At 41.3% G+C, this 485,951-nt stretch overlaps 2 protein-coding genes across 11 annotated transcripts; one reads left to right on the top strand and one right to left on the bottom strand.

The window, feature by feature from the left end:
• Positions 1-14,164: 14,164 nt before the first annotated feature.
• Positions 14,165-473,854, bottom strand: TSPAN4 (tetraspanin 4). Of its 9 annotated transcripts, XM_031049021.2 has the most exons (11): positions 473,652-473,854; positions 433,828-433,929; positions 400,099-400,186; positions 313,181-313,262; positions 225,907-225,986; positions 94,576-94,767; positions 77,111-77,185; positions 32,429-32,530; positions 24,074-24,205; positions 22,240-22,323; positions 14,165-18,902 (listed from the first exon to the last, which is right to left on the bottom strand). In XM_031049021.2, exons 5-11 carry the CDS (start codon positions 225,967-225,969, stop codon positions 18,834-18,836), a joined length of 717 nt encoding a protein of 238 aa, XP_030904881.2. In that variant the 5' UTR covers positions 225,970-225,986; positions 313,181-313,262; positions 400,099-400,186; positions 433,828-433,929; positions 473,652-473,854; the 3' UTR covers positions 14,165-18,833. The 9 variants fall into 9 exon arrangements, 8 of the variants coding, with proteins under 8 accessions (XP_030904881.2, XP_030904880.2, XP_030904883.2 ...); XM_031049020.2 differs by lacking the exon at positions 433,828-433,929; XM_031049023.2 differs by lacking the exons at positions 433,828-433,929; positions 473,652-473,854 and adding an exon at positions 449,127-449,227.
• A 96-nt stretch (positions 473,855-473,950) lies between these two features.
• On the top strand, positions 473,951-478,706 carry POLR2L (RNA polymerase II, I and III subunit L). Of its 2 annotated transcripts, none has more exons than XM_013129101.3 (3): positions 473,951-474,066; positions 474,525-474,632; positions 478,218-478,706. In XM_013129101.3, exons 2-3 carry the CDS (start codon positions 474,538-474,540, stop codon positions 478,324-478,326), a joined length of 204 nt encoding a protein of 67 aa, XP_012984555.1. In that variant the 5' UTR covers positions 473,951-474,066; positions 474,525-474,537; the 3' UTR covers positions 478,327-478,706. The 2 variants fall into 2 exon arrangements, with proteins under 2 accessions (XP_012984555.1, XP_030905002.1); XM_031049142.2 differs by lacking the exon at positions 473,951-474,066 and adding an exon at positions 474,094-474,279.
• Positions 478,707-485,951: the final 7,245 nt, after the last annotated feature.

The following is a 485,951-nucleotide window of genomic DNA, read 5'->3' as shown; positions in this document are numbered from 1 at the left end:
ATCTTTTCTGTTTCTACTAAGAGCTACTAGTGGTAATTATTTTTATGAGTGGTGATTGTGGGTTGGTATTTTGTGCATACTTCACTGCGGAGACTGCAAAATTAATGGATGTTCATAAGAACTGTAATTACAGACTTTCCTGAATTTGGGATATGTCTTTTGATGTTTACTGTTTTTATTATTACTGTTTTGATTAATACACATTGCAGCTGTTTACGTCAGTTAAACAAATGGCAGCAAAAAGCAGATGGATTCTACCTCTGCAGCTTGATGAGGTCGCATATTGCTGTTTTCTGAAAATACTACTCCCTCAGTGATCTCTTTTTTATGTAGTAAGTGCAAATTAACTAAGCCTGAGTTGGTGTTTTGCGATCTACTGGAAAGAAACCTTGATACTCTGTGTGTGGAAATTGTATCTTCAGAAAAAAATAAGTTTTATATGAAAAATACTTGAAATAGAATTTGATGAACACTGCTTATTCAAAAAGTTGCAAAATAAATAAAATCACTTACCTTGTTAGCATTTGAGCTTACAACCTGAAATGTGCTTTTAGATGGAACAAGAACATTGTAATAAAATGTTATTTTGCAAAAAGGTGGAGGAATGGAATCTAAGACTCAAAATTGAAAACAATTACAAAACAATTAGAGATTTTACATTCCTACTTTTATCAGTTACCTTTTCTGAATACATTTGAATGTTTATTTGGTTACAGTGTAACTTAAAAATGTATTTTAAAAATACTGTAGAAAACCTGTATGGCATTTTCAGAGAGACAAAATCAATTGTTTATTACAAGCTGAAATTGGCTCGCACTTCGACATCCAACACATTATAACCAATTCTCCACTCAACTGCTGAGAACAAAGCAAAGCGGCATGTTTGAGTTGCCTTCACGTGGCACATAATTACCATATTTCATGTTCAGTGTATATAAACAGTATATTGACTTTCTAGAGACTTCCTAACTCTCCTAGTTTCATTTACTAGTCACAGCAGACGTCCACTTAGTGGCAGAAGGGCACAGACCCTCCAGTTTCTAGATTACATGCCATGTGGGTTTTGTGTGATTTGCTGTAAGGCTTGCTGGATTGTTGCATTTTTCTGCAAATCCAGTCACAGTTTCTGGAGCAGGGCTATCTAATGTTCCAGCTCTGTCATCTTTTTCTGTGAAGTTCCTGTTGTGTGTAAGGCTGCAGCAAGGATTACCTGAGTGATATACCTTACCTTCCTCAAAGGCCACTACATATGGGATAGAAGTCAGAAGATTATGGTGTTTCACTATTTTCCTCCAGTATGTAATGTCAGTAGGTTATGGTTACCTCTGCTGATCATCCTACTCAAAAAGGTAAGGTTGAATTTTGTTTTCCTGTGTTTACTACATGCATTTTCAAGCTTTGAAGTAACTAAAAAAAAACCCCAAAAAACAACTCACTTGCAGACATTGCCAGTTTTCACTAAACAGTACTTTTCTGTTCTTGCTTACAATCTGCTTTTAGGAATGGCATACATACACCTTTGTTTCTTTTCAGTGAGTTTTCTTTCAGTGCACCAGCAGAGAGCATAGACTCTGCTCTATGCTGTCTTTGCTTGCAGTTGTGGAGGAGGGACTGTGACAAAAAATAGCAGCCCAATGTAGGAAGTTATTTAGGACTGTGTATATCTATTTTCACCCAATCTTTGATGTTTCTTTTCTGATTTTTCAGATGAACTCATGTGGGGCAGAAAAGTTAAGCTGCCGTAGATAATTTGACTATTTAATATTATATAACCATGCTTGCAAGCCTTTTGTGTTTTGCTTTGCTTGTTTTTGGGGCTGAACAAAACAAATGGTGTTGAGCAGACACATTTTTATATCATGAGGAGATAAAAGCCCAGCAGTAGCAGCATCAGCATTCTTGTGCTGTGGAAGTTAGGGAAGAGATGCCTGGGGGTGTTGTGTGACCACACTGTGAGAGTGAAGGAGAGAGTAATTTATATCATTTGCAAAGCTGGTTCCCTAGTCCCTAGAGTTACTACAATGATATTGTAGTAGGGTCACAAAGCTCAGCTCTGTTCATACAGCTGCCTTTGGGCTGATTTCCCCTTTATATATATGTGCTGTTTCAGTTCCTGAGCTTTTGTGTAAAACAAACGGTTGTGTTATTTTTGCTCTGCTATTTCATGTCCTAATGTGAAAAACCTCTGTGTCAAACTTTTTATTTATTTATTTATTTATTTCTGTCATTAAAACCACCCAGTGGATCTGGTGAAGTGAAAGCCAAAGTACCTTTGCTTTGCACTAGAGCTGGCCTTAGTGGTGAACCAGGGAGAGGTATTCGGAATAACTAAGGCAGACTGGTTCTGCATAAATGGCAAGCACCCCTCTGCAAATTCATTGTCTTGTGTGTTGCAACTGTAAATACAACTTAAAATCAATTTGTCTTTTTTGAGTCTGGCTAGCTTGCTGGTGTCATTAGCTGGAATGAACATTGGAAAGTGTTTTATTCAATGATGCCTTTAGAAATGTTTTATTCAATGATGCCTTTAGCACTAAATGGCTGGCTGTTATATCAGGCCTTACGTAGCACTTCTGCTTTTTAACTCAGAACTATTAAAACTGAAGTGCTTTTGTTGTTAGCTTGGAATTGTTTTAGATGGACTTTTGGTGTCAAACAGTGAGCCAGGATTTTAAATTCCATCTAATTCCTCTTTTCTTCATTCATATCAACCCTTAAATTGTGGTTGCTGCAAGGATGCAGTTGCATGCAGAAGACTGGCTGAGCTTATGCCTTAAAAGCCCGGTTTAGAAGCTTACTGATTGCTTTGAAGCGCTGAGGGTTAAATTATACCTTTAGTATTCATTTTAGGATTTGTGATTACTGCCTTTGCTACAAGAGGATACAGGCAGTAAGCTTTTAAGTTTTAACTGAACCGGATTTTTTCAGTTGTTTTAATAAGAGTTAAAAAAAATACATAAATAAAGCTTCAGGGAGAAAATTCATCATCTCTGGAATTAAGACTTTCCTATTCTCTGTAATGTAGAGTGCTTAAACCTTTGATGTGAGTTAAGTCCCAGGTTTGTGTTCAGATTTCATGTTCTCACCTTGGCAGTAGCTATTAAGCTTATCTGCCTCTCTCTATGGTGGTGGGCACCTCAGGAAAGGGAAACACCGCTTGTGGCTGCTTGGGGGAGATGAGAGGAACAGAATAGGGCAGAGCAATTGCTTTCAGGAAAAAATGCACTTTCTGCTTTTCTCCCTCCTGTAGAAGTAGCAGACAGCTAAGCTTAGCAGAACAAAAACCTGAACCCCTCTGCTCCTAAGATCATCCCTCTGCAGTTGGCTGGCTTGGTGCCAAGGAGTATGAAATACTTTGGCAGAGTCAATGCTGTATCCTTGGTATACGTATTTGTAAAACAATGGTTACTGTTCTGATGGCTTCTCCTGGTGCTTTTAGCAGAGAATTAAGTTATTGAGTGATTTTTGCAAATGAAAGCATGAATATTATAAATACTCATTTACAATATTTACCTGCCTTCCCAGGTACACATATTGGTGTGTAATTTGAATTTCAAGTGTGTGCAGTATTAAACTAATTTATCAGGTATATGAGAAGCCTTTTTTCTTCCTTCTCAGCAGTTAGTGATAACAACTGCATTGAAAAAAACAGGTAGGATTCTTAGAGTTCAAAGAGGACAGTGTACCAGAGAGCACACAGACCTGGCAAAGGATGAAGGGGAACAAAAGAGAAAATTACTTTTTCAGTGTTGGGCACTTAGTCTCTCAGAAAGTCAAATGGGAGGCAATGTGTCTGACTCTCTCCCATCACATGCTGGGTAGACCCTGCTACTGGGTCATCAGAAACCAGAACAGGTCAGAGCAAAGGGTTCTCTTCCTCACTGCCGTGGTGAGGGTCTCAAAATCATTTGGTGCAGAACAGTCTGTTGACAGCAAGCTGAGTTTGTGTGCATGCTGGAGTGAATAGAGCATTCTGCCATTGTAAGTGACACTATGGGAAGTGATGAGTCCCTCCCCTCTCCACAGATTAAGGGAAATGGATTTGCTTGTAGGTATGAAGACAAGTAACTTTACAAAGGATAAATGGAACTAGTAATTAGCACAGTGTGCAGTCAGGTGGAGGAATTAACTACGGCAGTAAGTAGTTACTTACGGTACAGAAAGTAGCTGGATCTCTAAAAGGCCTGAATATTTTCCTAGTCATGAAATCACTGATTATGCATTTTAAAGGGAAAATAATGGTGTACTAGTTCTCTTGCCATTGGCTAACTAACTTGTGTACTCCTGTGGGGCATCTTCCCTCCACCCATGTGATCTGTAGTGGATCATGTTTTTGTGGCTAACCTTGTGGTTTTTAATCTTGCTTGCATGCACACTGCAGGGGATGTAGGATATACTTCTCTCCTTTGATAGTGACTCTGTAGTCTCTGTGTCTGTGTGATGTCTGAGTCAAGCTGCTGCTCAGCTTTCATTTCCAAGTCATTTTCTTTGTAAGTGAAAGCTTTTTTCTCCAGTTTCTCCCCCCCTCCGCCCCCCACTCCCCACCCCCCTGTCCTCCTGGAGTTTAAGAGCTGTTGGTGTTCAGGCATCATCTTTGCTTAAAGATTCCACAGGCCCTATTCTGTCACTGATTTGCATGTCTGGGAGCCGATTTGTATTCTAGGATTTTTGTTGTTTATAATTAAACCAGAATTTAGCGGTGCAGCTGCAGCCTGATTGCAGCTCTTTTAATGATCTCAAATGAAAACATAATCCTGCCTCATCTCCTGTAGTTGTGTTGACTCAGAATGGGAGGAATCAAAAGAAGTAATAGTGCCTTTCGCCTGTTCTGCCTACAAAACCATTGTTTGGAAGGGCACAGTAGATGGTGGTTCTGAACGATGAAAAGGAGCACAATTCTGAGGACAGAACCATGCTGTGAAGCTGTATAGCCCAGCCAGTTTTTATTGATAATGCTACTTTTGTAATACTACCCTTTTGCTTTTTAAGGTATTTCCACTGGCAGCATCAAATAATTTATTTGGGGCTTGTGTGGAAGTAAGTGGTTGTATCTGAAAGAATTTACTTCTAATTCCAGAGCAAACTCCGAATAATGAAAGCTTTGCTTAGCGAGAAGCATTCTACAGTGCAGGTGTTAGGCACTTAAATTTGGGCATTTTCTTCATGATGATGATGGGGAGATGTCACCCAGACTGACTGCAGCTGGTAACAAAGCAGGAAGATAATGGCACATGAAAATGTTTTTGAATTTCTGATTGTATTGGAGTGGCCTGACAACACAGCGCTGAAAGTAAGCAGCACCTGGTAAGCCCTCTGTGTACTCTAATGGCATCTCTCTATGCAGTGCTTTTCTTTCACTGTAAAGCTTTGCTTTCTGTCAGACAGTAAAACTTGTGATGCTCAGCTGAAAGGCAGGATTTTGTAAGTAACCCCTCAAATATGCATCACTCTGAGGAAGGATATTTGATTTAGTTTCAAAATTATCTGTGTCCTGATAAGTCTAATCCTTTTGCCATTACTATTTGAATAGAATTTATGGGAAGGCAAACTTGTCTTACTTATCAAGAGAGGAGATTATAAAAGTTTATTTTGGAAGAAGCTGAACCACTTATTCAATGACTCGTGAATAGTTCTGCACACTATCGGAATAATTACTTCCTGTGCTTGCCACAATAACACATTTGGCATTTGTTAAACTATTTTGCACCTTAGTTGTTTTGTCCTTTAAAATTATTATGTGTTTTGGTTTTTGTTAATTCTGCATAAAGAAGCATTTGTAAGCGTGTATAGTGAGCATTTCTAAAGACCGTTCTTACAAAATAGGTGTTCAGTGTGGAACAAAGCATGAACTAAGCCAGTGCACATACAAAAAGAACTGACAAGTGGAAGATCATTTTATTACCAAATCTGCATTATTTTCAGGCACTGGCCTGTAGGACCTACAACAGAATTTGAGTATTGTTGGCTTGTTTTGAACTAGTCACTTTGCAGACCTCGCCATTTTCCCGGGGTGGTCATATGGGCCACTAATGGAAGAAGGACAAAGATTCATAGGGTTCTGGGTAAATGCAGAAAGTGCATTTCTCTGGGCTCTTGTGCAGGGCCATGCTCTGCAGTAATTCAAGACAGGTTTGGAAATTTAAGTCATTTAAGTACATTCTTACAGGTAAAAAGCTTGGGCATGGTGGGAAAAGTACACTGCAGAATATCAGTGAATTGAATTTTGCACATGTAGGAGTTAATACATGGGTTGTGTGTGTGCAAATGATACCAAATGCTGTGATTGTTGTAATCTCCTGTTAATAAAGGGATTGACTTGCAGTTCAAAATAACTTGCATAATTCTGCATGCTATACTGTTAATCCTTCCAAGGGGTTTAAAGCCTTCAGTGTTTTCTAGCCCTCAGTGCTTCCTTACGTGACTGCAGTACCTGCAGTACTTGTTTTTATGAAATGTGAATTGTGGTACCCAAACACGAATAATGAATTATGTTGTCCTGTACTGATGGGCCTGTAGATGACATGCATCAGGGAAACATGAGGCTCAGCCTCAGCTAAACCTCTAGCCGGATACATCCAAGTGGTAACTTTGTGTTTTGAGATCTGACAAAATCGTGCAAAATTTTTGTGAGCATGTTAGTTTTGCAACTACTCTCTTGGGTCCACATACACATATTGTAATGGAAAATTGAATGCCCATGTGCTACCTGTGTCCAAGCTGTCTCTCTCCTACCACAGACCAGGGCAGTGTCTCCACCAGCCTGTGCCAAGGTTCCTGGCATAGACATGCTGGAAGAACCTCAGACCACTGCTTCGTGTTTTGCTTTATCATGTTTTACCTCAGCACTAAATCCACTATTACAGTTTTTATTCATCTCTAGGTTTCATGTGTGCCCACAGACTCTAAGCTTTCGTCTTTCATTTTTTGGCAACATCCAAGTTTTGTTCCTGTGAGTGTGTGCCTGTTGTATACCATCATTTGATATCTGAGCCTGTCAAGAAATGTAAATTCAAGTTTATATTTCTGTTTGTTTGCAGAGAAGCTGCTGTGCCTCTGATTCCCGGCAGAGGGGTTTCAGCATGCCAGCCCACAGAGGATTGTGATGCTGTTTAGAGCACAGAGAAAGAAGATAGATAAAAGAATTATCTAATCTGGGAAGGTCTTAGTTCCTCAGGCAGTATAGCAAGCCACACACCCCATGAGCTTACAGGACTGCTTTAAGGGGCAGGAGGGCTGCTTGCACTACAGATCTTCCAAGAGGCAAGTGGTGTTTCAGCATCCTTTGTGGGTACTCCTGGTCTCATTCTACAGGAGAGATTCCCAAGAGGACTCTCGCTTGCTGCTCACAGTGTTCCCTGCCTTCCTGTAGGATCCAGTGGAAGACCTTAAGAGTCTGAAAAGCTTAAAAATCTTAGCTGAAAGCTTTCCTGTTTTCTCCCACTCCACCTTGAGGTATGCTACATCTGAAGTGAACTAGCTGAAAGACAAGAGGAGGTAATCCAGCTGACTAGATGCCTCCCGCTTTCCTGTTAGGTGAAAAATGAGTTTTCAGAAAATCTTGGATATACATCCATCCTATGCATTTTTGCATTTTAGTTAGCCTAATTCTTAGTCAAAAGCTATGTTTGTGGATTTTTTTTTTAAATGATGTAATGGAAGTAGCAGAGATGAAATATCAGACATGCTACTGGTCCTGTTACATTTAAGCAATGGTCTCTACCTGTAGTGTGCCCCATCAGCGTTATCAGAATAGTGTGAATCCTGCTGTGAGCATCTTTCTAATTGCTAAGCTGACATTTCAAAGCAGGAGAAAAGTGAGCTTTTTTCCTTCAGAGGTAAGCCTATGAACCCTGGGTCTAGACAAGCCGGGAAGAATGTGGCTGTGGGGACACATGGGCTGCTTTAAAATGAATGGATTTATTACACAATTCGCTAGTGTGGGGACATTTGCCTTTATCTAATACTGCTGTGTATGTGTATGTATATATTTTTAGTGGAAAAATGTTTATCTTCTGTGTGCTGTTTAGGATTTCTCAGTCAAACAGAAGTACTTAAGATTTAGTAAGTCCTTAATATTTAATAAGCTTTCTATTGTTAGAGAGCAAGTGAGCCTGCCAGTGTGAGATTGGCTGGCAGCTCAGTCGATTAATGGAAACATAGAGCTGGACTTAAAAGCCTAGAATGACAATCTTTAAATATGCTAGGCATTGTGGTTGTGCAGTTTCCCTGGGGAATCATACTGTCTGCTTCGGAAATTGCACTGAAGACATAACTGAAACTATAGTGCATTCTTGCCTACTGCAAATCTGCTTTCATTCCTGGGGCTAGAATTCCTTTTCTGTACATCTGTACACTCATTCCTGGTGGGTTTTCATTTCTTATTATATTGTTGCCACAGGAACAATTTTACACAGACCTGAAAAACAAGAGTTGTAGAGCAGAGCAACTTTCTTGCCTGAACAGAGATCTTGCTTAGGCTTTCAAGCAAGGAAATAGTGTCGATTTGTAAATACTGAAGTGAAAATTAAGTTGAGGCTTCTGATGTGTGCTCTCCACAAGGCAGCCAGAGGAAATTTGAAAAAGATTGGCTTTTTTCAGACTCCTTTCTGGAATTCTGTGATGCTTCTGTTTCAGGATGATAGCGATCTGAGTAGTCCTACTGCAATGATAGTGTAGACATCGTGTGATACATTCTGGGGTGTCTTCAGGCAAGTGAAAAAGCTTGAAAATGTTTTCATTATTGGAGTTTGCTTTTTCTTATTTATATAGGAGCTTACAAGTATGAAAGATGTCTGGACTTTGAGTTGTTTTACTCAAATGTGTGTACGCATTTCTGGGGATTATCTCAATTTCAGTTTAATTTGAAACTTTATGCTAGGAAGCTCCCAGGGAATCTTTAGTTTTCAGTGAGAACCCAATAAATTAAAATGAAAATGAAATAAGCTTGCATTGTCAGCACTGAGAATGGCAGTGTTTTCACGAATTTCTGTTTATACTTCACCAGAGCTGCTTGTGCAAATAAGGCACCAGTTGTTGGGTACTAGATCTGATTGTGTAGCTGAACACTCTTAGGTTCTGTGTAATTGCACTGATGTTCTGCACATCAGGAAAAACTGATGAGGTTTTTCACTTGCAGGAGGTGCTCCATATGACCAGTGACACATCAGCTGCGACATGCTGAGTTCTCTCAAATGTCACGGAATTTTCAGTAACGTTTAAATTACACATAAATTCACCCCCACTGCTTTCTGTCTCCTGTGAGGGTGCAAGTGCTGAAAGTTGGAGGATGTAAGAGAAATCGTTGTTTGTGTACCCCTTGTAACTGTTTTCTGAGTATTCCAGTGTCCTTCAGTTGCTGTGTGAACCTGCAGCATTTAGAAGGGGAGTAGATGGTATTGCAGTCTGAAGAGGACAGGATGAAAGCAGGGTCAAGGAAAAAGAGGTAAACAGATTGCACTGAACATGTGTATGTGTATCTTTAATCTTGTATACACTAGATGGGGTTGGTGACATCCCCTCACCCCCTTCTCCTGGTGACAGTATCCGCTGCAGTTCCTCTGGTAGGAAGTTACCTGTACAGTTGCCAGGGGTAGTAAGATGAAGACTGTTTTGAAGGGATGGACTGACTGCCCTGGCTGTGGGCATCACAGCTTTGATCATATAGATCTGAATCACAGCATGCTACAGAGAAGGGCTGCTGTAGTGCTAGAAGTGAGGGAACCATGATCTGCACAGGACTCACCCCCCACCCCTCTCCCATTCTGCTAAATCACAGGGGCGAGGAACAGTTTATAGAGAGAATTTATACACACTGAAGCCTTGATTCATTTCAGGGAGTGTCTTCCTAAAAGAAAACTGTGTCTGTTGTGAATGAGCTGACACGTATTTCATGGTATGATACTGCTGTATTTTTGAACCTTACAGTGGGGAAAAACCAGTCTGCTCAGGTGCTGTTTGCCGAGGTCTCTTGTCCATTTCCAACCTTCTCCCATATTTTTAATCTATATTTTTTATACCTTTTTTATTTTTGCTTTTCTTAACCACTTTCCTATTGCAGAATTCTGGATAAACTGGAGTCCTTTGTCATCCATAGCAAAGATTGTTTGCATTGGAATATCCTATGTCTGAGAAGAACATATGTACATAGATTTTTGAATGTATATCAATTCTTGATTCTGTCAGGAACAAGAGAGTGTGATTTGTAGCAAGCTTTTAAATGTGCTGGTTTCTCAAGTGATAATTGTTCTTTTAAACCTGTGAACACTTATTTCAAAGGACCTTTTGAAAATGAAGACTACTGTGTCAGGGCAACCAGCTGTGGTGCAGAGTTGGATATAAGAAGGTATTTAATAGGGAAGAACTTTCACGCATGGACTTCACAGGAAGGAGATTTAAAACTTCAGTTTTTATTAGCACCACATATAAAGCAAGTTCCATGACAACAAGCTGTACTTCCAAGCTGGTGAGTTATTTTTTTAGGTAAAGTGAGTTGGTAATTATATGACACATCAATTCATTCCATGTATTCTTTTGTGTTAGCATCTGCAAATCCGTAATTCCTTCAGTTGTGCACAGGTCTGAGTTCACAATTTCTGTTCTTCCCTTTAAAGTAGGAGTATTTTCAACCATGAGGTTTTGAGACATCTCTTAAGAGAACAAGTAGCATAGCTTAGCTGCTGACCAGGGGACAAGTCAAAGCACCTCTGGCTTCTAGGGGAAATATTCCTGTTTCTCTTTCCAACATATTTGTATGTCTGAGCTCGCTGTGTGAAGAATTTTCTCAAGTACCTGTGCTTGTAGCTCCATGCAGCCTCCCTGTTCAGCTAAAACCAAGGTGACTTTCAAATGAAATTAATACAGGTGCAAAGAGAGTGGCTGTTGGTGGGGAGGGAGGAGGGCTCTGTGGTGCTCTGAGGATCAGAAAGAAGCTTTTAGTGACTGTGACTGTCATAAGTGATCTGGTAAAGGCTCACAGAGTGAGAGGAGGGGTTCTAAGAAAGCACTAGAAACACCACCATGGTGAAGTGCTCTTTTCCTGAAGTACTTCAAATGCTTCATCATAATTGAGTTTGTAAACAGCTGTAACTCCCTTGGGGGGGAGGGTCTGACTCCTTGAGAAATAAGAGCCTGAGAATGAGAAAACTAAGAACTGACAACCCTTCCTGCCCTCCCCCCAGGCTGGTTTTGGGGTTTTTTTGTTGGTTGGGGTTGTTCCTTTTTCTTTTGTGGAAGTTTTCTCAGGCAGTCAGGCCGTCACAGAACAAAATCTGTGCTGAGGCATTTTTAGCTCAATATTCTATGTGCTTATTGTCCAAGCCGAGCTATCAGAATCAGTTAATTGCATGTGCGGATGACACAGTAACACTGAACAAGTTTCAAAGGTAAATTGGGTTAAAGGAAAAAAAAAATCATCCCTGCAGCATTAGTTGCTGGAGAATGCTGAACAACTAGTGACAGTCCTGCTTGAGAGCAGAGCTTACCTAGCCATCTGCAGGCTTGCCTCTGGGGACTGAGAAGAGCAGTTCAGATTTAGGTACTAGATAGGTCCATAACTAGGCTGACATGAATTACTTGGTTGTATCACTTATCTCTGCTAGGCAGGGATAGTGGTCTCCTTATCTCAAAATCAAACTTAAACTTTATAAAGACATGTGAGGTATCTATCTTTGGGCACTTGAAGTTAGAAAATACAAATAACATAGTCCCCTCTGCATTTGGCAGATGGGACCTTGATTAACCACATACCCCTGAATGCAGAACAGCAAATTTAAATGGTACAGTCGAGGTGGAAGGGATGGAGCAGCAATGAGCTTAAGCTTTATATCCGTGGAAAGGGAAATGATGAGGTGCATCTGAATAGACTTTCACAAACCAGTTCCTGAAATACCTTTATTTCTATAGTAAGTTTTAGTATCTTCAGGATGAATGCCTCACACCTGAAACTCATTACTGTGTTCATATGGAAAAATAAACACATGAACAATATACCTTAACAGGTTGGGTTTTGTGTTTGTTTTTTGATGCTGTACTTTGTTTTAGATAGATTTATATACAGTTATGTTTTATTTTGTAGGCTGTGATTTGAATCATATTCTGTAACAACAGTGCCAGGGGAATGTAAGGGGAGGCTTATAGTGGATAAGGACCCCATCCTTTGAAGTTATTCCCAGAAGTACAGGGAAGTCTCTTTGAAGCAACTCTGTGGCAACAGAATGTTCTGCCTAAACAATTCTTTCATAAAAGATACTAGGGAGTTGTTTGAGAAACCAGTTTAACCCCTCAGCCATTTCTTCATTAAAAATCCATGCACTACAAGATGACTTCCAGGCCCCCTGTGTAGCTGTCTGACATGCACTGGTGGAGATTTGGTAGTGAATGCTTTCTGTCTGGCTGATGGAGGGAAGAGTGTAAACTAACCTGTTCTTCCAGGTCAACAAACCCCATTACTTCTAGTGAACAGAATAGCATACAGTATTTCTATGGGGAAACGTTTTTACTGGGAGGAGGGAGAGGGAAGCAAGGCCTAGGGTAAAATGACATACATAGGCAGCTGATGGGATTTCAGAAAAACAGCCTTTTCAAATTGCACTCACTAGGTGAGTTAATCATGATAGAGTCATTATTTGTTTGTGATTTTTAACACATGGGAAGGTAAGAAACACAGGGTTCTGCATTTTGCATTTCTGATCCATTAAGACAGAAGTTTGGGTGAGGTTTCTTAGGTTACCCTTGAGTCTCTTAAAAAGTTATTGCCATGCAGACAGAAAGTGCTTTGTATTACTCAGCTAGTATAATCAGCTAAGCCTGATATACCCAGGTTGTGTTAAGTACATCTGAGGAAAAATAGCAGGATGTCAGATGAAATACTAGCCTAGTTGTTAATTAAAACAGAAACACCTCTGTCTGTGCCAACATGTAGACCAAAAAGCAAAGACAGCTGAACTAGGATAGCTACTGGGGGAAGGTACTCTGGGCTCGGGGCTTGGAAACAACAGGATCTTTAAAATCAGTATCGTATTCTACTGCCTAGGCTTAAGCCTTAGTGGAAAGACAAAATTAGGCTGTAAAGGTAATACAGCTGCTTTATGCCCGTATATTTCTGTAAGAATCATTAAGCTAGGATTCCTGAAGTATAAGACCCAATGGTGAATACATCAAATTGAAAAGCAACATGTTAAAATCCATATTAGAAATGGTTCTTTTAAATGTATACAGCATGATGAAATTGTGAAAGCCACTGCTACAGTGTAAGACTGAAATAGAAAGTTTCACAGAATCAGAAAGGGATTAAAGATAGATATGGTTAATGAGAGCATCTAATGGTACACTTAATGGGATGAATTAAAATCAAGTAATATAAATGTGCCTAGTGAATTGAGGGAGGTGCAAGAAACTTCCACCAAAGGTTGGGCTTATCCTTTCTTAGGTTTCCTGCAGCAACCTCTAAAATTTCTGGGTCTCCACTTTCAGGCTGCTTCTACGCTCACACTTTCAGTAATATGCCTGTGGTGGTGGTTAGAATGTGCCCAGTTTAGAGGCAAATTCACTTGCAAAGCTGTTTGACCTGGAGGGTGCAACAAATTAGATTGAAAAAGGCAGTGTTAGACATGACATCACACAAGATACCTGGCAAATGAGACCTAATCTGACATAGCAGGAACCTAGCAGTTCCAGTTGAACACAGTCTGGCGTTCACTTTCTCAGCTTTTTCTATTACTTTCTGATTCTAAGCAGCTACCACAGGAAGAGAGAAGTCTGAAGTTCAGAGCTTAAATCATGACACAAAATTGTTGACAAGTCCTAAACTGAAGATAATTGGTTTCAGTCTAAGTATTTTCTTACACTGTAAACCTGATCTTCCAGTTTTTTCTAAACTAACTACCACATCATTTCCAGTTGCCCTAAAGAGGAAACAGGAGTGTAAATTTACCTGGGAATGGGTAAGCCACTTAAATACTTATTTTTTTATTACTATTGTTTGAGGACAGGTTGGCCACATCAAAGGGAGGTAATGAGAAATTACAAAAAAGCAATATGCTGTGTTTATTTTTGTTTAATTGTGTTCACTGTGTGTGTGTACACTTGCACACACATCTTTGGGTACATATATACTCTATAGCTTGTAGTATAGTTGATTATAAAGAATACAAAAGACATTCTGTTGTAAACTTTAAATAATATTTAATAACTTTTAAAAAATAAAATGTATATTTTAAATTTTGTTCTTAATATGAATGCACAAAAATGTATCATCATAGTTGCAGTGACAAAATGCAAAGAACTGAGGAGCCCTGCCCGCTGTGGTAAGAAGCCGGTGACAATCTAGGAGAATTCACAACTGAATCCAAACAAAATTTCCCATGGCAAGTCCTGACTTGTTTCCTTCTGTGAATTGTCTAACTCAGTATGTATGAAGACATTCATGCTTCACAAGAATCCTTGCAGACAAAGTTAATAATGTTAATAAGTGCCACAGTCAACTGCTGGTTTCTGTTGCTTACCTTTGATGCCACATTTATAGCACAAGAATGAAGCTAAGGGGTAAGTGAAAGGCTTCAACTTTCTCCATGACAATCACCTCCTGCCCTATCTGTGAATGGGGGAAGCAGCAGCCAGAAGCCACATATACCAAAAGATGCAAAAGATGTGAAAGGTTCATAAGTAGCTTGTGAGACGTGCGGGCTTTGCATGGATTCACATAGCAGCCGTACTGCTGGTGCAAGATAACATATTTTTTGCAGCTTCTGTGCAGTTTCGTCCTCTCCATATTATAAATCATACAATGCTGCATTTAAATGGTAATTATTAAGTGGTAGAATAAACCTTAATGAGTTTAGATTATTTGAGGGAGAGGAAGAAAGAAGTATTCATAGAACAGAAAATTGAGTGAATTTCAGTGATTGTGCACTGTAAGATCTGGAGCTAAATAATTAATTTGTACAAGTGATAAGATTTGTCTGCTACCAACAGTTACCATAAAGGAAAATAAACCATATTCTACTAAATGTATATATGTATATGTATTACCATAACTGTGAAGGTGATAAGACAGAAATATATTGGACTGAATCTAAAAGCTAAATTCTGATGTTGCTCAATTCAGTAGGTCCAGCCATGCAAACTGTGCCTTCATATCTTGTCATTAAGCAGAAAGAGCAAGGAGTATTACTTAGGAGTGTGCTCATTCAATATCTTTGTTGCCTTTGGTTCTTTCATTTAAATGTATTGAGTCCTCCTTCATGTTTAAAGGGTAAGAAGTGAAAATAACACAAAACACTTTACTAAAAGTGACAATACACTAATGGAAGCAATTGGAATGACTTCGGTTTTGCTGTGCATTACATACAGTATAAGCAGCCTTTTGAATGGGTATTATGTATTACAGGGTATTTAGTTATAATCAACCAGTTCAACATGAAGTTTTATGCATAATATGGAACTATCTTGTTTGGTTTTAAAAAAAGATTGTTACTGTTACATATTCCAAAATGTTCAGACCTCATCAGCAAAGCAAAGCTACAATGCTTTTAGAAAGAAAAATATGGTAAATCTGAAGCTTGTTATGTGCTGTATGTTCCGAGGTTTGAAATTGGATTGTGCTGGTAATGCTTAAAGCACCATACCATTTGTTTGGCCTGTGTGAAGAGAGCTAATAACATCAAATACAGAAAATAGACCAGTTCAAATTATAAACAAGTTGCAGTCGCATCTCAGTTGACAGTGTCAGTTGGTAATGTTTAAAAAACGAATTATTAGCAGCAATGTGTGATTTGGGTTTTTTTTCTTTCTTTTCAGCAGTTAGTGCCGTATGTTTTTGCTGCAGTGACTGCAGTTTACAGAGTGTTGGTTTTACTGCCTATAGATACGTGTTTTTGAAAACCAAGGTAGTTTATTTCGTAAAGACCCCTAACCTGTGGAAAATTATTAGAGCAAACCACAAAGTGTGACTTGTCTTCAGTCTCTGGTTCTCATTTTGTTTCTTCTGTAGGTTTACCTGAAGCCTGGCAGTCTAAGAGCTCAGCACACATTACTGGGAGACTCACAGGATGAGGCGTTATGATCTCTCTCTTCCTTACACCACCATCAGGCAAACTGATGAGAGTTACCTTCTGTGGGAACTCTGCTGCACAATGGTTTGCTCTTACCAATTGAGCCATCATCAGCTTCCTGTCTCTGTTAATTTTTAATGGCAGGGATCACTACAAATAGACTTGTCTACCTTTTATCTTTCTTAAAAATCAATATTTTATTAACACATTCATCACTCTGTTACGCTGTGTTTCAGTGTTGAAAACTGAGCTGTCAGCAGGAGCACCTTTGTGTATGAACTTTAAACTATGGCAAGAACTAATGCTGCATCTAACCTGGAATCGTGTCCATACAGGTAAGAAAGGAACAGAGTGGGAGAGAGGGAAGGATCGAACTTACAGCATCTTTCAAAGAGCAGGCCTGTTGACATGTCAGCCTGGGCTCAGAAAGCAGAGAGCATTGAGACTATGGTGGCTGTAACACCAAGAGTAGGTCTCCTGCACTGGGGTACAGGCTACCTGTGTGTGGCCTACTCACTTAGTTTAACCTTTGTCTTGGATTGAGGTGCATTAATGTTTCTCAAGGCTTGTGAACATGGCAGTAAAATCCTTTAGTGGTGGCAAGGTAGCTGTGACAGTGAGTGATTGTTAAGCCACATAAAACACACACAAGTAATGTATTACTTTCAGGTCAGTCTGCACAGCTAAATGCCTGATGCTACAGATGGGCACCATGCATAAAGGTGGAGGGTAGCAATTTCAGAAGATACTTGCTGTTTCACACACCAGACTCTTCACTTTCCCACAAAACATTGAGGAGTTCATGCCTGAGGGTGAAAACACCACAGGGAATCAGCAAAGAGGAAAAAAATACCCCAAAACCTAGGCAGTGAGAGTAATATTTGTCAATGTTGCAGGTCCAGGAAAGATTTAGTTACAGGTGTCATGGAGAATAGTCTGAGCCTTGGCAAGTTTAGCTTTACTGCTGGAAATTCCCTTTAAATCAAAGGAAGCAAAATGTCACTCACAGCTGAGGCCTGCAACTGTAAGCACTAAAGGTACAGGGTAACTTTGTTTTTCCTAAATCTGATGGATGCTGGAATGGCTGCACTGAGCTTCCTGGGAAAACAGGGCACCATGGCTGTCTCTCTGGTCTGTTGTCAGTGGCCAAGAGGTCCTCAAAGGCTGGCTTCGAGGAGTGAGCCAGTTGCATTCCTCTGTTTGCCTGTTCCCTGCTGTGTTCTCTCCCTGAGTGCTTAGCATCTCCCTGTCAAATGTGCATTATCTGGAGTTGTTTGCTGATGGGGAGTTAGGTATTGGAACAACAGGAAACATCTGATTCTTAACCTCATCACTACAAGATGTGCACATAAGGGTACTACATAAATTACTTCAGTTACCAATGGGTGGGGAAATCAGACAACTGGTGGCTGTTTCCTGGCTAAGGAAAGTTACGATTTCAATTTCTGCAAGTTCCAGAAAGTGTGGGGTAAATTCTAGCCAACAGTCAGGCAGAGAGAGATGGGTCTGAAAAACAGAACTGAGAGGTGACCCCAGTTCCAGCAGGGACTGATGTGTCTTGGCCATTGCAAGCATGCAGCTGAGGGGGGAAAAAAACCCTAAGCATAAAAACATCTGAAGTTTTAACAACTCTCAAAAATGAGCAATGTGCAGAAAGATTTTTCTTCAGCAAGGCAAACTCTGTCATACCTGCAGATGATGATATCCCAAAGTAAATTAATGAAATGGTGACATTCAGGGAAGGAACAGCTGACAGCTTTGTATGGATCTGCAAGTGTGGAAATGAGTGATATTTTTTGGCAGAATAACTTGCAACAGGGATGATAAAAAATAAAACCATAGTAGAATGACAGAGCCCACTCACAAGTTGTTTACTGAAATGAAGATACAGCTGAAAGTAATTACTTGTTTCCCAGAGGTATAAGTGATAGTGCCTCCTACAAGAAATAATAGTCGGTTATTTCAGTTGGAATGTAAAATGGGATAAAAAGGTTTCCTCTTTCCGAGGGTAGATGCTGGGTATTTTTACTTCCTTTCAGAACATATATATATACGAATGTAATATATATTACATATACAGTCAACCATCTATATGCCACTGGCAATTAATAAGTGAGACAATGTCCAATATTGTTTTCCCTTAACAGCCAGATCTCACTGTACAGATTCTGATTAAAAGCCCAACTCTGCAGCACAAAAGATTAAAAATACTCCTTTAAAATAACATATTTCTGAAGATGATCCTCTCCTGGCTACAAAGTCATCTTGAGACACCTGGAGGCAGGGCTGCTTGATCTTGATGTTTTAGCTGTATGCAAACTGAAGTAAAATTACAGTTGCATTCTGTGCTAGCTACTCTGTACCTTCTGCTGAAGAACACTCATTTTCTATGCCCTCTCTTCCAGACCATGGGATGTAGGAAAGCAACCTGTCAGGTTTCACAGAGGTTGCCTCACTGCAATCTTCCTACCATGGGTTTGCAGACCAGCCCCTCATAAGCAGCCTCCTTTGCCTTGCCATAGGCCATGGAAAAGAAACCATTGCTCTTGTGAGTTTTCTTCTGTTTAAAGACAAGGCTCCTTCTTACCTGCACCAGTTCAAGTACTGACTTTTTCTTTTCTTCCTCCTTCAGTGAAGTGGGATGATTCACAAAATCTTCAGAAAGATAGCATTATACACAGTTTATAGTACAAAGGGGGGGGGGGGGTTAGGTCAGATGGATGAGCATGAAGGAGATATCTCCTGTGTCCTTTGGAGAAGGAGCAGAAAGAGTGGAGACGGTATCTATGCACAGTAGGTGTCTGCCTTGACTACCTGACAATACATGGTCATTGCAAAGGTGAGTCCGAGAATCTAAGAGAAAAAAAAAACCACAATTGTTTTTCAGTAAGCAAAAACTCCACCACTATTTAAAAAAAAGGAGAGGCAAATATGCTTACACTGGCTTTGTTCACACACAGGCAGACACATCACATACTGCTTTTCCTACCGGTTCATGTCCTTTGTTCTGTTCCTAGTTTCTGTCTGCCTTTTGTCCTTACCTGTATTGCTGGTTTACAGAATGAACAATGAAAGCATGGGAGAGCTGATTTCTCCATGAAAAGCAGCCTCCAGTTACTGGGAAGAGAGGTATATTGAACTGTTTGGATGACTTTTTCTCAAATTATTTGCTAGTATTTTATAATAGCAACCCACAGCTGTGAGGCTCTGTGGTTTTCTCCATAGCTATTGCTTTGAAAGACAATGACATTCATCCCTGATCCAAATGATGCTGTAGTTTACTGTGCTGTACTTTTCCAAGTGTATGTGTGTATAGGTTTCTATGGGGAAATCACTGGAGACTGTTCATGCATTCATCATAACCTTCAATGCCTCATCAACAATGTATGTGTCTTTCTCTACTAAGCCTATTCAAGAAAAGCAGCAGGGAAGTAGTAGTTCTTCTCCCAGCCCAAATGCTGACCTGCTGTGCCACCTCTGGTAGATTTTACTTCATCAGAAAGGGATGTGGAAGAGTGTCATACATTCTTTCCAGCTGAAGTATTTCTGTGAATGTACTAAGTAGTTTTTACTATTCTTTTGCAACCCCGCTATAAAAAATTGTCATTGAAATAAAGGTTTGCCAGGGAGACATTTTTTTCTATGAATTGTATGTTAAGCATTTAATTTGACCAGTTCAGATTTAGTCTTTGTATAAATTGTAGCACTTCATAATGAGTATTTTGAAAGAGTACATGAATAACACACATACTACTTTATAAATAAAGAAATGGTAATAAAGCAGTTACCACCCTCACTTCCCTTTCTTCCAAAGTGAAATGAGACTGCTAGGCTTTAGAGTGCTGTTTTATAGTAACCACGTGCCTTTTGAGGGTATTCCCTGAATATTGCCTCTTGCTTCCTAGCAAAGGAACGCCTTCAATGACAGCTGTATAATAAAACCTTGGTGGCTGAATTTGTTTTATGAGTTCGAGCATGCATGACTAAAGAAGATTCATAGAATCACAGAATAGTTAGGGTTGGAAAGGACCTTAAGATCATCCAGTTCCAACCCCCCTGCCATGGGCAGGGACACCTCACACTAAACCATATCACCCAAGGCTTCATCCAAGCTGGCCTTGAACACTGCCAGGGATGAAGCATTCACAACCTCCCTGGGCAACCCATTCCAGTGCCTCACCACCCTAACAGTAAAGAATTTCTTCCTTATATCCAATCTAAACCTCTGCTGTTTAAGTTTCAACCTGTTATCCTTGTCCTGTCACTACAGTCCCTAATGAATAGTCCCTCCCCAGCATCCCTATAGCTACTCTTCAGATACTGGAAGGCTGCTATGAGGTCTCCATGCAGCCTTCTCTTCTCCAGGCTGAACAGCCCCAACTTTCTCAGCCTGTCTTCATATGGGAGGTGCTCCAGTCCCCTGATCATCCTTGTGGCCTCCTCTGGACTTGTTCCAACAGTTCCATGTTTTTTCTATGTTGAGGACACCAGAACTGCACACAATACTCCAAGTGAGGTCTCACAAGAGCAGAGTAGAGGGGCAGGATCACCTCCTTTGACCTGCTGGTCACGCTCCTTTTGATGCAGCCCAGAGTACATTTGAACGGTATCTGAAGGGGGCCTACAGGGATGCTGGTGAGGGACTCTTCATTAGGGACTGTAGTGATAGGACAAGGGGTAATGGGTTCAAACTTAAACAGCAGAGGTTTAGATTGGATATAAGGAAGAAATTCTTTACTGTGAGGGTGGTGAGGTACTGCAATGGGTTGCCCAGGGAGCTGTGAATGCTTCATCCCTGGCAGTGTTCAAGGCCAGGTTGGATGAAGCTTTGGGTGATATGGTTTAATGTGAGGTGTCCCTGCCCATGGCAGGGGGGTTGGAACTAGATGATCTTATGGTCCTTTCCAACCCTAAATATTCTATGATTCTATTATCTTGTTGTGCTTATCTGTTTTCCTAAGCATATCTGCTTACTATACTGGAAAACAAAACTCAAAACTACAGAATTCGAGCCTATGAGAAGTCAGGCATTTGCATTAATAAGTTGTAGCCAATATATGACACATTTTGCCTCATATGACATTACTGGGATCAAGTGGCATTTTGATCCCAGGCTCTCTCTTGTTGCTGCTAGTGATATACCACACAAAATTACACACACATCCAAACCTCTCATGTTCATCTGGAATTACAGGTTATTAATTAGCTTAGCAGTGCCATCCTTCCTTTCTGCTTATGCATTGAGTGTGATGGAGGCAGAGCTGGAAACTAACGCTCCGTCTTCACTGCATTTAGGAATGGGACCTTGGGCACATAAATGCAAGGCTGATGTACAGCCTGAGCTCCAGCACAGCTTTCACCTGTGTACCCTTCAGGCTAGGGTTTGTACCACTGGGGCTGCACTATGTCCACAACCATGGCAAGCTAATGTAAAGATGCAGGTATGTAAGAGTAAGAGACAAGGTACTACACTGACTCATAACTGATTCTTCTCTGAGCAAAGTTATGCTGGAAATATCTGCAGGTCAAAAATCTTATGGGCAAGGCTATGCCCATCTTACCTACCCCATTTCCCTGCAATTAATAGAAAAAGAAGATGTTTCTATTGGCAAGATTGAGTAATAGTACCAACATCCCAGCTTGTAATTCATCCTAGGACTGAGAATGGGATTGAAGACTTAAGTCTGTTTTCAGGCTCTCTTAAAGGTAGATATTTAGCCTAAGTGGATGGTCCCCTCTGGAGAATTACTGGACAAATACAGGTACCCTAAAAGGCAATTCACCCTACTCTGACTACACTTCTGTCTTTGGAGGGCAGGGACTATCTCTCCACTGAATCTAGCCTAAGCCTTAGATAAAGCACTTGGTGAAGTGTCTGCTTTTTGTAAGTTCCTCATAAACCAGAAAATCATAGAATCATAGAATAGTTAGGATTGGAAAGGACCTTAAGATCATCTAGTTCCAACCCCCCTGCCATCGGCAGGGACAAATGTGTGCAGTATTCCTAGTTCTGTACTTTGTGCACAGTATTTTAACTAAATTAAAACATAAAAGACCTAAATCTTGCAGAATTTTACAGTAGTATCATGCAAAATTTGGAATTACTAAATCAGGCTTGGGCAGAGTAAATCTGCATCTAACTTAGTTACAGTTAACTAGGATTTGATATCTGACTGATATTAAACTGTACCTGCACCATAGCTGTGCATAATCCAAAGATTCCCACTGCTAGTAAGTTTTCCTGGAGCCATATTTTCACTGTTTCGTAGCATGGCTGGAAAAAAAACAAAACACAAAAGAATATTGTATTAGCCATAAATGCACAGTTCTACTCCCCTGGGAATACAGCCAGGAAAGAGCCAGTTCAGACTAAGCTGCTAGGTAGGTCTGGGTTATCATTTTGGTGTTGGAGCAACTACCATGTATATTTCTGGGTTGAAGCTTGGATATGGAGTACCCATTCTAATGACATAAAAAGTGCACCTCTAAAATGCCGCACGAGCACTGCTCTGTATAAATTAGGCCAGTAACTAAAAAAAAAACCCAAACAACCAAGCAGTGGATTTGAGCCCACTTTACCCTCTGAAACCAACCAGAAACAGAGGAACTTCAGAATGAGCCTTTCAGTTTCTCCATGTTTCAGAAAAACAGAATTTTCTTACACTATATAGATATATGTGTATAATCAAGTGAGAGCTGCTCAGCAGCTACTCCTGCTGCACACAGGCCCATTTTGTACCATTTCCCATAATTTCAGATTGCAGTATGGGCTCTCCTCGAATATTTTCTTCCTGCTTTAAATTCTGCAGTAACTGTAACCTCATGTTCCTGGCCCAGTTTTGGGGACGGTTGACTTGAACTAAGTGAAAACTTTCTTTAAATAATGTGTAAAGAACAAATAATATCTGTAAGACAACCCTGTGCAAAAATTGTGCCCCTGTCTTGTAAATGTACATGGCCAGGAATCATTCAGCCTTAAGTTAGTGGCTTTAACATATGTATATGCTAAAGGAAACCTTATTAATGCTCACCAGAAGACATGGTGTTGACCTGCACTGATCATCTTCATACCCCAAATAAAATAGAAGAATTTTTAAGTTAAATTCAAAATTTAACCTGGAGCTATTTAAGAGGTAGAAGGGAGCCCTGTTTGGTTGGAAGTCAGCCTGTGCCAGTGAAAATCCATGTATATGAAATCTCTAGAAAGTGGCCAAGAAAGCTTTACTCATTGTCTTCACAAACCTTTAGAACTAGCAAAACTTCCTTACAATTCCACTTCATCAGATGGCTTTACTCCACACCCCTCCTGGGTAATTGCACTACATGTAATTAGCACAAAGAATTGCTGAGCTAATTTCAGAGAAGAATTTAGGCTCTGACTATCTGCTATGGAAGAATTTTGCTGAAGACATTGTACAGAAATTATCCCATGGAGTATTGAATTTGATTACAGGCAAGTGCAGAAACTTACTGTAGAAAAGAGCACTGCTGGCAATTCAGTGGCACAGTTCCCACCTGCCTGCTGTGCAGTGGAAGCCCCTGAACTGGGGTTCCTGGCAGCAGCAGAGCACTGTGGGGTCACAGAGTCTTCTTGCATCCCTACTGCCTGGGCCATGATAAGCTGTGGCTGCAGCTCCAGGGCTTGTGCTCTGCATGTGTGGATGAGCCGTTTGCCTTTATCTCTGCCTGATTCCAGTAGATGGGACATTAAAAAGGACAATCCTGTAATTTACTAGCTAGATCTGCTAGACTGTGCTTGTGATCAGTGTTGGAGGGTACAAGTCCGTGATGTGTAACAACAGCTTAGAGCCTACTGAAAGGAAAGCCTGTGAAAATAATTACATTAGCAGTTTCATTGGAGGTCAAAAGCCGCAGCTCAACATAAGCCTTCTGAAAGCACCTGATTAAAGACGAGGAAGGGTACATCATACCTTAACATCTGTTTAGCCCTGCAAATGCCCAGGTGTCTGCCCTTTACCTGAGTTGCAAGGCAGCTGCTGAGCTGCTGCTGGACAGTTACTCACCGCTTTCCACCAGGTCCCTGGGGAGTGGAGCCCACAGTTCTCACTGAATTCTAAGCAGCAGGAGTCTGGCACCCGGGTTGTGTTGTACACTTCAAACCAGTCAGTGTAGTTGGAGACTCCACAGCATCTGAACTGGAAAAAGAAGAACCAAGACAATACTGTAAATATGATCTGGAACTGGATGTTCAGTGTATTTTGATTGCACCAGCAGAGGCTTGAAATTTTATAGAAATAAAGTTTACTTCCTCAGCTTTACCCAAATAGACTCTTTTTCCCCATTCTTTTATTATGTTCAAATATGGTCTTGCGTGTAGGTAACATTGATATAAGAAACAGGTGCCTATTTGCAATGGCAGAACACTGCAGGAGCTGGAACAGAACAACCTAAGCCAAGTACTGAGGTTAAGAGTTGATGTGGCTGAGCAGGATTCTAATGATGATTTGCAGCTTATTGTCAGCACAAAAATTATTTACGATACATATGCAGCACTCAGGAGATGAAGATACTGGGATCTCTATGGCACACACTTCTGAAACCATGACTGAAGTTAACAAGGCAAATTCTCTAAACTGTTAATTACTGATCGATCACCTTGGAAAAACTCAGTCAGTAGAAAATGCATTTCCTCCTCTTTTTGGTGCAGTTCCTTAATGCCACCATCTGATGCTGCTTAACAGTGGTGGTTTAAGTTTCTGCTTTAAGTGTCTGCATATGATGACAGTGTGCAATGACTATGTTAGTGCTAAATCAGGTTTGTTTGACTTTGGTAGCAGGATGCAAGATCTGGGGAATGGCTCTGCAACCATCTTCCCCCTCAGGGAACTGGTATATTCCTGTGATACAAAATAAGCTAAGACTCGTTACCATATAGATGTATACACCATCTGTCACTCCTGTGCTAACTCCAAAGTATGAATTTGTGGGTATTCAGACACTTTACCACAAATGAGTAAAAGAAGACAACACTGGGGTGCAGAACTGTTCTCTATTGGCAGTACTTCACACTTCTTCAAGGCTATATTAGCCACCTACTTGGCCTCAAAATGACTTGCCAAATAATTTTAAATGTGATTTTATATAAGGCTGCACAGTATTTTTTGCATTCCTATAGACACTGTTCCTCTTGTTTCTGATAGACTTGTAATCATGCAGATGTCTGCATTGCCAGGACCAGGGACCTAATTCAGATCCTGATGTCTACACTGTCCCGAGGGAGATTTTTTCCTACCTATATGTATATAAATATGTATAAAATAGTTGCAGTCTCTGGGCTCAGTGGGGTAGGTGTTTTGAGCGTTCGGACCAACAGAGGGCAGAGGTGTCACACGTTGCCACACGCATCATACGATGCTTCGAGCACTTGCAGAAAGGGATAGAGACGTTGCAGTGCTCACAGCACTCACACTGGTTTTCCTCTGCCAAGCAAAAGTCAGAAATCTTCCCCGGGCTAACATCTGTCCCCCACGATTCTGCTCAGAATTCTGATTTGGTCCATGGCAGGAATCAATCCTTAGCTCACAACTGTTTGATTTGTGAGTTCACAGGCTTCGTTTTCTGCAAACCAGCTTAAAACTAAAAATAATATGTGACTTTCTTTTCCCACTATGTTATTGCACACAAGACAGGAGTTTCGTGCGTAACAGGTCCCAAAAGTGGATAGGAGCAGCATGGAACACATGGCATGTATTTGAGGAAGGCTGGTTTATCTCGAAATCTAACATGAAGGTCTTGCAGGCTGTCATCATTAGAGTCAGGAGGCAGCTCTTTGATAGACAGTGAGAAGTGACAACTTGTAAATAGCAAGCCTGGGAAATGTGGCTCATCTGTGATGCAAAGAGTGCAGCAGTGAGGACTGAGACATTTGAGTGATGTTCTGGCCAAAAACAAGTGACACAAGTTTGCATAAATCGGGACCAGATCCCTTCTCCCCATAATATTGCTTGGCTGAGGATGTCAAAGTCTGACAGACTATGGAGATGAAGTACAGGTTTTGTAGTTAAGGGCTCACTGACAGGCTGAGGACAGCTGTTCCTATGAAGCCTGTGAAGCAGAAGGTGGCTAGGCCATGATCTAGGGTTGGGACTCCAAAGAGGAAAACTTGCTGGTAAGCCAGAAGGTGGAAATAGGAGGGGATACAGCTACAAAGGCAAGCTGCAGTTGGACACACATTGTCTGCCCTGTATATTGTACAAGAGCAGAGGATTAAATATTGATACTTGTCTGCTACTGCTGGCAGACAAGGCAGTCCCAGCAGTGGGAAAAAGGACTAAGAAAAAATCAAGGGTGAAAACCAGTGAAGTAGCACACTGATCAGTAGTCTTGGGACTGGAAGAAATAATGCCTAGAACTGTAACTGGGAGAGATGTCATGTATTTGGAAGACAAAGGAAGGATGAGCAATGGAATTAATCAGCAGATCCTAAAAGAAAGGAGGTGACAAATATAGAAAAGTGTGTTCTAACACCAGAGACCAGAGAGGGCACATTTGAGGGAGCAGTTCAATGAAGACCAAGTCAACTGGGGAGCAAGGCACTGACCCATGGCGGTAGGTCAAAAAGGCAAGAATAAGGAAACAAGCAGCAGTGGGTCTGAATGGGTCAGCAGTATAGGTTCAGCAAAAACCACAGATAAGCTCAGTAAATTCAGACACTTCATTATGGAGGCCCAAGCAGAGAAGAGAGGGTGGGAGTGACTTTGGATCATGTGACAAGTGATTGATCTATCCCTTGTGCATGAAGCTGAACAACACATAGCCAAATTGTTGAGGGAGATGAGGGGTTTTTAGAAGAAAAGGAAAACACTGAGGACAAAGCAAAACAAAAGGATTTTTGAGAGTCCTCTTAGATTCGAGAGCAATGTTCTGTTTGAGAACAAGGTTTCTGAGTAAGGATAGTTGGAGACAGTCCTGCACTTGGAGGATGGAGAAAGCTCACCTCACATGAAGAATAATTTCTGTTACCAGCACTTTGTTGTAGCCAGTTACTTCACATCCTTCCCCAAAGGCTGATGTTCTGCCAATGCCAGAAAGTTAAACTGCCTGACTGTCACAAAGCAACTGCAGACTTGATGCTTGCTACAGCCACATTCATTTTTGGTCACATTTACAGTCCTGTCTTGTTCCATTTGCTAGTTAAATGATAAAATTAGTTGAGGTTGCCTAGCTGTTCCTGTTCCTAGTTTCAACAGGGCACAATACACTTACATTCTTACAGAAACAACTACAAACTAACAGTGCTTATTCTGGGGGACCTTGACCAATTTAAAAAGGAGCAATCTGTTGGAAAATGTCAGCTACTGCCTTGAATAGCTGTAACTTCAAGACACCTTGACTTGAACACCCGAGGTCTCTTGATTCTATGCTTGCTGCTGTGAAAGAGCATGTGTGATCAGGTACCGTTGTGCTTGCCCATATGATGCATGGCATAGGGTGACAATCAGGCAGTAGTTCTGAGGACACTCATACAGTATTTGGTGGAGTTGCTCAGACAAGCAAAAGCTTGGCAAACGCCTCCAAGTATCTAAGCTCCTGCTGCTGAACATTTCCAGGAATACTGACAATATGCTGCTGTTTGTTTCACATGTTTCATGTGGGAGGCTCTGTCTCCCAAGATGGCAAACACATTTTTTCCCTTCTTTGTTAGAGAGACATACATGGCTTCCCTATTGATTTCCTGTGGTGTTCTGAAGCTGCCTGTTGGTTCCCAAGAGCTCAGGACATACAGGAGTTGTTCAACCATGCAATCAAAGGTTGTGCTACTGAGAAGAGCTTTTCCCGGCCAAGCAGGACCAAACAGCACTGAAGTCTCCGTGCTGTTTTTACGGAATGCAACGCTGCTCATAAATAGCTCGATTTTTGTGTTAACAAGTAATTGCTGCTCTAGCATGGGGTATCTAGGGCTGGTAATTAATGTTCAACTCAAAGTTTCTATCTTGGTGCAATGGAAATGTTAAGGAGTTGGATTCTTCTCTGTATTTTACAGGCAATCGCAGTACTGAAGGCTACGTAGGCCTTATTTTCATTGTCAAATTCCTTCAGAATCAGCCAGGCTGGGATAAGGTTCATGAAAATAAACAGACACCCAATCCTTGTTGCAGACAGGTTTTAGCAAGTCCTGGTTTGCCAGTTTTGTGAATGTGACAGAGAATTAGGGACAGGGGGAGGGTGTCTTTCATATTCCTTTTTCCTCCATCACTGTAAAAAGTGGTGAATAAAACAGTTTTATTCTAAAAGCGTGTTTTTACTTGGTGGTTTGGATTACTTCAGTAGTAATCCTGAAGTATGGTTTGATCTAACAGAATCGATGACTGGGGTAGAGGACATGGGTCAAATTTTCTTCTCAGTTACTGTGGTCTAAATAGGCATGAATGGCATTACACAGCAGTAAAAGTGAGCTTTAATGAAGCTAAAGCATTTTCTGCATGCCTCTTGAATTACTGCCTGGTTAGTTAAAATGAGAAGTGTTCAAATATTGATCACAAAGAGATGGGGCTGAAGCAACATTTTAAATATTAATGCCTGTTTCTCATTTCCGAATAATCTTCACCTGTACCTTCCACCAGACCTGGCTGACAGGGAGTGTGATACAGTTCAGGGTAACCTACAACCTAATCTATTGGAATTTTAGTCATGTTTAAAATCACTCTGCAAGCATTCGTAGTCTTCAGTCACGATGCACAGTCACCTGCTTGTGTTTCTGATCCTTTTAAGGTTTGAAATGCTGTTGAGGAGAAAGGCTGTCAGTTTGGTTAGCTGAAGGTATTAAAAGAAATCAATAAAATGTTCTAATGTGAAACAGCTCCCTAACCTAGAGGCTTAATCCGACTGCAAAATGAGTCTAGCGTTTGCCTCCAACATGCATTTTATGTATGCAGCTCAAACCAACTCCTTTAGTAGGAACATGAACAGATCAATCCTGGCCCAAACGTGCGACTTCCTCCCTAAGGACAGGCTTGATGGACCCCTGTTTTTCCCTTGTAGGAATTGTATGTTTCTATTAAAAAGAGGAAAACCATTTCTCAGAGAAGAAAGCCCCCCAGAAGAGGTGCTCAGGCCTTTCACCCTTGAAGAAATACAGTAATCACCACTCGAAAGTCCCTGTGTGCACATTGGGTATCCATACTCCCAGTCAAAGCTCCCCTCTGCTTTGTGATCGACCAGTCCCACAGAAATCAAGTGCCATCTAAATGTGGTTGTTTCTGGAAAAACTTCCCCCTCCTCCTCCTCCCCTCAAGAAAAAGTTGTCATACACAGTCACACAGGGTGGGTATGGTCTATAGCTAAGCTAATAGTAGGAGAAATGAAGAACTATGCCAGATCCCTCTATAACCATGGTGCCATCCTTCTGCTCAAACTCTGAGAAATACTTTTGCAAAGAGAAGAATGAGAATGTGGAGAGGTCAAAGGAAAAGGACTCGTGATTTCTGTTACTGTCATGTTTTTTACATGTCATGTTTTTTTCCAAGGCTGTTGTTTTCCACCCATATAGAGACATGGCCCATTGCTCAACCAGTGACTGATGTCTACTGGCTCATTAGAAAAGTCAGTGCTGAGACATTGTCCTATATGACAATGTGGTCAACTCTAATGTGTGGGGGGTTTTGAGAGCCGTCTCTTAGGAGCCAGAATGCAATCAGCAAGCCTGGGCTGTGACTTGCCTTTCAGAAAGTCCTCTGCATTGCTCTAATCCTCCTATCAGTGATTGCACTCTACTGATTAGGAATGTAAGGCATAATGATCATTACTGAACACAACAAATAATACTTGTCATTTACATAGTCCTATTCAACTGCAAAGTGTTTTACATAATTAAGCATGCTGGGATTGCCTTCACTGCACCACTGCAAGAGTCTGTGCCTAAATAGTTTTGAAAGATTCATGTGAAAACCAGTTATGTGAACAGTAAAAATGGATCTGTGGGAGCTCTTTGCCTTTCTCCTCAGTGCCCAGCACAGGGAGCACAGAGACTTTAACATTCTGGTACTGTCAAGACAGTGCTTGGTAATTTTCATGGCTGCCATGTTAAAAAAGAGAGTGGTGTAACATGACTGTACATGGCTTGCAAGATGGCACTTTCCTATTATCTTTTGAGGTTCTAAGACATAGCTAACATTACTTTCATCTGAAACTTATAAGACACTCTCTAAACTGTCTTAAGTTTCAAGGACAAAGGAATCATTAAGACAATCGAGCCTGATCTGTGGCACTACAGAGAGAACAGACCATAGAGGGCTGTCTCTAACCCAGCTTGTCACTGAACAAGACAATTTCTTTGAGTCAAAAAAACCAAAACAACCCTGTTTTAACTTCAGAGAAAAAGAATCCACCATCCTGCTGTACAACGGCATCCTACCAGCAGATGTCTGTATCCTGAGGTTTAGGCTGCTGGATCAATTACAGAGCCTTTTTTCTTTCTAAACTCTTTCCCCTTCCTGCTCCCTTTTTAAGGACTGCAATCACGTCGCTGCTGTTCATGGCTATAGAAAGCTTTTAAAATTTCTCACCACAATGAAAATTTCCAAAATTCTCATTATCCTTCTACATTTTTTTGGAATCCAATCCAACTTATGAACATCTCGAAAAAATGTGCCTAGGTGAACTACACGTACTACATATTGTTACTCCTATTTTACAGGAAGGAGAGCAGAAGTATGGGGGTTATATCCCGTAAGTCCTTCAAATAGTGTTTTTCCCCCCACCTTTGCTATACGCCTTTAACAGTTCTTGCAGTATAACTGAAACCAGATTAATATTTACTGCAAACATTTTAATATTAGTATTTTTTACTAAGCAGAGTTAAGTTAGTGTAACAGAGTAAAACTTCTAACACTGATATAAGCAATGTTATTTAAAATATATCTGTAAATGGCTTACTCTCGGGCTAGCACCACAAAATGCTCTTCTCTTGTCAGTAACTGGTAACTTTGCATATTTGATCATAGTATTGGAAGAGAAATATTAACAATATTGCAAGATGCTTAGGACTTTTAAAGGTAATGAAGAGGACCTTCCACATGCAGTTCTTAGGATTTAGGATTGGAAAACTTACTATCCTGTTTGCTTTACCTGAGCTGTTTGCCTTTCACACACAGTACTGTTGCTGTCAACTTACTACACTCAATTCAGACAGCTCCCGTGGCCTCAAAGATGCACAAAGGGAGTTTGGCCAACCAGTTCTTTTGTTCTGTTAGTGACCCCCAATTATTAATTTCTCGGACCTTTTCTTAGCAGCCTACTGCTCCTGTTACCTTATTTTGTATAGAAGAGTATATGTGAATCTTGACACTACCAGACTGAAAAATGTTCAGGATTTCAGCCCAAATGGCAATAGAGAAAGTAAAGGGTAAATTATCAGGTTTATCAGAATGCAGTAGGTAGCCCATCCATCTTCTTGAATAGTCTGCATAGCCTTGGATGCACTTGGAGCACTCATTTTTGGCTGATTTAAGACATCAGAGGTAAGTCTAAAGCCCTTCCTGTCTGTACCAAACTAGTACCTCTGGACGAGCATCTGAAAAAGCTATGCAAGATATTTTGAGTGATGCCAAGGCAGTATGAATGTTTCTTCCTAAAGCAGAACTCAAAGTAGAAGTACTTTTCTTCAAGAAGCAGAGGAAATCAAATCAGAAAGATCACCCTCAAGAGAACTGATTGTACTGAATATGAAAAGGACAGAGCTAATAAACCTGAACTGGCAGTGATGATGTTTCCTCAGCAAGCCAGACAAGGACAAGAGCAGGAAGCCAGCAACAGTGTTCACCAGCCCTTATGAGACAAACACTGGCAGAGTACTGTCAGAGGATCAGAAGGATGCATCAGTGATTGTAACACAGCAAAAAGCATTCCCTCCCATCTGTGATGGAAGATGCTTGAATTCTGCTGGGAAAAATGTACTGACTGTAGGAGAATATTTTAAATGCCATGTCTGGTTTCCATTTTGACTACACAGAAGAAACCAACAATTGCAATGAAAGGAGGCAGGACAGAAATGAAAACTTGCTAAAGTGGTTCTTTGTTACTACACTCTTCATGCCAACATAAGCTGCCGCTTTGACTTTAAAGAGAAGGTACTGCTTGTTTCCTTTCTGGCCATCTCCTCCACCATCCATACAGCACAGAAATATAAGATATTTAGGCTTCAACACAATCAAATTTTAAAAGAAATAAGCTACCATGGTCAAGGGAAAAATAAATAAAAATTACCATTTGTTATAAAAAGCAGAGTTTAGTTGCTAATGTGCCGCCTGGTTAGGAGGAAAAGATTGGCTTTTGGGGTCTGGAGGTTTGATGCTGTTATGGAATACAGGGGATAAAGAAGAAGAGAGAAAAAAACCCAAAGAAACAAAAAGGTCACTTACATCTGTTTGAATGATGCTCCATGCATTAGTTAGGCCAATATTTCCATTTGTCCCATACAAATGAAGCCCTTTCTTCAGGTCCCGCTGAGCATACTTGTCAATCTACAACCAAAAACAAGACACAAAAGTCAAAATTTGCCAAGTACCACATTTCAGAATCAAAGTGCGCAGAGCAGGGAGATATTGGACACCATTCCTACACTGAAGTGAATCAAAAGTTAACTGACATTTCTTAAAGCTTTTCTCCAGTAGAGCTGGTATCCATTGCAGGTATGTGCATTTTGTAAAGAACATGAAGAGTTCCTGTTCTAAGTCAATGTTCATGTTTTCCATTACAGATGTCTAGAACATCTTTTTCCTTCTCATTTGACCACCAAAGTACTACAGAGAGACTGGATTGTGTTTAATCACAATGTGGGGTTTTTGCAAAGGAGGCCTGTGAAGATATTCACCTACCCACAGCATTTCCTTTTAGCTTAATATCTTCAATTTTGACCAGGTACATCTCGTCATCTTCCATAAGCTTCCTGGGAGATCAGCAGTAACATTGTACTGATGCTTGGAATTGTGTTCATTGTATCAGCCAGGGTACGCCAGTTTTTACAGCAGGATGGACAGTTATATTACAGCATCAGGCAATGAGATAGCCAACATTCAGGACAAATAGGATTGTTTATATCTCTCTTAATTGCACTGCTCTTAAATAAATTCATTTTTGTTGATTTTATGAAAGTACAAAGTTCTCTTTAGAGGCTTCTGCAATTGGAGATGGTTGAAGATGACTTTTTTGTTTTGTCTCTGCTAGTAAAGTGGGCTATTGTTGGATCCACTGGTCACCACCAGGTAGTATCCAACATGATTTCAAGTGTCTGCCTTTCAGTCTAACCATACATACACATTTCTACAGAATCAAGCCAATACAAAAAAAGGAAGTAAATAATAAATGGATATTCATGGTTTAACCTGATTTTTCTGCTGCAAATGAAAAGCACTGAATAGTGCTGCTCAAGTACACCCCTATGTTCCCCCCACCCCCCAAGTGCTTAGTCGTCCGTTTGACATCAATGGTATGTCAAGAAGGGTGAGCAGATCTGTCCCATTTTCTTCTCCATCGATCTGCTAGAAATCTGACTGCAAAATACAGTGCCATTCTGAGATCTTTCTGCTGTAACAGTCAAAAAACCACCCAAATTCACAACTTGCTTCATGGGGACAGGATAAGTTAATACATATTGTCTTTCATATTGGAAAACAGACAGACATAGCAAATTCTTTAGTGATTGCCCCTCTGACACCAGATGTGCCAGCTAAGGAGGAGATCTAAAATGAAGTAACCAGTGCTAATTCTGAGTTAACAGAAGTATTTTGCTTCTACCCCACACTTGGATTTTCCTCCTGCTTTGTTGAGTCAGAATTGGGTTTTATTTGTTCCTGGAAAAAAATGTGGATGCAAAGCATACTCCACAGTATGAAAGTGGAATTTTCAACCCCCTACATCACAGTTATTATGGGGCAGATGTAACATTACTCAACAATATGACTCCAGAAAAAACTATGACTTCAAAAGTTCATCATGGCCAAGAAATCTCTGCTGTATTTGCAGAAGGTTGTGCTTGGTCTTTCCAGTGTGTTTCCTTCACAGAAGTTAATCACCATCAGGCTGATCCACTAATAACTTTGAGACAGTACCAGAAAGATGTACAACTTAATCTCAGCACCTTGACTATCATGAAAGCACTTTATTGTGGATGACTATCTTAAACAGTAGGTGCTGTGCTCCCACTGTAATTAACATGTAAGTGGCTTTTGACTTTACACAGAGATTATAGATAGTCACTGGTACATTAATTAGAAGAGAAAACCAAAGCTGAAAGCTATCATTAACTGTTAAATTAGTTGTGAAAATTACAGGCAATAATGATAAACTTATATGTGTGTGGGATTCTTGGCATTCATTTAAGAATTAGAATGAACTGGGTTTTGGTTTGTCATTTTCCTTCAGCTCCCTTTGTCTCAGCTAGACCTACTGTGGTCTGGAGCAGAGCCATCAATTCCTAATTGATGAAAGGGCACAGTTGTGTTGCTAGTCTGAGAGAGGCTTTGAAATTCAGTTAGTGTCCTACAGAGGTAGTGAGGCAAATTAATGGTTGAAAAACTAATTCTTACTTGGAAAGGGACAGCGAAGAGAAACAGCCTAGCTGAGGGCAGGTGGGGACAGAAATCTATCAGGTAGATTTGTTGCCTCAAAGACAAAACAGAAATGTTTATTTGGAATATTAATTTATCACACTTGAGAAGATCTGCCAAGTGAGAGAATTATGCATCAGCCTACAGTTCATATCACCACTAATCTAGAACAAGGGAGAATGTCAAATGAAATAGTGATGCTTATCTGAGGGGTAAATGCCATGCTACCAAAAGGATGCAAAAAGCGAAGTTTGCATTTCCTCACTCAAATTTTGCTTTGCAAATCACTGCAGTGGCTCAGTGTGATAACCGCTTTTACCAAGGCTCACAGGCTGCCCTTATAAATGAATTTTTTCTGTCCTGTTTGAGAGTAACAACAACAATAATACATTCAATAACTTGCAATCAACATTTATAAAGTACTTTAAGATCTGGAACAGTTTTGTTAGTCCATGTGTACTTTAACATGGTCCCAAGAGACTGCCTCACCAAGCATTCCTGCCCTTCTTTTTATGCAGACACGCTACCAAGCAACTTGCTGAGGCAAAACTGAAAGTCCTTTCTTCCTCATGAGATGAATCACTCTTCCCTGCACAAAGAGTGCAAGACCTTTATACTGGGAACACAACTGGCAACAGACTTCCATATTTCAGAAACTCAAGAAAACAGGCAATATGTGGCCAGTTCTTTCACTGCTGTTTCAAAAAGCTTCAATATCAAGCTGCTCAACATCAAGCCATGCACACTGTATGAACCATTTTTATTTGTTGTTTTAAAAAGTAAAGTACCAGTTTGAATCGTGCTTGGAAGAGCATGTAAGCTTTTTAGAATCCCACACCATGTGTGCGTCTCATTTCCTTCTCTCTCTCATCTCTACACAGGCTGCAACCTTGAAAGAGGCATACACTTGCTGTGAAACTCTATCTCCAGATTTCTTTTTTGTTTCATGTCCACTGGCATGGGGAAGGTATCTGGAAATCTCACACAGTTTTATTCATACACACACACAGAGCTTTATATTTACTTGAATGATTGTAAATGTAGGATTTCACATAATTCTCCTTTACTAAAGTTTCTAACTGATCTTCTAACCAGGTGTGCTGTAAATGCATCAAAGAGTATTCTCTGAAAAGAAGCTGATTTGAAACCTCTCTTTTCCACAGAGCTACTCCTTAAAGCATTCATACTCCTGTTTGTTTACACTAGGAACAGGAAGATCTTCATTGCCACCTAGAAATAACCTTGTACAGCACAGCTGAATCTGCAGCCCTTTGTCACCAGGAGAAAAAGGAAGCAGCATCAGTCTTTGGTCTCCTGTCACTTATGTCTGCAGCTGTGGTACCAGCATGAAGTCCCCTTCTGTCTTCCCTGTTTTCAGTCAATTACGTAAGGCCTTTTTTACTGACGTGTTATCTTGCATGAATTTACCAGTCTTGTTGCAGAAGTAGCCTTAGACCTCTAAGAGCACAGATGATATTAAACAAGACCACTTCTCTCATTCATACTGCAAGGAATTTTCCACAAACAATCCCATTAAAGGCACATTGACCTGTACTTCAAATAACCTGTGTGCAGGGTTATAAGATGGATATTTTCTCCCTAATTGAAGCACTGTTGGAAGCTCTAGACATAGGCTTCCTACTGGCTTTGACCAGAGACAGGTAAGTAAGGTGCACATGTTTGTGGAGCACAGCTAGGAAATGCTCCTCCAGGTCATTCTGTTTCCTCCCAAATTCAATTTTGTTTCTTCCTCAAAATGTTTTTAGAAACTTTTCAATATGCCTTTATTCTAACTGTGTATTTGATTTAAATGAAAGCTCACAAAACACCCCCAGCTGGCTCTTCTGCCTGAGTTTTTCAGAAAATTATCCTTCTGAGAATCACCACAGTGATTCATCACAGCTCTTGACAAATGATCCCACCCAGCATTCATCCATCTGTCAGCTCCTCTTGTTTGTCCCTGTGCTACCAGTCCTTAGCCAGGCAAAGAGTTTATCGCAAAACAGAGATTGTAAGTACCACTATCCTGGTTTTGGCTGGGATGCAGTTAATTTTCTTCCTAGTAGCTGGCACAGTGCTGTGTTTTAGCTTTAGTCAGAGAACAATGCTGATAACACACCTGTGTTTTAGTAGTTGCTAAGTAGTGCCTACCCTGATCAAGGACTTTTCAGTCTCTCATGCTGTGCCAGTGAGGAGGTGTACAAAAAGCCCTGAGGAAGCAGAGACAGGACAGCTGACCCAAACTAGCCAAAGGGGTATTCTATACCACAGCACATCATGCCCAGTATACAAACTGGGGAGTTGGCCATAAGCCACAGATCACTGCTTGGGTCAGCCTGGGCACTGGTCAGCAGGTGGCAGGAAATTGTATTGTGCGCAATTTTGTTTTTTTTTTCCATGGGTTTTATTCCTCTCTCTCTCTTCATTATAATTAAAATTATTATAATTATTAATAATAACCACTGTTCTTTTTTTCAATTATTAAACTGTTTTATCTCAATCCATGAGTTTTACCTATTTTTCTGATTCTCCTCCCTATCCCACCAGGGGTGCAGGCAGTGAGCAAGCAGCTCTGTAGTACTTACTAACCAGCTGGGGTTAAACCACAGCAACTGTATTAAATATTCTGTAATTTGAATCTGCTGTGTTCACCCATACCCAAGCCAGGCCTTTCACAAAGCACAACTCTATCTAGTGAAGGAGCACAATGAAACACAATAAAAACTCTCAGCAGGCAGACCATTATTGTAAATGAGATGCCTATTTTAAGTCATGTCAAATACCAGAGATTTCCTTAGAAGAAAGAGCTTCTGAAAGGTTAGGCAGCTAAGAACCTTTTATCAATCTGAAAGTGAAGCAGAGGAAAATTCCTTTCCTCCTTGGGATTCATTAGTCAACAGATGAGAGAGGTGTAAGCTTCAAGCTGGCACCTCATCCATGTCCTTTCCTATGACTTCTGACTTCAGACACACTGGAGGCTTGCTCATGCTTATCAGCACCATCAGATTTCAGTGGTGTTTCTATTAACGTAAGTTAAATGTGTCCCGTTGCTTAGTGTGGTAATCCGTTTACAATTCACCACTGGAAAAGAACCACTTCTTAAGAGTGGGGCATGCATATCACTAACACTTTATCTAAGTTAAGATCCTGTTCCCACTGCAATGAGCACACTTTCTGACTGACTTCCAGAAGGCCCTAATTTGGCTCTTAAATCTCTCAATATCATATTAAAAATCTTTCTAAAAACATATACTACTCTAAGACAGACAAGTCACGTACAGAGTTTCAGACACTGAAGAAAACTCAGTATTTGAACTACTGAACAGAAAGCTACAGCAGATGCACCAGGACTGGAGGGAAACTACCACAAGAGGTCAGGAAAAGCGGTGGGAAGGCTGGAAGCAGCTGATGCAGTGAGAATGGGCAGAGATCTGAGCCTCACCTAAACTACAGCTGTGACAAAACACTCCTTAAAAAAATAAAAAAGAAAAAATCTTATTGAAGTCTGCAAATAAATCTAGGTCAAATTAAAAACTGGTTCCTTCTTAATCTATATTCCCTCAAGACAGCTATTTATGCTGTAGCAATTTACATGTAAAATTTGTTTTTCTGTCAGCTTTGTCCCCTCGTTGTTTAGGAAGTCCAGACCCTCCAAGCAGAATTGTGTCTGGCTGGCTGTCAAGCCCAGCTACAGAAGCCACCATCCTTCAAGAGGACATGCGCTGTCAGACTCCACCTTGCCTCCTTGAATGAGACAATTTAGGCATAATTGAGGCTGAGATAAAAACTGTGGAACAGCAGCAACAACAAACCCTCTGCTTAGCACAGACACAGATATGCTGAAAGCACTACATAAACATTCTGCACTGCAAAAACCTAGTGAGGCTCAGAATTATTTTCATGTCTTTATTACAGATGGGAGATTGTAGTAGCCTTCTCATTTCCTGGGGATGATCTGACAGATCTCACTCTCTTGTCTAAACAACAGGCTTTGGAGTTTATCTACTTACTGTTAAGGCATGAAACAGAAGACAAGTACTGCGCCCTGAGAATCCAAATTCTGCTGATGAGGAGAAGGAGGAAGTACTTTGGAGCAAAAGTTATTGGGCAAACAAGAAAGATGTATCTGTGCAGAATGTGTATTATCAGTATTTATAGCTAATATGATGCAAGACTTTGACTGAATTGAAAAGATACTGATACTGAAGAGACAAGTCCTTCCACTGTCCCAAAACACTGAAAGCCAGCATTGCTGCAATCCTCTCTGGAAGAAAGGCCAAAAGAAGACTCTTCCAGAAATCCTCAATAACTCCTTTTCAGCTTGCTGACAGTTTAAGATCTCACTTAGATTCTCACATAAAGTGTTTGACACTGTAACACACAACATCCTTGTCTCTAAACTGGAGAGACATCAAGTTGATAAATGGACCACTTGGTGGATAAAGAACTGGCTGGATAGGCTTATGCAAAGAGTTGTGGTCAATGGCTCAATGTCCAGCTGGAGACCAGTAACGAGTGCTGTCCCTCAGGGATCGGTGTTGGGGCTGGTCTTGTTCAACATCTTTGTCGGTGACATGGACAGTGGGATTGAGTGCGCCCTCAGCAAGTTTGCCGATGACACCAAGCTGTGGTTCAATTGATACGCTGGAAGGAAGGAATGCCATCCAGAGGGACCTTGACACTCTTGTGAGGTGGGCTCATGCCAACCTCATGAAGTTTAACCATGACAAGTGCAAGGTCCTACACCTGGGTCAGAGCAATCCCAGGAGCAGCTACAGGTTGGGCAGAGGAGAGATTCAGAGCAGCCCTGCAGAGAAGGACTTGGGGGTGTTGGTTGATGAGTAAATGAACATGAGCCAGCTTCAGTGTGCGCTTACAGCCCAGAAAGCCAACTGTATTCTGGGCTGCATCAAAAGAAGCATGACCAGCAGGTCGAAGGAGGTGATCCTGCCCCTCTGCTCTGCTCTTGTGAGACCTCACTTGGAGTATTGTGTGCAGTTCTGGTGCCCTCAACATAAAAGGACATGGAACTGTTGGAACAAGTCCAGAGGAGGCCACGAGGATGATCAGGGGACTGGAGCACCTCCAATATGAAGACAGGCTGAGAAAGTTGGGGCTGTTCAGCCTGGAGAAGAGAAGGCTGCGTGACCTCCTAGCAGCCTTCCAGTATCTGAAGGGGGCCTACAGGGATGCTGGGGAGGGACTCTTCATTAGGGACTGTAGTGACAGGGCAAGGAGTAACGGGTTGAAACTTAAACAGCAGAGGTTTAGATTGGATCTAAGGAAGAAGTTCTTTACTGTGAGGGTGGTGAGGCACTGGAATGGGTTGCCCAAGAAAGCTGTGAATGCTCCATCCCTGGTAGTGTTCAAGACCAGGTTGGACAGAGCCTTGGGTGTCATGGTTTAGGGTGAGGTGTCCCTGCCCATGGCAGGGGTGTTGGAACTAGATAATCTTAAGGTCCTTTCCAACACTAACTATTCTATGATTCTATAACCTTCAGTCAAAGGCTAGAGGATGCCAGCAGCATCCCCAGCTTTCTTACCTGCAGGTAAATGGAGACTTTTAATTTCAAGCCTCAATGCTTTCCTACCATATCATGAACAAAAATTCCACCCCACCAGCACCCTAAACTGGACAAAGCCTCTCAGCAGTTTCAATATAGGTAAGTAAATATTCCTGACCTTTCTGGTGATTGTTTCCCCTAGTTCTCTGCTTCTCCACCAGAACAGGAGAGGCTTTAATGAAATGACAAAATATCCAAGAGTTTCCCACTAGGCAAAACTTTTAATCTAATGCCTTGATAATCATTCTCTACAAATAGCAGGGAATAGGAAATCGAATGTAAACAGAAAGTGCCTAATCTATAAGGTCATTTGTGGATGCCCTCTTGCCTGCTAAGAGATGAGATTGATCGTACCAACAGGTAAGGCTTGTTTTAAATGAGATGTCCCCAGGCCTGTCTATAAGAAGCTGAGAGCAGTACATGCTCTCCTCATGGCAGAAATCCTCCTTATGCCATCTGCCTATAGATAGAAAGCTTAAAAAGATTTTAGTAAGAGAAATCGTGTAAATTTTGCTGATGTTTGACACTTCAGAGACAATATGGTCATTTCTTCTCAGTGTCATGAGTGTAAAACAGCATTGCCAGGACCCTTTGCTCAGCCCTGTGGAATTTCCTCTTCCTCACTTCCTCCCCAAATGTGAAACAACTCCAGGACTTAACATTTTTTTATGATTGCTTCCTTAAACACAGCAAAACACTTGCTTAGTGAGTTCTTTTTTCCTAGTTTGACTGCAAAAGCCTATGTCAGGAGTCAAACATTTTACAGATCTTCCAAACTTCAGTAAGTTAGTTGAAGTGCTTATTGGCTCTAGCAGTGTTTGATACCAAGAGAGGTGCACTGGCTGTGTAACTTCAGAGGAAAAAGTTCCTGGAGACTCCAGGAACAGAAGATTGTAGGAAATTGTCTGAGAGCTGGAAGAAGAATGAACTTTTCTGGAACATAATGGTTTGACTTCAGCTGTGCCTCAGGCTTCCTACATAGTTCCTCTTGTGTTTCGGTTCTCTATTTTTAAAACAGGAATGATTTGACTCCACTTATTCCATAAAATTAATAATGTAATTAGGGTTAGGTATCTGAATACTAAAAACAATCCAGGACATGAAGCCTTGTACAGAATCTGAGACAAGAAAAGAAGTTACTAACATGAAAGGGTCAGTAACATTCCTGGCAATGAGAGGATAAAACTAAGGCTCATTAGGAAGCAAAAGGAAGGACAAGTATATCTTGCATTGGCCTGGAGCAGGCAACTGGTAAAGCAGTAAGGGGAAGTGTTTCCCACCATACTCTTTGAGAAGAACCAGAAAAAGCTAATAAGAAAGTCACATAACTTCCAAATCAGTTTTTCCTGGGTCCATGGTTTGTGTATACAATTAATTGCACTTTCAGTCAGTCTTCAGTCTACAAGCACCTGTTTCTGCTCAAAAGGAGACATCAAGGCACCTGATGCAGCAGACAGCTGAGGATGCAAGGAAGGAGACACTGAAACATTCTAGTACTATTCATACTCTTAAAATGCTAATGAATCCCAACAGCAGCTTTAATGCTGCTTTTTTTTAAACAAGAGATCACAAGTATGACAAGTCATTAAGCTCTGCAACTACAAAATTTTTATGCAAGAGCAAACTGCACCTCATTTTGTCCAAATGATTCTCTTAAAGTCCAAGGGAGAAACAGGCATTTTATCACTGTTACATAGAAAGTGAATGTTTAGCCTCTGATCATTGCTGGAATAAGGGGAAAGTGCTCTTTCCTGTAGCCAGAGAAGCCAATGCCATCTCATCTGTTCTTATGCACAGCAACAACTGAATAACTTGTGCATCAAGTCCCCAAGCTTGTTTAAATAAAGTACATCATTAACCAGCTCAGAGATATGGGCTAAAAATGTTAAGATGCAGCTATGCAGGTTCTTCGCTTGCATACAGAATGAAGTCAAGAGCACAGCTGACTGCTTGTTCAAGAGCATGTGTACATCCAGCTCTCTGTCTTGTAAGGCACCCTATGCATGGGCACTTCCCAATGGGATAGTCCTAGACTTCCTTAAAAACAAGTATTGTTTTTTTAGTGAACCTAGGAATAAAACTTTAAACATGAATTCTTGGCTTGCTGCTTCTTATTTCAAAGGAATGCTGCAGCAAACGTGGGCAAAGGGCTGAGTAAAACTAGGTTGGCAAATGAAATCAATTATATACACAAAAAGGCTGACACTGCGAATTAATTACCTGGATGTTTAATCAAAAGCCTTACCAGCATTTTGGAGGAATTTCAGGTGAGTGAACACTGAAGTGCATGTGTTTTATGGCAGACCTAATTATTTATATAGCATTCAGGATACTTCTTATGCTGATTCTGTAGAAGAAACCTTTTATTTACATATAAACAAACCCCTCTTCAGATTACTAAACTGGTTGGGAAAAAAATTATACTAACATCCTCAATAGCAGTGACACCAGCAAAGTTGGATGCCATCATAACCTAACATCACCATTTTCTTTCCAGTATAAAACTCCCTTTGTAGAAGGTTTTCTTCATATTCTTACCCCAAAGATGATGGACACAAGAAAGCTTCTACCCCCTGTCTCCAGGTATGTATCCCACCAACTGCTGCTCTCATACCAACTCTATCCCACCAACTGTCTTCATACATTATTCTTGTGCTCCACAGATCTCACAAACTAACCCTCAGAGCCATCATCTCCTTCCTGTGTCACCCCTCCAACTTATTCAAATAATCCTTCCCCAGACAGGGTACTGCAATAGTTATTTGTTCCTTGCATGTCCCAGTAAACAGTAATTTTGCCTTGATCTCTAGTGGCTACAGGACCACACTTTTACCAGGGTGTAAAGACTCGTCTGAGCTATGCTTATATATTGAAATCTCACGTCCACTGAATCCAGGCCAGCAGAAAAGGGAAATAAATGCTTGTTATTCAAAACCCATGCTTAGGTTTAAGATATCCCCAGGGTATCTGTATTCAGCCTCTTTACCTTCTGCCCCATCATTAAAAAAAAAAAAGGGTGATCACTTTCATTTGCCCTCAATGACCATCAATATAACCTCAGATAAGCAAATTGGGAAGGATGCTAATTAATACAACACTTGCTGTTGAGCCTTTTTTGCCAACAGACATGAAAGGTGGGTTGCATTGGTGTTTCAAATGCTAACAACCTGTTATCTCCATCTATTCAGACCAAGAAAAAAGCACAACCCCCCTCCCAACCACCTAGGGATGCACACGTCAATAGAGCCTGAGATCCAATTAGCTGTTACAAAGACTTGAGGATGTGCAGAGGTAAATCAAAGCAGTGAGACAAGCTGTTTCCCGTGTAGGAACTAATGACCATTGTGTGATTATTTATTAGGCGAAACAGTGACATTGGACACAGACTCCTCTGCAGATGCTGTGATCTGGGAAAGGGGAAGCCAGCAGTTTACTCACAGAGATGAAGGACTTGGCAATCTACCCACTAATCTATTTGCTGCAGCCATCCCATGGGATCAACCTTTGTTTCAATTATTTACAATACTCATTTAGTTAGTTTAAAGGTGAATGAGAGAGCTTTCAAATAGGAGAGAGCACCACTAAAATATCGGGGGGAGAAGGGATAGCTAAGGCAAAACATACCCTATGCTTCCACTGTGGTATGAGAAGATGAATGAATCCCACAAACCACATAAGTGTGGGCTATCTGAAAATTCATTTATCCAAGTAACTTTAGTTCATTTCCTCTTAAATACATGACTTTGATAGGAAAATGTAAGCCAAAATACAGAATGTGTCCACTGCTGTAAGAATACATCTCTGCAAAATTCAAACCAATTAAACCCCAACTAGATCAGGCCTCTGATGGCACCTGAACCTTGCTGGGGGCTATGGGAAAAGCACACAAACTCGCCGTGGCTGATCATAGGGTATTGCCGCCTCTTGGTGGCAGAGCTGCTCTGATGAGCACGGCGTTGTCATTGTTGGGTCCACTGGCAACTACTAACAACAAGGGTAAGCAGGAAGAAGCTGGTTAAATCATGTCTTCAGGGGAAGTAATATTCCTGATTTCTTAGAACAAGGAGAACAAGTGTCTACTGATAAGCCACATTTTTGTAACTAAAAGACCCATTAAAACCCAAACCAAAGCAGCCCACTGAAGGGTTAAAATCTGTTACTGCTTGGAGAAACTTGCTGGAAAGAATAATTCTGTGGAAACAAATTGAAGAAGCTGTGTCTTCCTAGATCCAGGGAATGTTAATGCTTAGGGGAAAGTGAGATTTCACACACAGCTTGCTTTCTTTTTCTTAAGATATGCTTTATCTGAAATGAACTAATTTTAAATAAATAATGCTGTGAGGATAACTACCATTGTCCTTGGAGGGAGCAGACCAGAAGATGAAGTCAGGGTCACTACAACAAGCTTTATGCCTACTATGGGGTGGTCTCTGCTCAGCATGAAAATGGGAGGAGTGCAGAACACACTCCCAGAGAGAGGACAGCACCAGGTGTAGACCCAGGGATGAAATCAAGGGCTTTGGAGGAACTTCAGCTACTTCAAAGAAACTCAGACTGTTGGAAAAGTTGCCTGGCTTTATTTTGAATAAAATGGAACAGAATCTCAATATCCTCCTGGCTGAACACCAGACAAGGGATCATCTCCTTGCCTATATTTTCTACCTTGGAAATATGTTCACTTTTTCCAATCACATAGACGTGTACTTACAGGAATCGCACATTATGCTAAATGCCATCTCCTCATCTAGTAGAAATCTGCCTGGCTCCACTAACATCGATGTAGTTGCTCACATTTCTAGCAACTTGGATTTGTCACATGGTGTCTCCAGTGGCTCAAAACCACGCTTTATTTTTATTAGGGTACATTCATTCAAGCTCATAAATGATTCCCTCTGCAAAATAAGATCTCTGACACTCTGGGAGTTCTGACCTTCAGCAACTGGAATTACCGTTTTTAATCCTCAGGTAAGCATTCCAGTGGAGATACTGTAAACTGGATGTCTTGGAATAAAATGTCTTGGAAAGCTAGTAGATAACAAAAGTAACTTAAGTGAATTACTGCTATTAAATGCCTCCCTTGTTTTAATGAAACAAACAATTGCAGCACTTCACTGCACTTCGTTGAAAACAGATTTTACTATGAATGGAATGATTTGGGACTCAAGTCATTGCAAATGAATAAACTACATGGAGATTGCTTTCCATAATAACAGAAAACAAGCAAGTAAACAAACTGCCAGTCACACTTATACAGCACAAAATGCAAGTTTCCAACACCCTCTCTACTTCTAATGAGCCCAGAGAAAAAAAGCCACATTTCTCATTGGAAGTCACACTGGTTGAATGGAAAAGGAAACATGGTTGTTTCCCCAGGTGTTAAATAGAGATAAGTGACAGTACCTTCAACTTAGTAAGGTGCTGGAGGACTACGATATTTCCATATAGAACAGAACTATATATGCTGGGATGCTAAGTTTTTTACATGAAAAGTGGCATTTACCAAATGAACAGCAGACATTCTGCTAAATGGCAGCCAAGTCAGATAAAAGGAGAAACTAAAAATCTTGAAGAGAGGTTCACCTCAAACTAATGCTACTTGAGGAGCCATCCTATGTCCCAGAACATGATACACGAACATGCCAGATGCCAAACCCAGCTGCAAATTGGCAAGAAATTTGACTTTCCTCACAGATCCCATGGAGTGAGCAGTGGAAGACAGCACCACTGCTCTGTGGCAGATGCAGTGTTTCAAACCACCCAGGGCACATGCCAACTTCTTTTGTAACTGCATCGTCATGTAAATGGTGACACACAGCCTGTATATCTGGGTATCAGTGGCCATCCACTCCTGATAGTGGAGTCAGGAGACACCAAGGAGTCTCAGTTCCTCAACTACCTGGTGATCCTGAATGAAGGGAAAGGATACTCAGAGCTGCAACTGGAAAAGTCAACAAAAGCCAGCATAAAAAAATGCATATACTGTTCATGTGAGCAGCAAGGGACACGACAGAGATTATGATTTGAGCCATCCTCACATAACCCCACAAAACCCAGCATGCTAGTAAGTATTTGAAGATCACATACCACATGTAGCTGGACTACAGCAGACTCCCCCAGTGAAATGGGACACCCGTGCCATGCCAGAGATCCATGTCAAGTCCAAAGGAGCCACCATTTGGAATAAAGGAAGGAAATTTGCAAAACTGGTGTCTCTCAGCCTGCCTCCATCACAAGAACTGAACAATATCTAAGAGTATATAGAGAACTGTCTACAATAATTTAGACTCAATCAAATAACTGCTGGTCAAACCGCCCTTTTCTTCAGACAGCAATCACTTCTAACCAGTTTTAATCTCCAACCACCTTCTGTTTTGCCTCTGGGATTAAACTACAGTAGTTTGGCTCAAATATACTACATATTACAGTAGCTAGTGTCTGGAATTGCCTTTAAAAATGTGAAAATCATCTGAAGCTTATTGTCAATCAGCTATAGCTCAACCCACCCCTTGTAGTCAGTACAAGCATAAAGTATGAGCTGTATCCTGTTACCAACCTTCTATGCTAAAACATATGCTTTCTCTCTCTTCCATAAAATCTCAAGTCTTAAAAGCCTTCTGTCAGTAACAAAACCACTGTGCTTTCTTATCCTTTTTTTTTTGTAGTTTACACCTACTCTGCTTTCATGCAACTGACTTCACTCAGTACAGAAGCCTTCTGGAAATTGTTTCTGCCATATGGAAGTGCCCCTTCTAGAAATGGCACCAAGGTCCTGGAAGTAATCCAGTCGGACTAAGCAATCACCAGTGATGAATCAGAAACAATCTCTACCAGAAGGGTGAGTTATCCCTTGGAGAGAAGCAGAAAACAAAATGAAAAGTTAAGTCTGCCACATAGGACAATGGTCTCAAGAACACCTCTGAGGATGCTGTTCAGCTGCCTCTGACTTGCTTTGTAATTATTGCTTGCACTTCTATCTATTCAAAATGAGCCCCTCTTTCCTAATTGAGAGATCGTCTTTTTGCCAAAGAGAAGCATTGATCCCAAGTCTCTTCTTAAAGCTGGAAACTATCTTCTCTCTCTCATTGCCCTTAGATTCTCTGGTATGTAATAATACCAGTGGTCTGAAACTCTTTTCTGCATGTGGCATTCATCTAGGTCTCTCCACCTACGTAAATCTACCGCATTTGACATCTCTAAAGAGCTCAAATTAGCCATCATGTTCTAGGTTTATGTGGCAAAGAGAAAGAAATGTCAGGGCAGCCACACTGAATGTATTTGAAAAAGTAAAATCTACGAATATAGAACATTATTAAAAATAGAGGATTTGTACAGTGGGGTTTTTAGTGAGTTCTTGACCCACAGTTATTAGGTATTTTTCTACTTGCTAGCAAAGGAAGTATAAAAATCACTGCTAATGAAATTTTATAGATAACAAACAAAATTTGCTGTGCATTAAATAATCTGCTAATCTCATTTGGCCTGCTTGGTTACAGAGCCTGTGGGCTTATATAGCCAAATATCAGAACAGACATTTAAGAACGAAGACAAGAGGTCACACTACAAGACTGGAAATCACATTATGGAAAGCAGGAGATCTGTGTAAGAACTGAATAACTGGAGATGGAAAGTCTCTGAGGGCAACTCTTCCAACTTACAGAGAAAAGATACATGGGCATATTCCACGTAATCTATATAAAGGCTGAGTTGTATCATTACCTCTATAATGAGAACTGATATCCATGTTTTCAGAAATCTACTGAAAACATGACAAGATTTTAGAGAAGGCCTACAAGAAAAAGCCAATCACTAAGAACCATGCTTTACTTCACATGACTAACACTCCTGGATAAGCTAAATAAAATGACAAGATTAAAAAACAGCCTAATTGCAGTCTTCAGGTACCTACATGGAGAAGCAATTTCCAACAGCAGACAGCACTTTCATCATCATCATCATCATGGCTTGACTTCGCGAACGAAGATTTGGGGATGGCTTTACCCACACTTACTACAAGCGCACTGATGACAAAAAAGGCCAATGTGGGATAGACAAATCTGGCTGCAAAAAGCACAGTGAAAGGTCTCCTTGGGTGGTATAGGTGGGGCATGATTCTTTCTACATTGTCTTTTCTCCTCAAGATTAGTTCTGCGTGTGTTCTCAGAGGAGACAACGGCATTATGTATGGTGTGTTGCCAAGTCTCCTTATTGGAGGCCAAGGTGGACCACTGATGGTAGTCAATACGGCCAAGGCTAAGGTATTGTTTCAGGGAGTCCTTATATCTCTTCTTTGGGGCACTTCTCTAGTGGCAACTGGTGACAAGTTCACTGTAAAACACAGTCTTAGGGAGGCGATGATCCTTCATCCTATAGATGTGCGCTGATCAGCGCAGCTGCAATTTCAGCAACATGGCCTTGATACTTATGACCCCTGCCTGTTCAAGGACAGTAACGTCTGACACATAGTCAGTCCAATGGATGTTTAGAATTGTGCGGAGGCAGCACTGATGGAAGCATTTGAGGAGTTGCAGGTGATGGTGGTAGATAACTCACGATTCAGACCCGTGTAACACAATGGCTCTATAGACGCTAATCTTTGTACTTTTCTTCAGGTGTTTATTGCACCAGACTCTTTTAGTTTTCCGAAGGCTCTATGTGCCTTTGCTATTCTGTTATCTATCTCTTTGTCGATCATGGCATCCGAGGAAATAATGCTTCCCAGATAGCTGAACTGCTGAACTGACTTAAGCTCTGACTCACCAATGGTAACGTGGGGATGATGATAACCTTCTTGTGGTGCAGGTTGGTAGAGAACTACAGTTTTCTTCAAGCTGACTTCCAGCCAAAAAGCTCAGCCAGCTCTGCAAAGCAAGATGTTAAACGCTGCAGAGCTGCTTCTGTGTGGGCAACAAGGGTGGCATCATCAGCAAAAAGCAGTTCACGGACAAGATGATTTAAGGTCTTAGTGTGGGCCTTCAGTTGCTTTAGATTGAAAAGGCTCCCATAAGTATGATATTGAATATAAATGCTGTTTTGTTCATCGAGGTCTATCGTAGCCCTTTGAAGCATCATGCTGAAGAAGACTGTGAATAAAGTTGGTGCAAGAACACAACCTTGTTTCACACCATTGGTTATTGGGAAGGGCTGGGAGAGTGCATTGCCATGTCTGACTTGGTCTTGCTGATGTAACAGAATAATCAACTTTAATCTACCAGAAAACAACATAGTGAGAGTTATGGATAGAATCACAGAATACCAGGTTGGAAGGGACCTTAAGAACCATCTGGTTCAACCTTTCCTGGCAAAAGCACGGTCTAGGCAAGATGACCCAGCTAAATGACTCTCTTCAGCTAAATCTTAAAAGTGTCCAATGCCAGGGAAACCACCACTTCCCTGGGGAGATTATTCCAATGGCTGGTTCTCACTGGGAAGGAGTCTCCTCTAGTGTCCAACTGTAATCCCCCTGGAGAGTAACTTGCACCTACTATCTCCCACCTTTTCCATGTGAGTCATGGTAAAAAGGGAGTCTCCATCTTCTTTGTAGTCACCCTTTAAATACTGGAACATGGTGATAATGTCTCCCCATAAGATTCTGTATTTTTTTCCTAACGCCTAGGGTTCAGCAGTGCTGGTAAAGACAAAGGTAAAAAAAGCGTTGAGGATCTGTCTTTTCAGTGTTGTGGATGACTAACTCACCTCTCCTGCTTAACAGCAGGCCCATATTTTCTTTCTGTTTCTGCTTGCTGTTTACGTACCTGAAAAAAACCCTTTCTTGTGGTTTTTGATGTCTCTGGACAATTTTGATTCGAGCTGAGATTCTGTTTTTCTAACTGCATCTCTGCACACCATGGCAATGCCCCTGTGGTTCTCAAAGGGTATCTGTCTGCTTTTCCATCATTTTTGTATGCTTCTGTTTTGGTTTTGAGCAGACTGAGAAGCTCACAGTTAAGTCATGGGATCTCTTGTTCTCCTATTTCCTTTACCTTTAAAGGGGATGAACTGTTTTCGTGCTTCCTGGAGAGCATTCTTTAAAAACTCACACACTCACTAGCTCCTTTATCGTCCATGGAAGCCTCCATGGAATCCCTCTGAGTTGAGCTCTGAGAAGCTGAAGTTTCCTCTTCTAAAATCTAAAACCTTAGTCTTAATACTAACATTCAACATACTCAGTTGGATCCCAAACTCCACAATATTGTGATCACTGCAGCAAGAGAGGTGAATTAGTCACCCACAATATTGAGAAGACAGATCCTTGACACTCTGGGTGAAAGTGTCAAATCTCAGGAGCTTTCTCTGTAGAAACACTGTTTTTAACTGAGGTGAATGCCTATCACCATTATGGCAGAGATCTAGAACACCTCCCTGGATGCACAGGATGCACAGCCCTTCTCAGGTGCCCTCCTGTGCGACCTGCTGCTGTTCCCTCTTGACCCTTAATGCTCCTAGTCCATTACACCTCTAGGGCCATTTGAGCGCTCCCTAGGGCTGTTCAAAGTTTAAGCTAGACAAATACAAGATTGAAACAATGCATAACTGGAACTGTGAAGGAAAAACAATCCTTGGAACAAATAATGAGGAATGATGTGTGGTCAATAATGTATTTAAAACAAGGCTCAAGAATTTCTAGAAGTTATAACTCAGACATCATTAGTCTGATGACAAGAATACTGACTGAAATGCTGTGGACCAAAGATGACCTTAACCATTTCACCTGGTCTTAACATTTATAAATCTTTCCAGAAGACTACAAGGTTCTCAAAGGACTTTGTTATTCATGACACCTATCATGACCTATTCATCCCCTATGCCCTGCACCTTGAACTGTACTTCAAATCCATCCTGAAAGAAAAGCTGATATAAAAAATATCACTCTATTTGGCACATCCAATCTTGGAGACACAGGCATTGCTCCTTTTAAACTGGCACTGGTAATTTTGGGGCACAAATTCTCCTAGATCACAGCCCAAGTTCTCTGAATGAGCTCCCTATCTGCCAAACCCACATCTCTCAGCCCATGTCAACACACAAAAGTGCTGGTTCAAGTACTGAATGTGCTGCTGCTGTGTGACAGAGCACACGTTCCTCCGGGAAATGTGTCCTCCAAGTTACTGAGGCTAGCTGCTTGACAGTCACCATCCACACACAGGCTCATTTTCCCTGCAGCACATTCAGGGCATTCATCTTAGAAGCTGCTTTTACCTGGCTTCTCATGGTGCAGTGTGAGAGCCTGCATGCTGCCATCACCCAGTACTGTGGCTATACAGGAAAGGCTGAGCCTAAGCAGTCACAGGTGAGCAGCTCTAAGCTGTGCTGCCTTAACTGCCTTTGTACAGGCAAGTCAGGACTTTTAGATAGACAGCAAAAAATGCCTTCAGTATAACTTTCAGTAGTCAGTGGCACATGATTTTGTTAGTCCAAACAGTTGAGTCCTTTTGGTTCCTTTAATTTCATCAGTATTAACACTGCCCCTGTCCCTTATCTGTTGTCCCAGATACTTCGCTATCATAGCACTGGCTTGGCAGGGTGAGGTATCACCACTCTATACCAAATTAATCTCATAAAGTCAGATCATCCTTGAATCTCAATCTATGCAGCCAGTACGGATCCACAGGCTGTGCTGAACACAGTGCAGCAGCAAAGGCCAATTCCAGCCACAGATTCTGTGCTGTTTGCTGCAGTTAGTCACTATCAGTGCTACAGTTTTGCAGCACCTTTCTTATAAAGAAGGGCCCTGTGTGCACACCTGCTATTCAGAATCCCATTAACTTTTATTTGAAAAACTTCCATCATCTAAACTGTAACCATTTCAGGAACATTGCACCATGATTAGCTGCAGCGACACGACCTGCCGTTCACGACCCAAAACACAGTAAAAGCTCACATTCACTCAGCTGTGACTGTGACACGCTTTCATACTTATTTCAAAACTTAATACAGATAGACCTGGATCAATAGCAATAAATCTCCTATGGGATTAAAAGATGTTTGGAGCTGGAATCTCAATTTACCTTACATGATCCTATCAGCCTAAAACAAACAGCACAGGCCCCCAGGTGTTGAGGTAGTGAAAATAAAATGCATACACACAGAAGTGCAAAGTGCAGGGGGTTTGTGCCTTGTGAAGATTTTTTTGAGGTACTGAAAGGCTGGAATGAGTTCATGAATGCTGGCAAAGGTATTTTTAATGAGAATGAAAATCTGAGACTTGCTCTGCTGTTTATTCATTATCCACCATTGGTCATTTTCCTGTAATACGTTTCTTCATTTTGTCAAGGGAATTCAAAATACCCAACGTAGCCAGGAGGACAAACTGCAGAACCTGAGTATTCAATAGCAAAGAGTCAAGAAAATGCTTTTTGAAAAAACTGTAGGTAGAAAAAAAAAACGCAAAAACCCCCTCCAAAACCCCAAACCTAAAACCCCAAACTAAACCAGCAGCAGTAAAGAAATTGCAGGCAGGGATCAGTCTGCACATGAGTTCCTAATCCAAAGGAACAACCTTGTACTTCTACTGATATTGCCAGCTTTTGGGATACTTGAAAAGTCACATAGTCATTGCATGGGGGTTTGTATAATATTCCAGCTACTAAATCCAGCAGCCATAGTTGAGAAATTTGACTTTTATTAAAAAAAGGTTATAAAATGTTGAGGACTCATGGTTTATGTTAAAAGTTTGAAAGTACTAAAAATCAAAAGGAAACTTCCCTGCCTCCCAACCTGGTAAGAAGAAAGAACTGTGTTTGTCATTCTGCCTCACCACCAATGTCCTTTTGCATGATTTCATATGCTGAATGCTGGCAGCCACTCAACTCTGGTAAAGCTCTGGCATAGCTCCATAGGCTGATGATATGACTATTTAAGAGCTTCTATAGCTACTTAGACTACTTACATTAGTTCAGACCCTAACGAAATAAGCAGCACTGGATATACAGTGCCTCCACCTGAGCATAAGAAGGCACTTCTAATAATTATTAAAGACCATTTCCTTTTTATGATACACCTGTGATATTTCAAATCTAATTTTTCTGCAAAGCTTGACCATATCCTCTCAGCTGTGTACCTCTGTGACCAGGAGAAGCCAGCTCTCTAGTGTTCGCATGAGAACTGCATAACTACATGTCATGGTTTAACCCCAGCTGGCAACTAAATACCACCACAGCCACTCACCACCCTCCTCTGCCTCTGATAGGACTGGGAGGAGAATCGGAATGGGTTGAGATAAGAACAGTTTCATAATTGAAATAAAGTAAAATATAACAGTAATTAAACCAATAACAACAATAGCAATTATCATAAAGATGAAGAGGAGTAAGACTCAGGAAACACAAGCGATGCCCTATACCATTGCTCACTTCCTGACAACCAATGCCCAGCCACGCTCTGAGCAGTGGTCTGTGGCTCGTGGCCAGCTTCCCTGGTTTATACACTGGGCATAATGTGCTGTGGTATGGAATACCTCTTTGGCTAGTTTGGGTCAGGTGTCCTCTTTCTGCTTCCTCCAAGCTTCTTGTGCCCCTCCTCACTGGCAGAGCATGGGAAACTCAGTCCTTGACTTAAGGAAGGCACTATTTAGCAACAACTAAAACATAGGTGTGTTATCAACATCATTCTCAGACTAAATCCAAACACAGCACCGTAATGCTCCCAAGAAAAAAAATGTCTCCATCACAGCTGAAACCCAGACACTATGCAAAACAGCCTGACAACAACAGTTGTGTAAGTCTTTGCCATGCCAACTTCCACCTTTCTTGGGTTTGACTGATGGAAAAATGCAATACTAAGAGTTGTGGTCAATGGGGCAGAATCTAGCTGGAGGTCTGTGACTAACGGAGTCCCTCACGGGTCAGTGTTGGGACCAGTGCTGTTTAATATTTTCATCAACGACCTGGATGAGAGAACTGAGTGCACCCTCAGCAAGTTCATTGATGACACTGAACTGGGAGGAGTGGCTGACACACCAGAAGACTGTGTTGCCATTCAGCGAGACCTGGACAGGCTGGAGAGTTGGGCAGGGAGAAACTTGATGAAATTCAACAAGAGCAAGTGTAGAGTCTTGCATCTGGGGAAGAACAACCCCATGTACCAGTACAGGTTGGGGGTTGACCTGCTGGAAAGTAGGGAAGGGGAAAGGGACCTGGGGGTCCTGGTGGATAGGAGGATGACCATGAGCCAGCAATGTGCCCTTGTGGCCAAGAAGGCAAATGGCATCCTAGGGTGCATTAGAAAGGGTGTGGTTAGTAGGGCAAGAGAGGTTCTCCTCCCCCTCTACTCTGCCTTGGTGAGGCTGCATCTGGAATATTGCATCCAGTTCTGGGCCCCTCAGTTCAAGAAGGACAGGGAATTGCTTGAAAGAGTCCAGCGCAGAGCCACAAAGATGATGAAGGGAGTGGAACACCTCCCTTATGAGGAGAGGCTGAGGGAGCTGGATCTCTTTAGCTTGGAGGAGACTGAGGGGTGACCTCATCAGTGTTTACAAATATGTAAAGGGTGGGTGTCAGGATGATGGAGATAGGTTTTTTTCAGTGATATCCAGTGATAGGACAAGGGGCAATGGGTGTAAACTGGAGCATAGGAGGTTCCACGTTAACATCAGGAAGAACTTCTTTACTGTGAGAGTGACAGAGCACTGGAACAGGTTGCCCAAGGGGGTTGTGGAGTCTCCTACGTTGGAGATATTCAAGGCCCACCTGGACAAGTTCCTGTGTGATGTACTCTAGGTTACCCTGCTCTTGCAGGGGGGTTGGAGTGGATGATCTTTCAAGGTCCCTTCCAACCCTTAAAATTCTGTGATTATTGGAATCTCTTTATCTATGGTATCTTTTCCAAAACAGAACAGAAAGTTACAGCATCATTTTTCTTCTACTAAACTTTCTGATGTAATGTTGCTGAAATTTTTGCCATCACATGTGTGAAGACAAATATAGCAAAAAGCCAAGCCAGTGGCTCCACTTACCTTTCTAATTAACACAGAAAATGTGTTGACTGTTGTTTCAGAAGATACCATCCAAGCTAGTGCTGCTTTGGGACATAAATAAAAGAAATACTTTTCTGAATGCTACTCAGGTCAGTAGTCAGAGTTTGCATCTCCAGATTTTGGAAGATTTGGAAGTCCTCAAGATAACAAGAGTGAAACACAGTCAGTGTCACTGGAAGTGCTGCTGCATATTAAAAACAAAAGCTCTCAAAATGTGTCAAAAGAGCAAGGTGACAACAACTCTGACAGTAGGAAAACCTCAGAAATCAGTGGGACAGAATCTGGGGCATAAACACCATAGGAGTCAGAGTGTACTTGAAGGATGAAAGGCTTTGAGAAACTGACTATGTGAACACGACATGCATATATGCAAATGAAAAATGCTTCAGCTGAAGCAAAAATGTGACAGTGCTCTCTGCTGTCAACACAGACAAGGCCGTCAGCACCACTAAGAGATCTGCATGATTAAAACAACCAAGACCATAACAGCACTACAGAAAGTCCTGAACCCAGGACTGGATTCCAGTTGTTTTGAAACTGCAAAGGTCATATCCCTGTGAACAGATTTCCCCAAGTAATGTAAAGAAATAATGATTTATTTGCTAACCTCACATTAGTGGTAACAACTGAACTTACAGACAAATCCACACAGAAGGTTATAAGAGACACATTCAAGTCAAGAATCACAAGTGCTGTAAGCTGGGGGCTGAGCTATGAAGAAGAGTACCCAGCTTGCAAAAGGGAATGTCTCATCATGTAAACAAACCATTTGTTGGTAGATAAATGTGCTACAATCTCATCTTGGAAACAGAGCTGAAACCATGCAAATCAAAAAAAATGGATATTTAGGTTTTGCACAAAGAGGTTTTTCATAAAGCAGCTTTGCAGATGAAAAATTACACCCAGCATATATGGAGTAAATGAGTCCTGGCATCCTTAACTGAGAGGACTGAAACAAGTTTCAGTCACTAATCCCATTGCACTCACCTCTTTCCACAACATAAATGGGACAACAGAAATACTAAGACTGATCATCCAGGGCTGAATTTCCTCCCACCAAGAAAGCTTATGCAGACACAAGGGAAAAAATTAAAAACAATATAACAAAAATAGTGGGAAACTGCAAAAGCTGGGTATTCAGTGGCTGACTGCTTCATCAAAACTATTGAGGACTTAAACACCCCACAATTTCTGAAAACACCAATCTAAATGTTAATAATGAAAAAGTTGCACCAGAAGTCTGATGAAAAAAGGGTTCATTTGCAGGGTCAATTCAAACAAAATTAACAGAGAGGAGAAGAATTTCTATTACCTATTTATGCCACATCTAAACAATGCATTTCACTCCTGTTTGCTTCTTCGAAAGCTTTTTAGTGTATATCCGAAAAATCGTTGCTCCCATCACCAAATGGGAGACTGAGAACATTCAGAAACATGCTGACTACCACTCTGTTACCGTGCAGCTCAGAGAAAATCACCAGATCTAAATAGTCTACAGGCACAATTATTAAAGCATTAGAAGAACTCTCTGCTCCCCTCCTTCCCTTTTTTTCTTGATGCGGAGAGAGGGTGAAAGAGTTTTGACTAGTCTTATCTTCTTGTATTTGGGGGAAAAGAAAGACAGGAGAGAATCAATAGGCCAGCTATGGTTCTGATTATTTTAAACATACTTACAAACATTTCCAAATTGCATTAAATATTCTGAATTTAGGACAGGAACCTTCTCATTATCATTCACAAATCTAATTAACTAAATGAATATGCTCCAAGCAACAGCAAATTCCCCATGTGCACTTTTGAGTAAAGGGATTCTCTTCCTTGTGAAACTGCAAACCAGCATCAGGCATCTGCTCCTACACAGGCAAAGTGGCTGCCAAATGGGACAGTTTAAACCTGCAAAGAATGTTTTGGGTTATAAAAATATAACCCTGTTTAGAAATACAAAGGCTCAGAGAGCCTCAGGGTATCATTTTTTGCCCATAGTAGACAAGTGGTCTGGTAACAAGGCAGAAGACTGGGAAGCGGGATTAGAAACTGTCATTTAGACCAGTGGAAAATATAATCAGAAGCAGACTGGTGCTCACAACAGCTCATTGCAGCAGAGACAATTTTTATTTTGCAGGAGCACGTTACTCACCCTGTTACACACCAGTAAGAGAAGGCTGCTGCAGTAAGAGACAAATTGTGATTTGCCTTAAAAGGTAATTCCTCTGTTTTGACCTGATGCATAATTTATAGAGGGTAAAAAATTCCACCCTTGAAATTACTTTGGCCCTGTAGTTTTTAACTGTCGGAGATAATTTCTTTGAAATCTAATTCATGATTTGCAGGCTCCATTACGTTTTCACAAGTAATTTTAAACTTAAATCACCGTTGGCAAATTCATCACTTATTGATAGCAACATTAGTACTCTAATAGAGTATGACTTGTGATGACACAAGATAGGAAGGGATGAGGGTAGAAAAATCTGATCCCTCCTGTCACAAGAGGCCATTCTGTTAGTGGAAAAAAAAAAACCAAACAGACAGGGAAAAAAATAGTCTTTCTTTCCCCCACTACCCCCTAATGGGCAATGTAAGACGAGCTTTGGAGTTGCTAAAATTATCTTCTAAAATCTGGGCAAGAACATACAAGCTAAACTCAAACCATTTTTTTGTTTTCTCCTTATTTACAGATACTGTAAGGATGGAGTGCAGTAAAACTTCATCCTCTGAAGGGGAATAAACAAAAGCATGACAAAGCAAACAAAATACAAAAAAGAAGCACAGATATTATCAATTTAATCCTTCACCATGCTGAATCCTATGATTCTGGCTGAAAACATGTTGAAACAGTAGAAAGATGATTATTTTCCTTGATATTTAAGGAATCGATAGATAGTTAATCCAAACTTTACCAAGTAGTTTTCAAACAAATAGCATTAAGTACACTTCTCAGAGTCTCATAATATATACAGAAGCCTATATGTATCTGATCCTACCAAGAAAAATGCCCTTCATGCTTTGTAGGTATCTCCCTTCAGTTCAACTTGTCAGGCATTCAGGAATATATTTCTTTCTATGTTATAGAATCATAGGATAGTTAGGGTTGGAAAGGACCTTAAGATCATCTAGTTCCAACCCCCCTGGCATGGGCAGGAACACCTCACACTAAACCATGTCACCCAAGACTCTGTCCAACCTGTCCGTGAACACTGCCAGGGATGGAGCATTCACAGCCTCCCTGGACAACCCATTCCAGGGCCTCACCACCCTCACAGTAAAGAACTTCCTCCTTATATCCATTCTAAACTTCCCCTCTTTAAGTTTGAACCCATTACCCCTTGTCCTGTCACTACAGTCCCTAATGAAGAGTCCCTCCCTAGCATCCCTATAGGTCCCCTTCAGATACTGGAAGGCTGCTATGAGGTCTCCACACAGCCTTCTCTTCTCCAGGCTGAACAGCCCCAACTTTCTCAGCCAGTCTTCATACAGGAGGTGCTCCAGTCCCCTGATCATCCTCATGGCCCTCCTCTGGACTTGTTCCAACAGTTCCATGTCCTCTTTATGTTGAAGACACCAGAACTGCACACAATATTCACAAGAGCAGAGTAGAGGGACAGGATCATCTCCTTTGATCTGCTGGTCACACTTCTTTTGATGCAGCCCAGAATACAGTTGGCTTTCTGGGCTGCAAGCACACACTGAAGCCGGCTCATGTTCATTTTGTCATCGATCAACACCCCCAAGTCCTTCTCCGCAGGGCTGCTCTGAATCTCTTCTCTGCCCAACCTATAGCTGTGCTTAGGACTGCTCCAACCAGCTGTAGATCCCTGAGGGACACCACTGGTCCCCGGCTGGACATTGAGCCATTGACCACAACTCTTTGCATGCTATCATCCATCCAGTTCTTTATCCACTGAGTACTCTATCCATCAAATTGATGTCTCTCCAATTTAGAGACAAGGATATCATGTGGGACAGTGTCGAACGCTTTGCAAAAGCCCAGGTAGATGACATCAACTGCTCCACCCCTGTCCATCAGTTCCATAGATGCATCACAGAAGGCCACCAAATTGATCAGGCAGGATTTCCCCTTAGTGAAGCCATGCTGGCTGTCACCAAGCACCTTGTTGTTTTTCATGTGCCTTAGCATGCCTTCCAGGAGAATCTGATCCAAGATTTTGCCAGGCACAGAGGTGAGACTGACTGGTCTGTAGCTTCCCGGGTCATCCATTTTCCCCTTCTTGAAAATGGGGGTTATATTTCCCTTTTTCCAGTCACTGGGAACTTCACCTGACTGCCATGATTTTTCAAATATGACAGACAGTGGCTTAGCAACTTCATTCGCCAGCTCCTTCAGGACCCCCAGGTGGATTTCATCAGGTCCCATGGACTTGTGCACGTTCAGGTTCTTAAGATTGTCTCAGATCAGATCCTCTCCTACAGTGGGCATAACGTCTTGATTCTCACAGTCCCTGCATCTGCCCTCCAAGACTGGGGTGGTTTGGTCAGAACATTTGCCAGTGAAGAATAAGGCAAAAAAATCATTCAGAACCCCAGACTTCTCCAAATTGAGGGTAGCCAGTTCTCCTGATAGCTCCCGGAGAGGGCCCATGTTGTCCCTAGTCTGTCTTTTATTTGCAATGTGCCTATAAGAATCCCTTTCTGTTACCTTTCACATCCCCAGCCAAGTTTAATTCTTACTGGGCCATTTTTAGCTTTCCTAACCTGGTCCCTAGCTTTCTGGACAACATCCCTGTATTCTTCCAAGGCCGCCTGTCCTTGCTTTCACCTTTTATAAGCCTCTTTTTGGCCATCTAAGTCTTCTCAGCAGCATCTTATCTATCCATGGAGGTCTCCTGGCCCTCCTGCTGAACTTCCTTCTAGTCAGGACACAACACTCCTGAGCCTGTAGCAGGTGATCTTTGAATATTCACTAACAGTCTTGGGCCCCTCTGCCCTCTATGGCTATATCCCATGGAACCTTGCTAAGCAGGTTCCTGGAGAGGCCTAAGTCTGCTCTCTTGAAGTCCAGGGCAGTGAGCTTACTGCATGCTCTTCTCACTGTCCTGAGGATCTCAAACTTGACCATCTCATGTTTGCTGCAACTAAGGCTGCCCTGGAACATCACATTTCCAACAAGCCCTTCCCTGTTGGTGAGCATGATGTCAAGCATGGCATCTCTCCTTGTTGGCTCCTCTAGTACTGGCAGAAGGAAGTTGTCTTCCACACCATCGAGGAACCTCCTGGATTGCTTGTGCCAGGCCGTGCCGTCCTGTCCCTCCAACAGATATCAGAAGTTCCCCATGAGAACAAGGACCTGTGAGTGTGAGGCTGCTCCTATCTGTCTATAGAGAGCTTCATCCACAGAGTCCTCTTGATCAGGCGGTCTGTAACAGATCCCCACAGTAATGTCTCCCATCGCTATTCTCCCTTTAACCCTGACCCACAAACTCTCTGTTGACTCATCACCTGTCCACAGACAGAGTTCCATACTCTCCAGCCTATCCCTAACATAAATAGCAACTCCCCCTCCTTGTTTGCTGGGCCTGTCTTTTCTAAGGAGCCTGTAACCTTCCATTTCAACACTCCAGTCATAGGAGCCATCCCATCATGTTTTTGTGATGCCTATTATATCATAGAATCATAGAATAGTTAGGGTTGGAAAGGACCTTATGATCATCTAGTCCCAACCCCTCTGCCATACCCCCACAGACGTGCACACATCTCTAATTCTTGTTTGCTCCCCATGCTTACGGGCGTTTGTATAGAGGCATCTGAGCTGAGCTCCAGATGAAGCTGGCTCATTGGTTGGAGTGGCTGGAATATCTTTACATTGCTCTGAGCCTTTATTATAGGTGCTGGCAACTGACGGGGTGTGTTGGGATGGAGTGATGCCCCCCTCTCCCAACACATCTAGTTTAAAGCATCCTTGACAAGTCTGGCAAGCCTGCTACCAAAACAGCTTTTCCCCTTCATTGTCAGACCAGCTGCACCAGCCTCCAGTAGACCTGGCATCCCAAACTGAGTCCAACGTTCTAAATACCCAAACCCTTGACTATGGCACCACCATTCCAACCATTTATTAACCTGGCCAAGCCTTCTAGCCTTTTTAAGGTCCTCCCTTTTACCCTGGAGAACTGACAAAAAGACAATCTGAGCTCCAGAGCCCCTAACCACCTCTCCAAGCACTCTGTAGTCCTTCTTGATGTTCTCTGGGCTACTGCTATCTATATCACTAGCACCCACATGGATCACTAGAAGTGGGTAATAGTCAGTGGGACTTAACTAGAGCAGGCAGCCTCTCTGCAACATCCCTGATCTGTGCACTCCCTGGGGCAGGTTTTTACCCACTCAGGGCTGGTGCCGCCTCTCCTGGCTCCACCCCATGTGAGTCCCTGCTCCCATCAGCCGAGCTGCCGGCTCCTGGGCAAGTCCTGTTGAGGGCTCGAGGCTCCCTCGGTGGCTCTCGCTGCTCTGGGTTGAGGCTCCAGGACACTGAGCTTCCCCTGCTCCAGTGTTGAAGGCGTCCTCTCTCGAGCTACTCATCTCAGCAACTGTTGTGTTCCAGATAACAGTTTTATTTACTGTACTTTATTCATCATGCCATCATTTTCCTTGTCCAGCAATTATAATTTCTGGCCAGACATTTTGAACGGATGTGATAAAAAAATACATTGCACATGTTAAATGTTTTTGGTGCAACTCCCTAACAAAACACAACTCCCCATGCAGTGCAAAACACTACTGTCATTGAAAGGTAGGTGATGCACAAGCAGAAGTCCCACATTTTCTTACCTAAAGGCAAAATGAGGCTGTGCCACAGCAAGAGTTAACACTATAAAGCCTGTAAGTACTTGGTAAAGAAACCTCCACTGCAATCATATATGAGCATGCTGTAATTTGTAAGTTGATTGACACTGCCCATGAGAAAGAATGAGAAAAAAGATAAAAAAGAACCACAACTCCCTACAGTGCTAGCACTATGCAGCAGCATGAAAAAAGAGGAAAATTTGGTGCAACTTAAAGCAAGAAGATAAAGGGATTGCTCTGTCTGGGAGAAGCTCTGACTTCAGTGAGGTTATTTCTAAATTCACTCCAACAGAGCTCATGAAATGACTGGCTGGTGGCTGAGCCAGATTGTATCTATTTTAGGACAACTACCCTCATCACTTTGAGCTGTGTGGGTATTGCTGTGACTTTTTCATTTATTTTTTCTATACACATAATGAATAAGAATAGATGAGAAAATTAAATAAACTGAATGTAATGCATTTTAAAGCAAGCTGCTATGTCTTTTTTTTAAATCTAAATTAAATGCAAAGTAAGCATCTCCTGAATGCTTGTGGCTAAATTTACCACTGGGAACTTAATGGGTGTGCTGATGAAACATTTACTTGTACCTGTATTGGCCATCAGGAGAGAAAATTTCCACATCCAATATATCCAGCTTTACATGCAGCTTCTTTGCAATAGGATTACCTCCTTAATATGTGCAAAAGCAAGATTAAATGGGAAAAACTGGCAAAGTTCAAAGTCCAGACTTTTTTTTTAAAAAAACACCAAAAAACAACAAAATCCCCAGTAACCTTTTCAGACACTGTTTAAGCCACCAATCATACGAGCTGAGATTTATAAAGTTCTGCCATTCACGTTTCTGTTCCATTGCAATAAATGCCATTATAAAGTTTTCAGATTAGCAATAAAAAAGGCTATTAATGTGTTTTCTCCATGCTAATGAATTCAATGTGGGAATTGTGATGTTAACATTATATTACTGCCTTCATCATTTCTCATTCTTACAATATATAAAATAAACAAAGGATTTTTGGATTCCTTATAGATTAATTTTTATCTTAAACTGAAAGCTGTGCAAAATTTGTGGCTTCAGACTCATAGCTAGTGATAAGCTTCTCCTTCCTTCCTCTTCCAAAACTAAATATATAAAGAGGCTTTAACAAAATTAATTGCAGTATTCAGCGTTCATGAATTTATGTGTTTGTGTAATTCATTTCCTTGCAGATAGCAAAGCAAAAGGAGGTTCTCTTGCTGCCAAGGTTACAGGATTCATGAGCAAGCCTGCCCAGGACTAATGAGGAATAAGTAAAGAATCTTCCTCATCACTCCTTTCACTGGGGCTAGCTTTTAATTGCATTAAATTACTTGTGCTGTCAGACTGCATTCCTTACAATAGAGGGAAAGCAGAGAACAAATGCTGCCAAGAGAATCCCGAACAGCCATTTCTGCCACAATTGGCAAAATGTTTACTAATAAACATTACTCACAGCTTGGGGACCAATCAGTTTCATATTAATCTCTGGCAAAGAGTATAGTCCCTCACTCCATTCCTTCATCTGCAACACCTATCTTCAATACAGGCATGATGGGGGAAGGTGAGGCAGCCTGTGCTCCCCCCAGGAAAAAGCAGCAGCCTAAAACCTTTGCTTTCCCCCTACCTAATCCTGCTGCCCAGAGTTGCTGACTAAAGATTCGAAACAGGAACTCATCTCTCATAAGAACCGTAAGGGAAGACCCTGTTGGTGAGGTGAAGCAGCAGAACACTGCAGGATCAGTCTAGGTGTTTTTTCTCTTGCTGCAAATCAACCAATTAACTTTCAGGTGCCATACATACTTCTTACAAGATATAGCTTTATATGCAGGAAAAGACACACCCCACCACAATTGTCTAATCCTAAAGCCTTTCGTGAACATTCTGGGACAGTCCAAACATGGGGAGGGATCTTGGTACATTCAGAAAGCAAGGAACATTTCCTGACTTTTTCTGGATTTTTGAGATAGAGGGTGGAAGAACAATTTCATTTCCTACTTCATAAAATGCAATTCATCTTTTATTCCCCACTCACTTTCATAAAAATCTCCTCAGACAAAAGACTTGTTTAATTTATTCTTCTATTTCAGCCTGAAATGGAGGACCAGGTTAGCTGCTAGTTCCTGATAAACCAAAAGGAAGTGATCCAAACCTATATGCTTATTAATGCAAATGCATCTTTACCATCCATGCACCACCATATTCCAAAGAGAATAAGAAAGGCTTAGCACTCTGGTTACAGGACACAAAAAAGGGAATTCATTCGTACCCAAGGAATTCTTCCCTTGTAAATGGAATTGCTGTGGTAGGCACTGAACCATGTGCCACCACTGTACAGTGTCACTTTATCTCAGAGGTGACTGGCAGACATGAAAGGGGGTTCAGGGCATCCCACTTCAGATCCTGGCAGATATAATTCTCATCAAGTGTCAAAATTCAAGCCTCTCTATCTCAAAGTGGGTCAACATGGGAGAGACATCCAAACCCCTCTCTTAAAACCTCATTTTTGTTATGCAGAATGTAGTTAACTGTCTGTTAAATATCATTTTCCTTTAGCATTAATTTTTTTCTTTATCAGATTCCATCACCACCACTTAAAAGAGAACTTAGAAGTTGCGTAAGAACAACCTCTGTAACAAGTGTCAAATTCTTCCCAAGTTCATTTAGCTCTGTTCAATCAGAACACAAGTTGTCTGCATGCAACCTAAAATTCCCACTGGATAATTATTTCAAGGATAGAAGGTGAAGTGATTGGCAAGCCAGAACTGATACGGGGACATCTCAATGTCCTCTTCTCTTGGAAGGTTAGAGTAATCAGGGTATTACAAGCTTTCAGAGACCAGAAACTTGATCCTCTTAATTCACACTATTTAAATTGTGGAGTCATGATGTTAAGCTGAATGAGGCAAAGAGTCTTGAGGAAAAAGAAAATAATTCTGTGACTGAGGAAACATGCTTCCAGTAGTGCCTTTTACAACCTCATCAGCTTTGGTTTAGCCCCCAAACATGCCAATTTTCACAGAAATCTCTATAGAACAGACTCCTTAACCCTTCTCTAATAAGCTAACCTCTAGAAAGGTTCACATGCATTGAGAGAAAGAATGATATTGGAATCCTCAAATTTAATATGCTATTAAAAAGGGGGGAGGGGAGATTAATGAGATGTACAACCTCTAAGTATAAAAGCTGTGGAATAAATAAGGACTTACTGAGTGACCCTTACAGGCTGTAACTCTGCATGGCATCCTACTGAGACTAGAAATAAACAGTCAGTTAAACAGTGATTTAAAATATCACGTTGCTCATTTGCAACAAAAACGCTTCATTAAGACATGTGGAAAGTTGGAAAGGGTTCATTTGTCCATCTCTAAACCTGTTCAGCATTTTTTTGCTAAACAGGACATAGCAGGGACCACAAACAGGAAAATTCACACCAGGATGCACCACAAACCTCTACAGTGTCACCTCAGCCTAACAGGGAAGACTAGCTCTTCCAGGCACACAGCACACATGTCTATTCCAAATGGCCAGCTACTTGAGTGGAACATTGCTCAAAATGTATCTAGAATGGACTTTAAATCAGAAAAGTGCCTTTGCATTCCTAGATTAAGCAGGAGAGTAATTTTTCATCTCAGAGCTGGATCTCCTCAAAGAGCTATACAGTAATGTTGACAGTTCCATGGTGTATAAGGAGCATGCTAGCAGATACCCTTGGATCAGGAGTGAGAAGCCCAAGGAAACCAGAATCTGGCTCCTATGGACTCTGCATGGCATCACCAAAGATGTGGAAGAAAACCCTACATTCTCCATTTTACTTTACATAGCATTAGCTGATCCGATGAGATGAATACAAAAACCCAACCATACCCAGTCACAAAGTCTAATAAAGGAGCATTAAGTCTTCAAGAAGTCCAGCTGAATGTGTAATGAAGTCTCTCCCTGCTGCCCCCTTAGCAGTTTGTTATCAAACACATTCCAGGAATTCAGAGTAAGTATTAAAAAAAAAGTAATTTCAAATAAATGACAGTGAAAGGCTACTCATTCCAGTAATTATCACTGACAGAAAGCTTTAACTTGCATATGCGCCTTTAACTCTATTCTCCTCTTGTTAAATCACTGCAAATCTATGGCATGCACCAGTGGGAGAATTTTGTCATTGGAAAGGTTTTGCCAATATATGTTTATAAATAATTATAAAGCAAAAAAAAAATGAAGTCAAATGGTTGGTAGACCATTCAGATGATACACTCAATTTCCATCATTTTTGTGAAAACTGGTGACTAGCTGCAGCAGATACCCAAAATTAGTACCTAGAAGGAGGAAAAAATGTTGAAATGGAAATGTAAATACACATTTTGTCTGCTCTGGAATATATAGAGTCAGCACTTGGTCTGGTTTTCTGCTAGCACAGTGGTTAGAAGTAGTGGATGAAAAATGGCAATACCATACAAGCCAAGAGAGAAACCCTCTGTCCCACCAGAGAACGGGGAGAAGATCTCAAACACTGGAAAAGAACAAATACCACTCCTGTCTTCAACATGGGCAATAAGGAAGATCCAGGAACTACAGGCCTGTCATTCTCACCTCAATCCCTGGGAAGGTGATGGAGCAACTAATCCTGGAAACCATTTCCAAACACATAGAGAACAAAATCGTTGGGAGTAGTCAGAATGGATTTACAAAGGATGGATTTACTTGCCATGCAGTGGAATCTCCTATAGCACTGTAATACACTACCTCATACACTCCAGCAAACATTATTTGAATCATCACGTAGGTAAGTGGGAAGGAGATTTCAAATATCCTGAAATTAAGGGTAATAGCTTGGCTCCCTGGCAGACAACATACAGCCTTCACTGGGGACAGGATTTTATTATATAGAAAGCGGTAACTTATGTATTCATTATGTACTGACACCTGACACGGTGTCATGCAATCAAACCCCTAAAAGGCTTAAACCAGGTATGGCAAAACTGTTATCCAGCCATTCCAGTGGCCTAGTCTTACCTAATTGTCTCTCAGTGACTCTCTTACATGAAAACTGACACTTAGAATTAATAGAGTTGAGAGAGAAATTACGATAGACAATTGGAAAAGCAATCCCCATTGCTCATTGCTCTCCTGTGCTAACAACAGGCATTATGAAAGAGTTGCCCCTGCCATTTGTACATGAATCAGTGTCAAAGTCAGCACAAACCAGGTTTCCATTGAGAAAATCCAGCTATGGGAAGCCACACTTGGCCACTGGATGAAGCCTTGGGTGATATGGTTTAGTGTGAGGTGTCCCTGCCCATGGCAGGGGGGTTGGAACTAGATGATCTTCAGGTCCTTTCCAACCCTAACTATTCTATGATTCTATGAATGGCCACCAGTGGTGATAGTAGCAGCAAGGGCATTCCACTGACATTTACTTCAATACTAGTCCAAACTCAACACACTTCAAGGTATGTGACACATTCCCCTCCTGCTTTCTTCATAGTCCTCAAAATATTATTTCCCCCCCAAGCTACCTGACTTTGAAAAAACCCACATTGCTTCTCTTTGTTTGAATGCTTTCAGCTACTTTTCTGCCAACTACAATGCCTTCCCTATTCACTGAAAAAAAAGGTGGACCTGAAAGAAATCTGCAGGATGTTTTCTTGTGCGTGTGTTGTATAGAGAGTAATGTTGATTCTCTTCATAGCTTTTAAAGATATGTTCTCTAATTTTGATTGATTCAAATCTTATTTGAACTTCTTTGGTCCTGAATTTTCATAAGAATAACTAAATGTCTTGTGCGATAAATCTAACATACATCTGATTTAGAATCAAGGTCTTTTTCTCTTACATGCTTTGTGATTTTCCACTTCCATTATTCTCTAGAGAAAGACTTTTTAGTTGGTTTAAATGTCTTCAAATTATCCTTTGAATCTTTTCAATTTTGCTTCATTTACATAATTTACCAATTTTTAGCATTCAGCTCAGTTTGCACTTCAATAGCCCCTTCAGGGTGACCTCTGAAAAGGTTTCTTAAATGGTGAGGTTAGGACTTTGTCAACAGAGGCAACATCAGCACAGCTGAAGATGATGACATGTATTTTTCTATTTTCCTGTGGCTCAGAGTGGTAAGGGGCAGATGGCAAAAATGTCTGGCAGAGCAACAGCATTGTTGTCTTACAGCAGTAAAGTGCAAAACGGAGCAAACAAGGAAAACAAAACATATATTGTCATATAACAATTCAATAATTATCACTGAAAAAACTGATTAAGAAACTGTATCAAAGACAGCAGCAGGAAGGGGAGTGCAAGTACATGAATAGGTTTCAACAAGAAAGAACCTAAACTATACAAGAATTCTCTGTTCTTAAGGATGGCCTCCCCCACAATTTAATGGCATAGAGAGGGTACAGAGAATAACTGCAGTACAAAAGCAAATTAAGATTGTGTCATGCTTAGAACAAATTTTGTACATGCCTCATTCACTGCTAATGCCAGGACACTGCAGCCAAATTGTGTTAACACCACCACCATCCAAATTATCAGAGGCACTGAAAGCATCAAGTAGAAAATGCGTGCACTCAGAAACTGTAACATAGTTCTCTCTCTGCTTCCTACTAAGATATATCCATTTACAAAAAAATCTACTTCTCTCTTCGGGGTCAGTCATCTTCTATTGTCAAGTCAATCACTGATTTTGGTGCTCTTTTGTAAAAAGATTTAGAGTTCAAGATCCCAAATAACTAAGATAATTAGTCTATATTAGAGATTATTATTTATACCTGGTTGCTGGTTTACCGGCATGGACAGCAAAATAGGAAGCAGATATAGTTTGCCATCAATTGGTATTCGCCATTGATTATGTTGGGTTTTTAAGTTTGGGACTATATTTCAAAATATATTTGTGTCTAGAACACTTGCACCTCCTTCCTACACCTGAATTTCAGAGCAAGGATTCAACACACAATTACCAGCTGCAAAGACAACACCGTTTGGCAGTGCAGCAATATTTCCAATGAGAAGCTATGCTATAAGGTGGATGCCTTATACATACTATGGAGTTTGGGTAATATAAAGCACCTCAACATTTGTGGCCTTAAAGTCAACATACCCCACCCTAAGAGAACCTAGCAGTAGTAGTGGTTTAGAGCTGCTCATCAACAGATCTGACTTTCCTCATTTCAACTAGGAGTCATTCTATGTATACTGTTGCTGAGCTAAATAAAAGGAAGGAGTTGAAAGAGCTCCATCTGCAAATTATACTTAATAAAGTGGTGTACCCACCACATTCTTCTTCAGCTGCATCCAACAAATCCAAGACAAGGACTGTATGCTACTGGCCTGCTTGCAGTCTGGTAACACAAAAAGTAATCTTCCCTTCTCTTTTTGTATATGTAAAAATTGTTAAACATTTAGTTTACTGCCATTTTCTAATGTTGTCTGAAATAAATTATGACACATCAAAAATGTTTGCAGCATGAATAAAAAATGTCCTGTCTGTTTCAATATATTACCTCAGTCATCCCTCTGTATTTGATGTTGCTTGTATTTGAATGTCTAAAGCTGTCTTATTTATCTTATCAACTTTCTAACACATTCTTTTCTCTTTCTGTTATTCTTCCCTTTTTCAAATTAAAATTGTATAAAAAGTGTGCCAGCAGTTAGTTAAAACAGGTACAAAACTGGGGGTCAGTCACCAGCCAAAACTAGTGTTGACCAGATGTATGTAAAGCAGTGCCAGTCACTTGAGTTCTAGCAGCAATGAACACCAACATTCATTCAGTTCCTGATCTGCCCAGATGTTGAAATAACTTTTCATTTAATCACAGGAGAGTCATGTAAAAACTTGTTGTCTGGAGTAATAAGGCCCTTAACATTCATCCAGATATGAGAGCACTGAGTATTTCCCAGGAGACACTGCACCTTCAGGATTTAGCCTTCAACATCACTTCTCCCACTCAGCAAAAGGAGAGCTGAACTACTTACTTGTAACACGTTCTAAGACACCTGGACAAAAAACATGTTTATTATTATCTAATAACCACCACTAGTGTATTCTAGAGTGTTCCTTCAGAGAAGCTGACTGAAAACCTGCACTACACATATTTCATCTACTACAAAACCAGAAACTTAAGATAGGAGCATGGGAAACAAATAATCTCATTGTAAAAATGCTCCCAGAACAAAGATACAGTCTAACATGCTCCTGAGATTGTGAGTTAATCTCTAATGAGGGATTACAACCAGCAAGAAGGAAGCCCAGATGCATTTCTTTCTTCTGTAGGCTGATACATTGCCTATTATTTATCAGGAGACACCCTGATGAATTTAATCATGTCCAGTACTAAGAGACACATCTGGCTGGCTTTAAGACAGGCATAATGTCAGCAGCAGCTGTGTTTAATTCCCAGACCTGCATAGATGAATTGATCTCCCGGTCAGCCAGGTTAGAGGTCAGAACTGTATTTCTCCTGAGAAAAGGCACAATTCCAAACTGTGCAGCAGCACAATATAAAGGTAAAAAAAAATCAAACCCATACTGACTAGGATGTGACTCTTACATGCATCTTCATTTCTGAACTCAGCCAAAATAGGAAGATATGCAGCATGAGGATCCGAGAGGCTACTGCATCATCGGATCTTCAGTAAGAGTATTTGTGTTAGGCATGCAGCTTAATTTAGCAAACTTTGATTTTACTTTCCCCACACCCATTCCCCTGCTAACAATTTATTCGAGGAATCAATTAGGCCTTGATCAACCACTGATCAAGAGTTCTCAACGGGGAGCCCTAATGCATTTTATCTGCAGTTACCATTCCTAAATAACACCTATTTCTGAGCATGCACTTAACTCTTTTCATCAATACTGTGCTATCCTTTAACAAGCCTTTTAATAGCATTTTGGAAGTGCACTTTCAATGAAATCCTCTTTTGACAGATGAATTAATGAAGCTGCTGGGATTTCCTTTGGTGTGTGTGCTTTTTTCAGCCACACTGGCAAATAAATTCCATCTACCTCACCTCCTCCTGCCTAAAAAAAGGTCAAAACAATGTGTTGGAGTTCAGGATATTAAACAGAAAGCTGTTCAAGACAAATACAAAAAGACAACCAATAATGCTGTAAAGCAAACTTTCGTTATATTTCACTGAATTCCCTATGGAGTGAAAGATGTGATGGATCTTTACCATCTCCAGAATTTTTCACTGTCATTGTGTCATTCCTTTCAGGGAAAGACACAAAAGGTGCATATCAACTTTGACAAGACTTCAGTGTATTATTAAGTCAGTCACATAGATATAAGCACGCACTTAAGTTAGCTGCTGAACAGAGACAAATTTAAACCTATGCCTGAATGCTTTGCTTAAAAGAAGCCACAACGAATTGGTTATAATTAAATTCTTTTGATGAAATTTCTGTAACTCCCTATTGTGTGACACCAGTACTGAAATGCTAATAAACTACTTAAAATTAAGCTTATTACCAAGTAAAATAAACCACAGAGACACTTCTGTCTTTTATAATTCTATATCACCATTTATATAACATTATTTTTGCATTAGAGAAATAAAGTACTTGACCAGGGCGAATGCATCAGACTCACAAAGCAATAGTGGCAGTGCACTGCAATCTAGGAGACAATCTAGATACCTTCACATTCCCATGCAATGCTACTCCTGTCTATCTGAGAAATAGCCTTTATTAATGTCAGCAGTTATGCAAAACCCAACTCAGGAACACTGCCAGAGAGATGCTACATGCCAGGAACATCTCAATGTGTGGAGAGCTCTTTTAAAAACAAAACAAATTGAACTCTACACACAGGCTGCTCAGAAACCATTGCATACACATACACATTGTGAAGCATGTTAATGCAGCACATCCCCACAGTAATACCACAGAGTTAAAAATAGCCTTGTCCTCTTGAGAGCCTCCTGCATGCCAGCAAACACAGACACTACTCACACAGATAATGTTCTGAAATTCTCCCAGCCCCGCACAGCAGCAGGAACAGCTGTGTTCACTGTGGCAAAGGAGGATACAGGGACCCAATACTTCTACCACCACCCAAAACTTTCAACAGTAATGAGTTTTAAAATGTATGACAATGGGATAGTCAAATGCTGACGAAGAAACACTGTTAGAAAAGGCAGGCTATCTGACTGAAGAGTGGTGCAGAGTGACCACCCTGCCAGTTTTGCAGGACTTTCCAAAGGCTGCTGTTTCCCATCTTCTTTGTGTGCACCTTGCATAGCCCTGTGTGCTAGGCTGACTAGGAACATGAAGCATTTTGTTATCTGAGAAGATAATCCTGCTCTGCTGAAGCTCTGTCAAAGCTGAAAACTTTAAAGCTCTCTGGACAGAAACTCAATGAGAGCAACAGTTTCTGCAGTAGGTTTGAACTAGACTTTCTGCATGAATAATTTGTCCTCAGTTTGATTGTGAACCTCATACTCATCAAGTGGCTCAGCAGCATCAGATCATTTCTGTGAACAGCTGCTCATGAATGCAGAAGGTGGATTCAGTTTTTCCACTTTGTCATTAAAGCCAAATGTGAAAGAGGTTGTGAGGACTGAGCTATACTTGAAACCATACACACTACATTCCACTTTGTGGTGCCTAATCTGTATGGAACCAGGCAAAATATCAATCAGGAATTACAATAATTTGCAAAACGTTCTGAGAAACAAAGCGAGAAATGCATCAATCTACAGACCATATTTTTTTATCAGCTAGCAGTAAAAGCTATAGCAGAACTCATTATAATTTACTGCGACATGGAAAGCAAGAGCATTTTCACACATATCATGAAAAACAGAAGTAGTCATTATTTTTCAATCCTCTACTATTCTGTGGGCCATTTTCAAAACAGCTAAGCAGGCATGGAATTCAGGCTGTAATTGTCACAGGGACCCCAAGTGAGTTAACGGCCTAATCTTCATTGAAAATTCTGGTCTTAACTTTGAGTTGCAAATAGCAGTAACTGCTCCCATAATCAAATATCATACTCAGTGATCCTTCGGTGCTTTTATTCCTTAAACTGGCTTATGTTACTCAGTATGATGTTTCAAAAAGAAAACAAAATAAAAGCACATTATGGTGGTTATGTTCTTCCATTTGTGGGCATTAAACAGTGGCTCCATAGCTCTGCCATAAATCAGAAAAAACGCAGACATCTGAACAAACAAACCTACTGAAAAAAATAATGTATTACAGCCGCAAAAAAGTAAATACGGTCTTTTTTTTTCTCTGCCTTCACAAGAATCATTACAGTATAAATAAATACAGATGCTAATGCCAGAAGGATTATGCAAGTTAGAACTGGTACAAGACTATGCATTTTATTAGCATAATTTACATTCTAACAGGGTCCAATCTGGTATTAAGAAATATAAGGAGTATCCAGCCTCTGACAGCACAGGACCCTGCTGCTTTCTCTTTATCACAATTATAATTAAGGTTAACCCTATCAGTACTTCATGAAATTCTCATAAATGCATACAGAGCCTCACATAGAAATGACCAACTTAAGAAAATGTCTGATGTTGCTCTGTATTAATGGAATCTAAATAAAACACATTAAATTGAATAGTCAAGCTATAGATGGGTGGCCATTCACATAACCAACCATTCATATGACTCTAGCAATGTCACTGGAGTTTAGACTGCTTCAAATAGGGACATCAGTTCAGCCTGAATAAATAGTGCTCTCAGTGTAATAACAACCTGCCTTAGTTCTCATAACCACACAAACTCTGTTCAATGCCCACATCTCTTAGGCTGATATTCCTGCCCTCAAAAAGATGTAAAGCCACACTTTAGGACATTGCATTTGAACAGGCATAAACAAAAACAGAAGCTCCCAAGCACCTTGGGTGCCATTTTGAGCTGAAGACAGCCTATGAATCAGTCACTCCGCTGCCTTGAGAACAGCCAGGACAAAATAGAAGTGCTATATATTTTTCCCGACAACCACCCTGTAGGAATGCATTTCCTCATCCTGTTCCCACACAGGCCACATTTCACTCTGCAGAATTCCAGAGATTCATATTTTGCAATGTAAGGACAGCCAGGACAGTTGGAGGAAATGCGAACAAGGTATGAGCTCAGGCCCTGCCAAAGAGATGCACAGTGCAGCTCCAAGCAGCAGCACATTACCCCATTGTCAGCTCAGGAGCACATGAGTCGTGTCCACATGCACCTGGATGCACACCCACCCTGTGGCTGATACCTGCACCTTGTGGTGTAGGCAGCAGCTTGCTACTGTGACCATTCTACAGCAGAAGGCACAAAACGGACATCATTCACTGCAAAAGTACTATTAAGTCACCTGCATTATCCAGCCCCGCTGCCAGCACAGCTCAATCTCTCAGATCCCCTGCCATCAGACAAAGCACCAAGAGCTCTAAAATTAGAATCAGCCCCAGCTGCCTGCAGAATCTTAGGGAACTCTCTTGGCTCCTGCCTCTCCACCTAAGTAGGGTAATAACACTGACCTGCTTCATGGCAAGAGGAGAGTCTTAATTCAACTTTGTGACAAAGGGATGAAGTATCCACTCCAAAGTCCTTCCATTTGACAAAGCAGGAGGGCTAAATGAAAACTGCAAGGGGATCCATTGTTGAGCTCTTCTCAAGCCAGGAAAAGAAAATAACAATTGACCCCCATTTTATCCTGGAAATAATTTTATATGTATATACTCTCCTAATTAACAGAAGGCTACCAATTTTTTGAAAAAAAATGTTGATTATATATATATGTGTGTGTGTGTGCACATATACGAATGATAGAGGAGTCCTCCAAGTCTTAATCTTCAGAGTCCTTTTCTCCTTTTGCACACAAAACTAATGTTACTTTCTTCTGACATGCAAGAGTTAGTGTAGACTGCTCCTTTGCTGATTTTTCAGGGAACTGCATTAACTGAGTCAATATGGTGGACTTGTCTGGGTTAGCTACTTCCCCATATGAGCACACATGACAATACTGTTCTTCACATCAGAAAAGCCAGAACACAAATTCGAAGCATGCTCTATGAAAATATTTGGTTTAGGTTGCTGCTGTTTTATTTATTCTGTAAGTGTAATATGGAGACAAACTATTGATTTCCTCAGTATACAACCATGCATATACAGCCATACAGAAACATTAAGAGCCTCAAATTTGATTATCCGCAATACATGGACTACAGCTATTTCTTAACTCAGTAAAACTTCACTTGAACTGGAACCTGTATTTGAGGCTATGTTTGGATCTTACAGACAACTATACTGTATCTCCTGCATGACTCAGGGGAAAGTTAAAATCCCTCATCTCCTTATTAACAACAAATAAAAACCACTGCAAACCAACAGGCTGAAGGAGGGAGGGAATGCTCCCTGACACTTTTTCACCTTTGAAAAGTGAGGACCGACATTCTCAGAGAGACACTTACCAATGTAACATTTTCTTTCCTCCATACCCACACATTTCTCAAACTATTAGACTCAACAGCAGCCAGCAACAGGGAATTCTACATGATGATGATGCAGAACAGAAGAAACATTTACCTTTTAAATCCACTCTTTAATATTTTCAGGTATTCTGTGTTTGGGACAAGTTTTTAGTATGCCGTTATTTCAGAAACTGCTATCATTTATATTCTTAAGAGAACTTAAGCAGAGGATGTCTTTCCTTTCCCAAACTGAATCAGGGTTGTGTCCATAATACCTCTTCATATTGCTCTCCCCCACCTTTCTGGCACTTCTGTTTGCTTAAACAAAACTCAATATTTAATTTACAATGAGGCAATTTATACAATGACGTGGTAATTTTTCTAACTGATTTAATTTCTAAATATAGCCAAGTGTATTAGGGTTTTGGAGGCCCATTGCATATTAAGTAGGTGCCTTTATTAAGCTGTCATGTATGACGTGTAGATCTTTCTCCCAAGAGGTTACCGGTAATTCAGAGCCCAATAATGCATACAAGTAATTTCAAATTGCCCCTTCTGCTTTAATTACTTTGCAAGTTAATTTCATGTTCTAGATACAACATGCTGTGTGGCAACCTAGCTCTTTTCAGTCCTTCAGAAGTGCCCCTGACAATCACTCACAGTGTTCATTCATTAATTCAGAGCCTTTCTAGAAAGCAGTGCTGACATCCACTATTCATCCAGGTTATTGCTAAACACAGTGAATATGTCTAGGTCTACTTCTAATATTCATTTTACTCTCATATCTTGTGTAGTTATTTTTTATTTTTATTTGCTTTTCGGTATTTTGTCTTTCCATTCCAGAAGCAGCTGTTTATTGGTCACATACCTGATGACTCAATTCATGGCAAATTTTTTGCACCTTCCCTGTGATTTTCAAGCTCCCTTAGTCTTCAGTTGTAACATACTTTGACAATTTCAATTGAATTGGCAGGTTATGCCCTTGTTTTTGGTTTATTTGTGTAGGTTTTGGTTTTATCAGGGCTTTTTTTTTAAATTGTTTTAAAATAAAGATAAATTAAAAATAAAGATCATTCAGAGAGGCAATCTTGCCCTTACAACAGAATACAAAACACAGGAACAAAGGTCAAACTTCAGTAAAATTTGAAACCACAAACAAAACCTTTGTTCATTAAACTTTTATGCATTTTTACACATGTGCTGAAAGAAGCAACTTGGAAAGATAATGAATTGTGTGCCTTTGACTGTGCTAAGGACACCTCCTTTGCTACAACATTAACGTGGCTCTTACATTATAAACATACTTAAAAAAAATCCTATTCAGTCTGGTGGGTCTCTTCCTACATGCTCCCAGTCAGGCTCGTTGACTGCTTTGTTTTTCTGTGATTTACTTTTTCTTATTTGGTTAGGGTTTTTTTTGTTGGGTTTTGTTCTGGTTTTTTGTTTGTTTGTTTTTGGTGTTTTGTTTTTTTGCAGGTTTGTTTTGTTTGGTTTAGTTTTTGTTTTTTTAATGGCGGATGCACTTGGCAATATCTGTGACCTTGAGCTGTACACATGAGCAAGCAAGAGATCCCAGTCCTGCAAAGCTGTTTATGTATTCTGAGAGGGCTCCTTCTGAGAGGGGTGTCTCAAGGAAGACAGAAGCATGATGTGCATACCAAGTCATGTGGTTCATGATTTATTTATAGGGAAAAGGGGCATAAAAATTTGCTGAAGGGGAAAGAAAAATTAAGAATCTGACTTACCTTGTCAGTGTAGACGAAGAACAGAATCACAACAGTGAGCTCCAACAGAAATATAATTAACAGCATGATAAAAAACTGTCAAGAGAAAAAGGGACAGGGGATAAAACAAAAAGCAAAAACCATCAACAACTATTTCAGCTTTTTCTGGATGCACAGTAAGTACATTCAGCAGACCATGCAGAATGGGGAGTGGGAGTCATACAGGCAGCAAGATGCAAAGCTGCGGTGTTACAGCAGAACGGAAGGCACGCAACATGCAGCAACTGAAAAAGCAGGGAAAGGACTAGTCAGGAAACACAACAATATCTGGGCATACATATAGGTCATTTATATAATTGATTTCAGTAGAACAGCATAAAACACCACAAAGATCTGTCCCCCCAGCAGGCCAGTGCTCTGTTAAGACAGGAACCCTTGAGGACTCTTCCCAGGCTAGATTTTCTTTATCTTTTTCCCCATCAGATCATTCCAATTATCAATATCAACAAAATCCACAGCTTAGACTTCCCATTGCAAGAGAAGGTAGCCTGGTCCATAAACCACAGTCATAGCCCCTTTCGAGGAGAATTGTGGAAGAAGTGAAAGGCACACCAAGGTAGTACACCAGGTAGTTTTTGGGTAGCTACACAAATCAACATGGGTTTCAATTGAAAAGGCTGATTTGTAGTGAAGACATCAAAGCCAGTCCATCTCTTTCTCCTCATAAACTATGGAACCAGCTAAACCCCAGTAATCAAAAGCCCAAAGGAGTGGATATAAACTTTTAACACAGTAATTTCACGTAGATTCTCTAAAGTTCTCACTCTAATCAGCTTCAGCAAGAGAACTCCTGGCAATACCAAACACGTCTGAAAAATTTACTTTTTGTTAAGATGCTAGGTGGATCTGTGGCACAGCTCTGAAGCAGCATCAGCACAGCAATTGCACAGACTTCAGAACAAGCACTACCAGAGCATTAAAGGAAACTGAGTTTTGCAAAGATGAGTGAAGGAGAGAACTTTTTAGGCTCAGGAGAAGGTCCCGCTCCCTATAACACAAACTCCATACACTTAACCTGTAAGGCTGGAATTCTAATACTGAGCAACACTGATTTAATTGAAATCCTATCCCCAAGAGAAAAAAACAGTTACAATCTTGTTAACTTTAACCACAAAGGTGCAAACCTATGAGCGTTTAATAGCTACAAAGCCTTATCAAAGCTTCTTCAGTACCCGGTAGGTCAAACCCAAAACTTTGAACCTACAGATTTCTGCAACTGAATGGAAGGCAAAAGTTCAAGAAGGGGAAAATACCTTTCTCCACTACTACAATTACACCATCTACAGAACTCATTGCATTTTGCCCTGCACATCTTAAATTAAAAGTTTATTTTCAAATCTTCAGCACTAGTATCTTCACACCTGCCTGACCCTAATACTGGATCCTATTACTGCCCAGTTTTGAATCACAGAACTAATTCATGCTACTGATCCAAGCTTATTTCCATATCATTACCATCAAACACTGACCTTCTGTATGACTTTGCAAACCATCCTTGATGTAACTTGTTTATTTTTTACATTTACAATTTTAGCCTGCTGCATAGCATTAACTTAAACAGTATAATGCATATCACTCTTTGCAAAGATGCTCAAACACCTTGCTATATTTTATTTGGCTGTGAGGTACTTTTTTGTTCATCCATAAAGCATGGCTATTCCAAAATCTGCATACGATCTCCTCTGTTTTCCTGTGAAATTCACTGGCATAGTCTGGATTGCATTAGGCAATTCCTAGAACAAAGGAAGGACTCATACCCTTTATAAACTGTGATCAGCATTATTTCCTACCACAAGACCCCAATTTCATCAGCTTATAATATTGCCAAACTTTAATTATCTATGCTTATATATTCTGAGCTTGATTCTGTCTAAAGGATAAAAGCTTTTGGAAGAACTTCAAAAATAGCACTCAGTTACTTCTAAGAATGAAGCAGGGCAAAGTATGTTATTATGCCCAGGTTAAAAATCTGGTGGCTTAATTTGAAATCCCCTCACACTCCAGTGTTCAGAGTAGGGATGTGAAACAAAGTATGGCTCTATTCCAGGCACGTGCCTTTTGTCTTACCCAACTATGAGTGGATTTTTGTGAGCAAGTTATTAGCCTTCAAAAGACTGCATTTCACACATCCAGTACAGATGAGAGGGCTCAACAGCTGAAACCTTCAAAGTCTACAACCACAAAAAGCCTACTCCTATCCTTCCTGCAGCTCTCACATGACAAGACAGCTCACAAACCACCCCAGAGAGCATCTTCCCTGCTCCTGTGGTGCCCACACACCCCTGTAATGCCTTACTGCCATCCCCTCAGAGCTGATGTCCTCCAGTTCTGCTTCACAGGACATGACCTGGAACAGAGGGTATGGCCAGAAACTGGTGTAAAATTCACAGACCTGTTTTTCCTGTGCTCTCAAGAAAGCTTTTCCTCCCTTCTTTGCACTCAACAGCATGAAAACATTACAGATGAAGACAGGGAATGACTTTGCAGGAGAAAGGGGAGTATAAGGAATCATAGAATCATAGAATAGTTAGTGTTGGAAAGGACCTTAAGATCATCTAGTTCCAACCCCCCTGGCATGGGCAGGAACACCTCACACTAAACCATATCACCCAAGGCTTCATCCAACCTGGCCTTGAACACTGCCAGGGATGGAGCATTCACTACCTCCCTGGGCAACCCATTCCAGTGCCTCATCACCCTAACAGTAAAGAATTTCTTCCTTAGATCCAATCTAAACCTCTGCTGTTTAAGTTATAACCCGTTACCCCTTGTCCTATCACTACAGTCCCCAATGAATAGTCCCTCTCCAGCATCCCTATAGCCCCCTTCAGATACTGGAAGGCTGCTATGTGGTCTTCATGCAGCCTTCTCTTCTCCAGGCTGAACAGCCCCAACTTTCTCAGCCTGTCTTCATACAGGAGGTACTCCAGTCCCCTGATCATCCTCGTGGCCTCCTCTGGACTTGTTCCAACAGTTCCACGTCCTTTTTATGTTGAGGACATCAGAACTGCACACAATACTCCAAGTGAGGTCTCACAAGAGCAGAGTAGAGGAGCAGGATCACCTCCTTTGACCTGCTGGTCACGCTTCTTTTGATGCAGCCCAGAATATGGTTGGCTTTCTGGGCTGCAAGCTCACACTGAAGCTGGCTCATGTTCATTTTCTCATCAACCAACACCCCCAAGTCCTTCTCCACAGGGCTGGACTGAATTTCCTTTTTGCCCAACCTGTAGCTGTGCCTGGGATTGCTCTGACTCAGCTGTAGGACCTTGCACTTGTCATGGTTAAACTTCGTAAGGTTGGCATCAGCCCACCTCACAAGTGTGTCAAGTTCCCTCTGGATGGCATTCCTTCCCTCGAGCGTATCAACCGAACCACACAGCTTGGTGTCATCAGCAAACTTGCTGAGGGTGCACTCAATCCCACTGTCTATGTCACCGACAAAGATGTTGAACAAGATCGGTCCCAACACCCATCTCTGAGGGACACCACTCGTTACTGGTCTCCAGCAGGACATTGAACCATTGACCACAACTCTTTGTGTGCGGCCATCCAGCCAGTTCTTTATCCACCAAGTTGTCCACCTCTCAAACTGATGTCTCTCCAATTTAGAGACAAGGATGTTGTGTTGGACAGTGTTGAATGCTTTGCACAAGTCCAGGTAGATGACGTTAACTGCTTGACTCCTGTCCATCAGTTCCGTAGCCCCGTCATAGATGGCCACCAAATTGGTCAGGCAGGATTTCCCCTTAGTGAAGCCATGCTGGCTCTCACCAAGCACCTTGTTGTTTTTCATGTGCCCTAGAATGCCTTCCAGGAGAATCTGCTCCAAGACTTTGCCAGGCACAGAGGTGACACTGACTGGTCTGTAGTTCCCTTGGTCATCCATTTTCCCTTTCTTGAAAATGGGGGTTATACTACTCTTTTCCCGTCATCAGGAACTTCACCTGACTGCCATGATTTTTCAAATATGAAGAACGTAAGGAAGAACATTTTTAACAGCATATGGGCAACAGTCTGGTTTAGGATACAATCTGGCTACCATGTTTAGACAAACTGGACCTCCTGACAGCCCACTGGGGCAGGAGACATCAGAGAGTAAGGCAAGGTCTGCACAGCAGCAGAGGATGCTTGTGCATATAGACACCAAGGAGGAGCTACACCTTTGAGAGCAAGGTAGCTTGTGGAGGATCCTATGCTGGAGCTGCAGAGGGGGAAAAAAAAAAGTGCAAGAAACAAAGAGTGGCTGAAAAAGGAAAGGACCCTTTACTGTCCCCCATGACTGAGTGTAATGTGCAGGGAGTGGAGTGGAGACTAGCAAGGAGGAAAGAAAGGTGGTTTTTCAAGTGTGTGCGATTATTTATCACCACCAGAATCAGTAATTAAGAGTTTATGGAAGTGGATCTTCCAGCCAGACCATAATGGTGCTCCTACCTTCCTCCAGTTCATACTAGAGAAGTAGGTATGACATTGCCATCGTAAAAGATGCTAAAACTGTGAAGACAAGCAATCAAAATTTAGTTAGTCTCAGAATAGAAATCCTCTCAGGGATTGTTATGTACCATGTCTAAGTCTTTCCCTACACAAGCTCAGAGGTTCCTCGAAGCTATTACTAGTGGGTATTTAGTTTCATGCACTGTAGATTTTGGAAGTCATACAGTGAACCAAAATTAATGTATGCTGTTTAGAAACTCAAAACCCAGATAAGCAGGATTATGCATTTTCTTCATAGGTAAATATTTTTAGTTTTAAATAAAAACTCTGGTTTTCTTTTTCTTACTATTTGCATTCATCGACAAAATGTACACTGTTATATCACAGGTAACTAACACGTATTAGCAATCCCAATGTGTGCAGACAGTATAGACACACATTGTATCTTTTATTGCAAAGGTTAATTAGGTGAGGTCAACCTCAAGGTGGAGAGTTCAAATTCACCAACTCGTGAAAGCCACAAGCACTTACAGGTCAGCACATTTATCATCCCCCTCTAAAGAAGAACCCTACCTGAACCCAAACCAACAAGTGGGAAAGTAAAAATTGAGGCTTCAGACTGGGCTGGCTGAGCCTGCATGCTGCAGCACGTCTTATCCACCAGACTAAAGTGCATGCATGAATGCATGCACAACCTGCTCCTCTATTCCCATAGCACCTTCCAGCAAAAATTCACTTTCAGTTCCATCCTCAATATCATCCCAAAGGAAATGATGCCTGATCTGGGGCCAGAACCAGCTTGGCATATCCCATTCAAATATAAAAGGGAGAAACATCAGCCCACTGAAAGCTCACAGCACACACACACCCCCACCTGCTGGAAACTCTCACAGCTCCTTTTAAAATGAGTTTTCTCACTGTGGTGATAACTACAGAGAAAAATAAGAAAGAGTTTTGCTTTGGTTCACTGGGGCTGCAGGCTGTTGGTATAATCAAGATTTATGCATGGAGAAAAAAACAATCCCAAAGCAAAGCATTCATATAAAACCCCATAAAAAAAGATTAATCTGACCTTGTACGGAGAGATTTTTACCGTACTACTTGTCAAATAAAAGGATGCAACCTAGTAGAGGTTCACTGAGAGGTACCTACTGCACAACTTTTCATAAATTGTACCTGAAATAACCCCACAGAAGTTTTGATGAGAAGGGAGGTAAGGTGACACCACTTATTTCCACCCCTTTAGAAGTTCAGCAGCTCAGCACTTACCTTTATATTCTACAAAGCCCATGACTTTCCCACAGGTTCCCATTAAAGGAACAGAGAAAATGAAGTATGCAACTGCTATCAAGCCTACCTTATAGCTAACCCATCTCCTTCTCGATGTCAGAGAGAGAAATATCTATTAGAGAAGAAGAGGTCCTAACTTGCATCTCCATCTCCACTGGAGCTGTATTAGGCTTTTGACCCACTAGTTCCAGTACATCATGTCTCCATCATCCTCACAAAGGCACAGATCAACAAGTTAATTTTATTTTCTTCCCAAACAAACAGATTTTCTGTTTTCTCAGATGTTACAGACACTTGCCTCTCTGCCTGATGACTGAACATCACACACTAATACATAGGGTTGGGTCTTTTGCTTCCCCGCTGCCTTTCCTTCCCAGGTCTTCTCAAAAGATCTATCATGTTGCTCAAATTGCCTATCTCTCCATGTCAGGAGTAGCTGATCTTCTCACAACCTCCTAAAGACAAAAGTGACCAGTTACAGTGAAACCCAAGCTGTAATTGTCATGTCAATCTCCTAACATTTTGCTATGAGAGTAAACATGATATAAGTAATGGCAAAATTGAGAATGCTGTGTTTAGACTATTTGCTGCAGTAATTCTTTCATTTTGATGGGAGCCTGTCTCAAGAGTCAGTAAGATCTCAGTGTGCCAAACCCTCTTCTCATTAGCTAATGATAAGCAACAGGAGTTTCTTGCAAAGTATTATTCAAATCCTCTTCAACAAGCAAGAAGAAAATAGTAGGAAGACCAAAAAGCAAGCAGGTTTTTTGGAATAATGTCCCAAAAGAGTTTTAAAGTTCAAGGCTCGACAAATAATTTGTAACAGATAAATAGATTAGCATAACCTACCTAAGAAACTGGACAATAACATCAGCAGTCACCCTATGCTGCATCGCTTGTGTTCTGTGCTATGCCTACACTGTTAATCTGTGTGCCGGGGGGACAGTTAGCTTCTTTTCTGACAGAAAAAAATATGAATAAATAAGCAGGTACGTTGCCCCTGTGAAAGTGTTCCAGCAAACTAACTGCTCTTAGTCTGCAGGAGCTCCCAGAATGAAGAGAAAAAAACCCACAGAAGAGTCACAGGCAATCTTTCCTCTGTCACATAAACTGCAAGTTTGATAGAGTCACACATTTTACCTTTTAGTTAGGCTGGAATACCAAATCCTCACTGGTCAGTTTTAATTTCATTAATTTCATTTCACTTCCTAATTAATAAGCACATCAAGTAGAAGAAGTCACAGAGAATCTGTTGGGACAAAATTGTTGGTCTTCCAAGAGAACTTCAACTTCATAGCCTGGGAGGGATTTTAATTTGCCTGCCTGGTTGTAATGTGTACATAACTTTGATCTTCAAGAATAGTCCAGTTCTGGCTGCTAGAGGACAGAGTCCCTTACAGTCACAGAGGTTGTGACTCTAGAGGTTGGGAATGATTTCTGAGGATCAGCTGGTTCAACCACTTGGCTAAAAGCATAGTCAGCTACATGAAGCAGTGCAGAGCTGTGCCTAGTCACCTTCTGAGCATCTCCAAGGATAAAGATGGATAGCCATCCACAGCTTCACCAGACACCTTTTCCCAATACTTGACCATTTTCATGACAACAAAAATATTCAGTATCTCTAATTGGAATTCCCTTTGTAATTTCAGTTTCTTACCTCTTGTCTGATTCCTGGGAATCCTTCCAAAAGTTGTGTTTTCTTTAGACCCTACTGTAAGGTAGTTGAAGACAGAAATAAGATCTCCTCCTTGCTTTAATTTCTTATGACAGAAAAATTCCAGCTTGCTCACTCTGGCCTTGCACACGATGTGCCCCATAATCATAATGGTGCCCCTCCATCAGATTCCTTCACTTCTAATATGTAAATTTCTCTTCTACTGTGGAGCCCCAGATTAAGCTAAATACTCCAGATGTAGCCTTATCTTAGTCTGGAAGAAGGTGATATTCTTCTGTGTCAAGACATATACAGGAATATGGGGCTCGGTATGGCCCACAGCTACCCAACTATTAAATTCATCTTTTTTATTCTGATTTGAGATAAAGACACATATGAAGATGCAGGCTCTTCACACATTTTAAAGATCCCTGTTCTAATAAAACTGAGAAGGTCCTTCATTTTTGTTTTAAAATGAGGATTATCCGACTGTGTTACTGTGCCTTAGGTCTAAACTATCTGTTCAAAACAATTTTTAATTGATTTTTAGATTTTTTGATATAAACAGAAATACTATAAAAATTCACATCACATTCTGCCCATACTCTCTACAGGGATAGCATCTTAGCTTTAATAATAACAGTGCAGACACATTTAATAAATTAAGTCAAACCTTTACCCACAAATGCAAAGAACTCCATTAAAGTCAAAAGAACTTAATGGATTTTATAGCAGCCACACCAAGCTGCTGGAAAACAAAGAATTTCCCTTTAATTTAATATGCTTTTTAATTTTCCTGTTCTCTCATCATAGATGATATAGTTTAGATTGAAATAATATCTACTAGAGCGAGTGGAGATTTCTCATTACTATGGTTGGCATTGTCAAAACCTTATCTCTATCCTGCCAAAGCATAGCATCCCCACACATAACCAAATTAAAATAGGTGCAGCAACAAACTTAGACAGATGAAGTTGAGCACCAAAACAGGTAAGTAACAGTGTCATAGGTCCTGAGTGCTATAAACTATTGTAAAATTTACTGCATATTGTACACTTAGGAAAAAATCAAGCCACCCATGAAAAGTCAAAATCAATGCAAGAATTCCCACTGATGTACTGGAAAACAGAAGTCCAGGTACTGGAGAAACACCTGCTCTTTATAGGGGTCCTGTACTTGCTTTCAGGCATCAATGCTTGCCAGTGTTGGCTCTGGCTTTTTAAGCACAGCAATATTAAGATCATTCCTAAGCAGCTGAAAAGGTTTCCCAGAATAGCTCTTTTATTACCTACTGGTACATTACTTCCACAGACTAAAAACTGATACACTACAGATTTTACCAGCACTCAAAAGAAAAAAAAACCCACTTTTAAAAGCAAAAGTGTTTAATGTATCACTAGTTCTCACAAGCAGTTTGATTTAACATAATTCCCTAAAGGCATTTTGATCTGATATATTAATAGGGAGTAGGAAAATTATGAAAGGCTCACTTAGGTTTTTTTAAATATTTTTAAATTTTCTTTTCCAAGGAACTGGGCAAGGAGAGGAGAACAGAAGAAAAAGTGCAATGGGAATTGTACTTGGATCTAAGAAATGACTTCTTCAGTAGTCTGGAAGACTTATACAGGAAGAGACAGAGCAACAAATGAGAAATGACAAGACAGTGCCCAGACACACAACTGAATTTCAGTCAATAAAATCCCAGCTTATTGATCTACCACATGAACTTCACAACAAAAGGGAAAGGGCAGCTTTCTTCCATCATAGTAGATTCTGATTCAACATCTCAGAAAAGTTTTTGCTGACACTTGGTTTGAATTCTTCTCTTGTTAGTTCCATACAAAACACCTTTTGTAGCACCATGCATGCTTCCTTTCTGTCTATAGTATTTAGATTCCTTGAATACCTGTAGACTTATGTCCCATCTGAGCCCTCTTTCTGCCACGCTGTGCATATTTAGCTCTTTTACTACTTCCTTGGAAGTAAATCTCTTTAGCCTCCCCATCTTTTTTATTTTTAATTTTCAGCAGAATAAATATAAGTTTGCCCATAAACACTAAAAAGGCAGTAATGTATGCAAGCAAACTGTGAAATGAAAACTTGGTTCATCAGCTGTTATTTTCTAAAAGCCTTAATAGTTCATTGGGATTGCGACAAAGTTGCGCATGTTTTATTCCTGCTGGATATAGAGTACAGCTTTGTTTATGTTTGGACTATATTTTTCATGAATGTGCGAAAACTCCTGCTGATCAGTAAGGCTCAGAGAAATCGGCAGTAATTATTTCTGGGAATATATACAACATATGCAATTTCAACACATAACAGTGTTTTTTAGTCTTATTACTCCTTTCAGTTGGAATCATTCAGTTTGTGTTAGTGAGAGCTGAGGGACTTGACATTCCTGTACTACGCCATAGGATTTTTACCGGCATTGTGTAGCATTTCTAGTTCTCTTCTTCATACACTGACTCAAAATCAATGAAGTGTCATGAAATATTAGCTAGGTATCACTCTCGTGTCACAACAGAAGGTGGCTATAGGCCTATTTAACAGATCTTAGATTATTATCTCTTAGCACAAATAAAGGTCTCGCTGGCCTTTGACTCTCTTTAAGGGTTGCTTTATCTCTCCTGCAAAGAGAATGCAAAGGTCTGACATGATGTGGTGTCAGTCTTTATCCTAGTCAAGACAGAAACTGATCCTACTTGTGAAGTAAGATACTGAAAAAGAACTAGAATATTAGACTGGTTCTTACATGTCCCTGTGCTACTCAATAACAAAGCAGTTGCCTGACTCCATCTAACATAGGTAATGGAAATACAAATACAACTAAAAGGCTCTGTCTTCAGGTTAAAGTATTTTCCATCTATGGCAAAGAAATGCAAAGTTCATTAATGGCTAAACTTAAACCTTTTATTCAGACATTAACATCACCTGTGTATTTAGTAAATGAAGCTTCTCCCTGAATCTACTATCCCCAGGATATTTCTTGTCATGTAGAGCTCCAGCATGAAATGCGATCAGACAGTTCAGTGCCCGGGGAGGAGGAGGAGAGAATAACAAGTGGTCCCCACACAGCCTGCTTGGGGAGCAAGTGAGTTGGCAGGGCTGGCTTCATGCTCATATTCACACTGAACATCTGGCTGACCCCAGGTTCTGAGCAAACTGACAGAAGCTCCCCCAAGACAATAAGGGCAAACGACATGACCGTGCTGCTCAGCTGACCTATAATGAGCTGAAGGGGAAAAAGATTATTCTGAAATTCTGCAGGCCTCACTTTACATTTATTTGCAAACCCTGAGCTAAGCTTGCAGTGGGACCTCACATGCTAATTATAATCATAGAAATATTTCTAAGAGTCTCTAAACAGCCTCTAGAAATACCCTGTATATGTAAGTGAAGGAAATGGTGAGAAGCAGATGGTCAAGAAGAGAAAAAAGGACAAGGTAGAGTGATCATTAAATTAACCTTTCCACTGATATTAATTAGTATAGTTCCACTGACTCCTGCACATGGCACTGTAACACTGTCTGCTACAAAGCAGCACCTTGGCAATACAAAAAGTTATGGGGGCATTAAGAAAGGGTTCTTCACTGAGAAGGTGGTCAGTCATTGGAACAGGATCCCCAGGAAAGTGGTCTGAGCACCAAGCCTGTCAGAGTTCCAAGTTACATATGGATGATGCTCTTAGTAATATGGCTTGGTTTAGTTTAGGTAGTCATGCAAGGAGCAGGGAGTTGGACTCGATGGCCCTTATGGGTCCCTTCCAACTTGATGATTGACAGCATATCACTAGTGGTATTGCATCAGTTTATATTAGAGAAATAAATACTACACTATAACGTAAGCCCTTCCTACAAATTGATCCTGGGCTCAAGTCTAAAACCAAGATGGAATGAAACCAGCTTTATTCTTTCTGTCCTCTGTTCTCTCCTCTGGTAGCCCTTTGATTAACTGCTACCAGAGCTGAAGAAAAGAAAGGAGGAAGATTAGGGTCCCATCCACTTCTGAGTTTCACTGTCAGCCAGGTAGAAGGAGCTAAATACTGAAAGGCAATGAGAAGCAGATTCTTAATAAAGGAGAGGCAACAAAACCAGGGGAGTTTGGTGCTCAGTACTCACAATCCAATCAGGTACCAAGTTAGGGCTCCCATATTCAACACAGCATTACACAGAGAACTGTTACACATGATGTATAATGCTCTCAAGGCTGTGTGTATGGCACCTTCCTGGTTGTCACATCACTTGCTTGCTGCTGTGACTACAGCCATGCCATCATTTCCCTGATTTTGCTACTTGGATTGCTAAAAAAACACAAACTCCTGTGCTAAACTGGAACAAGGATCTACTGTTTGGTCTGTAGCATTAAATTACTGAGATGAAGTCATTCACAGGCTATTTCCCATTTAGTTGCTTTGAAATAAATTCCCTGTCACCAATGGAATTTCAGATGTCAGTTCTCTGATTGGATCCAGTGACACTATAGAAAAAAGTAGGGTTTTTTATTCTCCTTTTCTTCCCACTCATTAACTTTTCACTCATTTTCTTTATTGCTATTTCACTTACAGATGAGTTGGCTGAAGTTCAGAAAACTCCAAATAGCACAGTACAAAACATCATGGGCACTCACTTTCCCCTTGAACTATTTCATAAATGAGAGCCTCCCGATGTAAGGATAGTAATTCATGCACATACATAGTAGCAGCTCTTTCCACAGCTGGTCTTGACCTAGTATCAAGGTTTAATTCTGATCTTATTAATTCCAGCAACTGTGATGAACTCCTTGCTTATTAACATGAGGTTCTCATTTAAATTAAGCTGAACACAGATCTGTTGATGATTGTTTTCTTTTCCCTTCTCATTAATCATTTCAGCTTTACTACAAAAAAAAACAAAACAAAAACCTAACAAAAAAGAAACAAAAGGAACACAGCAAAACCCAAACCAACCAAAAACCAGAAAACAACAAACCAAACCACACCAAAACCCACCAAAACTCAGGCTTATCTACACATCAGGAAGTGGAGGAATGTATCTAAGCCATCTTTTTATCTAATCCTTGATCTGATGGAACACACCCAACCTTGGTGCTTTATAAGAAGGCAGCTGGCTTTGTGTAATCACAGAGGAATCAGCATTTTGTCAACTTCAAGCCCTTTCCCCTTTCTAATATATACCTGTATGGGCAATACGTGGCAAGGAATCCCCTATGCCAACTTCAGATCTTTTTAGGCAAGACATCCTCTGCCTCTTTTGGCTGGATTATTGGCTATGTTGCACATTCCAACCAGGAGAACAACATGCTCTTCATACTGACTCATTGAAAAAAAGGAAAGCTGTCACAAAATCAGAGGGTGGAATAAATAAATGTCTATGGATCTTATTTGCTTCTAGGAAATGGGTTATTAAGCTGCAACTGTTTGGAAGTACATTATCTATACATAGATGCTATAACAACCAAATAGACAAAAAAATCCTTCCTTCACAAAGAGCCCAAATACTGTTTTTTACCAGTGACTATGTTTTCCTTGACCAGAAGTAAGTTCATATTTGCAAAAAGTTTGCATTCAACCACATTCTCATGCGCTTTCTGGCAGCTTCTCTGAATGTCCTGTTTCCCACTTCACTGAAGGTAACGTTGCAGTTAGGCTGATCTGTTCAGATGGGACAGGCTGCAGTGGAGCTCATGGAAACCAGCTAATTGTGCCAATTAGGCACTTTTGACAATATAAAAACTTGAGAACTAACTTTGCTTTGGGATATTTACTTATCATTTGTACATAATACATATGATTAAAGAAATAAAAATTATCATTCCTATTACAGAAACATGCATTAAATACTTCTTAAAGGACAGGAGAGCTAGGCATGTCCTGCTGCAATGAGAGAAAGATCATAAAGGCACTGAGTAGAGATTTAGACAATTTGGGCTTGCTTCATAGCTCTCCCACAATCTCCCAGGCAACCTATGCAAGGCACTTAGTTTCACATTGCTGCAGCTCCCCATCTGCCTAATGAGGATAATAATACTTTCCATTTGTCTTATCTATTTAGATGACAAGCTCTACTGGTCAGGGACCTCCTCTTACCAGGAATTTTATACAGAACAAGCATCCTGATCTCATGGGCTGCCTGAAGGGGATACTGTAATACAGATAATAAATAACATAGACCCTTGTGATCTAACATCTAGAACCAAGATCTTTAATCTGCACTATCCATGGAATAACAACCTTTTTCAGTGCAAGCAGACAAATACAGATCTCTGCTAAATATGCACGAAAGGCAGATAATTCAGACAATTTAGCTCCTCAAACACAGATGTTAAGCAACTAACCTAAAAGACAATGTTTACACAGACACTTAAGATCAGCTTATGGTCAACATTTGAGCATGAAAGAGAAAAAAGAACTTAATAAGGCATAAATTTCTTTAGCATAGAGCAATGGCATGTGCACATGTACATACAGCATCTGCCTAAAGGCAGTACTATGATCAAGTTGGTGTAACTGGTTGTGCTTGAGTGGTAAAGCCAGCTGGTGCCTCATCTTCTGCAAGGAGCTGCCCTCAGCTAAAATGCACATGCATTACAATGGAGTTAAGAGCACTCAAGCTGTATGTTTTGCTAAAATTCACAAAGATGACTGATACAGCTAACAGCTTTGATGGGCAGTAGAACTATAACACTTTTGCAATGGGGAATAGGACAAAAATAGATTAATAATTTTCTTTCAAGACAGCCTATAGAGATATGCAGTACAGCTAGATAATCCTGCAATGCAGGATCAAATACCTATGGAAAAAAATCAGTGGAAGTCCATAAACTAACTTTCTCAAGTCAGACTCTTAGATTATGACCTCTGTCACCTGCTCAGGACAGTGACCCAACCCACCAGAACAAAGCTGCCATTTTGAGCTTTGTAGCAGTTGAGCTTGTAGCAGAGGGACCTCTGATAAACAATCTTGAGCAACAAGAATAGCAGAAATGTCAAAGGAATCTTCCTGAAGCAAGAAAGAATTGTTTGCCCACTTCACTCATCAATTTGCATCCACATTCAGATGCAAGATTATATACTCCAGGTTGTACACTTACTTCAAGAAATGCTAGTTGCTCTGATTTACCTAGAGAAATCTAATGACAGAAAAGTTTATCTACTTCCATGCTGTAACAAATAAGAATCATTGCAAACATCTATTCTCTGCTCACCAAGATCTTAGAATGACAGTTGCACAACACGCTCCATTCTCCATATTTTTGCAGAATGCACAGGATGGTTGAGGTTTCCTTTTACATTTTTTTCCACTATATTTTAGATTTTCATATTACTCTATTCCTCTGAAGAAAGAGAAATAGGAATGTGCCTGTTTCTTGAGAGATTAATGAGGCATTGTCCCCTGACTATACATTGTCATTGAGTAAAGAATATCTACCAGCTCCTTAGCCTGTGGACACAAGGTAAGTTCTTTCAAGTCAGTAAAAAAGCTTTTAAGCTAAGCTCTCTATTCAGAGAGTTAATCTGGATCACTCCTGACAACTGCACACAGCTGTGCAAACACCTCATTTACAAATTAAACTTTACTTCTGCTTTTGTCCTCCTTTCTCCATCTGTCCTCTGCTACTTGAAACACTTCATCCACCCTCTTTTCTTTCAAAAGTTTTTGGCAAATGCCTGAGATAAGCAATTATTATCATTGACACCTAACATCACAGCAGCCTTATGCACAGCTTACAAAACACAATACTAATATCATATGTGGAGAACACAAAGTTACAGGATCAGAGTCTTATCTGCTCTGCAACCTAGTGTATGAAATACAAATAGATTAAAATGTCTCTGATACTGCTCATTTCTCATTCACTCAAGCAGACCCCTTAGGACATCTCATCTCTTATCACATCATTGAGCAGTAGCACTATTTGTAAAGCAAGACCATCAAAAACATCCTCTAATGCAGGTGGATTGAGCTAAGAGTTCTTCCTGCTCTGCTCCCTCCCAGTCCATTTTAGGATTCCTGTGATGCTACATGCCTCCTGCAATACCTCCATTGTCTTCCTCCAAACCATCTATCCCAGTAACAGCAGCACAGCAGCACATCCTCTCAACTACATCCTTCTCCAACATGTAACTGCTACATCCTTTCCTCTTTCTTCTGCTTTTAGGATACAGAACAAGTGATGCTCCTAATGCATGGGAAATTTGTCTTTCCAGGTCTTGCAGGTCTAAAGACTACTGCCAACCCATCATTACAATGGCATGCATTACAGGAGATAACAGCAAGTGGAGTTTCCAAATTGTCCTTAGTTAAACTAGGCATGTCCATGTGGTCCATATGCTTATAATGCTGTGTCTTCAAGGAGACCTTAAGGGCATTATAAGCAGAGCATGAATTTGGATTCCTTTGCATCATTTAACTTGAACCATCAATCACAGTCTTTAAATCATGCACTGAAGGGCATGAGATTAGTCCTTACACTGTGCATTGAAGGGCATTACATTCTAGTATTGTGCAGTATGTGTTATGTGGAGCAATAAACACAAACATTTGCATTGCCTAAAGGATGCCCCGGGTATACTGAGGTTGGCTGAGTATATTCACCCTAGCTGCAGCAATGACAGCTGATCAAGGGAGAATTTGCCCTTGCCCAAATGAGTGATGAGGGCCAACAAACCATACGATATAAAAGGCTGAAACTCTTCCAGTACGAAGGACTGACTTCCAGATCCTGACCTGACCCTGACATATAAGAATATGCCATTCATCGCTGGCCACACCTGAGCTGGGACTTCAATCACAAAAGCACAAACCAGGTGATTAATTTTGCATGTGTAAGCTATACCATTAGACTCAGCACCCTGTGGACTCTTGCTACATTGGCATTGAAGCTGGAATGCAGTAATTACATCTGGTCAACCAGACACTTCCTACACAAAGTGGGTATTTATAAGACCGTTAAAATTGTCAAAGGCTTTTAGCTTCAGCCTTCCCAGTGTAAACTTCTTCTCAAAAAATTGCCTTTATTTCAAATTATGTTGTTTATTTTAGTTTCAAGCCACCTACCTGGCACATAAATAGCCTACATATTAGCCTACGCAGACTAGTCCTGACTTTGACTGGTTGAAAATCAGCAGAAACAACTGCAGGGGTCTACAGAGAGTCCTCTTTTTACAGGGCGAATTTTTCCTGGGAGCTGTGTGCCTCAACTCATTCTGTGGTTCCCAGGGGAGCAAAATGAATGTGTGAAGCACAGTGAGGAACAGCCTTTTACAAAGCAATCACCAGCCCACCAAACTAAATCCCAGCTTCACTTCACTCTGAGGTTTGCTGAACCTCAAGGTGAAATCCTGGAGTTGAGCAGCAAGATCACCTCACTTCCTGGTCTTCAGCTGAACAGGACCCAAAATATACAAACAGCAACTATAGAAGGCATCCACTACTCAAAGTCAGCTCTGAGTGGCATCAAATGACATTTTGATAAAGTACACCAGGGATATGGCTCAAGCTTCTGTTAAAACTTGAACAGCAGGAGCCTTATTAATCTTTGGTTTCACAGCAGTCTCCTTCTGCTGGCACCTTTACTTCCTGACATCTCAGTCTTCTGAGAGTTAATGATTGGTAAAACGAGCATGCCAAATCTGAAGGACTTTATCTCCAATTTAAACCCAAATCAACTGAAGACTTCAGATCATCAGTACCTCCAGGGTACACATTTGGAGTACCAAAGTTGAGTAAAAGATAATTCAAGGGTACACTGCAAAAGATGTCTACATAGACCCCTCCCTCTTCACTGAAGAGTTCATGGAAACCCACACCACCACTAACCATTCTATTCTTGCAGGTCTCATCCTCCAAGGGCAAGTTGAAAGCATGGTTAGGAATGATCTAGCAGCTCCTTAAAGCTATTAAAGACCTATTCAAACATAACTGACATCTCATCCATGTCAAGCAGGCAACTTCTATTGAAATACAGGACACTGTGACATGCACTGTGAATAGCACCAGAACCTTAAGACAAAAACACTGCAATGGCATAGTGGCTTAATACTCACACTCAGCAGGAGGCACTTGTTTTCTTTGATGGCACCTATGCAACCCACGAAGCCAATGATCATGACAAATGTCCCTGTGACAATCAGTAGGTTGGCAGCTGACAGGGATGGGAAAGAAGAAGAGAGGGTGGCAAAATTCCCTTGGGTAACAGCCAGCCAGATGCCTACTCCAAGGATTCCACAGCCTCCTAACTGGGAAAAGAAAAAGAAACAAAGAAATTGCATTATTGTATCCAAGCAACCCCAGATATTCATCCATATCAATATGGCAGCAGTCACACTTAATAGAAAATAAACTCTCCCTATGGCACATTCAGTAGGGAAAACACACAAAGGAGAAATAGAAAAAAAAAAGTCATAGAGGGGGAACTCATCAGTAACACTCAAGAAAGAGACACAAATTTCCCAAATTGAAGACACAGCTTCAAATATCAGGTCTTTCTCTCTAGGGAAAAAGCAGAAAATCCCCAAAAGGAGAAATTCCCAAAGAGTCAAGATCCCAAAGGGACTGAAAAAAAAATCCATATTCTATATCAGTACCTCAGAGAGATGCTCAGTGAAGCTCTTGTGATGCCCTGCTCTTCCCATCTAATACATTTTCTCCCACCCCTGGCACAAGCCATAAACAAATCTTGTCAGAGTATCCCCTGGTAGGACACCTCACACCTCTTTCTTAGTTTCTGTCCAAGGTCTAGCCTCCCTCGGAAGCAAAAGAGCATTTAAGTGTAAAGGGGCAGGGAAGGAAGGAGTATCCTCCTGTAGGAAAAAACCCCAAAGATGATGTTTACTCCTAATGTGGCCACTAGTTTGGCAATTCAATCCTCAGAAGGAGACTTGACTGGTTTTAGAAAGGTTTAGAGCAGTCATACAGGCTCCCCAGGCACAGAGCAAGGAGAAGGGAGGATGCCAGTGCAGGCAGCAGCCACCAGTAACCCATAAAATTTGCAATTATTATATACACAAAGAACTTTTAAAAAACGCAAACATTTATGAGCATGCTGCTTATAATTGCGAGAAAGCCTGCAGAATTGTAACAATCTGAGTAAAGCTGAGCAATTAAATAGAATTAAACCAAAGGGGATTTTGCATTATTATACAGTCACAGCAGAGCATCACTTAGGTTTCTTTCTTTCTTGCTCTCCCTTTAAAATAACCAATTTTTATTGAGTTTTATAATTGGACTTTATTATCCAAATCAATTAAAGGCTAGGAAAGAAACTGTGTTCATAGAGTAGTAAGCTAGACATAGAAGCATATCAATTAACTGTCTGCATAAAGTGGATGAACATAAGGCAGCTCATGAACTAGGGTAGGAAAAAGATAGAGCTAATCCTGGGGCAGAGCTAAGCCTCAGAAATGAAACAGAAGAGAAACACAAAAGCCAAAGCAATTTATTGTACTAATTGCTAAGGTTGTCTCTGCATGCCACTGAATTCCCCCTCAATAAGGACAATAAAGGCAGCTGTGTCTCAAGGCAGGACTCCTCACCCCAGCTGCAAACCAGTCTATTAGTTCAGAACTAAAGAATGCAACAAAACCTCACTGAAATGTACCTCAGCTGCAACAATCTATGTGTCTCCACTGAGAGAAGGTAGATTCCAGTGCACAGGGACTCAAATCATCTCATTCAGCAGCCTTTTCACATACAGGCATCCCATATCACCATATTCACCCTTTAGCATAGTACCGTCTATAAACACTACAGAGGGACAGTCTATTCTCTGGCCATATACACTGGAAATAGCTCCCCTCTATGCCCACTTATGGACCATGATCTGAAACATGACTGAAGAATAACCAGGGGAGAGAAGAAGGAAGAACACTAGGGGCAGATAATCCACAGAAAATCATTTAGGGTAACTGAGGGGGTACAAACAAAAGTTATCAAGATGGCCCAAGGAAAAATGTTAAAGAAAAAAAAAAAAAAAAAAGGAAAGGGAACAAATTCCTTAAAATGGAATAAAACTCTCAAGGTCCATTGAACTACAGAATAGCATCAAAGGAGAGGTGCAAGACACCCAAGTCAAAACCAAACTGGTCAAAGTGCTGACATACAGTCAGCACTAAATTGTACATTTACACATACATAGACATATAATTGCACAATAGACATACATAGCACTAAACTGGCAGAATGGGATTGGACAGCACAACTGCACTTCTGCCACTGCAGCCTGGTGGATGTTCTGCCTCAAAGCCACAGGCAGTGAGGCCGCACAAATGGGCCAGTTAAGTCTAATGAGGGCACGTGCCCAGTGGCAGCAGAAATATCACCTTGCAATATGTTTAGCTATTATCTTTAGTTCTTCGTTCTGAAGCAATTCAACAGCACCAATAAAAGACAGCTTATTTCATCACCTTTTGTGCTCCCCATGTTGCTACACTGCTTTGAGTGATAGTGACACCTACAACTATAATTCCTATTATAGAAGGTGGGTCTCGCCAAGGACACTGCTGTGTTCAATAAAGGCAAAACCTGCTTGCCTGCTCCTCCATTGCCCATTAAATTCTTTATGAAGTACAATGCATAATGCTTGAGACATCACTGCAGTTAGGACATTTGACTCCAGCGTCTTCTCCCTCCAAAGTAATTCTTGTCTGCTGAAACTGGGAGTTCACGAGTAGCACAAAACATCACAAAGCCAGGGGACGGTTCATTCAAAACACTGTGACTGTGACCATACCCATTTAGATCAGGGCTGAATATTTCAGGTCAGCTGGTCAGCAGGAGTATCTCACTACATTGCCCTTAATTCAGAGATAATCTAATGTACGTCAGGCTCTCCAGCAGCTCATTATCTTCCTGTTTTTGAAGAGCTAGTGCACAGCTCTTCCTTAGGTTGATTAACCAAATCCTGAAATGCACAAAGGGATTCTCTGAGCATGAAATCATCCAACTGAAACTTGATTTCACAAAGTGCTGCTTAGGAAACGTCAGCACACACTACTGAGGGCTGTTCCACCTTAGTACAGCCCTGTTTCTTTTCCCACAGCAGAACACCCCTTCATGGTTCTTGATTAAAGTCACTGAACAGTCACACCAGGCCCTGGGAACCACAGGCTACCCTTAACTCTAGTCTAAACTGCTCCTTAAGGCCCCCTTTCTGCCAAGGGGTGAAGCACATCTGTAAGTCTCTGTCCAATGCCCATTATAATACTCAGGCTAAGGAAAAGCTTAAAGGAACCAAGACCCACCAAGAGAGCCATAGGAGCATTTCCAACTACAGCAGAATATTTTCTCTCCCCAAACATTACAAAATTTCAGTCCTCCTCCCACCCCTGCAGAACTGAACAGCAGAGTTAATTCCCAGCCTAATGTGATCCCTCTGATCCCTGTACATTTATTTATTTTGCATCAGAGCAAAACAAAAATGTCATAGTTGGTTCTGTGCTGCCTATCTGTTTTAATTTCTTCATCTTGCTATGTAAGGAGCTGTTAAGTTACAGATAATTTTACTTAGTTATTTATGATGTTCCCTTTTCCCCACTTTTTCTCTCCCTACCCCATCCCCAACCCTGAAGTCCCTGTTTGTGCCAAACAGTCAGAAGCAGAGTGATGAGATGACAAGTCTTGACAGCTTTCAGGGCTTGCTGAGATGTGAAATTAAACAAAATCAAAACCATTAACAGGGCTACTCTTGACAATTTGGGGGCTTATGTACGAACAATGAGGCTGTCATGATTAAAAGAGAAAACATGAAACCAAAAACATGAGCAAGAAAGTCTGCAGCTTGAATCTCATCTACTGACAGTAAGATATGAGTCTGTATTTACTCCATGTGGTGAGTGCAGGGTTGACTTCTTAAAAGCAAAAACCAAATCCTTCTCAACGATGTCAGGCTACTGACAACAGCTTTTTTTTTTTATTATTCCCTTGGGAATTGTTTAACACATTATTTGTCTAACTGCTCATAATAATCCCCACTCCTGCAGGCAAGGCAGCTCTTGTCACAGTCTGAAACAAAATGTGGCTTCTAATGTTTGTTTTTTTTAATAAGAAATGTTGCATTTTTGGTAAAAACTTTCATTCTAAGGTCAAAATAGGGGGGCATCAGAAAGGATAGTATCGTAGCCCTAAGACTTAAGAGATTTAAGTGTCTGCTCCAGGACAGAACTCGGTGCAAATCTCAAATATGCCCGAGTTGTGAAATAGTGAGTACAGACACACAAGTAGTGGGTTCTTTGCAAACACTGGACTTCACAATTGATTGCTGAAAGAGTATTTTATTCTGCTCAAGATAAATTTCTCATAGGCACTTATAGAGCAGAGTCAAGGATTAAAGCAGGTGGTTTACCCTAAAAGCATAGATTCAGTCTGTATCTCCTTCCTCAAGGGATATGCAGACACATGTGCACTCGCTCTCTTGGCACGAAAGCTGCCTATGGAATTAGATCCCCCAAATTGTTCTAATGGGCTAGAAAATAAATTATTCAAACTTCAGTGTATACATTTAGAATTGATCTTACAGTATGGTAAACAAAGTAATCCCAAACAGCCCTAGATATATGCGTGTTGTTGGAGAAAATTATTCTGAAGTTACAGCTATGCACTTAAAATACTGCAGGAGAAATTGCCTCATTGTTCATGATAACGGTATTGGTGTCTTTAAGTGGGTTTTTATTGGTTTTATTACACAGAAAATGCATCTAATTGAGGCTTCTCAGATTGCATCTGATTAGGATCTACACATCATACTTCCTCTCTTAGATAAAAAAAATATACTGATAAAAGAATCCAAGTGGAAAGTATGACCAGTTGTTTTGTAGTTAAACTAACTCACTTGAGGGTTTTTCTCCTCAGCCTCCACATATTTCAACCAGGAGGGCTTTCTCAATCCCACCTGCTATTCAGTTACTCCTGTATGAATATGCTTCCTCCTCTAACTATGGGGTAAGAGTATACAATGGAAAATCAACATCCCAGCATTAATAATAGCGATGTGAACAGCATCCAGCAGATGTTCTTGTAATGTAAGGCATACTTAAATTGCTGTTCCTTTCAGCTGGACATACAGAAGAGGTGAAAATGGAATGCATACATGCCCTGACAGAATCAAATGAATCAAGGAACTTACATAGAAAAATCAGAGACGTGTGCTAATGCAGAGACTGCAGCACTCTATGCAAGCATATACAAAAAAATGCAAACAACCTGTTGGTGTAGCTGTTGCCTATCTTGGAAGAAGGAGCAGCCACTTCTGGAAAACACCTTCAAGCCAGCAGTTCATGGCCTTCAGACTATCGAAGACCCTGTAGGCATCCAGCTGTACTACACAACCACTAGCAACTACCAACACACAGGATGACTGAATATGCAGATGGTGTCCCACCACATGGATGGACAATGTAGCAGAGCTCATGTGACATATACTAGTGGTATCACCTCAGGGTAGCACAAGCTACATTTCTCCTGCTAGTCAGAGGTCTGAAATTTAACAAATATGGGATGGTATATGGAAATCTAGCAAATATAAGATGATACAAAATTTAATCCCTGTGTGCCTTGATTTTGCAAGTTAAATGGAGTAGTAAATGCATAACTGACACATATTTCTACCCTTAGTGTACGGAGGCTCTAGAGCTCTGCAGTGCAGAGCTAAAGGATACACACAATCTCATACATCTTATCCAAAGTGGCCATGATCTGAGCTTTGTCCTTCTAGCAACAATTTAAAAAGAAACAGGAAAAAATACTTGAAAACAGAACAATTAGTAGGGACTACATTCCTAAGAGTGAAGAAACTGGAACAGTAACAGTGCAGAAATGCCAGAGTGAGATGGAAAAGGTGAATAAAAGATTATTATTCATTTTTCTTAAGATAAAAAAAGCTAGAGGTTATTTGGTCTGCAGGCTGAAAACCAATAAAAGCAAGTACTTTTTCACAAAGCATTTAATTAAGTTCTGGAATCCATTGCCACAGAGTTTTGTGGATGTCAAAATAAAAGCAGGTTCAAAAAAAAAAAAAAAAAGGAAAATAATTACAGAAATCAAAGGTATCCAGCATCTATGAAAAATGATATTTTGCATGCAGACCTTCAGGGGAAGACCTTAAACCATTAACTGGAGCACCTGGCAAAAATCTCTCCTTTTTTCTTATATTGTCTCTAAGCACCCCCAAGCAAACATGACCAAAACCAGGATACTAAGCTAGATTAAACTTTTTCAATATTATGAACATTTCTATGTTCTCCTTATGTCATCCTCTTCCCCTCCCTTCTTTTACTGTTCACTTACAGTTTGATTTTTTATTTTCTTTTTTTTATTTTTTGCTTGCTTGCTTTGCTTGGCATCAGCCTATTTTCAGAAGACACGGCTACAGATACAGAAAACAGGGCTAAGTTCCTGCTTTCTCCTTACCTACATACCATATTCTTGGTTTTGTATCAACGAATGCATAACTTATTTCAACCTCAAATTTAGAAATCTGTTCATTCATCAAATTAAGAAATACAAAATGTTCATCAAATATAGAAACAAATTCAAAATGTTTTTCTCTCCCTCAGATCCACTGGACCTATAAAAGTTGTATTTCTTTTCCAATGGGCATACGGATCCTATCCAGACTTGCTAACCTTTACATACTCAGTCCAGTAGATCTTCTGCATTTTGATATAGGCTAGTTGCAGGAAAATCCTAAAACTTATGCTCACATGTAACAGACTCTTGCGTTACTTATGAGGATATCTCCCCTGCAGCTCTTTGCATACATGCATTTCCTTTTTCTTTCTAGTGCTGCCTTCTGTTCTTGCAGTTATTGCCCAGGATGTCAGTGTTGTTTATGAAAATTTGGCAGCTGCCAGCAAATTGTCAGCTGCCATCACTCCAGAGCACTTGAACTGTCTCATCATTTGCATAGAAAAATCAATGAGAATTGGGCTTACGTATCTTCAAATTATTGTAAAGTCTCCCTGATTTCCCACTCTAGGGACTAAGCAGCCTTTAAATATTGGTTGACTGCAAGCATATCCTTTTCACCCGATAGTCAATCCACACACCTTTAGTACTCTGACAGCCAGCCTGGCTGACTCTTCACAGTCCCCTGAAGAAGTCTTTTCAGAGAAGTACAAATAAGGGCAGAAAAGTCTCCAATCTATCCCATCTTGGGATAGACCCCAAAAGTCTATTGAGGCTCGGGATTTCAACAGTAAGGCACAACACGAAGCATGCACAAAAGGAGGTGGTGGGTGGGGAGAGGCAGGAGGGTGGAGAAAAGAAACCCAAACAAGCTTGCAGTCTGCAAAGCCTCTCTGTAAAAGGGAACAACTCAGGAAATCCCTTTCTTACCTAATTCAGATTGGCTCAGTAGCATTGCTTCTCAAGCAGACAGGTCTGGTCCCAACTCCTAGTAAGTGCTAGCTCCACCCAGTAGACAGACATTATCCCACATACCAGATGCTGCTCTACTCCCAGACTCAATGCTTTTCTTTAGAACAGCATTTACTCACTCTGCTATGTTCTCTCAAGACAAAATTTTATTTTGTTCTGAAGTCATTTAATTCCACTTTTGAACTCTTTTACTAACATCTCCAGGACTTACGGGAAACTGCCTTAAAAGAGTGCAACTGAGTAAAGCACAAAGCATTTCAAATGCCAATATCCTCAGCATTGCATATAAGCAGTTAAAAATTAAAAACTCTATGAAACTAGTTTTTGGCCTTGCTATTCCGTATTTTTTTCATTTTGCTTAAAAATTAGTTTCAAAGACAAAAATCTCATCTTGCAATATGGGCTGTTATGTAAACGAGCAGCAAACATTTCCAAGAGCTGCAGGCCTACATTCCCCTCCATATCAGCCAGCATGACTGATCAGTCACCATCCTCATCAACAACAGCCAAGGATCTAGCCTAAGTGTCATACTGCTGCTGAATTTGCAGCAGTAAGGTCAAAACGTACCCCAGAAGAAGCTATGTAAATATCTGTCAGGATTTAAAAGAACTATTGTCTTGTATTTGGTGACTGAATTAAGGCTAAAGGGCCCCAGAGGAGAAGATTAACATCCTCTGACCAGGGACATATATCTAATTAGCGAGAAACTGGCAAAATAAAGGAAGACTGTTGCCCTCAGATGATGCACGGCTACAAGAGGACAAAAACAATAGAGATATTCTTCCTCAAACAACCCCTGGAGACCCTCTGAGATCCCTGCAGAAGACTTTTGGTTGCTCAGCACAATGTCCCACACAGGCACAGAGAATTTTGATTGTTCAGCACACTGAATATGTACAATGTAGACAGAATAACTGCATTAGTTAAGTGGAGCTTTGTAACTTGTGTACAAGTACCGGAAGAAGGATCCTGGTAGGTGTGCCTGATCTGTGGAAATGCACCACTGAGCACCCTGCGCAGAATAAACAATGTCTCCTTTCTAAAAGGAGGGTGTTGTGAGAGTTTGCTTTCAAGCAGGCAACAATATTAAACTTATGACTTGATTAACATGCTGTCTCTCTACAAGCACTGTTTTGTCAGAGTTTCAACACAGTGTACAGTACTCAACATGATTTCAAAGTAGACACGATGTGCCATCTTCCACAAGCCTGAACTTGGTATCCTGCATGACAGGCAAGCAACTATTAACGCACACAGGTAGCTGCGAGTTACAACTCTAACCCATGTTCTGCCTGCCAGCGTGACATCTTGGGATTCATACCCCCACTGCCCTCTAACTGCACTGTAGTCTTGTCACAGGTTGGCAGAAACACACTTCAATAGCTCATTTTGCTGCTTTCCATCCTTTTAGATGCTTCTCTCCTATACATACACTGGTTTAGGATATTTCACCCAGTGCACGAGCCTGACAAATACCAAGAGCATTTTTATCAGGCAAGGAAAGTCTACAAACAGGACTTCGGAGCTGTATGTGGGCAAAGAAATAACACAAGAAGGGCATTATTTTCTATAGTGTCAATAACAGAAACATAAAATGCTGCTATTTCAGTTGCACTGGTGAGGATTGAGCCTCAAGAGCTTAAGCCTTAAGAAATACATTATTCTTTGCCAGCTGAGCTCCATCACTACACTGCAGTCTCATACAACTCAAGTAAATTTGAGGACAATTGAAGATGTCAAAAAAACAGAGCACCATGCTGACACCCTGCTAATGGAAAAGAGAATAAAAAGTCATTCAGTTAATTCCTGCTGGTTTATGAGTAGCATTCTCCTATGTGCTTGCTCCTCTAAATCATAGTTATCTATCAACTACAGTTACAAAAGAACAGAACTACTTTATCAGTTAATACACCCAATCTAAAAGTGATGTTTTCCTTTCACGGGCCAGAAATTCATTGAAACACTTAAACTACTGCTCAATTGCATCCTTATCTAGCAAAGCATTTAAAGCATGTGCTTAACTGCTGCCAACTTTAATTAGCCACTTCTGTAGTGCACTTAATTGTCCCATACTGCAAAGTCATATCGCTGAGGATGCAAAAACTTGCAGAAATAGAACAGGTGAGATGACCTATTATGGCAGCATTGCTGATAAAAGATTAAACATGATCACAGAATGCTAAAAAACTGTTATTATCAGTTTCACAAGCATCTAATTTGGACACTTGCCTAAACTCTAATTCAAATTAAGGATTATGAGCAAAGCACTGAGTTAATGACAACTCACTGAAATACAGAGCAAATGCATGAGCTGAGTTAGAAGAGGGCAAGGGATGAATACATGACAACAAAAAATAGTATGTCTCTTTTTAGGTTCTAGTTTTAACTGCTGCCAAATTGAAATGTTAAAGGTTTTTCATCTGCTCCTCAAATGTAATTTCTAAAACCACCTGGGATGAATGTAATGAAATCGATAGAGTTGCAAAGAGGAATACACGCATGAGGTCCAGAATCAGAATCCATCAAATGAAGTTACATCTTTTAACAAAGAAGCAGAAATTAAAGAAAGACGGGTGTGCTCTGGAGTCCCTGCTCTGTCCCACCCATAAAATAATGCACAACTTTTTTAATGACTTTGTAGCATAAACTGGGAAGAGACCAGGTCTGGAGCTCTAGATGCAATTTTAGTCACTTGTTACGTATATAGCATTAAATACTGAAAACAACAGGAGCAAATAAAATGGTAAAGTTTGGTCTTTTACATAACACAAAACCTGTAATTTCTGTAAAGGAGATTGTTGATGAATTTTACCTAAACCACTTGGTGAGATGCTGAGAGAAGCCGAGGATAAGGAGCATCAAATAATGACTCCAGGTGCCATGACACAGTTCCCTGGTTTACCCCAGATATCTTCCATTGGATAAAATCCAGATTATTTGGAGTCTTTACCACTTTTCTCTCTGCTAGAGACACTAGTGGGCTTAGAGTAAGAGGCAGTGAAATAATAAGATGACAGAGGTCATATAAGAAACAAAGAAAAATAATCAGGGTTTTTAAGGATCTATAAAGATGACAGAGGATATTTTTTCTATTTCATTCTACTCAGTTTTTGAAACGTGCTAACAGGCACAGTCTGCAGGAAAGATATAACGAAAAACATTTCTGTATTGCATATTTAATCCATCCATAGAGCTATATAGATAGCACAAAGCTGGTTGCTATAGAAACATCCATAGTGAACATAGATACTATAGTTGAAATGCAAAATTAGTTGTGTATCTAAAAGAGAAAATTGCTGATACTGTGAAAAAAAATGGCAACAGCTAAAACTGTTCTCTTACTTCACAAAAGCTTTCAAAAAATAAGTCTTGACTATATAAACAAATACTTGATTCAATACTCTGAACAAAGAATCTCCTGCAACGTACACTGGCAGAAGCTGAACTTAATTCTGGAAGTTGAATCAGATCACAAAGAGTCTCTGATTACATTCCTGGAACTGGGGGCAGGTGGCTTTTACCAATGTGTTTGGCTTTTCACTTCCTGAGGTTGATTTTAAGTGTCCTTCCCACACGTCTCAAATTGTGCTGATGTATCCCACTGTGATTACAGTTAATTTTCCTTATGGAGACCTTTCAAAGAGAAATTTGTTTTCTTTGCAAATGCATGGTCTACATGATATAATAAGTCTTTTCCAATTCCTCCAGTAGCAATGCCACTATGGCACATTTTGCCCTTCCACTCACCTTTCTGAAGTTCACTCAGCAGCCAGTAATGATTAACAGTGTTGACCTATGGTCACCATCAAATATTGCTCTTACACCTGTCAGCTGACAGCAGAGGCCTGGAGGTGGGTGTCTGGGAACATCAGTAACACAGTGACACTCCCTTCCCTCAGTCCCACATAGAGTCTGTGCCTGCGACCTGCTCTTTCTGACCAGGTGCTGGCAATACCTAAGGACAGACAAACCTCCCATATCACAGGAAGTGCCTTCCCACTGTTCTCCAAGTCCCATCTGAAAAAGCACAGGATTCTCAGGCTTATTCCTGGCATGCCCAACTCTCCTTGAGGAGCCCAAGCCCTGCTCAGGGATTAAGCCCATCCACAGCAGGCACAGGAAGGTTTTGGGAAGCAGCAAGACTTTTATGCAATACCTCAGCTCCCAGAAAGCTGTGGGGCATGACTCCAACACAAGCCACCTATCAGAATGAATCACAGGCATGAAAACCTTCTAATTGATATTAAGAGGCTTCTTCATATTCATGCTTCCAGTAAAGCTAAAGACGCATTCCAGTTCATATCATAACAACACTACAGCATCAATGAATGGAAGTAACATAAGGTATGAGGTTAGTGTTGCGAATAAAACAAACTGGAAACAACTGGAGTACAAGGTGGGAGTGCTGAGGCCTCACAGATGAAAGAAAATTGAGCAATGCAAGACTGGTTCAGATTGCTCCACACAATTTCCCACCTTCTCTCTTTATTTTCCCTCACCACCACCAGCCTCTCTGGCACATTTCACCTGTTACCCTCCAGGATGCAACTTAACCCCCTGACTTCCAGAAGAGTTCACATGCAAAATGAACACTCACTGTCTTAGTGCTCTTTCCTGAATTAAAACAAACCAACAAACACCAAAACCAACTGGGGTATTTGAGATGCAAATGCAAACATAGCTCCATGGGATAGAGCTAAGGGTAGCAGCAATAGCTATACTAATAACAAAATGTGATTAAAATGCAGAGAGACCTTCCTTTTCTGAGGTTTAGGTTCCCACAGAGATGGAGAGAATGACCGAACTTGTACACCACAACTGGTTTTTAATGAAAAGTCTTTTTTAAACAGTCCCATCAATAAGTGGCTCACATGGTCGTAGGAAGGGTTTCGACCACATTCAGTATCGATCTCCTGATCAATAACAGACTTTTGAGCAATAATTGCACACTCATAACAAGCAGCCTCCCATAACAAAGCTCATCTTCTTTCACTGAACACCATCAGAAAGCTGAGGAAAATGCATCCTGAATCTTTTATGGATTCTTTTTAATGGATTGTTAATAATATTTGTACAGGCAAGCAAAGTGTTTACTACCATCTCAATTGCCTAAAATACCATGCAAGCAGTCCCATAACACAGTGTTATGACTGGAATAGCATCTCTCACTTCAGTAGTTCAAATGCCTTGTCAAAAACCCTGTACTAATTGGGTGGGAGTACAAAAGAAAGCAAAGATTATTCCCTTGTTTTATGTTAGCAATTTTTAATGATTGTTTATTTATATTAGGCTTTGCTATGCAATAGCACATCTGAGGCTTTTCGGCACTCCTACTTGTTCTATTTCTATATGATTGCCTGTATCCCAAGCTACTTCCAAGCATGGGCAGTGTGCCATCAGTAATGAATGCCACCTCAAATAATCTTTTTTTTCTGTGCTAGTTATCCCCAAAGGAAACACTACAGTCTTTTCTTATCACCAACCAAATATCTGCTTTGGAAGCATTTCAGATGCTTTGGAATAAACACATTTAGTTAAACAGACCTGTGATCAGCAGCTTCATTGCAATGTACAGATAGGAGAGCCCACAGAATCCCTTGCTTTCACATTGTACTTTGCTTTTTCTGTTTCCTAGATCTATCGAAATGAGTGCAAAGACTATGAAGTAAAAATGAGTAGAAACATTCCCATTGGGACTGTACAAACAACATGCTTACCCTAAGGGCTACCTATAAGTACCACTCCGGTCATATAAGTAGTGTTGAAACTTCTGAATTGCAGAAGATTTTGGGACTAAACTCCATGCGCTTTTGTCAAATGCTGCAGGATACAACACAGAAGGATTGCAAATATTCTGATTTCAGGTCTATATGACTAGCTTTTAGACATCTAAGATGGGGTTCAGGTCACCTACCTACAGATGTCAGTGCTATTAGTGATGTCTAGAAATCAGTGTGTCTCATCATAGTCCAAGCCTGCATTTGGTTGGCTGAATAACTCTCTAGACATCATTAATGGCATTGACTAGAATTTCCCTGACCACAACAGTAGCTCAGACGCCTAGAGTTTGAGCAACCCAGATCCCAGATCAAATCCGTCTGCCCAAACTCTCCTTCCTTTGTCACTGGAAAGAAACAGGAATCTTCAAAGGTCACTTCTAGCATATGCATACAGGACAAATCACCCTTTGGAAAACCTGCTCCATGCAGCAATTGTAGGTTAGCCAGAGCAAAGAGCACAGACTTAAAAATTAAATCCCCCCCTCACCTAAAAAGACAGAAAAGATGATCCTCTCTCCGAATGTCAGGTCATGAAACTTCCTAATCCTTCCTGAGGTAATTTGGAAATTAACTTATCTCCCCTTACTAATTAAAATTACATACTGGTTTTTTTTCTTCATGATAAAAACATGCTGTTGCATACATATTAACCCCCCCATGAGTACAAATACACACAGAAAGCATGAAGAATCAAATTATCTCAGTTTAGACAGTCCCTTACAGTCAATACTCATGGAAAGCATTCAGCTACACTGATGTTTCTTGCACTGCCCAGTGCATGTATTGCTTAGTTGCTCTTAATAAAGGAGTATGACTGACACAAATTTATAGTTTTTTTATTACTTTGCCTCTTATGTTATAAATTCATGAAACGGTTGTATTTTATTGCATTTTTGTGTTTGTCAGTTTTATTTACACACTCTCTTGCTATAAGAGGGGAAAAAGCTTTTGGGATTCTGGAGATCCTCAATCATTCTGTACTGAGGCCTGAAATGAGATGGAAACAAAGACTTCTGGCTCATCTAAAAATAAACTGTCATCTCAAAAGCTTTCTCAGCACAACTTTCCATCATAAAGCACTGCTACATAAATATGGCTTTATAAATTATATATCTTAAGTCTTTGCATGCTCACAGCAGTTTACCAATAAATGTTCTGCAATACCTGCTAAAAAAATCCCAGACATAAAATCATTGCCAATATGATGATAAATTATTACAGCTTAATAACAGTCAAGCTGACAAAGCTAAAATGTCCACAGGGTGTATTGCAATTCAAATGCCACAGGTGGAAAAATAAAAAGCTTTCAAATATAAATGTTACAGCCTTCAGCAAAGAAAGGAAATCCAGAGAATAGCCTTGTGACATCAAGCTGTCTACTAATTCTAGAATGTCCCCCAAAACAAAATGGTAGAATTTAATGCAAATTTAACAGGCAAGAGAATAAATAAGCTTCAGGACACACTGTTGCAACGTGTCTCTGCTGGGTGGGACAGGTCTGACTAGAGAACAAAATCAGAGAGAGACATGAAAGTGGGATAGAAAGGGAAGTAAAACTTTAAGAAGCATAACTTTATCTAAACAAGAAAAAGAGGATATTTTGGATAGTGAACCATAGTCTTGGGTTAACTATAGAATTAGCTTCTATATATAGCAAATTGGAAGGTGGCAACAGGACTTTCAGTAAGAAATCTCCCAGGTTCAGGTCAGACCAAAAATCATACTTGTTAAACGAGGGAAAACTTTTATTTAATAACTCATATGAGGTCTCTTACTGTCTGCAGCTGTACTGTAGAGAACCTGCTTATAATTAATGACCTGAGGCACTTAAAGCTAAATTACTGATTTCAAATTATAAATGAACAGCTCAGTAACAAAAAAGTGTCTCAAGATGATTTCAGCTGTCTCCGTTCCCCTTCCATTAACCATTTAACAGGCAAAACACAATCAAAGGGCAGAAAGGTCTCATTTTTGGAGCCTGTCTTTAACAGCTCATCTTCAGATGATGAAGTGAATCCCCAGGAGGCATTCACTTCAGTATTTATTCTGGCATTTCAGTCCCAGCATGGTGTCTTGCTCTTCCAAGGGCAAGTGAGCTTTGCCTGTCCAGTAACAGCAATGCTTAGTGGTTAGCCTAGAATGATGAGATCTGACTTGGCATGTGGCACTTCCCAAGAACTACTCTAATACAGTGGGCTTTTGCCTGGACAAAACCAACAACAATAAAAGCATTCAATTTTCAGTCCACCTCCTCTCTTTGCCATGGCTCTCTAAGGGTGTGACCGGCCATTAGTAGATGCTCTGTCACAAGAGGGAAAGAGACATATCAAAACTATACAGCTGAAATATTGTAAGGCAGGAAAGCATAGCAGGATGAATGAGATTCCTCAAATGAAAGCTGAATGATAAAGCAGAGAAAGATGAAGGAAAATCCTTTGTGTAAATAGCCTATTCTCCTTAACTAGTTCCCTCCAGACTCAGAAATTTAGACGAATGTTCCCTTTCCATCCTTGACATTCATTGTGAGATATGCTATCTCCACAATTTTTTGTTATTCTACAGGAGCTCTGCATTCGTTCCTAATTTGAAGACCTTCTGTGTTTACTGGACCAAAACTCCTTTCTGCTCAATGACTGTGGTCTACCAATTTGCTTATGGAAGGTGAATGAAAGAATTGATGAGGGAAGGGTATACCAATGGCATTGCATTAAGTAAGGCAAGGGTTGGCATGGCATCTCCAGAGGGTGGAAAACTTAATGGGAACATTTGTACTGTTCCTGGGAGCACAGAGGGCTCAGGAACTTATATGAAATGTTTGTACACAAACACACAAACTCTAAGAAACATACAAGAGGAACTGGAAGCGCTGGTCAGCTCCCAGAGCTACAATATCATTCATATTAGTGAGACACGCTGGAATGAGTCCCATGGTTAAAGGGCAGGGATAAAGGACTACAGGCTGTTCAGGAAAGATAGGCACAGCAGGTGAGGGAAATGTGTCCCACTGTAAGAAAGGGAGAGATTTGATTATATAACCCTTACAGTTAGTGATGATGTGGTTGAAAGCCTCTGGGTAAGGACTAGGGGGATGGAAAATAAAGGAGATGCTATAATGGGTGCCTGCTACCCACTGCCTAGCCAGGATGTAAGCACTGATGAGTTATTTTATAGGCAATTAGGAGAAATTTCTGGATTGGTAGCCCTAGTTCCTATGGGAAATTTCAACTTCCCAGACATCAACTAGGAACATCATTCTGCTGCGCCAAGCAGGTCTTGGAAATACTTGAAGTTAACAGGAGTTAAGTTCTTGTCACAGGTATTCAGTGAACCAACTAGGAAAGATGCCCTCCTAGACTTGATGTTTGTGAATAGAGGACTCCTGGGGGACATGATGGTAGGTGGCTTTCTTGGCCACAGTGATCATGAAATGGTTGAGTTTAAATTTTTCAGTGTAATGAGAAAAAAGAATAGCTATCCTGGAATTCAGGAAAGCAAACTTTAAGCTATTTAGGGCGGTATTCAGCAGAGTACCCTGGGAATCTACTTTTGAGGGCTTAAGAGCTCACGACTACTGGTTAGTCTTTAAGAATCACTTTTTAGAAGCCCAGGAGCAGGCAATTCCACTATGTTGTAAAACAAACAAGTGAGGCAGAAGAACAGTTTGGCTGAACAAGGAACTCCTTGAGGAGCTCAAGAGGAAAAAGAAATTGTATGATGTGTGGAATGCAACGTCAATCTTTGCAGGAAGTGTACAGAGGAAGTTCATGTATGCAGGGAGAAGGCACAAAAGGCCAAAGCTCAATTAGAGTTGAAATTGGCCAGTTTTGATTCAGATAACAAGAAGGCCTTTTTCAAATATGTTAATAGCAAGGGGAGGTCTAAAGAAAAGAACTGACCAATACTTGTTGAAGATGATCCTCTGACTAATAGGGATGAAGAAAAAATGGAAGCATTCAATTAATTTTTTGCCTCAATCTTTAATAACACTGATTGATCTTGGCCTGTCTCGTCCTCTGAGTCAGAAACCATAAGCATAGAACAGTGACTTTCCATTTGTAGACACTGAAATGGTAAGGAACCAGCTGTATCAGCTTCATGTTCACAAGTTCATGGGGTATGACAGGATTCATCCCAGAGTTCTGAAGGAGCTAGCAGATGTTATAGCAGAACATCTCTTGACCATCTGTGAAAGGTTTTGGGAGTCTGGAGAGGTCCCTTCTGGCTGGAAGCTAGACAGTATTATTCCAATCTACAAAAAGGGTGTGAGAGAAGATACAGGGAACTACAGATCTGTTAGTCTAACCTCTGTCCCTTCCAACTGAAATAGTCTGTTCAAAACTCAGAAAAACTATTTGCATGCTTGGTAGGGAAAAACAACAGAAAAACAAACAAAAAAAGACCACAGAAAAAAAAAAACCAGAAAAAAACCCCCAGAAATAAAACAATCCCCCTCCCCCCCCAAACCAGCTTCAATGTTTCCAGACTAGGTAAATGAACATGAGACTAGAAGGCATTTCCCATTTACACACTGTGGGCTTTTGCCACCCAAGCTATTGGATACTACACATCCAATTATATGCCATGAATAGATCTGGAATTCATCTTTCCACTTTACTTGCACAGTCTCCAAGACAAACACACCTGCTAACAGCCTTCTTATCTATCTTGTCCACATCACAACTGTTGGTGAAATATATTCTCTACACAGCTGTTGACATGCTGCTCTCTCTCTTCCAGTTCAGGTACATTAACTCTGAGTGACCATGTGGGATGCATGGCCTCATTTTTCAGTAATTACCTCTCCTCCCATCAGAAAACACTTCCCTCAAATACCACTTGCATCATCTATACCATTTGAGCTGTTCTATGCTGGATCTCAACAGATGATGGAAAAGGAAACAGTCTGTGTGCCAGTGCAGATCAATTTGCTGAAAACATGAAATTTAAGTGAATGTCTTTTTGTTGTTCTGGTGTAAGGGAATAAAATGTGCTTAAGGTAGAAGGACATACAGTAACAAAGAAAGCAGGGGCTTAGAAGGAGAAGAGTCAGAAGAAAGCTCTTTAGGAAGAGGCAGCTTTCTCGGCCTTCCCTTCACTGCAGCAGCACAGCAAGAGCTGATGAAAAGATGATGTCACTGTGCCCCTTTATTTTAAGAGAAAAGTCGCTATTGGCAAGCTGCTGTCTGGGTAATTGCTTCCTTCTTGGTCTGATGAATCTGAGATTTGTTGTCAGCCTTCCAGGAGCAGTGAAAATCTCATCCATTTTATCCATTTTATCTGGATGAAATGGCCATGGGATTTGCTCAGTTGGGTAGCATTAGTGTGAATGATTATGAGGAGGTGCTAAAGCACCACCAAGACGTACATGGCACTACCAGGGCTGTGTATTAGTCCCCTCTAACAAAAGCTACTTTTTATAAGGAATAATTATCTCTAGTTGTAATGTTTAATAGCTATGGCTAGCACAAGCAACTAGAGCTAGTTTCTGAATAAATAAATATTCCCATCAGGACCTTGCAGGAGCTGTGATCAGAGTATAACACCATTTTCAGCAAGCTTAATCCTATGTCAGCCAACTCTCTTCAGACTTTCTAATACAAAATATCATCCTGCTCTCCCAAGCCCAAGAAGAGCAGAATCAAGCTTACCTGACAGCTCTGTAAGTACAATTATGTGTGTTTGACATGCTTGCACAAACTCATGCATTAGAACAGGCAGAGTAGAAGAGATTTTTGAGAGAAAGCAGAAACAGCTTGCTCTGAGTGAGACCCTTTTCAGAATTGACTTCCCAGTCATTGCTCCCATTGAAAGAAGTTCTTGTTTGGTAGAGGTCTGGTTTTGCCATGCTTGCTTTCACTCAGTACAGAAGTCCAAGCAAAGGCTTGAGGGCAATATAACATTTTTCAGACTGAAGAGGAAACCCCCTGGCTCAGGCAGGAATCCCACTGTCTTTTTTACTCTGAATAGATTCAGTGTCAGGTCCTTCCTTTTTAAACCAATACAATCCAAGGCAAAGAACACAGTGAGCCTGCAACATCCCCAAACTCCAGTGATGCTTGGCACTTAGCATCCTGAACACACTTCAGGGCTTTCCCCTAAAAGAGCTTTTGAAAAGTAGTACTTTCAGCTTCCTGCTAAATTGACAAAACGAGCATACCATTACCTTAAAGCCAGCTAGAAATAGGAAATTAACTCTGACAAAGGGGACAAGAGGCTTACAGCAAGACTTCTACGTCTCCTACCCAAGAGTGGCTCTCAGAAAGCCAGGCTTATTACAGACACAATCGACTCAATAAAACTTTGCTATAGGGCAAGAAAACCAACAGCAGAGAAATAATTCCTCTCTGCAAAGCATCTGCTTGCTGACTTTATTGCTGTTGCCAACTCAAACTGCAGAATTAAATAGTGGCAATATTTGTATGAAAAGGAGAAATGTTCAGCATTACCAATGAGAAATGGTTCTTCTCTCTTTACATCACTCCCTTATTGCTCTCCTTTGTAAAATGAATCCTCTGAGTCTCTAGCAGGAAAAGAGACCAACATTTCTCCAGGTGCTTCTCAAAGTACTGACATATATAACAGCTCTGCACAGAAGTTAAGGCAGAAGCATTTTGATCTGGGGTTAAATGGTTGCCAAACCCTTTTGCAAACCCCAGGCATCGCCTTTTGCAAAGCATGGCCACAGGGAACCAGGAAGCAGTCCCAGCTCTGCAGCTGGAGTGCTGATCTGAGGGTGCTTCTTGCCTGTCCCCAGGCCTTAAGGTTATTATCCTGAGCTGCTTTACAATACTGTTCTGCTGCATCCTGTGCAATATCCAGCCCAACCATTAAATTGTATCTCCACAAATGCTCACTACAGTCTGTTCCTGATGGCATTGGCTAGAGGAAAGCTCCTGCTTGGGGGCCACAGTGGCTTACCACCACCTGTCCCACATCAAACAGATTGATGCAAGGGCAGCCAAAGTCCTTCTGGCATAGACTGGGAGAAAAATATCAGCCAGGCAGCACATAGAGGGAGTCTGTAGTAATTTCAGTCTCATCTGGCCCATCTGAGACAGTTCAACAGGTTCATCTCCGCAGAAGTGATTTCTGTGCTTTGCTGAATGGGCACAGCGAGAGAGAAGAAACATTTACACATAATGCTCTACACCAATACATGCCATCTACCTTTGTGAGGGCAGAGCTTTTTTTACAAGTGTTCTATTCACAGCTAAATTCCACACGTGTTGCTCATGCCTTCTGCTCACACGGTGTCTTCTCTGGACCAACTGCAGATGAGGAATTTGTGAAAGACTTTTTGCACCTACACACTCTGTTCCCTACTCAGGTTTAGTGAAAAGCTGCTGTCCACAGTTCAGTTGTAGCAGTCATTTTTCTCCTTAGTAGCTGGTGCAGTGCTGCATTTTTTACTTTAGTCTGAAAGCAATGCTGGTAACACACCAATGGTTTTAGTTGTTGCTTAGTAGTGCTTATTCTGAGCAAGGACTTTTCAGTCTCATGCTCTGCCAGTGAGGAGGGGCACAAGAAACTGGGAGGAAGCAGAGACAGGACACCTGACTCAAACTAGCCAAAGGGGTATTCCATACCACAGCACATCATGCCCAGTATATAAAATGGGAGTAGTTACCCAGAAGGGCTAGATGACTGCTTGTGTCAGGCTGGGTATCGATCAGTGGGTGGTGAGAAATTGTATTGTGCATCTGTTGGGTTTTTTCTTCCCCTGTTAGTTTTATATTCTCTCCCCTTATTATTTCCCTTATCATTATTATTACTGGTGGTAGCAGCAGTGATCTGTGTTATAACTTAGTTACTTGACTGTTCTTTTCTGAACCTGTGGGAGTTACATTCTTTCAATTCTCCTCCCCATCCTGCTGGGATTGGGGGGAAGAGAGGGAGGAGAGAACGAGCAGCTGTGCGGTTCTGAGTTACTGGCTGGGAATAACCACGACAGCTGCCAGGGGGGTGGTATTAATATATATACAGACCACAAGGTTTAGAGCTCACTAGGTAGGACTTTGATCAATGAAATGCATCTTTCCTGGGTCTGCAGCTGCTTTATAATGGGTGACAGGATTTGAACATGCCCAGGAAAGTTTATCTAATCCTAATCTGCTACCAGTGGTCTCTGTTATTTGTGTTATAATGGAGTATACTTGCAGTTGGGCAGAGCAGATGAGAAAGAAACTAGTTTATGTCTGTCTGGGCTGCAAAATGGATCAGATAAAACTACAGCAATAGCACAGGGGTTAAGGGAAAGGAAAAATAATTGCTATAGTAGAAAAAAATAGAACAAGGTGCCTGCCCTCATACATGCTTACTCACATGCACATGATACATAACGCGTACTTCTAATGGGCTACTCACAGCCAAATCTCTGATGTAAAGTATTCTCATTGTCTAAAAGCATGAGTCACATGACAGCCACATCCAGCTCCTCCAAAACAGCACAGACCCACAGACTTCTAAGAAGCTATGCAAACAAGCAGAATCTTTTCCCATATGCTATAACTCCCCCTTCCACCCAGTGCGTAAGAAACAGTGGCCAGTAACATAGAAAACCAAAATACAGGTACCTTAACTGTCTCCAATTAAAAGAAGTATTGACAATTCTATACAACTCACTAACTTTCTGCACATAGGCCAGAAACAAGTGAGTAGAGCATTTGCATTGAGATCACTGGTTTAGAAAATGTGGTCAACTCATACAATCGCACTCCGTAAATGAGAAGAGCCTGGAACAGCAAGAGAGTCTCCTCAATGCTCTCCAGGGGGAGGAGCAGCAGCAGCATGAAGTGTAATGAAGCTAAAATAATGGAATCCCTTTTTTTGTTTTTAAATTCCACTTTCTGAGTTTGTTCATGAATTATATCAATCCAGAACAGGGGCCCAGTTTATAATGCTGGGTGTAAAAGCAACAGCGAGGTTGGCTCTTAAAGTTTTGTATGAGTATGAAGCATACAGCTGTTCTCTGTCTTTTCTCACATTATCTTCCCTTGCTGTTTCAAAGCAAGTGTGAAAAACTGACACACATATGAATAGTCTATCTCAGCTGACTAGACAGAGGAAGTATGAAAACCCCTTTCTGATGCTTTCCACCAATTATGTCTCTAACTGAATGACCAAATTACAAGGGAAGGAAAGGAAGAAAAGGCAACATTGCCACTTTCAGGACCCTTTTGTATCACACTGCAAAACCTTGTAGCAGAGGCCTTAGCTTTGACTGGCATAACAATAGTGATAAATGTACAGAAATTCTGACTGTAAAATTTTATTACTGAGATTAAACACATTATTTTTAATGAGGGATGATAAGAGCTCACTTTTTTGTGCAGGTGCATGTCCTTCTTACCCAATGAAATACTCCCTGCCCTCTTGTTGGTCATGAGTCATTCCCAAACTTCTGATTTCTAAGAGTTCTGGTTCAGGTTCCCAGTCATTTAACCTTAGCAATCCTTTACAGTCCTGACACCACTATGTAGTATTTTCAAAGCAGCCTTTTAATAAAAGGGTGGCAATGATGACAAATTCTGTAATTCTGAAGAAATTCCTTAGTGCTGAGGAAATCTGCTTGAACACCTGCCTTCCTTCCTCCTGCCATTGCAGACATTTTCAGCTGGTAGGGCTGTTTTTCACATATAAAAATGTCTCCAGATAACTGAACAGTCAGGCTCCTCTGAAGTTTTTCACATCACACAAATTCTTGTCATTTTTGAATACATAATCTACTTACAGATAAATATGCCATGTTCAAGTGCTTTATGACTATTTAGTGCTTGCTATAAAAGCTGATGCACCCAGAAGGCTGCCATGCCTCCCCACAGCAATGCAGAGTCTGTTCAGCCTTGGCTCACCTTCTTTTTGTTGATGGAGAGAAAGAAGTAAACAAGCATTTGTGGTTTTATTCCTATCTCATATTTTCGCTATTGTTGATTCTGCTTTTAATATTTACTTTACTTCCCTTCTGCAAAAAGCACAGGTCAGTAAGGAAGGACAGAAGGGCTCTTCATTTTGTTGCCACAACAATGGCATTTAAAAAATGAAAAACCCTGACAACTGGCAGCTCACAGAATGTTACATGAAAATAAAACAGAATTGGCCAAATTTAGAGCCAAGGTTCAGCTTTTTTTCTGCACACCCAAGTTTTGCAACCTTGCGTTTCTAGACAGACACCAGTGTCACCGAGCTGTGAACTCCAAAGTATGTGGCTTTACATGAACAAAGGTGTAACAGCTGAGTGTGTCAAAGGTCCTTTCACAGCCTTAGAAATGCTCTCAGCCATTCAGTAAATGCCATGCTCTCAAAAAACTCTGATGGTATACTATGAAAACCAGCAAGCCTGAAATAACTGTGATATCCTTTAACACTTTAACAACATACAGAGGGAAACAAATCAACTGAAGGGGAACAACAAGCGAGAGAAAATCTGTATGACATCAAAACCACAAACCTGAACTGGACAAAGAAAAAAGATATATAAAGATATACATATAACAGGTGAGATCTTCCACAGGTATAAATCACGCAGCTCCATGGACTTCATCAAATTTAGGTCTGGACTGCAGTTCAACAGCTTCCCTTCACTAAAGGTTTCTGTTCCAGGCCCATACTTTTTCCTTTGTCCATCTAGGTGAACAGTTCTCATCTGCACAGTGAGCTTTTCCTGCCATCACTTGACTGTTTCCCTACCCTCTGCAAATACAACTGTCACCTCTCGGTTGTTCTGCATTCTGTCAGATTCTTTCATCCTACAAGCATCTTCCTTACAGCACTGCTCAGCTCTTCCTCCTCTGTTAGAAGAGGAGAAAAAAAAGGTGGGGGGGGGGGAAGCACCAAATAGTATCATATTTAATTACCTTACTCACTTAAAATCGTATCTACCCTTCCTCATTCTGGAAATCAGCAATTCTTAAAACTCCAATTATACCCTTCATATGAATTGCCTTCTCAAAGGGTTTTAACAACAGTCCACCAAGGATGGATGCTTACTTGTTGTTATTCTTAAAATCCCTTTGTCCTGGTACATGACAGAGTCTTCACAGAGTAATCATCTGTGTCATACATTCAGGGAACATTGTCTGTCAAAATTACAAAGGAAGCCAATCGAAGCTGACAGCATATGTTCTCATAAAAAACTCCAGCATTTGTTAACAACCAAATTGGAAAGCTGAAAGGTTGTCAAGCAAATGCAAAAGGTGAAACTGCTGCTTTTCACAGGGATCGCATATGATGCAAGAGAATGGTATCCCTGAAACAGTAATTTCTGGGAATTCAGAGCTATCAGCCGCTGTAGCTGACCAATACTATATTGTGATAAAGCACTTCTCTACAGACTCCCCTGCTCTGCCCAAAAGGCCATTTGCAGATAGCTGTATAACTTGACAGATCACAGCAGAGATGTTCTACTGACACTCCGGTCATGCTATATAACTTGCTGTTTTGGCATTTGATGGGTGAGTGTGCTCATGATGAAAATTCTCAGATCTCTCTTTTCTTGCTCTGCAAGTTTCTCTAACAGTTTCATCTGTCTGAATTTATCTGCAAGAAAACTTCACCAGAAAGGTCAGGACAGCAAAGAGGTAAATCAATTTAAGCCCAAAGGATCAACACATCCATACCTTTCTGCATGCTGTGCCCATTCTTGATTCATTCTCTAACTCCAGCTTTTGCGATAGAAACAAATATGACCTTGCTTCTATTAAAGCTCATTTTCTATTAATCCTTCACTTGTTTAAATTAGAAAATACCCTGCTCATAAAGAAATCACCTCCCTGCTAAACTAATGACTCACTGACAGAGTGACATTGCCACTTGGCTATAGGATACTTGATTGCTTGGGATAAGCCCAAGAGGTTAAAAAATGCTGGCTACAGGTGCTTGTCTATTCCGAAGCTTGTATCTGAGGCCTTGTAATAATTGCCACTAGCTGACATCATTTCAGTGGGATGCAAAGGTTAACCCCATGCTTGCCTAAAGACCTCAGTATCCCAAGACATTACATCTCCAGGAAATGACAACTGTGGTTGTTATTCTAGTGAAATGACTGAAGTAATTGCAGTGCATGATAGGACAAGGGACAATGAGCACGTGTCATCAAGGCTGTTGGCACAACACAGTGATAACTAGACAAATAAAAGGACAGAGAATGCTGCAGAATTAGAAGCAATTTCCCTTATCAGCTTTTTCTAGTAGAATACCCTCAGGGACTTGCAGAAATTAAAAACTGTGATGGTGCTTTCTGAAAAACAGAGGTGAGTACACAGTTATCGTGGGCTGACTTTTCCAACATCCAACCTATTGCCTTTTGGAAGGGTTCAACCCTGGATCCTTTTCTCAAGCAAGCAACTAACAGCACAAGCTGTTTCAGTAAGAGTTTCAGAACGTAAAAAAGAAACACAGGTTTGTGAACAACAGTATTATAGCAGAGAAGGAAGCCCAAATGTATTTTGACGCTAAATGGAAAGATAGCAATGGAAGGAAAGTCTCAGGTCCACTGCTCCAATAACATTTCTACTGCAGCCCACAAGAAAGACCACTGGTGTCTTGTGGGTTGTGTTTTTTTTTTTAAAGCAAAAACAAAACAAACCCAGAATGTTTGTGAAAAGTTTTTGAATTGTTATTGCTCATTGTGGAATGATTGCATTTTCCTGCACAGCAGTATGAGATGTGTTTATTCTGTAGAGGCCCACAGTACATGCATCAATACGCAGCAAGATACAGCAACCACCCACCCTAACTCCTTATTTCTACCCCATAGACAACTGCAGTAACTTTAGCTGAGGGCCACGAAGCCCCATGTAGGGCAACCAAAGAATGTGTATGGGTACCACAGTATAGAAACACACCACACTCCTGAATCTTTCAACAGGTAACGAACAGAAAGGAATTTTAATGTTGTGAACCTTTTCAGAGTTTGTAACTCTCATAGAGGCAATGCTGCTTTTGCAATCACACTCAGCACTGCACCAAAACAACTGCAATAGCAGGATGCCTTCTCTACAGTACATGAAAACTACAGAAAGAAATCTATCTTCCACAGAATTCACAACCTTAACCAGAGCAAGCCATGTTCAGCTTTGAAGTTTCAAAGGCATTTGCTAAATACTTAGATGAAATTTTATGTGATGAGAGATTTCATCAGGAGACCATCTTCATCACTGAAACAGCAGCCCCTGATTTTCATCAGAACATAGAATCATAGAAAAGTTAGGGTTGGAAAGGACCTTAAGATCATCTAGTTCCAGCGCCCCTGCCATGGGCACGGGCACCTCACACTAAACCATATCACCCAAGGCTTCATCCAACCTGGTCTTGAACACTGCCAGGGATGGAGCATTCACTGCCTCCCTGGGCAACCCATTCCAGTGCCTCACCACCCTAACAGTAAAGAATTTCTTCCTTATATTCAATCTAAACCTCTGCTGCTTAAGTTTCAACCCATTGACCCTTGTCCTATCACTACAGTCCCTAATGAATAGTCCCTCACCAGCAACCTTGTAGGCCCCCTTCAGATACTGGAAGGCTGCTATGAGGTCTCCACGCAGCCTTCTCTTCTCCAGGCTGAACAGCCCCAACTCTCTCAACAAATACAAGCAGGCACAATGGCAGAATATTACTAACATTCCAACACCACTCCAAACATCCAGTTACTACAATTATCAGTGTATTTCTATTACCTTTGTAATCACCAACTCTTAAAAGCTTCCCAAGAATAAATGAATGAAAGTAAGCTCCATACCTCACGCGCAAGTTTATAATATTGTAGCCATGTGGGAAGAGAAAAGAGAGAAAAATATAGTAAGAAAAGAAAGAGGAAGTCTCCATCACTTCCTTAGCTCGGTGAAGCTCTACACAGTACAAACTTCAGGAAGAAAGTTCAACCTCTGAAATCCTTTTGTCAATGAAGATTGTGTAAACCTAAAATAACATTATGTTGCACGTTTTTTTGTCAGCTATTAGCTGCCTGGGAGCTGAATGGGAAGAAAGCTAGTTAAACTGACAGAGATGATGCCTAACATTGATTTTTCAATTGATTTCACTAAATTGTTGTCCACACAAACCCCAATGTGGACATTCCTGAAGTGGTTTAAAATTGACTTATAATGATTTAGCTTATGTTGACTCTATTGACTCAAGTTGTGGCCATAGTAAGGAAAAAAAACCCCACAAAGAAAAAGTGTTGTGTCAGAATGCAGCAATGTGTCCTGTGAAACATCCTAATGAGAAGAACAACGTTGCCCAATATGTGCTCTCATCAACATGATGGTTTACGGGTTTAACTGAGGGGATGCCCACATACCTACAAACAACTCATAGCCTCTATTTTAAAGAAAATAACCCATTTAGTCTGGAAGTTACTTCTCAACTGAAGCCAGTTGAACCAAATGTATGCACTCTCAGCCCCTGCTGTTTGCTTCAGTTTGTCCATTTTATTCTATATTTACTGGATAATCAGTGTTTGTGCTGATAGCTGTCACACTCAAATGAAGGATGGGCACTTCCTGAAGTACCCTATTCTGACTACTCAGTGTTTTTGGTTGATATGCTGGAGGGAAGGAATGCCATCCAGAAGGACCTTGACACACTTGTGAGGTGGGCTGATGTCAACCTCATGAAGTTTATGAAGTTTAACCATGCCAAGTGCAAGGTCCTACACATGGGTCAGAGCAATCCCAGGCACACCTACAGGTTGGGTAGAGAAGAGATTCAGAGCAGCCCTGCGGAGAAGGACTTCGGGGTGTTGGTCGATGAGAAAATGAACATGAGCCAGCTTCAGTGTGCGCTCACAGCCCAGAAAGCCAACTGTATTCTGGGCTGCATCAAAAGAAGCATGACCAGCAAGTCGAAGAGGTGATCCTGCCCCTCTACTCTGCTCCCATGAGACCTCACTTGGAGTATTGTGGACAGTTCTGGTGTCCTCAACATAAAAAGGACATGGAACTGTTGGAACAAGTCCAGAGAAGGGCCACCAGGATGATCAGGGGACTGGAGCACCTCCCATATGAGGACAGGCTGAGAAAGTTGGGGCTGTTCAGCCTGGAGAAGAGAAGGCTGCGTGGAGACCTCACAGCAGCCTTCCAGTATCAGAAGGGGGCCTACAGGGATGCTGAGGAGGGACTATTCATTAGGGACTGTAGCGATAGGACAAGGGGTAACGGGTTCAAACTTAAACAGGGGAAGTTTAGATTGGATATAAGGAGGAAGTTCTTTACTGTTATGGTGGTGAGGCACTGGAATGGGTTGCCCAGGGAGGTAGTGAATGCTACATCCCTGGCAGTGTTCAAGACCAGGTTGGATGAAGCCTTGGGTGATATGGTTTAGTGTGAGGTGCCCGTGCCCATGGCAGGGGCGCTGGAACTAGATGATCTTAAGGTCCTTTCCAACCCTAACTATTCTATGATTCTATGATTCTATTCTATGACTATGTCTAAGTTGCTGAGCCACCAGTAGATGCTTATACTGACTTAATGTGCTTTGAACAGCAGTCATCCTGTAACACATGGAAGCCCACTTGTATCATAACATAACACCAAGCCCAACTTTACAACTCACTTTACTCACTTGTGGGGTAAGGACAATGGCCTGACCTGTTGCCTCATGTCAGGCTACACAATGTCTGAAGCTAGCTCCTCAGACTCCAAACAACAAACAGCCCAGCATGGGAATTGCACCTTGACTGCTCACTAATGGAAGGTTGCTCAAAAGCCATAGGTCTACCATTGAGTCCTATACCAGCATAAGCCATTTTTATAATGGTTGTGGAGCATCAGAAGAGTATTGCTCATCAATGTAAGCTGGCTTAAGCAGAACCCCACCTCCACTGGAATCAGGACATATCTGGAGCTGAAACATCTGCATTCCTGGTGGGAAGATTTAAAGGCAGGTGGTTGTGAATAAATTTAAGCGAGGGACATGCCCTGTGACAACAATTATAATGAAAGAAAAAGAAGGACACTTGCCTTTTGACTGATAAAACCATTATAAACCTAGCTCTTGACACGGGCCCCAGCATTTGAGTTTGCTTGTTTCTTTTTGACTTTGAAATACCCTCTCTACAGATGTATTTGCCTTCGTAATTGCAGATGCGAAATTAAAATCTTCTTCCCCTTCCCTGGACAATCATGTTTTTCCTCTCTGCTCAGTTTATGGGAGCTCAGTCTTTGATATTTTTTTAATAACTTGTGCTGTGTCTGGCGCTTTGGGGAGTGCCTATGACAGAAAGCACTTTATTACTACTCTGTTTGAGTTCACTGCAGAGTACTTACCAAGCCCTATCACTGAAAGGATGAAACTAGGCAGCAATTTAATCAAGCAGTGATTGAAAAATTAAAGGTGGCGGTGATTAATATGGATTTAAGACTTCTTTTGTTTGAATGGGTTTTAGCTAGAGAACACAGCAGTTGGTTTGCTGGTTTTTCCCTTCTCCTCTGAAGGAGAGAGGAGGGTGAGACGTGAACACAAAGGAAACCTCTTTAGGCACATCATTTCTCTTCTCTTAGTATTTAAATAAAAGCCAAAGGAAGAGGTTGTACACAGTGTATGTTATTATCCTTTGGTAAATACCAGTGTGTAATTTCAGCAATCACAAGCACACCTCTGTGTATAAGAAAAGATCCAGCAACAGAAACTCAGCTTGGACCAGCACCAGGAGGGAAAAATTCTGTCCAAGACATGAACAAATCTTGAGATTGAATCATTATTCTGTCTTATAAAGAAATAGAAACATTTTCATAACCAGGAGCATACTCTGAACATACATGGAGTAAGGGCATTTTATATTTAAAGCAGAGGAGTTGGTAAGAAACAAAGAAGTAACTGGCTAAAAGGTTACACAGAATCATAGAATGGTTTGGGGTGGTGAGGACCTTAACAGTACCTAATTCCAACCTCCGTGCCATGGGCAAGGACACCTTCCACTAGACCAGGTTGCTTAAGGCCTGAAGGTCCAGTACAGAAGCAGTACCAACACCCTCCAGTTAGAGGACAAGGGATTTCTATAGATACAGGTATATGTGTGTGTGTATATATATATATATGTATATATATATATATATCTTCTACACTGTACAAATTTGGATATGCATTCACTGTTCCCTGACACATTCTGTAGCCATTGTCATTAGTAAAGGAGGTAGAACATACCACCATGGTTTGGATCAGATTTCAGATCAAGTCTGCATGGTAAAATGTCTGCATAAGTCAACTTAGCTGAGGTTATAGAGATGTTAGAACTTTTATCAAATCTTTTTGTATTGCTCTCATTTACAAGTTACTGCTACTTTTTGATAATGTAGTGTAATTTGTGTAGTAAATCCATACTGAAGCTGGCTCAAAGTTATTCTCTTTAACTTATTGTAAATACCTTTGTGCATGCACTTAAATGAAATAAAGCAAAGATAAGAATGGCCATGCAAAATTTGTTCTGCTTAATTATGAATACTTTTTTTAGGAAAAAAAACAAACAAAACCATACAACCAAGAAAATCCCCTTGTCTGACTCAGGATTACCAGATTTGCACTTCAGCTCCTAGACTTATTTTTCCCAAAAGACTTGTTTTTCCTTTTTCCTTTTCTCATGTTTGGCTAGAGTAGGTGATTCACAATTTCCCCAGATGTCCCTTGTCCTAGTATACAGAACAACATCTTCATAAGAAGTTGCTTGAGCAGAAATCTAAAGCTCAAACTAAAAGCACTTAGATTAATAAAAATAAAAGTTACCTACAAAATGTCTCTGGAGACAATTATGTTTACATGCAACTTCAGATGATTTTTGCTAACTAACGTTTATATAATTACCTGGTTCCCAAAGGATTTGCATAATTTAAATACGGGGTGTCTGAAAGACAGTGAGCGCTGGAAGGCAGATACCCGGTAATTCAATCCCATATGCCCCTGGGCACAAACATAATTGTATTATAAAGTTGCTGTGCCAAAAATGAAAACAATTCAAGCACAATACATATTTTACTGCTTACAGTTAAGAAGGGTGGTTTCACTGCTCATGCATACCCACACCAGTAAACACAGAACAACTCAATGAAACCCTGCCTGGAAATACAGTAATGAGATACTGCAATGTCATGTGTGTACCAGAAATGTTAGATAGAATCAAAGCTTTGCCAATTCATTGGCAAGGAAGCTCTCATTTAATCAGTGTTCTTTAAGCATTTTGTAAAATGGTTAAACCAACATTTTTAACCTTGAGGACAGCCATGAATTAAAATTCTTTAGGAACCTGAGCAAGGGCAACAGCTCTCTCAGGGTGCTGGGGTTTCTCCTCTCTTCTGCATCTGAATGGCCTATGAGAGGCCGAAGTAAACCAAAATCTGTTTGTGCTGCTCATGGTTGAGTTAAGTCAGAACAACTCCAAAATGAGACTCAAATACACAACTTCGTCACAGAAAGGACATTGACAAAGACTGGTAAGACAGGACCAAGACAAACAGTCACCATCTAAAGAATAAAAAGTATAAAGAACAATCTATGGTAAAACAGCACAGAAGTAGGAATCACAGCAATGTCCAGGATTCCTATTGAGCCCTTTAGCCCAGGGAAGTCTCTTAGGCCAATGTTTTTCAGAGTAGCCTCAGATTTTGCCCAGTATGAAATGTTTTCAGTTTCTTACATGCCAAGCACTGCAGTTGATGCTCAGAGAGATCCCTTGGGAAATGGCTGCCTTCTAATACAAGACACTTTTGAAAATGCTGGGCTGTACTACCCTGTATGTCAGTCTCTCCAGCTGCAAGTCGAGCATGAAAATACTCTCCCATCATGAATGAGTAGCATACAGCTTCCTTGCTGTTTGCAAAGCTCTCTTGAAAGGTGGAAATAACCAACACCATAAAAAACAAAATCAATATTACTATCCAGATGCCTCCTATCAATACAGCCTACTTGCATCACTCCAGGGAGAGCCTCTTCCTAAAAAAGGGCTCAAATTCATGAATGCTCCCCCCCAAAAAAGTAAAACAAACACATTAAAGAGAGTAATGGAAGATGCAGATCTGGTTGAGAGAGAACAACAAACAATTACAAGGAACTCCAAGTTCCTGCTACTGCTAATACCAAGGAAGTAACTGCCTCATAAATATGTGGTGGCAGGCATATTGCTGCTGAATCAAAAAGGCTTGGAGAAGTTCTTTTGTACTACATTTCCTGGCAGATCAACTGAACCAGTTACCTACAGAGCATTACCTCTGTGTCTGACACACAATAACTCTGCGAGTCTGCTGTCATGCGTAGCAACAGACTTCACATTAAAGCACCCCTTTATTTTTCTGCAGTCAAACTTTACCATTAACAAGATTTTTTTTAACCACTGCTTCCTCTTTCTACCTTTGCTTCACAGGACAGTAAGCCCAGGCAGCATAGATCATCTGATACGATGCTTTCAGTGTCAGTCTTACTGTCCCATTACATGGCAGAGTGTAAAGTGCACACGCTGGGCCTGTCAACCTGACAGCGACTCCACTACAGAGCTGATGTGTACTTCCCGCCTTGCCTTCCCTTTCTCCATGCTTTGCTCAAAACAGGTCTTCTGCTCCTGCTGCCAAATAACCTTTCTCAGCCCCCAGGGGCTCAAAGGAGTTCATTCTCAGCTCAGCAACCCACATTACTACTTCAGTATGAAAAACTACAGCTTGTGTATGGTGCAAATTGTTACTATCACTCCCTTACTCTCATAAAGCAGGCACTGCCAATACCAGACTGCTGTACTTCATGCATAATTCATCAAGTTCCTTAATGTACAAAGCTCTACTCTGCAGCTCTGTTCCCTGTATTTAAGTTATCTGGGGGAAAAAAGTGTCTGTCCAGCCCCTGCTTAAAATGCTAAGAGGACACCTGGATTTTGAAGTGTCACAGAAGGTCACAGGGATGTAAGACTGAGGTCTGCTATAGGAAATACAGCTGTGGCTGTACTGCCAGGCACTTAACTGTGTTAAAAAATAAACCTTCATAGAAATCTGAAGCCTGAAAGCCTTTGCTGTCAAGATACACAGGGCAAAGGAGAGAGCAAAGCACACCTAGCAGCATTCTCTGTGTTTCCCCAAAGGCTCCAATGGAACAAGATTTTCTGCTCACATAAAGACCGCTGTGAACTTTTAACTATTTTTAGCCTCTGGTATAGCCTCAGATTGCTTTAGGACACTTGCTAACCACCTGTGCACCCAACTGACAATTTCTGGCTGCTTCATTCTAGTTGCCTGCTCCACCCCAGCCGAATTGCACACAATCCTCACATCTACTCTCACATGCACAGTCTTCCCATTCCCTTGAACTGCAAGAGTCTGGAGCTTCCTCACGTTCTTCATCCAACATCTCTTCCACATCTCTCTTTCAAATACATTCCCTCCAAAAGCCCTAAATATTCTGTCTCTCAGTTGCTGCAGACAATTTTTGAGGTTGTGAGGTAATGAGGGATGAGGGGCAGTTTTGATAAGTCCTCTCTAACCTCTATCCCACACATTTAAATTTCCATAACTCCAGTATCAGCATATAATATATTAAACTATTTAGTATTCTGTTATTCACCATAAAGAATACTGCATGTGTTTTACCAGCACTGCAGTTGCAGCTGCTGGCACAAAGCCAGTCCTGGATGGGATCGACAGCCTCTGGTACCCAGCCAGAGTAGCTGCTAATACCAGTCTCTAAAACCTAGAAATGCCAGCACCACTCTGAGCAACATCAGACTCACATTCACCCATTGACACTGCCTCCTCATGCCACCCTGTTGCAGGGGCAGGGCCAGCAGTCAGTCAAAGATGAGCTAGAGATCCACTAACAATTGAGAGAGTAAAGGTCTAAATGGCATAAAGGACCCTATAAAGCACACCAGGGCTTCCATTCTTCCCCAATTCAACCAGTAATGACTACAAACTGATGCACTTTCAGCTGCACAAACCTCCAGACTACTCTTCTGCTGTATTTTGACCTGCCATGGTTCAACCTCCCAATCCCCCTTCCTTTGTAATTGTAAAGCTGGGTCATTTTGGCTCACACCTAATATTGATGGGTTTGTTGGTGCCAGCTGAGGGCAAGAAGCAAGGTTCTTACAAAGCTAAGGCAATTTCTCAGTTTCTACCTACTGTTATACAGCCCTTTTCACATTTTCCCTGCAGCTAATAACTGTAGGAAATGTTCACACAACAGAGTGGAAAAAACCCCAACACAAGCATGAAAAAGTAACATGACATCTATTTCTACACTAATGAAAAAATTACTAACTCATAAGAACAAAACAAACCAAGCAAGACACAATGAACCATTTTCTAGTAAAGCTTCCAGCTTGCTGAAATGGCAGAGATGGGCAGCTATTTCCTTTTAGAAGGGTAAAAATAATGCTTATAGCAGGTTGTAAAATAGTTCACTGGTCTGTGAGGTTTTGCTTTTGTCCTGATACTTCTAGTCTAGGCCACGGTTACAGTTTAATATCCAAAAGTGTGTTGAATGCAAGAACTTACTGGCTTCTCCCCACACCAACCCAACAAATTCAAGAGGGCAGACATGAACCTAACAAAGAGCCCAGCTCTCTTCCCCTTAAAGGATCAAGAGAGGAGCTCCAGCTGCTCTAACAACCAGTGATGGGACACAGCTGACCCAAGGCAGAAAAGTGCTGCAGGAAAAGTTTTTTGCTACTTATCTTTGCTTAAACCATAAACCATACTGGTACCAAGATGGAACCTCAACTGAAAACTCCACTCAACAGGAGATTTCAGAAACGTTCATGTGGTGTAAGTCACCACAAGACAGGTGATACAGAGTGCTCATTGTGCCCACTAATACAACATACCCCCCTCGACACCCTGTACGAGGTTACATGGTGCAATTCAGCAAAACTAATTTTCAGTAAGCCATTACGGGCACAGAAAGCCTGCTAAACACTGCTACAGCATCTCATCCAGGTTAACATAAACAGTTTTTCAGGAAAGTAAAGTTACCCACAGGAAGTATTTTACTACCACAACCATACTACTCAATGTTTTCCAGTCCTGGAGAATTTTAAGCACTATACTCGGCAGACATGAACCTTTCTCCCTGGCTACAGCAGGGTCACTTCGTTTTCCAAACAACAAAATCCCATACCATCTAAACAAACACTGGACATTCCCCTTTTCTGTGGCTTATTTGCTTCCAAGGCTGCTTCTTGCCCTTCTGCAGGGAACAGGAAGCCCAGCCCCTCCTCTACCCTTCTGCCCAGCAACCATGCGTTAACCACCAATAGTCCTACCCATCCATCTTGAATCTTCCTCCTTGGTTTTACTCTTCCCCTTCTTACTTTTTTCCATGCACAGTTCTTCTCAGTTTGTAGCTCCAAAGTCTGTACCTCCAGCTTTTCTCCTGGCACTCACCTCTTCCTCCTCGGCAGTTTGCAGCCCCTAGTTCTCAACAGGTAACTGGTTCCAGCTAGGCCCCTCCTTGACCTTTTTTGGTACACCACACTATCCATTCAATAAGCCAGCAGAGAAAATAACATGGATTTGGGTCATCTTATTACAAATATAGGAAACCTTCAGAGACTTGGACCATACTTTCACAGTGATGACCCCTCACCACCCTAAAGCCTACATGAAACAGAGACACTCTGTTTTAAGCTGACAAGAAGGTTCTAGAGTATAAGCCTTATGGGGGGCCGCTGAAAAAAAAGACAGCTGAGAAAAGGAGGCTCAGGGGAGACCTTATTCTCAACAACGATGTGAAAGGAGGCTGTAGGGAGGTGTCTGTCTCCTTTCCCCCCTCAAAAAAAAAGTGATGGGACACAAGGAAGTGGCCTCAAGTAGCACCAGGGGAGGTTTAGATTGGATATTAGAAAAATTTAATCACCAAAAGGTTTGTCAAGTACTGGAACAGGCTGCCCAGGGAAATGGTGGAGTCACCATCCCTGGGGGTATTTGAAAGATGTGTAGATGCGGCACTTACGGACATGGGTTAATGGTAGACTTGGTAGTGTTGGGTTTACGGTTGGACTCGATGATCTAAAAGGTTTTTTCCAACCTTTCTATTATTCTGTGAAGGTCATATACCCTTGCATGAAATGCAGGAATCTTAAAGAGGCTAGCCTTACCACAAAGAGCCATGCCAGGCTTGGAAATGAGCAAATAGGAAGAATTGGACTCTTTGGACCCATGGAGCTTTGCTCAGTTAGTGACCATGCAGAAAAGATTATTTCTTTTGCTGCCAGCCACTGCACCTGAAGGAGGGGATGCCACCTAGAAAGGTCTGCAAGAGAGAACATATAACACGTTACAGGCAGACTAAGACTGTGTCTGGGTACAGGCTGAGCATATGGTCCCTGTAACATATGTAAGAACCAGCTATTGCCTAGAGGGAGGAAGGTGATTTAAACTGCAATAAGAAACCTGCAATGCCACTGAGTGATTTTGTACCCTGTGAAGGCAGGGTTCATTTTAGGCAATTATCTCATATGCACCCTACCAACTGCTCTCCCCAATGATGACGGGCTACAGTCCATACTAATAAAGGCAATGAAAGTGATCTGGACACTGGAATGATTCCAGGAATAAATTCCCACCTCCCCAAAGGCTGGAACAATCTAGCAAAGAAGGGCATCATGCAGCACATATGGCACACCAGGAGGGGAGAGCTGGAGCCAATCTATTTCATCACTTAAGGAGGAAAAAGGAAGAGGAGAAAGAAAAAGGAACAAACAGCTTGTTAGAAAGATGCAAGACACTTCACATTGTTTTGGATGACCTATTGGGTAGTGCGGGCATGGCAAAAGCAGCATCTTTGCATCCCCTCTTTCCCCTAAAAACCAGTCAATTTTGGACAGTGCAAAAAGTTACCTGTTCTACAAGCCTCACCAGCTGCTTCAAGCATAGGCTGAAATAGATATGGGTTGGATTATTAAGAGGGGTTATGTTTCTATTACTAATGGATATTAAGTTTTACTCATTGCCTCTGTTTAAATCAGAATAAGATCAGATAAAGTTCTAGATTTCTATAGTTCTTTTTTGCTTTAAGAACCAAGCTTTAAGTTCCACCAACATGAACCACATGAGCATTTAGCTCTGCCTGAGCATATACACGCAACCGAAAAATAAAAGATGATACATTAGAAACTAGCAGATGTGTGACAGAAGACGTATTAACATGCTTTGCAGCAAATTGGCTAATCTCCTTTTTCATCATGTCTGATCTCTGTAATGCCAAGAGAGCAGCAAAAGTGCACAGAGACCATACCAGGCTTAGACACAGGAGGAAATCAATATCCATGTTCTTCCCTGTCCAGCGACAAGGAGCCACGAGGGGTGATGTGGCAGTCAGCAAGTGAGCATTCACAGGGCTCCAGAATCCGTGCTCATCTTGGACCAAACCTTACTTTCACTAGCAGCAATTATGGGACATCTTGCTCAGATTCTCTTTCCTCAGCCACTCTGTGCCCTGATGTGGCAAGTCTTCAGACTTCAGGGATCACACCTAGTTCTGTGAGGTTGGTAATAAGTCCTAAAGGAGAATAGTTTGTTCTTTCTTTGGCCAAGTCTAAATGACATTAAATATGCTGGACCTGTGCAGGTTTCTGCTAAGATGCCTCTGTAAAACTGAAATTCATTTGTCTCTTAAATGGCTGAAAATGTTCATGAAGTATTAAATCATTCTCCTTCCTCACTCACCCCACAAACTTCATCTATTATGTAAACATACAGATATTAAAATTATCCATAACTTTTAAAGTAAGCGGTATCTGCCTTTGAGATATTGGCCAGGTAAATTACAGCCTGAGACTTGAGGAAAAGATTTGGGAACCATTAGATATATGGTGCTTTGAACATCAAAAGCAGAATAAATTAAAGCCAAGGTAATTTTGAAAGTTGGATACTCTCCAATTCCTCTTCAAGAAAGTCAAACAAAACAAGGGCACTGGAACTGAGTATTCCAGTGGGGAATGAAACAGAAGAGGCTTGGACACGGAATCTGCATTTAGTTTATTATTTTTTCAGTACTTCAACTGATAATCTGATTTTTTGCCTCCTCAAATTAAAACAGCACAACTTTACAACCTCAGTGCTTTGCCTCTGTGCTCCCTCTGCCGGGAAGGAGGGGAAGCCAGGAGGAAGCAGAGACAGGACACCTGACGCAAACTAGCCAGAGGGGTATTCCATACCTCAGCACATCATGCCCAGTATATAAACGGAGTGCAGCTACCTGGAAGGGCTAGATCACTGCTCAGGTCAGGCTGGGTATTGGTTGGTGGGTGGTGAGCAGTTGTATTCTCTTCCCTTGTTATTTCCCTCATTATTATTATTATCAGCAGTAGCAGGAGTGGTTTGTGTTACACCTTAGTTACTGGACTGTTCTTATCTCAATCCGTGGGAGTTACATTCTTTTGATTCTCCTTCCCATCCCTCCAGGAGCAGGGGAAGAGGGGTGAGTGAGTGAGCTGCTGCATGGTTCTGGGTTGCCGGCTGGGCTTTAACCACGACAACCTGTCTCTAGGGATCTCTTGAAAACATTTACACCTTTCCAGGATCTAACAGAACAGAGAAACTCGAGGCCTGCTGTTTTTTAAGGTGACAAGGATAAGAGAAAAGGAAAACATAATGCTTTGGTAATTCCGATCTCGTCTTAAACTCTCTCTTAACACTTCTGAAGAACTGCAGAAATTAATTAAAAGGATTTAACAGGTAATGTATTTGCAGTTATAGACACATCTGGATGCAAATTCGTGTATATCTGGTGCTGTGTGTAGGGTGCCGAGTTGCCATGGAGCAAATGAGATACCATTTAAATCTCATGCCCAGCAGTAGCCCTCCTGCAATGCCCACTGCCGGAGATGGCTGAGCAGCATCACTTCCAGTCGCAGAGGCACAGCTTAACTGGTCCTTGAGCACTGAACACCATTTTGAGTTTCTCTATATCCTCAGATGATCTCCTTGATACTTAACACTGCAAACTCCTAATAGCCTTGCTGAGTTTTGTGGTTTGAGTTGCTACTAAGCATAAGGTCAAAGCTGTTTTGCATTTTGCAGCATAAGGACCTTTATCCCTTTCCACCTTGCCCTTTAGTACTTCCATGTGGCAGAAAGCAGGGATGGAGATAAGGATTAACTTAGCATGCAAAAAGATTCAAGCCTTTTCTCTGTAGACAGTTCTGCAAAAAAACCCAAAGGGTTTTTAAACAAAAAAGCCAGGTTTTGCTAAAGTAGAAAGCAAAATTGTTAGCATTTAGTTTAAAGAGAAAAAAAAAACTCAAACCAAAACCAGAAGGTCTAATGCAGAAAGGAGAGAAATAAAAATACTCTGTTCACACATGGTCTCCTTGCAAGAAGGGTCTTGTTCCCAAGCTTTATTCCAAGCATCAGGCTCTGCAGCAAAATGCCCAGTTGTAAAAAAGTCCTTAAAGGATATAGTCCTTAAAAAAGTTTCCTCTGTCTCCCGAGTGGCTGCTCTCAGCTCCATGCAGTGACTCTCCCACCTCCCAGACTCAATACCTCTGAAAGTCCCTTCCCTTGCTCCTTCTCAGCTTGTGTCCAGGGAAGGTGTGATTTCCCTCCCACAGCCAAGCAGTTCCCCTGGCTCAACCACCCCATTTACAGGAACACGAGTAAAACAGCTGAGACTTCACAGGTCAAACTCACAGCCTGCCACAAAGTATAATCTCCAGTCTGTAATACTGGGAAATTAATGGAATTAATTAATTGACTGCTTCTTTCAAACAACTGTCAAAAGTCTGCTGTGCAGCAGACAGCATTCTGGGTGGGAGCTTGTTTTTTGCAAGTAGAAATACAGTGAAAATCCAAATAAATGTGGCCCATGGTATCTGAATATACTATCATCTGATGTCTTCATTTTTAATGACGTGGTATAGGCTATGACAACTTTACTCCCCAGTGAGCACTAGTTGGGCCTCATCATCATGACCTTCTCCACTGGTCTGGTAACTCTACAGTTTACAACAGGAACACTGTACTGCAGGCAACCAACACGGAAACCTGTAACTAATATCTGCAGAGCACGTATGAATACAACAGAATTGCAGCCACAGTACCAAAAGACCAACGCAATGACAGACTGCACTTTTGAGGCCCCCAGCTGTAATACCAGGCCTGTTTAGTATCAACATGTTTCTTCCAGGCTTGAAAAGTCTCACAACTTCTGTGGCTCTGATACCTGATGCCTAGAAAATGGGAGCCCTGCTGTACCCTACTACCAAATATCCTGCACCAGTGCTGTTGATGGGCTCTGCTGACTAGCTGTATCTAGTACATGGAGGCCACCGCACAGGGTGTGACAGTCACAGCCAGCAGCCAGATGTAATTTCATGGGACTCAAAATACAACTTCACATTGAAAGCTTCCTCTTCTCATGAGGCTGAGAAGCGGACGAGTAAACTGCCTTTGTTGTGTGTCTCAGCATGCAAGAAGCCTTATGTGGGGCAATGAAAAAGCTGAGAAGCCTTTTCCGTGAAAATTATGACATTGCTGTAATGGGATTGGTTTTGAAAGGTACAAGGCATTTAAGCAGGGGCAAGGGTCTGAACAGAGGCGATAAGAGAAACAGATGAGAATGCTTAAATCACAACAGTATCTTAATTCTGACTTAGCAGGGAAGGAAAAGGATGACTGTCAAGCACAGTGCTAGGTTCAGCAGTACAAGGAAGCCCTATTGCTTGACCAGGTGAGAAAATCCATTGACTTTAGGTATGACATTTTCTCAGTGGTAGGCCAATATGTAATACTCTTGAGTAGGTTAGCATATATAATCCAAAGCCACTTTTCTCCCCATCTGCAAATTCAGTGGAGCTTGTAAAGGATTCTGTATAAGTAATTTTAAATATTCATGCAGTGTTCATCAACCATGTGTCCCAGTAAACCTACAAGGACAACCTTAGGCTTTCTACGCAATTCCTCTTTAAAAACAGTACTCTTGCATGCAAACGCTTGCCTGTGTGCCTCACTGACAGCATATGCTGCTGCTTGCAACATTAAACATTATTCAAAGGAATAATGTTCATGCTATTAACACAACAGCAAACATACTGTGAAATGCCTTATCCCCTCTCCTAGAGCCAAGTGGAATACAGAGCTCTGCTATCCGTTTTACTGAAGTATCTTGCCAAACAGCATCATTCTAACAACATGTGCCCCTTTTGCTCATCCCATCCAAAGAATACCCTACAAAGACTTTCCCTGACTTCTAACAAGACTCATTTTTCAAGTCTTCATATTTTGCTGAGAGCTGGAGATGCCAACATTGTCCTGCATCTCAACTGTCTTGCTGCAGAAGGAAAAGTATAAACAGAAATACACATTCTCAGCCTGACAGTGACAGATATCAGTGTACTGCATGAGGTAAATTATAGCAACTTGAACTAGACAAGGGCTGTATCTTGAAATATGAAGGAAGACAGCCACATCTTTAGGTTGTTTTGTTGGTTTTGTTTGGGGTTTTTTCCAAAAGTATTTTCCTTACATCACAGTGTGAACATACCAAAAAGAAACAGAAAATTACTTTAAATGAGAGAGAGCAACAGAGAGAGCAACAACGAGCACCAACTAGAAACTGTAATTAGGATCTTCTGCTTTGCATAGGAGCTGCTACTAAATAGTAGCTATCAAAAAACTATTTCAGCCCAAACAGTTCACAGGCTTATATGTTTGGTGGTGTTAATTTTCATTTTATTTTGACATGTCTTTACAATGTTGGTGCTCATTTTTTTTCCATCAGGTGTGGTCACTCTCTGTGGCCCAATATGAAGCCCACTTAAGTCTGTCTGATGATATTAGAAGACTGCTACCCAATGATATGCAGGGGGAGAAAACAGCCCATGTAATGTAATACATGGAAACATTTTACTGAACTGTCTTTCCACAAAATGAAAACCAAAAAATCTAGCAGCCTGTTTCATGTACTTCACCCTCTTCAACAATACGATAACTAATTCTTCTCAATTTCTATTTTTAGTATCAGGTAACTACTATATTATTTATAAAGATTACCTAATAAAACCACTAAGTTATCAGAAAAATAAGCATTCAGAAAAAGAAACATTTAAAATTCAGAGAAATAGCTACCAGCAAGAAGACTTCAGAGATGGCCAACTACCTGTTTTTGCTCTCAGCCTCTATTTTACTGTCCTTCTCAGTCTTGCACAATAAGATTTAAAAGTGCATTTGGTATTAACTGCTCTTTGAGGTCCCATCTGCAGAGGAAAATCTGCTCTTGAGACAGATACTACCTGTGTTTAATTCACTGTTGAGGAAAAGGATCCGCATGTTTTCTCAGTCTTTGAAAGTATGTGGATAATGCCTCCTATTTCCAACAGCCTAAGTTAAAAACAGTAACAGTGCAGTTTTCTCTGCACCTATGAAAATAATTCTCCTGTAGAAGCACAGAAAATAACACCCTTCCTCTCCTCACTAGCCCCATACTGGGAGAAGAATAGAGAAAACAACTAATGATAGCTGTTTTAAAAAATGAACGTTTATGCATTCAATCAAAATTAATAAGTAGGGTCCATATAAACAGGAACAATAATGACAAGGGCCGTTCTGTCTAAATATTCTGCTTCTAATAGAAACACACTTGATTTAATAAGTGCTGCTTCAAAACAAGGGCCTGCCAAAGGTCAGCCAAGCACACTCCCGAGCAAACTATAAATGGTCTGGATGAATGAGATTAGTTTACTCTTAGAGCAAGCAAAAGAAACAAGGTACCAGCACTGTCCAACTTGATTCAGTCTTCCATCAAATACAAAGAACTTCATTCCACGCACAGGAGGACATTTTTGAGCACTTCAAGATGGTTTTCAATTCTTTTAAAAGATATTAATTCAGTGTGTTCAGTTTGGTTATAATAACAGCTGTTACAATGACCAGAAATTTCACTTAATTTAATTTGCTAACAACCTTATCCCTTTCAGTGTGACATACTGGGCCTAGTACCCATCTCCAGTACATTATGAACCTGGGGTGGCTAAAAAAGCAAAGGTACTAATACTGTAACGGAGAAAGAAAAAAACCACATGCTTCACTTTTATATTCCTTCCACAAAACAGAATTTGAAATTTGCTTGGCTGTTTTGCTTTACACTCTCACGGGCTTGCACAGATCTAGCAATAATGCTAATGAATTAGCAGATTATGTCTATACCAAAGTGGAGCTGAGAGGTGGGGTGCAGAGACATAAAATACAGTTGTCCTCAGGTATTTTCAATAATACAGTATAGCAGAGCTAGGAAAAGTTCTGTAAAATGTAACTGATCATCACTGCTTGACTTACCAAGGGAAGATTTTCAGAGACAAATCGCAATGCTCCTTTTGCAAACTCCAGCCACTGCCAATCCAGGTCTCTTATGATCTGTGATGAGCTGTTTGTGTTTATGACTACATGAAAGGCTCCCAGGCTATGGCACACAAACAGGAATCAGAATGACCATCTTTTTCTCTTGAGAAAATTGGGTATTGCCTGAACAACCAGCCATCTGCCTCTGCATATAGCCTGATATGGACTCAAAAGCTATTTGCAGCTACTACTGCTGCCACTGCCACATGGTACCCCATAATCTCTGCTTTTGGTATCTCAGCAAGCTCAGTATGCAAAAACCCAAGGCTATATTGTTAGTACAGTGGTATGCAATAAGAGGACATCAAAGATTATGAAAGAATATTCCAGCAGCAGCTCCTGACCCCTGAAAGGCAGAATTAGGTATGAGGAGCAGTTTGGTTATGCTGACCAGTAACACACTAGAATTCAGACAGCTTCACACTAGAACAGAGGAATGCTGAAGTAGAGGTCCAGACAAAAAACAGCCTTGTGATACAGAAAAATGGGTGTGCTGTGAGGGGGTACAAACATGCTCTGAATAGCAAAAGTCGCAGAATTTTTAGATAAAGCAGCTAATTCTCCTGGTGCTCTGTAAGGAATCTTTGTTCCTTCTCCAGCATCAGAAGTCCATAGCTGTATAAAACAGGTAGCATCCTTTGGAAGCTGACCTACACAGACTCTTACTCATCTATAACTAAAAAGTTTAGCAGTAGCAAGCCAATACCTATACTTTGCAGTGATGAATTTACAAAACAACTGATAGTGAGTTTTCATCTAACATTACTAAGCAGAGCTAACCCAATGCAGTATCTTATTTAAGAGAGTAGGGGTATTATATTCTCCTAGTTTGCCAACAAGAACATTGCACAAAGATCAATAGCAAAGACTACACTCTTCACAACACAAGCCAAATCTTTTGTCATCCTTGGCCCCAGAAGCTGCAATTCCAATCTCATAACAGAATCAAAATCAAGAATGTGTATTCTTGGTATCTGAAAAACTACTCTATCCTATAATGGACAGTCCACAGCTACAGAAAAAACAAAGCAATAATAATAACCACCCCCCACCCCCCATCCCTATGCTCTTTCCCATCAGGACTGCTGTGAAAAGGTCTCCAAGAGCATATACTTACCATACAACTGAAGTATAATGTCAGGTAATGACCTCTCCAGTTGTTTGTTATTTATATGTAAAGTTGCCACTGTAAACCAACGCATTAGTTCTGTTCTTTTTCATCATTCAATCATAGAATCATAGAATAGAATCATAGAATACTTAGGGTTGGAAAGGACCTTAAGATCATCTAGTTCCAACCCCCCTGCCATGGGCAGGGACACTAATGCAAAGATGACAGCATCAGAACAAATACCTGAAAAGAACAGGACCGAAGGAAACCAAGTTCACTTCAAGCCTTCGTGTGTCAACCAAAGCAGTGAACCAGGACTGAATTATGACACTGCGTTCAAATTCTTTCAAATTAAATGGCTGTGCCACAAGTATTTGGTCAGATGATTTCAGACTTTGAGATGGTGTTGGTACATAAGAACACAACAGTCAGCTGATTTTGGGAAAAGGGGAGGAGGTATTACAGGACAAACCAGCAAGACAAATAATACAGACCCCAGGGGCTGAAAGTAGTTTTCAGGGAACACCTGCTTATAACTAAGTCATATTCATGTCTTTTGGAAACATATCATTCAACTTGGAAACTTTTTCTCTAACCAATGCCTGTTACCACTGATAAAGCAGAATGTATTCACTATCCTTTAAATAAAAAAGGCATTTTGTTTTACCCTTCTTGATTGCTTTTCCTCTACTGTCATTACAATGGGAACACACAACAGCTTGCCTATTGTAAAGCCACTCACTGTTTGTGTCTTTTCAAGGGAAGAGAGAACTGATACAAAAGATACAGTGAATACACAGTAAACTTTATCTCAGGCTCATATAGAGTCATTAGGCACATACTGGTATGTGCTAACCCTAAACAGAAACACTTTAAAAAATGTAATGCAATAGTAGCACCCTAAATAGAAGAACTGCTTATTATAAAATCTGTATTTTTTTTTCCCCAGTAAAGAAATACTGCACTGTCTCAAAATACAGCTCTTTTCCCAACAAGCTTCTCTGATCGGTGTCCTTGAATTTTGCAGAGGCAAACTACTGCAGCACTAAAATGATCACTTGGCAGCTTGTTGTTGTTTGCCAATCTCTGAGCCAGCTCCTGTTTTATTTTCTTCTCCCTCTTACAATGATATCATACAGTGTGACTATCTCAGAGGCTGTAGTATGGAACTGCAGTTCCAAGGCTATTTTTCCCCCAGGGTAAAGAGAGGTCTCTGCTTGAGATGAATACTCCATCTAACTTAACTCCACTGCAGTTCAGGTGTGAAAGCAAGTGCACCTCTGTATCAGAGGGCTGAGATTATTTTTGTTTCAGACTAGAGCAAATTCCAGGATTCAAATGCTCCAGAATCTGATGCTGTCACCTCTCTAACTTGTGCTGCATGAGCCCTGATGCTTTAAAGTGAGAAGGGCAAATCATTTGTCTTCTTAAAATGAAACAACCACAAAAGCTTTTGCTTCATTTTCTTTACAGTAAGTGTGGTTGTTTTCACATTTACTGCTTACAGGCATTTATCAGGAAACATTCTTTCCCCTTTAAAGGTATTTATCTGCTCCTGCTATTTATCTGTTCACTGATTTTACACTGAGCTTTCAAAAATTATCTCTCCTTACTCTCTGCAATTCAACTTTAAGCAATAACCAACTAAGCCAAAACACTGCTGAAAAATCAGTCTATCAAATATTGCAACTTGTGTCTTTTCTACCTGACTAGTTCAATCCCCCTACTGGGTAACAGAAAATACAACTTCACTTTTCAGAAATGAGTCAGCCACATCTTCAGCATTCAACCTCACCTTTAGTTGGAATATACTAATCCTTACCATTTACTTCCGAGACCGTCAAGGATCTTAAGTGCCAAAGAGAACAGGGCAAAGAGAACCCACACCAGTGCTTGCTTCTGGTTTTCACCAGCAGAAATGTGTCAGCTCTGTAGGAGAGCCCCTGGGGGAAGCTTTTAGGACCATCAGATCCATTTCTTGTGTCGAAGAGACAATGCAGATATTAAAACAGAAATGGTGGTTCTGAATATGTGATAGCATATGTGGCACAACAGAAACGTTTTACTGGCACTTGTTAAGAATGACATACATAACTTGGTGTGGATATAAAACTTCAGCAATAAAACTTGTGGCCATAAACTTTTGCTAATAAAAACCTTCTATACTATATAATCAAATATTTTCTCTTCCTCTAATTATCTGGAAATACAGTGATATGATGAACAGGTAGATACAGACATTAGGCCAGTATGAGATGCTTCTGCTTCGGTAAATCACAAGATATAAACCTGTCCAAACCTGACTGGCAGTAAGGAAGGAAGGTTTAAAAATTATCTTGGCCAACAGACCTATGATTATCACTCAGGAGTTGCTGCCTGCTATGTAATTACTTAGCCAATGGCTTACAAGCATTTTTGAAATGTCATAAAAGACCCTAGAGAGGTATGACAACTGCTGATGGAAAAGCACTCTCCATTGCAACATGAAGGTCAGGAAAGCTCTGCTAAGCCCTGAGTCTAATGCCTTCAGAGCTGAAGAACCTGGTTTACATCCTGCTGCCTCCTCTTGGTGCTTTATGGGCACAGCTGGCTAATGACCATGTTGTATTATGTATAAAGCCATTTACTGTGATATGCTCATGTTAATATGCTGTAGAGTATTTTTGCTCCATTTAAGGCGCAACTTTGGGAAACATTAATGCTGGATGGTATGAAAACAAGGGCAATTCCAGTCCAGACGGCAAGAAGAAATCCACAAAGTGGCCAAACATTTCCATCTGCTCAGTGAACAGGGACTTTCGTGCCTCAATTTCTGCCGTCTGCTGTGAGCTGCCATCACACTGAGTAAGGAATTCTCCTTGTACTCCTAGAAGCCATGCTACTGAATGCTGCTAGCGATGCTTCCCTTGGGTGGCTTCCATGCTCTTTGTCTCTCAGTTTGTGCATGAAGTTTTTAGCCTGTTTTGACTAGTCCTAGCCCATTTGCAAGCTCCCCAGAAAAGACATCGAATACAAGCAGCCTTCTGCTAAATCAAAAGAAACCAATAGTCTGAAGAAATGAACTAGGTTTTATGAGTTTGGTGCTGATAATTGAACTCTTCTCAAGCCATCAACATATCACACACTTGTTAAAAGTGTAAAATGGTAAAGAAACCTTTGCTTCAGTCTGTCCTGCACATCTAAGTCACCTCTGGATTCTCCTTGTCCTGAGAGGCCCTTGGCTGGTCAATATAGAAGCAATGATGTTCAGAAAGTAATGTAAGTCTGTTACCTTCTCACTACAACTTGTAATTACAAGCAACTTTTCCCTCCCTTTTTTACTGTTTTTCTACTTTCACTGATGCATCTCTAGACTATTTGGCTTAAATAGCCCATTAGATACTCCAAAATATTGAAAAGCACCTTAGAAAAGCCCCATGTGACCTTATTACTTAATACCAAAAAAAAGTATGGTTGGTAGTTAAGATGGGTGTGGATCCATTAACATCTCCACCAGCATACAACTGCAGCTGTTGCTTACAACCAACATCTGAGTGGGAGTTTCAGGTTACTACCCTGTAAACAACAAGCAACAGATTGAACTGCACTTGGTAAAATTTCCAGCTATTTCCTCACCTTCATCTTTTCCATCTTCTTCTTGACCAGGACTGTTTTCCAAAATGAAGATAACAACAGCGAGGGAGGAGCTCTGGCTCCCTGGGGGGGTCAATCTGCTACATCACTGATGCTACAAAGATGAGCAGCTCACCTCACTGTTTTCTACCTCAACAGAGAATGCCCACAGTATCTCTAGACTCCTCTGATGCTTTGCCTCTCTGTTGGTGCTGAGGGATCATAGAATGGATTAGGTTAGTAGTGACTTTAAAGACCACCTAGTTCCCTAGCAGCCCTGTCACCCCTTGCTGTACCCCATGCTTGACACAGCTTGCAGCACTGACAAGGTCACTGATAGACTGCAATAATTATTGTAATGTGCTGCATAAGAAGGCCATTCAACAACTTGAGCCCTTTCAGAGGGAAGGCACATGTTAATGTTTCTGCAGAGTCTCTGCTACACCTTCAGATCCCAAGATGTGCACTGCCTTCCAGGTAACTGTGCTCTGCTTAGATTAATTTGCTCAGTAACTCTTCTGTTGGCTTGGGCTACTGATACATCCACCTTGTCCATGATAGCTTTAAAGATGATTCTCCCCTGCTGTGGTTCTGCAGAAGCAGGAATGGGTTTATGGGCTAGGCTTCCACATAATGCAATGGGAGGTACAGCACATTGTAGCCTGAATCACTTCTTTACAGGTTTGCTACAAAGACCATTTTCTCAGGCAGCTGTAGACAGAAAGAATGTCTGGCATGTGTTAATCCTTTTCAGGGGAAAACAGACTTAAATGTGTTTGTTTATAACAGTGTTAAAGTTTGCTAATGTATTTTAAAAAGTAGGTAAAAAGAAAAGGCTTTAAAAAATCTAGGTTTTCTTTGATGGAAAGAGGAGGACAGAATTAAATTAAATTAGATCCGTTTCAATGCAGAGAAAATAACACACTGTGAAGAGTTGTGATATTTTTCTGTTTTTAACATCCACAGAAGCAGGCTACGATTTATGTTACTCTTGCTCTGAGGGTAGGGGAAGCTTGTTACCATTTTGTGTGGTTGTGTGAGCAGTTCCATTGTAGAGTTTTTTCAGTCACTGATCCTAACCTATGTAAGAAACACTATGAGGCTGCACTCATAATCAGGACACAGATAGCATTAACTGGCAGAAGTTAATACACAATAGGTAAAACTTGAAGGGTGCACACAGCATTTGGTTTTAACATACGTTTTACATCTACTCATTATACACACTCCTGACAATAATGGCTTACATATAGTAAGCCATTTATGCTTATATATAGTTTTAAGCTGTGACAATTCATGCCTAAAGAAATGAAGATCAATGCTTCAGTTTAAAGTAAACTCTATTACTAGTTAAAAGTAAACTCTATTACAAGATTTGTTAGGAGAGTCTAAAGCTGTTGTTCTCTGCAACATTTTATTTATGAAAGTGTTCTGGTGATGTAGATTGATTTTCTTGGCTCCATTTATTAGTATTGCACCTGTCTGGAAGTACAGATTGCTAGTACATTGATGAATGAATTGAAAGTGTCTCTTGTTACACTGCTTTTTCACTAAGCACTTCTCTTTATTCCCTACTGATAATCCCCAAAGGTCCCCTCAATGAATCACAAAGTGCTGACACTGCCCTCACAGGACTCTTTTCTCTCCCTTCCACCATTTAGTAAGAAATGCCAATTATAAAGTCCATATGCAAGCCAGAATTCAGGCTAGGTCAAACTTCTGCAGTACACCAGACTGAAGCAAAAGCTTGTCTAGAAACAATATTGAGGATCTAACACATGCTAAGATAAGTAACTTGTAAAATACAAATCTGTTGATTCCAGTATTTTGAGCTTCTGCCTTTATGTCAAACTGCAACCATAAAGACAATCACCATAAAATTTACTGGGGCAGTTACCAGTCATTTAGTTTTCTATCTACATATTGTAGATTCAGAATGGTTTTGATGGCAACGGCTGTTTCTGCCTGAGGGACACCACAAGTACCAGGATTATGGCACACTGTAATGCCCAATGATGATTATTGCACAAGTGAGACAGTTTTTTACCATGCATGAAATGTTTTATACAGCCACGGCTAGAAAATTACTTCATATTCTGCTATAAATATGAAGAAAACATCACTTGGAGAATCTTCTAAGATGAAGCTGCATGAGCTAGAGCAGCCATTTTGAAAGAGCCATCTGTAAGTAGAGGTTGTGACTTATCTGGCTGGTACACGATCATTTGATCTTCCATCAGGCTATCACAACAGCAGATTGGAACTAAAGGAAGAACAGGCAGCATATAAAATACATCGATGTTACAGCAGACATTGTTCTATGAGTCCCCTGAAGACAATATCATCTCACATGAGCTGTCATATTACCTTATTGTACTCATCAAGATACTGCCACTGAAGAGTTTTCCAAAGTAAAAAATATTTGTGATTTAGGATGCCCCATAAGTGTAACTTTGTGCAAATAACAAACTAGGTCAGCTCATCAGAATCAGACTTAAATGACATGCTTAATGCAGTGTTAGTCCCATTCTTTTGAAATATTTAACTGAAGGATGACAGAGATTTGCTTTGCTTTGATCTTATTTGGAGCATAGTGAATGCATACAGTGAAGATGCAATGAAGGGATGCCAGGGTAAATTAGTACACCTCGAAACATTAAAATATGTGTCCTTAAAACCTGATTTTTACAAGGCAAATAGATCTTGCTCTCTCCCTCTGTACATTTTATTTACATAAAATTTATGTTTGTCAAAACACTGTTTAGGCAGAGTACAGTGTGTGAGTGGATATATATGTGTGTAGCATAGCTCACTCTAGAATAATTCAGTTGTGTTGAGGTCGACTGCAGTAGGCACCCAACCTAACTAATAAGAAGCTTGTTTAAGCACCTACTAGCTATACTACATTGTTTCTATATTGTAAAAACAGCCTTAGCAAAACAGGCATATGTTCAATGTTAAGTCTTGAATTAGAGTCCTGAGAATGTGATAAGCTAATTTTGTGTGGGATTTTTCAGTACACCATTTCACCAAGCTCAGTGTGTTTGTGGACACCTATCCCAAAACAAATGAACTGAAATAGCTGAAAGCCATTTAATGTTTAACTTTGCTATACTGAGAACCAACAGTGAACCAGCAGTTATGGAGTTCAATTTACATCAGTTTCAGCAGGGAGTGAAACAAAAGGTTTGAGATAGGAAGTTCAATTATCTCACACTTACCAAGAATTCTGATATGGTCTCTACTCCTTTGACCCATACTCTACTTCAGTACCGTAGACAGCTCCTCTTCTCCATCAGTGACCCATAAAATTAGACAAACAGGTCATGCATATGGCAATGCTGGAAGAACTAATAGCTTTGAAAAGAGATGGATGACTCACAGGGAATGCTATCACCATCTATAAATATCTTCAAGGCAATAACTTAAATGTATAAATAAAAGATGGGAATTACTCAGTCTCAGAAGCTGGTAGGTAAGTTGGCCATGTAAGTTAAGGAAAAGAATAACTGGTAAGTGAACAGCATCTCCACAGAAGCCGGCTAGGAACTATTACTGTAAATATTCAAGAATAGGTAAAATCAGATACTAGTGCGAAAGATGTCTTGAGCAGATCTACAAAATCCCTGGAGATAGACTAGATGTTCCACCTTAGGGTGTCTTTTCTGGTGCTACTTTTGCTGTCCATCACATTAGGGTAAGCCTAAGAGAAAAGACTGTATCACTAAACTAAATGTGGCTGCTTAAATTACAGTTATCTGTAAACAGGTGCTTCATTGACTCAGCACCTGCCTCCTACTTCCTAACAGTGATATCTTTTATGATGTGCTAATGTAAAAGGTACTACACAACATCCTCAAATTCATAGTTGCTAATTATACTATTAATACCATTGAACCTATCTGCTGCTAATTTTGTTGATATAAATAGCATTATTAATTCCACCAGGCATCAGTGGTGATGCTGAATGACACTGTGTACAGTGATCTCCCTGAATGACTCATTAGGCTCACAAAGAAATACGACCTTATAGCCACACCTAGCCTGCCTGCCTGAGTCATTAATGGCTCAGATGTCTTCATTGCTGTCAAACAAGTAGCCAGTGAAGTGCAGTGACATATTTTTATTAAATTAAACCAGAAACCCCTCCATGAAAGCTAGGATTGCAAAGCCAGACAACAATACCTTGGACTTCAGGTCTCTCTCCAGTGCACACGCATTGGCAGGCACTGCCAAACCCCATGTTTCTATAGGATTATGGCTCATTAACAGCTATTTCCTCTGCACCTCCACATCCAGTATACTGCACCACATCTTTCTTCTGGACACTTATAAACCCTGATTGCATCACACTTCAGGTCTTTTCTTGTTAGTTACACTAACTAGAACCAGAAAATATCTCATTCTGCCTCAATATTCTTATAATATTTGGCATTATTACAATCTCTTTTTTTTGGCAGACATGAAACTAAAGCTACCCACAGGCAAAGCTGAAGCAGCTAAAACTTTACATTTAAGGAAAAAAAACTTGAGATCCTCAGAATACATTTTTTTCCAAAGTACTTATTTTTATGGCACCCATACACGCAGAGCATAAATCCAACTGGTCATGCTTGCAGCTGGGAATACTCAGCATTTATGCAAATCTGGCCTAGCATACATCATACCAAGTACCTGCATAACTAAGAATGTGCAAACTGCAGTGTGGAGTTATTTTGAAATTGCACAGGCTCATCCATTGCTTGTCAGCAATTCCTGGCCATATTCGCTGTATAGTTTCCAAACCTTTCCAAACCTTCCAAGGTAAGTACCATACAAAGATCAAACTCATTCCCTGTACAAGCTTGCAACTTTTCCACGTGTCCTGTATGAGGAAGGCATTCTGTGGAACAAAAGAGTATGTGAGCACCTGATAAAGACAGTGTCATAGTTCATGAGCACAAAGAGACTGAGTTTAAGACTGCAATCATATGGCATGGTAAACACATGAGAATGTGTGGTTTTAGCAATAACTGTATAGTGCCTCCTGTTCCTTACTTAAAAATTCAGAGATGAGTATGAAATAGCTCAGCCAGCACTTTATTCCAGACCTGTGACCATGCTCTCCCACTATTATGTGATGAAGAGATCAAAAAATTCTCAGCACAGAAATTTGATGTTCAATGTTTGTATTAAATTTGGCAAACTACATCTCTGTTTCATAGTGTATTCCAACCATGCTTTATCATTGCATAAATGATTCTCACAGGTTTGGGCAAGATAATTTGAGCAGTGATTAGTTTTCCTATCTTCTGAACCTTTAAATATTTGATTTGCAACTGGGTATGTCTTCTCATCCTAACTCTCCTCCCCATTATTTCACTTGGTTTTTAATATATTATATATATATTCTGGAAGACAGCCAAGCATCATGCAAGTGCAGTTATTCTTCATGTTTATGGACTCGTGATGTGCTGCTTTGTATTTCTATCCTTACTATACTTTATTCCCTACATTTGGCCTGTAAGAAACACAGATTAAACAGTTAAAGCCTCACCTAAGACAGCTGTCAGCAAGCCCTGTTCCAGGCATAGAGAAACACAGACAGTTCTTCCAGCCTCACTTTCAAGTTCAGCACAGGCCTTCTTGGGGCAGCAACTTTGTCCATACTTCAGAGAGCCTTGAGCTGGCCCCTAATTAAATAAATAGATCACTATTCAACATGTCTAAAGTGAACCCTCCAAGAAGATTGTGCATATGGGAACAACAAACACAACTATTCTTGTATCATGAGAGACTGTTTGCAGAAATACTAATTAAGCAAAGAAGTTGGTGGTTTTAAAAGGCAATTATTCGACAACAACCTGTAAGAACAACAAACTTAGAGAAAGGGCAACTTCAGCCATGAAGAAGGTAAGACCCATGGAAGCAATTCCTTGGTCTGTGTCTACAGCACTGGAAAAATCATTATTAGACTGGTGTGTGCAGTTCTGGTCTATACATACTAAGGTGGCTGTGGGCATCTTAAAGCAAGTGCAAAAGAAGACCACAGAAGTATCCCAGGAACTGACAAATTCACCCTGACAATGTAATGACTAAGAAACTTTTGATATATTTAAGATATTAAAGAATAAACCCAGAGATGGTGTGAACAATGTGAAACACTGTTTTCATAAAAAAGAGATCAGGTTAGCTTTCCTGATCCTGCTGATAATGGCATAGCAAGATCCATTGACTGGAAACTGAAGTGAGGCAATTTAACCTTGACATAAGGCAAACTTTCTAGGGAAATTATAATTAAGTATTAAAACTGGTTACCAGGAGAGGTGATAGACTTGCCCAGATATGGAGACTTGAAATATATATATTTTAATGCTGCTTCTGGGAGAAATTTTATGCCCTAAACAGGGAAAGAAGAGAAGGAAGTTGGTCTGAAGGCTCCAGAAGAACCCTCGTGACCCTGACCTCTATGAATCCTCTCCCAGAAGTGGACTAAGTTTACTTCCAGTGTCCTCATCTTGCAGTCCTGTATTGCAGCATGGGTGAAATCAAATCTCACTGCACAGCCTTAGGTGCTCTGTGGCTGGAATCAGAAAGCTTGATGCATGCTTGATCAGGCACACTGTCTTTCACTTGTCTGAATACTTCTTCCTTCTCCAAGGCATCAGAGCAGCTGCAGCTAGAGTCACAGGCACTGGACGGAGAGCTACTGCTGTGCCCTTTTTCTTGAGGGCTGGCTGGTGAGTGCTGGATCAAGAGCATGCAGACCACTTAATGTGATTTAAGAAGGAATTTTCCAAGGGCCTTGGAGGAATTTTTTGTTTGCCTCTCTCCCTTGCGCAGTGACCAGCTTGCCTCCTAGAATCAAATACTTTAATTAATAAATTTCTCATCTCTGCTGCTATCTGCTGGGAGCATAGTTTAATGTCCCGAGAAAAGCAGCTCCTTGGACTACATGGTCTTTTGCCTTACTATAGGGTGAGGACCTTGACTGAGCATCTGAGTACAAAATTATTTACCATGATTTTTATTGTCTCTTTTTTCCTTCAGTGCTCTTGAGCACAATAAATAAAACTCCATTTACTACACAAACAGCATGAAAAACAGAAAACAGACAACAGACTGGCTGAGTAGAATCACTGCTTCACAATTCAATTTATCCACCTCCTTCTGGGCACTTTATTTGTTCTCTGTATTAACAAAGCATGCAGGATGAGCAAGAAGCAGATCTGATGTACCAACCACACAAGTCTGGAAGGTGTATATGCTTCTGTGGGCTGGCAGTCCCTTTCTCGTAAGCCATACTCATGGCCTACAGACTGAAAAACAGTGATCTCTCTGGTCTACCTGCAGAGTTCACAGTGCCTGGCTTTATGCACATAAGCGTTGAAGTTTAGTCTTGTAATCATGTATATATGCCACAATTAACTCCAGTCTGCCCGTATAAAATCACCTCACATTAATTAGTGTGTGTGTGCACATGCATATATTAGTACCTGTGCCTACAAGTATTTACATGAGCTCCAGACTCCTGGCAACAGCATTACAGTTCACACCAAGCCAAATGATAAGCTCAGAGCTATCACACACAAGTTAAGTGCAGCCAAAACCACACTGTACAAACTCATTCAAGATCTCAGTGGCTCTTCTGTACACACTTTCTAGAGCTGCCAAACATTCCTGATATGAGTTCTTATCATGCGATTGTTCTGTATCATCGTTTCCCCTGTGACTGACTAGCAATGTTTCCCTTACGAAGTGTGGTAGCATCAGGAACACTCTTGCCTGCAAAGACCTCAGAGAGCTGCCTTTGCAAAGCTGACATTTCCACAGTGTGGAAGAGCAGGCTGTGCTCGTCACTGGCATGATACAGGACCCAAAAGAAAAGACAAACAGCTTTCCAGGGAACCCTGGCTCAAACGATGCAAAACCTGCTTCAGTAAAAAATGCATCTGGGAGAAAAAACACAAGGTATGGGTGATGGCAAAGGTAAACTAGAACGCTAAAGTGCTTAAGTATTCAGGGTCACCTCCAGCTACGAAAGACATTGTATTTTTTCATTCTTAAAGTACAACAGTAGATATGAAAGGCAAAAGTCAGAGGAAACAAGTAAGGTTTGATTCTGATTTCTGTATTTGGAGGGCTTCACTCAGAATTTTCACCTGGGACAGCCTCTCTCCCGCAAGTTCAGAACCATAAGTATTTTTTCTTTTTCAAGTCTCTGAGCACTTCCAGTGGATTCTTGCTATCTGAGATGCTCAAAGGTTTTCTTCAGTCCCACTGCTACGCACACTTTAAAGCATCCCTTTTCATGTCTGTCCATGATCTGCTAAACTTCAGTCCTTCACTCCTGTTATTGATATTCATGCCATTTATACCTCCACCTCTTTGCTCATTGTAGAAACTGAGCTCAGTTCTTCCATACACATCAGAAGAGGTTTGATTATGCAGTTCACGTAGAATGAGAACAAGGACACACCAGGAAATCATTTCAATGGACAGAAGGATACTCTAACCCCCAAATACTGCCAAACACAAGACGTGGGGGAAAAAACAAATAAAACCAAACAAACAAAACCCAACCAAACAAAAAACAACACCCCCCCCCAAAAAAAAACAAACCCCAAAAAAGCCCAACAAACAAACCCAAACCCAAAAACCCACACCCAACCAAATAGGAAAAAGGGCATTTTTAAATCCAATGCTAAGAGATAACAGCAGTAAGCACACAATGGTTTTGTTAGTCAAACTGCAAAACAAGCTGTGTTTTGCACAGGCAGGCACACCACCAATAGCTCATTTCACCCACACCTCTGGTTTCAGAAAAGAGTTTTATCTCCATTTTACCAAAACATTAAAATTAAATTAGGGAGAAAACTTGTCCTAGCCCTCTTGTGTATCTCCTTCCCAGGGGAAAGGAGCACCATCACAGATGACTATCAGTACTTCCCTAAAGACCAACCATGTCCCCTGGGCTTCAGCTGTCTGAGACCCAATACCTGGCATGCTGCGGGACATGAGAATCTGGCTCAGTTTTATAGCAAAAAATGATTACTGAGTTGTGAGACTCAATAAGCTAAATCCAAGCAACACAGAAATGAAACTGTTGAGACAGTACTAGCCAGTGACTCAAAACACTGACATGAGAAGCTATAAAGCCCTAAGAAGAAAAATGGAAATTCAGAGACAGCAATTCAACACAAATGGTGAAGGATCAGCTTGACTGATGGAGTGGTAGAGGCCAGCCCTTTCCCACCTGTCTGATGACTACCCAGCAACTAACCTACCACCCATTAGGTCTCTGCATCCGCAATGGAGAACGTATTAATATTCTGCTAGTCCAGTAGCACTTTTGTCCTAGCTGACTACTACATGTATTAGTTGATAAATTATAACTGTGTACTCTGAAACTGCATATATTCTCCTTGCACAGTCTTTGCACACAGTGAGAGATGCCCAAACAGAAGTGACCCACTAGAGGGAGGGTTGCAGAAACCCTTTCAGTCTACAGAAGTAATTTGCTAGCACATTAAAATGACAAGCATCACAACCAGACACTGCAAAGAACCAGAGAACACTCCTTGTTTTGTCCACGGCTTGATAACACAGAGGCAGGCAACATGCTAATGCAGACACTTGAAGGCAAGTGCATTGGTTCATTCTACCTTTTTGAACAGTATACCAACAGCAGTATAATCTTTCCCTGAATCTACAGTATGCATCTGAAAATGATATCCCAAAAGCACAGTAAAGGGGGGCTCAAGAGAAAGAAAAGATTGAGTGACAGTGTTGCTGCTGCCACCTCTGACTGGTAATATGCAAAGAAAACGCACACATAGATGACAGCTGCTTTAGAGACAAGACCATCAGATCAACTCTCTGTTTACAACAAAGAAGCAATACATCTAAATTTCAGAGCCCCAGAATGGGCACCTGAGAAAGCACTTTCTAAAACTTCTACTAGTAACTTACCAATTCTTAGGTACCTCTTTAAGTCTTGACCCAAAAAGTTAATTTGTTTCTAGCAGGATCAGACTGCAAGTGAAATTAGCAGTACTAATGCAACCACTTCAAGGTGCAGACTATATGACAGCCTATATATATGTCTTCAGTACATAGCCTACAAATTTTCATTTCCCCCGTCACAAACTTTGAAGTTTAAGAACAAAAATCTTGTGTACCAGTTTATAGCATCAGAATGTGGACAAAGTACAAGTCAACATACTTTGGGTGTTTTTTTCACCTGGGTGTTGAAAGGAAGGATGGAAATAACATATTTGGCAGTTATTAAGGAAGAGTTGGTAAAGGGAACCACAGCAAACACTGTGAGCACATTAAAACTAAAATTCATACTGAAGTCCTGTGACACTACTGGGACTTTAAAACAAGCTGAACCAGGGTGTAGGTGAAATTGTACTGCAGGTCTGAAGAAATCACAGAATACAGCAACGTTACCTTTGGAACTGACTGAAAAAGGGGGAAAAAATAAAATTATTTCCTCTGTTTTTCTCCTATGTTGAAAATCTGTACTGAAGCTGCAAGTAGGGTAGGCAAAGAGTAAAGGATCTCTAGCACTCACCCTCAGTGGACTTTATTCTTTTGCACATCACATTCTGCCAATGTGATGCTCACTGGGACTCAGTATGTCAAAGCCATTAGCAAAAGCAGAACAAAATGCTGCCCTTCTTAAAAACCTGTAAACAACTTTAAGATATGAAAATAAAAATCCTCGTTAACGGGACCTTCATGTCGATACCTGGGGATAGAATACAGTGCTATGCATCCCTGAATCCCTAACAGTGCACTGCATCTCTTCCATCAGAAAACAAGAATTACCTGAGTTTCTTTTGGTCTGAAATACACATTCCTGTATGACCACATTTTTTTGTAACAGCTAAAAGAAAAAAAACTAGAAAAGAGTATAACTTTATTACTGGAAGCAAACAATCACACCACATGTGTGAATTAAAACCAGATTCTTTTTGGATAGGAATCATCTTTGCCTCCTCCCCTATAATCTGTTTAATGAGATTTTGCTCCTTTCCGCATCTTCTCTTTAACTGTAGACAAATAAGACTCAAGACCCAGTTCACTTTGTCCCTCAGTTTCAGACATTAACAATTACTTGTCTCTCTTACTTCAGCTATCTACTTCCACACACTTTAGCTGTGGTGCTCCTTTATCACTTTTCTTCCCTTGTTCAAGATCAAAGCCTAACTCCCCCTGGTCTCCATTCATGATGCTTATCCCTCTTCTGCCTCCAATGTAGTTACAACCTAAAGGGAACAATGAACAGGGAGATATGGAAAACTCATCAGGTCAGGAGGAGCTAAGACATAAGCAAGCAGGCAACTAGGAAAAAAGGACTGAGATGCTTTAAGTGTTTTAGGATAGACAACAGGAACAGCCAGAAAGTGGGGACAGGGACAAAACATAGAAGGCAAGAGATTACATCAGGTCTATACTGATGTTTCAATGTAGTGGAAAAATTTCTTCTTGAATTTTTGGTTCTGCTTCCCCTTGACAGCATGCCATATAGAGTCATTAAAAGCTGAGTGGATTTTTATAGCTGCTGTTAGAACTGAATTTTACCTTCCTCCAAAATGATTCCCTACTCAATAAAGTAAATTTCAAAGGCAAAAATAATTACTGCCATGTATATTCTGTTATTTTCACTATAAAATAAATGAAACAAAAAAGAAGTTTTCATCTGATAATCAATATCCATCAAATTCTGAACTTCAACTTCAAGCCAAAGGCTAATAATAACATTTGGATTAGTGACACACAGCAACACATCACTGTTCTCCCTGGGTCCCAGGGCCTAAGCATTTGCATGAATCACTAATGCACTGAACTGCTGATCCAGATCAACAAAGCTTTCAAAGGCACTGTCTTGTTGATAACCTTCATAAAACACAACCATAGCTCAGAAATGCTGATCCACACTAATGCACTTACTTCTCAGTACTTCACAATACGGTCCAATAAAAATATTAATGCAGCAGAAGTGCTGATGCAGTCCCATTAGAGTAAGATTTCCTCACTATAGAAGCATCCTGGTTTTCTTCCCTGTGAGCTATGCTTTCAGAAATTGTTAGGCTGAACATCCCAAGGAGGAAAAAATATTAAGTGGTTCTGTCCTCATCAGTCAAACAAGGTTATGGTGATTCAGAAATTATGATGCACTTACTGCCAAAGAGACAGGGTGAGAGAAACAGGAACAAAATTACCCTGGTAGATGAAGGAGAGAAGGGACAAATGTTGAGGTAACTATGTTACAGGATAGAAAAAAAATCTTCTGCTTTAATTTGTCACATCATAGGTCCTACAGATCTAGAAATAAGCAAATCCCCAGGTTGTCAGGAATTACTTGGTGTTTTAGGGAAGATGGTGAAGTACTACCATTAACTCAAACTGGTGTGACACAAACTAGCCCACCCATTGCTCTTCTTTGTCCAAAAAGTTGCATAGATTCGGGAACATAAGTTCCTTACATAATGTAGAGCACTGTTTTAACCACCAGTGAGGATCCAGAGCCAGGCACAAGATGCTAAACTACAGCTCTTACAAGATGGTCTTTATATAGCTTCACAGATATTAGGAATTACACATTAGGAAAAGTGTGCAATATAATGACCCCGAAGGACATTGGATGTCCTGTTGTAATGAGGGGGAAGAATGGCTGGTTGTAAACCTGATTAGCTTTTCTAAAGACTAAAACTCTCCATTTGAAGACTGGATGATGAAATAGGCAATTGCACTGTTTCCATTCCCTAAGACCTTGATCTTTGTGGTTTAAAATATACTGGTAGAAACCGGGTTGTATGGTTTTCCATAGGAAAGCAAAAATGAATGTAAAATCCTGTTTTGGTATAAACAGGTTACATAACTGAAAGGAGGCTTGACACAACAGCACAGTGTAATCTATGGCCAGAATAAAGTACAGGTTTTATACACTCAGAAGATGTCTAAACTGCCAGGTGAAACTCCTTCATGTCAGGAGGTGAAAGACATTTTTTACAAAACAGTTTGTAATTACATTACCACAGTTTAGTCAGCTTGGTTTCCTAAGAAGATGAGGCTTATGTGGTGACCATACTGTCTACCTGTCCATCTATGTATCATTGCTCCTCATCCCCAGCAATTATTAAATCCATTCACCTTCCAAGCTTTCTGCCTGTCAAACTCAGACACCAAGTGCAGAAGTTTCTATAACATAAAAAGTTCCTATAAGTTTTGTAAATATCCACAGCTCTAAAGAGGAGAGAAAGTCATACCTGTGGTGGCACTGATGGAAAGGAAGGGAAAACAGCCATTAGCCAATCTTTTTGGCAGCAGCTAAATCAGTATGTGCAAATAATGTGCATGCTGGGTAGCCAAAAAACATGCATTTAGCTCTGAATGTTATCAGATGTGGCCTCTTGAGACAGGGCAGAGACTTCTGCCACCCTCCAGCCTGGTTCTCACAGCCTGGGCACAACCCATCCACTCGATAGGCAGGCAGGTGCTACATGGAGATTTACTTGGCATATATATTAAAAAATCACTCCAAAATTTTATTTGCTAAAGCACTAACGTTCAGAAATCATATAAATGCAGATGATATAAAAAATGAACTATTGGTTGTAAGAATAAATGACTGGGGTCCTGAACATTTTAAGCATTTAGATCCAGTTTTACAAAGTCACCTGCATGTGTCCTGCATGGGCCTGGCAGCCACTGTGACGGGAGGCTAGCGCTGCTCCATGGTGGACACAGCTCGTTCCAGTAGGCTCCACACTGGATGCACTGAAGGGCACAGCTGAGCCCTGAGGGCACACCTGAGAGGTGGTGGCACCTCTGGGAACATATATTTGAGAAAGGGCAGAAAAAAGCACGTGGGCACAGGAGTGGGGGACAAAAGGAGAGGGGAAACAGCAGTGTGAGCACCAAAGCAGAAGGAGCTCCATGGTGGTACAGACATTACCAGCAGCTTGTGGAGGACCTGTGCTGGAGATTTTCCTGTCAGGATCTGCAGCCTGTGGAAAACCCATACAGGAGCAGAGGAAAAGTGTGAGAAGGAAGAAGAGGCACAGAGAAACCACTGACCATCCTCTATCCATTGGCTTCCTGTGCTGCTTGGCAGGGAGAGGTTGGAGTCTGGAGGTAAGTTAAGCCTGGGAGAGAGGACAGGAAAACTGTTTTAAGGTCTTTCTGTTTCTCAGTACCCAAATCTGTTATAGTTGGCAGTAAGTTAATTTTCCACAAGTCAAGCCTGTTTCGCCCACAACCATGGCTGATAAGCAATATCCCTGACTTTACCTCAACCCACAAGCTTTCTTGTTTGTACTCTTCCTGCTTTCTTTCCCACTGAGGAGGAGGTGTGCCTGTGCGGGAGCCTGGCTCTTAGGCAAAGTTAAGCCACCATACTCTCTCACCCCCAGTCCATTAATTTGTATGAAAGTATTCTCATCATATTGATTCTAGAATGGCCAAATCCCAACTGTGAGCATGTAGGTGACTTATGTAACATACAGGAACACAGCCTTCATAGGAGTTTGTAACATAGAACTGTCTCTATTGCAACAAAACAGCCTTAATGCCATTATTCAGCAAATAACTAACGGACATTTTTCCAACTGTCTGGTTGCAATGCGGCACACTGAGAATCCAGCTCACTACCTTGTATTATCTTGAATTTTCAGGTTGCAAAGTTAAACAAGGAAGTAACAAAACCACAAAGTAATTGTTAAATTTAAAAAGATGTTGCTAAAATTAATCTTGAGTATGGAATAAATTGATAATGGAGATTTAGGGGTTTCCTGATGGTAGGTGGAACATGCCTGAAGACCAGTAGGTTGTCATTTACATTTACAACAGTATATTAATGTTTCTTACAATATCAATTCCCACAAGCAGGAACCAATGGTAATAGGTAGAATAAACTCTGAATACAAGATACTTACACATGATTAACACACTCTGCATCTCTACAACACTAACAAGTCACTTTTAAATTAATACAGAAGAACCACCACAAAATTTACAAGCCACCAAGGGCCCAAATTATACTTTTTTTCAGCAAACACCAACCTTGATTTGGCCTTCCACCTAATGGTGCCAGTTAACCTCACCAGACTGGATTCAGAAAAACTATGAAGGCAACTTTCAATTTTAGACACTTTGGAGGAAGCACGAGTTCTTTAACGCTTTACAAGAACTACCAGATTGCCACACCAGCAGTAGAGACCACTGAATCAAAAATTATCTAACAACTACCAACACAGTCCAATAACCAAACACCTAATTTGGGCTCAACAAAATGTACTAAATTATTCCCAAATTATTAATCTACTTCCCTTTTTAATGCACAGAGATTTTAGTTGCTATCCCTATACTCATTTGCACACCACTTTTCAGCATGTCTGTACCTGCTGACCAAGGACAGAGCCCTCTCCTGAAAAGATTAAAAACTAGTCCTGCACAGAATTGATGCTTGACCTTTAAAAAAAGCTCGGAGAGGCAGAGCTGAGAAAAACATGTAGCAGAGTAAACACTAAGGCACCACAGGAGGCACAGCTTCTGAGCAATCTGTCCTATACAGTCATTCCTGTCTCTGGAAAACAATTAGATTTGATTTTCCTTGACAGTGACCCATTGAAACACCAGAGAATCCATTTCAAAATGCATTCATGGAATGCATTAAGTATATTTATATCTGTTCATGCACATTCTTTCCCTATGCAGGTTATCATTGAACAGATAAAGTCTGGGACAAATCTGTAATTACTATGCACAAGTATATTTCACTCAGCTGGATTTAAAGGAGTTTCTATTGAAAATGATTTATTGACATTACAATTTGTTTCATTGAGTCGATTAAGACTGGCAGGATGACACCTATATTGTTATTTACCTTTCTGATGCATTGCACAAAATCTTAAAAATACAACTATATAATCAGAGATGGGCAGAAGAAAACTTGAATGTCACTCTTCACACTTGGGTAATGATGCCACACAGAGAGATACACAAGATTCCATTGGGAACACAGAAATGAAAATGGTCTGCATTCCTAGAGTATACTCATTACTAAAACTTTCTTCTTCTGAATGCTCCCACAAGCACAAATCCTCACTTAAAGTCCAGTAGTTCCTTTTAAGGAAAAACCTTAGAGTATTTTATAAGAAACATGTATTTTCTATCTCACATACGAGAATCGGTACTTACATGGTAAAAAAAACCCCAACCCTAACAATCCTAAGCTAAAAATAAGCATTGTCACTTGTAAGCTGGGAGAATTTGCAGACTCCAAGCAAACAGTAAAGCTGGAGAATTCAAGCAGAAAAGACAGAGGAGAATGTCTACAAAATAAACAATGCAATGCAGAAAAAAGACAGTAAAATAAACACAGACAAGGATGATGGAAGCAAGAAATTATTTCTGAATATTTATGACTGTCCTTTTCTGACTTAGAGCTTTCTTTACCTCATAACTTCTGTTGATTTCACTGCATGCTCTGGCCAGGAAGTTACTGTTTAATTCCAGAATGACTGCTGACACCCTCTGCAAGACCTCTGGTCTGTCAGCAAACTATAAATGTCTTGCGCAACAGAGCACTGATAAAGGCCAAAATGATAGTTTTCTGTAAAAGGCCAATGTGATATTTAACTGTACATATTTAGAAAGGTACACAGAAGCATAAGTAACAACTTTAAATGAAATTTGCTTTATTAATCTATGTCTGCCCTACCAAGCACACTTCTGACAGACAATGTCAGCAGCAGCAAACTTAGAGGAGCTGATGCTGAAAGGTTTTAAAAGTCTAGCATGCGCAGGACACAACTATTTCTAACACCAAAGCTAACAACATTCAAATCCCACAGACTTTAACATACTAGGTGCATGCCGCTAGCTATGCTGTTTTGGAAAACTTCTGTCTCAGCAGTTGAGACTTTTCCCAGAAGGAGGTCACAGAAAAAGACATTGTTTTGCTCATGTTTAACAACAAAAGTAAAAAAAACCAAAACCAAATAATAAAATAAATATTTTCTTTAAGCAGCTCTAGATTTGCAGTGTGGAAATGCTACTTGGCAAGGAGATAGCTTTCCAAGAATAACATCTCACAAGCCATTAGAAAAATTGGAGCCAACTCTTCCTTAGCAAAGATACTGAAGTTTGACTTTGCTGAAGCCTTCATTCACCCTGAGCAGGGTTGCAGGAGGCCAGCCAAGTTTTACTACCAATGCAGATTCCTCACTCAGTCTCAGCATCCAAAAGCACATAAACAGTTTCTCGTTTCTCCCCAGGCTCTGGCAGGGTGAAGAAAAAACTATAAGGTGTAAAGGTATAAACAGTGGGCTAAGAAGGAATTAGCGTGGAAAGCAGAGAAGTCATAAATATTCAGAAATAATTTTCATTATGAGGATGAAAAAAGGAAACATTTTTACATGCTAAAAAGAGCCCTGGACCTCCAAAGCCTGGAACAGAATGTAAAATTTGAATTTCAGCATTTCAGAAACACCCTTCCTGATAGTAAATAGCTATGTAACATGTATGAGAATCTATGTCTTATTCCCATTTCCACTAAAATCCCAACCTACTATTATTTCAGTTACTTCATTAACAAAATTAGTAGAAAACTAATGGGTGAATGTGAATCATCTTCCTCACTAACATATGAGAGGATTATGGGATGTTAGTACCAAATCTTCACCATGAGTCATTTAACACAGAAATGCCAAAATAATGACACATAGGTTACTCCAATTTTGGTGTTTCCTAATTTGAAAGCACTTTCTAGTTCTAGTAAAAGTCTTTTGGGATTCTTTCTTTGGCACATAAATACACATGGCCATTGTTGGTATTTTTGCACAATTTTATGACTATGATGAAAGCACCCTGTTTGCCTTTATTCTGAGACAGAGAATATTCACCAAAAAACACCAAAAAATAAAGATTTGTGTCATTCCAATTAAAAGGGCGAGAAATGAACCAACTAAAGGACTGAAGCATAACCCAGAAGTCAGACCAAATCTATGGGACACATGAGATCTTAGTGTTTTTCCTCAAGTATTTATGAAATGGGAAAACTGGCTACCTCTGAGTTATCTGCAGCTCGTCTGCTGGTGTCTGGCACCCAATTCCTCAAGCGTGCCAGCCACATGTACTCAAGCATATATGGTTTTTACACCTAGAGCTAATGTGAAAGATGCAGCTGCTGAAAGCTTTCAAGAGCAGGAGGTGTGAAACAATAATGTCACATTCTGAAATTGCCATTTATGCATTCGTTTTTCTTTTAAAAAAGAAATATACATAAAAAAATAAATTCACTAACTTTTAGAGAAACTTGAAGTGCAAGTCCCCTCTAACATGCTTCCAATCTTAAGGAAACTCTTAGCAGTTCTAAGTACTTTTATGGTTCCATGTGTCTATATGAATGCATGCAAGTACACTGACAGTTCAGTGCTTGAATGCCACTATGCAGCTACTGACTAATATTTTATAATGTAGACACTACTTATTCTGAAACAGAGAGGGTAGATTCGATGTTGTTCCTATCTTATGTATTCCATCAAGCATGCTTTAACTAAGATCTTCAAAATAGAGTACATAATATTCAAAGGAATATAAATTATTTAAGTGGTTCACTTTCTGAAAACAGTTTATGCCCTTTTAGTCTCTGCATTGGTATTAAATACTGCTGGCTTGGTTTCCTAATGGAATCAATATCCAGAAGCTCACATTAAAACCTCTGGATTTACAACAGTTCATTTACTATGGAAAGACACCTACAGTTGACTAACAGCCAAGTTTCTGAGAAGAAACATTGCTTACTGTTGAAGGACAAGAGGGATTCCCCTGGTTTTTGGGTTGTACATCTGTTCCTCCCCATGAACAACATTAAGAAGGTCAAATTTGGAAACTGAGAATTACGGTTTGATCTGGAGAATTTGAAATTACAACTGGAACTTCAGACACACTAGGGAGGAAGGCAGTAAAGCAGTGTATCCACTGCCAATCCAGTTAGGTAGTTGGTTGGAAATGTATGAACAAACCCCACCTTCCCTGTAAACAGTCCTCTATGCTGAAATATGGGTACCTATAAGCATGGAAAAAGCCTTGTGACTCTTTCTCCCCCTGTACATATATATAAAGAGCTTAAAGAGAAGACAGGCAACACAACCCTTTGCCAAGAATAGTTATCATCAAAAGGACAAGGGTCTTCACTGTACCATCAAGAAGACCTTAACTGCTACCATGCATATACAGCAATTTCAGTAAAAGCAAAACTATATTCTAGATGTCAAATCAGATTGTACTTTGATGAGTTTTATTCTATGATAACAAACTTGTTCAGACAAGAAGGGTCCTTGAAATTACTAATGAGGAAAGCTAGAGCTATAAGACAAGTCCAGACCAAACTCACTGGTCCTCTCCTCTTCCCTCCCTCTCTTCAAACAGCAGATTTATTAAGGCACAGCCCAGCAGTCCAGGTCAATTACTCAGAAAAGGCCAGGGCACAATATATCAATCAAATGACTTTCTACCTCATTAAAGGTGAAAATAAAGGGATTTGAGCAACAGCAGCCACTTGTGCGCTTGCTGATGGGATTTCAGATTTGCTATTGATTGTCCAAGTAGAGGCACTCAGTCCTCCTTACTTTACTGAAATGACATTTTGTCATTAAAACAAATGACAAAAAAAATCCACTCCCACAAGTCTCAGCCATAGTTGAAGTTTCAATGGATATGTAGTTATCTGGTATTAAAACTCCTCCCTTATTGACTACTGCTTTTAAAAGGAATTCCTCAGAAAATTTGTTTTTATTGATATGGAAAAATTTGGCAGAGAACAAGGCCTGTGACTTCTAACCTGGAAGGTACTCTAGCACTTCAAAGGCAGCTAAACCAAATAAAGTCCTAAAACTGTTGTACTGGCATCTTAACTCCTGACCTGCCCCAATTGGTTATGAGATAATGAATATGAAATGTAAGCCCATGTATTGAATCACTGAAGTTAGAGCCCATATTTTGAAATAAACAAATATGCATGGAGAAACATGTATGTTAGAAACAATCAGAGGTAGTTCTGGGGCAGATACAGGCAAGTCAGTCAGAATTGGAGGAAGAAAAAGCAAAACAATCCAGACACTCTCAATTCCCTGGCCAGAAGCACTGACATTATATATCTTCCTCTCTGACTCAGACATACAATTGACTAATAAAGTTCCCTCTAAAAAACAGAGGTAGCATTTTTGTCTTCATGATCTCAGTTTCCACAAAATTAATCTATTTTCTTTTACAACAGCCTCCTTCAATTCAGGGCCTGCATGTTCCTTAAATGAAGAAAACAACAGAAGGCCACAGCATGATACCTTCAGTCCTGTACTGCTATCAGCCCACCAGCCAAACTGCTGGTCCAAACTGTTAATCAGGAGTCCTGAAAAACCTCTACAGAGCAAAACCTCACTTTGCTGGAACATCCTGAAATATTTTTCATTCTTATTTATTTTTAGTCTCCTGTTAATTAATTTAAAATAATACTTTTGCTCTGTTTCTATTCAACTGATTATATTATAAAGTTTCTGCCACAAAACAGCATGCTCAGACATGAGCTTAGTAACAGATAAAATAGCACTCTTTCAGGCACTACTTTGTCGCAGACCTAATTAATGAAGACAAATCCAAGCAACAGCTAAACTTCATTTTTTAAATGGCTAAGACAATAATGATCTTAGGAGAAAGCATAATGCAAAAGGTAACCACTGAGCGGAAATATGCCCAGCTCAATAGGACCCATCAGCTATACTTGGCAGAAACAGGAAGCTTCCCTGGAGCCCTGGGCACTCTCAGGAACACCACACACATTTTTCTGGCTTGGCTTCCTATGTCACTACACAGCTAATTGTAAAAAGAGGTCAAATGATTTTTATGGTATTTCAAATTCAGAGCAAATGCTAGTATATATCGTTAATCAAGTAAATTGCTAATACCTCATTCTGCAAAGTAAATTGCAAAGTTATAGCTGGTTTTCTATAGGTCTGATTAAGGACACAGATGTCTCTTCAGCATTAAAAAAAGGGACCCCCCCCCCCTTTTTCATAATTCATGCATAGCACTAGGAAGGTGGTTTAGATGCTTGGTTGCTTTTTGAAAGGTCACAGAGAGAAGGGCATGCACCTAATCTACCTTATAAACTATCTTAATTCTGAAGTTCAGTTTAAAGCTATTCCGTTTACAGCAGATATGGCTCACACAGTGCAGTTACCCAAACCCCTAGGAATAAAATCACCAACCAAAATCCACAAAGAGGATTAATTTTTAGAACATCCTTCAAAGCATAGCATTGAGGGCTTGGCACAATGTCTTTGCATTCGGCTGGGATTTCTGAAGTGGATGAAAAGAACCAAGGGTCCAAATGTTACTGGCATTCTGCAGGAGCTGCACACTTCCCATTTTCTTGAGATCAGTCAACAAAGCTGAATTTAAAACAATAGCATAGGAGACATCCATGTTTTTCACATGCAAGACAGTTCAGATACTAAGAAAACTGAAGAGTGGAAATTTTCTCAATTATCCTTACACTACACCATGACTCTTGACCATGGACATGCTTTACTCTTTCCCAGACATACAACACAGCAGACAATAGCAATTTTCAAACCTCCAATCATACTTTGATTTACTATTCTAAATTGGCTACTCACCTTGAGTAATCCAGAATATTGGAGGATTCCAGTCAGTCTTATCCCACATTAAACAGCATTTACACATTTTCAGATCTACCACATCACAGAACCTCTACCTTTTCCCAATGCTAAATCAAGAGGAATACCTGCATGTAGCAACTTATTCAAAGATTTAACACAGAGTCAACATTTCATATACAGAAAATTACACTTCATCATTTGCAACTTAAAAGTTAAATGCACATCTATCTGCTTGCTAAAACAGTTCAACAGAATGGATAACAACCCGGTTTGCATTTGAAGAGGATCTGAAAGGGATTTGAAGAGTTTACTGTACTTTCAGAGGAAAAGAAGCTGGAGCAAGGAAGACCTCTGTGGAGACAGTGACTGAGTCCTTTCCGCGGCAAACCTCCTTTCCCCTCATGTCAGAATCCAGTAGACATCTGAAAGCATAACATTCTTTTTCACCAGAGGCTGGGCCTGCAGCAGCCTTTCTTCTCCCCTCAGAGTAATGGAATAGTGTACTTTCTCCAAAACAGCTGAGGTTTCTGCAGAATTAGCCAAGAGCATATACTTAGCAGTGTATGAGCTGTCTGTCACTACCCTGAATACTAGTGAAGTTAAAGGGCTAATGTTACAAGTAAAAGCCCAGACACCATTTTTGTCTGTAATTTAATCTCTATGTCACCCTCCTTGTCTCCTTCTCTCTGCTCCTTTGCTCCTTGCTCTCTATTCCTGCCTCTTTTCCCATACACAGTAAGTACACCATTAAAATAATCCATGATCTCTACCTCTTTGCTTTCAATCCTGTCCCATCTCTAAATCATCCATACTTTCGGTCTCAACAGAGAATTATTCTATTGGTAGCACATGGTACAAGAGGATGAAGAAACTGATGGAAATTCTAGTTGCCATCAACCATTAGTAATGTGATGGAAAGACAAAATTAGGTCACTGTAAATATAAGATCCTTATTGCTCCTGATGGGTCTTAGAGTGAGCAGAAGGAAGCACACCTTAAGTACAGTGCAGCTTCATAGCTAAGATACTATGAGTCTTAAGATGCATCAGTTTGCAGGCCTTCTTGGGTAGAAACCACCTCCACAAACCCCCATCTGCCTAACATTCATCATCTGATGGGACACTATCTGCAGATCTCCAGCCACCGACACCATAAAAATAAGTAATTACATTAATAATACAGAGGGGTTTGGAACAGCAGGGAGGGAATAAGCTGAGATAGATGTGCAGGAAAAGCGTCATAAAGTTCTGCAGCAAAGACTCAGCCACCTGCTGACTGCATAACAGAAACCTCTTAAGAGGCAAATACAATCAGAAAGCCAGTAAGTGGAAGTTCGGATACAGTGAAGTTTTCTTGCCTTCTACAGATCTGTAAATATTGCTTTCATTACTATCCTAACCACTACCTACACACAACAGGCAGGAATCCTTTAATTCACAAGCATTTGCAAGAGAGAGTGCATAAAATCTAATAGCAACATATGTTCAGACCTTGAAATAGCCTGAGCAGTTCCTCTTCATGACAGCAGTGACAGTCACATCCAACTAACAGCTTCCCTACTGCTAAGGACAACAGTCCCCATCACTGTCACAGACAAATCAAACCCAAGCAGATTAGAGAAGAGCTACTTTGCTTCTGCAAATGTACAGAGGCCCAGCTCAGTTTGCATCTTAGGCTCTATTAACAAGTTTAAAAAAAACCCTCAAACATCAGCAACAAGAGAAAGGGAAGGACCAAATGATACAACAAATGGAGGAGGTAGGGAGAGATGGATATCACATTCGCAGGTTTTATATTGAGTTAATGCTGCCCTTAGCTGGCTTACAGAGGCAGCCACACCTGAGCTTTACTTCCTGCCTCAGAAGACAGTGCTTCAAGGTGTCCAGAAATATTTGTCAGATACCAGAGATGAGATGGATTTTATGGAGCTTTGAAGGGAGGTTGAGAGGGCAGAGGAAATGAGGTGCTAATGCTGATCATAACAAAAACCACTGGAGCCAGCCATAATGGGACAGTGGGAGTGTGTCTGAAGTGAAAATGAAGGTGTTAAACAATGTACCATGCTACATCAATGTCAGAGACTGCCTGATGCCTCTGAGCAAGTCAGAAATAGAAATGTGGCACAACTGCCCATGCATGGCTCTTTGAGGTTATGGCAGCTATCTGCACCCTCTCAAAACTTATAAAGCACAAACTTTCAAATTAGTGAGACAATTGTGTGGCAAGGTCTTGGAAAGTACAGTCAGAAGATGGAGATGCACTTTGTGACAAAAGCATTCTCTTACTTAGCAGTTTTTTTCCCATTTTCACTTAATATATTCTAACTGGAGGAAATGGAGCTAATAAGAAGGTCTGGACAAAATGCTGGTTAACACAGCATTTCCCTGGACTCAAATGACTTGGCCCTCTTCAGCAATACAGAACCAAGATGTATACTCTCTCCCACCATGTGTTTTCAAACGTCCTGTCACACCTATCTATGCACAGGTGCACTTCCCTTTGTACCAGGGTGGGGGCGAAGAGAGATTAAAGAGGCACAATAATATTCTTAAAACATTCCAAGTAAAATGACTGTTTCAGAAAAGCTTGGGCAGTGATTATTCTTCACTGGGTAGCTTTAATTTCTGTTTAGACTAGCCTATCATTTTCATTATACTGAACTGATTAAGGGGGCAAAACCTTATCTGTGTCTTGTCTGCCTGGCAGTAGAGGATCTGACCTGACAGATCTGCACTAGACTGAGCCCCTCCATGCTTTTGGAGAACTTCGACCAATACCGTGTAACAGTTCTGCTTCTGATTGAACACGAAATCTCTGAATCTATGAAGTTTAACTTCGTCCTCTTCAGTGAGTGCATATGACTTCTTAAAAGATCATACACTATTGCCAGGAGCCCAGTCTTCCTTTACTCAGATAATACAGCATACATACATAGATGGTAGCCATAACTACTTCTAATGGACTACGTGTTGTATCAACATGAGGCTATTTTGTCTCATTACCAGGTTTTTGTACTTGGTGGGATACAGTAGAGAAACATACAGGATTAATACTTTGCACTGTGAGGAATACATTTTCTCAAGTGTGTATATGTGGCATTATCCCCCATTATCTAACACACAGTCATAAGGGACACTAGTTCTTAGGGCACGTGTTCACTTGCAGAGCTCCCATGCCAGTTTTTTCGCACCTGCTTACCACGACACCTAACCACCTCACAGTGGTACTAGATGACAATTAGAAAGGGCACAACATGATCAGTGAGAAATGTTAATTACAGCTGAAACACTAGTCCTCATTAGGAATATGAAGCTTTAAGTTGCAGTGAAGTAACCAGCACACTAGCACCCTATAGATGAGTTTCTAACAACCCTTTTTTATAAAACACAGCACGGCATCACAAAGATGTGCTGTCTTTGGCACGTACAACATACAAAGTCCTTGAGGTTTGGAAGAAAAGTTAACTTTGGCACCCTGGGCAGCAGCTCTGGCATCCTGGGTGAAAGGGCTGCAGAGGCACTACCAGCAGCAGGCTGTGGTGGAATTCTCTGATGGGTGTGCTCCTGGAACGCTTGCCTGATGCAATTTGAGATACGCCCAGACTATAGATTTTGATAAATATAGGCTATGAAGTAGGCTGTGAAGTATAAAATACTTCATGAAGTACAAAATATTGCTTTCATTGCAGTATTTCTAGTATACATTTCATCATTACACTAACCTTTTATTCCCTTTGTGAACTGCCCTTAATTTAATAAATGGAGCCTCGAAAATTTGTCCAGCTAGATACACTAGCTTACTGATGAATGAGACTGGTACAACTGATGGCTTGTGGGATCTTAATGTAGTCTGGAAAATTATTATTTTACTAATTCTAAGGTGAAGAATTAGTTGAATAAGTCTTTTGGGGGGGATGGACACCTACATATTTCCAGGCATTAAGATGACTTTAATGCAACTGTCAGGCCCAGCCTTTGTAGTCACTATGAGTTACACTTGTTTATTGTGTCTGAATTAATTTGACACAAGAGTGCTCCCAGGCAGTGCCAGAAGGTTTATGTATGCTTGGGTGGTACAATCTGCATTTCTGTATTTTGAAATATTTAGGTTCATCAATAAAGCTAAAGGGCAGTGAATTAAAAATCAATACAAGGCAGACTTCTTAAAGCAACAGAGAGGGAGTTCATGGAATACATAATTGCTAGAATTCATTAAAGACAGGTGCGGGTAATGAATTTTAAGAAGGATCCAATGTTATCATTATGCAACCTCACATAAAATGGCTAGTAAAAAAATCACACTGGTGTATGAACTGACAGATACAAAGGTCATGAAGTAACTCCTCTGCCTTTTCAACCTTAAGTAAATTACTGCACAGTTGATTAGATAAATTACTGAAAAGAGCTGGAGGTCACCTTGATGTGGCTCCATTGCTGTTACAGGCAGTGTGCTGATACGCCACAGGAGGTAATGAGCTAATTCAATATGGCAAAGTCTGCATTAACAGAGTATTGTTTCCTGTTATGTTCCTAACATAAGGAAGCTTGCAAAGCATCTCTCATCCTTTCCACAACATACAGAGGGAAAGAGTTTTTGTTTGCCTTGTGAGAGCAATGACCTTGGACAACCTTCAGAAAAAGTAACTGTGTACAAGTACAAGCATACCTGAGACCTGGAAAGAAATTCCTGACTTTTGCTTTGAGAAGACAGAAAAAAACTGAACATGAAGGAAATCCTCTGCCAACACAGGCAGTGAAAACCACATTTCATTTCAAATTAAAGCCCTCTTTTAATCTCATCCAAAAACTGGTGTCAGCACAGCACTCAAAGACAACTGTAAAAAGAAAACACCGGACTGCAGCTAGCTAAGGGAAATCTCATCCCAATTTCTAATGGCACCCTGAAAAGCTGTTAGGATTTTTTTATCCACGATTGCCTGTGTGTTGGCCAGTGCCCTGTTTAAAGAGGGAACTAAAAAGCAGCACCTACAAAAGAAGTACAAAAATTTTTAAAGAAATCATAGAATGGTCTCAGTTGGGAGGGACTTTCAAAGATCATCCAGTCCAACTCCTCTGCAATGAGCAGGGATATCTTCAACTGGATCAGGTTGCTCAGAACCACATCCAGCCGGCCCTTGAATGTCTCCAGGGATGGTGTATCAGCCACTTCTCTGGGGAACCTCTTCCTGTGTGTCACCACCCTCATTGTATGGAATTTGTTCCTCACACCCAGCCTGAATCTCTCCTCTTTTAGTTTAAAACCACCACCTCCTGACCTATCATAACAAGCACTGCTAAATAGTCTCTTCCCATCTTTCTTCCAGGTACCCTTTAAGAACTGAAAGGCCACAGTAAGGTCTCCCCAGAGCCTTCGCTTATCCAGGCTGAACAACCCCAGCTCTCTCGGCTGTTCTTCATGGGAAACGTGTTCCATCCCTCTGATCAATTTTGTCACTCTCATCTGGACCTGCTCCAACAGGTCCAAGTCTTTTCTATACTCATACATTCCTAGTATTGACCATATTAATATCTAAGCTAAGCTGCTTAACAAGGCTAACATGAACTAGATAATACCAGATACCTAACAAGCGCTGTAGTTGTTTCCTCCAGCCTTCTCCCTAACCCATCTGATTCTGAGCTCTTATTACTTTAAAACCCCATCTGGTCCAGGGATGGAAGGTTAGGACTACCCTCAACTATCCCAGCACCCTGTTCAGCAGGTTTTTTAGATTTCTTCATTCTTGATTTGACAGCTGTAAACCAAACCATTATTGAATCTTAGTGAGTAAATCTCAGCAGGCAATAGGAAACCGGATAACACAGAAGCAATATAGCAAAATTTTATAGGGTCTTTGTGGTATATTGTAGAGTCATCAGTAGAGGAAAGACCTCAGTCACTGCATAAAACCTGTAGAAATAGGAATTTTAGGAATCCTAAAACTTGTTAATCAAATATGGAACCTCACAAAACAAGTATTTCCCACTGGAAAACTGTTTTGCTGAAAAATACTAAATATTATTACTATCATTACCCAAGGAAAAATTAGCTGGAATACCTCATTATAGAGATCCTTGCTTAAAAGGCATTTGTAGAGTGGGGTTTTTTTAGTGTGAATTAACCCAGAATGTCTCCTTGAACTTGGATTAACAAATCACTAAATTACATTTCCCCTACAGCATGATGATATTTGTAAACTGAAGTATAAACCCACATTTTCTAACATAAACTGAATGGCCCAGAAGATTAAATTTCCTGTAATGCAATGCAGATCTTCCTCTGAGGTATCTGTACAATATATTATTGAAACTGTAATATTCTGAATAATCCCTGGAGATGTAGTCCAGAAAAGCAAGCCAACCCAAAAGGGAGAATGGAAAACACATCATATGTCTTAACTGCAATCCCTATCTTGTACATAGCTTAAATACTAAACAGGCTTAAAATTAAATGCTGCAAAGCCAATCAATAAAAAAATAGCTACTTTAAACCTAAATAGTGTTCAAATATTTCATTTTAATTAAAATGAAAATATTTTTTCATTTAAAGAAAAAGTCAAATGAAGTGAGAAAAGTCAAATGAAGTGTTAAAGTGTCCTATTTCACATTTTAGTATCAAGCTGGAAAAAACTCAAATATTCAAATTCCTACAGTGATGGAAATTTCACATTTTTTCCCAGCTATAATCACAGTTAATTCCCTCCGTTAATTTCAAAGACAACCCTGGAGTCATATGTAAGGAAAGTAATTTGCCCTTTTCCTATATTTTTCTTTTAAAAAAGTCTCAATTTTCTAAAATAGCAATGCCTCCATTGAACTTTGGAGAACCACTGTTTAGATGCTAAGCAAATATATATGAACACATCAAGACCCTAATCTCAGACAGAAGATAGCAGGTCATATGTAAGAAGATCAAGCCACATTAATGAGACGCATCAACAGTGATCCATAGAATCATAGCATAGTTAGGGTTGGAAAGGACCTCAAGATCATCTAGTTCCAACCCCCCTGCCATGGGCAGGGACACCTCACACTAAACCATAAATCCATGTAACCAAATACTAACACTAACAAGGAAAAAATATTATTATATAGCTCCCCTGGACTGCAGAAGACCACGAAACAAATCTCAGCAGAACTGTGACACTCAGATCCTCCTCTTCTGACTTGTCAATGCACTACCACTCGTTGTGACATGCTTTTCTGTGTGCATTAAGTAGATCCTTTCCTTTTTGTCCCATGCACATACATGAATTTCTCTCAGGTATCAAGTGACTTGGGACATGGACAGTGGATTGAGTGTGCCCTCAGCAAGTTTGCCGATGACACCAAGCTGTGTGGTTCTCTTGATAAGCTGGAGGGAAGGAATGCCATCCAGAGGGACCTTGACATGCTTGTGAGGTGGGCTGATGCCAACCTCATGAAGTTTAACCATGACAAGTGCAAGGTCCTACACCTGGGTCGGAGCAATCCCAGGCACAGCTACAGGTTGGGCAGAGAAGAGATTCAGAGCAGCCCTGAGGAGGACTTGGGGGTGTTGGTCTATGAGAAAATGAACATGAGCCAGCTTCAGTGTGTGCTCGCAGCCCAGAAAGCCAACTGTATTCTGGGCTGCATCAAAAGGAGCGTGACCAGCAGGTCGAAGGAGGTGATCCTGCCCCTCTACTCTGTTCTTGTGAGACCTCACCTGGAGTATTGTGTGCAGTTCTGGTGTCCTCAACATAAAAAGGACATGGAACTGTTGGAACAAGTCCAGAGGAGGGACACGAGGATGATCAGGGGACTGGAGCACCTCCCGTATGAAGACAGGCTGAGAAAGTTGGGGCTGTTCATCCTGGAGAAAAAAAGGCTGTGTGGAGACCTCATAGCAGCCTTCCAGTGTCTGAAGGGGGCCTACAGGAATGCTGGGGAGGGACTATTTATTAGGGACTGTAGTGATAGGACAAGGGGTAATGGGTTAAAACTTAAACAGCAGAGGTTTAGATTGGATATAAGGAGGAAATTCTTTACTGTCAGGGTGGTGAGGCACTGGAATGGGTTGCCCAGGGAGGTTGTGAATGCTACATCCCTGGCAGTGTTCAAGGCCAGGTTGGATGAAGCCTTGGGTGATATGGTTTAGTGTGAGGTGTTGGAATGATGAGTGAGTGAGGTGAGGGTTGGAACTAGATGATCTTGAGGTCCTTTCAAACCCGAACTATTCTATGATTCTATGCAGACTAGCAATAGTGACATGCAGTGAAGTTTGCACAGTTAGAGAGCCAGCAACAGGTGTAGGCAGCTACCACATGTCTGACAATTTGGGGTGCTCTTAACATTCAAGCACTGATTTCAGGGAGGAAAATAACACCAAATTTTTTCTGATGGGCAAGCAGAGAGAGAAGCCAGCTCCCTAAGCTAGCAACACGTCTCTTCCATTCCCCACACTGTGATAGCACAGTATCTGTCAGCATTGAATAGAAGTTCCTAAGAGCAAACCAAACCCTACTATGTCCACAGGCAGTATCTATAGAGACCAGAGAGCTTTTGCTAGTCTCTATCTTTCATGATGCTGCTGCTAAACATTCTGGTAAACCCTCTTCCTTCACACAATTTAGTTCTAACAAGTGTTTAAAGGCGATAAGCTTGATGCTGCATAGGCTATAACACAAAGTTGTAATTTCCATATTACAGAGAAAAAACATAAATGTTTCAGTTGTGTGGTATTTACTCCCATGTCCTATAGAGCTGTCTATCCTTAGAAAGTCTTGGCTTATGTGAAATTGCTACCCAGGGTGGATTTAGAGGTGATTATGCATTTTAACCCCCTCTTGGTAGGTATAGAAAAGGGATATAAAAAGGATGAAAGATAATGGTTGGCATCATTGCCCATTCCACAAATATCACCATAGGGGCAACACAGGCCTTTTCAGTTCTGCATGGTTATGCTTCCTATATAATGTATAGGTAAATTTGACATGTTGAACAGAATTTGCCCTTTTTTTTTCCTCTGTATTTGGCAGAGCACTAGGCTAGATCATGCTAACGAATCATGCCCTGCATCTGTTCCCCATCCACCAAGAGCTCCCTTGCTAAATATCTACAACTGCCAGAGCAAAAAGCCAAAAAGATCATCCCATTATGATCACCACGACCACCAACCTTTCTTTGTCTATTAGGTTTATGAGATCTAGTTATCCTTGTTTCTTCATCCTTCTCTCTGCTCACATTAGTATCAGCATTCAGAGTCAGCCACTATTGTACTACCTTATGTCAAATGTCCCGTGTAATACAAACTTGTATGGGAAAGCTCAGTTTGATCCTAGCTGTTAATCAGATCATGCCCTGAAGTATTTATTGTGCTAAGGTTTGCACTTTCCTGCACTTTTGCATCGTCAGAAGACAGTGCCACTAATAGCCTGTCACACACTCAGCAGCTTAGGGAAAATTTTTCTTCTGGCTGAAGGAAGTTTCCCTTCTGGCATTTTAATGGCTGTGTGGCAAGTTCCTCATTGCACATTTCTGCTGACAGGCTGTGCTCAGAAAGCGCCACAAGAAAGAGTACTGCTCCCCTATCTCCATTTATCCGTGTATTATAACCTAGCTGTGCTGCACTCACCACATTTATCTTTTGCAAAAAACCATCCAACACTAAATGGTATTGCATGAGCCACAAGAGGACTGGAGAAGCAGCAAACTGAAACTGCAGGCAGCCAATTAGCGAGAGCCAGTAGTGGCTCTTACTCTTTCCCTACCTTTCTGGAAAGCCTGGGGGAAAGGCATGAACCAGGCTGATAAAAACAAGACCCACTTACCTTTGGGTTACGAGTTCAAACTAAATTCTGCATCTAAAACAAAAGAGAGTCTGTTATCCCCTGAAGGTTATTTAATAGTGTATAAAAAACTTGCTAGAAATAAGTTACACTGTATGGAGCATTAATTTATGGCCAACTAAAAGCCCATCCAAAATCAGCATTAATTAAAGGATAAAGCCCATGAGATCACCACATCATCATGGTTGAGCTATACCAAAGCAATCTCACCAGAAGAACATGGAGAAAAACCCAGACTCCTTCTGAAGGAGGTGGCATTACTGTAAGAAACTTGAAGGGCTGCTAGAAATGCCCTTTTTTTTTTACAAGCCCAACTTACAGCAGCTCCTGTTAGGCTACTTTCTCACTGAAATACATTTTAATAACACCCTTTTTCCCATATAGCTTTACCCTGACATATTTGGAGCCTGTACCCCTCCCCAGTACATGGCCATTGGACTTTTCTGGCAAATGGGTAGAACAACATGACAGCCACAACGGGATGCCTCCAGCAGTAAGCACTTTTGATGCTGTAAGCACAACACTAATTACTGACAGGCACTTTGGGCAACACCTAAACACAAAAGCTATCTCTCATACTTGAAGATCATTGAGAGGTCAGAGCCTCAGGGGTACAAATATACATATGCACTCATGGAGAGGAACCATTGCCAGACTTAATTCTCACCTGTTTCTCGATTATGACATTTACTGAGCACAACAAAGGTGGTTTGTGCTACGCTCACTGCAGCAGGGTGCTGCACAAAATGAGCTGGCACTGGCCAGGGGACCTGGGCAATTGGCTGGAGCCACAAACTGCCCTCGGTGCCATCCCACCACATCCCAGTGGGGTGGGCAGAGCAGGGTGGGGACACCAAGTGGGTGCCATTGGCCATTCCCAATGATGTCAGTTGAAGGAAGCTTGGAGTCAGCTTAGGGAGTCCAGTCAGGACCTACAGGTGGTGGGCTGAAGATAGGGGCACCCCATCAGGCTACACTGAAGCTAGGATTTGGGAACCACGATCACCCATACAGGAAAATCAGTTCCCAGATATGAAAATCAGTCTGCCAGACTGGGCACTAGCCTGGGACCAGTGTGGTGGCTCCAGCCAAAATGGGGCTGGGTGGCTGGACAGGGACAGCAGAACCTCCTGGTGCCCTTCCGCACCCACACAAATAAACCTTGTGCACAACAGTAGCAGCTTTGGTCTCCTAAATATGATGCAGTTATTTCAGAGTGCCTCCCTCCAAGTTTTGCTCACACACTGACAAGTGTGTCATGATTTGGAGCTTTCTGTTTAGAGTAGGCAACAAGTGAAGCAGCGAGACCAGAATTGAAGTTACTGGATTAGTGGCTCAGTAACTCTCCTTATTGCCTTCAGCCATATCAGAATAAACTTGTCTGCTTTTCTGAAAATTGTATGACATTTGCAGGGCACCAGGCTTCATCCACTGTTTGCTGTGCCACCCTGCAAGGAACCTGCACTGCACCTCAGCTTCCAGCCAGGCAATCCCCAAGGGATGCTCCACGAGCCTTCACTGGGCATCAGACTCACGAAGCGTGCTTGTGACAAACACTGCAATTTTCACCTCGCCTTCATTTGAAGCAGACCCATTTCAAGCATCTTTTTCTCCCCAAAATACTTACTAAGAAGAAATCTGTAATAATCAATTTTTGGTGATGCATATTCATTTGCATTAGTACTTCTAATCGGGTTTCCAGTCAGACTGCTAACCCCTGCTGGCAACAGCACACCCCCTCAAAATCCATTCACCCATCAGGATTACACACAATATTTATGACCATAATTAGTCTCTCTCTTAAGAGATTAGCCGTCTGTGAAAACCATAGAACACTGATTCTATATTTCACATTAATAAGTCTCATAAATAAACCTGACTTAATTTACAGTAATTGCTTTTTCAGAAATACAGAACTTCCAGTCCAGTTTACGATTCCTTGCTGGCTGTTTAAAACATTGAGGGTTTTTTTTTCATATTAGTGCCCATATTTTATAGCTACTGCTATAAAAAAAGTAGAGAAAAGGTTTGAGTTCTCTCCCACCCCTCCCCCCCTTCAATTCAATAATAATAAGAGTTGAAAAATATGCAAAGTAACAGCAGTGAATTTACACTTGGTTGGAAAATTATTCTTGCTCCCATTATGCTTTGAAAGGCATATTAAAAAAAGTCTTATTTAGAGGCTTCACTCTTACTCTTGGTATCACATGCTACACAAGAATAATTTCTAATATTGTCTGTCTGATATAAAACCAGTTGTGGTGATATTTACAATATTTTCTTTTTAGGGAACTGGCCTGAGCACTCAGAAAATTGAAGCTAGGGCTCAGTATTTGACTGTTACAGATTTCCTGTGCTTTGTTGGATATAGAATTTCACCCATCACTCTTAATTAGTTATCTGCTACTCCTCTTTCATCCTCACTGAGCAGCCATATAGTGTGTGTATATATATATATATATACATACATGAATGCTAACCAAATGATCCCTTGGATTACACTCTCTCCCAGCCTCTACAAAATACCTCACCTACAGAATCAAAATGCAAGGAAATATGTTCACATGTCCCCACGTTTCTGCCAAATGGATGTTCCCAGCGTTGCCTCACTTGAGTCAAACAGCATATGCATGGCCTCTTCGCCTTCCTGAAAATCCAGCTGGTACATGGCCACTGTCTGGTAACCTTTTTGGCACAAGAGTTCTCATCTCTTAACACTTCTGAAATCATCTCTTCAATGCTGCTTTCACAAAGGGGTTAGTAAGAGCAATCACTTCAAAAAGTAAGGATTTTCCAACATTAGCTACAGTTGAGAAGACACTGATAAAAGACACTGTTTACAAAATATCCATATGTCTAGCTGTATGTTGGGTGTGACTGCAATATGCATTTGCATGCAAACCTCTCGTGGTTTCCCACTGAAGGAGGCATTTGCAGAAGATTCTCTAAAGAGTAACAGATACATAGCGCAGAATCACCATGTGTGATCCAAATAGTAAATTTGTTCTACACCAATACATTAATCTATTGATTAGTATTTAAAATAGATTTATTTGCACTCTACTCAGAGCATTACCTGCCAAGAAACTCTTAAGAGAAAACATTCTGGCAATGTATTATTACATTTCAGTCTTTCATATTTCCTCCTATTTGAAATAACTCTGCAGTGCAGCATTTTATCTCATTTATACTGGTTTGTTTATGCCTGTGAGATTTTTATTATTTTTATTTTTTAAGAGGACAGTTAAACAGCCACCTCTGCTATACAGCCACAGCTCTGCAAATCTCTCTTACTCTAACAGCACCGGAGCAAAGAAAGGCAGGGGACTGACTGCATGCCTTGTTCACATTTTCCTAACCCTAATTATGGTACTGAATTCAAACAACAATCATTTCAATTAGGTCTAGAAATATAAATTCAGACTCTCTCTTAGGTGCAAATAACACCGCTTGCAGAAAAGAGTGTAACAACAACAGAGGCAGTTATAATAAAGTCACCCCAATGTAAAGGGATCCACAGGCAACATAGTACTATGTGTGAAAATTAAGATTCCCCCTGTTTCTAGTAACTTATAAAACAACTACTTGCAGCTTATCAGCATTATTAATATCTGCTACCTGCTTAGTGTTTCCTTACAGTTCTAGCTCCTGGAACCATGGATAACAGCAGAGTCTCAGCTAACATCAAAAGTTACTTACAGTCATGGTTTCAAAGAATCTCTAGAAAATACAAGACTTAAGACTTAACAAAATTAGATGGAACAAAAGCATTCAGATGTCTGTTAAAGTCTCATAATTTTCTAGGTAGAGACTAGAATGTTTGACTCCACAAACAAGTTGAGCCTTTGCACATTGTCATAAGTTAAAGAAACCACAATACAATCCTGTGACCAGCTTTGTTGAAATGTAAGTTCCAACAAGCAGAAAAGCATGAAAGGACCTAAAGTTCCACTTGCTGTATATCTTCAGGTCTTAACACACATTGCAAGTTTTAAGCTGCAGACTGAATTTAAGAGAAATGCTATTAAAGTTTATATGACCAGAAACATCAACTTCTTTCCTCCAGACAAGAAGTGTTTCTTCAAAATACATAGTTTTCCTATTTCCAAAACTCCAAATAAATTGCACTGTGACAATCTAGTGGGATACAAAAACTGTAACTGACCCACTAGGCATTATTACCTTAGACTACAAAAATTGAAGAAATTTCTTAGACTACAAAGTCTTAGTCTAGAAGACTAAGTCTAGAAGACCAAGCAATTTCTAAGAATTGCAATGTCTTAGAATAAGTGCAGAAAACAAAGCAACAGAGCATTTTTCCTAAAAGTCTGTTTTTTCCAACATCTTAATGACTGCTAATAATGCACACAGTCATTCTAAAACCTAAATAAATTTTAATATAATAAGTGGAATAGATAAGTTTTAATATATGAGCTTCTATTTAAATTACAAAACTTACACCTAAAATGTAAAGAAACAAAAATTAGAGCATAGTGATGTGCAACTGTTCATCTTCTCACTTGCTTCCTTCCCTGGGACCCTCTGCACTTTCCGCAGAGATGCCGAAGTAGCAAGCGGAACAGTTCAGTACATAACTATGTGCCTTACCAGTTGCAGTAAACACTGGATTATTACAAAAAGACACAAAATAATCTGGGAGATGCAAAAACCAGGCACTGAATGTAGCCCCATTCTGTAAAGACAATATCATCTTCAAAGACATTTCTGCATGTTAAATTTAATGAAGGTGAACAGTCCCACTGACTTCCTTGATGCTTCCTAAAAGTCTGCTTCACTCCCAGTGCCTTGCTGAATGCAAGACTGAGTGCTCAAATGGAGGCGGAGCAGCACAAAGACCTGATCCTCACAGAAAACTGTGTAACAGAAGACATTTCTCGGAAGTTAGCAGGTACAAATCTGAACCCCTGTGAGTTACATACAAATATTCCCATTCAGTTTAGACAAAAATGCCATTCAATTGAAGTAAAAATGTAGAGGAGAATAGAAGCAGACTTGAAAAATATAACCTGTTGGTGAATGAGGTAGCAGACAAAATGGAAAAGAGCTTTTCAGGTTTCTCCCTAATTAGCTAAAACACAAATGGGAAAGGTAAATCAGTCATGACTATAAGGTCAAAATTCAAAGAGAAAAGCGAACGCTAGAAGGTTAGGCCTCCCTTAACGTGATTTAGTATTTTCCTCTGGTGAGTTGGAAGTGTTTCTGAACAAATTACCTTTTCAAAGTCTCAGTTCATGCTTCAGTACTGTTTTTAAACATGTACTTAAGTCCTGTTGATAGGGAAATCTATTTATTCACCAGCTAAAGTACTTTTCAAAATTGAGACATAAATCAGTGTCTATAAAAGCTTCGTTAAATCAATGGGAATCTTTCTGTAGGCTTTACTAAAAGCTTTAGCAGTCACTAAGTCAAAGGAAACTGAACCAAGAATTGGAAAAATTCAAGCTGCTTCTCCTGGAAGAATAATTTCCAAAACCTATGTACTTGGTAATAACTTTCTTTCATCCTCTAATATTAAAAGACAGCACTAATAATATGCAATATCAAGCTATTAAGCATCTAGTCCCGAGCCATCCAATTAGTCTGCTGCAATGTAATTAAAACAAAACCAACATTAACCCAAAAATAAAATTCACTGTGGTTGAGATGAGCAAAGCCAAAGAATAAAAGTTCATTAGAACCAGATGAAATTCATATCCAGATTGGTCTAAACTCTGGTTAATTAGCTTGAAACAGCTTGGCATTATCCAAGGAGGATATAGATAATTGGGTTCAACATCCCTAAAGATCCACTATGTTTCTTGTGACAATAAACCATTCGTGCTTTGAAGCTGCTTCCCATTTTCTCAATCAGCCTCATCTGACAAGGGCCATTGACCTGATAATTTATTTGTCAAAACTTGTTAGTCACGGCAGGACAAAAGCAGCAAGACATGGATAATCCAAGAGATTAATTTTTTGTAATGACTTTCAGGAATCCTAACCATTGTCGTGGAGATCAAACAGATCTCTGAACTCAGTTTAGTCTAAGCTAGGGATCACATAGTAGAAGAAAAGAAGCAGGCCAAGAATTACTGTATTATGTGAGGTGGCCAGAGAGAGATAAAACCAGGTGTAAAGTACATGCCCAGCAGAACACCTGATCAGTTGAACTCAGACCCAGGTGCAATACAGTCCTCTATTTAAAACACTAATGTATGCTTAAGTTCAGTGTCAAGTAAGTGCTTACTTGAATTCCTGTCTCCTGACTCCAGTGTCCACCATGTCTGCAAACGGTCAGAGCTGAAGAAGGAACTGATCACTGAACTATGTGGATTTCTTAGCCAGCTAGTGTACATGAATTATGATGTTGCAAACCTGACACATGGTCCCCCCTCTTTGTTTCAACTTCTCTTGAGAGAACAGTTTGCAGTTTATCCCAGGTGGGACATTAGCTCCTCAAAGGTTTAAGAAGAAATAGCATCTTCAATCATTCTTCACATTATTAGTCATGTTGGTGACCCAAAGCAACAACAACAGAGACCTGACAACTTCCCATGACACCCAAAATGATGTTTGGGCAACCTCACTACCTCCGACAGTTTCTTCTGATTTGCAGGTGACTGAAGTGGAGTCAGCTCACTGTATTTCTTAAAAGTATTGTAGATATAAGAGGAATAAAGTCCAGCTCAGTTTAATACTGCTAATGTTATGCATACAGAAACCAGGAATCAACCTCCTAAATCTGGATTAAAATGCAGAATACATTTCCTTTATTAAATGTTGGGAGTCTAAATCTCCCAGAATGTCTGAGTGACTCTGGAAAGTATGACACTTGAGTGCCACCTTTTCCTCTGGAAAAATGAAGTTACAAAAGTGCTCGGAGAAAAATGAAAGCAAATATTCTTAAGTATTAACATGAATATAAAGGTTTGGATTTTAGGAAAAATAGCGAATATTGTAAGTACCACAGGAAAATTCCATGAGGACAATGCTGTCATTTTGCTACATTAATCTTGTAAAAACAACAAGGGTAAAAAGAAAAGAATGTCTCTTTATATCCAGCACCTCAAATTCTGATGTCACGAGCAATACAGTCCAAAAAGTACAGCCATGCGTCTTTTACACAGCTATTTTCCAGAATAGAAATGCAATTTCAAAACTTTGTAGGAGTTGGAGAATGCATTTGGTTTTCTCAGCTTTGCGTCTCCTCCAAGTGCTAACCTTGTCAGTAGAGAAGGGAAGGGATTCCAGAACTGGAAATCACCTGGGGTTTCAGTCTGTGGGGTTGCAGGATAGTTGCTTCTTAGCATGCAGAATTCAGTCCTACTCCATGTCACAATTCCCTCTAGCAGCCTCCCTTCCACCAGCCTGCTCTACAGCTGAAAGTCTGACATTCACAGAAAAAAGGCACCAGGGGAAACAAAAGATAGCAAGACAAATATGCAGGGCCTTTCACATCTGACTGATGAGCAGGTATCACCAGCTAGAGCAATAAAACTGCTTTCTCTCCTGCATCCACATGGGAGAAGGAACCAAATCTAATTCTAAATGCAAATATCAGGAAAGAAAAATCTTGCAGAAGAGTAAAGGCAGAAGGGAAATCCTAGAAACAAAGTGAAAGCGTATGTAAAATCAGAAAATATAGCTCAAGGATTTTTTTTGTTTGTTTTTGTTATAGGCTTTAATTAAAGAGTCTTAGTTTTTTATATGCACGTGGCTCATTTTTCCTCTTCCATCAGCCAGAAAGAAACCTGGCCCCTAAAGGTTATTTTTCAGTATTGGTATGGTTCATAATCTCCATAGCTTTCCATCTTTCTGTGCTGGTAGTGGGTTTCTAACCTCCATCTTACTGGGTACATTGGCTATAATGTGCAGGATCACTCATAAAATTAACACTGATCCTTCTCCTTGATAACACAGGCTTATAGTCAGTTCAGACACAAAGTTGCGTACTAATAGTCACTGTACATGAGCCCAAAAACCTGATAATTCCACAAGCTAAAGAAACTCTTAATCAGGCTTAACAGCTAATATAATTAAACAAGTTTGCAAGCAGATAGGTTTTAAGTTGTGTGAAAAAGGAAGGTTATTTTATGTGGAGATGTAAGGGAGAGCCAGAGACTTTGGGATTTGCTCAACATTTTGCAAAGGAAGAGGAAAGCGAGTTGCTGAAAGAGCTAAACAAGAACAATTAAAAAATATATAGTGAATGAGAATATTAGATCAGGCACCCCCTGTTCCTGTGGACCACTGAGGAATGAAAATGCAAGGCTTCCCACCTTTCCTTCCTAGAATGCTTACCACCAAGTTGCCTAAGACACTTCACAGCTTATTTACAGAAACACAAGCTCAAAGCCAGACTCCCTTGGTGAAAGTCTTCAAGGTGGGATATACAGGAGATCAGATAGATAATTCTTTACTTTGGTAGATATGAAGCCATCAACAATTGCTTCAAAGAGCTCCAAGCAGCGTAAAAGACATCAAAATTTAAGTGATTTGCCCATAGTCATGGGGAAGGTTCTCTTACTGTGAAGAGAATATTCTGCTTCTGCTGATCCTGTCTTATTGGTATAAGCTGCAAGAGCTTTCTCCCCTCTTTTAGCCACATATGTGATTCTGTAGAATGGATGGAAAGGTAATGAACTGACTGTAAAAATCACCCAAGCTCTTTCTCAACTCTTCCATCAAATTAAATGGTGATGGAAGAAAAATGCCATTTCATAGAAATGAATTAGTGAAAATACTGTGAATATTGTGACATTTCCCATTGCTTCATAGCCAGCTTCTTACTACTTGTTTACAATAATGAGAGGAAGAAAAATCATTCTACTCTCATTAGGTTTTCAGATGTCTCAGACCAAGCCTTTCTGTTGCATCTCTCTATTTGTTGTTGTGTATTTTCTGAATAGAAACAGAAATTAACATGTTGGAAACTGGTCAGCCACTGGAAGAGGTCCACAGAGACCATAAGGATTTTCCATCCTTGAAGATACTCAAAAATCTTGCCAAGAACATGAATAATCTGATCTAGTGAGAACTGCTTTCAGCTGGTCTACATAATCACTAGAGATTCTTAGGAATCCAAATTATTCTGATTTTGCAATTGATTATCTTACATTGCTCTTCTACAGTCCAAGGAAGCTGAAAGCACTTCTTCCTCAAGCAATCAGCTTCAGAGTGGTAACGCAATTACTGTGGCAGGGGAACACGGCTGTCATTTGTGTTCCCCTGCTAGAGGGGGAGACTCTGAAGTTTCCCCCATTATTTAAGTCAAATTTTACTGGATGCATTCAGTGCCTCACATCGAATTCAGTTGGGCCCTGCTCCAATTCCCTGAATAGGAGACTATGAAATCTGCTGGTACTGAACATGACAAAACCATTTCCAAAAATTGGCTGGATATATAAAAAATAATAATACAAAAATATGAAGATCTCAGAGACATAAGACATAAGAAAGTCCAACATGTGAAATAATTTATATATAGTGCCTGAATTACAACTCCAAACTTCACACTTCTTACATATACTTTTTGTCTAACAAAGCAAAAATGAAGGATTAGGAACCTATGCATACAAAAAAACCCTTATACTGAATATTATAAACAGAAAATGTGAATGCAGAAACCATAAGTAATAGATTCTCTTAGCTCCTTTCATATTCATTCTGAACAGCACTAACTAAAGAATGTGGAGCAAGTGTTTATCTGAAGCAAAGCTGTAACACATCTTCTGGTTTTATTAAAAAGTATTTATACTTTTAGTGAAGTGACACCTCCTAGACATTTTTCAGAGCATGAAGATTCATTAGAATTCAGGATAAATGCAAGTGCTAACATCATGTTTTTTATGTAGCAGCAAGCACCTCTTTGGATTTGTGGAGACTGAAAAGCATTCTCAGACTGTGACAGTACTAAAATGCATGTAGCGAGTTGAGAGTTATTTTAAGTCACCAGATCTATAGTAGGTAGGTCACAGTGTTCTAAAGTGGAAAATGATCTGTAATTATTTTTGCATCCTCATGGAGAGGCAAGAGCAAGACCCAGTGCCCCCAAGTCAAAGTCAGAAACAAAGACTCAATTCAGAACTAATTCTTAGATGTGAATAGCAAGGTAAACATCTTGGATTTGTTTATTCTTCTCTGAGACTTTCATTTTGAACTTTACCACTGAACTCACTTTGTGCAAGCTATTTAATTCACCCTGAGTGACTTCTTTCCTTATGCTCCACTCCTCTCCTGTGGCTTTACATACACTATCTCAATCCCCAATGATATCAGAGGTTTCAAAACCAGATTTGCTAGATACTATTTGAAAGGTAGATAAAGAAGAAGTTGTCACCTCTTTGTTACGGGACATAACCAGCCTGCACTCCCTGTGCTTTCTATTGCCATACAATGCTGCAGACACATACAATCTGATACAGCCTGTTCACAACTTCCAAAATTACTTATTTCCTTCAAATAGCAGTGCAAATTATCAGACATATGTGCTTGACCTCTACCATGAGGAATTTCATTCTCATTCCTACCTCATTCAGCCTTCCAAGTTTTTCAGAAACATTTCTTTATCTTCCTTACTACTCAGGGGACCTCACAACTTCTATCTTCCTTATCACTTCTTCCAGAAAGTTAGTGGAACTTCCAAAGAATACCATTTCAGCTATTAAATCACACAAATTATGTATTAATAGAAAAACTTCATGTAAGACAAGCAATCTAAGTTGTACTGAGCTTCTGCTTATTAGCACTTACCTATGCCATCCCTGGAGACATTCAAGGACAGGCTGGATATGGTATTAGGTAACCTGATCGAGTTGAAGATGTCCCTGCTCAATGCCTGGGGGTTTGGACTAGATTACCTTTGAAAGCCTTTTCCACCCCAAACTATTCTATGATTCTATGAGTCTACATTTCTCTTTAAACAATTTTTAATCCAACTAATAACAGTGTAGCAAGTTGTCTTAAGTCTCTTACCAACAGTTCACTATAATACATTTATCTGTTCTTTTTTTCTCCCTCAGTGCCAGTCAGCATGCAATACAGTGTTAAAGAAACCTAAAAGGAAGAGACAATTTACCATTTCTACCATTATAACCTCACTGAAATCAACCAAGCTATGGCAGTTTGGTGAAGCTGAGAATATGTTCCTATTTATTTTTGTTAAAGATACACTTTTTCTTACCGTACATTAGGAGTCTAACCAACTGACATTACCTATCTCGCTTCAGATGAAATTGCTGGTCACAAGCACCATTAAATACTTGAGTATGACCACACTAAAAGCAAGGCAAGGTATTTTGTTAACCCTATCCTTGAAACATACAGTCTCTTTGAAGTTTCAAGCATCACTATAAATACAGGAGACTTTAAAAACTGAATCACAGAAACCACAGTTTATCATGGCCAGTTGAAAATGCTACCTATCAGTTAATAACTCCATACTTTTAAAAGCCCAGAAGACAAACAGCCCTGTGGTACGGGACAATATACCAGATTTAATGAAAAAAATAGGCAGCTGATGGCAAGAGGTGGAAGCAGGGCATTGTCAGATGAAGCAAGGAAGTCTGGTTCAGTACTGTCTAGTTTTAGATGAGGGGTTTTTAATAATGTCTCATCCATACCTTGAACAATTCAGTGCTCCAAGACCAAGTTGAGCATGACTGCAGTGATGTTACACCCCACTTCACTGGCATTCTCTAGACTGGGGACTGACCAGGATTCAGGGTTTACCTAGACCTGCAGAAGTGTTGGTGGGCACTTTGAAGGTCTCTAGCCCAATGTTGTTCTCCAAGAGAGACTACTGCCAACACTAGATCAGCTCAGCCATGGTTTAGTCTATCCTAGTCTTGAAAATGTCCAAGGATGGAGACACATCATCTCCAGGTACCTTATTACAGAGCTGCAATACCAAACAATTAAAAAAGCTCTTCAGTAGTTTGAAGCTTCCAAGCTGCAACTTCTGGCCACAGCAGCCTTGACACACCACCTGCAATTACTGGGAAGGGTTTGCCTCTTTCATTTTTGTTACTCCCTTCAAGTAGCTGATAACCCCTTTGCTTCCCTCACCAGAGTACACAAACCCTTTTCTCTCAAACTCTGCCCATAACACACGTGCTCAGCCCTTAGCCGTCCCAACAGTTCTTTATGGGTCCTGCTTCAGTTTCTTGATGTTCTTCATGAAGTGGGAAACCCAAAACTAGACTCAGCATATCAGGCAAATCCTCGTCGGTTTCAAACAGCTGGGGATAATAACTGCCTCCAACCTGCTAGCCACACTCCTTTGAACGTAGCCAGCATGTAGTTTACCTTATTCACATATAGAGTGCGCTGTTGGTCCATATTCAGCTTGACATCTAACTTGTAAGGCCCTCACAGCAGGATTGCGACTCAGTTACTTGGTTCCCAAGCTGGGCAGATGCACTGGGTTACTCAGCTGCAAGGGCAGAATTCTGCACTTCTTTTAAAGGGTCTCTCTTGGACCATCTTCAGGCTTCTCAAGATGCCTTTGGGCTGAAGCTCTTCCCTCTGGCATACCATCAACAGAAGCACATAGTCTTCATCACTCAGCCTTTGCAACCAGAAGTGGTCACAGCTGTAACTTTCCCTTTTTATTTTCCTTCTCAAATGGTTCCACACTCAAAACAAAAATTACAGAGCTCCAGAAGTATAACTGACATTCCCAAATATGAAGTGTTAAATGCCTAAAGCATCTTTCTCAGGAGCAAATGTTTGAAGGGAAGTTATTTTCCCCAGGGATAACAATATTGCTGCTGTGTAAAAGGCAGAAAAATGTTCCCATACATCTAGTTGAAGATTCAGCATCAAATTCAAATGACACATGCCATAAAGCAGAAAAAGCCACACACAGCAGCTGGTGTCTAAAATGTGGTTTGGGATGCCACTGAAGCATTAAAGAACCTCTCCCAAAATATACTGTATTACTGCTGACAAGCTCTAGCTTTCCTACCCAAAAAAACCCCAGAGATCTGCCTATCAGATTCTGTACCACTATAGCTTTCCACTAGTACAGGGGGTCTCACACTTTGCAAAACTAAGTAGCACCTCCTTCTGAAACCACTCAAACTGTGTTCCATGAAAAGAAAAAAAAAAACAAAAAAATATAATCTTATGGTTTAGAAATGTAGAAAGTATGTTATTATCCAACCCTTTGCATGTTTGAAAACCCAGTAATATCCCAAGAACTTTTATTACCTTACTACCTAGGTAAAGTAAAAGGTACTTCCTTTGGGGGTTTCTTCAGAGGTAACCAACAACACAAAAAAGTACTGATCCCACTTTGGTTCATTGACATACTTTTCCCATCATGGTCTGTAAAGACACAGATCTTGCAATGGTTAACCATTTAAAAGCACTAACTGATAATAAAAGCACTGGACCAGAAAACCAAACTGATTTCAAGATCCTGAGGAATTAGGAACGGTGCAAGTATAGTTCTTATACAACAACATCATCCCTCTTCAACAGACATTTCATTTTAAATTGTAGCTATGGAAAGGGAAGGGGTTTTAGCTCATTATTCCCAATGAAGAGCTAACATAGACTTGGAATGAAGATTCTTACAGCTAATGAAACCTAACCTGTGATTGTACCTGTAACATGACTTGCACTGCTAAACATTATTCATTGTCAGGTTAGAGCTAACACAAGGTAGACTTCATTGCATACCTACTTTAACAAGAAACATCAGTAAACCACAAGAAAACATGTTTCATTCATGTTTCATAATGGATCCCTCCCAGTTTCCTTCTCCATCTCTGTATTAGATGTCTGCAGATGCTCATCTTTGGATTCCCTCCCCTTCTTGAATTCTTGGCAGATGGAGTGTTACTCTCGGCTTTTGGCTGCCACCACCAAGCTCAGATAGTTAGCCCACTTACTGCTGTGTAGTACCTATTGTGTGAAATTGACTGTTGGTTCTAGCTGACAAGTCTCTACATTAAAAATAAATAAATAAATAAACACTGGTTTGTTTTGGTAACCTTGAGGACAAATTCAGCAAAGGCACTGAAGAGCGGAGGCTCACAGGCAATGGGCTACTGCTTTTCCCTAAGCTCCTCTACTTGCTCACTGCCTCTTAAATCCTACCCCAAAAAAACACTCAAGGCAAATAAGATTTGCTGGGGAGCCCTGGAAGATTAACTTTAAGAATGAATAGTAGTGAATATAGTCCAGCCATGGACTTGTAGGCTGCACAGGCAAGGAAGTTGCTGCTGACTCTTTTAAGGTCATCCATCAGACTGTTATTAATTTGCTTCCCTTCATCTGGGCCATGTAAAACCTGTGCAGACAGTTCCTGAGCAATGTAGAACAAAATGCAAGTCCGCATTTTAGTCTTGAAAAATGCCAATATGTCTCCATGCTACAGAAACAGCATGGTATCATCCCTGCCTCCTCATGCCCCTTCAAGATTCTTTGAGAAAATCATGCAAAAGCAGCTACTCTCTGAAATGAAGTCATGCAATTTATGGCTGATTTCTCTCTGCCACACACCACTTACCTGGAGTGCCTGTTTTCCCTTACCTGAGAGATTGAACAGGATGAGGATACTGAATGGCTCTAAAAGAAATTCAAGCTAAAGACATCAGCCTTTAGAGCCAGTCAAAATAGTCATCAGCATCTAAAGCAGCATGAAACTACTGGAGATCCCCAACGAGGCAGCACACATACAGTTCTATTTAGCCTACCAACTTCCCCTGAAGAAAAACCGCAGAAAAGCTGCCTTGGCTGCTAGCAACAAGCCTCAACTACTCCTGCATTTGAGGAATGGATGAATGGAAATGGAGGACCAAGTTAAACTCTTGCTGCAGCAGCATGTGAAGGCACTCCAAAGCTGCTCTCAAACATCAACTGGCTGGACAAGATCTTTGTCAGTCTGCTGTCTCAAATACATCAAGAAAAGAGGTTGGAAGGTGGTTTGTTTTGAGGTTTTTTTCCTATGAAAGAAGCAGCAAATTCTGTTAATTTCCAGTTGACCAGATGCAAGGTCCCTCTGAGCCAGCAGAGCTATTCCAATTCCTTCATGTAGCCAGCCCATACTCAGTGTAAGAGAATGATCCCCTCACCAGTGTCTGCCTCTCACCTACCCTACTGTGGAGTTTGTATCAACTACAAAGGCCCCACAATTTGCTTTGAACCTTTCATCACCTGATAATGATGCAAAGAAGGTGTGAAACTCAGATTTTCTAACACAAAATGCTGCAACTTCAAGGCCAAGGTGTAAGGCTCCTGGGCTCCCCTAGGGCATCCCCCCACCTCTAAGCTCAGCCACAAGCCTTCAGTCCCTGCCTCCACTCTTGCCTGGCTCCAGCCCCAGCCATGCCTAGCAACGACCATTGTTATGTGGACCTTGCTTTGCACACTAGCTTCTCAGCTTGACCTCAGACCTGCCTCACTCACCACTGTGAGCCTACCTGCTGTCACAGGATATGGTCCTGACCCTGACGTGCACTCTCAGCTTGCCCTTGGACCAGCCTCATTACAATGGACATGTCTAATGATCTGGACTCTCAGCTGACCCTGACCGCTACCCCCAGCCTGGCCCTGCTTACTTCAGTTGGGGTAAAGTGGAGGTGCACCCTGGCCAGTCAAACCCCTGCCCATTGTGTTATTGTACTCATCTCTTCATTGCACCCCAACATTTATGTTAGAGATGACATACCCTGAATTTATCTATTACAAGCTGTGTGCTAAGGAAGAACTGGATGAAATAAGACAATCGTAAACGAGAAGGTGAGAAAAGAAAACCTCCGGTATGCTTCAGATACTATTTTTGCACTAGAGGGAAATTCTCAAATGACTTGTCCTGTGAAGTTTCTGTGCTGTACCTCTTCTGTAATACTCCCTCCTCTTTGGCTTGCAGGGAGTTGGTAGGAAGGCAGTCAGCTACCTGAAGCCAAGAGAGTCTACCGCCAGAGAAGAGAAAACTCTTCATGCCTTGGAGACAATGGAACTTCCTTAGAGAATTCCTGTTGCCTCTGAGAATTTCTGAACTTCAGAAAATGTTCCTTTTTTTTTTGAAGAGCAGTAGCTTAGCAGCTGACAGAGGTTCCAACTCTGCAGGTCTCTGTTAGAACAACTGCACAAGCTGGGACTCATTAGCCAGCTGTACAAAAATACAACCAAAAATAGAGAGGATGACAGTCTTCCCTCTTTCAAAGAATACTCTCCCAGAACACAGCTATAAGCTGCACATTTTGCATAGCCAAGGAAACTGAGTGCAGGTCAACCTTACTTCAAAGGAACTAAGGTCAACTTAAATCATGCACGAGGGAAACTTGGGATTTTTGGGGTCAGGCTTTGCTGGATCCACAGCAGAGCATATAGACAGAAGGCAACTCATCCCACAGCCACACCTATCGAAGGAATTATCAATGTACTTCCACCTTATTCCGAAAAACCTTCCCTCTTATTTTGTCAGTACTATGTATTTTATATTCCGAGAGAAAATTATGACAGACCTTCAACTTGTCAGTACTGGGAGAACCTGATCTAATTATTCAAGTAGTCAAATGGGGGCTTTCCAAGTTGTGGTTAATTGACATGTTTAACATGCTTCTCTCCACCAGAGCCTATTACCTGATTTCATAAACTTCAGTACCATCTGTCCTGATGTCTGTGGAGTAAAAAGCACATTTTGATTGCAGTCACTCACATGCCTGGCCTCATTTACTGGACAGACTTCCTTTCTTGGACCTGCTGCCTTCTGAGCAGAACATCACTCTGGCATATCACACCACCAAATGTGACCACGAAAGGAGGGCTGCATTTTGAATAGATAGCATTTATCTCTGGATCACTCTAGGCATTTCATTCCTCTCCCAATGGCAACAGACTCTTCATATGTTCACTAACACTGACTTGTAAGTAGGCAAAATATGCAGAGATTGAAACATAAGCCTCAAAAGAATGTCTGAAATCATCTTGGGAACTGCTTTCCACAAGCTGAGAGCACCCACGGTTCTGGATAGAACTTCCATCAAGCCGGGTATCTGGCAGCCCAGGGAAACATGCCTGAGCATTGAAGTTCCCACACCTAAAAAGCAGGAAGAGTGTCTGAAAATACCCACACCCCTGCACACAGACAGCAAAGAACAGCAGGAAACAACTCAGTCACTTTCAAGCAGAAAATAAGAAATTCACCACCCATCAGTTTCTTACTTGGGTGTAATTACTGAGCATTACAATAACCTCTCTGTGATGCTTATTATGCTAATCTTACTTGGCTTGCTGTTTCTTTGCACACCCTCCCATCTGTTTGTCATCTTTGTTGTCTCTCTGACACTTCATCTGCAAACACTTTTGAGTTAAGGACTGATTTTCTGTTAAAGATGTAGAAAGCCTGGCCTGAGGAGGTCTTGGTCTCTCTGACTGGGGTTTTCAAAAACTGTCAAAACATTCACAAATTAGTTGGCATCAAACATAACTCAAGTTATTTTTGTTTCGCCATTAAATCAACTTTCATCTTAAAACAAATGGTGCTGAACTGGAAAGGACTTTATAACTGTAACCTGTAAAAATACAGCAGCTAATAGTGACAGAATCACGTCTGTAACATCATTTCCCTTTCTTGTAACTCTTTCACTCTCTCTGCTTTTTCATATTTATTGAGCAACATGAGTGAAACTCTGTCTTCTGTTTGATTTCTCTGAAAATCCAACACTTCTTAACAACCAAAGAACCTGTCAGCAGCAGATGTAGAGGCGGTTTATTTTGCCACGACCATAAACACCCCAGATCAGAGGCTTCTTGAGAAAACACTTGCTTCTATTCTGGTCTTTCCTCTTTCAGAATTTTATTCCTTGAACACAGTTTAAATGGGTAAGGTCATCTCCCCGAGGGAGCACTAATGACTACAGGGGAGTAAGTGTCATCCAAATGCTGAGACCTGGAAAGCTTCTCCCAGAAAAAAGATTTCCAAATCCCTGCATCATGATGCAGTCAGAGTCCCCAAAGGACTAGATATCTGTTAAATAATGAGTGTGCATCACAGCTTGATGAAACTTCTGTTTCTGTTAATTGTCTGAAGTGGATTTATGTTCACAAACATATCAATGCAGGACTGTCAGGACAGTAGTGTCCATCTATATGAGGAAGGTAGCAGGACTGTAGAGATTCCAGTATTAGACTGTATCTTAACAAAGCACTAAGCCATGGTCTAAACAAAACCTAAAAAGTTCCTTTTTAAAGAAAAAAAAAAGAAAGAAAATCAAAACCCTTTACCCCCAACTTTTCCAACAGAAAAGCACAGGAAAGTAAATGTAAATTAAAACCTGTTTGATCTATATTGAGACTGTTCATGAGAACAAAACCCCTTCCTGACCAGCTCTAACAAATGCTTCTTAGGAAGGAGTTCAGATAGTGCAAGAGGCATGGATCCTCTCCATATTATCTCCAAATGCTGATGAACAAAGCTGCCAATCAGCTTCAGAGTTCAGAATCTAGGGATAACACAGAAGGTAAAATTAAAACAAACAGCTCCTCTACACATGCACTTCACAGCATCTTGCCCTAGTTTGCACTTTAAATTACAGTGTTTAGTTGGCTTGATCCACATTAGAATTGACAGCTCTGCCTTTCCCCAGCCCTGAAAAAACTTCAGAAGCAGCTTGCTAAATCAGTAGAGGAAAAAAAACCCCAAACTTCTGTTACCAGAGACACATTAAATACACATTTGTTATTAGTTTCAGGAAGTTTTGGATCCAAGTTTACTGCCAGCAGAAGACAACTGCCTCACTGCTCACATACAGGCAGAAGGGTCATGCCAAAACTCAAACCCAGAAGCCATTCAGACATTACAGCTGTATCACCTCTGCACAAGGATCTGAAACAAAAGCCTTCACCAAAAAAGTCTCCAATTCCTGGGGCTTGAAAATCCAGGCTGAAATTGAGATTTTACATTTCAGCTCCATCTCAAATCAGCAATGCAGCCTCTAAGCCTCAGCGTGCCTGCACACTTTGTAGTAGGAGTGAAAAAGAAAGCACCGTATAGTCTCTCCGGCTTTGCTTACTGTCAATATAACCACGAAACACGGATGCTCATTCTCCAGAAGCACAAGACTTTGAAAGGAGCAGAAATATCAGCCTCTGTGACAGGAGCAAGAAGATAACATAGAGGAAGAAGCAAATTCTTCACCACAGATGTATTTTTTATGCACTGCTTTGCTCTGATAAAACACACCTTTTACCCTTATCTGCTGATATGGGCTCATGCTCAACTCTGTGAACACCGACAGGCCCACCACCAGAGGAAACAGTTCATAAAGAAGTGACAGCAGAAAAGCTGAATTCATTCTGTTGTTGCTCAGTTTACAACTCAGTGATGGGCTGTTTCTCCCCTGACAGTTCAGAAATCTCATTTTGAGATTGCAAAAATCATGCTACATTGCTCCTGTCTCCAACAGCAGCACAGGTAATAAAGACTCTGAATTGCATATTCAGGACTGTGCCTATGAGTTAAGCAGCAGATGCTATAGGCAGAAGAGACTGCAGGCCACTCTTCTTTAGTTTTGTGAGGTCTGCAGGGAGAAATAGCATAAACACTTGCATTTGTCAAAATAATGAAATGTTTTGAAAATACACTAGGGAACCATTCTCGAATAAGGATGGAGTTATTTTTACTTAGTCACTTCCCCGATCAAAACCACACTTCAAAATATATATTCTTTGATTTTAAAAATCTTTGAAATATAGCACATAATTCATCAGAGAGAGCAGCACTGAAAGGAGACTGCACCGATACCTCTAAATATCTGTGCAGAAAGTCCATAAACACAAATATCAACATCCCCTGCAAAACAAGGAAACAGTGGCAGGTGGGAAAACTGGCAGAAGTCAGTTTGGACCCAGCATGTGTTGTAACTTTAAGGCTGCTTTTCAGCCACACTGCCCAGGCAGTGACACAACAGATTGCTGTCACTGCTACCCCACAGTGCAGCCCCATGCCTTTGAATCCACACTGATCCAGGCTGGAGACTGAGGTTGCCTCTGCAAGCATAACAGCAACTTTGAAGCTAAACTGCTACTAATGATGATCCCCATTATTTATGAATAAGTAGATACCTACTTTTTTCTCATTTGCATATTTTTCTCTATAGGAATAAATTTAAGTGCTTTTGCAAAATCTGAGGCCAAAGAGAGTGGCTGTACCCAGGCAGAACACAGAGAAGTATTTGTGCAGGGCTGTAAATATAACCCTGCTGAAAACCCTTAGTGCGGATTTCACAACTCTTGCGACCACTTTAGATTCTTCTGAGCAGAGACTGCGAGTCATATCGACCTGCCAAATGACCTAACAGAAGTGCAGAAAAATGATGCAAGGGAAGGTGCTAGGCCAAGCACTCCCTAGAGCCTTTGAGATCAATGCTGGTGATCAGATCTCTAATGCAAGTGGTTCTGCTGTAGCAAGGTTACTTTGCCTACACCCAACAGCAAACCTGAAACAAGCACTTGTGTTTTCATTGCATTTAAATCTTGCATTGAAGCTTTCTTTGGAACATGTTCTCTATTTAATACTTAGGCAAGGTATTTAACCTCACAAGGGTCCATTCCCTCATGAGGGAACTCCCTTTTCTAATTTTTCTTGCCTTTTACATTTTTTCTGGGCAGAAATTCTCTTCCTAAGTGTTTGTGCTGTAAGTTTCACAACACTGCCCATTTTTGGCTGAGACACCAGTGATGCTGCAGTGCACAATAAACCCAACTCTAAAATAATCTGCTCCACGCATGGAGTCTGCTTCTAACACAAGCAGGTAACTGTACTGCACAGGCATAACCCTCCTGCAGAGTGAAAGGCCAACAACAGAGCCCCAGCACAAAATGCCCAGGAACATGTGAAACATCTTCTGCTACCCTGCCCTTCTTGAAAAGTGAAACTTGAAAGAACCAGAGACCTTGAGCAAGACATCGGTCCAAGGGTCCAGCTCCTGAGGAGGTGCTGCTGGCATTTTGGCTACTGGGTGCTATGTAGGGAAAGCTCTGTTAGCCCAGGGCAAGCCAGGCTGAAAGCTGAAAACTCTCCCAAGAATAAGAGTAACCCTCCCTCTCCTCTTCCCATCTCTCCGTTTACACATTTGCCTAAAGGTGTGAAGACAAAACACAGTTGTTCTTTGCATGTTTTAAAGGAATTGTTTTTCTATTTCAAAAGGCATTCCTGTCATCGGAGAGCACATATGTATCACAGCTGGCATTAACTCCTTTGCATTTAAGTCTTCAATCTGAATGTATAAATATATATACTGTGAAACAAAACACCCTGACATGTACATAGAAAGCCTGACAGGATAACCACTCCTCTGTCTACATACACTAAGCCATTGGGTAAATAAGTATTCAAGCTGGTGGGCCTTTTTCTTTCTAAATACATTCTATTTACTTGATTGTCAAGTAAACACACAGAACCATTTATAGATGCGATTACACTTACATCAAGAAATAAGATGTCATCACTGACCTAACACTGTCACTTGGCATAAAGTATTCTCTTTAGCTCAAATAATGGCTAAATTCCAGTCCTTATGCCTGCAGCAAATAATACCTTAATCTACAAGATATCCAATATTCCTGGGGTTAGGCACAGAGCAAGGTGACATTCTTTACAATTAACGGTCTGAAATCTAGCATTTTTTTTAGCTGAGAGCACAAAGATGAATTTGAAACCATCCATTCTTTTGTGGCTAAACGGAGATAGTTTTACACAGCCTCCTTCTCAGGAGGTGAGAGCCCTATATTTTACTCAGGAATGGCCACATCTAGTTGGAACAAGCTTCCATTCACCAGAACAGCGGTGAATCTCTAACCACATCCTACACTGGAGGAAAGAAAATGTGCAAGGACAAAGGCAACATACAGGAACATCTCCACACTTGCCTCAAGCTCCAGCTCTTGGACAGTTCCAGAGTCTGAAGTGTCTTCATATTTCATAGTCTTTAATAGGCTTTATTCCCAATTTTCTGATTTTTTAACTCATGCTGAGTACAGTATGCCCTGTGGCAACAACATCCACAAGCTTAGCCACAAGTTCCTCAAGAAACCATTCCTTATTCACCATTTTCTATGAAACCCTTAATTTTGTCCTTACAAAATCCGTTGTCCTTCTTCAGCCACCTGTTTCCTAGACTGAATAGATCTAGTCTATTTAACTACCTCTCACATAGAAGCCATTCCTTATCTCTGATCTTCCCATCTCTCTTCTCTGTTCATTTTACAGTTGTTTGAGGCCGAGATGAGAGGCACCAGAACTTTACACAACATTCAAGATACAAGGCTCTTATTTTTGGGACATCAATGCCCTTCAAAGGAGGCTCACATGTTAAGCACAACAGAAGCATCTAAATATGTTTTGAAAAGTTTTGCCCTTTAATTCACTTGTATTTTTACAAAGACCCTTTTTTCACACTGCTAGCTTTACTATCTTTTTAGGTAGAGAAATTTCAAATTACAGCTGCAATTCCCCTTTTCTTATAACTTATCTCCAACAGAGACAAATGCTTCAGAGAAGGCAGAGTAAATTCTAGGGTGAAATACTACATTCCACAAAAACCTCATTTTCTAAGGCCCATAGGTGTTTTAATTCTTTGCACATAAGATTTAAACTTCTATTATGTGTAGGAAATTCAGAAATTAAAGAGGCTCAAGAAACTTAAGTATCCTCAGTGTAAAGTCTTTGGAAAAAAGAGACATACAGGATCCCACATTTCACACTTAAACACTGCTTTTCTATCTTCATTGAGATAACAAGTGAAAGTAGGTTAATTTCCAAGTATTTATCATTGAAAAAGTTACCTTCCCCCATTGCTGGTCATTATCTGTTTTTTTATGGGAAATGGAAAATATGAGCACGAGATTTCATTCATCATTCTGTCCTACGCTTACCATGCCTTCATTGATCAAACTATGTTGAGCTCTTTGCATGCAAAATGTCTTCTGATCTCAACCTGCATTATTAATCAATAAAACCCTTTTGGAGCTGCATGGAAATGCCAGTTGACCAGTTCCAGAGATTCAATCCCTGCCTCCCTATGGGCAAGTAGCCAGAGATAGCTTTCAAGAGAGAGAAACTTCAGGCTTACTCTTACCAATATTTTCAGCAGCTTAATTAAAAGGCTGATAATAGACATGAACTTTTGAGTTCCTTTCAGGAATTTTGTAGTGAATTTCACAGACCAGCTTGCCTCTAAAGTAGGTTTCTGACTTTGATTGTATTTTTTTCTGAGTTTTCATTGCCTAGGAATGTCTTTTGTTGTTCTGTCCTGGAAGCTGGTAACAGAGAAAGCCTGATCACCGCATTTTTGCTGGGAGGACTGAAGGTATGTAAATACAAACATTATGCAAAATTCACAAGGAACAGAAAGGCAGCAACAAAAATGAGAGTTATTTAAAATTAATAACAAGGAGAGGGACATACTGGGAGACTTGCAATTTAAAAAGCAATAGCTTGTTAAGCTTGCTTTAATACCAGCTTAGTTCATTACTCGTTACAGAGTGACAGAGAAAATAAAGCTGGAGGAATTGCTAATGATGCCAGAAGTCTGTATTATGCATTTTGCAGTTCCTAATCTTTAAAAACTAAAAAAAGAAAAAAAATAAATAAACAGAAAAAAGAAAAAGCTCATCATCTGTTCCTAGTCCCCTGGTTTCATATCAAATTGCCAGCAAACAAATCCACTTAAGGGCACTTTTTTACTTCCTTTTCTGCAGTAGTTTAATTCGATTCCACCAATAAGTCCCTGAAAGCAACATAATTTCTAATCTCAAAGCAGTCAGATGAGGCTTGCTCTCTTTATGTTAAAATGGTCATTGCCATCCTACCTCCAGTGGAAGTACTAGACAGTGGTTCACATTGCCCTGGCACAGCCACCTTCTTGCTCAGTACTTTCCATGGTGGCACATCACAGTTACATCCTACAATTCAATGCTTTTGAGCCTGCTAGTCCAAAAACTTAAAAGCCTTTTTTTACCCATTCTGTTACAGATGCTTCTTCTGCAGTCACTAAGGTGTAGCAGACATCGGGTGACCTAATCAATGCATTTCTAGAAAGTTCTGATTTCATTCAGTTGTTTCACAGTCATCAAAATCAATGGATTATCCAGCCTGATTAATTTCGAGTGTTGGAAATGTTGAGAGCTGCGAGTACAAAGCTCTTCTTACATGATTATCGCATGATAACTACTTTCCTGCAGCCAAAGGCACCACAAGAGACAACACTATAGGACTGTGAAGCACACTCTGTCTTACTGACGTCAACCAACCACACTCTCTCATATGCCTTTTTCTCAGGATCCAGTCAGTCACAACAATTCAAACACCATACAGAGACTGCATATAAATTCACTACAAAGTCAGCACATGAAATACTGGAAACATGTTTTTCCTCTGATAAAGGCAGAATATTGATGAGAAGAGTCAATTTGCTATCAACAATAAAAACCTGGCAGTCTCTTTGTGTGGAGGATGTTCACATGCAATCCTGGTTTTCCACTCTCTCTAGAAAGACCAAAGCATGCCTTGGGAGGATCAAAGATCTTCTTTACACTGACAGGTAATTTATTGCATAAGCCTCATTGAAAATAACAGGACTTAACTCTTGACAAGCAATTTCATATACTTTTTCCATGCACATCTTCGAAGCATCTCTGCTTACTTCACAGATGCAAGCAAGTCTTCATTCATTACATGCATTAATGCACAGCTAAATATAGCACTCTCAGAGCAACTGAACCTTCTTTCTGCCTTTCAAATTTCTGACATCTCCTTAGCTGAATTCTGATGACGAAGACATTAGGAATACAATTTTGTAAGCAAAATTGTCACAGCAGACAAAAATGTCATCCCACTGGAATCATCAAAATGTATACCTCCACCAAATGAGCCTACTCCTGTAATAATTCTTCTTTAAAAACACCTGGTATTAAAATGTAATCTGCCTCATTTATCATAAGGTCTTCAAGAGTTGGTAAAGATCCCCAGATGCCCACTTATGCCCTTTTTCAGTATTTAGAACTGTACTGTCGTAATGGGAGGCACTAAAAGGCTTAAGTGATTTCTGAAGTGCAAGAAAACAGAATCTAAAGACTGTGTGTAATTGTGCATCCACTGAAGCACTTGATAAAAGATCCTTGAAACCAGTGGTACAACACTAGGTCTTCAAAATAACTTTTTTGAGACTTCACTGCCAGAAACAGAACCCTTCCTTCTGCTGGCAGAGAAGATGCTCTCTCACCGCCCTGCTCTTTCTGGGTTCTATAGAAGTGTGCAAGCACACAAATAGCTTTACTGATTTGCAGGATCAAATTTTTAATGTACTTGCTCCAGAAGTTCTAGAATATATGAAAAATCCATTAAATGAAGTAAACCAACTGCCTTTAAAAAATATTCACTGTGCACTTGGGAAGAGCCATGTAAAGGAAGAAGAATATAGTGGTTTACAATGCCTTTACCTGCAGGGTTCCTGAAGGGGCAAAAACGTAAAGCAAAACTTTAAGTAAAGCAAAATCTGCAAGTTTGTGTGTGGTTTTCTGACTGAAAGGAGGTGGCAAGGAGAGCACAGACAGTGGGGACAGGTAAGCACGTGCAAATGGTGGCCAAAACAAAAGAGAGAAAAGAGCAAAATAATCTGTAAGTGCTTTTCTCTACCATTTCTTGTTTAATAGATAGGAGACTTGAAGAAGGGCCTACAGTAAAGCTAATTATGTCAGCATTTCTCCAATTGCTTTAACTGGCTTTTGATGAGGCTTCACTTCTAGATCTTAGTATTCCTAATAGTCAGGATCATTACAGTAGTGCTTGAAGACTAACCAAGAATGGAACTTCACTGCTTTAGGCACAACACAAACAAAACCAACAATATTCTTGTCAGAGCCTTGTATGTAATTAAACAAGGATAAAGACTGGAGGATAATTTACAGTGATCAGCATCATATCTGATGTTTTGCCACCTGAAAGTCAGGCATGGCCAAAGGAAGGGAAAACATATTTTTGCTATAGCTGCCTTATGCTATCAAAAAGCTACCAAAAAAAGCTCTACACTGAATGGTGCACGGCATAAAGTAAAATAGAGTCACGGTGACCTTCCCCAGTCCCTGAAATTGCACAGCCAGGTAAAGGATAAGACCCTGTGCACTTACACTATGCAGTACAGTCTTTACAATAGCCTGTGCAATCTGACAGAGCTGTCCCAATTGCTTCATGTTACTGCAAGGTAATATGAAGCACATTCTTTGGTAATATCACAAAGGAAAAGTGCTTTCAAGGGACTTCAAAATATTTACATGCCAATCTCTCTATCCAAAACATCAAAACAAAGAAATGAGAAAATCAAATTCTAAGATAAAGCTGATGAAACTTTAGTGAAATTCTTGATATGTCATGAGACCTTGTGTTGGTTAAAATATGCATAAATATGCATTAAAGAAGCCCCAGGGCATTCTTATTTCCAGCTGAATTATTGGTTCACAGCATGGCAGCCACATGTAAAGACCTCAGGGGAAATCATGCTGTATCTCAGGAGGAGAAACAATATAAAAAAGGAGTACAAAATTACAGGGTGTCACTGTAGAACAACCAATGCCCGAGTCAGATCTAATCAGAGAACTAGAGAAAACCTGACCAGAGTCGCAGAAAAGCTAGAGAAGATTAAATTGGTCCCTAAGTCAAGGAAAAAAATCTAGGAGACAAGAACAAATTCAATCTGCACTGCACCAAACAAAGAAATAGTTTGCTGGGGTCCTCTGGAAAGTCCACAAGATCTTACCTGGAGTGGATGATATGCACTCATACTAGTATTTATTTTTGTACAACAGAATAGGTTAGAAAGTGAAGGAAGAATTGCAAGTTGGAAGTAAACCAAAACAAAGCACCCAATGCAGATTGGAGAGTGGAATACAATTAATTTTTATATAACATGCTCATTGCAGAGTGTTGTAAATCACCTTGCTGCAAGGAGTCAATCACAACCTAAGGGAACGATAAAGTTTTACAGCACGATAAGTAGAGAGGAAATGGCTTAGAGAGAAGAGAGAGAAAAAGCATTGGTAAAAGAAAATCCAACAATGTCAAACATGACAGGGTCAGTTTGGAGGAATAAGGGAATTACTCCTTGTGTGAGCTAAAAAACCAGCAGGCCTGAATGCAACTTTGTGTGGAGATTGAAAATTTTTTTCCTTCACAACAATAACAAGCATTCAACCTGATGGAAATAATCCAATGGCATCAAAATATCAACAGAAACAATTCTACAAGAGGGGAACATTGCTTTCTAGCTCCTCTCCCCTTCTACACTACCTGATCAGCGTCGTAAACAGTTATTTCAGTGAGCATGCAGAGATTTATTCTTAAAGGTTGGGAGGGATCATTACAACTACATAGAACCTGAACTCGCGTAATGGCAAGAACAAGTAACATGGCACTCTCCAAGGTTCATATCCACAGACATCATGCCAGCTGTGCTAAGAAAGAAAGTGCCTCTTGAATTTTTTCCAGTGCTTGTCCCAGAATCCTTAACCAATCCATACTCTCACGTACACCCATAACCAGGAAGGTTGATGCCAATTCTTCTGCAACAATTTCTTAAATAAAACCTGAGTCTCACATGCTAGGTAGGTACATATCCAAATCTACACTGCCTTATTTTGTTTAGCCCTTACACTTACACTGAAATGCACAGTCTCACCTCTTCACCTCAAATAGCACCCTTTCCTAAACCTTTTCCTTTCTAGCCACATGAATGTAGTCTGTGAATCCTCTTCATATCAAGCAACTTGCTCTTCTCATTTGTATTCACTGCTGCCTTCACCTGAAGAGGGCTGCCACATGTCAGCTATCGATTTCTGTAGGCAGTTCCCTCTCATCAGCACTAAGTGATTGCTTATTAGACGGACAGGGGAAAACTCAAGCATGTGGGCAGCATTATTCATCACAGAAACTAAGAGCTTTGCAATGAGAGGTAAGGCTGGAGAGGAGGAGGATTACCAGGACTGAAGAATGCCCATGCCCAGGCAAATACCAGGGTTCTGGAAGGGCAGGTGAAATTGATTCTTTGCAATGGCTGGATTCCCAGAGAAATTGTCTGTAAGCTCCGTCTTTAACCTGAGAGTGAACTTGGCCTTCATGATTAGTGGGGGGAAACAAAGACAAAGAAGCTGTTGGATTAAGTATCTCTTACCCTTTTTGGATTAGGTCAGTAGTACCATAGAGTGCACTAGAGCTCAGAAAACGACTCTTGCAGAGGAAACGCAGAGCAGAATTGATTCCCTAGCATTGCTGCAGACACTTAAGGGCTGTAATGAAGTTTAATGAATGTAATGAAGCAGAGAACAGTGCCTTTCCTCTAGAGAGCAGAGCAGCCCAACACCTCCCAAGTCCATGCAAAATTGCAGTACAAGCAATTTTCTTTCTCCCATCCATGAACAGTTTCCAACTGGCAGAAGGCACTAGGGTGTCTGCAGGTGTTCACTGGTTAATTAATTGAAAAACATCATACTCCTACATAAGCACCTTGAAGAGTCATTTACGACTTTGTCACCTTCATAGAAGATTCCCTGTCCTGGAAGTTAGATCAGCTTCCCAGGAACAGCAAAGAATGGTGTCACAGAAAAACTGCTTACGGGCTATGGTCATAACCACATTCTTGTAGCTTTTGATCCTAACAGTATTCAGATCAGTAGAAATATTTAATAGCACGGCTTTAACAAAATGAAGGAAGGGAAACAGAAACACTACTAGAAAGAGTTAAATACATTTAGGATATCAGGAGAAACATCCTTAGTAAGATGCTTCACAAACCCCCCTAGGCTGCCTCTCCTCTGCTTTCTTATAGACTACCCGATCAAGGAGAATAAATGGGTTCTGATTACTTGCTAAAAATAGAAGACATCAATAAGTCACTTCCAAATTCTTTAACCACTTTATACAGCAGAAAATGTGCGGTTACATGAAGAAGGTTTGAGCATGCAAGTCTATTTCCATCTCTGTTATCTGCGCTGTCACAGATAAACATGGAAAACACAGGGGAGGTACTCCTGCAAGATACCATTTTAAATGGGCCTCAGCATTTGCCTTGCATGGTGCACAAGAACCTTCACAACTAATTCAGAGCAGAGCATCAGTGCTTTTAAGGCCACTACAGCTGTGCATATTGTGCTCCTTATTCTCTTTGTCCACATCTAAGGATTTTTTTTGCCTACTTCTACAATAACGGTTTGCTGGCTTTTTTTTTTCGTGCTGGTTCCTCACCATAAAAAAGGACCAGATTTCTTTGAAGTCAGAAGTATTACTTACCTCTGTTATCACTATAGGATAATAGCATCTTTCAAGAGTAAAAAGGGGCTGCAATCTGAAAATAATTATGGACCTAAAAGTTACATGCAGATACGAAGATACCTACTTTATATTTTGGTTCCTCAACACCTTTAAAAAATTGGCACTCTCTCCTTTGGGTATCCAGCAGAAAACTGGCCTCAATCTCCTCTTTTTTTTTAATCTCTTTTGCAGCAGCACTCTGACATCCTGGTGCCCAGCAGTGATATTAATCATTGAAACACTCTTGTGTTCCCCCAGCTTCTCTTAACCTGAGAATGTGTTACGTAAAAAGTGAAGCTCAGAGAGCAATTGACAAAACACAGTTCTTACAGCTGCACGAGTGTCAGACTGAAGTGCTGCTACAACATTTTCCCCTTGCTGCCCCTTTCCCCCTATCCCCCCAAAAATGGGAAAGAAAAAAAAAAAAAAAAAAGGAAAGAAAAAAGAGGATAAAAAGCAAAGGGCTGCTGGGGGAAGTATATCTGCCTGGCATTGGCAGTCTAATTTGTGAACACAGTAATAAAGCTGGGACATTTCTACTGAAGCTTTGTAAGGGATGGGATCATGGAGTATATCACCTAGCTTCCAAGCCTTGTCTGCTTACCAGTATGAATTTCTTGGTCCTTTCTATACAAGGCTAAGCATGTTTAGAGGCAAATTTTCCAAAAAAGAGTGTGCATTAAGTAAGTGATTTAGGGCTTTAAGGTCACAAGACCTGGCACTTTGAGCGAGAAGTCTCTGGACAACTGAAATGTTAAACACAGCAAATACTTTACTTTCAGAGGAAAGTGGCATATGTCTTGAACTCAAGAGCAGGGGGGCAGGGGAGCCTCTACTGCTGTCTTCTGTTTGTCAGACCAGATTCTGATGCCTTTTCACACAGATTACTAAATCACACTAGAAAAAAAGATCATACACATCAATAGGGCCATCAACTGAACGCAGCAGTATTCAATGAAGATTGAAAAAAAATAGTATCTGTCCACAGAAATTCAGCCACTGAAAGCCTGTCCTTGATCAATTCAGAATACATAATCCAGTACCTTTGAACTAAGGTCTCAATCCACCTTGGTTCAAATGGTTACCACTTGTCAGTTCATTTGCTGTGACACTGCCTCTGTGCTTTCAGCAACAGTAACTCCAGGAAATACAAGTGTTCCATTACGAGTGAAGCTAAGCAGGGTTAACCTCAAATATATCATGGATTATAAGTGTATACATAGACTATCATCAGCACTCAGCTGACATGATAATTTGATCATGCATCAAAGGCCTAAATATTAACTAGAGACATACAAAATACACTATGACATAAAGGCTGATGTATAGCGTTAAACTAACATTATTGTTGTTAATCCAAGATGCCACTTTAGTACAAAATAAATTCCAGGTTTGGGGGTTTTGGCTTTTCATAGGACCATTATACAGTGACATGAAAATGTGGATATTTCCACATAAGATGATCATGATCAGTAAAGCTGGTGGTGGACTCTGCAGTTTAAAGAATGCTTTTCAGTGAACAGAATTATACAGATTGTCTCCATGTCCAACTCACTGCTCAAAGCAAGACCAGCTCAGATTCAAAATGGAAACTGGATGCAAAAGAAAGACTGGCAGAAGGAAAGAAGGAAAGGTATGAGAAATTAATGAAGGGGGTGATGGGGAAGGGGTGGAGAATAGCACTGTGTCATTCTGAATTCTCATCATGATTCCATAAAGACTTCATAGAGCACACCTGCTGTTAAAAAGATATAGAACGTAGGCAGGAGAATAGATGGATGGTGGTGAAATAGCCAGATTAATGTTAGGACAGAAAAGAAAAAGGAAAAAAAATAAAAGAAGAATTCAAAGAGGCAGAGAAAGGAGAGGTTTGAACTGGCCTTTATTTTATCCCTTAGGTAAACTCTGAATGCAGGAGCATCTCTGGTAATAATTCCTACTTGCCAGCTAGTGCCCACACCTGTCTAAACCTACAGCTGACATCAGATAAACTCTCTTCTAAATGGGTGATAAAGGAAAGGAATCTCAGCAAGTCAACATCAAGGAACTCTACATCACACATTTTCCACTGCCTTCTCCCACTTCATTGCTTCTGCTTACTCTGAAAGGGAATGTGCCTACATCTCTGGAATGACTGTCCATCCGTCATCTCTTCTAAAAAAGCAAAAGCAAGGTACTGCATCATCTGATACCCTACCAGCTCTGTTATACTTTCTCTGTAGAAATAAAAGCGAATATTTTATTAATACAAGCTTCCTAATAATTTGCTGAAGCAGGGAAAATTGAAAACTTACCTACAGCTGAAATGGAGTCCTGCCTGCACCTCATCCATGGAACAAACCAAAACAGCAACAAAAAATGAATTAAAACCTCTGTATGTCATTGAAAGATACAAGGATACTAAAGTGGTCAAGCTGTATCACATACTGAAATTCATCGAAGACCAAGATCATGCTTTTACTAAGACTGTCACTTAAGAATCGTTGAAATGTTCCAAGCTGGACTTCTATTTTGGCCAAAGCTTTCACTTCTAATGACATATTTATGCCCAGGCTGCTAAAAGGGACACTTTCTAGTGTCTGTCTCATGTCTCTAGTGTCTTCTGCTCATGGTATCTGATGCTTCCTGATGTCCTCCTCATGATATTTGATGTTTCCTTTAGCTACTCTAAACCAGATTTAGTTCAGTGGCCTGCACAGCAGCAGAATGGTGCTGCTATTAAGCAAGATTTGGTTAATGTTTCTGCTAACACCATTTCCACATCAAGCTCTGGGAGTGAGGATGAGAAAAGTGAGCACAACTTTTCTCTTAATTCTGGTTAGCAAGATACAAGGCACCAGGCACTGTGGGTTACTTGGTACAGTTCAGCTTAAACAGAGGGTTTGCCATCTGTTCTGCCCTCTAATTCCAAAATACAAGCCAAATATAACTGACTACTGAACCATAAAAAGTAAGCTATAGGAGATTTCAATTCACAGTGAAAGCTCTCTATTTAACGCAGTAAGCATCTGTGAGGTTTTTCTTCTATCATCTTTCAGGCAGTAATCTAGGGAAAAAGAAGGGGTCCAGGACCCTGCCAAACATGTTTCTGACAAACCTCAGTAAGTCCCCAGAGGGGGGGGGGGGGGGGCTTCAGCTTAGAAAAAATACGTTGTGAGACAACTTCTGCACCAGTTTACCTATATATGCAGAAGTAGAAGGTATTACTACAAAAAGTGGGTAACACAGCCATAATAGTCTAAGGGTGTAAGACAAAACTCAGCCTTTATTAGAGCAATGGATAAAGTTGGCTGAAAAAAATAATCAAAACCTCCACAGATTACTTTTTGACTACATAATTTCTTCACTAGGGAATTAGATGAAAAAAAGGCTTGTTTCATTTTTTCTCCACCTATATCAGATTCAACTTCTCTGTTGTGTGACACAGCGTCCCACTGTAATGGGAACACAGATAAAAGGAAAGGCTGAAGACAACATCAGAACACCAGTTTCTTTTCTAGAATCACATTCATGGAAGAGCAAAGAAGGAGTCTGGGGCTTCCCTTTTATTCAGCCTGTTGCGGCTCCAGGCAACTTTGCCACCTGTGGGTGTCTGTACTGCAAAATTTTGGAGACCCTTTGCAACATTCCTGTGCATTTGGACATGCAGTTTCATTACAGACTGAGATGTGATAAGGACTGGCAGCTGCCACAGGAAAATGGCCCTCGCATCCGCCTGTGCAACCAGGCAGCAAACAGCACCACAGTAGCATCATGACAACATGGGCTGCTGCACAGGACTCACTGTCCTTGCATGACCTGGAATTTCATAGATATGCAGCACTTTGCTTGATCAGGGGCTCCTTGCCTTACCAAATAAATGTGGCTAACTGCTATTTCCTGAGTAGGTGCAGAACAGTGATGTTTAATGAAGGTGGAGATGTGGGAAAGGATGAGGCAAACATAAGGAACTGGTTTTAGATTTTGCAGAATCAAACGTAACTATTACTTAAATGCATTTTAACACATCTTTCACTATAACTGAGTACATTTAGTGAAACCATATATGATGATAGCAGTGAAAGTCTGAAAATAAAAGTCTTCAGACAAGTGCCTGCATAGACAAGCTCTCTTACATACAAAGAACAGTATAGCAATCATAACCTCCACTACAAATCCAGGAGCACTGATCAGGCTAAAGTGCATGTGCTAATCAGACCCACGGTGGACAATCTTTCCTGACCCAATTCTCATGTGCGCCCTGGATTTAGACTCCAGATACATGGGGTTTACATCAAATCAGGTCCAATTAGTTTGAAGGTGAGGAATGCTGCAATTGATTATACCAACTGAAGGTATCTGCCAGATAACTCCATCGCGAGTTCCTGTGTATTCCAGCAAAACAGGGTTTCATTGAAGGGTTGATAGAACTCTCCCTAGCATAGGCAAGCACTCACTTTTAACGGCCAAGTTGGTAAGATATATGAATGGGTTTATGAGTGTTCTGTTTACCAGCACAATCCCTACTGCACAATGTTAAAGAAAAGATTATTTCTAAAATTCTGAGCCACTAACCAAGAGATAAGTGAATACCCAGGAGTGAACTGCAGGGAAAACAAACCAAAATAGAAGAGGACAATTTTAGTTACTTTTGGGTATTTAGAGGTCTTGAATTAAAAAAACAAACAAAAAACCCCCACAAATAAAGGGGGGGAGAGTATGGAGAGTGAATGGGGGGAAAAGAGGGAAGAGGCACAAGCCCAGAAATAGAAGCAATAAGGGCCTATATACCAATAAGAGAACCTCAAGTGCTAAAACAGATGAGTTGGAATACCCGCCAGTAAAATAAGACTTTGACAAAAGCAGCATTTCCTGAGCATGGCAGAGCCACAAAAATCAATGGGATGATATTCAGGAAGGACAGATTAGGTCATAACCACTGGGAAGGTTACACTACTGAAAAACCCCTGAAACCTATCAAGCTAACATTATTGACTGAACAGAGGGAACTGCATCTTCAAAACTACAGAGCTACAAAGTCTCCAAGCTATAGGAATACATGTCTTCTAGAAAAATTACTGTCTTAACCTCCAGAGTTGGCACAAATTGCCAACAAAATACTGATCTTACTGAAGCCCACAGAGCTTCCCACACTGGTTTCAACAGAACTGAAACACTACTCTCGGCTTTAAATATATGGACTTAACATCCCCAGATAAGGCAACCATAAATGATTCAGAGTAATTGCCCAGTTTAGGTTTTCTGCACCTTTTCCTGAAGTATCTCACACAGGCTTAGGATTAAATAATGCTTGTGTGATGAAAAATGAATTCCAAATAAATAAAACGTAAGATGCTGAGGGTATAGCTTATTTGGATTCATCATCCTCAGTTGTTGCTATAAACCCATCCAAAGGAAGCATTTAAATTTATTCATGCTAAGAAAGAGAAAGGTGAGCAATCTCTACTGCAAAGTCAGTAGCAAAACTCCCTTAGGATCTTTTCCCTAAAGAAAATAAGGAGAAGCTGAAGTCAATAGGGAAAATTCTGGGTAAAAGACACAGAATCAAGGCAATTCGGAGCAGTGAGCAGGCATGCAAGCAGACTGCGGAAGTAGCATTTTCTCTGCTCAAAGATCTGCTGAAAGGATATCACTGTGCAGGCAAGAGCTGTGATAAGTACTGTTGATGAAAGGTTTGGAAACGATAAATAAGAATGATGTTTTGTAAGACATAAATGAAAGTCACACTTTCTGACTGCAAATGATACATGCAAATCCCCAGACACATCCTCAGTGCTCTTGTCCTCCCTCACTGACTTAACACATATGTTTGTCCAGGAATGAGTTTCTTCAGGCAGTGAGTGATGGCAAAAGCATCTGGCTCCAGCAGCCCTAACTAGTGACATAACTTCTCCGTAATCAACAGTTGTACCATATGTGCAATTAGAAGGGCATGGTTTGGTATCACAGTCCTTTCCATAGCACTTCCACCCAGACATGACATCACTAAAAGCAGCAGGAATAACGCTCTACAGGAACTGGCATGTTTAACCCTTTGAAGACAGGACAGATGCCTTTCACAACTGAGTCACCCCTACCTTCTAAAGATTATACAAACCACATAGGAGGAGGGATGGAAGCAGTTCCAGGCACATCACCAACCATTTGACTTGCAGGAAAGAAAAAAAAAAGAACCTTGAAGTCAAAATAAAGCAAAAGTAACAGGGCTGCTGCCTCTCTCACTCTGTCTCCAGTATGCTGTTTAACAGGCATGTGCTCCTTTGAAACACTCAGTTTGAAGTGGGGGTAACAAGAGCACAAGTTTCCAAACTTATGCTACATTTTCACATGGTTTCTGTAAAGCTGCTTTCACATTTAATGACTTTGGTCAAACAACTCATAAGTAAACGTTGTTAACAGCTTATTCAGTTCTGCCTGAGAGCAAATTTACATTTTCCCAGTTGTATGATCCTTCTGTCAGGCTTACAGGTAGCAGATAAGAAAGAACTGCTGAAAACTTCGGATCAAAGATAATTAAAAAAGACTGCCATGTATAAGCAATACCTAGATCACTGCATAACCCTCTGGAGTGCCAAGGGCACCTATAAATTCAAGCCAGTAATCCAACTTCCTGCTTAATTAATAACATTTTCAGAAAAAGCAGACAGCAAGCTTAGGGCTCCCTGGAAGAGCACACCTAGCAATTACAGAGAAAAACAGCCAGGACAGAGTGGAAGACTTAAGAGACAGCTCCTTAATAACATTTCCTTAGTGATAAAATCCTCTTGAGGATATACCGGTCCTCTGGTTCAATGGCCCCAGGCATCTCTTCTGAAGACAGTAACATCTATACAAATGAAGTAAGAAAAAAAGAAAACCAGAAAATCTCTGTCAACACTATCAACACATTGCAACATTCATCCAAAGAATGAGCCCACCAGTGTGTATGTGTGTGGGTAGCTTCAGAGAGAGAGTAAATTGACAACAGATGCAGAAGAGCAAAAACTGAAGCTGAAAATGAGAAACTCCCAAAGCAGGCATTTGTAGAAGGGTATATGGATGCCTGCCAGCCCAGCAACACCTGCAGATGCAGTCCAAAAGTGGCATTTCTCCATTTCAGGTCATTTTGTAAAATTGCAGGTTTATTCTCTCAGATTATAAAAGTTACTCAGATTATTTGAGACAAAGGAAGCCCAGATCATCTGAAGCTGGGTTGGTTTAGGGTTTTTTTTAACCAAAGCCTATTTTCCAGTTTTCGAAAACCAATCCAAATATGTGGTGCAGCACTAGGCACAGAGATAGGAGCAGAAAACTAAACTCAATCTGCTAGAAGATTTTCCCAGTATTGCAAGAAAACTCAGCCCTCAGCCTTGCTATGCCATTCTCAGGGCTTTGCTCACTTGGAAAATGGGACTTGATTGGACAGCTAGAAGCAGAGCATCTAAGACTACTGAAATTACTTCAGCTTTCTGCCTTTCACATAAATCCTGGATTATATGACACCAAACACGACACAGGTAACACTTCTTCTCAGTCTTGACATTTACTAAGAGAATCACATGAGTGGGGTGTGAGAGGTGAGGACCTGCTTTCTCGGATCCATGTCACAAATGCTATTGTTCAAGAGCAAAGTGCCTGCTGTCTTCCACAGGCAGAAGCAGCAGGCACAGACTGGAAGCAATTGTAACTGACTGAAGTGTCAGATGTGAGAGAATTGGAATAAAACTTCAAAGGACCTAAAATATGTTCAGCTGTAACAGAGATTCAACAGGACATGGATATTTAAGTCATATTAGTCCTTGTGAACACAGCAGGCTTGAAATTGTCACTATCATAAAATCTCCCTGGTACACATAACTCAGTCATTCCCAATCACAGAAATTACATAGTAATTAATGACCAAGTAGTGGAAACTTCTTGAAGAAAGTAAGAAAAACACAGGCTCTTCAAACATCCTCTCTTTTTCCTTCCTCCTACTGTATATACATACTAGAAACTCTAAATGCATAGACTCAAAGCACAACTCTTGCGGAAGCTGGAATCCCTTCACTTCCAGCTATAACATCTGACAATGTTTTTTCTCTTCTGGCACACCTATTAACCACCTAATAGCCTGGAACAGCTGCTATTAGATAATGGGGATTGTAAGGAGATGTTGCTTTCCAAAAGACTAAACTTCTGCTCTGCTGAATATTTCACGTTTTATATATGAGAAAATTTTAATTATCGTATCTTTGATTTTAAGTACATTAAGAAAATCTTACTAGTAAAATCATTCTCAAATATTAACATATTTCCTTTCTATTTAATCCCCCTTCAACTTTTTTAAAAGCAATGACTGTGCTAAACAACACAATGTTTCATACATAATAACATGCAGTTAAGCTATCTGCCACAAGCTAAATGCCTCTTCAGCAAGGGAGATGAGCATCAGGTCCTGCAGCACAAGCAAATGTGGTGGTGGTGGCTGTGCAAAGCCCTCAGTTGAGCTCACTATATTGATTTTAAAGCAGCTATGATAGAAACAAGGATTTTTGATGAAATTGCTCAAGTAGTTTTCTGAGAACAAAAGTATTTTATTTCCATGTCTTGGGTATTGCTTTTAATTGGCTAGAAGAGTGGCATTTCTAATCTTTTCAAGCTTCCCCCCAGTAATATTAGAGATAATCTTCTGTTTTCCAAAAATAATATGAAACATAGTTCCACAGTAAGTAAATAGCCTTGTTTGTGGATTCCTAACAGGTCTACTACTAAAAATGTCTGCTGCGATTTTCTATTCCATGACCTTGGTAAAGTAATTATTTTGTATTGTGTCCCTCTTATATGCACAGTGCCTCTTCCAACTCCCATCTCTTATCTTGTACTGTTTATTTCAAGGAAATTGATATTATTTGCCTCTAATATTCCTAAATATTCACATAACTTGATGTATATCCCCCCCCCCCCAACAAAATATGCCTGACCAATATATACATCTACTGCTCTGGTGTAATCATTATAACATTCAAACCTGATAGATCTTTAAGTCCTGCAGGTGTCACTTCTTATTCCAAATTCTAAGTGAAATGGGATCGTGTTAGCCAAAATTGAACATCCACTCACAAAAACTCAGTTATCTTACTCTGCTACACATGCACACACACAACAATGAAACCATTCAGATAAAACATTTCTACATTCCACACAAAACAACAGTATGTCTGGGGTGAACATCCGACTATTGTTTCTTATAGCTCTTAGAGTTTTCTTAAGTACCTGCTTTTCTAGATGAGGACAAAGCAGCAGCACTAAATTGTCACAACAAAGTTTTTGTAAAGCTTTTGGAAGGCTCTGGAGATCTTGGAACATGCATCTAAGACTTTGGCAACTCTCTAAAAGCTTCTTACAGTGTCTTTTATAAAGTCCAGCTTTACTTCATTAATCCTACTTCCTAGTATACTAGAAAAATAGCATCATTCCATGATACAGACAGATACTAGCCCACGCTGCTATATTCCCATGAAATCCTCTCAGTGCAAATGCCAACAGTAATATTAGTGCCATGATGGGTGAGGTTGTACTTGGTCCTGCACTTGCAATACCACAGGGAGGCTGTTTTTTTTCCTTCCTGCCATTGCCTGTGTGGACATACCAGCATCAATTGGCACCAGCCTGAAAGCCACAATACATACACCACCTTCCACAGCAATGGCATGGGTTTTCACCTGGTCCCACTGCTTTCCTGGAGGCTGGGGCAGAGCTGAGGCTATACAGGTGTCCCAGAGATGCTTTACTAATGCCTGCAACCCTGCTGCCCCATGACAACTCCTGCAGTAGAAACTATAAGGCATCTGCACCTGCGCCTCAGGAGCTACAGGCTAGACAGCCCAGTGCAGCAGTGACTGGCTTTTAAGCACTATCTGAGCCCTCTGGCACTGTCTGCCCTGTCTTCTGCAGCAGAAGCCAGATAACTGTGCAGCAGAGTCCATGGGTAGCTGAGGATTAAAGGTTTGCATCTAATTAACACACCACAGCTATTGGGAAACCAACTGTGCCCTTGCAGCTTGCCCACTTTATGAGTGCTCTTTAGAAAGAACGGACAAAGCATCTGGCAGTCGAGGCAAAAGCCTAATTTGGGAACAGAACAAAGCAGGGTGTAGCCACAGAGACAAAACCAAAATCAAACTGAAACTACTGTGTGCAGCACTGGATCTGTGAGCAACCTCCCATGTAGTCACAAAAAGGGTTAAATTGGACTGATGTTTGAGGCAAATGGACCTGTTTGGTAATTCAGTGGAAGATTTGATACCTCCATTGAGTGACTGAAACCGTACATAATAGCTAATGATATCTGTGATGAGAAAAAGATGGCTGTTTTACTGAGGATAATGGGGACTAAAGTCTATAACTTGCTGTGCAACCTAACAGCTCCTATTATACCAGCAGACAGTGAACCATGTGCCAAGACTGTCTCCAGACCCCAGACACTGTGTGACCACAGACCATTTTCACTTTCACAGATACGATTAAAGAGGGGACCAGGGGGAACCCAAACCTCAACATGTGGCTGGAATGAAAGAAACCCAAAACAACAGAATACAGCCAGTTAGGACAAAATGAGATGATGCATAAAGAGGATTAACTCACAAGCAGTAAGCAAAGGAAAGCAATCCAAAACTAGGTATTGATGGGATCAAATGTGACTCTAAAGCATCAATGTCTGGCTTAGTTCCCACCAGCAGGATGGAGCATTTGTGCAGCAACTTGGCCACGTGATGGAGGGCAAATGCATATGCTGCACCAAGTGGTATACAGTACAACACCCCTTACTGCTTTCAACTTTCATTTTCTTTCTTCTCCTAAATAACTTTTCATCCTACATACATGTGAGAGAGTGATGGTATCATTGCTGAAATATGCCCTCCCTCACATGCATGCTTACTGAACAAAAGTATGCCAGGGAGAAAATGATACGAGGGTGTGCTTGTGGTGTCACAAACAATTTAATAAAGGAGCTCCAGGTCAAAGGCAACTCTTGTAGGGACTGTGAAAAATGGTGGTTTATAGATTTCATATAACTCTCATGAAACAAAAAGAAAACCATGTTCTTTCAGCAACAGAGAGTGACAGGAAAAAGTAAAATCAGTTTGAAGAAAAACATGCCACAGTACTTCCAATTTCTTAGTTGGACAGTTCCACTTGAAGTCCATGGAAAGTAGGGCAGACTCTGTTATTGCCTTCAAGTGCTCAGCACAAGGGACAACAAAGTATTATACATATACAGTGCTCCAGCTAGTAAGGGTGAGATTTAAAATGAAGGGCATTCTACTGGTTTCATATTTTCACATCAGAATTATCAAGTTACTAAAATGGATTAGGTTGCAAAAGGGAGTGCTCCTAACACACAGAGGAAAATCCACACTGCTGTTGCAGAAAGTTACTATTACATGTAACTGTAAGCAGCTTGTGCTGAAAATACTAAGCTGGGAATTGAATGGGTTGGCTATTGTTCTGGGGAGAGAAATTTCAACTGCAGTGACAAAAGCATGAAGTATTTCCAAGCTCCAGCCTGAAAACAATAACTGAATGCAACTTTGGAGCACAGCAAGTAGGATTTTCAAGGAAGATACTAGCAGATGAAAAAGCAAAAGTAAAAAAAAAAACCCTGTGCTTGAAGAAGGACCAGTTCCTTCATTTTGAAAAGCCTATGGAGTATTTCCTGAGAAATGAAGGTAGAGAGAAATTCAGTCCTGAGAAAATGCCAGAAATTTATCTAAGGTTTTACTAGGGTAATGAAACATCCCTTTAGCGTCAGAGTAGCAAAAAATGGGACTGTCCAATCTGTCTTTTTTCAGGAGTACAATCTAACCAGTACAGTAAATGGAGACATGCAGACTCCTGAGGAACAGGACATTTTTCTCAGTGACTGTTAGTAGATATTTCTCCAAGAATTATCTACCTAAAACCTATTTACAAGTGGAAATTGAGAAGGGGTAAATGTTGCAACTAACACACAAGAGCATATTCAAGATCACAGACTGATAGGAGTATGGTAAAAATACTTCAGGTCCTGAGTGAACTTACCTGAAGAATACCTGGAAGTTGTCATAAATTACACAAAGGATTTCAACGGTGCTTATTTCACATAAATTGATCCTAACTTGCTATACTTCTTCTTTGCCTTCAAGGCCTTTTGTTTTCAAGTTTGTATCCTTCTTTTGTGCTAGACTGTTCTTGCTACACAGTTTGGCGCTTGCAAATATCAGAAAAGTACTAGTTCACTATGAAAGTGGAAGAGTCTTGTGGCTGGTGCTCATGGAGAGACCCATGACAAAACAGCATCTGTTTTTTTTATGCCAAAAGATGCCTCAGTGTATCCTTTAGTAATGGCAGCATGTATATATGGGCTGCACTAGATCATTTTTGGGTTCTTCAGTTTACAATGTCATTATAAAACAACCAAGTATTCTGCATGGATAAAGCAAGTACAGAGCAGATGGTGGATGTGTTAAAAACTCTGGCCTTCAAGGATGGGAGCTCGTAACAGATTGCAAGTAGCTGTGCAACAAAATTCGCATCTAGAGTTCCAGTTGTTTTGTTGAGAAAAATGGTACCAAATGTGTCACCTCAGCTCCTTCTTATGCTGCCACAAACGGATTAGTGAAAAGATTTATTCAGACATGAGTAAACAATTTGTTCTACAACCCTGGGTAAATGTCACTTACAAAACAAGAGTACAAATGTTCAACCGGCCAATATGAAGGCAGTTCATTTACAAACATTTACAAACTTGACAGGAGCAATGTGGCATATAGGATATAACTTAAGGTCAATTTGTAGAGGGACTTTAGAAGGAAGTAATGTAAAAAGATATCCATGAATAACCATACCTGACAGTGTGTGTGTGTGTGTATACTAAAAAGTGTTACTGAAATACAACCAAGGTGTTTTTTTGAATCCTTAAATGAGGGTCAGAACAAACTGGAGCTCTGGTTTGTTTTACAGAAGAGCCGTAAGTCCATCTCACCCAGTATATACCTTCATAATAGCCAATGGTGAATACTGAGGGAATAAAGAACATCAGCGACGTCACAGAAATGCTCTATAGTAAGATGACCTAGAGAAAAATCCAGATGCTCAACAGAACCAAACATGCTCTTGTATTATACTTTCCAAGGCGACTTGGAAAGGTGCTGCTACTACAGGTGACTCCCAGGTTGTCACAAAAAGTGTGACAAGACCAGAGATTTCAGGTACCACTCGTGGGAGGCCACAGCATGGGAGGAGAAAAAGGTTTAAAGCCCAAGAGATTGTTTCTTATAGAGGAAGCTACCAGATGAACCTTTCCAAGCATAGCAGCACAAAGAGGTACCCGGTCTTGATGACCATAGAAAAGTGAATTAACATATTTACTGAGAATCTAGCTCCTTCACTCTTCTCTCCCTTCTAACTAATGTGTAGAGAGCAAAGGCAAAACAACTGGCAATTAAAGAATTAAGGAGGAGGTATAAAACAAGCTGGAGCTACTAATTTTGCCCAGCGGCTGATGGCCGCTATCTTTTCTTAGCTTAAGCTTTCACCCCTCCATTCTGCTCCTGGAGGATGCACCTTTCTCACAGCTCAGATGGTAGTGATTCCTCACACTGTTGCATAGCTTAAGCCTACAGCCACTGAGCAACAATAAAATTTCATTTCCTACAGACAACATTTGCCTTCCCACTTTACCCAGCTCCATTCTGCCGCTTTGCGTCCAATGCCATCTGCCAGCAGCACAGAGAGCATCACTGCTCCTAAATTTTGTAGGCTAATAAAAAAAGCTGTCAGCATGTTATACCAGCAAGGTCCTTACTGGAGCAACAACTAATAGTAGCAAAAAAACATGTTTAGCCATTACAGTCTACATCAGTCCTCTGAACAAAACAAGCTTTCTTGGCAAGAGCACAGTTTTGCTGATGTAACTGCAATTTACATGACAGCTTTGTAATCCCACCATAGGCCTACCACACAGGCATCTTTTTTAAGTCTATGAGATTTTTGCTCCTAAGTGCTAAGCTTGTTTTAAATAAGAGACTGAAGTTGCTTAATTCCAAGTATTGTAACCCATGCTGGCTGTTTGATCATTAAAGTTAGTCATTGTGCTGTGACAAAGAAAAGTAAGAGGGAAAAAGAAAGTGAACTTCACATGTGCGTATAAAGCACCAACAGACATTTGCACGAAAACCAGGTGGTTGGTTGGGTCTTCCTTCCTCACAGTAGCTTTCCTTGTTCTCAAAGCCTGAAACTAAATTCTGTTAGGTGCAGGGAAAAGACATCTGTCTATTTGAATGGAGTGGGAGAAGGCACTTTGTAGTTTTACCTCCAAAGCACCTAGTAATGGCTACAAGTGGAAGGCAAGAAAGCTCACTGTAGGTTATATCCAGAGGCCGCTATATTATCAAAGTCCCCACCAGCAGAACCAGGAGTGATATGCAGAAAAAAGTTCCTCCCTGAACACGTCATATAAAGAAATGTGTTGGCATGGTGTGCTGGAGGAGGAAAAGCATTAAATAAGAACCAGCACAGATTAATCACTATAGGCAATGATCATGTGTACTAAACAAAATCAGCATTAATAAATCACTATCATTTCATGGTCATCATATGCAGTATTTACAGGCATCACAGCAGATGATTTCCCAAGGAGTTTACAAAATACAGCTGCAAGGGAAAGGGAAGCTTCAGTAACCAGGATTTTCCTGTAGAGGATGGATGGGGATGAAAACATGAAGATGCTTGCAGGAAGAGCAGATAATAAAGTCTGGCATAACATGCAGAGCAGAAAAAAAAGAGCAGACAAAGTAATAATATAATAAGCCAGTATGGATCAAGCTGATCTGGATTCAGAACCACCCCTAAAGCATACAGCTCAGAGGGACTCCAAAAATGAGAAGACAGACCAATAGCTGCTGCTGCACTATTTTGAAAGTACTTGAGAACAGACAAAGGTATCCTAGCCAAGGAAAGAATAAAAAGGGCTAGATGAGCAATCCAGAAGAGCAGGAAAAACAACAGCAAAAAAATAAACAACATCCAAAAGTCTTGAAAGTCTGTGTATAAAACCTTACAAGACCTAGTCATTCTGCTCCTTTGCCCTTGTACATCAACCTTCCATCTCATCCAAACTACTATTTCAAATGCATGGCCTCTTTAGAACAAACCTCAGTTGAATCATGTTAAATTATAAGGCTCAGCATGCATTCACACTTGAGGCAGGTTGGGAGGGTTTTCTGGAGGGTGTTAGTTTTTCTGCTGAAGACAGATTTAAGATACGTTACAGTATGACAGTCTAATTACAGACCGCAATTTCAATTTCATTTACTCCTGTTGCATCTTGTGATGGTTTAAGATTTCCTGGAGAAACAATTACAGGAGGATACTAGGAAATACAATTTACTGTCTCCAATCTGCATGAGTATGCAGAAGTCATTCCATCAGACTCCACATTTCATTTTTGACCTGGCAGTGCTCACTTTACACTATAAATACCAGAGAGCAGTGTCTTTCTATATTTTATATAGATACTGTATATTAGTCATATAGTAACTTGTACAGATTTGCTACCTTAGCTAGAAGTTATGCTCTAAATAAATAAATCACATGGCAGTATTACTAGCTATCATATTTGAAGCAGTAGTGTCTGGAGACAAACTGAGACTGCGATTTTATTCTTCTAGATACTCCACAGGTACAGACTTGCATATGATCCCCTGGCCAAAAGGTTCATATACTACAGTAAAGGTATCAAGGGGGTGAAATAGGCAGAGTGAACAGTGAGGTGACAGCATATTTTGTGGTAGTTACTCTGACTTTGATCATAGTCCCCTTGATGAGAAATCATGTATAAGAAAGAAGCACTGGCTAGTCTTCAAAAATCTTCAAGCCAAGAAATAGAGTAGGAAGAATAATGATGGAAATTATCTCATCTGCCTTTTGCCTTCCTGTGTATAGTTCAAAGTATTGGCTGCAATAGGTTTAGTATCTGTCATTGTCCAGAGGAGGGAATAATGTTTGCAGCAATTTTACTCATTGCTTTAAAAAGGCCAGTTTTCTAGAATCAAGAATGGTTTGCGTTGGAAGGGACCTTAAGATCATCTAGTTCCAACCCCCAGCCACAGGCAGGGACACCTACCCTACATCAGTTTGCCCAACTCCCATCCAAACTGACCTTGAACACTGCCAGGGATGGGGCAGCCACAGCTCCTCTGGGCAACCTGTGCCAGTGCCTCACCACCCTCACAGGAAAAAACTTCTTCCTAATATCCCATCTAAATCTCCCCTCTGTCAGTTTAAAGCCATTTCCCCCTGTCCTATCTCTCCATGCCCTTGCAAAAACTCCTTCTCCAGATTTCTTGTAGACCCCCTTTAAGTACTGGACACTTTCTCCACAACTGTGACATGCCACACCCTGTGGGTTTATCTACTGATGGGTTTCCTCATGTTTTCTCTTCTCCCGGTAAACCTGAATTAGGTACAGTGGATATACTTGACAGCAAACCTTATAAGGAAAGGTGCTTAGTCCTTGCCAATACTCATGGCCTAAAGGCATATCAATGTTAGCAAATCTACCTGAAACAATGAAGCTACTCTGTCATGAGAAATGGAAGCAGAAACTGGCCCACAGCAAACAATTTGAAGATGTTATCTACTATATATTCAACTTTAAAGCAGTATTTTCTCTTCTGTATTAAGAGCCTTCTAAGCCTGGTTTCCTAGGGAAAAGAAGATAATGAAATTGTGTTGGTTGAGTATCCCACAAGTAACTCCTGAGTCCATTTGCCACTGTTAACCTGATTTGACAGATACATACCCTTTCAAAGTCATTAACTTCCTAAAGGGGTTTTCAGAAGGAATGCATTTAGGTAGCAAATGCAGCCCTTAGCAATGCCTTCACAGGGAGATAAGACTTCAGCATGATCCCCCACCCCTATTAGACATCAGAAGCCACACAGGAAAAAGACTGTATGAATGGTTCTGCTATGGGAAAAGCTCTAATTGGTGCCCATATAAATCAGACATCAGGTAATACAATCATATCTCTCACACTTGCTATCAGCTCAATAGTTCTGCTTCTCGCAGAAATGCCATTTTTTGAAGTCTGTAATTCCCATATCAAATGACTCTCCTTTCTTTAAAAGCAATACTGCTTAAAAATACATCCTTGGAGAGCCATCACAAACTCAGAAGCAGAGATAAGATGTCAATCAGACTGATCAGCTTCTTGAGGAGGTAAGTAACAAAGGAGAATCACAGACATAGAGGCAGTTAGAAAAAATACATTCTGGGCTAAATTTCCCATGTTTTAATTACACAGAAGCAAAATCCGTGTTGCTGTTTAATCAAATGTTTGTTTGTCATAATTATCCACCTGTTAGACATATGAAAATACACAGCCTGTCTTATTTCCAATCAAACCATCTTCTAGGAGCACCACACAACTAGTAGATATGTGACTGTCTTCCCTGCAGAACAGTATGCAGCAGCTCCAGCTCCTAAGCTCAGCTCCATAGGATGTGTGGCAGCCCTCGCCCATCAGAGGAGAACATGCACAAATAATAATGATGAGATGGTGGGCCTGCCTTTAAAATGGCTTACTGCTCTACTGGTATTTTTTTTCCCACCAACTTAAGACTGCAGCCAAGTATAACTATCAAATGATTGCTGTCCTCAGCCACTAACAATCTACAGAGTTTCCCGCTGTTTTAGCCATCAATCTCATTCAGCTGACTGATGGAGGATGCAGATGAACGACAAGGAATCAAATCCAACAAAATAAGCTACTTCTTTCACAAAATTCCCCAGCTTTGGAAGTAAGCTCAGTTACAGCTCTCCTCAAGCTAATAATGTCAGCTGACTGACAAAGAAATAAATGAAGAGGCACCCCCTCTGCCTCCACTCTCTGACCAAATTTGGCCAGGATCACTCAAAGACCATCCAATGCCCCATGGTGCATTTGAGATCAAGCTGTCCTTTTCTCTAGCTGCCCTGCACACTCAGTCTTCCAGATATTTTGAATATTTGCATAGTTCTTACAAGACATACCCATGCCACTGAATTTGAAGTGCCAGGAAGGGAAATTATGCAGTAATGCAGCATTTATCATTTTCATTATTTCCCCTTCTTCTTTCTAATTACATCCAAATAATGAAGATTGACTGCTGGCAGTATTACTAGTACACCAGACCAATGGTACTCATTCAAGGACAGATTCCCAAACTGTGGCCCACAAACTATCAACAGCAGCAAAACAGAGCAAGCAATGAACAGGTGGTCCTGAAACTGGACTAAATAGGTTCTTGGTTTTTTCCATGCAGATCTTAGTATATTTGCTAATATTACCTGCCACTTCTTTGGCTCTGTGTTTCCATACAGTTAGATTTGCAGTTTGTGTCTCAGAGCCAAGATACATCATTCTCAGGGCTGTATCAGTTGGGAATTTTATAAGAACCAATTGGCGAAACAAAGCAAAGTGCCTAGCCTTTGTCTTTGGGCAGGAAGGTAGAAAGCAGAGCTCCAGCTGCTCATCCATAGTGTGGCTGGTAGGCAGCAACTCCCAGGTTTTCAAGCTCTAAGAGAATATTCCCCCTGGGTCTTTGGAGCCTATCCACTGGAATTAGAGTCTTCACATACAATTTTGAAGACTCTGAATTGTTCATAAAGCATACTAATTTAGTATCTTTTAACAAGGGAAAGGAGACACGTGCACAGAAATTATTAATGATAAGTTTGACAAACACTAAACCTCTTTGTCTCTTTTTGTTGCTCTCTCTTCTCTATAACTAGCCTTCTAACAACAGCATTTTGCAAATGCTGTGCTTTCCTGAATTTATTTACGGGTGAAAGCACTACCCAAAGAGTCAGATACAGGTATCCAGTTCTTTGATGAGCAAATCACTACCAATCTAGAATCTCTGAAGGAAAGCAAGAAACACTGGAAACACAAGTACAGTTCTGGGCATTTCCTCTTATGAGTCTTGGAGGTTTGGGAGTTAGATGTCAGAGAAAGTGGGAATGCTGGCATAAACCAAGGGAAATTAAGGAAATGCCTTTTTTCTTTCTGTGGCACTCTCTCACCAAGGCAAGCAGAGCCTTGGATTACAAGATTACAAGCACAGAGAGAGAATAGTTCACTTTACTGACCGACAGAAAGAAACTCTGGATGTTTGGAGGGCAGAATGCGGAAAACAAATGTTCTTCCTTGGGTATTTCATAGTGAAATACAGATATTTCATTATAAAATGAAAATATTCTGCTTTTCAATCACCTGAAGTGATCTTTAGTCTCAAGGGTTCAGCAACTCAGCAAAAGAAAATCAAAGTCCATAAAAATGAATGAAGTCAGGCAAGTAGTACATATCAGGTGACAGAAGTTATTTTGGGAGCTTACAAACCAGTGCAGTGATACAGTGATGTCTCCTCTGCATCTGGCAATATTCCAGGAAATGTCATCTGAATGGCAATTCCCATTAGAATGGCAGCACTACTGTATGATAATGTTTTGCCCACATTTCAGTACGTTAATATGCCAGAGTACTCACAAATGCACCAAGAGCAATTTGTGCAGGACTCTTCATGGAGAAAAGAGTTATTCCAGGATTATCAGATGGTTTTTTCTACATTAATAGCTGCTGGTCTACTGTATCAATGGACTGATTCAGCATCAACTCTGACAAGACACCTCAGCCTCTGTCACTAATGAAGGAGCTTTCTGTTCCCTTCAAACATTAGAAAGGGGAGGAGAAATCTGCTCTGTTTTCACAGTTATATGACAGCTTTTAAAGATTTTACAGCATGAGTGCAGCATCTAATCCAATAAAGCTTGCCAGGAACATTTAAAACCAAAACCTCTGAGATTTTGTTTCTTATAAATTCATTGGACTTATAAGAAAAAGATCTTTTCCTTTGGAAATGCAGCACCACTCCTACCAGAGCTGCACAAAGCTGAGGACTTTTTCTGCCACTCTCTGGGAAAGATAGCTGAAAGTACTGGGAAATAGGCTGTAAGAATACTCATATGGACTGAAGTTAATGAATACAAACAGGAAGAAGAAAATGAAAATATGATATTTGAAGGAAATCAAACCATTTGTTCAAAATAGAGTAAAAAGCAGGAACAACTTATAATAGGCATTTAATTCATTTAATGCAATGACTGCTCTCGATACATGGAAACAACTGCAGTTATTATGTGGAGGTCAAAGCATGAAAGAGACAATACTTTTTCCAGACTATTGTCTGTCACTAACCAACTATGTAGAGAAGGGGTGGAGGGGAAGGTGGAGACAGCAAAATTTGTGAACATGTATGCAAAGAGAAATCCCATCTTCTTACACAGATGCCTCTCCTTTAATTTCACAAAGTAAAACATGACATAACTGACAACAACTTGAAAAAACAAAATACCAGCAGCACCGTCAACCTGTAATCATTCTAAGATTTTTAATCATTAGAAATGGATATTTTCTGCCTTTATTAAAGACGGTCAGCTTGCTTTTAAAAAATCATCTCTTTTTAGTTACTTTCTCCACTCTGGGACAGTGAAGAGCTGCATCTATTATAACTACATGCTGTGCAAACCTCATTTGGACATGATCATCATCAATCACTCCTGCTGTGCAGGTAGCATGTGAAAGGGAAACAAAACAGAAATTGTGCTGCAGTATTTGACAACACCCACTCCCCTGCTTGGATGCTTTAGTTCACGAAGAGTCCAGTTAGCATATGGTCATTTTCTCTTTTTGGGACCCCTTCTTTTCTCTCCCTCCAAGCATTTGAGAATAGCTTTGAATAGCAGGGGAAAGATAAAGACTTTTCCTTCTTTCTCAAAGGATTAAGACTTTCCTACTGAAAAGCATGCCAAAGACTATTAGTATGTGGCATCTTGCCTTTGCAAATACACACATTACTTGAAGCAGTACTTCTTATCATATGCATACACTTCAGTGGAAGATTAATATTGTAAAAGGAATCAGAATGCAATGAGTATCCTTTGTGACAGTGTCACGCATAGCCCTGGAAAGAGCTGTTAACACCAGCATCCTATTGCATTTCTCTAGCACACACTTCAACTAGCTGTCAGTGTTATAATCTCAACTAGGGACAGCCAGCAGAGGCACAAGGCTTAAGTGAGCAAGAAAGATAGTGTTTGTCTTTTTCAGAAAGGTCTGGAGCAAGCTGTAACAAATATCAGACAATATTTAGGAATGCAGAAGCAACCAGAGTCAGAGTTGAAAGACAGAACTGCAGCCTTACCAACACTCTTTCTATCAGCTAAGGGTATAAAGACAACACCTTCCTTGTGCTTCATAGCTCTTGTTAGTACCATGCCAGTTTACACACTAGTTTATCACATCCTGACTCCTTGGTATGACTCAGGTCAGCAGAAGTTGCCTGCACTTTGTGCTTTCTGGTGCACCAGCACTGCAGCATGCCTGGTTTTAAACAGCTGTACAGCAGCGCACACTAGAGAACAGCTCTTTCCATCTCACTCAGCCCTCCATGTACCTCAAACAATTCATGACAGCATGATCAGTAATACAGAAATTGCAACATTCAACTGCAAACACCCCTCCTCTCCTTAAGCACCAAGCCAGAAACCGTGTCACTTCCCAGTACTCCTTGTTTCCCTCAGCATGCTATTAAACCATTCCAGAAGAACGAGACATTTAAAGGCACCTCCCGACAACCTCACAACAGCCCCTCACATATAAATCTGGATGGGAGACTTTAAATTAGAAACCACTTCCTCCGCCCCGCCTCTCCCCCCCCCCCCCCCCCCAATCATTCTACTCCCTTTTTTACAGGACAAGCAGCATTTATACATAAACCACCCACAGAGCTTCTCCAGTCTCTCTCTACAGCCAGTGCTCTGTTTCATGGCAGTAAAATATCCAGCCACCCTGCTGTCAACAGTCACCTCATTTATTAAAAAGGTGATGCAGAGATGCACATCTATATGTCCCATTATGGTGTCCTGCTGACACACACACAAGCCTCATAGTGATATAAGCATGTGCTCAACTTTGAAACCATGAACGGTCTCAGTAATTTCTCTAAGACTGTGCATGACTTTTGAGGCAAGCACATGCAAAATGAAAGATCAGCTCAACAAAAGGAGTGTAAGGCTCTCGTTGGAGCAAAGTGATTAAGATATTAATGCAACTGGTCTCTAAAACACATTCTTTTGCCTTGTATCACAGTTTTAAAATATGGCTGAAGGCCAGGAAAAGGTGAAGGAAACACTCAGTACGCTGTCCACACAATTTACAAGGCCACAGAAAGTGCAGCCTAGGCACCACTTTGTTCAACTTCCAAGTTTGAACGTCTAAGTTCAAAAGCAGCAACAAGTTTACTTTCCATCTTGGTAAGCAGACACAAATGCAACCGCCTCACAGCTTCAAACATGTACTCACCCAAAAGAGAAGGTTGAAGACAAACATTAGGTACTTGATACACTGCAGGCAGTTGTGAGCCATGCTGCACCTCTTCAGTTCTAGGAGAAAAATAAATGAGAGATCCAGGTAAAAGACAACGTACTTGTTTCCCTTGGGGGTCGTGTACTTAGCCTTGGTGGCCTTAGGGCCCGGGTTGGTGTGGAATCCAAAGAAAGAGTTGCTGGCAGCCCCAAACTGGCCACCATACATGCTGCTGTAGCGACGAAAGGTGCCATTTGGGAAACTGTAATCCTTGCTGTCCAGGGACGGGCTCCTATGATAGGTCGACTCATCGGTGCTAGACCTGCGCATGGTGGCTTCAGCTTGTCCCGTCTCAACGGCTGCTCTGGCAATCGCTGGATGTCAACGGTGTGGGTGAAAGGTTTGTGATTTTCTTTCCTCCTCCTTGCTATGAATCCCCTATTGCTTTGCACCAGCTGTTCTTTTGTCTGCCATCCTATCAAGGAGTTACATGTGCTGTGCGGCAGCAAAGTTGGTGAACTGAAGTCTGCTTAGCCAGGAGTTAGGGAGCAGTGTGCCTCCACATAAGAAAGACTTCTGCACAAGTACACATTCCCTCTGGTGTCACAGTCGTCCCTCCCGGCCCACCCCACTACCAGAGAAGAAAAACAAGAGAGAGAGATATACTGTACCCAAAGCAAAGAATTTTAAATAAAAGGAAGTGTGACCTCGCTTGGGCTGCAAATGCCATATAAACCCCCAGCTCCATATGCCACACACAGACAAGAGCGTGCCGCTGCACAGGACTCGCAGGCAAGGGCAGCAGTTATCCGAAAGGCCAGCAGCCCCCGTGGCCCGTTCCTCTTCGCCCCATCGCTCTGCCCCGAGACGCTCGGCTCACTTTGAGGATGCCGTAGCCCCTTCGCTCGGAGGAAGCCTGTGCCCAGCCAGCCGCGCAGCTCCATTCACAGCGCGGCCGCCACTCCCCCCCGGCCCCGCACCAATCGCGCTCCCCGCCCGCCGCAGCGCCGCGCCCCGGCCCCCGCCCGCCGCAGCCCCTCCGGCTCCCCCCAGTTCCACCTTGGCGATAAGAAACCGCCCCTCGGCTCAGGGATGCGGCGGAGGGAGCCTCCGGCTGTGTCTCTCCCCCCGCTCCGAAACTCTTAGCACGGAGCAACCGCGCGGAGATGGAGCCTGACTCGGCTTTAAAAGGGCTGCCGGGTACACGGGCAGTGCTGCCGGAAGAAACGGGAATAAGTAGCTGCTGTAAAAACGTCTTACAGCATAAGCGTTCGGGATGCTCCGGGGTGTGGGGTTCAGGAGAAGCCATGCCGTCCCTGCCGGAAGGCTTCCTTGTCCTGCTGCAGATCTATCACCAGGATATTCCTAACACAGTCCCACGGAATCGTCACTTAGCAAAATGTACGGCCAGTTCATTTTCTTCTCTAGCAGCCTATGTCCCCCTCGCAGATAACCCACTGATTTACTCCGTAAATTGGTGAGCACTTCCCTAAAATCCAGCTACTCCCATAGGCAGCAAAGAGTCGAAAATCTGCCACACACAACTTTTTTGGAAAAGAAAAATCTGACTGAACCTGCAGTAATGAGAGTATTAACACTCAGGAAAAACAAGATCCATGTACCATCTTTGCCCTAAATTCCCTGTGCACTTGATCTCTGTGTGTGATCCTTATCTGTGCAACAGGCCAGCCTGCCTCTGCTTTCCTTCTCTCATCCTCTGCCAGCCTTACGATTTTGTCTGTAAGCTCACAGAGCTAAGCAAGAAGATGGCTGGCTAATATTTCTTACAAGGCTTGCCCCAGCAGAGAATTAATCAAGATTAAAACAGTTTTCTTGCATTAACATCTTGCCAGTCTCAGCGCAAATCAAGAGATGTAGGCACCAATTATTTAAAGAACAATTTAATAAAATTAAAATGAGCTGGGTTTGCATGTAGGCTGAGCAGGTCATCCTTGCAAACCACCCCTTTAATTCTGTTAATTTACAAACTGCAAAGCTGGAGTCTAATTATTTCCCTTCATTTCCTCCACAAACTATAAATATACTGGGTATACCTGGTGCAAGCTTTAGAGAGAAATAACTTGAGCACAAAACACAAGAGTAATAACTCCTGCACCATCTGTTTCAACAACTTTGGATGACTTAAAGCTTTTCCACTTTTTAATCTCCCTACTTCTAAGAACAGAGATACTTCATAGCCATGATGGAGCTCACTCTGCTGCTCTTCCTCCCTGAGTCCTCCTTTCCTAGGACATAAAAGATGGTCCCGGGCCACTCAGCCTGCGTTTCCGAGACATCACTTATTTCTCCTAGTGCATTAAATGGTTCTGCCTCCAATCATCCTGATCTTTATAGCAACTAGACCAGTTTAGCAATGGAAACCCAAACGTGATTCAAATATTTTCTTTGTCCCCTGTCTATATACAGAAATACCCATGTTCAAAGCTCCATACTAAATGGTAAAAAGAAAACCTGGGTCCAGCTCTGTAAACTCATTATGTTGAAACACAGTCAAGTCAGATAATTGATATTTAATAGGGGTGCCCACGGTATTGCAAGCATGTAACAGAGGCCAATTTGGCACACTGTAAACTAGACACCTGAAGGCTCAAAAGCAGCTCACTTACTGCTATCTGGATAAGAAAAGGGGTAAAAATCACTTGATTTCACCTTTCCTTAAGGCAAGAAATCATAAATTCCCAAGAGAATGCAGTCCTAAACATGGGTGGAATAATTTATAAAGCCAAGGTCTGAGGTGGGAAGCAGAATTTCTAAGTGCTGCTTTTAAATAAAAAATAATAAACATCACAGTGGGTATATTTCTGGCAGATGCAGAAAAAACACATGGGGTTGGCTGAGGTCCCACACAACCCTTACAATAAAGGGTACTTCTACCCCAGCCTCCTTTCACCACCGTCCCTTAGCACCCCTCATTGAAATGAAAACTTTTCAAATGCATGTTATTGTAAAATTTAGCTCTCAAGTCATTGCTGCTGGTCTTTGTCATGCCAATATCACCAGCTAATTAGAAACAATGTCATTGGGGATACAGACATTACACATGTTCAGAATTGTTATTTTATGAAATCTTCCACACTAGGAAACCCAGTCAGTCACTCCCCTAAATGGGAAATTTGTGAGATAGCAGCAGTACACAGGCAGGCTTGGGATGACATTCTTATATGATGGATAAAACCCTGCAGGGAATCTGGGGAAAAGCAGTAATAAAAAGAGAAGAGCTGATGCAGTCTACTTTTGTTCATCCCTGGTGGAAAGTGGATGAAAGGGGCAGGGACATGCTGGGACCCCTATCAACATTTAAGCCATTACGATAAAGTAATACTTACATGAACTAAGAAGAACAAACATCAGAAGCGTTGTGACACTGGGCCATTATGTCCACAATGGTGACTCAAGGGGCAGGTGAATTACAGCTTTCACAAAACTGTTTGTTAATGACTGAACCCAAAAACACAGCCTGGACCTACTGACCTTTGTTCACCTCAGCTTTCCATCTACTTTATCCCTCCCCAACTACATCTATATTCCCATGTGCATTCCCATGCTGTGGCAAATTCATATTGATCACTGCACACAAGAAAGAAAGCACTGCGCGTGTTGCCAGCAGTGGTTCAATTTGTAATGATTCCGGTGGCATGTACCATTTATGTTGTAACAACTCTGTCCCTGCCGCTCTGATGTGAGGGCTCATAACACTTTGAAACCTCCCAACAGAACCCTGTCCCTGAAAGAGGAGAGGCAGCACTACAACCATGTCAGATGAACTCCAGGCAGTAAACTGTAAAAGGGTAGGGATCAGCAGAACTGTTAAACTGCTTTACCCCTCATACACTCTCTCAGAACAACCTCATCAAAGCTTTAACTACCACCTGAAGATACATACCTATACCACACCTACACTTCTCACATCACCCTGCATGTGCAGTCACCATGGGTCCTGCACCTTGCTCCTGCATCTCATAACAAAATCTACTCCCAGTTTCCTTGTCTGTTCTCACTGCAGTGACCAGTGCTCCCTGCACACACACCATCTTGCAGAGCAGGCAAGGCTGGTGTGAGCTTTGTGTACTCTGAGCTCAAGTGGTGATAACATGTCAGAACATATTATCCATATTATCCATATACTGAGGATCCCTACAGTGCATGCCTGTCCCCACGGTTTCACTGCTTTACAGGGCTCTTCAGCCAGCTGCTCGCCTCTGGCTCCTTATTTTTCCAGACCCAGCTGCTGCTTTCCTTGTTCTGTGCCCAGGGCTTCCCCTCCTCATGCCCTGCTTTGTGTGACACCTCTAGACCCAAAGGAACCATCAACTGAAAGCAATGGGTATCAAGCTTTCCTTTTATCCATTGAATACTGCTTTCTCTTCCTGCTCCATGATTTAACTCTCATTATCACGAAATACCAGCCCCTTCAGATCACACAAAATGCAGCTGCTAACCTCATTAATTAGTCTCATTAGTCCTTTACTGGTTGCACTGCCTTTTCCTCTACTAATGCCTCTTGTCACTGCCTTCAAAACTCTGCATACCTCCATCCTCCTAATGAAATAACCCACTTTGCATTAACTTCAGTAGCCTGCGAGCATCTCATAAAAACTGTTAAGTGATCCATGAAATAAAATAAGCTCTAAAAAAACATGCTATTATTGAAATATACTATATAAAAACAGGGCATGTATGTGACAGCTGTTCCTGTTCTGCAACAGGAGTGTGTGCAAGGGCATGCCCATGAGAGGTGATAAGTCATTCCCAGCAGTTTCAGGCAACAAAATGTCTAAGATCAAATATTACTACAAGAGTGGGAGCTTTTTGTGGTTAACTTTGCTCCACACCGCAGCTAAAGGTGATCAATTGATAAATACACTCTAAATGATTAACTTTTTAGTGTTATGTACATACAGAGATCACCACATAATAGCATTAATAAAAACTGTTTGGCACTGCCTGTCCCCTTCTTCTGCAACATGCCTACTGAGCAATTCCTTCTCTCCTTCCTAGTGCACTCTGCAGCTACTGTTTGGTTTACATTTGATTCAGCAATGCAGGCTTTGTAAAAAATGTACCTCTTCCACAGACTAAGAGAAACATTGGCTCTTTTGACTAGAGAGTGAACTGAAGTCCAGGGCCAGGCTGGCTGTTCTGACGCAGAGGGAGGGACAAAAAAAAAGGTAAACTCATGATGGAGTCTTTGATTTGTTTGCTTTTGTATATTCATTGCATGAATATAAACAACTAAAAGTGCAAGGCAAAAGAGAGTGAGAACGTGGTATTTTTAACCTGACAGTTTTGCTCTGCTGTAGGTCTGCAGTCTCTGCCCAGTCCTGTTTAGTATCTTCACCAAGGGCAGAGTCAGTGGGATCGAGTGCACTGTCACAGCTTTGCAGATGACACCAAGCTGAGTAGTGGGGTTGAAATGTCTGAGGGATAGGATGTATTCAGAGGGATGTGAACAAGCTCAAGAAGCGGGCCCATGTGAACCTCATGAGGTTAATCAATGCCAAGTGCAAGGTTCTGCACCTGGGTCAGGGCACTCCCCAGTATCAATATAGGCTGGGGGGTGAAGGGATTGAGAATAGCTCTGGGGAGGACTTTAGGGTACTGGTGGATGCAAAACTGGATATGAGCTGACAGTGTAAGTTGGCCCAGAAAGCCAACCATATCCTGGATGCATTAAAGCAAGTATGGCCAGCAGGTGATCCTGCTCCCAGGAGACCCCACCTGGAGTACTGCATCCAGCTCTGGAGTTCTCAGTGTAAGAAAGACATGGACCTGTTGGAGCAGAGGGCCACAAAAATGATCAGAGAGAGGGAACACTTCTCCTGTGAGGAAAGGCTAAGAAAGCTGGGATTGTTCAGCCTGGAAAAGAGAAGGCTCCACAGACACTTTATTGTGGGCTTTCAGTACTTGAACAGATAGGGCAGACTTCTTAACAGGGCATGTAGCGATAGGACAAGGGGTAATGGTTTTAAACAGAAAGAGGGAAGATTAAGATTAAATATAAGGAAGACATTTTTTATGATGAAGGTGGTGAAACACTGGCACAGGTTACCCAGAGAGGTGGTGTATGCCCCCTCTCTGGAAACATTTGACGTTGAACTAGATGACTTTTAAAGGTCCATTCCAACCCAAACCATTCTATGATTCTTTGAACATTACTGAAGGATCCAGGGGTTGAGCCAGGGCTGTACAATCACCCCCTATATTTCCATCTACAGGTGAAGCAATGCACAAATCTGGTAACAGTGTCCCTGCATGTCAACCCCTTTATGACAGCCCACACAGAACAAGGCAGCAGCAACCAAAGAACTTCCTTTCTAAATCCTGCTCTGTGCTAAAAAATTTTGTAGTGTAAAGAGCCTGTGCTGTCACATGTGGCCAAAGGCTTTCAGAGAGACAGTGGGTTAAGAGCTGGAGTCACAAAGCCAGTTCCTGAACCAGAACAAGATACGTCAAAGAAACAAGTAGATAAGCCCTAGTCAGGTAGCAGTCCTCCAGCTCAAGCAGTATTACACCATGGAGTTCTAAGCTACAGATCTCTCAAGAACCTCTTATTGTAGAAATAATGATGAATCTTTTTTAACAGGTCAAACAGAAAGGAGCATGTTCAACTGAAACCTCAAACTTGGCACGTACATAAGAAGATCATGTCTTCCCTTGCAACTCCTTTAAAGATTTACTGATGCCTCCAACACAGGTTCGGAAAAATATCCCATGCAGAAGCAATTTCACTCATACAGCAGACTTCAAGGTTAGGGTTTGGTTTATTTTTTTCATTTTCTTTTTTTTTCTTTATAAATAAGGAAATTTGCATGGGAAAAAAGGACCTTCAATACTTAATAGCTCATCTCCTTCTGCTCACATGCCACCTGAAGTCATGATCTTTGGTTTATGGCATAATTAGTTGCTATAGAAAGAACGTAATCAGAGATGCAGGGAAAATACTTTGGGTATGATCTGCAATGCTCTTTATTTAAGCCTGTGAACAAGTTACTTATGCAGAAAACCTCACTGCTTTTTATGTGCCCTCATCTGCATAATGGTTCTCATAACTTCTGCCCATGCATTCAGACATGCTGCTATTGGCACAGGCACTACTTGCACTGGAGGCATTTCCTTCACCCATATTTGAGCACCTACATGTTCAAACAGTGATGAGAGCACAAATGCATGCAGAACAGCTAGTGCCATGTCAGGGTTAAAAAACCTCAACAAACTCTTAAAAAAATTACTTGGGATGGGCCCCAAAGCCCTGTGCACCAGAGAGCTCCCTTGGCACTTGGGCTTTCTGGGCTTTTGTCATCCTATTCTTTACTAGGGTTTTCTTTTTTCCAATAATAAAACTTTTAGGTAAAGATATTCCCTGTTTCCCCTGCATATTTAAGTCCTGGACAGACAGGATGTGCTGCAGATGAAAGACAAGCAGTGTCAGTCACTGAACTCCTGCAGAAGCACAAGCCCTGTTCCTGCCAATGCCCTCAGTAATAGAGTGAAAGAACAGAAATAAATAATCCATCTGACACCCCATACAAGATGACTTGTAGCCCAAAGAAAATCTTTGTCAAGACCCATCTTTGCAGTGTCAGCAGGTCTTAGCAGCACGAATGCAATTTATGTGCTAGTTTTCTTAAAATCAGGTTACTTTCTTTAACCTGAGAAAAGCTGATGTTCAAAGAAATAGCACTTCAAACACACACATGATACTCAAGATCTCTGTCAAGTACAAAGCAATCAATCAGACACAAAAAATCTTTAAACTACACAAGCAAGTATTTTAAAGCAGAAGCAAACAAAACAATGACTTAGAAAAATTCAAAGATTCATTAATGTTCCGTAACTTGTGTCTGCCTTTTAACATAGAATCAGAATCATAGAATAGTTAGGGTTGGAAAGGACCTTAAGATCATCAAGTTCCAAACCCTTGCCATGGGCAGGGACACCTCACACTAAACCATGTCACCCAACATGGCTCATCCAACCTGGTCTTGAACACTGCCAGGGATGGAGCATTCACAGCTTCCTTGGGCATCTTCAAGGATTTTTTCCTTGAATATTCAAAATGGATTCTCTTCTTTTATTGCATCCTTAAAAGCAGGGTTCAGGCTTTAGAACCATATGAGCATGAAAACAAGTTCATATAACCATATTTCATTCCCATTTCCAAAGCACTGAAGGCCCAGCAGCATTCCCTGACCTCACAGGGATCCGTGCGCTCAGCAGTTTTGAGAATCAGGTCACGGACAGCCCATTTTAGCAAAGTACTCAACCACAGTTCTCACTGCATCGAGATACTCATGTAAGCACACCCTTAAATGCTCTCGTGAGTGGGATTGTACATAAACATGAGAAATGCAGTGTTTAAAAGGCCACAGATTGAGCTGGACTCTGTATACTGTTACTGTAGTGGAAGGAATTACTCCCTGAGCACACATCTTTGAGGCTACTGCTTTGCAGAGCTACCTGCAGAGCTGGCTGGGAGGTGCCTCCAGCCAAAACAAGCAAAGTTAGTTCAGGTGGTTTGAAATGGGGCAAGGAGCTCTCCTTCCATCAACTTGGTCAACAGATGTAAGCAAGCACACAAAGACCCCAGGGCAGGATGGAGAAGTGTTCTCCCCTGTAGCACTTCTGGGTCTGTATCTTTATCTCATAGCTGAAAGACCTCAATTTGCTCGTACCTCCCTTAGGCTCCTTCCAAAATCCTAGCTTAAAGACAAATATGCTTCTTTTTCCAGAAAAGGACTGAAAATAACCTCCCTAAGGGAGCAGTAGATGTCCTTTTCATCTCAAAAGATAACAACTTTTTGGTATAAGCAAACAGACATTATTTTTTACAACACAGTGCATTTCTTACAATGCAAGTGGTGCTGAAGAGAGCTTAAAATTAAAGAACATGCAACAATTTAAAAGAGTATTTGAAAGGAATAACAAACAAAACCACTAGGTAATGATTAAATATTGATATTAAAATGCAATGGACCTGTACAAAGAAAATGCAACTGCCTACATATATTTTTATATATTATGTTATCAGCTATTACCGCTTTTCCTGACATTGTAAAGAATCACAGGGCTTATATCATTTCACATAATAAAAGTAAGCAGCAGCAGATCTCTTATTCCTGACATCTCTGTAACCATTCAGGCAAAAAGAGAGGAGCTTCTGCTATCAAAAACTAAAGGAATAAATTCTGGGCAGAAGCACAAGCTTTGCCTTTCTGTTTTGCCATTCTGAGCATTCATAACAATGAACAGACAAAAATAACTTCAGGAGTGCTACCAGCAGACATGCTTTCGACTATATTTTTTGTACAGATAACACATACAGGTAAACAATTTAAAACAACAGCCTAGGATTCACACCCCTAAAAACGTATTAGTGAGTATAATAGTCATTATGCTTGAAATAAAAATGCTCTTTTGGAAGAAAAAGCATCACCTGCTCTGGAAACCATATATCTGTATTTGCTTGTTCACATCACTGCAATCTGGCTCTTTTTATATTTCATTGTCAAAACCTGTAAATAAGCTCATTTCCCTAAGGAAGGGTACATCTACACAGAAAGAAGAGGCATCCATATTTTAAGGCAGCACAGGTATGACTCCGTTTTTGCAAAACATACCTAAACTCAGTTACCAAAGATAATACAGAGGCCATAATGAGAGTTGTCTAATCATGGGGATTTGTTTGGACAGAAATAAGAACATAACTTAAAGGTTTAATGACATAAAATGAAAGAGGAGCTGAAATTTAGATGTCCTCATTGAAAAAGTACTTCCAAAGCATCTGTTTAGTCTAAAGTCATCACCTATTTTGCCCCATTTTGCAAACTGGGTAAGAATGTGGATTTAATGAAACCAAATTCATGCCTAAGGTTCACCTGAGCAGTGTTTCCTATTGATTTACATTCACTTTTCAGATATTTCTACTCTCTAAGAAACACTTGGCACAGGACCTTGGCAAAATTTAATCCTGCTAAATCTAAGCCCTATCATGCATTAAACTGCTAAAAATACAAGGTCAACCTCTTCTGCAGTCCAACCTCCAAGCAATTTGTTTACTGTGTTATATTTATGGGTATTTTTATGAAGGCAGATTTATATACTAAAAATGATTTCTGCATCAGATCACCAAGAAGCCAACTGAAAAGTGATTAGGTTATCTATTCCATTACAGTTTTCAGAATGACAGGAAAAGTAGAAAGAGCCACTCCTCCTGATTTCTGTGTTCTGCATTTCTGCCTTCAGACAATATTTCTTAGTTGATGGGGAAAGACCACCTCCTTAGGAACATATTTACACATACTTCCACCTACCTGATGACCATATTAAGTTTCTGCATAGCTCTGATATAGCTAATGATATTTCTTTCAAATAATGCATAATTATGAGCCTATAAAACTTTAATTAAGATGCTTTATAGCCTTTTATAATTGTCACCAAAGCCTATGCTGTAGGGTAAAGTGTACTTTTAATTTCTACTTGTTATGTTTACACTGTGCAAACAGATTCATTACAGTAACCGATAGTTATTATTTCTTAGAAGACTATACAAATCTCCTGTTAGAAGTCTGCATAAAGCAAACAAATAATTACTTATGTTTGCTTCTGTTTTGTTTGGATCTAGAGAAGCTAAACAAACTGTAACTCAACTGTAAAAATTCCTACAGGGGTCAAACGTTACAAAGCTAAAACCATACCTCTGCTGCTTTTCCACATGTCAAGAATCAAGATGCTGAATGTATTTGCAAGAGCAAAAAGTTAAAATACCCAGAAGACAATTATACTCACTGCCTAGCTCAAACAGCATAATGTGTTTGGAGCCTGATCCAAAACACACTGAAATCACTCCAAGGTGCTCCTCCAATCTCAATGCCTCAAAAGTCTAGCTGCTCTTAGTCCAGGCAAATCTCGGAGCAAGCTTCTCTCCTCACTGATACATGGACATCATTGTGAGCAGGACTGATGTAAATTGGTCATACTCAGATGGAACGGCATTCAATTTTTTTAATGCAAGACAGAAAGGCAGGAGGGTTGAATCCAGGACTCCCTTCACCACTGTGGAATGGGATTTCTTCATTGCATTTAGGACAGGATAGAGGACAGATGTAACAGGGTATTAAAGGTCCAAGAACTGGGAGGGAAGAAGGGCTGACATCCTCACCAGAGCCTGTGAGGGCTCCCTGCTGTCCTGCCAGCTATGTGGGTCAGACAAGTGGTCCCAAAGGCATTCTTCCACACTTACGCTTTTAGTCTTGGAACCTGTCCTGTAGTGAAATGTGCAGCACCTTTCTTGCCTCACAAAATAACCATGGGAAGAATTTCAACAGACACATACCCCTTTCAGAGAATTTTTTAAAATGCAGCCCAAAAGAAACAGACAAAGATCCCCTTATCAAGCAACTGGAGAAGCCTAAGTGCTATCAGTGTGAAAGTCCCCTGGCGTGGCCCAGAGAGGCCGCACATTCTCTGCTCCTCTGCCCCCTGTGAAACAGCAGGACTCACACTGCTGCAGTGCACTGCATCTGCCAGTCTGACAGCAGGTAGTAGCTCCACTACCAGTCCTGACAATCCTGGCCTGGCCTTAGCTGCTCCTCCAACAGCAAACTCTCCTAGAAAGGAAACCAAGCCAAAGTTGGCTTTGGCAAGACAGAGGTGCAAATCTGATTTTCCTTCATGGAGTAAATTACAGATCCTGAAAACTCATGCAGCTGGAAACTGACAGCTTCAGATGAAAGGAATTTATCATTACTATTTTAGTATGAGAGCAGCTCACTGATTGCAGCTTGACAACTTGAGTTAATTAGTTGATGAAGGGTCTGATGCACACTGGCTGGCTTCACATCTGTTGGACGATGACACAATCAGCAGAATAAAACCCATACTTAAAAGGTCTTTGGTCTTTTTAATCCTAAACTACAAATCACAAAATCCATATAGCAAAACCTGCAGATCAGAGTAATTACACAAGAGGTTCCCCTTTTCTGGCCCCCGGGACAGTCTGATCTCTGCTGCTTATTGAGGCTCATAAACAGACAAACATGACTTCAAAAGCATCCTCTTTTCTTCCTACAGTCCCAGTGGTTCTCAATAATAACTGGTTTGAACTCAACCTGGCAATGTTCCCCTATGGCTGCTTTGCCCAGCAGGGAAATACCAACTTGCAGGTTTTCCTCTGCTCCTGCCAAATGGCAGGATTTACCCACATTGTCAAAAAGATTATGTCAAGATCATCTGATCCCCCCATCAGACCAATGTGCAGAGCCTCTTGCATCCAAGTTTGCAAACTGGTAAGGTTCTCACTAGTCAGCTTAAATAGCATGTGAAATCATAATGTCCCGTGTTCCTGAGAAGTGGTGGAGAAATACAAATCATAGGAAAGCTGTCTGGGAAGTGATCTACGTGGGACTGGAGCCACTGAAAGCCACTAACCATTGAGGGACAGGAAGAACAGGCCATTGCTTGTATACTGGGAGCCTTTCATCAGTGGGAGCAGCCAGACCTCTGCCCGGCTCCACCTGTAATCAACAGCATAGCTATAAATCTCTCTGTGGCCCTATTTCTTAGCACACAGAAAAGCATTTTTTTCCTCTACATTTCATATCCACATTTTGCACTTTTCAGGGCACAGCCTGCTTCCAAGTCCTTTCTTACTTATCACCTAGGAAGATGAACTGCACTTCTAGGAGCTCTCTTAAATCAAAAGCAAAAAAAGAAACTCCAAGGGTCACCAGGATGTCTGAAATGTTGTAAATCAGAGGGTGCTGGAGAGCAATCAAGAGAAAGGGGGTCACTTCTTTAGATGAAGACAATGAAATTTCAAGACAAGCAGCTCTTGTCACTTGAAGCAATGAGCAGAGTGTGTAACTCAGCACTCATCTCACCTGGGCCTCCTGAGCTATGAAAGGGGCTGCAGAGAAAGGCACACAGCTATGGGCACAGCAGCCAATGTTTTTTAAGAGATGTGCATGACAAACAGAAATGGCTGAGTAGAAGACGCTACAAGGCTTTGCTAGTTTAATTCTGGCATGTTTTAATCTTGTTTTATTCATCCACACAACAACTCTGTTGATAGAGTCTGCATTCCTGTATCAGAAACATTTTGGTCCTGAATCCCTGCTTATCTGCACTTCTTGAAATACCATAAAAGCAGATGAATATTTTTTGTGTATAGGACTATTTCCTCTCAGTTTGAGAGCAGTTTAAAGAATTGGCTTCAACAACTTTGCTGTGATTTAAGTTTATTTTTTGACCATGCTGAGCTCTGACAGAAGAGAGGTTCCAGTGAGAGCCATGCTTTATTCTGCCTCCACTAGGATGCTATTGAAAATCTTGGGATGAATCAGGACAGCAGAGGTGCTGCACACTGAGTTTAAAAGCAAAACGTTCTGCTGCAATAATGTTTGAGCAGTTAGGGCACCTCAAAGATGATTTTTTGTTATTATGCTCTAAACAAAAAAACACTTTCTGTGTTGATATTAATTTCTATAACACAGTTTTCAAAACAAAACAACCCCAAAATTCAATAGACTGCACCCAGGATGGCAATGGCTCAAAATTAGAAGCAGCATGTTGGCATTTTTCCCAGAAAAAGAAATATATACTTGTATGTATATGTACAGGCACCTTTTATTTTTCACGAGATCAATGCAGCTCTGGGGGTTATTCCCACCTCACTCAGCAAGAGGCAGGGACAGGCTGGTATTTGCAGTGTATGAAACCTTAGGCATGAGAAGAAGCTTGTTTACCTGACCAACTGTGTGTGTGCATCAGAAGTAGTTAGCAGCATGGCACTCTTAAATCTATGATGCTGAAGCCTTATCCTTCCTATCTAAGACAGAGACCTTAACTTGAGGGCTGCTTGTCTCATCTCAGTGCTTCCAGGACAGAATTATTAGGCTACAATAAGCAAGCTCCTAACAGCAAGTTGATGAGACTCTAAAGGAAACCCCTTGGTCATCCCCAGCCAGTAGTGAACAAATCCCTGCACTAGCAGCAAGGTTAGCTAGATTTTTCTGCAGGAGCAGGTTGCAGAATCTCCTTATTTTAAATCCTCTACCAAGCCTACTGCGATGATGTCTGCAGCTCTCTTTGAACCAGCAAGAAGTGCAAGTCAATTCTTGCAGTAACGGCAGAAGAGATGCAGTTCCACACATACCCTTACACACTCCTGAAGGGGCATCTGAATGCTGTCCAAAAATTAATTACACGGCGTGACAAGCTCTGACAATTAGCTAACTAGACTGCTTGATGGCTAGGATTTTAAATAAGGATCTTTCAAGATACTCTGCAACAGGCAGTGTGGCTGTCATAACAGTCTGAGCTGTCATGAAAGCGTAGCACCAATGAGACAGCCCTACAGGCTTCACAACTGCAACTGCAAAGGGAAGAAAAGATCCTGGGGGAAAAAGACCTACTTAACTACACCTGTACGTCACATTCATCATCAGGCCATCTCCCCTTGCAAGGGGGCTGGAACAGAGGAAGACTTGGGTCTTCTCCAGACTACAGCTGGCCCTCATGAAGCAGCAGGGGAAGCCAGCACCACAATCTGCTCCCACTGGGGCTGGAAGAGGCACTCTGTCACACCACGTCAGGCAGGGGTCACAGGCAACGCAAGCAAACACAACCAGCCCTGTCCAATGTGACAGCAGGCCCAGCAACCTCGACACCGGCTAGACCCAAAAATGCACTGCCTCCAGAATCCCCTGCATATTTACTCTGAAAGCTGCTGCTCCTCCACCTCATCACTGAAGGGGAATTTTGGCAAAGGGCTTTTGCTGCCATACACCACTTGTGCAGACTTCTCTGGTGGCTGCTCCTGAAAATCAGTGTTTCACTCACACAGCTCTTGCCTCTTTTGGGTAAAAAAAAAAACACTCCCACTTTTGCAGTTTTCTCCCTTTGTATGCAAAGGGAAAGGACAAAACAGCGAAGATTTCAGAGATTTCAGGAGAGTAAATAACCACAGTGACTTGACAGCAAGTAAATCAGCACTTTGTAGTGTTCATGGCAACAGTTTCTGGCATCGCAGGAGAAGAAACAATTCATTACACAACAAATAAACTATGATCTTGCATTTACAAGGCAGACTTTCAATGCAGCCAATTACTGTATATGTAATGGTGACTGAAAGTCTTATGTTACCACTTACAGATCACCTATGAGATGACTGGGTTTTATCAGTATACCCTTTTTATTAAAAAGGATCAAGGAATGTATTAAATAGAGAAGATGGGTTTCAGTAGAAGATGGGAGCCTGTTTCCCTCCTATACATGTGAAAATCTTATGTCTCTTCATGCTTCTTCAAAAGGAGAGTGACCATCAGGTTGAGGGAGGTGATTCCCCTCCTCTACTCTGCTTTCATGAGACCACACCCGCAGTTCTGCATTCAGCTCTAGGGCCCACAACACAAGAGGGATGTGGACCTATTGGAGTGAGTCCAGAGAAGGCCATGAAGATGCTCCAAGCACTGGAGCACCTCCTGTATGGAGACCGGCTGAGAGAGTTGGGTTGTTCAGCCTGGAGAAGAGAAAACTTCAGGGAAGACCTTATAGCCCTCCAGTTCCTAAAGATGCCTACAAGAAAACTGGAGAGGGACCTTTTACAAGGGCATGTAGTGATAGGACAAAGGCAAATAGCTTTAAACTGAAAGAGAGTAGATTAGTTACAAGGAAGTTCTTTTTCTTGAAGGTGGTGAGATACTGGCACAGGTTGCCCAGAAAAGTTGTCTGCCCCATCCCTGGCAGTGCTCAAGGCCAGGCTGGATGGGGCTTGGAGCAACCCGGTCTAGTGGAAGGTGTTATGCCCATGGCAGGGTGGTTGGAACTAGGTGAATTTTAAGGTCAATTCCAACCCAAAGCATTTTATGATAGACAATGGGTAATGGGTTCAAACTTAAACAGGGGAAGTTTAGGTTACATATAAGGAAGAATTTCTTTACTATAAGGGTGGTGAGGCACTGGAACAGGTTGCCCAAAGAAGTTGTGAATGCTCCATCCCTGGCATTGTTCAAGGCCAGGTTGGACAGAGTCTTGGGTGACATGGTCTGGTGTGAAGCATCCCTGCCCATGGACAGGTCACACACCATGATCAGAGCCCAAGCTGCGACCTGCCAGCTCAACTTTCTTCTTTAGAATCGAGGATCAAATCTCTACCTAGATAGGTGCACTGAAGCACTGTTCACTTAAACTAGATCTGTTTTTAACATTACATGCTAATTAACCATTGGGTTTTGATACAAATCCCTCAGAGGCTCATGCTACTCATTCATGAATCAGATATATAAGCAAGATTCTCAGTCTGCAAAATAACTACAAGGAAATCAAAGGCGCTGGATGGGTTTACATCAATTGAGAACCAAGACAACAATCTTCAAACCGCAGAGGCTTCTGCTCTGGCAAAGTGCCACCACTGGAGTATTTCTCTCCATGTATGTGCTGCCTTTTCCATTTCTGCTAAAAATTATCTGCAGCAGCATTTCTGAACTGTGCCCTAGGATTTGTTTACTTTCCCCCCTTCCTTTGAGTAGGGGCTCTGTTTTCCTGATTCAGTTGAGCTATGCATGCCAAGGCTCGCCTATATAATTTATCCTGCTATGGCACAGGTGAGGTGCCCTTCCCTCAAGCTGTCACCAGCCTTGCTGGAGAATCAGCTGCCAGCTGGGCCTCAGCATCTATGGAGGAACCTCACATGTCACAATGTTAGACTCCCTCTGGCTTCTCCATCTGGGAGCACTGCTGGCTCCTTTCTCTTTCAAGGCAAGCAGCCAGTAAGGGCCAGAAGTCACTTCACACTGTTATTTGCTACCTGCCAATCCACATACACAAGCCAGCTTAATTTAAGAATCTGGCTTTTAGATGTATTTTTCCTTTCAGGCAAAGGAGTACCAGGACACTGCTGCTGAATACATGTTTTGTTATAGCCTCCCATTGCTGCTGAATAACAGTTTATTCTGTATCAGGTTGTTCATCATAGCCCTGTTTTTGTTTTTCAATGTGTTTTTGGAAGATGCATGGTCTGAATGCACCGTGCAGTACTGCATGGAAATTTCCCTAAAGCAGACCAGAAGATACGCAGAGGCAGAGTGGCTCCCTGGGGTAGGGACCCACGCAGCCATGGCAATGAGAAAGCTCTTGGGATTTATCAGCTCAGCTAGTATTTATTACAGAATTCAAATGTTCTCTTCCTTCTTCCTGTGTGGGCCGATCCAGCACCCACAGAAGTCAGTGGGAGATCTACCTACAGGTCTGAAGAGCACAGAGGCAAACTTCTGAGAAAAGTTAATTTAGAGAACAATTCAAAGCCATCACCCTGTAGATGTGAAATAGCTAAATGAGACATCTGCAGCTACTTTACTGACAGCTGCCCTTCTACACTGAGCCTGTACAGTTCAAAAAACTTGGTAAGCCTCCTGATGTGCTGAATGAGAGGATTAGATCCATCCTTTTCCTAGAAGAAGGGAGGGAAAGATGGGAGACGGTCTACTTCACAGATAAAATGACAAGAAGGACTAAGACTTTGTCCCTGAAAATTGAGCAGGCTTTCAGACAGAGTTTCTGGTCCACCTCTGACACAGACCTCCATGCTGAGTCGTTGATTCAATCCCTGTGCTTCCATTTTGCTCTCCAGCCCTTTTTTTTTTTTATACCATCTCTCACCAGCTTACTGAGGTTTCTAGGTGTCTGTGCAACACTGCTGGTGACAGACATGCCCTATGGTAATCATAATAGCGTAATGATAAGGACAAGGTACCCAACACAAACCTGAAATCTGACTGTTCGCACAAGGAACATGAACTCATCAATGCATAACATATGCTAAGATACTTTTTTTTTCCTGGTACCTAGTGGGTACCAAGAAAGATCTTTTCTCAGCAAAAGGTTAACTTTACTGTTGATTACCAGTAGAACAACAGCTAGCCTTTACTAAAATGTCTTTTTGCGTTTAGTAGACGAACATTTACATGTGGCCAGTGATTCCAATGTTATCCACTCTGTGCTGAATCATTACACTGGCTGGGTGAAAACTCACTTCAACCAGAACACGTATTACAACCTATGTATTGACTTGATTCCTTCAAGACACATCTGCAAATGGAAATGGAGGTCTGCCACATTTCCAGTAACCTTGACATTGTTCTAAAGTACTTCACTAACGGTTACCACTCAGTACAAGCAAGGGAAGACAACACAGAAATGGGGAAATACAATATGGACAGGTGGTGGTAGTGAAAAGGAGTTAGACATACTGTCATCACATAGGGAGTATTTAAGCTTTGCTTACAGAAATCATTTCTCACATACCGAAAGAAGCTGCTAGCCACTCAGTAAGAGCCAAGAATTTTGTTGGATTTGGGCATGCAGTACTGAGCAGCTTTGCATTTCCAAAACATACAGCTTTTCTATAGTGGTAACCACTGCATTCCCACCATGCTGATGCAAAACTACAGCATTGGACCCACTTGACCAAGGTCTGAGTAAATTGCTCCCTTCTTCTGTGCTCCTTTCACAGCAAAGAGCCCGTGTCCTGCTCTGCCCTCCCTTTCCCCACAGCCCTTCTCTCAAACTATTCAAGCATGTTTGCAAGAAGGGAACAAGTTACTTTTCAGCCACAATGACAAGCCTCCACAAAGGAAGAATACACTTCTTACAGCTAATAGATATCTATACTGAAAAGATGCAACCAAATACCTTTAAAACCAACCATCCAACATTAATAATCAAGTTTAGGGGCTCTGCGAGGTATTTCAGGAGAAGTCAATGAGTTCTTTTATAACATGTGCATGTGGAAGCACAAAGCAATGTGGGAAGGTACTGCAGTACAAACTAACATTCACTAACAAGCTAGTGTTTTCAAAAGGTAAAGGAAAGCTCTGACATATGGATACAACAAAATAGAAGGACATGTCAGGTACATTTTGTTAGTAGATGTTATAAGAAGTGAAGAATATATGAAATATATATCAATAAATGTACCCTTCAGCTCCTCTTTTTTTACTCTCTCTTTGCTACTGACACTTATATTATAAATCAATATCTTTCTGGCTCCCAGAAAGATCTTGTTCCAGCCACTTTATCAAGCTATACTAAATAAATCATATTTGGCAGCATAACTCATATCTTTCCACAAATGAGATTTAGAGGAACTAATCTCCAAACGTAGCTTCTTAGTATATGCAATAAAGCCACCATTATACTAAAATTCACATCCATAATATTTCTTCATGCATGGTAGCAAACAAAGAAACCACAAACAGGTCAACTTAATGCATCCTTACATTGCTTAAAAAAAAAAGTTTCCTTAATTTTCATTAACATTTTTCCAAAGAGCTAAAAAAGCTGAAAGCCTGAATAACCTCACAGTGCTGAAGCCATATATCGTACTGCAAGGGTGTGAAATGCACTTTGGTTGGTTTCACAAGCACACCCCATGTTTAGCAGCATATTCTGCTTTTCAGACAAAACTAACAAAGGCTGATATCTGCATGTGGGACAAAGCACAGCGTGTAGAGTACAGAGGTCTAAGTCCTACAGCCACTTCTGCTACATGCTTTACCAAAGGCTTTATGCAAAATGCATTGAAATTTTCCTGTGTGTATATGGGTTTAAGACCTAAGCTAGATCTGTTTCCATCTCTTCAGACCTCAGCCTGTAGATCTGAAACAGAAAAGGCCAAGCCAGTCTCAAGGTTCAATCCTGTCCTCATTTATTAGATGCCTTGAGACTCTCTTTTAATTAAAAAAGTCTGGTGAAAGTCTCTTCAAGAAAGTCTCTGTTGCCAGAGCCTGAATCAAAGCTGATGGATAGGAATCACTTGATCCAAAGCCCCAGAACAGAAAAGCATTATTATTAAACTCTCTTATGCTTTAATACCTTTGCACATTTACTCAATGATTTAACAACAGCTCTCTCCAAATATATTGCTGGTGAGAGACCTGTTCTGTACTGCACTGTGTTGCATACCCCATGCAAATAACAAAAACACTGATCAACAGAAAATGCAACTGGATTTTTGGTCATGAATACAAAGAGTCAGTAGTTGTTCTTTTTTATTGGTCCTACTTGTGCAATTTTCTCAGCACTCAAGACAGAGCACTGAGCTAAAATGGTCACTGCTGAGAGCCTTGTGTCAACGATATTAGGATACAGGAGGTGTAATTAATATCTAAACAGGGTAATTCTTATGCAATAATCAGGCTTTACTTTGGATTGCTGATTTACACATAACAAACACTGGAAAGAATACAGAGAATACACTGTTTCTTCACGTCTTTTGTTCTGGCCTTTTTCCCCACTCACACCCAAATACTGCACCCTGATAGAAGCCAGAGCTTTCTGACTCAATACTTATCCTAATCTGGAAATAACTCAGATACACATTTTATTGATGATATTCCATATGTCAACTAAAAAAACAAAAACACCAAAACACCCAAAACCAACCGACCAAAAAAAAAAAAAAAAAAAAAAACCAAAAAAACCCCAAGCATCACCGAAACAAAGAAACAAAAACCCACAACAAACTAACAACAAAAACCCCACAACCAAATATCAAACCCAGAAAATTTGCCTTCACCATAAGCCTGTATCAACACAGAAGCCACCGGCACTGCAGAACATCAGCCTCACACAGAAATTCCGCAGGGGCTATGATCTGTTGGAAGATAAATGAGCAGAAAGGCCGAGTTTCCGAATGCCCTCTGCTGGCACCTGTCAGTATTACTGAGGGTTTCACCCGGTTCCTAACGAGCCTTTCAGAAAACTAATTTTAATGATACCCTGGGTTTACATTCATCCTCATAATTTTACCTTCTTCCAGCCTTACTTTAATGGCCAAGTTTGCTTAGTTTCAACCAACAATAGAAACTGAAGTGCTGCAGTTCTCCGTGTAAACAACATGGGTAAGTTTGCCATTTAGATGCAAAATATGTCAGAAAAAAATATCAAACCCACTTCTAGGGTTCATCACCTTCATTATTTTGACCAGCTGCTTTTCAGGAAGCTGCTGTGAAGTTTTTCTTACCTTCCCATTGAGTACAAGGGCTGCGGGAACCCAGCCATCCTCCTGCTGCAGGATCCAGGAAAGACCTGCTTGGCTGGGTTTTCATCCCCAGCGATGTGCTGGCTCACAACACACAGCACAGCCATCACAGCGATAGCCGTCACAATGGGTGCCATGGCACAGTCACGACCACATAGCCACAGGAACCAAGGCTGCCCCTCCCCAGGTGCACCAGATCTCCGACACCGGATGCAGCACAGGGACACAGCTGTAACAGTTGCACAAAGTGCTAGACATTTTTGGAATTGTTTTCTCCATTTTGCCCAAAATAACCTCGATCTAGCAGATTTCCAAGCATGATGGGATGACCATCTTATTTCCAACATTGCCCTTAACCATCCACTAGGAAAAGTCATTAGGAACTGATAGGGAAGAAAGCCATGTTACAGTTCCTTGATATTCTGTGAATTACTATTCCTTTACCATAACCTTTCAGTTACATGAGGATACTGTGTCTGGTGATACTTTAAAGTTACATTTCAATTCCATGTTAACAACTACACAGTTGTATGAGAAGAGACCAGCAGTAATACAGGTCAGGAATACATGTCCTGCAGCAATCGCTGACTTCTTGAAAGAGATGATTATGTTTTTGCATATCAGAGTTTTCTCACAGGTACAGCTGTTGAAGACACAGGCCTGACAAAGCAACCTATTTTCCATGAAGCACTCTAAGGGAGGAAAGCATTTCAATCATGGTTGATAGCAAGGGCTGCTGGGAGAAAAGAAAGAACACTCCTGCCTCTCCAGCGTTCACAAAAAAGGACCACGTAATAAAACACCACTGACTAAAAATGTCAAAACCTCCTTCATGAAGAATGGTCATTGCACTCATGAACTGAAGAGGACAGACATGGCACTGCTCTGGTTTAGGACAAAGAATAAGCAATTACACCCTGTGGTTCAGGGTCCTTTTGTTGTGCTCCTCTGAGCTCCCTTCATTGACACACCAAAGGGCTTCAGGACAATGCTTTACTAGGGATACAGTTTTTGCTTTCAGGCAGGAATAAATTTTAATCAGTCTCTGTCCATTAGCTTCACCTTGCTTCTTCTGCTCCTTGCAGGCAAATAGGGGCAGAGCTCCAGCTCTCTCCTATGCAACAGTGAGCTTCAGTAATGCCATTTCTGCCCTCTACTAGACAGGAAAACAGGCACTTCCTTGGTGTTGTACCTCTGAAGTTTAATACTACAGCATTTATTATGTGTAAGAAATCTTTGATGAACCTATAAAAAATCCCAGCTTCAGTTAACCCAGAAAAGAGGATTCTAAAGTAAAGGTTGCTTCCATGCTTAGCAACATGGATACAACCTTAAAATCACTGCTTGCGTAATGTATCATGACAGGAGTGATTCTCCTGATGACAGATCACCTCAACCTGCTACTGCTTCAGGACCAGGAACTGACTGTATCTTTACAGACTCTGATTTCTATTACTGCAGTTGGTGGCCCCAAGGATTGCGTTTCTTTAAACAGGGAATTCTGTTTAAACTAAAACAAACAAAAAACAACCCCCAAAACAAAAACAAACAAAAACCACTTCAGGCCATCCATGAAAAGCTGTTTCAGCCTCCTGTTTATTGTTACTGGTGTGGAATAGATACAGTGACTACTAGGCTACCTTTTTGATTTGCACTAGTTTGGCATCTGTATGGATGACATTTTAATTTCATCCTCTTTTGCCATATTTACATATAAGTGCTTTTTGCATTGGATAGGGAAATCTGATCTAGAAACCTGCAGGGTACCTGCTTCCAGAGGGGAAATCAACTTGACCATCACATTCTGGTCAAATAGTACCCATAATCAGCACAACACTACAAAGACGTTTGTCTTTTTTGGCATAGAAAATGCCAGGATGCAAGGGAGGGTAGGAGAAGAGCTGGCACTTAAACATAACAGCAGCAACATGCCTTTGTTTTGACACAAAATACATTCCAGTTCAGTAAATACGCCAGTGGCAAAGCAGAATAACAATATCCTCTAAAAAAGCCTGCAAAATAGTGTTTCCTACTCAAAGACAAGGTTGCTGCATTGTCAGGTCTTCCTCCCACCATGGTGACACCTGAAGCTTTCCAAGCTTTACATCTCTGAAAGCAACACAGGCAGAGACCCTAGAAAAAAGACTGAACCAAGAACTGGAGCATTGAAAACTAATTTCAAAAGAAGATTTCAAACCAAATACTTCAGAAAACATTTGTGTAAAGACGCCTCATTCAAAAGCCGCTTCTAAAGCAGCACCATGGTATTCTCTTGCTTATGCTTTTCATAGAATTTCAAATCATATTAGCCTGAATTTGCAAAAAAAAAAAAAAAGAATATCTTATTTCCCAAATCCTAAACAGGCCCTGGTCAGTTGTCTCACATCGGGGTCAAAATATTGAGAGGCATTTCTCAGGTATTTCCTGACACTGACCTTCGCAGAATGATTAGTAGTGCCTGGAAAATACAGATGCTAAAATACTTTATAAGAGGATAACAATTATTCTGGATATTACAAGTATTTACTAAGCCTGGGGTTAAAAATAAAGATACAGAAAATTCTGAGAAAAGGAGCATTGGAGTATAATATTAATCTCTTGAAAACAAAGTTCAAAGACCAAAAGTATGGTTAAGACAATTTAAACATATAACACCATCTTCTTATATCCTGTATAATTCACCACAGTAATCTATGTTTCAGCCAATTGGCTGGAAAATGGCTTTGTGGAGGACCTGGGCTTCCAGTGGCCAACAAATTAAATATAAGCAGTTGCCCTCAAGGATGAAGATGAGCTGTGTACTAGGCTGTCTTAAAAGAAAGGAAGCCAGAAGATCGATGGAAGTGATTAGCTTGCTTCACTCAACGCTTGCAAACTGTGCCTGCGGTAGTGGGGCCAGTTCAGGGGTCCCCGATACAAAATGGATACTGATACACTGGAGCAAGAGTAATGGAGGGGTACCAGGATGATTAAGAAGCTGAAGCAAGTGCTAAATGAAAGGCTGGGAACTGGGCTTGAGCAGTCTTAACAGAGGGTTAAGAGATGGTATTGCGGGCTTCAACTACATAAAGGGGAGGTATACAGAAGATGAAACCAAAGTCTTGATGTGTGGATAGACTCCACAACTCGTTAAAGTTGTAAAGTCAGTATGTTTGATTCAGCGCTGAGGTGTATGGGGGATCGTTCCTCCAAAAGCATGCGCACCCTTCTTTTGCCACTCAGTTTGCTTATATTACATATAATGATTACATAGACATGAGATTGCATCACACCTAATACATAAGCAAAACTTATTCCCGTCTAGTATTATAATTAGTTTTCTGGCATTCATTCCATCGATGTGTTTGTGCAGTGCCTCCCGGTGGTGGTCGTTAGGGGGTTGTGAGGATGAAGGCCTGTAGTTCCTCTTCATCACTGTGAATAACCTCTTGCTTTCACGCAGACTCATAGGGTTTTGGCTCCTATCCAAACCTCAGGGTCAGTACAAGCTGGTTTTATGTATCAGAAGAAGAACAGACAGAAACTTGTCAAGTTTGCAAATTTTGTTACTCTGGCTATCTTTTGTTCCTTTTCTTTCTATGGATACTATTTAAACAAGAATGTCTTAAATGTTAACTTATGAATCTTATCTACTACAATTCTGCCTAGCAGCTGTAACTCCTACAATTCTGCTTCACCATTCTAGCAACTTGGACTCCTATGGTTCTGCTTCACCAAGCACAATGACTGCTTAAGCAAGCAGGCACAAAGTTAACCCTTTATTCCCAGGTATCAGTCTCTCCAGAGTTGCATAGTATTTGAAGGAGAGCAAATGGATATTGGAGGGAGAGGGAAAGGAGGAATTGGAACAGGGGCTCTGAAGCATGGGGAATCTCCATCTTTGGAGCTGAAGACAAATCCTAAGATTTAGAAAGGCTGTAAGTTACCAGCTCAATGTAACTTCAAAGCTAGTACTGCTTGGTGCAAGGGATCAGTCCAGATGACCTCAAAATGTCATTTTCAACATGAATTAGTCCCTGATTCCACGATGTACAGGAAAGTCAGGGTTGTGTAACAGTGTGATAGAACTCAAACAGGCTTTATATTGAGAACAAGGCAGGATGTGAAACACTACAAGAATCACAGTGTTTTGAAAGAAGAATGTAAAAGACAACAGTCTCCCTAAGAGACAGAAGATTGACCTATTGTGTCTCAGACTGCATTTCAAACATGAAATGAGGAATGTATTTTTACAGAGAGAAGTCACCTGACAGACAACAAGAGATACTCTGGCAGACCGAAGCAGAAGGGAAACAGTATATGGAGACAGTTTACAAAAATTCATGGAAATGTGGTTACAAATTATAGGTGGCTTGTCACAGAAGGGACATAGAGAGTTTAAGTATGGCCACACAGGTACAGGCTATTTACACAGTTATGTTAGAAAGAAGATATATGGTGGAAAAGCTTAAGTCCCAGAATGCAGGATGAGGGGTCAGGCCCAAAGGACTATCAATCACATTACAAATGGATGTACTTTAGTTGACCTGAGATGTATATGAAGTACAAACTGTCAGAGTTAGAGCATTGTGAGCTGATAACTCTGCAAAAGTATGACCTTATAAATAGCAGAGAAGTAATACCACCATAGATCAGGGAGAGCTGTAGAGAAGAAGAGTGTACAAGTATCATGGGAGTTTTCAGTCATTTCCACTCCTGAAGCATCTCTAAAAGACCAGACACAGTGACCATAAGAAATGGAAAGGGGAGAATATTTCATCACAAACTCTTCTCTTTCACTTGATGAGAATAAAGTGAACCAAAACGTAAGGGAAGGCTATTAGATGCAACTGACTGGGGGCCTAAAATTCACAACAATTGCTTACAAAGCACTGAAATCTGGGGAAATATCACAGCAGCACAATACAAAGTGGTGTATTATTTGACCTCAAGTCCTCAAAAAAGCACTATGGACCAGGAAGCCTCTAAGATACTTTAGAAGGCATTATAAGGTCTCTGATGCTCATCCTTCAAGTAGCAACTATGTCTTCCTTTGTCTCACTCCTAGACTCTGGAAGATAAAATAAAAAACACTTGTGTCCAGATCCTATGTATGTTCTTCACTGATGTAACCCAATAAGCTCTAAAATGAAGATTATTATCATTATTACTATCTGACAGATAAAGGCACTGAAGCACAAATAAGGAAAGCTTAGTCATCAGAGCAGTGAGAAAGATAGGAATGTATCTCAGCAGCATTTCTCATGAATAAGGTCAACAGACATTTGATTGTTCATCACTTTGTTGTGAGTCTAGAGCCACGATGAACACAGACTGAACACAGTTCAACAACAGCTTATCTTTTCGACTTGCATTTATATTTCATCCAGTGCATACTGATACATCTCACATGACAAGGCTCTTCCCTCTACTGCTGCAATAATATTGAAAAGCTTCATAGCAGATAAACTCCTTATTTTTAGTATTTTTCCTGTAACACACAAACTGCTTCCACCAACAGAATGCTCAACTCTCATTAATCCATAGACAGAACTTGAATATCTCTCTTGATTTGGCTTATACTCCTATCAATGGAAGGAAGAGGAGGAGAATGTATACAGTTAAGGTACTTGTGACTAGCAGGAATTACTAGCAGGAAATGCTTCGATGGCAGCGGAGAATAACAGAAAATAGTTTAAGCAAACACTTGCAACAAGCAGGAGGCAGTTTTACATATCTGTGAGCTTATCTTTTAATTGCCATGAAAGCTGAGGCTTGCAGTCAGAAAAGTGATTGCAATAAAGATTGTCTTGTTCACAGTATGTGCATCCACTGCATCCTCACTGATTAAACAATGTAAATCAAGGGAAGTGCATGCCTTTCAGAAACAGATGCTGAGCTAAGTATCAGTTTACAGAGTCCAGAGAATTCAAGCCCAAAAAGGCAAAAGGAAAGGAATTTGGTACTGTTTCTAACCTCTGGCATTAAGTAAGGAAGCAATTTACCAGGCATAGGCTAAATACTGTACATTTGCTGCCTGTTAATACTTGGTGCTCCTTCCATTTGAGAAGCCAGAGTCCTAGGATCTCCACAAAATCATGCTCCAAAGTATAATATGACTGGCTACAATTTAGAGCCACTACTGATCTAAATAACCAAGTAACATAAGCAACATGCCTTGTTCCAGTCTCACCCTTGCAGCAGACATTTCTGATGGGAGGGTTTGCAACCATTTACCCCCCACCAGTACTCCCACAAGGAACAAAGTTTCCTGGGAGGGTCTTTCAGCTAGACAACATGTTCCCATTCCTGAGCAAGGACAAATCAAGAGTTTCCAAATTCATCAGAAGTAGTTGCTTTCTCCTAGATAACTTTCTATCTCCTTTTCTGTGAAGCTACTTTGAGTCTATTGCTATAAAGGCATCAGACTGACAGCCCAGACTTGGATATTTCACAGTGCTATCATTGTACCAAGGCAGTTCCCTCACCCCAGCAGCACTAGGAGACACCAGCTAAGAGGAAACTATTGGTCCTACCACCTAACTCAGCTCTGTAGTGACTTCCATTCAAAGTCCTACTATCCTTTGTGTTTACAACCCATACAAGTACAGGCAATCATGTACTGCCATGGCTCCTACTCAATGATCTATACGTTAAATTGCCTTCAACTTGGTTTATCAAAATCCTTGTCAGTACAGTAAGCTACATCCAGTCTGATATAGCCACTGGCATACCTGCTAAGCCAGCCACCCACGAAGTTTGATTATATTGGAGCATTTCATGAGGTGAACACCTGATTCACTACAACCAGCTAGAAGCTACTAAATTCATTTCACATCCCCGAAGACACATCAAATCCAACATCTGATTTGCAGTGGCTTCAAAGCAGCTGAAGTAAAAGACTCTATTTCATTATAAGCTGCCTAAATCCATGCATTTCCATCTCTAGCTACACAGCCTTTACTTTGAACTTCACAAATAGATTAAGGTTATTGTCAAAACAATAGGACAGTGTCATCCTGGATAAGCTCAGCAGTGACACCAAGTAAGCAGTAGCTGTGTGGGAGAGCAGACAGCAGCAAGTTACTAAAGCAGAAAGCAAACTATTTTTCACAAGGGTGAAAATGCTTCATTTCTTTATGCTAAGAACCCAAGTGGTCTGAGATGCTATTTGACAAATATTTGGATATTTGGTTAGACACTAACCAAACAGATAGCATTAAAACTACCTCAGTGTCTGCTTCAGTGAAACACAATAGCACACTGCAAAAGCCAGCCAGCACAGCTCAGAGCGGTCACCATTACTGATATTAAAGTATGCCAAATAGAGCCAGTGCCTTATAAAAGGATCTGCCTGATTTTCTGTATTTGATTTTGTGCTAAAAAAGAAAGTTACTGGCCAGAACAGATTATAACAAGGAACATTGTGATTGCCTTTGACCCTTGCTCTTTGCTTGGGTTACTGTCTCCTATGTGACATTTTTGTGTGAATAATCTGGCCCTTGTGCATCTGCTGTGGTTGCACAGGATTCTGCTGTGACAGACACATGGAAATTATCATTCAGCAACAAATGGCTACAGAAAAACACAGTAGTAACAAAACAAAACCCAATCTTAGGTTGCCAAAGCATGAAAAGGTACAGAAGCAAGATCAGCTTTGACACAGCACACTCAATTAGCAATTTCATCCCCTCTATATGCCTGGTATGTGCATATAAATAAAGCATTTATCAACACGATGCCTTACTGAAGTTCAGCACCAGTAAGACTTCAGAGTGCACAGAGAGATTTCCACCCAGGTTTGGGCATCGGAAAGATGCAGCCAGCAGCTGTGATACTATAAACCTCTCTCCTTGTTGAACCCTGCTGCTGTCTATCATGCCTCATGTAGCCATCATAACCGCCTCACATTCCTCTGCATCCAGTTTTATCCCTTCACTTGCTGCTTGATACCTACACCAGACAGTGAGGGAAGAGTGGCTTCTTCATAAGATCAGACCAGCTAACTCATATGTTAAATTGAAACACTAGGGAAAACAAACATTGCTTTCCCAAGCTCACTTAAGATGGCCAATAAGCAATAAGTTGTTTTCTACTGCATTTACTGCTTAAAAATCCCAAACACATTAATATTATGGTAAATTCTTCTTATGACCCTTGCACCAAATAATGAATCCAGTGACTTCACAGATAGATACTCTGGCCAGAGAGAATAGATGCTTTAGGTGGATATGTGTGCATCACCTGTTATATTTGCTACAGAAGATAGACAAGAAAGTAATTCAAGAAGTAACAGAGACATTAGGTCTGCTCTGTTATATTAAAATAAAACAATTTGGTGGTATGCAGTGCTTGCAAGTGTGTGCAAAGCTTGCAAGAGTATTCCTGTGTGGTAAAGTGCATCAAGATATCCTTTGCAGCTCTATTACTGAATAAAATCCACAGGCATCTTGGTTCCCAGATATAATGAAGTCTTAATACATGTTCAGGGCACAGTAATACACTTTCTTCCTTACCAAGCAATACAGCAAGAATCTGCACTGAAAGTTAGACAAAATACTGTAAACACGAGCATTATTTATGACCTGGATCTCAATCAGTTCTGCCCTCTGGGATTATGAGTCACACTCAGACACAGTCAAAGCCATTAGCAGCACCTAGGAAGGTGAGAAAAATTACAAGTCAAACATCAAAATAGGAAAGATAAGTTGTGTCTTTCAACAGAGAAAGCAGCCAAATTCCACAAAGAAAGGTGACTCTAAAGCAACAATGTTTAAACTTCTTTTGGGGTGGGGGCTCAGGGGTTGGGAGTGATGGGACTGGACTGGCAGAACTACCTGAAGTGGCAGGGAAACTCAGCAAACCATAAAGAACAGAGCACAAACAAGTCTCCCAGCCTGCAGAGCTGGGATGGGGGAGCTGGGGAAAAGGGAACAAACCCACTGCTGCTGGCAAGCCTGTTGGAGAGAGGTGAGAGGCAGCAGCTTAGGTTGGAGGTACAGAGTGAGAAGGAAGGCCACAAAAGTTGTTAACAGGCCTGTAAGAGACCTGTTCACAGGTTTATGTCTCTGTGAGAGACAGGGAGATTGGGATGGAAGATTTCAGTCCTCTCTGCAGAAAGACAAACAAGAACACACTTGTACCAAAGAACCACACTCACAAGCCTGATACCAAATTAGTTTAGTACATGGCTCTGTTAATTCTGCCCAAGTATTTTCTGTTTGATGACAGACTGAACTGCTGCTCACTGAACCAGGGTTATCTCCCCTATGCACTACCAGCCTGGCAATCAGAAGGGAACCTGGCAAACAGAACTAAGAACAAGGACAAAGTAATCTTCTCTCTGAGGCCTGCTGCCAAGTGACAGCACTTCCTGCCTGCCAGCAGCAATGCTTTCATTGGGGACTTGGTACAAGAGCTCCTCTTCCCTGCAGGTAAGCATGTGTCACCTCAGGGGCAGCCCATCTGCTATCTTCACCACATGATGAACACAGAGGGGGAACAGCAGGAGTTAAGAAAATAGCCTTTTGGATTGTCCCTGCCATCAGCACTCACTGACACACTCCCACACTTCAAGATCCAAGGCACAGGCTGGTCTGATAACATGCTCTCCCTACCTTGCTGCTCCAAGCATCCTTTCCACACTGTAAATAAGACTTAGCGCTAAATTCCCAAGGAAACTAGAGCTCCTTGGTACTGATGAGAGAGATTTTCCAGTTCATGCAGACCAAGTCAGACTCTGTAAGAGATCTGATGAAGCACAACCAACTACCAGAATTGCTCCCAGGATCCTTGAAGAGCTGACATCGCAGTGGCTTGGCCAGTATGCTCCAGGCTCACTAATAACTGTGTCGTAAGATCACACTGCTGTCCACCCATGCCCCAAACGTGGTTTATTCAAATACAGCTGTGTGATAACCTAGTGGTGTTTTCCTTTGGTGCTGCACTGTGAGTCACAGGAAAGCATCTGCAGATACTGCAGTAGTATGAAAAAGCCAAACACCTGAAAGCACATAATGAACCATGTGTGAAATTTCACACAGGAGCTCACTGGTACCTGCTCTGTGGGCTTTGGGATTTTCCATGCTGACTTTAGGAGGACTCACTAGAGCTTGCCAGAGTCCTCACACCCATCCTACCAGAGTCTAAGGCCAAAACTATTCCTCAGTACTTAGGAAACTTGCTGCTTTCCAGACAGTTGACACCTGAGTACCAACTACATTTGCTTCCAGACTGGGTTACATTTTCAAGATACTGCACTAAGGAGCAGTATGTTTCTTTCTAACACTCATAACTTTTTTAGTTCCTTTCCCACTTTTTTCCATAGCCTCTGGCTTCTTCTTCAGCTTGTGGAGAAAAGGGAATCATGCACGGGTTCTCCCAAATCAGGTAGCCTAGGGCAGCACCCCACCTCAAAGTTGGTACCACGAATACTTATTTAATACTCTCTACAGTAGCTGTGTTACAGAGACCTCATCAACACTTGGTTTGTCTGCATGCAAAAACAAATTGCTTTCTATATCATCCCCTCTGCCAAACCCCACTGCCAACTTTTTAAAAGGCAGTATTCTTCATAGCCACCCACAACATGCAGCGTAAGTCGAGAATTTTGCAACAGATTGTTTTTAACCTGGAAATGATACTGAATTTAAATTGTGTTTCTAAGTGGGTGCAGAACATTTGAGCAGCTGCTTTCTGCCCTTACCCTCATTCTGCACTTCTCCCTTCCCATACCCCCCAGACACCCACTTGGGTGTTTTAGGCTCTTTACTGGATATTCAGCACAGACAGAGGAATCAAAGTTTTACTCAAGCATTCAAATCACTGCAGGCAGGCTCATTCGACAGCTTCAAAAACCAAGCACTCTAGTGACAAAACTCACATACGCTATGGAAAAGCTGAAGTACTAGTGCAACACAATCACCAGGGACTCTCCACAGAAGACCACCAACTGTACTGTGTACCACAGGAGACACTAAAGGGGGAGAATAAGGGAGGGTGGTACAGAAAGCCCAGGGTCAATCCCTCTTTTCCATATGCAGGAGTGAATCTTACTGAACTGGTTCCTGGAACTACATTCTTCTTGAGCTATGTGAGTAGCACTTCTCAGCATTGATGTCCTGCATCAAAGCAGTCTCTCTTCCAGCTGTTCTCTGGATCTTCAGAGAAGTGAGGTCATCTCCTGCTGTTAGCCAAAGGATTCAAAAGCTAAAGGTGAGCAAAAGGTTGCAACCATGCAAAACAATCTGGGTGAATAAGCAGTCTGGTGCCAAGCCCTGACAGCATAGTAACAACAGAGCAAAGTTCACTTTTTCTTCTTTCTGCTAAGCATGTAGAAACAAAGTTGTTCTCATGTGACAAATACATGAGTTTTACATGGAAACACTGTCATACAAAAAAAGCATTTTCAGTTTCAGGCAAAAGCTGAACTGCTTCTCTGTGCTAATGTAACTACTCTGCGCTCATGAACCACTATATTTCTAGAGCTACAGCGGGGTCATAACATTATTTTATCTAGTCTAAACTTCATGCTGGGAATGCCTCCCCCATTTGGGGAGAGGGGTATACAACTGGATTTTAAGAAGTCAGTTTTCCAAAGGGAAAGTACTGAGCAGTGACACAACTCTCCTTCTTTAATGTCCACAAGAATTTTACTGCTAACTTCAGTTCAAAAGAGTTTGGACAACAAAGGGTGCACTTAAAAATTCCATCTGGAGAGATTTGTTACAGAAATATGAAGACTGCATAAATGCAGTCTGAACACAAATGCAGCAGAAGTGCGAGCACCAAAACAAAGAGTTAAAAGAAGGGTCTGTATTACTACCAAAGATCACACAAAGGCTGTGAAATTGCCACATGCACCACTCCTATCCTCCTTAGCCTATGAGGAAAACAGGCAATGGGTGGCAACCTGGCCCATGATTTAAGAAAGATGGAGTAAGCAAAGCTCTTCAGCACAGCACCACCCTGCAACCACTGCTGAATCATAAAAGGCACAAGAGATCTGTCCAAAACCATGCTTTTCACATCAGGAAGAACCCCGGAGACTTAACATGTGGCATCCTTTGTCCTCTACATCACACACAAGTGATCTTTGCCAGACCACGTGAACATACACTTGGTGCATGTTGGCACATGGGTAAAAGTATGCAGATGAATGAAATCTATGACAAAATGAGCATCATCGACCTTATTTAAAAGCTGGTGTTTATTTTTTAATAAATCCTAGTTTTCTCTTCCATAAGATCTCCCACTAAATTTCGTTGATTTCCTTATACACCCAGAAGAAGATGAGCCCATTTAAGTTTCGTTCACAAATCAAAATTGTGCTTGTCCACCCTGTATTCACAGCACCTCACCATTCTCTGCATTGCTCAGGCCAGAGATTCTTTGTAGGTTATCCTAAGTGGGAAATTTCTCCATCAAAAGCTACTACAATACTTCTCGTGAATTCCTGGTTTTTACAGCTCAGGTAGTAAGAATTGACCATTTTGTCCAAGAAGGTTAACAGGATAGACCACTGTATAATGATTAACAAACTATTTATACCAACACTCACCATATTACTACCATGGTTGAAACTTTAATGGAAGATTTTCTCCACTTAGGGGAAAAGGGAAATGCTTCTAAATCTAATGGTACTTTCAGGCATCTTGAAGTAAATTTTCTGTTTTATAAGAAGATTCTAGTGCCAACATGTCTTTCCCATTCTTCAGTTACAAGACAACAGAAATTACTGGACACTTCATGAGCCACTTATATATACTACACAAAGGAGAGATGCTACAGTGCCAAACATTTTAGTGTTTGAGTCTGCTGCAGAAAATAGCTTTATAATTCATACACGTTTAAAAAAAAAAAGAAAAAAGATCTCCATTAAAAGTAAGAGCAGACATTGAGATTTGTATCTGCAATAGGCTGTCTGGAAGATATAATACATCCCCAGTGCAGCCTCCACTAACAAACCTTGAGCACAGGAATTGTATCCAGCTTCTGTTGGAATGATACATTTCCTCCTCCCACTTTATTTTCTTGACAAAATTAGTTTCTCTGGGATGAAGGGAAGAAAGAAGCATGTGGCAGTGATGCATGCATTACTGGTTCTATGATAAGCAAAGGCTGCAAACCCAACATGCTGAATCCTGCCAAACATCTGCTCATGTGAACTAGATTATGGGACTTTCTGTTGGTTGAGTTGTTTATTTAAATTATACCAGGGAACTGAATTTACATCTCCAAACCCTACTTTGCTTCCTGCATTTCAAATTGTTTACGCTACTTTATTTGGCTGTAAGATTCCATTTAGAAAGAAAAGAAAGCTCCCTGAACTGTCAGTATTCACATGCAATCTAGCATAGGGAAAAAAATGAAACCCAACTGAGAATCTCAAGAAGAATTTGTAACACATACAACACTCGAAAAGAGGAACTTCTATAAAGGTCAGATTTTACTAACAGATGGATAAAAAACCTGTCCTACCTTGTGGATGAATTTACCATTAAGAATCTTGTTACTTGCCTTAATAAGATAGCCCTAGTAATTGATGCTAGCTGAAAAAATGTTAGGATGTTGACCCTTTTTGAGTTCAATCTAGTCACTAATAGAACTTGAGGAAAGAATGGTATATACAAGCACAAACAAATACAACTCAACACAAGACCAACATGCTTGAAGCTTTCATCAGCTTTCATAAATAATGTTCCACTTTCAGCAAAAGGCGATAGACACTTCTTGCTCCTCTGACAAAAGAAGGCATTCGCTCATGTATGTTCTTACAGGAAACATTCTGAGACTGGACTTCTGGGTCCAAAAACCCAGCTACAGGCCACTTCAGGAAAGAAAACTTGCTCCTTTTTAAAAACAACAAAGACTATTATCACCTAGGTAAGCAACAGACCACCTCAAACTGCTTAAAAGCACAAAGAAATGAGGAATTCAAAGTTTATTCTATGGGGGATCCTGTGCTTTAAACACAGACAGAACTAGACCACAAAGATGAAAATACAACTTTTCTAAAATACTGAACAAATTAGAACTAAAATCTTTGTTTCATCCAAGTTATCCTTTCACTTTAGGGCATAAAAAAATCAATCAGTAAACCAAACTATTTCCATAAGTATTACTCAGACTTCCCAGTTTCAAATAGGACAAGGAAAATTTATATAAAGGACAAGGAAAAGAATATTGCACTGGCATTATTGTAGAATTCAGAAAAAGTTTGGCTCTGAACAGCAACTAAACTGAGTTACAGAATTTAAATCCAGTGCCCTGAGACTAAGCTGATTCCTAATTAAGCTAGAGCCTTACACACAGAGTGAGGCAGAATCGCAAGGTGATACTGTTTGCAAATTTTCTGTGAAGGCTAATCTAATCATCTTGTGGCTTACTAATATCATCATACTGCAGGTCCTGAGCTCTTAACTGTATTACTGTATACATGTCTGAGCTTTCTGTCCCATGAAACACCTGAGAACTCACCTTCTCATGGCTACTTTTGTCCTGCCTTCAACATTCCTGCTTGACATTCTCCAAACTACCTAGCATGACTGTTCTGCCACTATGCTTAGCTCATGCTCAACTTTTCAGATGTTTCACTGCTGCTGTTTTCTGTGCCTGAAATTGCTGATGTAAGAAAAAGGCATCTCATCTGTCCTTTCCATAACACAGATGCTTCTGCAGTATGTAGCTCATCTAAACTTGCATCCATCTTAGCATTAGGATCTGTCCTGGTTTTGAGCACTGTATACTTCTAACCAAAGGGACTGTCTGTGTATGTACAAGCCTCCATTCATACTTACACAATCCTTTCTCATTTCCATGCCTGCTGATAGTAATATCTATTACTAGCAATTTGTTGTTAATTCTATCATTATCTCTTCACCAGTGACTCTAGAGATAGGACAAGAGGTAATGGGTTAAAACTTAAACTGAAGTTCAGGCTAGATACAAGCAAGTTCTTTACCGTGAGGGTGATGAGGCACTGGAACAGGTTGCCCAAAGAAGTGGTAAATGCTCCATCCCTGGCAGTGCTCAAAGCCAGGCTGGACAGAACCTTGGGTGACATGGTCAAGTGTGAGGCATCCCTGCCTATGGCGGGGGCGTTGAAACTAGATGATCTAAGGTACTTTCCAACCCTAACTATTCTATGATTCTATTTGCTTTGTGCTGTTTTCTTTCCCTGTAGATCAGCTCTCTTCTAATGTTTCCACCCTCTTATGCCACAGAGCATCCTCTATTAGCCGTTTGTCATTTTATGCTCCTGGCATTTGTTTACTATGGCTTCAGGCTCCTCCTCCCAGACCCAGCTACTTCCTATGCAGCTACACATATGCAAACTTATTATTCCCACTGGTCTCCAGACCAACCTGGTAAAAGCAGGGCAAAAGTTCAGACAGACATTAAATGTCAGCAAACCTTGCCGTTCACCCGTTAGTAGACATCAGCAGCTAGAGGTAGTAAAGTCAAAACCTTGGTAGGGTAGGCTGGTACAGTTGCCCCATACAATCTGTGAAGCAGCATGTGCTGCTTTTAAAGCTGCTTGCCAAGGGAAGAATGTACTATGTCCAGCCTCTGCTGACAGCATGGCTAAGTTGGCAGCATTTCCCTGTTCACTTCTCATCCCTGTCCTTCCTGCAAGTGTATTCCACCCTGCTATGAGATGGCTGCCTTTGCTGAACTTGTGCTCCCACCTCCTGCTGAGACAAGGTGTTCCACATTCATTCCCCATCACAAGCCTCCCAGAGAACACTCTTGGGTTTTTTACACTTACTATTTAACAAAGTAGAATTAAAAAGTCCACCTTTCTGGCTTGTCAGCTTAGTCTCATTCCTCTCCCACAGAAAACACAGCTCTTAACACCACCTCCCACAGCAATAAAAAAGAAAGGCCTTAGCATTTCCCAGCAATCACATTAACTTTGATGAATTGTCTGGCAGTGGCACCTGCTGCTAAGGATACACATGTACAAGATGAACTAAAAGGCATTTCTCCATAAAGAAGATTACATCACTGCAGATAAGTCACTGTACAAATATGTATTTTTCTTCTTACCTGCCCAGTGAGTTTTGGTTTGGCATAGGTATCAATAAAACAGCTTTGGGGGACAAAAAATCCAAATAAACTTTGCAGAAAATCCAGTAATGAAACAGGGAATAAGGAGCAATTTCCTTATGTTTCACTGAGAGAAGCTGTTGTTCATTTTGAGTGGAAATTTGCTGTATTTAAAACATCATTAAATACAGCTTCAGGAAAAAAGAAACAAACAATCTGACATGTACTCCACAATAATAACTTGAGTATTATTACAACCGAATTGTGCTCTGTGGCTACAAACCCTTTCAAATGGAAACACATACACATTCATATTATTAGTTCAATATCAGAAAGGCAAATTATTCTGCAGGGAAATTCCATTTCAGCAAAGCGGATCAAAAGTTCAGAAGGAATTAGTGTGCACCAAGTATGACATCCTTCAGAAAAATCCCACATTTCAGCTGGGACTTCAGAAATAACTACAGTAGAATAGCCACTAGAATGTTCATTATAAGGTATATGCAACACCAAATATATACTGCAAACCCTGAGGGCATATCTATCACTTCCACAAGGACTATCAAGGGAGTTAAAAGTGCTGCATAAAAATGCCTTTTCTAGTATTTCTTTTTTAGTTTATTTGATTTTATCAACCTTCAGGGTGATTTTTTTTTGTTTAGGTGGGCACAACAGTAATGGAAAAGGTCAGTTATTCAGTTCCTCACCTGAGTGCTTTGGCTGTTCAGAATACACAAAGAAACTCCAAAGCTGCTATCAAAAGAGCACATCTGTGTGCTGTCCCAGACAGCATTCTGGTATAGATGGTCCAAAATGGCTATAGAGGCTGCTAAGGGCAGGGATAGGCAAGGAGAGCCAGGTTGGTCACAGGAGGGTGTGCTGTTAAGGTGTGTTGAGCCACACAGTCTATGGTGAGATCCCATTACAGGTACCAATTAAGAAAGCAGTGATTTAAATTAGCTCACAGGCTGCTCAAAGGTCTGCAAAGGATGAAAATCCCTCTCGTGCAACATCAGTTCTGGCTATAGTTACTCCACCTGACCACAGGCACAGGCCCTCCTTTCCAAAACCTCTGCAGGATGTACACTGGCTTTGGATTTCTGTATGGCTCATAAGAACATTTGTGCCTATGTTAAAAAGGATTTAAAATTAATTTCTAAAAGATGAGAGAAGCCAACCACTAAATGAGGGGCTTCTAAACCATGCAACACTGGCCAACATCCCTATTAGTTGGGTCAGTGCTTTGGCATGGTGTGATAATTTTCTGTCACACCTAGAAAGTACAGCCTCTTTTGAAAGTGTTGCTGCTTTTTAATTCAGGAGACTTGTAAAATGATTTGGGAATCATCTTCAGTGAAATCTGCTGAAGAAATGTTAAAGTGATGGGTTTTTTTTTTTCAGTTTTAATTTGAGGAATTATTTTTCAAGGCCTCTAGATTATGGGATGTTTTTGCTTTGTCTTAAAAGGTTAGATGATATTAGAAGAAACAGAACAGAGGATCTTGAGATAACTCCTAGAAACATATTAACAAAGTTTTGAGGAGGATTTCACAAGTATGCAATTTTCAACCTGAAATGATGTCCAAGCATTACTCTAGATGAAGTACAACTGCCCCTACAATGCAGCCAGCCCTCAAAGGACTCTTGCCTCCTATAGCTTTGTTCCAGGCTTGTAAAATTATGTTTAGCTTCCTAATAAGAACTAGATACCATAATACCTTTCCAAATATAAACACGAGTCTTTTTGCACACTGCTCAAGGCATTGTGCTCTAGAACTAGAAGATACTCTTCCATATCAGTGTATGCCTTATTGGGTACAAAATGGTTTGCATTTTCTTGGTCTAAGGACATCTCATGTAGACACTGTTCTGCCTGATTTCCACTTTGTTATCAATCTGTACACTGGCTGCAAGGAATATTCCCTCTGACAGTAGTGGGAGTGACACTGTTCCAGCAGGCTAACCCATCAGACTCTATCCCTTAACAAGCTGAACATGACCAGAAGTGCTTAGCTCTCATGGCCTTTCCTGGCCTTGTGTTCTTTTTAGCAAACAGCCTCTGCCACTGTACTCAATCCTCTTCTGTCAACACTTTGAATTGTTTGCCCCACAGGTAAAATTCATAGCTTACTCTTGTCAACACAGTGGTTTTCATGTTGGCAGAGGAAAGCTTACAGGCAAAAAAGCACCAAGAGTCTGCTGTTTGCATGGCACCTCCTGGCATATCAATCCCACACAGTCATGTCCTCACAACACATAATCCTAACACAGTGGCAGCATGTCAGCTACAGAAATTATTTTCGGATCATTCATAATATCATCCTGCTACAGAAATGGCAATTTTGTGAAAGAAAAAATTGACACATAGCATTTATGTAGCTTTTATCTGACCTTGCCCGCATACCTCTTGGCTATTTGCTATTCTTCCTACAACCCATGCCAAGCTTTGTACTCAGAAATGTCTCTCATGATGGCACTTCCTAAATTATCCTTAACAGCAAAGACTTAATACTTAATAGCAAGTTCTGGCTAGAAATAATCTAAGAAGTACATGCCTTGAAATTCCCAGCAAAGACATGGGAATGCCCAGTGCCCAGGACTGAATCTTTGCTGCCTCTTCCCACTCCACCTCAGCTGTTCCACTGCACTTCTCAGACTGAAGTGGGAGTGCTGACAGAATACTTCTCAGATGGGAACAGAATATGTCCCAGTCACGGCTCTTCTCAGGCAAAAGGCTATTTTAAATGTGCTGATTATGAGGCATGTAGATTCCTCTACAGGCTGTGCACTGCAGCCTGGAGAAAGAAAAAAAGCCCTCCTTCAATAAATTCTGGACCCAGCTCTCCCTTCAAACTCTGAGAGACACCGCCTGGAAATGCCAAGAGTATAAGAGCGGGGCACAAACATAGCAATAGCCTCCATGGTATATAATCCCAGCCTCCAGCAACATGTGGGTCAGGAAATTCTCCAACTAGAACTGGTATATGTATATTTAAATACTCTTGAAAGATCTGCTGGCATAATACTGCCCTGTTGGTTTCAGCACCCAACACATCTAACAGCAAAAAGTCCTCAGGTTAACTAAACATGGTGTGCAAAACGTCCTTCCCTGTTTTGCATTTGCCACCTGCCATTTCAAGTGCCTATCCTACCGTTTTTGTACTATGAGAAACTGGGAATAAGCAATCAGTCCTGACTCATGTCTTCATGTTGTTTACAACTGCTAAAAGGTTACTTATAAACCCAATCCCTTCCCTCTGCCCAGCTCCTATTATCTATAATAGCATCAGCCCTGGCTGCAGGAGCAGGTTCTCTGGGAGACAGAGCACATTGCTGCAGAGGATTAAGGACACTAGTTTCCAACTCAAAGCACATAATCATGCAGGTCTGTAGAATCATAGAATTGGGAGAGATTTGAAAAGGCTCTGGACGACATGGATGACAGCAGAACAGGTCATACCTGTGTCACCTGAGACAAACATATACTTCATCTATTAACAAGCCTAAATCTTCTAATATGTGACTGAACCCTATTACTTCTTACCCCATTCCTACAAAGAAGAGCTCTTCCCTTCCTCTTTCCAGCAGTCATTTACATGCTTGCAAAATGTTATTAAATATCCTTAGCAACCTCTTCCTTACCAAAAAAAACTTGAATGCATGCTATCTTCCCTTTAAATTTTCTTTTAGTCTTGTTCATTCTCACTGTGCTTGCATCAAATTGTCCAGTTGAACCATACTCTTCAACTGCAGCTCCCAAAATCTGAACTATATCCCAGCTGAGACTGTACTAAGTGCCAAAGAGATGGATCATTTCACAGGTCTCATGGGTGATATATTCTGGTTTTGCATTGCAAGATGGCTTTGCTTTTTTAAACAACACAGTATTCGTGACTTAAATTCACCTTGTAAACCACAAAAATCCCCAAATCTTCTGTTACAGGCCTATTTGTACTTATGTAGTTGATAGTTCTCGAGTGAAATATATTGCATTTATCATTTTTTTTCAGGCTTTCAAATTTGTTAATATAATTTTAGCTATGAAATGCAACTTCTCTATTTCCTGCCCCCTCAGAAAATCAGATCAGGTCTGAGCTCTACTTGTAACAAAGCACATAGGGATGCAAGAACTTTCAGATTCTAAAAGAGCATTTTTCAAATTGAGCTATGAATTGGGATCTGAACTACCTTCAAAATAATTCCCTTTTATTATCACAGGTGCAGCTCATCTCTAATGAGGTTTCACAGGGTAATTAAATGCGGACAGCTTGGGCAAACAGCCAGATCTTCAGCTATTCACCTTAGCTGACAACTCTGGCACATAGTTTGTAGTGTTGTAATTCCTAACACAAAGGGCTCATAATATCTGGGACCACTGACTGAATATTTGAGATACCTCTCATTGCTTTACTCACAATAAATGAAAATGGCATTAGATAAACTGCTGCTGTTAGAAAGGACTTTCTCATGTTCCTGTTATTTTAGGCAGCTCTACTATTGGGACAATTATACCAACAGTTTTGCCATGTCACTTCTTTAAAATACCCATACAACTATTTTTGTGCAGTGCTGATGACTAACTTAATGTCCTGCAGTGTATTTCTAACTCTAACTGAACCTCCCAAAAGGGGAACGTACAGTGAGGCCAGCACACAGGACACAGGCAGGATTACAGCATCTGTTCATGTTCTCGGACTTCATACAACTCTTGGAATATCCTGAGCTATGTGCAGTCCATGTTCACCCTCTGCAAAATGGCACTAGTGACAACACAAAACTCCTGTTTCAGAAGTGGGACAGGTCTCCCAGAAGTGGTGCACCGGCAGTTAATTTGGCAGCTCTGAAAGGGTAAAGATGGCATTAGCACTTACATTTGTAATAAAGAGATTTTATTCCCATAACATCTTTGTTGTAAAATCATCCTCATTATACAATTTGGGAACTGAAAAGCAAGAAAATTAGCTGAGTGAATTCTATCAGCAAGGCTGAAATAGAATTCAGGTCCTGCACAACAGTCCAGTGCCTTACACACTAAGAAGTCTCAAGTAAAATAAAACAATATAGATTTTAAAATTCCTGATGTTTGCTAATCATTCTGTAACTGTACCTAACACCCCACTGACCTAGCTTACTGCATGTAACTATTTTGACTCTTACAGTTTTACTCCTTGTTAGAGCAATATGCTTCTAGCTTTACAAAGTTGTTATTCCATGTGAGATTTTCCAAATTCACCTCAGTTATCTGTTACAGATAAGCCTCAAAACGTGGGAGCTGCATGAGAAAGCAGTATCCTCTACTCTGAATATCAGCAATGTTCAGGGAATTAAGTTGTGCCAGCACATTAGAAGAGAAAAAAAACGAGGTGCAAATGCCTTTGGCAACTGGTTTGCTAAAGCAAGATCACTGATACACAGCACCATGCTGAGCTATCAAGCTCTTCTAACACAAGCCCATTCAGCAGTACCTGGGGACAGCACAGCTGTAGGTGCCTGTGTTATGTGTAAAGTGCCAGGAAAGCAAAAGACATGTGCCTGCAGCTGCGCCAGGCACACCGGGGTAGCACAGAGCAGATCAGCACAAGCAGATACACTGAGAGTGTCCAACACGCGTGTGCAGCTGCATCCCAGGGCCTGGAAAGAAAACAGAATGTACTTGAATGCTGTGCCTGGCTGCAAGGTTACTGTGTGTGGTTTTGCACAGTTTTGTCATCAGCACTAATGGAACAGACAATCTGCACAGGCAGCTGGCATGGGTACTTCCAGCAACATGAAATCTAGCAGCTCATCCTGGAAGGAGAATCATTCAACTCACTGGGCATGTACAGGAACATCAAGGTGCTGCTAGTAGTGGCCTGGAGGATACATGTTTTAAATGTCTCAGAGACAAATACATAAAAAAACCCGAACAACCCACAACCCAAGCAGAAAGGTTTTTGTTTACTGCTTCCAAAGGTAAAGTTAATCACAAAAACTTCGGCAGCATCCTAGGAACACTTTCAACAAAATGTTGTAAGCGAAAAGACTGCAAGTGCAACTCTCATTAAACTGTGCCATGTTTTAAACCACTGAGGATAACCATGTGAACTCTGCCAAAACGGGATTTAAATCTTCACAGACCTCGTGCCACAACACTGACAGAGTTTAAAGCTTTAAAGAGATCTATGAGTTAAGCAACCATATTTTAGGTACCATTTATAAAAAGCACTATTGCAGGAAGGCTTAGAAAGACCACTAACTATTCGTGGATCTGAATTCCCAGGAATTTCCAGGCTAGAAGATTTCTGGGGAAAAAACTGCCAAGCAAAAAACAAGGACAAACACACAAAAGAGTGCTCAGGTGGCAACAAGCAGCATGCCCTTCCAATCACAATATATCATCCCACGTTTCTGGAAGCTTGTACGGTATGAAGCTGCTAGCCTCTGTGAAGTCGAATTTGCACAGAACAGACACTTTTAAAAAGTCATCTTTGGTTTAATGGGAAAATTTGCATGGTTCAGTGGATTTTTAATTATTCACACTCAAGTAACTACACTCTCACTGCAAATCAAAATATTAATGTACAATACCTTGCTGAGAGTGTACAAGCAACACAGGTCCCTCCCAGAGTATCAGTGGTGCTGGGCTCAGACTCATCTCAGCTAGCTGCTCCCCTCCTGCATCTGCCTGCAGAGCTCTCACAGTTGGTCTCGCACAGACAGAGAGCTGAGCCCTGATTCATGATTTCAGGCTCCAGCCATGGAATGCAGTCACTGAAAACCCAGAACTATTTTTACCCCTGAGCAGCCACAGCATTTCTGCCCCGTAGAGACTTCTAAAGCTAATGCCTTACCCTAAACACACACACACCCTGAACCTAACCAGCTAAGATGCATGGTTCCCTGGCATTTACTGTGGTTTTTAAGCTCAGCAGTTGCTATCAACAGGACAAAGCAGCTCAGCCCCTGGTGTTATTGTCAGCCCTCAGAAGTCAGAAATTTGATCCCAGTTGTCAAAATTAGAAATTCCTCAGAAATGCTCTGCCCTAGGAGAGAAGATTAGCTCTAAGCAATATCTATCTATATGGTTTGTCTTGTACACCACCAACCCCAGCCTGCATTTAACAAGTATGTAATAACATCTTCAGCTAACTGACAGACTACAGACACAAATAAAAATCACTACATATTGAACAAAATCACTGGAAAACCACAAAGCCAAGGCATCCCCCCAAAAAATTCACAATACAGATAACAGTGGCTTTTTATAGAGAACATCCTGAAATACAGAGCTGCCTTCAAGAAATAATTTTGCAACAAATCAGAGCTAGTCAACTGAACTAAATTTTCAAGACTATACAGAGAATACTGACCACTTGAAACTTTCATAACTGTGCTGTTTTGAACATACGGGATACTACAAGTGTACTCTAGAAGTAAAAAATGCAATCTAGCCTGCTGTGGAGGAATAATAACAATAAGAAAGAACTAATTGGGTTTTTTTGCATAACCTATATACAAGCACTTTGGCAGAGAATGGTCCACAAGCAAGTGTGTAACTGGACATACATATGGGGTTCAAATACCTAAGCTGGTAGGTCTGCTGGTTCTTAACTTGCTCATATGTTGCTTTAGGCAATGAAAATTAACTGTAGGCATTTCTCACAAGAGGCACAATACAAATCTGACAGAACTACCACCAGCAGTGAACTAGTAGTTCTTAACCTGCGGATGCTTAGGTAAGAATTAACATCTCAGTAGTATCACATCTTACATTTAAAAATGGTCCCTGCCATCTAGAGTTTTCAGGATAAGGAAAGAAATAGCACGCAAAGAGTGAGACTGCCAAGTTCATAGGAAGACAGTTACAATAACCATTAAGCAGCAGATGCAAAAACCTAACAAGTTTCCTAGTGAGTTTTAGGTGCAGCAATGTCTACAAGGTCCCTTCAAAGAGCAGGTGCAATGGAACCTATAGTACCCACATATACCTGGAGTAATCTTAATGCTACATGTAACTTAAAGACAAATTCTTGACCAGATATACCTGAAGCTGTGGCAATTGGCATTCTGGAGATACTCCATTTATGGAAAAGTAATGGAATAATTACAGGAATATTTCTCAGATCCCTCACAGCTGGGAACCTCTGGCATCGTGCAAACTGATTCTGCAGGTCTGAAGGGTCTGTCCTTTTCAAGCAAGACCTTGTAGTGGGATTCTATCCTTTGTTGTTTCATACTCACCAAGAGTCTAATAAGTGTAGGGGCAGTATGAGGATAACAGCGATGAAGGAGACCATCTGGGGAATGAGAAAGCTACAGTCAGAGTGTGTAGAAGAATATGAAACATACCTTGAGTGGGCCAGATCCAATATCAATGATGTAAAGCTCAGAAAAGGTGTTAAACAAATAAAGGAGCAATACATGTTTGTAATGTCCAGAAGGCTGAGCCACTTTAGCCTAGTGCTGTGGGAAATAAAGCAGAAGAAATGCTGTTGCTGTGATTTTCTGTCTCTATGAGAGATTATTCTCAGTGAACAGCCTGCTATTTCTGCTATGAGCTGACTCTCCAGAAGTCCCTTTTATTTGCAGTGAGACACCAGATACCCCATCAACTACAAAAGCCAAGTGACAGTAAGCCTGGCTAACAAAAACCCTACGTAAGTAGCTTCACAATTTCTATCACTTTTCACTGAAGAATTAGGAAGTACATGTTTCCCACCTGCTAAATTATTATCCGCTCAAGAACAGACAATGCCTCAAATTATTTGCTCTTACAACTAAGAGAAAGTGTAAAAGACTGGTATAAAACACATTCCTTTCCAGCAGAATATTTAAAGTTCTCCTTGTGTACTATCAAATCAGAATTCAAAAGGGAAAAAAAAACCCAAAACCTACAGTAATACAAGCCTGAGGCTTTCTGATAATTCCTTCTGCTTTTAATACCTTATTCAGCAAGCTGTTTGAAAACCAGAGGGTGAAGAGCCAAGATAACCTCCCTGAACTTTTAACCAGGCTCCCTTGGAGACTGCCAATACCAGACAAGAAATCTTCACCATTGTCCCAGCTAAACTCATTGGTTTATATAGTGATTTGAGGCATGGTCAGAGAAGTCTCTAGGAATAGCAATACCAGGCCATCTGTAAGGACCTCAGTATTTGCTGATTCTCATCTAAATTAACAGCTTAAAATATTTATTTTAAACCAGTCCCCTCTGACCTTGATTTTATGCAGCAGCAGCTTGAGATCAATAGTAAAAACAAAATACCCAACAACAAGAAGAAGAAAACACCAAAAAAACCCATAAACCCTACACAAGGTGCATAAATGGCTTTTTGGTATCAAGAAATCACCAAAAGTAACGTAGCAGTCACCATGACAATTACTAAAGAGGCATTAATACATAAGACAAGGGGAAACAAATGAAAACAGTAGCTATTTAGGGTGTCATATGTTAACATTTTTGTTGTCTCAGAAAATCCACACTATTCATCTGACTTTTGAGAATTAGCAGCATGCAAGGCATCTTTTCAGACATTTTTAGGCATAATGAAGAAATCCCAAATCAATTTTTCATAAAGATTCTATGTGCTTATACGAGAAGGGTTATAATGAAACTATCAATCATTGGTGTTAAACAGTCCATGCAGCTGAAGACCAACAGAAAAATGAATGTGAAACCAATTAATCAATTTTATAGCTTCAATTTTCAGAGAGAATATCAAACTACTCTGAATAGCAGTTATAATACAGAAACTTGGAAGCATCTCCAGGTCTTTCTGTTACTCTTTGAGAAACACAGCCGGGCTGTGGATCCTGCTTAAACAGAAAGCAAGGGGACTGATCTGACACCTGATGCATTTGCTGCCACTTCCTATAACCACTCTGGGGATATTGCACAGGCAGGAGGGGACAGGAAGAGCTTCTTAAAAAGGAGGTGTATTTCCAGCTTAGGTCCCAAGCTAACTGCCTGATAAACCTTTTGCATTTGCATGCAAACAGAAGCCAAACAGGAAAAGACACCCACAAACATGTATGTCTTTTTCTCTTCTTCAGCAGCCTCAAGTGCTAGTAATCATAAACAGTTATTGAGACTCTTCATCCAATATGCACATGAAAGTGAGACAAAGATCTGTACCAAGAGCCAGGTTTGCATTCACAGTGCAGGACAGTTGCTAACTTCAGACTTAACCTGTGTTCATACCATTGCAACGTTATGTCCAACGACTTAAGAAGCCTCACTCACTTCATCCATAAGATGTAAACCCAGGCTACAAACAAGGAAAAACTCAAGTTGTAACATTTGCACTTACTCCTGCTTCAAAGAGCAAAACTGGAAATAGTATCTCTTGGCCTCTGCTTCAGGCTTGCAGTCATGCAGCTATACTGCTTGATGACTTCTAAGCACACTCAGGACATACAAGAATTATCACTACATGTCCTAAGCATTTGCTCTGAACTACAGTTTAAAAAAGATATTGAACTGATATTGCTCTGACTCAGAACTGCTTTCCTTCATGAACTCAAAACCTTGCAACATAGCTATTTAATACACAAACTATCTGACCGTGTTGCCAAAAAGAGGTGCAACTATTGAAACTGAATGTGCCTGTAATATTAAGGGCACTCATTTTGCGCTCAAAACATTGTTCATCAATGAAATCTGAGGGGGTGTGTGTGGTAGCGTCTCACACGTTAGCAGGAAAGCTTAACTCTACTCGCAACAGAAATATGAAATTCCCTGCAACAATAAAATGTCCAATCAGCAACAGAAAACATTATATTTTAAATTCAGTGCTGAAGCCCACCTCCCATGTGTTTAGCTTGAATTTGGGCTTATTTTATTGTTACACGTTACTTGTCCGACAATGCAAAATGCATCAAATCAGGGGGGTGGGGTTTTTTTCAGAAACTCTTTTAGACACTGTCCCTTAATTCTTTCTTAGATATTTTCTTCTTAATTTCTACCCTTGCCCCCCTCTCTTTATTGCACTATCCTATATCAAGAGCTAAAATGTCAGCAACCTCTTTAAAAATATATACAAATAAAGACTGTCATAGCACCCTCTGAAAAGAATAATCCCCTGTGTTACTACATTCATGTAACTGCTTCTAGTCTGGCTCCTCAGAAGGCAAACTGGGAGGAAATGGACTACCAAATAGAATCATAACAAGACAGTAACATAAATGTTCAGCATTTTAACTTTTCTAAGTGGAATCACACATGCACATTCTACAGAAAACAGATAAAAAAAAAATACTCTTCTTCCTCAGGTAATTGAATTGTGAAGTACATGTAAAAAATGCTATTTTGCTTGGATGACTTGTAGCAAGTGCCTTCCTTACCATAAAGTCTCCTTTTATAAGTAGCAGTGCCTATGAGAAAACATTTTTCAGCACCTCCAGGCTTTCCGGAGAGGAAGACTAAGAAAGCAATAAACTTCCTTATATTTGTGAGATTCAGCCATTGATTCAGTGTAGCATTTCCATACTTCAACTGTTCCCCAGGTAAATCCAGTAGAATATTTAATATTTACCTAGTCTGCCACACATCTGGGAGTCCTAACCATATCCAGCATACACAGTAAGTTCAGTAGCATGTGATTAACCCAGTGTTTTTCAGAGTACAAGGTAGAAAGGTGTTACAGTATTAGCTCAAAACTGCCACTTTTTTGTGGGTTATCAGTTCTGGTTCTAAAACAAGAAGGGTACCAGAATGGTAGCTGGTCAAGATGCCCTTATGTGGGAAAGATAAATGGTTTATGTACAGTGTAGACATAGGGACCAGTAACTGAAGCTGTGACCAAAGGAGCAGCAGAACCTTGATTAATCACAATGAGACATCTTTTATCTGATAGATCAAATCTGGAAAGGGTATCTATCCAATGTGATAGGTTAGATCCCACCAGTTTCTCAGCAGCACACAATATAACACTGACTACCCAAGAAAGAAATCTGAGACACATACTCAACATTCAGCAGGACTCTGCAAAAGTCTGATCACCTGGAGGTGGGATTCAAGACAGATCCAATAGCGGTCAGTTCAGGTGACCAGACAGGCAGCTGTCACCTAAAGACATTAGGTCCCTGGAGAAGAGCAGAGCTAGTGGGAGACAGATATTGGAATGAGTACGTGAAGGTCGATGTCACCACGTACCACACAGTTACAGGGCATGCCAGCTTTACTTAGTCATACCTAGCAAGTCATACCTGTACCTACCAGCAAAACATCAACTTACAGACTTTATTCTGACACATATGTATGTACATGCTCCTGTCTTCTAATTGTTTGCCATCTGCATCAAGGTGTTCTTAGAAGATAATTTCTGGAAGTGCTCATATCACAATTACTCTCCACCAACTTACTGTTTTTTTCCTGAAGTTTACTGGTTTACTGCCTGTTCTCTCTACGTGTATCAGCTGATTCACTAAAACATAGCACTCCATCCTGTAAATCTTCCCTCACATATGTCTTTAGACCACCAAAGGCACCAACACACAATAATTAAGGTGTTAGTAGTAAACACTACTACTAACATAGGGATTTCAAAGCCTTTATTTATGTAGATTACTCATAAGCTTTGGAAAAGCCATTGAAGGCAATAAAATACACATCCAATTTCTTTAGCTTGTGCAGTCATACACCTTCTCTGCAAAAAACACATAATTTTCACAGCAGTGCAGAAATTACTTATATATTATGACTATTACTATGATTTCTTTATTAAAATAATCTACACAGAAGACTATGGATTCAGAAAGACACTTCAGCATATACTTAACTCAGCAATTGAATATTCCCATTTCATATACAGCCCAGCAAAACAGCAGATGAGAATCAGGGGGCTCTCTTTGCTCTCTGATGAGGCTAGCTAAGGCTATGATGCATTTTTTCCTCAACTGAGATACCCAAAGAAAAAATGCAGAATATTTCCAGATACACTAACTGTAAATGGGAATGCTTTTCTAGACCAAATTCCTCTCCTTAGCATGAGCTAATCAAGCAATCCAGTTTCTTGGGTGTCCTGCATACTCAACAACATCCTCTCTGCAGTTACAAAGATCATGATGCCACCTTAGGTTCTGTGCAGGTTTTGGCCTCAGAAAAAATTAATTGATCTTCTCCTTTTAGTCCAGAATACACAAAAATGAAAAGAAAGTAATATATATGTCTGCAAGCAAAGAGAACTTCCAAACATGCATGTTTCTCCCTCCACTTACAAAGCCCATTAGGGATCAGTGAAAACATGCTAAGGAGGGTTCAGCTGCTGTTCTGAAGAAAAAAGAAACAATCAATAAATAACAAAAGCTGGAGCCATCCAAGGTTTCTTCTACTGAGCCAGGTTTCTGCTACAAACTGAAATCAGAACTACACAGGGGCAAACACTTTCCCACTGTGTGGATCATAAATTAACAACATTAGTAATTTTGCTATCTGGAATAAAATACTTCTGTGCATTTTCTCAACTACTATTGTCCTATCACTATCACAGACACTGGTATAGAATCACAGAATCATAGAATAGTTAGGATTGGAAAGGACCTCAAGATCATCTAGTTCCAACCCCCCTGCCATGGGCAGGGACATATAATTTTCCCTGAGTTCCTTGGCATCTAACAGAGGTATGTCAAATGTAACTTCCGGCCCTGACTCATGGCTCAGCATGCTTGTTTTCTTGCAAACACTACCTTTTCTGAGGAACAGTTGTTTGAATCAAAGATGCATCATTGTGCTCAGTCTTCAGGCACTGTAGTTTGGCACACCTCCAGCCACTTCTGTGGAACACCATGGATTTTATCTCTCCTGAGGAGTCAGCCTGTGTTTTTAAAGCTTATGAGGATTGTGGAGCTCATATAGTTTACATCACAACAGCAACCAAACTTAGAAATCCACAGCCATACACTGGATCAAGTGTTTTTTGGGAGAGTTAGACATGTATAAAGATGACAACAAGTAAGCATGGGAGCAACATCATACTGGTGACTAAAGAATTTGAGTGGATTTCATAAACACTGCCTATCTTTTCCTCTGGCACAGATGAAGTCTCACTGTCAAGATTTTCTATTAAACCTTTATAACACTAAGATCTGAATGTGCTGGAAATAACCCAATGCAATGCACTGGAAAATTGTTAAGGCATAATCATTTTAGCTAAGAACATCGTATTTATGACAGCTCCACCATTTTCATTACGATTTTGGCAAACATGGAAAGCTTTTTATTCCCCATTTAACAGCTATTTTTGTCAAGGCCAACATCACTATTAATACTACAGTATTAGAGGCTCTGGCTGCATTTTAATCAGAACTAGTCTCTTCTCCTTCATTTTAGGCAGAAAAGAAGTGCTGTGACCTACCAGTTTGTCTGGCTGCTGCTGCTATGGGTGTACACAGAGCACCCATTTGCATCCAAAAGGGCAGCACACCAAAAAAAAAAAGGCAATTCTATCTATGTCATCTAATTAGCAGTTTTTCTCTCAAGGCAACAGAGTATCTAAGCAGGTAAATGAATCTGGGGAAACCAAAAGGCAAAAAATACAACCATCCCTGACTAATGTGATACATCTGCTGCAAAGCAGACCAGGCATTTAAGTGGAACTCAGTGTGATCCTGGAGCCTCTGTTGCTGTCTGTCCATAATTTCCTACCTGAAACTGCCATTTGAAGAATGCGTCTCAACCCAGGGATCCAGCTGACAAACAGGCCACAGCTTTAAGGTTTACAGAGTCTGAACTTTGTTAATCACGGTAAAAATCTTAGTGTCAAAGTTGGCACCTCCAGTATCCCTGACAGGGACCAGTAAGTGACAATATATGATTTTAAATCTATGCAGCACACAAAAAGATATAGTAAACAAAACTCAAAATCAAATAATTTTAGAGGAAGGCAGAAAGCTAACTGCAACAGCAGTTGTTGATTTCTGCATAGCTAGAAATTATTGGTGACATTCATGTTTAAGGCATCAGATGAGTCATTTTTGTTTCCATTTGCATCTATTTATTCCCTTCTTCCCATTCTCACATTCTTCAGAGGCTCCTAGTAGCAGCTTCATAGTAACGTTATGCCGATGTGCATGCATCTCTCTAGCCTGCCAAACACATATGAAATGCAACGCTACAAAGCCTAATAATACAACCAGTTTATTCCTAACTTGCAAAGATCCTCCACAACACTGTATTAAGCCTCAGAATATTCTCTTCATTCTATAGTGAGAGACATAGAGCCTTACGACTATCATTATCCCACTACATTCTCAGAATTGGCAACATCTGATTAAACTACAGTACATGAAAATCCAATCTTTCCCCATAAATTAATCTGAAATATTTACAAACTCCTAGTTAACACAGGCATGCTTTGGTAAGACAAGATTTCATGTAATCAGCAGCTTTTACTATGTGCAACACATCAATTTTCAGATGCTGAGCTGCCTTTGTAAATGCTTTCAAGGAGATGCTTTTCCATCATCCTGGCATATCACAGTAGAGAGAGGTCTGATAACTGAGCATTATTCCAAACATACAACAATGAGGAAAAGGAAGTATCGGGATCAAGACAGAGCTAGAAAGGAATACATTGTCAAAGAAAAGGGAAAATATTCACCTCTGTTTCTGCTGCTTGCTTATGCATTGCAACACATTCTGTGCAAACCTCTGTAGAAGAACAGGGAGGGAAATAAGAACACCAAAATAAACAATATGTCACATCAGAAAATTTCAGACAGGTCTGAATACAGGCTTAAGTTTTGTTCGCCTGAATATCTACACTAATGTGAAAAGTACTTAAAAGTTATGGCCATTTGGACTCAGTCCACAGATTGAACTTGTGTATCAAATACTGTGTTTACATCTCAGCTTGAGAATAACTTCAGTGATATCATTTGCCATGTCCTGTAGCTGTAAACAGCTATAGCTTACACCTCAGTGTGAAGTGGAGGAGTCAATGCTTTCCTGCCTAGTACGAGGGTGAGAGATACCAAAGGCCATCGCCTTTTATAAAGTGCCTTTATTTTGGAGACCAAACACTTGACCTGAAAGCTTCTTTGGTAAAACCCCTTCTTTGTCCATGAGCTGAATCACAGAACCATCTTTACTGGTAAAAAAAGTGACATTTTTAAATTAACCGCGTCATCTGACCCACTTAGTAGATGAGGGAAAGGCTGTGGAGTTTGTTTACCTGTACTTTAGTAAAGCCTTTGACACCATTTCCATTGCATTGTCCTGGAGAAACTGACTGCTCATGGCTTGGAGAGGTGTACATTTTGCTGGGTAAGAAACTGACTGGATGGCCAGGCCCAAAGAGTCTGGAGAATGGAGTTAAATCCAGTTGGCAGCCAGTCACAAGCGTTAGTGCTGGGGCCAGTTCTTTTCTCATCTATCTGGATAAGGGGATCAAGTGCACCCTCAGTCAGTTTGCAGATGACACCAAGTCGGGTGGGAGTGTCAATCTGCTGGAGGGCAGGAAGGCTCTGCAAGAGGACTCTGGACAGGCTGAGGCCCATTGTATGAGATTCAACAAGGCAAAGTGTTGGATCCTTCACTTTGGTCACAACAACCCCATGCAACGCCACAGGCCTGGGGAAGAGTGGAGGGAACACTGCCATGTGGAAAATCACCTGGGAGCAGCCTCCAGGAGAAGCAAGTTTACCTTTGACTTCTGCTAAGCTAGTCCAGGTTGGCCAGGTTTATCACAATTTAGCTAACAGATTTCCAGCTTCAGCCCACTGCTCTTTCATGTCCACCTCTGAGCAAGGACCATAAACCTTCTCTAATTCGTAAGAGTGCACAGGCTTCTTTCTCCACAAACATCTCAGCAGGAGTGGCCACCCAGCAGGAAAACATGAAGAACCAGATTTCTCAGGAGATGAGCTTCCAGCTTATTTCTTCCCACAAACAATAAGTCACTGATAAAGCAGAGGCAAATGGTCAGAGTTCTGCAGGAAAATCAGCCTGGTATGTAATTAGCAAAACGAGAGAAAGCATTCAAAACCAAATACATCCAAATCAGCTCAGCCACCTCCAGCAATGTTCCAGCAAAACATATGCAGAGCAAGTACTGGCCTTCTTTTCAGCCTAGATGATTCAAGGTTTCCAGTGTTTCTAGAAGAAAAAAATTTCTCTTGACAGCCATAAATTCATTTTAAAAGCTATGACAATTAGAGAAATGTAATCTGTCACACTGCAAGGTTTTATTTTACTTGATAATGCGTTGATATATATATATATACACACATACAAGAATGAAAAGCATATTTTGACATTTAAAGCCACACCAGCTTCTTTGCGGCACACAGCCCAAGCTGTCAGGGGAAATGTGGGAAGGCTGTAAAGTTTTTAGATAACAACAACTTCTAATTAAGAGATGACGTTGAATTTTTACCAAATTAGAGCATGCACAGTTTATCTCACACAAACACAAAAATGAAAAACATTTGGCTAACACTCATTTTTCTGGCCAGTCGCTTCCCCAGAGCTGCAACTGTGACTGACTGAAGGCTCTTCTTTTCCAGAACAACAGTCTACTTTGGAGGATACTCGTAGGTCAGATGATTACGATTCAAACCCTGCCTCTGACACCAACTTCTCTAACTTTGGGTAAATCATTAACTGACACTTATTCTAATCCCAACCTAATCTGTAGAGTCAGGATAATCCTACTGACTTTTCTTACACTAAGGGAATAGTGTAAAATAGCTTGGATACAAGATATTATTTTATAGAATCAGAATAGTTAGGGTTGGAAAGGACCTTAAGATCATCTAGTTCCAACACCCCTGCCATGGGCAGGGACACCTCACCCTAAACCATGACACCCAAGGCTCTGTCCAACCTGGACTTGAACACTGCCAGGGATGGAGCATTCACAACTTCCCTGGGCAACCCATTCCAGTGCCTCACCACCCTCACAGTAAAGAACTTCTTCCTTATATCCAATCTAAACCTCTGCTGTTTAAGTTACAAGCCGTTACCCCTTGTCCTATCACTACAGTCCCTAATGAAGAGTCCCCCCCCGGCATCACTATAGGCCCCCTTCAGATACTGGAAGGCTGCTATGAGGTCTCCACGCAGCCTTCTCCAGGCTGAACAGCTCCAACTTTCTCAGCCTGTCTTCATACGGGAGGTGCTCCAGTCCCCTGATCATCCCCATGGCCCTCCTCTGGACTTGTTCTAACAGTTCCATGTCCTTTTTATGTTGAGGACACCAGAACTGAACACAATACTCCAAGTGAGGTCTCACAAGAGCAGAGTAGAGGGGCAGGATCACCTCCTTTGACCTGCTGGTCACGTTCCTTTTGATGCAGCCCAGGATATGGTTGGCTTTCTGGGCTGTAAGCACACTGCTGGCTCATGTTCATTTTCTCATTGACCAACACCCCCAAGTCCTTCTCCCCAGGGCTGCTCTGAATCTCTTCTCTGCCCAACCTGTAGCTGTGCCTGGGATTGCTCCCACCCAAGTGTAGGACCTTGCACCTGTCATGGTTAAACTTCATGAGGTTGGCATCAGCCCACCTCACAAGAATGTCAAGGTCCCCCTGGATGGCATTCCTTCCCTCCAGCATATCAACCGAACCACACAGCTTGGTGTCTTTCGCGAACTTGCTGAGGGCGCACGCAATCCCACTGTCCGTGTCACCGACAAAGACATTGAACAAGACCGGTACCAACACCGATCCCTGAGGGACACCACTCGTTACTGGTCTCCAGCCAGACATTGAGCCACTGCCAACAACTCTTTGTGTGCAGCCATCCAGCCAGTTCTTTATCCACCATGTGGTCCACCTATCAAATTGATGACACTCCAATTTAGAGACAAGGATGTCATGTGGGACAGTGTCGAACGCTTTGCACAAGTCCAGGTAGATGACATCAAATGCTCTACCCCTGTCCATCACTTTTGTAGCCCCATCATAGAAGGCCACCAAATTGGTTAGGCAGGATTTCCCCTTAGTGAATCCTTGCTGGCTGTCACCAAGCACCTTGTTGTTTTTCATGTGCCTTAGCATGCCTTCCAGGAGAATCTGCTCCAAGATTTCACCAGGCACAGAGGTGAGAACTTGGGTGGCACATAGCTCTCTGGAGGCTGATTTCACCATCCACAGAGTAACTGACAGTTTTTGAAGCTTCCTGCTCTTTTGTGGATTTCTAGTGATGCCCATTTCTTCTTACCTACTAAGATGACCATCATGAATAGATGGCTCTAATGTTAGGAATTATCAGTGTAAATATCAGTGCAAATATTTTTAAGTGGCATGAAATTTCTGTAGGAGGAAAATGTGGACTTTTCTGCCATGGTAGATTTTCCAAGTGTACAAGATGAAGGAGGAGCATGATTCTATAATATAAAGACCATGCACTACAAGCATGTTTCTTAAACTTAGAAGCATGATGTATGTCTCTGATGAGAGTATGATATGAGGAACATTTGAAAAGCATTGAAATAATCTGTACAGCTGCAAAGATATAATGAGTAGCAATGGCAGTTATCACTTGCCTGCCCCCAACCCAGACAGCACCCTCAGGACCCTGACAGCTATGGACCATTCCACTCCCTGCAATGTGAAAGAGAGAAATCTTGCTAGTAGTCATGACTGACTATTCCTGTCAACTGTCAACATTGCCAGTAACAGCTTAGTTAGTGGGGGAAGTACAAACAATGCTTTAGGTTATTTGCTGCACAACAGAGTAATGGAAGGGGAAAGCAACTACAGCCATGTCCTTCTCTCGTGGTTTTTTCTCTCCTTCTTTCACAGTGGTGGAAGAGACAGAAAAATAGTTGCCACTCCCTTTGCTCTTTTTCTCCTTTCCTTACCTTTTTTGTATCACTTATCTGGAGAACAGCTGGTTATACATAAAAATAAGCATAAAGTCAAAGTCATTACAAAAAGACTGATTCGACCTAGAAATACTTTGAGAAGTATTGTATAACTAAGATGCCTGTGGAAAGTACCAGAAGACCAAAGACATTCATAATGGCTCTTCCCCATAGGGATATCTACAAGGAAAACTTTTACTTTGCCCAGCCTTCTCTTCCTTCATTCTGAAAGCCAGCAGTGTGATGCACATCTTGGTACTAAGACGGTGAACAAGTGGAATGTTTCAGTCCCAAAGGATTGTCAGCATACAGAATAAAGAGGAGGAGTCACAGCTATACCAAATACATAATTAATGAGGGACTGCATGTCCTATGTAAAAGAAACAAGACTTTCTCCAAAGCAGCTCTCTCAAAGAACTTACGCACACACCGGCAACTTCTGCAGCCTCACCCACAGAGTACAGAATTTTTGTTGCAGGGGATTTTGTGGGGTGGTTTGGATTTTTTTAACAGATGACATTTACTGACACACCTTACAGTGTTGCAAAAATAGTTTGGATTTCAAGCCACAATACAAGAGGTGCAGGGATGACGGTTTTAAACGCATTCGTCAGTACTCAGAATAAACTGACTCCTTAATGCAGTAGTTCACAAGGCTTAGGATGCTGGCAGGAATTAAATAGTATTAAAGGAAATTCATCTGTCAGTTGTTCTGTTACTTGTCTAAGGACACTATGAGGCTCTTCTAAGTCCCTGCTCCTTCATTAATTTTCCTGTGCTTAGCACCTTAATTATGCACATACAAATGTCTGCCTCGCCATCGGACACACTGGGTCATTTGAAGATCAAAAGAGCCCTCGCCCTTTCTGCCATGTTTCTGACTCTCCATCATTTTGATGTTCCAGTTTCATGATGCAGTCACATTTACAGTCACATTGATGCAACTGTGAGACAGCAAGCAGCGGTGTAGGGCAAGTAAGTGCTCAGGCTGGCTTCTCTGCTGATACTGCGACGTATCGTAGCTTTTAGACTTCAGAGTTGTCTGAAGCCACCTGGATACAGCAACACTCATTTAAATCCACAGTTTAACCCACAGACAGTGAATTTTCCTATAGAAACTGCACAGCATTTTCAGTAGAGGTGATTTTCATCTCGCAAACTCTGCAGCTGGAGAAGATAAAGCTTAGAAAAGCTCGGACAATGACAGCAGTGCATCAAGAAGAGTCCCCTTGTCTCTCTGTAAGCTAGCAGAAAGTAACAATTCTCTTTTTTGTCAGCTTTGGGTTGTCTCACTGGAAAGTAGCTCTCATGAAGAGAGAAGCAAGAGAAAATACTCATGGTGGAATGGGGTAGATTTGTTTTCACAATAGCTTTTGTTCCACAAAGCAACATGGAAATGCAAGATAAGGGTTTCTATTACCCAGAGGCTATGGGGTCCCATTCATGCTAACAGGCATTGTGAATGCTCAGCAAAAGCAGAATAGTCCCTGCATTTTCACAGCAGTGTTCGTGACAGGAAACACTTGCTATCTACTTATCTCCAACAACTTCAGGGACAGTCCATTGCTGCCATTCATGTAAAGAAAATAAAATAGAACAGAAACACAGGTATTAATTAGTTGAAACCACTCACACTATATCATCATTCAAGAAGTCCCCATCTGTACTAGTACTGATGCAATGCCTCAGTTGGCTCATCTGAATACAGCAAGCTGACTATACTAAGAGGTGATACTAATTTTGGTTAAATCTCTGCAACACATACTTTAAAAGAACAACAGCAGCAGAATAAGTGGTCTAACATGTACCCGTGACACTGCAAAAGGAGTGCAAAACTGATTGAAAAGAACTGGGAGCAAGTGTCTCCTGCAGCACAGGACAAGCATTCTCAGCTGAGGCATGAATGCATGCCTAGTATACCAGAAAGGCATGGAATAATTCCTGGGTGGTTAAGAGCTTCATGTGGCATTTGCGGCAGCTCAGCCTGTCCCATGCAATATTTGATGCATGACATCAGGAAGGCACTGTTCTTACCCTTCTTTAGCTCTCAGGATCTCACGCACATGTCCATCATGCCTTCCAAATGCTAGAATAAAGGTCTTTTAAATGCAGAGTTCAGACATAGAATCACCCAAACAGATCATAGAATCACAGAATCCAAAGAGTTGGAAGGGACCTCAAAAGATCATCCAGTCCAACCCCCCTGCAAGAGCAGGGTAACCTAGAGTACATCACACAGGAACTTGTCCAGACGGGCCTTGAATATCTCCAACATAGGAGATTCCACAACCCCCCTGGGCAACCTGTTCCAGTGCTCTGTCACTCTCACAGTAAAGAAGTTCTTACTGATGTTAACGTGGAACCTCCTATGCTCCAGTTTACACCCATTGCCCCTTGTCCTGTCACTGGATATCACTGAAAAAATCCTCGCTCCATCATCCTGACACCCACCCTTTACATATTTGTAAACACTGATGAGGTCACCCATAGAATCATAGAATAGTTAGGGTTGGAAAGGACCTTAAGATCATCTAGTTCCAATCCCCCTGCCATAGGCAGATCATAAGAAATAGTAAAACTTATAGGGCCAAGTCCTCATTAATATTAATAACTAAATAATATTAAATATATATTATGGACCATAAGGTTACATGAGTAGTCCAATGTAACTGTCTCATTTACAGTCCAAGCTGTCTCATTTACAGTCCAACATTTTCTTGTTCAAGGTATCATTCATTGATGATCGCACAGAGTCTCCTCCTCTAACCAACTCTGTTTATGAGGATGATCTCTTCTTGTTCTCAGACCTCCACTGCAACCAACCTGCTCTCTTTATAGCTTTTCCCATCATAATACAAATAAACTTCAAATATGCCTTAGTTGCCCCATCTTGAAAAATCCATTCAAAACACATAACCCATTCTGAGATCACTACAATAATTATCCGGCATTCCTTCCAAACAAATATAGTCTAGAAACACCTTGGTTATGCTCTTACAGTCAATGGGAACAACTTCTAGCAATACCTTTACAACTTCTTAATCAGGCCCTTCAGCAGCTTTGGCCATGCTCCTGATGTTGTACTGTTTCTTTTCACAGCTTTGTAGATACTATTCCTTGAATCCTCTTGGTTCTCCAAGAGCTCCCTTAGTGCGGCCTCTACTGAACTCTCCTCATGCTCCACACCTTTCAGTCTTCTTCTTTAGTCACACTGGCCTCTGTCCTTTCTCTTCCCTTTCCCTTCCACCCTTCCTCTCATTTGCAAACACAAATTCAGCTATCCTGATGGATTACAACATAACACACCTTCTGTTCAAATGGGAATCTCAGCTTGTTTCTTGTATGTTTATGTGTGTGTTTAGCAATTACCACAAACTCATCATGGCTAAAGAGGATATCTTAATTTTCTTCCCAAGAATCTCCTGCTCATTATCATCTTTTCTTATGACTTGTGGCAGATGGTTTCCACATAGTGTCACTAATAGGCCATCCATAGCATTCCTCTCACCTGCAAAGATAAAACTCTCTTGACAAATGCAATCTTATTCCATAGCTATTTATGCTGCTTTAAAGACCATGTTCTTACACCATCCCTTTGACAATGTTACTACTTCCTGTGCAAGCCTCTGCTCATTCCCTTCTCTCTTTCATGTCAATAATAAGTTACTTATCATTGTTAAGTTATCCACAGTTTACCAACAAGCCTCACTTCTTCAGTATCAAAAGATCAATTTCCATCTCTGTTGTAGCCCCTGGGATTCTATCAGCTCTAGTCCAGAGTCTGAAAATGCTTTATACCCCACAGGTGGCTTCTAGCTCCACTGGAATCTGTGGAATGTGGGGGCCAAGATTTTGTCTTATAAATAATTTCTGAAATCAGTGAAATTACTTAGAGTATGCAAAGTTAAACTTGTGCCTCAGGCAAGGTCTACTTCAGAAATGAATTGCTGGTATCATTGTGCAAGTACAACCCATCTTGGCACAACTGGAACAGCTAATGGTCTCACAGGCACAGCCTATAGCAATGACATTATCTTTTGTCAATATAATTTATATTAATGTGTAGAATTAAAAAAAGTCAAACAATTCTTTCAGCAAAGGCATTTCTAGCAGTAGAAATGCAGCTGTGTTAAAGCTGCTATTAGTACAAAAAAGTTCTACTAAACAAGCAAACAAATCACAATAAAACTCACGCAATCCAATAACCTTGCTGACATTATCTCATCTAAGCTTTTTCTGACATGGGTATGAAAAAAACAGCCTAATTATAAAAGCTAAACCAAACATAAATGTGTACGATATATATATATATATAGGCAGATATAATCTAAAACAGACGTAGTTTTTCTTGAAACTATTTATTTGTACTGCTGAAGTTGAGAAATTGACAGCCTCCAAAAAAAAAAAAGTATAGTCTCAGCATAGACTGTGATTCTTCTCACGATAGCAAAACCACATGTAAATCAGGATACTAAAATATACATCTAGGATTAAAGGGCTGCTTAGACATGACATCATCCTCTGGCTTCTCTTGAGACTATCTGGAAGAGTGATGATATCACTTAATCCTTATTGCCAGAATTACTCTTACAGATAGAGCACCAGTAATGGTATATATTTAACGATGATGTAGAAGTGTCTAATTCGTCACTTAGACACCAGCACCAGAGCTCTACAATGCCGAGGATATGAAAAGAAGTTACAGTGGGTTTATAGCACTCTAATGTTAGAAATTTTAAATAAATGATATTGTCATTGATGGAACTAAAATAACAAACTTCATGCTTACACTAAAAGTTTAGCTCTGAGTTAATAAGTAGGACCACTATGCATGTTTCCATTATGTTATATTTACTTTAGAGCACTGCATTGCTACTGTTTTAATTTGAATTATGGTAGTATAAAACTCCTATAATGTACTAAAAGGATGAGAATATCTTTTTTTCCTGGATAAACTAAGACACCATTGGGAAAAAATAAATATGCACAATAAATATAACCTTGCTGTCACTTTTACAGCTACTTTTAAAAATCAGAGCTCCTCTTTAGAGGCACTTCCTCTGCTTACGAAAATCTTCAGTCTGCACAGAAACTGAACTTGCAAAAAACATCCTGCATCATCTGTACATGACAGTTGGAGGGGCAGAGAAACTACAGAATGATGAGATAGTGTTCTGAAACCAAAAGCATTGCTGGTACACTCTTCAAAGGAACAGAAACTTGAGGTTTCTGGAAGTGAGACAATAATATAACTAAATGTAGATCAGCATCTCCTAATAAATAAGAACTCAGGAAACAGTTGTTGCTAATTCAGAGCATTTGACGCTTTTTAATGAATGTGGGACATGAGTAGCAAAGTGTGTGTGTATTTCTATAGCACTGCTTTTCTGAGGGGCTTTGCAATTAGTCATTTCCTGATATTTATCTTATTCCTACAGAAAAGCTCTACTTAATGTTAGTTAGTTTCTTTGTTCTACTTTAATAGTATTTTTGAACATTCTTGAAAGACTGGGAAATACACATTTATGTTCACTAAATGCATATCTGTTTCTTTACCTACATTAATGGAAACTTTGTCTATACTTCCATTCTTCTACCACAATTTAACTGTAAATATTCAATGCCTCAACAATTATTATTCAGCCCTTAAGTCAAATACACACAAAGGGAGGATACTCTACCCCACAGGAGTCTAGAAATAACACCATATACTTTAGAGAGGACAATCTTTCATTGCAGCAATTCACAAAGCTCTACAAACACCCATGAAGTTCCACAGCTCTGTTTATTAACATTTTAAGACAGATGAAAGGAGTTTCAACTGACTCAAGGGAACAAGTCCCAGCCCTCAGCTTCGCAAGCAATGAATCAGACAAACTCCTAGAAATGATTAGCTCCATTTATTCTGTCAAGCCCAATGCTGCAGCACATTAGAAAATCAAGAGAGACTTGTACAGCCTTGTGGCCCATACTCATTTTTAAGCCTCATGAAATTAAAGAACCTCCTTTATTTCACTACAATTGCTTTATGTCTGTATAAAAACCGTATCACCAAATTTTACATGCCTGTTCCTGGGTTTGTAAGTACCCTACAGCTCTAGACTGACACTCTTCCTCTAAAATGTACTAAAGACAGAAACCTGCAGAGACCAATAACCCAACAGGGGCTAACTTGCCCCTGTATAAACATATATACCCCATTCAGCACAATGAGCTTATTCCTTTCCTTTCACCCACACTCCCCCATGCATATCTTTTTGTGACTGCTGAAAGTCACGCTTTGCAACTGCCTCCTTTGCTTAGACTTCTCCTGTTATGGTGGATAACATCACAGTTCTTTACTCTCAAATTCAGCACCCTCCAAGCACAAAACAGGAGGAAATGTTTGAAACATGTCCCAAGGGACATCACCACTGAGCATAGCATGACTAATTACAGTGATTAGACTAACAGCACAAGATTATCTCATTGAAACAGGACATTTGTCACATCCTACCCACAGGGAAAGCCCACTTCCTGTCCCATGGGCTGCTGTTTACCTGCCCTTAACAGCTTGTGCCCTGGCCCTTCAGCCTGCAAGTGCTGCTGCAGCTGCTTCCTTGGCAGAGAAGAAGGAACCACCGCTGCAAGGCCAGAGTCCTGCGAGACAATCTGTTAAGCTGGTAGCAATTGCCAGATGTGCCATCCATGGTAAGGTGTAGAACCAGCATCCACTCTGAAACTCCACAGAAGAGCCACTTAAGTCCCAACAGGATACAGTACAATGCTGGCAAAAGGAATTAAGCATATTTGCTTCTTCTGCCACACACTTCTGTGTACATTCCCTACATATAGCTATTTTCCTGGCTCCTCTTGGGTGACCATGCTGCTTTCAGATGTTTCTCCTTCTCCAGGCAGTTCAGCATCTATTTCTGCCTGAGCTCAGCCTTGCAAAAATCATTTTATAAAGCTTTCCCAAAACATCCACTCCCCCTCCACTTTCTTTCCTTCTTTTTCACCATCTTGATCCCACCCTGATTTCTTCATTTGCTCGACTGGATCTCTCTGAAACTCTCTGAATGATTCCAGTTGTTCAACATGTCACAGGCTGGCTCATGCTCACCTGCTCAGAGAATGGCTAAACTAACAATCTGTGTCTGACATCTCCTATCAGCCAGCTCCCAGACTGTGGTAAAGCAATTATGTTTAAATCAAAACTATTGCATCTGATGAAGCTTCATCTGCTCATTCACCCACCTTTTTCCTTACTGAAACACTGTGCCCACACACAGGTCCCTCTGGGCTTTTCCTTCTTTTCATGATGAATCTCAGTTTTCTGATGGTTTACCATTTTTTACTTATAAAAATGAGTGTCTCAGTGTGCCCATCTGGGTAGTTTCCCATTCCAGTGAATGACACTGCTCACAGCTTCCACATGACTCCCAGTCCTTCAATATGAATCCGAGTCCTACTTTCACTACATAACTGCACTTGGTCTCATTTCTATAATAAATGCAAGTGCAACAGCTACAAAAGGGGTTTATGACTGTGCTTTGTAGTCTCACTTTAGTGGTGTGCTAACTTTGCATGTTTTCACTATTTATTTTCTTCCAAGCCAGCACAAAGAATGAAATTACACTTCGTTGTGCTTATTACTTCCCTCTTTTAATGCATTTATTAGAGCTTCTGAATTAACAGTGGCAGATGCACGCAAAGAAGAAAATTTTAATTTTGCAGATAATAATGGATTACAATACATTAACATTACTGTAAACCCCAAAAAGTGGATGCACTCAAGGGATGTAAGAGCAATTAATGCATTATTTAGCTAACACTGACACAGTACTAGGGCATTCAGAAGCAACTGGAACTGTATTTACACAGGCAGAGCTATAAGGATTCTTCAATATCACAAATATCCTGTTCAAAATTCAGGGGGACATCAGCTGCTTCAGGAAAAGGAAAATACAAAAACGTTTACTTAAATAGCAATTTTAATCATCATTAAAACTTTAAAAACATATCTTCTCCATTAAAAGAGTGGGCAGGGGTAAAATATTAATAAAGTCATGGTATAAAGACAGTTCTCAGCTCTAAAGAGCTCAGTATTTCTGGTGTTCTGAGATATTTTCTGTACCAGTTACGAATAATCTGTTTATTTTATGCTTTTATCATTCTACAACAAGAATTTTCAGGAAGAAATAAGCTAAAGATAGGCACATACATTCACTCAAGTTAAATATATATATATACACATATATATAAACCCAGAAGTATATAATTACGGGGGGGGGGGGGGAAATCCAAACACTTAAAACCAAAGCTACCGTAAGAGTTGGGCTTTTTCAGCAGTAATGGAAAAAGTATCAAATGCCTCATTTAAATGCAATGTCAATGTGCAACTCACTGAGCTGCCTCCCGCATATTTCCAATACTGATCAAAAGTCTGAACTCCTGCACTTTGCATACAGCCACATCCTACGCATTGGAAACAAAAGTACTCAACCTCACTGAACGCCCAGTTCTGTCTTATCTTAAGTGGCAACCACCACTGAAAAGGCAGGGCATCTTTATAACTCCCAGCCTTAAGCTATTCCAAAACATGAGATTCACATGCATGTGAATTTCAGCATGCTCAAACTAAGGCAACAACAGTGCTGAGGATTTAGAGTCCTTTGCTGCAATCAAAACAGGTTAAACTAACTTTGAGTCCAACCAGACTGCCTCTTGAGGGCCGAAGGGATGAACATGCTATCCCATACTAGCAATGTACACACTGGGAACTAATTTCTAACAAGACTCCAAAACTTTGTCTGGTTCAAATAAATAGGCAACATAAATCAAGCCTCTCCATCAGCAAAAAAGACAAAGCACCTCTCTTCAGTTGTGACCAGAGAGATACATTTCTTGATAAATTTATTACAGAACTCATTTGATCTGAGAAAATGGGGAGACTGAAGTCTAACAAAATGGCCAAGTGAAACCCTGGGATGTCTTGAGAATGACTGGGTACAGCAGAACTCTCCAGTAGCTGCAGTCATAGCAGCACCTTCTTCTGATCAGCATGAACAGCCAGTACTAGGCACAGTAACCCCAGCAGCAACTAGACACTCTGAAGTAAAACCAGACAAAAGTAGGCTTGAATGGCAATGTTCCCATTGAATGTTGGGCAAGAAATCAGGAGGGGACACAGCCACAAGAGCTGACCCCAAAGACCAAAGAAAGGGATATCATTCCATACCCCATGATGTCATGCTCAGCAATAAAAGCTCAGGGAAAGGAGGATAAAGGAGGATCATTTACTGTTATGGCATTCATCTTCCCAAGTAAGCATTATACTTCCTAAGGCCTACAGGAAGTGGCTAACATCTGCTTGCCAATGGGAAGTAGTGAACAAATTCCTTATTTTGCTTTGCTTGCACACAGAGCTTTGCTGCACTGATTAAACTGTTTTTTTTTCCTCATTTTTGCTTTTCCAGTTTTCTCCCCCATCCTGCTAGGAGGGAGGAGGGCAGACAGCGGGCAGTGAGCAATTGGCTAGCAGGTGTTTAGTTGGTGGCTGGGGTCAATCCATCACATATTCCCACTGTGTAGTACATGTAATTGGACTTCAGTGAACAATGTAAGTTTAATCGACTGGATTTTCACTTGTAATAAGACATCATGGACACACACAAAATTGTATTTAAAATAGTCCCATTAATCTACTCACTCTTTCCATCCGCTTTCTTTACTCTTGTTTTACTTCCTACTACGAGTCAATGGTTTGTTTTAATACTAAGAACCTGGCTCAAATTGATTGATTTTCATGGCTTGGATGCTATAGTGAAGGCATGAAATCTCCTTTATTTCTGTTTTTAGTGCTTATATAGACCTAGCTGGAAATTACTTTTAGTTTTAGCCCTCTTTCATTTGTATTATTCTACTTTCTATTCAGAGGCTGTGCTACATAGTTTGAGTAGGAATGTAAAAAGAGAGAAGTTTCCATTTTTTTAGCTCAACCAATAAGAAGAAATCCAAACATTTGTTTTAGGCAAAGGAATAAGGAAATCTCCTCCCAATTTCACAGGTCACATAACTACTCCTCATTACATCAAAGGGAGTTTTCCCAATGGTCTTAAACTTACTGCTACTATTCTAACCACATACAATTTTCCCTTTTTCAGAAGTGCTTTAAATGTAGGATTTTCAGAAACAAGTACAGCAGTGATATGTCTCTCTGTTTTTCACGTACAGTTTCAGACAGTTTGCAGACTTCAGCTTTCGAAAGTGCTACCTCCTTTCCCATAGAAAATCAGGTCTCATGCAAAAAAAGTGCCAAAATAGCTAGATTTAAAAAAAAAAAATCTCTACTCTTCAAGGTCCTCTATGACATTTAAGTTTGTTAATTCCACCTAATGCCTACCTACAACTTTACATACTGCAGTATCTTCATAAAACTGATCCTAAGTGATTATGGAAACCCAGCATTACCACTTACAATTCACATAGCTCATTCAAACCTTTAGTCCAGTGGGAATGTTTTCATTATTTTTAAACTGCCTTTATAATGACTGGCCCATGACAGCAGCCTGAGACTGAAATTTTATTTCCCACTCACATAGTTCCTCCCATAAAAAATACCTGAAAATGTCTTGGCCAAGTTGCTCATTACAGCCTAGCTCCTGTTTCATATCAGGGTTTAACGAACAAGCAGAATTGAACCAGTGTTTCAGTGGTTTAATAACAAAATAAAAAACAGGAATAAAACCAGATTTAATGGTAACTCTGTGCACTACTTTATACAAAAGTATTAAACCACTGGACCAGACTCCTACTGTAGTTATATATCCATGTAAGACACTGGGGAAAGCTAAACATTAAAGCAGCAAGGCCAGTTAGGAGAGCAGAGTCAGCTGGATGTAACTTGCCATTCATTACATGTGTTTAACCTATATGAAGTCAGCAGGTGATAGTCAGAAGTGACTCCAAAATGTCACCAGTATTACTTACTGGTGGCTTTTTTGTCACTTGCCTGTTCCTACGTAAGCACGGTCTCTTGCTTATGATGAAATTCTGGCACATCCGTTTGCAGCTTCCCCTACTCTTGCCAATGTTCTACCATCTCTGAGTGGATGCAAAGGCAGAGTAAGACTGAGAATATCTTGTCCTGCTGTTGAACGTTCAGCTCTGCAATTTCAGTAATAAAACTGCTGAAGTGTTAAGCCACTTTCACAATCTCCTATTAACCTAATGTGAGATCATATAATGACTGGATCTGCACCAGCCACCTCAATCCTTGCTAAAGAACAAGGAGATATCTCCCCAGGGAAAACAAATGTGGGTTTGTTCATCATTCATCAATGTATGAGTGAATAAGAACAATGATATCTAGCAGCATCTGAGCCATAATTTAAGAAGGGGCTGAGAAATGAAAACATGTAAGGCAAAAAAGTAAATCATGCAGTGCACTTATGAGTGCCATGGTCATCCTTTCTCAGTATAAAGTGTTCTTGCTGTTGCCCTGTGTTGAAAACTTTCTTTCTTGATATATACAACAAATATGTTTGGGAGGGTGGAGCTGTTTGTTTTGTTGGGTTTGGGTTTTTTTTTAAGAGTATGAGGACAAAATACTTTTGCAGAACACAAACAGATTTTGGATGAAAGTGAAAGACAACTGTCGTAATCAGGAAGAGGGAAGAGCTTTCTAGCAGATAGCTCAGTAACTCAGATGATGCAATTAAATCAGTTTTCTCTGAAAATTTCCTCTTTACACATATTCTTAACGTTTTCTCATTCTCCCATAGGAGGCAAAATAAATCCTGATGACTTCTGTGTAGGAAGGCTGAAATTTGCCTAAGATAGCTTTACTTTTGTCCTGGTTTGAGCAGTAGCAGTCATTTTTCTCCTTCTTGGTAGCTGGTGCAGTGCTGTGTTTTGACTTTCGGGCTGGGAACGGTGCTGATAACTAGTATGCTTTGAGTTACTGCTCAAATGTTTGGTTTGTCCAAGGCCTTTTCTGAGCTCATGCTCTGTCAGGGAGGAGGGGAAGCTGGGAGGAAGGAGAGACAGGACACCTGAGCCAGGCTAGCCAAAGAGGTATTCCATACCATAGCATGTCATACCCAGAATGTAACCGGGAGATACCCGGAAGGGCTGGAGACTCGGGGGGGTGGAGGAGGTATCGGTCAGTGCTCAATCAGGCAGGGTGGGGTGAGTTATGGGTCGGTGGCTGGTGAGGTGTTGTATTCTCTTCACTTGTTATTGGCTTTACCATTTGTAGTACTAGTAGCAGTAGTGATTTATGTTATACCCTAGCTATTAAACTGTTCTTATCTCAACCCGTGGGGGCTACATTCTTTGGATTCTCCTTCTTAACTCTCAGGGAGTTGGGGGAGCAAGGGGGGGAGTGAGTGCACGAGCTGTGCGGACTTGGTTTAAAACACGACAACTTTGTTCCCTATCAATATGAAACTGTCACTCTCGAGAAAAGCTGCATATAAAATGAGTAATCAGAGAGCAGAAGTCTGGTTATTGTCCCGTAACATTAAATAGAGTGAAATCACAGCACAGTCATGTATTAAACAGTACAGAGCTTGACATTTTCATTGCTAATGTCACCTACAGCTTAAGGCTTTTTTCTCAATAAATCAAGCAGGATGCTTTTTTTCCTCCCTTCAAAAAGAAGCTGAAGAGCTATATTTCACAAAACAATGCCATAGCTGTCACATACTAACCACATTCATTTAACAAAAAAAGAGAAGATTCTTTGGTCCATAAGCAAAAAGCTGATCGTTAGCCAAATGCATCTTCTCCCTCAATAACAGATCAGTGCTTATTTGCCTCTTTTTCTGTGCCGGAATTACTTTTTACTTCTAGAATATCCAAACCAATAAATACCCAAACCAATAAACATCTGAATAATCCTGAAAAACCTTGTTTTCTCTTTGTTTCTGGTTTGTTTCTTTTCTTTAAAACAAATTGTTAAACAAAACTGATACCAGTTGAGTAACTATTTCTTTCCCCCAACACCAGCACACAGTGATTAAAGTGTAATGACTCTTCAGTTCCCAGCTGACACCATCTCTGTTAGACTCCTCCATGTATCAGCAAGCTCAGGTTTACAAAGCATGGAGGTGTTTTCATATTTCTGTCCAGTTCTGGCAGATCTTTCCACAGATCTTCCTTTACTTTTGTCATTGCAATAAAGTCACTGGATTTTTAGCCAATGCCAAGGCATACAGCATATCTCTCTAGAAAATGGATATTAAAATAAACATTGATGGAGGAGGAAAGGGGAGAGGACAGAGTTCTCTCAGAAATGTTTGCTGAACATACAGGATTAAAATGGCTGGAAAGACACCTTCTTTCAAGAAACCTTGAGCTCTCATAACAGTATTATGCTCAATCAGGACACAGGTCTGGACAATTCATTTAAGTTTCCCCTGGCATAGCCTTCATGTGTACTTATGATTTGAAGAAGATTGCCCAGCTGCTGTGATTTGGTTAACTCCGGGAAAACAGTATGTTTCAAGAAGTACTAGGCTCTATTCTCTCAAACCTTTGCTCTTTTGATGACTATGCACATTGCCTCATTGCTTTTTTTCTTTTCCCATTTTTGACCATCTTAAGTATTTCAAAACACAGACAGGGTGTCTCCCGTCATCTAACTTCTTGTGTCAAGCCTAAGCTTTACTCAGCCCATTCCCCTTCCTCTTGTTAGTACTGAGAAATGAATACCTTTCAGACAATTCATCTGATCTGATCTTGATACTGTTCATGAGAAGAAAGTGGTATAGAATACAATAGACTATTTCAGTTGGAAGTGATCTACAGTGATCATCTAGTCTAACTGCCTGGCCAACTGAGGGCTGACTGAAAGTTAAAGTATGTTCTTAAGTGCAGCATCCAAATGCCTCTTACACACTAACAGGCCAAGGGCACTGACCACCTCTCTAAGAAGCGTGTTCCAGTGTTTGACTACCCTCTTGGGAAAGAAATGCTTCCTAATGTCAAGTGTAAACTCCTCCTGATGCAGCTTTGAACCATTCCCATGCATCCTACCACGGGAACCTCCCTCTCCACTGTCTCCTCTCCAAGGAAGATGCAGAGAGCTATGAGGTTGCTCCTCAGCCTCCTTTTCTCTAAACTAGACAAACCCAAAGTCTTTAGCCGCTCCTCACAGGACATTCCTTCCAGCCCCTCCACCAGCTTTATTGCTTTCTGAGAACACTCAAGGGGCTTCACATCCTTCTTAAATAGCGGGACCCAGAATTCCAGACAGTACTCAAGGTGAGGCTGCATCTATGCTGAATACAGTGGGATAATCACCTCTTTTGATTGGCTGGTTAAACTATGTTAGCAGAATAAACATCCACTTACTTAGCCACCTTCGTCACTTACACTCTACCTACCAACATAGGTCATTCCCTGCAGCTGCATCCCACATTTTAATCCCTACACAACAGGAAAGGCTCTTCAGCATGGCACAGTAAAAGCCACCAGTGAGAATCCCTAACACCATGAGCCAATACAGCCTTTTATCAGAAACTTCCTACCCAAATTCAAGCTCATTCTCAGAGAAATGGGTAGAAGCACCAAATATTTTAACCTTTTTAATCTATTGCTGATTTGCAGTAACTATTCCATACCTTGTAAACATTTACTGGTCCTCACAGTAAACTAGTAGAGGAACACACAACCACTTTTTAAACCACATCACACAATCTTTGTAGCATATGCCCATGTATCACTAACTAATAGCTCTTTCCCTCTTTCACTCATCTTGTACTGCTAACCTATTAACAAGCCCAGTTTGTAGCTCCTATATCCACATTAAAACTGAAATGAGATGCTAAGCTCAACAAGATGCACAAGATGCTAAGCAGCAAAGTAAATTAAGCCCCATAGACTGCAATCTGATCCTTATGTTAAATTTCCTAAAATTGCTTCCTTCCATCAGAAAGACCAAAGTGGCAGCATACAGGATTGGAGTCTCACTTTTTACATAACCCTACTTTAAGAAGAGTCTTTTATATCCATATTTTACGTCCTGTTTTACTTTTCCGGTGTCACCTGCACCCACAATGATGCTGCATTTAAATATCCATCTTGCAAGACAGGGCTTGAAAAACACCTTCCCCCATAGTGAGTAGGAAGTTTTTCCTGCTGAAAACAGAGAAATGTATCAAAATCAAAACATACTCTTAACTTCCACTGAACATCACTTTTTTCTCCCCATTTCTCTCCCTTTGTATTTGTCTACTTTGGTTTGAACCATTAATTAAGATCTAATCTTGTAAAATGTCATTTTTAAAGCATTATTGGAATTCGAAATGGAACCACCTGCATTGCAAATAATTATTCCTTATTTATAGATGGGGATATCGCTGGGGACAAGGCCCCCAGGAAGCACATGCTGGTGCAAAATCATTGTCCTCAGTGCAGCTACATAGTGGTCAATCTGGCTTTTTATTGGTAAACCTCTCATTTCATCATAGAATGCACTTGGCAGAATTAGCATGCTTGTATGATTTTTTGAGGCAGATTGTGCCTGTTTACTCAGCTCCTACTCAGGTTTTTGCTTAACACGCAGCTCACGCCAAGGCCTGGCACACACTGGGAGCAGCACCATGGGGTGAAAGCAAGAGCAACATATCCACCAGACACAGAGGGCAGGAAGACATAAGGACTATTCTGCATCTGTTGTTACCTGCAGTGTGCTATCCCCTACAGCCATCATCTCCTGTACCTCAGCAAAGTACCTGCCTGACAGTTTCTTCAAAATCCCCTAATTGATGGCAGCAGTACAGACCCAGCTTCCAAGCTGGGAGGTATAAATGTGTCAGCTTACCCAAAACGCTTTTAGGGCAGATCCAACACAGTGGCCTGACTGCTGAAGCTTTAAAACAAACAAACAAACAAAAACAAAAATATTGCAAACAAACAAGAAAATAAAACCCTCACCCCCCAAAAAAACAAGCAAGAAAAAATGCAAAACTGATATCGTGCTCACAAGCTTTGATCACTGTTTCTGCTTGCTCTGGCTCAACAATTTAATGAACCCTTCCAAACTTCTGGGGTTTTAATTCTAATACTCAAAGCACTATAGGAAGGCTAAAAGCGAGAATATTGTATCTCAACACTTCTTATTTCCTCAAACTAAATTGGAAACACACTCAAATAGGATCAGCATTTGCACTGAAACATGCTATGAAATGTAGGAGGAGATTTTCACAGGGAAAAGAGGAATGTTATCAGTTCAAATTCATTACTTTCCACATACTTGTTTCAACATCTAGGTTGTAAGTCCTCTCTGTAGCAAAGTCACCTTTATGGATGCCATTATTTTACTTTAGGAGGTAAAAACAACCTTGCCACACAAAGGCTGCTCCTCTGTATCATTCAAATATGTCCACCTGACTTTTGGGCTCCACTGAAGCCTCAAGCCTCAGAGAATCCGCTGTTCATTTTGTTCAAAGTTAATGCCACGTGTCTGACAGTTGGTAAATTGAGTCTCTCTTGTTTCCTGGGCAGGATTTCTCACTTGTTATCTTTCAGTGCCCTGAAAAAGATTGCTTTCAAAATTGAACTTGTCAAGTCAACCGGTTCACTTCTGAACAATCTCTAGACTGTGCACCTTCTGAGTCAATGTATTTTCATTCATACATTTAGGGCACCTTGAGAATCAATGCAACAGAGGAAAACACTGGTAGCTCACTCCTACAGATGATGGTAACTCACAGTGCAATAGAATCGGTAAGCATTTAGTATGTATACATACATGCATTTAAACATATATATATATATATATATATACATATATATGGCTACATGCCTATAAACACCTACGGCTGTCTTTGCCACTTGCAGACTAGGTGTTAGCAAATCTGAAATGAAATCAGAAAACTAGATGAAGCACAGTAAAGACCAGTCAGTGAGATAACAGTGCATTTCTGTTGCCAAGCTAAGGGTTCAGAACACTGAGCACAAGGGGACATGAGGCAAATGCAATAGCTGGGACCTGCTGGTACTTCATTACATCTAATGGGTTCTGTCATTACAGTCTGAAGCCTGTAGTGGAAGATGTAAGTTGAAAAGCAAAACTAAAAGCAACCACCCCAACACTTTTCCCTCCTTACCCCCATCGAGAGTCTCTCAGAAATGTAAACTCTTGGAAAACTATAACCTCTCTTTAAGTCCAGTCTTATATTTTCAAGATACGGATATTTTTGAGGGGAAAAAAGTAAGTAAAAATCTGTCCTTCAATTCTTCCCAAAATTGACCCTGCGTTCACTCTGATTTGACAGACACTCAGGTCTACAACCATGTTCATGAGGTTAAGTGCCTGGTTTTGTGTTTTGTTAGGGAAGCGCAAGTTTAAACAACAGTTCAAGGTTAAGAAACTGCACATACAGCTTCACTAAAACCCGTACCTAAAGCCACAGAGATTTCAAAATTGTCCATAGACTAACTAACAGTAAGTCAAGTGAGCAGTTATCTTGTTGAGCATACATTAGGGACAGACAAAACCTGTAGGAAGCTTTACTTACTCCTTCAGTGGGCCTAACTATGCCCAAGTGCCTCATCACAGCAACAACTGTAGGTGGACAGAGATGAACAGGAGGTGCACCCTCAGAGGGATCTAAACCCCACTCTAAGAAAGAGATAGGAACTAATATTATACATAGAGAGCACAGTTCTGCAGTTGTGCTCAAGGGAAAGAACTCACCAGCCACAATGCGCTGTGTGGAACTGCATTTCCCTTCATACTTGGGGCTTTCCCAACAGGAAGCCAACACAGGACAGGAGACCAATATTTGCAAGGAACCATAATGCAACAAGATGTTAGCCATTACCGAATATAGTTTTCTTGTTCACAAATTAGATATAACAGTAGATTACGTGGTCTTCGTAGTCCCACCTTGAGAGACATTTCATATGGAAGGTCTCAACTTGCTTAGCCATGTTCAAATTCAGGCTTCACCAGGTCTCCTGGAGATAGATACTGCAAAGCATCTCTGTACTTGCTGCGTTCTTCACAGCACTAGAAGATGCTGAAGCTCTTCCCACTTGGAAAGCAATTCTTCTAAATTGGAAAGAAGGAAAAACACCTTCCCATCATGCTGTCATATTGGAAGCTGAACTCTTTTCGACACCAGATTGTGTCAAAAAGAGGGAAAGAAATGCAAATTGAGTTTCTGCAAAGCTTGCCAACTTTCTCTAATCTCAATTAATGTGGTTTAGAAACTATCCCGTAACACCATCTCACATGCAGCAAAGAAGAGAGGTGCTCAAAAGAACGGTGGTTGCTGCCAAAGTTGACCTTTACTCCTCTTCGTTAGAGGCACAAAAGAGTAGAGGAAAATAAAAGAAATAATACATCTGGAAACCATAAGGGGCATGAGGAACCACTGTAGTCAAGGTTTCCAAGAGATGAACACAGTTTGATTTTCTATAGAATAAAGATACATATCCACACACATGCATAAATACAAATATATTAAGAAGAAAGAATGCCATCCTATACAAGCTTTTGCACCAATGCTTGCTTGACTACAAGTAAAGCTGTAAAGCTTTTTTTTCCTGGATGTGATACTGAATTGGTTAAAAACATGGTTTTGTCACAATTAGCTTTATCACAGACTTGCCACAGAACAAAGAGACAGAGAGAACACTTAGAATCATAGAATCAGCTAGGTTGGAAAAGACCTTTCAAATCGAACCTCTCTCCAAGGACTGCTAAGTCCATCAAAAAACCATGTCACTGAGGGCCTCATCTACATGAGTTTTGAACACCTGCAGGGACAGTGATTCCACTGCTTCCCTGGGAGGAAGCCTGTTCCATCCAATGCCTGATCACCCTCTCTGTGAAGAAATTTTTCCTAATATCCAGTTGAAACCTCCCCTGGTGCAGCTTAAGGCCATTGCCTCTTGTCCTATCACTTCTCACTTGGGAAAAGAGACATCAGCCTTTCCTTCATCCTCAGTCACTAGGTTTTCCATAGTACCCAGCAGAGGATGGAGGTTCTCCTCAGCTTTCCTTTTTTTTTTCCTTTGGCCATGCTGTGGACACTGGCATAGATGTGTTTAACTTGCCCTCTGCATCTGGCCTCCAACAGTAGCAAGCTACCCCCTGGCTTATTTCTCACAAGCTTGGTGGTATCCTCTTCTCCCTTCAAATCTAGTTTAAAGGCATCTCTATGAGCCCTGCTAGCTCCTGGACTAGAATCCTTTTCCCCTTTTGGGACAGGAGTACCCCATCTGCCACCAGCAGGCCTGGTGTCGTGTAGACAGACCCATGGTCAAAAACCCCAAAGTTCTGATGCTGACACCAACCACGGAGGCAGGAATTAATTACTGAGATTTTTCTAATGTAGCTATTGTCATGGATTGTGACTTGTGAACTTGGACTTGTTCAGAATGACCTTGATGAGAACAGTCAAAGTCTTTTCTTTGTCCTTGTACTAATTAATGTATTTCTACCAATGTGCATCTAACAACGTGCCCCAAAAAGATTTTAAATGAGGTGGTTCAGCTGGGAGTAACAGCTCCATGGGCTGCTCTCCCTAGATTACATGTTACTTTTGTTGATTTCATTATTCACACACACTAAATGAGACAATCTGTACTTTCCTATACATGCTCTATCCTCTGTAAACCAGACTGTGCAAGAGAGCTCCCCCATGGCTGGAAAGACTTTACAGCAGTGAAAGTCTTCCCTATCATGACCTTTTCTGTGTCATAGAATGGCATGGTATGAAGACAGCCAACATTAAACACTCTCTCCTAAATAAAAACTGGCCATAATTTTCTCTCTTTTCAAAGAAGAGTTATTCCCTGCTTCAGCTTTTCTGGCAAGCCACTTCATTTTGACCACAATAAATACTTCTAAAATCATAGTGATGTTCTATCGTGGTCAGGAGATAAACGTTATTATTTATGTATTTGTCAAGAGAAGGGTCAAAGAATCACTGACCAACCAACATGTGTGAAAGCCCAGGGACTTGCAGATATACATTAAGGGACATGGCTAAAATCTGTCATAAGAATCTCCATTTTTCTATCTTTTCACATTTGTGACAGAACTATAGAATGGCAAAAGTGCCTGTACTTCGCAAGACCTTGTCACTCAAAGTCCTTTGAAGAACACTCTTTATACATGTGGAAAGCTTCGTAACATGCTTGCAGTCTATTTTCTGTATTTAGGTTTGAGTGTTGCAGCTTCTGCAGAAATACTACTGAGAATAAAAAGTAAAATAAAATAAATAAGAGGTCAGCAACTGTTAAGCAGAATTTTATTTGCTGTCATTTATCATATCAGGCTGCTTTTCAAAAAGGAATATGAACTCAAGCTTGTTGAAATTCATCCATATGACAAATGCCTATTTCCTGTCTCTGCTTCAATTTTATAGTGACATGCCTGGCCTTATTAGATGTCATACATGCTGAAGTCAAATGAAACTTAGAGAAATTCAAAATGGCAAAGAAGATCTAAAAATCTTTGACACACAAATGTCCAGAAATCCTAACTAGGGTCTGACTAAACACCTTAAGCCAGGAAAACCCTTCATCTCAGGTCAAGTACCTTTCATCAGCACACTATGATTATTCTCTTTAAAATACTGTTACCTGAAGTTCTCTTCACTCCTTCAGGAAGTTTGTACTAAACTATAAAGCAATAGGAAAAATTGGCAAAATTTACCAAAAATACCCAAGTTCAGACACACTGTAAGTATTATTCAGTTGATATGAAGGAATTACATAGTTTTAACCTCAACTGAAATATGAACAACATAACAACAGAAAGACAAGTTGAGACCAAACCCATAAACAGACCTCACACAAACAGCATCTCATCACTTTCAGAAAAGTTAGGCTTTAATTATTAAAGGTTAGCCTTACAAGTTAGGCTTAAATAATTAAATTAATAGAAAGGCAATATGCCTTGCACCACGGAAAGGACTTCCAGAATGCTAACTTCATTTTCTAATTCCACTGACAGGAGATAAATAGCTTGCAAAAGGAAGATAAGGAGTATATGACTTTGGCCTACCTTTGGTGCCGTCATACTGATAACTCTTACACCATTTTCAGATGAGAGAAGCTTTCATGATCATGATACTCAACATGAAGAGCAGGGGGTGGTGGGTAAATTAAAGTTTAGCTACAATTTAGCAGTCATGTCAGGAGCTGGTATAAAATTACATCAATCTATTATGGCTGTAGCTCCACATGATTATTTTTACTGACAGCACATCTGATTTAAGAGGGCTAATTCTGCCACCGCCACTGCAACTCTGCTCTCCTCACAGCAGAGTCCACTGCTGATCAGTTACATGCATTGCTATGCTCTAAATTAGAGCTGTAAAATTAGGCAGCTAAAATAATGCAAACACAAATAAATGAGACTTCAATGAAGCTATGCTAACTTCCACCAGTTTTCAATCTGACTCTGAGTTGTTCATGAACTGTAATTACTTCTTGATTTCAGCAATTTGTGTTTCTGTCATTTGGGTCTAAACAGTGACAGCAGGGAGACAGTGACATCTAAGCAGACCATCACCTTCATCAGCTGCTCACTGGGTGCAAAGTGTTGAAGTTATTTTGGTCAGTACTATAGTCAAATATATGTATCATGTTTCCCCCTTAGCATAAATAAAAGGTGAAGGTGAACACACATGTTTGCAAGCAGTTCATTTTAACCATCTCCTGTCCAGCCAAACAGTCCTGGACTAGCGAGACATTCTGAAGCAATCAGGAGCACATAAGGACTAACTAATTTCTGCTGACCCCAGAAAAAGGAGCAATATCAAGCTCCTGGGGCTGACCTGAAGACAAGACCTTCAGTGAGAGACTAAGTGTTCTATTTTCCACCTGGAGTCAAAACAGGTGGAAATTTTTTTTTGGAAAATCTGAGAAATGCCCACAGGCATTTGCACACAGCCGAGTCAGGACAGTTCATGGCCAAGTAGAAGATGTGGTTATACCGGAACTGCAGGCAATGAACTGAAAACAAGCAGAATGTCAAGAACACGCGGTGGTACAACACCTGAAAGAACACAAGGCTGTTCATGAGCTCCATGAATGGAGGAAAGACTTTCTTGATGACAAAACAACTGTGCACACTGGCCAGGGGATGGGGCAGGGGCCATCTGCTCAGACAAGCTGAAGGTTATCCTTAGCTCTTAGTTATTCAGTAGATGTTTGCCTTCAGTATCTTTTCTCATTCCTACTGGAAATGCCTGAGCTATCTCACCAAATTTCTGTGAAGCTTCATCCAGACAACAATAAAACTGTAAGGTCCTTCAATGAATGATACCACAGAGGTGAACAGAATTTAACTTTTTCACTTTTAAAGACTGCTACTCTGCCCACACACAGCCTTGGCTGCAGTGCAGCTGAGGGCTTCCCCCTTCTTTTGGGAACCTTGGACAGAGCTGTGGGATCTGCTTTTGGGCTTCTTGCAGGGCTGAGACTCTGCCATTTGCCCCCAGTTGAGCTACAGCATCAATCCTGGAGCAACAGCGGAGCTCACACATTCAGCAGTTAGTGCCTTTAGACAAGCACAAATAAGTCACAGACCAGTGGATGTGACTGTGACAGATGGCAGCCTCTGAGTGATGAAGGCCAAGTTCTCTGCAGAAGCAACCCAAGACAATGTGACAGGCAAGCCAGTGGAGCTCCAGCTCTGCAAGCAGGGAGCCCAGCCTATCCAAAGTCACTGAGCAATTCCTGCGTGTTAACAACTACTCACTTGAATTGCATGAGGATCTGGCAGCCCCTCCCTACATTTGCCACTGTTTCCACTCCCTTTATTTCTATGTTTCTCCCCCTCAGTACTCTTTCTTTGCCTTTTTCTAGGTTTTTTTCCATTAGACATGTCTCATCCCCTCACATCTTGCTTCATGTGATGCACTGACCTCCTCATTTTCTGAGCCAAATATCCATGACTGACTTAAGTGATGTTTCCACATTTAAAGTCTACTGTTACGAAAGAGATGGAAGCAAAAGGTAGGAGTTTTGTGGAGCCAGCACATGGATACACAGTGCAGTGTTTCAATTTCTGGTACACATTTTTAGATAAAGAGCTGGGAAGATTGTTTGCTTCTGTCTAGTTTTAGTAAAATGAAAGGGCACAATTCTGAACCTGACTAATTACTGGGGGCACGGCAAACTACTTTAAGTAGGCAGTGAGGTACAGAAGCAATGCCAACTGTAATCAGTGTAGGTCACAGTATGATTAGAAATTAATCAAAGTAACTACTGCAGAATAAATACTTTGAAGTGGTTTCAAGAGTTCAATTTCTACAGAGACACTCTTACTCTAGAACAAATGTGCTAATTTGATAATTATATCTATATAATTAACCTAAAAGAGTTTATCCTAGGAAAAGTCCAGGAGTAGACAGATACCAGGATTTGGCTGATCACACAAAGAAGACTCCAATCAAAATCACCTTCTCCGCAGCTTTGCTCATTTGGTTTTAACTATATCCCTATTACCCTGAACCCCATTGAGAAGCTCAAGCTGCCAAGAACTGACATTTTCTTTTAAAGAGGGGTGCAGGCTGGGCTTCATAGTGAAGAGAGGAAGAAATAGTTAAACTGCTAACCAACCTGCATGGCTTAGTTCCACCTGACTTGTTTCCACCAGTGTGTTCTTTATGCAAACTCCTCTGCTCACAGCAGAGGGCTCTTTTTCTTCCCCTATCTTTTCCTGAACACTACGCCATCATAACTTCCCCAGGTTACACCAGCAGAGCTCCAGCTAGCAAACATGCGATGGCCTAAACAGTCTCTCAGCCCTTTTGTTTAAAGGAAAAAGCTTTCATGACCTATTCATTAACCGCAGAGCTAAGCAGAAACAAAAAATGTGACAGTGACAATACTGGTCAGGTTGCACAATTCACCCTGGGGACTTCCCAAAAGCCCACTGAGTATGGAAGGCACAGCAGATGTGTAGAAAGCAGAGGCTAGAGAGTTTTTTTGGAAATAGATGTTTTGTGTACTGTATTCCCACTTAAATGCATTTAAGAACATAGGTCATGCCTGAAACCCCATCATATCAGAAATGCTAGTATTTCCCAGATGTATTACACCCATTAGCATCATCTTTGTAATCATGCTTCCTGGGTGGGAGGGGTCTAGGATGTTTAAAGACCACCTTGCACAAACACTAGTGAAGCAGGGGTGAATCCAGTTCAGACACAAGTGCTCCTTTTAGTACGTTCCACACTGTACCTCTGAAGCCAAATATTTCCAAAAGAGCCCTTTACTCAAATTTTCAGAGGAGCTCTGGTCTACCCACTAGACAGATGAAGAAGGGAAGGGCAGTTTATAAATATGCTTGGAGCTCTGCTTCTCCTGAGATGACACTAAAGATCTGACTTTTTCAGTACTGAAGCATCCTAAGCACCTGCAAGACAGGACCACCCATTTAAGGAATTGGGAGCTAACTGAGCTGGTAATTTTTGACTCATTCACCCAGAGCCATAAGACACTCTAAATCAGAAAGCAAACATTCAGTACCATCTCTGACTATATGAAGTTGTTCCTGTTTTCAGTCTCTGTATCTGCTCTGAGCCAATCTTGTCACCGTTGCTTTCAGAAGCCTGATTTTATCTTTTTATCACTGCTGCTACAAGACAGCTTGACTGAAATGAACATGTTTGTAATTAAATCAGTTGACCCAGAAAATAAGTGTAAACACTGGTCTGGATTGAAAAACAAATACCAGTAATGCCCTCTCTGACTGTAAGGCAGTCCATGCTAAAATGCTGGACCAATACTGGGACTGATCTGTAAAATAAGATTGGAACCAAGGTCTCTTGGTTTTGTGCTTATGCCAGGTTCCTAAGCTTTCCTAAATTGTCAGTTTTAAGCATGTGAGTGACCTACTTAAGACAATGTAATTAAAGTAAGCCAGTGTGTAATTCTCTTTGCTCCAAGAAGGTCTAAAATTTCCTTTTTTTTTTTTTTTCTCTCAAAAAGCAGAGGCTTTCTTGGATGCTGTATATTATTAAGATAAAGCAATTTATCTTTGCAGAGCTCAGTTTTACACTTTTAGAAGTGTGGATATTCATTTACTCACACAAAACATGCTTAATAATATATGTCTGCTCTACTTGCTTGTTTCATTTACCTTACAGTTTTCTCTAATATGAAGATAAAAAGGGACTAGTTTTTTGGCTGCCAAGCCCAAGATCTACAGGACTCCAAAACCACTATAACAGCATCTCTATTCATCCAGGCTTCTATTAATCAGATGCTTTTCATCATCTTTGACTCAGAATGGCAATGCAAAGTAAAATAGAGTGCTCACATATAGAAAGTTGCAAATCTAGTCTTTGCTTCTGGTCTGACTCTCTGAGCTTTCTCTTGGCCCCTCAAAAAAAAACCTTCCTAATTATAATGCCTCCTAAAGATCATAATCAAATCAAATATTTAACTTCTGTTCCCAAGTGGAGTGTGTGTGTGCCCGCATGTGCATGCATCACATGAAATCAGGAAATCATGAAGCATAGCTGAGAGGATTGGACATCAGAATATGATTACAAAACAACACCAAAACTATTGAATTTAAATGATTTCAGCTGATGTCAAGCATGTCTGGACTGGCTGAAGAAGAAACAAGTTCAGTTTAACAGATGATCATATAAAAACAGCTCTTACGCCTCCAGATAAATGAAATCTTTGTTAATGTGTTACAGTTACCATTATAGTTCACACTACCAACAGTACACATCCAGCAGCAACACCAGTGGCTACTTCAAATTACATCTGCCCTACTGTTTACAGCTAAGTCTACTCTGTGAGCAGCAACCCGACTTCATTCCAGTGCATTCCTTCCCTACAGAGCCCATTCATTCTGACTGCAGACACTGGGATGTTGACAGTGCCAGAGGAAGACAAAGCTCAACCCAAATTTCACATTTGAGAGGTACGGTGTGCAGGGCTTAAAACTACTTTGTAGGACTGAGGTATAAGCAGCTTACCACAGAGGTCTGGGATACTGTTTGTAATAAAATCTAAGTCTCCTGAGCACCATTTTGTCCCAACCGCAAGCCCAGATTTATCCTATACTGCAGACCTGACACTCCAGTCTGAAAGTACTTTTTTACTGTGAATGTGAAATGAAAGGAACTCCCATATTTCCTATTTAACATTTTAGCCTTCTCAAGGGTAATAAAACAAAATCTCCCTACAACAACAGGTAAGTCAGACAAATAAAATGTCAAACTACTTTAGAAATAAGCTAGTCAAGATAAGAGAATAAATCTCTTGGGTAGCCATTAATTGTGTTTTTTAATGCATTTGGCAAAGACGCTTCCAGAGGATATATGAGAGCTAATACAAAAGGAAGTGATATTTTTGTATCTCTTCCTTAAAATGAATCCAGTGCTGACAAAAAGATACTGATTAATATCTGGGGAACATAAAACCTTTCCCACATCCTTAGGAGAAATCATACCACTCATAGTTCTACCAACAAACCAAAGAGGAATTCTGCACAGACAGAGGGAGCTCTGTGTTGAGACTCCAAGGCAGAGATCTTCACCCCAGTCCTCTTACCAGCAAAGTGACCATGGGCAAACTTGATTCTCGGTTATGTATCTGCAATGTGTGATTAATCATACTTCACAGAACACTGAGAACTATCAGCACAACGCTCGTGGTAAAGAGCTCTGTATTTTTATTACTACTGAATTCCCCAGCTGCACCCATAACATAAAGGGAATAAAAACTTCGTATCAACCAAATGAGCAGCTAAGTTGTAAAACAGCAATATGGGACACAGGCATACTTATTCACTTCCATTGCTTACTGAAAAACAAAGATGACAGTAAGAGCCCATACTAGTAGTTACTCAACATCACAAAACAAGAACATATCAGTTAGACTTAACTTTTCCTATTATGCTTTCTGAATAACTTGCCATTGCCACGGTAACATGGCATGAAAAACATTGCACTCCTCAGCCTCTATTTTTGATTAACCAGGTGCTCTGGGAATTCCTGTCTACCCCTAATCATAATTAAAAGTTGTTATTCCCATTTTCAATGTGGCTTGCTGGCAATTAAATCTATTTGAAAATAAACAACTTTTCTTCTTCCACAGAAATTATTTACTTAAAAAAAAAAAAGAAAATGAACTAGACCTGTTAGGTTAAAAAGCTCATCTGATCCCTCTTCCTGACTAGATGCTATTAATGAAGTTTCCTCATCTCCCAGTGACTCTCATGAGAGCTTGAGAAATTCAGCATTTCTCAGAAGGTGAGTGGGACCTTCAGAGAAGATTGCAGTCTGATAATGAAAGCTCCCGCAGCAGCAAGCCTGTGTCTGCCCTGAATGCACAGGGATGTGCTAAGCAAAGCTCCAGCTTATGAGCTGCCTGAGGAAGGTACTTCTGAGGACTGACTGGAACAGTGTGGTTCTTTCCTTGACTTGGGTGCAACACTGAGCAGTAGAGACAAACTCTTGGTTTTAAAACCTTTTTCTTAGGCTCACATTCCTGGTCCTCTGCTTTCACAGTCTGGTCTAAAATCAGGGTTTCACCTTCATGACTCTTGCTGTCATTTATACTTGGAAAAGGGCTTCTCAAAGTGAGATTTTTCATTTCTTATTGATTACAGCTGTCAAAGGAGCCTGTAGGTTTTCTCCATCCTGTCAGCCCCAAAGTGTTTAGCATGGCAAAATAGGCTCCCTGTCAGTAGTGAGGCAAGAAGCAGGAAGAACTAAAGAAAAACAAAAACTTGTGGAGAAAGCAAAGCATTATTTGCTTCCACAATGACTCCACTCCTACCATCAGGCACATAGGCAAAGAGCCTTTTCATGGCACGAAGGTCATTTTAAATCCCCCAAAATCTACAGCCTTACAGCTTCTGGTCTAGACTCCTTGTCTGTGTGTAAATACCGCACAGACATGGGCAGTTATTTTCCCCCCTTTTTGCAAGTGAAAGGAACATGATGGTGTGCCATTTTTCTACCACTCCATCTCCTCATCTCTATAAGTAGAAGTGACCATTTTGGCTAAATCTCACCTTCCGGTGACACTGCACTTGAGCTGACAATTCATACTACCTGGTTTCAATGGTGAAATACTACTTAGGAAACTCATGCTTCTTTTTTATAATTTAAAGTACAAGCAGTCCCTCTCTAATCAAATATATTCGCTATCACCCCAAACAGATGCCCCAGCACTCATTCACCAGGTTTCACCAGAAACCCTTATACCACAGGAAAAAATGGGTTGTCCTTAGTCTGTAAAGACAATCTTAAAGATTCAATATGAAAATTTACTGCAGAGAAATGGATTTTGTTTGGTTTGGGTTTTTTTTTCCCCCTGCAGAGTTTATACAGCAGTGCTGTGCGCAAGGCTGTAAGGATGAGGGAGTAAACATGCCCCTAAGAGCTGTAGCCTCTAAATTATACAGCAATGCTGTATGATTATTTACAGTTACAAAGCAAACAAAGAAGCCTTCTACTCTTCTCTGATCTTTGCCTATTGGAAGCTCTGCTTGAATTAAATATAAAATCACACAAACCCAACAAGACTGTCACTAGCAATGCAGAAAATTGGATCAGTCCAGCTGCTGAAAGCATGTGTTTGCTGAAACTCCTTGCCCTAAACCTATAATTCAGTTTGAGAATTAAAAGCAAAGTTGCTTAAGTTTTGACATTGTAATTCAGAAAACAATACAAACCCCTAGCTCAATTACAGACTCTATTAAGTGGTAAGTTATGGCCTCTCTACCAAATTAACCTGCTCCATCTAACTGTAAAACCAACATAGATGGAATAGCCCTTCTGAGGGGCCTGAAAGAACAACAGATATTTTAGTCTTCACAGACAACACAAAGGCAAGAAAAGTGACAAAAAGAGTAATTTTCTAGCAAAAATGACCAAGCTCTGACTGATTCAATTCAATTGACCCTGGGTAATATTAACTATTTAGTACAGATCTTCCACTTCTAACTAATATGGAAGTCACAGGTACACACGAAAAGCAAAGAGAATACCTTTTCCTGCAAAGAAGCAGAGAGCTAGCAGCTGGAGGAGAAGTGTCACTGAAATGAAGCAACATAAAAATTCCTGATAGACACCAGCTTTTAAAGGGTATGAGAAAAGCGGAGTCAGAAACTAGTACCCATCAATATCAGACTTCAATCCTGCTCCATATCACAGGCTGTGGTCAAATCCGCAGTTTGTATAAGCCACAGAAGTCCACAGACCTACACGGATTTAAATATTAACCTGCAACTCTCAGTTAAAGGCACACCATGCAGTAGTGATTGTGTTTCTGAGCGTCTCCAATAGCTTGTCCATGACAAGTGCTTGCTATTTGCTATGACACAGACTTTTGTTTCAGAAATTACTTCTCTTTCCAGATTTCTGACAAAATCTGACTTTTAACTCAGGTTGAGGCTGGCCACTGGGCACACTGCAACTGTTTAAAAGAGACCAAACTAGGAAGTATTTAAGATAAATAAAAGAAAGGGGGAAGACTAACCCTCCTCCATTTAAACACTTCAACACTTCAGATCCATCTGCTTCAAAGTTATTACAGTGTTTTATACCTGCAGCTTTATTCTTGCAGAAGATTCAGAAAAAGGCATTAGAGGGGATCAGACTCCAGTGTCTCACCTTCTTCCTTTCTCCCTTGCTCAGGGGCTGCACTCTGTGAGATTATCCTAAATACGTCTCAGTGTCTTAGTCATTTGTTGCTGGGTGACCAACTATATGCTTGCAGCAACTGTGCCAGATGCTGCAGCACCTCTTTTTTACTCTGTTTATCTATCCTTCCCTTACCCGCAGCATGTTCTTCAACACCTCTGCCATGTTTATAACATGATTAGGAGGACTGGGCTGGGTTTTTTCCCCTATTCAAAATACACAGACTGTGCACAAAAAACAAAACAAAAAGTAGGTTCAAGGGGGAAAGAATAAATGGACAGATTTCACACATGACTTCATTAGACAGGATTTATTTTCTTTCTTAAACAGTGAAGACTCATAATACACCAGCCTTTTTCATGAACTGAAATAATTGAGCTGGCTTGGAAAGAACAGAGCTGCTCTCAGTATTCACATAAACAGTACCAAAATTACTCAAATTAGATTAGTTTGCCAGTAATCCTAAGGAAAAAAAGAGGATCCTGGGATAATAATTAAATACCACTTCAAGTTTCCTCACCCAAAGGGCTCAATACAATGTCTTTCCAGGCCATAACACTCTCAGGGAAACAAGGAAACAGTCCACACCATCAGTAAGCAACACCTTTGTTAGCAGCCTGACCCATTTTATTAATTATAATAGCTTCAGCAGATTGTCTTTTCTACTCTTTAAAAAGCCATTCACTGAGGTCTTAAGTTCAAATGCAATTACTCATTCAGAACTTTATTTTAGATCAATAAATTGATCACAGCAATTCATGTACCTGATGCAGGAATAGGAGCTCAGTGCACTTGATGTGATCCCAGTTGACAAGGTGGCCTCTCCACAACCAGTAAACTGTGGACCTGCAAAACAGGAACCTGTGTGTCAGAAGTCATGTGTCCTTTGCATAATACAGGGAAAACAGCTTTCTCTAACCATGTCTTTCAGGAAGTATGAAAGAGACCCTCTCATTAACTGGACTAAAAGCACTGGACTGAAACATAATAGAGAAAAACTCAGCAAGATATAAGAGCTTTCATTAGTGTGACTGTAAAGGGATGGTGCACAAAGCCCATAGGTTGGCTCATGAAGTCATAGGAATGCTGATGGCAGCAGAAACAGAGCATAGGGGAAACATCATGTTCTCAAGCTGGTGGGATCAAGCTCTTCACTCTCAATGGGACTTAAACTCCTTTCTCCCACCGGCACTTTCAAACAACCCACACAGCATGCTTCCACTTAGGCCCATGTTCAAGCACTTAGAACAGGGTAGCATTATCAGCTTCTTTACATAATTTGAATCACATAAAACACTGGATCAGATAGGAGCACTTCCTGGACTTGAGACTCAAAAAAGATGCTGATGTAAATTCCACACATTCAGAATACATAATGTACAAATCCATTATTTTTGGGGGAAAAAGTTTGTTGGAAGAACAGAAAATAAAAGAAACTAATACTGCCAACTTAATCTAAAGAAAAATAAAAAATCAGCTTTTGTGTTTTCATAAAACACTGAGCATTAGAATCTCATTACCTACTATATTGGCTTTTCAGGATGTTATGCTTTTGATCTTTTTCTTTATAACCGCAAAGACTAGTTTTCTATTTATATTTGTAAATGAAAACTGAGATCTCCCCAAAATCTTGTGCATACAGAAATTCTAAAGGTTTTAATAAACTAAAAAATTAAAAATACTTTTTTAAAAATCAATAGAACATCAAAAGGTGTCATCAGTGAGACCATACTGCACAAAATAACGAGATGACTGCACACAGCAGTCTGTCTATTTCTTCTAATATTGCTGCATACAACTGTAAAGAGAGAAGATAACCTGTGCCTCAGATGCCCTTACCAGCCATCCCAAGGCCCTCAGGTGTCTTTTGAGCTCCTTTGGACTTTTGGTTGCAGTTTCATCACTACCCTCATGGAAGACCAGTAATGGGTCGTAGTCCGAGGACAGCACCAGGCTACGGATTCTCCTAGCAACATCCTTAACCTAGGCCCCAAAGAGACAGCAGACTGCCCTGTGAGAGGGGCTTGAGATATTGGATCCTCTGGTCCTCTCAGGAGGGAGTCACCTGCAACTATAACCCTTCTTTTCTCCTTCATGGAGGTAGTTATAATACAGGGCATATGCCTTCCTTACCTTGTCACCACCTCTGGTGTGGATGGACCTTCATCCTTCTCATCCTTTGACTGGCCATCCACATCCAGAGCCTCATACCTGTTGTACAGAGACACCTGGGGAGGGTGAGGTGTACAAGAAGGGGTTTCACTTGCCACCTCTAGAGTGGAGTTTCATCCATTCACTCCTATCCCTTGAGATACTGCCTTCAGTCTGGCAGAGGGAGGATTCAGGAGCCCCTGGATCTTTCCTTTCTGCTGGCTGTTGCAGGGAGGCCAGAGCCTGGCCCCACCAGTCTATCTCCTTCTTTAACTCCTGATACTTCTTAATGTTTCTTCTTCCTCTTTCATCTCTGCCACCAGGCTGAGCAGATTGTCCAGCTGGTCACATGTGACACAGCTGCTGTCCCTAACACCACCTGGTACCAGCAGGAAGCCCTGGCACTTCTTGCAGCCCAAGATCTGGGTGGCTGCACGTTTTCATGGCAGCTCCATCTGGGTTGGTACATCCTTCCTGGCACGAACAGAGAAGATAACTTTGCTCCGGGTAGGTACCATCGCCCAGCTCCTCCTGTCAGGGATGGAGCAGACCCCCTGAGATGCTAAGGTGCCCGACCCACGCACACCCGCGGCCTCCTCACGGCCAGACCGGCTTCCTGCGCTTGGGCGCTGGTGCTTTACCACCCCCTGTCGGTCATGCGGCTCTGGGTAAGGCCCAGGAGGGGCCAGGGTGCCTCTTGGCTCCGGTCCTTCAGGAGCGGGACTCGTGGACAAGACCTCCAAGGTGTCACAGTAAGACTCGGATACAAATGTGCTGTGCTTCTAAACTACACAAGAAGTCTTTTCAAAGCCCACAGGGCACTTGGCAGGTGCATATGTTAGATCCCATTCTAAAGCAAACCAGCTGGAAATCGACACTCCACCAGCTTGCTGCCAGCAGGTTACAGTGAAAAGGTGGCTTGTGACACTTCCTTTCCTCCAAGAGCCCAGAGAGCCAAGTGCTATGGCTCTGCTTAGCTTTGTCCAGTGTACTCACTCCCATCACCCCATTTCTGAACTGGCTGAAAGGCTTTGAAGGGAAAGCTTTTAAAGTGGAGAATGTTACAAGCAGAATAACAAGAAGTTTTATGCCACTGCAATAACTGCTGTAGTTACTAAGGCAGAATTAGTGAACCTGGAGCAATAGAAACCATCAGGAATGGACAATTAAGAGTTCAGACTAATCTTCAAAGACAAGATGCTTAAAAACCTTATAGCCTGACTGAAATCACTGAGATCAGAGAGTGATTTAACTCTTCCAACAGGCCTACAAGGCTTTTGGCACTTATTTTCCAAGTAGGTTTTCCTTGCCTTCAGTTCAAAGTCATCTAAATGGTGAATTTCAAACACCTGCTTCAAGTGAAGAGGATGGCACCAGAGGATGTGCTTTATTCAACCAGACAGACTCTACAAGAACAAACATGGATGTTTAGCATTCCCATCCTCTACTTCATAAGTAAAAAAAAGAATAAATCTGTATGATCCAACTACTGAATAAATTAAATGGATTAATTAGGTTAGACATGTGTCCTGGGTTCAGCAGCAGCAGTTATTTTTTCTCCTTAGTAGCTGGTGCAGCGCTGTGGTTTTGACTTTCAGACTGGGAACAGCGCTGATAGCACTGATGTTTGTAGTTACTGCTCAAATGTTTAGTCTGCCCAAGGACTTTCTGAGTCTCATGCTCTGCAGGGAGGAGGAAAAGCAGGAAGGAAGCAGAGACAGGACACCTGACCCAAATTAGCCAAAGAGGTATTCCATACCACAACGCACCCTGCCCGGGATGTAACTGGGAGTTACCCAGAAGGTCATGCACTGCTCTGTCAGGCTCAGTCGGCGGGTGGTATCGTATTCTCTTCCCTTGTTATTTCCCTTATCATTATTATTATTGATGGCAGCAGCAGTGATTTGTGTTATACCTTAGTTACTGGACTGTTGCATTCTTTTGATTCTCCTCCCCATCCCTCCCGGAGCAGGGGGGAGGGAAGAAAGGGGGGAGTGAGCGAGCAAGACTGTGTGGCTGACAGAGTTTAAACCACAACAACATGCAGAAGAAATATGACCAATCCTTCCCATTTAAGCATACTCAGTTCAGGAGAAGTATGGGGAAGGAAAAAAAATAAAATCTGTTTCATAAATTAAACAATTCAAGTACAGCATTAGCAGACTTTTCAAGTAAAATGTAATCCTATAAGAGAATGGAGACTGTGAAACACTCATTGCACTGATGGGTCTTTACCCACTTTTGAAAACTTCTGCTGCTTAGAACAGGATTACTACATCAGGAAGGAACTCCAAGTGTCATGCAAGATACAAAATCTGCTTTCACCCCCAATGTCTTCAATGCAAAGTGCGTCCATAGTACAGACACAGGATATTCACAATGGGAAGAATATGTCCAAACTCTTATTTCTCAGCAGCTCTCAACAAAGGCTTTTACAGAAGTGAGAAATGAACATGAGGACATCTTGAGAGAACTCTATATACTACAAAGGACCTCAGTGGGACAAATGTGTATTTTCATTTTCAACTTATTAGAACAAACAGAATTCCATACCTGTTCCAGTTTCAAATGCCAAAGAAGCAAAACCAACAAAACTTTGAGTAAAACTAAACTTTAAGGAATTATTTCTACAATGTACTTACCCAAAATTTCAGGCTTCTTTCCAGTTCAAGAAAGTCCTATGTATCGCTTGATGTGGCTTGACTTACATTCTTAGAGACAGAATTTGCTTGACTTATGTTCTTAAAGATCAGCACAACTTTAACTCCTCTGCTGTAAATCCTGTTGCATTTTAGCACACAGATCGAAATACAAAGATACAACTGACCAGGCACGTAGCCCAGAAATAAACTCCAGACTCTTGTCTGAAGCAGAGGAGCAGCTCTACTGCCCACCTAACGGAACATGTCTAGAGGCAACATTAATGAAATGGCTTCTTCCCTTTTCACGGTTTTTAATCTTTTCGGTTTATGAACTTTTTTTTATGTCTGCCAGAAAACTGGACTAGTAAGGAATGTCAGCAAACATTCTGTTGAAAAATGTTAAACCCTGCTGGCTCCACCACAATGTTAAGCACAGAGCTGGTCAGTAAACTTCTCATTTACCTTCAAAGGGTAAAAAACCAAACAAATCAATATCTCTGTTATCATCATCTACACTTTTTAAATCTGGATGCTCTGTTAGCCTATTACTACAGCTGTTTATTTGTTAACTGAAGTTAATTCATATTATTGCGGATAATAAGTTCAAAGCCTATGCAACTTCAGGCTTACTGACATCAATCACACTGTGACTTTCCAAACTCTGCTACAAAACCTTCCTTTAGCAAAAATTAAGCCTGTAACCTTACGATTATGTATTCTGTCTAACTAGTCCCAGTTAAACCAAAAGAGATGCAAGATGTAAGGTCCAAAACATGTTTCTGTTCTTTTGCTTGGTGTTTTTATTAAATTCTGCCTGTCCTGGAATGAAGAAAGTGCCGAAAAGGTTTTGCTAACTTAATTGAAAGGTTTTATTTAATATCAGAGAACTCAATACTTTCTTTAATACTATAAATTAGCATCCTAGGAACGCTTTTAGCTGATATTTTACATGACAGTCTCAATAGCATTCTTAAAAATGCATACCCAGTGCTGACACTGAAACATATCCAATCATCTTAGAATTATAAATAATTTCTTTAAAAGCCTGGTACAAAGGCAGAATTCATTGCTTTCAGCAGCCACTCCAACTGATGAAGCAAGCTCAGTTTCCAGGCAGAAGAAAAAAGTGTCACAAATGTAAACCAGAAAACTGAAGGGCAGTGGCAGTATGGCCAAGGTTAAACAGATCCGATTAAACAAATCATTTCCATTATGCCCTAAAGGCAACTAATAGGACACTGTCTCTCCTGTGAGGGAAGACATCTCTAGCTCAAGACTTCCCTGATCTGGGAACCAAGGTTCATCCTTGGGTGAAATTCAGGATTAAGAGCAGGTCTGAGCAAGCTGACAGGCTCAGCCAGGCAACTGAAATGAGTAGGGAACACTGCAAACTGGGGTTATGAAATATCTGAACACCAGCAATGTACGCCACGGTCATTGCACTTGCAGCTGGAGAGAAGCTCTGACTAGCAGCTTTAACTAGCAGAAGTTCTAACTAGCAGCTCTAACTAGAAGCATCTAACTAGATGGCATTTGAAGGTAGCTCCCACCTGAGAGTGTTTTTAAACAACAAGGATTATGTACCACTACCACCAGTCTCTCCCATACACAGGCATATCTCACACAACCAGATAGTCATTGCCTCCTCATCGACCCTGATGTGTGAGAGCCTTATCAATAGAAGGCTTGTCAAAAGTCAATTTAAAGAAACAACATATTGGCACACCGAAGGGTCTATCTCTCCACTAGGATTCAAAATGGGTAAATATTCCAGTCCTTTGTGAAACATTTCCTTTCAGCATTATTAATTGGATTTTTTTCATTTCAAAGGGGGGAGATTGACAAAATGCTTCTACCATCAATAAAGAATCAACAATTCTGACATTTATACAGAAAAAGAGAATGTAGAAACAGTAATTTTGGTATAAGAATTTGACTGATCATTGGCAACACACCACACCCACAAGTTATTGGAAATGCCCATGTGATGCTGTCTGCTGCCTGAAGAGAGCACATTCTACAATGCTGACTACCAAAAGACAGTTTAAAGCCTGAGGTATCAAAAGTCAATTGAATCCGGAATTCCTCCAGGTATGGCATCTTGTAGCTGATTTTCACCTTCTCGATATATTCTTTTCTCTCTCTCTGCAGAGATCCTCAGGGATCACATTTCTCTTCTCTGCATCTCCTGGAGCACCAGAGCAGAAAGAGAAAGGAACTGAATTTTTTTCTTTCCCTTGACAGAAATACATATACTCCTGATGGGCTGCATGGTACCAGAATACTGCAGCCTCCTATATGATAAGAAAAGGCAGGAATGATTAGCTTCATAGGCTCCAAAACCCAACACAGCCATCTAAATATGTTTTCCCTTGCACTGCATATTAGTTTGGCATAGAAATGATTTGTGTCAATGCTGTATACAGTTCACAAGTAAATAAGCTTAGAGCTAAGGCTGAGAAACTCATTACACAAGTAATAAATTCCAGCAGCTCAGAGATGCAGTACCATGGGACAACAGGACAGTATTGATTGAGAAGTCACCCAACTCCACTCTCAAGGAACTCTCGTAGCTGAGATATTCCAGAGAATAAAGCCATATTTGATCTTTTCATATTTTTTAACTGGATACAATTTAGTAACAGGTATGGCGAAACTGTCCAGAAGCCAGCACAGTCCTGAGGAAAACAAAGCTTTATATGAGGCTCCTAAAGGTTGCAGGCCAGATACAGAAATAGGACTGCAAGGCAGTGAGGATATTATTCCTGTCCATCGAGACCCATCAGATTTCGGAGAAATGACAGGGGCCTTTTGCAATACATTTAAGCTTCAACATGTGAAAACACAAAGATTATAAAATGTCAAGACAATTTAATCTTTTGCTTACAAACCGCAAGCCGTTTATCTAAAAAACACTTGAGGGGTTTTGATCTTAGCTGATACCTAGAAGACATTCAAAATAACAAGACAAGACAGGTAAATCCTTTACTCCAGCTGTGCTGTCTCAGAAGTTTCCAAACCTCTGAGAGGGGGACAGATACACAGGTGAGAACAAGGAGGAAATTAGCATAGGACTACACCTGTCTTCCTCTCCAGCTTCCACTGACAACCAAACTATTGTGATTCAGCCCCACCAGCAGCAGTGGCAAGGACAGAATTACAAGGAATTCACTGAGCATCAGTCCCACAATAGCCAGCACTGCTGCCAGCAACAGGAGTTTTTAGGGAATCTCTCAAGAACAAGGCACTGTGAAATGAAGGAGTTTTGATGCTTTCTGCTTGTGCCCGAGGGATACCCTTTTGTTTGTCCTCAGTAGTGATTAAGATTTCATCCTGCCCCAGCCACTCCAGCTATGCCTGCTCCAGTTGGGCTTTTTTCCCTAGATACAAGCATTTAAAACCCAGAAAATTTCAACCTAAGGTTGAATGTGCACTTTTCACTGTCATTACAGTACCACACAGGAGATGAACACATTCTTTCCCATGATGATACACAACACTCACAAACAGTGAGCTAAATTAAAGAGAGTTTTGTCATTTGCCTGGCATTCATAAAGTTTTTCCAGCTCCAGGCTGGAATTTCAGGTATAATAAAAAAGGAATAGGAAAAAACCCAACCCCAGCCAAGAACCACCAACACCCTCATACGCAAGATATTGATCTCAGGAATAGCAAGATATTAGTTTTGGGAGTAGATGACAGGTTCAAGCTGAGATCTCTGAGTCTGACAAAGTATTGAATGTGGTTATTCCAATCCTAGAGAATGCTCTGGCCAGCCCAGCACCGGCAACATTAGGTGAAAAGGCTGCAGTTTTCTTTTTCTGTGTGGGAAGATCTTAGAAAGTAGTTTGCTTGTTTGGCTTTTTTAACTGGGTGCAGAAGAGGCTCTGCAACCTCTCTCCCCTCTCCTGAGGGTCTGGCTGCCCATGCTCAAGCCCAGCCCTAGACCAACATAAACACAAGCTCAGACTAGACCTCTGTGACACAGCTATGTGGGAGAAAGCTCTGTGGATACCTCCAGCAGGGCCTTCCCCCCTTTGCTATAGACCTTGCTTGAGTTCACACAAGCTTGTGCCTGGCCCTCCAGCTTGCTGACCCTAGCTTCATCTTGGACCTGCCTCATCTCTATGCATCTGATCACTGCACTCCTGGACAGCCCTGGTTACCATCACTGCACTTGCCTGTTCCTCTTATTCAGGTGCAGATGGACTTGTCAAATCTGTGATGAGGGCAGTGCCCTGCCTGCCTTGTTGTGACCTTTAGCTCCTGGCTCCCCTTCCACTGCAAAGCAATCTACACTCAAGCTTGGAGCTAAGCACCTGGCCCTGAACCTGCCCTGAATCAGAACTGGCCTTGGCCCCAGGCAGTTAAAACTCTAAGAGAGAGTAGGTGAGAGTCTTTGGACTACTGGAACACTTTGGGCAATGACACAACCTTGTAAGAACATTCAAGTTTTCTACCTCTTAAAAGCTTCTTGAGACAATAAATAAATAAATAATCAAACAAACATAGTAATTAGAAAAACAAAACAACCCCTCCCAATAAACATACTCCCTCCCAGCTCTAACCCTAATCTGCCATACAACCTTGTGGAAGTATAAAAAGCTTTCAGCATCAGTTTAATATGCAGCCATGCATACTGCAAGGTGATCCCTTTTCAGTTCAGTTGGTTTGTAGTAGTATTTCCTGATGTTTTCTTCTTGGCCACAGAGTAAATCACTGAAAATTCTACCCCAAATCCACAGTGGTTAAATTACCAACATACCTTCCTCTATTATCTAAGTCACATTAATTATGTTCAGCTTAATAGAAGCAATTATTTAATTAGTACTAACTGCTTTTCACCCACATGCTCCTGGAGAAACATTTTAGGTTACACACCAGCCAATTACCTGCTGTCTTGAACAGCGCTTCATCACAGAGTTATTAAAAGTTCAGCAGAAAAGTCCCCAGACTGCACACGGCTTTTGTTTTTAGAAGGCTGTGATGTCAGTGGGGTGAAACTGAGAGGGCTGACACATACAGATCTTAAGCAGCTGCCCTTATATTAAAAGAGTTTGTTTTAGAAATCAATAAAATAGTTCCTGCCTCCCCCTTTAGCATGACTGCTACTAATATGGGCATAGTGCTGGACAGGATGACATTCCCACTTTAGTGAGAGCTGACTACCCTCGCACATGCACATACACTCAGAGGCAGCACTTTCACTAACAAGTACACAACTAGATGTCATACACAAGACAGGAGGGAGAAGGCTAGCCTAGGTGCCTCTCAACCTAAGCATTGAATTGAAGACATTTCAGATACTCACCAAAACCTCCATAGCATTAGTGTGGACCTAAGTAACTCATTCAAGCTTGCACTGCAGTGTGACTCTAGCTTTCTGCCTTACCCACAGAATCATCTGGCCAATCCCAAGCAGCTCTTCGTGGAGAAGCAGCTCAGCAGCTCCCATGAGAGCACATTCTCTCACTTTTAAGCACAACACCTCCACCAAAGTTCTCCTGTCCAGCCAAAGACAGATGGCCTGGGTCAATCATCAGACACCACTGAGAGAGAGTTGGACTGTTTCCCTAATAAACAGAGAGAGCTCAACTTCAGATGCTGTGAAGCCTCCAGAGTACAGTCCCTGAAAGCTAGCGTCAGGGTTGCCCTGTTTTCTGTGAAAAGGGGCTGCAGAAATCCTTAATTTCTGGGGGCAATAAGGAACACAGAGGTATACCAAGGCCCACACAATACCAAAGGCTACAGCAAGGCTGGCAGAGCTCACTGCCTCAGGGCAAGCAGAAATAGATAGTACCTGGGGAATGAAAGGTCTCCAGTGGGCATGGAAGAAACAGGAGCATTGGTAACCCATACATAGCCAATCCAGCAGGTCACTGAAATGGGAACGTTAATTCCTGGGCCTGAGAATCATTTACTGAGCAGTCCTGAGGGTAATGAGGTCTTACCTATACAAACATTGAGGACAGTTTACTGAAGTTAATGAATTTCATTAATGCTTTAAAAAAGAGATTTCTCCTACCTTGTGTAGATAACTATGCCTGGGAGGTTTGTGTAGGTTGACTACATTGTTTAAAAACACCACCTTGAAAAACAGCTACTTCATACTAGGTACAGAGATGACAGTGAAAAGCTGAGACCTTATCTGGCTGGAATTCAGATTGTCAGGAAGAAGAATGGACACTCTTCGAATTGGTCAAAACTATATACTGCAAATGAGCTATTGGCCATGTAGAAATCCCCATGGGAAGGCCAAGGTGTTTGTCAGACACCTCTACTAAGCTCCAGAGAATTTATAACCAGATGACAAGACACAACCTTCAGCTATTTAAAAGCAAAGCAAATCCATAGGTGATGGTGGTGCTCCCACCACCCTCCTACAAGGATGGATCAAAGCATACAATGTACAGAGCTGCAACAGGCATCTTGGGTGACTTGAGAAATCAATGATAAATGAACCGAGGGTTCAGTTTTTAGAGGGCTGCGTATCACCTTGAGGATGAAGTGGAAAAGGACTGCCCAAGTTTAAAAACCAATTCATACTACTTGCTTTGCAAAGCTACTCTTCTGGCCTCACTAGTAACTCTCTGGGAGCACATGGTTGTTTTGCACTGCATATGTGCTGGGCACAAAGTTATAAAAGTCTCAGCCCCCAGTGGTCTGCAGCCTGATGAGATGACAACACTGGTTCAAGTCCCCAGACTGAGTAAGCACTGGATAATGTGGGAGAGGATGAGGATGCTGACAAGGAACATCACAAGTACCAGTCACTAGTCCTCCAGACTTAAGCCAACTAATCCACAGTAGGAACATCAAAAGGCTGCCTCTTCTTTTCTCCTCTTCCCCTTAATTAAAATGATTTCTAGAAATGAACTCATCTCCAAGTGCTTGTTTTAAACAGCAACTTACGTTCCTACCAAAAATACAGAAATGTAAAAAGCATAAATGTCATTCTGCACAGAGGGCTCTGAAAAATTAGACCCTTTTCTTCATCACTGTGAACCTGAAATATTGTCACACCAAGAGTGGTTCGAAAGATGCAGACAAGATAAGTTGAATAATATACTCTCCTGGAGTGTAACACTAAAAGTCTACCAATATATCTGACCTCCAGTTAATTGACTAACAGATCACTGAAGATCTGGGAAATGAAGGCCAGAATGAGGACATTTCTTCTCTCATTCCCCATCACTTTCACCAGCTCATCTTCTAAAAATCCCAAGGTTGCATTTTACAGGTTACTAAAAAAGGCAAGGCAGACACTTTGAAATTTATGAAGAGCCAAGGGAAACTACTGAGTGCCACCTTTCTCATTTCATTCCTCATGCCACTGGCATAAATTGGGTTCACAGTCTGCTCCCTCACTTAACAGCCCTATGTATCTTGCATTCATGTATCTGTCCCTGTCTACTCGCTTTTAATACCAGTTACCAACATTCATTTCTTCTCAGCTGCCCTTCTTCCTTTAGGGTTCTCTCTACAGCGCTGAGGGAACCCAGGAAAATACATATTTAACAATTTCTGTTTATATTGCCAGGTCCTTAGAATAGGGCACTGCACTCATCCTTCCTCAGAACGAGGCTAAAAAGACTACTATTTAAACTTAGATGCTTACAGTAATAGAAGTGACTAGCTAGAACCACTAAAGGCTCAGAAGCTCAAAATGAAGGGTTAGTCAAAGCCAAGTTTTTTTTCCTATATAGGAGTGCTGTACAAAAGAATCAGGCCCGAAGGATTGGTTTTAAGAGATAATGACCGTATAAAGATGCAAAAGTGTTTTTTCCTGGCAGGCTACTGTTCCTCATTTCCTGGGTTTTCTGTATTTGTTCTCCAGCATTTAAATCTAGCTGTTGGAGCCTCAAAAGCACAAAGGTACCTAATACAATATTCTAACTAAGTTCCTGTAAGAAACGCCTCCAAGCCATTTCACTGAACGAAGAAGCAGAAACATTTACCATCAGGTGGCCTTCTCAGCTACAGAAACTTGCACCACAAGCAGCTACACTCCAGTGCTATTTGCAAAAGGTAAGTCTTCCAGGGCTCAAAATAATATTCAAGAGGAATAAAAACTACTGACTGTGGCTCACAGTGAAGGCACACTTTTTGGAGAACAATCTCAAGCCATGGTTCTTGAAGTGCTGATTCCTGTATGGAACCAGTCAATATTCAGTGGTTGTTGACAGCCAAGAGACCCATCTTCTACAGGGACTTCAATCTTGCTGTCCTTCAAAGGAGGAAAAACTATCAAAACTGAACATTAAGGTGCTAAAACAGAAAAAAAATGAAACTCAAGAGAGATGACCATGTGAATTCCTAACATAACCAGGTCTTAGGAATCTCTGCTAGCTGTCATACACATAAAGATGTGGCAGATAAAGCAGCGTACAAGTCTACTGAGTTGAGCACTATGCAAAACTTGTTTCAAGACACTTTCTAACCCAGAGGCTAACCTAGACTGGGGTTATATGACTTGTTTCTATTAAGAAGATGAAATAAGGCCAGATAATGGCATTTCCTGGATAATACTTATTCACAAAATAATACTTAGAAAATTTTGTTTCCTCAAATAAAAAACTGAACAGCAAGAGACAGTTGTTTGGATTCTTTCTCAATTTCAATGCTCCTGTCGACCTGCCCTGTATACAAAAGTTTCCTGTTAGGCTTTTCTGCACCCTTGCTATAAGGGATTCCTAGGCTGCCCATGGGCCACCTTGCTAGTACCAGCTTCAGAGATGTCTCTCATATTATTTCTCCCTCTGACACTCTTTCAAGTACTCATTCCAGCAACAGATCTCAGACTCCAACTGACCTTGCAGGGTGCTGCACAAGGCCAGTTCTGCAGTGTTCAGCACATCACCACAATGCCATACTAAATGCACTTAAACTACTGCAGTAAAGCACATCGAGACTAGTTTTAATAGAAAGGGGGAAAACTGCCAAGTTCTCCAAGTTGGTCTCTAATAACAAGATGTAAAATTGAACCTCAGGAAAGATGCAGATTATGATCCTGGCATTTAATTTACAAACAGTGATAAAATACTGTGTATCTTCAAAGTATGAAGTCACTCGGGTATTTAACGGCACTTGATGGGCAGTAAGCCCTGTTTTGTTAGAAAATAATAACATCTTAAACGGAGCTTTTAAAAAGTGACCACGATTTTACAATGGTAGGTTTCTAGCACTACTTGAAATGAAGACCTTTTAAGTAATTTCATGCTATACACCAGTAAGTTGAAGGATTCAAAACCAAGGTGCAGAACAAAGCCTTGAGAGATAAAGTGATCTGCTCAAGGTCCCCTAAACTAATTTTTGACAAAAGTCTATGCCCTGACCAGAAAGACAGTCTTTCCTCCAACACTGTATCTTGGGGTGATTAAGAACATAAGCAGGTACAAATATGTATCAATGTTAAACCTACATTCCTCCCTGAAAAAAGCAAGCAGGTATTTCCTGACTTACCCAAGCAAACCATGTACTATAGCAAAATCAGATGTGCGTAAATCAGAGCTGAGTCAGTTTAGTGCTAAGGCTGTGCTCTGTCCCTAAAATAGCAAGCTATCTTGGGTGGAATAAATGCCCCCATTATATTTATAATGAAGCTAATCAATTTTGGGATTGTAAAAATAACCCTGTCCAGAATTCTGATGAATCATATGACATGTCTTCCAAGGACTCTATTGTTACAGATTACTTTTTTACTGGAACTTCAATAATTAATCATGTTTTGGGGTACTTTTATTTCTGTGTGGTTTATCCTTTGATGATCTAATTTACATTTATAATGATCTATTCCCTTGCAGATTAATTGCTCATATTATTTTCTCTATTAATCAGACATCAACATTTGCATTACAGATGAATGACTTATTTTCATACTACTAAATCTGGCAGCATGGTACTAAATGATAAATACTTTCCTCAGTTCTAGGGGTGATTTAGTGTTGAGGTCCTTTTAAACAAAGGCATTATTAGGATCTTAACACTCCTTTGAAGTAGGCTCGTGGTTCTGTGGCGTTATCCACATATATTTATTATGTCTAAGAATTTACTATTTTTCTGCAAACTGTAGATGCACAAATACTTAGTTCACCCATTTCTACCAAACAAGCCCTGAGCAGAGAGCAGGGAGTTCTGAATCTGAGACCATCACAAACTTCTTTCCCAGATTTCCCCCCCCCCCCCCCCCGAAAAGCTGTTTTTGTCAAAATTGCTTACTTACATTTAGGAAAAATATATTATCAGTGCTAGTATAAAACAGCACAAATTGTTGACCTGACCTAGGCAACCTGATCATGCCTGGAGCAGATAAGGGACTACTCATACACACAGACCAATAAGGCAGTAAATTCTGGTGGGTGGCTGTGGACAGTTGCCTCCTTCTTGTCATGGCTATGTCCAAAGGAACACCTTTGGGCCCTGAGCCATGTAGGAATCACAGACCATATCCCTGTTACCTGATGGGTGACATTACATCTAGCCCAGATGGGTTGGTTGCTCACTATCCTTTCCCCAGATGCAACTTAGGCATGCAGGCCAACAGAGAGAGGAGGAAGAGTCTGCTTACCCCACTCTCCACACTTTGGTGCTTCATCTTCACCTACTTGTACGGAATAGGAAGCAATAGATGACGCTCCCCCTAGGCTGCTACTCTGACATGGAGGCTTGGGCATGGTACTAGTATATCTGTTCTTTGCACAGGAGCAATGGAGCCTTTCACATGTCCTCAAAACTCTGTCACATTGGAGCACAGTCAAGGTCATACTAGATCAAATTATTAAGAGACATGTTTCTTGTGCCTAGAAGCATCCCCAGCCCCTCTGGGTCAGCAGCTTTAACAACAGACCTGGTGTCCTCTGAGTAATGACTTGGTAAGCCCTGCTGGTTTCCCCTTTCACTATGACAGAAAAAGAAATGGACATGTAAAATACCCTAGCATCGGAAACATTAAAAATGGTGCATTACAAGCAAATGGAGTGGAAGCCATACTTTCTACAGCATGAGGAAAAATTCTCAGCAGATCTGTCAAATGCATCTGAAACTCCCCAGCTGTGGGATCTCTCTTCTCCTCCGTGTCCTTTAACCAGCACTATAACTGCTGCCTTGAAATCTATCAAGAGGAAGCATATCTGCGCTTGCCACAGAGGTTTCCAAGCCATTTCTTTCAGTCTGACATAGCTAATGTTTTCTCCATGTGACTTCAGTCAGACAGAGGGGATAAATACCTCCCCTCTGCCCACTCCCACAAAGGAAAAAAGAATCCATTCTATCTTATGACAGTCCACGCCGCATCACCTGCACAGGCTACTTTACGAGCAAAGACAAATTGAAGGTCGACTACATCTTAAAGTGATGAAGCCCTTTCTAACACCTGTTTGGTTCCTTAGTCAGGGTCAAACTACAATCTATTCAATTCTCAAACAGCAATATTTTCATCTGCAGACATAGGGAGGCTGCTCGCAGTGTAACATACTTTTTAGGTAGGTAAATGTCTCAAGGTGGTCCTCAGTGAGAACACCTTCAAATCAACCAGCTCAGCACAAGGTGTCTGCCGCACAACATGAAGTATTAAAGTACTAGCTGACAGGCTCAACTTGGCAATAACTAGGAAAGTTATTTTAATAACTGATTCATGCAATGTCCTTGTTTTCTAGTCCATTAACATGGTCCCTTCCATGACTTCATGGTTTGGTTAGTAAAGCTCAGCAACTCTATTCATTTTGGACACAAATAATACTTTCCCATCCACTGGCAGATGTTGTGCAGAAGGCTGCTCATTTCAAAATATAAAGTTTTTTATAGATACCTCATTCCTTACAGCATATTGCTGAATTCCACCATTCCCATATTGTATCAACTCTTCCCCATCTCCTCATACACTTTACATTACACTGCTAGTCTTGCATCATATTCCTGGGGTCATTAAGTACCTGAGCTGTAAACATCCTTATTCTCTGCCACAAGAGATCTGGGAGAAAACGGTGCAAGGCAGGTCAGAGTAGCACACTCTAACAAGAAATGAAAGCCTAGACTTGTGCGCAGCTCCGAAACTTGCATTATTGAGCTGCCATAATGACATACTACATCCCATTAATCTGCAATTACACCCTGACAAGGACTGTCAATCTAATACCATATCCATTCAGCAGAACTAAATGTACCATTTCTGTCCCCAACACTGTTCCTATGACTAAAACTCTTCAAAATAAAGTTAAATGGGGGATTTAATGGAGCAGGGAAGAGTCCAAATTCTGAATTAAGAAGAAGAGAGATTAGAGTGTTTATAGCTTCACTACATCCGCAACTGTAAAGCTCAAGAAATCAAAATGACTCTGCAGGAATATGTACAAGCACAGAAATCATCTGCTAACATCCATAGTAAACTTGTAGTTTGTTCTCACAAATCCCCCTGGTAAAACCAACTTTGTTATCTGTGTTCTTACTACATCTGAGAGAGGTAGTCCTCCTCAGTGCTTTCCTGTCTGAAGTCCCCCTTGGTGTGTATTACACCTGCCCCCATATCCTGATGGTTCATCTTATTCAGCTTGGCAGAGCAAGAGAGGTCAACACTCTATCACACGTCCACAGCTGATGGGCAACAGTGTTTTAACAGCACTGAAGGCTTCAGATGAGACGTGAGCTAGAGAACAGCACAGTTCAGTGGATGGAAACCAGGCTGAGACTCCTCATCTCCTTTGTTCAGACTGCAGAAAGACATTCCTTTTACACGCTGTCGTGCCACTGAAGTTATTGTCCAGTGGTTGCTGCTTTCTCTCTGCTGGTGGAAGCTTTCTTGCAAGTGCTGCTGGATCTGCTTTGGGTAAAATCCATCAGGACAGATTAAACTAAAAACTGCAAACTGTTTACATTAAACCCATCAATCCAGTTTACCAGAGACTGCCCTACTGTCAGACCCCTATGGGATCATCACTGGCCCTGAGAAGCAATGACAGGTACTGACATCCTAGCTGACACAGCTGGAGCCAGAGGGGACACCTGGTAAGAGCTGAAGGCCTTATTCCACTAACACATGCCTGTTTGGGTAGAAGCAGGTGCCCAAGCACTGCTCTGAGTGGAAATTTTATCAACCAGCAACACACCAATGCTGTCTTAAATGACACCATGAGGGTGCAAGCTCCTTTGGACTGTGGGGCTGCCCCAGGGCTGAATGCAGGCAAAGCATCCAAACTAGTTTCCTATGTACCCTACAGCCAGTGGGGACAGACATCATCAGAGCATGACTTACCAAACCTACAACAGGCACCCAAAATAGCTGGACTGAAGCACTTTCTGGCCTCGATGCTTTAAGTTTAGACAGCTAGAGACTGATCAGATAAATTCCACTTTGATGAACTGAGCCGTGCTATGATGGGATTCAGCACTGAGGGCTGCAACAAAATACCTACAACCTCTGAGTGACTTTAGGTTTCCTTCCTAAAACTGTTTTAAAATACATCATGACATTAAATTTCAACACAACTGAACAACTTGCACATCTCTTTACATTTTGAAAGTATTAAAGAATTTTAAAACTCCAAGCAAAATAAAGAACCACAAACACACAAATGACCACATTTTTTATCACATGCCACTTCTGCAGCACTGCAAAGCACAGCAGCCACTCATGAAGAGTACGGGAACACCTAACCATTGCAAATTCTGTTTTCAAAAACTATATTCTGTCCTCCCTGCTTTCATACAGCTCCTATGCCCAGGTGAGAACTGGGTAAAAACTCTTTCCTGTAATAGGACTGTCACTTTGCCAATAGCACAAATATGGCTATGGGCAAAATTAACTCTAGTAAATGCGTTTGCTGAATACACCTGGTTATCTAAACAACTATATTCCTTCTCTCTTTTAATCAACTCCAAAACTTAGGAATTTTTTTTTCTGTGTTCACAGAAAGAATATAAATGCAAGATGTTTGGGGCTTACAAAAGCACTTGCAATGCTTGGCAAACAGATTTTCACATGCTTGGGATGCTTGCAACTGTCTGCTCACTTCAAGCGCATTACTCAGAGTTTAGCATCTACTAAACCCCAAACAACTAAAGAGCAATCAGACACGTGATGCTGCCAGACATGGGCATCCAAGCCTGCGGCATGCCAATTTAGCAGCAAGTCAAGAGTCTGAATCAGAGAGTTGCTGTTTTGGGGCGAGTCATAACAACTGGGTCTGGGAAGAACTGTATACCTTCCATGAGACAACACTGATTGTAGCACCAGACATCTATCTGCAAGGAAGGACTTGTTAAAGAATGAGAGATAGTGCTGCCAAGTATGTAAGAACCACAGCAGCGGCACTGTAGTCAGCCCTGTAGTTGCTCCACCTTACACCAGAACTAGCCAAGACCTGATGTCTAATTGAAAGTCTTCTAACTTGTAAAATCCCCTGTCCCGCTGCATGGAGTGGAGGGACTCTAGTTCCCCTCAAATGCGCCTCCAGCTGTACTGACTTTACAGAACAGAGTGGCTGGTTGCCAGCAGTCTCACCACAGCAGGTTTTTGTGCCCCAGGTACGCAATGTTACAGCACCCACATCCTTCACTCTTTTGGAGTAGCTTGACAAAATACACACACATCTCCATTTGTTTGGGGTTTGTTATAAAAGGAAAGTAAAGGTGTTAAACCAAAAGTCCTTAATACTCCCACTGCAAGAGACTACTAACTCTCTATGAGATACACAGCATTGGCCACTAATAGAAAACATCAAGGAAACTAACACCATTTACTTGGTCTACAGCAAAGGCAATGCTTACAAAGTGTTTCAAAGCAAAATATTTTATTTTCATACATACACATATGTTAAAGTTACATTAGGTAACAAGCTGCCTGACTTTTATGTCCTTAAAGAACAAAGGTAGCTACAGAATAGAAGATGAGGATGTGAGCCCAAAGAGATTTACTTTATTCCCTTCTCAAATCATATTAAAAAAATAATAATTTGAAAATTAAGTTTCATTTAATTTTAATTTTTGTCTCATAAACAACCCTAAAACAGATCTGTAGTGTTTGGCTGCCAAGGAGGTTTTAAGCCATTCAACTCTTCTTAGGTCTTGCAGTCATGGTCAACCAGCCCAAGAGTAGTCAATCTACTAGAAGGAAATTCAAAAGTCACATTCTCCAATGTCAAAGACATTTTAAAATACCTTTAAAAAAATCATAAAAAAAGATAAATCTGATGACCATTATTCCTATTGGAAGCCTACGGAACATGTTCTCCTGCATACAAACCTTAATACTGCAAACTTTGACTAATTTACCAAATATAATCACTGTATATAGGAACATGCTTTCTATTAATGGAAAGGAACCATTAAAATAGCAGAAAGGGCACATTGAGGCTAAAGATGGGAAAAAATGCAAACTGAAGAAAAGCTGTGTAATTTATTACAAAGACTAATTCATTGCTGCCACAAATCAATACACACGTGGTACTTTGTCACTTCAGACCCTCAACAAAAGCATTATAATTTCTGAAAGAATACTCCAGCAGAAGTCAAAAATTAAGGGCTAGGCTCAGGAACTGCTGAATGAGGGTCTTCAGACCAAGTTAACCAGTAAGCCTAGGTGAATGTACACTTCCTCCTGGAAATCTATTACACCTGCTTGTATTTATGAGATGATAGAGACAGTAAACTCTACTAAGAGAAGCAATTATTGCTGAATAAATCAGTATGTTATTATGAGGACAACAGAGCTGTCTTAATATATAGGAAAATAAGGAACCAGCCTACAATGGCCCTGATTTATAGTCTACAAAGAAAATCAAAGGTCACCCAACTCCTAGCACAATGCCATACCATATACATTAGCAACAAGGGCACAGACAGCTAAATAAACACATTTTTAGAATTGTGCTAATTGAGTGCATATTTGCAAAATCAATATAACTCATGAGGAAAAATCCCTGCTGTATTTGGACGTGGATCATGTGCATGGTTACTTTCTCCTGACAGGAAGGTCACAGCTGGAAGGCATGGTAGGAAGTACAAAGACCATGACTGATATAATCATGTAACAGCATTGCCAGCTCTCAGAAATAAATCAGGAATCACATTGTTTAGAACTTGCAGGACACTGCAAGAGTCCTTGAAGTGAAGTGAGTAGCTTCTCTAGCTCTATTATTTTTAGGCCTGCTAATTCAAGTAGAGTTCTGTGTAGAACCCTGAAGCAAAATACACCTTAATTATCTGATTTGGGCATCTTCTTTCTCCGTGAGGGACTGACAAAGATCTTTTCTTCTATCTTAAGACACACCTGTGTCCAACACATTCAAGCTCTGTCATTTTTGTCCTGCACCCTCTGTACTGTTCTCAGGTTTTTTATTCCACATACCAAAGGGCTAGACAGGAGAAAAAGTGCCAAGTCAGGAGAGTCAAAACTCAAGATTATAAGGAAGGTGGGTGGCACTTAATTTAGGGGTGAAGAAAGAATAATGGAGGAGTCTCAGCATGCAGGGAAGTCTACGAAAGTGAATAAATGTCTGTGTGCACTCACTGTCAGCATTGTTGACATCCCTATTCTGCAAATACAGCAGAAGAGAAAGAAAAAAAAAACAAAAAGGAAATTATATTGGAGATAAATTTGCTTGGTATTTTAAGATTTGATTTTTTTTTAAGAGAATCTCATTATTTCATTTGATTTGATCTCTTGAGATCAGCATTGGTGTACGAAGCCCAGCTTCCATCCCTATGTAGCCAAGGACAGCTTCTACCCTCCTTCAGAACAAAGAGAGCATCTTACCAAATTATTTGGCTGAGAGATGCACCCCTCTGGTTGCAGCTAAGCCAGCAAGCTCCTCTCACCTATTTGCAAGTGCACAAGACTGCAAGTCTCCCTTTTGCACCCAATATAAGACCTTTGCAAGAAATACAATGTCAGCACATACATGGTAGAACACCATAAGTAAAGCTCAGTAGATACAGACATTGTTGAAAATATCTTGAGTTAGCTCTGAGGAGTGCAAAAAAGGGTGAAGGGGCAGGCTGCTTTCATTGCAAACCCTCTTAGGACACTGGACAACCAACCAGGTGTAGTCATGGCTGCAGCACTGAGCATCATTGCTACAGAGGCTCATTTAAATGAGCCAGCACAGCTGCAGTGGAGAACAGTGCTCAAGTGTGAGACCACTGTAGCTCGATAGTAAGCCTCTTGCCCACTGTGGTGGGTTAGCTGTGGCTAAGAGCCAAACAATCCACCCAGGCAGGCACTCACTCAGAAGGATGTGTACAAGAGTAAGAAAAGGAACAAGAAAGCTTGTGAGATAAAGACAGGGAGATTGCTTTTCAATTCCTGTTGCAGGCAGTAACAAATGTGGCTTGGAAAAAAAAAATTACTTAACTTGTTGCCAAGTAAAACAGATTCAGGTAGTAAGCAACAAAAAGACATTCATTAAAACACCACCCTTCCTCTCCTGTCTCCCTTCACTCTTTTGCTCCAGACTCCATGCCCCACCGCAAGCAGCACAGGGGGATGGGGAATATGGCCATAGAATCATAGAATGGCTTGGGTTGGAATGGACCTTTAAAGGTCATCTAGTTCAACCCTCCTTGCAACTAGATCAGGTTGCTCAGAGTCTCGTCCAACCTGACCATGACTGTTTCCAGGGATGAGGCATCCATCACCTCTCCAGGAAACCTCTTTCAGTGTTTCACCACTCTCATCATAAAAAACCTTTTTCCTTATATCTACTTTGAATCTACATTCTTTCAGTTTAAATCCATTATCCCTTGTTCTATCGCTGCAGGCCCTACTAAAAAGTCTGTACCCATCTTTGTTATAAGGCCCTTCAAGTACTGAAAGGCTACAATAAGGTCGCTCCAGAGCCTTCTCTTCTCCAGGTAGAACAACCCCAACTCTCTCAACCTTTCCTCATAGGAGATGTATTCCCTCTCTCTGATCATTTTTGTTACCCTCACCTGGACCTGCTTCAACAGATCCCAGTTTTTCCTGTATTAAAGATTCCACAGCTGGATACATTGCTCCAGGTGGCTTCTCAACAGAGCAGATGGGCAGAACCACCTCCCTTGACCTGCTGGTCTTACTTGCTTTGATGCATCCCAGGATATGGTTGGCTTTACAGGCTGCAAGCACACATTGTCAGCTCATGTCTGCCTTTTCATCCACCAGTACCTCCAAGTCCTTTTCCTCAGGGCTGCTCTCATTCCTTCACCCCCAGTCTATACTGATACTGGGGGTTGCCACAATCCAGGTGCAGGACCCTGCACTTGGCTTTGTTGAACCTTATGAGGCTCACATGGGCCCACTTCTTGAGCTTGTTCAGGTCCCCCTGAATGCATCCTACCCCTCAGGTGTGTCATCCACACCACTCAGCTTGGTGTCATCTGCAAAGCTGCTGACAGTGCACTCAATCCCACTGTCTCTGCCATTGATGAAAATATATGGTCTGTACAAAACAGCTCCTCTCTACTATTCCTTCCTTCTCATACTTCTCTGCTCCAGCGTGGGTACTCCACAGCCAGCAGTTCCTTTGGCAATATTCATCTGCTGCTATGTGCATCTTCCACAGGCTGCAAGTAATACATGCTCCACCATGGAGCACCTTCTCTTCTTCTACCCTGAACTTGGTGCCCCCTCTGCTGTTTCTCACTGTCTTACCACTACCACCTCCTCTGCCCATGTGGTGTTTTTTACCCTTTCTTAAATATATTTTACAGAGGCAATACTAACAAGGCCAAGGGGCTCTGCTCTGGCATGCAAGTGCTCCTCTGAGCAACTCCGGGGAGTAAACTCCATAATCTCAAGTACAGCAACATACAATAGACAATAAAAAAGCATTCTAAAATATTTCAAAACAGTAAGAATATTTTCCTTTACGAAAAAAAAAGCCATACTGCAGGTTTTATAAACTTCAAGCAAATTCCTTTTGGCACTATCGATAATCAGACGGTAATAAGTATAAAACAGTGACTGCCAAGCAGGATTTAAAATAAACAAAAATAAATTAGAACCATATTTTTCATTTCAGAAACACATCCTGCCAGAGGACTACAGCTGTTCAATTGGCCCAGACCAGATAACTGAAACACACGGTCCCTGGGACACACACCATTGTGAAGCCAACACAAAACATCTTCGCTAACCAAGGACCTATCAGCACAAATAGAAACAGCAGCAGTAGCAGCAACCAAGACCTCAAAAAAAAAAGCCCAAAACAAAACACACCAAGGTAAAAAGCACACAAAAGGCAAAATACTGAACACTGATTCTATTGTGAAAAACTGCCAAGAAATAATTAACTCTGGATTCTTTTTTTTCTAAACATTTTTAATTAAGTTCTTATTTGAAAAACTGTTCCTATGCTCCTCTCAGTCCTTCTCCCCATGTGAAGACTGTTCACAGCACAAGCTGCAGAAAGACAATCTTTTACAGAAAGCAAACACCAGGCATAAAAATCTAAGCTGGTGCTGAGGCTTTCCCTCTGCCCCAAAATGAAATTCTCCTCAGAAACCCCACCACTCTTGTAAGAGCAAGGCTACAGCTCTTGCAAACAATTACAAGCCATCCCTGCATCCCAAAACAGCAGCATCTCAAGAAAATCCGAAGAAAGAATCTTTTCAAACTCACTCCATCTTTGCTTGATCAAATTCACTATAATCCCCATCCACACTCAAAGATCCAAGTTGTATAGGTGAGCCCTTCAGAGCTGGTCTAAACCTCACCCAACATGATCTTATTATAACAGAGCCACCATTAATGGAAGGGCTGTCTAGAGAAAAAGCTTAACACTAGTGAGTTTGTACATTTTATGCTTTTCCCCTGTCAGAGCAGTGAAGTATCATCATGAGTGAAACTACAAATGATATATGCAGAATACTGTACTTAAATGCCTCTTCCTCTGCCTGTTCCTTATCTTCCTTTTCTCAGCACACAGAATAATTCATCAGACTGCAGTCCTGTGAGGTTTTGATGCCAACATTTTAGCTTATAGCAAAACTTTAGCAATTTTGCCAAGTATCTGTACGTGGGGAAAAACAGACTACATAAGGAAAAGTCCAATGCCCTGACTCAGCAAAGCATGTCACAACACTTAGAACCTCCCTGTAAAGAAGCCAAGCATCTCCTGCTCTAGGATGTAGTGTTGGACCTGGGTATCCATGCTTCAAAACCCACCATGTATAGCCAAGGGCAAATAACTCTGACACCCTCATGTCTCAACAGCCCACCTGTAAGATGCAGACACGGATCTCTTCTGTATTAGCCTGTTGTGGTAACATATTGGAGGCTGGACAGTATTCAAAACTATAGTTAAAGGGGCCATGGTACTACTTAGGAGAGACAGATTCAGCAAAACCTTGGGAGAGGGAGAGAAATCACGTCTTTTAAGCACCTAAAAAGATTAAAGACCACAAAGTCTGACTAGAAGCCAAAAGGAATGCACTACTAAATCATTTAAGTACTTCTGAACACCGTTCCTTGATTCGAAGGTTTAAGCACTCTTCGTCTAGCACTTTAAAGAGGAAACACTACCAAAGAGCAATGGACCTGCTACAATTTAGCGCTGCCTAGACATCTGCTGGAAATAGACTTCTTGTGCAAGAAGGACAACAGTGCTGTCAGTGCAGAAGGATGATGAGGATACACAGAGAAGTATTTTAAAACTCCTACCTTTCCCTCATTTCCTCAGCATAATAAGAATTTATTATCAAATGTTAAAGCCCCTGAGCCCCAAGACATGCAGTCACTAAATATGAGCAAGGGTCAGAATTTAGTTCTGTGAAATAAATACAAACGATTACACTGCATTTGGCAGGTCAGGCCTGTAACTCTGTGATGTTCAATTAACCAACAGCTTTGAAACAGGCATTAGCACCTTAAATAATCCACTGCACACAGAACACCCCTATTTCATTTGCTGTACCATGGTGCAAGCTTCCAAACAAACACCAAAACAAACCCAACCAACAAAACCGAAACAAACAACAACAAAAAAAACAACAACTCCACAAACAAACAGCACCACACCGTAAAGCTAGTTTTATGATCAGTAATTTTTTGGTCAAAGACAACAGCATAAAAGTGGTGCTCCACAGCATGGCACCAGGGAAGCATGGCAACAATATCTCACCTGCATTCAGCAAACAAAAGGGATGGGGTTGCAAATTGGCTCCAAATTGTTTAACCAGCACAAGCTGTGGCAATGATTCTGGACTAAAACCTGCTCTTTAGACTGTGCTGTAGGTCCCTCTGTATTCACAAGAGACACAAGGTCATTACAACTCTTTTAGTTTGTGAATGTTTGGGGTTTGGGTTTTTCACCTCAGCAAAATGATCTGCAAAATGGTGTCTTTTCAGCTCCAACCAGAGGCTCTCACTAAGCACCAGAGTTCCAGCTCTGGTGTTAGCCAAGTGGACAATAATTCCCCCAGCAATGAGAAGAATGAACAGCCACAGCTCCTCCGAGCATATTGCTAACCCTGAAACCCACAGATTTTTGTTAAACTCAGGCGTGGAGAACACAAGTGCTGACACAGCCTTCAAGGGAAAGAAGAGCCAGGACAGAACAAAGTTAGTTTACATTCTGAGGATCTGAAATACCGAGTGGTTCCTCCCTGTATCATCTCAAGCTGGGGGTGAAGGTAGGGATGAAATAAACATGGCATAATATTCTCCTTCCACAGTTTTCGTGTGACCTTTGCCAGATCCCAGCAGACATCTCTTCCATCAGCACTGGATTCAGTGTGGCTTTTCTGTCTCCAAGACAGCCAGGCAGGGACAAAAGCAGAATTCAGAACATCTGTCAGCCTGTGCTACCTACAGGAAAGAGTGGCTTTTTGCTTGAGAGACCACAGCACCACAAAAGCATTGGCAGGAGGCCTAGATCTGCCAAGCTCTGTAGCTGGCTGAATGAGAAGGACAGATCTGACAAGGGCAAACATTTCCAGGACACTAACTGCAAGCACACAAATGGGCTTAGGGACAAAAACCAGTCACCCAGGAATTCCACTGAGCAACAGAGGGACAACTCTGAAAGGGAACAGTGAAGCTGTGGCAAGATGAAAGGGAGCAGAATGGCTGGTGTTATGCAGCACAAGACTGGCAGTGTATCTGGGATTTAAAATTAGTCTTATGTTGATCTAACCAGCCTTGACTGCATTTCAGTTCTCACACAAACACCCTGGATGCACTTGGCCAAGGACAGCCCCTGCTGTGGGCATGTAAATCAGACAGCAGCACTGCCTTCACCTCTCCTCCTGCCTGTCACCACGCAGCCATCAGTCCCTGTGCAGAGCCAAACAGCAGCTCCTGCTGGAGGAGATGCCCAGAAGCAAGAGTAACCAGAGGCAAGGCTGGGGAGGAGAAGAGGGTTGGCCAAGTATTTGCCCGGTAACCCTTTCTCCAGGGTACATCCTCACTCCTGACCAATACAAAAATCCCCTACATGCCCTTCCTCTGCCAGCCATGATCACAAATCAACCCTGTTTGAGTGGCATGAGCTGCCATCCAGGCCACACAGTACATTCATCTGGGTCCACGTCAGATCTTGTACACAGAAAGCACTGCTAGTAAACAGTAAGAATAAAAAAAAACATACTGTCCTCCTTATACAAGGAATAAAACATTGAGACAGCGATTTTCAGACAGCAACGTGTCCCCTTTCCTCCCCCTTCTTTCTTCTGGCCCAGTTCCTGATGTACTTTCATGTGCCTATCACTGCAAAACAAAACATATATGCCAAGCTAATGAAATGTCTGAGCTATGGCATGTGGGTGTATAAATGAGCCAGCAAGGCCCCGTGTGCATGGAGTAACTGCAGGAAACACATTTCCAGACCTGTCAAGAGTCATTTCTTTTAGAAGGAATAAAAGATAGCCGACTTATTTTTTCCCTTGAAGCAAGAAGAGAGAGGGGGTGGATGTATTAATAACTAAAAGGTAAAGAGAAATTTCTGATGGGTGCTCTCCTTCCCATTTTTATTAGCGTGATGGATGTGCTAGGAGACCCCAGCTGCTCATACAGCCTGGTGCTGTACAAACAGAAGGCACAATGCATTTCCCCCAGCAATAAGACAGGAGCAAACAAGAGAGAAAAGAAACATCCAGGGGATAAAGATATCTGCCCAAAGGGGCAATGACAGATCTGCAGCAGAGCCAGAGATTCTAGCTACAGGAAAATCCAATTTTCCTATATATGCCTTGATGTTGTAGCTGTAAGACAGAATCATAGAACAGTTAGGGTTGGAAAGGACCATAAACTCAACTAGTTCCAACCCCCCTGCCATGGGCAGCGACACCTCACACTAAAGCATATCACCCAAGGCTTCATCCAACCTGGCCTTGAACACTGCCAGGTTAGGGTGAGGAGCATTCACAACCTCCCTGGGCAACCCATTCCAGTGCCTCAGCACCCTCACAGTAAAGAATTTCTTCCTTATATCCAGTCTAAACTTCTGCTGTTTAAGTTTCAACCCGTTACCCCTTGTCCTATTCACTACAGTCCTTAATGAAGAGTCCCTCCCCAGCATCCCTGTAGGCCCCCTTCAGATACTGGAAGGCTGCTATGAGGTCTCCACACAGCCTTCTCTTCTCCAGGCTGAACAGCTCCAACTTTCTCAGCCTGTCTTCATACAGGAGGTGCTCCAGTCCCCTGATCATCCTCATGGCTCCTCTGGACTTGTTCCAACAGTTCCATGTCCTTTTTATGTTGAGGACGCCAGAACTGCACACAATACTCCAAGTGAGGTCTCATGAGAGCAGAGTAGAGGGGCAGGATCACCTCCTTTGACCTGCTGGTCACGCTCCTTTTAGTGCAGCCCAGGATACAGTTGGCTTTCTGAGCTGTGAGTGCACACTGAAGCCGGCTCATGTTCATTTTCTCATTGACTAACACCCCCAGATGCTTCTGCTTTTCTGCAGTACCTCCATCAGCTGCCTGATCTTCTCCTCATAATGGCTGCCCAAGCTCCTGATAACAGTACAGAGAGAACAAACATCCAAGTCATGGTAAGGGAGTGGGATAGAGTCAATGTCATTATGAGGTCCGAGTATGTTCCCCAATTCACCAATAAAACAAAATGACTGGGCAGGCTCAACTACCATCTACAAGAGCCATGCACCCTCTTCCTCAGTGCTCACTGGCCACCAAGCATTTTCAGGGGGAAATACTTCTATAGAATCATGTGGGTTGGAGAAGACCCTTAAAATTAAGTGCAACCATAAGCCAAACAGTGCTAAGTCCACCACTAAACCCTGTCCCTAAATGTCACATCTACACTTCTTTTGAATATCTCCAGGGATGGCAACTTCACCACTTCCTTGGGCAGCCTGTTCCAGTGCTTGACAATCCTTTTGGTGAAGAACTCTTTCCTAATATCTAACCTAACCCCCCCTCCCAGCGCAATGTGAAGCCATTTCCTCTTGTCCTATCATCTGTTACTTGGGAGAAGACACTGACTACATTCTCCTTTCAGGTAGTTGTAGTGAGGAACAAGGCCCTCCCCTGAGCCTCCTAAACTTGTACTCTAGACACTTCCCCAGCTCTGTTGCTCTTTAGACATGCTTCAGCACCTCAATGCCTTTCTTGCAGTGAGAAGCCCAGAACTAAACACAGTATTCAATGTGTGACCTCACCAGCACCAAGTACAAAGGAACCATCACTGCCCTAATCCTGCTGGCTACACTGTTTCTGATACAGGCCAGGGTGCTGTTGGTCTTCCTGGCCACTCATACACCCTGCCAGGTCATATTCACACAGCTGCCAATCAGCACCCCCAGGTCCTTTCCTGCCAGGCAACTTTCCAGCAACTCTTCCCCAAGCCTGTAGCATTGCCTGTGGCTGTTGTTGCCCAAATGCAATACCCAGTACTTTGCCTCATTGAAACTCATACTATTGGCCACAGCCCATTGATCAGGCCTGTCCAGATTCCACAACAGAACTGTTCTACCCTCCAGCAGATGAACACTCCCACCCAGCTTGGTGTTGTCTGCAAAATTACTGAGGGTGCATTTGATCCCCTTATCCAGATCATCAATACAGACACTAACTGAACTGGCCCCAAGACTAAGCCATGGGGAACATCACTTATTGTGGGTTACTCAGGCAGTGCTGCACATGCATTTCACTGTGGACTTACTAACATCTCCTACAATTATATTCTTATGTATTTGGAAATCTGAGGGATTCACACCCAGTATTGATCTACAGATAAACATAGATCTGTGCACTGCCTTTTGAAGCCTCTGATCTTCAACCTCAATGACCAGTAGATCTGTCTGCTCTCTTGTTTTCCAAGATGCAGGACTAACCCGAATAGTAAACTGCATGTCTGCGACATGTGAAGAGCTAAGAAAATAAATCTGATGCAGGAAATCCCCTTGGATTTTTTTCATCATCAGGACTGAATGCCGGGGAGCCAGACAGCAGCTTTCCATTCCCTTGCTGGGGTTTTCCACAGGTTGCAAAGAACTGGTTTACAAAAGCCTCCATGCCCAACTTAAATAAGGAATACAACATAAACATCGTGGGAGTGGGCAGACATACTTACTGGCTCAGATAAAAGCTTTTATATTTGGATACCTCATCAGTTTCAATACCTTATCATGCTATCCCTACCATGCCAAGTAGTATCACTTTCCTCATCTCGTTCTGGCATCCTGAGACAGAGAGAGTCCATTTGACATATTCAAGGCCATATGGGAAAACCCAAGACAACATAAAAATGTTAGACTAGGGTTCTTGCATCACCAACACTGCAATTGTTCTCCTGAGGCTGTTTTGTCTGTTAAGTAACTCCCACAAAGGGACTTCCTGGTACTAAAGCTCTACTGTGAGAGAGTCTATTTGAAGTGTGGCAGAAACACAAGTGAAAAATTACCAGTGACAGGATGATGCTGAGCATTCTTCAATAGGAAGTCCTCAAAGGAGACTTCTTCAGGGTTCCCATCACAGCCCAGGAGTTTAACCCTGATACAGCAGCAGGAGCATACAATACAGGTTTCAGTTTCCCCTCCACCTGACACATGCACTCACCCAGTCTGTCTCTCTCTCACAGACATACATTTCATTGTTTTCAACAAATACAAAACCAAAACCAAACAGCCAGAGTTTTCCAACAGTCTTCACAGAGGATAGTAATGTATCTCTTCCCAGGTCACGGCAAAATATAGTCTGAAATCAGCTAACACCTGATTTGCCTTGTATAACATGAAGAACTACGATTGTCTTCTTTAAACATCTGCTACACATTAGTGTTGAGGAGGGAAAGGGAAAGAATGGGGAACAAGATGATTTTGACTTATGTCAGCTGACAAGGATCCATTCCTGGAACACTTTCAGGGTAAAATTTTGGTTATAAGAACAAAGAACACAACTAAAGCTACACAGTTCTCACCAGCCTCTTAATCTTTCTTCTCCTTTTTCAATCCACTGACTGAGGGAAATGACTGTTCTTACTTTATTAGAGGAGTACCTAGAGGACTCAGTCAAGGCCACAGCACCATCTCACAGTGAACAGGCAGGGTACAATGTTGGTAAATCACTGTGAGAAGAGGCAATACAAGGTCCTGTGCCCATCAGCAGCCTTCCTATCTTCAGGGCTGTGCTGCCTCAACAAAACTCGCCCTTATTCTACTATGTAATTCATGCATCTCCTTAAAGGCAGGAGTTTGGCCTTTTTTTTCCAGCTATCATGCACACACTTCCTCACTATCTTCTGCACTGAGAACACACTTGACCTCTTGTGCCACCATTCTCCACTATTTCTCATTTGCCTTTTTCACCTTCTCCCCAGTCATTTCCTTATTTTCTATTTCTTCTGCTCAATATTGATTCTATTCTGCTCCATGCACTCCAAATGGCCTCAGAAAACTTGCCAATACTCCACCCTTTTGAGGCTGTTTCTCCTGTGTAATACTGTGCATAATGCAACATTTATTTAAAGAAAAATCAATAGGTCTAACAGAACCAATTGTACAACATCTCTTGCTTTTCAAAAGTCTGATTTGCAGAACAGCTACCACAACTCCAGCAGGTTTCCACAGGAACTAGCGTGTGCTCAAGGCTTCAGGAAAAATACAGTTTCATTTATTCAACTATGTAAGCTTAATAGCTTCATTGTGGCTCATTTCTGTGCACTTCACTGGGAGCCTGAGCTCTCATTCAGTTCCTACCTTTGTCACTGACTTACTGATTCTGGGTAGGCACCTGAACTTTACTTCCTCAGTTCCATCTGTAGAACAGAGGCGATTGCATCTCTGTCACAGAATTGCCACAGATTTAACTCATCTGAGTTCACAGTGCTGGAAAGCACACAGCGCTACAGCAAACATGCTCTTGAATGACCATGTGCTGAAAAGCAACCAATTGTTGAAGGCAGTGGTGCTTTCCTGACACTGCTGTCCTTTAATATCTTCCACTTTGAATACAGTCTTGTTCACATTTCATTCTAACTTCTGCATTCCCTCACTTAATGTTGTAACCGAGCACCTAGGTACAGCCTTTTTCTGATGAGATCATAGAAAGTGTCTGCATTTCACAGGGACCTACTATCCCAGAGAGCCATTGTCAGCAAGATGATTATCCAAGAAAACACAGGAAAGCACTGCTTGTGGGAATTAAGCACCAGTCTCCAACAGCCACAGGATGGATAGCTACACTAACAAATGAAACTGCAGTTTCCACTGCACACTTCAAACAGAACATTCCTGCAAATCTTTATGTCTGAGCCAAGCTTTATGCCTGTGGGAAGATTCTAGAAGGTAATGAGACTACCCAGAAATTTAAAGTTACCACATGTGTAATTTTCTGCATTCCAGTATTTCAGGCTGGTTCCTTCATATATGTGCAGAGAAAACAAGACACAAACCAGGCTTTCCCACCAGTCTCCATACCTCACCCTCTGCAAACTCAAGAACAGCTTCCATCAACATGTAGAAATCCCAAACATACTTCAGGCCTGAAAAGTATTTTCGACCATGATTATACTAAACAACTGCAATCAAGTTCAACATCTTGTTCTACTCGGCACAATCTAGGCACGTGCAGTAAGAAACAATTTCTGTAGGTGGAAACTTGTGAGAATCCCCCTAGTTTCTGTGAGGTTGAAGTTTCAACATCATCGTGATGGAAAAGTAAGCTTTTCTTTTCTTGCCTGTGAATAAAGGGTAGCCTGCAGTGCCCAGTGCTGACTGACCAACCCACTAACCTGGGTAAAAACCCACTTCTCCATCTGTAAGCAGAACTGGGCCCTAAACACATCAGGACAAAGATAAGGTAAAGACAGGAGCTGAAACATTGAAAAGGGATCGTAAGAAATCATAAAAAGCACAAAACCCAAAGAGGCACAGAGCAAAGACTACCCTTGGGAAAGAGTACTTGAAGGAAGAGTAGCTGAAAAACCCCACCTGACTCACATGACATCTTTAATGTCTGTTGGCATTCTGGTTCTTGGATTTAATTAAAGAAAATAATAAAAATAAAAATAAATAAAAATGGACAGGCTTCTTCCTAACTGCTTTCTTTTGGTGAACTTTGCCTGGGCTAGTTTCTCTGCCTCTCTCCTTTTCTATTATTTACAGCAGCAAACAATGATGAGCTGAGCCCCTCTTTCATGCAGATAAGGCTTCATTTCTGTGTCAGTTAAGGTCACTTGCATCTGCTCAGTCTTGTATCTCAAGGGCTTCAATTCATCACTGCCAACTCAGACAGAGACTGGGATCATCCATTCGCAATGGCTTTGAGTCTGGTTCAGAATCTCAATGCAGGCAAACAAACACTTGCCAAGCTTTGCCCTGGTGCACATGCAGAAAGGAGTAGAGAAATATCCAGGCTCAGGCACATTTGTGGTCACTGCCCATGCACCTCCAGAAAGGCCAGTGCTCTTCTTCCAGATCTTCACGGAGAAGCTAACACCCCTCTGCTACATATTAAACTGTACTGTTCAAGAAGGAAGCAGGATGTTGTAGGGCTGGTTATACTGATTTGCAACAGCAAAACACTGTCATGCCATATGCTGAGAGTATATGATAGATCTTGTGCTGCGTGATTTGCTTCAAAGGCTGGATTTTACAGCCGGACAGGAACTGGCTAGAGCCTTCTGCAGACTGATTCAGAAACTTCACCATGGAAATTCAGGTGCCTAAAACGCTGACATTTGGGCATGGAAATCTCACTCTATGGGTTTGGGGTTTTTTTTGTCATGGATCCATCCCTCTCTTAGAGGTAAATTCTTAAAGACTTAATCAGCCAAGATGGAAAATGCTGCTCAAAGCCATCAGGTTACAACCTGTGCTCATCCTTAGCAGCTTAATGCCACTCCATCCAGCCAGGTTGCTCTATCAACTCCCAGTGCTCAAGATTTCAATACCTGGTCAGCTGGTGTGTAATGCGCTGTCCAGGCACACAAAGCAGCATAAGACAAACCCACAGATTTCAACACTTCCTATTTAAGAATTGATATTAACTTTGTTGATTAGTATGCTTAGAAGGGAAAGAGAAGGAGAAAGGGGAGAGGGAAAAAAAGCATAGGGAAAGCAAGAGTATGGCAAGTCCAACATGGCTCAGCTGATAAATGTTCCTGTTCCAGAGAAAGCATTCAGAAAAAAATGTGCCTCAAAAGCAAAGAAATTGATGAAGGTGAAGGGGGAAGAAAGGACTAGGCCTCTCAGCTGGCTGTCTTCCTTTCTTAGACACCCTCTATAATCAGCACAGAGAAAGGAGCTGCAGGAGTCTGAATACCTCACACTCTGAATAGAAGAACCCTTTTCACTCAATAGTAAAAGAAGGCAAGGGAGATGTGGTGACTGACTTACCTGGCTAATCTGAGAGACCCAAACTGGGTATTCCTCAAAAGAGCAACAAAGAAGCAAAAAGCACCACTCAAACCTAGTCACAAGTTACTAGTTACAGCTATAGCATTTCCAAGGTATTGTGGCAACTCACAGGCTCAGATGTGTGAAATCATTTAGGTTGGAAGGGAGCCCTGGAAGTTACCTAGCTCTACCCCTTGCTCAAAGCAGAACCAGCTAGATCAGGTCACTTTACTGGGTTTTTTTACCAAGCCTCTTTCCTCCTTGACTTTCTTGCTTGACTTACCTCCACTTAAGGGAGAACTTATTTTCCTTGACTGTGTCTAAGGCAGTGGGGAAACAAGAGGTAAGTCCCAGGCTTTTACATCCTTACCCACTGCCTGTTTACAGGTGAACCTGGGAAGTCCTCCTCCCACTCTGCCTCCACCAGCAGCTACCACAGGCAGACCCCAGAGCTCTTCAATGAGAGCATAACCTGCTCCCAGGAAGGGTCCTCTGAAACCACAGCAGCACGGCTTTAACTCAGCTTCTGAAAACTAGGAGACTGTATCCCTTCCAACAGTCCTGGGGGAACTATAGCATTCCCCCCCACTATATCCTGACACACATGTTACCCAGCATGGTTTAGTGACTTTCTGAGCCTCAGCTATTTGGTCTTCTTGTGGTGAGGAGCTTCAGAGGCCAGCTGCTTCACAAAGCAATGAGTTTCTTGACCTTATTTTCCAGTTTCTTATTTTCACTTACTATCCCTTATGTCAGGTGATCAGGTGCCTGCATTCATCCTATTTACCTTCTTTATGCCATTAATTACTCTCTTCTCTTTCATCCAGATCCCATTTTATTTGTCCTCTTAGAATAGTCCATACAATTTCCAAACCTACCACAGAAGGTTTACTCTCCTTGGTTGTTTTTTTTTTTTTTTGCATAAGCATGAGCTTTGTGAGCAGCATAAGCAAATTATATGGCAAGGTAAACAGTGCTTCTTCACTGGGGCCTCCTGGAAATCAGTTGTCAAATCCTGGCCTTACATATTATAAAAAGGCATTACTTTGGAAAACTTTTCTGCTGCATGGGCTCTTTAAGTGTTTGTGCACATTGAGAACCTAAGTGAGCAAAAAATAATACTCTCCAGGAAGAAGCCTGGGGAAGCATGACATTGTGTTTGTGTACCAGATTAAAGATCGCCAGCACACCACATTCACCCAAGGAGCAAGCAAGAAAAGAAAATTGTATCTAAGCAGTAATTTATTAAACACCAATGCAGTAGAATCTACTCATCATTTGCCCCACTTTCATGGCAATAAAAGCTATGCTTGTGGAAGATGATAGTTCAAGTGAACAACACAGATGAAAAACACCCAAACAACAGACCACCACCAAACCCCCCAAGGCTGACAGACAGTGAATAATCTGTCTCTCTGCGCACAGTAACCCCTTTTGAAAAGCAGAGCCATAATCTGAAAGATCTGCAGTGACTTTCTGAGAAAGATATTTGAACAATATTTCATAGTACATCATCATGACAGGTGACTGCTGAAAATAACACTTGACAACAAACAGTTGGTGCTGCCTCAGTTCTCACCTGGGCAGCAGACCTGGAGTGAGCCCCTGAACTTCACACTCCCTTGACAGTGCTGGCCCACACCCTTCCTGTGCCCTGCTGCTGCACTACCCACCCAGCTGCTTGTGATGATTTTTATCCCCTCTAGAAGTCTCAAGGAGGAAAAAACAAAGGACTATTGTAAAAGCTGTCAACAAAGGCTCCTGACCACTCTACGTCCTTGGTGCTGAAGCACTACCAACACTTATACAGGCTACTAAATCAGACTTCAGTTTCCCGGTTCTTTTTGGAAATGCTAGCTGAAAACCATTCCACCTCTTCTCCCACCCCAGAGGTGTGCCTGTCCTCAGCCCACCTGACTCCTCTCAGGGGGGGCCAGCCCAGGTAGTGATCAGCACCAGGGAACTGAGGCAGCTTTAGAAAAACTACCCTTCCACCACTTCCCTTCCTAAAATATGTTTTCTGATGGTTTTTTCTCTAAGAAGGTGAGCCAGATTGGCACTCTGAGCAGGGTGGCAGCATATGTAGCTGCAGAGCAATGGATGGAGATGCTGTTATGCTTTAGGGGATGCAAGGTAGCAGTGGCAGTAGCTAAAACAGGCATTTCTGTCAAAAAAACTGTATCACAGAACCACAGCCTTAATGAAGTAGTGTTTTACACTCATTTTGCAAAGGGTTTGATGACTAAACAAGTAGCAAGACCAGGTACAAAGACTACTTGTCCTCCTTTGTCATGATGATTGATAATAATGTTAAAGTTAATGGTACTTTATTCACCCATCAAAATATTATCCCCCCCAAGGGGCTACAATGCGGCAAAGATAAATGAGGAAATGAGAAGTCTAGCACTGTATGTTTGCTCCTGAAGTCTGAAGATTTATGCTGCACAGGAGGGATGCCTTGCACTGAGCTGATGTGTGGCAGAGTCACGCATCTGTTCAGTTATTTCAAATAGTTCCAAGACAGCTGCCTGGTTCATCAAAAGCACCCGCGTGTGCGCTAAGGGTGTTAAAGGCCATGTATGTACAGAGGAGAAATGCATGAAAAATCACTGTTAAGGGTACTGCATCAGGTTTTGTACCAAGTTATTTTGTGCACACAGGAGGCTGGGGAAGGCACAATTTCAGGATTTTAAATGACTGGTCACAGTTTTCACTAGTTATTAGCAACTGAAAACTTCAGCGTTTTCACAGAACCATAAAGAACCACTCATGTTAAATTCCAAAAACCTTTCCCCCATAATACTGGCATGAAACAAGATCAAAGGGGAGAAAGAGATTAAGTGCACACAAAGTTGTCCACTTCTTGGAAAGCACTGATTAACTGAGTCCTCCCAACATTAACTTTCTCAACTTTCCCATCCCAGTGGATTTGAGGAGCTACATGAACTTGGGCAGTCAGCCTAGTAGCATTAATCATCTCCAACTCTCAGTATAAGGAGCGGTACACTTGCAACACCTACCTTTATATTGCTAGTATCTCCTATGCTGAGGAGCTAGCTTGGACTAACTGGAGTCAACTGCAAAACCAGCTACTAAAACATGTATGTAGGTACACAATAACCCTGGTCAAAGCAGGTAGGGAAACTCAACAAATCCTTGTCTACGGTAGTTTTTGCACCTTAGATAAGCATTGGTTAACTTTTGGGGGCTATAATAACCATGATAAGGAGCAGCATTAAAAAAAAATAAAAATGAAAGATCTGTAAGAGGTGCCTAAAGACAATGAAAAATGCAGTCTGTGTGAACTATGCAAATATATCCAACCCTCATGGCTCAGCAGCCAGGAGGGCCCATTTATCTTACATTAGGTTTTTTATTGCATGTTTTTGCCTTGAGCACAACTTTTGAGCTGTGACTATTTGAATGGGGAAGATTTACATTTAAAGAAGTGATTGTGTGTCGTTTAAGTATTTTACAAACATTATTGCAATAGGTAAAGCAATTCAGAGGCTGCCTCTTTTCAATTAGTACAGAAGGTAAAAGAACCCACTGCACTGTTTTAAAGCTTTCGTGCAGCAAGCAGGGGAGGATCCATCCATAAAGTACAGTATGGAACACACAGTCCCTCGCTTGCCCATCCACAAGTTCACCCATTGCTGTTCTTACTGGAGTGGTCCAGGGACATCTCAAACAAGTCAAGTGTAAGGTGTGCTCTAGTGGGTGTAAGATTAGATTGAAATTCACAAAAAAAGAGGGAAAAAAAAATTAGGTTTGTGTTGATTTTTAGTGCCTAAGAGACCTTTTAGGCACTTCACCCATCTGCTACACCCCACAGCTGAGGTTATCAGCTCTTCTGGGTCACCTCACCTCAGAGTTAGCCTTTCATAACTCCAAGCTCACACCCATATTTTCTCCATGCAGCACACACATGGCACTTGTTGGACTGATGCCTCATTAGCAGTTATTAACATATGAAATTATTCCCCAGGAAATAAGTTCTCCATGAAAGAGTATATTTAGTCAGCCCACATTTGGACACAGAACGACAGGTGGATATGTCTTCACTATTTTTCTAACAAAAAACCACATGTTACAGCTGTGATACAAGCCCTAAGTCTTCAAAACAGTTGCAATCAAGAATTAAAAACAGCACTTACTCTCCCTAAGTTCAGCTGCACTGCTGATGATTAAACTATGCATCAGCACCAGAAACCATCAATGTCCCATTTCATGCCAGAGGAACAGCATATTTTCTCTACCTAAGCCCAGGAGACAGCAGGCTAGTAAATGGTGCTGGGTATAAAGACAAAGAAGATCAGAAGGCATCACAGGAAAAACAAATGGGGAGAGTCCAGATGAGATGGTCTCACACATGTGATAAAGCTCTGGCTGCTGAAGCAGACAGTGCTGAGTGCCTGTCACAACAGAAAGATATTGGTCCCATGGCCTGATTTGTTCTCCAAGTCCCTGCCTTTTGTTTACTATTGAATAAAAGTATTTCAGTGGTTACACATACAAAGTGAGAGACAAGGTGAGGTAATGTATGGGTCCTGCTGCTTAACCACACCATCAGAGCATTAGCATCTAGAGAATTGCCAAGTCTTTACATGTGTTACCCTGTTTAATGTCTCTGCTAAAGATAGTCCAAGAAGAAATATCTGTGATGGGCAGCTCTCAAGAAACTGCAGAATCAGCTCAGAGGGAACTTGCTGTGATCATTGACTGAAAACAGGTATCAAAGGCAACCCCAAAATAAGCCAATACGTCAACTGAAATGTTCCCTATCATTTGAGATCATTCCCTTTTAATAAATACATCCCCTTTTCCTTTCAATAAGGGTTGTTATTCTATTTTCTCTTCTGCTTCTCCCAAATAAAATTCCAGGTCATTACTGACTGCCACAACAGCTGGTATCAGTGAAGCTAAGCTGGTTTATCCCAGCTAAGCATAGAGGAAATAAGCCCTAAATCTTTTGTAGCACTTCTAGAGTGACTCCCAGCATATGATTTTTCTGTGATTTCCACTATCCATATCTTAAAATTTTCCCAACCTTCTCTTCCACCTCAGGTTATGCAGGCATACACACAGGTGAGCCAAAAAATATCAAATTCTCTCAGACTTCAGAAAAATCAAGAAAACTGGGTATGGGAACTTAAACCAATTACAGCAAGCAGCTGGAGATGTGAATTAATATCTTCCATTCTTGGCATGATACAATATCACAGATATTTCCCCATTTATAATTCAGCAACAGCGTAAAAATGCAAAGCTAGGCAACAGACTATACGTTTGGGGTTGACAGGCTTCTAGAAGAAAGTAGCACTCTCCTACCCTTTTCCATCCCAAAACCCTTCTTCTGCAATTGCCATGTTGCCCATGTACCAGTGTGTGGTGTATTTAGACATGGACTCAGGCGGGTGAGGATGCTGAGACTGAGACCCAACATTATTACAATCAAGCCTTTTTATCCCTTTGCTTGGTACTTTCCCAACCTGCACAAGCACGCCCCGTTCAGTCTCATTGGCCACTGTAAAAATCCCCAGGTAAATAGTCCAATCACAATGCTGATCACTGGTTGTTCAACAGGGTGAGTTTCACTGTCTTGCTTCAGTTCTTCTCAGGACCCCCGCATCCTCTAGCCTCCAACTGAGATTCCTTGTTATAACAACATCCTGGCTTATCCCCCCCCAAGGCTTGCTTGTTTACATTTCCTGTCTTTCAACATTCCAACTTATCGCTCCAAGGCATGTTCGGTATCAAGGCCTCAGAGCTTGTTCCCAGAATGTTTCTCATGCGAATCCTATCGCCTTCACTCCCCACACCAGTATAGAAACCAAGGATGTGGAAAATGGTTCTGCCCTTCTCCCCGAAGAGGAACACTTTGCCCCAGAATATTCCACAAAGCCAACACTTTAGAGTGCACACACCAGCCCCAAAAGGATGACAAGCTGTCCCACAACCCTTCATCAAACAAGTCCATCCAATCCAGATGTAATCTGTGTCCATGAGCTGGCATGCTTCCCATACGATGTACTAGACATTGGAGCTACTTAATTTTCTTCTGTCAAGGAGGGGTGTTGGAGGGGTGGGGGGGGAATTTTCCACCTTCTCTGCTTTCTGGCCAATGGTTAAGTGTCCAGGTATGCTGTATCACTGATCAGAATCTGTGTCATAGGAAAGACGGAACTACCATGGACTGGGAACATCACACTGGCTTACACCAATGGCCAAGCAACAAACAAAAGTAGGATCACCTAAAAAGTCTGAGAGAGAAAGAGGTGACCAGTCTCCTACTCTCATGTGCTTATACTTACTGTCATGGTATATTGTCATACAAACACCACCCCCCATACACACACTTTTAAAAACCACCTGTATGTTTGAAATGCTGCCAATTGTCCACAAGGAAAAACTCATCTACTGGGCAGATACATATAGATTGCACTCACCACCAGGGCTCCTATGAATAATGTCACAATTTATTTTTTCATATTTATTAAAGCAAATAAATATATAAATCACAGCTCCCATTCTGTTTCTGTGATGGACCATAAATTCCTCTGTCATCAATTCATTTATTTATTGTCAGCAACCTTGTTCTGATTTACATTCCCCCAGCAGTGACCCAGCAGTAGCAAATCTGTGCCATATAGGGAATTACCTTGTTTGGACGAGAAGCAACTTGCCACCATCTCTACCATAAACATCATGCACCCTTAAACTTAATAAGACCTCAGCAATCAAGGGGGAACCACTACTGGTTAAAGGCAGATCCTAGGTAGGCTAATGAAAAGAGCCCCTTATAGTTTCAATAAACACAGCAAAGCAACATTGTAATGAAGCAGTGTTCATCATAACTTAAAACCTTTAATATCCTGATATGCAGTAATGCCAAGGATACAACTAGAACCTGCTGCAGCCTCTCAGTTTTTTAAGCTGCACACTTGTCAGCACACATGTCAGTCCAGCACAAAGCCTGTTCTAAGGTTAGGAGACATTAAACCAGTGCAGTTACCCAGCGCCACTGTAGGACTGCCTTACATGCACCAGGTGCTCTACCAGCATAGGGTAAGTTGAGACAGCCTCCGGCACAACTCTGAGGTGAAACAGGAGCTTCCTTTGCACGACACAAAAAAAGAGACCATGGTAGGATGTAACATGGGTGCAAGTCCATCTGACCTGGTTCAAATAACATGAAGAGGAACAGCCTCCCTTAACCGACTGAAATCTAACACATACAACACTACTGACCATCCCAAACATCCAGAGTAGACTTCCCCTACCCTCTCAGATAGCCTATAGTAGAAATGATTTAGGCAGTGAATTCAGCTGTAGCCACCAGAAGTTTGAAGGCTTATGTAAGACTAAGTCCTAGGAAAGCACCATGCAGATGTGATTTATAAATCAACCTCTCTTGCTTTACTTCTCCCAGGGGACCATGGTAAAATTTCCTGCTGAAAAGAAGATTGTGTAAAAGGAGCTTCCCTCTGAACAGAGCGTTGTTAGCAGGGGGCAGGGCTACTGGTCAAAGCAGGAATCAATCACAAGGCATGGGAGAAGGAACTAATGTGGGTCAAAAGGAAAGGATTCACTAGACCTAAGCAAAGGTAGCTTGCAATAAAAAGATGCAAAATGAAAGGACCATATTAAAGTGACGATGGGAAAAGAGACAGATGAATCAGAAACCAATGTAGCTATGGGAAGCAATCTGTGGTATGAAGGAACAGGATGTGGGAAAGGAGCAAAGATCACAATAAGCAGAGCAGTGTGAAGGCTTGCAAGAGAGACTCATCCTGCAGAGAGAGAAAGCTGGTGAGCACTACCCACAAGAGAATATGGGAGATTCTTGGCTTCTACAGTCTTGATGATATGACAACTTCTTTGCAGATGTGTAAAGCAAAAAACCCTAGTAATTCCTCTACTGTCCAATCTTTGTGCTGAAACACCAATGTACACTTTAGAGCTACCTCTACTTTTTCTTGTTCTCTTTTTTTCCTTCTTTAGCACCTTGGACAAACAATAAATGGCTTAAAAGTGATGAGCTGGGAATGGTATTTAACCAAAGAGTCATTAAACATCGGTACACTGAACAATGCTCCTTGAAACAAGGAGATGCAATTATTTTCCTCCTTTGAACAAGTCACGGCAGATAAAGATGAAAGGCCTACTACGTTTTCAGGAAATTTATCACTACTTAGTGAACAACTTAAGATATTGAAAATGGCTAAAGTCAGGAAGTTTTAAAGTCTGCTCTCAAAAGCAGAGGAACTTGAAACTGCCTTTTTCCATTTAGGACTAAAATTAAAGTGCACTCCATGGGCTATTGATTTATTCTGGTCAACTACAACTTTAGAGAACACATCTCATTATAAAATGCTTGTGGATGTTCTCCTGGTTCGTGGTTCATTTACAGATGATTATAGCACTGTTATTTCATACATCAGCACTTTGTAATAAACAAAAGCATTGCCCTGGAGGGCCTTCAGTTTAATCAACATTTCTTCCAGTCACTTTCTGTTTGAAGATGGTGAGAAACTGCAAGAACTCCCTTAAGGACATCAGACCTACACAGGCACCCTATCAATTTTATGAAAGCCCACACATCACTTTGTTCATGTGAGGCCAAATGATGATCATGTTCATCCAGAAAGAGGACTTTCAAGGCTACCTTGTGTCTTACCATTTATCTATTTCTTTGAAACCTAAGATTCACAGGGTGATTTCAAGAGCAAAAATGGCTGAAAGTGAACCATCCCATGACAAATGCCACATCATCAGCTCATATCTGACCTGAGCTCCCGAACTGACCAGGTTTATGGTTTACAAGTTCTTGAGATTATTCCTCCACAAAAAAAAAAATAAGTTTTTCACTAATGCCCCCACAGTTCAGGGCACTGCTGGAGATTAGGGAGCTCTGATGCTTTTTAGCTGGTAAGGATTGCCACTGAGAGCTACCACACAGGCACAGGGATCACTGTTCCAGTGTTGAGGTGACAGGAGCCAAGCCGGCATTTGTCATCTGTCCTTAGCACAGCTGGGAGATAAGGCCCAAGGTTATGAATTGCAGTGGGGATGGACCATGTGTCCCCAGAGACAGAGCCGCGCCTGTTGACACACTCTAGAGTAAGATATCTCTTTGTAAAATTAGCGAAAAAGACTTGATCACCTTTTGGTGTGTTTTCATGGCCTTAGACAACAGGCATTACACAAATATGAAGGATTCATTCTATAATTAACCTACACACTGTCCTATAAAAGCACTTCACACCACTAAAAGCCTAAAGAGCACACCTGGACAATTATTTTTACATCACTGTAGGGTCTTAAAATTTTATCTTGTTTAATTTTCAGTGAAAGCACTCCTCGCGTACCCATTCTCTGTTTAATTTTAGTTGTGGTCAAGTGCTATTCTAAGATGTAGTAGATTTGAAAGTTAAGTGGCTCCCTACCATACAACAGCTTAATTCATGGAAAAAATAAACCCAGCAAAACTATAAATTCCAAATGGCACAGTTGGAAATCACTGTTCAAAACAGGATACAGCCCACACTCACAGGTCTCTGTAGACCCCTGCGTTGCAGCCACAGCAAATACACATGCATTTTATAGAACAATGCAAACAGTAGCTTACAATACAAGTCTCAGACAGCAAAGTCCCAAAACTCCTAATTTTCTTCCATGATCCAACTGCTGTAGCCAACTCCAGCATTAAGAGCTTAGATTCAAGTGAAAATAATGAAAACCAGCATCAAATTTTAAATTGGTAAGGCCCTTGCTCTTCAGGCCTCTTTGGAAGCTTTTCCTAATTACTCACATGGCTGCCAGGGATGGGGGGTGGAGGAGTTAACCATTCACCTGCCTCAAAGCCCTCTGTAAATGCAATTTAGTTAGCGTAGATACATGCAGGACAGCTCCATGGCTGCCTAAGTTGTATTACACATCTAAAATTATCTAGCAGTGGCTAAATAAAGTCAGGGAAAACCATGGATTTTCATTCAAATCTCTCCATAGTTTTTATATCAATATACAGAAGGCACACGTGTGTTCACACCAAAAGCACTACCTGGTTGAGAGTTGAAAAGGTCTCATGAATTTTTCTGTTCAGCTCCCTGACAATGTAAATACCAGTACATACGGAAGATAAAATACAAAAACTGTATCCTCAAATAATAACAGCAACAGCAAACACTTATCCTGTAACACCATTAGGGAACTTCAAGCCCCCTTTGTAGCTCCCTTTAAGTGTATGAAGTTGGGCCCCAGTGGTGATTTCTATCACCATTATACACATTCACTATGTCTGTGCCTTTTATCTATACATTTAGTATAATCTCTACCAACATACAGATGTATCACATGCATTAGTTAACAGCAACTTATTTTTGAGGAGCAGGAACAAGTTGAAAATGTCATAGAAATGCCTTCTTCCTACACATCCAGTTTCTTCGTGAGTCCATATTTCTACTCTCACCCTACTGCAGTTGGATTCTCTACTACAGCTTCTAGTGATGCCACGTCATGTGTTAAGTGTTACACTGAGCAGCCAGAAGCAAAGATGTAAAGAGGAGGAGGAGGAGGAGACGCCACTTGGCTGGAAAACAAGCCAGGAATCAGATGCCAGCCAGAGAAACAAATTGAATGGGGATTTTTATTATTACAAGATTAAAAAAGCAGATTGTCTGGCTGAAAAATGAACAGGTGGTGACTTCACTTAAATTCTGTTTTGAAGCACAGCCCAGCTTCAAGAACAAATAGAAATGATTGCTGAGCTGTAAAAACATAGCATCATCGTCATCACTTATACCCATCAACATAACAGCTCACTGTGAGTCTTTCACAGTAACCTTCTAGTTACACCAAGACACAGCAATACAAGGGAGTCTGTTGCAGCAGAGAGATGTCTATAAAGAAAATCACAGACAGGTTGTGGCCTCATGCTTAATTTTACCAAGCTGGTTTCTATGAACTCATATGAGCCCTGAAAGTATACATCTTTCCAAAACTCTTTGTATGGAGTGAGGAATGGGGGATCAATGCCTGAACTTTTCTCTGAACAGGACAATCTATGGTCAGAGTAGCAGTGGAGGAATTTATATGTTGAAGTGATGACCTGAATGTCCAAGAGTACAACTGAAGTGTCCTGCCAAAACCCTCCTAAGGATTTAAACTAAGAATCTATGCAAACCGGACTGGCTTGAGGAGCTTTTTGTCTTAAAACATCAGCTTGACCAGGTGTGAAATAAAGATGCCCAATGCTCAAGCCAATGCCCACATTCAAGGTCTCAGGAGACAGATACACAAATTGAGTAAGGCAAGGCTATGCATGACAGACCCGCAGGCACTGAGTCTTTCTAACCACCAAGGGTCACTGTTGATCCACTCCCATGAGGAAATACTTTTGATTATAACAACGAGAAGGCACTCTAATCCCCAAGAAGCCTGTCAAGGCTTGATGATGCTCTCCTAGGGTATTTCCCATGGCAATAGCACTCCTGACTACAGAGCACAGCCACTAAGGGCAGGATGCAGGTTGTTTGCAACTGCCCTTCAATTACAAATTTCTCCTCAATTATTTATGTCTCACTACAGAAACAAAGTGTGCTAGCAAGATCCTTAACTTATTCTATGTTAACTTACACTATCCTTAACTATGGGCACCACCAACTGGGATATCTGACCTGTCATCCTGAGACATGTATTAGCCATTAGCAAATCTCTGCCTGGAATCTCTAAACTCTCATCTTTCTTTGAATAGGATACAGAGGGTCACAAGAGCCTCCTCTCTGTTGCCATAAATAAGAAATAAGGACAATTCCACAGAAATAGCCTTCTTGTTGGTTTCTGACTTCTTTCTTCTTTTAGGACAGTTTTCAAAGTTCTATCCACTGGGCTGATGCCAGCTGATTTCACACTGATCAACCTTACATTATCCTCTTTCTTGTTCAAAGAACTGCTATCATGTCATCATCTTATCTAACAAAGGAGGAAAAGATAACTTTAAGCACCAATTTACTGTACCTCAGGCCCTCTTTCTCCCTGGCATTTGAAGACAGAACTTCAATGTTAAGGAGACAATGTGCTAAAGCACGCACCAGAGTGCCACATTACCTCAGAAGGCAGCAGCACATGAAGTACATGCAGCATTTCAGCTTTTTTTAGGGTTTTTTTTTCTTTCTTTTCAAAAAGGAACAGGGTGCAGCTGGAAACCACCCAAATATGACTAATTTACACACTTTGGAATAATCCAGCTGCTATACTACACCTTCACACCTGCAACTGCGTGATGCAGTCTAAAAAGGCTCTGCAAGCATTAATTAGGCTTTAGGGTATCTCACGTCTATCACAGAATAGTTTGTGTTGGAAGGGACCTTAAAGATCATTCAGTTTCAACCCCCCTGCCATGGGCAAGGACACCTTCCACTAGACGAGGTTGCTCAAAGCCCCATCCAGCCTGGCCTTGAACACTGTCAGGGATGGAGCAGCCACAGCTCTGGGCAACCTGTGCCAGTGCCTCACAACCCTCACAGTAAAGAACCTCTTCCTAGTGTTTAATCTAAATCCACCCTCTTTCAGTTTAAAACCATTCCCCCTTGTCTTATCCCTACATGCTCTTGTAAAAAGCCCCTCTACAACTTCCATGTAGGCCCCTTTTAGGTATTGGAAGGCGTCTATAAGGACTCCTCAGAGCTTTCTCTTCCCCAGGCTGAACAAGCCCAGCCCATCCAGTCTTCATAGGAGAGGTCTTCCAGATCTTTGCCCACAGACAGGTTCTCTACGAAGAGTCCAGCTGCAGTGAGCTTGCTGGGGCCCTGGGCAGCAGGCTCTGCAACAGCAGCTCCAGGTTGAGCAATACCTGGCTCTCAAAGCTGGAAGGTTGAGAAGCCTATGGGAGTATTCCAAGCAGCCCCTGCTGTTACTACGGTAAAGAAAGCAGCACATGAACCAGAGAAGAGTCAAGCAGCAGACATGGAGAGGGACAAGCAAATGAATGCAGAGACAAGCATTTTTAAAAGCTTATACAGGGCAGAAAAGATTGAGAGAAAAGCAAACCAAGACTTTAGAATAAAGAGGGACCCATAAAATTGCAACTGGCTGGGCAAAGGCAGAGAAACTGATAAGAACATACTGTATTTGATGAGGTCAGAAGAGAAACTGTAGGTTGAAGATACTCAAAAGTTGCTAAGTGATCAAGGCCACAGGGACTAAAGAGAGCTATAGGGAAGGGGCCTGACTGCAAGGCCACCCTGCAAAGACAGGCTTGGAACAAGAATAATCTAGAAAAAGAGGCAAAAGAGATCGCTCTTGGGAAAACAGGCACACACATAAATCCTGTGCACCAGTGAATATCCACTTCCTGACCAGAGTGAATGCTTCCTGAGTCTTACTGCTTCTTTTCTGTCAACCAACTCACATGCGACCTGCTAGCAAAGCATCTCCCAAAGAGCACTCAGTTACATAAAGGTGAAGAAATGACAGAATTTATGTCTTATACTTTTGCCAATGTGAAATCACTCATATGGGCCTCCACCTTCACTAGAAGACAAATGGCTACTCAGCTGCAGATAAAGGCAGGCAGCATCAGCCTTTAGGAAACCTGCTCCAGCAACTGGTGGTAGTGTATATGCAGCCACCTAGGATTGTCAGTCAATCAGGAAGACTGGCTGAATGAATATTCAAAGCCCAATACTCAGAGGACAGCAGGTAACAAAGCCTCTTTTGCTGTAAGTCTACAGAAGGAATAAGAAGGCACCAAAATATGTTTAACTCTTCAAATTACATTACACATTTATTTCATTAGATATTCCCTGCACATTTTAGCTGTAACTTACATAACTTATTTGCATCTCTGATGAACTAGGTGACAACTCACTTATGGGTCAAGCACAAAAATCCCATTTACATGGGCATGATAGCACCTTCACTCTAGATCATCCCTTATTAGAAGGTGTGGCACATTAACACTGGGCTTCAGCACACAGCAAGTCCCTGCTCTTCACACATTCCTATGTGCCAAAGCCCTCTATGGACTCTAACAGGACTGCTCATGAGTGGAAACCAGACCCATGGGTATGGATCATACTGAAGATTAGCTGAGACGAAAAAAAAGGATGAGTCCTGGGGAGCTGGGGCCAAGCAATTGCATGATAAAACAAATTCATCAGTATAATCTTGAAGATCAGTCTCATACAGACTCACACCTGCAGTGTGAATATTGAAACATCCCTCTCCAGAGAGAGACAGCTGGCTACAGCCTCATGTCCAGAAATGGAGCAAGGAGCTGTTGGGTCAGCAGGCCTTCACTCTGAACTCCTGCTGCGATTTCTGACCTGCATTGCACCCCAGCAGAAGCTCATGTCCAGGATTCAGAATTGCTCAGTAACTACTACTTGAAAAGGAGCTCTGTGCCTGGTTATTCAGCATATACACAATAAATATTCCTTTAGAAAATGACAAAATAAGCAAAAAAAGAGCAAAGGCTTAATTAATTTGTACCCATTTATGACTGGCAGACTATTAGCACTACGCCAAGAGCCTCCCTCCCATTTGACAGCACAAGAAAGGCAGAGTATTTCTGACCTGCTGACAAGTCTGTAACTGACCTCAAGCATGATAGACCTAAGTAAAGGAAAGAAAATATGACTGTGGTTCTTACCACAGAGACTTGAAAGGTTTTTGTCAGCACCACAGCAATGCTCTGAAATCTGTGCTGCTGAGGACTGTCACCATAAAAGTTTCAGCTGTAAATATTGTGTCTGCAGCATCGGAAACAGAAGATGTTTTGTGTTCATTGTCCAAATGAAATTTAAAAACAAACAAAAAAGCCAACAAACAAATATCAACCAGTTAGGCTATATACATATACACACACATAAATCTTTCATCAATTAGGAACATTTCCAGCCTTTAATGCTAGGTCCTTCATAATTAAACATTAAAACAAATCAACACTGCAGTTTCTCTCTGAGAGTTACTCCAAAGGTCTAGCAGATTGTGTGGCACTTGTATTAGCACGCACCTGGAATGAGCAGAAGGGGAAGGCGGTAAGGCAAAAATGGCAAGAAGCAAGGAAAGCTTACAGTGGTTTAGGTAATAAAATAGAAAGTAACTGAGGCCATTTGACCCTCACCAATTGCTGCCACTCAGCTTTAACATAAGACTGAACTAAATCCTGCCTTTACATGCACAACTCAACCTTCACTGCTAATGGTTCACATGCACATGAGAACAAAATTGAGCCCAAAGTGATACAGAATGGCTGCACCAACCACTGCAAGAAAATGCCTGGTTACACAAAGCTGAAAGCTACATTTGAAAATCGTATCAGCCATTCAGACCTAGTTGCCATCAGCCATCCAGTTCCTTACTGTCATGATCAGCTGGTCTGTAGCTGGCTGCAGCCTGCTATGAATTGGTTCTCAAACTGCACATGAAAAACAGATCAATGAAGACACAGAGTGGGCAGCTTCTTCCTCTGCACCAACATTTATCAGATGAAAGAAGAGAATGCACACCGATCATTAGGTATAATAGAAAGAGTCACCTCAACAAAGCTTGGTCACAACATCCATGTCTCTCACTGTCTCACTGACACTCTGAATGCCCTTTATATAGCTACAGAACCTCTGACAATATTTGATTCTGCTAATGTTATCTCATAAGCTTATTTTGGATTTCACAACACATCTATACTAGAAATGGAAATAACTAGCACCAGTACCAGCTGTTCTGGTGGGCACAGCCTTGGTGCTTTCTATGGGAACGGAGGAAGGGAAGAAGTCTCAAACTTTACATTTGCTTTAAGGCTCTGCAGCACTGAGAGTCTGCCTGATAAAAGCCAGTACAATATGCCTCTTCTTGGAAGAATGCTCATGTGCAGACTACTTATAAAATTATGCCACGACATTTATTTATTTGTAGTAACATGGGATTGCTGGAACAGAAACTAATGGAAGAGTTCTGCCTAACTTTGAGAGCAAAAAATATTTTCTAATGTTCCAGGAGAACAAAAAAAACTGAAACACATACCAGACTCCAGCCATGCACCCTTCCTGCTTCTGTGTGATTTTGCATAAGCAATTCAATGTTGTTTAGAGGCAGCTGCTCACCAACTTGAATACTTGAATATACCAACTTGAAGAAAACTTCTGTTTCCCCAGCAGAGTGTTTAGTGTTACTTGAGGCAATGCCTATGCACACCAACATGGGCAAAAGTCTGCTTTCTGTATGCCTGTCAGAAAAATGCATTGCTGGTTTCCTCCTGGGCCAAACTCTGATTCAGAGAACTATAAACCAAAAGTGAGTAGTCAATACCCCAGAAGATCAGGGAATGAGAGAGATGATTATAAGTCCAGATAGGCCCGGGGGAGCCATGTAAATGTATTACAAGCACTGAGATTTATATTAATGCCTGGAGCTGACAAGGTCTCTCTTCTTATTTAATTGCCCACTCATGACTAAGTTAAGTGGGGCCATGTGGGACCATGAGGTAAAGATGAGTGGCTCTGTCTAGCCTCAACACCAAATGCAATACAACACTAATATAAAGAGCAAATCTCCCAAGCACAGACCACTATATTATCAAGCATTTGCTGACAGCTAAAATAATTCAGTTTAGGGCAGAAATACACCTTACAGTGCACAGACAGACTGGTGTCTGCACACTAATCTGGCAACGATCTTGTTAGGAAATTTGCTACTGAAACCTTTTCCTCTCCAATCTCAATAATGTAATCTTGTGCTACTTACATTTGTTTAAAATAACTGCTGGAGAAACCTCTCCCCAACATAAAGCTACAATAACTCCTACAATACTCTCCACCTGCTCTCCATTGCTTGTTTTAACATTGATAGTCTTTCCTGGCTTCTCATTACACTCATCTTTTATCACACACTGACTCTCCACTGTATCAAAATGAGTCTGTATCCTTCATCTGCAAGGCCTTTCAGTAACCAGTTTTGTCCTCTCCTCTCCCCTGGAATTGCCTGTACATATGAATACCTGTTAAAAATACTCATGGCCTCCTCCTAGTATCAAATCTCATCAAATAGAAAAGCCAAAAAGTAACCACAAATAGCAACCTGTGAGTGATTGGGCAGACACACACACATATAAATAGTGTAATCCATTGCCATGTCTTCTCTCATGTTCTTCATATCCATTTATTGCCTCTGACTTGACTGAAAGCTCTTTAGGGCAAAAGCACCTCAATAATAAGACTGTGTTATACATTATTGATATCCATGTGGGCTTCTAGGCAAAACTGTGATACAAATCCTAAATGACAATGGTAAGACAACTACTGGCATGAGCTTAAAAGCCAAGATGTGCCCTTTAGGAAAACCTGGCCTCAGTGATAAATTTAGGTTTTTAAATAAACCACAGCCCCAGAGCATTCAAGTGACTCATCTACACCAATTAATTTATTCTTACAACACCTAGGCTAGACAGGGAACTTTAAGCTCCTGAACTTAATCACTTTGGGATACTGAAGGATGCACAAAGAAAGGGACTGAATGCAAGGTCTTCAGCCTTTGATCTTAACCACAAGATTATGTTTTCTCTCTTTGAGAACTAGAGCTTAGTCACCCAACATCATGATTAATACACTCTCCTAATAATGTAGTATGAACAAGCTGCTTCCAAAGAGCAACATCCCTTCTTACACTTACGAAACAAGCTCAAAGCAAGTTGAGTAAGCAGATGTTACCCTGTGCAATCCAAATGGGATAATGCCTTTAAAATGTGTGTTACTTAAATCATAAATGGGCAGGTGTGAGCAAAAGCTTCAAATACAGAGTACCCATGTAATGCCAGGAGAGAGGGAGGAAGGAAAGACTGGATCCGAAATATTTATTTTCATCTTTAAGCCATATTAACTCTCTTCCTGACACAGCAAAAAAAGAAATGAACCTCTTAATTTATCCTCACAGCACAGTATTAAATATGAAAGTTTCAGCTCTGCTTTACAGATGAAAAATTGACATATATTGACTTAACTAAACATAAAGAGTGAAACATACAGAAAATCAAACACCCTATCTGGATGAGTATTTTCTGAAACTATGTAGCAAGATGAAAAAGCAAATAACGACTGAAACAACATATCAGGGAAATGCCTAACTCAGAACAGGAGCAATCTGCAAAGGATAGGCAGCCTTGAGCCTCAGCCCTTTGTCTAAGACTTACAGCTGAGTCAAGTTGAACTTTCCCATAGATCTGACCCAAGCCTACCAGTTTTAGAGTCCTGTTTCTGAAAGGAGTATGATGGTATTTCCTTTCTGTGTTGCCCATTCTAGATGCTAAATTCTTCAACATCACTTACAATGTGTTCATAAGGAGCACAATGCAACGACATCCTGACCAGGAATGAGGCCACCAAGCTCAAGAAACCACCAGCTTTCCGCAGGGCATGTTAAGCAATGTCACTAAAGGCACAGACACACTGATATGATGTAACCTCCAAATCTTGCACTACCTTCAGCAAGTTTTATGGCAGTTTTGGAAGCAGAACTCACATTTTGGCCTTAATGAAGGCAAGCATTAGAATGCCTTCAAGTCAAAGTGACAGTAGAATCATTCAGTTCTTGCAGCTACATAGGTGCATAATTACAGTTTACAGTGTATTTGTACAGCCCAGGTGTTTGTCCAAACATCTTAGGATTACTTATAAGCATTGCATTAAGACAGCCCCACCTGCACTCCCATTAAGACCATGTATGAGTGCTATGAAATTCTAGGATGCTTTTCAAGAAGAAACTGGCATTTGCAGAAAACAAGCATGGATAATATGCAAGATGTTGTTATAATCAGGCATCTTGTAACTGCTCCTAGGTAACTATGCCTCTGATAATAAAAGCCAGCAACCGCATTTAACCTGCTGAATGCTGTTTAGCAACAGGCTTCTAACAGAATTTTTCTAACTATCTCTCAAGAAACGTAACAACATCATTAATTACAATCAGGCTCCTCACATAGCAGAGTTAAAATGAGGAATCAGAAATATTTATGCAAAAATTTATAATTCTACATGACCACATGACAGGCAACCTCAACTGCCTGGTATATATGTAAGATATAGTGTAACCCCATTGCTAGCACAGGATACATACACTTACAAAAGAAACAGCTGCAAAAATGACCAAGGTCCTGAATCCTCTCCAGAGTATAACACTCACCAGAGAAATTTCCACAGGTTACCCAAGAGATGCCTGTGCCACACAGCAGCAGAGTGCAGGCAAGCTCACATAATAAAGAACCACCAGCTTTCTGCAGGGCATGTTAAGCAATGTCACTAAAGGCACAGCCACACTGATATCATGATGTGACCTCCAAATCTTGCACTACCTTCAGCAAGTTTTATGGCAGTTTTGGAAGCAGAACTCACATTTTGGCCTTAATGAAACTGTGTGCAATTCTGTCCTTTCTTTGAACACTGAACATCCTGGAAAAGGAACTCAAGCATAAAACAGAGCTCCCTTTCATCATAAAATCCATGTGTAAAATGAACCCTGGAATAGAAAAGAGCCTTCTCTCTTCCAGAGAGCCTCAGCTGGTACTATAAGGCTAAAATGACTGAAGTCAAGAAGCAACACAGCTATAAGAAAAAATAGATTTACTTATTTCATTTAGGGACTAAAGGCATTGAAATGGTTAACTTTGTGTGAAAGGGATGCTCCAGAGTGTTTGACTATACAGAATAGTCAGACTTTACGATTTAATTTTTTTCAAGTATAATCCAGTGGGGCCAAAAACTGCCACTGTAAAGGAAAGCCTCTTTGAAGAGGCTTCAGAGTCACAACTCTTGCCATCATAATAAGTAAATGAAACTGGTGGATTGAGGAGGGCAGGGAATGGTGGTGTTAATTTTCATCTACTTCCAAAACAGGGGTCATTCCTGCCTCCTCCCAACTGGCACACATTGCATCTGGGCTCCATGGCGAAGGAACAAAGCCCAACAAAATTGAAAAGATTAAAAAAAGACATGCAACACGTGAGAAACTGGCATTAAAAGCAAAGCCTAAACAAACCCATATAAAACTGCTTCATCAAGTGCCTCAAAAACAAAAGGCTTCACCTTAGCAGAGAAAGCAAAACCTTGAATCATTCAAATGAAATCCTCAACTGGGCAAAGGTCACTGTGGTTTCGCCAATGACATCAACAGGGTCAGGATTAGCTTTTCTACATGTTGAAATACACTAACATTACTGGGATGCTGTTCATTGTAAGGATTCCAGCAGAGTGCTATGAAAACCTAATCTAAATTCTGCCTCTGTGCATCAGAATAATTCAGTGGTAGCAACAGCAACAGCAAAAAACCACAGCATTTCAAAAAATCCACAATTCTTTTGAAAAAGCATTTCTGCTGAAAAAAAACAAAATCAAAACAATGTTGACAGTATTAAAAACTAAAACCACAGGATACAAGTCATTTCCTAAAGAAAAAGGGTTTGATCACTTTTCATTTTTAAATTACTTGCCCTTATTTTAAATTCCACACTTTTTTTTCCACATATTACATCTGCACTTCAGATATCAGAATCCAAATGAAATATTTCGGGTTTGAAATTTGAAACAAAAAGTACAGGCTGCAAGTCAAGTATCTCCCAACACACACATGTGAGGCTACAAGGTATTCCTTTGTGGAGTCTTTCAACATTTTTAGGTTTTGTTCCAAGCCAGTAGGAAAGAGAATCCTTAACCAATTTCCAAATGCCAGAGGAAACTGGCCTTTCATCCTTCACACTGCTATTTCCCCATGCTTTTGCATCAACTGGTTTTACATGAGGACCAGGAGAAAGAAAGGTGGGCTGGTTTCTACAGGTAATTAAGAAGAAATTTCAGACACTCAAAATTTAAAGGTGGGTTGTTTTGGTTTTTAAACTAATGGTATAACTGAACTCGCACAGACAACACTACAAAGACACTTTATACTCAAGGGTAGCACCCAAGGCTCAGAAGGCGGAGTGTGCAGTTTCTTTGAGTTGAGCAGCCTGTGAAGGCTCCAAAGGGAAATGCCACATTTAACAAAATAAACAGAGCTGGCAACTGTGAAATGAGAATGATTCACATTAAGGAAGAAAATTTACATTTAAAAAAAAAAAGTAAAATTAATCAACTGAATGTAAAGTTTTGTGTTACACTGCAATTGGTCAGCCTCATCAATGACTTTGTATGTCAGCTGTTGAGTAATTCAGCCTGCAGCTAGGAACGAGCATCTGAGCAGCTGCCACTTTGTCCAGATACATGTTGCATAAATGTCCATAGAGAAAGACAGCAGTGTTATCACAAGCTGCCTGTCTGCAAACACCACACCTCCACAGTTACTGCTCCCATTCACACATGGATTATAGCCACACAGATTGACAAATAGTCTCAGTGGACAGCGCAAGGTGGCATACCATGTTGGCAGTCAGGAGAACTACAGCTAGAGCCAGTATGAAGTAAACATCTTTGAAACTTATACAAACCTAGGTGTTGAGTCCTTTAGCACTGTTTTGTTCTACAAACCCACATCTATGAAACTGCTCTTTTTTTTTCTTTTTTTATATAGATGTGTATATATATTCTTAGGGAAATACTTAAAAGAGTACAGGAAAGGCACCATGGGAATCATCTAACCTGAGACCTTGAAAGCTGGAATTCACTGTGCTTATCAGTGTGTAGTTCATAAACAGTGCTGTGAAAAATCATCAATTGCTTTTTTAACAACTTTTCCTCACTAACCCTTAGCACACAGAACTAATCACTTTTTCTCAGTATATGAGCTTCAGTCACAGAAACTGCATATTTATACAAATTATTAATTAAACCCTTCTTGACGTCTACTGTACCTGAAACATCTGGCATTTTTCTTTCTTAATCAACTCAGTTCCCATAGGCTTGGCATTTTAAACACAGTTATTTTAAATAACCCAAACTGTCAACACCAAGTGTGTTTTGTGGCTTCAGATGGTTACAAATATAATTACTAGAGACAACCCATCCATTGTTAACTCCTGAACACTGAGACACAGAGCCTCAGGGAGGACATGCGTTTCTCTGTTCCTTGCCATTTTCTGCATACTCACGCTGGTCAGCAGGACTGGTACAAAAGAGCAAAGACTGCTTGAAAAGCATGGTGAGATACGAAGTCACCTGCTTCATACAGCTTTCAGTGGGCAGCATGCATACCAAATAAGCAAGAAGAATCTTCTTATCCTTGTCAAGAAATAAACTCCTAATAAAGAGATCACATACTATAACAATGGTTTATTTTATTCTCTGTTACCAGAAGGCTAAGGGAAAAAGGCTGAACTTTCCCCACTCCCCATAAGACACGATTCCATATAGGTCTGTAACTGCTACCATGGTTCACAACAGAATCTAGTGTCTATCTTTCTATGTTTCCAGTCCAGTATTTCAAGCAGACCTCAGCCCCTCAGTTGGGCTAATCCACCAGTTTTTCAAGGTGCAAAGCAAGAAAGGTAACTGGAGTTGAGAAATGCTAAGGAACAGTCGGACTTCCAAAGAGCTACCAAAAAAGAGTTCCACATTTCAAATTGAACTGAGATTTTCAGGGCTACCATGGGGACTTCAACCCAAAGATACTCAGGCATAATAGTGGCCCACCAAGCAACCAGAAAGGAGGTATGGCAACAGGAGGACAGTGCGAGAGAAGGCAGGGCTGGGAGCTGCCAGGTGTAAAAGCACATTAGAATAAATAGCAGACAGCGTCCCAGAGAGGTTAAGAGGTATATGACATTGGCACAGTGCCTGTGGGTTATGTGGAACAGTCAGACTCCTGCATTTGCATGGAAGGTAGCAAGGTGGTAGGCAGCTGCAATATCCAGTGCCTGTAGAAGAAATAGGAGTGCTCTCTACCCCTTGCTTTCACAAATGAAAAGTTCTCCCACGTAGTATAAAGCTGCAGTGCTTTCTAAAGCTCCCCCTGCAAGGACTCTGATATTGGCCTTTCCATTACATGCAACAAAAAGTGTTTTCTCACCTCTGACACTGAAACGAGTCCTGTTTTTAAAACAGCTGTCTTGCACCATTTGTCACTTAAGAGAAAGCCTGAATAAATGGAGAGTACATTGACCTGTGTCTAAGAAAAATGTTGCTAAGGCACACAACTTAATTGCATCTGTCAAAAATGTGTTCGTGCTCACTACACCTGATGAATCATCGCCACACACTTTTCGACTGCCAGACTGAACTCTTTAAGGATAACAGAAGTCTTGGAACTCAGCCACCTAGACATCTAAATAAAAGTCTACAAATTGCAACAAATGGGTCTTCATACAGGTATCTTGGACAAATTCTTTGTCATGCCACTAAAAGCACTGTGTTTACAGTCTTCCTGAAGTTTCACAGGACTGTCTTATCACTTCCTCTTCCCACTCTCCAGGTTCGTATTGTATCATCCAAAATGTTATCACAGTCCCCCTTCTCAGCTATATTTCAGCTGGAAGATAAATGAATCCTATTGGTTTATATTTATTTTGTTTCAGATTCAGTTAAGACTTGCAGTGTGCGAACAATGATTTAGGAACATAAAACATACCATCTTAGAAATAAACTATATTTCAGTGGCTTCATGATGAACTTCCTTGTGAAGTCAACTCAGAGTTTAAAATAAGGCAATTCTAAGATTCTTGTAATGGTGGTACAGTGGTGTTTTCATAGAATCACAGACTAGTTTTGCAAACCTAGAGGTCAGAATAAGGAAAACCATACATGCATCTGTCAGCCACTTTGGCTGTATGTTTTAATCAGAATTAGAGATACGCTTATAACAGTCTTTGTTTTCCAGGTACAGCTTTGTAAGCAGGTTGTGACAAAAAAGCATACCAAAATACACTGAAGTAGCAGGGACTTCTGTTAACATTAAATATAAATTTATTTTGGTTCTTTCATCATTTTTACTTTCTCTCCTGCCTTCCAGAGCCTGTATCAATATACAACCTGAAAATCTCTTTCTAATGCCTCCACCAGTACCCAACCTAAGCTTAAAGGCAGGTTCTGACTACAAGTTTCCAGGTGAAATGCAATTACATTTCCATGAAGGTGAAGGACTCTTATGTTCCACTTGAAATACTTTACAATGTGCAGCAATTATTCAATTCTTTTCAAACACTTCTTGGTCAAGCTATATTTTATTACTGATCTGACTGCTTTCAAGTATCATGCTTCTGCAATAAGCCATTGCACACAGCATGTTGATACAGTTTATATAGTAAGTGAGCCTCTAACCTGTATTTTTAAAGTGTCCTTACACTATTTATTAAGGAAACATCTTTTTTCTTGGGAATCAACAATCAGTTCTACTCTTCCCCTGATGAAAAAAAAAAATGTGTGCGAGCAAGAAGTGCATTTACAGCCATAGCTTCTTCTCTTTCACAACAGCATAACTCTTCAGTTCTTCCAAAGAAAGCCACATGATCTCAACTGACAAGTTCCTAAACCTCATAGATTTGCTCTACTAGTTATAATAACTATGCATATATGGAAAGACCTCCTACATTGATGCTAAAATCCTAATCAAAGAACTCTGCTTTGGTTCACTGCATATGACATGGGAAGTCATTTGACTTCTGAATACCAGTCTCTGTAAAATGGGAGACACTGATGTTTACCTCCTCATAAGAAAGTGGAAAGCTTGTTAAGTATTTAAAAATTGCTGGATGGCAGATGCTAAGTATTTTCAGTAGGATTTCACACCAGCAAGGTTTTAATTACTGCAGTTCCTCATTTGCTAGATTCCCTGATGAACTGATAGGCAGACTCATTTATTCACAGCTGAATACACAAAATGTCAGCTAGGGTTGAGACAGTGTCGTACACAACTTCAACCCTACTCTATTTGGTTTTAATTTTTTTTGCAGACATGTATACAAAGACTGAAGATCATCTCTGCTTCTCTGTGCAAAACAGAGGAGAGTGACCCCACAGGAGATTGATCACCATGAGGTTACTCAACCAAATTACAGCATGCTCCTAGCAATGCCTTGAGCTAAGCTATTTACATGGGTAGGTCTTATGGCTAATGCTACCCTTTGCAAAAGCAGAATGCTTTAAGTGTGTCCAACAAGAACACAGAGACACATTCTACTGAGAGTTTAACTACAGTATATGAAGATGCACTTTCATTTGACTAATCCTGCAACAGTGCTCTATCAAACTAAACAAACATTCAGCACACTGGACAAGCTGGTAAAACTTCTCTCAATACTACTACATCTTCCCAGGCTACCAAGTAATCTAGATACTGTCTTTGCATAGACCTTGCTTGGAAAACTTAATTGCTCCTCCAAACTCTCTCAAAAATTATCCTTAAGCTTTAAGATTTGTTAAGCAGCTTCACTTCAGACTTCTCATCTGTAGTTGTTCAGTTTAGCCCATACTTCATTCTTCATGTTACAGTGACACAAAGTTTCCACTTGAGTTCAAGGTATGGTTGTGGTAGAATCAAATTTTGTGCAAATGTCAAAATCAGGAACCAGTGACTGAGCCGAAGGACCCCCACCAAGTCAAATTACACCTTTGTCACACAGAGTACTAACTCAGCTCCTGAAGTTCTGGTCATGGCAGCAACACCCTCCTCCCATATGCACATATGCAGGCTGGTGTAAACTGCCTCATGCATTATAACGCATTGACCCCTGCCTCTGACTTTATACCACCACAGGAGACATGATGTAAGCACCCAAGAAGTCACTGTCTGGCACTTCTGATTTTATTACAGAATAGCTCAGACCAAGGAAGCCATCAAATTGGTTAATAAAGTTTCTCAGCTGTGCAGCACAAACCAGGAAAATGGTATCTTCATGAGTGCAATGACTATCTCTAGGCAAGGCTGCTCCAGCCTCAGGAACTTGTTTCCTAGGTGTTGCATTAATTGGGGTTCTATCTTTTGCCCCACAACTTCCCCAAAGCTGGCCCAGTGCAGCAGCAAACCCCATCATGTGCTATTTGCTTACATTAGTGAAGATCCTCCTTGCCAAAGAAACAGCTACCAAAAGCTTCCACAGATGCTTGTGCGGGATTACTAAAACGCTTTCCAAACAATACCCTTAACAAAGAATAGTGAGATTTAATTAAAGTGTAAAAATAATTAAAAGGCAATCAAGAGCAATAAGATGTTTCTGATCATTTTCCCCTACAATTAAATGTAAGAAATGGGGGAAGGGATTGCCCAATCTCCATGGTTTTCAAACTGCTTTCAGAAAATGAAAAAGAAAATATTAGACCAAGACGTGTAATAAAGGTTTCAACAAAGCAATCAAATGATAATAGAGATTAAGTCACACATTTCTTATGTAAATAAAAATCTCCATCTCATTTATCTCAGTATATAAATGAAACATAGTAAGTCCTGGGATACAAATGTATAAACACCTTGCCTATTGGCTTCAAACAATCCCTTGATACTTATTTTGATGTCCTGGGCTCACGGCATTTCCAAAACATAATTATTTCAAAGCAAATGGGTAGCTGGAGCAGGAAACATTCTCTAACCTTGAAGAAACACCTTCAGAGCAATTCTGTTTGTGCTGATTTTCCTTCCTCTTTTTCAGAAGAAGAGAGAAGGGACTGAACAATACTTCCTATTAAATTTTATAGCAATAACTCCACACAGCAATTTTACTGTTACAGTGAACAAATGAATCATTGAAAAACAAATCCTTTCCATTTCCTTCCATTAAAAAGTGAATTTTGATGAAACTAAATTCCTTTAAATCTTGAAAAATGGGAGGGTGTTGATTTTGGTTTATGGGTGGGTTTTGGTTGGATTTTGTGTGTGTGTGTGCGTGTGTTTTCAGTTTTGTTTTGGGTTTTTTTGGGTTTTTTTGTTGTTTGGGTTTTTTTGTTGTGGTGTGTGGTGTTTTTTTCCTTTTAAACACGGCTTTGCACACTGCTTAAGCACTGAGAGACTTGAAAACAGTAATTGATTCGTAGGAACAAGTATATGCCAGCCACACAGCACAGGCTGGTTTGCTCTGTATTCTATCCTTGCTCCTGGAGTGCACATGATAGTGTGTAACAGCACTTACAAAGTGAGAATGCAAGAGGAGGGTAGAGGACATCCTAATCGCTCTTGCTCACTGACTCCATCATTGACTACCACCTCAAACAATGTATGTTCACTGAAGCCTAAGCATGTAGAGACAGTAATGCTTTTTCTTTATAAGCCTGCCAAGAGTTCAACTCCTTGTCAATCTTCTCCTTCCATAGAGCAAAGGGTGCCAATTCTGCCTGCACTGATAATAAAGCTCTCCTTACAGTGATGATCTGCATCATCCCCAAGTATTTTCAGCCAGCTTTACTCTTTGTGGAGTAGGGCAGACCAAGAACAAGTCTGTAGAAGAGACAAATCACAAGACAGGCTTGCCAGCCATCAAAACAAAGGACAAAAGAATTTTGATAAAATAAGGATAAATTAACTCAATTGTGAAATGTTTGCATTTTCCTGTGATTTAGGCAGGCTATAAACTCTTCAAGACAGTCAGCATCTCTGCCTTCCCTACTTCACAGTGTCAAGCACCAACTGGCACAGAACATGATTTGTTCAACACAGCACTATCTCTAACACAAACAATAAAACCCATGTGCTCTAAATATGAATCTGTGACAGGCAGACCTAAAGAGGGAAAAAGAGATAGGATGATTATCAAGTTTATGAAATTCTACTAGCATTTTCTCAAACTCACACTGGCTCTGAATACAAGTACCACAGAAATAAGAGCAGGCAAAACATGCACCTGTAAACCAGTTCACAATGAACAAGCACCTGGACTTCTAACTGAAAGAAAACAGAGAAAGGAGATCATCCCAGGAATAAGCTACATAACACCTCTACAGAACCCCTTCCTGCTCATCGCTGCCAGCACCCTTTCAACACACTCTTTTTCAGTCCCGCTAACTTCCATCCAGAAAAACATTGATCAAAGCCAAACCCAAGCTGACTGAGCTGCTGCTATAGCCTTTTCAATCCTCTGTAACTTCTCCTCCTAGAGGGAACACGTCCTCACCTCTCCAGAGAGGGGAGTTATCATGCAGTGTGCATACAGCAGCTGATACACCAGGCTCCAGAACAGTTTGGACCTTGGACAACATGCTATTGAGAATAGTCATTCAGAAAGCCAAAACCCACAGAACAACACTTGCAGAGACTGCCACCTCTTGGATTTAAACTGATTCTTACCACTACGTTTCAAAAGAACTCCATGGCAAAATTTGTCACAGATATTTGTTATTTGGGGTCCAGGACATCATTTTCACAGAAGCTAGAAAGAACTCGAATTGGTCTTGAAGTCAGCTTTAAAATAGGGATCGAGTGACAACTAGTGGAGGTTTTCATAAGCGCATCTCTGGACTTCTGCACGATGTGATCTGCATTAAGATCCTGCTTCACTGAAATCCGGTTATGCAGAAAAGCTTTCCAGAAAGACTGTGTACACATGTGAAGATATGGGGAATGTGAATGTGCTCACCTGACTCAAAGCTGTTTCTTACCAATCTGGTAAAGCTGCTCAGATACAGAGACTTACACAAACCAAGTAGCTAGAAACAGAAGCCAGGTCACAGGAAAACACAAGTGTAACCAGCTCACCACCCACTCCCAAATAATGACATGGTGGGAGTGAAGACAGAAGGAGTCAGAAGCTAGGAGAAGGTAGCATGACCTTCCTTCTGGTGCATCACTTTCGTTAGCGAGTATTCCAGCTGTCTATTAGAACCTTATGGCTCCTCAGTCAGAGGCTGAGATTGAACTATTCTATTTATGGGCCATTAAACCTCTCCTCCATGAATTTCTCTAGTCTGCATATGCTTTTAGCCTCAACAACACGATGTAGCAATGAGCTCCACAGCTCTGTTCATGCAGGAAAACATATTTTCATTTATTTAAAAACTACTACTTACTTCATTGGATGGTTTCTAATGCCCAATTTATGTAAAGGTGAACAATCATTCATTAATTTATCTTCTCTCCCTTCTTCATGACTTCATTAGCCTTCTCCAAGACTTCTCACCTCTTTTCCAGACTGATGAGTCCAGAAATTGATGAAATCATGCACAGTAGAAAAAAAAATCTTTCATTTTATTTGCTTCTTTAATCATCTCTGAACACAGCTAATGCTTCCAAAGACTTATCAGGAGCAACTTTCCCAAAGTAGCATTGGTTGAGGTTTGACTCATTGTCACTATACTCAAGTACTTCATGGGGTCTTTGGTAGAGAAGGGAAATTAATGTCTTTTTACATGCAATATTCTGCATTTACTAATGATGCATTTTAACTGTCACTTCACCACCTGGTCTCTGAGTATTGAGAGAACCTCTGTAATACTGCAAACATTTTTAAATCTGGCCACCCTGATTATTATTATAACATCATCATGTTTTACTAGTATCAGACCTTAGTCCAGCACCACAGCTCTAACAAAGCTATCAAAATATTGGGAAAACAATTCTGCAACACAAAGGGCTAGAATAAAACACAGACAAGAAACGTCAACAGGGCCTTTGAGGAAGTTTTTGGAATTTACCCTGCTCAGGTTTCCTGTCCAAAGCACTATAGTGCTTTCCTGGTACTTTCCTACTTACCTGCTGGATGGACACTGAGAAAGCAGTGACTGATGCTATTATAACAACTTCTGAATTTTGCAAAAGGGAAAAAGTGAAAGATAGGAGAAAAAGCGACAACTATACTATACACCTGCTTCAAGAATCCTCAATTACCATTAGTTTGTCATGGTAAAAAACGGGGAGCTGTTTCTTTAAGATGTTTTAAATCACAACTGAAAGGATACAGCAGAAGCTGTAGATCTGTCAACTTTAACTACTAGGTTCAAGAGGAGACTTGCAATGGGTGCCCTCTCCTTAAAAACCAAACACTACTAAACTTTCTGCTCCTCCTAATTGCAGAAGACAGAAGAAAGCGTAACAATACTAGCCCTATATGTTCATAAGTAGAATTAGAATCGTTTGGGTTGGAAGGGACCTTAAAGATCATCCAGTTCCAACTCCCCTGCCATGAGCAGGGACACCTTCCACTAGACCATGTTGCTCAAAGTCCCAACCAGCCTGGACCTGAACACTGCCAGGGATGGGGCAGCCACAGCTTCTCTGGACAGCCTGTGCCAGTGCCTCACCACCCTCAAAGTGAAGAATTTCTTGCTAATGTCTAATCTAAATTTCCCCTCTGTCAGTTTTATGCCATTCCCTCTTGTCCTACCATTATATGCATTTGTCAGAATTCCCTCTCCAGGCTTCTTGTAGACCCCTTTTAGGTACTGGAAGGCTGCTCCAAGGTCTCCCTGACGTCTTCTGTTCTCCAGACTGAACAGCCCCAGCTCTCTCAGCCTGTTCTCATAGGACTCTAATTAAAAACAAATCCCAACACTGTGAAATAACCTTATGACTTAAAAAATATCTCCTGCTTTTGAATGTATGACTCATCCTTTGACTGCTTGTGTCATTACAATGCTGTCTCATTACAGTGAGACTAACAAATTTATTAATATTTGCAGTTTCAATTTTCATGGCAGCCAGAGATACACAAAATTCTGAACAAGAAAACAGTTTAATCTCTCTCCAGAACACTTCATGTTTTTAAATCATCTCTCCATTCAATCGACATACTGAATGCAGCCTGCTCAATGCATAAATGCAATAAATTAACGCGGGCTACAGACAAGAATCAGATTCTGCAGAAGCTCGACTTTCTCAAGAAATAATAGAGACTTCCGAGCTGCTGCTCCCCAAAATGCCCACAGATATTTGCTGGCTATGACTCCAAGCAGCAAACAATGCAGCACTGTTCCCCTGGAGAAAACCACAGCAGACAGGCACCCAGGCAAGTATTCAGCCCTTCAGGAAGGTAATGATGTCACAACAAAGTCTCAGCAGAGATACTAAGGATCAGGTACCACCAAGGCTAGGTTTGCCATTTGGGGCAGTCACTCACATGCTGATAGGCAGATTTTCCAGCACAGAAGAATCACAAAGGCAGATTTTGAAGATACAATGACCACAGACACTACAGTCTGCATACAGCAGACTACAGTACAGCAGCACACTACAGTCCCTAATGAAGAGTCCCTCCCCAGCATCACTATAGGCCCCCTTCAGATACTGGAAGGCTGCTATGAGGTCTCCACACAGCCTTCTCTTCTCCAGGCTGAACAGCCCCAACTTTCTCAGCCTGTCTTCATATGGGAGGTGCTCCAGTCCCATGATCATCCTCGTGGCCTCCTCTGGACTTGTTCCAACAGTTCCATGTCCTTTTTATGTTGAGGACACCAGAACTGCACACAATGCTCCAAGTGAGGTCTCATGAGAGCAGTGTAGAGGGGCAGGATCACCTCCTTTGACCTGCTGGTCACGCATCTTTTGATGCAGCCCAGGATACGGTTGGCTTCATGGGCTGCGAGCTCACACTGAAGCCGGCTCATGTTCATTTTCTCATTGACCAACACCCCCAAGTCCTTCTCCACAGGGCTGCTCTGAAACTTTTCTCTGCTCAACCTGTAGCTGTGCCTGGGATTGCTCCGGCCCAGCTGTAGGATCTTGCACTTGGCATGGTTAAACTTCATGAGGTTGGCATCAGCCCACCTCACAAGCGTGTCAAGGTCCCTCTGGATGGCATTCCTTCCCTCCAGCGTATCAACAGAACCACACAGCTTGGTGTCATCAGCAAACTTGCTGAGGGTACACTCAATCTCACTGTCCATGTCACAGACAAAGATGTTAAACAAGATCGGTCCCAACACTGATCCCTGAGGGACACCAGTCGTTACTGGTCTCCAGCTGGACATTGAGCTGTTGACCACAATTCTTTGCATGCGCAAAGACTGTGAACTCTTACCTAAGCAAGTGCCTTAATTGTGACTACATCAGTAAACCACCCTGTGATACAAATCCTACTGCTGCAATTTTCTTCTGGCTGTCAGGGAAGACTGAGCTGAGGATCTTTGTCTAGTTACATGCATACCCAGAGCATCCACTCAGTTCCACAGAGGAGGGCCGGCTGCTTGTCCAGTGCTACATGAGATAAAAAATAAGCCATAATGGGGACAGAAAGGACGAACACACGCAAAAAGAAATTGCAAGAATATCAATGAAACATAAGACAGAGGAGCACAGAGAAAACTCACAATACTAGCTAGCAATTGACAAGCATGGACTAATAAGCAAAAGGTAGAGTGACAGGTCATCCCTTTACAAAATTAATACTGTGAGAGCTTTGATGTAGATTGAGGGCAGCCACAGTTACCCACTTACACCCTGCCCAAGAGGAACACTCAATACCTATGGGCACAAAGGTTCTGCACTACAACAGCTTTGTCTCCAAGGCTCAAATAATGATGCAACACTTCCTAGCATCAGGTTGCTAAAATCTAAAGTGATCATTGTACAGGTGAAAAAAAAAAAAGGAAGACTCCTGGGAATACATCTCACCAAGGAACAGAATGATCCTTATCTCATCAAGCAAAGTAAACAGAGCAGCACAGATTAACTGAGAACGATAGGCAATTAGAGGTACAGCCAAAACCCATTGAAAAATCGATTGAAAGATTCGCAGTCCCATGTGGATTCTCAATCAGACCCTTAGTTCTGATGCACATATATCAATAACAGAGCTAATATATAATTTTGCCAGACTAAAAGGAAATAATTCCCAGGTTAGAACAGAATGGCAGTCAGCTAAAAAAAAGCATTAGAAGCATATTCTGGCTCTTCTGGAGGAGTGCAGGCACTGGGAAGGGGTATAATACACTGTGCCCTGTAAATAAAGATTAAAAAACCAAAATCTATGTGAAGCCAGCCATGAGAAACACATGGGTCCAACATTAGGGTGGTTATTCAATAATTCTGCTTTAGAGGCTTTATAAAGTATACAAACAACTGAGGCATAGAAAACATAATGAGATAAAAATAAGACCATAAAATTGTCTGCCAAGGGAGAGGAAGGGAGAAAAATTCTCTTTCAGGGAGGCTTTGTTTGCTATTAGTACTGAAACCACAGCTGGCACTGTTTCCCTCATTGATAAGAAAACATGCACTCCCTCTTCAGCTAAATTTAAATTTCACCATGATTTTGAGGGGCAAGAGAATAGGACGAAGAGCTGAATCAAACACATAGTGACTAGCAGCAGAAGTACTGAAGGAATTGTTGAGCACTTAAACCACAGCAGTACCTCAGAGTTCCTGCATATCTTGCTACACACCTTACCAAACAGTGGGCACACAGTTATGCAGATGATGACCCTGACCCAATAGGGCTTGTCATCTAAGTCTCCAGGAGTGGAAGAGATGCAGACAGTTGTGAGGAAGGCTCATGAAAGAGACTGTCATGACAGCATCACTTGCCAGCTCAAAGCGTCTTAGCAGGGCAGCCCTTACTGAGCACTGAGGAGAGCTGAGCAGAGGCAGCTTTGCCGCTGCTGGAGGAACAGGAGCAGTATGGCTCAGCAGGGACCATACCAGTCCAGGCAGTCTGGTGCTGGTATGGCAGTGCAGGCAGGCAGTGCTCTCATACCCCCCCCTACACCCTCCTCCCTGGGCAGCAACAGAGTACTGCCATAGGCAAAGAAAGGGGGATACGGATGGCTTCTGACTCTGCAGCAGCTATCTCATGATCCCCTAGCTTGTTGCTGGCACAGACTGAAAATAAGAAAAGTTGTCGGCTTTGTTGACCTTTAACAGGCACTCCTCTTGGATGCCTGTTGTGACATGGAAGAAAACATGAAGAAGGCTTTGTGAAAGTGCATGACAAATGAGCATTCAAGACTGACAGAGCAGATGGGGGTGATGGCTCAGCACTGCACTGGACAAGATACGCAGAGCAGGGGTAGGATATGACAATGAAGATGAGTGCCTTGCACTTGGGTGGTGGAAAGGGAAGCCCTGTGAGGCAGCAGTAAAAATGTTCAAAGCAAGAAGCCAGAAATACAGTATTTGTAACCATATTCTTGGAACAGAGAAAAAACATGCAGCTCTGACAGACAATGAACCATCTCAGGAGCCACACAGACTAGAATGAACTGCACAGCTAGAAATTTTGTGGATCACTATTACAGAACTGTGCCCTGGAGCCTTAAATTTGGGAAACCTAGGATGACTGCATTTTAAGTTAGGTCTGAGCTTGCAGCCAGCCAGCCAGCCACAATGGAGCAGAAGGGCAGAGTTGCCTTCCAGGCAGCCAGTGACAGCATTTAAGCTCTTTATTGTCCCTCCCAGACACAGAGAAGAAACCAATCTACTTTCATCTAATTTGCAACAATAGAGCTTGGTTCTCAAAGCTCATGTTCTGGCCACCATTCCCCCATGCTCCCATTTGTTTCCCAGACCACCCAGAGCTGCACAGTGAGGCTTAGGAACTGGTCCATCTGACTCTAAACTCAAGAATCCTTGTTCAGGATGAGACACAGCTCAAGCAGCATAAGAACAGCAGGAAAAAAGTATAGTCTTTCCTGCTGTTCATTAGCAACATGACCACTGTATCTTGGCAGCTCTTCACCAAGAGATTAGCAGACCACAGGTTGCATGGCAGTCCTGCTACCAATCCTATTCCAGAACCCTGGCACAGAGACCTCCAGCTTATACACTTGGAAGTCCTCTCCTTGCTAGCTACAAGTGCATTGTACTGTTTCACAACAGATCTGCAGGCAGTTGAAAATACTCAAACCAGAGCATGGGCTATGTTTTAATAGGAAAGTAATTCTACCCACTGGAACTTGTTGCTTCTTTTTTACTTTATGCAAAACCACTGGAAAGCTGCTAGTTTCCACAGTAGTCCCAGAGCTTCCATCACAATGCAGATGTGACTGCCAAAGGATATATGTCAGGGTGTCAGGTCCATCAGCAAATTACACCAAACCAAGCAGGTTAGACTGTGCTAGCTGAGCCATGGTATGTGATGGTAGTATTCCACATGTCCTCTTAACCTGCTGCAACCACAGGAAGTTTAAGCTATGCAGCTGTAGACTCTTTCAGCTGAGCAGACCAGAACTTTGTTACTGCAGCTCTGCCCACAGCACGCCCAAGGTCAAAGTCAGAGACTGTATTTCAGTCCTCAAAAGATTTTATCTACATACCATGCACCAACACCAAAGCAGGAATTATGTGGACCACAAATTCAAGACTTGAGTGTAGGTTATTAATTCGCTATTGATATTCAAGATTATTGATGACAAAACATTTATTCTAATAATCACAAGGTACATCCGTTAACTCCACAATGAATCATGAAAAGCCCTACAATATTTCCAATACATACATGGAGTGGAAAAAAAAAGCAATAAGCATGGGGATGGAGCAGAAAATATACAAAACATCCTACTCTGGACCTCAGAAAGTGTAAATGCTTGGGTGGACATTTTACTACAGGAGAAAAATTAGCCATCATATCAGGCCATGTGGTTCTTAAGTTTAATTTACATTAACAATGTTAGGACAAGACCTTATCAGTCACCGTGTACAAAACAAGATGTACAGAACAAAAAATATGGACAACTGGGATTAAAATCAGTCTCAGCAACTGAAATAGATGAATTCTGTGTGCAGTGAGGTGATGGCAGGTTTCTTCCCTCTATGTATTTGGAGAAATTTTAAATTTAACCCTAAGCTCTCCATTTCCTACCTCTTTAGCAGCCAGCTTCAGTAACTGGCAATGCCAACAGCAAGTCTCCTCCACAAGTATCACAGGAATAGACATTGCAGGCTCCTGCACATTACCTGGAAAGGACAGTGAAACTCTGAAACAAATAAAGGCTTTTTCCAGGGTGTTTAATTGAGATGGACATGAAAGAAAAAGAGCTTGACTCAGAAGCAAATTTTACAAGTCTCAAAGAACTGCATTGATCTGATACTTGGAAATGATGGGGAAGAATTACTATTTTAGTAGCCCTTCAGCCATCACTGACTCTTTCAATGAGTATCTGCTCTTTGTGCCGTCTTTACACATTACATAATGAAAATAGTCATGAGCCAAATAAATATTTGTTTTCCGTTACAGGTCACCTAACACCAGGACAAGGAGTTCATTTTCAAGTTTAAAGTAATCCATCACCGAGATGGATTTGAGCTGCACCAAGCATAAACGTGTTTCAAAAATATGCATTTGCCAAGTCTTTACACAGCCATTTGAAATGTCTAATGCAATCACACAGTCCTGCGGTTTGCTTCCACTAGAAAGGCTTTTACATTTACATTAATCTCTGGGAATTGTCCTACCCTACAGGAAACCACAGAGTGTTCAGATTATTGATTTGACCACACAGTACTTTGAGCTGCAGACTTTGTCTTTTGACTGTGTGCTTTAGCGGAAACCTTTGAGGGACAGCTCTGCATTCTGACATAATGCAATCATTACCCAACTGAGAGCATGTCCCCACTGTTTTAAAAACAAATCCTCAGGATAAATACGTGACATCTTTACACAGCCAGGCTGGGAGGTGAAAAGAGGAAATAGTGGTTTATTGATTTTGCAAAAGGATAACTGAAGCAAATAGAGCTTTGCTATAAAAAGCCATGTAGACACCCAGTCCTCTTGAGATCAGTGAGAGTTAGAGATCTAAATGATTTCTGCAGATCTGGCCACAATAGACATGTCTACAGTCACACCAACAAGATTTGTGGGTTTCTGGGCAGCTGGGGATCACCTTCAAGCCTGAGCCCTGTATCCCTGACTCTCACCTCGAAGAAATGAGGTGGCTCTGAAGGCTGGGAAGCTCCACCAGTACAGGAGGATTGGCTCACGCTGCAGCTCTGCCTCTCTCAGAAGCATGGCCAACTAACCAGCCCATGGCTTTCAGGTGATATATGTGCATAGTTGATAAAATCTGTGTCAGAGCCCCTGAACCCTTACCTAGGATCTTACACCCTCTCTTCTCCTACACATTGCACAAAGCTGCAGGGCACTATCCACATGTTAAACAGCCCACAGAAACCTAGTCACATCCTTGCTCTGAAAGGGGAGGTAGAATAGATCTGAGTCAGGATTAGGCATATAGGCAGAATAATGGGGGGAAAAACTGCCATGTTATCATCCATCTGCTACATCAGTTTTGCCAGCTCTCCCCATGTCATTTACACTTAACTAAGCACCTAAGCTTCTCAAGATAGATCACTGTAATCACTCTTTCATTGAAGGTTATGTTTTACATTAAGTTTTTGACCTTCACATTTGTAAAGAAAAACTAAGTGACCTTGAGCAGGGTTTAACATATGATGATCCAGAAAAAGCAGCACACTGTGATCTTGCAAGGCCTATCATGTCAGATTTGAGGATACTCAGGGGCCACAAAAGTGGGACAGAGGTCTTCAGCCTTAGAGGTATCTACAAAGTCTTGCACATAAGAGAAAGGCAAGAGGCAGAGCCCAAATCATTTGGCAATTTTAGCAGAGCTTCTTCTAGTCCTAGGCACTTTGTGTGCATGCTGACACCTCGCTGGTTTACTACACCTTGTGCACAGTGACAGCAGGCTCGGTGCATACAAACCAGATTGTAACAGATACCATGGCATCTGAAGTGGCACTTCTGAAAAAGGGCTGTAGAACACAGGTTTAGGTCTGCTGGTGACACATCCAGAAGAGACAAGAGGTAAATGCAAATACTCAAATACCAGTGCTCCTGCTTGTGTACCTGCAGCCTTCTCAGCCATCAAGTTCTTGTGACATAGTAGAAGATCACATCAAAAAAATCAGATCAGAATTTAAATAATCATGATAGCACTATGACAGCATTCTGATAGTAAAAGCAAACGCCATTCAAAAATTTCAGGAAAAGATCAAATTCTCATGGCAACGTTAAAAATAACATATGCACCATGTGGCTATGTTAATGTGCTGTCTTTCAGCCTTGCAGGCTGGGCTGGGGGATGGCAGAGGTATTTTTTGTGTGTATGTTTCAAGAATAGTTATGATCTTAATAGTAATTCTTGCTCACTCGCTCTCCAGAGTTCACACTTAGGATTTCCATCTCTAATGGGGAAGAAAACTTTTTTGTCCTCGGACTCTTAGCAATGTCATTTCAAATAATACAGTTTGTAATGCTCCCTGTGAAAGGTGCTATGTCCACAGCCCCATAAACTGAAATCCTCCCTAGTGCACCTTCATTCCAGCCACCATGACACACTGCCCTTCAGCCACTCTTTGGCCTGATTTAGCATTGCAGGTAATTTGGCTTCTTCTAAGGACCATTAAATTGTTGACCTCTCCCTCCAAATGACCCAGGTGTGGCTGTGCCAGCTGTAACACAATGTGCCAACCAGCTGGCCCTGGCACCACAGCATTTCATTAAAGCCACTGAAGAGCTAGGACATGGCAGGATTAGACAGCGATGCCATGCTAACGAGAAGGAATAGTGTCTTTCAGGGCTGGAAATCAGGATAAATTGAAAGTATGTTGTCACTAAACAATAAAACATGGCACAGATATGGGGTTATTTCAATGCTGCAGCATTTAACTCTGCAGCTACCAGAGGATATGTTCCCGCTCCAGCCTGGCACAGCATGGCACAAAGCCTCAAGAACCTCCATGTTGATAAAGGGTGCCTGAGTGGCAAGTTTACAGCCTGGACACACCACTATGCTATGACCTTGCTGAGGAGCTGTGAAACCTCCCCTCAATCTCCTCACCTGCATGCCCTGGTCAGTGCTACAGAAAGGATCTCTGCACAGCATTCAGCCCTTGTTTGAATGACAAAGGCACAGTTCTGACCACAGGTACTAGTGTACCATGAAGTGGATTTTGCAGCAGACCTCCAAACGACAACAGGGAGCAGTCATGTCAGGAAAGTACCACTCTAGTCCTCATCCTGGCCAAGTACCAATTATTTAAAAGACTATGTAGCTTGGGCTTTGATTGCTCGTACTTAGCACAGCTCTGAAGAATAAGTACTGCATTGCTTAACATGAAACTTGCTCCCAATGTCCACAATACTGTAGGAGCAAGTTTCATTTAAGTCCCCTCCCCCAAGCCAAGATTCATCATCTCCAGTGGAAAGAAAGGACAGTATATTTGTTCTGTGCTGAAGCCCCTGGGTCTCAGAAGACAAGATGAAATGGAAATTTTCTTTTTCAAACCAGGTTTATACGACCAGTATGGGCCAGCTGAGACAAGATCGGTTCTTAAGAGGGGAGGTCCCCTGGTACAGAGCACAGACTCCTATCAGGATGGTACGTGCCAGTCATTAGGATGCTAATTGGCCCTGACAGGGCTCTGGTGACTGAAGTGAATATCCGAACTGTCACTACCTGGAAGCGTTGCTGCAGGGAACAGCTCCAAGGAGCCTAAAGGAAAGAAGTGGGTGTGAGGAGGTAGATGGGGATGTTTATAGCTCTCTACAGCTATCTGCATCACATATTTAAATCAGCGGAAAAGTACTTCTGTCTGTCTACATTGTGCTGCTAAAAATTCCATACACACAAAAAAAATCACTTTGGGTAATTTACATTTAAATAGACCTTTCACGTGAAGTAGATTATTTTGCTGGTCATGTTTACAATTGCTTTCCCTCCCCCTTTCCCAGGACTCCAGGACTCTTTTGGACTGCTTGTCTCCAGCACCATCTTTTTTTTCCCTGTCTCCCAACCTATCCAATTTAAACATCAAAAATAAATTAACTTGTCAGATTTTACCACCACCAACTCTCTCCTTCTGCTGCCTTCCTGTCAGAGATTACTTCATCCTGAAAAATCTGCTGTGTTGAGTGGTTTTGTTTGCTTAAGTGGCTGGATTTGCCACCTATGTACTAGATTTCTATCACTTTCAAAGCAGAGAATCAAAACTTGCTGAACAGCTCACTGATCACAAAGGGTGATCATTTCCAGTTCTGGTTGGACAGCATTCTTGTAAGGCCAGGAGAGCACCAACAGGGAGGTGCAAAACTAATAAGACTAGATAAATAGAAGGCCGGGAGTTATCAAAATGTGGATTGCTGTGAAATAGATATTATTTTAAAGGTGTGCTTTGCACTGCACTGAAAATAACCAACAGCACTGAGTGAAGCTCTTGAATCAGTGACCCACTGGCTCAGATGTGACAAGTTAGATGTATCCTTTAAGAGAACATCTATGAACAAGACAACTCTGCTAAAGAGATGCCATGACACACTCACAACACCAGTCTGGAATCACAGGTCAACATCTTACCCAGATTCTGTGCATGTGAGATGACACCCAGAGAGACTACACTTTAATCTATGTCAAAATCACAGAACTATGTCAAGTCACATTTAATCTACGACAAAAGCAAGGGGGCTCCAGGATAATATTCCTAGACAAACAAAAATGAACATTTCTTCTGACAGCCACAGTGAGCTGTCCACTTCTCTTAATCCCTCCCTACCATAATACCTAGGTAACCCAGAGTACTTTCTCCCTAGAACTTCAAGGGGTACAAACCAGAATCAAAGCAGCAGCTCAGAACCCCTCTTTGCCCCACTAAACTACCCAGGTGCTCAGTGTATTATGCCCCATAAATGTCAGTTCTGCAGTTAACATCTGCTGTGGATAAGATCATGGCAGAAATGGAATAAGAGCTTCCACATGTGAAAACACTGATAAATACCTGAAATGCAGGTAAATCATCCTTCCTCCCTTGCATGCCACATGAATTTCTAGCCTTCTAAAACATGCAGACAATAAGATCGTGTGAAAACTATATGACTAAGGTGATGAGATGAGGGAAGTAACATGAAAACTAGATCCAGTCACTGAAACTCCACCTATGTCTCTTAAAATGACTGTAGAAGGCAGAGAGAAGCTCCCCCCAACAAATAGGGGTTGGGGAGAATCATTTGTACTGTCTTTGCAGGAATAAAATTTCTTCTTGAAATAGTCTGCAGTGAAAGCAGGCAAAGAACGGTGGAGGGAAAGAGACACACTAATGTGACAAAGCTGCAGGCATTTCCAGTCCTCTAGCACCAGAAAGGAGAACAGGACCACAGGTCATTGCCACCGCTTTCTCCCCCGACCCGCTCAGCTAAACCCTTTCCAGCTATCCTCAGCACAAGTCTTCCCAGACAGACTGTGGAAGAGAACATGTAAGTCCAACCAGAAGGATTCTGAAAAGCCACAGAATTTGTGGCTCTCTGCCCCATGCTAGACCTCATCTATACAACATGACTCGTGAGTGTGTGCTTCCTACTGCTGCTTCCATCAAGCCCCTGTAACCAGATTCACTTTTCTTTGTAAATAGGCTTTATTGCTTCATAAAATGGATGTACAAGTCACGAGTAAAACCCCCCAAATTACTGGGGAGGGAAGCAACACTCAATGTATCACAGGCCATAAAAGACATTAGAAAAGAACAATATTAGCCGAAGAGTTCAAAGAAGATTTGTGTGACAAAGAAACAAAATATTGGCTCTGACACAAGAAAAAGCTCTTCTGAATACCAATGTGCTCCATAAAGTGACAAAGAAGCTCAACTTACCTCAAAGGAGATTAAGTAATATACCATAGCACCCGAGGAAATGGAGGAAGGTAGAAAAGAGAGGCAAGCAAGCATAAGCACAAAGAGAATGAGGCCCCTGAAGTCTGTTTCATGTAGCTGCTTTGCTTTCACAAAGGAGATTTATATCTTTTCCTTGGAAATTCAGCATTCAGGAAAGTGGACTTAGTATAACTCCATAATAATACCCTCTTTTCCAGTCCCCAGGAAACTATAATACTGATTTACTAGTCACAGAAATAAATGTGCCTCAGAGTTCCATACAAGGCCTTTCTGAAGTCAATCCAGCTCTATGATGGATCATCAAAAGTGGAAAAACACCACAGAAAGTATTTGTGTAGATAAAAGAAGCTTTCTAAAGGCCAGTGCTCCTGTCATGATGGAATAATTTTCATTCTCTAGATAAAGAGCTGGAGATTAGAAGTAGAAAAAGTTAAACCATACAACCAGCTCCCTGGGTCCCAGGATGTATTTGCTTGTTGGGGACTACACTTTACTGAAATGCTTAATCATTTAAATTGAAAACTGGAAATAATTTGTATGTGATTCACTTGAGCAAATGTTGAAATCAACATTTGTGCTAGCTGCCCAAACTGCTGCTACAGTCCATGGAGAGAAATAGGCACCTGCAGGGCAAGATTCATCTGTTTTTAAAGCAGTGGTCTCAAACAGGGTCAGACGAACTGTGTCCTAAAATATCTATTTCTCTTTCCTGACTGGAAGGAGAGTCCATATAACTCAGATGCAGACAGCTGGTTTGCAGGCACCTGAACCTAGTGGTGGATTTAATTCTTAAGCATCAAAATGATTGCAGCACCTCACTTGAGACTCAAGTACAGACACAAGGTTTGCAAAAATGAATCCACTTCTCACTCTGACAACTGGAAATCTTACTCTGGAGAATGCAAATACATGTCTCAGGCTTCTATACAATCTATGGTACCAATTAGAATGAATGAAGATGCAGCCCTTACAGTTGCAGATAGCCTTTAAAGGGCAAGCAAAATGCAAGGCAGAGCAACACTGCATTCCTGAGCCTGCAGGTTGATACAAACAGGACTTCAGTGATGATTAAGAGTATGGACAGTCATTGGAGGAAAATTCACAAGACAATTTTGCTTTTACAAAATAATTCTCCATTAGATTAATGTCAACAGAGCTGTCCCTCAGCTCCTAATCCTAGGTTTAAATCCAGCTTAAAGAGCAGAGAGAAAGATTATAAACCCCAGATTTCCGTTAGAACAACATACTTTCTTATTGGTAAACAAGGCAAATGAGTCCTAAAATAGTACTAATGATGAAGGCTGCAGGTGTCCAAATCCATGGCCTGGCAGAAGAGCTCATATAGCCCTAACTTAGCCTCTGACAGAAGGGCAACCCTAGACCTCTTCCCTTACCCTTCCCCTGTCAAGTTTTGTCCCATGATGCAGGAGGTCGTGAACAGGTTAAAGATCAGTCCACACAGACCACAGCTCCCCTCTCTGTTCATTTGCTAAGGGTTCTCTGGGAAAAGCACAGGCAGGATTGGGCCACCTTCACCAGGATGCCAGCAGCCCACAGCTGGTCACCGTCTTTCCCCATGTCCTACTGAGGAAAAGAAGCATCTTATGTGCATTGTCCACAACCAGGAAACGTTAGACAACTACTATAGATAGACCAACTGTACTGTGTACACAAATAACACAGCTCTCACCAGCCTGTAATACAAACTGTGTCTTCCCTCCATCTAGAAGGGTTGGGCACAACTAGAATAAAGTCTCTATTCAGGCAAGAGCATTTACTAATGCAGTGGTCATTTATTCCACACAGGCTGAAGCCTGTCTGATTAGAGATCATTTTCTTGTCCTGAAGTACAGTGTTTACATAGCATGAGTTGCCAGTTGGGGCTCTTGAACACTGCTGTGGTACAAACAAATAAAATAAGCCTTATTCAGACCAAATGCCAAAGAAGAGGCTGTTTGCTTGCCCACATTCAAGATTAAGTACAGAGGGCTGGGCTAACCTCTCAACTCAACATAAGCCAGACACTGACTCCTTTGGAAAGAATAAAAAGCTATGGCAAAGCTGCTTTAGAACTCAGAGCAGTCATTTATTAAAACTGAGAGATTGCTCCTATAAATGAAAGGCAAGGGGACTTCAGTACACATGAAAAAGTGTCCAATCTCAACCTCCATTTCAAATGCTAATTACTTTTCAGTATACTCACCTGATTTTTTCCTAGCTTCCATGGAGGATAACAAAAATAGACTGGTACACAGATCTTCATCTTTCTTTTTCCAAATGTATATAAATGATGTAATTGCACTTTAAAAGGTTTATAGCAAGTGACTAGGAGAGAGCTGCACAGTGGACTAACGTTACATGTGACAGAGCACAAAATACTTTCAAAAGCAGAGAGCATTTCCTCCTCAAAAATATCTTGGAAAGAGAAGGTATAAGGCACTATAATTGCACATGTGAAAAATCATTCATGGTCAATGGATGCATGGCAAGTTATTTTAAATGCTAAGTTTCTGATATACTTTAAAATGATGTAGAGGATGCCTGAAGCACAGTGGCTTCCACCTTAGTGAAGATGAATGCACTTAAAGATATGTGCTTTCTTAACATACATATCTGATAAATCATATACATATACTGGCAGTGTAATCTAGCAGGAGGGGCTTACAGGCGTTTTCTAAAGGCAAAAGCTTGCCATTGTAAAAAGATTTCTTAATTATTATAAATAAATATGATAATGGAAATTAAACACCTGGATGTATTTTGTCAAAATCATCTATCTCTGAAGTAAAACACCAAGAGAAGAGTAAAGAAAGAGCAATTAATTTTCTCATAGGATTTAAGTTAAAATCCAAAAGGCAGCTTGTCTCCATTGGCATTCAAGTTTTTAAGAAGTATGGGGCACTCACTCAATTGATTTTACGACAAATGTATTTGTATTACTATACCTTTAATCAAGACTTTAGTGTAAGGCACTGTGAAGTGGAAAAAACCCAGACCTTCTAAAGTCAATCTTAGCTATGCTAAGAGTAACACATTGGTTCACATATAAATGACCATAATAAATGTTTTTAGCCCCTGCAATAAACAAAATTAAGTCAACCTGAATAGGAGAACAGTAATGTATGGTAAGTGAGGAGCTCAGTCTGCCAGAAACTTCATGTTTGGCTGCAGTCCATTATTCCAAAAAGGGTTAGATGTCACTGAGTTTGAGTATATTACAAGAGACAGTGTGGAACAAAAAAAAAACAAGACTTGGAGAACACAAGGAATGAAAAAGAAAACCACAGCCAGCCTGACCAGCATCCTAAGGTGAGCACTCCTAATTGTGAGACTGTTAACATCAGCCGGATCATCACTTCAAGCTGGTTTTGGGGACCATGAGCTGACCACTATCAGCCCTGTGCTACCATCACCGTAAGCCCAATGGCTAAGCAGTCACATAGAGTGTATCATCAGAAGGGTTTACGAAAGCACAAGAGCCCCACTGGGCCAAGCAAAGTGTCATTGCCCCCAGTTTAAAGGCAGATAGAGGGAAAAATTGTGCAGTTCATTTACAGACAGAGCACTTGCAGCACAGCCTAGTGACAACCTCTGACTTTGTGCGTGGCAGGCTAAGCCTTGCTCACAACCACATTCTGCTATACTTCAGTGCTAACAGAAGGAAAACAGCACTACCCCAAACGGTGGGAGAAATCCCTCAAATTTTCATGATATACAAAGCCTGAAGGAATGCACATTATAGAGGGATTTAGTTTGCTGGCAAGAAATCAAACATATAAACCAAAGATTATTCATAAAGATCAAGACAACCTTCAAAGAAGCCAGAAATCCAGGGGGAGGCAAAGTATTTCCAAGTAGTTCCACTCTCCTTGCACGAGGCAGGGAAGCTCAAAGAGAGGATCATAAATAATGGACTTTATTTTCATTCTTTGCATATATGGTTGCTGGTGCAGTGCCCAGTGTCATCTGGAGATGGAAGTTGATAGTGAGCCATTTTTGGATACTCACAGATACCTTAAAAGGGACCTTTTCTTGGAATAGGAATGCTCAGTTTCTGGAATTCAGACTCCTAGTAAATTACTAATTGCTTTACACAGTCATCAAGTATAACAGCACTTTTAAGAAAAAACAGATATCTGGTAATAAAAGCCTCTGTAAGCTAAAAAAGTCAGGCATTTCAAGATGCAGTGGTTAAAGGCAGCCTATTCAAATTAAGGTACTGATATGAGGAAAGCTAGTGCCTGAAAAACATAGGGTTGAAGTACTTTTAGCTTGACTTCGGTCTAAGATAGAGAACAATGTCTGTGTTGTAGGTCTGTGGTAAGCTTACAGAGTTTAGTAACACCACTAACATAAGTGAATTATTTCTTCCCGTTCTTCCGCTTATCAGTTGGTTTGGATACAGTGCATCCTGAACATCTGCTAGCTTTGGATACTCTTTGTCTACATGTCCCATTTTGCTTACAATAAATTTTATATGAAGGTCATAAGGTTCTAAAACTATGTCAGCTATCACTAGTTTAGTCTTAGATAATTATTGTGAAATAATTACAGGAGCTGCTCTTCAGAAAGTTACAGATGTCTTCAGAAATCCCTGATATGGCTGGTTTCAGCTAGTTTTGCAGTTACTGAGGCACCCAACTGTGCCAAAGGTGAAAAGCACAGGGTGAGGAAAACTGCTTACTTCATCCTCAAGACCCCTGCCCACGACCACCGGAGGGCAGTGCGCAAGCACCAAGAGGAGGAGACTTATGATAATGAGTTCCTGCAACTAGCTGTAATATTCCTCACCTATTCCCAGAAATCTAATGAAAATGTATGTTTGTGTGTAATAAATGTCTGTTCGCTTTACCCCTCAGTGTGCAAGTTAGGAGGAGTGATCCCCCCTTGCACCCGGCACCGTAATAAACATTAGCTGCTTTATAACTCTCCTTGAGTTGTAGAGTCTGATTCCATGCATCAGTACCTCTTTAAACATCAAAGTAAACAACCAGTGACAGAACTCCCCTTGAGCAGAGAATCACCAAGCATTTGAAGACATTTGATGTCTTCAAAGCAAGACCAGAAGATCCTTCTCAAATACATGATCTAGCTCAAGCCATAGTTAATGGTTAAATGTAAACTAGTGTTAACGAAAGCAGCCCTTCCCAAACACTCATATTGTGTGCAGTTCTGGTCACACCAAAATTCAAAGATGATTAACTGAATCAAGAATAGGCACACTAAAATGCTGGTAAGAATAAGAGCTCTACCACAAGAAAGTGTAGGTTGTTTAAGCTGGTAAACCACAGCCTTGTAAGGGACAGGATCACTGCCTGCCACATAAATACACATTAGGAATGGAGCAGCAAGAAAAGAGCCATTTAAACCATAGAACTATCATGGTGGCGAAATGAGATATACCAACCATGAATGCTCCTAGAAAAATCTGAGTATAGAGCACTCATGATCTGGAGCAGCCTTCCAGTACGAAGAGGAGAAGAAAGCAGATAAAGAGAGAATCTAAGAGTGCACAGAAAGGGCTCCTGCCCCATGCAGGGCAACTGCCCCTCAGGAGCAGGCAGTCTTCCCTAGGACTCAGGCTTGGAAAGTCAGGTTGTCCCTTCCAGCTCTGAGCTCATACGCAGAGTTCAATAACTTGGTAACCAGTTAGTACTGGAAAACTAAGATTTATGTGGGTTTTATCATTTTTGTTGCTTATTTCTAAAACAGAAATGTGGGGTTTTTCTTTACAAATGGAACCTCTATCTTTCATCAGTTCTCCAACATCCCAGAAGAACATGCAATAAGAGGAACATATGGTAAGAAGAGCTAATTTAGGATCCAACCTTGAGTAGCCTGTGCAGTCACACAGGACGGCACAAGCAGCTCTCCACTCTACCAGCACCAGAGGTGGACTTCACAGTTCACAGAACCATAGAATGGTTTGGCTTGGCAGGGACCTTAAAGATCACCTAGTTCCAACCCCCAGCACCTTCCACTGGACCATGTTGTTCAAAGCCCCTGTCCACACTGGCCTTGAACAATGCCAGGGATGGGGCAGCCACAACTTCTTGGGGCAACCTGTTCTAGTGCCTCACTACCCCCATAGTAATGAACTTCTTTGTAATATCACTAATTCAAATCTCTCCTCTTTCAGTTTAAAGCCATTCCGCCTTGTCCTAATAAGATATGCCCTCCTAAAAAGTCTCTCTCCAGATTTCTTCTAGGTTCCTCTTAGGTATTGGAAGGCTGATCTAAGGTTTCCCCTGAGTCTGTTCCAGGCTGAACAAGCCCAACTTTCTCAGTCTGTCTTCACAGGCAAGGTGTTGCAACCCTCTGATCATCCTCATGGCCTCCTCTTGACTGTGAAGATCCTTCAGCTCTTAAAAACAGAGGGACAGGAAACTAACAGGTGCCAAAGAACCAACATTAAGGTCGAAGAGATTCAGATAAATAATAAAGCAGCTGTGCTCTACAGTGGCCAGTCTCAAAGCATGTATCCTTCTTTCTAGAGACTAGATCCACAGGCCCTGGATTCAGCAACCCTTTCTGCAGCACACTGAAGTCAGTAATCATATGACAGTTAAAGCCAAAGTCACATCAACCTAGTAAGGAAGCTGTTGGAATTGCTCTTGCTCTCTCTACTTCAGAAGCAGCCTACAATCAAATTATCAAAACACACATACTAGGACTCAAGAGAGCTTGGTTACCCTTCTGACAGTTCACCTCCTATCCTTAGTATCTCTTTAGGTCAGGTTCCATCTCTTACCACACATACATGGGGATCTCAGGGAGAAGTAGCTTAGCAACATCTGAATAACCTTCCAAACCTATAGCAGAATCTTTCTCTTCATCTTGCAATACAAGGCATTTGCTGGGAGTTGGAAAACAAACGAACAAAGTATCACCAAGCTACACCATTCCTTGGAAGTAAGACCAACCTTAACAGAAGTAACTAGGAAAAAAGTATTCAGGAAGCAAAAGTCATAAGCTTTCCATAACCACTTCATTGTTGCAGATGCCCTCGCTCTCCCCCTCTGTACACAAAGCTTTCCCTCTTTGGAAAGCATAAAGAGACCCTTGTGTGCTCAGAACTTACTAATGCAAAAACAAAATTGTGTGTTGATGATCTTGAAACCATTTAATGAAGCAGTTTCAATTCCACCCTTCCTTCCTTCCAACTCCACCCTCTCCTCCAAGAGGAGAGGTTGTTTAGGTTAATATGGAGGAAAAAAAGCAAGCTAAAAATAGCCTCCTTTTTGCCTTATAAAAGTTAAAGCTATGAATAAACAGCCTGAAACAGGAATGCAATTAATCTGCTCACTAAATTCCTACACTGCTTTCTTGTGCAGTTCTTCAAAATATTTTCATAAGGATCAAACTTGCAGACTTGCTTCTGCAGAGCCGGTGTTACACCAGAACTGCCTGTTTCCTTGCAGGTACGGTAACTGGCTTTGGCATAAGGAGGAGCAGGTTATGAGACTGTTAAACAAAGATAGAGTACAAGATTGTTAAATAGTGGCATATTTGAGCAATGCCCTTGCATCCTAGGAACAAATATGAAAAAAGAATTAAGAAAAATGCATCAAGAAAACACAAACACATTTCTGTTGTTTTCCTTTACTGTGGAACGGATTATCTGCTAAGATCTACCTTCTCACTAAAAAGCACTCACACTGTTATCCCTGTCTTAGACCCAAGTCACATCTATGCCTGACAGCAATAGCTGTCAACACTGAAAGAGCATGGTGATCAGCCATCCTTTTCACCCTGGGCTGGGAGCCAAAGCAAGGTTGGCTCATATATTTGCAGCGCAGAGCCAAACTTCTTTAATCTACTCTGTTCCCCACACTACACCAACATAGCAAACAAGCACATCAAACCCCAGGGAGTGTCCTTGCAATCTGAATATTTGAACCCTAACTTTATTTTACCTTATTTCTTTTCCAATGCACCACCAGTGAGATTCAGGTAATGCCATAAGAGTCACATGTACTACCCTATCGATGCAGACAGAAGCCTCTTGGCAGAGTTGCCTTTCATTCCCATATTCCCAGTTTCCCATAGCATGAGGTATCACAGCATGCTGCTGTGGGGTGCTATAGACACTGCTATGATACCTGATATAAGTTACATTTTAAAACAGAAAACCACCACCCTCCTCCTACAGAAGATAAGCCCTCTGGAAAGAGAAAGGAGATACTTCACTTTCATCTCAGAGTTCAGAGGGAATGTTTTATAGCTGTCAGTCCTATCAAGATCCTACTCATTGACACAGCTGGGACAGCAACTATTTTGAGGTAGGCTGTGCAGCCATGAAATGGCCAGGGTCAGAAAAGGACATCACCTGGTGACATTTGGAAAATAAGGTGATCCTAAAGCAGATGCTGAAAGCCAACACACCACAGGCAGCCTAGTTAAGTAGATTTGACTATACAAGGCAAAGCCACATGAAGAACAAAGCAGTATCTACTACTGGAAACCCAGGTAACAAATATGCAACCAAGTTGTTTGTAACTTCTGGTGTCCCAGGTCCAAGCAAGCACTTTCACTCAGAAATGAGACTTGGTGACCACTGGGACAGGGGATGCTAGCATCTCATGCTCACACCTCTATCTCTGGCATGGCTGCGTTTCCCACCTATACACAGTGCTCATCATCTCATTTTGACTGCTAGAAAGACTTCAGGAATACTATTTGGGCTGTAGAGAAATATTAAAGAAAGACATCCTGGTTAGTACTTACTTTACTTCTTCAATCATTTTAATGGAGCATTCACTGGCTCCATGTTTACCCTCAATTCCTTTCCAAGGTGGAAAGTGTCCTTTAGCAGAAAGGACACTGGCACAAAGACTAAGTTATGCTACTGAATTCTCAGAGGGAATCTGAGAGGGAATCTGCAAGCAGACCAGGGAGCTGAAACTGGACTTGCAGAGTTCTAAATTAGTTGCCAGACCTTTCAACAGGCATACCAGCCAACATGCACTTGTGCAGCTGACTGAAAGTCTGGTGGCTAAACAAAAGAAAAAGCAAGTCAGAGATAAAAGTCAAGGATGGTGTGGGTCAAGGTTAGAAGCAACTGCACCAAGCAGGACTGTCAGTGCAGCATCTACTATGCATCCAGCATCATATCAGGGCTGCTCCACAGCAAGCTTTGCTCAAGCAGGTACAACTGCAGACTCCTGCCTTCTCAAGGGTGCAGGATCCAAATGTTACAGCACAGGAAAAGCCTTTAACATAGTTTTTCTGCAATCTCACCTTTTGCTGCCAGCTGATTTTAACAGATGCAAGTAGATGGCTTCTGTGGGTTGAACAGGAATTCAACTTTCTCAGGGGACTGAAAAGAATCACAAGGGAATGGACACTGACTCAAGAGAAAGCAGGGTTAAGTGTATGGAAGCAACCCTGCATTTGATCTGAAAGGCAAAATCTTCAAAAAGCAGCCTAGGCTGTTTCTTTGCAGAAACACAATGTCTGGATCTCCTTTACAGCACTTAATGTATCTGAGATTGTGTGTACAGTCACTGATCCCAGTGACACCCCTTACAATGACTCTCTTAAGACAACCACAATCATTTGAGATGATTTGTCAGGAATGCTAATTGACATGTCTTTGTCATAGCTAGTAGATTTAGCCAAGTATCTGTCCATGCACCAAGAAGCTCCTCCTTTGAGCAGTGTTCTCTGTCAGCTGACACAAGACACATCTCACTTAAACCCTTTCTCCTTCCTGCACTTCACCCAACCAAAATTCATGGTCCACAGTAAGATCCATCCATCAGAGAAAGTGTCTGCAGACAGGATCAAGAATCTAAGTGATGAACAGGGGAAAGGAGTGGGAGGGGAATTCACAGGCAAACTCTGTTACAAAATCATGGTCTTTAGCAGCAAACCTCACTTGCAGGTTTATTCTCTCTCAGAGGAGAGTACAGAGACTGAGCTCCCCACAGCTTTTTAGCTTTTTTGGCAATTATAAGAGTCACTTCTGCACAATGCCAAATCAGACGGAAAGAAGGGCCAAGCAAACCACTTCATACGCTGTGGAGTTCCCATCACAGCAGCACCAAGCACTTTGTACCTGGGCCAGAGAATGGAGTGGAATTCTAAGAGTTAAGAAACTTTGATCACAGTGATCAGGAAGGACAGTTGTAATGCACAGTAAAACCATGGCCTTGATCTATATTCCTAATACACAAAACGTGTCTCAGGCCATGTCTGTAGCACTGGAAGTAGCCTTCCAGCTAAGCAGTAGTTTTTTCCTTCAACTCAGCCTCACTTTTAACTACTTTTGATTAAAATTATTACTTTCATTCAATATTCAATTTCTGACAGGTATTATTCTCTATGTATGCTGCAACCCAGCTTTACTCTTCCAGGAAAAACACAGCACACTAGAAGCAACTTCTCCTATTTTACAAGTCATATATAATTTCTGCATCTGCAATATTGACAAGGGCTAGAAATACACATTGTGTTCAATTCTCTTTCTATAACCTTTCAATAGTGATTTTGGGATCGTTTCCTTTTAAAGTATTGCTTCCTCTTGCTATTGTTACTAGTTCTTAACAGAACCATTTACGTTAGCACAATTACTTCCCTTATGCCCAGCCCCATAACCCAAAACCTATACAATATCAACATTCGATGCCATTTAATTGTACAAGTGTCCTATGCTCCCTTAAGCACTTACCAATATTTTTTGCTTATTGAGTCTTCAAGCTTTCCTCCAAGCAAACACTTGCACGTGCATAGCTTTGTTCCTGCCCTTCTCGACTTACAGAGGGATTCCTCACAAAAGATACATGACTGACATATTCAGCTCTCCCAACCAAGACAAGGCAGGTAAATAACTGTCTGAAAACCAGAGACAGCTTTGCAAGAAATTCTTATGCCATCATTTTAAAGGGTGAGAAATATTAAAATCTCTTGAGTGTATTTTACTGAGTTACTGCCAGGAAGAGAATTATTGACAGAAGAATCGCAGGCAAGTTATGTGGACATTCACAGACAGCTGGTAGGGGTAGGGAAGCATTTCCTTCACCGTATTTCTTTAAAGTAGAAAATAAAAGAGTTTGTGGGAATTAAGATTTTCCAGAGTTTCCATTTGGTATCCAAATAGCTCTGAATTAGCTAGCTCTGGCACACTGCTGAGAGAATTCTCACCTCTCATTTTAAGAGGATACCTAGGAACAGACTTGTGAACACTCCAGCACCAAGACACCTTTCCCTTTCACATGCACTGGCTGTGACTAGACACCACACATGTATGATGTGTTTGCTTCTGGCACTAGGAACTGTAGGGAAGCCTGATCTTCTGTACCCAAGCAATAATTTTCTTTCCTCCTTTTATTTATATAATTTTTTCTTTCTGAAGCTGTTCTCACAAATTCCCATCTTGGCCATTGGAGAATAACCAGAACACACAATCAAAGCACGCAGTCTTCAGTCATCATTCCTCCACAAGGTGTACACGTGGCCAATAAAGAGGAGTTTGCAATGCTGGACTTCCTGTATGAGCTTTTGGGGTGGGTGGGGAAAGTTATGTATGCATTTAGCTTGGGACTGGAAAATCAAATCTTTCTGCAGTAGTACATGAACTGACAAAGTATAAATAGAGAAAAAGATTCTTATCACAGACAACAGCTAACAAATCCTCACTGGCAAAAACAGTGCATGTAGGAGAAACTCACTCTGACTGGTGGTTTTGCAGTTGACACACAAGATGCAGTTGGAAGTAGCTTTTGATCCTCCACAGCAGTCACAGCTTCAGCAATACCACTGCAAGACAGAAACCAACAGATTCATGAGTGAAACAGGCAGCTAGTGATCAGAAGTCACTTCAGGTACAGATTTTTCAATGCAAGATTACAGCTCCCTACTTCACAATCCTCTCCTCTCTGTACTACCCCGCACACATTTCAACCTCAACGAAACTTGTTACTAAAATGGAACTCAGGTCAACAAATGAAGATTGGGAAAATAACATTTAAAAGAGGTCACTTCTCCTCATTGAATCCACACACAAACTAATGAAGTAAGAATGAACATAAAATGGAAAGCGACTAAGGCATGCTCAGCACGCAGAGGAAAGCCCAGGTAAAGAGTGCCTACAGAACAGTACCCTGTAATTTATGCTCCACCATCATCCCAAGGAACAAGCTCTGCTGCTCTCAGGGAACAATACACTGAAAGCATTCGGAAGAGAGAACAAGCTTGTTTTCTGTACAGGTCTTGGAAAAGGAGAGTAAAATTAATAAATACTTCTAATCATTCAAGTTTCTATGACTGACAAATGCCAAAGCAGTAAGCTTTGCTGGTGGGCACTCAGCTGTGGGAGCAGTTTATGCAACAAATACATGCAAATGAAAAGCACCTTCTGCTGGGAATGGTAAAATTGCATGAAGTGATGCTGCACAGGGAAAAGTAAGGTTATAACTATACTCAAATGAATAATCAACCAACAGTTTAGCTCTACCTACAGAAGCAACAGTGAAGTCTGCACTGTAGACAAACCCTTTTGAAAAAACAACCCTTTTTCCATACGCAAACCACTGTGCATGGTTTGTCAAAAAGTAACTCATAGCTTTTGCTTAGATGCTTAATGACACCAATTTCCAGACACTCTAGAAATCTAGCACAACAGAAAGCAGGCTACATCCCTGTTACACGCAGGAGTGTTGCTGTCTGAAATTGTACTGCCACACAAATCAAGCAGGCCCCAAAGGAGAATTAGCAATTCATTCCCTAAACATAGCTTTATTTTGGTTTTTCTAAAACAAACAAAACCTAAGGAGGTAGATATCAAGTGTTTGTTGAGAAGAGAACTGCCTGATGATTTTTAGATTTTTTTTCCTCCTAACTTGACAAATATGAGAAGCAACATCACCTTTTAAGGCAAAAGGCAGCTGAAAGTGAAATCCTTCTTTTAAGCCAGTGACTCATAACAGCAAAGATTTTTCCTAGAAAAACAAATTCAATCATAAAGCAAGAGCAAGCTAGAAGCCTTAGTAATAACAATGCAAATGAATCCTTCTTTTCCCTTGACTTTTGTGGATCGGTGTTGGCTGGTTCAGCAGGTGTTCTTGGCTATTGCAAAAAAGAAAACAAGCTAGACAGACTACTGGACTGACCCAGTCTTACCATTCATTTGCATCCCTAGAGAGTACAGTACCATAAACACAAGCACAGATGCACAGGAATGCATTTCATCCCTTAATTATGAAGGAATGCAGGAGGAAGCATGTATCTGAAGTTGTGTCTACATTGCAGTCAAACATGCTTTCAGCACAGATGACAACCAGCACAAGAGACAAAGCAGAGTAGATGCAGAAGCATACACACAACACTGCCTCCAGTGAGCCTGTACAGTGCTGTATAACCCCATACCACCATATCTTCATCAGGCCTGTTAAACAACATCAACGATACTTAAGTCATATATTGCTATTCAGACTGCAGTCCTGCCCCCTGAAACAAAGGTTGTCACTGCCATCAGAAGTGGCAGCATTACACTGGTGAGAGGATGTGATCCCAGTAGGCTACATCTAAATCTACACTTCAAGCTCAGAAGACACCAAGAATCCTCCTCTTTGAATACTGTGGCCATTGCACAGATTTCCCTTGGCTTGTCTACCACGGGAGCCCAGGAAAGTACAGTTTAAGCAAAGAAGGCACCAGCACCACCAGCAGAGACCAAAGCTCTGTTTCCCTCTCCACAAATGAAATACAAATGAACTATAATCCCAAGCAAAACACTTTGACTGCTTGTGCCCCACTTTCCTTGTCAGGTTGATTTTTTTTTGTCTCTTCTTTTGAGCAGAGATCATCTTTTACAAGATGTTGATGTTTATTGAGCACAACAGGGCCTCTAAGCACTTGAATAACAACAGGACTATCAGCTGCAGTGTAACTCCTATTAGGGCTACAAGGCTCCCCTCAAACCCAGCTACAGAAGACATCCAGAGACCAGAAGCATGTGTTTAATCTTTCTGTCCTGGCTTGCCTCAAATACTTCCTGGCTCTCTGGCATGCAATGACCTGGAGTCCATCTCAAAGAGAAGTCTCTGACACATCCCAACTGTTTAGATACTTTTTCCAGGCTAACTTCAAAGGTTCTTAAGGGGGCAAACTACAACTTAGCAAGAGAGAGTAAACTGGAATCATAGAATCAACTAGATTCAAAAAGACCTTTAAGATCAAGTCCAACCTTTACCCCAGGACTGCCAAGACCACCACTAAGCCATATCACCAAGGGCTTCTACACGTTTTACAAATACTTGTGGTGATTCCACCCCTTCCCTGGGCAGCCTATTGCAATGCCTAATCACCCTTGCAGTGAAGAAATTTTCCTAATATCCAGTCTAAACTTCCCCATGCACAGCTTGAGGCCGTTTCCTCTTGTCTTATCACTTGTTACTTGGGAAAAGAGACCAGCCACATCCCCTCTCCATCCTCCTTTATCTGTAGCTTCATCCTGGGTAGGTGGTCTATGACAGACTCCTATCTGCTTGGTTGGTTTCTTCCCCCCCCGCCCCTTCTTCACCCACAAACATTCGGCCCTCTCACTCACAACATCAAGGCAGTCAATGCACTCCCTGACATACAATATAACCTCTTTTTCCTTGCCTATCCCTTCTGAAAAGCCTGTAGCCATCCATTGCAGCACTCCAATCACACAAATCGTTCCATTATGTTTCTGTGATGGTGACTATGTCATGATTTTCCTGCTGCACAATGGCTTCAAGCTCCTCCTGTTTGTTGCTCATACTGTGAGCATTGGCATAGATGCATTTAACTTGCCCTGTGGATGTGGCCTTCAACGGCTGCATGCTATCCCCTGGCTCATTTCTAGTGAGCCTGATTTTATCCCCTTCCCTTTTTGAATCTAGTTTTAAAGCCCTTCCTACGAGCTCTGCTAGCTCCTGGGCTAGAATTCTTTTCCCTCTTTGGGACAAGCATACCCTGTGGGTCACCAGCAGGCCTGGTGCCATGCAGACTCACCCATGGTCAAAAAACCCCAAAGTTCTGATGCTGACAGCAGTCTTAAAGCCAGAAATGAAACTGCAAGATTCTTCTGACACTATCATTGCCATTGTTTGTGACTGGCAGGAGGGACAAGAAATCTCCTTGGGCTCCCGAACCCTGGACCGGTCATTCCAAAGCCCTGATGTCCTTCTTGAGTCTCCTCAGGCTTCCTGTTGAAGAGATTACCTCATTGCCCACCTGGAGGACTAACAAAAGATAACAGTCGCAAGGCTGTCCCAAGGAAGTGAGTTTTCTAGTAACATCCCTCACCCTGGCCCCAGGGAGGCAGCAGACTCCCCTGTGAGTCAGGTCGAGTGGACAGATGGGGCCCTCTGCTCCCCCCAGGATGGAGTCACTAATCACAGCCACTCTTCTTTTTTCCTAGTAAAGGTGATTGCAATACAAGGCAACTCTCTGATTCTTCCATGGCAACTCTTTTAACCTGGATGATCCCTTGTCCACTTCATCATTTTCCTGATCCTCAAACACCAGGGCCTCCAACCTGCTGTACTTGGAAGGTGACATAAGCTGGAGGCTCATACACCACCTACTCCAAGGAGTAACCTGCTTCCAACCTCCCCTGTCTCCCAGCTCCTCTCCATCTGCCTGGTGGCAAAGACGGTAGGGGATTCTTAAGTTCTGTGTGGCTGGCTTGCTTCTCACAGGGATGGTAGAGAACAGCTCCGCCAGTCAACATCCTCCTCAGATTCCTTGAGCTCTGAATTAGCCATTCCACCTCTTCCCATAGCTTTGCCACCATGCAGAGCGAACCACCACCCTGGGCCCATGTTACACAACCACCACCCAACACCACCGACAGGCTTTGGCACTCGCTACAGCCGGACACCACACGCCTTTGGGGCACCTCTGCCCCGCAGAGAGCACTGAGGTTCCTCTGCCCCCTGCAGAGAGGCTGCCCCCCTTGCGCACCTCCTCGGTGGAGGTTGAGCGCCCCCTGTCGGTCACTCCTTCAGGAGTTGCGGCTCCTGGCGCTGCCGCTTCCCAGGCTCCGGTGCTGAAGGCGTCCTCTGCCAAGCAAATCACCTCGGCAAATGGGCGACTGATCCTAATGCCCGAATTCAAACTGTCTGGTTAAAGACCTGTCCCAGACTGCTCAGCTTGGACACCCTGAGATAGACAGGGGTCCTGCTTTCTGATTTTCTTGCTTTGAAACACCTGTACTTGCTTCCCCCACTCTTGTGTTCTTCCCTGGGCACTGCTGCCCGAGACAGATCCGGGTGACTTTTTGCTGTGACCCAGGATGGCTGTTTCTTGGGGCTTATATTATTCTGCAAATTGATGGAGGAATCTAGTTTCTAGATGCAGGACATCTCAGTGCCCTACCACTGCCCAGAGCTTACTGCTGCTTCAAAGAATCACAGAACGGTTTGGGTTGGAAGAGACCTTAAAGATCATCTAGTTCCAGCCCCTTCCACTAGAACTCAAAGTCCCATCCTGCTTGGATTTGAACACTTCTATGCATGGGGCAGCCACAGCTTCTCAGGGCAACCTCCACTGGTGTCTCACCACCTTCACAGTATAGAATTCTTTCCTAATATCTAAATCTACCCACTGCCAGTTTAGAACCATTACCTACCCCATCACTCCCTGACAAAGAGTTCCTCCTTCTCTCCTGTAAGCCCCCACACCACTCAGCTTGACTTCATCAGCAAACTTGCTGAGGGTACACTCAATCCCACTGTCCATAGACCTTACAAAGATGTTGAATAATCCTGCTCCCAGCACAGACTCCTGAGGGACACTACTCATAACTGATCTCCATCCAGACATTGAGCCATTGACCACTGGATTGGATGTGACCACCCAATTCATTATCCACCAAATGGTCCACCCATCAAATCTGCATCTCTTCGTTTCAGAGACAAAGGTGTTGTGTGGGACACTACCAAATGCTTTGCACATGTCCTGGCAGATGACATGAGTCACTCCTCCCTCCTCCACCAATGATGTAATCCCACCGTAAAAGACCAACAGTTTTGCCGGGCACAATTTGCCCTCAGTGAAGCCATGTCGGCTGTCACAAATCACCTTTTTTCAGAGAGGATCTGCTCCATGACCTTGATGGGCACTGAGGTGAGACTTACTGGACTGTTTAAAGGCTAAGAGTGAACTTGGAAGTTAGGAGATAGGACCATGATGTGCCAATATTGCCTGAGTTTTCATCCTTCTGAGCCCAGTCAATGGTTATTCTTTTTCTTCCCCTTTACACCAGAAAATAGCTCCACCCCCTCCTATTTTGAGGCAAGACCATAATGTGATAAGGACACTAAGCTGCACCCATTTGGGCAGTACTTCCAAGAACCAAAACCACTATCAACAGAGACGTGATCAAAGGCATTTGATGGTAACCCTGGAAATGAGGAAAGACTTTGCTGCATGAGTCTTCCCACAAGGCATTACAAAGTGACCTCTGTTTGCTAGTGCCCACGTAGCTACCCAGGGCCAGATATTACCAGGGACAGCAGGAAGCAGAGAACTGTCCTGATAGATCACAGATAGATCATGCCTGATGTCACAGGGGCATGCAGGACATAGACATGTAGAACTACTCACAACTTCCCTATATTGAAGGGAACACACAGAAATTCCTGATGCACACAGATTAGGCACAGCCACCTCCACCAGTGGTAAGAGGCATTTTTTAGTCTGGTCATTGCTTTCAACTGCTGCCTCTACTCTTGTATTAGCAGACAGTGCCTGTAACAAATAAAAAGAGCTACTCTGTGAAGTCCTACTAAACACAAGAGGCTGTGGAAAATATATTTTAAAGCAGATATGAACACTGCTTACTCTTGCTTTTAAGACAAAAATGCCAAAAAGAAATGTCAGCAAGTTTCATCTCTGTACCACCACCCACCCCTGTATTTTGGGGGCTTTAAATTAAGGTTACATTGTATTTCTTGCCCACATGCTCTCTCTTCAAACAAAACTCCACTTGACAACTTGCAATCATTCTATTTATTTGAAGTCTCTTCTTTCAATTCCTATTGCTTGATACAAGATGTCTCCTTACCCACAGAAAAGGCTACAACTCTGCCATGCCCATATCCATCACTATGTATCCAAAACCTAGCAAATCTGCCAGATAAGCTACGTCCAGCTAATATCTGCACAAGCTTCAATACTTGAATTACCCTTGTGGATTCTGCTATGTTTTTATACATATATATTTAAAAAACAAAACAACCATTGGACAATATCAATAGTTACTCCCTTCCCAACCCTATTCTAGGTTTTCCTGAACTCTACACTGATCTCATCTTCGTTACGTCAGCATTAACCCTGACAACCATATGCCTGCAACATTAGTTAACTCTTGCACAAGTCAGGCTAAGGAGCTCTGCCAATACCCAGCACTGAACATGCAACTAGAGATAACAGCACCAGCTCAGTCACTTTTGGCACAGAGCCACCAGAAATTCAGACATCACAGAAACAAGCAGAGGTTCTATGTGGGATATGCTACACCTCACCAGAGAGCACAGGAGCAGCTCCCACAACACCCTTCTGTGCCTGCCAGGCAGCAGAGGCTGCTTGATGCTGACCGTTCACTCATCATTCAGACACTATTACAAACTGTACAAATATTTTAATGGCTTCAACAGTTGTAATTGAATCAAAGTGATTAGAAGTCTGAAATATGAAACCTTGATTAAGGTCAACAGCTTTAAACTTGGTTTCTATTTTTAGCTGTCATGCCTGGAAAAGGACTGATTCTCCCTGCTTAGGAACTACGAAAAGCTACCAACGATACACTGAAGTTCAGCATACAAAATAGCCAAAGATACATCACCATTCATTCAACTAAGCACTTACATAAAAAATTACACATTTATTCAATCTTCAATTTTTACCATTCTTAGATGAATGAATGATGGTTTTCCTTTTTACTGAAGTTGGGGTGGGTTTTGTTTGCTTGTTTCTTCTTTTGTTTTGTTGTGTTTTTTCTGTCTGACTTTTACTTTATGTCAAGCTGTCCTTAAAGGAAAACTGAAACCCAGTTAAAATCTGCAGAATCAGCATTTATTTGCTACCTAAAGTGCTCTAAACTTGATGGCTTACTGAGAGAAGAAAGTAGATTTAACAAACCTTACATTTAAAATTGTTTGTGAAATAGTATAGTCTGTACTGAAAGAAAGGTAGGTTGACTGGTTCTACCAGAGTAAAGAGAACAACTCACCATCCTTCTTTTAATCTTTCTTCAATCCCTCCCCAGCCCAAGCTACAGGAAATTCTCAACTCTCAATCAGTCTCACAACTTCACAAATTACCTGTCATGGAACTGATACTGTTGTAAAACTTAAATGACAAATATTCTCCCTACACCTGCAGAATAGGCTATTGCTCTCACTGGTTATCCTGGCACAGCAGTGAACTCTTTTTTCCAGACAATTAAGCCATTGATTTCCTGTGGTTAGAGCACTTTCATCTTCCTTTAAAGCCCTAGCCAAACCTCCACTGGTAAATACTTTTTCATTTAAATGGTATCAAATGGTCAGTGAAAGTTTAATTTTTAATCAGATTTGTCATTATCTCAAACTTACCATTGAAGAGGTTTCTTTTCAGAGAATATATTTAATTTCATATTTACAATTATACACACACAAATTCAATTTAGACATAGCATTGATTCCAATACTTCCCCAATGATTCTGAACATGAAACCATTCCAGGGCTTTGGGAAACATAGAGTGTATTTTAAAAATGACAGTTACCTTGCTCCTGAAACATATTCTCAATGGACACAGCCAATTGTCTCTTACTATAAGCCTTGAAGCAGAGATCATAGGTATTTTCTAAAGGAGTTATTCCAGTTCCCAAAGAGCTGACACATCTCTTATATATCACAATATTGCATACACTTGTCCATCTGCCATCTTTATGAGCACTATCCTTCCCATGCCGTGATGGGTATGGACCCAAGACACTATGATGAAGGCAACACCAGCAGAATATTCCCTGCTCTCCAAGCTCTCTCTGGCAAGGGTAATGCAGCACTGCGTGAGCCAGCTGATGGTTTACCAGCTAGGTCCAGAGTCATACCATACTCTTTCAAAGGCCCACCTGATTATCACAGCATGACACTGAATCACAACAACACTTCAAGTTGCCCTGAGATCATCCACAACACTTGACATCATGCAGCAAGATGGCAGTTACCTTCCCAAGGAGGATGCTGCTGAGCAGGTTGATGAACAAAGTACCCCCATGCTCCCAGTGAGCAGCCAGCTCCACAGGGAGCAACTGCCAGGTGAATGAGCAAACACTCAGGAGCATCTGTGGAGGAGCAAGATAGACAGGGAAAGCAGCCAGTGTAGGCAAAGGAAAATGTGGTAGTAACAACAGTTTACATGTCTTTTATTTCCAACTGAATTAGTCAGGTGAAGCACTTCAGGACACAGCACTGAGTTCTCTAGTTCTGTAACGTCTGAAAAATAGTCACTCCACACACCCCCTTCTCCTTTAAACCTTTCCAGCTTTTCCTTTCAAGCTAGCGACTTAAAATTACTGTTATCTTCGTTTTGTTGCTGTCCATACACCAAGACATTTGTTTTGCTCACAGAAAATCTCTGAGGCAGTAAACTACCCCATACAAGTTTTATGTAATACACAATATTTCCAGAAAACACACCTATCTTTGCCCTTTGTGGTAACTTCACAGAGTTAAAACAACACATTCCCAATTTTGAGGAAAGACTAGATTTTTCACTCTCTTAAGTAAGTTTGCCATATCAGGTTGTAGCAAATCACTCTGCTCTGATCTTCCATCTGGCCACAAGCCCCCATGCTGGCAGAGCAGTGTAGCATTGGCTGTGAGCACCTCAGCCAGCTATTAGAAAATAACACTGTGTTGCTGGCCCAGAATCACTGCAGCCATGGCAGGCACTTTGTGGCAACTGAAGAGCTGCTGTGCAGTAATTTGAGAGTACTAATGTTTGGCAATACGGTGTGAGCACTAAGTGGGTGAAGTAAAGCACAACTCAGATGTATCTGGGCCAGGATAGCAGCATTCACATTGTCCAAAGAGTTCTTCACTTTGACAAGTGTTGCTCTAAGGAACTTTCTGACAGTCTTAACCACTGGATTTCTTCACAGACTCACAGGTCCAAGTCCCCTTCTATATGGGGTGAGCACTCACACTCAGTTTGCTTCCAGCCAAACCCTTTCAGACATCCCCCCCCCCCCCCCCCCCCATTCTTGCCACAGAGCATCCCCAGGACTTCACAACTTGATGCCCTAATCTTCTTAAGCTCTGCAAAAATTGGATGCCCTGGGTAACTCTCTCAAGCATACAGTCCCAGTGATGAGGCGAGAGGCCCATTACAGGGTAACTGCACAGAATACATTGAAAATGCATTTGTGGTCTAAACAGGAGTTAAATTATCACCTTTGAGACAGAAGCAATACCAGTTTCCAATTCACACTTATCTGCAAAGTTTAGAAAGTATCTAAACCAGTACCTAGATACTAGGTATCGATACCAAAGATACTAAACAACTATACCCTGGTACTTCAAACACTTTCCCTCCAGCACAAGTTTGAAGAAACCTATTTAATGGGATCACCTAGCACCATGAGGCCTCAGGATAACTCAATGCATCTCATGAAGAATCAATATAGCCTTCTGCACTTGCTTGTGCAGAAATGAAGGCTGGCTTAAACCACTGCAAATATTTTTTAGTATTTTACAATCAGCTGAGAGATCCCAACTGGCTTCAGAATCAACACTTTTAAATTATTTAGAAGTTTTTGGAAGTTTTATGCCAAGTCAGTTACAGTAAAGCCACATCACACCATACTAACTACAGCAGCTCAAAAGCAGATGCAGTTTATTACCTCCTCTCCCAGTTCTTCTTCTACAGGCAAAGAAGTTATCAACAGGACTTGAGCTTTTACTTCTCTGCCCCTCAGTTCTCACACACAATACAGAGAACATGCTGACTAATTGATACGTCTTGAGACCAAAATCTGCCCTTTGACAGCAGAAATCATCCTTCAATACCTATTTGCTACATCTAGCTCAGGAAATTTCTGGTGTTGCTTGGGGCGAACTGAGCAGTACAGCATACAGCTGATTACCTGTGTACACTTTAAAAAATGAGGGGAAACAGGAAAAAGATACATATATACATAAAATCATGGGGAAAAAAAAAAAGAAAAAAGCAAAGCTCCACAGAAGTCTGACAAAATAGAAAGTCCATCTTCGAGCTTTAAAATGTATAGAAGACAAAAAAATCCATCTCCAGGAAAATCCGAATTTAAACCATTTCACTTTGATTGTCCTTCTGCCTTGTAGTATTCTGCTATCACACAAGAGTTGGTCAAGTAGATGAAATGCTACATGTGGAGAGTAAATTTGCAGGGATAACAACTGTTTACTGGCCACTAGTATTCTAATAGCATTACAGCTAACCAGCATATTTCTCATTAGAACCACACTAGGGACCCAAGTCATTAACAACTGTAATGTCTATCTTTACCTCTCCCCAGCAGTTTCTGCCATCTGCCTTTTCTCTGCTGTCTCATCTTCAGCCTGGCACAGTCTAAAACCACTCTCTAGCTTACGCTTCATATGCATGCTGTTATTCACTTTGTACAGCTAGTGCTCTGCTCTCTTGCAAACACAATGCTTGGCAGATGCCTATCTATTACAACTAGCATGCACTACTTTAATAAAGACAAAACACCCCAATCCAGAACCCAAAAGCAAGCAGGCTGCTTACAGTAATGCCTACTCATACAGAGCTGTAAGCATCACTGATGCACCAGGGTTGTCTGAAGTCTATGAGTTAGCTAGTCCCTGCCTTGAGCAGGTGGCCAACCAAAGCACGCATTTAATTTTCAGCTATGAGAACTGCTGCTGTTGCTACCTACAGTAAGACTATACTTAAGAAATATGCTGCAGCTGTATCAAAACTTTGAAACACTTAAGGTATAAGTAAACACCTGCTGTGAAGATAACATCCTCTCGCTCCTGGTCTGCTTTAACTTTAGGTAGTCCATGGGAGAATAAGGCAGAGGGATGATACCTCACAGCTGGATGGGAACAAGAGCCGAAAGTCAGCCACAGGAAGTCAAGCAAAGTCTGGAACTGGCTAGAAGAAAATAATTCGTCTTTATGGGCAGGCTGTGAAGTATAAGCTGATAAAATTTGCTCATGTTCTACAGAGCATGAGAGAGACTTAAGAAACACCACATAAACCGAGAAATAAAAGTTTCTTGTACATGGTCTGTGCTTTCCCTATGCAAATACCAGAATATTCCAAACAGCAAGCCAATTTCATCTCCTGTCAATGCAAATGCAGCCAGCAGATCTACACTATCTCCTTTCTACACCTTAATCTCACAAAGTAGATGACTTGTGTCAACCATTACCTCTTCCACTTCACTTCCACTTTTCTGCAAATATTATTAAGAAACCTACAACTACATGACAGTTCCTAACACAAGGAACTGGTGGTATTTCTTAACCACACAAACATACACATAGCTGTGTCCACCCTGCAGCCCTCCACCTGGAAGGAAATTCAACCACTGAGGAGGAGAAGTATGGAAAGAGAGGATAATGAGACTCAAACAATTTGGAAGCTCCTTCCCAGCAAAGAAAGCACAGATTACCCTAAAGATGCATCTGTGCTAGTTCAATACATTAACAAAGCTACCAGGGTCCTCAGGTTTCCCCTCAGCCCTTCACAGCCCTGCCATTCTCACCTAGGGCACAGGTTCTCATGTGGGGTGAAATGCATGACACTCTACCCAGATCCATGAAGCAAGGCCAGTTTATACTGACTGATGACCTGGCTCAACATATCCAGGGAACTGACATGCTCATCAGTTATCCTAAACAGCAGGATATTACAGTAATTTGTGACAGCTGCTGTGCGTAGCTTTTCATAATTCTATCATATGCCTTCAAATACAGCTAGCATTGGACATGTCCTCTACTAGGAAAAAAACATCTATAGATCAGCACCCTGTACAGCCTAAGTGTTACTTGCCAGCATTTACATAGCAGCAGCACACAGCATAAAGGTTTTGCTAAGACAAATTCACATGGACTGCTTTCAGTGAAAATAAACTCAAAACCACTTTCATCTCCTTCTCATTGACAAAGGCAAGCTTGACATCCTCCCTCTCTCCTCCATTAACCACCCAGTTCTCCTTTCTGACATTATACTGTTGCATTTCTCTCACTTTTAAAAGGCACACAAAGGCATAGCCTGAAATCATAAGGACAGAAAAAAAAACACAATTTCCCTAAACCTTCTGAAATGTCTCAAACTCTAAATATTTAAAGATACTCCCTTATGCCCCTCTACACAAATACCTCTTTACAGTCCTCAAAGCGTCACTCCATCTCTACATCTAATGTACTTAATGTACCATGCCCTTGCTGCTGTACTTACTGCAAAAGGGTTGGCACAAGAGAGCAGACAGGACAGGACAGCTTGGGCCCTTTCACCTCGGGTACATTGCACCACATGTACTGTCCCTGCCTCTGGGTGGGGGTGGGAGGGTATAGATTTAAACAGAGGAGGCTGGAAGATGAGAGAAACAATTTACCTCATTTACAGAGACCAGTGTGTTCAGTCACTTCTTACCATTAGAGGTCCCGAAGGACTTTGGCTACTGACAGGCATTTTTCCCTCATTCTCCCTCACCTGAGAAGTGATGATATTTTCCTGGACTTCATGACTCGAATGCACAAGTAAATGTCACACACACAAACAATTACAGCTCTACCTACAACAAATGAGGTATCTCCTGTTCACACTGACAGTAACAGTCCTCTGGAGTAATGTAAGAAATTCCTTCACAAAAACACCCCCATGGTGTCCCAGACTTGTTTGCCTGACTCTTTGCTTTCTGAATTAATGGACTTGAATGTATATCAATATATGGAACCACAGGTACATACAAGAAAGAGGACTAGTGAAAACAATTCCTGCAAACCCAGTAATTCCTCTTGGAAATGCCTTCAACTGTGTCCGCACAATAAAATAAACTAACAGTCTACAGGCTGTGGGGAAGAAGAATTAAAAAAACAACCAACCATGGAAGGGAGATGCACAAGTGGAAAAAGAATACAGCAAAACAAGCTGAAAAAGCCCAGCATTTACCCTCTTGTGGAAGATACCTGGACAAACCCCAGGCCTGATGCCTTTTTGAGTAGAAGAATCAAACAAGCAAGAAAAAAATCAGGAGACTGAAGCCCATTGCCACTTTGTTGTAACGCTGATGGAACACAGCAGGAGGACTTAGGACAGCTCTTCCCATTTTGTGCTCTGATAGCACTAAAACAACTTCACAAGACTAAAGCAATGCTCATGCCTCTGCTCCCTAATCCCCACTGTGGTAGCAACAGATACCGTAAAGGCGTAAATCCTGTGCTATAAAGCTACGGTGGCAAGACAGCATGCTGCAAGGAAGAGAAATTGATTCTAATTACAGCTCTGATCCCTTTACTCCTGCACCTGCAGAGAAGGTAAAGTTTAAGGAATCTGCTTTACCAGTAAAGCTTTTGCCATGGTATGCAAAAGCCACCCCACTTTGTACTCTGAGCTAGCCCCGCAGTGTAGTATATTCTTCATCTCCCTACCCAGGAGGCTCTCAGCAGCTCTACCTGGCCATAATTTACATATAAACTTCTACAGAGGCTATGACACACTTTTAAACTGGGAATGAAGTTACCAAATTACCAAATTTAAGGACAACTTCTATAACCTCCCAGCTGGTATTTACTACACCACGTTAAAAAAAAACATAATGTGCTTCTTCAGAGTCTTTCCCTTGGTTAGAGGCTTTAAGAGTAGCAGTACACACATACACACCCTGAGTCACCAACTGGAGACACTTTACATGTCTCAGTTCTACCCTTATGTCAACAACTCCAGTTTAAAAGCCAGAGCAAAGGCAAAGAACATAAAAACCAAATTCATAAAGTTCTTCTCATCTCTTACATGCTAAATGGTACAATATTTACACTGGTCAGCTGCATCTATCAGGGAATTAATACAAAAGTGAGCATTGTGTTGGCCAATTTATTGAATAACAAGGATATTTTATGAGCAAACACTTCCCCATCCCTATTAGTCACATCCATCTAACCACTGTGCCAGTAAAGATATACAAAAAAATTCTCTTCAATAAAGAGAGTCAGAGGAACGAAACAAAGGGTTGCAATGGTGTCAGAAATAGTCCTTCATAAGAGCATCAATATGTTTAAATAATGATACTAGCTTAACAAGAGCAAATATATTGCAGTACTTCCCCTCAGATAAGAAATAAGCAGTGTTTAATCAAGTAGTCAGTTAGCCCTGGCGGAAGCATTTCAATTACTGAAAAATAACATTTCACATAAAAAGTTTTCCAGTTCATAGTCACCACAGTTATTATCCCAGAATAAGAATGCCTGATAAAGGTACAGTTTGTACTTTCACAAGAAGTTAGAGTAGTACATTTATACTACTCCAACAGGGGCAGTAAATGTTATAATCAATTCAGCAAAGTATTTGCCCTCCCCCTTCATCACAAATGCAATCACTATCACATACTGTGGGACAGTCCCATTTGCAAGGCAAGGGAATGCTGAACGGTGTGGATGTGAAGAGCTGGATTCCACAAAGGGCCTGGCCACTGGGGAAGAGAAGAAAGCGTGCTTTACCCTCTAGTTCTCATTTCCTTTTCAAGGAGCATGCAACTTTTGTGGATCTTGCTACTGGGCACATTTTGTAAGGCAAAAGTAACTCCATTATAGATTTATCTCTCTCTTCTGCTAACACTTCCTTTGTAAGATCAGCAAGTAAAGTTTCCATAAGGTCAAAATTGGCTTTTCACCCTCTAGAGACCCAACTGGTCTTTTCAAGCAGTTTAATAGCCTTTATCTCCTGAAAACATTTCAGTTCTGTGGGTGGCTCCTCTGATTCCCCTTGCATTGTAAGTATATCTGCAAGCCCTGCAGACAGCATCAGGCACACATTATACAGCATAGCCACCAAGTGGCATTTTTCTGTTGAATACCCATAGATTACAGGAGCACATGCCTAGGATAACATCTACCCTCTACATCTATCAAAGCTAAGGAGACTTTGGACCAGCTTACAAGGTGGCCAGGCCAATTCTGTGACAATATCCATGCAGCTTCAGCTTTGCTCCTCCTTTAGGTGCATTACAGCATATTTTCCAAGCCTGTTACATTAGTTGTCATCACCTTCTTCCAAGCAGAGCTAACCCTGCTCAGAAATACCAGAAAGGTTTCCAACTGAATAAAACATTCACCTCAGGAGAAGTTCTGGATGTCCAGCAATTAAAGACATTTGCTGGATAACAGGGTATCTGTTCTGTATGCTTTTGCAACACACTCCAGTGATATCACCTTCTGACACAGACCAGTCCTAGGTCCACAGTACTTCAGTTATTCCATGTGAAGCAGTGAAGCAAGCAGGCACCTCAGTGTGGAAATGTGAACTGCTACTGTGCGTGCTCATGTGTATACACACACATTATTAAAATCTCTTTTTTATTACAGGTACTACACAGAAGATCAGTATCAGGAAAAAACATGTCTCCTTCGCACAAGGCACCGTACCTGTTCACCTTTAATATGTGTGGGTTAGTTTATATCTCCCTCAGCCACAAGCTGTATTTGTACATCCTAGTCTTTATTGCAGATTTTCTCACCTGTGAGGCATGGGTTCTCATTATTATGAAAAGCAGATAATACAGATATATTGATACATTCATATTGGCTCAAGGTTCAGCCTCTGAGTAAACAACCTCACTTATTACTTACTCTGCCTCCAGTGCTGGTTTGCCACACTAGTTTGCTGGTACAAACTCAATCATCTAAACAACCAACAAACCACACACTCCAACAAGCTCAGTTGTTCTTGGGTACAGCTAAGAGTGCAGAGACACAATCAGAAGAGCCTGGGTCTGAGGCTGTTACGTGGTTACTTTAACCAATGTATAGGTTGCTGCTGAAAGGCAACCTGGCTCACACTCCCCTCCACCTACCCGCTCTTCACCTGTCTCCTCTCTCATACTGACGCCATCATTCAGAAGCAGCTGCAAAGTTTAAAACTCTGGGGGAAAAAAACCCTAAATCTGGCATAAGGAAAGCAGTGAGAAACAGCCACAGGCAAGAGGAAGTCAGGACAATCCCTTTCTGCAGTACCCTAGACATATATTGCAAAAGCATTTTAAGTTTATTACAAAAAGTAATCCCTGAAGCTACAATGTAAGCATGTTTTCAAGTGTCACTCAATGAGTCCTAGAGAGAGCATATATGAAACTTCATAGGCTTTATGCCTGGTTTAACACTCCTACGCTTTAAATAACAAAGGAAAATAATCACAATCCCCAATATATAAAGGTCACAACCCAAACATGCAAACATAAGATTATTACACAAGTATTCAGTGAAGAGAACTGTTGTGGTTTAACCACCAGGCTAAACACTACACAAGCTGTCCGCTCACTCCCCTGCAGTGGGATGGGGGAGAGAATCAGGGCAGGGAGGGGGGAAGATAAAACTCATAGGTTTAGATAAAAACAGTTTAACAGGACAGAAAAGGAAGGAAAAACAATAATAATAAAAGAGTACACAGAACAAGTGTTGTACAACACAGCTGCTCACCACCCACTGACAGATGCCCAGCTAGTTCCCAGGCAGTGGGCTGGCACCCCACCCTGACCAGTTCCAGCCCCCCCAGTTGTTTTGTTCAGCATGCTGTTCTGTGGTATGGAATATCCCTTTGGTCCATTGGGGTCAGCAGTCTTGGCTGTGCCCCTCCCATCTTCTGCACTCCCAGCCTGTTCACTAGCAGAGCAGTGTGAGAAGCTGAATGTCCCTGACTTAGTGTAAGCACTGCTCATAATAATATTATCAACATTATTCTCATTGTAAACCAAAACATGGCACTAAGCCAGCTACTGGGAAGGAAGTTAACTCTTATTGCAGCCAAAACCACGAGAACAACTGACTTACTAACTGAACTGTAAGTCAAAGCATTAGTTCAAAGTTAGTGCTAGACTGTGTTTTGGTTTTGTCATTGCCACTACTTGAGATCTCAAAAAAGACAAAAAAAAAACCCATGTGTGCACTCAAACTCTGTCTTCAGGAATTTGTCAAACATCTGTTAATAGATAAACAAAAATTAGAGATCAAGCTTTTCACCTGCCAGCCCCAGCAGCATCCCTTTCAATCATCAGCAATAAATATTAAACACAGTAACACCTGCAAATTAATGGCCCAATCATGTTTAATTCCTGGCATTTACGATAATAACATGATCTTGATGGACTCAGCATTAACAGTGCCACTGGTCATTAATTCAGCTAAAAATTTCCCTTTGCAACTTCATATTAAACATACTAGTTGACAATTAAAATCTTGAAATATTACTGACCTACACAAAATCTTACAACTGAACTGTAAGAAAATGGACTTTGTGGTAAAGAAAGGGAACAGCATGAAAATTTCATTTCACCTGAGCCTTAAAATACCACACAGAATAAGGAAAAAAAAACCCAAAACAACCCAACAAAAACACCAAAAAAAGGAAAGGGAAAAAAAAGCTTGAAGCACAATGGGGGAAAAGTGCATGTCTTAAATTAATCCCAAAAATGAGGAAGCCCTTGGAAGGCTCTGAATAGGATATGTAACCTGGGTTCAACTACTGCAGCCTTCACTTCCATTAATAATTCAATTGTCTTATGCGGCGCACAGATGCACTGCGTGGCTTCCAGGTTCCTACACATGAGCTGCCAGAAGGAAGACTGAAATCTGTATCCGTACATGGAAATTATACTCTGTGATCTCTTTGCTGTCTAACTCCTGGCTCCACAAAGCTAAGAACCCCACCAACCCAGGCCGTCCACAGATCACACCACTAATTCCTTAGTTACTTTCTTTTCAGTGTACTTAAATACTGTGGGTAAGTTATGCCTCCTTTTCTCCATCTCTTCTCTGCTTAAACTGTACATTGTCCTAGGGAAGGGACTGGCCCTTCTACACGTGGCAGTTCAGACCTGCTAAGCGCTCTTGCAATTCAGGTGATGAGAACTTAAAAGCCAAAAAAAAGAACAAGAAGCCTAACAGTTTATGAGCACATGGATGATGTTTATGAAACATGGATGATGGAGCTCATTGCTGGGCTCACAAGTGCTCCCAGAAGGGGCAATTCATCAAGTAAATCCAAAACACTAATAACTACAGAGTAAACACAGCACAGCCATGGTTCATCCAGTGCCCAAGCAATCCTCCCGGCATCCTCCAGCTGATGCCTGCATCTCATGTCTTAGGTTAAAACATACAAGTGACTGACTTTTAAGGGTAGGTCACATCCTATTAAACTTAATTCATCAAATCCACCCCATGCCAAGAGAAACTGCTTACTACAAGGTCAGCTGAGGCTACATAGCACCTTGCAGATAGATCTGGGTCTTGCTGTGTCTGACTGAGACAGAAAATCATCAGTCTTTCTGCAGCTCTGCCTACCACCTCTTCCGTAGCACAGGAACATTTCTGAGAAGAGAGGTGAAGAGGTTAGATTTTGACACATCAGATCAAAGACTCTGATAACTGGAAGCAGCAAATTAAATTCATTTGGTACAATTTTATGCAGCTGATGAATGAAATTTTCTTTCTAATGCAGTCTGGATAGTAAGTCTTGAAAATGAATTCTGCTGCTTTGTGTGCTGGTACAAGAGGAAGGGCCTGTTCTTTTTCCAAAGCTTCACTATATCTTCCTTTTTATTGCTATAAATTGCTAATGCTAAAAGGCGGGTTCAGACTCCGCAGTTAACATATGCAGGAAAGAAAAAGAGAAACCATTTTTACTAAGCTGACATCAGTTGTGCAAAAGAGCAAACAAGATACTTCCGATACAGACTTTTTTTCCTTTAATCAGGTCCAATATCTCAGCTCAGAATTACAGAAAACCCCAACCACATCACTGGCATATTAAGGGCAAGAATTTGTGATTCAAGGAAACAAGTTTTTAGGGCACCTAGAGAACTGGAACAGTACAAGATACTTTTTCAGATTACGTCCTGCTACAGCCGTTGTGCATGAAGTGCTCCAAGTATATTACAAGGAAATACTTGTCCCTGTTGATGACCTTTTACATGTGGCTTTGATTTTCTCCCCCACATCCTAATAGAGCCTGAAGAATACAAATCAGCTTCTCTCAAGCTTATTTGTGTGTTGAGTATTTCAAGCTCTAGATACCTCACATTTTAAATACAGCAAAATGAGTTGAGTGCCATCGTCTCACTTAACTTTACTGACTGTGGAAAAATATCCTAGAAACCCATTTCCTAACTCAGCTTAATTCACCTTCCCAGCGTGGCCATACAACAGCAGAACAGAGTGGCAGTGACAGGCACTGATGCACTGGCTTTTAATGTTATTTTCATGCATCTTGTTGGAGTACAGCCATGACAGAGGCATTTATTATTCCTTCTCCTCTGAGCTTGTACCAAAACACAAACAAACAAGGTCTCCTCTGTAAGATCAGTTAAAAGCAGTTAGTTTATCACCTTAAACCAACATGAAGCATCTTTACTTAAGTCTAATTTTTAGAATGCAAAGCTGGTTTTAAATTTAAGAAGATGATTTATTTTTAAGGAATTTATGTTACAGCCTAATTCTTCCATACTTTACTTAGGACATTCAAATAACCTTTCAAGTACTGCAGAGAACTATGCCTGCCCCAAATTTTAGTGTTAGAAGGTTCTTTTGAAAGTTGCACTCATAATAGAGCTTTGACTTTTGAGGTTAACTCAGGCTTTATAAATATAGCACAGTGTCAAATACTGCTTTCAGTAAGTACCAAAGAGCGAATGCTCCTATTTGCATTTTCCTCAAATGTCAATACTTCACATAAAAAATAGAGTTGAAAAATCAGGACAGTTTGCGTCTCTGTCCTGCTTCACAACTACAAACAAGGTGGAAAAGTCAGAAATTTACTTGTTCTAGAAGCCTAAATGTCATAGGACCTGTCTTTTATTTAAATTAGTGCCTAGCTGCATCTTTTACTGTCAAAATATTTTGTGTAAGTCAAGCTCCCAGTGACCGGAAACAACCACCTTGCAATGGGTCCATTTAAAAATTTAATGTTATACGCAGAAGACATTCAATCTTCCTCCCAGACCCCTTTTCCTAACCTGCATTCAAAATCTGAAAGGAGAAGGGCACAGGGAAAATAGGTTCCAGGGAAATTAAAATTAAAGTACTATATGTGTGTCATTTCAGCTTCTATTCACATATATTTAAATTCCCAGTAATCAATTTTGCTATACCAACCAATGACAAAACTAACTAAAAAAAAACCCTCCATACAACACAAGATTTAAAAGGGATGTTGAAGCTTTCTATTTGCCAACACAGATGACAGTGACCATCAAGGATCTGTCTCTCTAGTTCGAATCATTCTCCCCAGCTCCACACTACACCCATATGTTTCACATTAAAACTAAGGACAACCAAGGGTCCTTGAAGGATCAGACACAGTTATCTTTTTCAAATCATGCACTCATACCATGGTTGCATAACTAGGTACAAATGGACCTCAGCTTCCCTGAAATATCCCTGCTGCTGCGAAAGTCTGACAGCATCCCCAAGCTGGACACCAAGAGAAGAGGAAACAAATGCTACATCTCAAAATAATAAGGATGAAGTGTAATCTGTAAGTCTCCAAGACTGGAAATACAGAGGACTATGATAGGTGAGCTGGCTCCCACCCTGCAAGGAGTTTGGCTTTGTCAGACACCAGTGATTTGGCAACCTCTGTTTGTTAGCACAGACCTTCACTGGTTCAGGATTGTTATTGACCTATTGAGAAATACTTAATGAGCACCACATGTTCCCCAAGTCTGCTGGGATGTAACCTAGCACAACAGAAAAACAAGAGAGCTACAGAGACAGCTTAATAAAATGGCAGTACAAGCATTTCGGCTTTTACGTGTCTTGCAGTAAACCATGCAGTGACCCATGCTCTCTGCCAGCTTTGGAGATCCTCTGCCATGAATGTGACTGATAGCCTTGCCAGCAGTAAATCTATCACCCCAGCTGGGATGAAACACTCCCATCTTTACAGCTGGAGCTCTGATCTGCAGCTGGATTAAGATATATAAATCTCTGATGTTGCTGGCCACAGGATTTTGGAGCATACTGTGAACATATTATGCAGCTGTGTCTAAAAACATCATCAACATGAACACAGGTACCAGAAAAGGACTATTATAAGGGTAGGCATTTTCAAAATGTATTTAGGGACTTAAAAATTAATCCCAATTTAAGTTTTCAAATCAGATTTTAAAATAAGTTTAATATTCAAGGAAAGCAAGCATCCTACACATTATTTCACAGAGAAAGTTAGCAGCAGAGCTCAAAGTCTCAGCCCCACAAGCCACCATTCTCACTGCTACAGCTGCAGTTATGCAAAAGATATACACAGCCATATGTATTTACAGCATTACACAATAAACCAACATAAAAACCAACGCTAGGTTATATTGTGGGAAGTGTCATCCAGATGGCAGACAGATCTTGAGTTATTGCTGCAGGCAGACAAGAAAAAGACCCTGGATGGAGGGATGCTGCACTGGCAGGCAGATGAATCAGAACACCAGCTCTGATCAGCAAGACCAGTCTTTTCAGTAAGGTCTGATGTGGTAGAGATGAGATACTAGAGACAGCCTGCAGTATCCCAGCAGTACACTCCTGGGTTGACCCTGGCTGGACATCAGGCACCCAACAAAGCTGCTCTATGACTCCCCTCCTCAACTGGACAGGGGAGAGAAAATATAATAAAAGGCTCGTGGATCGAGATAAGCGAAGGGGATCTCTCAGCAATTACCATCATAAGCAAACCACTCAACATAGGGAAAATTATTTAATTTATTACCAATCAGAGTAGGATAATGAGAAATAAAACTGAATCTTAAAAACCAGCAGCAGAGGGAGATGAAAATGGGGGTTGCAGCCTGCTCATCACACATTGTCTCTGTCACTCCTCCCTCCTCAGGCCAAGGACTCTTCACACTCTTCCGCTGCTGCAGTGTGGGGTCCCTCCGACAGGAGACAGTCCTTCTCCAATGTGAATCCTTCCCACAGGGCTGCAGCTCTTCATGTATTGCTCAAGCGTAGGTCCCTTCATGGGGTGCAGTTCTTCAGGAGCAGACTGCTCCAGCATAGGTCACCCACAAGGTCACAAGTCCTGCAGCAAATCTGCTCCAGCATGGGCTCCTCTTTCCATTGGTCTTGCCAGGAGCCCCCTCCAGCACTGGCCTTCCACGGGGTCGCAGCCTCCTTTGGACATCCCCCTGCTCCAGCATGGGGTCCTCCACAGGCTGCAGGTGGAGATCTGCTCCACCATGGATCCCCATGGGCTGCAGGGGCACAGCTGCCTCACCATGGTCTGCACCATGGGGTGCAGAGGAATTGCTGCTCCATCACACAGAGCACCTCCTCCCCTCCTCCTTCACTGACCTTGGTGTCTGCAGAGCTGTTTCAGGTATTCTCTCTCCTCTCTTCAACTGCAGTTGCTGCTGCACAGCAACTCTTTCCCCTTCTTAAACATGTTATCCCAGAGGTGCTATGATCTTCACTGATGGGGTCAGCCTTGGCCAGCAGTGGCCCTTCTTGGAGCTGCTTGCCATTGGCTTTTACCAGACGTACGGGAAGCTTCTAGCAGCTTCTCATAGAAGCCACCCCCACTACCAAAACCTTGCTACACAAACCCAATACACTAGGATGTGAAATCAAGATATCTCTGCAGAACAGTTCCAAGACAGAAGGAAGCAGATTCAACTGGGGGGTGGGCAGGAGGCGGGGGAAAGAAAGAAAAGATGGAATTGACCTTTTTCAACCAGAAAGGCTACAGCAAACATGGGAATCATTGGGCAGCAGGATCTGAACAGCTCTCCTCCTATGCAATAGTGAGCTATCAGAGAAAGTAGCATCTCTGCACATGCATCAAACCAGCTTGCTGATCTGTGTCTCAGGAACAGCAATAGCTACAAACACCCTGACAATATGCAGAAATTGGGTGAGAATTTATTGGAATACCACATCACCCTTAAAATACAAGTATCTACTCAAAATCAGCAAATCTGACTGACCTCGCTCAGCATTCCCGTAACCTCTTTCCCTCCACTGACCCACATTTACAGCCCCCACCTTGCAGTCCCAGACATTATTCCAGCCTCGCTCCTCACCATACTGTAGAATTGCTTGCCTTCATAATTGAGTAACAGAGCTCTCAAGACCTTGTTGATACAGTGCAAGTCTATGTGGCACAGCATCCTTTCAGTGACAGAATTTAATCCCACCTTTCACAACAACTTGGGTACGAGTGCAGTGGTCCCACTATAGGCACCTTCCAGGGCTCGGCAGAGACACGGGTCCATGGAAAGTTCCAGTTGGTTCAGGCACTTTTATGTTTTCTTTTTTTTTTTTTCCCAAAGCTGTAGAAATAAACTGCCACCAACTCTGAAAAAGTCCCAGTTTTGGATACTAGAGATAAGAACTGTTATGCAATAATGGCAGTGGGGAAATGAATACACTGCCTTATCTTGAGAGAGAGACCAAAAACTTCAGAAGTAGGCTACAACATCACTAAATTCAGCCTCCAAAGGTCCCTCCTTTAATCATCTGGTGCATATTTTAGACAAGGAACGCATTATTTTTTACCAGTGGCTGGCTGAGGGCAATTTAATTTTATATAAGAGCACCCAATAAAACACGATGGAGCAAACGTCAGGAACAAAATAAGTATATGGTACAAAATTCAAAGACAGTTATTTTCCAGCAATCATATCATCTTTTGCAAGGTTTTACTGCATTGGGTCAATAGTCATTTTTATTATGCAAACAGAGCCCTGAAAAAATGCAAAAGAGAAGAAACAATCACTGGGAAAAAGTAACAACCTAACTGGTTCTCAAAACAAAATTTAATTGGTAGATCAGCTTTCTCAAGGAGATTTGTCGCACACACTGCTTCCATTTGACACCGACGTCCTTAGCATTTCCACTCACAAATAAAAGTTCACACTGCAGGCTGCAAGTGGAGACCCTTCACCCTATACACTAAATTAGTAAGTTTGCTAAAATTTCTTCCATGATGTTAAGTGACATTATCCTCATAACTCACCAAAGGATAAAAAAGCAATCTGTCAAGAAGAAACACTGGAAACAGCCTCTAACATGAGATGCAGCTTCCTTAGAGCAATGGACCAGTTCCCAGCTATCACACCAAACCTCTTTACACTCACTGCTTGGCACGCAGTGTTTTTTGCATATTTATTCAGGCAGTCTCTTCCAAAGCTTGCTGGGGCTAATGGGCTTCAAAAACTAGGGTCTAAAATGGAGTCAGGTCCTAAAATGAGCAGCCCATAAGCAAATTATTCAAAGAGAACACACTGTGGGAAAGAAATGCATCAACTTTTTATTCTGTCTGAAACTTAAGAGCTTTTTCCCTCTACCACTAAGCTATCATCACAACAGGACTGATTTCAGCTCTGAACCACGAAGGAACATTTCTGAGTAATCTCAGTGTGCATGCTGGATTTCAAGGATGAATTTGGGCACGTTTTTGCACTAGCTCTGCCCTCCATCTCCACTGTTATTCAGTCAGCACCCAAGAAATAAAGAGATACCAACACTAGGGTGAATCCCTTCCCCTAAAATACACATCTATTTACAATCATGTTTCCACTGACAGAAGAGAGTGAGGTTGTAATTGTGTGCAAGCTGTATGGTGCTATAGATGAGTGTAAGTATATTTTAACATTTAAGTAACCTCTCTTTTATATAAGCTTTGTTTGAAGAAGGGATTTTCTCAAAGAATGGAGAGCAGAATCTCGTCTTTGCAACAGGATTACAAAATACTACAAGCCCTCTGTGTCCAAAACAATTACTCTGAGAATATCATACATCTACATGACTGAGGGTCAGATTTAAAACTGGGACCCATTTGCATTTACACAATTACGATCAGCATTCCATAGCTGCAACAAATATACCTACAGAAACATGGACAGAAGGCAGAGACTCCAGACCTTGTTCAAGTCCTTAAAGCTGAACAAAAGGCTCTAAGGATTTGCACATTTACTGAGGAGATTAAAGACACACTGATACCTAAAGGGATTTTCAAAAGCACCTAAGCAAGTTAAAAGCGTTTGAAAATTTTACTACGCATCTGTTCACATCTTTAGAAACTTAAACACATTTGAAACCCAACCCCAAGAGCATATTAAAGGCAAATTCAATCTGGGAAATTTAACAAGCATACTAGACCTCATGTTCTCCAAAAATTGTGTTTATTCACACTTGTCTTAGTTGATGAAAGCTTTTTAGATGTCTCTTCTAGACTGCTTGGCATGAGAAAACAGGAAAAATTGTGCATGTGAATGAGTGAGGAATCGAAGAACAAGAAAGGACAGGTCGGTTTAGGGGACACCATGCTTAGCAGGGGTTTAGATGAAATGCAGTCATGCGACATGATTTGGCCATTTTCCCACTCTTCCCAACATTTTCAGCATACTGAGTTCACATGGTTTTTGGGACAGAGAATCTCTCTTACTATGTACCCATGTAAGGGCTAGTCCATAGGCATCATGACCTCTACCAATGCCTCTAAGCACTGTTTTAATTCACATGCACACAATCTGATTTCTAGACTATGGCTCTCTAACACCACCACCCCTACCCCATCCCTCCACACACACACTCAGCTTTAGACCCATTGTCTGGCAGGAATCTGGTTAACCACATAATATTTAGAACAACCCTGAGTCAACCACTGTCTATAGTTTTTCTGTTTATGTCTGTGTACAAACACCACTGTTCAAAGTAGAGTCCCTCAATACCTCACACAAGTTTAAATACGTTTTCACATCCCTTTATTTACATATACACAGATAATTTATATATATATTTTTTAATATATATAGACTAGAAGAATGCAAGCAGCAGGCTTTTGGGTATGTAATTGGCATTTTATAAAGGTCACTTTTTCATGTAGAAAGACAGAGTAATAAAGGTTAATTAAATTAAATACTACTTTTAGCCCAACTCTCCAAAGCAAGGACTTTAATAAAATCCTTAAACAACAGCCAGCATTTTCAAAATAACTTTGAGGACCTGATCTTGGAGTGAGACAGAGAAAATCAACTGCAATATCTGAAGGGGGCCTACAAGGATGCTGGAGAGGGACTCTTCATCAGGGACTGAGCCTTGGGCAACACAGTCTAGTGCAAAGTGTCCCTGCCCATGGCACTTCTAGTTGGAACTAGAAGATCTTAAGGTCCTTTCCAACCCAAATCATCCTATGATTGTGTCATTTCTCAACACTCTTAGAAAAGTTTGTAATGAGTTTTGTTTGGTTTAGTTGTTTGGGGTTTTCTTAATAATAATAAAAAAGAAAAATGTCAGGAGTAGTTTACCACTTCTGAGCTTCTGCTTTTACTATTCCAAGTCTTGCGTGTGACCATAACTGTTCACAGTTTAGCCTATACAGGCCTTCAGACAGCAATGACAATCTTTCGGTCAGGACCTTTGTGCTGTGCACAAACCCAGCAGAAGAAATCCTGCAGTAATAAGCCAGCCAAAATCCTGTCAAAGGCTGAAGTAATTTCAACCATTACATTTCTGAGTGCTTGCTGTGAGCATGCAACAAAACAGACATAGGGTGAAGCATGTGAGAGCTTATAGCTCTCCTTAATTCAGGACAATGCATAACACAAGCATCCCAGCTGCATTAGGATACTCTATCCTGAACATGTCTATTTAGGTCCCAGGGTTGTCACACACGCTGCAGAGATTGTTCTTATTCCTGTGAACTCACATGAAGAAGAGAGTGAAGAAAAACTGGGAAAGAAGCCCTGGGATGGGATCCACTTCTACCAGGCAGAAAGCAGGAGGATTAGCTGTCCTGGTGGTAGGGACAAATAGTTACACAGTTCCCAGCTGAAAAGGTTACAAAACACTACCACTTCCCCCATGTCCTATAAATCACATGCTACAAGTTAACACCAGACAGCTATAATGTTTAGTCAAGCTTTGTTACACAGGACTAATCCTGATCTGCTTGCTATCATGAGATCTGCAAAACCACACAAGGAGACAGTGCCCTGCGCTGACATCAGGACAACAAGAGAATCTACAAATGTGGCTTTTCAACCTTGCAATTTAAACATGTTGTTCACAGAAACAGAATGAAAGAAAGGCGACAGCCCAGCACAAAACAGAGAACTCATCATTCTGCAGGAAATAATGTTTCAAAGTTCCCTGCTCTGGACAAACCTGACAGATAACCCACAAATAAAGAATGAGCAATAAGCAGCCACATGCTTCAGGGTAGCTTCTCCATCTCACAGTGCCGGGTCAATCTGTAGAGAAGCCATGGCCAAGATGGCTGGTGAACCAGGGAAACAATGTTCCCCTCTTCAGATTTACTTATGAATACCACACATCAGGGTCTGGTTTAATTACAAATGTGGGAGGAGTCAGGGGGAAGAGCCACTGCCTTGAACTACATAGAGGAACACAGGTAACAAATTGTGTTTGCAGATACACAGCTTTTCCCACCTAATAAACAGGCAAAAAGCCCAGGCTATGCTCTTTACACAGGGCTCAGACAATTTAAATTGTTACAGCAGCACTGTTAAAAATAGACTACTTATAAGTAACAATTCCCTACCAGGTTTCATTAGCAGCAGACATACCAGTAGAATCAGGTATCTACCCCCCAGATCAATTAAAGCAATTAAACACTTTGTTCCTGCAAAGGGACTACATCATCTCTTGGAGTCATAACATCTCTGCACACAGATCCAGTGTAGGCTAGATCCCATTGTATGATTACTGAGAGGTTACTGATTTCTTTGGGAAACTGCCAATTTACACCAAAATGACAGCCAGAGAAGCCTTGCATTTTCCATGTTGCTGTGAACATTTCTGCCCTCCCAGTAGCTCTACATATTTAATTAGATCCTGGCGAAGGAATACACTGCAAGTCACTGAACTACATGTAGCCAAGACACCAACGTCTGCTCCTGTTCTCAGCAAGGGACAACAGTCACTTCGAAAACCTGTTCCCAAGGACCTGCCCTTCCTCAAATGCTGCAATGCTCTTTCCAACCTGGTGTGCCCTGTCAGAGAGCTTTCTGGCACATGACAGATTGGTTGCGATGAGAGGCAGGGTAGGGGAGGATCCGAAATAACTTGTGTATCTCCCAACATACCACATGCACACATATAAATCTTCATAAATACCTTGTGATTTGCAATGAGTGGAAGATGATTCATTACACTAGTTGGTCAGATCAGGTGGAGAGTGGAACAGGACATGGAGAGATAGCATCTTTGAGGTCTGCCGAGCTCAAAGCCTTCAGCTATGGGTCAGTATGGCTGATAAAACTATACGACTTCACTATCAGGTACTCATTCCTCAAAGTATATTTCCCACAGTTTATAAAAGGTGAAAATATAGTCACCTTTAACAAGAAGCTGGATTACTTCATTAGATCAGGCTGCATATACACAATTATAAAGGTTTTGTTTTATATGATAAAACCCAAGATTATTTAGAAGTAGAAATCCTCCCCTACTATTTTCAGGTACATATATATCAGTAATAAAATACAACACACGCATTCATAAGTTCACATTTGCATTACCTTTCACATCCCTGTGCACATTTGTCAGTTTCTTCACTTGCCTGGAAAAGTTAACTTCAGACTTCTCTCTCCTGAAGAAATAAAATTATTTTGAAGGATCCTTGTCAGAAGCTAAGGATGAGAATCCTTGTTATTCCTACTAATTCCCCTGGGCTTGTCTTCTTGGAAGTTCTCTCCAGAAAAGTACAGAGACAGCACAATCTCTGAAGTTTTAGGCAAACAATGTTTCCTCCAGAATAAGGTGGTGAAAAGAACACCTGACTAACCCAAAACCATTGCTGCTTTTCAGTAAAATTTGTCAGGCTTTTTTGGTTTAGAAAAACAAACAAACAAATAATCAATCAATGGATCTCTGGGCAGCAAAGCCCCCTTTCTGTCCCTGTTGTGTCTTGTCCAATTCTTGAGCATCTCAAAGTTCAAGCTAATGCTTTTCTGACAGCCAGGACAATTGTTGACCTAAATGTTAATATCATATCAACACAGAACAGGAACTTGAGCCAGTCTCCCACAGTTTAGGAGTACAATAACAACCGGCCAGTTTGGAGCAAGCCCCACAGTTGTTCTCAGAGAAATTGTGCTATTTGGCATAAACAACTGTATACTTGGTGGGTAGAGGCAACAGGAGAGAAAGAAGAACATGAGAGCATGGCCGGCCATCAGGATGTTCTCTTGCAAGGTAAGAATCCATGCTGCACTCTTTGCCAGAGATGATCACTCTGATGTGGAGGCAGATGTCATTTATGCAGTTCTAGTCATGCTCCCATTAGAATTTAAATTTATTTGCAGTACCAGATCCTCACATACCGAAACCAAAAGCACACTCATTTAAGCCAATAAGGCAATAAAAACACTTAACACAAAATCTGTAGTTATCTGCTTGGCTAAACCGAGAGCACTCCTGCCCTCCCTGGAGCTCTGGGTGTTCACACCACTTAAGCACCTGACCCTCATTTTCTTCTTGGGTCAAAAATATTTCTTCAATATGTCATTGGGAATAAAGCCACATTAGCTTTAGACACAGAAGAGAACACAATATCATCTCTGATGTTTGCTATTTATCTACATGACCTAAGATGTTTATAAGATACACTCCAATATTTCTGCTCCTTATTGTAATCCTAATATTACTCCCCTGAGAGCCCTACTTTGCTAGTAGCAAATGCTTCCCAGTGAGTTGTAAGATGACAATTTGATTTTAGAGAGATTTCCAACTGCTGGCATTTGGCATAAGATCAATTTGCTTGTTTGTTGTTAACTAGAAACACACACAAAGGAAAAAGGGAACAAGCTGCACTGAGCTACACATTAACTCATGTCATTTAACATGTTTGTGGCTGCTCAGATACTATACTAACAAGGAAGAAACACCAAACAATAATGTGATTACTTTTAAATGTACAGTTATACGGGAAATCCCCTCCAAAGAAACCTCAAGAACTTCAGCAGTGCTACCATTTCATGCAGTACTTTTTCTTCAAATACATCTGCCTTAATATGAAAGGCAACCTTTTCTTTATCATTTACTGAAGACATCAGTAAAACTCAATATCTTCAGAGCTCCAAATCAGTAAAAGACACTTAGCTCTCCCTTTAAACACACAATCACTTTACACAGATGAGATGAATTCTTGTGGTGTTTTATATAAGTTGGTGGGGTTTTGACCAGGGTTTTTGTTTCTTTTTAAATGTAGTTGTAAGAGTTACACTATTATTGGTAAATATCTTTGTAAAGCGCAGAAAAGCTATGAAATAACAACAGGGGGTAGAAGAGAGGGACTCAGGGGGAACAGAGGGAACATAGGGAACATGGAACTCTTCCTGTCTGAAGAGGAAAAAAAATAGAGCTAAATAACAGAATAGTTCTAAAAAGAGAGCCTTTAAGCACTAATGAGTTTAAATACTTCAAAAGATGAGTCACTGGGGACACACTCTCAGTACACTGCCTTTAATTTTGACAGTACCTTGTTAAACGCATAGCCTGACCTCTTGCCTGCTATAGAACGGTTTCAAAGCTTTTAACTTCCACTGCAAACTTGACTATGAAACTGCACCTGACATTTAGCAATGTTACTTAAGAATTTAATTTTCTTTTAATATAACTACAACAACTTCAGTATGGTTTCATCAATATTCTCATTTGGTTAATATCAGAGCTGGTTAATAGCTTGCTCTGAACATGGAAGTAAACTAACAAAGTATGTCCTTGTTCTCAAATTAAGGATAGTCCAGAAAATACACCACCACATTTATATAGTTCATCTTCTCAATGCCATTGATTTCAAACAGCAGATTACAATAATAGTCTTGATACACACCACAGTGTTTAATGCTGATGTTTCACTGGCAAGGAAAAAGATGTATGTGGTGAATGGCTGGAGAGCAACGAAAGAAATTTTCTAACATTGTGTATTTTAGTGCATGTCTAGACTGTAAGTCTTTGAAAGCTTAATACTGCTTTTAAAAAGAAGCATATGGTCAATAATGTTTGGGCAAAGGACAGGAAAATAAACCCCCCAAAAAATATCTCACCCAATGCAGCTGTATGTACTCCTCCCATATATCATTCTCATACTAAAAAAATCCACTTGCTTGTACTACAAGCCACAGGTGAAAGTCTCCTCAACATATCCAAAATACCAAGCTATCCACTCCCTGGAAAAGCAATCTATCAAAGCAACTCCCACATGCCAATTCTTATTGCAGAAAAAACACAAGTCCATTAGAAAGGGTTTCAGCTCTTCTATGCTGCCATCTCCCATGTCTCCAGATGTCAGTTTCTCTCTACTTCTGTTGACCAGGTAAAAAGATATCAAAAGCATGAAGGGTCAGAGGCATCTTGCCACCTAAACACAAATAGATTTAATAAATAAACCCAGAGAGATATAAAACCTGGGAGGTCATTATTAATACACAGTTACTTAAAGTGCAAGTCCCAGAAAAACACAGATGCATCTCTGCTGTTTCAAAAAGTCCCTCCTTGCAACATTTTTCCACCACCCACACAGCACTTCTGGACCAAATATGTAGTAAAGTACACCCAGTTGTGTAAGCTTACAGCAGGCACTGTAAGAGCTTTGCAGTGAAAGTAGGGATGTTATGGATGGATGCTCTCAATCAGACATCTAGAACACACTCTGAAGAAAAATTAGCTACCAGACAGCACAGTGCTCCTGTGACCAGATCAGGTCAGGTCACTGGCACTATAAATACTTTGCAATCCCACCAGCACTTACCTGGATCAAGATATAAATTAACTCACGCCTCTCATATACACTTTGTCCTTTTATCCTCTCCCTGCAACAGCCTTGTCCTTCCAAGAAAGCACAACCATAAACTTATGATCTACTTTAATCAGCAGAAAGCCTCTTAAACATAATACTTTGTACTTCCAGATCCATGTTCACAGGCACTGCTTGGTGGGCTATGCTACCAGGAACAGGCATAGAGCAGCCTCACCACCTGCAAAAGAAGTCACCTGTAGAACACCACAGAGATGGGTATAGGCAGCTGAGCTTTATCTCTCATGCAAGAGGGCATAAAACACCCCACGCAAGTGACTGGGTGCCTCACAGATCTGCAGTACTCTATCTGCAGAAAGCTACCAGGAGCTCAGTTGTGCAGTGGCTGGCTGGCTGGCAAACCCCATCTGCCTTCCTTCCTACCGGCTAAACAGGCAGCAAGTTATTTTGCCTGGACAGTACGTCCTGCTTTCCACACTCACCACAACTCAAGGCTACCACAGGACAAAAAGCATCGCTGGACACAAACAGAACTGAGCACTACCAAAGGACCTCTGCCACTGTTTTTGTACTGGGGGGCTGGAGCGGAGCAAAAGCCATCAGGAGTCACATATGAGGGAAGCAGAGGAATCCCAAAAGTGAGATGAACCTATTCTCCAATAGTTTCACTGTAAAAAGTCACAAGGCTGGAAGCAAAGTGATCTTCAGCAGGACTCTCCACACCACCAGGTACTTCTAACAACTTTCTGCAGGTGTGGGCAGCTCAGGCAGAAGGAGCAGCCATGGGCTCCTCTCCTTGAAGGGTTTCAGCACTGCATGGCATGGAAAAGCAAGTCTTCCTGCAGGTCACATGCAGCCACATGCATCCTCAGAGCATGCAGAACCTATGAGTAGACTGGGAATCACCCAGACCTCTTCTCTGTCCTCCTCTCCACATTTCCCAGTTCAAAACCACAATTGTATTTATAGTCACCTCCCCCCTCACTGCAGCTTGAGTTCTCAATGTAGCCAGAGCAAACATCAAGGTTTGCTGTCCTTTACACTCACAGGAAAATGTATACTGTTTTGACAACAGCACTCATACAGTTCTGTGGAGAGTCATCCCTCATACACATGACCATCACACAACTATCCCTGCTTCTGCTGGCTGCTGTGGCCTTTAGCACGTTAACCCATTGCACACATCCTCAAGTGTATGTACAAAATCTCTGTTCCCACAGGTGCCCTCTGCTTCTCCAAGTCAGGGTCTTCTACACAGAGGAAAAAAATATGGACCCAGCCTTCTCCCCCGCCCTTTTCTCTGTTCTTCACTTACACAATCTTTTTGCTGTCTTCAGAGGGGAGGAGGTAGGGTGCATACAGTCTCTACACAAAAATGCATAACTCTAAAATGACAAGCAAAAGTGTGCAAAAAGCCCAGAGCTGCCTTGCTCATCTCACTCTCACCAGCTTTGCGTGAAGTTTATTTCACAAGCAGGCCTTGGCAGACCACTTGCTTCACTCCTCTCCTCCAGGCTGTCCTCTAGTCTGAGTTACTGCACCTGTAAACTGGGAACAAGCAGTAAGACAAAGTTACCAGGCACACAGCACCTCACTGAAACCCAGCATAACAAAACCGAAAACCTCAGGTGTGACGTTTTGAAATTCCCCCCTCTCAACAGAAAAGGCACTTTTGCATCATGGTTTCACTCAAACACAAGTCTATGAGTACAAGCCTGAACAGGCAGCGTTCAACCAATGCTTCAGGTTGAACTAAACTGAGGTACAGAGTAACAACAGCCTCTTCAGAAAGGCAGACAGCCTTGGAGAAACCTACTGGCTATATTGTCCTTTGATGCCACTGCACGTGGTACCTAATGACAACCAGAGCCCAGGCGCACTTACTGGGTGTTACAGCAGCAGGCAAGACAGTCAAGGACAAAGCACTAGTTCTGTCCTGAGTTTTAAAGCTATTAGTGTGAATTATTATCACTAAACTGAATTATGCATCTGAGAAGGCTACCAACAGCTTTTTAAGCAAAGGTAATAGATGAATTTTACAATAGCCATTATACAGAACCTCCTTCCATTTAGCATTCACAGGGTACATGAACTTTGTTCCCTCCATTTGTACAGTTCCATTGTTACTAGTACACACTGCAGATAAACAATACTTCATGATCCTTCTCTCACATAAAAAACCCACATTTTCCTTCTATGTGCTTGACAGAAAAGAGTAAGCCCAAAGAAGTGATACTCTATTTTGCTGGGTTTTTTTTAAGTTATACTACATTTCTAATGTACAGATTAAATCTGTCTTTACAAAGACCTTAGAAATAGCTGCATTGCTTCAAAGGCAGATGCATGGATAAATTTCTCCTCTCCCTATTTCTATGAATGGCACCTTGTGGTGATACAATACATTTATTCTTAACTTTAATGGACAGCCACACAAACTTGTTCCAGCTGAAAATGCACTACCTAACATCATATAGCGAAGAAGCCTGAAAAATGACATCTGCAAGAACAAAGCATAGAAAAAGCCTGCTTCTGTATAGAACAAGCTCCTGGGGGTTGAAGAGGTAAAAGTGATGCACTATTCACACACTTTTCTATCAGGGGAAATTGATGTCATTTTGTTGACCTAGAGTACCAGTCAATCAAAAGCCAGTAGAGAAAAAGCAGAGGGACAGAGGGAGAAATGAAGCGTGAGCTGCAGCAGTCATCTGCAGAAAGAATTATGTCTGAGAAGATGGTCCCATCTTTTGGGGATGCCTTCCTTCCACAAGCTGGGCATTGCAGTGGGCCGTTCTCTGTTCCATGACACAGAAACCTTTCCTTCTTAAAAGAAAAGGCAGCATCTTGTAGGCAAAGTGTGCAAGAAAAAGGGAACAGGACTGGCCAGCAGGTCAGATGTGGCCCAATTGCTGACACAGGTGAACCTCTGAATTACATCACTAGTTCATGTCTATGCCTGTTATGCCCTTCCTATCTTTATCTGATTCCCTAGTCTTCACATCATAATAATATTTTTTAAATATATGTATTAATGCATGCTAAACTACAACTTATCTCAAAGATATTGGTATTTTCTCTCTGAAAGCTTGCTGTTAAACTCTGCTATATTATCTGTCATTGTGTGCTTCATTATGAACTGCTATCACATGCACCATGACCACACATTCAAGGTTGAAATGTGCAGAAAGATGAGACAATAGGATCACAAGAATAAAATCATCAGTTGATAAATATCTGGTCAGCATGTTCCACGTGTCCTCCCTCACCATGACAGTTTGCTGCTTTTGAGCAATCGATGAAGACCCACAAAACCCCTGCTACACAGACAGCTGAACACCATGGCAGTAAGACAGACACCAGAGCCTGAAATCCACTGAAAACTAATGACTGATCACCACCAACTCCAGTAAGACTTGGATCAAACCCAACTTCCAAGTCTCACTAAACTCATTTTTATATAAAAATCAATAGCCCTTTGCCTCCTCCCTCAGCTAGGAGGGAAACAGCAGAAGCTCTTCTACAATCAGACTTACATCTTAAATAGGCTAAAAGAGTAAAGAGCTCTACAATAAGATTAATCAAAGTGAAGGAGTTATAATAGGCTTAAAAATGAGAGCACATTAATAACTGCTCCCTTGTGGTAAACAGAGATGGTAATCAAGCGCAGATTTAGCAGAACTCCTTATCCATTGCTGAAGCAGAATTAGCTCTGTAGCAACATGAATGAGCAAGCGACTGGCCTGGACAGTCTTAGGCCAGGGTGGAAAGGTTCTGTAGAAATGCAATTCATCCATCAAAAACTCAGAAGAAGAGAAAGACATTCCTCTCTTAGAAAAGAGATCACATTTGCTGGTTGTTTCAGTGCAAAGATCAGGTTTCTTTATCTGCCATCAAGACACTGCACTGCCAGCAGCCAGCATGGGAAGGATGATATAACAGTCCCTGAAAGCAATCCTTTCTCCACTATGACTCCAGGCCTCGCACACAATCCCAAGCTCCAGCTGGAATTAGCCATCTTTCTTCAGAGCAACTCACTTGTGAAGACCAACTGACAGGTGTCCAGTTTTCTTCTGTTCCTATGACAAAAAAGTAACCTGACAGTCCTTTGCTGCCTTTGTCTTGGGTCAGGAAATTTGCCTGGAGAAATTCACTCTCCTACTGATCTTCCTTTAGTCAGTTTAGCAGCCTACAATGTTGTGATGCTCTTTGAAATTTAACAGAAAAAGCAAAACAAATGAAGTCTCACCTCTATTCAAAGTTATAATTCGTCAGTGAAATGTCTTCAGAGCATTCAAGGTAAAACACTGAAGTGGGAGAGGAGAAAAGAAAGCAAGACCAGTTGTGTGCAACTTTTCACTAGATGTCCTGGTTGCACAGGAAAAGGCAACACCTTCCCTTTCTCCATCCTACAGACACTCAATATATGAACTCCAAATCCTAACTGTACTTATTACCTTCAGAAGCCTCTTGTCTTCATTTCATAGACAGGTAAGAGGTCTGACAGATCAATTGGTTCAATCAAACACTGAGTCTGAAGCTCAGCATTAAGCTGCACAAGACTGAGGTTTGCTTTTATTTATCTACCAGTTTAAGCATTTTTTAATTCATTTGAGGAAAAAAAAAATTGGATGAGAAGAAAGGAAAACCACCCCATTATGGAAGAAAAAGCCCACATATGAGAGGCTAAAATAAACCTTCTGAACTTGGAAGGCAGATGCAGGGACTGTGAGAATCAACACCTTGGGCCCACTGTAGAAGAGGATCTGATTCAAGACCATCTTAAAAACACAAACATGCACAAGTCCATGGGACCTGATGAAATCCATCTGTGGGTCCTGAAGGAGCTGGCGAATGAAGTTGCTAAGCCACTGTCCATCATATTTGAAAAATCATGGCAGTCAGGTGAAGTTCCCAATGACTGCAAAAAGGGAAATACAACCCCCATTTTCACGAAGGGGAAAATGGATGACCCAGGGAATTACAGACCAGTCAGTCTCACCTCTGTGCCTGCAAAAATCTTGGATCAGTTCTCCTGGAAGGCATGCTAGGGCACATGAAAAACAACAAGGTGTTTGGTGACAGCCAGCATGGCTTCACTAAGGGGAAATCCTGCCTGACCAATTTGGTGGCCTTCTATGATGGGGCTACAGAACTGATGGACAGAGGCAGAGCAGTTGATGTCATCTGCCTGGACTTGTGCAAAGCATTCGACACTGTCCCACATGACATCCTTGTCTCTAAATTGGAGAGACATCAATTTGATAGGTGGACCACTCAGTGGATAAAGAACTGGCTGGATGGCCACACACAAAGAGCTGTGGTCAATGGCTCAATGTCCAGCTGGAGACCAGTAACAAGTGGTGTCCCTTAGGGATGGGTGTTGGGACCAGTCTTGTTCAACATCTTTTTTTCAAAAAGCCCTTTTTAATTCTAAGATTTTATGAAAATTTTGTTGTAACACTCTGACAAAATCCACCCTTCATCATTACTATAGTAGTTAACTGTCCAAGCAAACAGAGCTTCTTCCAAGCACATTGTGAAGTCTTGTCAAAAAGAATCTGTCTGACCAGCAGAAGGTCCTGAAGCTGAGTTTCCTTCAGACAACTATCACCACACTCAGCTAAATACATGTAAGCTACCAGCATAAGAACCCTACAAACTCAGCATCAGCCTCCAAAGTGAAACGTCTCTGGTTGCAAATGCTGCATCATCTCCAGGTACACCCTCTGTAAGAAAGACAGCTGTTGCTCTAACTACTATGCTTGGGATTCAAGTTGCACACACAAATACCTGTATACAATCATTTAACTGCCAGATGCACTCTTAAAGAGAAGTCTTAGGTCCTTGTATAACCAAAGGAAAGAAACAGCAAATCCAATACAGCCCATCTTGAGGAAAGCCCTATTTGAGGTGGGATGAATCTTCCTCTTCAAGTTCCCTTTCTCTTTCTTTTCTCCCTGTCATCTGCAGAAGGAATCCCTAAATGACGGGTTAGATGCTTAATTCTTAGGCAGTTTTAGTTGCACAGAATTAACATAAGTTAAAGGTTTCACTCTTAACCCTAAAAAAATTGCTCCACAGCTGAAGTAGTCCCTATAGCAGAGAAGCACTTCCGTGGCAGGAAAAGCAACTTGTAGATTTGGGTGGGGGGATGCTGGGGTATGGGAGAGGTGCTAGAGAGATAATAGGCAAAATACCATTTAGGCTCTAAGCAGAAAAAGATTTTACTCTTAATAACCAGACTACTCCCCTTCTCCCCCAGTGTAGTTTTCAGGCTGAGATTCAGAACGTAAAAATAAAGGTCTGGGCCAATTATAAAGATGAAGTAAAGCAGAGATTCCTTCATCTTAAGAGATTTTACTTATTACCTGAATTGCCTCATTTGCCTGATTCACACAATGAAGGTTTTCAAAACACCACTTTGTTCTTAAGTGATAAAAAAGCAATCACTATAAACAACATCCTCAAGTGTTGCTTCACCTACTAAGATTAGATGCCAATTTAGATCACAGGAAGCTGTAACACTTCAATTTCTGTGTACTATGATATTTTTACTAGGTTGCGAAGATTACCTACATAATTCTCTCTTCATTTTTTAAACCATAAAACTATCTTCTGTCATATTTATGTGATGCCTTGAACAAAGCTTTTCAAAACTAAGCTGCTGGAGCTGGTTCACACTGCACTTTGTCTCGTTGCTGCTGTCATTTTTATTTTGTCCTTCCAGCACAGCAGAGATGATTGTACGGTGTCACAATTCAAATGCATGACTGTGACCCTTAAAGAAGGGTTTCCATAGAACAGGGTCAAACAAAACAGAAAGTAGATGAGAATTATAACGCTGCCTTGTTTCTGCACACAGCACAGGAAAACGAAGGCAAAGGGATTTATCGAATAAAAAAATATCTCCAGGTAATTGTCATAAAATATGATAAATGTCTTCAAACTGACAGTACTGGCTTCAGGCCTCAGAAAGAAGTAAAAGTGTCTTTGAACAAGGCATAGAAGCCTATCTTTGACAAGAAATCAGCACAGGAATGCGCCCAAAGTACTAACATACAGTGCCCATGCAGACATAGCATTTCTAAAGATCAAGTTTCTTAAATTAAAACAGTGCTTTTACAGCTCAGTGTTTCATTGCTAGGAATATAAAATTCTCTATCAGGAATCCTTTTAGAAATTAATTCAAAAATCAAAACAATAGATTGAATAGGGCAGCTTTGTTATGGCAAAATAAAAAGAGATGGGAAAGCCATAGACTCACAATGTCTTTCCTGCTTTCAGGAAAAAAAAACCCAAAAAGCAACAACAAACAAACCCCAAACAAACAAAAAAAACCCCAAACAAACAAAAAACAACAACAAAACCCCTCTACATTTGATTTCACAGTAAGCATGGGGATTTTAGATAAAAATAGTCACCAAGAACCTGGTCTATAAGGCATATATACCAGCACTCTATGCAGCAGCAACATAGTTTCTTCATTTGGCAGCAATTTTCATTGCAAGTCCCTAAACTTTGTTATGGTCTACCCTGCAGGCATTGTGGGGGCAGCTTTTTTCCTCCAAATAGATACACAGTTGATAAGTAAACCATTTCTCTCCCTCAATTGTAAGGCCTCATGAACTGCTTATACTGCCTTGCCAGCATCTTCAGAAGGATGATGCAACAGCACCCCAATGCTCTCCAGATAGCCTCAGAGAACCAGTGCTTATGCCCCAAGGAAAGTCAGTGACAAGTAGGTTCCTAAATCCCAAAGAGAGTTTTAGAAAAGTACTGTCCATAAAAATCAATTGAGAAATGATATTTTATTAGTTCATGGATTCATGCTTTGCTCAGCAAACAGCACAATGATGGCAGGAGCTTACCAGCTATGCTGAGGTGAGTTTTCCTGGCAGAGATGGCTTGCCTCAATCTCAAAAAAGAGCTAACTCCCTTCTTTCTTGCTTTTGCTGGAAACACAAGGTGTTGTATTTGCAGAGTAGTTGGGAGGTGTGGAGCAAAAATGCTTTTGGCTTATACATTTAAACATAGCCGTGCTCTAGAAAAATGCTGTAATGAACATTGAACATAATTTGCTGGCACAGACACTTTCTCTTCTGCACTGCACTGCTTCTGACACTGCCTGTATCACTGTCATATCCAAGTGCCTCCCAGCAGTGCACTAAGTGCTGCAGCTAATATCTGATGTTCAGTTTATTCTCTCTCTTCCCTGAGGGAGAATCATATGCACCACAGTATGAATTGTTTTGAAAGAGTATAGGTTTTAAACAGGTACGAACAGCTTCTTATTGAAGCTGAAAGCATATGCCCTGAATTAAAGGTGCGCTCAGGCACATCATGCACAATAGAAGTTCATTTCACAGACTAGTGTCAATATCCTCCTCTCCCATTAAAAGTCTCTTCTGAAAAGAATGGCTCTATCCTTTTGGAACAATGTTCTACTGAACCAAAAGCCAAATCATTACCCACTGTCCTACCATAAATATCTATGGAAGGTTTTATTAAGCATATTAGTGCTGAACAACACCGTAACTGTACAACTAAATCATTCACTGTTGCTTGTGAAATATTTTTGAATCCCTGAATAAGAGAAATATCAGTTTATTATCTGATATAGGATATCAGCCTTGGTTTCCCCTGTTTTGCAGACTCATCTTCAGGTCACCTCCCCAGATGCTTATACTCTGCTTGAACTAGAGCATCTCTTTTTGAGTTCCTTGGCAATATTCTCCTTGCTCCAATTTCACTTCCTCAGCTGTGCATATCTTTATCCTTACATCTGGTTCTTGAAACAGGCCTGCCTAGAATATTTTATAAAATCTGAATGAAATTACCTTAATAGTGATGTTATTTTGAAAATGCCATATCTCTACAGAATGATACAGTTGAGTTTTCTTAATAGCTTGTGAACTCAATAGACAGAGAGCACTTCCTCCTTAGAAATGTGCAAAACAGATTAAACAATTCCAGTAACACTGGAACAAAGAACTAATTATTAATTGTAGAACTTTTGCACAGAACAAGATTGTTTTCCAGAGTTGTTTGAGGATTTTGTTATCATTTTTTGACACGTCATCAAAATCTACAGGCTTTAATACTAAAAATTTTCATTCACAGACCAGAATCTTTTCTGTAATGAGGAAAAAAACCAACACCAACCCAACCAAAAAAAGAGCTATTTAAACGATATTCCTACAGATAGGACATAAGAAAAAACTAATCTGTTCTGCACAAAATATGTTTCCTATAATCCCCCAGCAGACCTACAAACAGCAGCTAATAAAGCAGTTCCTAACTTTCCACTTGTTGATGTAGTTTTCTTCTCCATGAGGAGTTCAAGTCCACACTACCAGCAGAAAAGGCGAAAAACAAGTCAGAAGAAAAGAGACAACAGCATCCCTGCAGCCTTTACACTATTTCAGGTTTTCAACAATAAAAAGTCTTCTGAGAGCTAGAAAGTCACATTTGAGTCCCATATGGAGGTCAGAGACAAAACAGTTCTTTCTAAAAGAAATGAGCAATTAAAATTTAGAGATTTGATTAACTTCACACAAAGAAATTTTCCAAAGAAGCACATCTGCCATCTCCACTGTGCTGGTGGACTGAGATACTGCGAGTGCTAGAAGCACCGTCAGAACAAGGACCTAGAGATCCTGAGGGTCTAGAGCTCAGCCCCCAAGCTGTTAAGTCCGAAGTCACTGAAGAGGTTCTGGTGACAAGCAGATGTTTCAAACCGTAGGGGTCCTGCATGAATAACCATCCCATTTTCATGGATGAAAATATGGGTCCAAGAGCATATTGCTCTTATCACAGTGCTCTTCTCTCGGATAAGCACCTCCAAGTCTCGGCTGAGGACTTTTCTTGAGCACTGAAGCAGGTAACAGTGTCAGCCAATTGACACCAAAATGAAAGCAATGGAAAGGATAGAGATATAAATATGAAAGGAAAAAAAATTCTTCTTGGATATTGATGAGCACATATTATGAATGGGATCAAGGTAACTCAAAAACACTACAACCAAACAGAACAACAATTCCCAGGGGAAACTTGTATCCAGAGTTAAAATGCTTGTACCTGTAGCCACTTCAAGCTGACTTGTTTTGCCAAGCTGAACTCTCTACCACAGAGCCAGTCTGATTTCAGAAATGCTTAACACAAAATAAGTTATACCCACATATAAATAACAGAAATATTTTTTTTGCAAGAAATATTCAAAATCCCAAACCTCTGCAAAACATAACAACAGAGTTGCACATATCTTCTGGTTATGATGGCACGACAATCCACTCTGAATTGGCTCCCATGGTAACCACAACATTAAGGTCCCCAGAGAGCCATCTCACACACAAAGATTGGAAGGGATGTGTCCGTAGCTTTCCAGTTGAAAAGACAGAACACAAACTTGATCCAATGCAGAAAGACTCTTCACAACAGTACCCTCCTTTCAGCTAACAGGATTTAGAAATACACAATTTCTTTCCCTTAGGAATGGAATTCAGCACTCATGTCATCTCCAAGAGTAGAACATGCACTTCTTTTTAGGAACTAACCCTTGCTACGCTCTTACACGGCTACTATTCTAATACAGCCTGTTACACATGTACTTACATCATTTCACGAGCAGCTTTTTGTTCCTCAGCAAGACCCTGCTTTACAATTTCTATAGTTGGGTTGGTATAAGCCCAGGGAAGCCAAGAAACAAAGCTCTGCACATTTTTCAGTCAACTGGAGATCCAGCTGCTCTAAAGAAACACTATGCTGTGTGTCCTGCAGCCCACAAAAAGTCCTCTCCCCTCTTTTCTTTGCCATACAGATGACTCCAACACTCCTGAAAGCACTCATCTCTCATTAAACTCCCCTTTCCAATGGCTTGCCTCTTCTCAGGTTCAGCTCCCTCACTAATTGTCTTTTCCTAAGTGGCAGGTTTAAGCTGCTGCAGGATGACACAACACCATGCTCCCACAGTGCACACTGATTCAGGAGCAAGGGAATGACATACATCTCTCCTACTTCATCAGCTTGAGAAGATGACTAAGGTAATGACTAGGCTGCAAGCAATGAGGCAACACTTGCTGTTCCACCAGACCACTGCGCTGCTCACTGCCACACACACTGTGCCTTTCTCATTTCCACCTGCTAGCAACTGCACTTCATGAAGGACTTGGTCTAAAAAGAACTCCAAGATCCCCAAGAAACGGAGCTGATTTTAAAACACCTTACTTACATGATGAGTATCTTTCTGACCTCTAGCTTGCTGTGAGGTACACACTGAGACAGGCATCACAGATTTTTAATGCAAAAAGATCTCTCTGCATAAGGAACATCTATAGTCCTTTTCGCGAAAAATCCCTTAAAATTCAGATAAACAGCTGTAGAAGAGGCACTTTCACAACATCCCACTGACAGATGCAATTCCATTAGTGTCCCTACTTTCCAGCCCACTGTAATTTATTATGGTCTCATAATTTGCAAACTCAGACTTTAGCAAGACAGAAAGAGGCAGGAAAGTAGTTTGAGTGAGACCTATAACAATGAGAAGTGTTTTTCATTAGAAAGATCATGAAGCAATGATTCACTCTTTGCCCCAAAAGAGGTTATATATCTTAGCAAATCAAACCCTTTTGTTCATCTTCCAAACATATTTTGGCTGAGATTACAAATTCTAGAAAAGAGGCAGGAAATAGCAAATTAATTATAGTACAATTAAAATGAGTAGCCTAGAAATTCCTACAGCTTTTACGCAAGTCTTCTGTTGAATATAATGGCTGCTTGCCTATTCATTTCTAAAGCTGTTCTGCTTAATGTTTAGAGAATTACTTGTAGATAAAAACAATCTATTATCTAATGAATCACAGAATGGTTTGGGTTGCAAAGGACCTTAAGATCATTCAGTTCCAACCCCCCTGCCATGGGCAGGGACACCTCACACTAAACCATATCACCCAAGGCTCTGTCCAACCTGGGCTTGAATACCGCCAGGGATGGAGCATTCACCACTTCTTTGGGCAATCTCTTCCTGTGTCACATCACACTGACAGTAAAGAATTTCTTCCTTATATCCAATCTAAACTTCCCCTGTTTAAGTTTCAGTCCATTACCCCTTGTCCTATCACTACAGTCCCTAATGAAGAGCCCCTCCCCAGCATCCTTACAGACCCCCTTCAGATACTGGAAGGCTGCTATGAGGTCTCCAGGCAGCCTTCTCTTCTCCAGGCTGAACACCCCAATTTTGCCAGCCTGTCTTCATACAGGAGGTGCTCCAGTCCCCTGATCAATCTCATGGCCCTCCTCTGGACTTGCTCCAACAGCTCCAAGATTACTTACAAACACTACCCTTCCTTTGGGAAAGTATTTTCAAGTAGATGAGCTAGATAAATTTACACAAGCAACAGGTATTTTTGATTCAGTTTCTCAGAAGTGAGAAAAGGAAGAAAAATAAAAATTCCTGCCCATTTGGCAGACTACAGGGCTCTTTCTGTCTCCCTCTCTCTAAATGATGACATAGCAATACACACAAAGTGAATTCAAGTCCTAAATGTATCAGCTATTTTACATCTGGTTCCTGTTATTTTAACCTCAGAAGCAAACTTGAAAGACAAAAAAAAAAAAACAAAAACAAAACCACCACCAAAACTATTTCTGCTGATTGCTTATAGTTTCCTATAGTTTTCTTTCTTTGTTCTATCAGCCAGGTTATGTAGAGGATATTACCCCAAAACAACAAAGAATTTAAGAACAGGAATATTTCCAGTGAAGGCAAAGCTCTAATGCATCAAAATTCCTTTTTTGAGTTCATCAGCTCCTACTTTATACCATAATTTCTCTGCTGAAATACTCTTCCAGTTTCATTATTATGTCTGTTGTAATAGTAATAAGTCAGACAGAGAGCACATACACCAACTTGGGAGTCCAGTTCTACCTTCCTAGAGGCAGCTTCTCATACATCAACTATCAGATTCTTCTTCCTCTAAACTTTTGCCACAGCTGTTAACAATTGACACTGGGCCAGTTGCCTCTGAAAGAGTGAGCAGTGCACAGTGCACAAGCAACATCCTGTCTGCCTCAGGGATAACCAGAAAACTCGCACTACAACACTTGTATAAAAACAGCCAGTCTGCAGCTGCTCTCTGTCCTTGGTAAAGTCATGATTGCCCAAAGCAGACCTATCATCAGGTACGACAGGAGCAGGCTCTCCTCAGTTAGATGGCAGCAGCCCTACTCATTTCACTGGGATGTGCACTTTTAAATCAGAGCAGCATGCAACTTCATATGACCACAGACTTACCCGATGCAGCTAGAGAGCAAGATCTGCAAGCAAGTTAATGGGTTTACAAGAACATGTTAGCCACTAAAATAAACACTGCTCAAGGAAATTCCTACTGCTTCATTTGTCATGTCTTGTATTGTCTGACAGAAGATCACAAGAATTAGGAAGAAATGGCATTAGCAATGCAACATTCAAGAACTCATGAGAAATACACAGTAAGACAGGAGGGTTGTTCCTGCTTCTTTGCTGTGTTTCATACCGGCTGTCAGTACTTCTACAGACTCTGCTCTATTGTACTCTTGATCCATTCCACACCAGTTAACCAGCAGGCAGGCCAGGAAACATCACCTCTGAAACGGAAAGAGGTAGGGGTGGGAGGAAATCCTACAAACTCCCCTGACACCTTCTTTCCCAAAGTCATATTTCAATACCTCCACACCAGCTTCTGCTTCTTGCTCTCCTTCTTCAAAAAGCAAAACCAAAAATAAGCATTACCTCTGCCTGGGGGTGTCAAGGAAATAAACAATCTCAGAGCTCAAGAGAAGCAAAACACAGCCTCGCTTTGAGCTTCCTGTAGTCAATCCTATAGGAAAGGGACCATAGCTAACACTACATAGTTGCTGCTACTACTAGAGCCCAGATCCCTTTTACCAGATCTTGACAAGAGACGCATCACACTCAGACATGAGAGTGGCAGGTTCTAGGTACCAGTGCAAGCCACCACAAAGCTCTGCTTTTGGCTATCCAAAGCAGAGAGCCTCCTTTCCTTCACTGCACCTCACTCCTGCTCCCAGAAACTCTCTTTTACATGGCTGTTTGCATTCCTGTTTTATTAAAATTAACATCTTTCCCAGAACTAAACTCCACAAAAAGGGCCTTGGTAAAGAAATAGCTATTAGCATGGGACAACCTGATGGGCTGGAGAAATACATCTCACCCATGGAGAATCTTCCAAAGCCAAACTGCAAGTTCACCAGTCAAACAGCAACACAGATATCCCAAAGCTAACAAGTATCTGCCTCTTATAGGCTCCCCTACATTTTCCTGTTACAAAATTGTACAGTGTTTTCCCACAAGGGAAAGGAAGAAGAATCCAGAAACTGAAGGAACATATTAGTGAATAAATAAATAAATGCAGTGAGTTTTGTTGAACAACTGATGCAGAATTCATGCATTGGTGATGGAATAACAAGGAACCAAAATATATCAGTGCTCTTCAGAAAGCAGGAAGACAGCACTTATCCTCTTTATTCCAGCTTGTTCATTTAATCTTAGGCAAACAGGAACTTCAGACATTTTTCAAACATTTCATAAAGTAATAACATATCTAGGTAAGGAAGCTGGTTTACAATAAATGACAAAAACAACAAACAGCCTGGACTTCCTAGCAAAAAGACTGAACTATGAAAGTAAGGGGGCCAGGGCAGAACAAGAAATAGGATGTCTCATACTGCAAATTAACACTACTGCATATTTAATATAGCATGAGATTTTTATTTGTAAACCCATAAGATTCTGAAAGCCTTACCATCCTCCTGCTTTCCTCCCTTCCTAATCGTCCCCACTGTGATGCAAAGGGGAAGATGGCACCCTACAACACCCCATCATCTCCTAGAAAGGCTGTATTTCCTTTTCCAGAGTGACTCTATCCCAATTCTAAAATAATATGCCCTGAAGTTTATTAGGCTCTTCCTATCCCAAAACCAAAGCAAAATCCCACACTTTACTAAAGCAAAGAGTAACAAAGATTCCTTTATCTTAAAGTCTGTACCCCTGCATGTCCCATAAGGCTGGCAAGGGAGCAAGCAGACAGTCTAATCCTGGTGAGAGTTCTGAATGAGAAAATGTTTCCCCTCCCTTCTGTGCAAAACCACCATCTAAAATTACTCATCATTACCACAGCAGAAACAAAACAAAGTTAAAATGCTGACAAAGATGTTGCTTGAGAGCTTCAAGCAACTGCAGCCTCAGACCTATTCCTTACAGCCAGGACTGTATTTTCAAAAGGGGAAGAAGGGGGGAAGTCACACCACACATTCACAGAACATGGTCTGAAGGAGAGGCCAAACTTTGAGTCACCTTTGTCCAAAACAGACAATGACACTCACATCTATTAGGTTTCTTGTGCTAGCACCAGTGCACTGAAGTCAGTTCTTTCACAAGGCTAAAGGACACAAGAAGAGTAGTCGGGTAGTAAAGTAGGACCTCCATCTTCTGACAAAATTGATTACAATTGGCTGACAGAGTCAAACATCATCAGCATGGCGTGACTGTCTACAGGTGCCTGACAACCTCACACACAGCAAAATCATGTAAGCTCTTTTTTTCAAGTGTATTTTCCTAAGGAAACATGGGAGAGAAAGACGTTTTCACTGGCACTTCAAGAAAAAACAGTTTAATCTGGCACCCTCCACAAGTACTCAATTGGTTTCCAACCCAAGAACAGAAGAGAACAAATTAATTGACCATCAAAGTCTTAGAACATGTCTGGTACTGTGCCATCAAATAGAAATGAGGGGAATCACGCTACAAACAGCACTGCTACAGGCATCCAAAGTCCTCCTCTGCCAACACTTGTCCCACAGGATGCTGTTGGTTCTTATCAAAAGAGCCAACATAGTAATTGCAAGACAGACAGTGGATTTGAATGCATGTACCAAGAGAATTTCCTGCAGTCAAAATCCACACACAAAACCAGTGAGCTGACATACAGATATACAAATACATACCAGACTACTAGTGGTCTAGCCTACACAAACATAAACCAGAGCACAAATTCAGTTCTTCAACATGCTAAACAGAAGTGGATGGACAAAAGCCACCAAAAGGCTGCATTCTGAAATCCAACTTTACACAGAAGGTTAATCAGGATGGAGGAAAGAACATTTTCACTTCCGTGTGTGCAATATTCCCCGATGGTTCAGTCATTACAGCAAGAAGCCTTTAAAGACAGATCTGCCTTGGAAGCTGAACACTTCAGAGAGCAAAATTAACTCGGTGGTTAGCTTCCCTACACAAAGAATTATATTAGACAATTATCTACAGACGTCAAAAATCAGGCCAACATTTCAGGGCCACAAGGGGAATAATGCAGTGATTGCCAAGGAAAAAACCAAACAATGGCTAGGTGTTCATATTTGTTTGAGTCATTACACAGTGGCTTTCATAATGAATACTAATTTTGAGTTCTGCTTTACAAGGCATATTCCTAAAAGGAACTTATTTTCTAATTATGAGCTCCAGTGACCATGCACATTAAACAATGAAAACAAACGGCAGTAGATATTAACGTTGTGACAGTCCCATTATCTCTCAAGCAATACATGAAGATAAAGCTGTTAGCCATCCTCAGAGGCAAAATTTACTTGAAATGTCACTTCTATCCACATTCCTACAGCTGTCAGTTTACTTTCCCTCTATCCATACCAAAAAGAGGCAAGTACAGAAAACTGAATTAAAGATTAAAAATCTTACTTACCAAGAATATCTATAGTTTAGAGATCACATACTTGAAGTGTTCTTGCTAGCTTTTGGAAAGCAAAAGCCTGAAACAATCACCCTTCAAAGAGATTGGGAAGCAACTGGAATTTTTTCTTTCATGATGTTGAACTTCTATGGGATTTCTGGCTCACGGTCCTCCTTTGAAATGCAGGGGCAGCAAAGACTTGCTGCTCTAGATTATGCATTCTTCCAGCACATGAGGCATTGCTATTTTGCCACAAAGCATTTAAGGCATCTAACAGTCCTTCATCACCTCCCTAAAAGCTTTCATTGGCAAACATAGCAGTACTGTATTTCTCAGCTGAACAGCTTTAAGTATCTTCCAGATGTCACCTCAAGGCCCAGCTGAGTCCAACAAGCAAAAGCAGAACTTTGATGCTCAAGAGCCCCAGCATACACAGCTTCCTAGACAAGATTTTATTTTGTGTTTTACTAGATGCACTAAGCAGGAATGAGAAGAGGCATGATAGTTCCCAAAGAGATTCACTTACAGCTTCAGGCTTACAAGTGAATTTCAAAGCCAAATTATATTACCAAGAGCAAGAAAACACCACCTGATTCAGAACTGGCAGGAAAGTAAAAGGTGCAACCTATGGTAAAGTTAAAACACCCCCTTGTAAAACAAAACCATGCTGTGATAGTGTTGGGCCTGCTGCATTACTGTTCTCCCAGCATCGCAAGTGATTCCAAACAGACATAAGCCCATGAATGGAACAAAAGCCCAGAAGTCTCAGAAGTAAAACCTACTATTTTACCAGTAGCTTAACCAACAGGTACTTCCTAATGCAGCTTTCAGCTTGAACATGCAGTAACTTGCACAACACCACTGTCGCAGAACTGAAACCAAAACATAAAAAAATAGCTATAGGACTGCACAGAGGAATCACAGGCTTTTTCCCAGGACAACACCTGGAAGACACACATAGACAATATAGGAGTTATGTTTGGAAGATACTCAAGTTATCCCCATACAGTGCAAGTAAGAGACTTGCACAAACTAGTCATTTCAGTTTGTGCAGCAGGACTGCTCAGTTGCTTCTCAATATCCCCAGTGTTGAAGACTAACGTCTAGCAAGTCTTCTAGTGATCACACAGAACAGATTTTCAAGGGCAATAGCATGTGATGAAGGAACATTCAGAGATAAGACTGTGTAAGACTTTTTGCCTTCTATGCACTATTGTGCCTTCTTGCTAGGGTAAAGGATGCAAGCTGGCCCTCAACATAGTCAGAATTCCTGATCAAAGACACAGATAGCAGTAATACAGGTAAGACATTTAAACACAGGATTCCTGTGCTGATTCATATTAAAGCTAGGACAAGGAATGACACATGTCCTATAAAGCACATTTCAAAAATTTTAAACAAGACATCCAACTTTCATTTCTTGCAATAAAAAAAAAAAATTTAATTGAAATTTTTTTATATCCCTATTGTAGTTCATAACAAAAGCAAATTCCCATAAGAAAAATGCTTTATACACTTCCAGTGTGTGAATCAAGAAAGATTTGTATGTATTAGACTGACTCAGAGGTGAGTTCAACTAATGCCAATCACATGAAAACTTAACCATAGGATCTACTCATTACACAATAGCAGTGACTGACATCATGCAGCAAGAAAAACATTTTGACCTATCATATGACACTTCCAACATATACAGATTTCTTTTTCTGTGTAAGAACATAAGCGTAACTTAGCAACAGCTAGAGTCCGTACTCTTTCACATGCATCTGACCCCAACAAAGCACATATTTTGTCCTAAACTGTAACAGGATTTTCCTGAAGAAAGTAGTAAAAGAGCAGTGCTCCCAAGAAAATTACGAATGACACAAATATGAAGATATTAAAATGGAGGAATATATTCCAGTAAATTGAAGAGTTTGACAATTTAGTTTCTAATCTAATGTTCTCTTGGTGCTCAATATATCCAAAACCTCGCTTAGCTCCTGGCACTTCGTTTAGAGTCCAGGGTTGCAAACCTGCTTTTTGTCTTGTTTCTTCCACTCAGGATCCTGAGCTCCATCTCATAACCACTGCAGCCAAGGTTGTATCCAGCCAACATATCCCCAGCCTTCCCTCTTTTTATGTATGCAAGCAGAATGTCTTCCCCTTTTGCTCTGCACGCTGCTGGTTCACCCCACTTGCTTTCCCCTCACCTAGCCCCTTGCATGCACATCTCAGACTGAGCACCACTAGCATTACCCAAGTTATTCCCAAGCTGTCTAAACGCTGCCCAATAGGAACAAATCTGTAAAGCAAGTAAGTTGTTCCCAAGGGCCCCCATCATCATTAGCATTTTGGGATGGGGTACGATGAACTAGACTATGAGTATTATGTGTGTTCCTTGAACACTGCTTACAGTTTAGTTTTATCCAAAAAGGAATAAAATACACACTCTTAAGCCACTCCATTATTCAAATTTCAGTGCAGTAAGGTGGAACAAGAGAATTAGCTTCAAAAAATGCACTCAATGCAAGTTAACTGTCCAACATTGATAAGCAAACAGAAACCCACAGTTTAATTAGAACCATAGAATCATAGAATAGTTAGGGTTGGAAAGGACCTTAAGATCATCTAGTTCCAACCCCCCTGCCATGGGCAGGGACACCTCACACTAAACCATATCACCCAAGGCTTCATCCAATCTGGCCCTGAACACCTCCAAGGATGGAGCATTCACAACTTCCTTGGGCAGCCCATTCCAGTACCTCACCACCATCACAGTAAAGAATTTCTTCCTCATATCCAATCTAAACCTCTGCTAAGTTTCAACCCGTTACCCCTTGTCCTATCACTACAGTCCCTAATGAAGAGTCCATACCCAGCATCCCTGTAGGCCCCCTTCAGATACTGGAAGGCTGCTATGAGGTCTCCGCACACCCTTCTCTTCTCCAGGATGAACAGCCCCAACTGTCTTCATATGGGAGGTGCTCCAGTCCCCTGATCATCCTCCTGGCCTCCTCTGGACTTGTTTCAACAGATCCATGTCCTTTTTATGTTGAGGACACCAGAACTGCACACAGTACTCCAAGTGAGGTCTCATGAGGGCAGAGCAGAGGGGCAGGATCACCTCCTTCACACCATATTTGCTGCAAAGGGCCAGTACCACACACTTGGAAGCTGCAAGGTGCTCTGCAGAAAGCAATGTGGGCCCAACCTGAACCCAAGGAAATCTTGTCCTAATTCCCAGAAGTATTTTTTCAAAGCCCAAAAAACACAGAAGATTTGGCATCTCTTCCAAAATGCTTGTTTGAAAGTGCCTGAAAGAAATTATACCACGTAGTATATTTTAATTGTTCCAACTCATGGCATCTGAATTATTTTCACAGAAGTACCTGGTTTTGAAACACATTAAAGGGACACAAACAAATTAGAAATAAGAAGGTGCATTAAGTGGAAGTCAGGCTGAATAAAGATAAATCTTTGGCCACTAGTGCAGTGTTTTACTTGCAGCATTAGGCAACACTTCAGCAAGCATAAAGATGTATATGCTAATATACAGTGTCCTGTTCTCTAACCAGATATATTGCTTAGGTTCTTTACAGGAAATTCTGCCAAAGGGCTTTAAGGTAAATGCTGTGTTTTCCGTGTGCATTCAGACTAGACAAATACTAACATTAATGTACACTTTCCTAACTGTGCAAAGTTTAAGGTTTGTACAAAAAGTATTTTCATATACATATCTGGGGCACAGTTTGTGTTCACATACACAGTGTTATACAGTTAACTGAAAATCAGGTACCTATTTCCATGCTCAAAGCTGTGGACTGGCTGCAAAGTGGTGGACATGTTGTGCCCAATCCCGATGTTTTAGCATTAGAAGATGGCATTTATGATGAGTGCAGGCCACGTTCCCAAGTCAGCAAGTGCCTACCTGGAGCTCGACACAAACTGGGGATAAAGAAAGCCATGGGGTAAAGAAGCAAAAGTAACAGTGCAAGCACGATGAGAAGAAACTGGAACGTGCTAAGACACAATAGCGAACTGTTAGCAAGTTTTAAAGACTAGGTTCCCATATGCTTAATGTAACCAATTGTATACTAGTTGCTGTGTGCTACACTGTATATGTATCCAATCATACAGCAAGCTATTGAATATGTATCCAATCTTAATACAGCCAGTTATTGTGTATGTATCCAAGTAGAATACCCCAAGCTATTGTAAGCAGATGCAGACAACAGTATAAAAAGGTTAGATGCCTTGTAATAAATGGCATTTGCTTGATCACGTTGGTCATTTCTGTGTTGTCCATAACTCCCGTGTCGCGACACAAAGCTCAGGTCTTCAAGAGTTCTATCTACTGGACAGACTTTGCACAACAGCTAGACTCAGCATACAGAATGCTTCTTAAGTTACACACTTGAATAAGAAGATCCATCTTTGAAAACTTACATGGCTCAATCTAGTGGGTTGACTTTGGCACATAATAACAAATGCCCCTGCTCCTCCCTTCTCTTAGCCTTTATTGCTGAGCAGATGCCATGTGGTACAGAACATCCCTTTGGTCAGTTTGGGTCAGCTGTCCTGGCTATGTCCCTTCCTAAGTCTTGCCCACCCCACAGGGGAGGGGGAATGTTGGACAAACAGCCTGGATGCTGTGTGCACACTGCTCAGCAGTAGCCAAAACAGTGATGTGTTATTCAGCACCTTTCTAGCTACCAGTACAAAGCACAGCACTGTGAGGGCGGCTGTGAGGAAAATTAACTCCATCTCAGCCAGACACAATATAATCTCCGTACCTAAGAGGTCCCTTTATGGTCACGATGGTCCTTTGTGGCTGAGCTGGCTGACACCAAAACCACTCTATCACTCCTGCTCCACAACTGGACTGGAAAGAGACAATGCAACAAAAGGCTCATGGATGAAGATAAGGACAGGGAGATCACTCAGCAATTACCATCATGGGCAAAACAGTCTTGACCTGGGGAAAACTGATTTATTGCAAATCAAATCAGAGTAGGATAGTCTGAAATAAAACCAGATCTTCAAAACACCTTCCCACCTTCCCTCACCCATTTTCTCTACCTCCTCCAAATAGCAGCACAGGGGGATGGGAAAGGGAGTTGCAGTCCATTCATCACACATTAGCTCTGCCTCTCCTTCTTCCTCAGGGTAAGCACTCTTCATACTCTTCCCCTGCTCCAGTGTGGGATCCCTCCCATGGGAGACAGCTCTCCACAAGCCTCTCCAACACAAATACATCCACAGGCTTCATGAACTGCTCTAGGGTGGGTCCCTTCCACTGGGTCACAAGTCCTGTCAGTGAGACTGCTTCAGCATGGCTCCTCTCTCCATGTGGCTATAGGTCCTGCAGACACCTCCTCTAGCACTTGCTGCCCACAGGGAAGGTCACAGCCTCCTTCAGGCATTCACCAGCTCCAGCATGGGGTCCACAGGCTGCAGGTGGAGATCTGCCCTACCATGGACCTCCATGGGCTGCAGTGGGACAGCCTGACTCACTCACCATAGCCTGCAAAACTGTTGGGCTGCAGGGGAATCTGCTCCAGCACCCAGAGCATTTCCTCCCCTCCTTCTTCACTGACATTTGTATCTGCAGACTTGGTTCTGCCACTTATTCTCTCTTCTCTGGCTGCAGCAGTGCAGGTTTTTCACCACTTCTTAAACATGTCATCCCAGAGGAGCTACCACCATCGCTGACATACTTGGATTTAGCCATTTTAGAGCTGGCCAGCACTGGCTCTATCAGACACAGGGGAAGCTTCCATAGCTTCTCACAGCAGCCACCCCTGTAGCCCCCTGCTACCAAAACCTTGCCACACAAACACGATACACTCAAATAAGCATGTGGTTGGGTTTATGGATGTATTTTTAAATGAGGAAAATAAGTATGACTGAAAAGCCTCATCTAATAAATATAGTTCTGTTTATGCAGAAGTCAAGCTTTTCTCCTATCTCTGAATACATACATACCTGTGGGAGGCAGGGGGAAATCCCAACTGTAAGCATAATGAAGGAACATCTATTCTTAATGACTTGGGCTAGCTGTTTCAAATGCCTTGACCCAACGCCTTGAGAAGTGTCCAAAAAACCTTTATAGATAAAGAAACAATAAAGGTTCTTTTCAGAAGAAGTGGTTGTAAGCCAAAAGGGCAAGAAAAATCCTTTATAAGGTCCTCCTCACCCTACTCTTTTCTGATTTTCCCTAACTATTAAATGGCTTAGGAAAATAGATGTCAGCTCCATTAGTGGCCCCTCTGCATGAGAATTCAATACTGAAGTACGTTTTCCAAAAACAGTCAAATCTGCAGCCTGAAGCAATTTTGGAAATCTAAGCAAGGCATTTGTAACCCTTCCTCCTCCAGACTTCCTGTCAACCCACAGGAATCCTCAAACAGCAGGAAGAGAATCCCAGCTTCTACTAGGAGCCTGGGGTCTCACTTATTTTCATTCCATTTATTTGCATACCCAAGTTCAGAAATTCCTCAGCTGAATTCCAGAGAGCAGCAGCTAAAATACACACACACAAAAGGTGAAAAATCAATAGGCCAGAGTGCCATGAAAGCCTCTGTACCAATCAGTAGCTGGGAGGTTGGCCTAAGTGCATAGGAGACCTGGGCTCTGCTCCCAGTTCCAGGTATGCTAGATACTCCCTGTACATTTTCCCCCATTCAGAGGACATGTTCCTAAGGACAGAAGCCCTCTTCCTTGTGCAGTGCCTTAATGCCACATGGTCTCCCAACAACCAGCAGAGCAGAGGCTAATTCCCTCCTCTTCATGCCTGCAACAGGAAGAGACTGACACAAAACTGCAAGCCACCAGTAACAGTAAATAAGAGAGAAAGATACGCGATTGCTGCAAATTACATTTGGAAGAAAACATTGAAGGGAAAGGAATAAAACAGCACTCTTCATCAGCCAAGACATCACTTAGTCATGATCTGGAGGGTTCACACCTGCTCCGCTCTGTCACAAACTCCCACTGCTCTGAAATGCACTGCAGCAGCACCCCAACACCTCTCCTTCTGCCAAGCCTAAGCAGCATAACAGGATCATTTTGTCATTCAAGTTCCCATTTAGTTAATCACTGTAACACCTTCAAATCTCTACAGTGTATTTCATGCAGAATGTCTGCAGCAAGTAAAGCAGCCTCATGGGTCTGCCTCCACCAGCCCCGTCCAAACTCCTGAGCTGCTGAACACATGGCCAATCCTGCCCTTGGACAGCAGCAGGCTTAGGCATCCTTGTTTATCTGTGTGCTTACACAGCCATCTGGGCCTAACAAACCCTTTTCTGGTCACCATTTCCCATCATTCTTTTTTTTATCTGTTACATTGTAAAGGCCTCAGCTCAGATAAATATTTTGATGAACGCTGCTTTGCCTTGGCTAAGATAGGACACAGCCAAGGTGTTCAAGGAAAGCGACTAGCAAGGACTAGGAAGAAATCCTCCACAGACTCACAAGTACAAGTCATCTAGAACACAGATTTTGAAATCCCTTTGAAGTGCTGTTCTCTGTGTCCTGTAGACTTGAAACCCTTTGGAAATGTACCTCTGAATACTTAGCTGAAAAGGGATTTGTCAGTATTTTGTTGAATAGGGACCCAGGTTACAGGAGAGTAAATGATACACGATCTATATTTTCTGTGCCTTGAAAATTCCTTCCCAGTTCCCTTTTCTTTCACCCCCTCAGCAGGGGCTATATATCCGTGTTAAATCCATGCAGACCTGTTTAGCTCAGCTCCTACTCAGTTACCCTCGGTTTGGCAGATAATACAAGGAATGTTTTGTTGTTACAATAAACATTCTTCAGCATGATGTGATATTTTCAACTACCTAAACAAAAAAGTTTATATTGCATCTTCCAGCAGCCAAATCAGTCCTTTAGTTGAGATGCAGCGATGACAAGAAAATGCAGCAGCATAACACTTCCTTCCCAATTACAGCTGCAGACAGCCACATGGGTTGGTGCCAGTAAAATGTAAGCTTCTGCTTTTCCCATGGAAGGGAAACAACCTTTATAGAGTGAATATGGAGGAGGAATAAACAGAAATCAGTGTCAGGTCTTGTAACTTATATTAGTGCCTGCATGTGGTTGAGTGTTCAAAGTTTCCAAGGCAAGACAGGGACAGATTTAAAAACCTCTTTTTGAAACTGCAATACAATTGCCAAATTCATGGCTTTCAACCCTAAGTCTTGGATTTCCCACATTACTTGGTCAGACATCCTCTTCTAACCCTGTAGTATGGAAATGATAGCATTGTGTGATTCCCAGCTCCCGGTCTTCTGCCACAGACTGTGAAACTCTATCTTACCACCAAGAAGTTTGCCCAACCACAAACCACTTCTCCCACATATCCAGAACTAGGATATTTATCTGAGCCAAGCACTATGGCTGTCTCTACATATCAACTTGCAACCAAGTCTGTAATGAATCTTTGGCAGGGCCAGCTATAAGCACAACACTTTTCCACACATCACAGCTAAGTGCTTAATTTATGAAGGCAGCTCCAGTCTACACAAGCCTAAGCCCTGTACACAAGCCATCAAGCAGCTGATCAGAGTTATTTTATGTTTGCACAGTGAGACAGCTCTCAGTTCCCATACAATTGTAAAGCTGCTCTGGGTGGTATAGCAAGTCATTACCCAGCAGCTGATATGCAGTGGGCTTTTTCTATCCATTGCAATAGCTGAGTGCTGCCATCAAACCAATTCAGGAACAAAAAAAAATAACTACTATTATACAGTTTTGACCCCTGCCTTTGCTCAGCTCTACTACAATTGCTACTGGAAATCTACAAAATCAGTTAATCCCAGGAGCAGGGCTTGTTCCACCAGACATCCCTTAGCAGAACACTAAGTAATACCGTGACCACCCCCCAAAACTTACCACCTCAGGTAGGCTCAAAACTCAGCTGGAGTCCATATACGCACCTGAAAGGTGAGCTGAAGTCTGTGACAAATAATGGTCTGAACAGTAGCACTGAAGTCTGTGACAACCACGCATGCAAGAGAAGGGACAAAACAACATGTCCAGCTGCTGGCAAGTTCACCTATTTGAGGACAAAACACTCTTCAGCATAACCAGGTACCCACTCAAAGCCAAGTCATCATGAAAGAGCTCCTGGTAGAAATCGGCTGTTTCACCAGCTATTACACTGCAAATCTTCTAACAGGTAAGCTAATAACAGCAAAAAGAACTGCAACGTGGACACAATCACCTGTGAACCACTGAGATGCCAACACTCCTAAAAGGTTGTAAGACGGAAAGAGGGGGAGAACTACCCTACAGCAACAGACATTCTCTTTGGGTTTTATTTTTCCTGGCCTAAAACTATGAAGGAATTAATGCAATCATTTTTTCTATACTACTGATTAACCATCCAAAAACAAAACACTGGCTATTAGAGCTGTGTTATTTCCTTCTCTTTCAAAAAAATATTAGACACAGCTCAGATACTTAAGCGTATAAATTCACCCAGGCATGTTTAATGAAAGCTTTATGTTCTATCATGGCATTTTTGAAGTAGAGAATAAGCTGCCTTTTACCCTTCCAGCATCATAATAAAAAGTAACTCTTTCCATGGAATTGAATAAAATACTATGGCTAGCAGAGCCTGTTGAGAGACAGATTAATTATCTACTTGAGTGTGTATGCAAGAGTAAGCTTGTCACAGCTAAGGGAAAAATAAAAAAGCCAAATAGTTAGGGAAAGATACCAGAGCTGCAGTCTGAGATAATGGGCAAGCACTACGACCACTGAAGGTTAAATGGCAGCTAAACGCTCCTTGTTCAGCTGCTGCAGTAGCTGGAGTTGCCAGCAGCAGCTACACCTCCTGGCTTAAAGGAAACTAACTACTAACCACTACTAGCGCAGGTGCATGTGCAAATCAAAAGGCATCACCCTTCCCATTAGTAGCAGCACAGGATGAGACTCCACTAAAAACACAAAACAGAACCAACTTGAAACAAGCTTTTAGCAGCTCTACAAAAGTACATGCAGAATTTCCTTTAACCCAAGCAGCAGCAAAGCTGCAAAAGGTGGTACATGCAATGGGTCTCCCATGGGTTGCATGGGTTCTCCAACACTAGGCTTGACTACCTGACCCACCTTTAGGCACTCACAAAATACCCAAGTTAAGCTGATCATCATAGTCAGCTCCCTCTAAGGTCAATGGAGAGAGATGGACACCTCTTCCCACCAAGACAGAAGTCATCATTTACACATAAGCACCTCCCCACTTCTTATTTTAGACACACCAAGGGACATGAATCCAAGACAGTGTGCTAGGAACAGCTGGATTACACACCACCAACTAAACAGGATTAATATTATGCTCCTTTACTTGGTCTACACTATTGTTAAATCTGAATAGCAGTGCTCAACTCAGATGAAAGTAAATGGTGAAAGCACAGTAATCTCCAGGGAGACACAGAAATGCATATTTTAAGCTTCTTTGTAGCTCGTTCTGAAAAACAGCAGGGCAAACTTTGTTTACAACCCATACCACATGCAAAGGAAATGCAACCTTCAGCCAAATTCCAGCAAAGCCAGCTCTGGGGTTTTAGAACAGAATTGTCATTTTTCTAAAGAAACAGTGCTTTTTGGAAATAGCAACTAAATGGCATGGCCCAAACATCAGGGAAAAGTAATAGGTCAAGTGCATGCAGAGGTGACCTTACCATGATCATTCTACCATAAGGAACTTCAGAATAGTTTCATTCCCTGACAGAAAGCTCAGAACTGCAGCAGCACCAGTAACCCAGAAACACTTCAGTGACTTACTTAAGTTCAACCACATATCAACTCAGATGCTCAGGGATGCAACGTAGCAGCACAAGCTGGACTTAAGCCATAGCTCCTTTCACTGACTTGATGGGCACCTTACTTGCTGCCTCACTTCTCACATCCCATAAAATAAGCCCTCTTTTAGCAGAGGTTTGACATACACATGAACATTACTGGTAACCAGTAGGTGTTTCCTATATAAGCTGATCATGGCACACTGATGAGAGTCTGAGACTGCATGTTCTGACACCCCTGAGCTTAGTACTCATAATGAACACAGAGAGGAAGTGAGGGAAACATCCTGAGTATTGCAGGAAAAACCACAGACAGAGCAGCTGTATAAACCTGAGAGAACAGAGAACAGGCAAGGCTGATCACCAAGAACATTACTAGTATGAAATGAGAGAGCACAAGCAAACTAGAAAGGCTTAAGGTCTTCTCACAAGCAGAGGATCCTGCTGGCCCCCTAAGTCAGACTCTGCATCTGCTCTCGTGCTTGATCAGAATTGGCAAAAAAGAAGAACAGATAAGGGACTCAGACCTCCAGCTTCCAGTATTTGCCACTCCAGCCCTGCTCGTGCAATCCCCTTTCAGCTATTCCCTATGAGTTAAATTTGAGGCACTTGCTCCACATCACTGTGCACATAGAGACACTGACACTCACACCATGTTCTACTTCATCAGTGACACACATAAGTAGCAAAAAAATTAAGAAGAAAGGTTCCTTCTCCCTCCCTCCCTCTTCATCATTAGAGCCTCATCTTTTCTCTGCGAAGCTTTTAAAAAGAGAAAACAGATCTGAAATGAAATGGGAAGGGTGTAAAGAATGTCTGGGACAAAATGTCATGTGTGATGCCTCTTCTCCTCCTGTTCTGTGAGCCACAAAAGAAAACAGCACCTTCTCTGACAGAGCAAAAGGAGTGTCATAGTAACTGAGGGATGGGAGGGGAAAGGAAAGGAGCAAGAAAAAACACACATTGTCCACAGTTCAGAGAAGGGTCCTTTTCAGCAGCTATGAGCGAGAAAGTCGCAGAAGTGACAGCTTTGAAGCCTCCCTGCCCAGCTGGCTTTCCAACCTGCTTAGAAGCAGCATCCAACACCACAGGAAGGGCTGGCTTTGTTTTAAACACCATTGGCCAGTGGCCTTGTACACAGGATTACAGAACACTGTTTTCCTCAAGTTATGACGGGGCGATTTATTTTCATTGGCACAAGCAGAGAAAGAGAACCAGTCAGATTCACTCTGCAGCAGCAGGACACTGAAAGGCAATTTTACATGTGTACATCACACAGCCATAACACATTATGCACATTCTGTCTTAGAAGGAAACCTTTCAAGAGAAACCTTTGACTTCTGAAGATAAACTGAAGCATCGACAGTCAGAGCCTTCAGCTTTCATTTCCCATCATCCATGTGCTGCTACATCAAAGTAACACCCTGTTTTGACTTCCTTCATGACTATCAACTCCACATTCCCTCGTATTTCAACAGCAGTCTGCCCTATGAAAATCACAAGAGGATTTTCCCACCCAGTTGACATCATCTCCTCCTTGCTACACCCAGTCCAGTCTGTGCCACTCAGCACAAGCTACAGCCTGAGTCCTGGGCAAACAGTACCAGATGCATCACATACTCCAGGGACCCATGCTGACATTAAGTCTCATAGGCAGCTATCGCAAGTCAAGGCCAAACTAGTGAGCAGCAACTTTCTGTGCATCAGTGGTGATACAAACAGTTCCACAGTGAATCTAGAAACTACTAAATCACACTCTGCACTCATCTGCAAACACATGCTCTTACACTCACAGGTGCTAAATACCAGGCTGGCTTTCTGCATCCTCTGCAACTTCTTCCCCCTCCCAGTCCCTCCGTTGTGTCCACTCTGACTCTTCAGACTTAATAAACACTTAGGCAGCTTGGCGTATCACATTTCAGAAAAGCTTCTTTTTCCCCAGTCGGTCTCTTACACCCCAGCTCTTCCAGGCTGGCTCTGAAACACATCCCCTGATTTGTTTGCCGATATCCCTGCAGCTGACCAAATGCTTAGGTATTAGAGTGCTATCATAGCTAAGCTTTCAATTACTTCAAATTTAAATGAAGAGTTCCAAATCAAATAACACAAACAAACAACAATAAACACCACCACACAAAAAATATATTGATGATTTTAGCAGTTATCTACATCAGCTGCAATAGCAACATTTTGGAGAGGATTTTTCTGGGTTTTTTTATTATTACTATTATTATATCTACAGAAAGCAAGCCAAGAAAAGGGAGAAATAGATGGAACCAAGCCCTGCATCTGAGCAAGCGCTCTGCAAGCAAATGCAGACACGTTTTAGGGCTGGCAGCACATTGTGTTGAAATTAAGTAGTGTGGCTTCTTGCAGAAACACTATTTTTCAGATCTGGTATGAAATCTGTAATGCATGCCACTGAATAAAAGCTTCCATAGGCTGTACAGCAGTGCCTAAATATTTGTCCTACTGCTGTTCATCCATAGCTGGCACACATTCAGAGACTGCAAAGACAAAGCCAAACCAAAGCTCAGTCTGACTTTCCTACCTCCAATTTGCATTGCACTTTTCCCTCCAGGGATCTTGCATGGTTTGGTTTGGATTCTATCCCAGCTCAGTCCCAAACAGAGAGATGTATCAAACAATTTCAATGCTCCAACACATTTCATTTTAAATTTGAGCATTTGAAATGACTTTGCACATTCTTGACATTTCAATACTATTCTGGATAGCTTTTTAACCCACCCATTTTTTGCTCAGTGGTTAGAATGTAGGGCAATTGGACTATAGTAAAAACAGAAGATTGCTCCAAGACAGACATCCAGAGGATGAAAGCTGTTTGGGTGGAGTACCACCTTCCCATGGGAAACGAAATTTTCATCACTAGCTATTCAAAATTCAGTTGTAGCAAACATTGTCCACCACAAAGCAGGACAAAGCCATGAGCCAGCAGCAAAAGGTGATCTCCTTGAGGCAAATAAGCTAGTTTAACCTCTTTCACTGCAGAGGCAGATAAAAGGAGCGAACTGCTAAATGCCTTGAGGATGTGGGGCAAATATGCAGGGGCAGAGCAATGCTGCAACTTATATAAAAGCTTGTCCCACAGAACAAGCCAGCAACAGGCAAAGGCAGGGTGAACACATACAGTTACACATACACTGAGGAAATACCATGAGGGGTCATCAAAACAATTTTCCTCACTGTAACAAATATCTTGGGCAGCAGTAAAGGACAGTTGGCTCATCTACAGCAGCACTTGCCTCAGCATCAGCACTGTAGATGGTAAATGGGGCTTCCAGTTGCCAAAAGCCACAGGGTGGAAAAGCAGTCTGACTTTGGATGAATCATTGCTAGGACTGAAACTGGAACAGGTAAACTGGGTGCATGGAGAAAGAACCCTGCCAAGAAAAAGGGGAAAAAAAAAACCCAAAACAGGCAGAAAATAATTAAGTTGTACATGCTTCAATATAGGGTATCTTGTGTGCTCTTATGTCTGCCAAAACAACAGCCCAGAACTGGTTCTCCTTTCAAAGTACAGCACAAAGGAACCTGAAACCATTATTGTCTAGCAATGGCTCATCATGGGTCCCAAGAACAAAAGACTTTGCAATATCCCAGCAGCCACAAGGCTTATGACAGCCTTCTCAGGAACTTATGAGAATTTGACTTCTTTCCAATAACTCCCTTAGGCTCCCAGAGGAATCCCCAAACAGCTTCTCAAGCCCTAGGAGTTGGGCCAGTTGACAGTAAAGAAAATGCCCAAAAGGCACTACAGTGACAATCCCACAGCAGAGCAGGAATGAAGGCAAGCAATAAAACCGATGCTAAACAGGTCCACAATAAACTAGCCCTAACCATAATTTAAACAATAGGGCACTGCCAAAATGAAATGGTCATTTACTGACAGAGAGAGCAAATAAACTTAAATCCAAAATAGAACAGTAAGACATAACAGACAACTTCCAGAAAACAAATGCTTCTCAAGCCTATCACTGCATAAAGATGAAGAAATCTATTGTGAGCATAGTTCTCTCTGTCCTCACGTCTAGGAGAGGAGCAGGATCTCCTGGGCAGCTCTTGCTTTCTGGTATGAAGGCATTTGTATTATCCATTTTCCAAACAAGAAATTTTCTTGTGTGTGTGACAAAACTCATAGACATCCCACCTTCCCTCTAGATGTCCTGATTCACTCTGACAAAAGCAGAACACCTAAGCAGCAATAGTGCAGGCAGAGCTATTGCAGCACAGCTGTAGCCCACTACTACTGTGGCTGAAGCTAGGAATGCTTGAAAGAGGGCATCAAACTAGCACTTCCCTACAGCAGCAATAAGCTCATCTGTACACCACAAACTGTTCTTTGATTCATAAAGTGGCTGCACAGGTGCTGGGGGAAAAGCCATTCTTTCACCCACAAACCATTTTGTTCCCAGGATAGAAGGGAGAGTGTATTTGTTCTGCACGCATTTCAAGATAGAACATCTCTGCTTTAAACTACCGAATACTGGGGATGTAGCTTAACAGAGAAGCAGGAAAACGCATCTCCTTTGCAGAAATGTAAATACATCCAAATGCACCTCCAGCCCAGATGCAGACAGGTGGCATCCTTTGTGTAACACTGCACATGGCTAACATTCATCCACATTACAGATAAATCACTGCACAACTCACTAGGAGCGGAAAGATGTCTTTGTTTTATGCCTACTAGGAAGAAAGCTAATTTAAGGAATCAAAATAATTTGGGGTCCTCAAAATATTCAGCATATCCTAAAGGAGATGGGAAAAGTGCTCTCCAAATAGCCTTGGGGAGAGCAGAGGTATATACAGTTAAGTACCATTTTAGGTCACGCAGGGATTTGAAGGCAAGCTGCAAACAAAACTGCAACCTTGGTCTCACTGTTACTTAGGCCAAAAATGAATGCATAACATCAACCAAATCCATCAGTCCCTGGGCACAGCTCAAGCAGCCTATTGTTCTGAGAGGACTTATCAATCACTACAGACAACCCTCGCTGATCAGGTCATACGATTGAAGGCTTTACTTTATTATTCACTCACACCACCAAGCAAAGCAGCAGCAGCCTTATCAGATCAAAGAAGCTGCTGCCCTTCAGAACAGGCTCCTGAATAATTGCTCCCTTACGTGCACATGTGTGATTTAGCTGTGTGCAGCGGGAACGGAAGAGTAACATGCTACATGTGCCATTACATACTGATTTAAAAAAGCCAACAGTCAAAAATAACTAGGGCATTCAGAAGTCAAGTTGGCCTTGTATCTTGTTAAAACTTAACAACTTCACCTGCATGTTGCAGCATTCCCAAGTTATTATACAGGTACTGAAGAGTACTAGAGTACTCCTGGGCAAGAGATGATGGAAAACTCAGTGAAAGCTAGCTCTCCACAGCTTGGTCCCAACTCCAAAATACTGTGTTTTACCAGCATGCAGGCTGCAGGGCTTCTATGCAGCAGGCTAGAGACCCTCCCCCAGCTTTCTAGTCCTGGGATTACACACCCCACAGTTTCCCAGCCCTCTGTTACTCCAGCACCCGTGTGTTGTGATTAAAACGCTGGAACTGGCTCTTGAATGAAAAAGAAATTCACTTGCAAGCAAAAGAGCTTCAAAATCCATATTCATAAAGAATGCTTGAGGACTGTGGAGGCTTCTCCCCCTTTACCCACTGAAACATAACAATTCTTGGTCTTTCATACAAGACCTGCTGTAATTTCTTTCTTTCCTGCAGAGCAGTCACTGTGCATCTGTCTACCACTGTATTACCTCAATATTTTCTTTCCAAGAAACGCTTCTCTAACAAAAAAGAATTCACTTGTACAAAGCAAACTGTATTGCTTCTGCAAAATTTCATTTGAGAATCCACAGTTAAAGCGCAGGACCCCTACAGTCACCAGTTTTGCAGCGTGATAGCTTCAGCATCCCTTGTGAGATGAAGCATGTCACCTTAATGCATCCTTAAGGTGAGAGAACGACTAAGCTGATTGGCTTCATCACCCGAAGGACACAAAAGTGACATACTTAATCTGATGAGAGACACTAAAGCAGTGCCTCTTAATATTTTATGAAACATTTGGCTGTTTTTAATTTTAAAACCAGCAGCTCAATAAACAAAGCAATGGAACATTCCCTGTGGATGGCACAATGATAGGCGCACAGCAGCCCACTCATCTGAGTGATAACATGATTTCCTGTGCAACAAGTCTCCTCCCCACATCCACACTGGAAGAAGCCCTGTACACTAGGAGGTCTCAAGCTCTGCACATCAACAGAGGCTTTTCCAGAAACAGCCGTCTTTCATCATGATGCAGCATAGCAGGGGCAGCTTTGGAGCTGGTTTAGGACACCCAGGTTCCATACAGCAGCTCAACCTGGGCACAATCAGCAGACCTGCCTGAGCTGAGTAAGCAATTTCAATGAGAAAACCTTAATTTTCTTCCCTACCTGGTCAGTTCTGGGGAAAAAAAATACAGTTACAGACTTCCATGAAACCTAAAATGAAAGCATCGCACTGTACAGCTATCACACACTTGCTTCAAGCTTACCTGCTTCCATAAGTAGCCACTACTAGCTGCTGTCAGAGACAAGGTACTCAGCAGGAGGGATCTTTGTTCCTACTTACAACAGTCTCTTATTCCCACCCCAATGGAAGCTTGCAAGACACAAGACTGGCCAGAAGACAGATAGCAGGAAAAGCCAAAGCATCAAGTCTAAATACAGATATGAGCATCCCTAAAGGACCAAAGCCTTTAGCAGAGCCTGATTTTTAATTCTTTGTTCCAAATACATCCATCATTGCTTACAAGAGCCTCAAAGATAAGACTTAAAAAAAATTAGAAAATTCCCTCATTCCTTTTTATTGGAGCTCAGAGACTTGTAGATGCCAGAACAAACTAATACATGAGGACTGGTTTGCTGCAGTCTCTTTAAATAGAGATAAATCTTGATGGGAGAGGACCTGCTCATACATCCAAGAAAAAAGTTCCCAGTCAAAGAACAAAAGTACCTCCATGAGCAAAATGGGAATGCACGTAGCATTTTCACCATGGAAGAACACCACCTTGGGGCTCCTCTCTTCAAGCATTAATAATTGATGTGTCCTGGTCTCACCTCAACTTCACAATCCATCCTTTACTATGGAAGGAAAGATTCTGCAGAAATGAAAAGCATTATCCCAAGAAAGGGGATTACTTTGTCATCTGAGGACACTTGCATGGAAGAGCAGAGCTGATGGGCAGCTCCTGCGATCTTTCTGATTAAAATGCTGCCTCAGGATATTACTCTTCCCCCACCCCCCAACATGAAACAGACAATTAGGCAGTGATACATTCATGTAATAATGACTTTTTCTTATAAAATGTCAATCCAAGACTGGCAAATATTTCACTTTTGCCTTGAAGTGACCTTACTGAGAACAAACAAGACAGATAAAACCAATCCTAAACTAGTTAAACACTGCATCTGAGGAAGCAGAGAATGAGGGAGTAGATGGGCAGGTGTTTTTCCAATCCCGTATCAGTGCTTTAGAAAAGAAAAAGTGGGGCAATAGGGCGAGTTAAGCATGATAAACCTTTTCCATGAAGGGCTTTCTTGCCTTTCCAGTATTAATTTTATATACACGTGCATATATGTGTACATATACATGCACAAAACTACACTCACCTGCCGCCTACAGCAGCCTCTACTGGTACAACATAATAGACCTGACAGCACATGGTATCAGATGCAATGGTGTCTCACCATCATTATGATGGACATCAACAGACGGTCCTTAGACTGGTCTCTTACACTAAGAAACCTTACACCACATTAAAAAAGGGCATTATTAAAGCAAGGACTGCTTTTGTGGAACATCCATCTGTAGCCAGAAGAACACCTCACCTCTCACTTCTAAGCACAACTGGGATGACCCTGAAAATATAAATAGAATAGCTATGCTTCTTCACAACAGTGCCCTGCCTTCATGGGCCCAGCGCAAATGGAAGGACACTTGAAATAGCATTTACGTACACCAGAAGCAGGGAAGGCTTCATAAATCTCAGAAAGCTACTAAACATCACCACAAACACCACCACTGCTCAGCATCTCCTTCTAGTTCATTAGCAGAAGCAATCACTAGATATGCTAGACTAAGAGCAGCCCTGAGAAGAAAGGTTTGAAGGTGTTGGTGGACAAGAAGCACAACATGAGCCAGCAATGTGCACCTGGAGCCCAGAAAGCCAACTGTGCTCTGGGCTGCATCAAAAGAAGCATGACTAGCAGGTTGAGGGAGGGGATTCTCCCCTTCCACTCTACTCTTGTGAGACCCCACTTGAAGTACTGCATTCAGCTCCAGGGCCTCCAACATAAGGAAGTGGATGTGTTAGACTGAATCCAGAAGAGGGACCACAGAGATGCTCCAAGAGGGCTGGACCACCCCTCCTATGAGCTGGAGAGCTGGGATTTTTCAGCCTGGAGAAGGGAAGGCTCTGGGGAGACCTTATGGATGCCTTCCAGTACTTAAAGGGGACCTACAAGAAAGCTGGTGAGGAGCTTTTTACAAAGGCATGCAGGGATACGACAAGGGGGAATGGCTTTAAACTGAAGGAGGGCAGATGTAGATTAGACATTAGGAAGAAGTTCTTCCCTGGGAGGGTGCTGAGGCACTGGCACAGGTTGCCCAGAGAAGCTGTGGCTGCCCCATCCCTGACAGTGTTCAAGGCCAGGTTGGATGGGGCTTTGAGCAACCTGGCCTAGTGGAAGGTGTCCCTGCCCGTGGCAGGGAATTGGAACTAAGTAATCTTTAACATCCCTTCCAACCAAAAGCATTCTAGGATTCTATGCCACAGAGATAATTGAAGATATCTTTATGAATATATTTACACTGTCAGAGTCCCAGGTACAGAGCAACATCCCCGTATCCTAACTGCTGTCTAGTGAGGCAGAACAAAGTCTCTGCCCCACAAAAATAGCAAGATAAAGTCTCTTTGCACTTCCCAAGTAATAGAAAATTATCTTTACATCTGACACAAAGACACCTTATGAATCGTTTTAGGAAAAAACATTTGCATTTTTGGATGCATCTGTGGGATTTCTTCATACACTCTATTTAGCAGAGACATCTGTTACTCCAATATATATATTTCATATAAATCTCACCCTCTGAATCCTTTCCATCAGTTGTCACTAATGAAGCTTTGTGTGCAAAACCAAGTGCATTCTGCCCCCATTAGGAAGCCAATTACAGCAGGAAAAACAAGCAATTAACAAGGTGTAAAATAAACATCCTGCCACCTGCCTTTTAATAGCAACCCCACTTCAAACAAGTCACAGTTTCAGCACAGCTCTCAGAATTGGCAACTGATATTATATATGTATTTATGCAGCAGCTGCTCTTCATTGCAACGAATATTACAGGCTTACCAGATAAGGTCAGCATATTTAAAAAAAAATACATAGCAAGTATTAAAACCTGCTTTGAGGCTCCAAATGTTGCTTTTAATGAAATCAGCAGCATCAGGCTTGTCTGGTATTACAGTGAAGCTGCAGCCACATCCCCAGCTTAGAGAGGTTTCTCTTCATTTCTACTTGCTTAGCAGCTTCTGTATTCATTTCACTAAATCCAGGGGCCTAGGCAGCTGTTAACAACCTGCAGGACAACTAAACAACACACAGCTCTACAGAGTAGACATGTCTTTCCTCCTTTCATCATTCCTGCCTCTCCCTCTTGGTTTTCTCCACCTTCCTCCCACCAGCTATAAACAACTGGGGGCACATAACTGGGGCAGAGAGCAACCCACTCAAAAATATCAAGGGGGAACCAAACCAAGCCTAGTCTTTGTTCCTTGAGCCTGCAAGCTTTTGAGGGAAAGGAGGGAAGTCCTTCCAAAGTCATGTGTGCTGCCTAGCATGCTAGGGAGCTCCAGAAGGAGCCAGCTTTCTTTTTGCTTTGTGGAATGCAATGAATGACACTTCTGAGTAGTTAACTGGGACTAGACAAGGCCCAACAGTAAATCTGCAGGATTTGGTAGACTTGGAGTCTAGAATGTGCCCGAGAAAAGAGCTTTGTCTTTTTTTATCTTCCCCTCTCACTGTCTCTCTGCTGCTATATATTTATTCATTAGTTTTTCCATGTCACATTTCAGTTCCTGACTAATGTCCTATTTAATCACTTCTTTTAAGAGTCATGCACATCCTCCTCTTAGGGTTTTTCTCCCTGGCTTTGTTGCGATGTGAGGAGTACCACACTGAACACGGTGCCAGGAACTTGCCATCATGTACAGGATTCTGAGGTGTTAGTCAGAGCCAGCAGAGCTATCCACAGGTTTATAGAAGGTTGCAAGACACAATCAATAGTACCAAAACAATCCTTCACTGAAAAGCTCTACTAAAAAGTCGTGAATTTAAATAACATTTCACTACCTCTGAACACAACTGCTACCTAACTGGCAAATCAGATCTTAAAAGCCTCAAGTCTTAAATTCTGATAATCTACATGAATGCAAAAACAAGCAAAGTCAGTAGAAGGGGAACAACCAGAGAAGGTGAAAAGCAGTGAAAGGTGAAGAGCCTCCAGACTCGTGAGGATGTACACCAAAATTTGACCTATGGCAACCCATGAATAAACAAATAAATAAATACATTTCTCAGCCACTGGTTTCTCACGCTACCAGTACAAGTGCAGAGATCCCACGACTCCTTCCTACAGCCCTAATTACAGAGACAAGGTTACAAAGGACACAATCTGCCAACATGAGCTGCAGGAGGTCATATGGCCACTCAAGCTATAAAAGTATTTTAAGAGTAGTTCAGTCAGTCAGGTCATTTAACTGACTTTTTGTTCAGTTTTTAAACAAGCAGCAATATTTTCCCTTACATTTTATGGCTGGGAGGGGAAGCAAGACCTACTCCTTAGTCACCAATGTAGGATTTCAGTACTCATCACTAACAATGCCATAAAGCGGTCATGCCTAGCTGACTTTTGTGGATCTAAATCCACCACAAAATGCCAAGCCTCAACCCAACAGTGACAGTGGGACAAAACATTATCAGCCTTCAAAAGTTGTTCAGATCACAGTAAGAAGTCCTTTACTGCATTAACCAACAAGTGGGATATATTATCTGCAATGTCCCACCACAAAGCCTCACATGACAGAAGCTGTTCAAGAAGCATATCAGAAAAGCAGTCCATTGGTCTGAAACATACTTCTATTTGGTTAGTTCTAAGGAAGCCTTTTCTGCTCAATGCTGAGGAGCTCTCTGATGGGTTTCCTGAGCAGCAGGCTGTCTGAAGGCAGAAAGAATCAGCAGTTTGGAGACTGTTGCTTGTTGAAGGTGTCAAGAGACCAGAAATGGAACTAAAACTTCCTGTGAGAAAGACCTATGCAGTTGTAGGAGTAGTTCTAGGAGACAGAACTCCAATTCCTGCAGTTCTTCAAAGAATGCTTAAAGAGACCTAGTTCTCCAAATCTTCCAGTCCTCATCCCTCTTCAGAAGGATGAAGAGCCTAAATACTTTAGTATTTTGTATATTTAGTATTTGACTAAACACTAAACAGCAACAGCTGAGTGTCAGCAGTACTCAGCCTGCCTGAGCTCACTCTGCAGAGTCACCCTAATCACTGTGAGCTACAGCCCTTAAGACTCTGACTGATTCCTAATAGTCACATGCATGCACATCCTCTCCAGCAAGTATTTTAAACAGACTTCTGCGGTTTGGCAAAAGTTCAGATTAAGCAGAGGGTACATGAAGTTGAGCAGAGAATATTCTCAGCATGTAGCAGTCTCTCCAGGTCATACATCATAAAAATCCTTACATTTTCTGGGATCAAAGAAGCTACAGCCACAAAAGACCTATTAGTTTATTAAGCCCATCACCCAGCCAGAGCAGGTTATCCAGGAAAGAAATAACAAAGTTATAGTACTACTGTGAGAACAAGCTGAGTAATTTTTTCTTTGAAAAAGATGCAAAGCAAGGACAGATACAAGAGCTAGGTCTGAAAGTTAAAATCCAGTTGTTTTCAAGAAATAAGCAACCACATTTCTACAAGGCGGCCAATAAGACGCTATTCTACATCTCACGATGTGGCTCTGCCCCGAAGCCTCCATGACAGACCCTCTTCCTCACTCCCACTTGCAAATTCCCATCTCCAAACACAAATGTCTTTCACTGCAGAGTTCAGTAAGTAAATTACTTTGGAGCCCTGGGGCTGAAAATGCATCAAAGAACAATCTCCAAAACCCACCCTCCCCCCAAATAAATAAATATATAAATAAATCAAAGGAGAAAAAGAAAAGACAGTTTGGCTCCCTCTGGTCTACAATAACAATCATTATAATAATCTAGAGATCGCAGGAGGTTTCAACTACCCTCCATGCCAAGTCAATTCTCTCCATTCACAACTGCTTATAATTGTTCCTGGGACTGCAAAAATTACTGTCTTTTCAGCCACAATCACAATTGTCAAAATGCTTTCAAACAGCCTCGAACCCTTGTTTGTTAGAACCAAACTATGTGCTCTTTTACAGTTCAAGTTAGGTCTGGCATTTGTGTGCAGAGGGTCAATAATCCAGTCATTCAAAAAATAGTCACGAAAGACGTATTAACATAAGCTGTGCATTAAGACACAATTATTTATATGGCTGGCAGTAATGGCTCTGTGCTGTGCACTATATCAACACACAGACACTTTAGCAGGAAAATAAAACACTTTTGGAGAATTTCTGCTCTGCCCAAGGACAATTAACATAACGCTAACACTGTAACAAGAGAGCAATAAGGACTGATGGTGTTCACACTAATGCTTTATCCCAGAGCCTCCAGAACAGCAGTGTCTGTCCCTGAAGTTTGTAGCCACCGCAGCATGCTCCCCTATGTGTGTTAAGCACACACAGCCTCCTAACGCCTAATGCTTCCCCAGTCCTTAGCTTAATGAAATTCAAGTAAACAGTTTCAAGATGCATTATCCTCTGCTACCAAACCTCTCCTGCTTGGGGTGCTAAATAAAACCGGTTGCTTTGCCTACAACCAGCCGCAGCCTCCCGAGCAAGGAGAACTTCCCTCAGGTAGGGGGGAAACGCTCCTCTTCGCGCTGGCTGTGGCAGTGGCACTGCCCTGAGCAGCAGCGATGCCCCGAGGGCAGAGCTACCTCTGCTGAACAGTTCGTTTTCATTTTAGCCGTGCACAGGGCACAGCGAGACGGAGCAGCACTCGAAGTTAAACAGGACAGCCTCAAGCCCCATCTGAGCCCAGAGGTAAGAACTCCCGCAAACCCGCAGCCACGGCAGCGCCCACAGCTCGACCGGGACTCGAGGGTGAGACTGTCTTCAAAGAAACAGGCACTGTGCGGGCTGTGCGGAACAAACAACAGCCCTCGGGACGGGCGGCTGGAGAGCGGAGCGGTCGCACACAGACGCTCCTGCCTCCTCCCGCCTGAGGAGAAACAGCCCCAAAGGAGCACTGCGCTCCCACAGGCGCGACAAGGCAACCGCCAGCCAAGCACTGGGGACGTCCCGACCGGACCCATCACGGCACCCCCATGCGGGCTCTGCCTGCGGGAGGACAGGCTCTCCAGCCGCGGAGCCATGACGGGCACCGCCGCCCCTGCCCGTGAGAGAGCGGACCCCAGCGGGATGCCCCGTCCCACAGCCCTGCCCGCAAGGTTCTCCTCATGCTCTCCCCCTTCACCACAGGGCTGGCTGGTGCCTGGCTACAACCACCAGTTGCGCTTCCCGCCCCGGACGGCTCCGTACCTCAGTCAGGATGGGATGAGAATTCTCGCCGCCGCAAAAGCCCTTTCACAACGCAACAAGTGTGCACCCCACCGGGGACGGGGAGGAGCCGGGGCGGGCGCCGCGCTCCCTCACTCCGTAGCTCTCGCCGCCGGTGCCGCCGCTCCGCGCTCCCGGCGCCCCAGCTGCCGCTCAGCGCTCCACACGCGAAACGCGAAACCAAACCCGCCCCGCACGCCAGCTCTTTTGAGCTGCCCGGGACGCCGTACTGTCGGCCGCTACCATCTGCCCGCCCTACGCAGAAAGAGGGGTGTGCCGGACAGCCTCCCGCCCGGCCGCTGTGTCGGCCCGCCCTGAAGAGGAGCGGTTGCCCCCGCCTCGCCGCATTGGTACTGCCCGTGCAGGCGTTACGGGAGCGCGGAGTAGTTCGGTTACGGTAAGGGCCACCTTGTAGGGCTAGGGTTCTGTTAGCGCCTCAGGACGGGAGCTTCCTCGCTGCTATGGGGTGGTGATCTTGGCGAACCGGTACCGGCTTCCCCTGGCCCTACACCCGCCTCTTACGCCCCTCCCCGGGCCTGTTTCCGCCGCCGTGGGGCAGGTGAAACGCGCGGCCGGTGTCGGGCCTGGCCGGTTGTGTCCCGGCCGCAGGGTACGTGGTGTCTAGTCCCGGCCGCAGGAGCGATGCGGGCCTGGCCGCGGTGCTGAAGTGCAGCCTGATGGCGTTGCACCGTTGTAATTCGGCACGTCCGTACTTCGGGCTGTCCTTTCGCTGTCACGTAGTGCCTTGAGCTGCTGCTGGAGGCGCCGACAAGTCCCGTTTTTCCTTTCTTATGTTTGAATATTAACTGGTAGTCACTTTGCAGATGTGTGATACTGCATTTTTTGACGTTACAGCTACGCTGCAAGAATGATCATCCCAGTCAGATGTTTCACATGTGGAAAAATAGTTGGAAACAAGTGGGAAGCCTATCTTGGCCTTCTGCAAGCAGAATATACAGAAGGGTGGGTATTATTTCTCTGTGTTCTTCGAGTCAGGTATTAGATGAGATCGCACAGTGCATAAGATACCTAAGTGCAGGGTCATGGCATTCTGAAGTAGATGTGGAAAGGCTAAAAACTGCAAATAAGTTCTGAAGCTAACTATTTAACCAGTGGTTAGACATTATTATCTGTGAGAAAGTACTTGTTTCCCTACTGAATCTTTCTGTGTAGTAGGATGGAAGTTGCCAAGTCATAACTTTTACACTCAAACCAATCTCAAATACTTAACTCTGTATGGAACAGGTAGGAAAGTAACAAGCAGTATAGCGAGCTATGACACCAGTATGTTTTGGGGTTTTTTTAAAGGTGGGAGAAGTCACAGGTGTAAGAAGCAGCATTGTTAAAAATGTACACCCCTTTCAGGTTTTCTTTAAAGCATTTTGTGTTTGCTATGCAGAACTGCAGACCTTACTTGAAAGCACTGGTTTGCTGATGGGGGAAGAAATTCAGCTGCTCCAGATGCCTGAGTGATACTCCCAGCAACTGTGTTTTCAGCAGTCTGGGCTTTGCATAGCCAGACTTTTAATCTGTGCTGGCCAGAGCTCCTGCTAGTGGCAGAGTCTACCCTATCTTTAAGTCATAATAGTTCAAGGAGTGTCTAGCTATGGTGGGACTACTTCAGAAGGGTTTCAGAAGGTAACTCCTAAGAAATCTTTGCACTGTCATTGAGTATAAGTATGAAACAAAACGCAGATATTTGAAATTCAAAGGAATGGAAAAATAAAGCATTAGAAATTTGAGTAAACCTCCTGAAGTGATGTTGAAACTGTTAAGTAGAAAGGAGTATTTGCTTTGCATTCAAACAGTTAGGGTTAGTAATAGGTTTTTAAACGGACTGAAGTCTATGAACTTTCAGACGAGTGTAAACTAACAGATTTCACTGCCTTTTTTTCCAAAGTAAACCTGAAAACATTCTCGTGGTTTAGGATACTGTTCTGTCAAATGTTAAACACTGGAGCACAGAATAAAGCTTAGGTTTTTGAGCCTATCTAAACTTGTAGGAAGGTGTGATTATTCTCCGTGCTTCTTACTGGTTGATGTGGAGTTTGCAGCAGAAAGATGTCCTGTTCCCCCACCAGTTTCATTAAAAACTGTCCAGTGAAAAATAATTCAGTACTATATTTCATTACTTCTGTGAGTGTCTTTTGAGATTGCATTTACATCCCAGAACCTGTCAAACCTAGCTGAGTAGAAGATTGCAGTGGCTAAACTAAAGGTTTTTGGAAAGTCCTACTAAAAAAATCTTATTTTTCTTTTCATTTATGGAGTTAAAAGCGTTAAAATAGTGTGGGTAGTGAACCATTTCTCACTAACACTGAAACTGATCAGAACTATTTTGGCAGCGCTTTTGACTAATTTTTTAAGTATTATATTTTAATATTCTTCCTGTCTTCATTATTCCTCTGCTTTTGTGTGGGACAGGAAGATATACATTGTTATTGATAAGTGATCACTTGAGAACTATTGCTGTAGTCACTGGTGTGATTCTGGGATGCCTGTTCAAACTAATGCATTTATGAGATTGAAAGATCAGAAGCAGAGTTTACAGATACTGAACAGTTAAAAACTTGCAGTGCAGTGTCAGCATCCCTATTAATGGTGGCTAAGAAATGGACAGACAAAATGGGAAAAATAACCATGTCTAAGTAATTTGTGGTTAAAAAAGACCCACACCTTTCCATTCATCCCTTAAAATTGCTTTTCTTCCAAAAGCTCTAGAAGGAAAAGGAAAAGCTAGAAGGGAAGCTAGAAGAAAATGGGAAACACAACTGAAGTTGTTTTAGCCGAAATGTGTATATAGTATAAATTCTAAAGATGTGATTAGTGTCAGTATTTTGCATCTCTGATAACTGCATTTGAAAGTTCAGAATTTACCAGATACCTCTTAAAAACTTGCATCTCAACAGACATCAAATGCTTTTGTTCTCAAGTGGTTTGGAACATTTAGATATTATTTATAAAAAAATCTTTTTTATAAAAATATCCTGTTCATATACTGCTTAAATAACTTTTGCACGTGCTAGTCCTAAAACAAATAGCCCTGCTATTTAAGCCCTTGAAGAACTGTTGAAAGGTACAAGAACTAATTGACGTCATCAGAGAAGCTGCTTGAAGCCAAACAACCTTTTCCACAGCCCAGCTTATGCAGAGCCTTCTTTTCAGTCATTTGTACTTAGAACTGTCAGCTTCTTCCTATAGCAGAATTACAGGCTTCAGGAAATAATACCGGTTTTAAGCAAATGCTGGATTGTTGCAGTGCATCATACAGATCTAAAGACTTGAGTCATATTTCATCAATGTCAGATTCTGAAGGAGTATCAGATTGGCTTTATGGTTAATAGGTTGGAGCTAAAGAGCATGGAAAATGTCACTTATCTTTAAGAGGTCTGATAGCAATAGCCATTGAAGACACGTATAGTTGTTCCAGCTAGCATGACTCATACTTTCTCTACCCAACCATAAGAGTCTCGAGCAGTCACTCAGAAGGAATTAAGTGGAAAGACTGTATTGAGCGGTCTGCATATCCTTATTTGTGTATTTGTGGGGAACAGGTTGTATCACAGAATGCTTTCTTATATGGGAAGTGGAAAGGATTTTTGCTTTCCACAGAGTTAACATCCCATCCATATGTGGGCTAGTTTGCATTTTGAGTTATTTTAGTTTCTCTATCTCTCACCTTTTTAACATGGCTTAGATCACAAATTTATCTCATGAAGTAGTCAAGTACCATCCTCACTTTACAGAAAAGTGTTATAACAGTGCTTAGAGATGCTAACAACAGCATGGATAATGATGCTCAGAAATGCTATTCCTTATTCCTGTGTCGGGAGACTGTCTAGTGCCTTCGTGCTGTGTTCTACCATGCAACTAGCAGGAGCTGTAACCAGTGCAGGTAAAATCCTAGACAGACCATAGTTAAGGAGTTGAAATGACTTCCCATGTTTCAGAACTGTCTTCTGAAACCTTCACACCTCTTGATCAATCCTGTTTTTAACCAGATCTCTCGTCTCTACAGACTGATGTTTGTAAAAGGAAGGCTAAATTACTGTAACTAAATAATTGAGGTTACAAATGTACCATATTTCAAGTCTCTTTCCAGCTCTGAAGACTAAAATTTTATTTCCAAAAATCAAAATATTTGCATCTTATTTAACCTTGCTGTGTCATGACCAAATATGCCCTCATGAGTGGGATGGCTCAGAAGAAGAAAACTGTAAGAGTTAAGTCTGTTCTGGTTCTGTTCCTATGAGAGTTGTGCAGACTTACCTCTGAAAGTTTGGTAGCTGTGTCAGCTAGATGCTGGCTTCAACAGAAATCATGTGCTCTTGCAGGCCAGAGAACAGGTAAATACCCTGTCAACAGCAGTAAATTGAAAAGAACATTAACAGCACATGCTAAATTTCTGTTTCTTAGTTTGAACTGCAGACAAGTTTCCCTTTATGATTACATTCAAAGTAATCAGTATGTTGCTTAGGAACATTTACAAGTGGTTCTGACTCACTTCACCCATTATGGGTTTGGGTTTTTTTTGCTGTTCATTAATAGAGATGCCCTGGATGCCCTTGGTTTGAAGAGATACTGTTGCCGCAGAATGCTCCTGGCCCATGTGGATCTGATTGAGAAGCTTTTGAATTATGCACCCCTGGAGAAATGAGAGAGATGAACAAAGTACCACACTGCAAACTACATGGAATGGATCTCTAATGTTAAACTTGAAAATGGACTTCAGGTAGTAAAAGATGAAAGCCACCTGTCATGTAGCCACTGAGAGATGTTTACCTTCTGGAGAAAATACTGCCCCGACACATTAACCTCTTTCAAGGAAACAAAGGAAAGATGAAGTCCATTTAACCAAGATTTTGGAGATGAAGTTAAACGTTTGGATGCTTCTTTTTTCAAATCTGTGTTTGGAGTTGTTTTGTGAACTTTCAGATTCAGCTGCCAGCAAAAATAAGTGTTTGTTCATACAGAGAAATTACTATATTTCATTAAAATGTTCAAATAAAGGAGGTCTTCCCCTGTAGACTTCCTACAGTTTCTGGATAGAGTGTGTGCTTGGATCTTGCCAGTTGCTTGTGCTAGTTTCTTTGAAGTTAGGAGTACTATTAAGTTTGGCGCTTTGCACTAGGCAGGCAGAGGGATTAGAAACATGGGACTGAAGCTCAGTGTTCCAGCAACAGGGAAGTGGGTAAGTTTGGTAAGAATGAGGCATTACTCCTGAAAGCTGCTGGAGCTAGCAGAGCGTACTTCCTGCTGCAGTTAAAGTCAACGTGTGGTCTCTATCCCAATTCTTATGAAACGCTGCAGCTGCTGTATTATAAAAAACAGGGCATCAGATGGTGCAGTGCCCTTCAGTTAGGTAAAACATGCATGAGTGTTCCTATGGAAAGCACTTGATGTGAGAATTTACGCATGCTGGTGTGAACAGGATCAAAGTCGTGATCTTGCCAAGCACCTGTACCTCCCTGTAGCTGGTACACATGCAAGCTTTCCACTTGCTTGTCATTTCACTGGCTTCGTGTTGTGCTGTGCAGGTGGCATAGTACTGCCTGGCCAAATGGAGGCTGTCCTGGTAGAACCAAACACAGAGAGGTCAACTGCACATACAGGGCTTGTCAGGGTTACCTACAGGGGGAGGCAGGCACTGACCCTGTCAAAAGGTCTCACCTTCCTCTTGTGCTGTCAGCTTGAAAGCTGAGCATGTTTCACACTGTTCTCCAGCATCCAGAAAACACATCATTTGGGGTGGTGTGCACAGGCAGACACACTCGCCTTACCTGCAAATGAAGGAGGCCAATTCCTACATCTGTGAACACTCCGGATTCTGTTCAAATGCAGCGTTAGCCCTTATGCAAATGTAGGACAAATCATCCTTACAGCAGCCTGGTAGAAAACAGGCTAGAACAGATGATGATCCCTCAACTTGCAGCCTGTTATTCCTTGGTACAGTAAAACTTCTGGCACTCACGTATTGGTTGCTGGGTAAGAAGTATCTGGATTTTTTTTTTCCATAGTTGAAGAACCACAGAGAAGTTGAACAAAACCTGGGTTTCCAGAGATACTAATTATTAAATGTGCTTACTAGGTCAAACATGTACACACAAACCTTAAAACTAGATTGTCTCACAAAAAAAGTTGCAGGTCAGCTTGCCTTTGGCTATCACCCCACCAATCTTTACACTTGAACTTGCTTTTCAATTTAGTACAAAGTAGATGTTTCCCAAATTCAGCAGTTGTTCACTGAAGACGTTTTAAAACCATATGCTTTATCCTAATGCAAAGAGAATTAAGCAATTAAATCTAGTATTCGTTTCATAGCTGATTGGATAGCTTATGTTCAGCATGCCTGCTGTATTAGCTAGTTAAATACACTTTAACAAAATTTCTCTTTCAGGCTATTTTATAAAAGGGACACTATAAAATATAGGATGACCTTTCCAAACTGAACTCCTGTAGGACACTTTTCCATGTTCCAGTGGAGCGTTACATGGAGATACGTGCCAGGTTGCTCACAGAAAGATCAGAATGCCAGGCCCAGCACTCATTCGTGAGCTGTACTGAGAAAGCGCAGCAGCCCAGGCTGGTACGTCTGGCAGAGGCAGCCGTGCATTATGCCGTGTGGAAAGCTGTCCTGCATCAGTGCCAAAGGACTGGATTAGACAAGCTGACAGGACTGTGCTTCTATCTGCAAAAGCAATTTTCTAATCTAATTTTCTGCTTAAGAATAACATGTTTCTTTTCAGAGCTGATGCCGTTGTCCAGTATGAAAAGCTATGGCTCTTAAACACTTAAATGAAGATGCAATTTGCAAAAAACACAGCAGGCTTCATTCAAAAAATTGAAGGAAAAATAAAAACTGCCTTGGTTGCTCTCATTACTGCTCCTCAGACAGAAAACATGGTGCAGTAGAAGACAGTGGCAGTCTGGTATTGCTCTGTCAGACAGACATTACACAAAGAGCAGGAAAAAAACCTGAGCAGCAAGACTAAGCCACAGCAGGCATATATTTGCTCCTGCAGCACATGGCAACCTGTCTGCATCACAGCCCTTCCTTGGGAGTCTGCACATGCAGCATCAACCAAAAAAAAGCCATTTCTGTAATGTGGAGAAGCAAATGGTTTATCATGTTCATGTGAAAGGTTGTCTCAAAGAGTTTTGTCTTTGGGAGGGTTAGGGGCAGCAGCAGACCTTAAATTCTGTTCTATAAAGAGACAGTAAATTTTTCAGTGCAGTTCTATAAATCCCAGCTTTCACCGCTGCTCACTGGTAACTAAGAAAGTAATTCCCTTTCCGCTGTCATTCCTCCTGTGCTTGCTTCTGCAGCTGTTAATAACATAAGTGCATTGGATCTGCTTTGTAACCTTGCCAGATCTCTTAAAGAAGAGCCATTAAATATGCTCACAACAACCATATTGTTTAAACCCAATGTGAAAGACACGTGTATACACACACAGAGAAAAAGCCTTGGTTTTCACTGAGTCCTAATAAAAAGGAACCCTTAACAGAATCAACAGACAGGCAGAAGTGGCAAAGAGAGAAATTGTACTGAATACGCAGCCTTTAATTACATGAGGAAACCTGTCAATTGGAAGCTTGCTGAAAGAAAAACCCAACAAAATCCCACCAGTGCTCTGCAGTCATTCGGACATTTCATATAGAAAGCATTTAGTGAATTTTTCAAGTCTGTTTTTGAAAGACTGTGGCAGGGCTCACACCTGCTATTAGAGAAGCAAGGAAGCACCCCTGGAAGTGTAACAGAAGAACCCCCAGCGCCCAGGCTGCAGCCTCTCAGGCCAGGGCAGCATCAGGCAGGACTTTCACACCTCACTATCATATAAAAATAATGAAGTAGTGCCTGAGAAGCATGTGATGGGAGTTGAGGTCACGAAAGTAGAGAGGAATCTGCTCGTGGAGTCCAGAGTCAGGCTTTTACCTGGAGCATCAGCACCCAGGCATGTGTGTGCCTGGAAAGCTTTACATTTCTTGACAGTTTTAACCAAAACAAGAAACAAACCTCTTGCTCACAGTTCTGAGTCCATCTGCAGGAAGGAAGGGAAATGCTTTTGTGTCTATCTGTAATGAGCCCCAAGCCTTACATTTCAAAAGCTTAGCTCCAAAAAATCACCCCTTGTGAGCATCAGGCCCCAAGGTGATTTACTGAGAGATCTCTGCTGGGTTTTTGTCTTCCTGTATCCTCTGCTAAATGCAGCCTGAAACTGGATACTGAATTCTCACTTCTTGTATCTGTTTCTTGTCTATATGAAGTAAAACAGAACTCTGAAAATCCTGATTGCAACCAGTGCACAAACCCCATAGCTGTATGTTTCCACTGAAATGCATAACTAGCCCTCTGACTACAAATCCACATTTCTCTGGTAATGAACTATGAGGATCCAGCACATGAGCTACTTCTTTACCTGCAAATAGCTCTAAAGGAAAATACAATTTGGCCTTCCCTGCAAAAAAAAAAACCCAACACGACCACCAAAACCAAATAGCCCATTTGCCTCTGAAAGCATTCCAAAATAGTTTCTAACTTCAATACCAATCCTAGTAAGAAAGTAGCACTTCTACTTAGTCCCCTCTCTGAGCAGATTTATGTACATCCATTTAATCTTAGTTAGCCAATAAGATTTTCTTACTCCTGGAGCTTCTCAGTTGAGACATCGCCAAAATAATGTTATTTCCACCTGGCTCTGACTGCCCAGATGATGAGCAGAGCTTTGATTTTCCCTTCAGTGCATTTGTGCCATGATTTACATTGTGGCTTTGTTTTCAGATCCAATTTTTATTCAATTCCTCCAGAAAGGAAAGCATTTTTAGTTGTTCAATAGGGACAGCACAATAGAGATGTTTGAAAACCAAGGACAGGAAGCTTGTGGCTGAGACTTTGGCTTTGCTGAGCTGCATAGTTTGATGTATTTCCCACTGAAGTCTGTGGGAGTCTTCATTAACTTCAATGTAACTTAAAATGGCCTGGTAGCATAAGGTGTGTGTGCCTCATGCACATAAGGCCATAAAAACAGGCAAGAAGTTATCTTTGGCTTCAGTAACTCCATCTGGGGGGAGCTGCAAGGCAACTGATTTCACTTTGGGCTAGTGCTTGGAAGCAATACAGTATTTACACAGGACAGTCTCATTTAAGCCCCCATCTTTTTCTCCTCAACTCTCCCTTACAGAAATAAGTAGGTGATGTAGAGCCAAGACTCACAGAGAGCACTAGCGTTCACCTAACCCCTGATCTTATTTCTCCTTCACAAAAGCATGTCTTTCAGACTTTGTCAATCACCCATTCTGGTGACCTACATCTTGTCTCATGCTTGTAGGTAACACATAGCTGGGGTGAAGACACGGAGCCCTCAAGCATCACACGGGTTCCCCCATAAGTTCCTTCCTGATGCATCTATTTCCATAGCAAACATTGTGTCTTGTAACAGCCAAGCTAGAAAATTAATGCAGGAAAGTCCTTCACTTTTCCCTCCCAAATACAAAGGAAGTGTGGTAATAAAAGTAGTTCATTATTTCCTGCTTTCAGAAGCTGAACAAATAGTGATCAAAGACAGGCATGGAACAGCAGACAAAAAGCTAAAAGCCTGTATGCTTTGGGGAGCACAAGAAACTGACAGTTAAAGCAAACTTCATAGCAAGCAGCAAAGGCTGTGGTCAAAACCTTCTGTAGGCACTGATGATGTTGAATTAACCCACACTCCACAGGCTGGATTTGGAGCTGGGAAGAATGAATAGTGAATACCCGTTCCTTGGGAATCAGACATCCTTCTTTTAAAAGCAGGTCTACTTGCAGCAATGCAAGGGATGAACTGCTTTAAAAAAGTAAGAAGTAAATCAGTGCCAGGAGTAGGACAGCTGTGCTCAGCACCCACCTTCAGCTGCTAAACTGTTCTTAGGCTGCTGCTTTGCACATTTTCTAGTGGATCATCACAGTGGTATCTACAAGCTTTGAATTACTTCAGAGATTAACATAAATGTCACTGTCCTTACCAACATCTCTCCAGACACGTGATCCAAGGGCATGAAGCTCAATGGGAATCTTCAGCTCTGGTGTACTTTGGGTCCATTCCATTCCACCCTCTCTTTGCTTTCTCCAGGCTAGCCGCATGAGCAATGGGGACTCCCTTTGCTCTTCTCCATGTAGCATTATTGCTTATGTCCTTCAAAGACAGAAAAATCCTCCACCTTAAGGTGTATATTTAGGGACAGGCCTCGACAGAGCAAACAGACTCTACACAAGCCTTGAGCAAGCCACCAGTGTGGTGCCTCAGTTTCCCTGCCTGTACTTCTGAGATGGCACTCATCCCACTCTTCAGAAACCATCACAGCAACAAGGAAAAGCCTAATCTCACCCAACCCCTGGTGTTTTCTTGCCTCTCTCTTATCAAGGACCTCCACTGTATACTGTCCTCAAATCCTAATGGAATATCTTTAAATAGAGTTTTTTAAAGTACTTTTTCACTGTGGATCATAGAATACCAGGTTGGAACGGACCTTAAGGAGCACCTGGTTCAACCTTTCCTGGCAAAAGAATGGTCTAGACAAGATTACCCAGCACCCTCTCCAGCCGAATCTTAAAAGTGTCCAATGTTGGGAAATCCACCACTTTCCTGGGGAGGTTATTCCAGTGGCTGGTCCTTCTCATTGGCGAAAAGTCTCCTCTAGTGTCCAACCAGAATCTCCTCAGGGAGTAACTGGTACTCATTACCCCTCATCTTTTCCATATGACTCCTTCTGAAGAGAGTCTCTTCTTTGCAATCATCCTTTACATACTGGAACATGGTGATAAGGTCTCCCCTAAGATTCTTTTCTCAAGGCTAAACAAATGCAGTTCTGTCAGCCGTTTCTCACAAAGCTTCCCAATCCTTGGATCATCTTTGCTACCGTTCCCTGGACCCTCTCCAGCCTGTCCACATCTTTTTTGTATAGTGGGGACCAAAACTGAACATGCCACTTCAGATGTAGCCATACAAGCACTGAGTGGAAAAATGAAAAGCCGGCACCCTGTTAGCTTTCTTTGTTGCAACTGCACACTCTTCACTCATATTAAGCTGCTTGTCCACTAGGACCCCCAGGTCCATTTCCACACAGCTTCTCCCAACCAGGGAGCAGAGCCCAGTGCAGGAAGTGCTGATGGAAAGCTGCTGCCCTGAACTTGCACAGCAATTCAGAGATCGGCAGCATCACTGTTCCTGGCAATCTGTAAGGTATGAGAACACAGCTAAAGTCCAATTATCTCCAGCTACTCAAAGCTGCCTTGAAGTGCTTCCTCTCCCCTCCTTTTTTCTTTTTAACTAAGTCTTCCCTCTGGTAGCATGTGTGAAAGCGTGCACCTTTCCAGACAGTGCTAGGAGAGGGAAGGGACAATGTCCACTTAATGGAATAAGGAATAAGCGGCAATCAGAGCAGTGTCAACTACTCAGTGTTAAAAGCTGCACTGATGTGCTCCTACCTGCACTGATCAGCCACTGTGCACCAGCAGCCAGGCTCTGCGCAGCTCTTCATCAATTCAGTAATGGTTTGTGATAAAACCAAGACCTCAAGCCTTCCATTTCTAAAGTAAGTAGAAATGTAGAACTTTCATAATTGAGTTAATAAATTCCTAAGCAGCAATGGAATAGCTAAAGGTTGGGCTGGAGGTATAGCAAGACATTTTGCTATATTCCCCCCCAAAAATGTAAAACCAAAAATGAGTGCTGCTCCCAGCTGTAGGCCTTTCCTCATAATGAGATGTGCAGCAGAAGCAGCTACTAACTTCAGGTTTTTAAAGAAGCAATAGCTGTTTGGCTGGGAGGTCTTCCTGCAGGAGCAGGCTAGTAAATGAAAGCATGAAGTTAATAAGGGCTTGAGTGCTTCACATCATTACAGAGATGGCTCCACACGTCACCAACTTGATTGTTTTTTTAATTATAATTGTCAAAACAGCATGAAGAAAACCCCCTTTGGATCCACTCAGCACTAAATGCAGCCCCGACAAATGGCTGCTCCCCTCCATTAAGCAGTATTTCAAAAGGCAAAAAAGTAATAATTAAATTCCACCGATGAATAATTACTTCTAATAAATGAAGAGAAACAAACACTACTGGCCTTAGTAACTTTCACATCAGCTACCCGAGCTGCTACTGAACCGAATGAACATCTGAAACTTACTTGAAACTCTGAATGTGATCAGCTAAATATAACTAGAGAGAGCTTCAGGCTTTTGCTCCCTTCTGCACGTCTGCTTCCAGGGGGCTCCTCTGGCAGAAGCGGAGAAGTCACACTGCATGT

The sequence above is a fragment of the Melopsittacus undulatus genome, chromosome 4, assembly GCF_012275295.1.
Source record: "Melopsittacus undulatus isolate bMelUnd1 chromosome 4, bMelUnd1.mat.Z, whole genome shotgun sequence".
Taxonomy (NCBI): Eukaryota; Metazoa; Chordata; class Aves; order Psittaciformes; family Psittaculidae; genus Melopsittacus; species Melopsittacus undulatus.
The sequence above is the reverse complement of the archived record's forward strand: the minus strand, read 5'-3'. Positions and strand labels throughout refer to the sequence as shown.

Coding starts and splice junctions, on each gene's coding strand:
- TSPAN4 (XM_005149215.3), bottom strand. CDS start 226,239: ATGCGCAGGTCTAGCACCGATGAGTCGACCTATCATAGGAGCCCGTCC. Junction 32,531..77,110: donor TCTTCGTCTACACTGACAAG/GTAAGTCAGATT, acceptor TTTTGGTTGTAG/ATTGACAAGTATGCTCAGCG. Junction 18,903..22,239: donor TATGCACAGCTATGGTGCAG/GTACAGTTTAAT, acceptor TTTTTCTCTTAG/ATTCTCGGACTCACCTTTGC.
- POLR2L (XM_013129101.3), top strand. CDS start 474,538: ATGATCATCCCAGTCAGATGTTTCACATGTGGAAAAATAGTTGGAAAC. Junction 474,633..478,217: donor CAAGCAGAATATACAGAAGG/GTGGGTATTATT, acceptor GTTCATTAATAG/AGATGCCCTGGATGCCCTTG.